Source organism: Balaenoptera acutorostrata, chromosome 12 (genome assembly GCF_949987535.1).
Source record: "Balaenoptera acutorostrata chromosome 12, mBalAcu1.1, whole genome shotgun sequence".
NCBI lineage: Eukaryota > Metazoa > Chordata > Mammalia > Artiodactyla > Balaenopteridae > Balaenoptera > Balaenoptera acutorostrata.
Genome location: NC_080075.1, coordinates 67,773,356 through 68,309,275, shown reverse-complemented (window position 1 = coordinate 68,309,275; position 535,920 = coordinate 67,773,356). Strand labels below are relative to the sequence as shown.

General features: G+C 37.1%; 4 protein-coding genes and 1 long non-coding RNA gene across 16 annotated transcripts; 4 read left to right on the top strand and 1 right to left on the bottom strand.

The window, feature by feature from the left end:
• Positions 1–6,002: 6,002 nt before the first annotated feature.
• On the top strand, positions 6,003–41,003 carry YIPF4 (Yip1 domain family member 4). Its single transcript, XM_007191386.2, has 6 exons — positions 6,003–6,333; positions 20,910–21,063; positions 22,668–22,839; positions 33,108–33,185; positions 36,162–36,275; positions 40,600–41,003. The coding sequence occupies exons 1-6, from the start codon at positions 6,255–6,257 to the stop codon at positions 40,735–40,737; spliced, it is 735 nt and encodes a 244-aa protein (XP_007191448.1). The 5' UTR covers positions 6,003–6,254; the 3' UTR covers positions 40,738–41,003.
• A 19,017-nt stretch (positions 41,004–60,020) lies between these two features.
• LOC103007624 (uncharacterized) lies at positions 60,021–68,460 on the top strand. Its single transcript, XR_009009981.1, has 4 exons — positions 60,021–60,054; positions 61,505–61,543; positions 66,436–66,636; positions 68,234–68,460. It is a non-coding gene; the product is annotated as an uncharacterized LOC103007624 (long non-coding RNA).
• Positions 68,461–76,129: 7,669 nt separating this feature from the next.
• On the top strand, positions 76,130–325,425 carry BIRC6 (baculoviral IAP repeat containing 6). 8 transcript variants are annotated; one of them, XM_057557865.1, is made up of 74 exons: positions 76,133–76,513; positions 103,546–103,727; positions 105,833–105,970; positions 112,597–112,790; positions 115,864–115,975; positions 118,005–118,087; positions 121,920–122,142; positions 122,225–122,385; positions 126,519–126,577; positions 130,941–132,335; positions 136,469–136,618; positions 138,911–139,136; positions 140,974–141,134; positions 142,166–142,297; positions 142,780–142,911; positions 144,609–144,787; positions 145,768–145,901; positions 146,246–146,407; positions 146,498–146,629; positions 147,321–147,418; positions 148,805–148,952; positions 149,746–149,879; positions 154,702–154,848; positions 164,570–164,658; positions 165,584–165,907; positions 166,146–166,245; positions 168,511–168,725; positions 169,061–169,269; positions 169,618–169,964; positions 176,343–176,562; positions 177,082–177,215; positions 177,966–178,103; positions 179,512–179,639; positions 183,271–183,402; positions 184,247–184,462; positions 185,057–185,240; positions 185,866–186,021; positions 187,403–187,536; positions 188,182–188,335; positions 190,577–190,693; positions 192,324–192,478; positions 194,167–194,293; positions 196,990–197,100; positions 198,586–198,719; positions 202,123–202,250; positions 207,732–208,294; positions 209,248–209,423; positions 210,398–210,494; positions 210,642–210,836; positions 211,631–211,831; positions 214,357–214,636; positions 215,941–216,197; positions 216,453–216,561; positions 219,228–219,449; positions 220,462–221,242; positions 222,650–222,793; positions 223,274–223,403; positions 229,865–229,996; positions 231,121–231,288; positions 232,317–232,490; positions 233,889–234,085; positions 246,530–246,830; positions 248,869–249,086; positions 251,330–251,494; positions 252,379–252,547; positions 283,408–283,615; positions 298,154–298,299; positions 298,960–299,070; positions 301,747–301,964; positions 303,941–304,102; positions 306,932–307,009; positions 314,747–314,935; positions 320,720–320,854; positions 324,560–325,425. In XM_057557865.1, the coding sequence occupies exons 1-74, from the start codon at positions 76,273–76,275 to the stop codon at positions 324,737–324,739; spliced, it is 14,481 nt and encodes a 4,826-aa protein (XP_057413848.1). In that variant the 5' UTR covers positions 76,133–76,272; the 3' UTR covers positions 324,740–325,425. The 8 variants fall into 8 exon arrangements, 7 of the variants coding, with proteins under 7 accessions (XP_057413848.1, XP_057413846.1, XP_057413845.1 ...); XM_057557863.1 differs by having other exon boundaries at positions 164,570–164,757; positions 176,361–176,562; XM_057557862.1 differs by having other exon boundaries at positions 164,570–164,757.
• On the bottom strand, positions 152,818–153,165 carry LOC103007816 (40S ribosomal protein S26-like). The gene has a single exon (XM_028168790.2). It carries the CDS (start codon positions 153,163–153,165, stop codon positions 152,818–152,820), a length of 348 nt encoding a protein of 115 aa, XP_028024591.1.
• Positions 325,426–354,838: 29,413 nt separating the features above from the next.
• TTC27 (tetratricopeptide repeat domain 27) lies at positions 354,839–532,200 on the top strand. Of its 5 annotated transcripts, XM_007191387.2 has the most exons (20): positions 354,839–355,118; positions 356,291–356,468; positions 358,626–358,755; positions 363,272–363,412; positions 367,852–367,954; positions 394,163–394,327; positions 396,608–396,741; positions 403,565–403,677; positions 408,268–408,334; positions 431,750–431,863; positions 455,286–455,381; positions 458,610–458,732; positions 477,955–478,182; positions 497,629–497,727; positions 501,791–501,843; positions 506,572–506,737; positions 521,505–521,702; positions 523,018–523,129; positions 528,037–528,137; positions 531,944–532,200. In XM_007191387.2, exons 1-20 carry the CDS (start codon positions 355,019–355,021, stop codon positions 532,064–532,066), a joined length of 2,544 nt encoding a protein of 847 aa, XP_007191449.2. In that variant the 5' UTR covers positions 354,839–355,018; the 3' UTR covers positions 532,067–532,200. The 5 variants fall into 5 exon arrangements, with proteins under 5 accessions (XP_007191449.2, XP_007191450.2, XP_007191451.2 ...); XM_007191388.2 differs by lacking the exon at positions 455,286–455,381; XM_007191389.2 differs by lacking the exon at positions 458,610–458,732.
• Positions 532,201–535,920: the final 3,720 nt, after the last annotated feature.

The window sequence follows — 535,920 nt, the reverse complement described above, 5'->3', positions numbered from 1 at the left end:
GGATAGAAAGGGGAAGTGTAGAAATGTGGTTGTAGTCTCCACCCAAATATATCAAGTCTTAATCCCTGGAATCTGTAAATGCTGTATCTTTATAGATGTGATTAAACTAAGGGTCTTGAGATGGGGAGATAATCCTGGATTATCTGGGTAAGCACTAAATGTAGTCAAAAGTGTCCACATAAAAGAGAGGCAGAAGGAGATTTGAAAGAGATAGAAAAGGAGAAGACAATGTGACCATGGAGGCAGAGACCATTGGAGTGGCTGTGAGTCAAGGAGTGGGGGCAGCCACCTGAAGCTAGAAGAGGCAAAGGATGGACTCTCTTCTTGAGCCTCCAGAGGGAGCATGGTCCTGCTTACAACTTGATTTCAGCCCAGTGATGCTGATTTTGGACATCTGGCCTCCAGAGTGTAAGAGAATAAATTTCTGTTGTTTTAAGCCATCCAGTGTATGGTATTTTGTTACAGCAGCCGCAGGAGACTAATGCTGTAGAATATCATGGTAAAAGGAGCAAAATTATATCCACATTCATTCATGCACATCCTCCATGTGGCCCCATCACTTTCCTTTGCAAATGGATTTGCAGTCAGGTGTTTTCAATGCAGTTAGAATGGATAACGTACTAGAAATCTTGGCATCTTGAAGAAGTTCCAAGAGCTATGTCCCTTGCCTTTTGCTTTTCCTCCTAGTCTCTTCCCACCCTTTACTCTCCTGGGAGTGTGGCAAAGTGGAAATGCCTAGGGCTCTGGAGCCAAAAGACCTGAGTTCAAGTGTGGGTTTCAAGTGTGGGTTTCATCTTGTTTCTAAAACAAGTCACTTAAGCTTCTTAGCAGTAAAATAGTGGCTTAAGCTTCTTGGCAGTAAAACAATCCCCAGCTTGCTCCAGGATTGTTTGCACATCATCTGAGCTACTGTATCTGAAAGTACCACCTGAGTGCTATTCAGTGACTTTAAACATTTATAGATACTCATGTTTTTCACTCTCAATTTAATGGGGAGGGAGGGGAAAAGTCACAGTACTTTTCTCCCTGGGGGCCTGTAACTCCTAACTCTAATAATTGTTCTAGAATTTTGCTAGTCTTCTGCCCAAAGAGTCAATGGCAGGGGAAGCTATTGGGCCAATTCATTTTTGGCAACTTCCTAGTATGCCTTAATAAAGGAGGGTCAAACCTTCTTGAGTAACTAACTCCTTTAGGAAGTAGGGGTATATCATGTCTATTATTCTCAGCTTTATATATATATATATAATATATATTTTTTAAAAATCTATAATTCCCCATCCTCACTCCTTACAATTGGCCTGTCTAATAATTCAGATACACTAATATAAGAGAGGCTTTAGTAAGAGAAACTAAATGTGGGAGGACAGATTGTTGATTTTCAAGGTGACAGAAATCCTGTCCTAAAATTAACATTTGAAATAGCTGGAGATATTTGTCAAGAAGAAAAAAAACTTTAAGGAGTTTCAATAGCTGTGTTCAGATGTCTGCAGGGGCGTGGCATAGGGAAGAAGGAGCAGGTTTCAGATGCTTATGACAAATAAATGTTATTTACGAGGAATCAGTATTTCATTCAAAATGCCAAAGACTCCCAAAGATAAAATGCACTGCTTTAGGGTAACTGGTCATGCTTTTTGCTCTCCTTGAATTTTAAAACACCCTTCCAATAATTAGGGAGTTTCCCAAATTATGAAACCCACATTCCCAAAGCAGAAGCCAAAAACCCTTTTTCACAGCGTCCCTTGAAGTTAGTGCGTACTTACCCCCAGGGTTCTGCCAACTGGAAGCCAATATGAGACTGCACTTGGAGCCAACGTGGTGCCAATCTGAAAGCCATCCTGGTGAAATAGCGAAGAGATATCCAGCTTGTGGAAGCAGTGGCACAGTTGCTCCAGCTCTGGTGTCCTGCAGAGCCTGTGTTCAATGGCAGAGACAGTAGGGTTGCCAAGTGAGCCATCCAGCCCTGAAATCACCTTCTCTTGCTTGCAGAACCTCCCAATCCTGGTTCTCTGGACCCTCCTGAAGATTCTGTGAGTTACCTGACATCCTCGATAAAGTTCTTTTCTGCTTAGACCCACTGAAATTGGTTCTGTTGTACCTTTTCACATTGAGTATTGTCTTAGCAGCTAATTGGCATGAATTCTTTAGCAGGTTAGTATTTGCTTTACGTGGGAAGTTGAATTAGTTCTGATCTCTATCAAATTTAAGATTCTCTGAATAAGAGTGGTAAGGGGGGGCTTCCCTGGTGGCGCAGTGGTTGGGAATCTACCTGCCAGTGCAGGAGACACGGGTTCGAGCCCTGGTCTGGGAAGATCCCACATGCCGCAGAGCAAATGGGCCCGTGAGCCACAATTACTGAGCCTGCGCGTCTGGAGCCTGTGCTCCGCAACAAGAGAGGCCGTGATAGTGAGAGGCCCGCGCACAGTGATGAAGAGTGGCCCCCGCTTGCCACAACTAGAGAAAGCCCTCGCACAGAAACGAAGATCCAACACAGCCATTAATAAATAAATAAAGCACACCTAGTATAGTGTAATTAAAAAAAAAAAAAAAGAGTGGTAAGGGGATGGCAAGTAGGAATCTGGGTAAGTAAATTTGATTAGTGTCCTATAAAAAAGTTGTGATTACTTCTCCACCACAGGTGATTTAAAAATTTAAGCAAGAGTATACAGAAGACAGTTAGGCCAAGGCTTAACTAATATTCCACCATTAGTCATATAATAATTCCTTTAGGTAAAGCACAAACCAATCAGTCCATTTTTACAATGGAAATATTTTGGAATGAGTCTATGATGATTCTACTGCCTTTGTTTGATTTAGTGTATGAATTTCACAGTTATAAACTCAGGTGTGAAAAGATGCAAACTTTATTTCTCTATAAATCAAGCTGCTGTCTGATACAACCTCCATTTAAGTTGATGGGAGAATTCTAATATCCTCATTTTGAGGTCAGTTTCTCCAGTTCAGTGAGCCCTCAGTCTATCCAGATCTATAGTTTAGTCATATTCCAACTTAAAACTCCTGTTGACTTTTTTTTTCCCTCTCTCCTTCCTGGGATGTAGTCTAAGTTCTGTCTCTAACAGAAATAAGGGGGATCAGAATCCTCTCCTCAGCTCAGTTCCTATGATGGAACTTGTCGCTGGTATACTCATCCTGAGTGTTACACTTCGCTCGGGTGGTGTGTAATTTCTGTTTCCCAAAGTGGATCCCATCTGGTTGCCTGCTGCCAGGAGACTGCTAAGATATGGCTCCTTCCTCCTCTTGCTCCAAGTCAGCAGTTTACATCTCAACCTTTGAATGCATGTTTTCCACCCCTGCCTTACACACTGGCTCTCTCTCTGCTTCTCCCATCTCCTCACAGAAGATTGGGAATTTCAGGCTTCCTGAATGCTACAGAAAAGCCTCCGGAAGCTAGGGAGTAGGGTCATCCCCCTCCCAACCACGGATGCTCTAGATATCTGGGTCAATGGACTCAGGACTACTGACTGAGAAAGGTCTTGAGAGAAAAAATGATCAGGGCTTGCTGGTTAGTATCTAAAATAATTCATCCACCACATTTTATTGAGGATGGTCCTGGATTAAGCTATTTATGTTTGAAAAGTGAACATACCATTTTCTAGTTTTTAAAAAGCTGATTCTGCAAAAGCATTTTTGTATGTAATTAATGAGATAATTACCTCTTGGCTCAATGAAGAAAATACAGCAAGCGCTGAATGGGATATATTTCTATACCATTTGAAACTAATTAAACTGCTTTTATCTTTATAAAATATTTTTTAATTAAAAAAGTAATACATATTAATTTCAGAAAATTTGGAGAACATAGAAAAGCTTAATATAGAAAAGCACAGAAGCCACCCATGATAATAATCACTTGTGACATTTTGAGATGTTATCCTTTCAGTTATATTTTTTATATTTCTGTATCTATATAATATTGGGAGCATATGCAAATTGAGATCATGGGCGGATCAAAGTGAAAGTGAAAAAACAGATTTTTTTCACTTCATAAAGAATTTTGAGATTTTTTCCCCCATATCATGAAATAACTCTAAAAGATGATTCTCAGTGTATCATTTCATTAAATGGCTATCCCAACATTTATTTACTCATTCTCATGGACATTTAAATTGTATCCAGTTTTGGACTTCCCTGGTGGCGCAGTGGTTAAGAATCCGCCTGCCAATGCAGGGGACACGGGTTCGAGCTCTGGTCCAGGAAGATCCCACATGCTGCAGAGCAACTAAGCCCGTGCGCCACAACTACTGAGCCTGCACTCTAGAGCCCGCGAGCCACAACTACTGAAGCCCACGCGCCTAGAGCCCGTGCTCTGCAACAAGAGAAGCCACCGCAATGAGAAGACTGCAAACAGCAACAAAGAGTAGCCCCCACTCGCCGCAACTAGAGAAAGCCGGCGCGCAGCAACGAAGACCCAACGCAGCCAAAAATAAATAAATAAATAAATAAATTTATGTTTAAAAAAAAAAAAACCAGTCTCTGCTTCCCAAACCAAAACATCCACTACTGTGGATAGTTTAAGTAATTATTGTAACAAGGATATCTGATATGTCACTCCTTTGCTCTAATTCCTTTAATGGTTCCCCCAACACTTCCATAAAAATATTTTTTAATCCTTCGAATAGCATGCAAGATTGTTCATGATTTCTTCTTTACCTATTCATGCAGTCTCATATGTAGCCATTCTCTCCCACGTAAACTAAGGTCCAAGTAAACTAAATGACTTCCAGCTTCCCAAGTCCATTAAATGATCTTTGGAATGTTATGACCCCAGGCTGCCAGCCCCCCACACCTCTTTGGCTGAAAATTTTTACTCATCTTTTAAGTACCAAGTTAATTGTTACCTCCTGTGAGAATTTTTTCAATATTCCCTTTTACACATTAATGGCCATGCCTTCCCATTGCTCTACCGCTGATCTATCATTTCTTTCCCCAAGGCTGTCCCCATAATATACCCTCAAACTCTCCCTCTCTCCAAATTGGAAGTCACATTAATGTAGCTTGGATATTAAAATTAAGTATATCTATTTAAAGACTTTAAAAATTAGATGGATTTGTAAGTTTATCAGCAGACAGGACCTTGTAGTGAAAACAGCATTGGGGACTTCCCTGGTGACGCAGTGGTTAAGAATCCTCCTGCCAATGCAGGGGACACGGGTTCGAGCCCTGGTCCAGGAAGATCCTACATGCCGTGGAGAAACGAAGCCCGTGAGCCACAACTACTGAGCCCATGTGCCGCAACTACTGAGCCTGCGTGCCTAGAGCCCGTGCTCCGCAACAAGAGAAGCCACCGCAATGATAAGTCCCCGCACCACAACGAAGAGCAGTCCCGGCTCCCCGCAACTAGAGAAAGCCCGCACTCAGCAACGAAGACCAAACACAGCCAAAAATAAATAAATAAATAAATAAATTTATAAAAAGAAAGAAAGAAAGAAAGAAAAGAGCATTGGACTAGAATTCAGAAGATTTAGGTACTTCTGTTCCTTCTTTACCTTTTCTGGCCTCAATTACCTCCCTCATAAAGGAATGTGGCTAGACTACAGCCCTAGTCTTTGGGTGGCAATTTACAGTTTATCTTCTTTTTTATTAGTATCCAATCCAGCCCCCTTCATTTCACAGGTGAGGAAACTGAGTCTCAGAGACGATATATAATTTAAGTCAAGATACTATACAATTAATTAATGACTAAGTTAAACGGAATCTTGGGATCTTGGACCGGTGCGGGCCAATGCTGACCTCTAAAAACATTCCCGGTTCTAATATTCTTTAACCCGCCCAGTTAACAAAAGCAGAGGAAATAAAGAAAAGCCAGAAGAGAATAGACTTAACAGAAACAAAAAATAGTGGGAAGCCCGAGCTTTCCACGAATTACAAGTGAACTTCCTGTCCTGGGTAAACTTCCGGAATCAACAACAGGGAGAGCCAATCAGAACCTTTCCCCGGGAGCCAATGGGAGAGCACATTACAAAGAGCCAATCGCAGGGACGCTGTCACTGTTATGGTCCTGTCAGGGCGCCGGCGTCGTGGTTTCTGGGCGGCCGCCACCGAGAGGACTTTGGTGGGGGACCCTCAGGGGCAGCCCCGCGGCCAGCTGCGCTCGTCTCCAGCCTCGTTCCCAGCCTACATATCTCGGCTCGCGGGTCGCGCCGTCGGGCGCGCGTGCGGATTGGCGCCGCGGCCGCCTCGGGGCCTGAGCCCATCCACAGCCTTCTCCTCCGCCGCGGGCTCGGAGGGGCCGCGAGATGCAGCCGCCGGGCCCTCCCCCGGCGTATTCCCCCACTAACGGGGACTTCACCTTTGTCTCCTCAGCAGACGCGGAAGGTGAGACTGAGCCCCGGGAGGGTCCGTCGCCCTGGGGGACGCCGGGCGGACGCGGCAGTGTCTTTCTGGGGCCGAGGCGGTTGTGGCCCGGTGGGGACGGGCAGGAAGCTGACCCATGGGGGACTCGAGCCCTCTGCTCCCGCCGGGCCTTCCGAGAGGTCCGAGTGGCCGAGGGTGGGGTGTGGGGAACTTTCCAAGTGACTCGGTCAGCTTCTGGTTTCGCTACACCGTCTGGTGGCAGGTTTTTCTGGCGGACTTACCCACCTCGAGGGCACCCACGGGACCCCAAGATTTTATTTCTAAAGTGACTTGGCGTTGCTCAGAAAGGGATGGTTAGATTGGCCGGGCTAGGTGTCAAAGAATGAGAACGAGCAACGAGAGCTTGTTGCTTTGTTATTTATCAGCACATAACTTTTTGCTGAGATTAAATTAGGCGCTGCAAATACTAACTTCCCTCGAGGAGTTTGTGGTTTTTATGGAACCTGGTATCTTGCCAACGTTCCAGTTTTCCTCCTATTTTATGGTGTTTGACCTCAATATTCAGAGAAGTAGACCCAGATATATTTGGGAACACCCAGCTGGATTACAAGAAGTTTCAGTTGCTTTCCAGATTTCTTTATGTACTGTTTTGAGGAAGCATTTGTGCTGGAGAGATTTTTCTACAGCACGGGAGAATTTGTTTTCCTCCTTTTCTCTGTATTTTACCAGACTCTTTGTGACTGAAATCTTTCTCTGCTACTTTTGTTAGACTTCGTATACCAGTAATTTTCCAATGACCAGACTTAACTGCTGGATATGGAAAAATAAGTTGTACTTAACTATAGAAATTTTATTCTAGAGAAGGACCTAGTGTGTTTCCTGAGAAATCGAGTTTTGTAATGCATCAGTTAATATAGCTTGCTTTCCCTTTTTCTGTTTTGCTTTCCTCATTTTGGTTTTTGAGTGGCGTTTAAAAAAAATAGTACTGTAGTTTTGGTTATATTAAAATGCAAAATACAATTTTTATCATAGAGAACATAGCTGATACATTTAAATGTAATATGGAAATTTGGTGAAATATAGCAACCCAAAATATTTCAATTTGTTTCATCTACATTTGTTAGCCTAGTGCTTGGGGAGAATAACCAACCGTAGTTTTCCAGACTTTAAGAAAAAATTGTCTGTATACACAAAAAATTGAGTATCACAACCTGATGTTTGTTCAGACTTATATATCTATGTTTATAGTTCTAATATCCCCGCTTCCTCCAGGAATTACCTTTCTTAAATATGCCTAAGAAATCTGACAATAATATAACAAGCTAATCCATTGACTCCATATACTAAACCAAGAAACCTGGAATAAGTAAAATCCATAAGATTTATTCAAACTTCTCCGTATAGCCGCCAAGAATGTATAGACTCCCTGTATATCCAGGGATATACAGACAAGGATAGATATTTGTATAATAATACCCTAAAGTTTATAATATTATGCAGTTTAAATTTACAGAGTATTTTAAGCAAACGGCTTGTTTGGTCTTTCTAAGAATCCTGCTGAGCTTTATTATTCCTGTGTTTTATAGTGAACCTGAGGTTTAGAGAAGTTTAGTGACCTCCACATGAAGGATCTGGAATTAAGAGCTAGTGTTCTGTCTCCTAAGATTTCTTTATACTAAACCATGATGCCTCTTACATATATTTTTGTAAACTGAATAGTGTATCTGAAGTATAGAGTCCTGGATTTGCATCCTGTCTTTACCAATTACTATCTATGTGATGTTGGGCAAGTTACTTAATCTCTCTTAACCTCAGTTTTCGTATACATAAAATGAGAATAATAATACCCAAGTGCTCAAACATTTTGCAAATGCAAAACGCTTAGTACATCTGGAAGAGTTAAGTGCTCAGTATTTGTTAGCAGTGTTGCTACTGCTTTGGGTTTCAGTATTAATTGGTGCCACGGTTATTTTTTACTGTTCTCTAACATAAACATTTGACTCTGCAACACCAAGTTTCTTCTCTGGTTCCTAAGCGTGTCATGTAAATTCTTGCTTTTCCCCTCTTACGGTGTTTATCTAACCATGGATGTTTTCAGCTTGTAGAGGTTTTATGTATACCTTGCTTCTAGATTCTGTCCAAGTCTCTTTCTCAGTGATACTTACCGTTACTAATTTGTGCATGTCCTTTGTTCTAAAATGTGCCTTGGTGTTTGTCTCCATACCTATGTGTATCCAGGTCCTCATGCTCAGAATGCTTTTCTCCTTCTTACCCCAAGATGAAACTTAAGGCTGAATTCAGATACTCCTTTCTTGCTGAAACTTTGCTTAACTGTTCCTCAGAAACAGAAATGTCCCTAATCTTTTCTATATCCCAGCACTTAGCACAGAACCCAGAATATTAACATAACAAAGTAGTTGTTTGTTGAAGGAATAAATGATTTCTGCTTTCTTTTGTCTCCTATGACATTGATACTTGGGACTATAAAACCTAGCACATTTTGGATGGTATAACTAAAAAATTACTGGTTTAGAGCCAGAAGACTTCAGTTAAAGTTCTAACTCTTACAGAAGCTATGTGATATTGACCAAATTACATAGCTTCTATAAACTCACATTTTCATCCCTAAAATGAAAATCACACTTATAAGAATATTGTGAAAATTACTTAAGGTAATGTGTATAAAAGCAAGGTCCATAAGTACAAGTTAAAAGAACGTAGACTATGTGTGAATAAGCTAGTAAATGAATAAATAAATGAATAATGAAATCCAGACTTAATATTCAGTTCTGTGGTGTAAAACTACATCCAAAAGCAGTAATGAAATGCATGTGTATAAATGCAAGAATGTACCACCGCAATGAGAAGCCCGCGCACCGCAACGAAGAGTAGTCCCTACTCGCCACAACTAGAGAAAGCCCGCGCATAGCGATGAAGACCAAACACAGCCAAAAAAAAAAAAAAGAATGTAATGATACCGTTAAGTATAATATAGAAGTCTTTAAGGCAGTCCTTTGACTTTATTTTGTATCACACAAATAAGTAACTCTTTGCCTGCTTTATTTCCACAGACCAGCAGCATTGGCATTACTGGGCTCTAGTAATGCAGAATCTGCCTTAATCATAATTTACATTTTGACAAGATCATCCTTAAGTGATTCATAAACACATTAAAGCTTGAGAGGCACTGATTTAGAATATTATGAAAGATCAACAAAAAGAGGAGGAAATTTTTTATAGATAAAAGATCAGGAACAGTTTAATATTGGTCATATTTTGCCAAATTTTGAAAGATAGGTAATGTTTTGTATGTGTAGGATGGAGGGAGTATGTCCATATGCAAGGGACTGTATATGAGGAAGTCCCTAACCAAGAAATGGCTTAATAAGAATGGGATTTTTAAAAATTCATCATACATAATAAATGCTATAAAAAGGAGGTTCAGGAACTTCCCTGGTGGCGCAGTGGTTAAGAATCTGCCTGCCAATGCAGGGGACATGGGTTTGAGCCCTGGTCCAGGAAGATCCCACATGCTGGGGAGCAACTAAGCCCATGTGCCACAACTACTGAGCTTGCGCTCTAGAGCCCATGAGCCACAACTGCTGAGCCCACGTGCCACAACTACTGAAGCCCACGCACCTAGAGCCCGTGCTCCGCAACAAGAGAAGCCACCGCAGTGAGAGGCCCGTGCACCACAACGAAGAGTAGCCCCCGCTCGCCACAACTAGAGAAAGCCCGCATACAGCAACGAAGACCCAACGCAGCCAAAAATAAATAAATAAATTCATTAACTAAAAAAAAAAGAGGTTCAAAGGTGGAAGTGGTTAACTGCAGGAAGGGATCAAGGAAGTCTTCAGAGACAGATGAGGTACATTTTGAAGGAAAAGGAGGAGTTCTTCAGGTTGAAAAGAGGGAAGAGCATTCTCTTAAAAATTATGCAAATGCAATAATTGGTCGAGGCAGTCCCTGTATTTTATACTTCTCAATCTTCACAGACCTAAAACAATGCTGATTTAGACCATGAGCCCCTTGGGGTTAGAAGCTGTGTTTTACTGTCTAGTAGTATCATACCCACTGCCTAGCACAGAGCCTGGTATATAGCAGCAACTTAATAAATGTTCGATGACTACATGATACTTTTTGATTAAGATAAAGGTGTGCTGCTAGAACTGAAGCCAACACTAATTCAACAGAAGTCCAACAAGTAGTTGGAAAGGACATGAACAGAGACAACTAACCAAGAAAGATGATCTTGCCTCTTTTGGAACCTTTCTTTGTTTTTCTCTCTAGCATTTTTTATTTCTCCTCTGTTTCTTCCATCACTATCATCACTCACAGGTCCCCTCCTAATTGACAGAATTTTTAATTAAATCTACTACTTCCCTTTTTCCTTACTTTCACAGCTAAACTATCTCTGTTATTTCCTATTTCCTCAGCATCCAGCAATCCCTACCATTCTTTTGGAACTTGACTTGCTTCCCATCATCTACAGAAGGACCTTCAGCAGTGTTTCCCAAAGGGGAAAGGTTCCATGACAAAAATTTGGTAAATAATGTGTTAAGCTAAGTTAAACCAGTTTCCTTAATGCAGAATTCCCAGAGCCTTTAATATGCCAATCTTAGTTCTGAAACTCCAAATGGAGGTTGTAGTATGCAGGGTTTTCCAAACTTAGTGAATATCAAAAGCTTTTTGTGGAGGGCATCTCATAGGATCCAGATTCCACAGAACATGCATAAAGAAACACTTGCCTATAAAGACAAGTTTTAAAAAAATTGGGGGTTTTTTGCCCGATATTTATTCTCTTAACACTTTGTCCCCAACCTATCGTCCACAACTTTTGAACTCTGTGCCTTTTATAAGCCTTGGGCTTCCATGCCTTTGTCTCTGCCCTTTCTTTTCCTTGGAATGATTTCTTTCTTTTTTTTTAAATTTTATTTCTTTTTTATTGAAGAATAGTTGATTTATAATGTTGTGCTAGTCTCTGCTGTACAGCCAAGTGACTCAGTTATACACATGTAGACATTCTTTTTTTTAATATTCTTTTCCATTATGGTTTATTACAGGTTATTGAATACAGTTCCCTGTGCTTGTAGGATATTGTTGTTTATCCATTCTATATACAATAGTTTACATCTGCTAATCCCAAACTCCCAGTCCTTTTCTCCCTCACCCTCTCCCCCTTGGCAACCACAGTCTGTTCTCTGTGTCTGTGAGTCTGTTTCTGTTTTGTAGATAGGTTCATTTGTGCCATATTTTATTTTTTTATTTTTTATTTTTTTGGCTGTGTTGGGTCTTCGTTTCTATGTGAGGGCTTTCTCTAGTTGTGGCAAGCGGGGGCCACTCTTCATCGCGGTGCGCGGGCCTTTCACTGTCACGGCCTCTCTTGTTGCGGGGCACAGGCTCCAGACGCGCAGGCTCAGCAATTGTGGCTCACGGGCCCAGTTGCTCTGCGGCATGTGGGATCTTCCCATACCAGGGCTTGAACCCGCGTCCCCTGCATTGGCAGGCAGACTCTCAATCACTGCGCCACCAGGGAAGCCCCAGTGCCATATTTTAGATTCCACATGTAAGTGATATCATATGGTATTTGTCTTTCTCTTTCTGACTTACTTCACTTAGTATGATAATCTCTAGTTGCATCCATGTTGCTGCAAATGGCATGATTTCATTCTTTTTTATGGCTGAGTAGTATTCCATTGTATATATGTACCTCATCTTCTTTATCCATTCATCTGCCCATGGACATTTAGGTTGCTTCCATGTTTTGGCTGTTGTGAATAGTGCTGCTATGAACATAGGGGTGCATGTATCTTTTTTTTTTTAAGATTTTTTAATGTGGACTATTTTTAAAGTCTTTATTGAATTTGTTACAATATTGCTTAGATCTTATGTTTTGTTTTTTTGGCCCCGAGGCATGTGGGATCTTAGCTCCCTGACCAGGGATCGAACCTGCACCCTCTGCATTGCAAGGCGAAGTCTTAACCACTGGACTGCCAGGGAAGTCCCAGCATGTATCTTTTTGAATTATAGTTTTGTGCAGATATATACCCAGGAGTGGGATTGCTGGATCATATGGTAATTCTATTTTTAGTTTTCTGAGGAACCTCCACACTGTTTTCCATAGTGGCTGCACCAACTTACATACTCACCAACAGTGTAGGAGGGTTCCCTTTTCTCCACACTCTCTCCAGCATGTGTTATTTGTAGACTTTTTAATGATGGCCATTCTGACTGGTGTGAGGTGGTACCTCATTGTAGTTTTGATTTGCATTTCTCTAATAATTAGTGATGTTGAGCATCTTTTCATGTGTCTACTGGCCATCTGTATGTCTTCTTTGGAAAAGTGTCTGTTAAGGTCTTCTGCCCATTTTTCAATTGGGTTGTTTGTTTTTTTGATAGTGAGCCTCATGAGCTGTTTGTATATTTTGGAGATTAAAGCCTTGTCAGTTGCATCATTTGCAGATATTTTCTCCCATCTTTGGAATGATTTCTTATTCCTTCTCTGCTCATCCACTTATCTCTCATGTCCAGATTCCAGTTCTACTTCCACATAGTCTTCCTGACCACCTCTTTGATAGCTTAGGTCTCTTTACTCCTATGGCACCTGTGATCTGTTAGCAATAGGCGTTGTCATTTACCTACAGAAGAGTGTGTTTTACAGTACTAATAGGGTTTTGTATCATATTCAGCACTCCAAAGAGAAACCCTGTACCCATTTTCAGTCACTCTCTATTCCCTCCCTGCCTTCCAGTCCCTGGCAACCACTAATCTACTTTCTGTCTCTATTGATTTGCTTATTTTGGGTATTTCATGTAAATGGGGTAATACAATATGTGACCTTTTGTGTCTGGTTTCTTTCACTCAGCATAATGCTTTCAAGGTTCATTCATGTTACAGCATGAATCAGTAACTCATTCCTTTTCTGGCTGAATAAAATTCCATTGCTTGGATAGACTGTCAATTGGATTTTGAACTCCTTGAAGTATCTCACTTCTTTATATCACTCTCAGGGCATTATAGAAATAAGTAATCCTTAAATATTTATTGGTGGATTAATTAACCAATGTTGAAAGTGAGAAAGGTGCTAAAGTGAAAATGACTTATTGTTTGTGCTATAGTTCCCTTTGCCAAAGGCCAGAAGCTTGTCTCTAGTCTCTCTCTCACTTTCTCATTTTCAGTTGGTCATCAAATTATTTCAGAATAGCTCCAGAATAGCTATATAATTAATCTGTTCTTCCCTCTCTACTGACATTGCCTTAGTTCAAGTCCTTTCCATTTCTCATCTATACTTTTTGCTGACCATACTCCCTCCTCAAATCTCTCCCCACTTAAATCAGTCCTCCACAGTGCAGCTAAGATTATGTTTACACAATGCAAATCTGATTTTGTATATTTACTTTATTAAAAATCTCTAATATCTCTCTTGATATAAGCTCTGTGAAGCTGTTTGCCCTTCTATTAATTAATTCATCTAACCAGCACACATTTGTTGGTTGCCTACTATGGGCCAGGCACTGTTATAGGTACTGGAGATACGTGTTCAAAACAAAACTACAACAAACACACTTAGTTCCTCCCATCAGCGAACTTACAGACATTGTCCAAATAATCATACAAATACATTATTATCAACAGTGATAAATGTTATGAAGGAAAAGTCCAGGGGACTACGAAAGGAACCTAATCTAGTCAGGGAGATCATGGAAAATTTCCTTAAATAGGTATATCTAGGGGACTTCCCTGGTGGTGCAGTGGTTGAGAGTCCGCCTGCCAATGCATGGGGCATGGGTTCGAGCCCTGGTCCAGGAAGATCCCACATGCCGCAGAGCAGCTAAGCCCGTGCACCACAACTACTGAGCCCTCATGCCACAACTACTGAAGCCTGCTTGCCTAGAGCCTGTGCTCAGCAACAAAAGAAGCCACCGCAGTGAGAAGCCCTTGCACCACAAGGAAGAGTAGCCCCCGCTCGCCACAACTAGAGAAAGCCTGCACGCAGCAATGAAGACCCAGCGCAGCCAAAAATTATAAATAAAATAAATAAATTTATATATTAAAAAAAAAGTATATCTAGGAACTGAAGAATGGATGGCATTTAATTATCTGAAGTTAGGGGAGACAGCCTGGTACAAAGTCCCTAAGGTACCAGGGATCCTGGTTCATTCAAAGAACTGAGAGGCTTAATATGGCTAGAGCATAGGGACACGGTGGGTAGGGAGGCAGAAAATTGTTCTGGAGAAGTAGATAGGGCATGTAGAGATTGTTAGATTTGAGCTGAAAAAGTAGTGGGAGGCCACTGAAGGATTTTAAACGGGAGAGTGAAAGATTTGCATTTAAATAATATTCTTCTGGCTATAGGTGAGAATGGATTGGAAAGAGAATGACTAGGGAGAGGAGTTAGTAGACCATAATAGTCATACAGACAGGAGATGTTAGTTTGCACTAGCATGGTGCAGGTGGTAGAAATGGAGAAAAGTGGGCAGGTTCAAAAAATATTTAGGGATAAAAGTGATAGAATTTAGTGGTGATTGAATGGTGTGGGGAGCATGTGAATGAAGGAAACTGTCAAGGATAATTAAACTTCTGGTTTACAGTGCTGGATGGGATTAGTGGTACTATTCACTGAAATAAGAAACTGGAGGAAGACCTTAAATATCAAGAATTCAGTTTTGGAATATTGAGTTTTAGATGCTTTTGAAATAACTACAATGTTAAGCTGACACTTGATTGTTGTATAAGTTTACAGAAGAGGACTGGGTTCAGTATATTGCTTTTTGAGCTCAGCCTTCCTCAGTGTTTTTACCTCTTTTTATGGTCTGAATGTTTGTGTCCCCCAAAATGCATATGTTGAAATCCTAATGCCCAGTGGGGAAGTGGAGCCTTTGGGAGGTACTTAGGTCATGAGGTTGGGGCCCTCATAAATGGGATTAGTGCTCTTATAAAAAAGATTTCACAGATCTCCCTACCCGTTTCTGCCATGTGAGGGCACAAGGAGAAGTCAGCTAGCCAGAAGAGAGCCCTTACCTGACCATGCTGACACCCTGACTTTAGACTTCCAACCTCCAGAACTGTGAGAAACAAATTTCTATTGTTTATAAGCCATCCAGTCTATGGTATTTTGTTACATAGCAGCCTAAACAGACTAAGACACTCCTATATAAAAATGATACAACTCATAATACATTATTGTGATCAGTAATTTGTAGACATAATCAATAATTTTTGTATTAATAGGCTTTTTTGAGTAAACAATAATTTTCTGTTACTCTGTTAAGGTGTCCATTTAGCCTACTTTGTGTGACATTCCCCCTCCCCAGGCAAGATGTCACTTCTAATATAATTTAGTAGTGTTGATAGAGGAATCTTTAGTTTTTCCTCTTTAAAAGTTTCCTACTTGATTTTTAAAAAATTATATCCAGATAGATATTATCACAAGTATCTTCTATACAATGTGCTCAAGAAGTACAATATATGATATATAATGGGTGCAAGAATAGCTTTTCTTCCCTGTTTGAAAATTGAAAATGACTTTTTTTTTTTTAAATAGTTGAAACAGAAGGAAGGGTCCATGCAAATGCTCCAGTTTTTTTTTTTTTAATTTTATTTATTTATTTATTTTTGGCTGTCTTGGGTCTTCGTTTCTGTGGGAGGGCTTTCTCCAGTTGTGGCAAGCGGGGGCCACTCCTCATTGCGGTGCGCGGGCCTCTTACTATCGTGGCCTCTCTTGTTGTGGAGCAGAGGCTCCAGACGCGCAGGCTCAGTAATTGTGGCTCATGGGCCCAGTTGCTCCGCGGCATGTGGGATCCTCCCAGACCAGGGCTCGAACCTGTGTCCCCTGCGTTGGCAGGCAGATTCTCAACCACTGCGCCACCAGGGAAGCCCTGAAAATGACTTTTTAGTCAACCTTTCTTGGGAAGAAAACAAAGTAGTTAAGCAAGATTTATCTTTTAAAAAATTAATCTATTTCTTTTCATAAATTTTAAACTTGTAAGGCATTACACAAATCTATAAATGTGGTAAAATTGCATAGAACTATACACACATACACACAAATAAGTGCACTTAAAACTGGTAAAATCTGAATAAGGTCTATCAACTGTATCAATGTCAGTGTCCTGGTTTTGATAGTACATATGATGGTATGGTACCATTGGGGGAAACAGGGTGAAGGGTGCATATAACCTCTCTGCAACTTCCTGTGAATCTATAATTATTTCAAAATAAAAGTTAAAAGACTTATAAGGCAAATAAAAGAAATTTCTGTTAGATAACTGGTTTATGCCAAAATGGGATTTGATTTTTCTAAAGGTAGGCTCAGGAGATGTAATTGATTTTAATTAATATTATGTGCAATATGAAAATTAACTGGCAATATTGGAATAGTAAAGCTACTGAAATCGTAAACCAAAATGATATGAATAAAAATATAACCTAGGGGCTTCCCTGGTGGCTCAGTGGTTAAGAATCCGCCTGCCAATGCCTGGGACACAGGTTCGAGCCCTGATCTGGGAAGATCCCACATGCCGCGGAGCAACTAAGCCCGTGAGCCACAACTACTGAGCCTGTGTGCCTAGAGCCTGTGCTCTGCAACAAGAGAAGCCACCGCAGTGAGAAGCCTGTGCGCCGCAACTAGAAAAAGGGCTTCCGCGTGCAGCAATGAAGACCCAACACAGCCAAAAATAAATAAAAAATTCAAAAGTATATATATATATATATATATATATATATATATATATATATATATATATATATATAAAACTTAGGACACAATTTTATACAAGGCTTTAAAATTTTTTCTCATGGAGTAACATAATCAACTCCAGTATAGGTCTAGCAATTGTAAAATCATTATATACTTGCGTTGGTTTCTTGAGCTCTTTCATTGGCCTATATACGCATTAAAATGTTTTTATAACTAAGATGGAACAGTGGAATTTGTCCCTTTAGTATGAAACATGTGCTTGTTTTATTTTGCTGCACAAATAGTCAATTCTGGTTTAGATTTAAGCACACATGGATTTCATTTCATTTTCATTCAAATAAAATGGAATTATTTTTGTCCTTGCTCTTGGTTGCTTGTTAAGTAAGAAAACGCTTATTCATGTATATAAGAAGTTGGCAAGTACCAACAAAATGTTCATGTTCATTGCAGATTACTCTTCTTTCATAGAAATCTAGAACTTTTGTAGGGGCAGATCAGTAAATTTCACCCTGAGTATACTATCATACTACACTGACTGAATTCTTCAAAGTGAAGTTCTCAGGCTGAGGAGAAGATTCAGAGAAAAGATCCCTCACCCAGTAATACACTTGAGTTGAAAGGGAGGGAAAATTACTTTTAAGTTTTGTTCTGCAGTTTTTCCAGGTGGCTTTTAATAAAACTTGAAACTTACTGATATTCTTTCCTCACTCTGAACCCAAACAGTAGTGGAAACATTTTTAAGATTTCTTTCAAAGATTATTTCCTCTTAAAACCACTTATATTTATTATTATCTTTATGTTGTTTTTTACTTAGAAAATGACAAGAATATTATAGTGTAGTAAGAAAGGATTAATTTCAGATTAGTGTTTTATAATTCTGGACAACTGTCCTAGAGTTGACGATCAAGCTAGCTGGTTCTTACTGTGGTTTAATGTAAGACAGCTGTGCTCCTGGAGTGATTTTTTTTTTTTTTTTTGAATATTTCTCATTGTCTTCCGACATTATTCTTTACGTGTTAACTTGATCACGTGTTAGAAAACTACTGAGTTTTTTTACTTTTCTGTTGCTTTTTTTTTAAACTCACATGTAATTGTGACTTGGGGGAACTGGGTGATTTGTCAGACTGCTGTTTCTAGCATTCTCCTACATATGTCCATGATATTTTCCTTCTTTGCATAGAATGGAAAACACTGCAGAATTATAAGCTAAGGGTGTCTTTTTGAGGTTCTGCATCCCTGCTATGAAAACTGCTAAACATATACAATTCTTTCTCACAGCACTCCTTAGCACTATAATTTATATATCCTTTTTTGGTTTAGATTAAGGACTTTAAGTTCAGTCTTTTCTAGAGGCCAGGAAACAGTTGTTAAGGGCCTTTCGTGCCTTATAATTCCAAAACCTTTAATGTCACTGCTATACTAATGACTTCCTGATCTAAGTTTTCCTCTTGTTAAATCAAGAAAGGCACTCTTTGTACCTATTGGAAGTAGAATTTTAGTTAAGTTTCAACTCTTTCATTTTCAACTTAGAGTAAGACAAAGAAGCAGAAAGTAATTTTGAGAGAATATTTTAATCACAAGATTCTATGGCAATTAGCATCTATTATAGGGACTATTTTTAAGCTTTAAGTAGGGAAGGACAGTGAATTCAAAAGTACTTGCATTTTATCTCTAGCTGAATAAACTAAACTATAAAAGCTTTTTAGAATCATGTAATGTTAAGCCTGGAAAGAACTTTGAATAGGAAACTGGAGACCAGAAGACATTAATGATTTGCTGTATTAATTAGTAGCTTAGCTAGGACTTAGCTTCAGAATGCAAACTTTATTATAATTAATTGCAGGAGTTGTCAGAACCAGATCATTATGTGACTCATAATTGATCCACTCATTGATTGAAGTTTAAGCCAAAATTTTTTAATGGCAGTTCTCAAAAGACCTAGAATTTAGGGTAATGTGCAAATTAAGCTCTTCCTTCTACTGTATAGGATCTCCAGGAGAGGAGAGTCTGTGTTGAGTGTTCTGGTTTGCTGTTGCCGAAATTGTTTTCTAAAGTATCACTCCAGTCTTGTGACTTCTAGTTAACAACATTGATGGTTGTTTACTAGTGCATGTTGCCTGGTCCTACAAATGTGTTTTTTTAAATTAATTCCTGTATGACCTCAAGCAAGTCCTTTATTATTCCCAATTTTTTTTCAACCAGAAATTTTGACATATGTACTACTGTGATTATCTGTAACCTCTAAGGCACTGGTACAGACTGCGAGTGGAATTTATTTTGTAATGTGGATAACAGAGTCTCTTCACTGCTTTTTTTAATCTATATAAATTTATTTATTTATTTATTTATTTTTGGCTGCGTTGGGTCTTCATTGCTGCACGCGGGCTTTCTCTAGTTGTGGCAAGCGGGGGCTACTCTTCGTTGTGGTGCGCAGGCTTCTTATTGCGGTGCCTTCTCTTGTTGCAGAGCATGGGCTCTAGGCATGCGGGCTTCAGTAGTTGTGGCATGTGGGCTCAGTAGTTGTGGTGCACGGGCTCTAGAGCGCAGGCTCAGTAGTTGTGGCGCACGGGCTTAGTTGCTCCGCAGCATGTGGGATCTTCCTGGGCAAGGGCTCGAACCTGTGTCCCCTGCATTGGCAGGCGGATTCTTAACCACTGCACCACCAGGGAAGCCCTTCACTGCTTTTTAGAATTGACCTAAAAAAAACCAACAACATTTATTTTGCCAAAACTAAAGATAAATGATGTAATTATATAAAGAAAAAAGTTAGCTGAAATAGCAGGAAACTCTTACTAGTCAGATTTATCCAGAACTAAGCATTAATATATGAGGCACTTAGCATAGATATTTGGTTTTAAAAAAATAATGTATGAATAAATATATGAAAAAATAGGGGAAGTTATCTATGGTTTTCCTTTAGCAAATAATTATGTCTAATGGTTTGTATATATAAATATGTAATGCCTTTAAAAAGAATTTATACATCACTTTGTTCTGAAGCACATAATGTACATAATAATGAAGGGAATTCAAGATGATATCCTGTTGGGAGTTCCTGGGGGTCCAGTGGTTAGGACGCCGTGCTTTTGCTGCCAGGCCTGGATTCAGTCCCTGGTCGGGGAACTAAGATCCCGCAGGCCTCGCAGTGTGGCCAAAACCAAACCAAACCAAACAAACAAAAAAACCAAAGTGATATCCTATAATATATTTTGTATATATCTTCCATTTAAATTTTAAAGTTACAGTTATAAGTCTAGATTCTGGTACAAGGCTAGGTAGTTAGATGTGAAACCTTTCATGTGAATTTACCTCTCTCGTTTTCATTTTCTTGTTGTAAAAATAAAAAGTGGTTTTTAGATATCATTACTGAAAAAAATTCAACTGAGTAACTTTTAAAGATTTTATTGGCTTATTCAGTGATTCATGAAATGGGCAGCATCCCATTTTGCAGATAGAAAGGAGCTCTGAGGAGCTGTACAAAATGAAAGACTTTAGGCAGAAGGAAGTGGGACAAGGAAGTTATACTAGCTAAAAGTGGATTAGTTATGGCAAGGTCACTTTGCTTTAGGAGATTGCAGGGGTCTGTCAGGCAGATTACCTCACTAGTGCTGACCAGGTGATTCCTGATTCACTAGTTTAAGATTCTGTTTCTAGGAGAGGCCAAAACTGTAATTAAGTCTTGGTTTGGTGACATGAGACTTAGCATAAGTGACTCCATTTTGGGCCTGCTGTCTTGTTTTTAGCACTATCAACTATAAAATACAAAGATTGTATTCAGTAGCAGATGTTCATATGTAGAGATCTTCAAGTGATAATTATTTAGTTGGATATATGCTCATGTTGGTTAGGATTCACACATTTTACCTTGGTTTATAGTTTTGTCCTCTTTTCTCCTAAGATCTCAGTGGTTCAATAGCATCCCCAGATGTCAAGTTAAACCTTGGTGGAGATTTTATCAAAGAGTCTACAGCTACTACATTTCTGAGACAAAGAGGATATGGCTGGCTTTTGGAAGTTGAAGATGATGACCCTGAAGATAACAAGCCACTCTTGTATGTAAAAATAATATGTATTTTTTGGTTTTTAGAGCTAGTCTGTGGGATGTATTTTTTCATATTATTTAAGACAGGTATAGAAAATCTTAACCTTTTTGGTCAAAAGTTTTAGCTGTTTTCAGTTTTACTGTTATAGTTGACCCTTGAACAACACAGGTTTGAACTGTGTAGGTCTACTTGTACATAGATTATTTTTTTTTCCCCTCCCCCCCCCATCCATAGATTATTTTTAATACATACACTGGAAAATTTTTTTGAGTTTGCAACAACGTGAAAAAACTCGCAGACAAACCATGTAGCCTAGAAGTATCGAAAAAATTAAGAAAAAGGTATGTCATGAATGCATAAAGTATATGTAGATGTACAGGTAACATATAAAATATATGTTAACTCTTTATGTGATTGGTAAGGCTTCTGGTCAACAGTAGGCTATTAGTAGTTAAGTTTTGGGGGAGTCAAAATTATATGTGGATCTTTGACTGAGGGTGGCACCCATAACCCCTTCGTTGTTCAAGGTCAACTAACTAGTAAAACTGAAATAATGAGAGAATATTTTTAACCAACTGAATGGCAAAAGTTAAAAGAATCATAATCCTATATCCCACACAAATATACTCCAAACTGTTAGGACTTACCTGGGTCTATAGCTATCTGAAGTGAACATACAATGTAAGTAAAAAAGCAAGGTGCTTGGGTGCTTGCTGTGGAAGTTCAGTTTAAGATTTCCAAAAAGATTACCCCTCCAAACTCTCTCCCATAGAGAAATTCTAGAGCTACCACTGGGAGGACTATAGGGATACTTTCACTTTCTTCATAGTACTTGAAAATTTTTAAGTGATTATGTATCACTTGGGGAAAAAAAGTGAAGAATTTAACAATTTTGGAAATAAGAACCTATAGCTTTGTAAAATCAAGGTATTACCAAGTTATTCTCTGTAGTAATTATTGGTAGATCAAGTGCTAAAACATCCTGTTTCTTAATGTTAATATACCGAATTTCATCAAATCTAAGATGGTATGGATTATAAGATGCAGTTATTTCACGTTTATTGATAAAACAGAAAAAATACCTAAGACAGCATAAAGCTAGGACATCAAAGGGCTGTCTTATCTCCTTAGTGTAAGGGTAAATGAGAAATAACCTACGATACAAAAAGAGACAGCAAGGAAGTTTGCTTGTCTGTTTGGCACTGGGTGGGTTGTTGGAAGAAAAAGTGTCTGTGAGAATATAGGATTGCAGTCTGATTTATCAGTATGGTCCCAAAAAATCTCAAGCAGAGGATTTTATTTAAAGTCCCAAATTGATAGTGCCTCCAGGAGACTGGCAAAAGGAAAGGCAGATCTTGGAAGCACTTGGCTTCACTCCAGACTGACAACAGTTATAAGACACCAGCTATTGTGAGATGCATCCCAACTTTAGAGATGTTGAAATGATGAAAATGTTCATCTTGGAACCAGTGAAATGTGGTACTTCAAATGCAGATGTTTTGTTGATCTGTGGTGACTATAATGTTATATTTAAACTTTTCTTAAATTCTGCTGCAACTGTCTCAGTATTCAAAAGTGTGTGCTTTTTAAGAATTCTTATTTTAAAATTACAGGGAAGAATTGGATATCGACCTAAAGGATATTTACTACAAAATTCGATGTGTTTTGATGCCAATGCCATCACTTGGTTTTAATAGGCAAGTGGTGAGAGACAATCCTGACTTTTGGGGTCCTCTGGCTGTTGTTCTTTTCTTTTCCATGATATCATTATATGGACAGTTTAGGGTAAGTATATCTTACTTTTCACAAATTCTAAATAGTTTAAGAGTTTTAAAATTGAAAATAGCCAAATATTAACTGTAGTACTTCATGTTTGAGAAATGCTTTAGCTTTACCCATTATTTCTCACTTGTTTATCCCGACCAGCTGTTCTTAATTAAATAAGAGGGGAGTGCCTTGGGTTAATGATTTCCAAACTCTTCTACATCATCATTCTCATAAAAGGTATTAGTATTTGTATGGCAAGTGGGTAAAATGGTTGGGACTGCTTCCACCTGCCCATACTCTTTCTGATTTCTCCAAAGGATAAAGAGTTTGAAACACAATACTCATGTTCTTATCTTTTATTCATTTTTAGTTCTGTTTTTTTTTTTTTCCACACACACACACTGTATTTTATTTTTACAAGAGATAAATAGACTGACACCAAGCATTGTACATGGATGACCACAACAAAAGCAACAATGATTGCAATTACCAAACATGAAACACACTCATACTATGTCATAATATTGACATTCAGTCCAGTAATCCTCCACTGTAACAGCTCCTTTACTTTGCAGTGAAAATTGATTTGTATATTCTTTGCCTCTGAGTCCTTGTGGGATTTTTTTTTTAAATTCAGACAGAAAGTCACAAAAATTATACTCATCCTCATCAGTTCACTCAGTCCCATGTAATTAATTTTTTTTTCATCTTGATCTTTTGTTAGCACTTTTATGAGTTCATCAGTTTTTCATTAGAGTTCTGAAAATGCTTATTCATTCAGTTCAGCAGTACAGTCAGTTACCAGAAACCTGTACTTGTCAGAGTCTTTTCCATGAATTTCTTGAAGATGAAACCCTTTTATAGGAACATATTTGCAAAATCATCAGAGTACACCCAGAACTGTCTCTAAATGACAAGACTTAAAAATGACCATGGTTAAAGATTTGATGAAAGTTCATAATAATGCAGTTGACAAGAAAATTAGTTATTTCTGAGATATACATTTTAAAGTAATAACTAGGATTATTACTTATAACATTATACCAGAACATATAAGATTTTTAGAAGTTTCCTGTAATGTCTGAAACATTTATATTAACATATTTCCATACATATACAAATATAAGATTTTTAGAAATTTCATGTAATGTCTGAAACATTTATATTAACATATTTCCATACAAATACAAATATAAGATTTCTAGAAATTTCATGTAATGTCTGAAACATTTATATTAACATATTTCCATACAAATAACCCAATGAAAGTTTAGTATTAGTTGTTTTGTTTGTTTTTTTATACTGCAGGTTCTTATTAGGCATCAGTTTTATACACATCAGTGTATACATGTCAATCCCAATCGCCCAATTCAGCACACCACCATCCCCACCTCACCGCAGTTTTCCCCCCTTGGTGTCCATATGTCCATTCTCTACATCTGTGTCTCAACTTCTGTGCTGCAAACTGGCTCATCTGTCCAATTTTTCTAGGTTCCACATACATGCATTAATATACGATATTTGTTTTTCTCTTTCTGACTTACTTCACTCTGTATGACAGTCTCTAGATCCATCCACGTCTCAACAAATGACTCAATTTTGTTCCTTTTTATGGCTGAGTAATATTCCATTGTATATATGTACCACAACTTCTTTATCCATTCGTCTGTTTTTTTTTTTTCTCAAACATCTTTATTGAAGTATAATTGCCTTACAATAGTGTGTTAGCATCTGCTTTATAACAAAGTGAATCAGTTATACATATACAATATGTTCCCATTTCTCTTCCCTCTTGCATCTCCCTCCCTCCCACCCTCCCCATCCCACCCCTGTAGGTGGTCACAAAGCACCGAGCTGATCTCCCTGTGCTATGCGGCTGCTTCCCACTAGCTATCTATTTTACATTTGGTAGTGTATATATGTCCATGACACTCTCTTACCCTGTCACATCTCACCCCACCCCCTCCCCATATCCTCAAGTCCATTCTCTAGTAGGTCTGTGTCTTTATTCCCGTCTTGCCACTAGGTTCTTCATGGCCTTTTTTTTTTTTTTTTTTTCCCTTAGATTCCATATATATGTGTTAGCATACTGTATTTGTTTTTCTCTTTCTGACTTACTTCACTCTGTATGACAGACTCTAACTCCATCCACCTCATTACAAATACCTCCATTTCATTTCTTTTTATGGCTGAGTAATATTCCATTGTATATATGTGCCACATCTTCTTTATCCATTCATCTGTCGATGGACACTTAGGTTGCTTCCATGTCCTGGCTATTGTAAATAGAGCTGCAATGAACATTCGGGTGCATGTGTCTTTGAATTACGGTTTTCTCTGGGTATGTGCCCAGTAGTGGGATTGCTGGGTCATATGGTAATTCTATTTTTAGTTTTTTAAGGAACCTCCATATTGTTCTCCATAGTGGCTGTATCAATTTACATTCCCACCAACAGTGCAAGAGGGTTCCCTTTTCTCCACACCCTCTCCAGCATTTGTTGTTTGTAGATTTTCTGATGATGCCCATTCTAACTGGTGTGAGGTGATACCTCATTGTAGTTTTGATTTGCATTTCTCTAATAATTAGTGATGTTGAGCATCTTTTCATGTGCTTCGTGGCCGTCTGTATGTCTTCTTTGGAGAAATGTCTATTTAGGTCTTCTGCCCATTTTTGGATTGGGGTGTTTGTTTCTTTGATATTGAGCTGAATGAGCTGTTTATATATTTTGGAGATTAATCCTTTGTCCGTTGATTCATTTGCAAATATTTTCTCCCATTCTGAGGGTTGTCTTTTCATCTTGTTTATGGTTTCCTTTGCTGTGCAAAAGCTTTGAAGTTTCATTAGGTCCCACTTGTTTATTTTTGTTTTTATTTCCATTACTCTAGGAGGTGGATCAAAAAAGATCTTGCTGTGATTTATGTCAAAGAGTGTTCTTCCTATGTTTTCCTCTAAGAGTTTTATAGTGTCCAGTCTTACATTTAGGTCTTGAATCCATTTTGAGTTTATTTTTGTGTATGGTGTTAGGGAGTATTCTAATTTCATTCTTTTACATTAGCTGTCCAGTTTTCCCAGCACCACTTATTGAAGAGACTGTCTTTTCTCCATTGTATATCTTTGCCTCCTTTGTCATAGATTAGTTGACCATAGGTGCGTGGGTTAATCTCTGGGCTTTCTATCTTGTTCCATTGATCTATGTTTCTGTTTTTGTGCCAGTACCATATTGTCTTGATTACTGTAGCTTTGTAGTATAGTCTGAAGTCAGGGAGTCTGATTCCTCCAGCTCCATTTTTTTGCCTCAAGACTGCTTTGGCTATTCGGGGTCTTTTGTGTCTCCATACAAATTTTAAGATGATTTGTTCTAGCTCCGTAAAAAATGCCATTGGTAATTTGATAGGGATTGCATTGAATCTGTAGATTGCTTTGGATAGTATACTCATTTTCACAATGTTGATTCTTCCAATCCAAGAACATGGTATATCTCTCCATCTGTTGGTATCATCTTTAATTTCTTTCATCAGTGTCTTCTAGTTTTCTGCATACAGGTCTTTTGTCTCCCTAGGTAGGTTTATTCCTAGGTATTTTATTCTTTTTGTTGCAATGGTAAATGGGAGTGTTTCCATAATTTCTCTTTCAGATTTTTCATCATTAGTGTATAGGAATGCAAGAGATTTCTGTGCATTAATTTTGTAACCTGCAACTTTACCATATTCATTAATTAGCTCTAGCAGTTTTCTGGTGGCAGTTTTAGGATTCTCTATGTATAGTATCATGTCATCCGCAAACAGTGACAGTTTTACTTCTTCTTTTCCAATTTGTATTCCTTTTATTTCTTTTTCTTCTCTGATTGCCGTGGCTAGGACTTCCAGAACTATGTTGAATAATAGTGGTGAGAGTGGACATCCTTGTCTCGTTCCTGATCTTAGAGGAAATGCTTTCAGTTTTTCACCATTGAGAATGATGTTTGCTGTGGGTTTGTCATATATGGCCTTTATTATGTTGAGGTAGGTTCCCTCTATGCCCACTTTCTGGAGAGTTTTTATCATAAATGGGTGTTGAATTTTGTCAAAAGCTTTTTCTGCATCTATTGAGATGATCATATGGTTTTTATTCTTCAATTTGTTAATATGGTGTATCACATTGATTGATTTGCGTATATTGAAGAATCCTTGGATCCCTGGGATAAATCCCACTTGATCGTGGTGTATGATCCTTTTAATGTGTTGTTGGATTCTGTTTGCTAGTATTTTGTTGAGGATTTTTGCATCTATATTCATCAGTGATATTGGTCTGTAATTTTCTTTTTTTGTAGTGTCTTTGTCTGGTTTTGGTATCAGGGTGATGGTGGCCTCATAGAATGAGTTTGGGAGTGTTCCTTCCTCTGCAATTTTTTGTAAGAGTTTGAGAAGGATGGGTGTTAGCTCTTCTCTAAATGTTTGATAGAATTCACCTGTGAAGCCATCTGGTCCTGGACTTTTGTTTGTTAGAAGATTTTTAATCACAGTTTCAATTTCATTACTTGTGATTGGTCTGTTCATATTTTCTGTTTCTTCCTGATTCAGTCTTGGAAGGTTATACCTTTCTAAGAATTTGTCCATTTCTTCCAGGTTGTCCATTTTATTGGCATAAAGTTGCTTGTAGTAGTCTCTTAGGATGTTTTGTATTTCTACGGTGTCTGTTGTAACTTCTCCTTTTTCATTTCTGATTTTATTGATTTGAGTCCTCTCCCTCTTTTTCTTGATGAGTCTGGCTAATGGCTTATCAATTTTGTTTATCTTCTCAAAGAACCAACTTTTAGTTTTATTGATCTTTGCTATTGTTTTCTTTGTTTCTATTTCATTTATTTCCGCTCTGATCTTTATGATTTCTTTCCTTCTGCTAACTTTGGGTTTTGTTTGTTCTTCTTTCTCTAGTTTCTTTAGGTGTAAGGTTAGATTGTTTACTTGAGATTTTTCTTGTTTCTTTAGGTAGGCTTGTATAGCTATAAACTTCCCTCTTAGAACCGCTTTTGCTGCATCCCATAGGTTTTGGGTCGTCGTGTTTTCATTGTCATTTGTCTCTAGGTATTTTTTTATTTCCTGTTTGATTTCTTCAGTGATCTCTTGGTTATTTAGTAACGTATTGTTTAGCCTCCATGTGTTTGTGTTTTTTACGTTTTTTCCCCTGTAATTCATTTCTAATCTCATAGCGTTGTGGTCAGAAAAGATGCTTGATATGATTTCAATTTTCTTAAATTTACTGAGGCTTGATTTGTGACCCAAGATGTGATCTATCCTGGAGAATGTTCTGTGCGCACTTGAGAAGAACGTGTAATCTGCCGTTTTTGGATGTAATGTCCTATATATATCAATTAAATCTATCTGGTCTATTGTGTCATTTAAAGCTTCTGTTTCCTTATTTATTTTCATTTTGGATGATCTGTCCATTGGTGTAAGTGAGGTGTTAAAGTCCCCCACTATTATTGTGTTACTGTCGATTTCCTCTTTTATAGCTGTTAGCAGTTGCCTTATGTATTGAGGTGCTCCTATGTTGGGTGCATATATATTTATAATTGTTATATCTTCCTCTTGGATTGATCCCTGGATCATTATGTAGTGTCCTTCCTTGTCTCTTGTAACATTCTTTATTTTAAAGTCTATTTTATCTGATATGAGTATAGCTACTCCAGCTTTCTTTTGATTTCCATTTGCATGGAATATCTTTTTCCATCCCCTCACTTTCAGTCTGTATGTGTCCCTAGGTCTGAAGTGGGTCTCTTGTAGACAGCATATATATGGGTCTTGTTTTTGTATCCATTCAGCCAGTCTATGTCTTTTGGTTGGGGCATTTAATCCATTCACGTTTAAGGTAATTATCGATATGTATGTTCCTATGACCATTTTCTTAATTGTTTTGGATTTGTTTTTGTAGGTCCTTTTCTTCTCTTGTGTTTCCCACTTAGAGAAGTTCCTTTAGCATTTGTTGTAGAGCTGGTTTGGTGGTGCTGAATTCTCTTAGCTTTTGCTTGTCTGTGAAGCTTTTGATTTCTCCATCAAATCTAAATGAGATCCTTGCTGGGTAGAGTAATCTTGGTTGTAGGTTCTTCCCTTTCATCACTTTAAGTATATCATGCCACTCCCTTCTGGCTTGCAGAGTTTCTGCTGAGAAATCAGCTGTTAACCTTATGGGAGTTCCCTTGTATGTTATTTGTCGTTTTTCCCTTGCTGCTTTCAGTAATTTTTCTTTGTCTTTAATTTTTGCCACTTTGATTACTATGTGTCTCGGCGTGTTTCTCCTTGGGTTTATTCTGTATGGGACTCTCTGCGCTTCCTGAACTTGGGTGGCTATTTCCTTTCCCATGTTAGGGAAGTTTTCGACTATAATCTCTTCAAATATTTTCTCTGGTCCTTTCTCTCTCTCTTCTCCTTCTGGGACCCCTATAATGCGAATGTTGTTGCGTTTAATGTTGTCCCAGAGGTCTCTTAGGCTGTCTTCATTTCTTTTCATTCTTTTTTCTTTAGTCTGTTCCGCAGCAGTGAATTCCACCATTCTGTCTTCCAGGTCACTTATCCGTTCTTCTGCCTCAGTTATTCTGCTATTGATTCCTTCTAGTGTAGTTTTCATTTCAGTTATTGTATTGGTCATCTCTGTTTGTTTGTTCTTTAATTCTTCTAGGTCTTTGTTAATCATTTCTTGCATCTTCTCAATCTTTGCCTCCATTCTTATTCCGAGGTCCTGGATCATCTTCACTATCATTATTCTGAATTCTTTTTCTGGAAGGTTGCCTATCTCCACTTCATTTAGTTGTTTTTCTGGGGTTTTTTCTTGTTCCTTCATCTGGTACATAGCCCTCTGCCTTTTCATCTTCTCTGTCTTTCTGTAACTGTGGTTTTTGGTCCACAGGCTGCAGGATTGTAGTTTTTCTTGCTTCTGTTGTCTGCCCTCTGGTGGTTGAGGCTATCTAAGAGGCTTGATGGGAGGCTCTGGTGGTGGGTAGAGCTCTAGTTCTGTTTTTTAAAGTAAGCTTTTTAATAAATGATGACAAGAATTCCATCAGTATTTGTTTTTGTATAATACTTTGTCCTATTCTCAGAGGCTTTATCTCTATCATCAAAATACGGCATATGCATATCATTCCCTCATCCCTAGTTTAAGGCTTTAGGGGAGTAAAAAATAACTCTTTACCACAGAGTGATTTGGAAATGAATTAGTTTCCTTTTGTACTATAACAGATTTCCACAAGTTCAGTGGCTTAAAACAATGCAGATTTATTCTTTGACAGTTCTGAACGTCAGAAACCCAAATTGAGTCTTAAAGGGCTAAAATCAAAATGTCAGCAGGGCTGGTTCTTCCGGAGGCTCCAGGACAGTCTGTTGCTTGCCTCTTCCCATGTCTAGAGGCTGCCAACATTCCTTGGCTTCTGGCTGCATCACTGCAATCTGTTTCCACTTGTCACATTGCCTTCTCCACTGTAGTCAAATTTCCCTCTGCCTCCTTTTTTAAAGGGCAGTTGTGATTACATTTAGTGCTCAACGGATAATCCAGAGTGTTCTCTCCATAGCAAGACCCTTAACATTATATAACACTGGTCTTATTAATATTTACTTTGGATCAGTAGTTCATATCAAGTATTCTGTTGCCAGTATAAGGACCATTGAAGAAGTTGAATGGGGGTTCTGGTCTCCTACCCACCACCAACCCTTCATGTAGAACATCTGTGTATGAATTTTATCTATTTTATATAATCTTTCATTTGAACAAAGTGTTCTAAGGCTAAAAACAGAAGATTCTTATCTCCATAGAATGTTTCTTTTTTTTTTTTTAAACATCTTTATTGAAGTATAATTGCCTTACAATAGTGTGTTAGCTTCTGCTTTTTAACAAAGTGAATCAGTTATACATATACAATATGTTCCCATTTCTCTTCCCTCTTGCATCTCCCTCCCTCCCACCCTCCCCATCCCACCCCTCTGGGTGGTCACAAAGCACCGAGTTGATCTCCCTGTGCTATGCGGCTGCTTCCCACTAGCTATCTATTTTCCATTTGGTAGTGTATATATGTCCATGACACTCTCTTACCCTGTCACATCTCACCCCACCCCCTCCCCATATCCTCAAGTCCATTCTCTAGTAGGTCTGTGTCTTTCTTCCCGTCTTGCCACTAGGTTCTTCATGGCCTTTTTTTTTTTTTTTTCCCCTTAGATTCCGTATATATGTGTTAGCATACTGTATTTGTTTTTCTCTTTCTGACTTACTTCACTCTGTATGACAGTCTCTAGATCCATCCACCTCATTACAAATACCTCCATTTCATTTCTTTTTATGGCTGAGTAATATTCCATTGTATATATGTGCCACATCTTCTTTATCCATTCATCTGTCGATGGACATTTAGGTTGCTTCCATGTCCTGGCTATTGTAAATAGAGCTGCAATGAACATTTTGGTACATGACTCTTTTTGACCTATGGTTTTCTCAGGGTATATGCCCAGTAGTGGGATTGCTGGGTCGTATGGTAGTTCTATTTGTAGTTTTTTAAGGAACCTCCATACTGTTCTCCATAGTGGCTGTATCAATTTACATTCCCACCAGCAGTGCAAGAGTGTTCCCTTTCCTCCACACCCTCTCCAGCATTTATTGTTCATAGAATGTTTCTTAATTTGAGTTTGTTTAATATTTTCTCATGACTGGATTGGGATCATACATTTTTGGCAAAAATACCACAGAAGTGACATTGTGCCCTTCTCTACATACTATCAGGCATTACATGGTACTAATATGTCATATTACTGGTACTATTAACATTGATCACTTGGTTAGGTGATGGGGTGGTATCTTCCATTGTAAAGTTGCTATTTTTCCCTTTTAATAAATATCTTGTGGAAATACTTTGTGACTATGCAAATACCCTGTTTCTCATCAAACTTTAGCCCGCTAATTTTAGCATCTACTGATGGATCTTGCATGCAACAATTATTACTATATTGTTTACTGAATGATGATTTTCCTCATTCCTTCCACATGTATTTTTTTTATAATGTTTTTTTTTGTTTTTTTTTTTGGTTTTTTTCAAAGTTTTGTTGTTGTTGTTAATTTATTTATTTATTTATTTATTTACTTTTGGCTGTGTTGGGTCTTTGTTTCTGTGCGAGGGCTTTCTCTAGTTGTGGCGAGCGGGGACCACTCTTCATCGCGGTGTGCGGACCTCTCACTGTTGCGGCCTCTCTTGTTGCGGAGCACAGGCTCCAGACGCGCAGCCTCAGTAGTTGCGGCTCACGGGTCCAGTTGCTCCGCGACATGTGGGATCTTCCCAGACCAGAGCTCGAACCCGTGTCCCCTGCATTGGCAGGCAGATTCTCAACCACTGCACCACCAGGAAAGCCCCCTTCCACATGTTTTTTTTTTTTTTTTTCTTCCACATGTATTAATTGGTATTCTCTTTGGAACAGCTAGTCCTTCTTTGTCATTACTTAATCATTCATTTATTTTGTCAGTATGGACTCATGGATATTTATTTTGTTTTCTGGGCTATAATCCAGTACTATCATTTATTTTATTGCTCAGATTGTTGCAGTTTTAGCCATTGGGAGCTCCTTCAGGTTAGCTTCTGTATCCTTTTGACATATCCCCATCTTTTTTTGAGTACTTCCTTTCTTTCTGACTCCACAGAGTGTTCTGGGCTCACCTTTTATTGTCCCTGTCCCAGTCCTGGAATCAGTCATTTTTCTAGGGAGTCCTAGTGCCTTTTATTGGGGAATATTTAGAAACCAGGATCTGGGCAATAAGTGTGCTTATGTTGCTACTGGGTGTCATTATTTCTGGATCCCCCCCAAGCAGACAGAACTTGGAAATATATGCATGTATCATTACTATGTCAAGTCTCAGGAGTTAAAATTGTCTGAAGTATCATCCACATTCTATTACTTGGATAAATGTGTAATTAATGTAAATTTTAGAGACCTCTTGAGAAGACTGGTAACTTGTTTCACAGATGAATTTACCTTCCAAAATGCTATAAAGCAGGGGTTGAGAGTCAACAGTTTGGTCTTTCTTTGCAGTATTCTTTTATTATAGATCATAAAATACTAAGGTTTCCTTAGGCAATTGATCATTGCTAAATTTTCAATTTGGATGTAAAATTATATTACACATTTATATTCTTATTAAGTTTTACCTGGGAACCCAAACTCCCTCTGACCTGAAGTTGGGTATACCAAAGTATCTTATATGGTAGAGGATTGAGTTCGTGGGAAATTATCAGCTTATTTGGTACACAGATATTAATTGCATGAATTTTTTTTCTCTTAAGGTGGTCTCATGGATTATAACCATTTGGATATTTGGTTCATTAACAATTTTCTTACTGGCCAGAGTTCTTGGTGGAGAAGTAAGTGGTTAATTTTGAAAATAGCCTTTGTTTTTTATGGTAAGCTTTATTTTTGATACTGCAGGTAGTATCAGTAGCTATGTTCATTGTAACTGCTTTTTGTCCCAGAATTGCTTTTAAGTTATGCTACTTTTTTTAAGGTGATGTAAATATTAGTATAAATGTTATGAGAAATAAAGAGGAAAGAAAAAAATCCAATTTCACTCATAAATAATTTATAGCTTTTTAGGGAAGCATGCAGTTTATTCTCTGTTACAGTAGTTCTCAAACTTTTTGATCTCAGGTCCCCAAAGAGATTTCTTTCTATAGGTTGTATTTATCGATATTTACCATGTTAGAAATTAAAATAAAAATTTAAAATATATATTTATTCATTTAAAACTAAAAGTAAACCAAATACATTTTAACATAAAAAATACATTTTAATGAAAACTATTTTTCAAAACAAAGTGAGAAAAAGGCATTGTTTTACATTTTTGCAAGTAGCTTTAGTGTCTGGGTTAGTGGAAATTGTATTCTAATATCTGCTTTCTGCATTCAATTGTTATGATATATTTTGGTTAAAGTAAAAAATAAGGCCTCACACAGGTATATAATTTTAAAAGGAAGAGTATTTTAATACATTTTTTGGATGATTGTGATTAGTCTACTCCGATACTGCATCAACACTCAACAAGTAATATTTTCTTAAAGGTTTGTTGTAGTGAGGAATCTCAAACCATATCAGTGAACTTTTTATATGCTGTATCATTGAAATTCACTTTGGATGGATCTTTTTACCCATGCACAATCAACTAAGAAAACATTAGTTCCCTGAGCTTTGCAGATCTTCCAAATGTTGACTCATTTTATTATACAATATCAGAAAATCACATTCATTAATATCACCACATATTTCATCAGAAAAATCTGTATTGGAAAACTATCAAGATAACAGTGTTGGATACAAGTTTTCCAAAATTCTACTTTTTGCTTGAGAGAGAGAACTTTGTAATTTGGAAGAAACACTGTCAGTCGTTTTCCTTGAAATAATAGGCTCACTTCATTCATTTTCATTCATGTTGCCTGTCAGTACCTAACTCTGAATAATCATAGTTTGTCTTTCCGTTGTTCTTTCAAGTAAAAATGGTATTCTATGGATAAAGCATCTAATTCAGCTCTTCAATCACACAGTTGTACAAATGTTCTTCCTTGGGATAACCATTGAATCAAGATACAGAAGAAATGCTTTCTGTGTACTTCTCATTTTGTTACACAGAATATTAAAAAGACATATTCAAAGGTTGAGGCTTAATAAAATTAATCATTTTAACTGCTTCATTAAGGACATTCTTAAGTGAAACTGGCTTTTTTTTCTTCTTTTCCTGTGAGTGTGGGGTAGTAAAGAACACAGTAACTAGTAGTATGTTTCATGCCACCTTGATTTGTGCTAAAGCAGCATGTTTTACCCATTGCTTTTGTTCTATTAGTACCAATATCAACCCAATTAAAAAGGCAAATAATGTTTTATTACTATTATAAAAAATAGTTTTGTGGGTTTTTTAAAAAGTTTTATTTATTTTATTTTTTTCCCATGCCTTGCGGCATGTGGGATCTTAATTCCCTGACCAGGGAGTGAACCTGTTCCCCCTGCAGTGGAAGCGTGGAGTCTTAACCACTGGACCGCCAGGGAAGTCCCCTATTACAAAAAATAGTTTTGACGTTCCAGTCTTTTAGAAGAGTCTCTGGGACCCCCAGAGGTCCATGGGCCACACCTTGAGAATCACTGCTCCATTAAATTAGACTTTATGAATTACTATAAACCTAGGAATTCCAGCACTCTGGAATTCAGCTCTCTGTGGAGAGAGTAAAGCACAAGGGATGCCAGGCGGAGTTACTATAACATGTGGGTGCTGACTCATATCAGGCTTACTCTATGAACACTGAATGTTAAATGCAGAACTTTTGAGCCTTTTCCTCATACTTGGTGGAAAGGTCTCCACCAAGCTCTTGTTCTTCTGCTTTCCAGTTTCCAAAATTAAGTTGCTCTTGTCCTGTCTTCTAATCTCCTGTTTATGCCTCTTATAAAAAGGAGTTTCCTTTTTTCCTTCCCTTTTAATGGAGTTGCAGGAAGGAATGATATTAGATATATGCACTCAATCCATCATCTTAACTTAAAACTCTTGAATAAATGAGAGTAACATTTATCTATGTAACTTTTTCACTCTGCTTATGAAAATTTAAAATAATTCTAACAGGGACATTTGTTTGCATATTATTTCTTACATTCTAGACAAAACCTCATATAATTTTTATGTGAAAAAAGGTATCACTAAATGTTTTGGTAATTTAGGACTGTTGATAGAGAAGTTAAAAGACCTAGATCTTAATTTGAACTCTTACCAACTAGCTTTGCTTTCCTGAACAAAACTCTTTGTCTCTCTGGAATCACTTTCTTCATAATGGGGACAGTAATACCACATAGGGTTGTTAGTGCCTTTGATCTTCACAATATGTGAAGCTCTATCACGGAGTGTGGCACACAGTAGCCACTAAAAAATATTTTTCTCTTCAGTCCTCCTACCTCTCTCCCTTCCCTTCTAGTCTGTATTTGTCACATCTAGCTTCTCTAGACTTGAATTTTTCATCAAATAAGATGGTTGTGGTTCCTTTAAATAATCCTCCTACAACAAGGGAAATAGTGACTAAGAGATATACTCAAGGTAATTGGATATATAAGTCTGAAGCTCAAAAGAGAGAGGGCAGGAAATTTAGATTTGGGTATCATCAGAATTGATAATTGAAATCATGGTGAGTTGTTGACATTGTCCACGAATATAAGAGACTATATGATAATTTGAAATATAATGGGTATGATACTTTTTTCTTAATTCTCACATTTATGTAAGTACAACAAAGTATATATGATGTTTAATAGTGGTTAAAATAAGTATCTTGATTTCTGTGATATTTATTTAACATTTTGGAAATTCACAGGTTGCATATGGCCAAGTTCTTGGAGTTATAGGATATTCATTACTTCCTCTCATTGTAATAGCCCCTATACTTTTGGTGGTTGGATCATTTGAAGTGGTGTCTACACTTATAAAAGTAAGTAGTGTGTTATAAAAAGTAGTTTACTGTTTCCCAGTAAAAAAAAAAAGTATACAGTTGTCCCTCCATATCCACGGGAGATTCGTTCCAGGACCCCCCGCAGACATGAAAATCTGCAGATGCTCAAGTTCCCTATACAAAATGGTGTAGTATTTACATGTTATCTGTGCACATCCTTCCATCTACTTTAAATCATCTCTAGATTACTTACAATACCTAATACAATGTAAATGCTGTGTAAATAGTTGTCTGTAGTGCAGCAAATTCAAGTTTGGCTTTTTGGAACTTTCTGGAATTTTTTCTTCCCCCCAAATATTTTCGATCCACAGTTGGTTGAATCCGTGGATGCAGAACCCACAGGTAATAAGAGCTGACTGTACTAGTTCTCTGGCTAAGAATCTTGTAATCTATAACTGTTTATCAAACAGTTGGTAGTATTTTGGAACAGTGACCTTACTCACTAATTATACCAGTTGTATTTCTTTTATTTTCCCCTTTTAATTCCCATAAATTATAATGTATGTCTAGGGCGGAATAAAGAACAAAGAGCAAATCAGACCTTGGGGTATTACACTCAGAGAATTTTTTTTTTTTTTTAATTTTTTTTTATTATTTATTTATTTATTTATGGCTGTGTTGGGTCTTCGTTTCTGTGTGAGGGCTTTCTCCAGTTGTGGCAAGTGGGGGCCATTCTTCATCACAGTGTGCGGGCCTCTCACTATCGTGGCCTCTCTTGTTGCGGAGCACAGGCTCCAGACACGCAGGCTCAGTAATTGTGGCTCGCGGGCCCAGCTGCTCCGCGGCATGTGGGATCTTCCGGGACCAGGGCTCGAACCCGTGTCCCCTGCATTGGCAGGCGGATTCTCAACCACTGCGCCACCAGGGAAGCCCGAGAATTTTTTTATTTAATGTTAAAATTTTCTTCTAGTTCATCTGACTTAGATTTTGTGGGAGGTATTTATTTAAAATTCTACTGGCTCAAAAGGACACGTGTACCCCAATGTTCATTGCAGCACTATTTACAATAGCCAGAACATGGAAACAACCTAAATGTCCAACGACAGATGAATGGATAAAGAAGATGTGGTACATATATACAATGGAATATTACTCAGCCATAAAAAAGGAATGAAATTGGGTCATTTGCAGAGATGTGGATGGACGTAGAGTCTGTCATACAGAGTGGAGTAAGCCAGAAAGAGAAAAAAAATATCGTATATTAACGCATATATGTGGAATCTAGAAAAATGGTACAGATGAACCTATTTGCAGGGCAGGAATAGAGGTGTAGATGTAGAAAATGGACATGTGGACACAGGTAGGGAAGGGGAGGGTTGGACGAATTGGGAGATTAAGATTGAAATACGTACACTACCATGCGTAAAATAGATAGCGGGAACATTCTATAAAGCACAGGAAGCTCAGCTTGATGCTCTGTGATGACCTAGATGGGTGGGATTGGGAAGGGGGGTGGGAGGGAGGTCCAAGAGGGAGGGGATATAGGGGGGTGGGAGGGAGGTCCAAGAGGGAGGGGATATAGGTATACATATAACTGATTCACTTCATTGTACAGCAGAAACTAACACAACATTGTAAAGCAATTATACTCCAATAAAAAAAAAACCTCGCTAAAAATAAATAAAATTCCACTGGGACTGGACATTTATTTAATAATTGTCACTCATATTTGAATAGTAAGTTCTTTATCAAATATGATATATATGGTCCTAATAAATTGGCTTTTCTATGTTGCAGAGATCAGGACTTCTTTGTGCTGTGTTAAGCTTATATTAACATATGTACCCACTTTAAACATTTACTGATAATATTAAATATTAATAATGAGTAGTGATTGAACTTAAATTTTGGGATTTATTAATTTTGAACAACTTTTGGAAATAAATGACTGCTCTAACACATGTATGTATATTACACAGTGAATGTAATTTTTTTTCTTTATGGAAAATAGAACTTGGACTTAAATACTTAAGTTTTTAAGTAGAGTAACTTTTATGGGTTTTGGTTTTACTTAAAGTTTATTACTAATTCCAATATAAAAGAAATTATTCCTTTTAGAATTGAGTAACTACAGACTAATACTGACATTATATAAGCCTTGGGTATTGAGAAGAGTTGGATTTTGGAACCAATCAGTTCTGGATTCAGATCCTGGTTCTGCCACTTACTTGCTGTTTGCCTTGGGGAGATCTTTTCGTACCCTCCTATGCAAAATGGGAGTCTTAACTAATTTTTAGGGTTTGTTATGAAGATTTTAAAGTACAAATAATGTCTAGTATAGTGCTTGACAGAGTAGGCAGAGTGGTAGCTGTTATTATTATAAATGTTAAACAAATATTTTGAGAACATCTCTGTATGTTTGAACTGTTTGAACACTTAAGAGACCAAGGAGAAGAGCTTTCTTTCCTCTAATCCTAAATTTTTTTTAATTGTCATTATTAGCACTTAGCTTAAAAGTCTTGCAGTGCAAGAGCTAGCCCCATGCTGGCATTTAATTATCTAGCCTTAGTGAACATACCACTTTACTGAATCATTCAGGATCACTGCTTGTGTGTTGTTTTACTTGGGTTAAAGCCTGTTTGAATGCTTCTGAGACTACTTCCCAAATTGCTAAAACTGTCCTCTGGTTATTTTCAGTCATTGAGTTCATCTGAAAATTGGTCTTAATGTTCTTTATGCAACATGTGTATGTATTATTATAAAATGGAAAAATCTTTTTTATATCATTAAAAGTTTAGGATACAATTCTTTTTAAACTTTAGATTTTCTTCCCCACATTTCTTTCCCTAATCACTTAATCTTCTGTGTGTAGCGATCTGTTTTACATGTTTCTTGTTTTAGTCCAAAGTTTGCTGAGAAATAATGTTGCAAAACTCTCATCACTTAACTCTAGCATTAGAATACAGTTTAATCTACAAGCACTAATTTTTTTAACATTAAGTCTCTGTAACTCTTACCAATCTTTAACCATTTATTTACAAAAAAATTTAATCATGCCATACAAATGCAATTTGATTATAATTTTACTTCATTTATTTCCCTATACTTTTTTGTAGGTTTAAAATATCTTGCAGGTTTTTTTGTATGTTTTTAGTTTAAAAAGCACAATATAAAATTGGACCATCTCAAATACATTTTCAGTCAGTCTGCCAGCATTTATTTTTTACCTCTGTACCAGTGGTTCTCAACTGATGGCGATTTTGCCCCCCAAGGACATTTGGCAATGTCTGGAGACATTTTTGGGTATCACAAATGGGGAGGGCTGGGATGGCACTAGTATATAGTGACTAGAAGCCAGGGATACTGCTAAACATCCTACAGTGCACAGGACAACTTCCCACAACAATTATCCAGCTCAAAAATTTGATTAGTGCATGGTTGAGAAACCCTGGTCTGTGCCAGGTCTGTTTCTGTCATAGTTTCCCTGATTTCTACCGTTATAGTTCTTCCTTTCATTTTATTCTGTAAAGTGCCTTCAGTGACTATATTGGTAAGTATTATATAAATTTCTAGTTGAAATAATTTAAAATTAAGCACGTGCATAATCAGAAAACTCTCTTCCATTATGGTTTACCATAGGATATTGAATATAGTTCCCTGTGCTATACATTAGGACATCAACTATACTTCAATTTTTAAAAAAAAGCAAAAAAAATTTTTTTATTATGAAAAATTTTCAAACATTAAAAAAAAAAAGAAAACTCAACCAAAATGTTATGGTTTTCCTCCTTTCCATTTAACACTATACTTCTACCTAGTCCTGGGAAAATGATTTGATACTTAATAAATGTTGTGTAAAATTTTCACTTAATATGTTTTTCTACTTCTTGGAGAAAAAAAAAGGAAAAATTTCTACTTTGTAAAGATCAATTAGTTTTCTTTCAGGAAACAAATATCTTTCAGCTGCTTATCCCTATAATAGTTTTTCCGAAAGTTGCCTTATCTTAAGTCACCAGGGACACTTGTTAAAAAGTCTGATAATTAGACCCTTCTTCCCTTAGAGATTCTGATTCAGTAGAACTAGAATGAATCCCAGGATTCTGTTTTTTAATAGGCACCCAAGGTGATTCTTATGATTAGACAAGTTTGATAACAAAAGACTTCATTTGCAGAAGTCAGGGAGCAGAGCAAGGATGAATATTCCTAACAAGTTTTAAACATTCTCAATAAGTTTTACTGCTTCTACAATTGGTTGTTAGGGTTGTTTTAAAAAAATACTGTAAATGTTATTTTTATGATACCCAAAATGTTAATTAACTTGCTAATATGCTGCCTTTTGTCTTTTTTGTTTGTTTTTTTAAAGCTCTTTGGTGTGTTTTGGGCTGCCTACAGTGCTGCTTCATTGTTAGTGGGTGAAGAATTCAAGACCAAAAAGCCTCTCCTGATTTATCCAATCTTTTTATTATACATTTATTTTTTGTCCTTATATACTGGGGTGTGATCTGAGTCATGTATGAGTAGAAAAAGACAATGTTACCTTTCTGTGTAGGCTGGGAATTCTTGCTTGAGGGGATTGAAAAAAATGTATTGCTGGTAAAATTTTACATGTTCCAGATGTAAAGGCAGTCTAAGGTCTTTTTAAAACAATATTTTTTTTTGTATTTAATTAAGCAATTGCAGTTACCTGAATATTTTTGGTCAGAATTCTGAATTCTGTTTGATTCATCATATTCCAGTGAATAAAATATAAAAGCATTGTGTTTTTAAGATTGTGTCAATATTCACCTAAAAACTTGTGCCAAAAGCACCTGGAATGGTAATTATATTTCACTTGGAGGGTAAATATGACAGCATCCTGATAATCCAAAAGTGCAATGTTTTTCTTTAAAGGGTTTTCTCCTGCATTGCAGATCCTGTAGATATATATTTATATTTATATATATATTTATGAAGTAATTCTTATTATTCACAAAATGTATTTCTGAATAACCTAAAAATTAAGATATTTTAAATCTGATGCTTAAACTTTATTTAATTTGGCCATTAATCTTTTTATTTATAAATTTAATTTTCCTTTTAAATTGTATATAATTTTAAAAATCTCATACATGCTTCAGTCAGTATGTCCTTGTTAAGAATTCTTAATAATAACAGTTGAAACTAATTATAACAGTTGCTGATGTAGATTTGGTTTGTTTGGGTGTGCTTTTAAAAACCACTTTTGAATGTCTAAACATTTGATTTAAAGTTTCTGTTTATCTTTCTGACCAAAAAAGCAAGAGGTATGATGGATATGGCATTCATTAAAGTTGTCAATATGTAGAAAAACAGTAATATTTATAGCACCAGTAAATATTTTTAAGTGGTACTCCGAAGTCATAAAAGTTGCTGGAAAGAGACCGTTAAGAGTCTTGTGTTCCTGAACAATATTATATGAAGTAGAAGAAAATAAAATGCTTCCCAGCTGTGTGTTTTGTTTTTATAACACCTTGTCCTGTATTACTTGATATTTTAACAAGTATCAGGTACTCTTTAACAAGAATACAATAATATTTGCAAAGGGAAGTATTAAGAAATTTTAACTAAAGAAATTTTTTTGGCAAATAATTTCATAGACTGTAGATGTACGTTTAATTAATCTTAGTTTGTACAGTAGATAAAATAATTTATATCGATAAAATAGCAAATGCCTGATAACCATTAGCATATTATTATATTATCCTTTCTGGTCTCAGCTGGAAGAGTTAACTGCTGTCTTCAATATGATAACATGGCCACCTCTTGGTATGTATTCCTTTAGCAACCTGATGTGTCAGGAAATATCCAGCAACTCTGAAGTAAGCCTACAAATTAGCAAAATATCAAGCCCATCTCTCTTCCTTTTCCCCTCTCCCCTCCCCCACCTAAAAAAGAAAAAAAACTTATTTTAAGCTGCAGGAGAAGTATGGAGCTACCTTTGGGCCAGAATAATGTGGAAAAATTACATAATGCTGATTATTTAAACAAGTTTAGGAAAACAGACTAGAAGCAACAGAAGGATAGAACCTCTAGCACCTAAAATAATATGGAATAGTGAGGAAGGATCTACAGCTACAGAAGCAGCAACTGTAAAATGAACATTTGTCATACTTCAGGAGTTTCTGAGATCATTACTTTTGTTATAGTAGATTATTATATTTGATGGTCATAGTGTTGACCCTGAAATCTTCCTCAGAAAGCTTAGGGGTCCATACCAGGCAGTAGAATTTTACTAAGCAATAAGTCAAGGCATTTTAGGACCAACTCCATCAAAAAGATGGTTTAGAAATTTTTTAAGCTATCATTTCTTTAAGATGTGAATAAAAAGTTCACTTATATGAATCACGTTTATTCCTGATGATGTAAGATAAAATGAGATATTTGTGTTCTAAAAAAGTATTTAAAAGTAACAGCATTTAATCTTGGGACCTGTCCAATTTAGGATATATACAAATACTATTTATAATGTTTCAAGCTCAGCCAATGTCTTCATGTGCTAATGAGCAAAGCAGTTAAAACAGATTGTTAGTTTGAAAACATGACTTGTAAATGTGTGCAAGATACAGTACTGCTACAGCTAATAATGGTAAGCTGACTACAATGTCCTCTCCTTGAATTTATATATAATAATATTTTATGTCATATTGATTTTAAATCATGATTTCCAACCTAATTATTAGTTCATTAGTATTTTTAAAACAGAATTACCCAGATAGCCTCTTCTAGGTGTCTGTGTGTGCGTATACATGTTTTAAGTGTTTTCAGTTGTAGTAATCCTGATGAATGTTAATCCTCAAAAAAAAAAAAAGAAAATAATTATGAGACATTTACTTCTGTTTTAAATTGATTACAAAATAACTGAAATTTTGAATATAAATCAAAGTCTATATATAATTTTCTTTGTATTAAAATACAGTTTAGGGAGATTTGTAAAGTTTTATGAATCATTACTAAACCTGCTAATTTCTAAGGTCTATAAGACAGTTTTATATATATCTCTTTCCAAAAATTCCCCAAATATTAATATATTAATATTCTAAATTAGTGAAAATTTGCATTGACTTAAAATGTGAGGTAGATATTTTTGTTTAAATATTGTTTAAAATTTAGTTCATTTAAAAAATTCTGATGTAATAAAACATTGAATAAAATAATGCTTCTACAAACAAATAAAAACAATATTTTTCATATTCAACAGAACAGTATTTTAAAATGATTGTTATTTATTTATCTTTTACATTTTCAGCAGTGCATATTTTAGCTAGTGTTAGGCTTCAGGAAATTGTGACACGTTTGTTAAGTTTTGTTAAAATGTCTTACTTCCATACATTTTTTTTTGGTAATTGAACAAATTGGTTTTCTTGTTTTGTTCTTTGCAGCAGAGGAGAACAACACACATCATGGGGAACCATAGGGTGTCTCAGAGTGTTTAAAAGGCCCTATTACAGGATTTAGGCTTGTGTTAATACAATTCATGGCAGTCTGAAATAAGTCTTAATAGAGCCAAAAATCACTCTCAGGTATTCTCTTCTCTGAAATTTTAGTCACATAAACAATATAAGTGTTTTATTATCCTCTTTCATAAAAGGTTTCTTTAACTGAACCCTTGTACCTAGTACTACATTTTGATTTCCTTTTAGAAACTGAATTACAAGTACTCTATTCCTCATTTGTTTAATCTCCTGACAGTACTTTGTGTGTTTGAGAATCTGTTGTCACTTTTCAAATAAATTCCAAAATATGATTTTTGACATTAGTAAAGACTAAACATTCTTATATCTTTGCACTAGATATCATTGTATTTTCTGAAGAAAGTCTGTTTGTGAATACATTTTCTTTATAACAAACTTTCTTCCTGTATAGTTTCTTTATAACAATTTTAGACCCTACTGTGTCTTATGGGGTATAGTGGTCTGAAGAGAAATGGTTAAGAGAATATTTATTCCCTGTGCAAAGCATATATTATTGAAGCTTAGGGTTAGGTTGCTCATTTGAAATTCTTTTGATATGCTGAGGTTGCAGTTTGGAGGTTAATTTAAGGAAAGAATATCAGGATGATTAAGATGGCATTAGTAAAATAATTTCCTGTTTTACATTTTGTATTAGTAGTAACCCTGGTTTCAACTTTTCTGATTTTCAGCAAGATATCCACAAGTTTTTACTTTGAAGATATTTAATTTGCAATTTGCAAGTGCTTGGAAAAAATTCCTGAAACAGCCCTTCTGAACAGTTCAATGGTATACTAAAGCTGTCACTGAGATTTAAGTTAGATATTAATATGAAAAAAATTTTAATGAAATATTTTGAATTTACTTGTAATTAGAGTATATGAAGGTTATTAATACCTATGGGGTGGGGAAAGTACGCTTTCCTACCTGTAATAATTTTGTTAAATTAACACTTGGAATATAAGTAAATTAGATTTATCAAGAATAGAAACCTTAGTTTTTCTATAGTAGTTGCCACTGAGCCATTTTTATTAAAAATCAAACAAGCAAAAAAAGCTTACCAAAGTACTTATACAGGATCAAATGAAATTACACAGAATGACTGGTTATGGGAGAAATTTGTCATCTGGTAATAAAGAGAAAAAGCTAGTATAAAAGTAGATTGATGCTATTCACAAATAAGTGCTTACTGATGAAGATAAATGATTGAAATTCTACATTTTTCTTGGTTTTATAGTGATTTTTCTTTTGTGGAATTAATCAGTTGCTATGTAAATATCACTTATATTGTGTGCACCATTTGATAATGAAACAACCCATGTGTTTTGTAATCCTTTTGCTGAATTACACTCCATGATAATTTAGTGTCTCCATAGAAAACAGTGAAAATATTCTTGTTGATGATGATGGACCTAGGCGCTAAGTCCCTCATACTCCTTTGCTAAATGGGACTTAGGAAACTCTTTAGCCTAATACAAATTTATTTTCCAAGGATGGTACTGGTGGTGGCCCCAAGAATGAAACGTTCAGAAGAAACAGCATTCGAATTGGGTAACTTGAATGTGAAGAGATAGTAGATATTCATCAGCTATTAATTGACCCCTTTCTATGTGCCAGGTGCTACATTAGGTGCAGGAATACAATGATGTGCAACAAAGACCACACATGCACCCTAATGAGCCAGTATTTTTTGAAAGATAGACAATTAGTTTAACAAAGTGTAAAACAATTGCAACAAATAGAAAGGCCTGTGGTGGCAAGAGAGTGTGTAACAGAGGAATTAGACAAGAATAGCCTTCCTGAGGCAATGATGCTTAAGCTGAAATCCTTAGGGATAAGTAAAAGTTAACTAAGCAGAGAAGGGAGGGAAGACTGTTACAGACAGAGGTAATAGGTGAGTAGAAGGAAATGAAAACTCGTTTGGCTGAAGTTTAGTCGTTTGTGAAATCGAGCAGGTATATTGGTACCACACCATACCTGACATTCTAAGCCATGTTTTCTTTGTCAGAGCTTTTGATTAGAAATATGGTATCTGAAACATGTGCTTTTAAAACTAAGGCCAAGGTCTACAATTCTACTCTTGATATATCCCGAACAGAAATGCATGTACATATGCCACAAAAGACATGTGCAGAGTAACATGAAAAATTGGACATAGCATATCCATCAACATAAAATGGTACAATTACATAGTGGAATCTTATGCAATGAAAATGAATAGAGTCATGTGCAAGAAAGTCACCACCAAAAAGTCTTAATGCTTACCCCTAAAGGGGAGGGAGAAGGGTTGTATTTGGAAAGACTCTTGGACTTTAATGGGTGGGTTTTTTGTTTTTTAAGAATTTTTTTTAATTAATTAATTTATTTATTTATTTATTTTTGGCTGTGTTGGGTCTTCGTTTCTGTGCGAGGGCTTTCTCTAGTTGCGGCAAGTGGGGGCCACTCTTCATCGTGGTGCGCGGGCCTCTCACTATCGCGGCCTCTCTTGTTGCAGAGCACAGGCTCCAGACGCACAGGCTCAGTAGTTGTGGCTCACGGGCCCAGTTGTTCCGCGGCATGTGGGATCTTCCCAGACCAGGGCTCGAACCCATGTCCCCTGCGTTGGCAGGCAGATTCTCAACCACTGCGCCACCAGGGAAGCCCTAATGGGTGGTTTTTAATGATTTATTAAGCTGCATGTTTCATGTACTTTTCTGTATGTGTGTTACAGTGCGTCCTTACATTGTTATAATTGTTTTAACGTAAATTGCCACTTTGCATTTTACTCTTTTTCATGTATTATTATGCCATAGCCATCTTCATGTTAATCAAACTTCATAACCATTTCTTCAGAGAAATCTTCCCTTAATCTTGTAACTGTCCAACCATGTGCCCCAGTTAATCTCTATTACATCATGGCTTATTTCATTTGTAGTACTACTACTCTTGGTGTCTAGGTGTTGTTTTTGTTTTTTAATTCCTCCACTATAGTGTAAGCTCTCTTGGGGCAGGGACATTTTCTGACACGTTCATCAGTGTATCCTCAGTACTTTTGTTGAATGAATACATGAACCTGGTCATTGAATCCCGAAATCAAATTCGGATCCAGTGAATTTCAAAACCAATAGCTTAATTATAGTCTTTCATAGATTGGTAAAGTTAGGCAAAATTCTAGAGATCACTAATGAGTGTAATCATACGTCATTATACAGATGAGGAAACTAAAGCCTAAGGAAGGCTTGTCTAAAGTAACACTGTTGACCAGCAAAGTTGGAATAAGAGCTTATGTCTTCAAACCTTAAGTCTAGTGCTCTTTCCGTTACAACGTGGAACAACAGTGTTGCCAGTTAAGAGAGCAACATATAGTTGCCTTCTACTGTAATCCATCATATAGATAATTGAAACACTTTTAAAAATCCACTATTAGCTCTTGGCTTACAAGTGCTACACATTAATATTAAATAATTAAAGTTCAAAGGGCTGTTGTGAGGTTTAAGCGATCTAGTTAATATAAAGCATATAGAATCATCCTAGTATTCAGTAAGTAATAGCTATTAAACTGAAGTCATTTACATCAATGAAACGAGGGTTTCCAGAAACATACTCAATTGTATATAGGAAGTTAGTATGTGATAGAGGTAGCATGCCAAATTGGTATAAAAAGATGGATTATTAAATAAGTGAGATATTGCATCAATAGGAATGTATTTGTTTGCAAGAAACAACCCTATGATCAATGGCTTCAGTAAATAGGAGTTTATTTTTCTCATAAGTAATCCAAGGGTGTATAATACAGAACTAATATGGCAGCTTAATGTCATCAAGGACTCAGGCTCCTTTTATCTTTTCACTCTGCCATTTTTGGTGAGTGGCTTTCATCCTTGTCTCAAGATAGCTGCTTCACCTCTAGGTATTACATCTAGATTCCAAGCAGGAAGAAAGGTGAAGGTCAAATGGAGCATGTCAGTCAAAATTGCCTTTATTTAAAAATCTGTCTGGAAGCCGTATTCAGTGACTTCCCCTTATATCTCAGGACAGAGCTGAATCACTTGGCCACCCCTTGCTGCAAGAGAGTCTGGGAAAGTATTTTAAGCTGGGCACAGTTACTGCCCTAAACAAAGTCACATTCTGTTAGTAAGGAAGAATGGATGCCAGGTAGGTAACTAGCAGTGTATAACAAAAACATTATAGGCCACTTAGAAAAATACAAGGCTAGATCTGTACTTCACAGATATATCAAGTATTTTAAAAACAAAGAAAAAAACAGGAATTAGTTTTTCATATACTCTTTGAGAAGGTAAGGCTTTCAAAGCATGACATAAAATACAAAAGCCAAAAAAGAAGAGATTAAGAAACTTGACTACATATCATTTAAAACAATTCTATAGGAAAAAGATAAACTACAAATTGGAGGGAAATATTTGTAAGACATGTAGACAAAAGGCTAATTTCCTTAATATAAAAAGAACATTTACAAATTAGTAATTTTAAATGGGCAAAGGATATACATGGGCAATCATATAGTATATAATATATAATAGTAGAAGTATAAATTGATAATTTAAAATGGACAAGGAATATAAATGAGCAACTCAAGAGGGGAGAAATGATAAAGACCAACATATGTATGTACAGGTGCACAAATTCATTCATGGTTAAATACAGTTTAGACAACAACAACATTGGCCTCTCAGTTTGCCAAAACTTTAAAAGATTGATAATATCCAGTGTTAATTGGGATTATGAGCAGATCTGATATTTAGCTGATAGATACCAGCATGGCTGTCTCAGTTAAAATACTGAAGTTTGTACCAGTGGTAAATAGTATTACTGTAACTGTCATAGCACTAAAATAAATAGATTGTTTAAATTCTAATATAAGTGCATTAGTTCTTCTGTGACAGCCATTGATAACGGACCTTTTGTTGTAATGACATCTGAGAAGCATTTGCAACATCTGTTAGCTTGGCCTGTGTAAATTATGGTAAATAATAGTAAATAATGTCACTGCCTTGTGCATTACCTATGAATCATTCCATGTTCTAACAGTTGCTACTGCTCCTAAATAGTTTAATTTTTTATTTGGTTTTACTGTTTTAGTGCATTGTAATTCTTAGGTGAAAAGTAAATAGTGGTTTAATATTTTAAAATAGAAGAATTTATAACAATAATGAACAGCCCAAAACTATTTGGCACTATTTGCTATCTGTCAGTGTTGAACATATGCATAGCTTTTGACCCAGCAGTTTCATATGTTCACCAACACATGAATTCACTGTGCAATGGAACTTGCTGCAGTGATGCGAATGCTCTATTCTGTGCTGTCCATACGGTAGCTACTAGCCACGTAACTATTGAGCACTTGAAATGTGGTTAGTGCAACTGAGGAACTGATTTTCAATTCAATTTTATTCAAACTTAAAGAGCTACATTTGGCTAGTAGCTACCGTATTGGTCAGAGCAGTGAGTGTTCATAGCAGTGCCATTAATAATATCCAAACCTGGAAACAACCCAAATGGACAAATTATGGTGTTGTCACACAATAGACTACAATAAGATTGAAAGATGTATAACTACGTGTAAGATTACGGATGATCTCAAAAACCTAATGTTGAGCAAAAGAAACCAGACACAAAAAAATACGTACTTTATGATTCTATTTATGTAATGTACAAAAACAGGCTGTTGGTTACTCTTGAGTGGGAAGGAAATAACAGAGAGAAGGTATGGGGATTGGGGCTTCTGGGATGTTGGTATGTTCTATTTGTTTATCTGGGTGCTAATCATATGGGCGTGTTCAGTTTATGAAAATGTATCAAGCTATACAATTGTAACATGTACACCTTTCTGTAAAGGTATTGTGTTTGAGTTAAAAATTGTAAATTGGAGAGAGAAAAAAACACCCAGAATGAGTGTTAGCAAAGTGTTGTTAAGCTTCTTAACATTCCTTTTAAATGCTTTAAATATTTATATTCTAAAACGCTGGAAGAACATGATAATGAACTATAGCTTGGAACATTGCTTAAAACGTCCTGAAATGTCTTTTGATATTCTGTAAGAATTAATATAAAATAAAACAAATGATTTTCATTTCTGAAATGAAAACATGACATTGCAAGTGACATGAATGTTGAATGCAAACACTGTTCAAAATGGTAGTGTTGAAAGTGCTAAACTAATATTTCATCCAAAAAGCCATCATGTTCACTTAAAGCTCATGGTTCAAACAAAGATTTGCAATCATCAGTGAGAAAAGAAAAGGATAATCATAAATCATTTTCAACAATAAAGAATTTGAAATAATGACTTCTAAGAATTTCACCTAAGAGTTTCAACTGATCAAACAAAAAATATTTTTAAATACCATTCAAACTGTTAACACCATCTACTATGTTGTTAATGTTAAGTACAATCAAAGATCTTTAGGCATGAAACGTTTAACACAACATTAATGCAGACTTACTGCAATTTAGATTTATGGTCTTGTAAAACATATCTGACAAAAACAGGAAAGAGAAACTTCAGTCGTAATTGCACAGCTTCAGTTGTTACACATACAAGTGTCTTAATTTACTTAAAAGGCAAAATATGAATTTAGATGCTGTGGAGCTAAAAGTAACACCTGGGAGAAGATATCAAAATTTGTTACAGGCATTCAAGGGAAATGATTCCAATAAAAACTATATAGAAATTTTACTGGGTTTTGAACAGCCAGTACTATGGAATGCTGGGGAAAAATCTGGAAATTTAGCCAAAGTTTTAGAAAGATTTCCAGATGTTTTGACTTGGCCCAAAGACACTAAATTCAGATATCTCCAAATGATGTAATAAAGTTGTAAATAAATGAATCACTTTTAAGTATTTTCCCAGTAAACTATATATTTACTATCATAAATTTGTGATAGCAAATAAAGGTAAAATTTTTCTGAGAAAGTTAAATAATATATGAAGAGCTTAGAATTGTGATAATGATAATTGGAATTATATTTTGGTTTCAGTGGCAGCCTGTAATGCTAGAACTACAAAAGTAATTTGGAAATCTTATCAAGCCTTGTATATTTTCTTCATTAGAGATTTTGAAATCAGAGCAAACATTTAGAATATGAAAATATTTTTGGAAATTTGTCCTTACTAAAAGTATTTAGTGAAGGTATCAATTCTTTATTTAGGTTTTCCAGAATAGAATGTTTTATTAATTAAGATTTATAAATTAATTTGACAGGAACTAAAAGTGATTGAAACTAAAAACGTGAAAAAGAAGCTATGGAAATACATGTGATATTGTGTGTTAATTATAACTCAGTAAAATTTTTAAAAATAAAATATGGAAATATAATATGCCATTTGAGATAACAAAATATAAGGCCAATTCAAGTGAAACTATTATTATCTAATAAATTGATAACATTTTTATGTATTCCCTTTTGTGGTGGTTAATATTATATGTAAACTTGACTGGGCCAGGTGGAGCCCAGATATTAACATTCTGTGAGAATGTTTTTTGGATGAGATTAATGTTTAAATATAGACAGAGTAAAATAGATTGCCCTCCTAAGGTGAGTGGACCTCAGTCAATTAGTTGAAAGCCTGAATAGGACAAAAAGGCCTACTCTCCTCTCCCTGCCCCCAGTAAGAGAGAATTCCTCCTGGCTGACTGCCTTCCAGCTGGGACATCTGTTTTTTCCTGGCCTCAGACTCAACTCTTTCTGGGTTGAGCCTGCTGGCCTTTGGACTGGAGCTGCACCTTTGACTCTTCTGGGTCTTCAGCTTGCCTGCTTACCCTGCATGTCTTGGGACTTGTCAGCTACTTCCTTATAATAATCTCTTTGCATCTATATATGTATGTGTCAGTGAGAGTTTAGGCCTCACATTTTAAAAGAAACAAAATATTTGTAGAGGGATTTTATTATTGCTATTGTTAAGTAGAACTTACAATATCATTTCACCCTTTCTCCGAGGTCACTGAGATGTATTCAGCTTTTTGCTGTTATAGTAAATATCCCTAAACTTACGGGCTTCTTAGGATCATAGATATGCTTTTTGAAGTGTTTGTCTCTGGCAGGTATTGTTTCTTTATGTTTAGACTTCACATTGTATCCTCACGTGGCAGACAGGACTAGGGACCTCTCTGGGATCTTTTTTATAAGAGCAAAATATTACACACACACACACACACACACACACACACACACACACACACTTCCTATTGGTTCTATGTCTCTGGAGAACCCTAATACACTTTCTTTTGTTCCTTATACATACTCTTAAAACATGGACATTCTATATAAGTAACTTTTGTGTAATCTTTTCTAAGTATACTTTAGTGCTCATTGATTTTCAGAAACCTATATAAGATAAAATAGAGTTATACTTACATTTTTAAAGCATAGGGAATGCAAGGTTTTCTGTAGGTGAGTTGGCATACATGTAAACAGCTTGACATAGAATATGGTTATCTGAAAGCTCAACTTCACTCACTTCTGAGTACTTTTTGGCTGTTCCTCAAATCTGGCTGTGGCCTAACTGGCATCCAGTGGGATTTTTCTCCCTCCGGTGGTCCGACCATTTAAGTCTGTCAGTGCAGTCCGCTGTGGGGTTTATTTTCTTGGAAGCTGCGTCACACTGATAACCCAGCTTATAGGTTCAGCTAATGCTTCTGTTATACACTTATTTGGGAACCTAAGTTTCCTTGTTTTACCTTTGGTCTGGCCCATTGGTTTGGAGGTTATTTTTTTCCCTTGAGAAGATGGGAAAAAGAGACTCCTAGCTCTGTTTGCTTCCAATTATCTGCTAACAATGTACTCTTTTCTTTGGATTTGGACCTATTCCTAATAGTCTCTAGCCTTTGCTTATTCTGCTTTCTGACATTAATGTGTAATCATTCAGGTACAAGAAACATCACATTTCTCTGTTTTTCTAAAGTAAATTAAATCTAACCTGAGCTTCCTCAGGGCTGGCTAAAGAACTTCCAATATGGGTGGGAAATGGGATTTCCTAACCCCTTCATTGGCTCCTAAAAGAACCCTTGGCCTTACCTGATGCCAAGGATGGGGTGTGGTTCATTGTTTACATTGCATTGCTCTTTCTAGAGAATGCTGTTGCTGGGGATGGCACTCCTCTATCTAGTAGACCGTTGCTCTTTGAGGATCACCAGGATGCCCTCACTGCCATCTCCCCACTGACCAGGCTGGCACAGCACAGAGACTTCTGCTTTGCTCTCAAGGCCCCTGCAGTTATACCAGCCTTGACCACCCTGGACATGGCCACGTAAGAGAGACTTGTCTAAACATCTTAAGAAGATCCCCCAAACCCAATCACCTTCCCAGTCCCCAGGACCCCTCCTTTTTCTCTAATCAGACTACTTTTTCCATCCCAGTACCAGTATTTCCCACATCCCTATTCCATTCTCAGCACCAGATTAATTCCTTTCCAACAAAGGCCTAGAAGAAATTATTTTCCCTGAGCCACTGAAATACGAAGGAGCCACAACAGACCCTCCCCTCTTCCTACCCACACACACCAATGGAGAAGAGCCCAAATTCTAGAACAGAAAGGCTTGATTGGAAAAGGGGTAATGCCTCTCTATCATGATGAGGAACTATGTTCGTATCATGATGAGCCTACAGTCAGGAAAATAAGACCAAGGTGATTTATCTTTTAAATATACTATGAAACATTTCAGACTCATAAAAAGTATGCAGATTAATGTAACCAGCACCTGTGTTAAAAAAAATAAAGAGCTTAAGAAATAAAGCATTACTAATAGTTTGTACTCCATAATCACTTTTTCCTTACTTTGCATCCCCCCAACCCCAACAAAAATGCCAACTCCTAAATTTGGTGATTTTCGTTTCCATGCATTTTATGATAATTTACATTTGTGTGTGTGTGTGCGCACGCTCATGCATGCACACATGTGTGTCCTTAAGCAATATATATAGGATTTATTTAAAAATTTTATGTCAGTGGAATCTTTATGTATTCTTTTGCATTCTGCTTCAGATACAGATAGCTGTAAATTTATTCATTTCCACCGCTGTAGAGAATTTACTTGACTGAATATACCACATGTTATTTACCCACTCTCCAGTGGATGGGGGATTTAGGTTGTTGCCAGATATTTGGTATTACATACAAGGTAGCTATGAACATTCTTTCTCTTAGTGCCTTGTGCACACAAGTAACATTTCTCTAAAGGAAATTTTACCTAGGAGTAGAATTAGGAGGTCCTAGGGCATGTGCATCTTCTACCTCAATATAAACTTCCAAACTGCTCTCCTAAGTGGATACAGCAACATACTCTTTTACCAGAACTTCCCTTTTGCTTCACATCTTGCCCAGTGTTTAACATTCTCAGAATTCTTAACTTGCCAATCTAATTGTACCCCATTATGGTTTTCATCACTGATTACCAATGAAGTGGAGCATCTTTTCATATATTTGTTGGCTCTTCAACTTTCCTTTTCTGTAAAGGACTCTTGTGTATGTTAATACCCTATGTCATCATCATCATTATTATTATTAGTAGCAGTAGTATTTTACAATATTGGGTTGTCTTTCTTGTATTGATTTGTAGGAGTTCTTTACTCAAGAAACTAATTCCTTGTCATTCATTTGCATTTGCAAATATAGTGTTCCAATCTGCAGCTTGTTTTTTCACTTTGTTTATGGAAGTTATGGATGTACAGAATTTTTAAACTTTAACATAATCAAATGTCATTTTCTTGCACGTATGCTTTAATTTTGTTTAAAAAACAACAACAAACAACTCTTTTCTATGCTACAGTCATAAGGATATTCTCCCTATCCTCAGCATTCCCTTGTTTAAAATTTTTGTTTTTCATATTTAGGACTTTAATCTTCCTGTTAATTATTTTTATTTATGGTGTGAAATAGGAACGGGTTGTATTATTGTTTATGTTATTTTTGTTTATGGTGTGAAATAGGAACGGATTGTATTGTAGATAATCAATTGTCCAAGCAACAGTTAGTAAATAATTCAACATATCCCACTAATCTGCAGTGTATCAAGTTTCCACGTATGTATAAGTCTATACAGAGATAATTTGTGGTGTGGCTACCCTACCACACTATCCTTAGAGTTCTTATGTTTTTTATTCATCCGTGATCTTTTGGGTTTGTCTGAGTTCATCTGAGAGCTCCATTCATGGCACTTTGGTTGCTTTAAACACCCCCCTTCTTACTCAGTGGAATCACTGGCGCTTATATTGTTAGAATATCATTTAGCTTCCCTATCCCTTCGTATTTCCTTCAAGAATCACTGGCCTTGGTGTCACATGATGAATTTTTAAAATTTTCATGATATCACTCACAAAATTAGACATAAGGTATATGTCTAATTTATATCCAACCTTCTTCTTTTTGCTCTTACAAAATCTTCCAGGGATAAATTCACACTGGTGTCATGGCAAAGTCTACCCTCCTGGTCAGAATTAAATTTGTCTTACAAGTCATTGTTAAAATTTTTGCTTCCTTCAGAGCAACAGAGTCATGAGCTAGGCAAGAGCTCTCTGGATAGGTATTAAAAACTTTCCAATATCCCACCATGAGGTATTTCTTGATTACTTTTAAAGTAATAAATATCCTTTGACCTTATCAAAAAATCCACAATCCTATTCATCCTCCACTTAAAAAAACACACTAAATTTCTTGCTTTGCCTGAGTACTTTGAAGTGTGAATAAGCAGCAGGAAATGGAGTCTCAGCTTAGCCTGAGGTGAAGTCTGATCACATACACTGGATAGATGGGCAGGCTCACCAGAAGCCTGTTTCCACCACGGCCTGAAAATCCTCAGAGGGCTAGACTCAGCCTTAAGAAAGAGAGAACCAGGCATAGCAAGTTTGGTGCAGTTGCAAACCTTTAGTTTTCTGAGTGAAGAAGGAATTGTGTGTCGTCTCGCTTGGATTTGATTCCCAGGTAGCAGTACATTCCCTACCTCTTCCCCAAGTAGAAAACGGGATATGACATTAAAGTCAAAGAACTCAATAAAAAATTTTAGATCATATTGGATAAACTTCCTTCTCAACCCTGGAAATACTTTTATCTTTAAATAGTCATGCTAAGGACAGGAATAAAGACGTAGACATAGATGATGGACTTGAGGACATGGGGAAGGGGAAGGGTAAGCTGGGATGAAGTGAGAGAGTGGCATGGACATATATACACTACCAAATGTAAAATAGATAGCTAGTGGGAAGCAGCCACATAGCACAGGGAGATCAGCTCAGTGCTTTGTGACCACCTAGAGGGGTGGGATAGGGAGGGTGGGAGGTCTCGAGAAGCAAGAGGGAGGAGATATGGGGATATATGTATATGTATAGCTGATTCACTTTGTTATAAAGCTGATTCACTTTGTTATAAAGCAGAAACTAACACACCATTGTAAAGCAATTATATTCCAATAAAGTTGTTAAAAAAAAAAATAGTCATGCTAAGAGCGTAAGCCTGCAGCCTGACTGCCCAGGTTCCTATCTCAGCCTTATCATTTGGCTGGGAGACCTTTAGCAAGTTATTTAACGTCTTCTGTGCCTCAGTTTCTTCAATTGTAAAATGAAAATAATAGTAAAAGTGGTAGATATTTCATAGGATAGTAATGATGAGTAAATGTTAATACAGAAATACCTTGGAGATATGCGTGTTCGGTTCCAGACCACCACAATAAAGGAAGTATTGCAATAACGAGAGTCACGCTAGTTTTTTGGTTTTCCAGTGCATATAAAAGTTATGTTTACACTGTACTGTAGTGTATTAAGTGTGCAATAGCATTATGTCTAAAAAACAATATACATAGTTTATTGCTGGGACTTCCCTGGTGGTCCAGTGGTTAAGACTCCATGCTTCCACTGCAGCGGGCATGGGTTCAATCCCTGGTCGGGGATCCCGCATGCCACACAACACGGCCAAACAAAAAAAAAATTTATTGCTAAAAAATGCTAACCATCATTTGAGTCTTCAGCGAATCGTAGTCTTTTTGCAATAGTAACATCAAAGATCACCATAACAAATATAATAATAATGAAAAAGTTTGAAATATTGCAAGAATTACCAAAATGTGACACAGAGACATGAAAAAATGCTGTTGGAAAAATGCTGCGGTGATAGACTTGCTTGATGCAGGGTTGCCACAGACTTTGAATTTGTAAAAAATACAGTATCTGTGAAGCGCAGTAAGATGAGGTATTCCTTTATATGTATATGTATGTATATACACACAATTATGTAGGTATAAATGCCTATAAATACATCTATTTCCCATTTGTCTGTTCATTGAGCCTAGTAGCAGCAAGTACACAGCATCCAGATGCTGGCTTTGAAATCCCATTCTCCATTAAAAAGAACCAAGACTCCTTGAAGAAACACTTGATTCCAGGACTGGGACAGAGAAAATACAAGATGAACCTGGAACATCTTTTTGAGCTATGTCAATTACAGAAGCCTGTTCGAAGGAGCTCTATTGACCAAATCTGTAACAATTTGAACATCAAGATAAAAAATGAAAGCAAAGGAATATAACCTATTGAGTAAAGAGCAGGACCACAATGATGGAACTAGACAGACAGACAGGTAGATACATAGGTAGACAGATAGGAAAAAAAGTTCAGTTTTAAAGTAAAAAGGAAAGCCATGTAGAAGAAATGAAAAATTAGAAATCATTATTTGGCAACCATAATAGTAAAATTACGGGTGCTAAAACTAGTGGGTGAAAGTTTGAGGATAACAATATTTACATAGTCTCAAAGTATCTCTCTACAAGATACCTATTAACTACAAAGGGTAAACTAATAATTTGACGGAGAAACCTGGCTGATAACACCTTAACCAATGTCAAAGACAGTATCACTAATATTTGGAAAAACCAATATCATATGTCTTTTGAAGCACTGAAAAGAACTCACCATCACTTCTGTGGTGTTCCTGCCACATGGCATAGCCTGAATCTAATAATGAACTATCACACAAATCCAAACTGAGGAACAGTCTACAACATGAGTGGCCTGTACTCGTCAAAAATGTCAATGTCATTTACTGCAAAGAAAGACTGAGAAACTGTGCCAGACTAAAGGATGATAAAGAGCCATGACAATTGAATGCGCAAATTCATCTTGGATTTTCCTCTGATTTAAAGGACATTTTTAGGACAAATGGTGAAATCTGAATGTAGATTAGATAATAGTATCATAATAATGTCAATTTCTTTGATTTTAGGGAAAACACTACACAGAGGTGTTTAGAGGTAAAAATGGCATAATGTAACTTATTCTTACTTAAATGGTTCAGAAAAAAGTTATATACTATAGACACACACACACGGGGTGCGGGGGGAGGGAGAAGCAAATGTAGTAAAGGGCTAACAACTGGTGAATCTGAGTGAAAGATGTTCAGGAGCTCTTTGTACTGTTCTTGTAATTTTTCTGTCTGAAATTAAGTCAAAATAAAACATTTTATTTTGATAGATATGTTTATTGCCTTGATTGTGCTGATGGTTTCACAGTTGTATGCATATGTGCAAACTTATCAAATTGTATACTTTAAATATGTGCAGTTTTTTGTATATCAGTTATACCTCAATAAAGTGGAAAACAATTTAAATGTGAAGGAGCTTAGAATGAGGCCTGGCAAATAAGGAGTGTACATGTGTTTGCTGTTACTGTAAAGATAGATTAGAAGCTTAGGTTACATGAAGATATAAGAAGGTAAGGGTAAAGAACATGAAGGTAGGTGACATTTTCCTAAATTTAGAAGTCCCAGGAATCTCAGGACTTATGATGGTTTACTTTAGTGTCTAATGTAGCCTGGACTTTTTTTTCTCACTTGGAAAGAATCTAAAAGCATATGATCTTAAAGTGGAAAGTGAAAAATAGCTTTTTATTTGAAAAGAATGGAAAGATTTTGTAGGCAGATCATAAGCATGCCATCTGGTTAACTCAAGAGAAATCCTAAAAGCTTAGATTTCACATTTTTACCAGCCATGTATGGTTTAAGATAGACTCCCTAAGCTAAAAATAGCGAATCATATTTGTTCTGCTATTCATAAATTAGTTGAAAATGCCGCTCAACTGCAGTGCTAAAAGATTCCATTTATCTCATCTAAGAATCGGAGGCCACTGTGGCTTATATTTCTCAAATCGAACGTTCATCGGTATGCAAGACAAATTCATCACAAAAGAAATAAGCAATGTTGGCACAGTAATAGTATCTCTAAAATTAAATAAATTTTAGATCTTTGAAAATACGATCACACCCAATGATTCTCAACCAGGTACAAAGTCTGGGGACAGTTTTGGTTGTCACTGCTGGGAGCGGGGGAGAGGGGAGGGCATATTATTGGCATCTAGTGGTAGAAACCAGGGATGCCGCTAAATATCCTATATGGCACAGGACAGACCTTCAACAACAAAGAATTACGTGGTCCAACGTGTCAGTTGTGCCAAGGTTGAGAAATCCTGCACTAAATGAACACGTTTTCTAAAATTTCAGATAAAGTGCTACTAGGGATGGAATAATGCTTCCAGTCCTGTCTTGATATAGGATATTATGAGCTAGCCTTGTGCCTGGGTAGGTAATATGTACTTGATATATATTTGTTTACTCAATCTATTCTATGAGTATTTTTATGGTTTTCCCTTCATTTTTGTAGGCACTAAAACTAGATCAGAACTTCATTACACCTGCTTCATAAATATCCCACCCTTGTCTCATAAAATAGCAAAGGAGAGATTTCTATACACGATTATACATAAACTAGGTTATAGGAAATTGTAGAAAAGCCAATATTCGTTAGAGATTGAAAGAGAACCAATTTGTGTAGCTTCTAGTATTATGAAAGAATTTTAAATGTAATGAAGATATTGATTAGGAAATCTCATTAAAAACAAAAAAAGTTCAAATGATATTAAAAACATGGATAAGAATTCAGCCCTGCAAGGGTTCACACGCTGTGCAAATCTCTAACGCTATTTAGTAAAGAAAAATTAGCCAGTCCAGGGGACTTGAAATGCCACAGCCCCCCTGCCATTCCTTCTCCATTCATCCCAGTTCTGCTTCTCTGGGGCAACTCGTTTTGTTTTCCAGGTAGTCATCTGTATAACTCTGAATAATATTCCTATGTTAATACTTCTTGATGTATCAATTGTAGGCATTTATTCCTACCTTTGAAAGGTAGGGACTTTACTTAAGCTACTCTCCCTTCTCTCCATTTTTAGTAGTTATATTATCTTTAATATAACTTTATTCTATTGGTAGTCTTTATAACTTAAGATAAACTCCTATTTCCTGTTCATCAGCTTTTTTTTTTTTTTTTTTTTTTGTCTGCGTTAGGTCTTCGTTGCTGCGCAGGCTTTCGCTAGTTGTGGTGAGTGGGGGCTACTCTTCGTTGCGGTGCGCGGGCTTCTCATTGCGGTGGCTTCTTTTGTTGCAGAGCACAGGCTGTAGGCACGCAGGCTTCAGTAATTGTAGCACGTGGGATCAGTAGTTGCAGCATGTGGGCCCTAGAGCGTGCAGGCTTCAGTAGTTGCAGCGTGTGGGCTCAGTAGTTGTGGCTTATAGGCTCTAGAGCCCGGGCTTGGTAGCTGTGGCACACGGGCTTAGTTGCTCTGCAGCATGTGGGATCTTCCCAGACCAGGGCTCGAACCCGTGTTCCCTGCATTGGCAGGTGGATTCTTAACCACAGCACCACCAGGGAAGTCCCCATCAGCTTAAAAAAAAAAAAAATATATATATATATATATATATATTTTTTTTAATTTTTTATTTAGCTGTGTCAGGTCTTAGTTGCGGCAGGCAGGATTTCTTAGTTGTGGCATGCTGGATCTTTAGTTGTGGCATGCGAACTTCTTAGTTGCAGCATGTGGGATCTAGTTCCCCAGCCAGGGATCGAACCTGGGCCCCATGCATTGGGAGCATGGAGTCTTAGCCACTGGACCACCAGGGAAGTCCCTCATCAGCTTTTTTTTTATAATAGCTTTGTCTCCCCTGTAAGATGAAGCCATTATCACACCCTCCTTTCCTTTTCTCCTCCTGTTCTTTCACCCAACCTCTGTCAGCTTCACTTTTGCTTTCTGTCTTTTAATTTTATGACATCAGGGTTAATGACAACTACACTCTGTTCTGTAGCTATAAATAAATATGCAGTGTTTTGTCTATAACTGATTCTAAACTTTGAACGGCAGTAAGCAACATTTGCTTTATTATCACTATGTAAATATTACTCAGTGCAGCGGCAGGTGCTATGCCAGGACATTTCCTCCTTCATGAGTCCACTTTTTGACCCCTCTGCCACCTAAGAGAATGTCCCTTTCCTTAAATCCCATCAACTGTTCAAATCAAGCCACATTTTAGTTTGCTTCATATCTGCACTGTGGCTTTCTTGTGAATTTTTGTTTTTCCTACAAATTTTAATTGCCTTTCTTTTTCCCTACTGAAAGAGGAACTATGTACCTCCTTTATCCAGCTACAGCATGAAAGGCATTCTGTTCTCATTCTTGAATACATGCTCCTTGGGGCCCACTGACTTACGTCCTATGGAGACAGGTTGTTTCCAGCTCTGCCACATCTTGGCATTGTTCTTCACTGGACTTTTGGTTGGTTGCTGTCTTCTTGTATCCCATGTCTTCATTGTTCTTGATTTTTGCCCTTGTTTTGCTGGCATACGTCAATAGATTTTCACAAGGATTTCTTGTTTTCTAATTTAGGACATTTTCTTGGTTCTCTTTTCTGAAAAAAATAAGTGATATGCACCCATTTGAATTTCTTCTACTTTAAATGTTCTTTCTTTTGAACTTACCTTCCAACTTCTTTCTTAGATTCCTTACAAGAGAAGCACAAATATCCTTCTTTAAAAGGTAGGTGTATTATGAATTCTATAACTTGGAGCAATCATTGGTTCTCTGTATGGTGCAATCATTGGTTCTCTGGTGAAATAATCTAAATAATATGGAAAAACCTAATATGTATTTTGCAACATAAAATTTGCCAAATCGAGTGTGAGTTTGACTAATTTTGTCAGACTGTCTTGATTTTAACAGTATTTTCCAATAACATAGATTAACTCAATTTAAGTGTGTGGACACAATTATTGTCACTATATAAAGAGAAGACCTAAATAATAACCACAGATTTTATTTTTTAATAATGGTCATGAGATAAAATTTTGTTTAGCCTAAAGAATTTAAGCATATTTTAATGTTTAAAGTGTTTTTAAAATACTGTTTCTTAGAATGTTAATTTTTTCTTGTAAATATAGTTTAGAACAGGATGGATTCAGGAAGCTGGGACTAAAGGCAGGTAAAGATTGAGGCTTTTAAAAGGGATCCATAATCCCAGGAGTCTTTTCTACAGTAAGACATGAGCTAGTTAAGAGATCTGTCAGAAGATATAATGGATAATATAAAAGTCTTGGACATCAGTGGAAACTAGAATCTAAAACCAAGAGATGGAACAGTAAAGATTCATGGAATAAATAGGAGGCAAGTTTCCTAGCTGCAAATAAATAATAGAGGTAAAGAGGTCACCCAATCAGCAAAGACACTACAGACCTGCATACAGAAATGCTCCTCAAGTATTTGACCACCAATAGGGAACAGTCAAGGACTAATCAGAATTGAGCCTGACCATGGCTCTGGAACCCGTGCCTTGAGGACTCTGCTGGATAGAGCATTAATCTTTAGTGGATGCATTGTAGGGAGGGTCCATGTGGCCCCCAGGTGGGAGGGGAAGTGTGAGGAAGCACTGGGGTATCCAGGAGAGTGGTTGTTTCAGTATTTTAACCACCTGTACAGCCATGCTGGTTGAGTCCTGTCTCTTCGAGTTGGTCTCCAGCCTGAAGTGCTTGCAGGGATCAGGGATCCAGACAGTGTTCTAACCATCTATTTAGGAACTCAGCTTCCAGGGTGTTAGGCAAAAATCAGAAACTGAGTCACAAGTGTAGAATCTCAGCTCCAGAGGGGAGATTATGCCAAATGGTGAGAAACTTGGAACAAATGTCGGATCAGGATAAGTAGCAAAGTCAGATGGCTACTGATTTTGAGCTCTGTATATCTTATCAGCATGGGGTCAAGGTTGGAATCACAGTGAAGGACCCTGGAGTGGGGGTAATTAGAAAACCTGGATTGGAACGTGAAGGTCTGGGCAGAACATTTCAGTATATTATTATTCTCTGAAATCTTATTGATTGTACCGGCTAGGGTTCAGCGCAGGAAACAGAAACCATTGGAAGCATTTTAAGCATGAAGGGATTTATTATGCAGATTTATGTGCTTAGAAAATCTTTGAAAGGGCTGAAGGAGCAGGTTCTAGGCTGGGACTTCAGTAATGAGTCCTAAAACAATACCAAACTGACTCACCAGGGAACTGCCTTCTGAGGCCACTACTTTGAATTATCGAATACAAGACCCCAACATCACGTATACATTCCAGGGTTCAGGAATCCAACATGACTCCTATTGCCACAGTAACTGCACCCTAAACCCCAGGAAGCTATAGAAGGAACACCGAAGGTGCTACTGTAAAAAAAGAAAACCCCACTTTCCCGTGACCTCACCTGAAGCAAGAAAATACACAAGAGGAACAGGAAAATAGCGTCTACCTCACTTTTGCCTTCCAAATCTCACTCGAATGTGTTGAATTGGTAGAAGCTAATTCACATCCAGAGCTGTACCTGCAAAGGAGCCAGACCGTAGATTTTAGTGTTCTAGCCTCTCCAGTCCGGGGAGGTACCCTGGAGGAGGGTACAATGCAGGCTGAGTGAACCAATCCACATTATCCACTAAAATGACACATCAACTTTAAGGTGCAAGGAAGTACACTGAGCAGAAACAGGAAGGACCACTCAGGGTGTCAGCTAGAGGCCAGGTGCTGTGCAGGGGTGCTGAATGTAAGCTCAAACATTTCTCTATGGTGTTTACAATCACTATGGCCTTATTGGTCAATCTTTTCTCCTTTCCAAAAAATTATTTGTGGGACTTCCCTAGTGGCACAGTAGTTAAGAATCCGCCTGCCAATGCAGGGGACACAGGTTCGAGCCGTGGTCCGGGAAGATCCCACATGTCGCAGAGCAACTAAGCCCATGTGCCACAAGTACTGAGCCTGTGCTCTAGAGCCCGCGAGCCACAACTACTGAGCCCGCATGCCGCAACTCCTGAAGCCCATGCACCTAGAGCCCATGCTCCGCAACAAGAGAAGCCACCGCAATGAGAAGCCTGCGCACTGCAACAAAGAGTAGGCCCCGCTTGCCGCAACTAGAGAAAGCCCGCACACAGCAACAAAGACCCAACGCAGCCAAAAATAAATAAATAAATAAATAAATAAATAAATAAATAAAATTTTATTTAATATTTATTTATTTAATAAAATAAATTTAAAAAGATTATTTGACAGTTTAATTTTATTTTGTGAATAGGTATTGCATCCATATGGTTCAACATTTGAAAGGTTCACAAGGCTGTCCCTCAGCTACTCAGTTATTCTCCTTAGAAGTAAACAATCGGGGCTTCCCTGGTGGCGCAGTGGTTGAGAATCTGCCTGCTAGTGCAGGGGACACGGGTTCGAGCCCGGGTCTGGGAGGATCCCACATGCCGCGGGGCGGCTGGGCCCGTGAGCCACAACTGCTGAGCCTGCGCGTCTGGAGCCTGTGCCCCGCAACGGGAGGGGCCGCTATAGAGAAAGGCCCGCGCACCGCGATGAAGAGCGGTCCCCGCACCGCGATGAAGAGTGGCCCCCACTTGCCGTAACCGGAGAAAGCCCTCGCACGAACCGAAGACCCAACACAGCCAAAAATAAATAATAAATAAATAAAGTAAAAAAAAAAAAAAAAAAAAAAAAAAAAAAAAAAAAAAGAAGTAAACAATCGTATGTATGCTTCCAGAGATATTTAATGCAAATACAAGCATATATGTGTATCGTATTCGTTCCTCCCACAGTGGTGGCCTTTATACGCCTTGGTCTGCACTGTATTTTTTTCACTTCCCAATAGATCTTGGAGATTATGCTATATCACCACAAAAAGAGCCTCTCCATTCTTATTTACAGATACCTAGTGTTCCATTGTATGATTTTTAACCATTATTTATTTAACCAGTCCCCTACTGATGGATGCATTGATTGCTTGCTTCTTTTGCTATTACAAATAATGCTTTGAGAAGTAATCTTGTACACATGCCACTTCACAAGTCTGCAGGCATATCCATAAGACATTCCTAGATGTGGAATTGCTGGTATTTTCATTATTTAATGAAGAACATGGACTAGAAATGATGAGGAAGACCCGGAAGCACTGAGACAGTTCTGCAGAGGAGGGTAGCCCTAATGTGCTTAGGTTTGGGTCACCCTATGGTAGATCCTCTAGGACTTTCATTAGGACCTTGTGAAAACCAGGTTTTACTTGCATCTTTGTCCCTTAAGACTCCAATTTACTATGATCAACTGGTCCTTTAAAATTAAGTAAAATTAGTTAAGTAAAATTCCCTTTTGTGGGACAGTTTAGCAGTATCTATCGAGATAAATAATACATGTACATTTCACCTAGCAATTTCACTAGAATCACCATAATATCTAGCAAGAGGGTCTGGTTAAAAACATTATGATGCATAGAATCAATGGCTTACTGTTAGTTGTATAGAAGAATGAGGAAGCTGTTTATGAACTGATATGGAAAGATTTTCTAGAAATATCCTGAAGAAAAGAAGCAAGGTGCAGATAACTATGTATAGTATGCTTCTAGTTGTATAACAGTAAAAAGAAAGACAACATATACTCATATTCAATAATAAATAAATATTTAAAATTTCTAGAATGGTACTTACAAAACTAACAATGGTGGTTGACTGTTAGTGGAAGAGGAGGAAAAGCCAGGCAAACAGAAGACAGAAGGAGGTGGGGAAGGTGGGATGGTTAAGGAAGAGGGAGAGGGAGAGGGAATGAATTTTTAAAGACAAAGTGTAAAATAAAATAAGCTTTAAGTAAAATAGTCCAGAAGCACAATATCCTGGGAAACCCAGTATTCCTTCAAAACCTCTGGAAATTCTTATGGTACCCACATATTTCCTATTTGACTCTGTCTTTGGGTTCTTGCTTCTGCTGACTTTTTCTTTCTCTGCCATTTTACCTCCCACACAGTGTTGTCCCTTTGTTGTCCTGTGTTACAGCTGTGCATCCTCCTGACTCATTCAGTTCCCAAAGTACAACCACAAGCCTTCGCGGAGCACACTTTTACTCAAGGGGGACGTGGTAGCCCATTATGGCCCAACAAAGAGCCTCAGCTTGGATGCTGTTCTTAAAAGTCCCTCAGCCACTCCCTCCTCATGACTGCCTCTCCACAAAGAGCCTTGTAGTTGGGGACTTGTCTCCTTTTTGACATTCTCCCCTGTCCTCTAGTGTCACTCCCCAAAGTCCTGTGAATTTCTTGAGCAAAGCAGTTTGGCTCTCTCTTTGCCTCTCAGTCCATTCCAGAGGGCCTCAATCAATCTAAAGCAGCCTTTAAGGGGGGTGTGTGTGTGTGTGTGTGTGTGTGTGTGTTAACTTTTTATTTTGAAGTAATTTAGACACGCTAAAGTTGCAAAAATAATACAGAGAGTTCCTGAGTACCTATCACCCAGTTTTCCCTAATGTTAACATCTTGCATAACCATAGTACATTTATCAAAACCAGGAAATTAACATCAGTACAATACTATTAACTAAATGACAGACTTTATTTGGATTCCATCAGCTTTTCCATCAGTATCTATTTTCTGTTCCAGGACCCAATCCAGGATCCTACATTGCATCTTGTCATCGTGTCTCCTTAAATCTCCTCCAGCCTGTGACAGTTCCTCAGTCTTTCCTTGTCCTCATGACCTGGAAACTTTTGGAGAGTACTAAAATTGTGAAGAGTACAGTTCTTTTGTAGAACGTCCCTTGGTTTGGATATGCCTGATATTTTTCTCATGATTAGATTGAAGGTATGCATTTTTAGCAAGAAACTTCAAAGTGATGTCCTTCCCAGTAGTATGTCACATCATGGGGTTCAGAGATATATATATATATATATTTTTTTTCCAATTCTTTTCCATTGTAGGTTACTACAAGATACTGAATATAATTCCTTGTGCTATGCAGTAAATCCTTGTTGTTTATCTTGAAAGGTACAATTTTATTAACTTGATATTAATGCTCAAAGAAAACAGTGTAATGAGAGGACAGATTGGGTCAGAGGATCTTGCGCTAGTTCTGGCTTTCCCAGGTGTCCCTCACTCTGTCCCTCTGAGTAGTAATTCTCAATCACAGGAGCCCCTCAGGCCTCTAGGGGAACTTCCTTGTCCCACAATAGACCTACTGAGTTGGAACCGTTGCCATATGGGAGAGTAGGTTCAGGGTAGACAGATCTGATTCTTTTAAGCAAAACCATCAATTTGGACTTTTTATGTGAAATCTGAATGAATAGGTGAATGATCTCCTCATTGGTCTTCCTATTTCTACTCTTGTAGGGTGAGGCAAGTGAGGCACTCGCCTGAGGTGCAAAACTTATGGGGGTGTCAAAAACCTCAGTGATAAATCATATTTTAATGAAGTATTTTTAAAAATCAAAATAAATGCAAAAAAAATGGTGGAAAAGCATCAAAATTTTTAGTAAAGACAGGATCTGCACTTGCACAATCCTGTTGTATTTTCTTAAGCTGATCTCAGCCCTGGTTCCAAGAGAAACTTATTTACAAAAACAGGGAGCTGGACTGTAGGCCATAGTTGGTAGATTTTATTTTTTAAAATATTGCTTTTAAAGTATGACTAATCTGGATCACTGAGTGTTTTGGCAGCTCTTTAAATTTCGCATCCAAGGTGAGTGCTTTACCCTTGTGCCTTACCCAAGGTGAGTGCTGCTTCCTGGTTGAGCCTGGCTTGTGGGATCTTAGTTCCTGGACCAGGGATTGAACCCCAGGCCCTTGGCAGAGAAAGTGCAAGTGTGGAGTCCTAACCACGGGACACCAGGGAATACCCCCTGCTTGTTACCTTTAAATTTACTCTTTACATAGCAGTCAGAGTGGTCTCTTTAAAGGTAAATCAGATCCTGTCACTCCACTGTTAAATGGCTTTCCTTTGCACTTAATATAAAGCCCCAAATTCTTATTGTGGCCCACACCTACCAGCTCTGACATAAGCTGGCCCCTGCCTTCCTCTTGAACTTCATCTGTGCCATTCTTCCCACGGCCTATTCAGCTCCAGCTACACTGGTGGGAAAAAGCCAAATGCCCCAGGGCCTTCATACAACCCAGAAGATTCTCTTTTCCAAAATACTCCTAAATACTTTCCTCTTCAACTGGTATTTCCTCTTCAGGTTTTAGATGTCAGCTTGACTTCCATGTTTGTTGAAAAGCCTGATTTCACGCTCTAGTCACTTTTTCATAGCACTATAAGTTTTTCCTTCATACACTTAGCACATTTGTAATCACATATTTTTTTGATGATGACTTAATGTCTTTTAGCTCACTTAATTGTAATCCCCAAGGAGCAGCAATGATATCTGTTTTTTTTTTTTTTTTGGCCATGCTCTGTGGCTTGCAGGATCTTAGCTCCCTGACCAGAGACTGAACCTGGGCCCCAGCAGTGAAAGCACCGAGTCCTAACCACTGGACCGCCAGGGAATTCCGACACCTGTGTCTTTGTTCTATTGTTTCGTTCATCTTTATCACTAGTGGCGAGGTTGTAGTAAGTGCTTAATAAATACCTAACACAGTGACTGGACCATAATAAATTCTCAATAATTGTTCACAAAATATTATTAGAAAGGTAAGTCAGGTAGCGTATGAAAGCAAGGAGGAAAGCAAATGAACTTTCCAGGTACTTTAGTCAACTTCCAGTGAGTTCCCACTATTTTTTGGTTTGTTTTTTCAGTCCATGACTTTTCCTTTAATCTCAGGCTGCAATCCTATGCTTACCCTTATTATATCTGTGGCTCCTGAAGATGTCTATCCTTAATCCAGAACAGCCTGGTGAACTTTTGTATCGTTGCCTGAAAGTGTCTAAGGTAAGTGGATCAGGTATCCAAAACTTTCAGTTAAATGCCACATTGAGCTTTTCTCCAGAAATAATGACTGCTCACACCAAAAAGGCACTAGGCTTTTCCATATGATTATTCTATTTCAAATTCAGAAAATGGAAGGTGTTCAACATGCTTCACTTCCTGTGAGTGTGGTTTGGCCAAAAAGAAGAACCTATGAAAAAATAGGGGGTTCCCCTGTCTCTTGTTTCTGATCTTCTAGCTCTTTGATTCTCAAAATATGGTCGAGGCATCACCGGCATTGGCCTCAGAGCCGGAACTTGTTAAATGCAGAATCTAAGATCCCCACCCGCAGAATCTATATTTTAATAAGATCCCTGGACCTTAAAAAATTTAAGAACATGTGTTCCTAGTAAGGGTTTAGTATAAACAGGTACCCACTTCAGAATGGGAAAAGACTCTGTAGTCCAAAGGTTTCTAAACCTGGTTGGTACTAACCAACCAGGTTGGTACCCCATGAGACACTTGTCTAAAAAATATGGATTCTGTGAGAGTCTAATTTTATAGGTTTAGGGTGGGGCTCCAGAATGACTCTGGTGCCGCCAACACATAAAATGACTTTTGGGAACTGCTGATTTTGTCCAGCTTTATAATTTCACACAGGAGGTGACTGAGTTAGGAAGCTTTAGCAGCTTGCTCTTAGTCACTAGTGACAAAACTCCACTGGAAAAGAATTCTTTTGGAGGGGGATTACAAGTGATTAATTTTATTTTTTCATTCTGGTAAGTAGTTTAAAAAATATTTTATTATGAAAAGTTTCAAACATACAGGAGAGTTGATAGAATTTTCATAGTAAACATAGTGAAAAAGATTCCACCATTAACATTTTACTATCCTTGCTTTATCCCACTTCTATCCACTTCAATCCATTCCTCTATTCATCCATCCCCAATCTATCTTTTTTAATGCATTTCAAAGTAAATTGCACATATCAGTACATCTCCCAAACACTGCATCATGTATGTGAGATAATTTGTTTGATTTCTCATCTTTACACTGTATCACATTTTTCATAGGAAGGGCAAGAAAACTATGAAGATAGCAGAAGTGAGAAAAACAGTAAAAACATGTAGAAGAAGGACAGCAAGAAACACTGGCACATTTAAAGATGATTACCTCCAATTTTTGAAGTACAGAAAACCTCACACCAATCTAGTAAGCTTATGCAAATTACTACAGAGAGTAATTTTTAAAAAAACAGTACCCTCTAGATATGTATTAACATCATGAAGACTGATCTTTGGCACTAACCCAACATTTGGAGCTAGCGTGCTATTGTTCCCTATGACTGCATTTCCCTCCTAGAAATCATGATATTCACATCCCAAATATACACATCCTGTAACAGCCCTAGCTCTGGCCTCTTTCCAGGACACTAGGATACCACTGATGTGAAACGAAACTGAATCTGGAATAACTGGGGAGACTCTTATCCCTTCCCAGCTATGAGAAACAAATGTGGACTGTGCTTCTGTTTCCTCCTGACAGTAAATTTTTTATTAAAAAAATTGTGGTACAATACATATAACATAAAACTTACCATTCTGACCATTTTTAAAAATTAATAAACTTTAGTTTTCTAGAACAGTTTTAGATTTACAGAAAAACTGAGCAGACAGTACAGAGAATTCCCATATAACTGCTCCCCTGTACTCAGTTCTCCTATTATTAACATCTTGCATCAATATGGCATATTTGTTATAGTAAATAAACAAATACTGCTACATAATTATTAACCAAAGCCCATAGTTTACATTAAACTTCCCTCTTTGTGTTGTACAATTTTGTGGGGTTTGACAAATGCATAATGTCATGTATCTGTCATTATAGAATCACACAAAATTGTTTCACTGCCCTAAAAATCCCATCCTCCACCTACTCATTGCTCCTCCCTTCCTATTAACCACTGGCAACCACTGATCTTTTTACTGTCTCCACACTTCTTCCTTTTCAATAATGTTGTATGGTTGGAATCATACAGTAGGTAGCCTTTTCAGTTTGCCTTCTTTCACTTAGCCTTATGCACTTATGGTTCCTCCATGTCTTTCATAGCTTGATCGTATATTCCTTTTTATCACTGAATGACAATCCACTGTACAGATGTACCACAGATTGCTTATCCATGCATCTATTGAAGGGCATCTTAGTTGCTTCCAAGTTTTGGTGATTATGAATAAAGCTACTATAAATATTTGTGTACAGGTTTTGTGTGGACATAAGTTTTCAACTCAGTTGGGTAAATACCTAGGAGTGTGATTGCTGGCTCATATGGTTAAACTATGTTTAGCTTTATAGAAAACTACCAAACTGTCTTTCACAGTGGTTTTACCATTTTGTATTCTTACTAGCAATGAATGAGAGTTCCTGTTGCTCCACATCCTTATCAGCACTTGTTATTGTCAGTTTAAAATTTTTTAGCCATTCTAATAGGTGCGTAGTGGTACCATCTTAATCATTTTTAAGTTCACAGTTCAGAAGCATTAAGTACATTCATATTATTGTGCTACCATCACCACCATTAATCCACAGAGCTCTTCATCTAGCATGACTAAAACTCTGTACCCATTAAACAGCTCCCCATTCCCTCCTCCCTTTAGCCTCTGCAACCACCATTCCACTATCTGTCTCTAAGAATTTAACTACTCTAAGTACCTCATGTAAGTGGAATCATACAGTATTTGTCTTTATGTGATTGCCTTATTTCACTGAGCATCATGGCCTCAAGTTTCATCTGTGTAGTGGCATGACTCAGAATTTCCTTGCTTTCTAAGTCTGAATAATATCCATATATAGATATAGATATATATCTCACATTTTTCTTATACAGTCATCAGTCATCTGTCATTGATGGAAACTTTGGGTTCCTGCTGCACTTTAGCTATTGGGAATAATACTGCTATGAACATGGATGTACAAATGTCTTTGAGATCCTGCTTTCATTTCTTTTCAGTATGTACCCAAAAGTTGAATTGCTGAATCATATTGTAATTCTATTTGTAATTTTTGGATGAACACCCATACTATTTTCCACAGCAGCTGTACCATTTTACATTCCCACCAATAGTGCATAAGAGTTTCAATTTCTACACATCCTTGCCAACACTTATTTTCTGTGTTTTTTTGTTTTTTGTTCTCTTTTGTTTTGTTTTGTTTTTTATAGTAGCCATCCTAATGAATGTGAAGTGGTATCTCATTGTGCTTTTTGTCCTTAGAATGAATTTTAGTGATACATATACTGACTGTCAATATCAGGCCAGATAGAAAGGATTTCTAGGAGATCAGCCTTTCCATTAGAAATCATTAGAACTTCATTGTATTCTGCTTTGGAACAAAGCAAATCTCCCTGTAAATTTCAGCAGAGAAGTTAATTAATTGGGTATTAGGCTGTTGATTTCTAATTTTTTTTCTTTTTTAAGTTTAAAGATTTCTTTATTGTCATCAAAGTTTTTTTTCCTTCCCTAAATTCAGATTCCCTTACTATATCAAGCATTTGTTTTATGCAATTTTGTATATAGCTTAAGTGTGTGTGTGTGTGTGTGTGTGTGTGCGTGTGCATATTGTGGGTTTTACTGGAGTATGTTATAAATGTGCCCCAATTGTAGCTCCTATGGCATGACCTCAGGCAACCATTCAGACTCCCCCTAGTACTTACCGGGGAATCTTCAGGTATAGTGTTTGCTCTGTAAGCTCAAGCATCACTTTTACCTCTCTCTCTGTTCCTATGTGGCTCCGGACAGGCCTCCACTCAGCTAGAGCCCCTGCTCACTCCTCTGCCAATCATCATCTTGCAGTTCCGGGGAAGCTTGTCTCTTTTAGACCTCGCCTCTATTCCTCCTACTACAGGCTGGTTCCCCATCACCAGTGACTGCACAAGGGAAAGAGAGGGGCAGGAGGGGGTGAGAAACTCTGCTCTCTTTCTATGCCTTTTATTTCTTTTTTTTTTTGCCTTGTTGCAGTGACTTCCATTAAGTTCCAGAACTTCCAGTACTGTGTTAAAAGGACTGATGAGAGTGGATGTTCTTGACTTGTCCGTGATTTTAGAGGGAAAGCAGTCAGTCTTTTACTGTTAAGTATGGTGTTAGCTGTAGGTTTTTTGTGGATGCTTTTTTTTTTCAAGTTGGGGAAATTTCCCTCTAGTTTGCTGAAAGGCTTTTTTTTTTCCTTGTAATGGATGTTTGATTTTTTTTAACATATTTATTGGAGTATAATTGCTTTACAATGGTGTTAGTTTCTGCTGTATAACAAAGTGAATCAGCTATACATATACATATACCCCCATATCCCCTCCCTCTTCCTTCTTCCTCCCACCCTCCCTATCCCACCCCTCTAGGTGGACACAAAGCACCAAGCTTATCTCCCTGTGCTATGCGGCTGCTTCCCACTAGCTATCGATTTTACATTTGGTAGTGTATATATGTCCATGCCACTCTCTCACTTCATGCCAGCTTACCCTTCCCCCTCCCCGTGTCCTCAAGTCCATTCTCTATGTTTGCCTCTTTATTCCTGTCCTGCCCCTAGGTTCTTCAGAACCATTTTTTTTTTTAGATTCCCTACATATGTGTTAGCATACGGTATTTGTTTTTCTCTTTCTGACTTACTTCACTCTGTATGACAGTCTCTAGGTTCATCCACCTCACTACAAATAGGATGTTGGATTTTTATCAAAATGCTTTTTCTGTATCAATAAGGCCTGTTTTTTGAGTCCACATGTCTGATTCCAGCAAATTTCTCTTTCCAGAACGCTTGTCTGTGGGAATTTCTACTTCCTTTAGGTGATCACCTCCTATGCCCAAAATGGTTGGGCTGAAGGCCCTCAAAAGGCCACCGCTTCCAAATAGAATAGCCATGAAAATCAGTACATTTTCAATGTCAGGAGTATTTGCTCTCAACTCAAGCAGAAAGACATTAACAACACAGCTGATGCTAAACTTCACCCAGTCTTGCCTAATTTCATTTTCATGATCAGTTCCAAGAATCTTACCCTGGGTCCTGAAATACTTCACTGCAGTCTGGAGGTCTCAGCCAGTGCTCAAACAAAAATACACACTCACAAAAACAAGCAGCAAGTTACACTAAAGATTGCTCTTTGCAACACTGGTTTTTCAGGGTTCTATGGTTATATGAGTTTGTGAAATGTTGATAAAAGGAGGTTAAACAGTATTGATATGCTAATATGTATGATAAATCTCCCAAGAGGAGCTATATAGAGGGACTTCTTTCTCAAAATTTTTTGATTATGAAAGTGTTGTATTTCAGGACATCTTCTGGGTAATGAGCTTTGGAGAAAGCTAATTTACAGGTGAAAGAAATCTAAATTCACAGAAAGAATTATATATATTTTTTTGTTCCAATGAAGAAATGTAACACAGTCTAACAGAAAAAACTATGCCTTTTATTCTTTTCAATATAGCACATTAAAGTACACTAAGTTTAAATTTAGTGTTCAGGTTACTAGTTTGTTTTCCCTACCAACAAGATGGGGGGCTTGATTTGTATTAAAGGCCTATTCAGGGCAACCTTTCAGATTAATGGAAAAGTTTGGCCCAAATGGGTCTTGAGAGAGAAAATCTTTGAAATGGCAGTTTTTATAGTTTCAGCTTGAGTCCTCTGACTTAAAAAACTGTTTTGGAAGGATACCTCCAGTTACATTTAGATTTGATCATTTGCACTCCTTTATTTACCTCAAGACACTGAAGTTTTGAGCAGGAGGCTTAAGTTTGGAGTATGGGTTTTAGAGTCAAACTGCCTGAGTTCAAACTCTAGCTTGCTATTATACCCCTCCTCACAAGCTGTGAGACCTTGGACAAGCCATTTAACCTCCCAGTGTTTCCATTTTTTACAGTTTACAAGTACTTTCACAAAGACTCATAACAAGCCAAAGTAGGGGAAATAATTTGATCATCTCCATTTGACTCTTGATGGAACATTTTTAGAATGTATAAGCGACTTGCCCAAGTTCACAGATAAATGAAGCCACAGTGACTCAATATCAGATATTCATTTAGACTTTAATACTTGGGTATTTTTCCCAGTTTATTATATGTTACCTCCCAACATCAGATTAAAAATGGCATATTCGCCATTCTAAAATGGAATGAATATATAGATTATATAAATACAACTTTGCATATGAATAAACAGGTTTAAGATGTACTTGGGATAATTCATGAAGATTTCCTGAAGGACGTCTGCAGGAATGTGAGAAGGTAATTAACATTCATAACTTTTATTGAGCACCTACTATATGTCAGATCCTATTCTACACATTTAACAAATAATTCTCAAGCCTCCCAGTAGCACTTTGATTAGGTTTTAAGGAAGAGGAAATTAGGCTTTCCGAGATAAATGTTCCCCAAATACACAGAATAGTCCTTGATTGTGCTGCATGAATCTACACATGATAAAATGACATAGAATTATACACACATCGTATGTCAAATCACTGCTTTTGATATTGTACTACAATTATGTAACTGTTAGGGGACTCTGGGTAAGTAGGACCTCTCTATCTTTGAGGAGTATTGGTCAGGTATTTTATAGAATGACCTTCAGTTTGGCTTTGTCCAATGTTTTTCTCACAGTTAGAGTTTACGGGTTTTGGGGTGACAGACCACAGAAGTCTGTACTATATTTGCAACTAACTGAATAATAATTATTTTGAAATAAAAAGTTAAAAAAGTATTGTTATGCTCCAGAGGGGGATTTGTAAATTTACTTAACTGCAGTCCCACAACACCCATACACACCGATTAACAGCGTTTAGAATGTGGATAAAGAAACTAAGCTTAACTATATGCTTCCAGCACCTCGTATCTGGCACAGAAAGATTTGGGGATGGGACGGTGGGCAACGTAATACGCGTGGGCTTGGGGAAGTCGCTCGGTTTCTCCAAATCCAGACTAGACGTTTTTCAAACTGCTGAGCCGAGGCCCAGACCTGAGGTCTCCTTTGGGCCATAGCCAAACCGCTGCACCGCGCTGCTGGGAACGGTCCGGGCGCAGCTGGAACCGCAGCAACAGGCCTCAAGGCGTCTAGGCCAGGTCGCACCGGCCGGCGTCCTCGCCTAGCGGAAATACACGTCCCAACCCCCCACTCTTCACGCACCCACCCACCCCGCCACGGCCCGGAGCAGCGGAGCTGGGCGGGGCGCAGGCTGCGGCCACTCCCCGGGCTCGAAAAAAAACTGGGACGTTGCGGACGCGTAGCTGGCGGGACCAGAGGCGCGTGGCACGCGCTAGCCCTCCCGCGCATGCTCCGCCCGCCCGCCCGCCTCCCCATCCCGCCCCCGGGTCCCGCCTCTCTCTCTCCCTCTCCCTCTCCCTCTCCCCATCCTTCGCCAGACTCCCTCGCCAGCCTCCCTCTGAGCTTGGCCCCTCCGGGCGGGCGGCCGACGTCCCGCGTGCGTGCCGGCGCCTGACCTCACTTCCGGCTAACGCGCTCGGCTTGCCCCCTGGCCCCGGATGGTGACTGGCGGTGGTGCTGCATCTCCCGGGACTGTCACTGAGCCGCTTCCAGTGTGATTGTGCTGCGCGCAGGCCGGAAGATGGCGGCTGCGGCTGCGGCGGCCTCGGGCCCGGGCTGCTCCTCGGCGGCGGGGGCGGGAGCGGCCGGGGTCTCCGAGTGGCTGGTGCTGCGGGACGGCTGCATGCGCTGCGACGCCGAAGGGCTGCACAGCCTCTCCTATCACCCGGCGCTCAACGCCATCCTGGCCGTCACCAGTCGCGGGACCATCAAAGTCATCGACGGCACCTCGGGGGCCACCCTGCAGGCCTCGGCGCTCAGCGGTGAGTGTGCCGCACGCCGGGCGGGGGCCGGGCCGGCCGCGGGAGGAGCCGGGCCCCGGGATGCCGGGGAAGGAAGCCGCCCAGCCCCGGGGCTCGGCCTCGGAGGGAAGCGGCGTGACTGGAGCGGGTGGCGGAGGGCAGGGCTGGGGGCTCAGGCCTGGCTGTGAAGGGAGGCCCGGAAGCTGATTGAGGAGGACCTTAGGACTTGGCTTTTTCAGCGGCGGCAGCTGGGAAGAAAAGACGGGCGAGGCGGGGAGTGGTGGGAGTTGCCTTTCGGGCTTTGAGCGTCCGGTGTGGGTTGGTCCTCTGGGAGAGGTGAGGAGGCCTAGGAGCTCAGCACCGGAGAAGCCCAGGTCCCCTGCTAGGTCCTGGAGAGGGTGTCGGTACTGCCTTCTGTTAGATCAGAAAGCGACAGGGTCGCAGGGTTGGTCCCGACGTGAGAGGCCGGTGGCCAGAGGCGAGCGTCCGAGGCGGCATCCAAGCCCTACCCTCTTGTGGAGAGAAGTGGATCCGTGTCTGTTCCTGGGACCCGCAGGTGCTGGGATGTACAGCAGGCTTCGCGCCCGAGATGGGGGTGGGGTGGGTCTGGAGTGGGGGCGGGGAGGGAAGTAGGCGGGCCAGGTGCCTGAACTGTTCCGTCGACGACTTTAGGACTCCGGAGGACGCCATGGAAGACTAGCCCTTGTCCCCTAGCTCGGGGCTTCCACCTTCTACTCACCAGGGACGAGAAACTCAGCACCTGCGGTGTATGAGTTATAGATTCCTTTGGGTTCCGAACTAGGTGAAACTTCCGGCCCTCTCTGCTGGTTTTACCACTGCGAGCTGGAAGTTGGGATACGGAGGCGCGTGTGAGGCTCACCAGTGGAGGAGAGCAGTTCTGGCTGGTGTAAACGTTGGTCCAGGGATGGGACCTTGAGTATGCATGAGGTGAACGCTCGGTGGGCTGGGGTGGAGTGTTTTGGAATTGCCCTGGCTAGGTTACGTTTGGCTGAGACGACATTTCATTCGCGGTTGAATGATGAGTGGCTTAATTTAGATGTTACAAATTGATATTGAAAAGTTAGTATACAAGTGAGTTAGACTCACGCACAGAGATGTAATGTGTATGACTGTCCATATTTAGCCAAGTGGAAGTAGTTACGTGGTCTTACCCATTCACTTGTATTTTAACAGAGACAAATAAGGAAAGGTCGTTATTCTGATTTACTGTCTGAGGCACTTAAGAGTAAATGGGAATCTAGGTATACAAAGTTAAAGGATTTAATTTTTTTTTTTTTTTTTGGCTGTGTTGGGTCTTCGTTTCTGTGCGAGGGCTTTCTCTAGTTGCGGCAAGCGGGGGCCACTCTTCATCGCGGTGCGCGGGCCTCTCACTATTGCGGCCTCTCTTGTTGCGGAGCACAAGCTCCAGACACGCAGGCTCAGTAGTTGTGGCTCACGGGCCTAGTCGCTCCGCGGCATGTGGGATCTTCCCAGACCAGGGCTCGAACCCGTGTCCCCTGCATTGGCAGGCAGACTCTCAACCACTGCACCACCAGGGAAGCCCAAAGGATTTAATTTTTGTTTTTGTGAGCGTTGTGAAAGAAATGGGTTGTGTATAGCTATAGAAAATAAACCTGGAACACATCTAAAATATGTCTAAGGGAAAGTTTGTATTGTAGTCTTGTAATTTTTCTTTTCTTGGCTTAGGTAAAGCACAGGAGTGGTGTCCCAGATGTAGCAATGAGCATTTACTACAACTTGGACATAACAGCTTGTCACTCTGTATGAGAGGGTGCTTCTCATTAATAGTTGGATTTCTTTCTTCTTAAACTCACTTAAATATATTTCACATATGAAAAGGTATAAAGAACAATTGTGGCAGACAACCATGTATTCTTGACTCGGTTAAAAAAAATAAAACATCACAAATAGAGTTGAAGTCTTGTGTGTCCCTCCTGGATTGCATTCCTTCACCTCTCCCTACCCCATGAGCATTATCCTTAATTTGGTCTTATCATTCTTATACGTATCTGTATGTTTTTTAGTATATACCTTTATCTTTAAACGGTATGTATTACTGTCTTTCATGACTTTAAACTTTGAATAAGTGGTAACATAGTATATGTACTTGAATTTCTATAAAAAGCCATATTAACAAAAGTCTTAAAATGTTTTCAGTAGAAAGAGGACTCTCACAGGGTGATTTTATATCTGGAGGCCATGTTTCAGAAAGATTATATGTGCCAGAGTTAGTTATAAATGATTGGGGAAATTGGACAAATATGAATGTGCCCATGAAAGGGAAGAAAACAGTCACTCTAATGGTAGATTACTTAAGGGGAGGGCTTTAGATACATAATGTAAGTGTAAAGGTAGATATATAAACTATAGCACTGATTTGGGATACCTTAATTGAGGTATGTTGGAACATTTAATTAGAAAGTATGGGATTGGATACAATGGTGGATGGCCATGCATTGAGAATTGAGTAATATGTGATTAAAATTATGTAGAAGAGTTTATGGCAAATAAAACAAAAGGATTACAAAAAGAGTTTGAAAGTAACAATGGACAAATTCTGAAGTGTTTTCATATATGAGAAGTGCAGTTTATTAATAATAATTACCAGAGGTCGTATAGGGTCCTGTGTGTGTCATTTCTTCAGATGATTGGGGAAGGAATGCTGCATTTTATGTTTTGCCTGGAATATGTAGGTACTTAGTAGGTTTGGTTTTAATGATGAATAGAGGGTGACAGTCCTATAAATAGAATGGGCAGAAGGAGCCGGTAGTGATGATGGCCCTAACATGACCCCTCTTTCCAGTTCATGGGCAGTGAGCCACCTTCTTTTCTACCCCAGAGGAAAGACATCTTTGTTTAAGGGGATAAAGAGTGGTGATGTAAGTGGTTTAAGGGGATAGAGAGTTTTATTGGGTGATAGAGTAGTCTTATGGAGAGGTTCAGTTTATGGGGTTATGGGTAGCCTGTTGGTGTTGATTGGAAATCGAAAAATGGGAGCAGGACTTGTATGTATATGTATTCACTTGGATGGCAAAGATGGTGAATTTTAAACCACCGTTGTTGACTACTGTATATGTTTAAATTATCTGTATCTCACAAAACATGTTTATAAATGCATTTTCTTTAGATTAAGAGTCATCAGTATATACTTAGGTTAGACAAGTATTTGCCCCCTGTTAGTGTTTTAGAGTTAAGATTTCTGAGTCTCTGTGCTCATTCTTTGGCCTGGCATTCAGTGACCTCCATGATCTGGCCTCTAGCAGTCTTTCTAGTCTTGTCTCCCTATTTTGTTTTGTGAAACTGGTTCATTTAATTTTCTTTCCCAACTCCAGTAGTTTTACTCTTTCTTGGAATTCACCAATTGCCTCCAGAAAATTAGACAAATCTTACCCATTTTTCGAGACCTGGAGCATATCTTTGACTTCCTGATTCTTTTTTTTTTTTTTTTTTTTAAATAAGCTGATTTTTATGTTACTTTTATAGCTACTTTATTTATTTATTTATTTATTTTTGGCTGTGTTGGGTCTTCGGTTCGTGCGAGGGCTTTTCTCCAGCTGCGGCAAGTGGGGGCCACTCTTCATCGCGGTGCGGGGACCGCTCTTCATCGCGGTGCGCGGGCCCTTCACTACTGCGGCCCCTCCCGTTGCGGGGCACAGGCTCCAGACGCGCAGGCTCAGCAGTTGTGGCCCACGGGCCCAGCCGCTCCGCGGCACGTGGGATCCTCCCAGACCAGGGCTCGAACCCGTGTCCCCTGCATTAGCAGGCAGACTCTCAACCACTGCGCCACCAGGGAAGCCCGACTTCCTGATTCTTTTAGCCTGAAGTGATCCACTGAACCCCTAAGCACATATTGTTCTATTAATTCCTATTTTAGTAATTTGGCAGCTTAACTCTTTGTGGCATGTTTTCTGTCTTGAACTATTTAAATTCCATTTTATTTAGTTTTTTTGTGAATATATGATGTCTGTTTAGCTATATTTCAAACTCCTTGTCGCAAGGAGCCTTGTCTACTTGTTTATATCCCCTCCCCAGGGTGCCTAGTACAATATATTAATAAATATTTTTGATTTGGTATATGTATACTAATGAGTATGTTAAATGGATGCTTCTTTACATATTAACTGCTAAGTAAACACACTTTCTTTGGCTTTGGTGATTTTTGTTTTTCTTTCTTTCTTAAATAGACTATGTTTTTTTGGAGCTGTTTTAGGTTCACAGTAAAATTGAGCAGAAAGTACAGAGTTCCTCTATTTACCACCCCCCCATGAATATCTGACACACGTTGGTATGTTTGTTACAATCAATGAACCTGCATTAACACATCATTATCACCCAAAGTCCATAGTTTATGTTAGGGTTCACCCTTGGTGCTGTACATTCTGTGGGTTCTGACTGTATATGACGTATTGTAGAATACAGTTTCCTTGAAATCCTCTTACTCTGCCTATTCACCCTCTCTCCCTTCTGCTCCCTGGCAACTACTGATCATTTCACTGTCTCCATAGTTTTGCCTTTTCTAGAATGTCATATAGTTGGAAGCATACAGTATGTAACCTTTTCAGTATGGCTTCGTTCCCTTAATAATATGCATTTAAGTTTCTTTCATGTCTTTCTGTGGCTTGATAGCTTATTTCTTTTTAGCACTGAATAATGTATTCCATTGTCTGGATGTGCCACAGTTTATTATCCGTTCACCTACTGAAGGACATCGTGGTTGCTTCCAGGTTGTAACAGTTATGAATAAAGCTGCTATAAATATCTGTGTCTAGGTTTTTGTGTGGACTTAAGTTTTCAGTTCATTTGGGTAAATACCAAGGAGCATGATTGCTGGATCTTATGACAGGAGTATGTTTAATTTGTTTTCTTTCTTTTTTTTTTTTTTTAATTTTTTGGCCGTACCGTGCGGCATGTGAGATCTTAGTTGCCTGACTGGGGATCGAACCCGCGCCCTCTGTATTGGAAGTGCGGAGTCATAACCACTACTGGACCAACAGGGAAGTCCCAGGAATATGTTTAGTTTTGTAAGAAACTGCCGAGTTGTCTTCTAAAGTAGCTGTACCATTTTGGTTTCCCAGCAGCAATGAATGAGAGTTCCTGTTGCTTTACATCCCTCATCAGCATTTGACGTTGTTAGTGTTTTGGATTGTTGCCATTCTAATATGTGTGTAGTATCTCATTGTTTTAATTTGTAATTCCCTAATGACATATGATGTTGAACATGTTTTCATATGCTTATTTGTGGACTTTGGGTTTTAAAAATCAAAATAGCTTTGCGTACACCACTTGACCATATTGTTTATATTACTAGATACGTCCCTCTCTTTAACTATTGTTTGTTAATGCCATTTAGCGTAATAGGAAGGAGCAGAGTTTTGAGTTAAGATCCTAGTTTCTGTTTTGTTTTTTTTTCCTCCCTGAACTGGGTAACTTTGAATTACTTAGCATTTCTTTTCCAGTTTCCCCATTTGCAAAATGGGTTTTTTTTTTACATAAACCATTTTGTTATTCTGTTAAGTTTTTTGAACTTAACACCACATTTGAACTTCTTAGGAATTCTTTGTGATTTACCACTTTTCACCATCTTGCAGAATCCATCTAGTTTTTGCTTCAGTGTAAGAGTAAGGTATTGTTAATTTGTTTAGTATTTTCTTATTTATTTAATTACTGGTGGTGGTGTTTTCTCTTGCTTCCTGAAATAGGGCCCCTTCTCCACTAAATGTGTAGTACATTATATATGTATAATATATATATAATTTATACATTTTTTTTCTTTTTCTTTTTGTGTATATATACATATTTTTAAACAAGCTTTTTTGAGGACATGTGGAGAGAGAATGGGCTTTATGTTTGAGGTAGTCCTGAATTTTGAATTTTAGCTCAGTACCTAATCTTCCTGAACTCCAGCTTCCTCCTCATTTGTAAGTTATGATTAATATTTAATAGGATGGTTGTGAAGATTTAAGAGGTAAACATTTTTAAAGTGCCTAACACTGCTATACATATGTATAAGTAGATACACAGTGAATACTAATTCTCTTAAGCCACAGGGTGCTTAGTATTGCCGTGCCCCTCACTGTTACTTTAAAAAATGTTCACTGACTTAGTGTTTATATTACAGAGGATAGATATCATTAAAATGTAGATGGAATAAAAATGTTGGTAACAAATATTATCTATATTTGGATAAATATCTTTCCGTGTGTTGGTGTGGCTAAATGTCAGAATGAAGTCAAGACTGTTGTATTACTAGTTCTGTGTGTGTGTGTATACACACACACACACACATATATTTGGCCAAAAATTTCATTTGGGTTTCTTCCACAGAAAAAACCCAAATGAACTTTTTGGCCAACCCAATAGATTGTTCATGCAATATATGTACATAAGTAAATGAAGATATATTTGGGTATTAATCAATGAGTATTGTAGTATATGTGTAAGAGTAAGTCACATTTTTTCAGTTTCTGAAGTAGGTTACAGATCTCTGTCATAGTGAAGAAGAGGAAACTCCAGAGTTGCTCAGTGTTTTTAGACAATCATTCTAGTTTTATATAATTTTTAATGAATATCTCCCCTTTTCCTTTTCTGAGACATTTAGTTCTTGGCTGTGTCGGGTCTTAGTTGTGGCATGCGGGACCTTTCATGGCGGCGCTTAGGCTCTTTGTTGTGGTGCGCAGGCTTCTCTCTAGTTGTGGCATGCGGGTTTTCTCTTGTTGTGGCGCGCAGGCTCCAGGGCACATGGGCTCTGTAGTTGTGGCGCGCGGGGTACAGAGCGCGTGGGCTCTGTAGTTTGCGCCAGTCAGGCTCTAGTTGAGGCGCGTGAACTCCGTAGTTGTGGCGCGTGGGCTTAGTTGCCCTGTAGCATGTGGGATCTTAGTTCCCTGACTAGGGATCGAACCCGCATCCCCTGCATTGTAAGGCGGAATCTTTACCACTGGACCACCAGGGAAGTCCCTAAGACACTGACTTTGATTTGAGTTGAAAAGTTTGTACAGTGGTCATAAATGAGAAAAAAGATCATTGTACTCTACTCCAGTTGCAGTGAAGTTCAGATTGGGTGAATTTTAATTGATTGATTGTTTGTCTGGTATGACGGCTTCTTGTTTAGACTTAGAACTCAGAGATACCTGTTCCAAGAAATCTTGGAATATAGAAAACTAATTAGGTTAGCTTGCATAGTCCTCACGAAATGAATTTTATGGATGACACTCATATTTATCACCTCTTTAGAGGTGGAAAATATTTTTCTTACTACTTCTGAATTGGGCATGCATTAATTTGGGTAAAATGCAACATCTTCCTGTAGATCTCAGTTTTGGAAATTGTAAATGATACAGATCACTTGCTATTTCCTGACTAATTTTGGTGCATGAAGCCTTCCTAGTCTCAGTTATAAACATGGTATAGAGTTGGGATTTCAGTAGCTCTTCAAGATAGTTGTCTTCTGGATGCATCTGAGTTCCTTATAAAAACTTAATTCGGCAAGTATCTTTGTGGGCTATGACTACGTACTTTGGCTCTGTTTCAGTTGACTGACTTTAGTAATGCTACAGGATGACCTATCTTATGTCAAAGATTTGGTGTTTTATTAGCAAAACATTTTTCTGTAATTAATTAGAGTGAATTAATATTCTTAAAAAATATTTTGCTATGTTTTCAAGATCCTCTATATCTACCCAAATTTTTACATTTACCTCCCACCTTTTCCTAACTATTCAATGCTCAAAGATGGCTTGGCTCTAGGAAAGAATTTATCCTAGTCTTTGTTTTAGTAGTGTTAGACTTATTAATGAGAGGCAGTATAAGAGATCAGCCTCTGGAACCAAACAGCTTGAGCTTTAGTCTTGGATCTATTTGATCTTGAAGTTCATCAGTAAGATGAGCATAATAATACTATCTACCTCATAAAGTGGTTGTGAGAATTAAAATGAGTCAACATATGTTAAACATATAGAATAGTGCTTGGTATATAGTATGTGCTCTGTAAGTTGTTCTTGTGGTAGCAGTGGCTATTTGAAAGTTTGCTGAGTGTAGTAGATGTTTTTACTATAGATACGCTGTTGAAATTGCAGTATTTTTTTCTTCCAGTTTTCCACATATGTGGAGATGTGACCACTGAAATCGAATAGACATAAGTATAAGAGCAGTTATTTTGTATTACAGGAGAGTAAAAAAAAATTATATAAGTTAATTGATTTTGGACTTGAAATTGTTAAAAGAGCACAGTGATGTGAAGAGCTGGTTGATTGGTATTCATTTACACATTTATTGAACATGTGCTAGTCATGGCACAAAATAATTAAGGCAACATTTTGACCTTTGAATGCATAGAGGAGGGAGTTTCTTCAACCTGAGCAGAATAGAGAAGGCTTCTCAAAGGATGTTGCCTTTATGATCGGGTTGGGAATATGACATAGTGGGAGGGATGATCATCTTAGGCCAAGGTACTTGCTTATGCAGAGACATATTGGTCTTTAAAAGTATGGTAGGGACTTGCCTGGTGGTGCAGTGGTTAAGAATCAGCCTGCCAATGAAGGGGACACAGGTTTGAGCCCTGGTCTGGGAAGATCCCATATGCCGTGGAGCAACTCAGCTCATGCGCCACAACTACTGAGCCTGCGCTCTAGAGGCTGTGAGCCACAACTAGTGAGCCCACATGCCACAACTACTGAAGCCTGCGTGCCTAGAGCCCGTGCTCCACAACAAGAGAAGCCACCGCAGTGAGAAGCCCACACACTGCAGTGAAGAGTAGCCCCTCTTGCCACAACTAGAGAAAGCCCGTGCGCAACAACAAAGACCCAACACAGCCAAAGAAATTAAAAAAAATAAAAAATAAAAAAAATAAATAAAAGCATGGTAAATTCAGGGAAGTTTTGGGGGAAAGACGAGTTGGGGTTGGATGGTTAGAGTTGAAGCTGAGAGATTGGCAAAGACAAGATCGTAATATGTTTTGCTAAGAAGTTTGGACTTGATATCAATGGTAGGGAGCCATTGTAGGTTATGACAGAATCACATTTATTTATTTATTTATTTATTTATTCATTTATTTATTTTTAACATCTTTATTGGAGTATAATTGCTTTACAATGGTGTGTTAGTTTCTGCTTTATAACAAAGTGAATCAGTTATACGTATACATATGTCCCCATATCTCTTCCCTCTTGTGTCTCCCTCCCTCCCACTCTCCCTGTCCCACCCCTCTAGGTGGTCACAAAGCACCGAGCTGATCTCCCTGTGCTATGCGGCTGCTTCCGGCTAGCTAGCTATCTGTTTTACATTTGGTAGTGTATATATGTCCATGCCACTCTCTCACTTCGTCCTAGCTTACTCTTCCCCCTCCCCATATCCTCAAGTCCATTCTCTAGTAGGTCTGTGTCTTTATTCCCGTCTTGCCCCTAGGTTCTTCATGACCTTTTTTTTTTTTCTTATTTTTTTCTTATTTTTCTTAGATTCCATATATATGTGTTACCATACGGTAATTGTTTTTCTGAAAGAAAGATTCCAAGCTAATGCCTAGGTGTGAGAAGTGATGAGAGCTGCATGTAAGTTAGTTTGAGAGGTAGGAACAACATAATTTGGTGAACGTGGGGATGAGAGGGATTGACAAGGTGAAAATTACTCATACTTAGCTTTCTACTTTGGGTAACTGGATGAATGAATTAACCTGAATAGCAGTACAAGAAGGTGTGGTGAGTAGCTTTTGTTGGCGAATGCTGAGGAGCAAGAGGGACATAGTGATTTCAGTTGTGTTACTTTTGAGGTTCTTGAAGGACATCCATGTAGAGATGTCCAGAAGACATTTGGAAATTCAGGGTTGAAGCTTGAAGGTTTGGGAATACAGACTTGGAAGGCATTGGCATTTATAGACAAAGCCTAGTCTAGTTGTTAAAGATATTGGCTCCGGAGCCAGACTGAGTTCCAGTCTATGATTCATCACTTACTAGCTGTGTCTTAGGCAAGATGATTAACCTCTCTCTGCACTTCATAATTAGTACCTAACTCATTTGGTTTTTGGAAAGATATTAAGTAAACTAATGCATGTAGACATTGCTTGACCCACCATAAGCACTCAGTAAATGTTACTTTTTGTATTGGTGTTTTAAATTATATAGTTCATTTCAACAAGTGTTCGTCTGCCACATGGGGATAATAAGATGAATTGTAAGTCCACTCTCCCTCCAAATTTGGAAAGCTTTCTAAAAGAAGTGACACCTCAGCTGAGACTTGAAAGAAATGGAGTTAGCCAGGTAGAGGGAACAGCATGAGCAAGAGCAGAGGCATGAAGCAGGTAATATTTGTTATAAGCAGTTTCATATTAGAGTGCAAAGCATGAGGAAGGGAGTGATGGGATAGCCTGAGGATCTTGGACTTGGCCCTCCTGGGCTATGGCTCCCATATTTTTCAGTAGAAGAACTCCCAATTTAAGGTAAAAAATGTAGGGCCCTATTATGTTCGGTATGTTTTTAGTATTAGTTAATTGAGAAAATATTGCAAAAAGCTGCTACTTTTAAGTAATTTTTATTTTAGACTTATTATTGTCTGTGTAATTTGAAAAATACTACAACACATAATTTGAGCTTTCTTCCTTGCTGGCTTAACCTTGAAATTTTTATGGGGGGGAACAAGTCAGTTAATACTCTTCTACCTGCCCTCCAACTTCAAAACTTTTGTTGTTATCATCTTCTCACTTGGTCTTTGTGGGCTTGTTTAATGCCCTCTTTAGTTTGTCTTTCCTGTCTTTCCGTGGGAGCATGGGAGGGAGCAGAGGTAAATGTGTGTGCATTATATCCTTGTTTAACTGGAAATCTGTAGTTGTAACCGTACTTAAGTTGTTGAACAGTTGGAAATCTATCCTTAGGAATGTTCTCTATGACTATAGATAGAATATAAACAATAATAGATTTCTGTAATGGAGTATGTAAAAATAGTGGGGGGGTTGTGGGAGGTACCTCTCTGATATGTGCATTGTACTGATAATAGCCTCATGCAAAGGTGCATTTGGCAAGACACTTCTCTGGGTTACCATCTCTAAAATGGGCTAGTAATTCTTGCCCAGACTACTTCATTATGTGATATGATAATGAATGTAGAAATTCTTTGTAAATTGTACTTCAAATGTGAGGGATACAAAAAAGTTAAGCCAAACTCCTTTGGTATATAGAGAGGAGAAAATGGAGGTACAAATGACAAAAAGAATAAGTTATTTGCTATATAAAACAGTTTGTGACAAGGGCAGTGCTCCTAAAAAGAAGTAATTGTGCTCTACTTGAGTATGTTAAATCAAGGATGTATTTTAGAGGAAATAAATATTATGCTTACTTTTTAGAGGAAACGATTGAAATGTTAGAGTAGGGCAGGTAGAAATGTCTTCTTTGAGATTTATCGTGGGCACCAGGAATTTAAATCTTTATGATTTGTTTCTGTGCATTTACTTTGATTTATGAAGTTGGAGAGAGACAAGTAAGACTGGGGAGATAGCACAGGGCAGTGGTTCTCAGCCCCACTTGCTCATTAGAATCATCAGGAGAGCTTTTAAAAAAATATTCTGCTTGGGTCCCAGTATTCTCACTTAAGTGGCCTGGAGTGGAGCCCAAGCATACTTTAAAAAAAATTTTTTTTTTTTTTTTTAAATTTTTAGAGCATGCCTGATGATTCTAATGGGCAGCCAGGTTTAGAGTTTCAAACTTCACCTAGAATCTTAAATGAGCAAGTTTATTTCATATGACTGAGATGAATGAAAGACAAATTTTATTTGAATTGAATAGTATTGTATTTAGCCATAATTTTTTTTTTTTTGGTAAGAAAACCTCCCAAGTTAGTCTGCTAATAAAACCTACCCCACTGTATCTTAAATTGTATTTAGTGTATATATAATGAAATCTGCTTGTAAGCAGCAGGAATATACCAAGGGCCAAATTCCTGTTGCTTTCTATTTTGTCCTTTTCTCATGTAATTCAGTTTTGTTTGATTTTTTGGAACCAGTTAAGTGCTCTGATTCTTTTTCACCAAAATGCCGCTATAGCAAGGATAGTGACCTCATACTGAGGGCAGAAGGAGGGCAGGGGAAAAAGTGGCTACAGAGGGCAGAAATGGCTGGGATTTTCTACCAGATCAGCTGTTCCATGCCTCAAATGTCTTTGTTTCATGTTGTATTAAGAAAAAAGCTAACTGTTAGAATGTTTCATTTTATCACATTATAACTTAGTTTTAAAAAAATATTTTAATTAATTAATGATTTATTTATTTAGGCTGTGCCAGGTCTTAGTTGTGGCACATGGGATCTTTGTTGTGGCATGTGGGCTGTTGGTTGCGGCATGTGAACTCTTAGTTGCGGCATACATGCGGGATCTAGTTCCCCCACCAGGGATCGAACCCGGGCCCCCTGAATTGGGAGCGCAGAGTCTTACCCACTGAACCACCAGGGAAGTCCCAATATAGATTAGTTTTAATCCATTAAAAAGTTCTTCAAAACTATAGAAAATGATTCATTTATTCAAAAACATTTACTGTGTGTCAAGCACTGGTGATATAGCAGTTAACAAAGTCCTTGCTTTCCTAGAGCTCATGGTTTAGTGGAAAGAGGTGTATTACACACCACACACACACACACACACACACATACACTATATCAGGTGGTGATAAATGCCATAAGATATCAAAACTGATGTGAGATGATGGTGGATAAATTTGTGCTGTGTGGTGGTCTGGCGGGGGGTGGAGGGGTGTCTCTCTGTGATGGCACTTGAGCAAAGATCCCAGTGATGTGAGAGAGCAGCAAGGCACATATCCAGGGGAAGTTTCTGTTGGCCTGTTACTGTAGTATGCAAAAACAGCTGGATGGATTTTCATCATATTTGGATGGAATTTTACTTGAACTGACTTAAAATGTAGGCTGTGTGAGGAATGATGATATGTGCCATCTATGTTAAACAGAAAATAGTAGTTTCAGATATGAGCTCCAAATAGAAATTCACAAGGTCACATGTTCCAAATTGTAGAATTATATTGATTTGTAGCTGAGTTGCTTCTCACATGGGCAACTTCCTGTGTAGCAACAGGAATTTATTTACAGATGGTTAGGGGTTCTCTTGTGCAATATCAGATAGGGAAATTAGTCCCCAAATTTTACTTAATTATAGCCAGGTCAAAATCCTGAAGGAAGAATGTAACCTATATATCCCAGACTGGTTAAGAGATTTAACTGTGACAAATTGAGTAATGTATATGAAAAGGGCCCCACAATTTCTTACAGGGAGTAGGTCCTTAAAGATTGAGTCCCATCCATGGAAATTTTTCAGTGGTGATTATGTTCTCAAAACTTTCTCAATTGATGTCAGATATTTAAGATTATTGTAAAAATAAGTGGTCTGGTGGTAGTTTTGGATAAAGTGAATAGAGAGAATTAGAACTTGGAACTCTTAATTCCAATAATTCTGTATATTTCGGAGAACCTCTTCCATGTTTAGGTAGATGTTGGTTTTCCTGCCTGGAATAATACTACCCCTGCTTTGTATTTTATCCATTTGTTACTCTTTCTTCATGGCCTAGCCACTGAACTTTCCCAAACTTTCTTTGCTTTCTTTGCACCAAGTTCTCTTTTATAGGAATACTCATTTTGGCTTTGAATAATACAGTATACTAACAACTTTTGTTAAATGATTTTATTTTGGTAACTTTAATTATATTTTAAGGGCTTTATAAGAACCTAACATTAATTTTGCACCCTCTTTATTGACTTTGAATGATGTTTGTATGTTTGTATATTATGGTAGACTATTTTAAGCATTGAAGTCTGATGATATCTCAGTGGACATGGACTTTTACAGTGTGTTGTGTCAGTTTGCAAAGATAATGTATTTCTGATAGTATTTTTCCAAGTTTTATAGGGATGCACATGGATGGTGTATTTTTAAAGAGTTGACGATTTCTTTTTTTTTTAATTTTTATTTTATTTTATTTTATTTATATTTATTTTTTGGCTGTGTTGGGTATTCGTTTCTGTGCGAGGGTTTTCTCTAGTTGCGGCAAGCGGGGGCCACTCTTCATCGCGGTGCGCGGGCCTTTCACTGTCGCAGCCTCTCTTGTTGCGGAGCACAGGCTCCAGACGCGCAGGCTCAGTAGTTGTGGCTCACGGGCCTAGTTGCTCCGTGGCATGTGGGATCTTCCCAGACCAGGGCTCGAACCTGTGTGCCCTGCATTAGCAGGCAGATTCTCAACCGCTGCGCCACCAGGGAAGCCCTAAAGAGTAGACGATTTCTTAATGTGGGTATTAAAATTGATAACTAATTTTAAAAACCCTGCAATTTTCTTCCTTTGAAAATTTCCATTTTAAAAGTGATTTACCGTATTATAGGACATCAGATAGACTAAGGGAAAGTGCAGTTACCTATGGTTTCATTACCTAGAGATGGCCAGTCTTAGCATTTTGGTGTGTAACAGGTTCTTTTTGCCTTTTTCTACTATTTAATATATTTTTATAGAATTTGGATGGTAAGATATGTTATGAACTATTTCCCCCCTTTACTTTGTTAAAACTGTATTGTAAATATTTTCCTGTCTTTATTCTTTTATATAATTTAAAAATAAATTTTGATTAATGATTATAGTAAATGGCCTTTTATATGTGTATACTAGTAATACATGCATAGATTCGTGTAACCATCACCACAATCAGGATACAGGGCAGTTTCAACACCTGAAAAGTTCCCTGTGGTGTCCACTTTGGTGTCCATTTGTAGTTAGCCTCCCCGCTCAACCCCAACCTTTGGTAATCACTGATCTGTTCATTTTGTCTTTTCTAGAATGTCATGGAAGTGGAACCCTACAGTATGCAACTTTATTTATTTATTTATTTATTTATTCATTCATTCATCCATTCATGGCTGCGTTGGGTCTTTGTTGCTGCGCGCGGGCTTTCTCTAGTTGCAGCGAGCGGGGGCTACTCTTTGTTGTGGTGTGCGGGCTTCTCACTGCAGTGGCTTCTCTTGTGGAGCACAGGCTTCAGTAGTTGTGGCACGCGGGCTCAGTAGTTGCGGCTCGTGGGCTCTAGAGCGCAGGCTCAGTAGTTGTGGCGCACGGGCTTAGTTGCTCCGCGGCATGTGGGATCTTCCCGGACCAGGGCTCGAACCCGTGACCCCTGCATTGGCAGGCGGATTCTTAACCACTGCACCACCAGGGAAACCCAGTATGTAACTTTTTGATACTGACTTGTTGCACGTAGCATAATGCCTGCGAGAGTCATCAAGTTGTTGCATGTATCCATAGTTCATTCCTTTTTTTGCTAAATAGTATTCCATCATATGAATGTATCACCATTTATGTCAGTCACTCTTGGGAGGACATGCTTTTGATAATTGTGAATAGAGCTGTTATAATAAACACCTGAGTACAAGTTTTTGTGCGAATAAAGGTTTTATGTCTCTAGGGTAAATACATAGAAGTGGGATTGCAAGGCCATTTGGTAAGTGTATGTTTAACTTTATAAGAAGCTGTCAAACTAGTGTGGCTGTACCATTATGCATTTCCATTAGAAATTTATGAGTTCCACTTGCTCTGCATCCTTGCCAGCATTTGGTATTGTCTCTATATTGTTAAGAAGTCAGTACTACCCAAAGCTGTTTACAGATTGCAATCCTATCAAAATCCCAATGACTTTTTTTTTGTAGAAATAGAAAAATCCATCCTAAAATTTGTATGGAATCTCAAGGGACCCCAAATAGCCAAAGCATTCTTGGAAAAAAAAAAGAAAAATGTTGGAGGACTCACACTTGCTGATTTCAAAATTTATTACTACAGTGCTACAGTAATCAAAATAATGTGGTTCTGGCACAGACAGACATAAAGACTGATGGACTAATGAGCACAGAAGTAACCCCTTACATATGTGGTCAAATGATTTTTGACAAGGAGGCCAAGACCATCCAAAGGGGGAAAGGACGATCTCTTTAAGAAATAGTGCTGAGAAAACTGGATATCCACATGCAAAAGAATGAAGTTCGACCCTTATACAATCATATACACCATAGTCAAACATATACAAAACACCATATACAAAAATTAACTCAAAGTGGATCAAAGACTTAAATGTAAGAGCTATAACTCTTAAGCTCTTAGAAGAAAACAAAGGAAAAGCTTCAAGATGTTGGATATGACAGTGATTTCTTGGATATGATACAAAAGGCACAGACACCCAGAGAATAAATAGACAAATTGGACTTCATCAAAATGAAAAACTTTTGTACATTGAAGGACACTATCAAGAGAGTAAAAAGGCAAACACGGAAGGGGAGAAAATATTTGCCAATCAGATATCCAGAGATATAGCCAGATATATTTAGACAATTACAGAGAAACAACTCAACAACAGCAAAAAACAAATAGCCTGGTTAAAGAATGAGCAAAGGAATTAAATAGACATTTCTCCAAAGAAGATAAACAGATGACCAACAAGCACATGAAAGGATGCTCAGCATTGTTAATCATTAGGGAAATGCAAATGAAACCCACAATGAGGTATCACTTCACACCCATTAGGATGGCTATTATCAAAAAAGAAAAAAGAAGAGTAAGTGTTGGCAAGGATATATAGAGATTGGAACCTTTTTGCCATACTGGTGGGAATATAAAATGGTGCAGCCATTGTGGATAACAGTATGCGGTTTCTCAAATAATTAAAAATTACCATATGAACCTGCAATTCCACATTTGAGTAATACAGTTTCTCAAATAATTAAAAATTACTGTATGAACTTGAAATTCTGCGTTTGAGTATTGGGTATAAAGAATTGAAAGCAGGATCTTGAAGAAACATTTGTACGCCATGTTCACAGTGGCATTATTCCCAGCTAGACAAGAAGTAGATGCCACCCAAGTGTCTATAAGTGGATAAATGGATAAACAAAATATGGTGTATGTATACAATGAAATATTAACCTTAAAAAGGGAGGAAATTCTGACACATGCTACATCATGGATGAACCTTGAAGACGTTATGCTCAGTGAAATAAGCCAGTCACAAAAGAACAAATACTGTCTGATGCCACTTACATGAGGTACTTAGTCAATTTCATAGAGACAGAAGAAAGTAGAATAGTGGTTGCCAGGTTCTATAGGGATGGAGGTGGGGAGTTAGTGTCAATGGTTATAGAGTTTCAGTATTGCAAGATGGAAAGAGTTCTGTGGATGGATGGTGGTGATGGTTGCAAAACATGAATGTACTTAATGCCGCTGAACTGTACACTTAGAAATGGTTAAAATGGTAAGTTTTATGTAATGTATAATTTATCACAATTTAAAAAAATCATTTAAAAAAATCAGATGGTCATGTTTATGCAGTTCTGTATCTGGATTCTGTTCTCTTCCTTAGATCTAATGTGTCTATCCATTTGCCAGTAGCACACATTCTTGTGGTAATGTAAGTTTTATAGCAGGTCTTAAAGTCATATAATGTGATTTGTCCAGCTTTATTCTTTATCAAAATTGTTTTGGCTATTCCAGTTCCTTTGCCTTTTCAAATTATTTTGGACTCAGTTTATCTATATCTCAAAACTCCTGCTGGGATTTTGATTGAAATTGCATTAAATTTATAGAGGACATCTTTGCTATGTTGATTCTTCCATTCCGTGACCATGGTTTTATTTAGCTCTTCTTTGATTTCTTTCACTGGTTATTTGTACTTTTCAGCATACATATTCTGTATACCTTTTGTTAGATACATATCTAAGTATTTTATTTTATGTTTTTAGAGCTCTTGTAGACTTAATTTTTGGGGTAAATTTTGGTTTCAGATTGATCATTGCTAGTATATAGAAATACAGTTGTTTGATTTTTGTGTATTGACTTTGTTCAGTGAAACCTTGCTCAACTCGTTAGCTCTAGGAGTTTTTGTTTTTTAGATTCTTTGGGATTTTCTACATAGGTAATCATGTTATCTATGAATAGGGACAGTTTGATTTCTTCCTTTCTAATCTGTCTGGCTCCCGATTTCTTATTGCAGTGGCTAGATCTTCCATTATGATATTGGATAGGAGTGATGAGAGTGTAATATCCTTGTCCTGTTCGTGATCTTAGGGGGAAAGTGTTCAGTCTTTTACCATTAAGTGTTTGATAGTGGTAGACTTCCTGTAGCCGTCCTTTATCAGATTGGGGAAATTACCTTTTAATTTGCTGAGGGCTTTTTTTTTTTTTTTTAAATCATGAAAAGATGTATTTTGCCAAATGCATCTGCTGAGTTGATTATGTAGTTTATCTTCTTTAAGCAATTATCATGGTAGCTTACATTGATTTTTGAATATTGAACCAGTTTTGCATCCCTGGGATAACCCTACTTGGTCCTGATGTATTGTTATTTTTATATATTACTAAACTCCATTTGCTTTTATTTTGTTGAGGATTTTTGCATCAATCTGCATGAGGAATAATGGTATGCAGTTTCTCTTTTTGTACTGTCTTTTTCTAGTTTTGATATCAGGTTAAATCTGGCCTCATAAAATGAGTTTGGAAGTGTTCCCTCTTCTTCTGTTTCCTGAAAGAGATTGTGTAGAATTGGTGTTACTTTTTAAGTTCTCCAGAGAAATCAGGTAAGCCTGGAGATTTCTTTGAAAAGTTTTAAACTATGAATTCACTTTCCTTAATTTAGATTATCTGTTTCATTTTGGATAATTTGATAGTTTGTGGTTTTTAAGGAATCTCACTTCTGTTTCAAAATTTATGTGTATAGATCTATCCGTATTATTCCTCAGTTATCTTTTTAACATTTGTAGTGTCAAATTTATTTATTTTGGCGACCTAAGTTGTTAAATTTATGTGCATAGAGATGTTCATAGTATTATTTATCTTTTGATGTCTGCAGGATCTGTCGTCTAGCTCCTCTTTCATTCCTGATATTATTGGTAATTTATGTCTTCTTTTTTTTTTTCTTTGCCAGTCTTGCTACAGCTTTATAAATTTCATTGATCTTTTCAAAGAACTCGTTTTTGCTTATATTGATTTTCTCTGTTGTTTTTCTATTTTCACTTCCACTGATTTCCGCTATTATCTTTATTGTTTCTTTTCTTTTGCTTGTTTTGCTCTTTTTCTGGTTTTCTTAAATAGGAAGCTTAGGTTATTGATTTAAGGCCTTCTTCCCCACCCCAGTATAAGCATTCAATTCCTATAAATTTTAATCTAATCACTGTTTTAGCTTCTTTTTGTTTTCAAAAATTATTTATTTATTTATTTAATTTTTTACTGCATCGGGTCTCAGTTGCGGCATGTGGGCTCCTCGTTGTGGTGCATGGACTTCTCTCTAGTTGTGGCCCGTGTGCTCAGTAGTTGTGGCATGAGGGCTTAGTTGCCCTGTGGCATGTTGGATCTTAGTTCCCTGACCAGGGATTGAACCTGCGTCCCCTGCATTGGAAGACGGAATCTTAACCACTGGACCACCAGGGAAGTCCCTGTTTTAGCTTCATATGACATGTTTTGATATTATATATTTTCATTTTCATTCTTTTTTTTTTTTGGCTGAGCTGCAGCTTGTGGGATATCAGTTCCCCAACAGGGATTGAACCCAGACCACGGCAGTGAAAGCGCCGAATCCCAACCACTAGACCATGGGGAACTCCCTCATTTTCATTCTTTTAAAAATGTTTAGACTTCTTCATTGCCCTAAAGATTCTTTAGAAGTATGTTGTTTAATTTACAAGTATTTAGAGGTTTCCCATTATATTTCTGTTACTGATTTCTGCTTAAATCCATTATGGTCAGAGAACATACTTTTTGTTTGTTTATTTGTTTGTTTTATTGAAGTATAGCTGTTTTACAACATTGTGTTAATTTCTGCTGTACACTGAAGTGATTCAGTTATACATATATACATTCTTTTTTTTAATATTCTTTTCCATTATTGTTTGTCATAGGATATTGAATATAGTTTCCCGTGCTGTACAGTAAGACCTTGTTATTTATCCATTCTGTATACAATAGCTAACATCTGCTAACCCCATCCCTCCCCCAATCCCCTCCCCCTTGGCAACCACAAGTCTGTTTTCTGTGTCCGTGAGTCTGTTTCTGTTTTGTACATAGGTTCATTTGTGTCATATTTTAGATTCCACATATAAGTGATATCATATGGTATTTTGTCTTTCTCTTTCTGACTTACTTCACTTAGTATGATAATCTCTAGTTGCATCCCTGTTGTTGCAAATGACATTATTTTGTTCTTTTCAATTGCTGAGTAGTATTTGATTGTATATATGTACCACATCTTCTTTATCCATTCATCTTTTGCTGGACATTTAGGTTGTTTCCATGTTTTGGCTATTGTGAATAGTGCTGCTGTGAACATAGGGGTGCATGTATCTTTTTGAATAATTTTTGTCTGGATATATGTACAGGAGTGGGATTGCTGAATCATATGGTAATTCTGTTTTTAGTCTTTTGAGGAACCTCCATACTGTTTTCCCTAGTGGCTGCACCAACTTACATTCCCACCAACAGTGTAGGAGGGTTCCCTTTTCTCCACACCCTCTCCAGCATTTGTTATTTGTAGACTTTTTAATGATGGCCATTCTGACCAGTGTGAGGTGGTACCTCATTGTAGTTTTGATTTGCATTTCTCTAATAATTAGTGATGTTGAATATCTTTTTATGTGCTTATTGGCCATCTGTATTTCTTCTTTGGAGAAATGTCTATTAAGGTCTTCTGCCCATTTTTCAATTGGGTTGTATGAGCTACTTGTATATTTTGGAGATTAAGCCCTTGTCTGTCACATCATTTGCTAATATTTTCTCCTAGTTCATAGGTTGTCTTTTTGTTTTGTTTATGGTTTCCTTTGCTGTGCAAAAGGCTATAAGTTTGATTAGGTCCCTTTTGTTTACTTTCACTTTTATTTCTGTTGCCTTGGGAGACTGACCTAAGAAAACATTGGCACGATTTATTTCAGATAATGTTTTCCCTGTGATTTCTTCTAGGAGTTTTATGGTGTCATGTCTTATATTTAAGTCTTTAAGCCATTTTGAGTTTATTTTTGTGTATGGTGTGAGGGTGTGTTCTAACTTCATTGATTTACATGTGGCCATCCAACTTTCCCAATACCACTTGCTGAAGAGACTGTCTTTTTCCCATTGTATATTCTTACATCCTTTGTTGAAGATTAATTGACCCGGAGGTGTGGGGGTTTATTTCTGGGCTCTCAGAGAACATACTTTTAACTTCACTTCTTGTATATTAAGATCTGTTTTATGATCCAGGATATGATATGTCTTGATTAATGTTCAGTGTGCACCTGAAATGAATGTGTATTCTACTGTTGATAGGTGGAATATTTTTAAAATGTCATTGGTTGATGGTGCTGTTTTCTATCTACTAGTTCTGTCAACTGCTGAAACTTGAAGTCTTCAACTGTAATTATGGATGCCTATTTCTCCCTTCAGTTCTGTTAATTTTTGCTGAATGTATTTTGAAGTTCTCCTACGTGTATATATACTTAGGATTGCTTTTTGTTCTTCATGAATTCACCCTTTTATCATGTAATGTCCTCATTTATTCCTGGTGATTTTCTTTGTTATGATCATTGGCTGATCTAAATATAACTATTCCATCTTTCTTTGTTTAATATTTGCATGATATATCTTTTTTCCATCCTTTTACCCTTTTAGAATGGTAAAAGTTTCTTGTAGACATCGTAGAATTGACTTTGTGTGTGTGTGTTTAAATTCAGTTTATCTTTTCATTGACATACTTAGGCCATTTATGTTTAATGTAATTGTTGATATTTTGATTTAGATACTCCAGTTGATTATTTATTTGTTTCCTCTATTCTCTTTCTGCTTTTTTTGGCTTGATTTTTTAAAAAACTTATCTATTGCTTTTGCCTAATTATTTGTATGTGCTTTTGTAGTTACTTGAAGGATTGCAATATGCATACTTTTCTTAGTCTATATAGAGTCAGTATTTTACCACTTTATTTATTTATTTATTTATTTATAAAGGGAACTTTATTTGTTTATTTATTTGTTTATGGTTGCATTGGATCCTCGTTGTTGCACGGGCTTTCTTTAGTTGCAGTGAGCGGGGGCTACTCTTCATTGCAGTGCATGGGTTTCTCATTGTGGTGGATTCCCTTGTAGGCACACGGGCTTCAGTAGTTGTGGCACGAGGGCTCAGTAGTTGTGGCTCTCGGGCTCTAGAGCACAGGCTCAGTAATTGTGGCGCACAGGCTTAGTTGCTCCACGGCATGTGGGATCTTCACGGACCAGGGCTGGAACCTATGTCCCCTGCATTGGCAGGCGGATTCTTAACCACTGTGCCACCAGGGAAGCCCTATTTTACCACTTTAAGTGGAATATAGAAACCATGCCGCCCTATTGTACCCTTCTCTCTTTTAAGTTATGGTTGACTTATTTATTACATATATGTGACATTGAAGACCACCAGACATCGTAGTAATTTTTGCTTTCAGTTGTCAAATATATTTTAAAGAACTGAGGTGAAGAATCATCACTTATATTTACCCAGATATTTACCATTTCTGTTGCTCTTCCCTCATTCTTGATACCCTAAGTTTATTTCTGAATAATTTCCCTTCTCTTTGATGAACTTCCTTTTGTTATTCTATTTGAGCAGGTTTGCTGGCAAAATTTCTCTTTAGTGTTCCCTCATCTGAGAATGTCTTTATTTCACCTTCATTCCTGATGGATATTTTTGTTGAATATAGAATTTCTTTTTTCAGTATTTTAAAAATGGTTCAATTCCTAATGAACCCCATGGTTTTTAATGATAAATGTGCTTTTATTGTAATTATTACTTGCTTGTATGTAACATATCCTCTGGTTGCTTTCAAGATTTTTCTGTGTTAGTTTTCAGCAGCTTATTGTGTCTGGCTGTGAATTTTTCACCTACTATTTTTGTGAAATTTCCCCTGCCCCAAAAGAAAATCTGTACTAATGCAAGTCATTAGTGTCAGTCAGGAGTCTGCAAACTATGGCCTGCCACCTCGGTAGCTCTCAGCCTGTTTCCTGATTTTACAAATAAAATGCTACTGGAACACATACATACCCGTTTATTTACATGTTGCTTTTGTACTACAGTGACAGAGTTGAGTAATTGTGAGAAAGACCATATGTCTTGTGAGGCCTTAAATAGTTACTGTCTGACCTTTTTATAAGAAGCTTGCTGATCTCTGGTATAGTTGGAGGAAATTTGAGTGTTTCTTCTATTAAAATTTTCTGCTTGAATTTCTTTTTAAACTTTATCCATGTAGGGTTCAAAGTCATTTTACAAGTATCTTCTATAGAAAATTCTGACAAGGTGTAACATGTGGTAGAGGGTAGGTGTAAGAGTTTTTCCCCTGTATTTAAAAACCAAAAATGACTTTTTAGCTGACTTTTCTTGAAAATTTAAACATTAGTTAAGCATGACTTATCTTTCTTTGAGAAATTTATTTTCAGACATTTTAAACTCATAAGGCAAACAAAATAAATTTCTATTAAATAACTGACTTATGCCAAAATGGGACTTAAGTTTTTTAAAGGTAAACTTGGGAGGTTTAATTTAAGTACAGGTTATAAGTTTTTTATTTTTTATAAATGTATTTATTTATTTTTGGCTGCATTTGGTCTTTGTTGCTGCGTGCGGGGTTTCTCTAGTTGGGCGAGTAGGGGCTACTCTTTGTTGTGGTGCACGGGCTTCTCATTGTAGTGGCTTCTCTTGTTGCGGAGCACGGGCTCTAGGCGCGTGGGCTTCAGTAGTTGTGGCACGTGGGCTCAGTAGTTGTGGCGCACGGGCTTAGTTCCTCCACGGCATGTGGGATCTTCCCAGACCAGGGCTTGAACCCATGTTCCCTGCATTGGCAGGTGGATTCTTAACCACTGCACCACCAGGGAAGCCCTGTAAGTTTTTTGTTAATGTTATTTGCAGCATTAAAATTTATCGACAGTGTTGCATAGTAATACTACTAAAACCATGAAACAAAGCAATATGAATAAACGTATAACTTAAGAGACAATTTCATACAAGCCTTTGAAAAGATGTTTTCTTACTGAGTGACACATCCTGGCTCGAACATAGGTTTCTTGGTTTCATCTCTTTTAGGAACCTTTATGCACTTAAAATTGTTATTCTTATAACTAAAAATAAATGTCGATTGTTACCTCTCATTGTAAAACCTATGCTTGTTTTTTTGCTGTACAAATACTCAGTTCTGGGTCAGACTTAAGCACACATGGATTTCATTTTTATCCCAAGTTAGAGAATTTGTGTCTTTGGTCTTATTTCTTGTTAAGTAAGAAAAGACATGCCCAAACGTGTTAGAAGGTGAAAAGTTCCATAAAACATTCTTTGTTCATTGCAGGATATTTTTTCTTCGCAGAAATCTAGAACTTGTTTAGGGGCAGATGTAAATCAAATCTTGAGCATACTATCAGACTACATTAGCAAAGCTCTTTTTCTCGAAATAAAGTTCTCAGGCTGAGTAAAAGATTCAGAGAAAGAGTTTGTGGTGGGTTGTATAATTCATGTGCACATGGGACCTCAGATTGTGACCTTATTTAGAAATAGGGTCTTTGCTAATGTAATTAGTTAAGATGAGGTCACATGAACTCAAAAGAGCCTTTGGGGTAGTATGGCTGATAATAAGTTTACTATCTTTCCGGCGTGTAGTACAGCAAGTCACCGCTTACAAATGGCCTTCTGTAACTCAGGTCAAAAAATCGGGAATGGACTCATCTGAATAAACACGGTCCTATATTACATGCTGCTCTGTGGGCATGAAAGACCTCTGAAGAAATTGCCAATAAGGCTACTTGGTCACTGTGCATTACTTTGAGTGCTAATATTGTATAGTATAAGAAGTTCCAAAAAAGTGTTGACTTTTTTTTGTCATGATCTATTGAGGAATTTCTAGTGACGTTATATGGAATTCTAGGGTTGCATGGAAACCCAGTTGAAAACCTTTGTGTAGATTCTCATATTTTATACCTCTCTGGGTAAGTTTTAACAAAATAATGGTTTTTACAGTTCCTTACCTAATTACCTATCCCTAAAACAATAAAACAGAATTTGTAGTTTTGTTTCTAAAAATTTTATAGTTATGTTGGGGGGGGGCACGGCACATATGGGAAATCTCTGCCTTCTGCTCAGTTTTGCTGTGAACCTAAAACTGCTGTAAAAAAAGAATAGGCTATTTTAAAAAATTATAGTTAATGAGTTTTGAAACTATCTTTACAAGTTCTTACATAATTTTACTCTCAGTTCCTATAATGTGTATGATTTCTTGTGATTTTACCTAGAGATCAAAAGTGCTAGGTAAATATTCCTGTTTTATTGTATTACAGAGATTATTTTCCTATATGCTAACATATATTTCAAATCAGAAGATCTGGGAATGAACTATAGAAATTCCGTGAATTTTTCTTGCTTTTATGTAGATAATGAATTAGTTCCTAATCAGTTATGTAATGTCTCCAGAAGCTTGAGAGAACTGTAATAATCTGGGATTAAGAAAGCCAACCCTAATATTCATTGATCATAACATGTTTTATAGTTGTCCTATAGATTGATGAGTAGGACCCTGATTATCTCCTCTTTTCCGCTTTTGTATCACTAGGCAATAATCGTACTACTATCAGGAATGTTCTGTAGCGTTGTGGTGGGGGTTTAGAATAAGGTATACTGGCGGCAGGATTGCTTGCTCCCAGAGAAGTTTCTTCATTAGTGCAATAAAATTTCACAGTTGATCATTCTTTCAAGTCTTTTTACAGAGACTCTGTATTCATGGCAGAATACTTAACATTAGTCTCCTTATAAATCTCTTATAAATTAAAATGTAGAAATTGATGTTCTCTTTTCCAATATTTTTTGGTATTTAAAGCTTCTATGTTTTACTGTCTTTTGTAATACTTCTTGAAATTCTACTCTAATTTATTCTGAGAAATTTTATTTCTGTTAAAATACTCTTCTGATATTGATTCAGCAGAAACTTCAGGGGACATTGATCATCAGTGATAGTTGACTGTTTTTTCAGTGGTAGTTGAACTAGAGACTTTACTAGTTCTCTTAGCTTAGGTTATAACAATTTTCCATAATTTTATCTCAGATATAAAAGCCCTAAAGAACTTTTGAGGTAGTTACCTAGAAACTGTCCACGTTGACTTTATGCTTAATGACTTTTGGAAAAAAGAAAAAAAGATGTGAAGAAAATATTGAGTATTTATTTATTTTAATTGAAGTATAGTTGATTTACAATGTTGTACAGTATTGAATATTTAAAAATTTTTTCCAAACACTTTATTTTGAAGTAGTGTAGTACAAAGAACTTCTCTACAACCTTTACCCAGTTCCACTAATTTTTTAAATTTATATATTTTATTTTTTTAAATTTATTTTTGGCCACGTTGGGTCTTTGTTGCTGCGTGCCAGCTTTCTCTAGTTGCGGCGAGTGGGGGCTACTCTTCATTGCGGTGCACGGGTTTCTCATTGCGGTGGCTTCTCTTGTTGTGGAGAACAGGCTATAGGCACACGGGCTTCAGTAGTTGTGGCTCGCGGGCTCTACAGCGCAGGCTCAGTAGTTGTGGTGCACGGGCTTAGTTGCTCCGCGGCATGTGGGATCTTCCCCGACCAGGGCTCGAACCCGTGTCCCCTGCATTGGCAGATGGATTCTTAACCACTGTGACACCAGGGAAACCCCCAGTTCCACTAATTTTAATTTTAAATATTTTACCACATTTGCTTATCATTCCCTCACACATACACACATATTACTTTTGCTCTCTTGTGAATAGGTTGCATATATCATGTTCCTTTACCCTTTACTATTTCCATGTGTATTTCTAAGAATAATGATATTCTCTTATAACAGCAATATAGTTTTCAAGTTCTGATAATTTCATATTATTACTTTAAGCTACAGTACATATTCCAATTTATTAGTTTTAATGTCCTTTAGAGCATTTTTTTTCAGTCAAAGGTTATTATATTTAGTTGCCATGTAAACATTAATTTAAAATGAACTATTGGTCTTAAAATCTTAAGTGTTGAATTTTTGTTCTTTTAACAGCTAAACCAGGTGGACAGGTGAAATGTCAGTATATTTCTGCTGTGGATAAAGTTATTTTTGTGGATGATTATGCAGTAGGGTGTAGAAAGGACCTTAATGGAATCTTGTTGTTAGACACTGCTCTGCAAACTCCAGTTTCAAAGCAGGATGATGTGGTTCAGCTTGAATTACCTGTCACAGAGGTAAGTTGAAATAAGTATCAGTATGCTTTTCTACTTAATGTAGTTTCAGACTTACTAGCTGTTAAATGAAAGTAGGTTGTCCTTTGAGGATATTATATATGTATCCCTATAATAACAAAGAAGTATGAACTGTACAGGTTATACCACTGTAACAGAGGCCCCAAAATACAATGGCTTAAACAAGATAGTTTCTTTCCAGTAACAGTACTGGGCTGAGTTATAGGGACAGCTTTGTTTACCTCAACACTTAGCTTCCATTTCCTGAGTCCAAGACAGCTGCTTCAAGTCTCATTACTTCCCAGTCTTAAGGAAAAGGTGGGCAGAAGGCCAGGGGAGCACACTGGTATTACCCACCCTCCTTCTCTCCTTTTCCTTTCACCTCCCTCCCTCATCCTCTCCTTCCCTCTCTTCCCCTCCTTCATTTTTCTTGTTCTCTTTTACAAACTCTTTCACATATGCCCTTTTCATATTTACTCCATTGGCCAGAATTTAGTCACATGGCCACATTAAGCTGAGGTGGTTCTTTTTTCTTTAATATTAAAAAAGAAGGAATAAATAGTAATGGACAACCAGTAATCTTTGCTATGTATCATGTTTCTTAACAATTCCAGTTTAAAATTTCAGCTATATGTATTTTTCTGTGTTACATATTCATTACTTAATTTGTAAGTCTATCCTGACTTAAATCCTTTTGTGTGAGTTGATGTTCATATCATGTAATTTGAAAGTACATTTTTTCAGATTTATCAGATTTTAAATCATCTCAGAATATAAAAGATTATAATGCTGTACTCCCTAATAAAGTGAGATATTATTTCTGTGTTCATCCCAAGTTGTTGATCATTAATTGTTTTGCATTTGGCAGATTGATATGATTAATTGATAAAAATCAATATAGCATATTTCCCATTTTTAGGACATGAAAAGTGTTAATGTGTGAATTTTAAGTGCAGTTTAAATGTTTTATTCCCTCTTTGGAAGGCTTTTTGTAAAAAAAAAAAAAGTACCAATGTATATCTACTTAGATTTCATATTTAGTGTCATATCACAGTCATCTAGTATATGTTAATATTGAAAGCATGTTGCTAAAGGTTTGAGTTCTGAAAACAGAGTAGCCATCTTTTTGTCATCAGAATATCTGGATCGGTGGCATGTCTAAAATCTTCGGACAGAGAATTAATTAGTTCTACTTGTACTGAACATTTTTTCCTCTCCTACTTTAAGGAACTTAGACCAGGTGATATCTTAATAAAGGATATATACATCGTAGCCTACAATGAAAGATGCTATTAAACTGTTGGGTTTTAAAAGGAACTACAGAATTACAATAAAATAGTTGAACATTTATATGAAATGGACCGTCAAGTCAATATTTTTCCTACTACTCTGACCTAAATGCTAGATATTTAGCTAGCTTCTGCCACCTCCTCCACCTTGCCAGCTCATAATATCTGTTGCTGGTGTTCTTTCTTTCTACATAAATAATTACAGCTCTCTTGTTCACGTAGTATTGTTTGTAGTCCTTCCACCATCCCAGGCATCCTTTCTTGCATCACAGTAGTTTGTTACTGTCTTGCCTGAAGAATGGGGTCCTGGGTTTGGTTGGATTAGTGTGGATGTGTTCTTTTCCATATATTGCCCAAATATTTCTGTTAACGTAGTTCATATTGAATATGTGGGTAACAATGCAAAGGGCTTTTTTTTTTATTACCTGCTGACTTAGCGAGTGACCCCTCTTACGATTTTGCATAGTTTGAGTATTTAAAGCTCATTGGAGGACTCTACATTTATGTCTTTACATTTTTATCTCTTTTACTTTTGTTCATGGTTTCAGCTTAGCCAGTTTTTTCTATCTTGCTTTGGCTTATAAAAGCTTCTATGTACTAAAACTTTACTATGTGGTACTACACTGAATACATTGCTTTATCTCATTTAATTTTGTAACAGCCCTTCAAGTCATTATTTGATTTAACTAAGTTTGTTTGAAAAACGTAAAAGTAGGAAGCTTTAGTATAGTACCTATCAGAATTAAAATATTTGTATAAGAATCTGAATTTAACATTTTTGGTTGTGGTTAATTTTTTGTGATCATCTTTTTTATTTAGGCACAACAGCTCTTATCTGCATGTTTAGAAAAGGTAGATATTTCTAGTACGGAGGGTTATGATTTGTTCATCACACAGCTCAAAGATGGTTTGAAAAATACATCTCATGAGACTGCAGCAAACCACAAAGTTGCTAAGGTAAGAAGTTAAAAAAAAATTACCTTGTTTGGGGTTATAATAGAAAGAACACCTCTATACTTTGGCCTTTCTCTTTCCTCCCCACACTGATGACTAAGGATGTCTGTGGGAGATGGTGCTTTGAATTAAATCCTTGGATATATTTCATTAATTTTTCTGTTTTTCTTTTAACATCTTTTCTAAGTTGTAAATGTAGTACATATACAATTTTTATATTGAAGGTATAAAAGGTAGAAGGTAAAAGCTATCTTTCTAAAAATAACTTTTGCATCTATAAATATCTTTTTTTCTCGAGTACGGTTGAAATTATACTAAAATACTGTGATGTACTGTCTTAGTCTGTTTGGGCTGCTATAACGGAATACCACCGACTGAGTGATATTTCTTCTGCTGAAGTCCTTCTTCCTGGGTCATAGCTGGTACCTTCTCACTGTGTCCTTACATGGTGGAAAAGGCAAGGGATCTCTCTGGAACCTCTTTTATAAAGAGGACTCCACCCTCATGCCCTAGTACCTCCCAAAGGCCCTACTTACTGATAACCCTCCCCTTTGGGGGTTAGAATTTCAACAGATGAATTTTGGGGGGACACAAACATTCAGATTATAGCATATACCATGCTTTTTTTCATTGAAGGATGTATCTTGAGTATCTTTTCATCTCAGTCCTCATAGATCATCTGTATTCTTCCTAATATTTACATTGAAGTTTATTTTTATAGATTGACCATGATTTTATGAACCCTTATTCCATTGATGGGACATTTTTATTTAGTAAAACAGAAATCATACTGTGTATTTCAACAGAGAATTTATTGTAAGGAATTGACTTAATATATGTATGAGAACTGAAAAAGTGCAAAGGAAACCCTGAAGTAATACACAGATGGTAACTATGGGAATCAGCACTCACCTCAGTCTGAAGGAACAAGAGGTTAGGATTTTTAGAACCTAGATACTTAAAAACTTAGAGAATAGGCCCCATGGGTCTGGGACTCAGACTTCTGAGGAGGAGCTGTTATCCAGTAGGTACCTCAGGAGCTTGGAGATTGGAACTTGATGAACTGAGCCTCATATTTCTGAAGAGAGATGCTACTAGGCTAATGTTAGTGCCTCTGAGGGAGCTCTGTGAAACTGGTACTGGGAATGCTAAGAAAACAAAACAAAAAACCTCTAAAGACCAGAAGAATCAACTGCTGCCACCAGGTCCTTTGCTAAAACAATATTGATAGCAATGACAAGTAATAGCAAGGAGCAAGTCTTTCTCCCTTCATCATGCTTTCCAGTTTCCATCCTGTGTTCCTTTTGTCAGAACTTAACAGCCAGGAAACTGGTTGGCAAAGAAGAAATAATAGTTTACAGAATCCCAGCCCAAACATGATGGAGAAGAGAGAAAAGGGTAGGTTTGGACCCGAGAGACAGTAGTTTAATAACTGGCACATGCCACTCCTTTGGCCACTCAGCATCTCCATACATACCATCTATATGTGTTTGAACTTTCATACAACAAAAATATTATGCTTTTACTTAACAAGACGTACTGTTCCTTTTTACAAATGAAGATATTCTCTCCCCGTCCCCAGAACAGACACAAAGTTCCAACAGATATTTTATCCATCCCTAGGTGATACTAACTACTCCTAAAATTTATAGTTTCAAGTGTTTAGGTAACAGAACCGTGCTACCTAAAGACTAAATTAATTACAACCAAAAATTCTTACGTAAAATAATGTCTATCTCTCTGTATCTATCTAATATATATTCATCTATCATTTATGTAATAAGGGAAGAAAATATATATATAGAACTGTTGTATCCCTCAGTTCTATAATGGTCTGTAATATCAAGAGGATATATTTGATATTTACAGCCTCTTTCTTCTCCTGCCTATTCCGTATTCCCTTTGTCCTCAGCCAGCACCTCAACTGGTCAGGTGTCTTTACATGGTCAAGTGACTCAAGGCTTCACTCTTGCAGGATCCAAATCTTCTGTGGTACTGTGTTAAGTTGTACTTGTCCTTTCACTGTTACTGTTGGGTGTGGAAGAGCTTAGAAGCACCCTAGAGAATCTCCTGGATTGTAATTAAGTTCTCCTTGCTCCTGTTATTTAGCATCAATCCAATTTCCCTGTGTCTGTCAGTTTTCATCATACCAACCAGTAGAATAAGCACCTTCTTTGCCTGATGATTCAGTGACAAGAGGAACCCAAAATTGCTGGGTAGCAGTATCAACACCTAATTCAATGGAACCATTGTACCCTTGGTGGAACATTCCTTCCTTGACACAAGACCTCTAGAGCCTAGAGCTTAAAAAAAAAGTCTTTGAACGGATTATTACGTATAATAGCAACCCTGCTAGGAGAAACTGTGTCATGTGTTTTTTGCTGATTGAAAGCATATACATAATCCTGTAAGGCAGAACTCCAGACTTTCAGATGTCTCTCTCAATTAGTACTGAAGATGAGTCTTTGGTAAGGCATCACACCTTTTTGTCAGGTCAGCTCCTTCTGTATGATACCCTGGTAAGACCAGTCAATTTCATGGGCAAGAGCCCATTGCTGCCTTTTTTTTTTTTTTTCCTTTGAAGTGCTTTCTTGGTCAGAAGCAAAAAGCAAAGTTGTATGGAATACTTTGTTGGTACATAAGCCATTCTGTTAGTCCACAGTAGTGGTTTAATATTATGGCAGAGCATTGTGGGCAGAACATATAAATGTACATCCAGAATACGCGTCTATTACAGTGAAGACAAATTGCTACCCAGTCTGTGACTGAAGGAATCCAATATAATCAACCTGCAATCAGATAGTTGGCTCTTTCTTCTGGATAATGGTGTCATATTGGTGGCTCAGCTTTGGTATTTGCCATTGGCAGGTTAACCTGCCATTAGCCTGCTAAGTCCTGGTGAGAGGAAGTTAATGTTGGGCCTGTATGTACCTTCTGTCTCTGTTGCCATGGCATTTTGCATACAGGTCCATTGAGCAAGCACTGGAGTGGCTATGGCCAGAGGGTGAGTGACATTCATATAGTGTGTATAATTTGCCCATCTCCTCTAGAATGGATGCCTTTTTTTTTTTTTTTAATTATTTATTTATTTATTTTTGGCTGTGTTGGGTTTTCGTTTCTGTGCGAGGGCTTCCTCTAGTTGTGGCGAGTGGGGGCCACTCTTCATCACGGTGCGCGGGCCTCTCACTATCGCGGCCTCTCTTGTTGCGGAGCACAGGCTCCAGACGCGCAGGCTCAGTAGTGGCTCACGGGCCTAGTTGCTCCGCGGCATGTGGGATCTTCCCAGACCAGGACTCGAACCCATGTCCCCTGCATTAGCAGGCAGATTCTCAACCACTGCGCCACCAGGGAAGCCCTAGAATGGATGCCTTTTGATGAGCATTCACGTATTTCACAAATATTTTCACACTGTGTTTATTTTGAGAGGTCTGTCCAAAGACCTTAACCCTTGACTTCCTTGTTAACAATCGTCCAATCCTGATCCTTCCAAATTCCTGAACATCTAGCCAAAACATTAGCTACTGTCCATTAATCATTGAGGCCCTTTACTTCTGGCCAACTCTCAGTCCAGACAAAGAGAACAGCCAAATGAACTGGTTGAAGTTCTGACCACTGAGAAGATTTCACCTTCACCACTGTCCTGATTGGGACTGTGATGCTGCAGCCATCCACTTTGGGATGGTACCAACATAATGTGCAGAACCATCTGTATGTCACAGCTAAAGGTTTTCTTCCTCAATTATCTCATCATAAGGAGTTCCCTCTGAAGCCATCAACGTGGAATGAGAAAGGAGTCATAAAGAGTAGGTATTGTGGAAATCTGAGCTACTTGATTATTCAGCTGGTTCAAAATTGAATTGCCTTTTGGATTTCTCAAGACTGATTTCTTATAAACCACTTAATGAAGGCTAGCCCTCATACCCAGTATTATGGTTTGGTGTGTCAGATAACACCTAGTTTGTGGTGAACAACTCTGATTGCATAGACATTTGTCTCATGGGTAGGTATTTCTATCAGGGACTACTAAGAAGCCAAGAGCTGTTTCTCAAAAGGAGAAGAGTTATTTACAGGAGCGGGCATGGCTTTGCCCTAGCGTTCTGCTACATGGTTGTCCCAGAGACTCCTGATAGGATCTTTACTTGCGACAGACACTTCTAGTGTCATTGACTATGCTCACAAGGTACAAGTGGTAGAGCGTCTTGCAATTCAGTCTGGACATGCTACAGAGCTTCTTGTGCCTTATGTATTATTTGATAATTGAGTTAGAGCAGCATACTCAAATATGCTGAACACTGGGGTCCAAAATCCACTTAGGCCCACCGAGCATTGTGCCTCTTTTCATTGTTTGCCTTTACAAGTTATAGTAACTTATCTTTCACCTTGGAGGAAGTATCCTGACATGCCCAGACTACTGGACCTTTAGAAACTTCAAAGAGATTGTAGGACCCTGAGTTTTTCTGGGGATTATTGATTCTCTCTGGCTTGCATGTGTCTTACTAAGGCACTTAAGTTCCTTGCTACTTCCCCCTCATCTGGACCAGTTAGTGTGATGTTACTAATGTAGTAGACCAAGGTGGTGACCTGCAGGATGTTAGGTTGATCAGGATCTCTACAGACTAGATTATGGTAAAGAGCATGAGTCCTAGGGTAAGACTGTGCAGATTTATTGTTTCTGCCAGATAGAAGCAGTCTACTTTTGGATGGCCCTAAAAATTAGTATAGACAAAAAAGTATTTGACAGAATTGTAGCTGCCTACAAAATATCAAGGGATTTGTTGATTTGCTTCAGTAAAAATACCTCATCTGGAACAGCAGCTACAGTTGAAGTCATCACCTGATTTTACAGTCCACAGTCATTCTTCAAGATCCATTTACGTTTGCATGGGCCAAATAGGTCAGTTAAATGGAGGTGAGATAATTTGATTACCCCTGTATCTTTCAGGTCTAGTATAGTGACATTAATCTCAGAAATTTCCTCAGGATGTGGCATTGCTTTTGTTTAGTAGCTTTGTAGAAAAAATGAAAGTTCTAGGGGCTTCCACTTGGCCTTTCTTACTTTAGTAGTCCTCCAAGAGGATCAGAGAAACAGTGTAGGAATTTTTCTAGTTGCCTATTCTACTTCTCTTCCAGTTGTACATTTGGGAAGTAGAGAAATAGCTACGAGATAGGTCTGGGGATCCACAGAGCTCATTGAGACAGCTTCGGGCCAAAATTCCATCAATCACTTCACCATCATGTCCCCACTTTCACTAGTGGACCACAGTGATGTTTTAGGTCAGTTCAGTGTTACTATCTTGTGATGCCTGAAAGATCACAATATTTTCTCTTCCCTAGTGCACAGTGACTACAGTGAATGCCCACAGGTGCCTTTGGGGAAGGCTTGGAGTATGATTTGCAGTGTAGAGTTGGGGCGTTGTTGTAGGGTCCTTTCTCAAGGGGATTTGGCCTCGCTTTCAACCAAGAGGCTCTGGGTCTATGAGCAGATTAGGTCTAGAAACAAAGTAAGAGCTTCTCTCTCTCTGTCTCTTAGGTAATTGAAGTCATGTTTCTGGCCACAAGTTTTTCCAGTAATATAGATGAGTAGTAATTTAGTAGGCTGCCTAGAGTGTATTAGACAGAATGGAAACCATTCATAGGCAAGCAGGAACAGGATATAAAGATGAAATTACTTTATAGACTTATTTCTCTTGGAGATTAAGACTTAGCATTTTTTGCAGTCTAACTTCTTGAGTAATTATTTTAATATTAAATAATTGTAGTTAACATTTATTGAAAGCTTACTCTGTTAGACACTGTACCAATCCTCACTTGAATTCTTGTGAAAACATTATGTGAATAGGTATTTGTTTTTTCCCATTTCACAGAAGCAGGAAATTGAAGTTAATTTGACAAGGGTCTCATGGTTGATGGAGAAGCTGGGCTTAGAATCCAAGTCTGTGTGACAATAAGGTCTATGCTTTAGATACTTTGCTGGATTATGGTGACAACAAAAAAATACAACATCTGAAGTAAATCTTCATATAACCCAGTAGTGATGAATTGTACAACTATATATTTATGAGTGGAGATATTTAAGTGCCTAGTTTATGCTTAACATTGTGTATGTGCTGGAGGAATGTGAAAAATGACAGATGATTTTATTTATTTAAAATTTTAATTTTTATTTATTTATTTTTATATCTTTATTGGAGTATAATTGCTTTACAATGTTGTCTTAGTTTCTGCTGTACAACAAAGTGAATCAGCTGTATGTATACACATATCCCCATATCCCCTCCCTCTTGAGCTTCCCTCCCATCCTCCCTATCCCACCCTTCTAGGTCATCAAAAAACGTTGAGCTGATCTCCTTGTGCTATGCAGCAGCTTCTCACTACAGATGATTTTAGTTATCCTTAATTGTGGATGAGATATGTAAGAAGATGTGCTACCATTTGGTTCTAAGCTTTCTTTTTCAGGATGGTTAGTTTCATTTTTTATGTAATTGCAGGTTCTTACTTTAAATGATAAATTAATGGAGTAAACTCACTTGAGACTATAAATAGTTCTTTATCTTATAATGTATAAGTCATGGTTTTGGTGAAAACTATTGAGTATGTTTTCCTTTGCTTACACTCCTGTTCTCTTTCAGTGGGCCACAGTTACATTTCATCTTCCTCATCATGTGTTGAAGTCCATTGCCAGTGCCATTGTGAATGAACTTAAGAAAATAAATCAAAATATTGCTGCCTTACCTGTGGCGTCCTCAGTGATGGACAGATTGTCTTACCTCTTACCTAGTGCACGTCCAGAACTTGGGGTGGGGCCAGGTCGTTCTGTGGACAGGTATGACCTTGCTTATAAAAAGATGTGACAGTGAGATTGAATTGATAAGTTTTTTGATTAACAAAGAATAACTGTAAAATTTGATTGTGATTTTAAAAATTTCAAAATATTTTTGAAAACCACTCAGATTTTTATTTCTCTTAAAATACTGAAGTGAAGTAAACTACTCCTTGACTTGTTAAACAATTTCTTTTGGTGCCTGGAAAGTATTTAAAGGGATTATGAAACTATATTTTTAAAATTCCATCTTTGTACTTGCTTAGTAAATATTTGAGTCAACTTAAAAATATTATAATTATTAAATATATATGAATTATTTTGCCTTGATGAAATTTTGTGACCTTTGGCATGAATTTTGGTAAATTAAAAGACTGCCAGAATCTGAATATAAGACCCATATATTATTTCCTACTTAAAAAATGAACAGAGTTAAAAAAGCAATTAGGGCAATTTTGTGGGTTTTTTTGTTTATTTGTTTTTGTTTTTCTAGGGTAATTTTGAATTAAGATTTTTATGCTGCCTGCCCTGGATTTAAACAGAGTGTTATAAAAACCATACCTCAGTCATTATTTTCTTCACTAGAGATTTATTGGAGTTCTGCTTTGTATAGAACTAACTAAAAAGTCAGTAATGCATTCATTGAAAAACTTAAATGATTTGTTATTTGAAATAAAATTTATCAGTAATGAAGTTTAGAAATGCTTTACTGAGATATTAAATTTAGCATTTTTGATAAGTTCACATTTCCCTTTCCATGTAGCATTTTACATTTTCACTTTTTCATTGAATGTGAATTGTAACTGCCTATGCTGTTTTCTGAAGTACATTTATAAAGAGTACATGCTGATGTAGCAAAAATATTACTGAATGAGTTAACCTTTAACTTCTGTTATCTTAAGTATTGCTCCCCGCCTCCCGCCCCGCCTGCTGCACTGTGCGGCTTGTGGGATCCCAGTTCTCTGACCAGGGATTGAATCCGGGCCCCCGGCAGCAAAAGCACGGAGTCTCAACCCCTGGGCAGCCAGGGAATTCCCGTATAGCTCTTATATTAGTTTGCGATATTTATTAGTTTATCCTTTTGTAAACTGAAACTGCTTAATCAATTGCCCTTTTTTTGTTAAGTGATTTTATTATTATGTAAATAACTTCTCTTGGTTGTTAACATTTGGGAAGAATTTTTGTATTCCATAGTAATATTGCTATGTCTAACTTTTGGGCAAAATGTGGAGACTTTCATTTTTAATCTTAATAACTGTCAGATGATATGTGCTGTGGCTATCATTAAAATGTTCTTTGGAATATGTCCGGAGAGGGGGAGAAAAAGGAAAAGTATGTATTTAGAATAAATGTTTCTTATCTGAGAGCCATGCCTATTTTGAGATTATAATTTCAGAGCTATTTTCTTTGCAATCAGTAGGAGAGTATCTAAAGAACTCAGTGCAAGCTGTCGTAAATGGTTTATTTTAGAAAATGCATTCATTAGATGGGATTTTCAGTGTTTCTGGAGGTGTTAAAATGTCTCAAAGTATTAATTTTGATATAGCCTGTGGTGTTTATTTCATTAAATATGAATCTAGGAACCTTATGAAAACCTTGATGAGCTCTGTTGGAGGTTTGAGTAAGGGTCTACTGGATGCTATTGCTGTTTTGTTTGGTAATATAACTAAATGGACAGGTTTTCTGTTTTGAGACTGACACAGATCTTTCAAGACGTCTATAGCCTGTAGATGATAAAACTTTTCTAACTCAACAATTTTTTTTTTAAATTTCATTTATTTATTTTTGGCTGTGTTGGATCTTTGTTGCTGCGTGAGGGCTTTCTCTAGTTGCAGTGAGCGGGGACTGCTCTTCGTTGCACGGGCTTCTCATTGTGGTGGCTTCTCTTTTTGCAGTGCACAGGCTCTAGGTGCGTGGGCTTCAGTAGTTGTAGCACGCGGGCTCAGTAGTTGTGGCACACAGGCCCTAGAGTGCGCGGGCTTCAGTAGTTGCGGCGCGTGGGCTCAGTAGTTGCTGTGCACGGGCTCTAGGGTGCATGGGCTTCAGTAGTTGGGGTGCACAGGCTCAGTAGTCGTGGCTTGCGGGCTCTAGAGTGCAGGCTCAGTAGTTGTGGTGCATGGGCTTAGTTTCTCCACGACATGTGGGGTCTTCCCGGACCAGGGATTGAATCTGTGTCCCCTGCATTGGCAGGTAGATTCTTAACCACTGCACCACCAGCAAAGTGCCTGTTTTTCTTTTTTTTCAAATCAGAACACAACTATGAGTTAAACCTAAAGCTCTCTAGCAATATTATAGGAGACCATGCACTAATTTAAGGGAAGAATTTAAAGAAAAGTATTTTTCTGGTCTCTTTGTGATGACCTTTACCACTTTCTCTCTCTTTTTAAAAATCAGTTGCCCTTCTGTGTTAGGAAGAGGAAGCTCTGCTTATCAGTCCTTTCTTATTTGGAGCTGTTTGGACTTTTTCTAATTTTGGTAGTCTCCTTTAAAAAGATACTCTAGTATTGTTAAAGGTTTACTCTTAGTGAGCTAATGTATTTTAATGAAAACATATGTGAAGATTTCTTTTTTTTGATAATTCCCTGGAGAGTACAAGTTTCCTGGAAAAGGATTTCTCTGGAGAAAGAACATATAAATTGCTTTCTACTTAAAAAAAAAAAAAAATTAAACTAGAATATACTTTCTCAATATGGTTGAGATAAAACTACCATTCCTTTGGTTGTGGTTTTATCCATTTTTGCAAAACTTGTCACACGATGAAAGTGTAGGGTTCTCTGCCTCTGCATTTGCAGATTTTCTGCTCTCTGATTGCTAATTATGCAACATTGGTTAATTTAATCTCCCCGGGAATTGTTTATCAGTTGTAGCTATCTTATCACGTTTCTTTTTTCCCTACTCTGTTCAAGGGAAGTTCCTAAAACTGATCATTTTTAATTTAAAATACAAATTTGAATTGGTAATTAGACATTCCCAGTTTGTGTTGATAATCCAGTAAACTTTTTTCTTCAGTGGTAGATAGTAGTGTCACTGTAATTTGATGCCTAACTTCAGTTACATAAAGTTTGTTTACTTTTAGATCATTGATGTATAGCGAAGCTAACAGACGGGAGACATTTACCTCATGGCCTCATGTAGGCTATAGATGGGCACAGCCAGATCCCATGGCTCAAGCTGGATTTTATCATCAGGTAAATAAGGCTGTCAAAAATTTCTTTTCAATATGACTTTGTAGCCTTTAGTAAAATTGTCAACATTTTAATACTTTTTCAGTCATTATACTATTTTATGCACCCAGGCTCTGTGCTTGTGTGTATGTATGTAATGTGAGTTTTGTTCTTATACCTTTGATCTTAATACTGACTGGCTGTTTCCTATGTCACATACTGTGTATGAACGGGGAAACCATTAAAAAAAAGTAACCAATAACTGAGTTAATGCTTTATAACTATTTTCTTTCAGATTATATATATGATAACTATGATATATAATATGTTTATGTATACAATTAATCAGCAAACAGGCAGTATTCTCCAGATTTGTGTCTTGAGAAGTGTTCTCTCTGTGTGTGTGTTTATTTTCAGTTTTGACTTATGCATTCATAACAGAGTAGTATGTGTTAGGGTAATGCAATAAAAGCAATAATACATTGCAATTACTCTTGAAATTTTAATTTTATTGGGATTAAAAATTACCCATATATTAGATAACTATGGAAGCAGCATTGTGGGTAGTACAGTGTGACTTGAACACATATGTATTGAAGAATTGATTAAGAAATTATGTAGAAAGAGAAAGAATTAGGGAAAATAGTCATGGTTTTATGTAGGAAAAGAGGAGGGTGTACAGGTAAGGATGAGTGTGACAAAAAGACATGGGAATGGGACATTATAGAAAGCTTTGTGGAGCTAAAGTAGAGGAAGTTAAGAAAAATGAGTTTAGATGGGCATAATAAACCAGTTAAAGGAAACTTCAGCTGAATAATGTAGACTGGCTTACCACTGCTTTGCCATTGCTAAAGAAGCTGAGAAATCTAATAATTACATGTCAGTTTACATAAAGCATGCATATTTAATTTTAGAACTAAATTAAACTTTGAATACATTGAAGTTACTGTCATAAAGAATCTTAAGAGTGATTATTCCTTTGTTATCCTGAAGTGTTCTTGAAGTATCTTAAACTAAGATTAAATCAGAAAACCATATATATTTGAAGATTTTATTCAGAGTTTGTCAAATTTCCAGTTAAAGGTAGATTTATTTGGAGACTGGCTAATATTAAAATCACTGAGTATGTTTTCCTAAGTTAAGGATTGAATAAGGACTATTTTTCCTAATAATTTATCTTCTTCCTTCTTATTTGGTGTCATTTCCTAAAACAGTCTGTTAGGTGATACCTTGATATTTTTTCTGTTGAGCTCTTGTTCATTGTATTCCTTTTTTTTTTTTCCTTTTGGCCGCGCCATGCGGCTTGTGGGATCTTAGTTCCCTGACCAGGGATTGAACCCATGCCCCCTGCATTGGAAGCACGGAGTCTTAACCACTGGACCGCCAGGGAAGTCCCTGTATTCCATTTTTGCAAAGATCAAATCATAGGTTTTCTAGAATCTTCTACCTGTATTAGGTGTTGATTATTCTCAGTCTTCTAAAAAATACAGTATATTTACACCTGTAGACATAGTAAGTGCTAAGTAGAGTAAGTGTTCAGAAATATTAATATTAGTTTTTAGAGGTATATTTTAGTTCAGATTTAGATTTTATATATATATAAATGTCATTTTGTCATGTGTCTTACTTAAAGAATGTTACCTTAATTACGTTCACTAGTTTGCTTTTCCTTTTTTCTTGCGTTTTCTTATGTAGTAGTATAGAATTCAGTTTTTAATAAGAAGCCTGTTAGACTATTTCCTTTCATATACTTAACTATATTTAAAATACTTTAGTAATACAATTAGAAGATGCTAGATCAGAGACTGAGGATGTGTGTGTCTCCATGTTTGACTGAGTGGTCATTTGCTGACGAAACATGATTTATCAAGTAAGGCAGCAAATTTATAAACATTTGGGGATTAAAAGTGTATTGTTGAGGGCTAATAGTATAGGCTAATTTTCTTTTCCTCAATATGGAATTTTACCTAAAATTATGAACTTATTTAGAAGAGTTTTTATTAAGCAATTTTAATATTGATAAACCTTTTCTGTCTTCTTTATAAATTTGCAGCCTGCCTCATCTGGAGATGATAGAGCCATGTGTTTTACTTGTAGTGTATGTCTCGTCTGTTGGGAACCTACTGATGAACCTTGGTGAGTCTTGATATTTCTGAATGTAATAAGCTAAGTTCTATAAATGTGCTTCTAAATTTTATTTTTCTGATATCTGTATATTAATATTCTTGCCTTTTGTCATCTTTAGTTTTGCCTCTGTCCTAAGAGAATGAGGTAATGCTGTCTATGCTCTGTCACATCACTTGGCATACAGGATCTCTAATGTGTGACTTTCCAAGATGTGTACATGGGAGAAGTGCCAAACTAGAAGGCTATGATAAAATAAGTTTAAAAAGCATGATTAAATTCAGCAGTTTAGCCTTGTTCTTTTGAGGGCAGGTCATTAATAGGGAATCCACGGAGGAGGGCCTTTATGATTTACATTTCTAATTTTGAAGTAATTCTAGGGGGTCTGTGGTGGTTTTGAATTCTAGCGCATGAAAGTTTAGAACTTGGTTAAACAATAGAGATCATGTATTGGAACCTCATTTTTAGAAATAACTACTCTGAGGCCCTATTAATAGAAATAGTGGGACTTCCCTGGTGGCGCAGTGGTTAAGAATCCACCTGCCAATGCAGGGGACGTGGGTTCGAGCCCTGGTCCGGGAAGATCCCACATGCTGTGGGGCAACAAAGCCCGTGCTCCACAACTATTGAGCCTGCGCTCTAGAGCCTGCGAGCCACAACTACTAAGCCCACATGCCACAACTACTGAAGCCTGCATGCCTAGAGCCCGTGCTCTGCAACAAGAGAAGCCACCACAGTGAAAAGCCTGCACACTGCAACGAAGAGTAGCCCCTGCTCGCCGCAACTAGAGAAAGCCCGCACGCGGCAACGAAGACCCAATGCAGCCAAAAATAAATAAATACATAAATAAATAAATAAATAAATAAATAAAATAGTAATAATAGCAAATATTTGTATAATATGGTTTACTAGGTACCATCCTATGCATTTTATATATTTTTAACTCATTTAATTCTCACATTAGCTTTATGAGGTAGGTATTATTATCATCTCCATTTTATAGGAGGGAATTGAGAATATTCTCCAGTTTAATCCTTATAGTCACTCTATGAGATAAGAATTATTATACCATTTTAAAATAAAAAAAATAAAATTTGGTGAAGAGCATTTGGCTAGTAAGTCATGGAGCCAGGATTTGGTTTTAAGATATACCACTTATTTTGTACTGTAGTTAGTTCGAGATCTCTGAATGTTAATCAGCTGATGTGAACTTGCTAAAGCCTATTAGAGTGTGCATGTGGATTCCAGGTTGCAGTGGGAAATACTGAAAATATGAAAAATTGAAATTGCATCTGCTGACTGAGAGTTGACTATGAGCAATTTCCAATTTAGGTTAAGGTTCTGTTTGGAATTTAGTCTTTTCCCCTAGAAACCATCTTTATATATATAGCAACCATTTTAACATGTATATTTTAGTTTCTTAGGCTGATCCTCAAAAATTATTTAACCCACACCTGAAAAATTATACCATTACATTATAGAATGTATCTTTACTCATAAATATTTTTCTGTGGGAAAGTTGATTCAGATTTCCAACTTGGGCTGTTTAAAACCCGTCTTTTCTTGATATGGTCAGGAAATCAAGGGTTCTACCTTTTCTTTGCCCTGGGATTCAGGATTCCTCAAACTCTTAAACAGTTGGTAGAGTCTCTGAGGGCCTAGGGCCAGTGCTCCAAATGGATAGAGGGAATGGGATTGATGGGGGCTGGGGAACTGAGCCTGTGTACCTTCTGAAACTGAAAGGAGGAAAAGAATGAAGATTTTTCATTTTTAGGGGAAGATGGGACTCATATTTTGATGGTGGGAGTTGATAGAGCCACTTTGGAGGGAGATAGAACTTTAAAAAAATAAAATAACATGGACCCCTTATTATCTAGCAGTTCCACTTCTAATTTACACTAGAGAATTAATTGCTCTTGTATGCAAGGAAGCACAAAATGGTCATGGTAGTGAAAAACTGGAAAATCTTACATGCCTCTCAGGAGGGGACTAGCTAAATAAAATATATTCATGTAATTGACTATGATCCAACAGTTAAAGGAATGAACAGTTAGCTCTCTATTAATCACCAGTACCTTTTAGATATGTTATTGTATCAAGAAAGCTGTTGTAGAATGATTCATATAATAATATTGTTTATTTAAAATGAAAAAAACCCCATATTTTCTGAATGTACATGTATGTGTATAAATTTATAAATATATTTTAGAAGTGTATTAAATTTGTAATAGTGGTTACCTGGAGGTGGGATAGGAGATTACTGGGGGTGGATATTATAACCGAAGTGGGTCTTTTGCTGTATTTCAGATAGTCATATGTCACTTGCGTAAATAAAATTTTAATTAAAAAGTTAAAACTCAGGTTAAGAGAGAAAGATGGAAAGAGGAAAAATACCCTAGGGTTTGGCTGTGAGGGAATCCAGTTCAGATATCATGTGCCTGCAGATGCCATGTAAAAGCATTAACGTAAGACGCCTTGTGTACTGTAAATTGTCCAGGATTTATATATGGTTATAGGTAAGTTGTAGGTGCAGTGTAAAAAGAAATATGTATACCCCATGGAATATTTTACAAGTATAGCTTTCCTTTCTTTGACATGGAAGTATAAAAATGGGTTTTAAAAAAACCCTCTTTGTTTTGGTGGCAGCATTCTCACATTTCAAATAATGCCTTGTAATTACAGCTAGTGAAAGTTTAAAAAAAAAAAAAAAGAATAACCAAAAAGAAATAAAGTAGTCACAAAGTTGGGCAGATAATTTTTAAGTGTTAAGTTGATCCTGCTTTAAATATTTGAGAAAATTTTTTAAGTCAGTATACCAGTCTTGATCTGAGGTCCTAGTATTTTATTCTTACTACACATATTAGGGTTTTCTAGTAAACTAATTTAACATTTCATTTTGCTCAGTAAGTATTTATGTGAAGGAAATAATGTACAAGCTATAGACATTATCCAAGTTTCTTTGAAGTTATTTGTCTGATGGAGTCTGATAGTGAATGTGAAAGGTGTATCTCTGTGTTTTTAATGTATGTCGTTTTATCCATACTCTAGAGATCTTTCTGCTTTCAGGTCTTTACTAAAAAAGTTTTTTGCAGTATGAATAGCATTTATAGAGTTTTATTGTATGCTGTTTATAGCTGTGGCCACTGTTATATAGATAAGTGGGTCTGTATCTACGTGTGGATTATTATTTATTTATTTTAAAAACAGCTTTATTGAGATACCTTTGACATGTAAAAATTACATACATTTAAGGTGTACAATCTGATGTTTTAGTATATATACACAATGTGAAAAGATCACCATAATCAAGTTAATTAACATATCCATCACCTCTAATAGTTACCAGTTTGTGTGTGTTTGTGTGTTAAGAATATTTAATTCAAGATACATCCTCTTCACAAATTTCAAATATACAATATGGTAATGTTATCTTTTGTCACCATGCTGTAGAATACATAGAAAATTTTAGACTGAAACAAAGTAGTTATTTATTTAAAGCTGTGGGAAACCAGTGTGAAGAAATATAAGGAGATTAAACAGTTTTATCAGTATACTAATATGATATAAATTTTACTGTATCATTTATTTCTGTTTCATCTCAGACTGGCTTTATTTGTAATCAGTTAAAGTGAACAATTGCTGTTAAAGTGAGTAGTTAACATGTTAGAGTGATCTCAGTAAAATGGAACAATTTGCTATTTAAGTCTTTAACTAAAGAATACTTTAAGTTCAACTAATTGTTTTTGTTTTTTTTTTAAAGAAAAAATATCTTGGAGTTCTCTTTTAGTGTACAGACTTAACAGCAGTTGTTCAGTAAACTTTCCCTTCCTTAATTTGTGTAAAGGTCTGAACACGAGAGACATTCCCCAAACTGCCCGTTTGTGAAAGGTGAGCACACACAGAATGTGCCATTGTCAGTCACTCTTGCAACAAGTCCCGCGCAGTTCCCTTGCACGGATGGAACTGACAGAATATCTTGCTTTGGGTCCGGGAGCTGCCCTCACTTTTTAGCTGCTGCAACGAAACGAGGAAAGATCTGTATATGGGATGTTTCCAAACTTATGAAGGTATGTTTTAATTTTGAAGAAACATATTAGTAATTGAGAAGAAAATCCGTTGTAAATTTAGGCTTTTCATTTATTTGTTTAGGTGCACTTAAAGTTTGAAATTAATGCATATGATCCAGCAATTGTACAACAGCTTATTCTCTCGGGAGAACCAAGCTCAGCAGTTGAATCTAGGAGACCAACTTTGGCATGGCTGGAAGACTCCTCTAGTTGCTCAGATATACCAAAATTGGAAGGAGATAGGTATGTAAATTTGTTTTGATAATATTTATAGAAGTTAAGTGTTTTCCTAAATTGTATATTCTCTTAATTCTAATTAAAGAGGCAGAAAGCGTTGTTAGTCTCAAGAGATTAGAGACTCAATGTTTGGTTAGAAATCTGAAAGAATTGTATGATTCTTGAAAGAAATTTTCATTCACAAACAACATAGTCTATAAAATATATTTTCTATCTCAGTCTATGCCAATTGGGAATAATCACACCATTGAAAAGTAAAGTCTAAATAATGAAATGAAATCCTTGGATTAGATTTGTAATTTTGCCTTCTCCTAAATCTTTTCATAGAGCAGTTGAATCATTTGGTTCATTTCCCTTTTTTTCATTAGCAGCTAAAATATAGAAGTGGTAATGAATAGTGAAATAACCCATGGCTAGGCAAGGTGATCTAATTATTTAAAACAAATGTATCAGTAGTCAGCAATGAGTTGAGGTACAATAATTATTGCTAAGGAAAGATTCTGGTAGAATTGTTGTACTGGATTCTATTCTATTCAGCTTTTCCAGAGATTCATGATTTCTGTGGCTGTATTTGATCTATGTGGGGGAAAGAGAGTCACATTAAAATCCCATCTTACCTACTTGTCTCCATAGAAGCTCTGCAGTTGTAACTCCTGAACTGGGTAGGATTATAGAGCAACATTTGCGATACTCCCAATGTAGGCAGAATGAAGGGGTCCATAAGCCACTCAGCTTGTCTTAAGCAATAGCAGCTACCACTTTTTAAGGTTCTGATGGTAGCCATGTGAAATGGAGCCTCTGTAACTGATCAGGTGTCCTGGTATACTGAGATCTATCATTTCACTTGCAGGGCTTCTTGTGTTGCTGATGTGTGATTGGTGTTACACCACAGTGATTTATCATTTTATTTCACAATCTATTTGGTGGCATGCACTTTCATTAAGAAGTAATATAAAACTTTATTAATGGAAATGATTTCATTATTTAAATTAATGGAGAATTCACAACATATAAAATGGGAAGTTTACCTCTGTCTAGTCCCTCTTGTTAATAGTATGTGGAAATTATTAGTAGGTAAATGAATGTGGTCTGAGTTCTGGAACAGACTGAATTAAAGCTTCATGGTGTTCTCAGTTATTTTAAGTCCCTGTGAGAGCTTGATGGGAAAGCAGTTGGCCCATTGTTGTCTTGAGTTTGACCATATTTGCCAGTAAGACTGAAAAGTAAGCATGCGTGATCTCTTTGATTTTCTTAGAAATTAGTGGAAAATTATTCATAGAAGATAATGAAACTGGTATGTCCTGAACACTGACTTTAACTAGAACTTTTGACTCAGTTTTGTAATTTGAGGATTAAAAATTGAATCAAGATGTAGTTTTAAGATCACACACATATACACACCTTGGTAAAATGTACATTTTAGGTAAACACTTGTCCAGTATTTCTTGCGGACAGGTATTATCTGAGCTCGTGTGCTAGGGTTGAGATATAAATCGCTCTGCCTGCTTTTTTAAGAGACTTAAAATCTTTCTAGGGTAGAATGACCCTTTTCTCCCAAGAAAGTGTGAAATGAGTCATATACAAGGATTACTCTGTGTCGGGGTGGTAGGAGGAAGCTGAAGAGGTGGAGCTTGAAGCCCTTTCTCTCCCCTTCCTTTCCTCCAGAGGTAGCAGGATTCCTGTTGGATTGGTAGTGGATATAATGAGCCAGACTGCCTCTGTGTCTGTGGCACGAGATACAGTATATATAGTATATTTTGTTTTAAAATATGCTGTGCTTCATTAGCTTGAAGAATAATACATTAATTGAAGAAATTAAAGCTTAACCAAGAAGTTTAAAGTAATTAGCAGTATAGCTTGCTTGGCAATTGTTTTTTGTCTATTTCTACTTAGAAGGCAACATTTGTCTTTGTTCTGAATTTATTTAAGGAAGAATATTTATTTGGGACACATTTAATTTTAATGAATTAACATTTTTGTCTGGATGCCTCATTTGTATGTTATGTCTTTCGAATTTGCAAAAATTTTCTGAGTTTAACTTTGAAGTTGCTTATAGTATTGTATATCTTAGTTATATATCAAAACTAAGGTACACCTGTAGTATTAGCATATATAATCTTTAAGCATTTTAAACTTACCATATATATTTTTTTGCATGTTTATTACTTTGGAAAAGGTTTTATATCATGTAAAAGACTTTAGTAAATCTAGTGTCTATTATATAAGTACATTTGACCCTTGAACAGCATGGGTTAACTGCGTGAGTCCAATTATGTGTGTATTTTTTTTAATAGTGAATACTGCACGATCTGCGGTTGGCTGAATCTGCAGATGCAGAACCATGGATACAGAAGGGCAATTAGTATAAGTTATACACAGATTTTCCACTTAGTGGAGGGTTGGTGCACCTAACCCCTGTGTTGTTCAGTGGTCAACTGTAATGCATGTTTATTGTAGAAATATTAGAAAGTATATGGAAGTAAAATGAAGAAAAGTAGAGTCCCCATTATCATACCATCTAGTCATGTTAACGTTTAGGTGTGTATAGTTTTTTTTAAACCCATGTGATTTAAAAAAAAAATATTGATGCATAATTACCCATCAGAAGATTCACCCTTTAAGTGTATAGTTTAGTGGTTTTACTCCTATGATTTTATCACTTAGTAGTATGAGCATTTTTCTGTCAAGAAATAATGTTTTTTTAAATATTATTTTATTTTGAAGAATTTCACAGTAAAGCTTTTATTTGTGGGCTAATTAAGGCAATTATCTGGCAACCCTTTGTAACATTCTCTGTAACTTCAAGACAGCTGAATTCCTTCTTTAAAATATACTACTACTAGATTTTATCTTTTATCTCAGTGTAGCTGGGTAATATTTGGCTATTTTTCTTAATGCAAAAGCCCTCAAAACCTATTGTTTCTTCTTGGTTTGGACTTCTTTATTCTGGATAATTCCCAATCATTAATTTTTCCTCTTAGGATTTATTTTTCCAAATATCTTTATTATTTTTCTCAAACTAGCCAATTAGTGTTTGAATAGCTTGAGGCTGATTAGCAGCTCATCTTTTTCACATTCTTTTTGTTATTTTTAAATTATAGCGCAAAATTTGTTTATGGTTAGTTATTACCAGCTGAAAAACTGAAACACAGAAATTATGTCAAAAATATGTAAGCAAGTATCTTCCCACCCCAATTTCAGACATTACTTTAATGCATTAAGCATTAAGCATTTCTAAGGGACATTACCAGGTTACATTTCATAATAAAATAACATTATAAATGCCTAGGTATTTCAGATGGAAGTGCAATATACTGTTTCCAAAAGGGAGAATTACTTTTCCTTCTTGTGAAATGCATCTTAATTTTTGTAGTTTAGGTTATCAAAATTTTAGAACTGCTGTAAATGTGCTGATTGTTAGTTCATACACTGCCTAATGTTGTGCTAGAGTGGTCTGTAATTATATCTTTTTTCCTGTTTATTAACAATGGAGACTGAGGATAACGTTAGATGCAAAGAGAGAGGCTGGCAATTTCTTGGCCACCTGAGTGAAGAGGAAAAAGAGTCTTGTTGTCTTGACTCCTGAGTTATGAGTTTTAGTAGTTTTCCTGCTTATCAAGGCGGTCTTAACAGCCCCTCCCAAACAAGCAAAAAAAACCAAAAGCAAAACACAAATAAAATGCATATCTGTGTGAAAACACCTACATACACACATATTTATACAGCTACTCTATTTGGTTTTAGGGTAACTTTTCTGAATTCAGTAATACAATAGTTACTAAAATTTTACTACTGGAAGCTTGTGCTTGATTTTATTAGCTGTTTTTCTCTTTTTTCATTTTATTTACCCAGACTATCCCTAGTCGTACCTATTCATTTGTCAAATTCCCATAGATTCTATTGTAAATTTTTAGAGATTACCACACTCTATTTCAGGCAAACATTTATTTAATGATTTAAGATGATTCATTATTAGCATTGTTAATCAGTTAGGGTCTCAAACTACTTATATATCATTTAAGCTAGTTGTGTGATGCTTGTTTGAGATGCAAAACAATGGTTGTAACATTGTCCTTTTTCTTTGCTGTCTCATGTATACTTTTTTTGACATGGAATTAATTTTTAATTTATCTTTTAAGTGATGATTTACTGGAGGATTCAGACAGTGAAGAGCACTCCAGATCAGATTCTGTGACAGGTATGTAAAAAATATTAGATAATCTATTTTTTATATCCTTGCATTTATATAGTTTTTAGGTAAAGCTAAATACCACTTAATTCTGTATTTCTTAGTGCAAACTCTAAATTTTCATTAATACACAAAGAAATCTCACATATTATGTATCAGAGATCTTGAATTAGTAGTGTGTTCATAGAGTTTCATACTTAAAATTTAAATAGTACCTATTTGAGCCAAAGGAATTAAAATGGATCTTATTAAATCTTTGTCACATATTTCAGGGACATTAAACTCTTCCAAATGTGTTCAGCTTATTTGTATAGTGTATTGTATTGTTAAATAAAGTAACATTTAAATTACTAATTATTAATTAATGATTTCTTATTTTCCCAAAAACATAGGTGAATAGAGAATAAATTTTAAAGTATAAAATCATAGACATTAAGGCATCAAGTAAATGCTGCCTTGTTCATTAACTTATGAAGTATTAAGGCAAAAGAGTCTGCTTCATATTTTAATGTAGTTATATTATAGGCAAGGCATCTCAGAATTCGAATCCTAACCCTGTCACTTTTTTTTTGGCTGCGTTGGGTCTTCGTTGCTGTGCGTGGGCTTTCTCTAGTTGCGGTGCGTGGGCTTCTCATTGAGGTGGCTTCTCTTGTTGCGGAGCATGGGCTCTAGGTGCACGGGCTTCAGTAGTTGTGGCTTGTGGGCTCTAGAGCACAGGCTCAGTAGTTGTGGCGCACAGGCTTAGTTGCTCTGTGGCATGTGGGATCTTCCTGGACCAGGGCATGAACCTATGTCCCCTGCCTCGGCAGACGGATTCTTAACCACTGCGCCACCAGGGAAGCCCAATCCTGTCACTTATTATAGTCTGATTGCCCTTCCTAATATATAAAATAGTGATATTAACATGTGTTTTTAAAAATTTGGGGAATTGATTAAGATAAAAATACGTAAACAGATTACCTGGGAAGTAGCCACTATTTTAAAGAAGTGACCATTATTAAATTCTGGCTATTTTCTAATGTCAAATGTCATGAAATGAGGACATATATGACTTATTACATCTCTTTAGGGGAGACTTGGTTTTGTATAGTTCAGTTGTTAAAAGTTTTGTGTCTAAAGTTAGTATAGAGTAGCAGGTGCTCTCAATTCTAATTTGTTGTAAAATCTTTTTAAAGCCACCAGACAGAATACTGCACTGATTTTTGGGTTAACCCTCATTTGTCTTTTAAGGTAGTTCTTAGCAATGAAAAAAAATCAAGAAAAATGTAGGAAACTGCCCCGAATAATATACAAATGTGTAATTAGCTCTAGGAAAAATAATTGATTACATTAAAAAAATTTAGTCTAATGAAGAGTGCTCTTTTTCCACTTTGTTATCCCTTTGCAAAAGAAAGGGCTACTATTACATTTTGAGAAATCTGATGAAGAATAATACATTGGTCACTGGTTATCTGGAGATCTGGTTAGAGCTTGAACTCTTGCAAAATAAGTCTTTGGTCTTGTCAAGTCACTTAAACTCTCTGGGCTTCATTTTTTCCTTTGTCAAGTGAAGTATTTGAACTAAATTTTCCTTTTTCTGCTCTTAATTTTTTTGATTCTAGCTATTATCCTTTCCTTTGTATGCTGTGGCCTAGTTCTTTCCTCTGGGTCTAAGGATCTCAGTAGGTATTTTTGTAATTATAGTACTTATATATTGATCTATTTCCTTATCCCTTTTTTACCTTTATCTTTTTCATCTATGCCTGTTTGATCTTTCACACTTCCTTTAGATTCTGTAGTCCTGTTTACTTCACTTCCCACTTACCATATATTTTTGTTGACTCTTTTTATGATACCTCATTCAGGGTTGGGAGTGGTGTCCTTATGTAGTATTAAAAGGTAACCATGGTAAGAAAAAAAAATCCTTCCACTTCAGAATTTTTAATTGCCTCATTTGAGGTTATGTAAGTAGTTCATTCATTTATAGTAAAATATGTATCTTCTAAGCTAATTCTTTTATATTGAGAGACTATTGGTGAATTTTGGAGGCTTGTGATATTAATGGGAGATGTATTTTCTTCCTGAAGTATCTAAAATAAGTCATAGATGCTATTTCAAAACTTAAATTTACTAACTCCAGGTTCTTCCCGTCAAATTGAATGATATGGTCTGAAAAATTGTAGAATATATTTCTTAATTTCAAAAATGTGAGTGGAGACTAAGAGACTTTTATCTGTTTTTTAGTTGAAGGTTATGACTTCTGTAAGTAGATGATGTCAGAGAGAAAAGTTTGCTCTTTGGTTCATATATCAGAATTAAGGGTACATACCTTCTTGTGTAGAAGGAGAAGAATGTTTGGCAAGAGACTGAAGAACAGTTCAAATTGAAATTTGATGGTTTTAGGAAAATGCCTAATGTAAACCTCTGGAAGTTTGGCTGGCAGAACTGTGGGTTGACACTACCTAAGTAAGCAGAATAGAGAAGGGTTTCCCAATATGATTATCTGAAGAATATTATACTGCAGGATATTTGTAGGTATGTTCTGTAAAAATTTATTTTGTGGTCCAACAGTTTTGAGAAGTTCTGAGACAAGTAAAGATAACAGTTTTCCTTACTGCAGTATTTATTTGACAGTGGTCGTGCTTTGTCAGTCTTCTGAAGAGAATGTACTGCATACGCTGTTTCCTAGACATCGATTAAATAGTTGGGAAGAAACAGAGTAGTAATGCCACTTGTGATATTTTCTTTTTTAACGGATAATCTCATCTCACATGTCTTTTGAATATTGTCTTAAATATGTGTTAATATATGTAACTTATGGTTAATTTACTTTGTTTTAATATGTACATAGACTAAAATAGCTTTTTCTTGGCAATTTCCTGCCATAACTGAAAAAAAAATCAGTTAAGTAAGTTTCAGTTTAGTCCAATAGATAGCATCCTCAAGATTTACTACAGTGTATTGCATGTTACAAAAATCTCACTCAAAATGATGTTTCAAATTTCAACCTCATATCTAAATGAGTAAATTCGTAAAGTAAATATATATAAATATTGCATGGCAATATAAAGGCTGCACGTGAATATAGTCAAATGAGTGGTTAAACAGCTTCATTAGTACAATTAAATTAAGTTTATAACTAAAGTTTTTTCTGCTTTGCTAGAAATGGATTTAGTTTTAGATGATAATAGTGACATTGTGTGAAATGAGAAGTTTATGCTCAGAAAATGGGAAGTCTAGATAAAGCTGTCCGTGAGCATTTTGAAGATATTGCTTATGAAATTGTTAACAAAAATGGTGTAAACAGAGCTTTCAGTGTATCTCAAGTGTTGGATGTTCCATGAATCTCTGTTGCTCATTCCTGTACTTGGGTAACTTTCAAACCTCCATGCAATCACCTTGAGTTATTTTATATTTATTTCCTTACTCTTCTATGTTCTTCTTAATCTAAAATTGTAAAACCAATTCCAGTTTTTTTGGTATTTCCACAAGTTACATAGAGTGACCTTTACATTATTATTGCTAATAATGTTGTTGCCTGATAGTTTGTGCTATTGAGGAAAAAACCAGATTGGTTGAAACTTTGCATTCAGTATCAAGAGATTATACCTGGTTTAGAGGTTGACTGACATCTACTTCAGGGTTTTGTGTTGAGACAGATGGTATTTTTGGAGCATTGAGACTGAGGAGTGACCTTTATACTATTTGTTAGGGGACAGCTTGAAGATCACACGGTAGACAAAAGGTCAGTAAGGGTAATGTAATGTAGTTGACTTGAAATGAACTAAAAATGAGAGGATAATATAGAAGACACTTATTTCACTTAAAATGACAAATTTTGGGAACTTTTTTTTCTAGTTATTTTTTTCTGAGCTGAGGTTAGAATTAAATTGCATACTATGACAGTCAACTGATAATTAGCATGGTGGGGTGGGAGAGAGGTGATGAACTGAGATTACAGTAATGTTTCATGGATATTCTTCAAAGTGCATAAATGACAGGTGCATAGTATTGAGTGTATTTTCGGTTTAGAGTTGAAGGACAGAAATCTTTTATTTTGATACTAATAATGTCTTCATTCTTTAACGCTTTTTTTCTCCTTTTTTTTTTTTTTTTAAAAAAAAAAGGATTTTGCTCACAGATTGCCAGGAGAATGTATTCTGAATTTAAAATGATTTTTGGAACTCTTTAATACCTCTGTGGTTTTTCTGAGTAGATTCATCTCAGGTTTGATTAAATTTCCTTTAAAAGGTCTTAAATTCTTCCACTAGTGTAATTAAAATGCACCAACTGGATGAATTTAAAAAAAAAGAAAATTAATGAAAATGGTATACTACAGATTTTGATTTGTATTCACAAGGCCATTTGTAATGAATATTGTTCCTTTTCAAAGGGCATGCATCACAGAAGGAAGCCATGGACGTGAGCCTTGATATAACAGCACTCAGCATCCTCCAGCAGCCAGAAAAACTTCAGTGGGAGATTGTTGCAAATGTGCTTGAAGATACTGTTAAGGATCTTGAAGAACTTGGGGCAAATCCTTGCTTAACCAACTCTAAGAGTGAAAAGACAAAGGAAAAGCACCAGGAACAACACAACATTCCCTTTCCATGTTTATTAGCTGGAGGTTTATTAACATATAAATCTCCTGCTACCTCACCCATTAGTAGTAATTCTCACAGGTCACTGGATGGTTTAAGCAGAACTCAGGGTGAAAGTATATCAGAACAAGGGTCAACTGACAATGAATCCTGCACTAATTCAGAATTAAATTTTCCTCTGGTAAGAAGGACTTTACCCATTTTGCTTCTTTATAGCATCAAGGAATCTGATGAGAAAGCAGGAAAAATCTTTTCACAGATGAACAATATAATGAGTAAAAGTTTGCATGATGATGGTTTTACGGTTCCCCAGATTATTGAAATGGAGCTGGATAGTCAGGAGCAGTTGTTGTTGCAGGATCCCCCTGTGACTTACATTCAGCAGTTCGCAGATGCAGCAGCCAGCCTTACCTCTCCAGATTCTGAGAAGTGGAACTCTGTGTTTCCCAAGCCTGGGACTTTGGTTCAGTGTTTGAGGCTGCCGAAGTTTGCGGAGGAGGAGAATCTTTGTATAGACTCAATAACTCCTTGTGCTGATGGAATTCATTTATTAGTAGGACTGCGGACATGCCCTGTTGAATCCTTGAGTGCAATAAATCAAGTAGAGGCCTTGAATAATTTAAATAAGTTAAACTCTGCACTATGTAATAGACGGAAAGGTGAGCTGGAATCAAATCTTGCTGTAGTGAATGGTGCAAATATTAGTATAATCCAACACGAATCACCAGCAGATGTACAGACTCCTTTGATAATTCAACCTGAGCAGAGGAATGTTAGTGGTGGATATTTAATACTTTATAAAATGAATTATGCCACTCGGATAGTGACTTTAGAAGAGGAGCCAATAAAAATCCAGCATATCAAAGATCCCCAGGACACAATTACCTCGCTCATTTTGCTTCCACCAGATATATTGGATAATCGAGAGGATGACTATGAGGAACCTGCTGAGGAAATGCAGTTAACCTCAAAGAATGGCATTGAGAGAGAGAAAAAGTCTGATATTTCTACTCTTGGACACCTGGTAATAACCACTCAGGGAGGATATGTAAAAATATTAGATCTTTCAAACTTTGAAATTTTGGCCAAAGTGGAACCTCCTAAAAAGGAGGGCACTGAGGAACAAGACACATTTGTTTCTGTCATTTACTGCTCGGGCACAGACAGGCTGTGTGCATGCACCAAAGGTAAGCTATTGATTGGTTTGGTTCTTCTACAAATCTTATAAAATCAATGTATATGGCATTCATTTATGTGCATACTTAGCATGAATTTTAGATCCATATAGATGGAGAGAAATTTATTTCTTTTGTAATGAAGTGGTAAATCTTTCTACTGTTTTAACTGTTTTTAAAACTTTTTTCTACTGCCCTAGGTAAGGATTCTAATTTAAATAAGTTAATAAGTCTCTCAGAAAGTATCTTCTCTGCTTTAACCTCAAGAAAATAACCTGCTGTTGTTTCTGTGAGTCCTGACTCTGCATCTGCTCAAATTTGTGGCTTTGGACAAGTTACTTTAAACTCAGTAAACCTTTGTTTCTTTATATATAAACTAGGACAAGGCAGCCTATTTGCAGGCTTGATAGAATTAAATGAAATAATGTATGTAAAGTTTCTGGCACAAATACATGTCCTTATTTCCTTCTGAAATAAAAGTATTTAGTAAATAATTATTAGTTTTGCCAAATAAGTTTTTCTTGTCTTATTTACTGCTAACCTTTTGCTGATAGTGCATCAGTTTTGCCACATTTGAGGCTGCATACAGAGTAACAGATAGTGTTACTAAGGAGTTACTGACACTATCAGGCAAAATGAATAGTCCTATTGATTGTTTAGTAGGAATTTAGGGCCAGGAAATATTTGAAGCCTAAGTAACTATTACCAACGCTTGGCAGAGGAATTGGGTTTGGGAAGAGTTATGCATCTCATTTGTGGTTCTGGTAGGAATTAACCTGAATTTTTCCTCTCTTTAAAAAGATTTTAAGAGTTTGGCTAAGAAGGATAATGGTGGACGTAGTGGTGTGGATTGCCTTCTTTGAAACACATCTAGTGAAATAACAAGGGGGAAAAAAAATCTTCAAATAACATCAAAATCCAACTAGATTATTTTAAAAAATGAGCAGTGTAGGATAACTTTAGAATAATAGAACTTTCAGAAAAACCATTAAAATACTATGGGGTGTCAAGGATAATTTGAGCTTATTAATCATGTATATGCCAGTTCATTTCTGTGAGAGTTTTACAACTCTGTTAATTTGTTTAGTCATCACACCAACTTTATGAGTTACGTACTGTTACTGTCTCCATTTTACAGATAAGGAAACCGAGGGAAAGAGGTTAAGTAACTTGCCTAAGTCACAGAGCTAATAAATGACAGAGTCAGCGTTCAGACCTGGGCAGTCTGTCATCAGAGTGCTTAAACTACATTAAACTGCCAGAATGTAATAAAAGCAGAACACCCATACATTGAATTTTTTGGAATATTTTAATCTGAAAGATTTAAAAAATGAAAACAATATAATTTGCTGTAGGCCATCCAGAAGTGGAGCTGGGTTTGGAACCTGAGTTACCTGGTCCCAGGGCACATATTCATAAGATACTAGTAGTTTCCACAAATGCAATCAGAGTTTAATTATTTGATTTATTTGATGAGATAGCTTTTGGCAATTCAGAGGAGAAATAGTATTTAAGCTATGAAATAGATTAATGTTTTCATGGAGTTTGGACAATGAAAATTTCTAGGAAGTGATCTCATGTGATAGAATTTATTTAGATGAATTGAAGGACAAGAGAAAGCCTGAGAAGTTAACCACTTTAAAAATTATCCCCCAGTTCTTTAAGAGTTGACTGATCAAGATGCATTTGAAAAGATGAGATTAATAACAATAAAGAGGACAGAAAAGCTGATGTTTTAAAATGTGTGTATGACAGTCCATAAAGTAGATTTTTGAAAAGCACTGTAGACTGTAAATCAAATGGATTTGACTCTGTCTTAGGAGTATATTCAAATAGCATAAGAGTCTTTCTCATGGAGAAACATTGAGTCTTTTGATAAAAATCTACAATTAATGTTATAAGTTAAATTTATTTATTTTTTTTGCCGCACCACACGGCATGTGGGATTTTACTTCCCCGACCAGGGATCGAACCTGTGCCCCATGCAGTGGAAGCCCGGAGCCCTAACCACTGGACCACCAGGGAATTTCCTATTATTATTATTTTTTGATGAGAACTCTTAGGATTTACTCTTAACAACTTTCATATATAACATACAACTATTGATCTGTTTTTATTTCACTGATTCCTTCTACTGTCATCTCAAATCTGCATTGAGTCTCTAGTGAACTTTTTCATTTTAGATACTTTTCAACTCTAGGATTTCCCTTTTGTTCTTTTAAAATAATTTGTTTCTTTGTTGAGATTCTTTATTTGTTGAGTCATTTTCACCGTTGGTTCCTCTAATTCTCTATACCTGGTTTCCTTTTATTCTATAAAATATTTACAATAGCTTCTTTGAAGTATTTGTCTGCTAAATCTAAATATGGGCGCTCAGAGATATTTCTCATTTTGTTTTTCTTGAGCATGTGTCAACTCTTCACGTGTTTTATAATTTTTAATTTAATACTAGACATTTTAAATAATGTTGTAGAAACTCTGGACTATGATTTACCTCCCTCTGGAGGTGGTTGTTGCATTGGTTATTTGGTAACCCACCTGGACTAAATCTGTGAAATCTGTTTCTTTTGCAGTGAGCAGCCACTGATGTTTCTTTCATTTTTTCCCCCTCTGGTTTTTATTTATTTATTTATTTTTAAAAATTTATTTATTTTACGTATTTATTTTTGGCTGTGTTGGGTCTTTGTTGCTGCGCGCGGGCTTTCTCTAGTTGCGGTGAACGGGGGCTACTCTTCGTTGCTGTGCGTGGGCTTCTCATTGCGGTGGCTTCTCTTGTTGCGGAGCACGGGCTCTAGGTGTGCGGGCTTCAGTAGTTGTAGCATGCGGGCTCAGTAGTTGTGGCTCGCAGGCTCTAGAGCGCAGGCTCAGTAGTTGTGGTGCATGGGCTTAGTTGCTCCGTGGCATGTGGGATCTTCCCGCACCAGGGCTCGAATCCGTGTCCCCTGCATTGGCAGGCGGATTCTTCACCACTGCGCCACCAGGGAAACCCTCTGGTTTTTATTTTTAAGGCTTGTTTCTTATTTGTTGCCTCTCTGTCCACATAGTTTAGTATTCAGCCAATGATTTTGATAATTGGTTGTGACGAAACACCTTTACTGGTAAGGTTGTGTTCATGTGTGCCCTGGCTGTTATTTTCTTTATTTTTATTTTCTCTTGTGCCCTTTCAGGTCTTTTCTGCATAGGCATGGGGACTTGGTTGACTGAGAATGTGTTGATGGCTTGGACCCCATCTGGTCTTTGCTGCACATATTTGCAACCTCTGATCAATGTGGGATATGTGGAATGTTTACCAAGCCCCCTATGTTTCTCTCACTTTTTGTAATTCTTTGTTAATCTCCCGTTATTTCTAGTGTTTTGCTTGCCCTACACAGGATTCTGACTTCAGACAGTAGAGTAGATGGGCCTTCTTTTCGCCACTGAGCCACTTTAAGCAGACAAGCTTTCCAAATCAGTGAATCCCCTGTGGCAGTAGTAGCATATCTGCTGGTTTTCAACGTTTGACCCACTCTGTTTAAATTACAGTTTTGTCCAACTTTATAGATGCTTTTCAGGAATAAGATTTTTGTCTTCCTTATTATTCTGTCACGCTGGAAGCAAATCTCCAAATATTCTTGTTTTTTTTTTTTTTTTGGTCTTAAGTATTTGCTAAGCTCGTTTTCCATTTTCTTTTCTGTGATAGAAATATGAAAAATAGAAATTTGATTTGATTTCATTTTATTGTGAATGCTTCAAAAAATTAATCTTCAGTTTTGTTACTGCTGTGATTAAGAGATTGGGCTGTGGATTCCAATATAGCTAGTGCATCAGTTTCCTCATCTGTAAAGTGGCCACAATTATACTCCCTACTTTAAGGTTATTTGTGAAGACTAAATGAATTAAGCATTTAAAATAGTGTCTTACACATGTAAGTACTAGATAAATAACTGTTTTTACATATGTTTATGTATTTGCCATTTTCATCATTAAATTTAATTTTCCTTGACAGTTTGATTTCTGAATTCTTAGAGATATGTCACTTTGGTAGCCCTCTTTTTTGCCTTTTGAGTGGTATTAAAATAAATTAAGTTTCTTAACTAAGTAGTATGCACTTGTCTGTTTACCTATTTTTCATGTACCTACGTTGATGGAATTTTACTACACTGTAGGTGGTGAGCTTCATTTTCTCCAAATTGGAGGAACCTGTGATGATATTGATGAAGCTGACATACTAGTGGATGGATCTCTTTCTAAAGGAATAGAACCGTCTTCAGAAGGTTCCAAACCTTTATCAAATCCTTCAAGTCCTGGCATTTCAGGTATGGTATTAACTTTTTAAAATGATTCTTAAAAATGCAAATTCTTGTGATGTTCAAAGTTTTCTGAATCTTTCTTATATAATCTTAAACATTATTTCATTTTTTATAGTCAGTTTTTGGTTTCTTTGAGAGAGAGTTCATTTCCTTGTTGACATTCTCTTGCCAGGCTTGTTTTTGTATATTGTTTATCTCTATTTTTTCAGTAGTTGGAAAATGTTGTAAACATTAAAATAAGAAATGGTTCTCAACCTGTGGTAGGTTGACCAGTTTTGGTGAAGTCACCTAAGAGGTAAAAACATTATTTTGGTCGTTAAGGAGCTTTCTGTCCAGTTAGGGAGCAACAAAGCATATGAAAAAGAGAAGAGTTCATTAAGTAAGTGTAAAGTGACTGAAATGGCTAATATTACTAATATTACTACTGGAATAAAAATGCTGAAAAAATATTCTTTCCCAGGGGAGATATATTCAGACTCTCATTGCCCCATTGTGAACCTTTAGATAGGTTTGGTTTTGTTTGTTGTTTTTGCCTTTTCTCCTATCCATCTTCTCTACTGCCCTCCAGCACTTGTTTTTCAAAAGAAGTAATGTTAGCATTGTTACTCCTGCTTAAAAATCTTTACTTGCTCTGTGGGCTAATAACTCTAGTCTTTTTCTCAACCTCCAGTTATAGGAAACTTTTCATGATTTCTTAAGTGTATTCAGTTTCATGCTCTTCATATGTTAAACTAAGCTCTCTTTCCTTATCCTTTCCCTATACCACAGTCCTTTTGTACTTCCATTGTGCTGTTATGTTTTATTCTTAGCACTTACCACATTTTATTCCCCAAACCTAGCATTTAAAAGAAATTTAATGAATCTTTAAAGAAAAAATATGTTTAAACTCAAATGTATTCCAAACAAATAATACATGGAGCTGGTATTTGTTCTTCATGAATACTTACATTTGTGCATTTGATCATTCTTCTTTGCACCAAAGGGAAACTTCTAGTGATTACTAGTATATCTTAATTTTAGTGATTACTTGTATAATATATAGCAGTCTTTACTACCGTAAGGCAGGGTTTCTCATTCTCAGCACTATTGACGTTTCGGACTAATTCTTCGTTGTGGGAGGACTGTCCTGTGCTGTATTAGCAGTATCTCTGGCTTCTACCTACTTGATTCCTGTAGCACACACAATTATTCTCAACCAAATGGCCTTGGGGAGGCAAGATTATCCTCTGGTTGAGATAAAGTGACTCATGTCTCTTGCTATGTGTGATTAGACTTGATTGTCTTGATTAACTACACAAGTTGGTTTAAAAAGCTAACATATTGAATGTTTTCATATTTTATAGGGTATTGGTGTAATAAGAGTTTTCATATAAATTCCATAAAAATACTATTTAGTGAAGATGAATTAGATTATAAAGAAATAAATAAAGAAGGAGCATTGATATGCTGTTAATGTTTACAAACAACATTTAATGCAGTTTCAGTCAGATTTTTAAAAGCTCTAAGCTTTGAGGAAAAATGTAATTTGAAGTACACTTGTAATAATTTTATAGAATGCAGTGTAGACTTTCTTTGTGAAACTATTCTGAACTTACCAGATTTCATATTTTAGTCTTTTTTAAAAGTTATTTTTGTTAATTGGAATAAGAACAACAGTTTTTCAGCTTTGTCCTATGTTAGGCATTTCACAGATGTGAATACATATATTTGTAAAAGCAAACTAATCTCTCTGAAGCAGGTTGTTACTCTTATAATACTGGTATGTATACAAGGTATTCTTAACTACCCCAGAAGTGGAAAAAATGCTGTTTAAGCTTTTGGTTTGTAAGTATTTGTTTGCCGTCAGTAAAGCTTTGACTTCTTAAAAATTACTTTTTAATAGAGTAAAAAGGGGCAGATGTTATGTGCTTGCAGATGTTTAGCATTTTGTTTTGTAAATAACAAAGTGTAAAAGTTAATTATTGATCTGATGTAAATCAGGCTTGCATTTCAGCACCACTACTTCTGTTGCCCTTGTTAACCTGGTGCTCATTAAAGCTCAGTCAGGGCTCTTCTAACAGGTTGAGTTTAGGTTTCTCCAATAAGTACCCTTTCTATAATTTAAAATATTCAAGATGGATTTTTCTTAATGCTAGTTATGTAGTCAGGGCTAGTTACTTTAGTTGTATATAGGTATCTGAGCCTACGTTATTAACTTTGAGGCTATTTGGTGAATGTTGTAATTGACTAGACAAAAAACATGGATTAAAACTTCTTTTTTAAAAATCTATTTCAAATTCTACATTCACTATTGTTAAGGAGTTGATTTATTGGTGGACCAGCCATTTACCCTTGACATCTTGACGTCTCTAGTGGAGCTAACTCGCTTTGAGACTTTGACTCCACGGTTTTCAGCTACTGTTCCTCCATGCTGGGTAGAAGTTCAGCAAGAACAGCAACAAAGGAGGCATCCTCAGCATTTGCATCAGCAACATCATGGAGATGCTGCTCAGCATACTAGAACTTGGAAACTACAGACTGACAGGTAAAACGTTCTTCCAAGTTCATCTTCTATATTTGTTAGAGACAACATAGAATTATTATATATGTTACTCTTTCTCTTAACTTTTGCATATTAACAGCTTTGTTTCTTTCATTTGTCACCTTAATTTTAGAAATTCCTATATTCTTAGTTGTAGGATAAAACGCTAAGAGTAATCCATCATTGCGGTTAGTTTGTTAAATAAATTTGTGAATTGTGTGACTAAATATTTAAATGTTTGTTTTGTGTAGGTACTTTTTTTTTTTAATATGAGTTTTCCTTTTTTCTGGTTTTTTAAAAATTTTTATTGGCGTATAGTTGATTTACAATGTTGTGTTAGTTTCAGGTATACAGCAAAGTAAATCAGTTATACATATACATATATCCACTCTTTTTTTAGATTCTTTTCCATTCAGACCATTACAGAGTACTGAGTAGAGTTCCCTGTGCTATGCAGTGGGTTCTTATTAGTTATCTATTTTATATATAGTAGTGTGTATTTGTCAATCCCAATCTCCCAATTGTGCGGGTACTTTTGAAGGCACTAATAATATGGCTTTCATGGAATTTACATTCTGGTGGGGATAGACAGACAGTAGCAGATATCTACTATGTCATATAGTCATAAAAGCTCTGAAACATGTTAAAACAGTATGGTGATAGAATAGTTGTTAGGTGTGTACATGTGTGTGAGAGTGAGAGAAGGAGAGAAAATATGTGTAATATTTTTTATATAAGGGCCCTCAGAAAGGCCTCCATGAAGACATTAATTTGGAGACAATAGCAAGTACAGAGACCCTGAGAAGTATGTTTTATGAATTTTAGGAAGAGCAAGGACACTACTATTGGAGTGCAGTGAACATGGAGGAGAGTGGCAGGAGGTGAGATCAAAGGAAATAGTTGGTAGCCAGATCATGACCATCTTTATAGTCCATAGTGAGACTTTTATGTTGAGTGAGATGGGAAGTTGTTAGATGGTTTTGAATATAGAAATGATGCGATATAATTTATATATTAGAAGGATACATTAAGACTACTGTGTTGATAGTAGATTATGAGTGGTTGTGGTGTGTGTATTGGGGGGAAGTGATAGAAGCAAGGATTCTAACTTGATTGCTATTGTGGTAATTCAGGTAATTATGGTGGTGTTGATGGTAACTTGGACCATGATGATAGTTGATGGAGGAAGTGAGAAGAGTGGTCACATGTAGTTTGGAGGTAGAAGGAATAGTGTATGCTAATGTACTGAGCATCTGGTGTGAGTGAGAATAGTTAAGGATGACTCTAATGTTTTGGACTGATCTAACTGAAAAATGGAATTTCTTTTTACTGATATTGAAGTTGGTTATCAAGTAATTTGGGTTTATTTATGATAAGTTTGAGATACCTGGTAGGCATTTGGATATGAATCTGGAATTTAGTGGAGTTTTATTTTTCAGCATATATGTAGAATTTAAAATCAGAGAATGGACATGTATAAGATACACAAAAAGTTCTTATTTTAAAATACAAATTCCTGTGACCCCACTCTTAGATTCAGGGTGGGGCCCATGAATCTGCACATAATTCTGATACACAGTAGCTCACACTTAGAGGAACAAGGGCTTTTTGGAATGTACAGTTCCCAAGGCAGGTAGAGACTCCTAAGGTAAGATTATTCATTGCCCTAAGTTTAATCTTTCTCAATAGAACTGCTTATCTTCTCTCCTGATCCGATTGAGAAGCACTAAGTTTTGTTGGAGGCAGCAAATCAGAGTACGAAAGGTGATATTAGTGGTAAGATGGTTATGGCTGAAGAAAGATTTTCACATTATTTATTATTTTCTCCCTTACTTGACAGCAACAGCTGGGATGAACACGTTTTTGAATTGGTTCTGCCTAAAGCTTGTATGGTTGGACATGTGGACTTCAAATTTGTTTTGAACTCAAATATCACCAATATTCCACAGATACAAGTGACACTACTGAAAAATAAAGCTCCAGGCTTAGGGAAAGTCAATGGTAAGAATGGATTAAATTTTACATTTGAAGATTTTATCTTGTAGTTGGTTTCTTAAAAAAACGAATTTTCAACTTGGCTATCTAGGTTTGACGTCCCTCCTTGCCCCCCCCACCCCGACCCCTGTGCTATTTTCCTTCTTTACTTTCTGTGGTTCTATTTAGAAAAGTTAATCCAGAGAACATTTAAGAGCTTTTCAGTAACTCATTGTTGTTCAGACTTGCATAAACTTGAGTAGTTTAATTATGGTTCTTGGGAAATGCAGTTAGTTCCTTTGTGAGTTAGTTTCACTTTTAGCATTACCAGCCTTACGCATTTCTCTTCCTAAGAGGAGACTTGATTGGGAAAAGAGCTTTGTTATGGACTCACATATTCTTTTAAGGTTATTAGTAAAACCCAGAATGTAATGCCAGATACATATTCATCTTTATCTTTCTTACAAGTTCCGAATTTGATATATTGAGTTATTAAAATAGATTGTACATACTTGGCATATTGGAAACTAGATGTTATTTCTCAGTGTTTTCTTCTTAATAGGATAATTTAAAAAACTGGGGATAATTTAAGAGTAAAATGACTACTTCACACCAGGGGTAAAAATATTGAAACCTGAAAATTTTCCTATTTTACAAATATGTATGTATGTGTTTGTGTATATATGTGTGTTTGTATACATATGTGTGTACTTGTGTGTGTGTGTATTATTTTGAATCATGACAGACTCTGATGTTATTGGGATAGGACTTAGGTGTTGGTGTTTTCAAAAGTCTACATGTGCGGTATTGTGTAGCCTAGGGTAAGAATTCTTAGTTTAGTTGCCAGCAGATTATTTCTTCAGGTGAATATCCACCATTAAAAGAGAGAAGAGTGTATGAAACAATTGAATCTAATTTTCTTCTTCTCCTAACAACCATTTTAGCATCTGTGATAAAAATCACTGCAGTTCCCAGTTTAACAGAGAATTTTAGAATTTTAGGCACATAAATCATTGATATTAAGCAAAATTAAGTTTACTAATATTTTTATCCTCTAGAAACAGCAGTAGATAGGCAGATCACCTTTCCTTTGTCTCCAGCTCTTAACATTGAAGTGGAACAAAATGGGAAACCGTCCCTGGTTGATTTGAATGAAGAAATGCAGCACATGGATGTAGAGGAATCACAGTGTGAGTTAAATTATAGAGCTGTTGTCCATGACAGTAAAAGGAGTAGTGATCCAAATGCATCATGTTCGGCAAAGATTTCCTTATGGCTTGCAAAAACATGGTTTTAAGAACACAGTTAAAAATAACCTATAATTCTGCTTTGGCAGTATGCTTTAACTTTCAGCTCATCTTTGTGAACACAGCTGCACTAATACTTGCATTCTTGTTTTTTAATATCTTGAGATTTGAAATCATGTCATGGTTCTATAATTTTTTTTTTAATCAAGGTGAATGTAAATAATATGGGAGTGGAAAAGCAACATAATATATCAGATAATTGATTATAGTTCCTTAGCATGATAGTGAATTCTTTTTTGAACACATTCAAATATGGAATTTTGTGTGGTGCTGTTACATGTAAATGGGATGGATATTTGCTTATTAAATATTACATTTTAAATTATAAGCTAATTTAAAAGAAAAATGTGTATTTTTCTTTTTAGGTCTTAGATTATGTCCGTTTTTAGAAGATCACAAAGAAGACATTCTGTGTGGGCCAGTATGGCTTGCTAGTGGCCTTGATCTATCAGGGCATGCTGGGATGTTGACGTTAACAAGCCCCAAACTTGTTAAAGGTGAAGTAACATATTTTACAAAAGCAGAATAAATAATCTCACAATTGTAAAAGTTGATTAGAAAAAACTGATTTCAGAAAAGTAAGGTATTGTTTTTTGGGGGACTTTTCATTAGTGATTCCATCGGTTTCCTGGTAGCTGAGGTAATTTCCTCTCATAAGTGATTATTGTTATGTGAAACTTCAGATCCTACTTTCTGTGTCTTGAAGATCTCACTGCTTTTTAAAAAAGCATAAAGAAGATGAAGGTAGGATGACTTAACATGACATACAGAATTCTTCAAATAACCAGACATCATGGTCTGGCATGTTTGCCTTTTCCATCAATTTAAAGTCCTGTGTCTTCAGAGTGTTGTATATTGTTATAATATCTTCTCTTATGGGATTTTTATAGAGGAGTTTTGAAAGTATCAGATGTAATGATCTGAGTGTCTTAAGCACAAATTTTAATTAATGTATATTTTATATCTTATATCTGTAAGATATTAGATATTGCAGTAGTAGGACATTTATTTCATCTTTGTATCTCAGGGGTGAATAAAAAAAGCCAACAAATGAGACACTTACCTTGATTGTTAAAGTAAAATTGGAGGTGGATAAGGTGTGGAGATCCTTCCCTAAACCAAGAAAATATCTGACCACCTAAGTAACAACTATTTTAATTTGTGTACATTCCCTTCATAATGTTTGTCCCCATTCACACACCTACCTTTAGTTGCAGACATAGTATATACACAAGTTTGAATATACTCCCTTGACTACATCTTATTCATTCATTCATTAACTTTATGAGACCCTATGATGTGTTAGGCCACGTACTGGGTTACAGTGGTGAGCAAAACTAATAACATCTCTTCTCTCATATTGCTGAGAGTATAAGTTAATTTTGTTGAATGAGAGTGTGAAACTGAAAATTGTATATGAAAATTAAAATGTTGGCTTTGACAAAATTGGGGATAAAATTATATAACATGTATTTCAAAAGACTCAATAATGTAAAAGTGTTAATTTTCCCAGAATTTAGTAGAAATGACTATTCTTCCCATCAAATTCCTAAAACTTTGAACTAGAGAAAATGATTGCTAAATTTTTGCAGATGAATAAAAGGATGATATTGGCCAGAGACATTTAGAAAGAGAAGATTGAGAAGGAGGGTCTTATTAGATTCTAGAACCTAGAATAATGCAGCAATAAGAAGAATGTAACAGTGTGGCACTAGCACAGTAGGCAGACAGATCAGTGGAAAACAACAAAAGTAGCTTTTGTAATTACAGAAGGATTTCATACCTGCTTAGGCAACAATCAGCTTATGGTTTGCTCATGGGTATATTAGTTTGAGGGTATTTTTGCAATAAATTTTACATATAGATTGTATAGTATGATCTCAACTTAGTTAAAACCATATAAAATTGAAGCTAGTGATAACAACAACCAATATAAATGAATAACTTCTTTGATTGGGATAAAACATGCCAGGTGTCAAAACTTTCTTACGCTGTTCATATAACTCCTGTGCTTTTTGTTCTTTTGCTACCAAAGGTTATTTAGCCATATTGTATGCAAACAGTGTAATTCGAAAATTCTGGCCAAGTGTATTTTTCTTTCTGTGGAGTTAATTTAACTTGCTCTGGGAAGACAAAAAACAATTTGATTTTTTGGTGATTGAATAATTTATCCCCTTCTGTACCACTCCTCTAGGTATGGCAGGAGGAAAATATCGTTCATTTTTAATCCATGTCAAGGCAGTGAATGAAAGAGGAACAGATGAGATCTGTAATGGTGGTATACGTCCTGTAGTAAGACTTCCATCCCTAAAACACCAGAGTAACAAGGGCTATTCACTTGCTTCACTCTTGGCAAAAGTTGCAGCAGGCAAGGTATGAAACAGTATCATTTTGAACTGTAACATGCTGTTTTAAACATGGTGGTTGAGATTTGACACACTGTTAGAAGTAGTATGGCCCATAATTGATTTATCAGTAGACACTTTGTATTTTTTCTGCAGCAAATTAAAAAAATATAATCAAGGAGAAAATATTTGAATTAACTTTAAGCCAGCTACCTAGCTTATATAAAGTACATTCAGTAGGGAATAATTGTTAGCACGTACTTCCCTTTATAATTATTCTTAGTGCCTTGGGTGTGAGAGTTTGTTTCTCTGCCCTCTACTGACAATGCACCACTTTTTTTTTTTTTTTTTTTGTAAACATTTGGGAGACTGCAGGAACAGAAGTTGAGAAGTGATTTTAGAGATGTATCTTAATTTTCATGGTTCATTTTCTACAACTAGCTATATATCATGCAGTTTCTTCATACTTGTTTGATCTTGGACTTTCCTGAACTCTGGAGATTTTGTTTCTCTATCATCATTATTCATAAGCAACAATAGCAGTATCAGTAACACCAATCATCTTATATTTGTATAGGTCTTCCAGTTTTTCAAGGACTTCTGTGTACTTTATCTGATTTAATCCTCAAAATAACTCTGAGATAGGCAGAGCAGGTGTTATTACCTCCATTTTTTCATGTTGAAAGTGAGTGAACCTTAGAGATTGGGGAGCTGGCATATCTTGTAGAGCTGTAGCTGGGACTTAGACTCAAGACTTTGGCTTTATAATCTTAACTCATTGGGTTATTACCTTTAAACAGTGACTATGTCTTTCTTTCTTTCCCTGTTACAATTCTGGGCTAAATTAGTCATTTACTGAATATGAGGGTGAAAGCTGTCATTTTAATTGGAGATTTATGTTTTGATAGCCATAATTCAGTTATATTCTTTTATTTACAGACTTTAATAGTAAATAATTTTTTTGTTTCATTTGTTTGTTCATGCAGTTACTTATTTTTGTATGTTTAGGAAAAATCCTCTAATGTTAAGAATGAAAATGCAAGTGGCACCCGTAAATCCGAAAACCTCCGGGGCTGTGACTTACTTCAAGAAGTCTCAGTCACCATCCGAAGATTTAAGAAAACTTCAATTTCTAAGGAAAGGTAATCTCATTTTCTTCTACTATTCTTAAAGTAATAGGAGTACAAAGGAAGAATTCCAATAAATATACGAAAATACAGAAAAGTTTTAAATCCTAACTTGAAAATTTTTATTTGCTTTTCATTTCTCTTAAGGACTTATCTCAGTGATGGTATATACTGTCTTTCCCCTTCACTGGTTCATCCCTGGTGTCCTTATAGTGCTTGGGAATTTTCAAAAGTTCTTTTTTTAAATTGTGATAGTAATGATTTCAAATGAAACATTATATGTCCAACCAGTTTGAAGTAGCTTTAGTGTTAACTTTTCCACTTTGGTTGTTCATGTGTTTCTATTTGCTTTTTTGTAGAGTGCAACGATGTGCCATGTTACAGTTTTCAGAATTTCAGGAGAAACTTCTTCACACTTTGTGCAGAAAAGCAGATGATGGCCAGATCACAGAACATGCCCAGAGCCTTGTGTTAGATATTCTTTGTTGGTTAGCTGGAGTACATTCAAATGGACCTGGAAGGTTAGTAAGGTTTTATTTACCACAGATTGCCCTTTGGATGTTATGATTGGAAGTTCAAGATGAGCCTCAACATCTGCTATTGTTTTGCAGCTCAAAGGAAGGAAATGAGAGCCTGCTTTCAAAAACACGAAAATGTCTTCTAGACATTGTACGTGTTTGCTTCTTTGAGGCAGGACGCAGCATAGCCCATAAGTGTGCACGATTTCTAGCCTTGTGTATCAGGTTGGTCTTTTTTTAAGTTGAAAATGTACTTTGTAGGTGCACCTGCAGTTTGGCAGGTGATACCTTGTCTATAGTGTTATTTGGTCCCTGTTGAATATATGTATAATTTAAGAGGATTTTCAAAAGTTGGTGAGGATTATTGAGATTCTAAGAAAAAATTTGGGGTTTTTTGGGCAAAATGTCATGTTAAATAAATCTAGTAATAAAAGAATTCTACTAGGCTTCTCTGCCTATTAGGAAGACGTTGGGGAGTTTGGTAAGGGGATCCGTTCCCGCACTTTCACTCCTGCTGTCCCTGATTGTCTTTGGATTGTTCATCTGAGGCCTTGTTCCCAGTTATATAATAATTTTACCAGACTTATTTGTAGTGTTATGCAGATCATTTTCTCTAAACCCTGAAACTATCTAGGAAGTGTTTAAAAGCTAATAGTCTATATTGACTATACCTGCTTGTTAGCCCTTTTTGGTAAAAAAAAAAAAGAGTGGTTTAATGCGTAAGAAAACAGTTACAAAGACCCTTAGTATAATCAATCCCTACTATCTTTCTGCACGTCTATAGGGCTTTAAGGCAGATTTTCTTTCAATATGTATGAACACATTTTAAAGATTTTAAAAGTACTACACCATGTTTAGAGTTGGATTTAGACCTTGAGTAATGTATTTAAATTTTTTCTTTTAAAATTTTTTTCAGTAATGGCAAATGTGACCCATGTCAACCAGGATTTGGATCTGTTCTGTTGAAGGCCTTACTTGATAATATGTCGGTCTTACCCGCAGCAGCAACTGGTGGTATGTGAAATTAGTTCAATCACAAATAGCTGTAGCCTTAGGAAGTATCTCACAGTATGCTTGGGGTTGTGTAGTAACTTTCTTTTTCTTCTCAATTAGTTTTCTTTTTTTCTGTAGCTTATCTGTTTTTTAAGCAGTTTTAAATTGTGATTGGGTAGGCAGATACTCTCTGTTCGATAATATTTTTAGGAAAAAGTTAATGGGAGATTTAAGTAAATAACCAGGTCATCTCAATTCATACATTTTCTGTACTTCATTAAAATAATTGAGTTGCTTGGTTGTTCACAAACTAAAATGTCAGTAAGTGCCAGAGAGATGACATAAATAAGAAGAATGGTTCATACACATATTGTGTGAGAATGGTAGGGTCTGTGGCAAACTCTGATTCCCTAAAAGGAGCCAGTGGGTTGTGTTTTTTTTTTACAGCACCTAAAGACTGTGGAAATGCCATTCAAGAATGAATGTAGTTATCAGGTAGGAATTTACTATGAAGGGCTACTGATTTGTCCTCTACCTAGTGTTAGTTTTTTGTAGACATTTCTCACAGTCTTTTATTTTATAAATAACCATTCAACAAGTTATCTCAGTGAGATAAACATATTCCACAAGGATTTGATCTTGGTGGTATACCAGAAAAAAAGCTTGCTCAAAGTTAGTTGATAAATGGTTATTTTATCAATACCTTAATTTAGACAAAGAGTCTGTTTATATTTACCTTGAACATACATTGACTAAAACTGTGAACTGTTTGTTATATAGAGTAGAATGTTTTGGACTTGGTTGCTCACTTTAATAGTCTCTGGTGTTTAAAACAGTTTCTTGAGGATAGTGTTAGAGGTAGGGTGCTTAAATTATGGGGTGTATTTAGTTAGATATCTCAAGTTAGAGTCTTAAAATACATCATCATGGTCACCTTTTAATATCACCTTTGGTCTGTATCTAACTGGCAGTATGGAATAACTATACTTCATTCACTTGCTAAAGTATATTATTTGTAGCTCACTGCCATCAATTGGTTTTGAAATTTTTAGTACAGAGAAATAGTATTTTAGGAAAGATGGCTTGAAGGACCTGACATCTCCGCTTTTCTAGCTATTATAAAATGTCCCTCAGAGTCATCTCACGTTACTGAAAACCTAAATGACTAGGTTGATCCTGTACACTTCTCAAAAATATGATTGCAATTCTTTGTCAGTGTCCTCTTAAGAGTCCTCCAAGGAGTTAGTCCTTCTTTGTAATTGGCCCTTACAGATTTTATTTCCAGAAAATCCTTCTAGGAAAAGGGGACATACTGATAAATATGAAATCTGAAGTTCTCTTTGTTAGAGAAGAAATGAGGAAAAGAAACAGTGATTTAAACAACTGATTTGTTGTTGTTGTTTTCAGGTTCTGTCTACTGGTATTTTGTCTTACTGAATTATGTTAAAGATGAAGATTTGGCTGGGTGCAGTACCGCGTGTGCATCTCTGCTTACTGCTGTGTCCAGACAGTTACAGGACAGGCTCACACCAATGGAGGCTTTGCTTCAGACAAGGTATTTTAATCTATGAAATGACTAATCATGGGCCTTTCTGGATATGATACCACCTTTGCACATAACTGTTATTATATATATTTGCTTAAGTTTTTCTTCCCTTTATTTTCTCTGAAAATAATTCCCTTTAACAACTTTGGAAGTCCTGGAGATGGTTATTCAGAGGGCTAATTATATTAAAATACTTAAAAGTGGTGTATCTTGCTAATGGTAGAAGCACTTAAAGTAATTTGTTTCTTTGTTGTTAAAACTTTGTAAGCAAAATTATGTAAATCACTTACTGCCCTTAACTAGTATTCTTTATCTGCTGTTTGATTTTCTAAAACTTAAACATAATGAAATAAGAAATAGCTAAAGGTTAGATTTGAGTTCTTGCCCAATCTTCATTATTTGAAATATTTTATTTAAAGCAAGCATTTTTGTAATCTTTATAGATTAGAAATCTTGATTTCGATGAGATGTTACTCAAAGCCTTTGTACCTTCTGCTGAGTCAATGTAATGACTGAGGCAAGGGAGGGGTGCTTGATAGCTCTTTCTTGATTCAGACTGCAGATGAAGGTTGTCTTGGTTCATTAGTTATCAGCTTAATTGAAATCACATTTATTGAGTCTCTGGACTATATCTTTTGGAGTATAGGTTTGCAGGGAACACAGTTGAGATTCAGTGAATTTAAGGAGTTAATAGTGTCTCCTTCTGCCCTGTGTAAAAACTGCTTTGAAAACTAAGTAAATAGATAATTTGTTAATTAGATGGCTGACAGGAAAATTGTTAGGACATTATTTTATTTTTCAGATATGGATTATATAGTTCACCATTCGATCCAGTCCTCTTTGATTTGGAGATGAGTGGCTCTTCTTGTAAAAATGTATACAACAGCAGCATTGGTGTCCAGTCAGATGAAATTGATTTATCAGATGTCCTTTCAGGTAGTAAAGTCTTTTATTAAAGGAATTTCTGAATTTTATATCTTGGGTTTAAGTTACCGTTGATTTTTTAATAGATTGTAGTTACTACATTCTATCTTTGAGAACTAAAAGTTTTTAGACCTTAATTATAGTATCTGTGAGTCATTAAACTATTTGCCTTTGTTTCTTAACTCCCCCCTCAAAAATATTGAAGTTATTTTTGAAAGGGTTGCAAATTTGTTTTTTTGTGTGTGTATGTGTTTCATTGCATGTCAGTATGACTTTAATGCTATTAAGAGATTAAAATTTGGTTATTTGTTGTAGTCCTTTCAGTTTTATGTGGTGTGTCTTTGTTGTTCATAAAATCAAAGAACATGTTATTTCATATTACAAAATATGAAAATAAAATTAATTTATACTTATTTTAATAAGCAAAGATGCAGAAAGAAAAAATTATTTTCTGCATCTTCTATCACACTCTCCTGAGGTGAACTTGGTACACCGTGTTACATGTAGTCTTGTATGCATTTCTAAAGAATATGTTTTTAGGATTGAATGTATAACACTATTTGTATAATCTTTTCAGGTGCTAGAATTTGGCGTTTTTCTAGTTTTGTCAGATAGCGCAATGACCGCTTTATTTTTTGTTTTCTTCCATATTACCGAACTTACTGCAAGTGTTGCTAGTAAACCAAATTGTTAAAAAATTTATTTGTAAACATTATGATAATTACCACATTAATTATAAGTAAATTTTGGGAGTTAGTCTCAGGTTTGTAAATTATGAGTTGTGAAAAAAGCAAAAGAGAAAAATCAAATATAGAAATATAAATAAAATATAAAATGTCTCAACTCTAACCTCTTCATCCTTTTAGATTACCGTTGTTAACAGGATGCTTAGCTATTTAGACTTATTTGCTACACGTGTTTATGAGCATTTTTAATGAAAGAGGTCACACTATACTTCTGGTCTGTTACTTGCTTTTCAATGACTTATTCTGCCTTAGGTATTGGTGTTATCTCCTCTGTTTGATGACTTAGGCTCCTGACTACCTTATTGCCAGTGTGTCTCTATCTAAGTGACTTGTCAAATTATGAGTAGAACTCAGGGGAGGGGTTAGAACTAGACCTATAGATGCCTTCTGAACTCCTTAGGATAGAATGAAATTCCTTATAGAGAGAATGTAAGGAGAGGACCATAAAGCTCAGGCCAAGCCTGGGGGTTAAATATGCAAGAGCAGCCATACTCATTATAGAGTATTATCGTCCCAGAAGAAGGGACTTAGAAGTCGTGATATACGTCTCCATATGAACGTCTCTTCATTTTATTTCTCACCATCCAGCATTCCTTTTTTCAGTTAATGGCATCCATGGCACACAACAGAAATCTGAATGTTATCCTCTCTTTCTCATCCTCCACAATGAGGCTGTCATCAGATTCTGTCTATTTTTCCACCAACATATATTTCAAATCTGCCCATTCTCTTACTTCCCACGATCACAAGATTACGGTCTAAGCCACAGTCGTTTTGAACCTGGGCTACAGTAATAGCTTTCTAACTGGTCATTCTGCATCTGTTCTTGGCTCACTTCTGTACATTTTCCACAATGCGATGAATGCAATCATTTTTGAATGCAAACCTGATCTGATCATTCTATCTCTCTTCTTAAAATACTTTTCATGTCTTTCCATAATTGTGCAGTCCAGAGTCTCTAATGTAGCATAGAACATCTTGTGTGATCTGCCCTGTTAGTTTTCTTTCTGTGGCCCAGTGATTCTCAAAAGTGTGGTCCATAGGTCCCCTCAGGGTTCCTGAGATCCTTTCCGGGAGTCCGCAGGTTAAATGTTTTCATGATAAAACAATGTTACTTGCCTTTTTTCATTGCATTGACATTCGTACTGATTGTGCAAAAGCATGATGTTCTTCCCCATGCACTTAGAGTAAAAAGCATGGCAGTTTCACTTAGAAATACCTTTGATGAAACAGTAAAAATTGTTAATTTTATTAAATTTTGAACCCACGAGTATGCATCTTTTAACTATTCTGTGATGAAATGGGAAGTGTGCGTGAAACACTTCTGCTGCATGCTTAAGAACCATGGTTGTTTCAAGGAAGTGCACTTGTGTAGTTGTTAGAGTTATAAGCTGAACTAGTTGCTTATTTCATGGTATACCATTTTTATTTGCAAGAATGACTGATAAAATATGTTTATTCAGATTTGATTATTTGGCAGGTATTTTCTCAAAAATGAATAAAAAATGCCTGTCAGTATCCATCCAATTGATAGTATTTGTTGCCAATTTTAGAAGTAGACTTTTAAGCAGAAATTAGAATTTTGGAAAACTTGTTTTCTCCGAAGTGAGCTTTGACAGCTTCTCAATAAATAATGACTTTTCTGATGGACTGCGATGATATTAGTGAGTGTCATTTTCTGATATTATATGATGAAATGTGTTAACATTTGGAAGATCTGTATATAGCAGTGGGCCAGTATTTTCCCGATGATTGATGCATGGTGATTCAACATCAAGCATGGGCAGAAGATTCCCTAAAAGCATAAGATAGGCCAATTAATCTTAATGTAATAGAGTTTGAGAAATTATTTTTTTAAGATTTCAGATACCGTATTGCAACTAATCCTAAACTACCACTTTTCAAGTTTTTGAATATTTAATACTTTATTAAAATATTCCGTTCTTTTCCAATCACATATTTGTATTGGGTCGGCGTTTTTTCATGTATTTCTGCCAGAGCATCCTATTGTAATACATTGAATGCGGAGGCAGATAGGCAAATCCAGCTACCTTCTGATAAGCCAGATTTTAAAGAGATTTGCAAGAATGTAAAACATCACCACTCTTCTCATTATTTTCGTTTTTGTTTTTTTTAAAGTATAATTTCCATTTTATTGTCTTTCCAGGGGACAGTATTTCTTTAGTCTTTAAGGACTTAACTTCTTACATGGGCTTTGGTGGAGGTCCTGGGGCAGCACCAGCAGGTCTAAATCCGGGTGGAGTTGTTCGGTCCTTTCCGGCTTCCCGAGAACGATTCCTGACTGCCTTGCTGTGAATGGCACAACTCACGCAGTAATGCAGTTTCACATACAGCTTGGGAAGCACATAGGCATCGAAAACACTCGCTTTGGAAATGTCCCAGATGGCTGCGGCCTCTACGATGTTCTGAATGACGAGCTTCTTAATGGCCTTATCCTCGGGCACGCGTCGGGCACAGTTGGTGTGGCGGATAGGCTGCATGTGGCTGCGGCCCTTCTTGGCACGACCATTATTCCTTGTTTTCTTGGTCATAACAGTCATTTTTCATCAAAATATGCTATTTATTTTTATACCTAATGAGTTTATTACTGTTATATGAATTAATGTTTAAAATATTCTCATCTTAAAATTTCTACCTTGATAAATATTTCTGTATAGACACACACACACACACACACACAGAGCCAACATAAATGAAAACTCAATTTTCGAGTTCTTTTAATTATTTTAAAGATGTGTAGAGGGGTTTTAGGTTGAAAAATGTTCCTCTAGGCACATTTTTCTTTCAGTTTATCTAATGTGTCATGTTCCTTCCTACTGAAGGGATTTCACTCATGTCATTTCTTCTGCCTGGATTCCCGTCCCAGTGGAATAAATACATTAAAATCTTTTATTCTTCCCATATATCTCATCACCTCATCATGGAAGTATTTTATTACCCTTGGCGTAGACTGATTTCCCCTTGACTTATTTATCCTTTGAACTTCTCTTAAGTAAAGCATAGCACTTTTTTTTTAGGTTCGGTTGTATAATTATTTGTTTAATACCTGGTAACCTTGAACAGAATATGCGTTTCATGACAACTAGGGCCTGTCCTTTTATTCTTGTATCTCCCACGTCTTCTATTAAATAAGTGCTCAATAAATATTTTTTTAACACACTTATCAGGTCCTATGCTGGGTGCCGATGGGACGTTGGAGAACAAGGTTTTGACAGTTTAGTCTTGTGTTTAATTTATTCCTTCAGATGTTTGATGACATTTTTTTATATCTCTCCATTCTTTCCATCTTCTCTTTCTGGTTTACTTTGTCTGTTAAAGAATTCTGTTTAAAAGTAGTGCTCTGATTAGAACATTTGAAAAGTATTGAAAATAACCCTTCCCTCTTCCTCCCCTCGTACGATATACACTCTTAATTCTTTTGTGTTCTTCTGTCCAGTCTTCTTACTGTGGTTTTATGATTTGCATAGTTGTGACCATTTGATTTTTCTTTCTTACTACTACATGTGCTAACTTAAACTTTTTATGATAATAAGGTAGCATATCTCATTCTAGAATATTGATATTATATTCAAAATATAAAATTTATAGATAAACCTTGCTAATATTTTAGAATATTTCTTTAGTTTTTAATAAGTGTCATTTGTACCGTTGACATCATAGAATATATTCTGATATTTTGCCTACTTAAACAGGTTGAGTAATAGCTAATCTAAGTAGCTGGTTATTTTTTCCCCTCATTTAAAATCTATTTTATTTATTTATTTATTGTTTTTCTTTTGTCTTCTATTCCTCATTTAAAATCTAAATCACTTGTTATAGTTTCTTGTTAATGTGAATGGCCACTAAGTTGCTTCTCTGCAACTCTGCTTTTGTAGCAAGGAGACTAGTATCTATTTGTGAGTTTTCTTAATACCGTGTCCATTGTTGAAGCCCTGTGTAAACCCTGTGTTTATGCATTTATACATCTTTCTAATTAAAATCGAAGTAGTAGCTATAATTCTCAATATGACTATTGCCTTTTTAAGATTAATTCACGTTTTATAAAACTTGTCTCTCTTTTGTATTAGGAAATGGAAAGGTCAGTAGTTGCACAGCTGCTGAAGGTAGTTTCACATCTCTCACTGGACTTCTAGAAGTTGAACCTCTGCACTTTACTTGTGTGTCAACTAGTGATGGAACCAGAATAGAAAGGGATGATGCAAGTACGTTTACTGGTATATACCTTCTCTTATTATATACATTCTTTTATTACATATTTTATGTTGTAATAAAGTGATATATCAGTATTTACATATCAGTTTATAGTATATGTAAATTCCTTTGCTGTCATGTTTAGTACAAACTTATTGATAGGAGGCACATTTTGGGGAGAAATCATAAGTGGTTTCATATTCTTTTCTAAGTCTATTCATGGGTTTTTTCCTACCCTCTAGAACCCTATGTTAAATCTTTTTGTTTTATGTATGTGCATTTTTAGAAACATTTTAATTTGGAAAATATCAAACATAACGAAAGTAGAGGGACGAGTACAATAGACTATACTTTCATTACCCACCTTCAGCAATCAGTCTTGATGGTCAATTTGGCATCATGATGTTATTTCTTGCATTTAAAGTTAAAGGTATATTTGGTAATGTCTTTGTGAAGGTTGAGATGAGTGAAGAGGGAATACTGTTTTTTTCAGCTAGTTTAAAACAACTTTGGATATATGAACCAGTATTTGTGTGTGTTGAATATATGGTGTTGTTGATGTTTTAAATGAATGATCAGTGAGAACTTGTGTTTATTTTGTATATCTTACTTTCTGTGTTTTTTCTTCACATTGTAGGATCAGTGTTTATTTACCGTTAGTTCTATCTGGGCACAAATAATTGAAGTTTTTATAATTAAAAATATTGGTATATGGTTTTACATTTATATTACAGTCCCAGAAATGTTTTTGAATATTGTCTTGAATGAATTCTGCTGTTGATGGTTTTTTTGTAAGTAGGTGTCTTTTTGTTTCTTCAACTGTTTAACAGACAGTAGAAATAGTTTGCTTGAGAAGTCATGAAAAATTTAATCTTACACTTACACTTGGGTCCAGAATGGCAAAGTGTTTTGAAGGGAACTTAAAAGTCCTTTGAGTGCCTTTTTATTCAGAATCATCTTATATCTTCCAATTGTAGAAGTAACCACTAAGTGAAATTCATGGCTTATGTAGCTGAGAGTTTTAATTTAAAAATAAAAATTTATATTTCTTTCATATGGAGATGCCAAAAGGGTCAAAATTCATTTGTGTTTGTTTTCTTGGACTATTGCAGTCATTTTGTAGAAACTTATATATTTACAGTGGTATGGAAACATGCGATAACAAGAAATTAAACTTCCAGAAAACTCTTTGGTTCTAAATCAGACTTTTTTTTTGGAACTGTCATGAAATTAATTTTCTATTTTAAGAAAATTAATGTGTTTGAATAAGTAATACGTTCAGAAGTTATAAAATTTAAAACATAAAAGATCTGGTTTGAAAAAGAAAAGTATTCCCTCACATTCCCTACCCATTTCTACTCCTGTAAAACATACAATAGGACCAGTTTCTTGTCTTTCCAAATGTAGTCTATGCTTTTATAAGCATTCACCTCTGCATTCCACCCAGATTGAAACCACCACCAGCAGAGAGATACTTGTTAAATGGTAGGGCAAAGTCCTGACTAGTGATCATAAGGTGCTAGAAGATGACTGTAGTCTCTCAGCTTCCTGTCCCCTTTTCTTTTGAAACATGTTAATTGTGAAATATAATGTGCATACAGAGAGGTGCAGAAAACAATTGTATAGTGAAGCAATTTATCACAACACAAACTGCCCATGTGACCACCAAGTCAAGAAATAACATTTCCAGTACTCTTAAAAAAAAGATTTCTTCATGCTCCCCTTCCATTTATTTTTTCCTCACTCTCTCCAAAAGGTGTAAATATTGTCCTAACTTTTAGAGTAATCATTTCTTGGTTTTTATTTGTTTCTTTGTATAACCTCTTAGCTACATGTTCCTAAACACTGACTGAGTAGGGTCTGTATATTATAGAATTGCATTTCTGTATTTTTTGGTCAGCCTTCTGTTCCATGTTATGGTTGTTAAATTCACCTATATCATTGCATATATAGATAGTTGGTTCATTTTCATTGCTGTTTAAGATTCTACTCTCTGAATAAAACAAAGTTTATGTACCCACTATTGATTTGTGTACTATTGAGCGACATTTGGGTTGTTATATTGTAGTGCTATTAGTACTAGTGGATACACTATTCTCTTAGGTATGAATGTAGAAGTTGATTTGCTGCTTTATAGGGTTTTCATATATTCAACTTTAGTTAGTAACGTTAAAGAAATGCACTTATTGATTTACAAGTATATTAAGATTTTCTAGTTATCATCTTATTACTCATTTCTATTTAAAATGCTGTGGGGTCAAAAGAAATACTTTGATTGTCAGTTTGCAAAATTTATTGGGAATTGCAGAGGATCAGCAATAATGCTTGACAATAATGTTTACTCTGCACTTGGTGAAGTGTGCTCTGTATATCCACTTGGATATACAGTTTGCTAATTGTGGTCTTCAAATTCTCTGTCTTTGATTGTTTTATCTGTTTTTTTTGTTTGTTTTTGTTTTTAGTTAATAAGATCAGCATGTTAAATTCTTGTCATTATACCTGTGGATTTGTCTATTTTAGTTTCAACAATTTTTATTTTATACATTCTGAAGCTACCATATAAATTTAGAATGGTTGTATCTTTCTTGTGAGTTGAATCTTTTATCATTAGGTGTTATCTCTCTCTCTCTCTCTCTAAGATTGATTTTCCTAAAATTACTTTGATATTTCTCTACCAGTTATCAGCTTTCTTTTGGTTACTATTTGTATGGTATATATTTTTCCTTCTTTTTACTTTCAACTTTTCAGTGTCTCCTTTTACTTTAGTCATGTCTTTTATAAGCAGAATGTAGTTGCTTTTTTCCCCCCTTTCTTTCAGTTGGAGTATTTAGTTTATTTGCATTTAATGTACTTAGTAATATATTTGGATTCAAATCTACCATGTTTTTCATATATTCTATTAGATTTCTCATCTTGCCTGTTAGATGTTTCTTTTTCTCCTTTGTTTCCATTTTATTGGTGATTGTATTTTTATTGAGCTATTTTTCTACTTTTTATTATAATATTTTTAGCAATTATCCCAGAGAGCATAATATATACATATCCTTGACATCCAGAAATCCAGTTGCTTTTTTTTTTTTACCATACAGTGCAAATATATTGAACATTATTTATCACCTTTCTAATTTATATGGCAATGTGGCTTTATACCTTAATTTTATATGTATTTTAATTCCATGGTTATTATTAGTTTTTATATTCAGTATTCATTTGGATTTATTTCATAATTCCATTTTCATTTCTCTATTTCTTTCTTTGCTTTTGAGCTTTTCTGTGGTTTGATTTTTCTTTATGTCTGAAAACTCTGTAAGATCACTTTTTCTGTTCTTGTCTACTGATGATGAATTAACTTAGTTTTTTGTGGGAAAATTTCAAATATTTTTTGAAAAATTAGATAAACCACAGTCATTATCCATACATAGTATCTTAAACAATGTAGATGTCCTCTTTAATAACTGATTCCATTTTTATTATAATTATCTAAATTAACTATGGCTTATTATGATGCACTTTATCATAATCTAATAAATTAGCATAATCATTTCATAGTATCATCTAATTTTCCATACTTAATTAAATTTTTCTGAATATCATAATAATAACTTTCTACATTTGGCTTGTTTGGATCAAGATATGTCATCTTCATTCTTTTTTTTAATATAAATTTATTTATTTTATTTATTTTATTTTTGGCTGTGTTGGGTCTTCGTTGCTGTGCGTGGGCCTTTTCTAGTTGCGGCGAGTGGGGGCTACTCTTTGTTGTGGTGTGCAGGTTTCTTATTGCAGTGGCTTCTCTTGTTGTGGAGCATGGGCTCTAGGCACGCGGGCTTCAGTAGTTGTGGCATGCGGGCTCAGTAGTTGTGGCTTGTGGGCTTTAGAGCACAGGCTCAGTAGTTGTGGTGCATGGGCTTAGTTGCTCCGCGGCATGTGGGATCTTTCTGGATCAGGGCTTGAACCCATGTCCCCTGCATTGGCAGGTGGATTCTTAACCACTGTGCCACCAGGGAAGCCCCCATCTTCATTCTTGAAGAGTATTTCACATGTTATAGAATTGTAAGCCAGCTATTATTTCTTCTAGTTATTTAAAGGTAATCTTTCATTTTACTTTACTCTGTTTTTGTTAGACATCACTTGTCAGTCTTATTATTCCTTTTTTAATGTCATTGTCAGTTTTCAAGGTGTTTTTGAGATTCATACTCTCTCCCTTCCCCCCTCCCTCCTTCATTTCTCCCCTTCACCCCCTTTCTCTCTGTTTTCAGCATTTTTCTATGATTTCCTACATGTGGTTTCAGTTGTATTTATCCTGGTTGGGATTCACAGGGTTTCTTGAATGCTTACTTCGTATCTTCCATCAGCTTTAGAAAGATCTCAGCCATTAACTGTTGAAACACTGCTTCTGCCCTGTTTTTTATCTTCTCTCTTTTTGTGTCTCCAATTTCATGTATGTTACACTTCATCACTATAACTGACATAATTTCAACTTTTAATTTTTAAATCTCTTCTTTTACTATGGGTATTTTCTTCTAATTCATCTTACGTTTACTGTTTCTCTCTTCTGATGTGTAATCATTTGTGGGGGAGAAGCTATCTTTCCTTCACTCTACTGCAGTGTCACCTCTCTTCAGAATTATGTGTTTGCTATCTGTGTGGGTCATTTCTGATCCTTTGGTCAGTTTATCTAGCCTTATGCCAATACCTCATTGTCTTAATTACTGTAACTTTATGTTAAGTCTTAAAATCTGCTAGTACAAATCTACCAACTTTTTTTCTTTTTTTGGTAGATTTAGAAAATTTATATATGAAGTTTTCACAGTGTTGTGCAGTCATTACCACTAATTCCAGAGTGTTTTAATCACTCCAGAAAGAAACCCTGTAGCCATTAACAGTCACTCCCAATTCCCCTCTCCCCCATCTCCTAGCAATCACTAATCTGTTTTGAGTCTCTATGGATTTGCCTACCCTGGACATTTCACATAAATGTGGAATCATATAGTATATGACCTTTTTGTCTGGGTTCTTTCACTTGGTTTAATATTTTCAAGGTTTGTCCATTTAGCATGTCTAAGTACATCATTTTTGTAGCTGAATAATATTCCATTTTATGATTTACCACTTAAAATTTTTTTTGGATATACCACATTTCGTTTATCTACTCAGAAGTTAATGGACATTGGGGTTGTTTCCTCTTTTTGGCTATTAAGAAAAATACTGCTGTGAACATTTTTGTGTTAAGTGTTCACTGTGATGTATGTTTTCACTTCTCTTGAGTGTATACCTAGGAGTGTAATCCACCAACATTCTTTTTCTTAAAGATGCTCTTTCATAAAGATTCTGGGTCTTTTGTATTTCCATTTTTTCCAGCTTTATTGAAATATAAATGACATGTAACAATGAGCAAGTTTAAGGTGTACAGTGTGTTGTTTTGAAAAATTTATATATTGTAAAATGATTACCTCTATAGCATTAGCTAATACCTTCATTGCGTCCCAGAATTACTATTTCTTTTTTGTGGTGAGAACATTTAAGATTTACTCTCTTTGTAACTTTCCAGTATATAATGCAATATTATGATCTATAATCAATGTGCTGTACGTTAGATCTCAGTAATTCCATTTAAATTTTAGAATTGGATTGATAATTTATACTCAAAAAACTTATTGTATTTTAATATGAGGTTTGAATATAAGTCAGTTTGGGAGGATTGACATCTTAACATTAAGACTTTCAGTCCAGGGGCTTCCCTGGTGGCGCAGTGGTTGAGAATCTGCCTGCTAATGCAGGGGACACGGGTTCGAGCCCTGGTCTGGGAAGATCCCACATGCCACGGAGCAGTTGGGCCCGTGAGCCACAGCTGCTGAGCCTGCGCGTCTGGAGCCTGTGCCCCGCAACGGGAGGGGCCGCGATAGTGAAAGGCCCGCGCACCGCGATGAAGAGCGGTCCCCGCACCGCGATGAAGAGTGGCCCCCACTTGCCGCAACTAGAGAAAGCCCTCGCACGAACCGAAGACCCAGCACAGCCAAAAATATATAAATAAATAAATAAATAAAATAAATAAATTTAATAAATAAATAAATTAAAAAAAAAGACTTTCAGTCCATTAACATGGTAATGTTCTTTAGTATATATTTATGCTAAGTTAGGTATTCCATTTATCTTGGTGATGTCTTATAGTTCTTGGTGCACTAGAAGTTTTGCACATCCTTTTTAGATTTGTACCTAGCTATTTGATTTTTTATGCTGTTATAAGTGCTCTTTTTCTTAATTTTATTTCCAGGTTTTTCTTGCTGGTCTATAGAAGTATAATTGATCTGTGTATATTAATCTCATACCTGGTGACACTGCTATATTAACTTATTAATTCTTGTAGATTGTACATTCTTAGGGATTTTAAATATACACAATTACATCATCTGTTAATAAAGAGATTTTTACTTTGTTGTTTTTCTAGTTGTTATATCTTTTATTTCTTTTTCTTGCTCTATCATGCTTCCTAGGACTCTCTGCATTTATACTGAATAGAAATGGTGATAGTAGTCATCTTTGTCTTGTTCTCACCTCTTTTTTTTTTATATTTAGTTTTAAGGCTCTTAGTATAAAAACAGAAAATGATATTGAAAACTCAGACTCTGCAAAAGATTTAAAAATTAGTTTTGTAGTAGCAGGATGACTTATTTTTCTTGGGTTGTTTATGTCTCTTATGTGTTTCTTGTGACTTAGCTCATTTTCCTTTAAATATTATTTGGGCATTAGATTTTTAAAATACACATGGTTAATATTGAAAAATCGCTTAAATTACCCCAAAGTACAAGTACAACATAAATGCCTTAGTAAGTCTAATAATTTACCCTCTAGAGTTGGAATGAACTGCTGTTGCTTTGGTGGACCACTTGATGGAGCAAATGGATTTCATTTTGCAGCACACAACTTATATGAGTTATGATTGCTCTTTCTTTGACCAAGCTTATATAGTTGAATTTGTGCAGGTTAAATGAGGTGTATGATGGCTACACTGTAATGATCATGTTTTTTTTTTTTAAGTTGAGGAAATTTTTAATTGTAAGAGGCTATGCACAGTTTTGTTGTTATTTCAATCTTGTGATTATAGCTTAGTTTTTAAAAATAGTTTATTTGAATTCTGGCATAATACAGTCATTGTTAGATGTTAAGATAGGCTGTCAGATTACCTTTTTTCTCCCCTTTTCAGGTATTTATGAGCAAATTACTTCCCTCAATTTTATTTTATTTATTTTTATTTTTATTGGAGTATAGTTGATTTAAAATGTTGTGTTAGTTTCTGCCATATACTTCCCCCAATTTTAAATTTATTTATTTATTTATTTATTTATTTTTGGCTGTGTTGGGTCTTCGTTTCTGTGCGAGGGCTATCTCTAGTTGTGGCAAGCGGGGGCCACTCTTCATCACAGTGCGTGGGCCTCTCACTATCGCGGCCTCTCTTGTTGCAGAGCACCGGCTCCAGTCGCGCAGGCTCAGTAGTTGTGGCTCACGGGCCTAGTTGCTCCGCGGCATGTGGGATCCTCCCAGACCAGGGCTCGAACCCGTGTCCCCTGCATTGGCAGGCAGATTCTCAACCACTGCGCCACCAGGGAAGCCCTTCCCTCAATTTTAGATACATTATCTGTAAAATGGGGTAACGTATTACTTACTCGTGTGCCATTGCAAAGATTAAGTGAGTTGATGTAAGTTCCATGCTTAGCACTATGCCTCATGTTAGGTTTGATTTCACACAGCCCTTGGTTCTAACCCTAGTTCTACCATTAGGTAGCTCTACAGGGTAACTTCTCTGAGCCATTCTTTACTTAATCAACTAAAGACCAGAATCATAGTACCTGCCCTTCAGGGTTCATTTGTTGAATGTAGTAATTAACTAAAACAGTGTAAGGTAGTAGGTGATACACACTAAACATTTGTTATTATTGTAGCAGTTATCTTTCCTTAATATAAGTAAGTCTTTCTCTTACTTCACTTAGTATAATAATCTCCAGGTCCATTCATGTTGCTGCAAATGGCATTATTTCATTCTTTTTCATGGATGAGTAGTATTCCATTGTATATATGTACCACATCTTCTTTATCCATTCATCTGTTGATGGACATTTAGTTTGCTTCCATGTCTTGGCTATTGTAAATAGCGCAGCCATGAACATTGGGGTGCACGTATCTTTTCAAATTAGAGTCTTCTCTGGGTATATGTCCAGGAGTGGGATTGCCGAATCATATGGCAATTCTATTTTTAGTTTTTTAAGGAACGTACATTACTGTTTTCCATAGTGGCTGCACCAATTTATATTCCCACCAACAGTGTAGGAGTAGGAGGGTTCCCTTTTCTCCACACCCTCTCCAGCATTTGTTATTTGTAGACTTTTTAATGATGGCCATTCTGACCAGTGTGAGGTGGTACCTCATTGTAGTTTTGTTTTGCATTTCTCTAATTATTAGTGATGTTGAACATCTTTTCTTGTGCCTATTGGCCATCTGTATGTCTTCTTTGGAGAAATGTCTATTTAGGTCTTCTGCCCATTTTTTGATTGGGTTGTTTGTTTTTTTGTTATTGAATTGTATGAGCTGTTTGTATATTTTGGAAATTAAGCCCTTGTTTATCACATCGTTTGCAAATATTTTCTCATAGGTTGTCTTTTTGTTTTGTTTATGGTTTCCTTTGCTGTGCAAAAGCCTATAAGTTTGTTTAGGTCCCATTTGTTTATTTTTGCTTTTATTTCTATTGCCATGGGAGACATTGGTACGATTTATGTCAGAGAATGTTTTGCCTGTGATCTCTTCTGGGAGTTTTATGGTGTCATGTCTTATATTTAAGTCTTTCAGCCATTTTGAGTTTATTTTTGTGTATGGTGTGAGGGTGTGTTCTAACTTCATTGATTTACATGGGGCTGTCCAGCTTTCCCAACACCACTTGCTAAAGAGACTGTCTTTTCTCCATTGTATGTTCTTGCCTCCTTTGTCGAAGATTAATCATGTGAGTTTATGAAATTAAGTTTTTATTTCAGCTTTTTCCAAAATGTTTTACACAGATACTGGTAAATATATAATGGGAAAAAAGTTCTTTTATACTGTATATTTGAATAACATTGAAAAGGGGAGTAAAAAAATTTTAACTTCGTGCGATTTCATAGACCTGTAATGATGGTAATGTTCATGGGTAAGCAGTATGTGCCAGACTTATTTGACTGTGCATCTGACATGCTTCTCTTCTTCTTAGTGTTCTGAGGAGCATATGGTAGGAAACATTGCTTTGCATGTTCTTTGTGGGCAAGATTCTCTTTCCAGGCTATGGCTTAAATGAGGAAATAGGTGTCGTCAGTCTTGTTAAATGATGTTCTTGTAGTTGAAAGTTGTTTGAGCTTTTTATGGGAGGGAGAAGAAGGTGGTGTTGCTGTAAGAAACTTAGTAAAGGAAACTCAGCCTATTTCCTACGCTCAAATTGTGTAAGAGTTTAGCCATATTAAATGAAATTTCTTCCATGCTGACAGTATTTTTAAACTGAAAAGCATACTAATTTTTCTTTGATCAAAAGTCATTTCTGGATCCCTTATACTTGAATACTATTATTATCGATATACTTTTACCATTAAGATTTCCTCTAAAGAGTCTTAGTTTTTAAAGGAAAATTAACTGTAGTTTTAGTGTGAAAGTAGTATATACTTTGTATATGTTTCTCTGTGAACCTTTTCTTCATCCTGTTTTTTTTCCACCCTTGTCTTATGCCAGTGAGTTCCTTCGGGGTTACTCCTGCAGTAGGTGGACTATCATCTGGGACAGTTGGGGAAGCTTCGACAGCCCTGAGTTCAGCAGCCCAGGTAGCTTTGCAGTCTCTCTCTCATGCAATGGCTTCAGCCGAGCAACAGCTACAGGTGCTGCAAGAGAAACAGCAGCAGCTTTTGAAGCTTCAGCAACAGGTTGGAGACTATTTGGCTCTTTGTTCATGCTGTCTCTAAACTTCAAAAGCTGAAAAAATACTGTAAAAATGACCATTATTTTTGTAAAGGAAATTAGGTTGACCGATCTGAGCTAATCATTTTCTACAAAAATTGAGGTAACATCTTTGTGATATACTTAAATTTTTAAAACTTATATATGCATTTTCTTTGATACATAATTGATATTTTCTTTGCAGTCTTTAAGTAAATTCCATTCTTTACTCTGTTTATAAACACTCTTGGTCAAACGTAAGAGTTAAAAAGTTACTATTTTAATGAATTGAAAAACCTAAAATGACATTTTCAAGACCAATTAAATTAATGTGAATTAAAATTTAGTAATAATAGCAGACGTTTTGGAAACTTCATTGTGGTCTAAATGCAACCTATACAATTCCAGGTGACAAATTGTATCAGGTTAGGCAACATGAGAATCCATTTCCTGTTAATATTTTGTTTTGAGGAGAACTTTGTTTCCTTATTTACATTTAATTGTTCTGGTTCCTTTCCGCCTTTGCTTTGACAAATTCCTATTTCCCAAATACTCAGGAAAGTTTATATCAGATATTTAAGGAAGTGTGTGTGTATGTGTGTGTGTGTATTATACACACACACATACACACACACATATATATAGCATAGAAGTACTCCATTCATGTTGAGTCCATTTTTTACTTAATTTCATTTTTATTGAACTAGGATCCAGTTAATCATGTGTATTTTCACAATATATACCCACGTAGTATTCCCCACAATTTAGGTAGGCAGGATTAGTCTATATTTGTTGCTTTTACTTCTTTTACAGAAAGCAAAGCTGGAAGCCAAGTTACATCAGACAACAGCTGCAGCAGCTGCAGCAGCATCAGCAGCATCAGCAGTAGGTCCTGTTCACAACTCTGTGCCTTCCAACCCAGTGGCAGCCCCTGGATTCTTCATTCATCCATCTGATGTTATTCCACCCACTCCAAAAACAACACCACTTTTTATGACTCCACCACTCACCCCACCCAATGAAGCAGTTTCCGTTGTGATTAATGCCGAACTTGCACAGCTTTTCCCAGGCTCAGTTATTGATCCCCCAACAGTCAATCTTGCTGCACATAACAAAAATTCCAACAAGTCCAGAATGGTAAATTACTATATTTTAAACAGGTGTTCGCTTAGACATTTAAAAATATTTTGATGTATACGCTAACTTTAGAAAGCAAAGTTTTATTATGTTAACTTGTTATATCAAATTAGATTATTTTATTTAATGTTACAGAATATACGTCAGGAAATGGGACTTGTTAACTTTATATTATGGTTATTAGTTTTTATAGAGCAAGAGTGATATCAATATAGAGTTATACTTTTTTCTTTTCTAGAATCCACTTGGCTCTGGTCTAGCCCTTGCAATTTCTCATGCTTCACATTTTCTTCAGCCTCCACCTCACCAGTCCATTATTATAGAACGAATGCATTCAGGTAATCTTTGATTTTCTAAAAATATTTTTTTGGCCTTGTCTGCTGGCCCTTTGAAGATTTAATATTTTTGTAGTTTGATTTTCCTGTGCGAATAAATCACATCTGCTCTTGGGAAAGTGCTTTTTACCAAGAATAAGCATTACATAAGGCTCAAGCTGTGTGCTTACCAAGTTGAATGGAAGAGTGCTGCTGAGTGGTTTCATTAAATCTGTCCAAACAGTGGATTTCATCTGTATAAGAATCTCACCTGGGGCTTCCCTGCTGGTGCAGTGGTTGAGAATCCGCCTGCCAATGCAGGGGACACAGGTTCAAGCCCTGGTCTGGGAAGATCCCACATGCTGTGGAGCAGCTAAGCCCGTGCACCACAACTACTGAGCCTGCGCTCTAGAGCCCGCGAGCCACAACTGTTGAAGCCCGCGTGCCTAGAGCCCGTGCTCCGCAACAAGAGAAGCCACTGCAATGAGAAGCCCGCGCACTGCAACGAAGAGTAGCCCCCACTCACCGCAGCTAGAGAAAAGCCCACACGCAGCAACGAAGACCTAACGCAGTCAAAAATAAATTAATTAATTAAAAAAAAAAACTCATCTGTTGAGATATGGTTGGCATAAATATCTGTCTTTATTGTAGCTGCTCAATTACCATTACACTAAAAATTATGCTTAAAGAAGTATTAAGACTAGCATTCTAATGTTGGAACCATTTTTTGAGAATAGCTGACAGAATTACTGCTAATTAAAATAACTGAGTAGGATTACTAGCATTTCATGGTCTCTGGATAGTTCAAATTTTACTTAGGCTTGTACCATGCTTATATGCTAGAGACCTATGATCAGGATAGGTGCTTTTAATTAGAGCATGTTTACTAATACACTGTAGGCAATATTTGCCTTATTATCCTACCAAATGTTATTTCTGGGCTTGAGCAGCAGCAGAATTTAACAGTCCTTAGGTGTGTTTTATAGGAGGAATTAACATGAATATAGTGCATACTGTATCACTTTTCATCATATGAAGAGTTGAACCGTATTTGCTTTATTGCAGTGGGTTGTTTGCTCTTTGGAAGAGAGAGTTTTAAAAAAATAAAGTGTTACATGCTGTTTCCTGCCCAACTAATCATTCATTGGTAACAATAATTAGTGTTCATGGCATATAGAGTGAAATTCGTTGTTGTCCAGTCTTTATGAAATGTGAGCAATTGTTTACACTATGATTTGGTTTTCTATCTGTGGACTCGACTGTGGCACGTAAGCCCCCTAAAGGGGAGAATTATGTTTTTTGTTCAGTAGTCTTTCTGTTTAGGAAAATACTGGTAACTGCCTTGTTTTCCTTAAAATGGCTCTATGGAGATGGCTCTAGTCCTACAAGTTAAATTTAGTTGGGTTCCTTCACTGTAAAATGTAACTGGTAGGGTTACTATCTGCCCCTAACGCAATAAAGAAGAAATTAGGATTTTATTCATGCCTACTGTTTCACTAATTGAGCTTATTCCTGAAATGTGTGTGAGTTGAGAGATGCAAATCTGCTCCTCTGTTTCTCTCAGATCATTCTTTTTTTAATATATGAGCTTACACATAAAAGACATACTGTCTCTTTAGTGTGGCCCTTAAGAGTAAGCCTTCTACTTCATTTGGTACTAGCTGAGGAGACAGTGATGTGTCAATATGGGAGGGAAGCATTGTTTGAGATAAGTTTTATCTGTCTCCATTGGAGGACCTTCCTCAGAGATTTTTTAGTGTGGTAATAATGACTGCATGTGATTTCAGCCTTACGCTTGTCCTTTACATCGTAACCCCAGTGTAAGATGCAACTCCAAAAGATGTTAAGTAAAGCTTAAGAAAACCAAAATCAAATAATAAAATTTGGTATCAGTAATAAATACATTTAGTTGTAAAATTAAAAGGAAACAAGACCAAATGACTGAAAGAAGAACCGATAGGTACTTCATTGAAATAATCTGTATTTTTGCTGATTTACCTTTTTTTGCTCTAAAGTTTTAAAATAAGCTTACATGTACAGTTGATTGCCTTCATAGTAACAAACTTATTCTTGTATATTTTTTACTTAAATCTTGGGGTTCAAACTAATATAAATTGAGGTTTTAGACAGTTTTTGAATGAGAATTATTAACGTTTCTTCTTACTTGTTTGTAGTTTAGTAAGTTGATTTCATATTTTAAGATGAATGTTCCAGATTGTTTCAGAGTGTGTCTTTTGGTTAATTGATACATGGTATTTTGTGTCAGCTGTTGCTCTCTATCTCTCATAGGAGCAAGGAGATTTGTGACCTTGGATTTTGGTAGACCAATACTGTTGACAGACGTATTGATTCCCACTTGTGGAGACTTGGCCTCCTTGTCAATTGACATTTGGACATTAGGAGAAGAGGTTGATGGGAGGCGATTGGTAGTGGCAACAGATATAAGCACCCATTCACTAATTCTTCATGATTTGATACCACCTCCAGTGTGTAGATTCATGAAGGTAAAGAACTTCAAGAAAATGAATTGATATGCTTTCCATGTTTCTGATAAGTTACGAAAAATATTCAGACACATAATTTAAAAGTATCCTTATAGCACGGGGAACCATATTCAATATCCTGTGGTAAACCATAATGGAAAAATTATGTATAACTGAATCACTTTGCTGTACAGCAGAAATTAACACAACATTGTAATTCAACTATACTTCGATTAAAAAATAAAAACAAAAGTATCTTTTTATAATTTATAATATAATTATCTTTTAAAATACATGACTCAGATTTTTCTTGTGGTAGATGGGTGGTTATGTATATTTATAAGTTTTCATTTCAGATCACTGTCATTGGACGTTATGGAAGTACAAATGCCAGAGCTAAAATCCCATTAGGATTTTACTATGGTCATACCTATATCTTGCCTTGGGAGAGTGAACTGAAATTAATGCATGATCCTCTGAGGGGAGAGGGAGAATCTGCAAACCAACCAGAAATTGACCAGCATTTAACAATGATGGTTGCTCTACAGGAGGATATACAGTGCAGGTTAGTAGAAAATTGCAATATATTTTAGTCTTACTGAAACCCTATATTTTCTATAATGTCTCCCACATACGTGTCAAGAAATGACTTTTCATAAGTGTATAGAAAAGAGCAAAAGGCGGTAGGACACTAGCATGTTATAATAATGTTTAATGCATTAATATATTGTGATTAAATAATTCATTCTATTTTTTTTAGTACTTACCAATTGATTAATTGACCAATTGATTAATTCTTTTTAATGGTTGTGTGTTAACTTGTTTTAGAGATTTAATTTTAGTGTATATTCGTGCATGTATATCAAAGAGAACATTGCAGGAATTATTTTGTTCGTTTATTTTTTACTTACAGGTATAACTTGGCTTGTCATCGATTAGAAACTCTTTTGCAAAGTATTGATCTTCCTCCTCTCAACAGTGCTAACAATGCACAGTACTTTTTGCGAAAGCCAGACAAGGCCGTCGAGGAGGACAGCAGAGTCTTTTCTGCCTATCAGGACTGTATTCAGCTACAGCTTCAACTAAATTTGGCTCATAATGCAGTGCAGAGGCTCAGAGTAGCTCTTGGAGCAAGTAGGAAGATGTTGAATGAAACTTCAGACCCAAAAGATTTAATTCAGACGTCTTCCACAGAGCAGTTACGTACTATCATCAGATATTTATTGGACACTTTGCTCAGCCTTCTTCACTCTTCCAATGGTTTGTATTTGACTTACGTACTTAAAAAGGCCGGAAATATATTTGATGTGATTTTCTTGCATGTTTTGTTGTATTAATATTTCCTGGGTTCTGTTTATTTTTGTATCCTTTCTGATGTATTTATGTAATGTGTTTTTAGGTTAATTCATTTTTTCCCCTGATCTTTGTTTTTCTTAAATAGATTTTTTTTTTAATTTTTGAATTTTACTTTATTTTTTTATACAGCAGGTTCTTATTAGTCATCCATTATATACACATCAGTGTATACATGTCAATCCCAATCTCCCAATTCATCCCACCCCCCCATCCCCCCGCCGCTTTCCCCCCTTGGTGTCCGTACGTTTGTTCTCTACATCTGTGTCTCTATTTCTCCCCTGCAAACTGGTTCATCTGTACGATTTCTCTAGGTTCCACATATATGCGATAATATACGATATTTGTTTTTCTCTTTCTGACTTACTTCACTCTGTATGACAGTCTCTAGATCCATCCACGTCTCTACAAATGACCGAATTTTGTTCCTTTTTATGACTGAGAAATATTCCATTGTATATATATACCACATCTTCTTTACCCATTCTTCTGTTGATGGGCATTTAGGTTGCTTCCATGACCTGGCTATTGTAAATAGTGCTGCAGTGAACATTGGGGTGCATGTGTCTTTTTGAATTATAGTTTTCTCTGGGTATATGCCCAGTAGTGGGATTGCTGGATCATATGGTAATTCTATTTTTAGTTTTTTAAGGAACCTCCATATTGTTCTCCATAGTGGCTGTATCAATTTACATTCCCACCAACAGTGTAAGAGGGTTCCCTTTTCTCCACACCCTCTCCAGCATTTGTTGTTTGTAGATTTTCTGATGATGCCCATTCTAACTGGTGTGAGATGATACCTCATTGTAGTGTTGATTTGCATTTCTCTAATAATTAGTGATGTTGAGCAGCTTTTCATGTGCTTCTTGGCCATCTGTATGTCTTCTTTGGAGAAATGTCTGTTTAGGTCTTCTGCCCATTTTTGGATTGCGTTGTTTGTTTTTTTAATATTGAGCTGAATGAGCTGTTTATATATTTTGGAGATTAATCCTTTGTCTGTTGATTTGTTTGCAAATATTTTCTCCCATTCTGAGGGTTGTCTTTTCGTCTTGTTTATGGTTTCCTGTGCTGTGCAAATGCTTTGAAGTTTCATTAGGTCCCACTTGTTTATTTTTGTTTTTATTTCTATTACTCTAGGAGGTGGATCAAAAAAGATCTTGCTGTGATTTATGTCAAAGAGTGTTCTTCCTATGTTTTCCTCTAAGAGTTTTATAGTGTCCAGTCTTATATTTAGGTCTCGAATCCGTTTTGAGTTTATTTTTGTGTATGGTGTTAGGGAGTGTTCTCATTTCATTCTTTTACATGTAGCTGTCCAGTTTTCCCAGCACCACTTATTGAAGAGATTGTCTTTTCTCATTGTATATCCTTGCCTCCTTTGTCATAGATTAGTTGACCATAGGCGTATGGGTTTATCTCTGGGCTTTCTATCTTGTTCCATTGATCTATGTTTCTCTTTTTGTGCCAATACTATATTGTCTTGATTACTGTAGCTTTATAGTATAGTCTGAAGTCAGGGAGTCTGATTCGTCCAGCTCCGGTTTTTTCCCTCAAGACTGCTTTGGCTATTCGGGGTGTTTTGTGTCTCCATACAAATTTTAAGATTTTTTTGTTCTAGTTCCGTAAAAAATGCCATTGGTAATTTGATAGGGAGTGCATTGAATCTGTAGATTGCTTTGGGTAGTATAGTCATTTTCACAATGTTGATTCTTCCAATCCAAGAACATGGTCTATCTCTCCATCTGTTTGTATCATCTTTAATTTCTTTCATCAGTGTCTTATAGTTTTCTGCATACAGGTCTTTTGTCTCCCTAGGTAGGTTCATTCCTAGGTATTTTATTCTCTTTGTTGCAGTGGTAAATGGGAGTGTTTCCTTAATTTCTCTTTCAGATTTTTCATCATTAGTGTATGGGAATGCAAGAGATTTCTGTGCATTAATTTTGTATCCTGCAACTTTACCAAATTCATTGATTAGCTCTAGTAGTTTTCTGGTGGCATCTTTAGGATTCTCTATGTATAGTATCATGTCATCCGCAAACAGTGACAGTTTAACTTCTTCTTTTCCAATTTGTATTCCTTTTATTTCTTTTTCTTCTCTGACTGCCGTGGCTAGGACTTCCAAAACTATGTCGAATAATAGTGGTGAGACTGGACATCCTTGTCTTGTTCCTGATCTTAGAGGAAATGCTTTCAGTTTTTCACCATTGAGAATGATGTTGGCTGTGGGTTTGTCGTATATGGCCTTTATTATGTTGAGGTAGGTTCCCTCTATGCCCACTTTCTGGAGAGTTTTTATCATAAGTGGGTGTCAAATTTTGTCAACAGCTTTTTCTGCATCTATTGAGATGATCATATGGTTTTTATTCTTCAATTTGCTAATATGGTGTGTAACATTGATTGGTTTGCATATATTGAAGAATCCTTGGATCCCTGGGATAAATCCCTCTTGATCATGGTGTATGATCCTTTTAATGTGTTGTTGGATTCTGTTTGCTAGTATTTTGTTGAGGATTTTTGCATCTATATTCATCAGTGATATTGGTCTGTAATTTTCTTTTTTTGTAGTATCTTTGTCTGGTTTTGGTATCAGGGTGATGGTGGCCTCATAGAATGAGTTTGGGAGTATTCCTTCCTCCACAATTTTTTGGAAAAGTTTGAGAAGGATGGGTGTTAGCTCTTTTCTAAATGTTTGATAGAATTCACCTGTGAAGCCATCTGGTCCTGGACTTTTGTTTGTTGGAAAAATTTTTTTTTTTAATTAATTAATTTATTTATATATTTATTTTTGGCTGTGTTGGGTCTTCGTTTCCGTGCGAGGGCTTCCTCTAGTTGCGGCAAGCGGGGGCCACTCTTCATCGCTGTGCGCGGGCCTCTCACTGTCGTGGCCTCTCTTGTTGCGGAGCACAGGCTCCAGACGCGCAGGCTCAGTAATTGTGGCTCACGGGCCTAGTTGCTCCGCGGCATGTGGGATCTTCCCAGACCAGGGCTCGAACCCACATCCCCTCCATTGGCAGGCAGATTCTCAACCACTGCACCACCAGGGGAGCCCTGTTGGAAGATTTTTAATCACAGTTTCAATTTCATTCCTTGTGATTGGTCTGTTCATATTTTCTGTTTCTTCCTGGTTCAGTCTTGGAAGGTTATACCTTTCTAAGAATTTGTCCATTTCTTCCAGGTTGTCCATTTTATTGGCATAGAGTTGCTTGTAGTAGTCTCTTAGGATGCTTTGTATTTCTGCGGTGTCTGTTGTAACTTCTCCTTTTTCATTTCTAATTTTATTGATTTGAGTCCTCTCCCTCTTTTTCTTGATGAGTCTGGATAATGGTTTATCAATTTTGTTTATCTCCTCAAAGAACCAGCTTTTAGTTTTATTGATCTTTACTATTACTTTCTTTGTTTCTGTTTCATTTATTTGTGCTCTGATCTTTATGATTTCTTTCTTTCTGCTAACTTTGGGCTTTCTTTGTTCTTCTTTCTCTGGTTCATTTAGGTGTAAGGTTAGATTTTTTATTTGAGATGTTTCTTGTTTCTTCAGGTAGGCTTGTACAGCTGTAAGCTTCCCTCTTAGAACTGCTTTTGCTGCATCCCATAGGTTTTGGATCATCGTGTTTTCATTGTCATTTGTCTCTAGGTATTTTTTGATTTCCTCTTTGATTTCTTCAGTGAGCTCTTGGTTATTTAGTAATGTATTGTTTAGCGTCCATGTGTTTGTGTTTTTGAGTTTTTCTCCTTGTAATTCATTTGTAATCTCATAGTGTTGTGGTCAGAAAAGATGCTTGATATGATTTCAATTTTTTTTTTTTAAATTTTATTTATTTATTTATTTATTTATTTTTGGCTGTGCTGGGTCTTCGGTTCGTGCGAGGGCTTTCTCTAGTTGCGGCAAGTGGGGGCCACTCTTCATCGCGGTGCGGGGACCGCTCTTCATCGCGGTGCGCGGGCCTCTCACTATCGCGGCCCCTCCCGCTGCGGGGCACAGGCTCCAGACGCGCAGGCTCAGCAGCTGTGGCTCACGGGCCCAGCTGCTCCGCGGCATGTGGGATCTTCCCAGACCAGGGCTCGAACCCGTGTCCCCTGCACTAGCAGGCAGATTCTCAACCACTGCGCCACCAGGGAAGCCCCTGATTTCAATTTTCTTAAATTTACCGAGGCTTGATTTGTGACCCAAGATGTGATCTATCCTGGAGAATGTTCTGTGCGCACTTGAGAAGAAAGTGTAATCTGCTGTTTTTGGATGGAATGTCCTGTAAATATCAATTAAATCTATCTGGTCTGTTGTGTCATTTAAAGCTTCTGTTTCCTTATTTATTTTCATTTTGGATGATCTGTCCATTGGTGTAAGTGAGGTGTTAAAGTCCCCCACTATTACTGTGTTACTGTTGATTTCCTCTTTTATAGCTGTTAGCAGTTGCCTTATGTATTGAGGTGCTCCTATGTTGAGTGCATGTATATTTATAATTGTTATATCTTCTTCTTGGAGTGATCCCTTGATCATTATGTAGTGTCCTTCCTTGTCTCTTGTTACATTCTTTATTTTAAAGTCTATTTTCTCTGATAATGAGTATTGCTACTCCAGCTTTCTTTTGATTTCCATTTGCGTGGAATATCTTTTTCCATCCCCTCACTTTCAGTCTGAATGTGTCCATAGGTCTGAAGTGTGTCTCTTGTAGACAGCATATATATGGGTCTTGTTTTAGTATCCATTCAGCAAGCCTGTGTCTTTTGGTTGGAACATTTAATCCATTCACGTTTAAGGTAATTATCGATATGTATGTTCCTGTGACCATTTTCTTAATTGTTTTGTGTTTGTTTTTGTAGGTCCTTTTCTACTCTTGTGTTTCCCACGTAGAGAAGTTCCTTTAGTATTTGTTGTAGAGCTGGTTTGATGGTGCTGAATTCTCTTAGCTTTTGCTTGTCTGTAAAGCTTTAGATTTCTCCATGGAATCTGAATGAGATCCTTGCTGGGTAAAGTAATCTTGGTTGTAGGTTCTTCCCTTTCATCACTTTACGTATATCATGTCACTCCCTTTGGCCTGTAGAGTTTCTGCTGAGAAATCAGCTGTTAACCTTATGGGAATTCCATTGTGTGTTATTTGTCGTTTTTCCCTTGCTGCTTTTAATAATTTTTCTTTGTTTTTAATTTTTGCCAATTTGGTTACTGTGTGTCTTGGTGTGTTTCTCCTTGGGTTTATCCTGTATGGGACTCGCTGCGCTTTCTGGACTTGGGTGGCTATTTCCGTTCCCATGTTAGGCAAGTTTTCAACTATAATCTCTTCAAATATTTTCTTAGGTCCTTTCTCTCTCTCTTCTTCTGGGACCCCTATAATGCGAATGTTGTTGCGTTTAATGTTGTCCCAGAGGTCTCTTAGGCTGTCTTCACTTCTTTTCATTCTTTTTTCTTTATTCTGTTCTGCAGCAGTGAATTCCACCATTCTGTCTTCCAGGTCACTTATCTGTTCTTCTGCCTCAGTTATTCTGCTGTTGATTCCTTCTAGTGTAGTTTTCATTTCACTTATTGTATTGTTCATGTCTGTTTGTTTGTTCTTTAATTCTTCTAGGTCTTTGTTAAACATTTCTTGCATCTTCTTGATCTTTGCCTCCGTTCTTTTTCCGAGGTCCTGGATCATCTTCACTATCATTATTCTGAATTCTTTTTCTGGAAGGTTGCCTATCTCCACTTCATTTAGTTGTTTTTCTGGGGTGTTATCTTGTTCCTTCATCTGGGACGTAGCCCTCTGCCTTTTCATGATGTCTCTGTTTCTGTGAATGTGGTTTTTGTTCCACATGCTGCAAGATTGTAGTTCTTCTTGCTTCTGCTGTCTGCCCTCTGGTGGATGAGGCCGTCTCTTGAATAGATTTTTGATTATTTTTTTCTTGAGTTTCTGCTATTGATGTGTCACATCATTGTGTTACTGGCAAAATAATAAATAATGTTTGAAAGCGCAACAGTGAAAACTGTTAATAAATTGCTAGTTTAATACAGAAGTGTCATTTTCTAACCAGGAGCTGTTTTTGATCATTATATATGATGTAATGTGCGTGCGCACACACACAGCCATCTGATACACCCAACTCCACAAAAAAGAAATATAATTGATTTAATTGCTAATTCTTCTTTTCTCCAAGTATTTGAGTTAAAATTCTACATATAAGGAGTAAATAAATGAATAGGAAAATAAATAGACCAAAAATTTGCTGGTAATGAAGAAAGCCTATCTAGGGATGCTGATTTTGATACTACAGCGTACTCTTAAATAGGAAATTTTACTGTTTTCTTTCTTGTAATAGGACACTCTGTTCCTGCAGTTTTGCAGAGTACATTCCATGCCCAGGCCTGTGAAGAGCTTTTTAAACACCTGTGCATCAGTGGAACCCCAAAGATACGGTTACATACTGGTCTTCTACTCGTTCAACTCTGTGGTGGTGAAAGATGGTGGGGCCAGTTTCTTTCTAATGTTCTTCAGGAACTGTACAATTCAGAGCAGCTTCTCATCTTTCCACAGGATAGGTAGGTCAGAAAATATTGGAGTAATTTGTTATTAGTGATTAATGCTTCCCGCAATGTTCAGATTTGGAAATCTTGTGTATGTGGATACTGAGTGTGGAGAAATGAAATGAATCATGTCTTTTCACAGTTTGAGGAATGCCCAGTGAAGGGCATATTGAAGAAGATTCTACATGATGTAACTGGACTATATTCTTTAGTTTGCTAACTGAATCTGTGGAGTTTATAGATCTCTGTTTACAAATATTTCCTATCAGATCATGTTACTTTATGTGTCAAATGTATATTTTTGAGTCTGTGATACAGTTCTCTCTACTTGATTCCTTGAAGATAAAATTAGAAAATATAAGCAGTAGCTGAAAAAGAGCTATTTTTAACATTATACTTCCAGATATAAATCTTACTAATAACCAGATATTCTGTCATTACTCTCTTAGATTACAAAGTGAATTATTTTTAAGATGAACACTTAAATTGATTCATATTAGCTATTTTATTTGTATCTTTTTTTTTTTTTTTTAGGGTCTTCATGTTACTTTCCTGCATTGGTCAGAGATCACTTAGTAATAGTGGAGTATTAGAAAGCTTACTTAATCTGTTGGATAATTTACTGTCACCTCTTCAGCCGCAGTTACCCATGCATAGGAGGACAGAAGGTATTATTTAAATTAGTGATCTTTAGTAAAAACGTAAGATTCCTGTAAATACTGCTTTTATAAAATGACTAGTCTGAAATATTTATTTTACTATTCATTTTGCTGCACACTTTAATATTTTTATGCTGTAGACTTTTTAGAATGACCAGCCTTCGTGTGATTGACTGCCATATGGTTACTGCTTTTTAAAAATATGTTACCTTTTCTTTATGTGAATTTTGAACTTGGGAATTGTTGTGGGTATGTTGTTTTTATACTATCATAGTTAAAATCAAACTCTTGTGTTTAAGTTTAAGCTTTAAGGCAGCATTGCTGTTCTGATCATGGATAATGAGCTTCATTTGAGCAAGAAAATTGTTATTGGAATAAAAACTTTAGAACATAGTTTAAAACTTCATGAATAATAACTTGAGAGACTTTTTAAATTTCAGTCACCTGTAAGTCTAAGAATAGCTTCTTATACCTTGTTTTCTAGTTTGTAAGTTATTATCTGTTAAGATTCAAGCTACACTTATGAATCTGTTTTTGTACCAAGAAGCATTTGTCAAGTCTTCCGTTTGATTTGATGTGTTAATTCATTTTTGGCCATAAGTTTCAGTTTTGAGGCTTACTATAAATAAATATTAGTGTTCATAATTATATGGTGTGTTTTGGATTTATAAAATGTGTTAATTTTATAATTATTTTATCAGACTTCATTAGGATTCTTAGAGTCACCTGATTATTTTTTCTCCTCACATTTCTATACAGGAGTACTAGATATTCCCATGATCAGTTGGGTTGTTATGCTAGTGTCCAGGTTGTTGGATTATGTGGCAACTGTAGAAGACGAAGCAGCAGCTGCAAAGAAACCTTTGAATGGTAAAGACAGGGAGAGGTTTATGACAGGTATCAGAAGTTTATAATAATCTGTTGGTGGGGATTTTGAGTGACTACCCAGTTTTTCCAGAACTGGCATTGGCCTGGAGATTCCAGCTGTATGTAATTTATGTAAAATATTAATTAACTTTACCAGGAATAACATACATATAGGTGAAGTTTATAAAAAGAAAATCTGTGAAGAGTTATTGTATTTAGTTTAGTATATCATTCCATTTACTATTATAAAATGTTTCTACTAATTAACTACAAATGACTTTTATGCTTAGATATAGAAATTCTCAGATTTTTGCGAGTTGTAATCTTTCTCCATAAGCTTAAAGCACAGAAAATTTTTCAAATGAAAGACAATCAAACTGCAAGACAAATTTTCTTCTCCTCTTCCAAGCTAACAAGACTTTATGAAATAGCCACATCTAATATGTAAATACAGATAGTAAGTGCTGTAAAACTTAGAATTTTATACATTATTAGGATTATAATATTAAAAAAAGATCACTTGAGATGTTTTATAGGTATAAGATGTTACAGAAAAACCTGAATGAACTTTTTGGCCAGCCCAATAAATCAGTTGTTTATGGTACACATTATGTTTGAAAATAGGGTGGGGAATTCTTTTCATGTACAGGGAATTTTTTTAACAAATGCTATATGTCTCAGTTATAGGATGTAGAATTAAGAGACAATTAAATACAACTACCTGTAAAGTTGGAAGGTAACAGATGGTATGGGAGGACTTAGTTTTTATTTACAGTATTCATGTATTATGGAAATACATTAGAAGACATTTTTTTAGGGCTTGAAGAATTTGAATTGACTTGACAAAAGGATAATAGAGAACAGAAAAAGATGTCATTAGGTTAAGCAGACATGAAAAAAATCATTGAGGATGGTTAACGTGTGGGATTAAGCCTGAACTGAGCAGAGTGACAAGGAGTCATCTGGACACATTCCAACATGAGAATAAGTAGAGCTACACAGCACAGTGTTTGAAATATCCAACTTTATTTTTGCAGTCATTAAATCAGATTATTGAGTATCCCTTTTTTTGGGTCCCTGCACAAAAAGCATATGAGTTCGAAATAGGCAACAGTGAGCATTTTGTTGTTGTTACAGTTGAGCAACATTATCAAAGTTGTGTTGTACAGAGATCAATTTTAAACAGTTGTGGAGAAAGTTGGCTGTTAATAAAAGAATTGGAGGCAGAGAGAACTGTGGTCTTAAAGTCATTTAGGATCTAGGTTAACTTTTCTAAGGTCAAATGTTCTTAGCAATTTCTTTACGATGGTTTCCTTAATTTTTAAAAAAATTGCTTTGTTGTTTTGACACATTTATCATTTTATGTTTTCTGGGTGTGAATAGTACTTTAAAATCACATTTAACAGAATTATTAATACAACTTTTCCTTGCCCTGTAGGTAACCAGTGGAGTTTTATTAATAATAATCTGCACACCCAGCACATAAATAGGTCTTCCAAAGGCAGCAGTAGCCTTGATAGATTATATTCCAGAAAAATAAGAAAGCAGCTAGTTCATCATAAACAGGTAATTTTCAGTATTTTGTTTGTTTGTTTGTTTGGTTTGTTTTAATGTTTGAGACATTGCATGAGATAGACTTGCCATCAGACCTTAGGTATGATATTTAATGAACTACTTAATTTAGGGAAATTATTTGACACTTTTGAGTCTGAGTTTCCTTATTTGTAAGATGGCAACAATAGGTAGTTTACAGATTTTTGGTAATGTCCTTTAAACTGTAGGGACTTCTCTGGCGGTCCAGTGGTTAAGACTTCGCCTTCCAATGCAGGGGGTGTGGGTTTAATCCCTGGGAGCTAAGATCCCACATGCCTCACGGCCAAAAAACCAAAACATAAAAAAATAGAAGCAATATTGTAACAAATTCAATAAAGGCTTTAACAATGGCACACATCAAAAAACAAAAAAAACTGTCTACCTTTTCTCATATCTGTTACTACCATTCTAAGTGCAGCCATCATTTGCCTAGTCGGAAGGCCTATCTGCCTTTGTTCTTTTAAAATCCAATCCGTTTTTCATGCTGCCCCTGCAGAGTTCTTTTAGATACAAACCTAATCATATCACTCCTTCTCTAAATTATTAGTGGCTTCCATTTGACCTTTCGATGACGGTCAAACTCCTTAACATGGCTTTAGTATATCTATCATCTGCCCATCTAACTTTGAGGTTTGAATTTTGGTCTAGCCATATTGAATGTGGGTTCCTGGACCACCTACACCAGTTTTTTCATCCAGGATTTTAGTATGTGCTTATCCCCCATCCCTCCCCTCCTTCTCACCAACTACTGAATTTACTGTTTTGCTTGGATAATCTAACTTATTTTTCAGACGTTAGTTCACATTCACTTCCTCAAAGACGTTTTCCCTGGTTTTTCAGTTAGTATCCCATAAAATATGTTTCCCATGTACCCTATATTTTTCCTTTCATTATATTTATCGTACTTTTTTGTTGGGATTCTTTTATTTTATTAACCTGAGTTTATAGCTGATGTCAGATTCTTATGAGCCAGTTCTTTATTTTAATTATATTTTAAAACGTGTCTTCCTCCTTGTCTTACAGTATATACAGGAATATGTACTATATCTTTGATACCCAGTGTAGAGCCTAGTGTGTCATCTAAAAATATTTGTATAATTGATTTAAGATGAAATGAGATTTTATAAGAAAGCCTTTAAGATCTGAAAGTGTGTGAAAGCTTTTGGGCTTTTTAAAAAACATGAACTCAGGACTTCCCTGGTGGTGCAGTGGTTAAGAATCCGCCTGCCAATGCAGGGGACACGGGTTCGAGCCCTGGTCCGGGAAGATCCCACATGCCACGGAGCAACTAAGCCCGTGCGCCACAACTACTGAGCCTGTGCTCTAGAGCACGCAAGCCACAACTACTGAGCCCACGCGCCACAACTACTGAAGCTCGTGCACCTAGAGCTGGTGCTCCGCAACAAGAGAAGCTACCACAATGAGAAGCCCGTGCACCGCAATGAAGAGTAGCCGCCGCTCGCCACAACTAGAGAAAGCCTGCATGCAGCAACGAAGACCCAACGCAGCCGAAAATAAAATAAGTAAAAAAAAAAAAAGAAAAAAAACATGAACTCAGCAATAAATTCTTTATTTTTACTACTGAGTTTTTCAACTATGAGCAACTATTGGCCTTTTGCAAGAAAAATGATGTGAAGCTTTTCCCTCAACTCCTTTTTCCATTTGAGACTCCTAACTAATTTTAGGTGGTACTAATAATCAGCTAAAATTTCAAATTCAGCTAAAATTTATCGAGCACTTAATGATTATGTTTGCTGTATTTTAGGATATGAAGATGGAAAACAAACCTAGAGAATGATCCAGTGGATTTTTCTTAGCAGTATTTTACTATTTTATGCTTTATTATAAAGGACATTTTGGGGACAGTTAGCAAAACTTAAAAGTGGGTTCTGAGGAATAGTTGGTTGTTAGTAGTGCATGGATGTTACTTCTTTGATTTTAGTGGTTGTATTATGGTTGTGGGAGAAGGGTCTTGTTCCTAGGAAATACACATTAAAGTATTCAGGGGTGACTGGTCATCAGGTTGCCAAATTATTCTCAGATAGTTAGGGAAAAAATATCTTTGTACAGCAATATAAATTATTGATTAAGATTATGGTTGTTTCAAAATAAAGATTATATTTTTTCTTGATTTCAGTTGTATATGTTAATTGTAGAACTTTTGGAACAATTTTCTGAAAATACTGATTTGTTCTTCTCACATTCACATACCATGTATTGATTATTTAATACATGTGCATGCTGCTTTTAATTTATGATACATTTTTCTTCATATATGGAGATGACAGCCAAATGGATATTTCTTTATAATATAATGTTCTTTTTCTTGCTGATAATAAAAATATGTAGCAACAGTAGAAATTTAGGAAATATTCCTTGAAAAGGTAGATTAAGTTCTTAACTAAATTGTGCATTTATTATTATGGCTATAATGTTCTAGTGACTTTCTGTTTAGAGTAATGTTCTGCATAATGGATATATTGCAACGTGGTTTTGTCATTCAGCAGATTTTCAGGGTCTTTCTAGGCAGAAATTTTTTCTCCTTGTTGGTCTGTTTGTTCATTTCAACCTACTAGTGGTTGTCAGGGGTAGGGATGGGGCAGATAGGATAGGAGGGAGGAGGGTGGGCAGCATAAAAGGACAACATGAGGAAATGTTGTGGTGATGGTGATGGTGTACAGTATTAACTGTAGTGGTGGATACCTGAACCAACAAATTGGGTAAAGTGTACAAGAGATCTCTGCATTATTTTTTTACAACTGCACGTGAATTTACAGTTACTGCAATAAACTTTTTAACTAATAAAAAACATAGACATACCAAAAAAATGTTCTACTTTTTTTTTTAAAAATAAATTTATTTATTTATTTTTGGTAGCACTGGGTCTTCGTTGCTGCGTGCAGCTTTCTCTAGTTGAGGCGAGCGGGGGCTACTCTTCGTTGCGGTGCGCGGACTTCTCATTGTGGTGGCTTCTCTTGTTGCAGAGCTCGGGCTCTAGGCACGTGGACTTCAGTAGTTGTGGCACGCGGGCTCAGTAGTTGTGGCACGCGGGCTCAGTAGTTGTGGCTCGCGGGCTCTAGAGCACAGGCTCAGTAGTTGTGGCGCACGGGCTTAGTTGCTCCACGGCATGTGGGATCTTCCTGGACCAGGGCTCGAATCCGTGTGCCCTGCATTGGCAGGCGGATTCTTAACCACTGTGCCACCAGGGAAGCCCAAGATGTTCTACTTTTGAAGGAGATTCCCATAAAAGCCAAGCTAAGAATATTGTACAATAAAAGTATTTTCCCCATGTATTTAAAAATAATTCCTTTCCTCTGTTTAAAAAATACTTCATCAGTTAGTCTCATTAGTGGCTTACATAAAAAAGTATTCCAGTTATTTCCCTTCTCCCATGGGTAAGAAATTGATTACTTCTTAATTACAACATGGGGAGATCTTTTATTTGGAAGTGATTTTTAAAAAATCAGCAACATAGTTTAAACTAGATTTTTCAGAGAATTACTTATTCCATTAGTTTGATGTATGGATTCTGAGGAGTACAATAATTTACTTTGTTGTTTTTAACATTGTTAGCTATAAGATTAACTTTTTTTTTTTTTTAAAGCAACTTAACTTACTGAAAGCAAAACAGAAGGCTTTGGTGGAACAGATGGAAAAAGAAAAAATACAAAGTAACAAAGGATCATCATATAAACTTCTGGTAGAGCAAGCAAAATTAAAGCAGGCTACCTCAAAGGTATGATCTTTACTTTTTAATGTAATTATCTTAGAAAAGTCACTCTCCCTTTTAGTATTTTAAGTTATTTGAATAGTTAAGTATTTTTAGTAATGATCGGGAAACTTTATGTTATTCTGCTTATCAACAGAAAAATCTATTCTATGTACCTTTTTTGGGAAAGGTAGCTTTTAACTCAAGTAAATATATGATTAATGTGGGCTTAAAGTATTTTTCTAGTGTATTTCCTTTAAAGTGGATTGTGTTCCAGTAAATTGAAGATAAAAGGACTTAGGAAATGTATGATTTTCCTAGTGTGTCCTTTCTAAGTGAAAATTAAGTTCAACGATTTATAAATAAAATTTTTTAAAATAATGACATTTTTTAAAATTTGGGTGGTAACATTTATATGTAGCAACCAAGTTTACATACTGTGTTTCTATAAATATGAAATTACAGTTACTCCATCAGAGTTTGAAATGAATTAATACTGTGTACTTAGTATATATAGGTTTCTTTACCATTCACCTTTTATGATTATATTTAGGATGTTTTGGTAATATTTATTTAAGATGTTAGATTTGACCTGATGTAGCCTTTCTATAGAATTTCACCTTTCTGAAATTCTGTTATGTATCTGATACCTTACTATAAAATAGGACACAAGGTATATTGGTCAGTATATTTTTTAATAATCTTACTTTTTGAAGCTTATTGTTTGCCTAAAAATTTTGTTCTTTAGAAGTTGTAAGTTTTCTGAGTGAATATTTTCATTTCACAAATAAACTTGTACTGAAAGAATTTTCGTTCAAAGAATTTTCATTCAATAAACAGTGGTTTAAATATTATAAATTTCTGTGTACAGCACTTCAAGGATTTAATTCGATTACGTCGGACAGCAGAGTGGTCTCGTTCTAATTTAGACACAGAAGTTACAACAACAAAGGAAAGCCCAGAGATAGAACCACTTCCATTTACCCTGGCCCATGAACGTTGTATTTCAGTAGTCCAGAAACTTGTCCTTTTTCTCCTCTCCATGGATTTTACATGCCATGCAGATCTCTTATTATTTGTTTGTAAGGTAAGTAAATGAATAGGCATAATTTATAATTACAGACTTAGTAAGAAAAAGAAATAAGAAAAAAATGCAGTTTTTAATTGATTTTTAAGAGAAATAAAAGTGCTTTCACTGGTTTTCCTTTTATGCAGTTTAGTTTTTTTTTTAATGTGCCTTGAAAGGTTTTAAAAATATTTTGGCACTTATTTCTTAGGAGACCTAATGTATATTTTTAATCTAGTTAAAACTAGATTATTGTAGATTTGAAATGTAAGTAATTTGGGTATGTCTATCTACAGCCTACCTTTTGTCTATTTATTAGAATAGGAAATCTACAAACGAGTGTCAGATTATAGCAATGAAGGGTGTATTAATGCCCTGAAAGCTTTTCTGTAGCATACTCATTGCTTATAGAAATTATTTTAAACTATTCAACTCAGGTTTTTACCTGGATTTTAATATTTGATCCATGAAATTACATTTCTTTTGCATTTACGTCAAATAATTATTTTGACATCAAAAGCATATCTCATTGAAAGCAGTTACTTCAACGCTTTGTTTTTGGAGAAAACATATTTCATTCTATTTAAGTGTATGATGTTATAAAATGTATTACAGGTTCTTGCACGCATTGCGAATGCCACGAGGCCAACTATACATCTGTGTGAGATTGTGAACGAGCCCCAACTGGAAAGACTGCTATTACTTTTGGTTGGAACTGACTTCAATAGAGGAGATATATCTTGGGGTGGTGCTTGGGCTCAATATTCCTTAACTTGTATGCTGCAGGATATTTTAGCAGGTTTGTTAGGATTTATTTTTAATAAGGTATGTCAAAATTATCTTGTCGCTGCTTGACTAATCTTTAAAGGAAACTGTGAGCTCCTGAAAAGTATAAAGTGTCTCTTTCATGTTATAGCAGTAGCAACCATTTAGAATTACTTTTGCGTTTAATTATGTTGACACTTGTGATAAATGCAAGTTTTTATGGCGGAGTTAGTTTACAGAGTACAGGGATATTGGAGCTAGTCCGCTTCCTTATTAATACCAGCAGTGGGCTGCTTCCTAATTCTTTATGTGCACTTGAGGAAGGTACTCCCTGCTCCTCAGTTTTTTCATCTGTAAAATAAGGATAATAAAAGTATCTTTCTTATGAAGTTATTTTGATGAATAAGTGAGTTAATGTGTGTAGAGTGATTATAATAACTCCTTGTTCATATTGCACATTTTGTGTTTGCTATTAGTTAGCATTTGAAGGTAATGCAGTGAGCCTTAGCATTTCCTTGGGTAGGTGTGGACTCATTTGCCTCAGAATCTTTTGTGGTTGGTAGAGTACACATGCTATTCTCAATACTGGACAAAAAACTATGTTTTGGATGTCTGTTTACTAATTACTAAAGCAGTTAGGATGCTCTTCTTACCTACAGGAGAATTGCTGGCTCCAGTAGCTGCAGAAGCCATGGAGGAAGGAACAGTGAGTGATGATGTAGGTGCAACAGCTGGTGACTCTGATGACTCCCTGCAGCAGTCTTCAGCTCAGTTGCTGGAAACTATAGATGAACCTTTGACACATGATATAACAGGTACATTCTTTAAAGTTTTTACTTAAAATATCCGTAGCTCTTTTTTAAAAAAATGAAACATCTTTCAAAGTTAAGAATATTAATGAAGTATAAAATTAAGTTTTATATTAGGTGTTTGGCCTTAGTAACCATATCAGTTATTTTCCTGATGAGTATGTTTTGCTTTGATTCTCTGAATGCATATTAAAATAAAATGGTATCCTTTCACAGGGTCCATGTTATCTTGATACGGTCTTATTTGGCTATGTTGAAAGAATTACAACCTAGAAAACAGTTAAAGATACACAGTGGTAAAGATAGCAAGGCTCTTGTTCTCTTTTTCTTTTTTCTTTCTTTGTTTTCTGCCTTTTCAAAAACTATAATGTGTATCTTAGCATGTCCAATCCTTTGTGGTGTACTCACTAGTTTTGAAGACTGTTTTGCAATGCTGTGGTCATTTCATCTGTTTCATTGCTTAATCTTAGATTCTCTCATGATTTTATCCTTTCTGTCTGATAGTCCCTTAATCTGGAGTAGACTTTCTTCTCTAGTTTGCGTGATGAACTTCTTATCTAAGATTCCCATAAAGCATGCCCTCCTCCAAGAAGCTTTTTCCATTACCACCAGCATTGCTGGAGACTGCCGTCGGTGCTGCCTACAGCGCTGCCTACATTCTAGATTGTCTCTGATAGCACCTACCATGTGGTAGTAGGTTTAATTTCTGTAGTGTACCCTCACCTCTGAACCTCTGTTAATTTGTTGGAGGGTGGACATTTGTTTTATTAATCTTTATATACTCAGACCCTAATACAGGCTAGTATTTTCTTGGCATTCTATAAATATATGTTGAATAATAGAGGGTGGGAAGGGAAGGAAGATAAGAGTTGTAAGGCATAAAAGGCTAGTTAAAAATTTGGAGTCATCTGAGAGCAAAATCATTTCCAATTCATGATAGAAAAATAAGGTGAATAGCAGTCTTAAAACTGAAATCTTTGCTTTTCACTTTAATACCTAGTATTATTTCCTTAACTACTGGATGTAATATAATGAATTACATATTGGAGGCAATAAAATGAATAACATTGTTCATTCTAGACATGGTTAATGATTATTTTTAACAACAAAGTTTATGTAACTTGATTCAACAAGGACTAATCATACGGTCTTTTCCCCTAGGAAGTCACATATTATTGCACTGGTGTTTTTAATTGTGTGTTATAGGGTGATATATTTGCATACTTACGCTTAATTGTCAGGTATAAAAATTTAGAGATTTTTGTATCAGTAGAAACATATATATTATGTATAAGTAAATTAACTTTTTCTGTAATTAAAAGCAATATATTGGTTAAATTTTATGTTATATACTCCACCAAAAAAAATCACTTTCAATTATTTGAAGGTGCACCTCCTCTTTCCTCTTTGGAAAAAGATAAAGAAATTGATCTTGAGCTACTTCAGGATCTAATGGAAGTTGACATTGATCCTTTAGATATTGATTTGGAAAAGGATCCTCTTGCAGCCAAAGTTTTTAAGGTACGATATAGTAGAGTATTCTTTGCAATTAAAATCTTTCATCTTATACTTCTGGTTTATTAATTACTTAAAAGAGGAAAGTATACACCTAATGTAACCCATTATTTAGCTTACTCAAAATTAAATTCCTCTAGGTACTACAGTAGATTTTTTATAGAACTAGTGGAATAGTATACGGAGAACTTACATCATTTTATTAATATAGCCACTAACATTATCTTATATGATAATAAGAACCACTAATAAGCATGGGAGGTGTGGTTATGGACTATTGACATTTCAAGCAGCATTTAAGCTTATCCAAGTTGAGTTCATCACAGAATCTACTTCTTTGTTAGCTGCTACTTTTTCTAAAGGAGATACCTCCCTAATACTTTATTTTGGTTCATTTTGTGTGTAAGAGATTTTATTAAAGATGCTAATTACCTCTCAGAGTCTAACAAATAAGGTCTTTTTAGATTTTGGGATAAAAATGGAGAGAATATTATGAACCATTCCTTTAATCATTGAGATTATGTTTTAGAAATTTAAAGGGTAAGGAGAATGTTTATTTTGTAGCCCTGTTTGACTTTAGGTAATGTAAATAATATGTCACTCTTCGTGAAGAGGCAAAAATAAACCACAGTTTTTTCCTATTCTTTTAAGCCAATAAGCAGTACATGGTATGACTATTGGGGTGCTGATTATGGCACCTACAATTACAACCCATACATAGGAGGTCTTGGAATTCCTGTAGCAAAGCCACCAGCAAATACAGAGAAGAATGGATCACAGACAGTTAGTGTTTCAGTGTCTCAGGGTAAGTGTGTGTTCATATTTTAAGGCATAAGCTATTCTTAAAACAAGTCCTCAACTTATGTATTCTTTGTCTCCTGAGAATTTGATCCTGAGTGTTTTCTGAGAGGGTTTATTATTGCAGGGGTGCCGTGAGAGTGAGTGTCACTCAGAGCTGTGTGTCAGTCAGTTTAGAAGAGCTTCTATTTATGGTCCATTTTTTGTTTCTCAGAATAACACTTTGCAAAATATATTTGTGAGTTGTGTGGGTTTGCTGGTGGTTTTAATTAATTGTGCTTCCTTTTATTGTTATTGTTAATAATAAATTTATACTTTATTTGTAAACAGAATGAAATCACGTTGAGTATTATTTTTGCACTCTTCTAGTCACATAGAGTATATAACTTTTTTAAAAACTAAAATCTTTTCTTAAATTTTGAAACAATCATACATTTACTGAAAAGTTGCAAGTGTAGTACAGAGAACATTTGTTATCCTGACCCATTTGGGAGTAAGTTGGTAATCTGATGTTTTTTTGTTTTATTTTGTTTGTTTTACAAAGCAGAACATTTCTTCTACGTAAAACACATCAGGAAGCACATTCCATCAAAATCAGGAAATTAACAATAGTAACTTTAAGACCCCATTCAGGTTTCAGCAGTTGTGTCTAAATAATGCCCTTTATGCAAAATGATCCAGTACAAAATTGTGCGTTGCTTTTATAGTTGACCCTTGAATAAGGTGGGGGTGGGGGGACCACTCCCACACAGTTGAAAGTCTGTGTATAACTTTACAGTTGGCCCTCCGTCTCCAAGGTTTTGCATCCATGCCTTCAGCCAACTATGGATGGTGCAGTACATATTTATTGAAAGAGGTCCATGTATAAGTGGACTCATGCGGCTCAAACTGTGCTGTTCAAGCATCAACCGTAATTATCATATCTCTTCAGTCTTATTCAGTCTGCCACACTTTGTTTGTCAGAGGTAGCTTTCATGACCTTGGTGCTTTTGATGATTATAGGCCAGTTGTTCAGTAGAATGTCCCTCAATTTGGGTTTGTATGCTATTTCCTCACAATTAGATTGTGGTCGTGGGTTTTTGGCAGAAATATCAAGAAAGTGTACTGCTCAGATTTTCTTACTGCATCCTATTAGGTGTCTCATGATTTTAATTTGGACCACTGCTGGTGGTTTTAAGTTTAATTACTTGATAAAGGAGATGTCTGCCAATATTTTCCAGTGGAAAGTTATTCTTTTCCCTTTTGTAAAAAAATTTTGATGGGTTGGAGTGGCAGAATAATACTTGGAATCTATTCTTTTTTAAAAAAGTTTATTCACTTAGTTTTGAGTAGACCAGTGGTTTCCTATTTTATTCAGTGGGTTATAATTTGTTATCATTATTTTTTTGTTTTTATTGAGGTAAATTCAAGAGATCAGAAAATTTTCCATTTTAGCCATTTTTAGGTGTACAATTCTGTGGCATTAAGTACATTCGCAGTGTTGTCATTATTTATTTTGATGTTCAAAATGTCCCTGATTTGACCATGGTATCTCCTTTAATCTGGTCTCTGTCTTTTTGAAATGTCTTCATCTTTCTTTGAACACTTCCCTGTTTTCTGACATAACAAAATGCCCCAGGCTCATCATTTACTTTCCCTTCCCCAGACTGGGAATTAGCCACTTCATGAACGAAAATGGTATTTCAAAACCTTTTAGTGGAGAAATGTTGATTAAGAATTCAAGATTTGAGTACTAGATATACTTAACTGTTAATTTTTGGCTATTCCACACTCTCTCTTGATGGACAAATCTAGGGAGTGTGTACACACATTTGTGTTTATATTTATTTCTATATTTGTCTGTCTTGTCTATCCGTCTAGAATGCCATGAGTCCACATTGATATATCAGTTAATCTAACAGTAATCTACTCCATAAACTTCATATTAGTTTTTTCCTTTTCCATATTTCTCTTTTCTCTGATAGTGAGGTACCTGATTCTCATTATTCTTAATTTATTTGCTTCCATTATCATTACTTCACTTACTTGATCTACCTCTCTTTATATATCTACTCTCCCATCTCTAGGCTCCTTTGCACAGATGTTGTTACCTGCTGTAACTCTGATACCCCATGCCAGGTTGTTCTGACATGAAGATGCACTCCTCACCCTGTTTCGGGTTCAGATGTCAACATTTTATTGTAGGAAGTTGGACGTGAATAATAATTATCAAATAGGTTTTGTTTTTTCTTTTAATTGCTTTCTGTAGCCCTAGATGCTCGCCTAGAAGTTGGACTTGAACAACAAGCAGAACTTATGTTGAAAATGATGTCAACCCTGGAAGCAGATTCCATTTTACAGGCATTAACAAATACATCTCCTACCTGTGAGTAAAAGTCACCATTCTTAGAGTATTACCGTGAACAGTTCATCTCCTGATTATTTTCAGGTGCACTCAGTAAGGATGGATTTTTAAATTCTCCCTTGCTAAGTTAGTAGGAAGTTGAGAAATAAGACAAAGGATTAGTGAATCAGGAGAGCAGAGGGGGAACAAAATACCTCCATGTAGTGTTCATAAGTTCAGTCCAAAAACCTGAGTCATGTTTTTGTTATTGTGGTGGATGGAGTATGGTTAATGAAATTCCTGGGGGAGCCTGCATAGCTAGCTGCCTGGGAGCTCCTTGCATTATATCCAAATTTCTGATAAAGTGGGTTTCTTAATAGTAACATCTTTATCTTCCTTGAAGACCAAGATGGAAGACTTAGATAATGAAGACAGCCAAATGGGCCTGATTGAACTACAGAATTGAGAGGATTTACTACCTAGTTATCTACAGCGAAAAGAAGAAAAACTTTTTATAATAAATGACTGGATAGTAAATATTTTAGGCTTTCTGGGGCTGTACAGGGTGTGTTGCAGCTCTACTCTGACTTTGTAGCAGGAAAGCAGCTGTAGACACTATATACCTAAATGAATAGGCACGGCTGTTAAAGAAACCGTGTTACAGAATCTGGTGGCCTGTCAGATTTGGCCGTTAGGACATGGTTTGCTGACTGTTGATGTTGTTCTAGGCTTGGGTAGATCCCCTTTTGTCAGGTGAGTGTAGTTAGATAGCAGCCTGTCTATCTTAAGATAGGAGCTGTGCTGAGGCAATGGTGATATTTTTATCTTTCTTAGGCCAAGAAAAAATAAAAACATGGTGGGTAATGGTGGTGAGTAAAGGTGTAGAGATACTAGTTAGAACTTAGGAAGCACATCATGTCCTTCTCCTATGAAGTAAAGTTCACAACCCATTTCAATAGAGAAATTTGGATTTTTAGATCTTCCTGTGTTAAATTGAATTCTTTTGGTTTGCATTCTATATTTCTTGCCTTAGGAAGTATAGAAAAAAGGAGAAAAAGAGAAGATTCGTCTAGTTCTGCTTCTCGATATATTCTCTCTTTTGATTATTTTCCTGCGCAGAACTGTTTTCTCCTTTTAATGTAAAACTTTCTAAATATATGAAAAACTCTCTTAACATCCCTTTATTTCTCTGCTCCCCATGAATATATACTCAGTTAGTTAGTTTGGTGTGTGTATCCTGGCATCAGAATTTTTGAACACTTCCCAGGCAATTTTAATGTGCTATCAAGGTTGAGAATCAATGGATTAGAGTCTAGGTTATTCTAAAACTACCTTCTCAAGTAATAGGCAGGGTTCTTTTTTCTTTCCCTTTTCTCCTCCCTCTTATTAATTAGGAAAAAATTGAAAATAAAAATTTCTAGAGAGTAAGGTTCTTTTCCCTTGGTGGACAAGTCCTGTGAATTTGGGAGCTTCTCTTTGTGGGGATTATCTTTTGAACTTTCAAGTAACGTTGTAAAAACAAGTTTTCAAATAATATAATGCTGAACCATTTTAAATAATGCAATTTTAATTTTTAAAAAAATATATCTTCACTTACCTGTACATATTAATAGCTAGTTAACATTTCTCCTGATACTTTGTGTATAAAATCATAATTGTGTTTAATTTTCAGTATCACAGTCTCCCACTGGAACAGATGATTCACTTCTAGGGGGTTTACAAGCAGCGAACCAATCCAGCCAGCTCATTATACAGTTATCATCTGTCCCAATGTTAAATGTTTGTTTCAACAAACTTTTTTCCATGCTTCAAGTCCATCATGTTCAGGTATGACTTCAGGAGAAATGGTGTATTTTTAGACATTACTGCCAGCCTAGAAAAGATGAAAATAAACGGGCAGATCAGTCTCAACCAGACAGGGATGATTTCTTTGTCATACTCAGATGAAAAAATGTTGGAGATACTTTGATGACCCCAGCTCCTCAGTGACAGGTTATTTATAACTTTTATGATTTTAAGCTTTACTGCTTTTGTTCCAACTACATATTATACACACACCTGTATTTAAAGACTTGAATCACATCTTTTTTTTTTTTTTTTTTTTAAAACATATCTTCTTTTTACTTTTTTTTTTTTTTTTTTTAAAGTTTTACTTGATTTTATTTATTTATTTATTTTATTTTTTGGCTGTGTTGGGTCTTCGGTTCGTGCGAGGGCTTTCTCCAGTTGCGGCAAGCGGGGGCCACTCTTCATCGCGGTGCGGGGACCGCTCTTCATCGCGGTGCGCGGGCCTTTCTCTATCGCGGCCCCTCCCGTCGCGGGGCACAGGCTCCAGACGCGCAGGCTCAGCAATTGTGGCTCACGGGCCCAGCTGCTCCGTGGCATGTGGGATCTTCCCAGACCAGGGCTCGAACCCGTGTCCCCTGCATTAGCAGGCAGATTCTCAACCACTGCGCCACCAGGGAAGCCCTGAATCACATCTTTTAATTTAGTAAAACATTTATATTAGGTAAATTATAAATTTTAATTCAGTTAAATTTCATTTGATCTAGAATTTTAAGATGTGTTTGCTTGTGAACTGAATTGAAGTAACCAGAAGTATTTTTTTTAACATTTATTTTTATTATTTATTTATTTATTTAATTTATTTTTGGCTGTGTTGGGTCTTTTTTTTTTTTTAAAGGATTTTCTTTTTTATTTATTTATTTATTTATTTATTTGTTTATTATTTTTGTCTGTATTGGGTCTTCGGTTCGTGCGAGGGCTTTCTCCAGTTGCGGCAAGCGGGGGCCACTCTTCATCGCGGTGCGGGGACCGCTCTTCATCGCGGTGCGCGGGCCTTTCTCTATCACGGCCCCTCCCGTTGCGGGGCACAGGCTCCAGACGCGCAGGCTCAGCAATTGTGGCTCACGGGCCCAGTTGCTCCGTGGCATGTGGGATCTTCCCAGACCAGGGCTCGAACCCGTGTCCCCTGCATTAGCAGGCAGATTCTCAACCACTGCGCCACCAGGGAAGCCCTGTGTTGGGTCTTAGTTGTGGCACGCAGGATGTTCGTTGAGGCATGCAGGGTGTTTCGTTGTGGCGTGTGGGCTCTTCATTGCAGCACACGGGCTTCTCTCTAGTTGTGGCGTATGGGTTTTCTCTCTCTAGTTATGGCACGCGGGCTCCAGGGCACATGGGCTCTGTAGTTGTGGCGAGCGGGTTCCAGAACATGTGGGCTCTGTAGTTTGCGGCACACAGGCTCTCTAGTTGAGGCACACAAGCTCAGTAGTTGTGGCGTGTGGGCTTAGTTGCCCCATGGCATGTGGGATCTTAGTTCCCTGACCAGGGATCGAACACGCGTCCCCTGCATTGTAAGGTGGATTCTTTACCACTGGACCACCAGGGAAGCCCCCAGAAGAACTATTTAATAGAAAAAGTATTTACTCATAATCATAAGGATTCATACATGAGATTTTTGCTTAAATGGTATTTCATAATAGGTACATTTTCTGTCAATTTACATTCTTTTTCAGTTGGAATCGCTTCTCCAGTTGTGGCTCACATTGAGTCTGAATTCTAGTTCGTCTGGAAACAAAGAAAATGGAGCAGACATTTTTTTATATAATGCTAATCGAATACCTGTCATTTCATTAAATCAAGGTAAGATTTATTAGAAGGAAAGTTATTAACATAGCATAAACAATCTAAAAAGGTATTGATTAGGTTAACACCTCATCTTTGTCATAAGGGTTGTAATGTTTTAGTGAAAAAAACATATTTAAAATACTGACTTAATAATTTGCAGGAAAGAGAACAGAAAACTGTTATCCTCTGGTCTGTATTATGTCTGTGTATAATACAGACATAAAATCTACAATGTTCTGTTAATCTTTACATTGTAGTTCCTTAAAGTATTGTCTTGTTCATAGGCTGTTCTTTTGCAACTGGCCTTTTTTAAAAATGTGAAATACCTCTAGGGGAATTGGTAAATTGGAGAAGGATGTCAATTTTTTGTAGAAATTGTGTTCTTTCATTTTTTTTCTTGGCAAATGCAGGAATGTGGGAATAGTGGGAGTTGAATAATATCCTTCAACAGGAATAGAACTAGCTTTCAGCTTGGGCTATAGGAATCTGTTTGAAGAAAAGTAAAAATCGTTTATTCCTGATGCTTTCTCTCTAGAGATGTGCATAATGCATGGCCTTCACATGGCCTGTCTGTCAGCCTTAGTGACAGCCACACTGGCTATGGTCCTACTTAACATCTGCGTTCTCTCAGCAAGAGCCAGCCCTACTTCAGTTATTAGGTTTCCTTCTGTTTCACTGTATTAATGATTATTATTATACATTTTGCTCCCATCACTTTTTTTTTAAAATTATTTATTTATTTATGGCTGCGTTGGGTCTTCGTTTCAGTGCGAGGGCTTTCTCTAGTTGCGGCAAGTGGGGACCACTCTTCATCGCGGTGCGCGGGCCTCTCACTATCGCGGCCTCTCTTGTTGTGGAGCACAGGCTCCAGACGCGCAGGCTCAGCAGTTGTGGCTCACGGGCCTAGTTGCTCCGTGGCATGTGGGATCTTCCCAGACCAGGGCTCGAACCCGTGTCCCCTGCATTGGCAGGCAGATAGATTCTCAACCACTGCGCCACCAGGGAAGCCCCCATCACTTTTTAAAACTTTGTTATTGTGAGAAACATTAAGCATAAACAAGAGTGAATAGAAGAGTAAAAAAAGTAATTATTTCTTACTATCATCAGGTATTTTGTCAGTATTCAAATTTCCAATTGTCTAAACTATTACAGAATTTTTTTTGTATATTTGAAATAGATTCCATATAGAGTCTACACATTTTAATTAATTATGTTTCTTAATTCCTCTAATCTGTCTTTTTTTTTTAATCCCTGTGTAAAGTTTGGTTGTTTGTCTTTCAAGATTCCCTAGGTCCCGATTTTTAGTGATTGTATCTCTGTGATGTCCTCTCTACTTTCTATAAATTGGTAATCAGACATGGAGCTTAATCTGATTCGAGTTTTTTTTTTTTTTAAGGCAGTTTCATAGGTTGTCTTTTTTTATGTTGTTAATAGACACTAATGATTAATGCCTAGAATTATTAGCAATTCACAGGAAGTTTTGAAATGAAGATAGTCTAATTTTGTTATTCCTTTTTAATATATTAACTGAAATACTTCCATAAAGAGAAACTTCCTTTCATGTGCTATCATGTCACCCTTTGGAGGTACAGTTTTTATATAGAGCCAGGAAAAATGCTGGAAATTTTCTGTATTTTAAAATTAAATTTAAAAATTAATTGGTTCACAAGTAGTCTATAATCATGACCACTTAGTTCCCTTAGTAAATATCTGTATAAGTTCATGATTTTAAAATATTTCTTACATTTCTGTTACAATCATTATGTTTATTGATGCTGAAATTATGCTGTTTGTGGTCAGTAAGATGATGCTTCATTAGATTCTTTTGGGTTTTTTTTTTTGTGAAATACACAACTATATCTTTGTTAGATTTTATTTATTTATTTATTTTTGTGTTTTTTTTGTTTTTTTATACTGCAGGTTCTTATTAGGCATCAATTTTATACACATCAGTGTATACATGTCAATCCCAATCGCCCAATTCAGCACACCACCATCCCCACCCCACCGCCGTTTTCCCCCCTTGGTGTCCATATGTCCATTCTCTACATCTGTGTCTCAACTTCTGCCCTGCACACTGGCTCATCTGTATCTTTGTTAGATTTTAATATCATAGGTGTTCCAAACTATATTTCCTGCCTGAGATCTGGAATCAGCCATTATGCACAGAGTTTTAAGGGCAAAAACTGGGCACTGTATTATGTTTGTTTATTTTTAATAACTTTTTTGGCTTCTCCACCTGCAACATGTGCTTCTTATTTAGGCCTTGCAGGTGACTTAGTTATTGTTTTAGTTTGTGCTTTTTTTGTGAAGTTACATTGGGTTTGAATGGTCAACCCCATCCCTGTCTTTCCAGTATGCCCTATTATTTTCAATTTTTCGTTTTGCAGAATGTGAGGATTTTTAGTAAAACACAAATTGTGTTACAGTAGAAATGCCTGTAGTTTGGCAAGGACAACAAATGTATAGTGATGACATGTTATTTTATTTGTCGTGGGAAGAGCTTTAACATTAGACATGAAATGTTATTGACTCTCTAATGCTTAGTTATGTTTAATGGGGAACTCTTATTTATATGTTTAGAGGACACTAGGTAGTGAATTGATTTAAAAAAATAATGTCATGTTTTAAAATTTATTCTTTTTGTTTTAATTCTTAGTAAACATTTGCTTTTTCTGAGTTAAAATTTCCCCTTTCTCTTTTCCACATAGCATCAATAACTAGCTTTCTCACAGTGTTAGCGTGGTATCCCAATACTTTGCTCCGGACATGGTGCCTTGTGCTTCATAGTCTAACACTCATGACAAACATGCAGCTTAATCGTAAGTCCAAATATTTATTCCTTTAAATCTCTGACATATACTTTATTATTCTTGCTATCAGATTCTTAAAAAAGATTTTTTCAAGAAGTGATATAGTTGTGCAAATGATTAAATTCTTTATTTGAATATGTCTCTTCTGAATTTGTTCTTTTTGTTGTTGTTGTTCTTAATGTATCCTGCCCTTTGTGCTTCTTTACTTTGATTATATACTCTCATCTATCTACAGTTACAAGATCAAATTATATTTTTACCTTCTAAAAACTTTTACTAGTTTTTAAAAATTGATTACTTTTAGAGTACAAAGTCAAATATTAAATGTTAGTCTATGTCTTGTGTTGGTTATTTATTCTTTTTAAAGTAACTTAGCAGTTAAAAATGATTTATTCATTATAATGTTCATGAACATATATGACTAGGTTCTTCGGTTTATGCTTTTCACATCTAAAACCTATATTCACTGAACCTAATCGCTTCTTGTCAGATTCTAAAGTCCTATTAGTTTCCTACTTTCTTCACCCCACTCCTTTATTTCCCATTTAAGATAGTAAAATTAATTTCTGAACCTTTTAAGAAAGGAACTTTTAGTGCTTTCTGTGGCTTTCTGTATCTCAAAGTCACAAAGATACTCTCATACATTATCTTCTGTAATGCTTACTGGTTTTACTTTTTACATTTAGGTCTAGATTTTATCTGACATTCTTGAGGTTGTTGGGAAGTAGGTATCAAAGTTCATATTAGAGAGCAAGGAGTAGCCATTTGTGAGTTGAAATCTTCATTCCATCTGTAGGTTATGACAGCAGGTGGGTGGATTTCATCCCCATTCTCTTTGGGCTTAATTTCATTGACTAGAAAGCAGCGTCACATTGATAAAGGTATTAATTAAAATCATTGCTGAGAATCAAAATGCTACTTCATTTTTTCATTTGGAATATAATATTTTCCAAATATGGGATTGAAAACATCTCTGTGTGATACTGAAGATAGATTTGACTCAAGGATATTTTATTCACTTCAGAAAACTTGTGCATTGTCTGTGTATCAGTTAACAGTATACAACCTTTATGTAGCTGACATGCAAAAATGAATAGGTTTTGCTTCAGTTTATCTTCGAAGGCTGTGTTAAAATTTACCTGAAAAATAGATCTTTATTTCTGGAAGGGGGAAATAATTACTAAGAATAGGCTCACCAAAAGGGCAGTAAGCATTTAGTTATTTCTTTTCCACTTGACTGTATACTGAATAAGATGCACATTAAACTAGGTATTTTTCACAGCCAAATTAGGAGAGAGGCAGGAGATCTATGGCAGATGAAAATATAGAATGAGGCTCAGTCAGTGCAGTAGAGATTCAGATCCTTTTAGTAACTCCCAGGAATATGTTGAGTTTTCTTTGAAACTAAAAGATGTTTTAAATACTGCATTTCCATTGTTTCGGGGTCCTTTTGTTGAGGACTTTTTTTTTTCTTTTCTTTTTAATGTTTTATAGCTGGTTCCAGTACTGCCATTGGAACTCAGGAGAGTACTGCCCATCTGCTGGTTTCAGATCCAAACCTGATTCATGTTTTAGTGAAATTTCTTTCTGGCACCAGTCCACATGGAACAAATCAACACAGTCCCCAGGTAATGTGACTTCTGAAAACCAGTGATAGGCCCAGATTATACAGTAAACTTATTTGTAAAGGAAATTTTAAGTGCTAAAGCATTAAATGATGGCCTTTTATGTATCAATGTAATAAAATGTTTTGAATTACATATAATAATAGCTATGCTGAAACTGAATTATAGCAGGTAGTAAGTTTTCTCTTGGAATTTTACTGGATTTTTATGTAGAGATATATTTTTGGTGTTAATTTTATATAATTTGAGAAACATTCTAAACAAATATTTACCTTAATGTTAGGGAAGCATTTAAAAAATTGGGGAATTTAAAAATTTTTTAAAATAATGTGTTATGTTAAATGACCTCTGTTATCAAGATTAACAGGTCACCTAACTTAATTCTTTTATACTATTAAGTATTTTATTTAACAAAAAACAAAAAGATGACATCAGTGGACCTAAAGGGTATTACGATATGTGAAATAAAACAGAGAAAGACAGATGCCATATGAGTTCTCTTATATGTGGAATCTAGAAAACAAAGCAAATGAAGAAACATAACAAAACTGAAATTGAGTCCTAGATACAGGGAACAAACAGCTGGTTGCCAGAATGGGGGATGGGGGATGGGGGTGGGGGAAGGAGGGTGAGGGAAATTGAGAGGTACACATTTCCAGGTACAAAATAAATCACCAGTATGAAATGTACTGTGTGGGGCGTATAGTCAATAATAATGCAATATCTTTATGATGACAGATGGTAACTAGTCTTATTGTGGTGAGCATTTTGAAATGTATAGAAATATCAAATCACTGTGTTGTACACCAGGAACTAACATAGCATTGTAGGTGAATTTTACTTCAAAAACAAACAAACTCATAGAAAAAGAGATCAGATTCGTGATTACCAGAGGCAGGGGTTGGGGGAATTGGATGAAGGTAGCCAGAGGGCAAAAACTTCCAGTTATAAGACAAGTAAGTACTAGGGGTGTAATGTACAACATGATAAATATAATTAACACTTCTGTATGTTATATGTGAAAGTTGTTGAGAGAGTAAATCTTGAGACTTCTCATCATAAAGAAAAAAATTTTTTTCTTTTATTTTGTATCTGTATGAGACGATGGATGTTCTCTAAACTTACTGTGGTCATCGTTTCATGATGTCTTAAGTCAAATCATTATGCTGCGCACTTTAAACTTATGCAGTCCTGTATGTCAATTATATCTCAAAACTGAAATGAAAAAAAATATTGCTTTTGTTAATTCAGAAAAAAAAGATATATCAGAGCTTTTAACATTTTTAGTCTAACCACAGATTTCTTTTATATCAGTTTAGGTTTTGTTATATTGTACTGCTTTAAAAAATATCTTTCCTTCATTATATTTCTTTTCACATAAAATATATTTAGTGTTCATAGCATCTTTCCAATGGACGTTTTTCAAGATTATCTTGCAAAGTTATCATCTTTTATTTCTTAGCTATGTGCTTATCTATGTGCTAGACCTAGGTGCTGTTCTAGGTGCTAGGGATTTAAGTAGTTACCCTGTCCGAGTCTCTGCCTTTCTTGGAGCTTAAGTTCTGTTGGATACATTTAGTCAGTACTCTCATACTGAATAGACTTGAATTTTGTAGATCATCGTAAAATAAACCAGACAAGGAAAAAAATGAGAAGGAACAAACTACTTGTAATTAGATTGGACCAGAGTTTTGATGGGGGCAGAGGCATGTTATCAAGTGATTATTACACATAAAGATTGCATGAATTTGGAATGTGAAGATTCCTGAAATCACTGATTCCAGCTTCTTTATTTTACATATGAGAAAACATGCATTATCTGCATTGCCCACAATTATACAACTAGTTAGTGGTAGAGCCTAGGTGTCAGGGAACATGCCGCTGTATAAAGTAGTGTTTTTTCCGCTCCTTTTCTTTTTTAAAGGCAAAGTAAAAGTTACTGAGGGTCAAGCTTTCCTCAGATATTTTGGTTTTGTAGTTTGGTTATGAATATTATGAGTTTTATACTCAGTGTTAGAAATTGTTAACTCTAAAATGGTTTGGAGAATTAGATTGCATTTTGTTTTTCCCAAAACTCCTCTAGGGTTTTATGATCATAACATTCCAAAACATACTTCAGGATACTTGGTGTGGTTCTCACTATCATTTTTTTTTCACTGAAGAGATAGAAGTTTGGGAAAGCATTTTTTTACGAATTGATACAGGTTTGTTTTTAGCTTTAAGGGGTTTTTTGTAGGGTTTTTTCCCCAATTCACTTTAGTATTTGCTCTGCTAGTCATTAGAAGCATGACCTTTTGTGGATCACTTAACCTGTCTGAGTCTGAGTTCTTTTGTTTTGAAATGGGATAATTAAGAAGATTGTGAAAATCAGTACATAAGTTCTTTGTGCTTTTGAAAGCATTATAAAGATATTCTTGTGTAATTCAGGTGAGTCTTTTTCTGTATTGAATTAAATAAAAGTAACATAAGTTATTCTAAACCATAATGAAAAAAAATATTGACAATAGAATCTGTAATTTTTGATTGAAAATAAATATATCAAGACCTAAAAGCTTAATTGGTTTCCTGCTATCACTGTTAATATTTTTGTTCTTCAAATGAAAAGTTTCACCCGTATGGCTCTTGACTTAACGTTTGATGCTTTTTTCTTTTTTACAGGGAAAGAGCTTTTTTTTTTTCACATCTTTATACAATGTTGTGTTAGTTTCTGCTATACAGCAAAGTGAATCAGCTATATGTATACATATATCCCCATATCCCCTCCCTCTTGAGCCTATCCTCCCTCCCTATCCCATCCCTCTAGGTCACCACAAAGCATTGAGTTGATCTCCTTGTGCTATGCAGCAGCTTCCCACTAGCCATCCTTTTTACGTTTGGTAGTGTATATATGTCAGTGCTACTCTCTCACTTCATCCCAGCTTCCCCTTCCCCCGCCGTGCCCTCAACTCTGTTCTCTACGTCTGCGTCTTTATTCCTGCCCTGCCACTAGGTTCATCAGAACCGCTTTTTAAAATTCCTTATTTGTGCATTAGCATACGGTATTTGTTTTTTTCTTTCTGACTTACTTCACTCTGTATGAGAGATTCTAGGTCCATCCACCTCACTACAAATAACTCAGTTTCGTTCCTTTTTATGGCTGAGTAATATTCCATTGTATATATGTGCCCCATCTTCTTTATCCATTCATCTGTTGATGGACATTTAGGTTGACAAAGGATTAATCTCCAAAATATACAAGCAGCTCATGCAACTCAATATCACAAAAACAGACAACCCAATCCAAAAATGGGCAGAAGACCTAAGTAGACATTTCTCCAAAGAAGACATACAGATGATACTTTTTAAATGAATAATTCTGTAAATGGGATCAGTAAGCAGTTGTCAACAGAATTTCATTTCTCTTCAGGTTGGTCCAACAGCTACACAAGCTATGCAAGAATTTCTTACCCGATTACAAGTGCATCTTTCTTCAACATGTCCTCAGATATTCAGTGAATTTTTGCTCAAGCTAATTCATATACTTTCAACAGAAAGGTAAATTTCAAGGTGTTACATATATTCCTGATACAGAAGCAATAGGTAATCCTCCAAATTAATTTTCCCTTAGCATTTGTTGGGAGTTTATCTGGGAACAGATTAAGCAGGACGATATTAGGAATTAAGAGGGAAAGGTTTATTGGTATGTTTCCCGGTTGTTTTCATTTCTTTTCATTATGGCTCTCACAGATCCTGAACTCCTTCTATTGTGAAAGGAATAACGGGTTCATAGATTAGGAATTATAAACCTTCTAGGTGAAATTTACTTGAAGCTGTTTAAATTATTCTAGAATACAGGTAGAGAATTAAAGCTACCAGTAATTTTATTTGAAACCTATATTTGATAAAACCCAAAAAAGATATCTTAAAAAAGAAAATTAAATACTAATCTCATACAGAAATCCTAAATATATTGATTACCAAAGTCAGGCAGTAGGTTAAAAGAATAAACTGTGACCATGATGGGTTGATTCTTAAAATGCGTGAATGCTTCGATATCATGTATCATATTAATGAATCATTTTCGTCATAGTTTAAGACATTTCATAAAATCCAACATTACTTTCTGATAAAACTTTTAATGAAATATGAACAGTATCATCTTAAAGTTACAAAAAAAAACATTATGAACAAACCAAACTCCAGTATGTTTGATTATTTTAAAAATTCCCATTAATATCAGGAAGAAATTAAAGCTGCTGTTTGCTATCTTTATTATTTAATTTCATTGTGGAAGTGCCAGTGAATTTTTAAAAAATTGATGTATGTTAGAAAATGATTAAAATCACTTGTAGATTATATCACTCTTTAAAAATTAGTTCGAAAATATTAGAAAGCAGAAAAAGGTATGATTTATAATAGTTACCATAAAATTAATAATTTATTCATAATAATAGTTCTTTTTCATAGATCAGTGGCAAAATGCCTGAAACCTAATATAAAAATTAACACAAAAAATTTATATGGCGATATGTTTTCATAGCTACAGAAAATTTTATAGTACTATCCTCATTTGTTTCCTTCCTCCTTTATAACTATTTTAAAACACTAATGTGGTTGTAGTTCAACTTGTTTATAGTGTATACACAGTGAAGCACAGGTGTGGGAAGGAGTAGATTCACAAAACCAAAAACATGCTGTTATGATATGCATCTGTGTATTTGGAAAACATGAACTTGAGGTTTTTGTGTGGTATAAATAAAACCAACTAAGAAGCAAAAACCAGTTATCATGGAGTTCATTTTTCTTTTAACTAGGCTTTTTTTTAAACTGTATGTGAGACCTCTAAATACACTCATTAGATGTAGACTTTAGTATGGTTCTGTCTATGTAGGGTCTAGCAGTAAAAGGTTTCATATGAAAATTCAGTATATTTAGTCTAACATTTCCTACAGAAATATCAATCTTGTTTTAGTTTATAATGTGCTGTCTTTAAAAAACATCTATTTTATATCTTTTTTTATAAGTAAAGGTATTTATAGGTTTACGTGCCTCAAAAACTAATCAGAATTTTTTTTTCCAGCTACTCTTCCACACCCTTCCACCCTGTACACACCTCATACATTTTCTAGCACATTTTCTTTAATTGGGTCCATAACATTGGCCCAAATATATTCTTAGCTTTTGTTTTCTTTGCTTTGTATGTTTTTAAGAAAGTGTCTGGTATCCGTATAAATTAGCCTGCAGCTTTTTAGTTCAATTAATAATATAGGTTGAAAAGAAGTACCCAGACTTCATATGAAGAGGGCAGTCATTTTTATCACATAAGTGTTTTGCAGATATATTCTCTTGGTCTGTGGATTATATTTTCATTTTCTTAACAATATCTTTGAAAAAGCAGCTTTTAATTTTGATGAAATTTTGTCAGCTTTTTCTTTTATTTATTATTATTTTTGTTTCATAACAATATCCTTGCTTAACCCAAGGTCATAGAGATGATCCTCTATGCTTTCTTCTAGAAATTTTGTTTCAGGTCTTACATGTAGGTTATATTGAGTTAAATTTTGCATTTGGGTCTAAGTTCTTTTTTTTTCGCCTATGGATGATGTCAAATTGTTACTATACCATTTGTTGAAAAAAAATCCTTTTTAAATTGAATTCTCTTTCTGCCTTTTCCAAAAATCAATTGACCATATTTGTTTTGCTCAATTTCTGGACTCTATAGAATTGATGTTTTTGTCTATTCTTTTCCGATACCACACTGGTTTGGTATTTTTATATTATTTCTCGAGGTCTGGTAGTGTGGATTTTCCAACTTTGTTCTTGTTGTTTTAGAGTTGTTTTGGCTATTCTGCTCTTTGCTTTTCCATGTAAGTTTTAGGATCAGCTTATTGATCCCCCACCACCCCCACAAAAACAAAAACAAATCAAACCAAAAAAGCACTTCTGCTTGATTGTGACTGAATAAGCGTCCATCTGTAGATCAATTTGGGAGGAGTTGTAGATATATTTATAGATACAGATATAGTTATACATGTAGACATAGACACAAAAATATAGTTATACATAGAGTTATATATATATTTGGGATTTTTCTTTGAACAGTCATGTGGTTAGTGAATAATATGTATGTCTTTTTGCTTTTTCTGCACCTACTGTAATGATCATATATTGTTTCTTCTAAAATCTGTAGGTATGATAACATTGATTTTTTTTTTTTTTAAGTGTTGATCAGTATGCATTCCCAGGATATATACTCACTCGGTCATGATGTATTATCCTTTTTATATCTTGCTGGTTTAAGTAGTTAATGCTTTGTTGCAGATTTTAAAATCTATGCTTATGAGAGATATTTGCACTTTTAAAAATAATGCCTTTGGTTTTTATGTCAAGGTAATCCTGGACTCCTGAAATGAGTGTTTCCTTTTCTGTTTTCTGGAAGAGGTTGTGTAAATTGGATTATTACTTATTTAAATATTTGATAGTAATTGCCATTGAGGCAACCAGGGTCTGGAGTTTTCTTTGTATTAATAGAAAAAAGTTTCTATTTATTTTATAGGTAAAAGATTATTCAGGTTTTCTTTCTTCTTGAGTGAACTTTGGCAGTTTGTGTCTTGAAGGAATTTGTTCATTTCATCTGTGTTGTTGAATTCATTATTTGTAATTTTTTAAATTATGCTTTTAATGTTTATAGTATGTAGTTTGATTCATTCTGTCATTTCTGATATTGATAATTTTAATCTTAATTTATCTTGGTCATTCTTGCTAGAGGTTTATAACTGATATTTTCAAAGAACCAACTTAAAGCTTTGTTGATATTCTTTATTTTTTCATTTCCAATTTCATTAAATTTTGCTCTAATAGTTATTATTTCCTTTCAGTTTTTCTTGTATAAGTGTTTGATAATATGTGTCTCTTAATTGATCTGTTAGACCACTTTACATTTAATGTAGTTATTGATTTAGTGGACTAAGATTTATCACTTTGCCAGTTTTGTTTATTTAATCTATTCTTTGCTTAAAAATTTTTTTTCTTGGCTACTTTTGGACTAAGTAATTTTTTATAATGATTTCATTTTGTTTCTAGTATTATTATTTATAACAAAGAAATTTTGATTATAGTGTTTTCCCTAGCTTTGCAATATACGTCTTTATTTCATCACATTCTGCTTTCATATATTATTATGCCTTAGCACACATGTAATATAAGAACTTTACAGCAGTAAATTTACAGTTTCTTTCTCTCATCTTTTGTGATGTAGGTATCATATGTTTACTTTTACATACGCTCTAAACATAATACATCCCTACAATTTTTGCTTTAGATACTCACATATCTTTTAGACACTGAAGTAAAATAGTATTTATGCCTGGAAATGGACAGGCCTCTTCTACTGGGTGATTAGTGTGAGGATTTGAATCACTTTTCAAGATTTGACCTGGCTTTGGTTTTGTTTTTGCTATGGTTACCTTTTGTGTTTTGTCAGCTTCAAAATGATCTAGTTAGCTTCTGTTTCGACGTGAGTCAGGGTAAAGGGGGTTGTTTCCAGTTTTATCGTTGCATCCTTAGCTTTTGTTGTTCCTTACACATTTGTACCACAGAGGGACTGTCTCTGCACGGCTCCATCTCTAGCAGTCAGCGGCTTTTGCTTGTTTCTTAATGTTCACTAGACTCCTAGTGATGGCAGGTGTTTTCCGATATTGTGTCCAGCCTCAGTCTTTGGCAGGCCCTCTGTGACTGAACCTCAGGGGAAGGAGCTTTCGCAATAAATTTTTCCTTCTTTTTGTCAGCCAAACTCTGGCTCATATCTTTGGCCATTTCTGAGGAGAGCATTTCCTTCTCTCCAGTGGTAGGAAGCAGCTGTTGGTATTTGAGGGTTTTTTTCACTGGCACCAAATACATGGTGTCTTTTTTAACACCATTTCCCTGATTATCTGACATCAACCTGTGTCCTACAGTTCAGTTCTATTCTGCCACTATCCAAAGTTAGCCTCAGATTTACAGTTTTAACTGCTCAGTCCCACAAGACTGCCCTTACTTCAGAGGGCACTTGCAAGTCCAAGGTCCCCAGGTTACCCACATTTTTGTATCATTTGACTACAAATTCAGGGGTTCTCACAATCCCCCCCTCAGGTTCAGTAATTTGCTAGAAGTACTCACAGAACTCAGGAAAAACACTTTACTTATTTTACCAGTTTATTATAAAGTATAGCTCAGGAACAGCCAGATGGAATAGATGCACAGGGCAAGATATGTGTGGGGGATGGTGAGGGAGGGTGCCTGTGAATGGGTATGAACTCCAAGGGTTCAGTGTTACCACCCTTACATACCTGGGGTTGAACAACTTGTTAAATATTTTAGCTGAATTCTTCTTATCCATATGTATATTGCCAGCATCTCGACTTCCCAGATTCTGTGACAGGAAAGCCAATGCTCATATTCTGTCTTCTTGGAGGAGGTTCCTATCTTTTCATGGATTTCAGCCTTTTTGGTACTCTTTTGACCTTAGCTCTCTGATGGGTTCAAGAAAAGTTACGACTTTAGAGTTAATATGGCTTTTTTTATTGTTAAGTTGGGGCCGGTGATCTTTCCAGCTTTCTATTTCTTAGGCGTAAGTAGAACTTGAGAGCATTCAATTTTGATGCATAAGAATTACTTGATTGATTCTTAATTTTTGAAAATCAAAATCAGTAAGAAATGTTTAAACTAACAACATTTGAGGTTGTAACAAACCAGAGCTCATTCATTATGAGGAGTGCCTTGTGATATATAATTATTTTAGTCTGTAGCTTCAAAATCAACTCTTTGATTTACTTGTCCTTCAGTTTCTATTTGGAAGGGAATTCATTTTTTATTTTGTAAGATAAAATGGAGGCAAGGACAAGAAGGACTCAGGAAGAGATGGAAACTCTTTGCTACAAAATGAAATAGTGAATACCAGGAGTTTAATTATTGTTTAGCTTTCTTGTGTTCTGGTGGTTACTTCTTTCAAAATAATTTAAAATGGATTAATTTTTAATCCTCTCTCTTTTTCTGCAGGGGTGCCTTCCAGACAGGCCAAGGACCTCTTGATGCCCAAGTAAAGCTCTTAGAATTCACTTTGGAGCAGAATTTTGAAGTCGTTTCAGTTAGTACTATTTCTGCTGTGATAGAGTCTGTCACTTTTTTAGTGCACCACTATATCACTTGCTCAGACAAAGTAATGTCTCGAAGTGGATCAGATAGCTCAGTGGGTGCTCGAGCATGCTTTGGGGGACTCTTTGCCAACCTCATTCGTCCAGGTGATGCAAAAGCAGTTTGTGGTGAAATGACAAGAGATCAACTCATGTTTGATTTGTTAAAACTGGTTAACATTTTAGTACAGCTGCCTCTTTCGGGCAATAGGGAATACAGTGCAAGAGTGTCTGTGACCACCAATACGACAGACAGTGTTTCAGATGAAGAAAAAGTTTCAGGAGGCAAAGATGGTAATGGAAGCAGTAGTAGTATTCAAGGATCACCTGCATATGTTGCTGACTTAGTGTTAGCCAACCAACAGATAATGAGCCAGATTTTGTCAGCTCTGGGCCTGTGTAATAGCAGTGCCATGGCGATGATAATTGGTACGTATTAATATTAAGAATATTAATCTTACACTTGTTTCTAGTACTATATCTCTTTCCTTTAGCAATGTACGAATTCATTTTCTTTTTACTTTATAACGCAGTTGCTTTTTTTGTAAACTTCTTAGCATGACTGATTTTTATTAGTGAAAACTTTTATAGAGTGGCTTCAATCAGTTGAAAAGTTTTAAGTGTGAATTTTTTAAAAATTGGAAAATACTAACAAAATAACTTGTAGTGAATTAAGAAAAAAAAAATCCGTCTTGTAAGTTAGGTACCATAATTTATAGTCATGTATCTCTAACCTTTTAAAGATGAAGAATTTCACATCAAATTTCATATTAGGGAATGAGTAAGATTTATTTATTCACAGTTTTTTAAAAAGTGAAGTATAAAATTTTGTTCAAGTTTAACAGTTTCTATGACATATATCAATGTAAAATTTATATATTGTTGCTTTACTTTTCTACCTATTTGAAAGCTAATATACTATGTTAATTTTTTTAACTAATTAAACTTCTGTAAATTGTGACAAAATCCATTCCTGATATATTTTTGCTTATTAGTATTTCTTTTTTCATGTAAGGGAAACAACCATATCTTTTTGATTAAAAGTTTTGAAGTTTAGTTACATAATAGTATCACTAATTTTTCTCTCCTTTTCTTTTTGGTATGTATAATGATGTTCCTCAGCCATGTAATAGAGCAACTTTATTGTTACCAACAACAGAGGTATCTCCTATAAAAGATACCAAAAAACATCCTCTACTGAATGTTATGATAGATATTTTAATTTCTAGATATGTGTATATGTATACACACACACACAGCTTTTATGTACCCATCCTTCAGTGATTTGGGGGGAAAATGGCTTTTAAGATTCTCTGTTTTAATTATTATTGGTTTTTAAGGGTATGCTTCTTAAAAATATGTAATCTTTTTATTTAAACTAGGGGCAAGTGGATTACATCTCACCAAACACGAAAACTTTCATGGTGGGTTAGATGCCATATCAGTTGGGGATGGATTATTTACCATACTGACAACACTTAGTAAAAAAGCTTCTACAGTTCACATGATGCTGCAGCCAATTTTAACCTACATGGCCTGTGGATATATGGGCAGACAGGTAAGTTCAATCCAGCAACAATTGCAGTAATTTAAGTAGTTACTAGCAATGGGAGCAGGGAATTATTTGTAAGACAGAGACAGAGTATTCTAGTTATATGTTGGAAAATGAACGGAGTCAGCAGGTGAGAACTATAGATTACTAATAGAAGTTGGAGAGGAAAGTTTCCTTGAAACTGTCAAAGATGACTATAGTGATGTAAGAATAAAATGTTTAACATATTTTTAAATTTTAGATTTTCCTTCCATTGTCTTAAGAAGTAGCTCTTTCCTTTTCCCTAACCATAGCATAGTTGAAAACCAACATGTTCTTCATAGATGTTACATGTGAAAATTTAATATGAGTATTTATTTTCAAGCTTAAGTTACATATTTAGTTTCCTTTCAGTTAAAAGGGGTTAGGGTAATTTTAAAAGAGAAGTAGGTTAGAATGTTACTACTTTTTAAATTTCCTTTTTAAAAAATGAGATTTTAGGAGCCAGTGTGATTATTTTAATTTCTAGTCCATTTACCATTTTTTTCAAAAGCAGATTTTAAAACAATTTCTTAAGGAATCTTCTATATGTCAGCGTATAATTATCATTTTCATAAATATACATTGCATGTGTATATATATTTCCCCATTGGAAGATACAAAGATATTTGAGAAGGATACATTTTTAAATGAAAGTACTGTCTACTGGAAAACAAAATCAATGTACATTAATTTAAGGTAGAAAATGATAATAGTAGGTAAACACGCAAAAAATGCTGAGTTCAGAGAGGAGACTGTTCACTTCCTTTTTGATTCAGGTAAGACTTCCTCAATATTTTGCCAGACGTTTTGTATGTAGTGATTTAGGTTAAGGTTGCCATTTTACAATAATTAACTGTAAAAGAATATTACATTCAATAAGAAATTTAGTTGTCCTAATTCACAGGAAATTAATAATCACCTTTTAAAAATCACAGTATAACATGTATGGTTTTTTTTAGGGCTCTCTCGCTACTTGCCAGTTATCTGAACCATTATTGTGGTTCATTTTGAGAGTACTGGATACTAGTGATGCCTTGAAAGCATTCCACGATATGGGTAAGACAAAGTTCCAAAACTGTCATTTTAGTGTAATCATTTGATAGTACGTTATGTTCTTATTTTTGTTGCCTTCTGTGAAAGTTGACTCAATGTCAAATCATCTATGTTAAGATAATTTTCATTTAGTATTCTCTTTAAATTTAGGTGGTGTTCAGCTCATTTGCAACAATATGGTTACTAGTACAAGGGCTATTGTAAACACTGCAAGAAGTATGGTATCAACTATTATGAAATTTCTTGACTCTGGTCCGAATAAAGCTGTTGACAGCACTTTGAAAACACGAATACTAGCTTCTGAGCCTGACAATGCAGAAGGGATCCATAACTTTGCACCCCTGGGTAAGAAAAGAGTTATTTCATCTTATGGGTATGAATTTAAGTAGTAGTTAATTGGCTGGTATGAAGCAAAAATAGTTGTCAAAGTAAGTTGATTGTGTTACAGTATCACCATTTTAATTACGAGCCATTGATTTTAAAGGTAGTGGTTTTCCAAACATTCTACTGATTAGAAGGAAGTTTTTAATTGTTCTTTAGTAGTAAAATTTGTTTTTATTTCTGAGTTTAAATAGAACACAATTTATGAAACTAAAGAGTAGATTCTTATGTCAGTTTTCATTGTAAATGTTAGTTTTAAAGGACTTGTTCCATCTTATTTTGAGTGGTACTTATTTTTATAAGAAGTTTCAGATTTATATAGTTATTCTTTTTTTCCATTCTACATAGTTTCTTTTTATATTTTTCTTTTCATATTTCTAACTCATGAATATTGACAATGTAGAATAAAGGTGATCATTTTCAAGTTGAAGCCTGTATTGGACATTGTTTTTTACTTAAATCATTTGAGAATTACTGTGCTAGATTTGTTGTTGCTAGTTTGTTTTCATTTGACATGTTAGTACATAGAAATTTGGCAGCAGTTAACAATGAATTTGTCGCCTTGCCAGTTGACTGGATGTCCTGAGGTTTTGTGAATACTGTAACAAATTATGCTAAATGTATTAAGTACATTCATAGTATTAAGTGTTCATGTTTTTAGCTAATTTTTCTAGTGTATTTATTATGGTTTGAATAGTTCTTGATGCCTTATTGGGTTTCCTTTGCAAGTTTTTATTTTATTTAAAATACTTCTGTAGGTACAATCACATCTAGCAGTCCTACTGCCCAACCAGCTGAGGTGCTTTTGCAGGCCACGCCACCCCATAGAAGAGCTCGCTCTGCTGCTTGGTCCTACATCTTTCTGCCAGAGGAGGCTTGGTGCGACCTTACCATTCACCTTCCTGCAGCAGTGCTTCTTAAAGAGATACATATCCAACCTCACCTTGCATCTCTTGCAAGTGAGTAATATTTTTTGTAAAGATCCATCGTGAAAATAAACTATAATTTAGAAGCATTTTAAAAATGAGAAAAATACTTAGCAAACAGTGATTAACTTAGATACAATTTCCAGATCGCTTAATTTTGAACAGTTTTAATATAATATTTAACACTACCACCAAATCATTTCCCATCAAATGAATGGACATGGCTATTCCCCTGAAACAAATAGAGTATGTGATGAAATTTAAACAAATATATTCTAGTTATATATTATTTTGCCTTTCTTCTTCCCTCAAATTTATGAAGCTATCTATATAGCATTAAGATAAAATGAGTTAGTTTATACAACTGTAGACAGCAGTCTTAGTTTTTCTAGGCTAGTCCTCAGTCCTAGCTCTGTAATGTGAAATTAGCATAGATTCCCCTTCCCATTGTAAGGTAATTACATCTGCAAAGAATTTTTTATCGAAATACTTTGTGATATTTTGAATATTTATGATCTTTAGATTTTTAATATTTTGAGTATCATTCATTTTATGCATTTTCATTGAATACGTTTTGTTGTAACTTTGCAACATTAAGTAATTGAAAAGAAGTTTTAGAAAACAAGTTGTACATTAAAAGGAGCAGGAACTCCTTCAAGTATTCATGAAGGAATATGAAGTACTATTTTACATTTATGATGGTCCCCAAATTCTTTCAATATAAATATAATAATTTGTACAGAATTGTTGAAGTTGTCACAATCATTTATCTTCATTGATTGATTCTCATTGCTATCATATGTCACTCAGTAATTTAATGAAGAACTGTAGGGAGTTTTGTAGACCCCTGGCATATTTGGAAGAATCAATTTTTCCACTTATTTGCAAGATTAGATTATTATACTATAATACAGTTGTGGAATCCACACGTTAGATAAAAATAGATACAATGAATAAAATGGCAGAAGAAAAATAGACTAATGCACAGTGTTTTAGCAGGTCACAAATAACTATATTACATGGTAAAATATAAGTCAGTGTAAGACTTAGGGGATAATCTAAGATGAGGAGGAAGCTCCTTTTATTTGGAAGGAGAAAGTGGTTCGTGTGAATGGTGGCTTTGGAGTGTAGCTAGAATTTGCACATAGGAATTAGGACAGGAAGGATGTTACAATGGAGAACTCTGTACATTATGAAAAATCAGTAGGTTAGGTGTTCTCCAGTACAAGTGTGCTTAATAATTTTGGTTTTGGATTGGAGCAGAAACTGAAGATATAGTGTGTTGCAGTGGAAATAACATAGCCTTTAGAATCAAACATGGGCTTGAATATAAAATGTGCCCTTTGTTCATTTGGGAGTTTGGATTATTTAATCTCTTTGTCAGTTTGTATTGACAGATTCAAAGAGATTAAATAATGTGGGTAATACTTATCTCAAAAGGTAAGGTTAAATTTTAAAATTGATGTGACTTGTCTAGTTCTCTGTGTAAATCAGGGGTGTAATTGGCATATAATAAAAGTTACTTCCTAATTTTACTGTTGAAATGAAAGTCAAAGTTCAAAGGTTGTTTTAGTTGATAGATAAATTTATTATATGGGCTTCCATGTTTGTGAGAAAGAAATTTTCCCATAACAGCTGCCAGTTATTACTTCATTGGGCCTCGTTAAATTTTAGCAGGAAATGGTTTTATTTTTAAATATTCTGGATGTTTGTTTAAATTTTGAAAGGCAAAAACAGATTAGAGGCAAAAGCAATTTCTAAACTCAACTGTTTAAAATCATAGCAATATGGTAGTAGTGAAATAATGAATTTGTGAAAAAGTACTTTTTTTTTTTTTTTTTTAATTTTTTTATTTTATTTTATTTTTATTTATGGCTGTGTTGGGTCTTCATTTCTGTGCGAGGGCTTTCTCCAGTTGCGGCAAGTGGGGGCCACTCTTCATCGCGGTGCGAGGGCCTCTCACTATCGCGGCCCCTCCCATTGCAGAGCACAGGCTCCAGACGCGCAGGCTCAGCAATTGTGGCTCACGGGCTTAGTCGCTCCGTGGCATGTGGGATCTTCCCAGACCAGGACTCGAACCCGTGTCTCCTGCATTGGCAGGCAGATTCTCAACCACTGCGCCACCAGGGAAGCCCTGAAAAAGTACTTTTTAAGTTACATTCTTCCCAAATTATTTACAACAGTAAACCATAGCATATTAATCACCATATTGTTGGTGATAATTCTAAGTAAAGTAGAAATAATAGAGTAATTGCCTATTTTTGTTTTCTTGGAGCGAATTAAGTACATGTGGATTGCATATCTTCAGTTACTCTTTTTTTTAGGTTAATGTTAGAATTTTTTAAATACAATTTTTATTATACTGTGAATTTCATATAATAGCTGTAAAATCAATTACGGTGAAAGTCAGTGACAAAGTATGACTTGGTGTATACATTTTCTTTTTATGAGTTCATAATGAATATAACTGAAAGCTGATGTTTTACTGGGATTGCCACTAAAATATGAACTCTAGTTTACTTTTCCTTTAGTAATTGTTCAATTTTCTCTTCCTGTAGCCTGCCCATCCTCAGTGTCTGTTGAAGTAAGTGCAGATGGGGTAAATATGCTACCATTATCAACTCCTGTTGTCACAAGTGGTCTCACCTACATAAAAATTCAGCTTGTAAAAGCTGAAGTAGCTTCTGCTGTCTGCCTTAGACTTCATCGTCCACGAGATGCCAGCACATTAGGCCTTTCACAAATTAAATTACTGGGCCTCACCGCTTTTGGTACCACTTCTTCAGCAACAGTTAATAATCCTTTTCTTCCATCTGAAGATCAGGTATCCAAAACAAGGTATGTGGTTTCTCATTCTTAAGAAAAACCTTTCTGTGCTTTTCATGAAATTGTTTATTCTGTGGGTTTTTTTTTTTTTTTTTAGAGTTTAGGAAATTCTTTGTTCCACAGGTATGCAAATAATATCATAATTTTATTAAGTGTAATAAAGAATAATTCTATAGAAGCAAAACCCTGAGGCTGGTTAAAATTGAGATTTATGTGTGTTTAATCCTTGGGATGATCCACAATGTGGTATATGTGGGTGTGGGTTCCAGTTCTTTGGATTGTAGTCTTATGTAAGCATTTCCAAATGCCTATCCGCAAGAAAACATCTGAAGCATACAAATTGATCATATAGATAGGCATCTAGCCCTATATGGTAATTCCTAAGTTGCCAGTCTGCAGAGGGTTAGATTTGAACCATACAAACTGACCAGACAAAGAAGGACCTTTAATTTACATTCTTCTGGTAACGTTTGATGGTTGAAAATTTTATAGATGGTCTTAATGTAAGTTTTACCTGACAAAAAAATTTAGGATTTCTTTTTTATTCTCGAGCTGCCAAGACTTTACAGTTTTGCAATTCTATGATCCTTTGCAGTTTATATTTATGCACATAAATATATGTATGTATAAAAACATTTCCTGACTAATTAAATAAAAAGGAAGTTCATAATTCCTAAATGCTACTAGCACTTAAGTATTTTTGTTATGTTATAGGGGAAACTTACTGTGTGTTTAATTCTTTATTGATGTTACAGTATTCTAAAAGTATTCTTTTTTAACCTAGATTGGTGCTACTTATGAAATACAACATGCTGATCTTTTCGTTTTTTTCTTTCTTTTTTTTCTGCTTTATAAGTCACAAGGAATTTTTTTTTTAATATATATCCTCTCCTTGTTTTTTATTTAGATTCTTTTCCCATGTAGGTCATTACAGAGTACTGAGCAGAGTTCCCTTGCTATACAGCAGGTTCTTATTAGTTATCTATTTTATATATAGTAGTGTATATATGTCAGTCCCAATCTCCCAATTTATCCCTCCCCCCGCTTACCCCCTGGTAACCATAACTTTGTTTTCTACATCCATGACTCTACTTCTGTTTTGTGAATAAGTTCATTTGTACCCCTTTTTTTTAGACTCCACATATAAGCTATATTGTATGATATTTGTCTTTCTGTGTCTGACTTACTACACTCAGTATGACAATCTCTAGGTCCATCCACAACATGCTGATCTTTGAGAAGTTTTGTTTTACCCCTGAAGTAATTTAAGCTACTTAAATTTACCCATATAGGCCATTTTGTGTTGTGTATTTCAGTATTGGATGGTTACGGTTATTACATCATTGCCTTACTCACATAAGTGATCTGGAAGGAATGATGGCAAGTGCAGCTGCACCTACTGCTAATCTGCTACAGACTTGTGCTGCCTTACTGATGTCTCCGTACTGTGGAATGCATTCACCCAACATTGAGGTTGTGCTTGTAAAGATAGGACTGCAGTCCACTAGAATTGGCCTGAAGCTTATAGACATTCTTCTGAGAAATTGTGCAGCATCAGGCAGTGATCCTACAGGTGACAATTTTGATATTTTAATTTTTACATATCTGCAAAATAATGACAGTTGAACTATGTGATATTTGTGATTAATTCTGTTTCTGAAATTAACTTCCATTATGGCGTCATTATTTTTGGAGTTTTGTTTTTTTGTTTTTGTTGTTGAAATTTACAGAAGTTATTTTTAATGAATAATTTAAGATTAAATTGAGCAAATCTTCTCATCCCATTTGCTTATGTAGCAAATTTTTCCTTTTGATTCTTTATTGCAAGATTTGAATAGCCCTTTACTTTTTGGAAGACTGAATGGACTCTCTTCTGACTCTACGATAGATATTCTTTACCAGCTTGGAACAACTCAGGATCCTGGAACAAAAGACAGGTAGGTATGTGGTGATCTCAGTTTTCATATGAGGACACACATATACACAATCACATGTAGTGAATGTTACTTGGAATGCTTTTTTTTTTCTTTCTTTAAATTAATTAGTTTATTTATTTTTGGCTGCGTTGGGTCTTCGTTGCTGCTCGTGGGCTTTCTCTAGTTGCAGCGAGTGGGGGCTGCTCTTCATTGTGGTGCGTGGGCTTCTCATTGTGGTTGCTTCTCGTTGCAGAGCACAGGCTTCAGTAGTTGTGGCACGCAGGCTCAGTAGTTGCGGCTCGCGGGCTCTAGAGCACAGGCTCAGTAGTTGTGGCGCCTGGGCTTAGCTGCTCCGCAGCATGTGGGATCTTCCCAGACTAGGGCTCGAGCCCGTGTCCCTTGCATTGGCAGGTGGATTCTTAACTAGTGCACCACCAGGCAAGTCCTGGAATGCTTTCTTTTTAGATCTTTTCATAAAAGTTAAGCTTAGGTATTACTAAACATATAGAAGTATAGTGTCCATACTAGGTACTTGGACTATTTTGTTAATAGTAATAATCTTTGTTTTTATTGATTACTTATTGTTATTGATTATATTATTCATGGACAACTTTTCATTAGACTCCTCACCCTCTTTCTCCTGCTTCCTACCACAAAGTGAAACACTATCATACGAAGTAAATAACATCTGAATGTTTCACCTAAATGTTTAGTGATCTTTCGGTATAGGTAATTTTAGATGAGTTTTACTAGTGTAGATCTTCCTTGATGTCTTTTACCTCCAAATTGATAGGGACTCCAAGTAATTTTGAAACATGTTTTTGTTGATAAATTTTTGAATGATACTTTGGCATTCTCTGGTTTTATGTATATCATCTGTATCTGGAGAACATATTTATAGAGTGTGTGATTCTATAAATAATATAAATTATTTTCATGCTAGAGATTGTTTCCTGAGTTAATATCCTTTGAAGTATATTGAATATTTTATATCCAATTAATATTCTTTTATATTGTTATTAGTTTGTGTTTAAAGTGAAATCATTTGGTATGTTATTCAATGTCTTACTTCATAAATTATTAACAGATTATTTTTTGTGGGTGCTTACTCATTTTATAGCTATTTACCGAGTAGTTGCTATATGCTTGGCATTCTGCTAATACTGGAGAGGTAAAGTTTATTGAGTCCAGCTTGTGCCCTCAGGATTGGGAAGACAGAGCAGTGTCACTCATAAGGGAAGATTTACGTAGTTCAGACCTAAGGGTATGAATTAGAGGGCCAGACAGTGAAGGCATCTCAGAAAAATTGTTACTTAATCTCTGATAATGTAATAGCTTTCATTTAGTTTAGGGTCATTGCTTTCATGTTCTCTGGATTAAAAATATTTAAAGGACATATTTAACAAAGTATAATTAGTTTCAGCAGGATAACTTTAAAATACTAAATAGGCTGACTTCTTTTCCATTAAACTTTTTGCTTTATGTAAACTATGTGATACCTGTATTATATTTAAAAATATACTGGAGTATTTTTGACAAAGTAAATACGAATTTATGTCAAACCATAATGGTTAATAGGATTTAAAAATGCATTAAAAATATGTGCTAAATATTTTTCTAGGTTTCTTTAAATCTCTTGTGATTAGTTTTTAAATTTTTTTTATCATAAGAAGAAAATTGCACTTAAAATTATTTTCTTAGCATAAATGCAAATGTAAATATTTCAGAATGTTTCAGAACTAACATTAATGACAAGATTGTTGGCTGCTATTTTTCTAGAAGATGTTACTCTTCTGTAATTGCCTCATCTCCCTTCGTTTTCTATGACTTGTCCTTATGTCCTGTCATATGAAATTTAATGCATCTTACCCTTCAGTCCTTCAGGGTAGAGAGAGGGATTAAGTAGTATTTTATACCTTCCAATTCCCATTTCTTTTACCCTGAAGCAGAGAATCTTGTGCTCTAAACTAGACATTTAAAAGTAAACAAAAACAAAGATAAATACAGGGTTTTAAGAACTTGACAATAAATCTCACCTCCCACCCCCCCAAAATACAAACTCCAAAGCATTATTGCTTTAAAAAGCCTTTTGCTTTCATTTTGTGGTCTCCAGCTCTAGGGGACTGAGTGTAGAGTGGCACTTGAAAAAGAACATATGTTGGGGCTATTCTGTTGTCAGAGTGAAAGAGGGTGGGTGGCTGCTACTAGTATTTAATGCTTGGGGGCCAGAGTTGTGAAACATTTCATGCTCTGTTGCATGAAATTCTGCACAATGAAGAACTGGCCCTAGATCACTGCTCTGTGGTATGTGGATTTGTTACAAGGTGAGTGAAAATTTAAAGGAGAGAGTGAGTTTTTTTAAGCTGTGTATCCTGTAATTCTAGATATTTATATGTTCTGTCATAAATGAGGTAGGAATCAATGTTTATTTGCTGAATTAGACTTGAGTTATCTCAAACATTTTCATTGCTTAAGATTGGTAGGGTTATTGGAAAATTAGAGTTACTATGACCTTATTGATTATATAATTCCTTTTCCCTCCTATTTTATTGATATATTAAAATTATTGAGAAAAATCAGTATATTATTCTGATAAATACATTGCTTACATGCAGTGGTGGTATTTATCTGTATTAAATGTCAGCTGGAGTATAATTGGTTATTTGAATTCATCTTCTTCTTTTAAGAATTCAGGCCTTGTTAAAATGGGTCAGTGATTCTGCAAGAGTGGCTGCTGTGAAAAGAAGTGGCAGGATGAGCTACATGTGCCCTAACTCTTCAACAATAGAGTATGGTCTTTTGATGCCATCTCCTTCTCACTTGCACTGTGTAGCAGCAATTCTGTGGCACAGTTATGAGCTGCTGGTAGAGTATGACTTACCAGCACTGCTAGACCGAGAGCTCTTTGAGTAAGTATGATTTGTGAAATTCTCTTTTCCCCCAGTACTAGATCACTTTAGGTTTTTACTTGATGAAACAGCATTTTACATTTTATTTATATAAAAATAATACTTCAAATAGTACTAGTTAAGTATAATCAGTGTAATTTTGAAATGAGATGCTACACAAATTTAATTAATTTATCTTCAGGTTTTAAGAAGCTACATTAGTGTCATTGCTGCTTTTCCCACCTAAAATTTGAATGTTTCATGTATTCTCCTGCAGGTCATAATGTTTATTCTCACCTGCAAATTTACCTGCCGGATTCTTTTATCTTTAATGTGCAACTTTGGAGGGAAAGTGTAACTAGAAATTTTTAGAGACTACTTTAGACAGTTTTTACAATTGGTTGTTTTTACTTCTTTCTAGATGGCTGTTATGATTGTTCTTTTGACAAGTAGTTTCCACTTAACCCACATTTCTTCACCATACTCAGTTAAGGCTTTGTTGAGCTGACTGCCTAATAACTGCTAAGTCTATAGCAAAATATAATATTTATCTCTGAAGAGTTCCATGACTCATAAAAGGTTGGCTTTTTGTCCTCTAGTTTGTCATTTTCATATTTGGTCCTATCAGTTGGCATAATCCATGACTTATTAGTGAAACTCACTAACAGTTTTCATTTTGCAGATATGAATTAAAGCCATTAATAATGTCGAATTCAGTCTAGACATTTCTTAGGTATAATTTTTTGTATTGTTTCTTTATGTCATTTTTTTGAGGTCACACAGAGAATGGTAGAACCATTTTGATATAGATCTCTTGGTTTTCTGTACTCATTTTACAAATCTAATCTAACTTCCAATCTACTGAAGTACTTAATGATGTTTATCACAATTAGTCTTCCTGAAACATAGTGTCATTATATTGAATGTCAAACTATATAATTTTCATGAAAGTGATTTCTAGTAGAAATAATTGACAAAGAGGTCTTTCTAAATATATGTATATATTGTTAACATGGTATCTTTTATTCCCTAGGTTACTTTTTAATTGGTCCATGTCTCTTCCCTGCAATATGGTTTTGAAGAAAGCCGTTGACAGTCTGCTTTGCTCGATGTGTCACATACACCCAAGTTATTTTTCTTTGCTTATGGGCTGGATGGGAATTACCCCTCCTCCAATGCAGTGTCACCATGGACTGTCCATGACAGATGATAGCAAAAAGCAAGATCTTAGTTCATCTTTAACAGACGACTCTAAAAACGCACAAGCACCTCTTGCACTAACTGAATCACATTTGGCAACCCTTGCTTCCTCTTCTCAATCTCCAGAAGCTATCAAACAATTACTGGACTCAGGTTTGCCTTCTCTTCTTGTGAGGAGTCTGGCTAGTTTCTGTTTTAGCCACATTTCTTATTCTGAAAGCATTGCTCAATCAATAGATATTTCCCAGGACAAACTCAGGCGGCATCACGTTCCACAACAATGTAATAAGATGCCTGTCACAGCAGACCTGGTTGCTCCTATTCTTAGGTTTTTGACAGAAGTTGGCAATAGCCATATTATGAAAGACTGGCTTGGTGGGTCTGAAGTCAATCCACTATGGACAGCACTTCTGTTTTTATTGTGTCACTCTGGGTCCACTTCTGGAGGACATAATTTAGGTGCACAACAGACCAGTGCAAGATCAGCTTCTCTTTCTTCAGCTGCTACAACAGGATTGACTACTCAACAGAGGACAGCAATAGAGAATGCAACTGTTGCATTCTTTCTGCAGTGCATTTCATGTCACCCTAATAATCAAAAGCTGATGGCCCAGGTAAGAGTAGAAAAACTGGCTTATGTTCCAGTGTCTTATTATTTTAATGTGCTGTCACATGGCACTCTTGAAATTAGTTCAGAAAGTGTCATGTATTAAGGCCAGGTGATGGTGAAGTTTGGGTTTGGGTGCATTTAAGGATTTGAATTTAAACCATAATTAAAATTAAGTACTGATATCTCCTCCCTCCTCTCCTCAGCTGTTACATAAATCAGTTATTCTTTCTGATGAATGATGGGCAAATTCATGGAGATTCTAGCTAAAGATCATACATTCCTCCTTTTAAAAAACCGCCCCTAATCAAAAGAACAACGCTTCAGGGACTTCCCTGGTGGTCCAGTGGCTAAGACTCCGTGCTCCCAATGCAGGGGGCCTGGGTTCGATCCCTGGTCAGGGAACTAGATCCCACATGCTGCAACTAAGAGTTTGCATGCTGCAGCTAAGAGCCGGCACAGCCAAATAAATACATAAATAAAAATATTAAAAAAAAAAAAAAGCGAACAACGCTTCAGCTATTGGAACAGGATTGACCACTCGAAGGTGGCCATCAAGTGCCTCATCAGCATTGAGGCATTGCATTTTATAGTAACCGGATTGTTACAGCTGTTGATTTGCTTCTAATGAAGCAGACATTAGAATAAGTTTCAGATAGGAGACTCCTGAAAAATCACATTAAAGGTATGAAAGATGATTTTATTGTATTTAAGTCCACAGGGCCAAAAATCTTGAATGCTGGAGTTATCTCGAACATAATTCTAGTTGCTTTTTGCCAGTTTCTGCTGCTTTCTATCTGTTGTGATCTTCAGCAAGTTGTTTAAACTGTAAAATGGAGATAGTAATACCTGCCTCTCAAAAGGTTTTTTTTTTGAGGATTAAATATGATAATGTATATGAAGTGTCTAGCATAGAGGCTGTCTGAGACATGGTAGACACCAATAAATAGGAACCAGCTTCTTTTTTTACCCCCTTATTTGATAGTGCTTATTCAGGTTAAACTATTAATGAAGGATGAGCTATCATAATTTTCAAAAAATTCTGAATGATTTAACTTTAAGAAGAGGAAGATACTTTGTTGCCTAAAGTAATTAATTATTGGGAAACTGTATCTACTTAATGTGTCTAATTTGAAAGAAATGCTTAAATTACCACTTTTAACCAAGTCCTTGAATATGGACATTTGACAATTTGGTTTGTGCCTGTGGGTAGTATGAAACTTTGTGTTCCATTGTCTTCTGGCCTAATAACCAAAAATAAACTTTTTGTCTGCTTCCGTATATTCTTTAATTGCTGATTTGATGAGTTCAAATACACTCATTAATCCACATTTTAAATTTCCTCTTTGTTCTTTAAAATATAAAGCTGCAAGTAAATACCTCATTTAACTTTTTAAATCTCTCACTTTGCCAGGTTCTCTGTGAACTATTTCAGACATCTCCTCAAAGAGGGAACCTTCCAACATCAGGGAACATTTCAGGGTTTGTACGTAGATTATTTTTGCAACTGATGTTAGAGGATGAGAAAGTGACAATGTTTCTTCAGTCTCCCTGCCCAGTGAGTATTTAACAATCAAATTAAATCTTTATGATGAGCTGTGTGTAAAAATATTTTATGTTTTCATGTCAGAGCTTTCAGTTATCTCTGTTCTAATTTCTAATGAAATGAAATGAAATTAGAAATTAGAGGTTGTGCTAGCAAAGTGAAACTAGCACAACCTTTATACTTAAGGATAGGACTTAAATATCTTAGCTAACCCTCTCTGTCCAGAATAACCTAGTTGTAACTTGCCATGAATAGTATAATTTGATTTGGGGGGGAAATTGACAGATTATTAGGTACAGTAGTCCTAATGCAAAAAAGTATGACGAACAAATCGCATGGCAGACATGCCACATTTGAAGAAATATATAAAATAAACTCTTTACATTTTTGTATGCATTACTGAATTGTTTATTTTTTTATGCTTTTGAAATTGTTATATAATGATATACATTTCAAAACACCCTTCTTGATTTCTTTTAAATTTATTTCCAGCTGTACAAGGGTAGAATTAATGCTACTAGCCATGTCATCCAGCATCCAATGTATGGAGCAGGCCACAAGTTCCGTACACTTCATTTGCCGGTCTCAACAACATTATCAGAAGTTCTTGACAGAGTGTCAGGCAAGTCACATTTAAATATTTGTGTTTCTTTAACTTTATGTTAGATGTATATAGGAATTTTATTATTTTTATAACTTTATTGCATTCACTCACTCACCAACCATTTAATGACTAGAAAAGGTCAAGGTAGCTTCACATTTAGAAGCATGATGCAGTGGACAAAATGTACAATACATTCCAGCACCTGTAATTCTTTTGCTGTGATGTGTGTTACGTGTAGTAATGACAGAATGGGCAGTTGGAAATGTAGACAAGCTGTGGGAAGCCATTGATGGAATTTTCTCAGGATAAACCATCGGGCTGTTTTATAGTAGATGAATTACAGTATATTAGGTTGCATGACAATTCTAAGTGATAAACATTTACTAAATCTAGGGGAGAAATGAGTGGTCAGTAGGTAGAATCAACTGATGACCTTATTGTTTATAACAGTGAAGAAAGCAGAGAGAACGTTTCCCCTAGGTTTTTCAAGAGCTCTCCGATGATGCCTTTAAACAGGATATAAGTTATTAAAGTAAAAGCATTTTTTTGAGGGAGAATACAAATTGACTGTGGTTAGTTTGGGTTTATTGCCTCTCAGAATTCCTAATCAGTGATGAATTCATTGAGCATCTGCTATGTGTAAACACAGTAATTTCTTCTAGGGATGTAAAAGTGAGCAGGACATATATTCTGCCTCTCAAAGTATTTATGATCTTTTGTATGTTGTCAGAATAAAAAATAAACTGAAAATTTTAAATGTTTGCATTTTAATTTAAATATAAGTCAGTATGTTTCTATCTGTATACATTAGAGGGGGTACCTAAGTCTTTAAGCAACACTGATAACTGAAAGAAGTTAGGAGTATCCAGAAAAAAAACTGGCGCTATTTGTTAGCTGGAAATAAAAATCTAAACTTAGAATAAAAGACTGAGTTGAAGAGATTTGGGAGTTGTTACCATACATACATACATAGATGGTAAGTTAAACCACGTGAACAGATATGATCACTTTGAGAAAATAATGTAGAAAAGATTCTTTACCAGTTTTAGACACTGCATCTAACAGAAATGTGTGCATAAAATTATACTTTCCTTCATTTTTACATGTTACACAGTAAAATGTTAGAATATATTATAAACGTGTAACATTTTTTTCTTATTTGAAAATGTCCACCTTACCTGTTACAGCTAAACTTTTGTGAAAATTTGACTTTACAAACTTTTTTCTAAATTTCAATTTTCTGAAATTGTGCCTTCTACATGATGAAGAAAAAATTTAAAATTAATTAATTGAAGGAAGGAAGTGGGGAAGAGTACTAAAATTCAATTTTTGAGATTTCATACATTTAACTTGATAATGGAAAAGTATAGACATAGTACAAAATAATTGGAAATTTAACATTTTTATTTATCTTTAAATGAATACTATTTTCTAAAATGTCATGGTCTGTCATTTAGGATATTTAACAAAATAGCTCCCTTTATTACCTAAAAATTAACAAATAAAACTTATTGCTGTGGAAGAATAGTACATCCTAGTAAAAAGTCCAACAAAGTTATCCTGAGCAAATATCAGAAACTTCTAAGTGCTGAGTTTAACCTTTGTTTAGCGATGCTTTGGTACTTTAAGGTGTATTTGTGATTCTTAGCCATATCTTAGCCATATCTTAGGATATATTAACATGTGCATATGTATTTTATTAACATGTATGAAAACAAGTAATCAAAAATTATTTAAGCCATCCTTTTACCCACTGCCTATAGCTTTCAACTATACTGCTTTCAAATAATAAAGGTTATGTGTCTTTTTTTTTCAAATTCTATATTGTTTTTAAGCAATTTGATTATCATCAAATAATATACCTTGTAGTTTACTTCATGTTTCTTATGATTTGAGTTTTTGGACTTGAATCTGTGTGGGTGTATAATTTTCATCACATTTGGAAATTTTTTGGCTATTAGTTTCTCAAATATATTCTGTCTCCCCGTCACTTTCCTCTCTTTTGGTGATTCCAATTACACGTTTACTAGGCCTCTTGAAGTTGTTTCACAGCTCACTGAAGCTCTGTTCCGTTTTCCCCCGTATTTAAAATTTTTGATAATTTATATTGCTCTATCTTCAAACTGACTTCAGTGTCTAATCTGCTAGAAGTTATATCTGGTTCTTTTTTATATATGTCCTTGTCTTTATTTAAAGTGTACAAGCTTTCTTCTAGTGTCTTGAATTTTTGTTTTTTGTTTGTTTGTTTGTTTTGGCCGCACCGCTCGGCACGTGGGGTCTTAGTTCCCTGACCAGGGATTGAACCCGCGTCCTGTGGAGTGGAAGCGTGGAGCCTTAACCACTGGACTGCCAGGGAAGTCCCTAGTGTCTTGAATATATTGATCTGTTTACATTGATTTTTTTTTTTTCATTGTGGATTGTGTGTTACTGCTTTTTTAATTTGCCTAGAAAATTTCGTTGGATGCCAGACAATGTGATTTTTACTTTTCTGGGTGGTGGATATTTTTGTATTCTAATAAATATTTTTTATTTCTTTCTGAGATGTAGTTACATTACTTAAAACCAGAACATTACTTTTAGGACCAGCTTTTCAGCTTTGTTAGGTGGGACCAGAGCAGCTGTTAATTTAGAGCAGAACTTACCGTGATGATGGAAATATTTTATAACCCTATACTATCTAGTGCAGTAGCTTTTAAGCATATAGAATGTGTCTGGTGAGACTAAGGAACTAGTGTTTTAATTTTAATGGACTTACTTTTAAGGAGGTACTGTATTGGAATAGAAGCATGGTACCACATTTGAAAACAGAGGTCTGGGGTTAATTTGGCCCCACTGCTGAGGTTATACTCTTCTGAGAACTCTGTTAGAAATTCACTAGGCATTGGGAATACTAAGTATTCCAGCCCTCATTTTAGAACCTGGGGTTCATCCCCTTGCTACTTTTTTTTTTAAATATTTATTTATTTTATTTATTTATTTTTAATTTTTTTTGGCTGTGTTGGGTCTTAGTTGCGGCATGCAGGATCTTTCTTTGCGGCACGCGGGCTCTTCGTTGCGGTGTGCGGGCTCCTTTCTAGTTGTGCTGTGCGGGTTTTCTCTCTAGTTGTGGCTTGCGGGCTCCAGGGCGCGTGGACTCTGTGGCACGCGAGCTCAGTAGTTGTGGCGCATGGGCTTAGTTGCCCCGCGGCATGTGGGATCTTAGTTCCCCGACCAGGGATCGAACCGGCATTCCCTGCATTGCAAGGTGGATTCTTTACCACTGGACTACCAGGGGAGTCCCCCCTTGCTACTTTTTAAAAGTATTTTCCTTGCCCTTTAGGTGGTTTCCTTGTATGTAATGCTTGTCAGTATGCACTACAGATTAGAGGAGACCCTCTATAGATCACTGGGGCTCTCTCTCTGTGCAGATCTCTCCTCGTTGGCATTGTGCCCTGTGAACTGCAGCCAAACCTGCCTTTGTCTTCCTGGACTCCCATCTCTGTATCCTCACCTTGAGTGATGCCTGGGTTGTGCTGAGCTGTGGTCTGGGACATTGCAGGAAATAAGCTGGTACAATCCTAGCGCTTACTTCATTTGTTTCCACTCACCCAGGAATCACTGTCCTGCCTTCCTGATGCCCAGTACCTGAAAACTTTATTTCATATAGTTTCCTAATTTTTAGTTATTTCAGGTAGGACAGTAATCTGGTCTTTGTTATTTCATTTTGGCCACAGGTGGAAATCCAAACCAGAACAATTTTAAGCAGTAAATTGAGCAAAATCTTTCTCAGTGGTACCTTTTAGTGTTTGAATGGCATTTATTGAGATAACACTATATATATTCTTGTTTTGTTATTTTTATTTAGTTAGGAGTCTTAGGTAACAAAGTAATATAAAAATAAAGAATATAAATTCTTATCACCTAATGAACTATGATTGTGTGAATTTTTTATTACTTAAATATTTCCCTCTGACTTGTGTAACTCTTTTTGCCATTTGGGGTTACTTGCTTGTTTTTCTGAGAAAGTAAAATGTATTGTTGCATTACGTATTTATTACAGTAGTCCCCCTTTATCTGCAGGGGATACATTCCAAGACCCCCAGCTGATGCTTGAAACCACAGACAGTAGCGAACCCTGTATATATGTTTTTTCTTATCCATACATATCTATGATAAATATGATAATGTATGTTAATCTCTTACTGTGCCCACAGTAAGAGATCAACAACAATAACTAATAATAAAATAGAACAATTACCTAATATACTGTAATAAAAGGTGAATGTGGTCTCTCTCTTTCAAAATAATCTTACTGTACTGGCTCACCCTCCTTCTTGTGATGATGAGAGATGATAAAATGCCTATGTGATGAGATGCAGTGAGGTGAATGACATAGGCGTTGGGAACATAGGCTTAGGTTACTTTTGACCTTCTAACAATACATCCAAAGGAGGAACAGAAGAGGGATCATCTGCTTTGGGTGATCCTGGGTTATCCAGCCATGACGGCTGACATCCATGACTGAATGTCAGAGCAGACAATGACATGGTTGGGAATTCCAAGTGGGATGGATCCAGTGAGATTTCATCATTATAGTCAGAACAGCAAGCAATTTCAAAGCTATAAGTTGTTTATTTCTGGAATTTTTCATTTAATATCCTCAGACCGCAAGTAACTGAAACCACAGAAAATGAAACCATGGATTAAGGGGGAGGAGCTGTATTTACAGTGTTTAAATTTGTTTTTTTTTTTTTTTAATTTTATAGCTACTTTATTTATTTATTTATTTATTTTTGGCTGTGTTGGGTCTTCGGTTCGTGCGAGGGCTTTCTCTAGTTGCGGCAAGTGGGGGCCACTCTTCATCGCGGTGTGGGGACCGCTCTTCATCGCGGTGCGCGGGCCTTTCACTATTGCGGCCCCTCCCGTTGCGGGGCACAGGCTCCAGACGCGCAGGCTCAGTAGTTGTGGCTCACGGGCCCAGCTGCTCCGCGGCATGTGGGATCTTCCCAGACCAGGGCTCGAACCCGTGTCCCCTGCATTAGCAGGCAGATTCTCAACCACTGCGCCACCAGGGAAGCCCTGTTTTTTTTTTTAATTTCACAAAAATAGAAATGGTCTAAAGGCAATCTGTAGTTTGGAAGAGGTTCTAGAAATTGAGATCACAGGGATATTTTCAGATATTCAGAGAAAGCTACAAAATAGGAAATAATACAAAAGATGCTGTTTTATCACTTGATCATTTCACCTTAACATTATAATAAAGCACTGGATCATAATTGTGTTAAGTTAGAAAAGTAAAAAGAGAGCCTGTATCGGTCATATCCACTTAGTGAAAAACATTCTTAATATTAGAACAGTTCATCCAGCTTTTTGAGCTTCTTAATGGTTAAATAAGATCACTGTATGGTCATCATTTATTTCATGATTTATAATAGCATGCCATATTCAAAAACATGAAAGAAAATATGATTTCAGAGTAATAACTATCTATGAAAGTCGTTAGTATTCATTCTTTTTTTTTTTTTTAAAGGACTGCCCAAGGTCAGATAGCTAGTGAGTTACAGGGCTAACTTTTTTTTTTTTTTTTTAAGTATTTGTTTATTTATTTATTTATGGCTGTGTTGGGTCTTTGTTTCTGTGCGAGGGCTTTCTCTAGTTGTGGCAAGCGGGGGCCACTCTTCATCGCGGTGCGTGGGCCTCTCACTATCGTGGCATCTCTTGTTGCGGAGCACAGGCTCCAGATGCACAGGCTCAGTAATTGTGGCTCACCGGCCCAGCTGCTCCGCGGCACGTGGGATCTTCCCAGACCAGGGCTCGAACCCGTGTCCCCTGCTTTGGCAGGCAGATTCTCAACCACTGTGCCACCAGGGAAGCCCTTTAGTATTCATTCTTAAAGTACTTGTAAAATATATCACTTTATCTAAGATTCCTAACCAAATAAAACAACAAAACCAGAAACCTCTGTTACTTAAATTTGTTCCTTTATACTCCCATTTGTAGAAAAAATAGAAGTCTAATGTAATGCATTAGGAGGAGTCCTGAGCTTGAATTCCATATTGCCCTTTACAGGTTGTATGAGTAACCTTGCTAATAAGGCTGTTTCCCTATTTTGAAAATAATATTCTTCCTTGGTTTGCATGTTGTGAGGACTGAAATCGATGTTACGTGGCAAACAGATTGAACTATGCCTACAATAAAGCAAATGCTTTTGATAATGGTTTTCAAAACTGCCTCTAGAGGTAGTACTATTGTAATACATAATATTTTCTAGAGATTGGAATTTAAGTATCCTGGCCTAAGGAGAGTGATGAGTCCCTTTCATTGATAAAATCAACGAGAATTGAATGTCAGATTTTCCTTAACAACATTCCTTCCAGACCATTTACATTGCCTTTGTATTAGTGATAATATAATCTTGTGTAAACGTCCCCAAGATATTTATTGCTTCCCTTCTTAACAATTTTGAAAAACAATGTATTTTACATAAAAATTTCTTACAGATACACCAAGTATCACTGCTAAACTAATTAGTGAACAAAAAGATGACAAAGAAAAGAAAAACCATGAAGAGAAAGAAAAAGTTAAGGCAGAAAATGGATTTCAGGACAATTACAGTGTTGTTGTTGCTTCAGGTATGCTTGCTTTTTTTTTTTTTTTTTAATGATCTTGATTTTGTTTGGGTTTCTGTAAAATGTAGCAATTTATATTTACAGGAACTTCATGTAATAAAAAGTATTAATGCAAAAAGCTGGCATAATGATGTCTTAATATTAAATACACAATTATTGCACCAGAAATCCATTACTTTTCAGCACTGGAATTATTAAACTTATTTTGAGCTTAGTATATTTTAATCAGATACTCAGCATGTGTAAGTAGATATTTCGTTTCAGCTTGACAGTGTACTGGGAATTATACTCTTAAAAGTTCACTAAGTGTTAAGGAATTTTTCTGTAACCTCCTATTGATTGATTGATTGATTGATTGCTGCATCGGGTCTTAGTTGCGAGCGCAGGCTTCTCTCTAGTTGTGGCACGCGGATTTAGTTGCCCCGTGGCATGTGGGATCTTACTTCCCCGACCAGGGATTGAACCTGCATCCCCTGCATTGGAAAGAGGATTCTCAACCACTGGACCACCAGGGAAGTCCCTGTAACCTCCTTTTTAAAAAAAAAAAAGAAAAAGTATTCACTAGTTTTCACTTATGACATTGTGCTCATTACATAAAATTAGAAAATAAAAGTCATCAAAAGAAAATTGGTTGAAAAATGAGTTTTTACTGTTAGATGCAGGAAGAAGAAAAAATGGCCATGATAAGTGATAATTTTGGAGGATATTTTCCTTAACAAAATTCTTAGTTCAGAAGAGAAAGCTCAGCCTAGATTACCTTACTCCTCAAATAGCAGACCTATGTATTGGTTTAATCCATCCTATCTCAGAGAAAAATTAAGAACACAAGATTTTCTGTACATATTTGCACAAAATTAGGTTCTAGTAAATGGATGGTCATCTATATGTATCTCAGAGAGTATAGGAGTTAATTTATACTTTCTTGGAAAATAGCTACACATGCAGCCAGTTATTCATGGAGCATAATAAATGACAGATAGAATCAAGAGAGTAGATATTTAATGAGAAGAAATATTTCTATCTTTTGGCGTTAGGAATGTGGCGCTTTAGTAATATATTGTAGAAATACACTTATACTTCATGAATATGTTGGCTATATAAAATCTTGGTGATTTTTTTTCTTTTAGGGCTGAAATCCCAATCTAAACGTGCTGTGTCATCTACACCACCTCGCCCACCATCCAGGAGAGGGAGGACAATGCCCGATAAAATAGGAAGTGCTTCCTCAGGAGCAGAGGCTGCCAACAAAATAATTACCGTTCCTGTGTTTCACCTGTTCCACAAACTCTTAGCTGGTAGTGTTCACAGTGATAAAACATATAGGAAATTTTAGTAATCTTACAAGTGTACAAATCAGATGTGTAATCAGGTGCTACTGATGAGATAAATAATTTAGTGAGACTTTGTCCATATAGTTCCCTCCAAAAGAAGTGAGAACAAAAAGGGAGTAACCTATTTCATACCCTTTTTAACACTATAATGTTGCGTTTTTACACTTTACTTGCTTCCTAAATTTTGTTACGAATGTGCCATAAAATGATCAGTAAAATTAATGTTTTCATGTGTTCGTAACAAGTTATATAGGATGCCGTGTGAGGCGAATTTTAAAGAATTAGTTCTAGCCGTGGAATTCTTAAGATGTAGCCCTGATAGTTAAGCTTCTTCTCTACCTAAACATATTCTTTGACCAGTATACTGTCCGTTGGTCAAGGTGATAACCATTTTATCTCCATTTTTGTGCTGTATCATTATATAATCAAATTGCCAACTAACTTTGACTGGATTTTACTTCTTAGCTTTACATTGTTGATTTAAAGCAGAGGTCAGTAAACTATCGCAGGTGGATCGAATGCTTCTTTTTGTAAAAACATTTTTATAGGAATACAGCTATGCCCATTCATTTATGCATTGTCCATAGCTGTTTTCATGCTATAGTAGAGTTAGTAGGTTGCAGCAGAGACCATATGGCCTCCATAGCTTAAAATATTTTTTATCTGGCCTTTTATGGAAAAGATTTGCCAATCCCAGATTTATGGGAATGTTTCTTTTTTTTTGTATTCACCATGGCTCAGAAGATCTTGGTGGGGTTTGGTTAGCAACTGATTAACACTTTGTATAGATATTTTTGTTCACATATGTCAGAAGTAGATTTGAGTTTTGTAAACTTCCTGTGGGCAGTTTTTAAATTGCTTTGAAATTGGTGTCAGAATCAAACTCTTACCTGTAATTTAATTTAGTAAAAGCATTAAGTAATTGAGTAAATTGAATCAAGTAAATGTCTCCCTCTTGGATTCCAGGTTTAACTTAGTTATGTCATTTTTAGGCCAGCCATTGCCAGCTGAAATGACGCTTGCCCAACTTTTAACTCTGCTATATGACCGAAAACTTCCTCAAGGTTACCGTTCAATAGATCTGACAGTTAAATTGGGTTCTAGAGTTATCACAGACCCAAGTCTGTCAAAAACAGATTCTTTTAAAAGACTGCACCCTGAAAAAGGTATGTGTATGATATTTCTTTAAAATTGCAGTCTGTAATCTGAGCAGGCAGGGATTTCTATAGCTGATGACTTAATGTACATTTTTGTTACATCAACTTGAGATACTTTTCTTTCTTTATGACTGAGTTATTTGTAAATATAGAAAATTGCCATTATTTCCATTGGAAATTAATGTTAATTCCTTGTGTAGCATCACTTATTTTTATGGGCCCATATGCTTTAATTTCTGCTTTAATTTTTTTTTTTCCTTTGGCCATGCTGTGTGGCTTGCAGGATCTTAGTTCCCCGACCAGGGATTGAACCCGGGCCCTCAGCAGTGAAAGCATGGAGTCCTAACCACTGGACCACCAAGGAATTCCCTAATTTTTAAAAATATTATTTCTGTATGAGCCATGTGAATCGTTCATAATTTTATAATCAAAGTGAGAACCCCAATTTAGAATTTCCAATTTACTGATAATTTATATTGAGTGATATTTTGTGCTCATAAACATTTTTTACCTTAAACAAAAGTGGGATCATATATTTTCGTACCTTTTAATTTTTATATATTCAATTAAATATTTATAAATGTGCATTTTATTGCCTATTTTTAATATGAATATAACAATTTATCTGTTTCACAATTGTTGAAGGAATCTGTTTCTGATTTTTCACTACTATAAATGGTATTTAAGCAATGATTTTCGTAGTGTGGATATGGTGTCATCTTATTTATTGTCAATCTTTCCCATGATGAAAGATTCAATTATTAGCCTTTTGTACTCTTTAATAAGTTTTAGTACATTTCCTTTGCCCAAATTTTCAGCAGGATCATTTGTCTGTTTTAATGTTCGTAGGGTCTGGTTATGTGTGAACATAAACTTCTGGTTTTCCTCTGTGAGTGATTCGAAGTTAACCAATATGGTATAATTTTCAGTTTTCTGTAAGAAAAGTCTTTGTCATTATTCAGTTTTTCCTGATTGGATACTTTAGAGCATAACATGCACATACATTAATATTTTCTGGAGTCTCTGATGTTTTACTTATTTGCCCTAAAGGACAATACTTCTCAAACTTCAGTATGCTTGTAAATCACCTAGAACATTATAAAAATGAAGATTCCTACACAGTCTAGGAATGAGACCTGAGAGTCTACATTTCAAAAGCTCTCAGGCTGATGCTGATGCTTACTAGTCCATGGACCATATACTTCAAGTAGTAAGACTATAGGGAGCAACATCAGACGTTATTTAAGCATGTTTGTAGCATCTAGCCTAGATAGCTGTATCTGAATGACTTAAGATTATTATGCTCTTTTGTTGAGTAGAGAGATGACAACAATATTTGCTTTGTAAATGAAAAAGTATTATAAAAATAGATCCTCTCTTAGCTGTTATTTGCGATTATTCTTCTAGATCATGGAGATTTACTTGGTAGTTGTCCTGATGATGAGTCTCTCACTCCAAGTGATGAATGTATGGATGGGGTACTGGATGAATCTTTACTTGAAACCTGTCCCATTCAGTCACCGTTACAAGTTTTTGCAGGAATGGGTGGACTGGCTCTTATTGCAGAAAGACTACCCATGCTATATCCAGAAGTAATTCAGCAGGTAAGATAAGATTTCTAATTAACTATATCATTACATGGGAAAGACCTTCTGTTTTCTGGTTTGTGTTTAACTTAACGTTTGGAAGTACCCTTTCCCTTAAAGTCTTGGAGTAACGTATAAACCTTTCAAAGCTCAGCCTATATGGAGCTTTGTAAGAATTAATTTGGTAAAGAAACGTTGAAGACCAAGCAGATTTGCCAGGGGCATCACACTGTAGCATTTACTTTGATTTCATGGTCATCACACTGTAACATTTTTGTTTCTGTGCTTCTTAAGGTGTGATATTAATTACGGATATTACTGGAAATGGGAGAGTGAAATAGTAGTGTGTACTTCTACCCAAATACACTATGTCTTTTGGCTTAACTTTTATTCCTTTTTAAGTGCCATTTCCATTTAAGTAGTTTTTAAGACATTAATTTAACTTCTTCCCCTGTTCATTAATGTTACTGTCACTGAGGTGTGTACTTTCGATGTTCTGTTGTTTATGAGGGGGGAGTGTGATGCATGGAGAGTCGTAAATACCAGGCTCTTTATTTCTGTTGATTGAGGTAGGGGAATTATTCTCTCTAATTTTATCTACTTGGGTGTGTGTGTGTGTGTGTATGCCTGCGTTAGTTTCCTAGGGCTGCTGTGACAAAGTACCACAAACTGCGTGGCTTAAAACAACAGAAATTTAATTTTCTTACAGCTCAGGAGGCTATAAGTCTGAAATCAAGGTGTCATCAGAGCCATGCTCACTGTGAAGGCTCTAGGGGATTATCCTTCCTTGCCTCTTCTTAGCTTCTGGTTATTGCTGGCAATTAATGGCATTCATTGGTCTATAGCTGCATCACTCCAGTCTCTGCCTGCCTTTTCACATGGCCATCTTCCTTTTGTGTATCTGTGTGTCTCTGTATCTCCCTCTCCTTATAACAACACCGTCATTGGATTTAGGGTCCACTCTAAGCCATTATGACCTCATCTCTTAATTGATTACATCTGCAAAGACCCTATTTCCAAATAAGGTCACATTCACAGTTATTAGGGGTTAAGACTTGAGCATATCTTTGGGAGGATACAGTTCAATCCACAATAATACCTATTCAGTAAATGGTTATTACTTAACCTGCTCTTCAAAGAGCTTATGATATTTTTATTTTAAGATAATATAACCATGATATAAGATGACTGTCACAGAAAAATATGAGTAAAATTTTATTTCTTCCTAGAAAATGTAATGATACAGCCAAAAGTTTGAAATGGAAAAAACTCCAACATTCTCAAGATGATTGTTGTTCAATGAAAATGACTTCCCTAATTCAGTATTCAGTATGCTTTATTGTATTGAGTGGAAATTGGGTGCTGCTGTAATAAATACCTAAAAGAGTGGAAGTGACTTTAGAATTGGGTAGTTGTCAGAGTGTGAAAGAATTTTGAGGAGCATGATAAAAAGAGGTCTAGATTGCCTTGAACAGATGACTAGTAGAACTATGGATGGAAAGCCTTTGCCAGTGAGGGCCCAGATGAAAGTGAGGATCACAGTAGAGAGAACCTATGTGTCACAGAGAATACCTAAATTGGCTTAAGCAGACTGTTGGTAGAAATATGGATGTTAAAATTACTAATGGTGCAGCTTAGAAAGAAATGAGGAACATGTGATTGGAAACTGGAGGAAAGGGGATCCCTGTCTTTTATTGGTAGAAATTCTAGCATATTTATGTCCTGAATGTGGAAGGCAGTACTTTAAGTGATGAACTTGGATATTTAGCTGAATTTCCAACCCGAGTGTGAAGTTACCTGTTTTCTTCTTGGTGCTAATAGTAAAGTGTGAGAGGAAAGAACTGTTGAGCAACAAGCAACCATCACTTGACAATTTGAGAAATTCTCAGTCTATCCAGATTGCAAAAGATGCTAAAATTAGAGATTTGCTGTCAGAAAAGCATGCTCTGGAGAAAAAGCCAAGGATGTGGCTGATCAGCCTTTGCTGGTGCCTCAGAAAAATCAAGATGCTAGTGCATTCAGTCACACAGAGTGCTATTTGAAGAGGTCAGTCATACTATTCATGGATCCCCTCGGCCATCTAAACAGAAGCCAAGAATAGAGAAAGTTGTGTGACAGTGGTAGCAAAGTCAAAGGAGGAGATGGGACTGTGGAAGCAGAGGTTCAGGTGAAGCAGCCAAAAGCCAAAGAACGTGAATAGCCTCTAGAAGCTGGAAAACACAAAGAACCCACACTCCCTGAGAGTCTCCAGAAGGAACACTTGATATTTAGGATCAAAAGCTTTGATTCTAGCTCCATAAGACTCTTTTTGGATTTCTGACCTCTAGATCTTTAGTATAATAAATTTGTGTTGTTTTAAGTAAGTCTGTGGTGATGTGTTACAGCAAACCATATAGGAAATGAATACAGATTTTGGTCTGTACTTTCTTAGGATGTTTTTGTCTCGTTTTGGTATCAGGGTAATACCGTCTTATAGAATGGGTTGGGAATTTCTAATACTTCATATTAAGAAAACTGTTAGATGGATTTTTCTACAGATTAAACACTAAAGGTTACAAAATTAGTGATAGAGAAGATGCGTCAAAAGAAATCATCCAAACTGAAGCATAGAATGTATAAGGAATGAAAAGAACATAAGAGCTATATGGACATGTAGCTAGAAGTGAAAAATTCTGACGTGCATTTATGGTTGCAGAAAAAGAGTGGATTGAAACAGGGACAGAAAAGTACAGAAAGGAAGAAAATTTCCAGAACTGATATAAAACCTCAATCCAAAATTCAAGAAGCTCTGTAAACCCCAAGCAGGATATTCATGTCTAAGAACATTATGATAAACTGCTTAAAACAAAAACAAGAGAAGAGCTTAAAACCAGCCAAAAAAGCAGTCAACTCATTTCTTTTCAAAACAGTAACAATAACACTGACAACTAACCTTTCATCAGAAACCTTGGGAGCCAGGGAATTACATCTTTGAAATGTAAAATGAAAAAAAATCTGCCATCCTAGAATTTTATACCCAGTGAAGAAAATTTTGTACATTTCCCTCAACCATTACTACTCTTTCCATAAAAGGTAAATTGGTAAAACAGAATAACAGGTATAGGATTAACCCTCCTGTATATATAAACTCTGGACAGACTATTTAAAAAAAAATTATTTAAAGGCTCTGGAGAGCGACTAAAAGTAGGCACATATTGAAGAGGATTTAAACACAAGAAGAATGAAACCACATTGGGTGAGATTAGTGTCTACGTGACTTTTCTCCTGAGAATACTCCTCAGTCTCTGTGGGGTAGGATGGTAGAACTCATGCAAAAGCTACAGAGGAGTTTGGTTCCTCCATCCTGGCTGGAAATTAAAAGGGGAGGAATTCAGAAAGGAGGGAGCCACAGATGGGGGAGCTCCAGAAATTCTGCACGTGAATTTCTGCACATGAATTTCTGCACAACCGTAGCTGGCTCCTAAATTATGGATACATGGGATTCTTGAGGGAAAACTAGGAGGGTGAAAGAGCTGTCCAGAGATTTCAGCGTCTATTCAGCATGGAGGAGACAATTTGCAGTTCTGTTCCTTCCAAGTTAGAGGTAAAAATCTTGGCTTTTCTATTGGAATTGCAGATGAGTCACACATTAAGAGTATAGATGGCATCCCGGTATTCAGGGATTCACTTGAGAAATAAGAGCAAAACCAAAATAGACTCTCCCAATAAATTTCCAGAAGGCCTCAAGGTGACCTATCAGTAATTTAACTATTTTCTAAAATAAAACTGAACACATTGCAGAGTGTGATTATAGAATTAAGAGTTATTACAACATCTCATCAACAGTGTACGGTGTATAATAGAAAAATTACCAGACATGCAAAGAAATAAGAAAATGTTACCTGCGGTTAACAGTAAAATAAGTCAGTGAACAGATCTTATTCACATTTTGCCAGTTGTCCCACTAATGTTCTCAAAGACAAAAGGAAAAAAATTCAATTTCTTTTGCATGATTTGAGGGAGGTAATGGTCAGAGATTCAGTTCAGGATCATATATTGCATTCAGTTGTCTCTTTAGTCTCCTTTAATCTGTAACAATTCTGTTACCTTTGTTTTTCATGACCATGGCATATGGAAGAGTACAGGCTAGAAGTTTTGTCTATATATGTAGTCACAGATATACATGTTTCTGTATATTTTTTCCTAGATTTGTTTGCTTATAGGGCATGGAATCAGACTACCCCCAACAGTGTGTACATACCTATATACCATATCTTCTTTTTTTTTTTTTTTTTTTTTTCCACACACACACACTGTATTTTATTTTTACAAGAGATAGATAGACTGACACCAAGCATTGTACATGGATGACCACAACAAAAGCAACAATGATTGCAATTACCAAACATGAAACACACTTATACTATGTCATAATATTGACATTCAGTCCAGTAATCCTCCACTGTAACAGCTCCTTTACTTTGCAGTGAAAATTGATTTGTATATTCTTTTCCTCTGAGTCCTTGTGGGATTTTTTTTTTTAATTCAGACAGAAAGTCACAAAAATTATACTCATCCTCATCAGTTCACTCAGTCCCATGTAATTAATTTCTTTTTTTTCATCTTGATCTTTTGTTAGCACTTTTATGAGTTCATCAGTTTTTCATTAGAGTTCTGAAAATGCTTATTCATTCAGTTCAGCAGTACAGTCAGTTACCAGAAACCTGTACTTGTCAGAGTCTTTTCCATGAATTTCTTGAAGATGAAACTCTTTTATAGGAACATATTTGCAAAATCATCAGAGTACACCCAGAACTGTCTGTAAATGACAAGAGACTTAAAAATGACCATGGTTAAAGATTTGATGAAAGTTCATAATAATGCAGTTGACAAGAAAATTAGTTATTTCTGAGATATACATTTTAAAGTAATAACTAGGATTATTACTTATAACATTATACCAGAACATATAAGATTTTTAGACGTTTCCTGTAATGTCTGAAACATTTATATTAACATATTTCCATACATATTTCCATACAAATACAAATATAAGATTTTTAGAAATTTCATGTAATGTCTGAAACATTTATATTAACATATTTCCATACATATTTCCATACAAATACAAATATAAGATTTTTAGAAATTTCATGTAATGTCTGAAACATTTATATTAACATATTTCCATACATATTTCCATACAAATACAAATATAAGATTTTTAGAAATTTCATGTAATGTCTGAAACATTTATATTAACATATTTTCATACATATTTCCATACAAATACAAGATTTTTAGAAATTTCATGTAATGTCTGAAACATTTATATTAACATATTTCCATACATATTTCCATACAAATACAAATATAAGATTTTTAGAAATTTCATGTAGTGTCTGAAACATTTATATTAACATATTTCCATACAAATAACCCAATGAAAGTTTAGTATTAGTTGTTTTGTTTGTTTTTTTATACTGCAGGTTCTTATTAGGCATCAGTTTTATACACATCAGTGTATACATGTCAATCCCAATCGCCCAATTCAGCACATCACCATCCCCACCTCATCGCAGTTTTCCCCCCTTGGTGTCCATATGTCCATTCTCTACATCTGTGTCTCAACTTCTGCCCTGCAAACTGGCTCATCTGTACCATTTTTCTACGTTCCACATACATGCATTAACATACGATATTTGTTTTTCTCTTTCTGACTTACTTCACTCTGTATGACAGTCTCTAGATCCATCCACTTCTCAACAAATGACTCAATTTCGTTCCTTTTTATGGCTGAATAATATTCCATCGTATATATGTACCACAACTTCTTTATCCATTCGTCTGTTGATGGGCATTTAGGTTGCTTCCATGACCTGGCTATTGTAAATAGTGCTGCAATGAACATTCGGGTGCACGTGTCTTTTTGAATTACGGTTTTCTCTGGGTATATGCCCAGTAGTGGGATTGCTGGGTCATATGGTAATTCTATTTTTAGTTTTTTAAGGAACCTCCATATTGTTCTCCATAGTGGCTGTATCAATTTACATTCCCACCAACAGTGCAAGAGGGTTCCCTTTTCTCCACACCCTCTCCAGCATTTGTTGTTTGTAGATTTTCTGATGATGCCCATTCTAACAGGAGTGAGGTGATACCTCATTGTAGTTTTGATTTGCATTTCTCTAATAATTAGTGATGTTGAGCATCTTTTCATGTGCTTCGTGGCCGTCTGTATGTCTTCTTTGGAGAAATGTCTATTTAGGTCTTCTGCCCATTTTTGGATTGGGGTGTTTGTTTCTTTGATATTGAGCTGAATGAGCTGTTTATATATTTTGGAGATTAATCCTTTGTCCGTTGATTCATTTGCAAATATTTTCTCCCATTCTGAGGGTTGTCTTTTCGTCTTGTTTATGGTTTCCTTTGCTGTGCAAAAGCTTTGAAGTTTCATTAGGTCCCACTTGTTTATTTTTGTTTTTATTTCCATTACTCTAGGAGGTGGATCGAAAAAGATCTTGCTGTGATTTATGTCAAAGAGTGTTCTTCCTATGTTTTCCTCTAAGAGTTTTATAGTGTCCAGTCTTATATTTAGGTCTCTAATCCATTTTGAGTTTATTTTTGTGTATGGTGTTAGGGAGTATTCTAATTTCATTCTTTTACATGTGGCTGTCCAGTTTTCCCAGCACCACTTATTGAAGAGACTGTCTTTTCTCCATTGTATATCTTTGCCTCCTTTGTCATAGATTAGTTGACCATAGGTGCGTGGGTTAATCTCTGGGCTTTCTATCTTGTTCCATTGATCTATGTTTCTGTTTTTGTGCCAGTACCATATTGTCTTGATTACTGTAGCTTTGTAGTATAGTCTGAAGTCAGGGAGTCTGATTCCTCCAGCTCCATTTTTTTGCCTCAAGACTGCTTTGGCTATTCGGAGTCTTTTGTGTCTCCATACAAATTTTAAGATGATTTGTTCTAGCTCCGTAAAAAATGCCATTGGTAATTTGATAGGGATTGCATTGAATCTGTAGATTGCTTTGGGTAGTATACTCATTTTCACAATGTTGATTCTTCCAATCCAAGAACATGGTATATCTCTCCATCTGTTGGTATCATCTTTAATTTCTTTCATCAGTGTCTTCTAGTTTTCTGCATACAGGTCTTTTGTCTCCCTAGGTAGGTTTATTCCTAGGTATTTTATTCTTTTTGTTGCAATGGTAAATGGGAGTGTTTCCATAATTTCTCTTTCAGATTTTTCATCATTAGTGTATAGGAATGCAAGAGATTTCTGTGCATTAATTTTGTAACCTGCAACTTTACCATATTCATTAATTAGCTCTAGCAGTTTTCTGGTGGCAGTTTTAGGATTCTCTATGTATAGTATCATGTCATCCGCAAACAGTGACAGTTTTACTTCTTCTTTTCCAATTTGTATTCCTTTTATTTCTTTTTCTTCTCTGATTGCCGTGGCTAGGACTTCCAGAACTATGTTGAATAATAGTGGTGAGAGTGGACATCCTTGTCTCGTTCCTGATCTTAGAGGAAATGCTTTCAGTTTTTCACCATTGAGAATGATGTTTGCTGTGGGTTTGTCATATATGGCCTTTATTATGTTGAGGTAGGTTCCCTCTATGCCCACTTTCTGGAGAGTTTTTATCATAAATGGGTGTTGAATTTTGTCAAAAGCTTTTTCTGCATCTATTGAGATGATCATATGGTTTTTATTCTTCAATTTGTTAATATGGTGTATCACATTGATTGATTTGCGTATATTGAAGAATCCTTGCATCCCTGGGATAAATCCCACTTGATCGTGGTGTATGATCCTTTTAATGTGTTGTTGGATTCTGTTTGCTAGTATTTTGTTGAGGATTTTTGCATCTATATTCATCAGTGATATTGGTCTGTAATTTTCTTTTTTTGTAGTGTCTTTGTCTGGTTTTGGTATCAGGGTGATTGTGGCCTCATAGAATGAGTTTGGGAGAGTTCCTTCCTCTGCAATTTTTTGGAAGAGTTTGAGAAGGATGGGTGTTAGCTCTTCTCTAAATGTTTGATAGAATTCACCTGTGAAGCCATCTGGTCCTGGACTTTTGTTTGTTGGAAGATTTTTAATCACAGTTTCAATTTCATTACTTGTGATTGGTCTGTTGATATTTTCTGTTTCTTCCTGATTCAGTCTTGGAAGGTTATACCTTTCTAAGAATTTGTCCATTTCTTCCAGGTTGTCCATTTTATTGGCATAAAGTTGCTTGTAGTAGTCTCTTAGGATGTTTTGTATTTCTGCGGTGTCTGTTGTAACTTCTCCTTTTTCATTTCTGATTTTATTGATTTGAGTCCTCTCCCTCTTTTTCTTGATGAGTCTGGCTAATGGCTTATCAATTTTGTTTATCTTCTCAAAGAACCAACTTTTAGTTTTATTGATCTTTGCTATTGTTTTCTTTGTTTCTATTTCATTTATTTCTGCTCTGATCTTTATGATTTCTTTCCTTCTGCTAACTTTGGGTTTTGTTTGTTCTTCTTTCTCTAGTTTCTTTAGGTGTAAAGTTAGATTGTTTACTTGAGATTTTTCTTGTTTCTTTAGGTAGGCTTGTATAGCTATAAACTTCCCTCTTAGAACCGCTTTTGCTGCATCCCATAGGTTTTGGGTCGTCGTGTTTTCATTGTCATTTGTCTCTAGGTATTTTTTTATTTCCTGTTTGATTCCTTCAGTGATCTCTTGGTTATTTAGTAACGTATTGTTTAGCCTCCATGTGTTTGTCTTTTTTACGTTTTTTTCCCTGTGATTCATTTCTAATCTCATAGCGTTGTGGTCAGAAAAGATGCTTGATATGATTTCAGTTTTCTTAAATTTACTGAGGCTTGATTTGTGACCCAAGATGTGATCTATCCTGGAGAATGTTCCGTGTGCACTTGAGAAGAACGTGTAATCTGCCGTTCTTGGATGGAATGTCCTATATATATCAATTAAATCTATCTGGTCTATTGTGTCATTTAAAGCTTCTGTTTCCTTATTTATTTTCATTTTGGATGATCTGTCCATTGGTGTAAGTGAGGTGTTAAAGTCCCCCACTATTATTGTGTTACTGTCGATTTCCTCTTTTATAGCTGTTAGCAGTTGCCTTATGTATTGAGGTGCTCCTATGTTGGGTGCATATATATTTATAATTGTTATATCTTCTTCTTGGATTGATCCCTGGATCATTATGTAGTGTCCTTCCTTGTCTCTTGTAACATTCTTTATTTTAAAGTCTATTTTATCTGATATGAGTATAGCTACTCCAGCTTTCTTTTGATTTCCATTTGCATGGAATATCTTTTTCCATCCCCTCACTTTCAGTCTGTATGTGTCCCTAGGTCTGAAGTGGGTCTCTTGTAGACAGCATATATATGGGTCTTGTTTTTGTATCCATTCAGCCAGTCTATGTCTTTTGGTTGGGGCATTTAATCCATTCACGTTTAAGGTAATTATCGATATGTATGTTCCTATGACCATTTTCTTAATTGTTTTGGGTTTGTTTTTGTAGGTCCTTTTCTTCTCTTGTGTTTCCCACTTAGAGAAGTTCCTTTAGCATTTGTTGTAGAGCTGGTTTGGTGGTGCTGAATTCTCTTAGCTTTTGCTTGTCTGTAAAGCTTTTGATTTCTCCATCAAATCTAAATGAGATCCTTGCTGGGTAGAGTAATCTTGGTTGTAGGTTCTTCCCTTTCATCACTTTAAGTATTTCATGCCACTCCCTTCTGGCTTGCAGAGTTTCTGCTGAGAAATCAGCTGTTAACCTTATGGGGGTTCCCTTGTATGTTATTTGTCGTTTTTCCCTTGCTGCTTTCAATAATTTTTCTTTGTCTTTAATTTTTGCCACTTTGATTACTATGTGTCTCGGCGTGTTTCTCCTTGGGTTTATTCTGTATGGGACTCTCTGCGCTTCCTGGACTTGGGTGGCTATTTCCTTTCCCATGTTAGGGAAGTTTTCGATTATAATCTCTTCAATTATTTTCTCTGGTCCTTTCTCTCTCTCTTCTCCTTCTGGGACCCCTATAATGCGAATGTTGTTGCGTTTAATGTTGTCCCAGAGGTCTCTTAGGCTGTCTTCATTTCTTTTCATTCTTTTTTCTTTAGTCTGTTCCGCAGCAGTGAATTCCACCATTCTGTCTTCCAGGTCACTTATCCGTTCTTCTGCCTCAGTTATTCTGCTATTGATTCCTTCTAGTGTAGTTTTCATTTCAGTTATTGTATTGGTCATCTCTGTTTGTTTGTTCTTTAATTCTTCTAGGTCTTTGTTAATCATTTCTTGCATCTTCTCAATCTTTGCCTCCATTCTTATTCCGAGGTCCTGGATCATCTTCACCATCATTATTCTGAATTCTTTTTCTGGAAGGTTGCCTATCTCCACTTCATTTAGTTGTTTTTCTGGGGTTTTTTCTTGTTCCTTCATCTGGTACATAGCCCTCTGCCTTTTCATCTTCTCTGTCTTTCTGTAACTGTGGTTTTTGGTCCACAGGCTGCAGGATTGTAGTTTTTCTTGCTTCTGTTGTCTGCCCTCTGGTGGTTGAGGCTATCTAAGAGGCTTGATGGGAGGCTCTGGTGGTGGGTAGAGCTGACTGTTGCTGTGGCGGTCAGAGCTCAGTAAAACCTTAATCCACTTGACTGTTGATGGGTGGGGCTGGGTTCCCTCCCTGTTGCTGTGGCGATCAGAGCCCAGTAAAACCTTAATCCACTTGACTGTTGATGGGTGGGGCTGGGTTCCCTCCCTGTTGGTTGTTTTGCCTGAGGCAACCCAACACTGGAGCCTACCCGTGCTCTTTGGTGGGGTTAATGGCAGACTCTGGGAGGGCTCACGCCAAGGAGAACTTCCCAGGACCTCTGCTGCCAGTGTCCTTATCCCCACGGTGAAACAGAGCCACCACTCGCCTCTGCAGGAGACCCCCCAACACCAGCAGGTACGTCTGGTTCAGTCTCCCCCAGGGTCACTGCTACTTCCCCTGGGTCCCGATGCACACATTACTTTGTGTGTGCCCTCCAAGAGTGGGGTCTCTGTTTCCCCCAGTCCTGTCACAGTCCTGCAATCAATTCCCACTAGACTTCAAAGTCTGATTCTCTAGGAATTCCTCCTCCCTTTGCCGGAGCCCCAGGTTGGGAAGCCTGAGGTGGGGCTCAGAACCTTCACTCCAGTGGGTGGACTTCTGTGGTATAAGTGTTCGCCAGTCTGTGAGTCACCCACCCAGCAGTTATGGGATTTGATTTTACTCTGATTGCGCCCCTGCTACCGTCTCACTGTGGCTTCTCCTCTGTCCTTGGACGTGGGGTATCCTCCTTGGTGAAGTCCAGGGTCTTCCTGTCAATGATTGTCCAGCAGCCACTTGTGATTCTGGTGCTCTCGCAAGAGGGAGTGAGAGCACGTCCTTCTACTCCGCCATCTTGGTTAATCTCCTCCATATCTTCTTTTTAAAATACCGTTTCCACTAAAATCAGTGCCCCTTGGAAAAATTCTAGGATTGGGGCAGAGAATGTACAAGATGAGCCTAGATACAGAAGCCTGCTTTAAGGGGGTTCCACTGACCAAATCTGATTCTACTTGGGCATCAGATAAAATGATAGTAACAGATTATAACTTATAGAGTAAAATTAGAATCCATACGGATATAAATTAATAAATGAATGAATAAATAGATGGAGAAGAAGGAAACGTTTTTGTGTACAGTTCAGTGCCAACTAATGCAGAAGGAATGATAGAATTAGAAAATCACCATTTGGCAACCACTGTAATTATTATTTCACGCAAGCATAAAAATGCTAACTCTAATGATCAAAGTTTAGTGCGAGGGCTTCCCTGGTGGCGCAGTGGTTGAGAATCTGCCTGCCAGTGCAGGGGACACGGGTTCGAGCCCTGGTCTGGGAGGATCCCATATGCCACGGAGCAACTAGGCCCGTGAGCCACAACTACTGAGCCTGCGCGTCTGGAGCTTGTGCTCCTTAACAAGAGAGGCCGCGACAGTGAGAGGCCCGTGCACCGCGATGAAGAGTGGCCCCCACTTGCCACTGGAGAAAGCCCACGCACAGAAACGAAGACCCAACACAGCCAAAAATAAATAAATAAATAAATAAATAATAATTAAAAAAAAAAAGTTTAGTGCGAGACAAGATGTTTATATAGTCTCAAAGAACCTGTCTACAGATACTTAACTAATTACAAAGGAGAAAATAGTAATTTTTAGAGTAGAGATACTTGGCAGACACCACCATACTCATGGTATCATGTAACTCATTTTAAAAAACATGTCCTTTTATTGATTTTTAAAAAAATTTTTATTTTATATTGGGGTATAGTTGATTAACAATGTGTTACTTTCAGGTATACACCAGAGTGATCAGTTATACATCCTTTATTGATTTTTATATTCTTATATTTTAAGGAGATCATTTGAATTCAGGTCTTTAATTTGAATCTGATGTTGAAACATACAAATAGCCAAACAAAATTGTTTTTTCTTTAGGTGAGCACTCCAGTTGTAACATCTACCACTCAGGAGAAACCAAAGGATAGTGATCAGTTTGAATGGGTGACTATTGAACAATCAGGGGAATTAGTTTATGAAGCGCCAGAAACCATTGCTGCTGAACCTCCACCTATCAAGTCAGCAGTACAGACCATGTCTCCCATACCTGCCCATTCTTTGGCTGCTTTTGGATTATTTCTTCGTCTTCCGGGCTATGCTGAAGTGCTACTAAAAGAAAGAAAACATGCCCAGTGCCTTCTTCGCTTGGTTTTGGGAGTGACAGATGATGGAGAAGGAAGTAAGTGTTTAGTGTTATTAATGAAATTTAATGTAGGTAGGTTGTGTAAAATTACTCAGATCATTGCCAATTATTCATCATTTATTTATTTCATAGTTTAGCTACTAGATAATTTCTTATTGGCAACTTAGTTCCAATAATAGATATAATAAATCCTAAAGAAGCTTCATTTTCACTTCTTTATTCATTCAAAAGTTATATATTGAGTGCTACAGAACTGCTGGGCATCGTTGGAGGCATTTAAAGATGAAGCAGGTATTTAGATCCTGCCATCAAGTAGCTAATGTGTTCCAGTAATAGCAATGAGGAATGTATATACACATATAGACTTAACAAGTTATAAAAGCCTTGAGAGAAGTACAGTATTATGGAGGCTTACAAGTGTGAGATTATTTCCTTACTACCCAGCAATGTGAATAAAACAGCATTGTAGTTTTTAGTGGGGCCTTGAAGGAAATTGTCAGTGTAGGTTGAGAATGGTTATTTCAGAAAGAAGGAATGATTTGAGCAGTGTTTATATGCTCATATTATATGAGAGGGGATAAGTTGGCTGATGAAATTTGCATAAAGCAGGACTGAGAACTCATTTAAAAAGTTGTTATTGATAACAGATCATGGAAAGGCTTCTTAAGAACTTCAGGTTTTATTCTGAACACTAATTAAGATTTATTAAAATAAGTGAAGTAGTGATGTGATGAGAATCTTTTTAAAGAATTCTTCAGTGAATCTGGTAGCAATATTTAGATTAAAGATAACAGAATGAAGAAAATATTATAACAATATACTATATGATAATCTATTTCATAATATAATAATAATAGAGAATAATAATAGAAAGCTATGGTGATTATTTCCATTGGGCTGGCAGTTGTGTTAATAGAAGGAAACAAAGAAAAATCGTAGAGTAGCCTAGCAAGTACATTTTCATTTGGTTTACCTCTAATTCTTCAATAACCATTACATTTGATAATTAGTATTTTTTATCTTACTTTAAACTCATGTGGTTTTGATTAGAGGTGATATCTTTCACATGCCATTTAGAAAGTATACACTTTTAAACCCTGTACAACAAAGTATATATAATCCAATAAAATTATATGAATTTATTTGTGAATCCTATAACTCTGAAGCTATTGACTATTCATTGTATGTACTTTTTCTTTTGTATTTTCATATTGATGGAATTCTTCAAAAATGTTGACATAATTTTAAATGTTTTTGTAATAATTGTTATTAAATTACAGTGTCTATATACTAAATAAGTCCTGCTTGTTTGGTTTCATATATAAATTGTATATACTTATTTTAGTAGATTGGGAATTTCTAATTGCTTCATCTGATTTTTGAAGTACCTAGAGGGATAAGAACCACAGTATTTTAGGACTCTATTACGAGATAATAGGTGTAACACTAAACTGAAAAGGAAAAAGAATTGTCTTTAGGTCATTTCAAACTATTTCTAGTGAATATACAATAAATGTTTATTAAAAAGCATAATTCTGACATAACTTTTACAGTAGTTGTCTCATCTCCCATTCATGTAGGAGTGGGTTTTTGTTTGTTCTGTTTTGTTTTTTTACATTTAACACTCCTCTCTAGCTAGAACATAGTAGAAAACTTTATTGCAAACAAAACAAAATTGTTTCACTCTTGCATTCATGGTTGAAACTACTTCCGAGGCAAGCAGTTACTTTCATACTCTTGTAAGAAACTTTTAATGCTTCTTTTTTAGTTGTTAGTTTTTCCCTTAAATTCTAGATTATAATAATTTTGACAGTCTGTAACTAATATCATATGAGTATATTTCAACTTTCTTTTGGAGTTTATGTATATGATGTCTTCTTACTGAGCTTTTCTAGACACTTTATTATTAAAGATTAAGATATCACTATTTCTGGTATTATTTTGTGGTTTTCTAATAAGTATAATGATATAATTTTATGTTACATTGCCATTATAAATTTGTGAGCTTGTGTGTTGTTCCTTATTGTGTTTTAAAATATTTTTGATATTGAGTTCTCTCCTCCTTTTAATCTAGGTCATATCCTGCAATCTCCATCAGCCAATGTGCTCCCAACCCTTCCTTTCCATGTCCTTCGTAGCTTGTTTAGCACTACACCTTTGACGACTGACGATGGTGTGCTTCTGCGGAGGATGGCATTGGAAATTGGAGCACTACACCTCATACTTGTCTGTCTGTCTGCTCTGAGCCACCATGCCCCACGAGTTCCAAACTCTAGCCTCAATCAAACAGAGGTAGGTTCAGTTGTTTCTTTTTTTTTTTTTTTAAAAGAAGGTGTCATTTTATTTATATCTGTTTTTGGCTGCATTGGGTCTTCGTTGCTGCACGCTGGCTTTCTTTAGTTGAGGCGAGCGGGAGCTACTCTTCCCTTTGGTGCATGGGCTTCTCATTGCGGTGGCTTCTCTTGTTGCGGAGCATGGGCTCTAGGTGCGTGGGCTTCAGTAGCTGTGGTATGTAGGCCCAGTAGTTGTGGCTCGCGAGCTCTAGAGCGCAGGCTCAGTAGTTGTGGCGCACAGGCTTAGTTGCTCCGCCGCATGTGGGATCTTCACGGACCAGGGACTGAACCTGTGTCCCCTGCATTGGCAGGTGGATTCTTAACCACTGCACCACCAGTAAAGTCCCAAATGAGCTTTTTAAAGATGTCTTTTAGAATAGTATCAAAAATAGAAAATGTCGGACTTCCCTTGGGGGTCCAGTGGTTAAGACTCTGTGCTTCCAACGCAGGGGGTGCGGGTTCAATCCCTGGTCGGGGAACTATATCCCACATCCTTTGGGCGGCACGGCCAAAAGAAAAAGAAAATACCTATAAATAAATTTGAAAAATATGTGTAAGACATCTCATAAAATACATAAAACTTTTTAGAAAGACCATTATTAATTAGACTTTAATAAACTGAAGCATCTGTCCATGTTTACCTATCACAGAGTAGAAAATATGGCATTTCATTAACATTTTTTTTTTTTGGCCATGGCAAAAAAAAAAAAGGAATACAGTGAACAATAGCTCAACGGAAAAAATATCAAAGCATCACCTAACAGAGACTGTTGTAGGAAATGACACCAAATAAGAAGGAAGAAGATAAATTATTAGGAAAAATAGTCGTTGTTCAACCCTTAATTTAGGAAAATAATTTCAATGATTCTGATGTTAGCCAGTCTCCAAACAAATCTGTCTTTAACTGGAAATCTGACAAACTTTGAATAAAATCTTCAAATATATATGGTTTTCTGATTTAATCTTAGTTTGATACTTCAGAAACACTTCAAGATAACAAAGGAGTAATCACTCTTAAGATTCTTTATGACAAAAACTTCAATGTATTCAAAGTTTAATTTCGTTCTAAAATTAAATAAGCATGCTTTATGTAAACTGACAGGTGATTATTAGATTTCTTAGCTTCTTTAGCAATGGCAAAACAGTGGTGAGCCAGTCCACATTACTCAGTTGAAGTTTCCTTTAATTGAAAACATATGACACCATTATAGATCCATCCTAAAAGATCTGGCTCATATCTCTATTCCTTTCACTGTTTTCTCTGTTTAATTTTGAATTATTGACTCTTTAGGCCCTAAAATGCTTTAACCTATCTATTCCTGGGAAACATTGTTAAAGTTTCATTTATCCTTTTTAAAAAATAATTAATTAATTAATTAATTTTTATTTTTGTCTGCATTGGGTCTTTGTTGCTGCACGCAGGCTTTCTCTAGTTGCAAGGAGCGGGGCCTACTCTTCATTGCGGTGTGCGGGCTTCTCATTGCGGCGGCTTCTCTTGTTGTGGAGCGTGGGCTCTAGGCACGTGGGCTTCAGTAGTTGTGGTGCATGGGCTTAGTTGCTCCATGGCATGTGAGATCTTCCTGGACCAGGGCTCGAACCCATGTCCCCTGCGTTGGCAGGTGGATTCTTAACCACTGCGCCACCAGGGAAGTCCCCATTTATCTATTCTTAAATATAAGCATTTGTTCCCCATTTTTCCCTTCCCCTAACCCTTGACAGCTATACTTTGCATTCTGTCTCTGTTTATTTACCTACTCTGGATATTTCATATAAATGGAATCATACAGTATGTTACCTTTGTGTCTGTCTTCTTTGACCTAGCATAATGTTTTTGAGTTTCATCCAGGTAACATGTATCAGTACTTCGTTATTCCTTATGGCTGAATAATATTCCATTGTATGTATAAACCACAGTTTGTTTATCCATTCAGCCATTGATGGGCTTTTTGGGCTGACCCTTTGGCTATTGTGAATGGTCTTGCTATGAACATAAGAGTAACGTATTTGTTTGAGTATCAGTTTTTATGTCTTTGGATGTATACCTAGGAGTGGAATTGCTGGGTCACATTGTCTTTCTTTGTCTAATTTTTTAAGGAGTGCCAAACTGTTTTCCATAGCAGCTAAACTATTTAAATTCCTACTGATAAATTTTTGACGATAAATGAAACCAAATAGTAATACATTTTTATTTTGTGTTATAAGCCACAAGTATCAAGCTCTCACAACCCTACATCAACAGAAGAACAGCAGCTCTATTGGGCCAAAGGGACTGGCTTTGGAACAGGCTCTACAGCTTCTGGATGGGATGTGGAACAAGCCTTAACTAAACAGAGGCTGGAAGAGGAACATGTTACCTGTCTCCTGCAGGTATATTTGCAAAGTTGATATTGTCAGTGATAATAGTTAATTTTTTTTTTTTGTATTGATTTTTAACTATTGTTGACTATCCATCTCATCCTAAGCTACTTTTATACAGCCCATTGTACTCCTTGCTCTCAGTACATTTAAGATACTGGACAAAGATTTCTCTTCCCTACTTGTAACTCTAAATTCTTCCCTCTTAGTTAGCTTCTTCACTGAGAGGAAAGTGACAAAGATGAAATTATCAAATAACTGGAATGTGCCATGTCTACTTTCTTCTGGTCAACTTCTCATCTAAAGTGCTATATCTGGACTCTTTAAAAAAAATCTATTTTTTATATCTTTGTTTCTCACATTGTTGTATAAGTTTTCTAGAACTGGGCAAGGTGAACTAGCTTATAAAGTCTTCAGTACCACAGAAATGAGAAGAGTACGTTCTTAAAGATTAGCTTTTGTTCCTGCATCAACTAATTGACTAAAATTAGTTGTCCATTTTTTTTTTTTAGAGCATTGGTGAAGTCTTTGAACATAATTTTTGCAGTTCTCGGATGATAAGCTTATTCTTGTATAAAATTCTAAGATTCCATCACCTCAAACTATAAACTGAATCTATTCAATGAAATAAATAATCTCAGAGTTGCTACTAAGCTTTTAAGTTCATGTTCTTAGGTGGATTGCTTCTGTATGTCTGGTCATACACTACATCATCATGCAAAGCATACCCTCTTTTGAAAATCTAAAGAAAAAACGTCATTTTTAAAACATGTAGTATGAGGCATTGATTGAGTTGAAAATATAATCTCATGGTATTCAGATTGACTAACATAAAATATGGGCTTTTAAACTATGAAGCTAGAACACGATTTAAATCCAACAATTTTTATTTTTAGGTTCTTGCAAGTTATATAAATCCTGCAAGTGGTGCTGTAAATGGAGAAGCTCAGTCATCTCACGAGAGTAGAGGACAGAACAGTAATGCCCTTCCATCTGTTCTTCTAGAGCTTCTCAGTCAGTCCTGCCTCATCCCAGCCATGTCATCTTATCTACGAAATGACTCAGGTAAATCACACTGTAACTAGTCCTTTGAAATATCTTAGTAGATGAATACTTTTGTTTACTTATTTTATCATTATCAGTTTAAATAATGTTCAATTGGAATATTTGAAATTATTCTTCCTTAATATATACAGGTGTGAGTTTGATGGATTTTTTTCTTAAAATTATTTGAGAAATGTTTAGTTGTTTTGGGGGGCCCCTAATTTGTTACTATGTAGTCATCTATAACATAGAATAAAAGTTTTCATTATCCCTTTGTTTTCAACTGTGAAAGTACATTTTTTTCTTTTAATAACCTGTAACTGAAAATGATAGGGCAAAGGCTAGCAGTTTCATGACAATATTCTGATCTGAATACGATTAATTGAATTTCTATGTGTTTTTAATGTTTTTCTCAAACATTAGAATTTCAGACAGTAGTTAGTTATTTGAAGAAAGGCAGATAGATGAATTATTAAAGTCCATAGATACTTGACAATGAGTATTAGTTTTTACAAATTCAGTAATAAAAGTACCATAGTTACTTACTTTGCCAATATACAATTGATTATTGATTGAAACTAGTTTATTATTTCCTTGGTTGTGAAATTATCTTCCAAGAAATGTATTCTTTTCCTAAATAAGAATAGAAAGTTGATGTTTTATTTAGACATTCAGTGACATACAAGTATTGCCAAGAAAAACAAGCAGTTAACATCTCCTTTTAGCCAGGACCTTTAATTTTATTTATTCATTTTAAAATTTAAAATATTTGCTCTGCTTCTTGTCTCTGCTTTTATTCATATTCTTACTCAAGAAGATAAACACTTACACATTTAATTAGATTATTAAGGAAGAATAGGTAAGGAAAGCAATGGAAATGAATCTTGAAGTAGTCTATTTTGATTTGTGGTAGCAGTTCAAATGCAATTAGATGGATGGAAAATGTACCTGTATTTGAAAAGGGATTACTGCCCATATTCTCCACCTTCAAAAGATTATTGTGCTTCCAAACACACCATTTCCCAGCCTACCTCAAACTTTTTCATAAAAATATTGAGGTGTTATATAATTGATTTTTTTTTTTAGATTGACCTGTTTAATCCATCAGATTTGTCTTTTTGAAAAAATAGGTGTCAAATGCACAATATATTTTTTGATTAAGTAAAATATTTGGAGCTGTAAACACTTCAGATCAGTGCCGCAATTTAATATTAAATCGTTTAGAAAAATTGAACAGAGTAAGATAAGGTTTCTCTTTACTTCCTTCCACATTGTTAAAATATTATTAATCCTTTTACTTTCAAACTATATGACCTCTCAGAAATTTTTAATTTTGTCTTGTTCTGAAATTCAGTCCTTGTGTAACACTGAGCTTTTATCTTTATGGTTCAGAATCAAAAAGGAAATCTGGTATTACTTACTTTTACTGTTTAAAATAGTCTATTCAAGTAGGTGCACTTTCTGTTAAGTGTGTATTTTAATAAATAAGCTTTGATTCTGGTAAATATATGGAATTGCAGGGACTTAAGATAGTCTATCTTGGAACTATTTTAGAAATTTAATGTTTGCCTTTCCTTTGTGATTATTTTCCCAGAGTAAAGAAATTTCTTTGCCCAAGGTTGAGATTTATATGCTTGAATCTGGTACTTTGTCCAGTGGTATAATTTTAATTGATAGATTTATATTTGAATGTGGTTACAAAAATTATTTTGAAATAAGATTTTAAGTTAAGGTAAATTAATATAAAATAATTAACTTAGTTAAGATAAGTAGGTCAGATAATTGGCAGAACACCTCTTAAATGATGTTTTCATTTATCAGAGAAAATTTTTTGGAACTTGGGATATATTCAATCCATAGTTTTTAAGGAACAAGGTATATTATTTAAGTATGCCCATTTAGAATATTCTAAATATGAGTTATAGATGTATTTCAAGAAAATGTAGCTTAATATATTAGTAAATATGCTGCTTATATAAATTATCAATTTTGGTTAAAATGCTAATTTTTAAAGTGACATTTTAAAATCTGAACAAATTATCTAGTCAGTCTTCTTGGAATTTAGTAAAATTCTTATTTTATAACATTAGTCTTAAGTCCATTTTCCAATTTTGTCATTGGTCTGTAGAATATTATTTTTGGCCATTTGGGGGGTTGGGATAAGGTGGAGCATCCAATACAGAATCTATTACTTCATGTAATTGTCATATCTTTGTTCTCCTTTAATGCAGAAAAGTTCCCAACTTTTCTTTGTCTTTCATGATATTGACATTTTTACAGAATATGGACTATTTTATAGCATATCCAGCAAGTTGGTTTTTAAGTGTGAGAGCAGTGCTAATAATTTCGTGTGAGATGTTATATTCAAGAGATGGTTTGCTTACGTTGCTAGCAGATGATATGCAAAAACACAAGCCTAATGTAATAAGCTCTTTCGAGAGCTATAGTAAAATACAGTTAGCCCTTGGGAGATTGGTTCCAGGACCCTCCACCAAAACCAAAATCCACAGGAGCTCAAGTCACTTATATCAAACGGCATAGTGTTTGCATATAAGCTCTGCACATCCTCCCGTATGCTCTAAATCAACTCTAGATTACTTATAATACCTAACACAATGTAAATGTTACATAAATAGTTATTATGCTGTATTGTTTAAGGAATAATGACAAGAAAAAAGTCTACAGGTTCAGTACAGAGACACTCATCATAGACCTAACTACATAGTACGCACCAGCAACAACATAATATTTTCTTCCTTTCAGCACGTACCGACTGCTTTCATTTAATGAAAGAGAAATACATAGAATGTTTAAAATATAAGTACATGTAGAAAATATAGTTATAAATAGAGAAAATATAAATTTATTCTTTTTCTCACACACACTGTGTTAACACTCACTGAAAACCTGGTTCTTCTCTTTTGTTAACTGTCATATGATGATGATGATGATGATGATGATTGCTGTCTGATGCCTATGGTGAGGTGACAGATGTGTAGCATGTAGGTAAGCAGTGAGACATCAGGCTAACTTGAACCTGCTGACAGGACATCTGTGTTGGAAGAACCAGCTTCTAATTGCAGATGTTGGTACTTTGAAGGAGGTCCAATAATAATGATGTCTTGATGTGTGGAGGTTGAGAACTGAGGGTCTTGAAGTATTGAAGATCAAGGCTTCACAATTACAGGTGCTTTAATTAGAAACATTGTTGTAAGCTGTTTCTTCTCTTCTTTGCATCATCAAACAAATCTTGCAGTGGTTGTACTTACATTGTTATCCCTCGGGTGACACGGAGGCTTCATTCCATTGGAGGATGTACTCAGGATCATATCCTTTAACAATTCCACCTTTGAAAAACTGCTGCAAATTTTTCAAGTGTCCAGATTGATAGCCCTGCCTCTTCTAGGTCTTCTGCTGCATCATCATCATCATCATCTGTCAAGGATTTCAGTAGATCTTTGAGTTCCTTGTTGGGAAAGGTTTCTCTATGTCTTTCTGTGTTCCTTGTTGTCGTCCTCAAATCATGTCAGTGAAGTCTTCTCCACCAACTTCACTTGCAACATTCAAGATATTCCTGACTTCTGCATCAATAATGGGTAATCACTACCCCACTCCATAATGGCTTCCAACATGCATTGACTGTCTTGGACTTTAGGGCATCTGCAGCCTCTGCAATAAGGACAGTTTCATCTACAGTTGTGAAGCTCTTCCATAAATCCATGATGCTGAAGTCAGGGTTAGTATCAAGGGCAGCAGGGATCCTCCCGAAGGTGAGGTGGGTGTAAGTCACCTCAGTAATGCACTTGATGATCCATTGGTCAAGTGGCTGTGGTAGTGAGGTAGTGTTAAGAGGCAGGAACATCACTTCCATGTTCTCGTTGGCAAAGCAGAGACACTGGGGATGGCTGGGAGCATTGTGAGGAGGACCTTATTGGCAGCCCCTTCTCTTTGAGGTATTTCTTCACTTCAGGAATGAAGCACTGGTGGAACCATCTCAACAAGATGGCTGTCACTCAGGCCTTCTTGTTGCATTGCCAACACACAGGCAGGCAGTTTTTGTTTTTAAGGGCCTGGGGATTGTTTGCTTCATAGATGAGGCCTGGCTTGATCATGTGACCTGCTGTGTTGCCACACAGCACCAGTAAAGCTATCTTTCCAGGCCTAGAGCCCCCGGGGCCTGCTTGGTGCTGTTATGGATGTAGGCATGATTGGACATCTTATTCCCGAACAAGCCTGTTTCATCACAGTTGAAGACTTTCTCTGGAAGGTAGCCTTTCTCTTCTGTGAGTTTCTTGAGCTCTTCTGGGAATGCCGATTCTCCTGTGATCTTTAAGTTCTTAAGACTGTAGCACTTTACGTAGCTAGCCAAGCATCCTTTACTAGCCTTAAACTTCCTCTCCTCAGCTCTCCTCAACCCCCTCACAGTAGTGCTCATAGAGGCCAAGTGCTTTTTCACACATTGTTTTGCCTTCGGCGGGGATATGCTTCTGTGACATGTCCTCTAGTCACACACTTGATGCTTTCTCAGTCTTTGCAGGCACTTTATCACGAACCAGAGAGACCATTTTTGCCATTGTAAGGGCAGCACTAACACTTCCACAAATTTTGACTTCTTTCCGCTTTATTTTATGAATGTTCAGTTTATTCTTATCAACCTCACCAGTCCACTTTGGCAGGCGACTTGCCACTTTTTAAATGATCTAAGATTTTAATTTTCTCGTCAAGAGGTAGCACTTTATGTTCCCTCTTAGCCTTTGAGGTGTTGCTTTGACCACTTAATTGCTTCTTAGGAGCCTTTTATTTTCATAGAAACAAAGGGTGCACACAGCACCAGTAGTGAATGAGTGAGACTTGAGGCAAACAATGCTCATTAAGTTAACTCTATGTATAAAACAGTGAATTTGAAGCCACAGCTTCAAGGTAGGTAACTGAATCAAATAAGTGATTTATATGTTTGTATTAGGCTATTTTTATCTCTAGTATCATTTGTAAAAGGAATGATTAAAAATCTTAAAAGAAAGAAAGTTATTTTCATGAGATTTCTTAGGTAGATAGGAAAATCTTCATATGAAGGATGTGTTCATTTTAATTTCTCTCTCCCAACATTCTGAGTCCCATTTGTCACAGCCATGTTATTTTGAAAGCTGCGATGTGAACAAGGATCGTTTTTCCTCAGGCTGCTGTCAGTTACATACATGCTATTGAGTAAGCCTTCAGTTACCCCACTGGCCACTAGATGGAGATCTCATTTCATTGCTAGAAATACTTTGTAAAAGTGTATGAATGTGAGAATTAGCAGGTAAAATGTTACCTTAGAGCCCCTCACCCTTATCATTCTCATTCCCGTTTTGGAAAATGACATGTTCCTGTCTTCAGAAAACAGCACCACTGAGCACATTAAATTACTTGCCATTAATATAGTAGAGCATGCTAGAAACTCTTTATCAAAGTGTTGTAAAATCTCTACCTTTTTAGTGCGTGTTTCATAGTGTCAGATTAGGAAAGAGCAAATGAAATCCAGAGAAATTTATTCAGTTGCCCACGTTTTACTGTTTAGCTGTAATGTGGCCATTGCTAAACTCACATATTTTCAAATTTTAAAAAAGCTATAAATGGATTTTTTCACTATGGAAAAGAGAAATGAATAAATGTGATATGTTAGAGGAAGGAAGAAAGAACAAGCACAAAACTTTTTTTAAAGGTTAGGAGAAGCAGCTGAGATGACAGCTAACCTGACAGCCCTGCTTCTTTTTTTTAAAATTTATTTATTTATTTATTTTTGGCTGTGTTGGGTCTTCGTTTCTGTGCGAGGGCTTTCTCTAGTTGTGGCGAGCGGGGACCACTCTTCATCGCGGGGCGCGGGCCTCTCACTGTCGCGGCCTCTCTTGTTGCGGAGCACAGGCTCCAGATGCGCAGGCTCAGTAGTCGTGGCTCACGGGCCTAGTTGCTCCGCGGCATGTGGGATCCTCCCAGACCAGGGCTCGAACCCGTGTCCCCTGCATTGGCAGGCAGACTCCCAACCACTGTGCCACCAGGGAAGCCCCAAAAGTTTTTTTTTTATTGGGAACATTATAAAGTATCTACTGATTTGGCTGGTTGTTTTAACTAAGTGATAGTATATACTAGTATTAAAATTTCCTCTTTTTCATAATATTGGTATGGTAGTTCTGTAACTAGCTATAATGGGACAAAAGCCATTATTGCCAGCTTTCTTTTTTTTTTTTTTTTTAATTTTTATTTATTTATTTATTTATGGCTGTGTTGGGTCTTCGTTTCTGTGCGAGGGCTTTCTCTAGTTGCGGCAAGTGGGGGCCACTTTTCATCACGGTGTGCGGGCCTCTCACTATCGCGGCCTCTCTTGTTGCGGAGCACAGGCTCCAGACGCGCAGGCTCAGTAATTGTGGCTCACGGGCCTAGTTGCTCCGCGGCATGTGGAATCTTCCCAGACCAGGGCTCGTACTCGTGTCCCCCGCATTGGCAGGCGGATTCTCAACCACTGCGCCACCAGGGAAGCCCGCCAGCTTTCTTATACCACCTGATTTTCCTCAGGAAAATGGATTTTGGGTTAAAATCCAATATATCTTTGGAATATATCTTAGGTTATATTCCTCAAAAATTCAGTTATTTAAGTTTAATTTTATGAGAGAATAAAGTTAATTTTGTTGTTATGGCAAATGTCTTAGATATGACCACATTCTTTAAATCCGAAAGTTATTACTAAAAAGATCCTTCAGAGTAAACGTACAGTTGGAACCGTTGCTATCTTTTCAGGCCTCAGGGCAGCAAATTCAGGAGGGCCTGTTGTTTGTTGAGGGCTTAGAAATTATATTAGTACTGTTACATGAAAATATTAGTGGTTTATCTGTAGAAAATATATTATTTTATCATTTACAAAAATAGTTATTTTGCTTGTTTTGTTGATACACATTGCCTGAGAAACAAATAAGTAGAAATTATTGAGCTGTCATAACACATAGTTCTTAACATCATATCCTTATTTACGGTTTTCTTGGTAATAGTTCATTTGAAACTTTTGAGTTATATTGTATTTTATTGCCATTTCTTTACACTGTTTTAATAACGAGTCTGTCAGAAATGGGTGAAGATTTTACAAGATTCTTCTGCTAAGTAAAGTTGCAGGTCACTTGGTTTTTAATTCCAAACTGTGTTATAATATGGCCCCAGTTTTCTTAAAAATATCTGAGTAGTACAAATAAAATCTGAAACACTTGCCTGCATTTATTATATTTTATTTCTGCATATGAGTTAAAAACAAGATCCTGTCTGCCGTTTCATTCTTGGTAAAAGAGTACAGAGTACCAAAATTTTGAGCATGTTAGTGGCCACTCAGAGTATTTGGCACACGTAAGTGCTCATCAACAAATATTAGTTTCTTTTATCTAGAATTTTCCTATTTGTCAAAGGTATTCTATTTTGAAATGTCTTTGGTATGGAATACATTACTCTGTCTCTTAAATGATTATATTGCATAAATTTTATAAGGGGGGAGAGGTTGCTTAAATTAAACTTTATCTGGTTTCCAGTTGCTTTGATTTGTATAGATTTGTAAGGGTAAAGTATCTGGAACCTTTTAAAGGTACCTTCCTTGTTTACCCAAAGTAGAGTGGTCCTTCTCTTCCTGTTAGTTGCCAGTGTATCTATTGTTTATATTTTCACTTCTCACATTGTAGTCTGTTTATAGTACACACCTTCTTAATAAAATTCCACCTAACCAACCTGCCAAATGAACTATAACTCTTCATTTCTTCTATAAATAACTTGACTTGTGCCATATATATATATATATATATATATATATATAATTTCCCATTAATTAAATTGTAAGCCTATTAAGAGTTATATTTGTTTCCAAATTTATTTATGCCAGTTATATTGCCATTACATAGTTAAATACTACACATACTAGATGCTTATATGATACATTAGTGGAATACTTTTTTTTTTTTTGCGGCTGCGCAGTGTGGCTTATGGGATCTTAGTTCCCTGACCAGGGATTGAACCTGCGCCGTGGCAGTGAAAGCGCCGAGCCCTAACCAGTGGAACAGCAGGGAATTCCCAGTAGAATACTTTTTAAAAGCATAAAAAGGGAATTGGCTAAAACAATCATTGAATTAGGCTTACATGAGAAACTGTAAAAGATTGTGTGTGTGTGTGTGTGTGTGTGTGTGTGTGTATCACGCCCCCAGTAGAATATCCTTCTTGCTGAGTAGAGCAAGTTGGCCTTGACTTGTGTAAAAAACATTCATACTTTGATATTCTGCCAAAAATCTTTGACCTCTTGATAGGGTTTCCGTTTATTTCATTATTTTGCCCTAGTGGCTGGCTTAACTGCCAACTTCAGCCAAAGTTTAACATATTCTAGGGTTGACATGAATCCCCAAAACAATTTGTTGGCTAAGGCTTGATTGAAAAGTATAAATTCAAGAAATTAAACAATGGTAAAATTGAAAAGGAAATGAAATATTGTGTATGAATCATTACATACAGAAGTTATTTTTATCAAAGTATTTGTGTAAAACTCATTGATGTTTTCCTTACAGCACTTGTATGTGACAGAATTATTACTAATTACATATTAAATTCATGGCTCTGCAGTAAAACGAGTTCCAACTAACATTTTATTAATGTACAAATATTCTTGATGATATATGCTCACTTAAGATATCCTTTCAGTAATCTCATTTGCAAAGATCTTTATTGCAGAGCCATGTTTTGTTTTTAAATGTATAGTATCAAGGAAGAGTTTTTGGTTTATTCGTTGAGTTACATTTTAGTGAGAATTTAAGATCCTAGATGAAAAAATTCTCTCTTACTGTACCCAGTGTTTATTTCAGCCTTTTTTAAAAAAACTGTATGTTGTTCAAGTATAATTTCTACAACTATTGATCTGCTAGGGAAGAAAATAGTTTAGCATTAGGAAGGATTATAAGTATAAAAGTCAAATTGTTGGATTGGTACTTTGAAAAAATGGAGCTGTGTTTTGAATAAGGTAGTTTACCAGACTGAATATATTTGTTCCATGATTATCTTTTAAGATATGCACACTAGCCACGCTACTTGTAGGGATATTGATTGCATATAGTTTTGGATTAAATTTTAGTATTCAGTTACTTGAAAGGATTTTTAATTTACAGAGAAATAATTTAAGGATCTCTCATTGCTTTATTTCCATGTGATATTTCCGTGAAATGTAGGATGACTTTATATTTCAAGTTAGGCAAAGTAGGATGAATAAATTCTTTAATTGAAAATAAATATTTGAGCAATTTATTTTTTTTTTTTTTAAATTTTATTTATTTATTTATTATTTTTGGCTGTGTTGGGTCTTCGTTTCTGTGCGAGGGCTTTCTCTAGTTGCAGCGAGTGGGGGTCACTCTTCATCGCGGTGCGCGGGCCTCTCACTATCGCGGCCTCTCTTGTTGCGGAGCACAGGCTCCAGACGCGCAGGCTCAGTAATTGTGGCTCACGGGTCTAGTTGCTCCGCGGCATGTGGGATCTTCCCAGACCAGGGCTCGAACCCGTGTCCCCTGCATTGGCAGGCAGACTCCCAACCGCTGCGCCACCAGGGAAGCCCTGAGCAATTTATTTTTTAATTTTCACATTAGTTTTTGAGTCCACTCAAATGAACATTCCATAAACAAGTATTACTTTATTAGATTGAGTTGAGGTTTTTATACTCAACGAGAGGTGGGCCCCTCGTTTTGTATTACTGAAATTGATCAGAGAAATAAAGTCAACACGTGCTGAAGAACATCAGAAAAAAACAAGATGGTTTTTCTATGTAGTATTTATTTTCTTTGCAATCTTATAGTTACAAATGCTTAACTACCAAAAAGTTATTTTAAAGCATGCATTTCTTTGAGATATTAAGTATAAATCCAAAGGAAGACAATGCTTTTGAGAATATTCAGCATTTATTGATACTGAATAAAACTTTATTTTTCTGTAGATTTTGTTAGTTTTCTTTCCCATGCTGAAAAAGTTTCCCTTTCCTATATTAGGTAGATTATTAGAGGCTTAAAGTAAACATAAATTTAAAAGCAATTGGAATGAAAATGATATATATTCAATATGTACTTTTAGGAAAAAATCTGTTGCATTATTGCTTTTGTGTCTTATTTCTATTACTGGATCTTGTGTGTTTTCTGGCATACAGAAATAAATCTTTATTATCCATATATTCACTGCAGTGCCTAGAGTAAGGCACTTACCCGGGTTACTGCCCATAGAGCCAGGAACTTGCCCTGGAATGTTTGTCATAATCTTCTGGAAATATTCTTTTAAAGGTTATTCTTAGAAATCATTTTTGTTAGAGCTGGTTTTTGTCCTGAATGCAACCCCATGAAACAGACTATCAGCTTGTGATATAGATATACACAATAACTATTACCAAGAGGTTAAGTACTATCCCAATAATGCCTAACATGGTCAAGACAGATTCTTCATTTTCTTCTTTCTCTTCTTCTTTACATCTTCTGTTGTACTGATGACAGGAGTACCCATTTTCCCAAAAAATCTCTTGGTCTAGAGAAGAAGAAAGTTAACTGTGAAACAAATCCTTAGGAAAGGTATCTTTGAACTATACAGAGAAATAGGAAATAAATTTATTGTACTTGTTTTTGTTGCATAATTTTTCAGCCTGCAGTTCTGTTTTACTGTTGAAGGTGGTGGAACATGATAGAAAATAGATGCATTTTAGTAGAACTTCAAATAATCTATTATTATTTTAACAGTTGGATAGAATAATAGAAAATATATTGAAAAGGCACACAGATTCTGCCGTTTATATATTCTGGGTGTATATTTACTAGTTATAAATACATTTTTTAAGTCTTTTATGTATATTTAACTAAGCTGATATATTTAATGTGAATTACAGTTTATACCTAATATGTTATGTATGATCACCATATATTTTAGCCTAAAATAATGAAGTTACTAAATGTCTGAGTTTATTTTTTTGAAGTATAGTTGATGTATGATATTATATAAATTACAGGTTTACAAAATAGTGATTCACAATTTTTAAAGCTTATACTCCATTTATAGTTATTATAAAATATTTTCTATAAGTGTCCAAGTTTTTTTTTTGTTTAATCAGTCATCAATTTTATACACATCAACGTAGACATGTCAATCCCAATCGCCCAATTCAGCACACCACCATCCCCACCCCACCGCGGTTTTCCCCCCTTGGTGTCCATACGTTTGTTCTCTACATCTCTGTCTCAACTTCTGCCCTGCAAACCGGTTCATCTGTACCATTTTTCTAGGTTCCACATACATGTGTTAATATACGATATTTGTTTTTCTCTTTCTGACATACTTCACTCTGTATAACAGTCTCTAGATCCATCAACGTCTCAGCAAATGACTCAATTTCATTCCTTTTTATGGCTGAGTAATATTCCATTGTATATATGTACCACATCTTCTTTATCCATTCGTCTGTCGATGGGCATTTAGGTTGCTTCCATGACCTGGCTATTGTAAACAGTGCTGCAATGAACATTGGGGTGCATGTGTCTTTTTGAATTATGGTTTTCTCTGGGTATATGCCCAGTAGTGGGATTGCTGGGTCATATGGTAATTCTATTTTTAGTTTTTTAAGGAACCTCCATATTGTTCTCCATAGTGGCTGTATCAATTTACATTCCCACCAACAGTGCAAGAGGGTTCCCTTTTCTCCACACCCTTTCCAGCATTTGTTGTTTGTAGATTTTCTGATGATGCCCATTCTAACTGGTGTGAGGTGATACCTCATTGTAGTTTTGATTTGCATTTCTCTAATAATTAGTGATGTAGAGCATCTTTTCATGTGCTTCTTGGCCATCTGTATGTCTTCTTTGGAGAAATGTGTATTTAGGTCCTCTGCCCATGTTTGGATTGGGTTGTTTGTTTCTTTAATATTGAGCTGCATGTGCTGTTTATATATTTTGGAGATTAATCCTTTGTCCGTTGATTCGTTTGCAAATTTTCTCTCCCATTCTGAGGGTTGTCTTTTCGTCTTGTTTATGGTTTCCTTTGCTGTGCAAAAGCTTTGAAGTTTCAAGAGGTCCCATTTGTTTATTTTTGTTTTTATTTCCATTACTCTAGGAGGTGGATCAAAAAAGATCTTGCTGTGATTTATGTCAAAGAGTGTTCTTCCTATGTTTTCCTCTAAGAGATTTATAGTGTCCGATCTTACATTAGGTCTCGAATCCATTTTGAGTTTATTTTTGTGTATGCTGTTAGGGAGTGTTCTAATTTCATTCTTTTACATGTAGCTGCCCAGTTTTCCCAGCACCACTTATTGAAGCAACTGTCTTTTCTCCATTGTATATCTTTGCCTCCTTTGTCATAGATTAGTTGACCATAGGTGCGTAGGTTTATCTCTGGGCTTTCTATCCTGTTCCATTGATCTACGTTTCTGTTTTTGTGCCAGTACCGTATTGTCTTAATTACTGTAGCTTTGTAGTATAGTCTGAAGTCAGGGAGTCTGATTCCTCCAGCTCCGTTTTTTTCCCTCAAGACTGCTTTGGCTATTCGGGGTCTTTTGTGTCTCCATACAAATTTTAAGATGATTTGTTCTAGTTCCGTAAAAAATGCCATTGGTAATTTGATAGGGATTGCATTGAATCTGTAGATTGCTTTGGGTAATATAGTCATTTTCACAATATTGATTCTTCCAATCCAAGAACATGGTATATCTCTCCATCTATTGGTATCATCTTTAATTTCTTTCATCAGTGTCTTATAGTTTTCTGCATACAGGTCTTTTGTCTCCCTAGGTAGGTTTATTCCTAGGTATTTTATTCTTTTTGTTGCAATGGTAAATGGGAGTGTTTCCATAATTTCTCTTTCAGATTTTTCATCGTTAGTGTATAGGAATGCAAGAGATTTCTGTGCATTAAGTTTGTATCCTGCAACTTTACCAAATTCATTGATTAGCTCTAGTAGTTTTCTGTAGCATCTTTAGGATTCTCTATGTATAGTATCATGTCATCTGCAAACAGTGACAGCTTTACTTCTTCTTTTCCAATTTGTATTCCTTTTATTTCTTTTTCTTCTCTGATTGCCGTGGCTAGGACTTCCAGAACTATGTTGAATAATAGTGGTGAGAGTGGACATCCTTGTCTCGTTCCTGATCTTAGAGGAAATGCTTTCAGTTTTTCACCGTTGAGAATGATGTTTGCTGTGGGTTTGTCATATATGGCCTTTATTATGTTGAGGTAGGTTCCCTCTATGCCCACTTTCTGGAGAGTTTTTATCAGAAATGGGTGTTGAATTTTGTCAAAAGCTTTTTCTGCATCTATTGAGATGATCATATGGTTTTTATTCTTCAATTTGTTAATATGGTGTATCACATTGATTGATTTGCGTATATTGAAGAATCCTTGCATCCCTGGGATAAATCTCACTTGATCGTGGTATGTGATACTTTCAATGTGTTGTTGGATTCTGTTTGCTAGTATTTTGTTGAGGATTTTTGCATCTATATTCATCAGTGATATTGGTCTGTAATTTTCTTTTTTTGTAGTATCTTTGTCTGGTTTTGGTATCAGGGTGATGGTGGCCTCATAGAATGAGTGTGGGAGTGTTCCTGCCTCTGCAATTTTTTGTAAGAGTTTGAGGAGGATGGGTGTTAGCTATCTCTAAATGTTTGATAGAATTCACCTGGGAAGCCATCTGATCCTGGACTTTTGTTTGTTGGAAGATTTTTTTTTTTTTAATTTTTTTTTTTTTTTTTTTTTTTTTACTATTTTTTTTTAACATCTTTTTATAGCTACTTTATTTATTTATTTATTTATTTTTGGCTGTGTTGGGTCTTCGGTTCGTGCGAGGGTTTTCTCCAGTTGCGGCAAGTGGGGGCCACTCTTCATCGCGGTGCGCGGGCCTTTCACTATCGCGGCCCCTCCCGCTGCGGGGCACAGGCTCCAGACGCGCAGGCTCAGTAGTTGTGGCTCACGGGCCCAGCCGCTCCGCGGCATGTGGGATCCTCCCAGACCAGGGCTCGAACCCGTGTCCCTTGCATTAGCAGGCAGATTCTCAACCACTGCGCCACCAGGGAAGCCCCCTGTTGGAAGATTTTTAATCACAGTTTCAATTTCATTCCTTGTGATTGGTCTGTTCATATTTTCTGTTTCTTCCTGGTTCAGTCTTGGAAGGTTATACCTTTCTAAGAATTTGTCCATTTCTTCCAGGTTGTCCATTTTTTGGGCATAGAGTTGCTTGTAGTAGTCTCTTAAGATGCTTTGTATTTCTGCGGTGTCTGTGGTAACTTCTCCTTTTTCATTTCTACTTTTATTGATTTGAGTCCTCTCCCTCTTTTTCTTGATGAGTCTGGCTAATGGCTTATCAATTTAGTTTATCTTCTCAAAGAACCAGCTTTTAGTTTTATTGATATTTGCTATTGTTTTCTTTGTTTCTTTTTTGTTTTTTTTTGTTTTTTTTTGTTTTCTTTGTTTCTATTTCATTTATTTGTGCTCTGATCTTTATGATTTCTTTCCTTCTGCTAACTTTGGGTTTTGTTTGTTCTTCTTTCTCTAGTTCCTTTAGGTGTAAGGTTAGATTGTTTACTTGAGATTTTTCTTGTTTCTTTAGGAAGGCTTGTATAGCTATAAACTTCCCTCTTAGAACTGCTTTTGCTGCATCCCATAGGTTTTGGATCGTCGTGTTTTCATTGTCATTTGTCTCTAGGTATTTTTTGATTTCCTCTTTGATTTCTTCAGTGATCTCTTGGTTATTTAGTAACGTATTGTTTAGCCTCCATGTGTTTGTGCTTTTCACGTTTTTTCCCCTGTAATTCATTTCTAATCTCATAGCGTTGTGGTCAGAAAAGATGCTTGATATGATTTCAATTTTCTTAAATTTACTGAGGCTTGATTTGTGACCCAAGATGTGATCTATCTGGAGAATGTTCCGTGCGCACTTGAGAAAAAAGTGTAATCTGCTGTTTTTGGATGGAATGTTCTATAAATATCAATTAACTCTATCTGGTCTAGTGTGTCATTTAAAGCTTCTGTTTCCTTATTTATTTTCATTTTGGATGTTCTGTCCATTGGTGTAAGTGAGGTGTTAAAGTCCCCCACTATTACTGTGTTACTGTCGATTTCCTCTTTTATAGCTGTTAGCAGTTGCCTTATGTATTGAGGTGCTCCTATGTTGGGTGCATATATATTTATAATTGTTATATCTTCTTCTTGGATTGATCCCTGGATCATTATGTAGTGTCCTTCCTTGTCTCTTGTAACATTCTTTATTTTAAAGTCTATTTTGTCTGATATGAGTATTGCTACTCCAGCTTTCTTTTGATTTCCATTTGCATGGAATATCTTTCGCCATCCCCTCACTTTCAGTCTGTATGTGTTCCTAGGTCTGAAGTGGGTCTCTTGTAGACAGCATATATACGGGTCTTGTTTTTGTATCCATTCAGCAAGCCTGTGTCTTTTGGTTGGAGCATTTAATCCATTCACGTTTAAGGTAATTATCGATATGTATGTTCCTATGACCATTTTCTTAATTGTTTTGGGTTTGTTTTTTTAGGTCCTTTTCTTCTCTTGTGTTTCCCACGTAGAGAAGTTCCTTTAGTATTTGTTGTAGAGCTGGTTTGATGGTGCTGAATTCTCTTAGCTTTTGCTTGTCTGTAAAACTTTTGATTTCTCCATCAAATCTAAATGAGATCCTTGCTGGGTAGAGTAATCTTGGTTGTAGATTCTTCCCTTTCATCACTTTAAGTATATTATGCCACTCCCTTCTGGCTTGTAGAGTTTCTGCTGAGAAATCAGCTGTTAACCTTATGGGAGTTCCCTTGTATGTTATTTGTCATTTTTCCCTTGCTGCTTTCAATAATTTTTCTTTGTCTTTAAGTTTTGCCAATTTGATTACTATGTGTCTCGGCGTGTTTCTCCTTGGGTTTATCCTGTATGGGACTCTCTGCACTTCCTGGACTTGAGTGGCTATTTCCTTTCCCATGTTAGGGAAGTTTTCAACTATAATCTCTTCAAATATTTTCTTAGGTCCTTTCTCTCTCTTTTCTCCTTCTGGGACCCCTATAATGCGAATGTTGTTGCGTTTAATGTTGTCCCAGAGGTCTCTTAGGCTGTCTTCATTTCTTTTCATTCTTTTTTCTTTATTCTGTTCTGCAGCATTGAATTCCACCATTCTGTCTTCCAGGTCACTTATCCATTCTTCTGCCTCAGTTATTCTGCTATTGATTCCTTCTAGTGTAGTTTTCATTTCAGTTATTGTATTGGTCATCTCTGTTTGTTTGTTCTTTAATTCTTCTAGGTCTTTGTTAAACATTTCTTGCATCTTCTCGATCCTTGCCTCCATTCTTATTCTGAGGTCCTGGATCATCTTCACTATCATTATTCTGAATTCTCTTTCTGGAAGGTTGCCTATCTCCACTTCATTTAGTTGTTTTTCTGGGTTTTTTTCTTGTTCCTTCATCTGGTATATAGCCCTCTGCCCTTTCATCTTGCCTATCTTTCTGTGAATGTGGTTTTTGGTCCAGAGGCTGCAGGATTGTAGTTTTTCTTGCTTCTGCTGGCTGCCCTCTGGTGGTTGAGGCTATCTAAGAGGCTTGATGGGAGGCTCTGGTGGTGGGTAGAGCTGCGTGTCCAAGTTTTAAAATAATGAAAAGAGAAGTGTTCCTTACCCTGCATTGCATCAGGAATAAAGTATTCCCAGTTATCCTGCTTTAGTCCACAGTAGTGATGAATGGACCTTTTCTCTTCTTGGAGAACTTCTGTTTGCACTCAGAGAAAAAGAAGTGAACAAAAAACCTGGACAAACTTCTTTATTGAACATGGCAAATGTTTTCAGTTCTCCAGAAGGGGTGGGTCTTTTCCATTAGTAATCTGTGGTAAATTTCACTGTAACTGGTAAGAATTGATGAGCTTCTGCCAGTAATAAGCCAAGCAGTAAATGTTTTCCATTTTTTCTTAGAATTATTTTTAGCTTTTATACATGCTGGATCGTGTGTTTCATGGAAAAAATGACTAATCTTTTTGATTATTTCTTATAAATTTCTTATCAACCTTTAAACTATTCTGTTTCTTTTCAGTCATTTGAATATCCTTTTCCCAGTTGAAATGTTGTTTCAAATACAGAAGATGAGAATTTTATTCTTTTACCTAGTACTAGTAACTACTTTCAAATTAGATAATTTATCTTACTGAAATAATTATATAGTAGTGTCACACACCTGTATCTGTAGTTGTTGATGATAAATCCAAGGTATTCTTCAGGCGTTGCATAGTTTAGCAAACAGGTTCATCTGAGGATCCGAAGGATAGTGTCTTTACTTGGTTGGTGGTAAGCAGTAACATTGAACATGCACTTGGCACTTGCTGAGTGAAGAAGTTGCCGCAAGCCACCCTTGCAGACATGGAGTTGCATAACAGTGTTATGCCCCTGCTCTTCTTTGTCAGGCTGGTCACATTTAATCCTGTAGTAATGATGAAGTGTGCTGTGTGAGAAAACACCTAAGGTTTTCTGATGAAGCTCTGCATGGCCAAACATAGGATTAAGGAATTCAGGATAGAAACACTTGGCGTATTTTGTACTCATTTGTATTTCATTAAGAGTTTGTTACATTTACTGACTTCTTTTGTTCGCTGACCACCCATACATGTTAGTTTAAAAGTGCATATCTTAAAAAAGAGAGCAAAAATTAGCTCTCCCTTAGTTTTCCAGATTCCCTTCTCCAGGGATATTCAGACCTAAGTCTTTAAAAGAAAAACATGAGTAATGTAAAATCAGATATGAATAATCATTTTCCAGTTTCCTGGTGTAAGCGTAGATTGCCAAATGCATTAATATCTGGGTGGAATTTGGCATTAAAATGAGCACGCTTGTTTATGTAAATGACTGTTGTCAAGAAAATGCAAATATACAAAAACTTCCTATTTTAAGTTTAAAATGTGTATCATAAGAAATGACATAGTACTGAAATTTATTTAAATTTCTTTGTAAATCAGACCTATAATTTTGTCTCGCCTGTTTTTACTATTTTCAATCTCGTTGTCCACCGCCTGTTACCTTGCCTCCACAGCTTTTGCTTGCATCCCTCCTTGATATGAAGAGAGTATCTTCTCTTTCCATAATTTAAGATTCCCAGTTGGAATCCTCTCACTGCTAACTTAATTAAATAAGATAAACAACAATAGCATAAAAAGAAGTATCATGTTTCATTTATTTTAGAAGAGCTGTATTATTTTCTCTACGCCCATTTATTTCCAGATTTTAAAGTGTTTTAAAAATTATCAACCCTTCATGTTTGTCAGATTCTTTTCCCCCTCTCTTCAGTATTGAGTATCAGCATGGTAGGCTATCCTCGGCTTTATTCGTATAATGGAGAGGTAGCTTCTCATTTTGTGGTTTTTCTTGTTGTTCTTGATAACTTCATAACCATTTAATTGCTTTTAAAAAATCAACCTGTCTTGGATTACTTGTATTCTTACGTAATTTTATGTAAAGTACTATAATTTTAGGTAGTTAATTTTTTTAAATTAATAGACTAATATTTTAAAAAGTTAATCAATAGACTACTAGTTTAAAAGCAGTTTTGGGTTTACAGAAAATTGAGCAGATAGTACATATTACCACCCCCTTCCACTCATAGTGTCCTGTTACATCTTGTATTAGTGTGATACATGGTACAATTGATAAACAAATAGTGACATGACATATTATTTTTAACTAAAGTCAGTAATTTACATTAGGGTTCACTCTTTGTGTTATACCATTCTGTGGGTTTTGACAAATGCCTAGTGTTGTGCATTTCACCATTACAGTATTGTACAGAATAGTTTCACTGCCCTGAGAAATTTCCTGTGCTCTATTCATCCCACCCTCTCTCTCCCCACAATGAAACCTCTGGTGACCACTGATATTTTTCCTGGCTCCATAGTTTTTCCTTTTCCAGAATGTCATATAGTTGGAATCGTAACAGTGTATAACCTTTTCAGATTGGCTTCTTTTACTAAGCAATATACATTTAAGTTTCCTCCATGTCTTTTCTTGGTTTGGTAGCTCATTTCCTTTTATTGCAGAATAATATTCCACTGTTTGGATATACAACAGTTTGTTTATCCAGTCACCTTTTGAAGAACATCTTGATTGCTTCCAGTTTGGGGCAGTTATGAATAAAGCTGCTATAAACCTTCATGTACAGATTTTTGTTACTGTTTTTGTTCCATTGATCTATTTGTTCTTTTGCCAGTGCTACATTATCTTGATTATTGTAGCTTTATACTAAGCTTCAAAGTCTGGTCATATAAGTCCTCCGACTTTGTTCTTCTTCTTCATTATTGTGTTGGCTCTTCTGGGTATTCTGCCTTTCCGTATAAATTTTAGAATCATTTGGTCAATATCCACAAAATAACTTGCTGGGGCGTTTATTGGGATGATTTTTGTACTCTGTTCTTATTTTCATTGTATGCCACATGGAAGGGGATTGGGAAAAATAAAACACTGTGTGCAATACTTTGTTAAATAAGTTTATAAAGCAGTACAAATGGAAATCTTTGGATAACTGGCTACATTTATAGTAATAGAAATTCTAATGTTTCAAATACTTAAACAGAGAAATGGAAGCCATTCAAAACTTGAGTGAAAGACAGAAAGTTTTTCCAAGACTTCATTCTTTTGCTGGTCCCAAGTTGGAAGAGGCTATATGAGTATGCATTTACGTCTATGTTTGCATATATTTGAAAATCAAAACAGCACATTAGGGGGAAATGTTTGGAAAGCTTATTGTGTTCTTTGTCTCATATACAAAGTAATATTATTAAGCGATTGAAGAAAATAAACATCCCAGAAGAAAAAGGAGCAAATGGTATATGAATAAGTACTTAAAAAAATTAATAACAGCTTTATTGAAAGATAATTCACTTACCATACAATTTGCCCACTTAAAGGGCACATTCAGTGATTTTTGGCACGTTCACAGTTATGTGCAACTGTTAACGACAGTCAAGTTTAGAACATTTTTGTCAATTTAAAAAGAAACCAGAGGTGGCTTCCCTGATGGCACAGTGGTTAAGAATCCACCTGCCAATGCAAGCGACATGGCTTCGAGCCCTGGTCCAGGAAGATCCCACATGCCGTGGAGCAACTAAGCCCGTGCGCCACAACTACTGAGCCTGTGCTCCAGGGCCCACAAGCCACAACTGCTGAGCCTGTGTGCCACGACTACTGAAGCCCGCGCACCTAGAGCGCGTGCTCTGCAACAAGAGAAACCACCACAGTAAGAAGCCCACACACCGCAACGAAGAGTAGCCCCCGCTCACCGTAACTAGAGAAAGCCCGTGCACAGCAACGAAGACCCAATGCAGCCATAAAGAAAGAGAGAGAGAGGAAGGAAGAGAGGGAGGGAGGGAGGAAGAAAGGAAAGTAAAGAAAAAAAGAAACGAAATGAAACCAGGGCTTCCCTGGTGGCGCAGTGGTTACTGCCAATGCAGGGAACGTGGGTTCGAGCCCTGGTCTGGGAAGATCCCACGTGCCGCGGAGCAACTAAACCCATGCGCCACAACTACTGAAGCCCATGCAACTAGAGCCTGTGCTCTGCAACAAGAGAAGCCACTGCAGTGAGAAGCCTGCGCACCTCAACGAAGAGTAGCCCCTGCTCACCGCAACTAGAGAAAGCCCGCGCACAGTAACGAAAACCCAGCACAGCAAAAATAAATTAATTAAATTAATTAATTAAAAAAAAACACTATATACACCTTAGCTATCATCGCTCTTTCTCCTTAGCACCCCTCCAGCCTTAAGCAACCACTAATCTACTGTCTCTCTATGTATAGAGAGTTGCCCACTGTGAACATTTCATATAAATCAGATCATGTAATATGTAGTCTTTTGTTTAGCTTTTTAATCTCAGTACAGTGTTGTCAAGGTCCATTGATGTTGTTTCATGTATCAGTACTCGATTTCCTTTTTATGACTGGATAATATTTCACTGTATGGATATCTACTGCATTTTGCTTATTTATTCATCATTTGATAGACATTTGAGTTGTTTACACCTTTTGGCTATTGTGAATAACAGTGAACATGAGTGTACAAATATCTGTTTTCGTTCCTCCTTTCAATTCCTTTGGGTGTATACCTAGGATTGGAAGTGCTGGTTCACGTGGTAATAAGTTATTCCTTGACTTTTAAATTACAGCCATCTTAGTGCATGTGAGATGGCAGGTATCTCATTGTGGTTTTGATTTGCATTTCCCTGATGACTAATGATGGTGTGTTTGCTGGTCATTTGTATATCTTTTTTGGGGAATTATCTATTCAGATCCCCTGTCCCATAAGTGGGGTCTGGGCAAAAGGAAGCATCTGCCTCTTAGCTCTACTTATCTGAAACTTAGCCACAGCAGCAAGTAGCTGGTGGTAGGGTGAGAAATGCTGAGATTTTCCCCTCCTGGGGAGGTAGTCTTCCAACTCAAGCTAGGGGAAGAGGGAGCTCAGGTTCTACCAGTCTGTAGTGAATTTGCTTTCTTGCTGAGCTGAGAGCAGGAAGAGAGTAGGATCTTGGTTCAAATACTTTAGGTTCTTGTTTTTCTTACTGAGTTTTAGTAGATTTTCTTAAATGAATGTTTTCTCAGTTTGTTGTGTGCTCTTTGGACTATTTCTAGGGCCTTGAGTGGTGGTGTTTTTTAAAAAATTTGTATCTGTTTCATGGCAGAGCAGGTTCACTGAACTCTTCATGCTGTCATGCTGGTGAGAAAAAAAAATTAGGTTTCAAAAGCCTAGTAAAATTTTTAACCTCTCATTAATTATTCTTTATCCTTATAGTGGGATATTTTGCATCCATTAATTCCTTGAAAGTAAAAATTCAACACATACCTAAATGTACTATATCATGTGCCTTTTACTTGTAACATTAATCAGCTTTATTAAATATTAAATTACACTTTTTTTCTTTATCCAAATATTATATTCTTCACTTGTTTTAAAATTCAAAAGCTTTAAGATGGTATCTAATAAATAGTTGTCTTCCTGCACCTGTCCTCTAGCCAACCAATTTAGCTCCCTAGAGATAATCAATAGTACTAATTTCTTATATATATGTATATATATATTTTTTTTCGTGTTTTTTGTTTTTATTTATTTATTTATGGCTGTGTTGGGTCTTCGTTTCTGTGCGAGGGCTTTCTCTAGTTTCAGCGAGCGGGGGCCACTCTTCATCGCGGTGCGCAGGCCTCTCACTATCGTGGCCTCTCTTGTTGCGGAGCACAGGCTCCAGATGCTCAGGCTCAGTAATTGTGGCTCATGGGCCTAGTTGCTCCGCGGCATGTGGGATCCTCCCAGACCAGGGCTCGAACCCGTGTCTCCTGCATTGGCAGGAGGACTCTAAACCACTGAGCCATCAGGGAACCCCCGTAATTTCTTATATTTTTTAATAGAGATCCTGTGTGTGTATATATATGTATATATAAAAAGCAAGTAAATATGAATACATATTCTCTTTCCTTACCTTTCACGTTGTTGTTATGTTATTTTTACCCAAATGGCACTATACCATACAACCCCATTTCTTTCTTTCTTTCTTTTTTTTCTTTTTTCTTTTGCCACACCCATGAGGCTTGTAGGATATTAGTTCCCCAATCAAGAGATTGAACCCGGGCTCCCGGGAGTGAAAGCACCACGTCCTAACCACTGGACCGCCCGGGAATTCCCCATACAACCCCATTTCTATTCCTTGTTCCTTCTGTTCCCACCTTAGGTACTTTGGAATTTGTTCCAATGCAGCATAAAGCACATCTTCATTTTTATGACTGCATAATTGATACTTAGTAATCGAAACAGCTCCATCTAATGAACATAAATGGATTCTTTTGCTGTTATAAACAATGTTGCAGTGACTAATTTTGGTGACCTTGATAATTTTATCTGTAGGATTAATTTTCAGAATTAACTAGAATTGATGATTCAAAGGGTATGCCAATTTGTTGTTGTTTTTTTTTTTTTTTTTTCAATTTGTTGTTTTGACAGATTATAACTTGTGCTCCATAGACATTATACCAGTAATGTTGAGTGGCTATTTCCCCACACCTTTCTTTTTAAAAAAATATTTTATTTATTTATTTATTTTGGCTGCACCGGGTCTTAGTTGTGGCGTGTGGGGTCTTCATTTTGGCATGCAGGATCTTTAATTGCAGCACGAGGGCTCTTAGTTGCAGCATGCATGCGGGATCTAGTTCCCCGACCAGGGATCGAACCCGGGCTCCTTGCATTGGGAGCACGGAGTCTTACCAGGGAAGTCCCCCCGCACCCCATGCCTTTCTTTCTAGGAGTTTGCTACCAACTTCCTTCCTTTCTTTTGTCTATCTATACATGTAAGCATATATAAATTTTACACATACACACATTATTTTTTCTGCACCAATTGTGAGACATATGTTGCAGATATGATAGCTCTATTACCCCTAAGTATTTCACTGTTTATTTCCTAAAACACAAAGGCAGTCTACTACATAACTACATTACAGTAACCAAAATCAGAAAAAAAACATTGATAGAATACACCTATCTAATCATCCAATCCACAGATACCATTCATATTTCATCTGTTGTCCCAATTATGTCCTGTATAGCAAAGAAAAAAATTGCTTTTTGTCCAAAATTTAATCTAGGATCATTTAGTAACCTTTTCCACCTTCTTCAATTTGTAACATTCCTCCAGTTTGTCTTTAATGACGATGACAATTTAATAAAATTTTTTATTATGGAAAAGTTCAAAATATGTAAAACTAGTGAATGTAGCATGATGAACCCCTTTGAGCTCCGCCACCAGCTTCATCAGATAAACATATGGCCATGCTTTTCATTTACGTGCTCACTAACCCATTTTTTCCAAACACATATGTATATACACATAATAGGTTATTTTAAAGCAAATTTAAGACATCATTTTATGCAGGCTGTAAGTAACTTAAGCAATGCCTAAAAGCACAAAGAAGAAAGTAAAAATAAATTTTAACATAAATTACCTCATGGACCATCATCCAGAAATAGTTATCAGTAACATTATATCTAGCATGTATAGCTAGAAGTATGAACAGACAGATTGGTAATAGAAGATGAGAGTATGAAAATATTTGGAACTTACACAGATTAGCTATTTCTACCAGAGATGGAGAGAAGAGTGAAAGGCTGGTGTTGGGATATCAGCGATTATATACCCAAGCCCTTGTAACTTTTATGTGGGCTAGAATGAATAGAAATTCTACATGGAAGCATTTTTGTCAGTCGTAGGTATTCAGCTAAACAATTAGGCTTTGCATGATTTGCGAAGTATTTTTGTTTTGTTTTTACCTAGAGGATTTCTACTCTCAGAAATTTTATTAGTCGAAGTATCATTGTAAATTTGTTTGTTTCTTGTTCCTTTGTCCTACTGGATAGTTTCAAAAAAGGCAAGCATTTGACCAGTTAATACTTATAAAGTTTACTCAACTCTTAAGATGCATTAATTGCAGAATTTGTAATCTTATGGCAAATAAAATTCAGCTGTAATTATTTTGACTCTCTAGGTCCTTTGCATATATATTAGAGTCATCTTGTCAGTTTCTACCCCCCAACTAAAAGCCCATTGGAAATTTGATTGGAATTGCATTCAATCTGTACATGAATTTGGAGAGAATTAACTTATTAACAATATTGGGTCTTCTATGAGCATTGTATATCGATTTGTTTAAATTTCCTTTAATGAGCCTCAGCAGTGTTTTTATACTTTTGAAATTGTCAAATTTATCCCAATTTCATTTTTTATGCTATTGTAAATGATACTGTTTTTTTAAATTTTATTTTCTTGTTACTAGTATATAAGAATACAGTTGATTTTTATTTATTCACCGGATATCCTACTACCTTGTGATACTCAGTAGTTGTGCTACATTCCTTAGGATTTCTGTATAGAGAGATAATCATACCATGAACATTAAAGACAATTTTATTTCTTCTTTCCAATTTATATGAGTTTTGTTTGTTTCTTTAAAACTTTTTTTTTTTTTCTTCTTATTGTACTGTCTAGATCTTGCAGAAGTTGTCAGTTTGGGGGAAAGGTGTTCAGTCTTTTCACCGTTAAATATGGTGGTTGATGTAGGGGTATTTTTAGATTCCCTTTATCAGCTTGAGGCAGTTTTCTTCTATTTCTGGTTTGATTAGAGTTTTATCATCAATGAATTTTGAATTTCGTTAAATGCTTTGTTTAGATCTGGTAAGATGATCATATGGCTTTTCTTATTTTGTCTGTTAATATGGTGAATTACATTGATTTTTCAAATGTAAAGTCAACTTTGCATTCCTGGAATAAAAGCCACTTGGTTGTGATTTATTATACTTTCTTGTTTCTGTGTTCATGAGGGATACTCATCTGTAGTTTCTTTTTTCTTTTCTTTCTTTTTTTTTATTGGTAATGTCTTTGTCTCATTTTGGTATCTGGGTAATTTAGTCCTCATAAAATGAGTTGTTACCACGTCCTCTGTTTACTGAAGTAGATCACATACAATTAATAGTATGTGTTTTTTAGGGAACTCCCTGGCGGTCCAGTGGTTAGGACTAGGCGCTTTCACGGCCGGGGGGGGGGGCGTGGGGGGGGTGTCAATCCCTGGTCGTGGAGCTAAAATCCCGCAACTCACGTGGTGTGGCCAAAAAAAAAAAAAAAGTATGTGTTTCTTAAGTGTTTGATGAAATTTACCTGTGAAGCCATATGGAGATTTTTAATGAAAAGGATTTTAAGTAAGAATTCAATTTTTTTTTAACTGACAGGGGGCTATTGAGATTTGCTATTTATTTTTAAAGAACCGATTTGGGGGAATTCCCTGGCCGTCCGGTGGTTAGGACTCTGCGCTTTAACTGCCGAGGGCTCGGGTTCAATCCCTGGTCAGGAAACTAAAATCCCACAAGCCGCACCGCGTGGCAATCAATCAATCAATAAGTAAGTGGGTTTTTAAAAATGTTTAAAAAAAAAAAGAAACCGATTTGGCATTGTGGGTTTTCTCTGTTGCTTATCTGCTTTCTACGGTGACAGCGTAGGAGCGGTTGCCTGAAGCTGGCCAGAGGAGGATGATTAACTGCAAAGGGGCATAAGAGGTGTTTGGGATGATAAAAGTATTCTGTATCTTCATTTTGGCAGTGATTACACAGGAGTGTATATTGTCAGATATCATTGAATGTGTACTTAAAGTTAGTGCATTTTATTGATTGTAAGTTATGCCTCAATAAATTGATTTTGAAAGTTATAAATAATTCATCTGGAAATGATTTTGTGATTTTGCTTGGATTACTTAGAGTTTTGATTTTTTTTTAATAACAAGTGCCACTTAAAGATTCTAGAGAATTAAATTATATTAAGAGGTAAATTTTTTATTTTACCATTTGAATGTTTCATTTGAGTCTCAAATGAAATTTGAGACTGTGCTGTAAAGTATGTTGAAAATATTTATTTTAAGATTATGAATTATATAGATTAAAGCTTAAAGGCAACTAGCACTTTTTAGTGTGCTTTAAGGAACCTGTTAGGAGGAATTTCAGGCCATATTAAATTTTTTCCCATGCCTAAAACACTTTTTTTCCCTCTCTGTTGGTAAATCATGTTAGTGTTTTTTTCTGAAACTGTGACTATTGAGTGCCGTTATATTTTAGAAGTTAAGTGTCTGGACTTCGGAACTGGATGACCTGTGTGTGCGTCCTGCTCGCTCCACTTCACTGATGATACAGTCTTGAGCAAGTTCTTCATGCAAGTTCTTTCCTATGTCAAATTATTTGTTATATTCTTTGGATCGAATAGTTTATTTATATCTCAGAACATTTTAGGTTTAATTCTCCAAGATTATTGTCTTATAATAAGAACACAGTATTGCCTCATTTTCAATCGCATTGATTATTATCCCGGCAAAGTGTCTGTTATTAAACCCCTAAAACAGTTTTTGTGTATACATAATAACCCTCTGTCACTTTAATGTTTAGAATTACTTAACATGATGTGATTTAGCAGGTAATTTATATTACTGCTTTTCTAATGTAAGAATATATGTTATTTACTATATTATAAAAAACCATGCTTTCTTATAGTTGGCTTTATTTTTCTGTCAATAGAATGTTGCAGAACAATGAAGTGTGGATTATTTGGAGGTAATATTGTAATATGGAGCATAAATTACATTCATAGAACTCCATTCAAAAGAATGTAAGGAGAAACAGCAAATTCTGAGGAAAGGATTATAACTATACATTATTTAATAACATTGGGAAATAATCTTCTACCTCTTAACACACTATCTAAAATACTAAGTATTTTTCTTTTTTATAGAGGTCAGATTAATTTTTAGGATTAATTAATATTGTGTGTTGATTTTTCTAACTGAGATAAGATCATAGCTTAGGGATTCCCTGGTGGCACTGTGGTTAAGAATCCACCTGCCAGTGCAGGGAAGATGGGTTCGAGTCCTGGTCTGGGAAGATCCCACATGCCGCGGAGCAACTGAGCCCGTGCGCCACAACTACTGAGCCTGCGCTCTAGAGCCCGCGGGCCACAGCTACTGAAGCTGGCGGGCCTAGAGCCCGTGCTCCGCAACAAGAGAAGCCACTGCAGTGAGAGGCCTGCGCACTGCAAAGAAGCGTGGCCCCCGCTCGCTGCAACTAGAAAAAGCCCGCGCGCAGCAACGGAGACCCAACGCAGCCAAAAATAAAATAAATAAAATAAATTTATAAAAAAAAAAAGGTCATAGCTTAATTCCTTTTGTGCATGTGCTTGTATCTTAAGTTCTTTAAATCATCTATGTGTTATCAAGTTACTGTGATCTAGTAATTACTAAACTATATTGTCAATAAAATATTTACTGCATGCCATATACTCTGGTAAACCATTGCAAAACAGTTCAAAAAGGTATATAATGAAAAGTAATTTACCCTAACATTGCCCCACCAAAGCCTAGTCCTTTTCTATATGAAACTACCATTACTAGTTTATGGTTAATATTCTCAGTATTCTATATCTATGCAAGTATATCCAGTACATGTATGTATCCCTCGTTTTGAAATAAACCTGAAACAACATATTCATGCTATTTTGCATATAGTCTAGAGATGGTTTCCTTTAAGCATAGTTGTGGTGGCTCTGTGACACCTATAACCCCTAGAAAAAGACCGATCTCTTTGGATAGAGCCCATACCTGCATGGTTCTCGTGGTTTGCGTATATAAACAGAATATAAGGAATTTGGCTCTTGATGATGACACTATACAAGAGACTTTTTGCTATGATGGAAATGTCCTATGTCTCCGCTGTCCAGTATGGACTTGTGTAGCTATTGATCACTTGCAATGTGGCTAGTACAATTGAACAGAACTTTTAATTTTTTTACATTTTAATTAAATTTAAATAGTCATGTGTGACCAGTAGCTACCATATTGGGCAACTCAGGAAGCATCATGATATAATGAAGCTCTAGGGTTAGATATACCTAGGTGTCAGTGTTGGTCTTGCTGCCTTCTATATTTAGCTGCTTATGCAACTTACTAAACCTTAGTTTCTCATACACACAATGCTTTCTCCAAAGAATAATACACATACAGAACTGTCATCATACAGAAAGAAGATTAGATGTATGTATTCAAAAGTGATACACGTTGAGAAGGAGAGAAATGGTCAAAAGAGACTCTAGCCTTATCAAGAATGTTTTACTATTTGTCAGAGTAATTGGTTTGAGATGTTACTTATGTGTATAAAATTAATATTTAGAAATTCATTTTTTTCTCGAGTATTCCTACATGGTTGCTCAGCCATGAAAAAGAAATATTTGAGTCTGTGTTTCCATAAATGTCATCTTCATGTATTTTTTGCAACCTAATTCACTCAAATATAGATGTAGGAGATAGATCTACTGTTAATTCTTTTTAAATGCTACATAGAACAGAATCATTTGGACATGCTATTGTATATTTATCCTTTCATTGCCCCTTGGTGCTTCCAGCTCTCAGTATTAAAAACAGTATTATATTGATCATCCTTGTTTATAGGTTTATAGTAAGAAGTGATATTGCTAAGTCATAGAATATGGGCATGTAAAATAATGCCAAATTGGTTATCATTTTGCATGTCCACCTCTTTATGTAAGTCTAGCTTTTCCATATCCTTACAAATATTAATGTTGTGTTTTATGCCTATTGATTAGTAACTTTGGATTTTAACCTGGATTTCCTGAAACTATAGTGTACTATGTTATACTGTAAAAGTAGTAACATTAGATAATAAGTTGGAAAAGAAGCTTTAAACATAACCAAGTATGTATACAAATTTTATATATGATAAAGATGGAAAGTAAAATTTCAAATAAGCGAGGAAAGAATGGGCAGTCATACTTTTTTACCCCGTCCTCTGTATCATTATTCGAAGGTGTGAAACAAGGGCCTACTCATCCATAACTCTGAACAGGCTCACTCTTTGTCTTTACATCATCAGAACTAATTTTATTAAGGCCTTTATCCCTTTAAATCACTTGCCAAACAAAGTCCAGAATTCCTAGATGATGCCTCAACACCCACCCCCCATACTCCAATCCCAGTATAGCTCTGTGGGCAGTGAGACAATTTCTTCCTCCAGCAGTTACTCCCCAGTTCTCCTCCCCTGTTTCAATCTTCTGTTTAGCGTTCAGAGTACTTAGTAGTGTCTGGAAAACTTTTTACTCACTTGTTCTCTACCTGGAGGGTAAGCTACATGAAGGCAAGGATTTTTGGTTGTTTTCTTCACTGCTGTATTCCCAGCCTGTCCACCGGTGGGTTTTCAGTAAATAATTGGGAATAACTAACATAATAAATAATAAACATTTATGGAATAACTTTATTCAGTAGCTGGTATTGGAAAAAAGTTGTTAGGTCCTTATCTCACGATTCGCAAAAGTAAATTACACTTGGGAGAAAGCCACAAAACCTAACAAAACAACTTATAAAAGCTATAGAAGCAATACATGTTCTTAGAGTATGGAATCCACTGTTAGATGCATGTAGTTTTAAGAAAAAAATTCATTTGATTTATAACTAATAACTAAAAGCTGGCATTGTCAACTTTTTTTTTTTCTAACAAGTTTATTTGTTGAATTATACTTTTGATAAGCTGGTCGTATCATTCTATTTTACCTAAGATACAGTGGCTTCCTTTCAATTGTTTAAAAAATATATTATTTCCACGTTATATTAATAAATGCATTGGGCTTCCCTGGTGGCGCAGTGGTTAAGAATCTGCCTACCAATGCAGGGGACACGGGTTCGAGCCCTGGTCCGGGAAGATCCCACATGCCGCGGAGCAACTAAGCCCGTGCGCCACAACTACTGAGCCTGTGCTCTAGAGCCCGTGAGCCACAACTACTGAGCCCACGTGCCACAACTACTGAAGCCCACACACCTAGAGCCTTTGCTCCGCAACAAGAGAAGCCACCGCAATGAGAAGCCCGCGCACCGCAACGAAGAGTAGCCCCCACTCACCGCAACTAGAGAAAGCTGCATGCAGCAACAAAGACCCAATACAGCCAAAAATAAATAATAAATAAATACATTTTTTTTAAAAGTAAATAAGTAAATGTATTTACTGCCATAATGTATTATCTGGACTATTTAATCATTTTTATGTGTGATGTAACTAAATAGTTACTTAATTACATTTCTTGCTGTCTCCCCAACTCTGTGCCATTTTCTTTTTTTTTTTGTTCCCTGAAAGTGCCTCTTATACTTTGCACATTGGTGCTTCATGAACATCTACTTTAGTCCACTTACCAACCAAGCAGTTAATCTTAAGATCCAAGTAGAAGCTACATTGCTGTGGACTTACTTTTATATTGCACATGTGCTCATTTTATGCTTTCCCCCTCTTCCTTCTTACAGTTCTCGACATGGCAAGACATGTGCCACTCTATCGAGCTCTGCTAGAATTGCTCCGGGCCATCGCTTCTTGTACGTGCATGGTGCCCCTATTGTTGCCTCTTTCTGCAGAGAATGCTGAAGAGGAAGAACAGTCAGAGTGTCAAACTTCTGTCGGTACATTATTAGCCAAAATGAAGACCTGTGTCGATACCTACACCAACCGTTTAAGGTACTATACTTTGTTCATTTCGTTTGACCTTGGCTTTTACAATCTTTTTTAAAATAGCTTTGTTGGTTTTTAAAAAATGATATGTGCGAATTAAACACACATATGCACAAGCAGTAAATAAAACTACAAAGAAAAAGTATCCACCAAATCCTACACTCAGAAACGCTTATTAACAGTGGCTTATCAGACATCGCCCTATGCGATCTTATAGCTATAGATAGTTTTTCTTAAATGCTATCACATTGTACCTATTATACAGATAGATGCTAGTTTTACTCAATATTGAGGTGAAAGACACCTTCACGCTCAGTAAATACATATTGCTGATACTGTTCTTAATATTTCTGATTATGTATTGTTATAGATGCTGTATTTTACTTAACCATCTATTAGTGGACATTTGGGTTATTTCTAATTTGTAATAACCTCTGACATACATCTTTTGGGAATTGCAGAAATCTCTGCAGAGTAGGTTCATAGAATTAGAACTGTTGGCTTTATGAATTACTAGTTTCATTTTGATACATATGTTATAGTTATAATTCATGCTATAATGTTTTTTAGAAGGTAGAGGATTCGGTATTTAGTTGTTGAAGTTATAGTAAAGTTAGTATTTTATCTTCGTGGAAAATTGAATTTTTAAATGAATCTTTGGTTAAGTTTATACCTTGCTAGAAATCAGATGAGTCCTCTTATCAAAAACTTTTTAAAAAACCTTTTCCTGGTAACCTTTTTCATTCTCTTACCAGAATCTGTTTAATGGTTGTCAGTTTTAGTTAAAGATGGCATAAATTCTGATGTTTGCATAAGCATTCAGAATTAGGCTAGAGGAAGCTTATTTCTTTGTTAGTGGTCTTTTGAATCAGTTAATCTTCTTTACCATCTTTGCAATATATTTGTCCTACCTGTTCTCACTTATTTTTTTAATAGCCTAAAATTTGAGAAACTCAGTATACATGAAATGATGGCAGAGAATTGGTCATTGGAGGAATAGTTTTTGTCAGCTTTCATTTTTCAGAAGAAATCAACTTCTCAGATTATTCTGACTCTTTTAGCTTTATTGTACTGTCGTTATCACTTTAAAAGCTAGTGGCTCACTGCCAGGCAGTAAGAATCATAAATTAGAGAAGAGATTAAAGAAGAGCCAGTTGGTAGCGATATAAAAAGCTGTAGGTTCATACTCTTTTACCTGGGAGGGAAAATGTAAAGGTATATTTTCTTTGATAGTGTGAGACTTTTTTATGTTGTAGAGAAGAAAATAATATTATCTTTGGTCCCACCCTTCATTATGGCAAAAATCTTTCTAACTGGTAACCTAGGCAGCTAACATAATTATACAAAAATAGTGTGGTGTCATCAGACTAAAGGTCTGATTTTCTAACTGAGCTAAGTGAATAGAATTTGTACACCTAGAGTACCTTTTTTGCTGCTTTTCTTAATGTATATCCTGTTCACATAACATGCAGTATAATTTCTTGAAAATTAAACTTCTGCATGAAATGTATTAATGAGTCACTACAAAAATTTAATTGCAGATAGAGGATAACTGAGTTTCAGTTAACAGGAGCTCTTTATTTTTCTACTGGTTACCTGGAAAAAAAATATTCTTTAAAATCTTTCACCAAGAAAAAATGACACTTCAAACTTTTAAATTCTGTACCGGCAAAACATGCATGTAGGGTGCTTCCCTGGTGGCACAGTGGTTGGGAGTCCACCTGCTAATGCAGGGGGACACAGGTTCGTGCCCTGGTCCGGGAAGATCCCACATGCCGTGGAGCAGCTAAGTCCGTGCGCCACAACTACTGAGGCTGCGCTCTACAGCCCGTGAGCCACAACTGCTGAAGCCCAGACACCTAGAGCCCGTGCTCCGCAACAAGAGAAGCCACCGCAACGAGAAGCCCATGCACTGCAACGAAGAGTAGCCCCCGCTCACCGCAACTAGAGAAAGCCCGCACGCAGCAATGAAGACCCAACGCAGCCAAAAATAAATAAATTAATTAATTTTTAAAAAATTGAAAAAAAACCCATGCACATAAAGATCTTAATGACTGTTCACAGAGATCATTTCATTTTTTATTTTATCTTTACAGTGACCCTGTGCAGTTAACTATTTTTAAAAGCTATTTTACTGACGAAGAAACACTAAAGAGAGTTTTGTATTAGGGTTTGAATGTGCCTCTTCATCAAGATTCCTCATGATATCTGTTATTTTTTTATATATGTGTAGAATACAGCCTCTGTTACAAAAAGAAGCCAGCAAAGACGTACATGTTATAACGTCCCTACTTTCCTATCAAGGTTTGGCACCTTGAGAATTCACTTTCCACTTCACAGAAAGAGGGGAAAATCTACTCTTTTCCAGCCTGTCAGAACTTAAATGTATTTCTTTTCATATTTTCATCAGAATAGAACTCTAATAAAGTGAACAGTGTAGTCCAATTTCCTGTAAAGTTTATACCCACAGAAGTTGGTCTAAATTTATTTTTAACACTGTTTCAAGATGCAAAGCTTCCCCCTCCCCCTCCCCTCTACCTGCCTACCTGATCCCCAACTGTATTTAAAAACAAAAACAAAACCCAGGATACTCTGAGAAGAGGATGGTCAAGGCAAATTTACGTTCTGTTTACATATCACTTTTAGGATGTGTTTTAGTGGTTTATCAGGGTTTGGAGTTATGACTTTAAAAATAATATGTAGGTGTACCCCAGCTCAGAACATTTTTGCATTATTTTTGTCTCTTTTTCTCTCAGTAAGAAATAAGGCGGGGGGTCGGGGGGGATGCATTGCCTGTGGGTGATTCCCTGGGAAGTCCTGGCCACATCTGCACCTGGGGGCTCAGGGGGAAAAAAAGGTAAGGGTAGATAGAGTACATCTATTTAGTATAGATTTTTCTTTTTTTTTTAAAGCAAGAAAGCAAGTACTAGTTTACTAATTATGTTTATGTATATTATTGTATTGCCTTGTTTTCTTCTCATTATTTCTCATTTGTTACTCTTTTTTTTTTTTTTTTCTTAAAGCCAGGCATACACAAAAGGCATGCAGTTTTTTCCTTCCAAATGAAAATTTAACATAGCACAATTTGGTCATCTTAGATAAAGAAAAGATAGATTCTCTATGTAATTTGCAGGTCTCTGGATGATAATTGTGGTTACATATAATGATTTACATTGATATTATTTCTTCTGTATATGTTATACTTACAATTTTTATCTTTTTTGGATGAAGAAATTAAAACGTTTTGCCCAAATCTAAAGAGGAAGTTTACTTTTACTGGTTGGAATAATCTAATTAAGAGTATCCTATCTTGAGGACAATGCTTAAACCCAACTAATTTTGATCTCAAAATTCAAAGAATGATAGAGATTATATAGGTTAGCTGACTCTCCCCTCCAAGCCTGAAACCTTCTATAAGAGGAAATAGGAAAATATCATTAAGAAGCTGAAAAGGCAGATTATTTACTTTGCTTTTATCTAATTTGTGTTTTAGAAACTTGCGCTTATATTCAGATAGGTGAGATCTGGCCTGGTCACAAGAGCATCACTGATTTGTTCATTTAACAGATGTTTATTGAATGTTCATGAGAGCATAACAAGAAAATCAGGTCTTTTTCTTAGGGACTGACAGATAATGGGGGAAACAATAACTAGGCAGTTTTAATAACACAGTACATGGCATATTGGAAGTTTAAGACATTACTGGAGGATCAACCCAGATTTGGAAACCCAAAGAGTACATAAGAATTAGCTAAATAAAGAAGAGCAGGGGCCTGGTATACCAGGCTGTGTGAAGAATGTTAGGAGTGAAAGAAAGCATCACGTATTCAGGGAAATGTAGAGAAAAAAGAAGTTTGGTGTGCCTGGGTGTCCTTCGGGTGGGAGAGGGGGGTGGGAAATGAGGCTAGAGAGGAAAGCATGGGCTTGAAGAACTGCAGTTACCTGCTCTTAAATGTGATGAGCCATTGAAAGGATTTCAGCCGAGATCTAATCAGATCTGCATTATAAAAAAGATTGTCTTGCAGTGTAGCTGAATGGTTAGGGTGGGAGTTAGAACAAGACTAAATTGCCATGGAAGAGATTTTCATCCTTTCTATCTTGACAGTTGAGCTATTTGTGTCCTCTCCCATCCTGCCCTTCTGGGGACTGAGGATTTGAGTCTATTAGCATTCTTGTTCTAAAATTATGGACTTAAAAGAAAGTTAGTTCCTGGGTAGCAATACTGTCTATGTTTCAGATGTTTGACTTTAAAAAAGAAATAATATAACTCAGGCTTTAAATTACTTATTAACTGCATTATTCTGCCTATGTGTTAGCATCAGTGACTGCAGATTTATCCCCGGGGATCTCCTTCAATAAAGTGTAACTGCTATCGAATAAATGGTTTTTGGAGCATGGTTTCCTTTGTTAACATACCAGAATCTGAAGTCTGTAATCCTACGCAGAAGTTCTCCAGTACTAATCCTACTAGGTTATTTTACTGAAGACAGAAAACAATCATCTATTGGCTTGACAGAGGCTCAGAATCATTAGCAGAGAATCTAAAATCTTTGATATTAAGGTTCAGGAACGACAGGGCGAGACTACATTCATGTTCATACAATTCTTCTATTTCCTTAAAGCTGTCATCCAGCTAAAGTTGTATATGTGGAAAACTTATATGACAGTAAGTAGGCTTTAGATTTAATTTTTCTGGAGCCTTTTGTCTGTTTTATTTTCGAATTCATCTTAAAAGAGTATCATGTAATAATGGGATTTTTATTAATCGGATCAAAATAAACCAAACCATTTTCATGGTTGAAAACTGAAGGAAATTTTTCTTGGTAGAAATTCTTTGTCAGAGTGAAGAGCCTCAACATTTATGAGGAGGAACTTTCAAACCTTATACCACCCATGCTTTTGCTAGAATCTTTCTTTAGATCAGTGTTTTTTTTTTTTAACCAAACATTTTATTTAAAGAGGAAACTTCACATTACTAACATTTCAAAAGGAGCAGTATCATTTGCCATAAATAGAAGATAAGTCTAAAAGCGAATAAACTAAATTTTAAAAATTAGTCGCTGGGACTTCCCTGGTGGTCCAGTGGTAAAGAATCCACCTTACAAGGCAGGGGACGCAGGTTTGATCCCTGGTCAGAGAACTAACATCCCACATGCCACAGGGCAACTGGGCCTGTGCACCACAACTACTGAGCTCGCGCACCCTAACTAGAGAGCCGACGTGCTGCAAACTACAGAGCCCAAGCACTCTGGAACCCATGCGCCACAACTACAGAGCCCATGCGTCCTGGAGCCTGTGCGCCACAACTAGAGAATAGAAAACCCACAGGCCACAACTAGAGAGAAGCCCACGCACCACAACGAAGAGCCCAAGTGCCGCCATGAAAGATCCTGCGTGCCTCAACAAAGATCTCATGTGCTGCAACTGAGACCTGATGCAGCCAAAAATAAATAAAATAAATAAATAATAAATAAATAAAATCTTTTTTTAAAAAAAAAGTTAGTGTCTGACTCCAGACCCGTTTTGTGTTTTAAGAAGGAAGATTTAATGCTAAGAAATTACCAAAGGCTTACTGAGACCTTTCTTTTCGTTGGAAAGAGACTAGTTTTCTCACTCTTCGATTCAGTTAACTAATACCACGTCTAATTATCACTTAATGTTTTCTCACGCTTTGGGAAACTTTATTAATAAGATATATCTTCAAGTCCTCTAAAAGTAATGGCATTTTGCAAATATAAACTAACAAAATTAAAAAGGAGAAGAAATGGGAAGATGCATGTCCATTGACTGTCTTACTCTCCTTCCCCCTTTTATCTGTGCTTAATTGGGAGAAACGAAAGTTAGCAGAAGCCAAACTAGCCTTGCTTTTGTTTTAATGTGGCTACAATTTAGAGTGGTATTTTGATTCTCATCCTCACTCTCCTATGGATGAGGATTAGTCTGGTGACAGATAATTACAGTATTTTGATGGGGTTGGTATTAGTGTAAACCAGAGCACTATTCAAGGAATAAATGTATATACCTCTAGTTTATTATGTTCATCTTTCCTGGCAAGATTAACCTGTTGACATGGCAAGGTGGCACCTAGGAGTGATTTATTGTGATTTAGTCTGTCTTTAAAAAGTTGTTAAATATTTACTGTACAAATTGCATTAAGAACTTCCTAAAGGTGATGATATTTTAATATTCTTTTACTCATGATTCTATATTTTACTGTCTACCACCTCTCCTAATACCTCTCAAGATTCACAGTTTGCAATAACTGCTTAGAGTTAATTTGAGTCTAATGGTTAACATAAATAAACTGATTAATATTGCTGTTGGCTGATTATTAGTAAACATTTATATTAAGATAAATCAGTGATAACATTCCTAACTAAAGACTAGGCAAAAGTGTATTGCTTCAAAATAGAGAATTTTTGCATTCAGCACTTTCCAACTTTTGTCTGAAACAGACAACATTTAGATAATTATGAGGACTTTTTCAGAAATTAATTTTTTTCTAAGTATCTAATAACATGTTTTGTACACTGGTTTTATACCATTTTGAAAACATACCTTAAATGTACCTGTAATGTTAAATGTAATTTTCTACTTAGGCCATTTTCTAACATCATCTGTCACTTAAAATTTAAACAGAATTGGAACATTTCAGGATGCTATCATATGGAAATTTTGTACTTTTTTCTTGTTCAGTTGAAATTTTTTATAATAATTTGAACAAAAATAGGAAATGGTTGATTTAAATATTGGTTCTATTTAACTTCGTTTGCCTCACTAATATTAAGTAGCTTATTTACTTTATTTCAGAGAAATTATTCAGAAGCCACCTTAATAATCACTGCAATAAAAAGATCAAAGGACTTCCAAAACAATAAAATTCTTTTGCCTGTCTATTGCTGTAAAATGAAGAACAAAAAGTTTAACATTTGTCTATAAAGGATAAGTAGAATTCACTCCCTTGCATAGTTTTTGAAAACTTTATTACCATAAATGTTCTGTTTTTCAGGTGCCCTCAGTATAGCAATATTGATACTTTTCTTTCTTGCCTAATGCAGAAAAAAAACAGTTTTTCATTTATTTTTTCCAAAAAGCCTTAATTTCTGTTTTTTTCTTTGGTTTTATAATTCGATGATTTTTGTGTTTAATACTTTTAATTTTTATATCTACAAGCAGTGGAAGAAATAGTTCCCTAGGGGCCAAAAGAGAGAGGCCGAGGTGGGGGGGCGAGGGGGAGTGCATGTGAGAATGACAGCATGATACAAAAGTAGGAGGTAAAGGATGTATAAAGGTGTAAGCAGTGTTTGTTAGACACATGCCGAAGACAGCCTGTGATTAGATGTTTACTGCACATAAGTCCAAGGTCACCACCACTTAATTTTATGCCAGTTTTGAGAGATCAAAATCTGGTAAAAATGAATTTTCCTGTCAGATTAATGACTTAGGCAGATAAAAGACAAAAGTATTTCCTGAATTCCTTTTGTTCTGTCAGTTTGAAATAATTTTGATTAGTATAATATTTATGCTCCAGCCTCTATGTTTTTATTGATTTCCCTTCTTGTTTCTGAAGAATAAGCCAAACTGCTTTAAATTGTGGGTAAAGTTATAATAAATATATAGTAGCATATAGCTGTGTAAAAAATACAAGGAATAATATTATAACCTAACTTTTGTGTAGGATATAGAGTTTCAAAAGTTATTAGCTGTGTATTACTAGTTTTTTCTGCTCTGTGTGGTAGACAAGAAAATATTCTTGTTCAACAAAGAGTGAAACTATTACTTAGAGTTTAACATTTAAAAACTTACTAATAGGTAATAAATCTGGGATTTAGCTCCCCACTTTCCTGATGCCTGTAGTGTTCATTATCAAAAACAACATTTATGAAGAAAGAGGGACTTCCCTGGTGGTCCAGTGGCTAGGACTCCATGCTCCCAAGGCCAGGAGCCTGGGTTCAATCCCTGGTCAGGGAGCTAAATCCCACATGCAGCGACTAAAGATCCTGCATGCCGCAGCAAAGATCCCGCATGCCGCAACTAAGACCCAGCACAGCCAAATAAACAATTAAAAAAAAAAAGAAGGACAAGTTGATTGACCCGTAGTCCAGATACTTCTATTTTTATACCCCATTGCTACCTTTTACCAGAATTGTTCATTGATCACTTAGGTGTCATGCTTGTGTAATGGCTAGACTTCAGCTTTAGCTGATTCCTGAAAAACACTTAGATCAAGTACCAAAGTACAGCTTAATTCTATTATTTAAGTGATTAACAAACATAAACTCATTAAAAATTATAAATTGACTTAATACTTCTACCTCAGTAGCATAACATATAAAATGATTATTTATTCCTTGTCAGATTGCATTAGATGAGCTTTATGTTTCAAGATGGTTTCCACTATCTTCTGACAAAATCTCAAGCAATCTTAATTGCTGAATTTGAAGTCTCTTGCTAAGTAAGATTTAGTTTGTAAATCTTTCTGGGCACTTCACGATAAGTAACCTGTCCCATAATGTCTACAGGTTTTTAGAACTATAAGGGATGCTCTTAAGAGTTCAGATAGTTCATATCCTCCTTTTTATAAATGAGGAAAACAAGGTCCATAAATACTGTGATTTATTCCAAGGTCTCTGATGCTTAGTGGCAGAGAGCTATGATAAGACCTCAAATTTCCTAATGTCCCAATCAAGTATTTTTATTTACTAAATTGAACTTAACTTCCAAAGAACAATTGGATTTATGCATCAGTGAATAATTAGAAATGGAAGTGTGAACTTATTTCTGATTTGGCTTTGGAAATTTAGGATACATAAAAAAAAATTTTAATGTTGACAATGAAGTAAAAATTTTTAACTGAAAATTTTGCTTTTGATAATTAAAAAAGTATATATAAGAATGCAGATTCTACAGAATTTTTCTGGTATTTTCTTTTGCTTATCTTTTTTCATTCTCCTGAAGAATTTTTGTTAACACTATGATAAGATGTTAAAAGGCAGCATATTTCGTTAGATATGCATAGCCATTTGAGTTGTGCCTAAGTAATAATTACTAGATCACTAAGGTACACTAAGTAAGGTAAACTGTTTTGTGGTCTGTAGAACATGAGGTGGTAGCAACTGCATGTAATTATCACTTAAATGAGGATTAAGTCAGCTTTACCCATTTGATTTTTTTTTTTTTGCTCAAAAGAATTAATAAAAACATTTCCTCTGAAAATTTCTTAGTTATTGATGTATGTATTTTTCCTTTACTGTCTTTTCAAGCTGATTTGGTATCTATTTGCATAGACTAGGGTGGTGTGTTGGAGATACAATTATTTTCTCTATGTTGCTGGACAAGCCTCTTCCCACCCCCCTAAACACCCTATTGTTTTCCATCTCCTGAATTTTGTTACTATCTTAATATGTCCTATATTTGTAATATCTTTAACTCCCTTGTCAAGAAGAAATTAAAGAGTTTATTAGCAAAACTCGATATTTAAATAACAAATAGCAAAAACAACTTCTGCCTATTTATGACCAGTTGTTGATCAGCATTTTATTTTAGATTCTTAAAAAAGAAAGAACTTGAAAGCAACTCTGTCACCTCCATTAATAAAGGGATTTGTGGCATCGGTAACGTAATACTTTAAACCTTTATATATGTATTGTTTCCACTTGAAATATAATTATCTAGTGTGAAAATTCATTTTGTTGCCCACAAAATAATCACAGTGTGAAAATATGAGCCCTTTAGATTTTAAGTACCATCCTTGGTGAAATTCATCTTCTGCTGGCCATTTCAACCTGTGTTATCTCAAAATGAAGTCAAAGTATAGCCATAGTAGTTTGGTTTCACTTTTGAGTAAGTGTGGCACTTCATAGCCTCCTTGGAGTCAGAGCAAAGGCAAATATTTTGTCCTTGATCTTTTGTGCAGACTTTTCCTGCTAGACTCCAGTAGACAAATAATCATATTTTGTATATTTAGTATTTGATAGCTTCACCAAAAATTTGAAAAAGGCACTTGCCACCAATCAGATAATCTTAATTGCTAATAAGGACGTGACACAAATGACTGTGTTGAGTGTAAGGTGTTCTCGACATTGAACTTCTCTTTAATAGCATTATTGAAGTAAGCATCCTTGATTTCCCTTTCCCTTAGCTATCCCAAAGTGTCTTCCGGTGCAAAGTTCATCAGTTTTTAAAATAACTGAATTGTCTTGTAGAAATACCCAATTCTTTTTTATCCAACTAAGCAATAAGATTAGTTGATTTACTTCTTAAACGGCCTATTTTCTATCAAACTCTCTTGTTTTAACTCCTTTAAGTTAGTTCCTTTAGGGCTTCAGTTGAGAAAGAATTTCAGTTCCAGTCCTCCTACATTTGTTTTCATTGGAAAAACATTTCCTATCTTCTTCCTCTGTCTCTCAAACCTACAAAATGAAAAAGGCCTGATTTCTTAGACAAGAAACATTTGTTGCAACCATATATATATATATTTTAAATTTCTTTTTGTGATGACCTTGAACAAGTTCAGTGGTTCGTCAACCTTTTTTACTTGGTGGTGGAGACAGCAATGCCAACATTTATTTTAATATCTCTTCTTAGCCTCAGTTGGATTGTCCCCTGGTGAAGCATATTACTTGTGGCAACTCCATTCCACAGCAGCACACAGTACCGTATTTGTCCTGTGATGTTTAATCTGACCGAAAAACTATTATATTTTTATCTAATCTAAAAATCAAGGTTTTATTTTCAAAGGCTTCTCATACCTCTGTTTTGAATATTCCCTTCTCTCCTATTGCTCAGTTATGCTTCTTTTAAGACAAAGATTTTATTTTCTACTTTCATTTAAATCATATTGAAAACTAAAACCAGTACTTCCATTTGGAAAGAATTTAAGTAAAAACAAAAGGGAATCTAGAGTTTAAAACTAAGCTTTAAAATAAGCATGGAAAACATTCATCTTACAAAGGTCTTATCCCATTTAGTGGTGCATTTCAAAAATTATTTTCATGTTTTCTATAGACGTTAGAAGCAAATAATTCTCCACAGTAATATTTTTAACAGTCTTTCTGCTTACTTTTACTTTTAATTTTTTTTAAACTATAATTCCTGGCAAAGAGCTTTAGAACTGTGGAGTATGATATGGTGCATTGTTTTATAGGTAAATATGGAAGTTTCATTCTCTTGTAGTTTTAGAATCTTCCTCAAAGACACTAATTCTTAATACTTCTGAATCTGGACATTTCAGCACATGGTGTCCTGATTACTTCTTCAGTGTGGCTCTGCTTTTTAAATGTTTATTTCAACAGTTTGATAGTTTTGACTTTAGAATTAGGAATGCAGGGGATTGAAGTGGTCTTTCCTAATGTCCGACCAAGAAAATAGTTGTATTAAGCTGTTTTTAGTTTATAGATTATAAGAGAACATAATTCTGATATCTTGTAGTCATACAAATATCCAACTTAACGTGGGTGGTAGAATTAGAAGAAGCAGTTCAATATAACTGAATGTTGAGTTACGGGTTTCTTTTTTCTTTTTGTTTTCACAAGAAAGATTTGCCCATTCTGCTCACATCCTAGTTTAGATTTTATGTCACAGAGCCAAAATTTGCTTAATTTATTAGCTGTGTAGTTGGAATTCACAGCATAGTGGAAAATGTTTGCAGATAATTCTGTGCAATAGTAGAAACTTCAGTTGATTCCTCGTATTTCTTCAGGGCAGTGATCACAACCAGATTCAACGTATGCACAAAGCAGCGGATACCATGGTAGCGGCCGTCGCTGATTGCTTTTACCATGTTGGATCCATTGTCAGTCTCAAAGACCTACTTCCAGCTAGGTGCCTTGAACTCAAATAGCTTTTCACACAGACTTCAGGATGTGAGCTAAGGTATGGCCTTTTTTCATGAGCTGGGCCTACATATGGGTTGACAGTAACCTGCAGCTTTTATAGAAAGAGACGGCTGTCTGTAATTTAATGTCAGACAATGACTAGTTGTAGTCATCATTAGGCAGGTAGTGTGTGTTCTTCATATATTTGAAGTACTTTCACCTTTTGAAGATAATTCCTTTTTCTGCTGTATGTTTTTGTCAAAAAGACTATCCACATAAAAAATTCTCGTTAGAACCTGCTGTAAAGGTCTAATTATGTCTGCTTTATGATTCAGCCATTATCTTCAAGATGTATATGATTATTTCTTCTATGCATTTGGTGTAAAAATGCTGTTTTAAAAATTTCTGTGGATATTTTTGCACTATTCTTAAACATTTTTATAATTTTGTGGTCAAAAATACATAAAAATTTTTATCCTATTGGCAGTATTTTAATAATAGAGATTTCTCCTACTAATCATCTTTTAAAAACTGGAGTTAGGAAATTGGTATTCATGAATAGGGCTTGAAATTTAGAATCAGTAGTTTTCTGAGGGTAACTTGCTCTTGCATTGAGGCAGCTTACTCTCCATGCCAGAGGTTCTTGTTTCTTCAAGGAGAAAATACCCTAATTCTGGAAAAATGGGCTTCACTCCTGTAATCTTCCTTCTCTGCTTGGCAAGATATGTTTCTTTAAGTGACATCTTTATTGAGAATATAATGGATCAACTGACTAATGATAGATTTAGGAAACCATCTTTATTTTATTATAGCTATAACCATAACTCTTCTGTTTTCTCAAACTACTTACTGTTGTTTTCCTATTGTTCAGTGGCCCTTCTAATTAAGAATTTTTTTAAGCCCCAGGAAGAGAATCATTTACAACTGGGGAGAGAGAGAGTCTTTATAAATTCAGAGGGGATACTGTCAATCAACTTAAGTGTTTTTTCTTGACTCTCAGTGTTTCACAAAGATTGTGAACAGCCATTGGTAAATGCAGAATTTGAGAATCTGTTTGAGCTTGTCTACCAGAATCATATCTTTATTTAAAAAATTGTCAGACTCACTATTAAACTGTAGTCTCAACTTAACTTCATAGCTATAAAAGATGCAGTATGTTATTTGATTCTAGCAGTAAAATGTCTATTTCAGTCTTAAAACATTCATTCACTATATTCTCCTTACTTACATATGCAAACATATATGTTCGTATACATGTTCACACACAGAGGTTGATGACTAATATGATACACAGCATAACATCTACCAAGTGGTTCCTGAGTAGCAAATGAGAGTTGGCCATGTGTTCTCTGTGACTCCTACATATACATCAGGGAAGATAAGAAGAGAGGGTAGGAGAAAAAGCAGTAACCCAGTGACACGTTATGGTTCTTAAGTTAAATCCTCTTGCCAGGTGAGGTGGTACATGAGGTGGTATAAAGATATCTGTGGTTACTAGATTTTTCACACAGTATGGGAACCAATTCAAGACTCATGCATAACACTAAATCCGTTTACCCTTGTTATCCATCTGAGTGGCTCTTCTTAATTTACCTCTTATTATCTACCTAAAGTTAAGCACTGAATTGCTTCTGAGCAGATTTTTGTCTTTGTGATAAAGAACAGTTTATTTGGACATAGATTGCATGATATTATTTTGTTAAGGACTCTTCTATCTTCTGTTAGTCTTTTTATAGTTCTCTAAGGCTCCATGCCCACTTTGTGAAATGTTGTTTTAATATACTAGCCATGTCCTTTTGTTAGTAGCTGTACAAACTAGAAAAATGAATGATGCGTAGTTTAGATCATACCTTAGCATAAACATTTTAAACACATATTTATATGTGATTTCAGTTTGTTTTAAATTATCTATTTAATGAATTAACAAAGACGTAGATTTTTAGTATCTAAGCAGTAGTGTAATGATGATGTGAATAAAACATGCTGAGAGTTGAAATAGAAAAAAGGAAATTGATATTTAGTTGCTGTTTTTAGCGAACCTTGTTAATAAAATGCTACTGCATTCACCTAGAAAATTTAATTTCAGTCTGTATTAGACCCTGAATAGGGAATAACAGAAGAATATCTTTAAAATGATTATGCCCTAAAACTTAGTGTTTAAATAAAGATTCAGTGTATAGGAGCACATTATATTAAGTTACCTAGTAGTGAACCTGAACTTTATTCTGGAATTTTTCTTTTTTTCCCCCCTTGGAAATTAATATACTCTAAGTGAAATACAAATAGTATTAAACTGAAAAACCACCTATGGATCTTTGATTCCCAAGTCTTAGAAGGCAGAGGATCTTTTACTTTTAGATATAGAATTGATTTCTCTACTTCTAGGTACATAGTTACTGTAAGTATGTTTTTAAAGGTGTGGATCGAAGGACATGCCAGGTATTGGGGTCTTTTTACAGTATGACATTTCTACAGTGTTTAACTCTTGTCTGTTTTTGCATATGAAGAGACAGCCTACCCGAAACTTTGGTTATTATGCTAGGCATTATCCTATGGCTTCAAAATGAATCTAAACTACTCCTGGTATATATCGTGTGTATGTCAAATGAAATGCAGACTATCATGTTGATTTTTAACCACTGTTACTGATTTATGGAAGTATTTATTTTTCAAAACTAAAATCTTAATTTTCCTTGCATTTCTTTCCATATTAAAAAAACCTTTTCAGATCTAAAAGGGAAAATGTTAAAACAGGAGTAAAACCAGATGCATCTGATCAAGAGCCAGAAGGACTTACTCTTTTGGTGCCAGACATTCAGAGGACTGCTGAGATTGTTTATGCAGCCACTACCAGTTTGCGGCAAGCAAATCACGGTACAGCACTATTCTCTTCATGCTCCTTTTCTTTTGATACAGAGATGTTTCATTTACTTACTGAAAACCGCCTTCTCTTCCCTCTATGTTAATGGTTTTCCATCGAGTTATTTACTTAAAGATTCTGCTCTATGTCAGGTTTTCAAGCTAATTATGTAGAGTCTCTAATTTTAAAATATTTATCTCTACTGTGTATGATTTCTAAGACTGTTAGTAGGCTGACAGCATGCATTATAAATTTTTCTTCCCACTGAAAGTTATGAAATTGAAAAATGGAGTTGTATTAGATAGAAAACAGTACATTAATAGTGTGTAAGAATTCAGTTAAAATTGGCATTTTTACATATTAGCAATGGAAGAAATAAATGATTCTTCATCATCTATTGCTTCATTTCTGCTGTTTTTGCCTGAATGGATGAAATCTAATTAGCATTTTAAGAATTTAAGCTTTAAAGTTGATAAGATTTTTAGCCCTATTAGTTATATTTATGAAATAGAAAGAAATCTTTTAATTTTAAAATGGTACAATAGGAAGATAGTTATGAAGAGTTTGGTAATTTTTCGGAATTCAAAATCTGAACTCTAGAAGTTAATAGTTTTTTTGTTTTACTCTTCGAAAATGTATACTTATGTTATTTATCTTGAAATATTAAATAACAGAAAAAAAAGTAGGTGAATATTCAAAGAAGGTGGCTATGAAACCCAAACCTTTATCAGTATTGAAATCACTTGAAGAAAAATATGTGGCTGTCATGAAGAAATTACAGTTTGGTAAGTTGAAATTGTACTTTTTATTTCTTCAGCTCTCATTTTACATTTTTTAATAGTGCTATTGAAATGTGTTCTAGTAAAATTAAAGAATTTCAAACTTGCTTTTACCATGAATTATTCATATACTCTGTGTATGTGTGTATGTATGTTTATGTTTACACACATGCAAAAATTTTTATCATCTTTCTATCTCTGAATTTATATCTGTGTTTATAGTTATGTTTGGAAATCATGATTCAGTAGAAACCAGGAAAAAAACAAAGCCAAATGTCTAACAAACAGGCAGAAAGTGGTTTTGTTTCTTTACCTCTCCGTGTCTGCATATCCTTGCCTGAAGGAAGCCAAGACCTGGGACTTTGAACCAAGTCTGTTACTCTTACCATTTTAGAATTCCAAGGGATATACCTTTGGAAAATGTAGCCTTTCCCATTCCAAAACTCTTGACAAGTAAGGACTGATGAAAAGATCATATCAGCACCCTTCATAAGGTGCTGGTTTATGAATAAACACTAGAATTCCAAATTTTGATGACCATTATTAGCTATTATTGTATGTCCCTCTTTTTCATTCTTGAGAACCAGCCCAAAGGACATTGACTATATTAAAAAGAACACCAAAGTAGGAGTCCAAAAAAAATGTAGATTTATGTCATAACTGTCAGAATCATAGGCCAGAGCCTTTGATTAATGTTAGTCTGCCAGGAGGCTTCTCTCATGCCACTTAAAATCATAAACTCTACCAGTTGGATGTGACTTTAAATGTAATTGAGTTTTGCTATCCATTGACTTTTAGAATAATTTAGAAAAAAATAACAGGTTTTCTGTTGTGTTGTTTTTTAGTAAACTGCATTTTCTAACTTATATATCAAATATTTTCTCATATCACGATTCTTGTACAACTTGATATTTATTGACTGCCTAATATTTTTTATAACCCTAATTATTTTTTTAAAGTACTTTATATTTATTAAAAAAAATTTTTTTTTGGCTGCACTGGGTCTTTGTTGCTCCGTGCGGTCTGTCTCTAGTTGTGGTGAGCAGAGGCTAGAGCGTGGGCTCAGTAGTTGTGGTGCACGGGCTTAGTTGCCCCTCGGCATGTGGGATCTCTCCAGACCAGGGATTGAACCCGTGTCCCCTGCATTGGCAGGCGGATTTTTAACCACTGGACCACCAGGGAAGTCCTTGACTGCCTAATGTTCTCATATAAAGTACTGTCATTTGTTTAACCAATAACTAGACCTTTAGATTTCCAGTTTTTTAGTAACGTCTGCAACATCTCAGTGGGCATTATTGCATATAAATATTTGTACACATCAGGATTATTTCCTTAGGACAAATTAATAGAAGAGGAATTGCTGAATCAAGCAGTATGTAGGTTTTTAGCAACTAGCCATTATTTTCGATTGTATATTTTAATAAAATTTTGGTATTAGAAGACCCTGTTTTCTTATAGATATATGATATAAAAATTTCCTCCAGGCATGGGGATAGGCTCATGTGTGTATCTGGTGGATTGCTGTTTATAAAACTCAAAGGAAATTTATCCCTGTATTATGTGAAAGGCAGCAGAGTTGAGTAGATGAAATAACTCTGGTTTACAAGTTTACTGATAGAAACTACTCAGTAGTCTTGCTGAGACATAGTACATTTGTAGTGCACAGACCCATGGCACTGTTTATAGGTCTTCCCCTTTTTTCTAGATTATTAACTTCTTGAAAGCAGATATATTTTCCTGTTTATTATTTAACCCAAAGAGCCTAGCCTAAGACCTTGCACTTAGTAAGTTCTTGGTAAAATTTACTGCATTAATGATAATTATAATGTAGTTTTATGTTTTTCTGTATATTTAGAATTGTATGAACACAAGATCAAAAGTTACCATTGTTTCTTTGTATGTGCCCTTGTATCAGTAGGTGGTTTTAATTTAGTTTTATAAGATATTTAAATATCTTTGTTTTAATCCATTGGTGAGGTAGGGTTAATCTGAATTAGAGATATAGTTCAAATCCACTTCTTTCTTTCTATTTTGTATGGACATATAGCTTATAAGTAAAGAATAACTTTAAGTCCTTCCAGACCTGCCTGAATAAACGGTTAAGAATTAACCCATTACTTATATTCTGTCAAAGTACTTCGAAGATTTCCCTAATAATCCTCTTTTATCCTATTAACTTAAATTTCAAAAGTAATACAGAAATAAACTTCAGACTGTCATTTCTGTTTTCTGATTCCAAATCAGTGCAAATATATAAAGACTTATTCTCTTTTTAAAAATGAAATATAATGAAATACTTTTTGGCATTTCATGTTCTGAATTATTTTGGCAAAAAACATTATATACCATTCATTTTAAGAATAAATTATCTACTACTTTGCATTGTGATTTAAATGCTTGATATTATATGATCTGCCTGCATGTCCAAATTGTAAATTAAAATTAATTTCTTCCTTTGCTTCCATGACATATTCCATTGCTCTAGCAGCGTTAACACACATATGTAGGTATTACATAAACATTTATAGTTTGCTCTTCTTCCACATTGCAGTCCTCTCCATTGTGGGGGGGAAGAAGGGTTAGTGATTTGTTTATTTGTAATTTTTTGTTATTAATAACAGCTATCCTCCATTCTGGTTCTTTTTTTTTTTTTCAGTGTTTTTTTTTTTTCTTTTCTTTTAGATACGTTTGAGATGGTTTCTGAAGATGAAGATGGGAAACTGGGTTTTAAAGTGAACTACCACTACATGTCTCAGGTGAAAAATGCAAACGATGCTAACAGTGCCGCCAGAGCCCGCCGCCTCGCGCAGGAAGCTGTGACGCTGTCAACCTCCCTGCCGCTTTCGTCGTCCTCTAGTGTTTTTGTGCGCTGTGATGAGGAGCGACTTGACATCATGAAGGTAGGAAAAACCACTTTTTTTCCTGTTTCCCTGGCTAATCCAGTTATTCAAATATTCATATAAAGCACTAGAAATAACATGAATTTAAATAAATTTAATAAAAATTCTGTTGACCATTTTGGACATCAGTGAAGGGAGTCCTTTTCTCATGTTAGCTCAGAGTATGTGGATGAGAGTACTATTCAAAATAAAGATTTAGAAGAAAATACCAAAATACCTTCCCTGAACAAAGGCTGTGTGCAGCCTGTCATAGTTTTAGAACATAGTATCAAAGGATTTAATGCTGGTCAGTTGAAAAAAAGTTACAGGACTTCTTCCTTGTAATCCAGAATACTTCTCTCATGTTTTATACTATCAGTCTTCAAAATTTTTTCTCTTTTTTTCTTTTCTAGGAAATTTATGTATTTACAGACTCATATGATTTAAGTAATCGTAGTACAATAATAAATAAAACCAGCAGCTTTATGTTTTAACACTGTGGTGATCTGGCCTTAAATTCCAAGAGATGCTGCAGCTAGTAATTTTTTTAAGATTTTGATACCTGGGGTGGGAGGAACCTTTCTTTACTTGATTTAATTCATGGATTAAATATTGTGTCTTCCTTAGATACACAGCTAAAACTATTGACCCATTGATTTGAATAAGGTTTTTTGCTTGTTTGCTTTTTTGTTTTGCTCTTTTGGATAATTTTTCAGTAGAAATCTCATAGACCTTGCCTATTGACCACACTTTTCCTTGTTACAAACAGTAGAGCTGATTATTATATGATTGCCTAGGGAAGTATTTTATTGCTAAATGGACCACACAAGTTCAAACTTCTGACTGTTAAGCATTATGCTGTACCTCACATAAAGGATCCCAAGTTGGAGGCCCAAAATGTAAATCAGAGTTGTCACAGAATGGGACTCTCGTACCACTTGCCTCCACGCACAGCTGTTCAGGACCCGAGACTTTGCTGCTCATGTCTTGTACACTAAATATCTGTTGATTGACTCAAACATAATTCATTAAATAATTCTGACACTCACTGTTGGGTTCTCTGCTATTTTTTGGACTACGAGTAACCCTAAGGGAAACATCATACCTACTGTTCTCTCAGAACCTTTTTATCATAAGTTGTTACATGAAAACATTTATTCCTGTTATCTACTTGTCTCATTATCCCAGAAGAAAATATTTAAAAGTAAGCTATTTTTTGGACTTCCTTGGTGGTGCAGTGGCTGAGAATCTACCTGCCAATGCAGGGGACACAGGTTCGAGCCCTGGTCCGGGAAGATCCCACATGCCGTGGAGCAGCTAAGCCTGTGCGCCACAACTACTGAGCCTATGCTCTAGAGCCTGCGAGCCACAACTACTGAGCCTATATGCCACAACTACTAAAGCCTGCGTGCCTAGAGCCCATGCTCTGCATCAAGAGAAGCCCCCACTCGCCTCATCTAGAGAACGCCTGTGCGCAGCAATGAAGACCCAACGCAGCCAAAAATAAATAAATAAAATAAATAAATTTATTTTTTAAATGTTAATTTCTTTAAAAAAAATAAGCTATTTCTTAAAACATTAACATGAAGATTTGAAGCAGAAAGTTACTCTCATACCTTTGAGATATGATAATGAATATACCTAGAATCTCAAATTGTTGACAGTAATGTAGAGATCATGAAGGACAGCTCTTAGAAAAAAAGTAACTTTTAATATTTTAAAAGGTATTTGCTGTTAAGGTAAGCTTTCCTGCTGCCAATTGGGCATCTCTCTTCTAAAAGCCCAATTTCACCGAAACCAAATCACTTTAATTGTAATTTAAAACCGTTTCCTAGTCCTGTGTATGTTTTTAACTTTTAACTTCATTTTTAACACATTTTGGTAGAGATGTATATAGGATGTAAGAAGATTGTTCTTATTTGATGTTGAATTGTTTTTCTAAATAGTAGCATTTAGGAATAGTAACATAGGCTTTTGTGTTTGTATGTGCATACTAGGTTCTGATAACTGGTCCAGCAGACACTCCTTATGCAAATGGCTGCTTTGAGTTTGATGTCTATTTTCCTCAAGATTATCCCAGTTCACCTCCTCTTGTGAATCTAGAGACGACTGGTGGTCATAGTGTGCGATTCAATCCAAACCTTTATAATGATGGCAAGGTAATGTAATCGCAGTCTTTTGTTTCTAATGCCAAAGTATTGTAACCCAAAGGTTCTTTGTAATTTGAACAGAAATTTTGTTTTAGTTATCTTTTCAAAAGTACGTGAGTTTCTTTGTGTTTCTTTTCCCTGTATGCAAAGATTAGCCTGAGGAATGAGAGAGAAGGAACCAAAAATGGCAGAAACACAACAGTGATACGAAGCACTTATAGTCTTAAGGGGTTATTGTGAGGGACTAACTTATTCAACACATTCCTTGGCCAATTGAGAGCTATCTCCACTCAGAAGATAATAGAGCCAGATGCCTGTCTTTGCCATTCACCTTTCTTTACTTTCTATATCTTCAATTCCAGTTATCTTTTCACAAGTGCCTGAAGATACTATCCATGTTTTCTATGATACGTACCATTGTGAACTTATTTTTAAAGTTTAATTTGTGTTAAAATGTTTTATATTTTCTTGTAAGTAGGAAGATGCATTCCTGTCTCCACAAAAAAAGTTGATGAAGAGGTATAATAAAAATCATTTCATATGGCAATAAACCTTTAAAAGTTAGATTTAAAAGAATAATCATCACCTTTCAAAGTAATTTTGGACAGTTTGATGAAATTTCAATAGTAAATTCCATGCTGAGAGTATTCAATGTTTAAAAATTACTAGAAGGTCAGAAGAAATTTCTCGATTTCATAAGCAAACACTTTGATGATGTGAGAATAATAGATGCTTGAAGTTGATCTGGTTTATTAAAGATGGCCCAAGTTTTCCCTTGGTTTTGCCTTCCTATTTTTAAAAGGTGCAGCCTGCCTCAGATCTGTGCTTGCAAGTTATCATTTTGTCTTCACCATAAGCTCAAATCACAAAATTGAAATTCATTTTCTGGGTTTATTGTAGGATACTTAACCAGAGGTAAACTTTACTTTGTTGGGGAAAGCAAAGAATAGGTCTTTTATAACTGAGCAAAGTAGACAAAGTAGCAATGTTGACTTTATTCAAGAGAGAGTCTGGAACTTGAATAGAGTTTAAGTGTAGATGTTAAGAATTATTAAAGAAATTACTTCCTTGGACTTCCCTGGTGGCACAGTGGTTAAGAATCTGCCTGCCAATGCAGGGGACCTGGGTTCAAGCCCTGGTCTGGGAAGATCCCACATGCAACAGAGCAACTAAGCCTGTGCACCACAACTACTGAGCCTGCGCTCTAGATCCCACAAGCCACAACTACTGAGCCCACATGCCACAACTACTGAAGCCCGCACACCTAGAGCCCGTGCTCTGCAACAAGAGAAGCCACCGCAAGGAGAAGCCTGCGCACCACAACAAAGAGTAGCCCCTCCCCCGCTCGCCGCAACTAGAGAAAGCCCACGTGCAACAACGAAGACCCAGTGCAGCCTAAAATAAATAAATAAATTAATTAATTTTTTTATAAGAAATTACTTCCTTAAGACTTACTGGTAGGGACTTCCCTGCTGGCGCAGTGGTTAAGAATCTGCCTGCCAATGCAGGGGACACGGGTTCGAGCCCTGGTCTGGGAAGATCCCACATGCCGCGGAGCAACTAGGCCCGTGAGCCACAATTGCTGAGCCTGCGCATCTGGAGCCTGTGCTCCGCAACAAGAGAGGCCGCAATAGTGAGAGGCCCGCGCACCGCGATGAAGAGTGGCCCCCACTTGCCACAACTAGGGAAAGCCCTCGCACAGAAACGAAGACCCAACACAGCCATAAATAAATAAATAAATTAATTAATTAAACAAACAAAAAAAAAAGACTTACTGGTATAGGGAAGAGGTTTAGGGTCTGAGATTCCAGTACCCTGAATTGAATAGTCTGTTCTATTATACATTGGAACTAACATTTAACCTTGGGATCTAGATCTGTAGTTAGGGAGAAGATCCCTGCCATTGGTAGTCACAGGGATGCTCTAAAAACCAGGTGGGATGGTATGTCTGATAGTGCTTCAAATGATAATTCACAAAACTGTTCAGATACAAGTCTTTTAAAATTATTAATGAATTTATCTACTAAGCAAATTGATGTATTTTACATTATTGTTTTCACAGAGCATTAAAAGAATAGCAAGGAGATGGACTTCTCTGCTTTTTAAAGGACCACTGATTTTCCAAATCTGTTGCCCATTACATGAAATTATTAGTTTACAAATACAGATAACATGTCCCTGGTTCTCTTTTTCCCGGAGTGACTATTGACCTGTGTTTGGCAGATGCTTTGAGTTCATTCTTGCTCTTTGAGTGAACAAATAACTAACGCGTCTTAAAATTTGTTCCGAGGAACTCTGGGGATCCTCAAGACCCTTCAGGGAATCTGCAGGGTCCTCCCCTTTCCCACTTCATGTTTGCGTGAGGCCAGATTTTATTCATACATTTCAACCAAAGCAATATATAACAACAAATCGAATGTAGAGGCAGGTATGAAATCAAGATCTCTTCTATTAAACTATAACCCATTTTCAAAATTTACAGAACTTCGAAAGAGATTTTCTTAAATGTAAAACAATACCACTTTTCCTCACCAAAAATTTTTTTGTTGTTGTTTGGAAAAGAGTTATTTTTCATTAAAAAATATGTTATTTGTATTAATGTATAATAGCTGCTAACTCATTTTTCATTATGAAGAAATTGTAATGCCACACAGATTTGGATCACATTTGAAGATACCAGTTTGTTTTAACAGACCAACCCTTAGGGTTTTCTGGGGGGCGCATAAAACTGAGATACTTTGACATAATAACATTTCAATTTTATTTCTAGTTCTGGCAGTTTACTTTTAAAAGGCACTCCTTTCAATTCTGTTTATACTTTTCCCCCTTCTTCCTCAGGTTTGTTTAAGCATCTTAAATACATGGCATGGAAGACCAGAAGAGAAGTGGAATCCTCAGACCTCAAGCTTTTTGCAAGTAAACAAATTTCTCTTACAGTTTCACTTAGAAAATAAGGAACCATCTTGGTTTAAGAACATTTTTTTTAGCGACCAAGAATAAACATAGTAAACCATAAAAAATAAGCTAGATTGATAGGAAGTACATATTAAATAGCTTATAGGTGAGCAGTTAGTACAATGGAGTTATAGCTCATTTTGAGTTTAGAATCTTAAGTTAGGACATTAGAATTTTCTTTTTGTCAAAATTCCCTTTTAAAAAGTCCCTAACTTGCCTTAAAGTACACTCTGGTGCAACAAGATCAGGCAAGACAGATTAGCCTCTTCCACCTCCCAGTCACTATAAGGCTCAAACTCAGGTGAGTAGAATTTAATAACTACTAGTGTTACATATCTCTCCACACATGATATGGTTCTTCTGTAATCTAGTTAATAATGGGACTCGGTGCTTCCCTGGTGGCGCAGTGGTTAAGAATCCACCTGCCAGTGCAGGCGACACGGGTTTGACCCCTGGTCCAGGAAGATCCCCCGTGCTGCGGAGCAACTAAGCCTGTATGCCACAACTACTGAGCCTGTGCCCTAGAGCCCGTGGGCCACAACTACTGAGCCTGCGCTCCTAGAGCCCGTGCTCTGCAACAAGAGAAGCCACCACAATGAGAAGCCCTCCCACTGCAATGAAGAATAGCCCCCACTTGCTGCAACTAGAGAAAGCCCGCATGCAACAACGAAGACCCAACACAGCCAAAAATAAAATAAATAAAATAAATAAATTTAAAAATAAAAATTAAAAAAATAATGGGTCTCATCTGAGGTTTAGAAGTACTGTCTTGGAATTCATAAAACTTGGGATTTGCCATTCTTATTTTGCAGAGCACTTAACGCACATGTTTCATAGTCTTGAATTTTTTTTTTTTAATTTTTATTTATTCATTTATTTATTCATTCATTTATGGCTGTGTTGGGTCCTCGTTTCTGTGCGAGGGCTTTCTCCAGTTGTGGCAAGTGGGGGCCACTCTTCATCACGGTGCGCGGGCCTCTCACTGTAGCGGCCTCTCTTGTTGCGGAGCACAGGCTCCAGACGCGCAGGCTCAGTAATTGTGGCTCACGGGCGTAGTTGCTCCGCGGCATGTGGGATCTTCCCAGACCAGGGCTCGAACCCGTGTCCCCTGCATTGGCAGGCAGATTCTCAACCACTGCGCCACCAGGGAAGCCCGAATTTTTTTTTAATTTTTTTTCTAATTAATTAATTAATTAATTAATTTATGGCTGTGTTGGGTCTTCGTTTCTGTGTGAGGGCTTTCTCTAGTTGCAGCAAGTGGGGGCCACTCTTCATCGCGGTGCGCGGGCCTCTCACTATCACGGCCTCTCTTGTTGCGGAGCACAGGCTCCAGAGGCGCAGGCTCAGCAATTGTGGCTCACGGGCCCAGTTGCTCCGCGGCATGTGGGATCTTCCCAGACCAGGGCTCGAGCCCGTGTCCCCTGCATTGGCAGGCAGATTCTCAACCACTGCGCCACCAGGGAAGCCCCAGTCTTGAATTTTTTAAGTTAATTTTCACAAGCCATTTGAGTACATAAAATAAAATGTTATATAGTATCCCATCAAATTTTTTTTGCTGATGCTTTATCTTAATAGTTCAGAATTCCAGCAAAGAGACAGACATATTAATAATAGGAATTAACTTTGTTGCTTGATCATTGAGGAAACAAATCACTGTTGTTGCATAATAGTTTAAACTCACATTTGCAGTTTAGTGTTTATTTTAAGAAAGACCACCATAAATTATCCCCAGGTAAGCCTGTTAAAGTTGACCTACCTTGAAAGGACTCTTTTCCTATATTCTTTTTTTTTTTTTTTTAATTTTTTTTTATAGCTACTTTATTTATTTATTTATTTATTTATTTTTTTGGCTGTGTTGGGTCTTCGGTTCGTGCGAGGGCTTTCTCTAGTTGCGGCAAGCGGGGGCCACTCTTCATCGCGGTGCGGGGACCGCTCTTCATCGCGGTGCGCGGGCCTTTCACTATCGCGGCCCCTCCCGTTGCGGGGCACAGGCTCCAGACGCGCAGGCTCAGTAGTTGTGGCTCACGGGCCCAGTTGCTCCGTGGCATGTGGGATCTTCCCAGACCAGGGCTTGAACCCGTGTCCCCTGCATTAGCAGGCAGATTCCTATATTCTTATATTGAATTAGGTAAAAGAGATATGAAAAATCATTCTTTAGGATGTGACTTTTTTAGGTTCTCTGAAAAGACCTTGAAGCAGCTCCATGAATTAAAGAAATAGTACTGTAATATAAGTTTTTCCTTTGTGCTAATATGGAGACTCAAGAAAAACAGAGATTATATGATTCATGCAAAGTAACTAAGGAAGTTACTAGAATGTTCCCCCAAGTAACTATAATACTTCTTCATTTGAGAAATGATTATGTAGGGGGAGGGATAAATTAGGAGTTTGGGATTAGCAGCTATAGGCTACTATATATAAAATAGATAAACAACAAGGTCCTACTGTATAGCACAGGGATCTATATTCAATATCTTGTAATAACCTATAATGGAAAAGAATATGAAAAGAATATATGTATTCACTTTGCTGTACACCAGAAACTAACACAACGTTGTAAATCACCTATACTTCAATTTAAAAAACTAAAAAAGAAATGATTGTCAATTCTAGTTCAAAAACCTTAGAATATTTTTCTACATGTATGTTACTCTTGTCAACAGAAACTATTTTTATGATGAGTTTTACTCTGAAAGGAAACTCAGAGATATCCTGTTTTTCATGAAGTAAATTAGACTTACCTGAGAATTGGAATCAATTTTTGAAATTTTTGTTGGATTTATGTAGTTTTAAAAATAAATTTACAGTTTTCAAAGCTTTTTAGTTTAAAATTGGATTTGCTTTTAACTTTTATATTATCTGTATGTCTAATATATACCAAAAATCCTATGAAATAAAGAAACTTATTCTGAAGTGTTTAAATTTTACAACTTTGAAAACTTACTACACATAAAGTATGATCTTTTCTGTATTTTCCCTTCAAGGTTTTTTGTCATATACATAGTTTACATAGTCATAATTAACATAGTAGATAATTATTTGTATATTGCTTTGTTCACCTAACATTAGAGCATATCCATCTTCCCAGTTTACAATTTTATAATTTGTAAATGCTATGTAATAATCTTTTGAGTTCATATAGTATAATTGAACTATTTCACCACTGTTGACTAAATATTTCACTTTTATTATTTTAGTTTTACAAATAATACCATTATTATATGACTTTCTTTACATTTTAGATGGTTTACTGAATATAGATTTCCAGATCTGTGACAAAATTGACTTGAGCAAGAACAAGAGAGGCTATATCTTTTCTGTGGCAAGAGTGAATCGCCTTGTTTTCTCCAGATCTTAGGGGAAAATTTTCAGTCTTTCCCCATTGAGTGTGATAATAGCTGTGGATTTTTCATAAATTCCCTTCATCATGTTGAGGACATTCCCCTCTACTAGTTTCTTGAGTATTTTTTTTTTTAACATCTTTATTGGAGTATAATTGCTTTACAATGGTGTGTTAGTTTCTGCTTTATAACAAAGTGAATCAGTTATACATATACATATGTTCCCATATCCTCCCTCTTGCGTCTCCCTCCCTCCCACCCTCCCTATCCCACACCTCTAGGTGGTCACAAACCACCAAGCTGATTTCCCTGTGCTATGCGGCTCCTTCTCACTAGCTATCTATTTTACGTTTGGTAGTGTATATATGAGTATTTTTAACATGAACAGTTGTAGGATTTTGTCAAATGCTTTTTCTGCATCTATTGAAATGATTGTATTATTCTTATTTTTTATTCTATTAATATGATGTATTAATTTTTTAATATAAACCAACTTTGCTTTCCTGGGATAAAGCTCAGTTGGTTATGGTGTGTAATTCTTTTTGTATGTAACTGGATTGTTTGCTAGTGTGTGTATATATATATGTATATATATATATAGGCCATGCTGAGCGGCTTGCAGGTTCTTAGTTCCCCAACCAGGGATTGAACCCGGGCCCAGGCAGTGAAAGCGCCAAGTCCTAACCACTGGACCGCCAGGGAAGTCCCAGTTTGCTAGTATTTTTCTTGAGGATTTTTGTATCCATATTTCTAAGAAGTATTGGCCTGTATTTTTTTTGTGTGTTATACTGCTTTATAAACATCATACTAGAAACAAATGCATCTAGGTGGGAACACATTGCCCTTTGTTGTCTATTAGATTCGTTCTTCAGAGGCAGACTACAGAGGCTTAGGAAAAATTACTTAATTTCTTTACTTTTTAAATTTTATTTATTTTTGGCTGTGTGGGGTCTTTGTTGCTGCGCACGGGCTTTCACTAGTTGTGGTGAGCGGGAGCTACTCTTTGTTGCGGTGCGCAGGCTTCTCATTGCGCTGGCTTCTCTTGTTGTGGAACACAGGCTCTAGGCGCTTGGGCTTCAGTAGTCGTGGCACACAGGCTCAGTAGTTGTGGCTCGTGGGCTCTAGAGCGCAGGCTCAGTAGTTGTGACGCACGGGCTTAGTTGCTCCGTGGCATGTGGGATCTTCCCGGACCAGGGCGCGAACCCATGTCCCCTGCATTGGCAGATGGATTCTTAATCACTGTGCCACCAGGGAATTCCCATATGTGACTGGTTTTTAATGTTGCTATAATCTACCTAAAATACATATTAATGCCTTATGAATAGTTTGTTCCAGTTGGATGTTAATAAAGCTGTCATGTGCAAGAGGAGTTAAACATATTTAATGTCACATAATCAACCATTTATAAATATATTTATAATATAATAATATATAAATACTACCATTTTTCTTAAAATGGAAAGTTCTGGGAATCAGCCACTGATTATAGTTCTACTCAATAGCAGCATAATTTTCCATAGAGGAGGATACTTACTATTTTGAAAGGCTAAAAACATTTTTAACTAAGACTGTTTCTTTCTACTACCCTAAACAAGTTATTAGTTTGTATAACATAGTTTCTTGTTGCAGATATTTTGGATTGTATACTCTGTACTTTCCTGTGTTTGAAATATCTATAATAAAAATTTTTAACATACCAGACCAGGTCAAAGAATTAAATCTTCTGACAAGTTATAATTTGAAAATAAAGGCATTCATAGGAGGCAAGATTGCTGACTGGTTATGGCCTGGTAGGGTTAAAATTTTTGTTTGACACGGACAGTGAAAGGAAGCTGTTATATGGTTCTTGATTTAGTCAGCCTCTGAATAAATTATACTGAGAACATCTTGCAGTTTTGTGGATGCTAACATAAAGCTGAAGCGGAGAGGGACTGTAAATTCAGCCTATGAATAAAAGCTTTTTTGACTCTTGACTTTATGAAAATGTCAAAGAACTGACTAAGAATTGGTGAACTTACACTATGGGATGAAAATATATTCTGTTTATTATTAAGTATAACTTATATATATAGTATATTATGGTACGTAATGGATATTTTTCTGTTAATTACCAACTCATTTTCAACTCATTCTAAGGAAACACTTTAGCCAGATGTGGCTATGATGAATATTGGTTTTTTTTGGTTTGTTTTTTGGTTTGATCCAGGGAGCTCTTTTAATTAAGCTTTGTTGATCAAAATGGAACTCATGCTGACTGCTTTTTTGCATATCCCTATTACATAAGTTAAAATATATTGTTTTTAGAGTAGAAGTGATTTTGTTTTGCATTTTGCTATCTTCTGGATGTATGCTGTCATTTTCACTCCACAAAAGAATAGCTATTGTGTATTAATTACACTTATGAGCCCTACTGTTTTATACCCCTCAACCCCTTATTTAATTCTCACAGTCATCCTATAATGTAAGTAGGTATTATTTCTGTTTACAGATGACCAAAAAATGGATTCTGAGGGGATAAAGTTATTCTGCTTACCTTGGTCTCTCTGACTTCAAAACATAGTGTCTCTCAGAGTTAGATAAATCCTATTAATTTAGAATATTGAAAATCAAATCCTTTTAAAAAAAGAGAAATCCTCTTCCCAAGGATTTATTTACTGGTTTTTCATGGGAGTGTTTTATGGGCTGCAATAAAGTGTGCTGTGAAATAAAATGAGTAAGTAGGTCAGATAATTCAAGGCTCCAGAAATTCCATAAAATGAATATTTTGACTCCTAAATAGCTGAGTTCACCAAAGAAAAATAAAGTGGCATTTATATATTTCCTAAAAGGTACATGTTTAAAAAGTAAATAGAAGATGCCCATAAAAAGTAAATAATAATGTCACCCAGTGATAAAAGAGCACGTGTTATAAATTATACTTTGAATTTAATTCCAAGAAATACCAATCTCTGCTAATTTATTTGTTATCAAATGCAGATGTTATAGTTCAATTTTTTTAGCAGACAACGTTAAACTCAAATTTATTTCTCAAATGTAGTTTTCTTTGTTCTATACACAAAGCATCTATTTTTCATTTCCTGTATATAGTTTAGCTCTTTTAAAAAACCAAATGTGTTATGAATCTGAAGTAGTTTGTAAATTGTTTGAATCTCCAGCTGCTTGAGATTTATAAAATTATATTTTGTCTCAAAGGAGGTGAGGTTAAGTAAGTAACTGAATCCTATGTTACAAAATTTCTTTCTCCGCCTTTGTAGATAATGGGAATATACCCTACTCATATAAGAGGAAGATTATTTAAAAGGGAAGAGGAAAGGAACTAACAAATATGCCCTGGAAGATTATTTCAGAAGTGTCAGATTTGAGTTGGGGGAAAGTATATAGCCAAGGGAAATCACTTTCCTTTAGTGATTTATTTAGTTTCAGTAAGTTTAAAAATTATGAGATCTTTGCCTCAGAATTATACAGGTTAATTTTTTTTTCTGTAGTTGACCTTGGCCTCAGTAACATGGTTACTTCAGGTCATATTTAACTTTGTGTATTCATTAGTCACATATTTCAGGTTCAAGTTTCCATTTTTTAAATTTTTTAAGAAAATATATCCCTTGACTTCTAAGGTGCATATCCTTGATGTTGTTTAATCATCTTTCCTAATGAAAATGCAACTGCTGCTAATTGTTTTTCATTTATGAAGTGGGCAGATTATAGCTAATATTTTCCTGCCTCCAAAGATGTCATATTAGCCAGTTATATAAGTATATTAGCAAGCAGTACTATATTAACTAAGAGTGAACTCTCAATATTGGTTATATCTAGAGAAACAGACCTTCTGGTATGTAAGTAGGGGGTCAGAGGTGGTCTTAGAGCCATGTCATCTTGCCATTGAAAGCTTCTGGTAATATTTTTGTGATACCGTGAAAGTAAATTTTCCTTGGAATGAAAGTAAAGACTGCGTCATGTGTAGTTTTCCTTACAGGTGAATATTGTTAGGAGTACATTTTTAGCTTTATGCCCTTTAAGAGTAAGGACAGTTCGAGCAAAATGATGTCTAAATTGGTATGGGATGTTGATAAGCAAGTGTTTTTTTTAGTAGTTTCAGGAAATAGGATCTTCATACCTATTTTTCTCTTTCAAGGATTCAAAACATATATATAAATATTATATAAGATTCTACTGTACCTATTTTAATTTTGCTCTAATAATAAAGTATTTCAGTGTCAATTATTAACATCAATTTTATGGTGATAAAATTATGTGGAAGCACATATTAAAAGGCACTCCTAGTTGATAAAGCAAGGTATTAGTTTACTGGTAGTAAAAATGTCCTATCATAACTATTCTTTATTTCTTTGGTTCTCAGGTGTTGGTGTCTGTTCAGTCCCTTATATTAGTAGCTGAGCCTTATTTTAATGAACCAGGATATGAACGGTCTAGAGGCACTCCCAGTGGCACACAGAGTTCTCGAGAATATGATGGAAACATTCGACAAGCAACGGTTAAGTGGGCAATGCTAGAACAAATCAGAAACCCTTCACCATGTTTTAAAGAGGTATGTTTAATAAAATTAATGAAATACTTTATTAAAGACATAATGGGGTATAGTTTAGGTATTATACTTCCCTTTATATCTGTGGTATACTAAAGTTTACTCTTGTTTTTAGTCATGAAAAATCAGTAGTAATATAGTACAGAAGAATTTTTTAAACCAGTTACTTCCTAAAAGGCATCTGACTATATTTTTGGACAGTTTTATTAATTCTTTATTTTTCATGGCTACCGTTCTACTAGCATACTGTGCTAGTTATGTTAGTATATGCTAGAATATGTTACTAAAATATTCTTCATAAAAATATTCTTTTTTATTAGAGATTAAGATACTTTCTAGTTGTCTTGCAAATAGAAACTTTGCCCTTATACTAATATCTGTGTGTGAAATTGAAGAAAAAGACATTTTCTTTTCTTTAGGAAAAGTTGAACTTAGTTTCTGAAACCAGTCTTGATACTGTCACGTGCTTTCATTTTACCACATCCTGAAGTGTGGTTCTTTTCCTGTACTTAGTTATCTCTCCTTAGTCTGCCTAAAATATGATTGTATTTTTCACTTGTCACATCAGATTACTTCATCACATCTTACTTTAACTCTGTCATGAAACATTTTTCTTTCCTAAATTGTTTCCCTTGATCATTAGTTTCTTAGGTTGTGCTAGAAACACAACACTTTAGAGGAAGAATTGGCATATTTACCTGATAGAAAATTGGTCTTTAATACAGTTAAGCAAATATTATGTGTGAACTCTATGTAGCATCATACGCGAAGCTCTCCTCATTAAATAGTATCGATGAATATACTCTGAAGGAATGTAAAAACGTTTCTTCCTTTTGTTATTACTAAATGAATTTGCACTTTGAATGACATAGTTGGGTATTTTACTTTTGCAAGGGCTTGTATTCAAGGCTGTGAGTAATTACTTTTCCTAATATTACAGGAAATACAAACATGCATTTCTTTGTACTCTTAAGCATAATGTTCTGTCCCTTTTCAAGTTTGGGTTACTTACATTAAGTAATTCATTTGGCAGCCGTGTGGAATATCAGCTGTTACTAGGTACTGCCCTAAGGTACTCTGAACTCAAGAAAAAGTGAAAGTCAGTTCCTGCCCTTGATAAACTTATATTCCTTCTGTTTGTATCATAAATTAATTTCTTAGTGCCCTTAAGACTCAAATAATGTATCCAGATATGTAAACTACTTGACAAGTCTACTAGAATGTATAATAACCACCTCAAACTTAACACTGCAAAACTGCACTCTTGATTCTTCCTTCCTTTCTTCTCTCAGTAAAAGCACCATGGTCTAAACCCAAAACCCTAACCACGTGTGGCTTCATTCTTTTACTCACATACCACATTCAATCTGTTGACAAATTTCGCTCCACCATTCAAAGCATAATCAAAATTTGATGATAAAATATATTTTCGCAGTGACCAACAAGGGCTTAATTTCTAAAATATACAAACAGCTCATACAGCTCAATAACAAAAAAACAACCCAGTCAAAAAAATGGGCAGAAGACCTAAAGAGACATTTCTCCAAAGAAGGCATAGAGATGGCCAAGAAGCATATGAAAAGATGCTTAGCATTGCTAATTATTAGAGAAGTGCAAATCAGAACTACAGTGGGGTACCACCTCACACTGGTCAGAGTGGCCATCATCAAAAAATCTACAAATAACAAATGCTGGAGAGCATGTGGAGAAAAGGGAACCCTCCTACACTGTTGGTGGGAATGTAAATTGCTGCACCCACTATGGAAAACAGTGTGGAGGTTCCTTAAAAAACTAAAAATAGAGTTGCCATATGATCCAGCAATCCCACTCCTGGGCATATATCCAGAGAAAACTCTAATTCAAAATGATATATGCAGGGCTTCCCTGGTGGCGCAGTGGTTAAGAATCCGCCTGCCAATGCAAGGGACACGGGTTCCAGCCCTGGTCCGGGAAGTTCCCACATGCCGTGGGGCAACAATGCCTGTGCGCCACAACTGCTGAGCCTGTGCTCTAGAACCTGCAGACCTAGAGCCCATGCTCCGCAACAAGAAAAGCCACTGCAGTGAGAAGCCCGTGCACCACAACGAAGAGTAGCGCCCGCTTGCCACAACTAGAGAAAGCCCCACGCACAGCAACGAAGACCTAACGCAGCCAAAAATAAATTAAAAAAAAAAAAGATACATGCACCCCAATGTTCACAGCCACACTATTTACAATAGCCAAGACATGGAAGCAACCTAAATGTCCATTGATAGATGAATGGATAAAGATGTGGTATATATGCACTGGAATACTACTCATCCATAAAAAAAAAATGAAATAATGCCATATGCAGCAACAAGGATGGGCCTAGAGATTATCATACTAAGTGAAGTAAGTCAGAGAAAGACAAATACCATATGATGTCACTTATATGTGGAATCTAACTGAACTTAAATCTAAAATGAACTTATTTACAAAACAGAAACAGACTCGCAGACACAGAAAAGAAACTTATGGTTACCAAAGGGGAAAGGGGGTGGGGGAGGGATAAAGTAGGAGTTTGGAATTAGCAAATACAAACTACTGTATATAAAATAGATAAACAACAAGGTCCTACCATATAGTACAGGGAACTATATTCAGTGTTCTGTAATAAATCATAATGGAAAAGAATATGTATGTATATGTGTAACTGAATTACTTTGCTGTATCCAGAAACGGACACAACATTGTAAATCAACTATACTTCAATTAATTAATTAATTAACTAACTAATTAATTAATTAATTAAATCTTCACCACGGCCAGCCTATTTCAAGCTCCCATTACTGGGACTTCCCTGGTGGCGCAGTGATTAAGACCGCACTGCCAATGCGGGGGCCCAGGTTTGATCCCTGGTCAGGGAACTAGATCCCACATGCATGCTGCAACTAAAGAGCCACCAAGCCACAACTAAGCAGCCCGCCTGCCGCAACTAAGACCCGGCGCAGGGACTTCCCTGGTAGCACATGGGTTAAGAATCTGCCTGCCAACTCAGGGGACACGGGTTCGATCCCTGGTCCGGGAAGATCCCTCATGCCGTGGAGCAACTGAGCCCCTGCACCACAACTAGTGAGCCTCCACTCTAGAGCCCGCGAGCCACAACTACTGAGCCTGCATGCCACGACTACTGAGACCGCATGCCACGACTACTGAAGCCCACACATCTAGAGCCCATGCTCCGCAACAAGAGAAGCCACCACAATGAGAAGCCCATGCACCACAACAAAGAGTAGCCCCTGCTCCCCACAACTAGAGAAAGCCCACGTGCAACAATGAAGACCCAACGCAGCCAAAAATAAATAAATAAATTTATTTATTAAAAAAAAAAAAAAGACCTGGCACAACCAAATAAATAAATAAATATTTTTTAAAAACCAAACAAACAGGGCTTCCCTGGTGGCGCAGTGGTTGAGAATCTGCCTGCCAATGCAGGGGACACGGGTTTGAGCCCCGGTCTGGGAAGATCCCACATGCCGCGGAGCAGCTAGGCCCGTGAGCCACAATTACTGAGCCTGCGCGTCTGGTGCCTGTGCTCCGCAACAAGAGAGGCCGCGATAGTGAGAGGCCCGCGCACCGCGATGAAGAGTGGCCCCCGCTTGCCGCAACTAGAGAAAGCCCTCGCACAGAAACGAAGACCCAACACAGCCATAAATAAATAAAATTCTTTAAAAAAAAAAAAAAAAAAAAAAAAAAAAAACCAAACAAACAAAAAATCAAGCTACCATTACCTATTGCTTGAATTGTTGAAGTAGTTTTCTGATTTCGCTGCTTCCACTTTGTCCTTCTACAATGGTTCTCCACGCGTAATCAGATCATCTCACTCCATTGACTTCCCATTAAATGAAGAGGAAAACACAGAGTCCTTACCGTAGCCTTCAAAACTCTGCATTGTCTGGCTCCTGTCTGCCTATCCTTCAGCATCTCTAAGAGTTCAAAGGCTTTTGATACCAAATGTTAGGTTGTGGAACAACTGGAGCTCTGATATATCAATAGTTTCTAACATATCAATACTTTCAGGTAATAAGCTTAATATATGCTTTATGACTAGCAATTCCATTCCTTGGTATATGCTCAATAGCAGTTGTGTACATGTTGGGTGTAGAGAATGTTCATAACATTGCCAAAAATTGGAAACACTCTGATCAGCAGAATGAATGGAGAAATTATGGAATTTTCATAAAGTGGAATACAGCAGTGTAAATGAGTGAACTCCTTCACACATTAAGATGGACAAATATCATAAACACAATAAAGAGCATAAGAAGCCAGGCACAAGAGTACTTTCTATATGATTCTATTTATAAAAGTTCAAAACTGAGTTAAACTCATACTTAAAGAAGTTAGTATAGTGTATACTTTTGGATGAGGGTTAATGGTGAGAAGTAGCACAAGGGGGTCTTCCGGCGTGCTTGGTATATGTTATGTTTCTTATCTAAGTAGAGGTTGTTTTCTTGTGTTCACTGTGGGAAAATGCATTCAGTTATACACATGATTTGGGCACTTTTCTGTGTATGTTAAACGTCAGTTTTTAAATGTATTGAAAGAAATTTGTAAGTATACACAGTCAGTCAGTGTAATTCGTTGGTTCATGCTTAAAGTTTTGTTTTGTTTTCTGGAAGAATACACTGCTAACACAGGGGACTCAGAGTGGGGACATGACTTTTACAAAAAGGAAATAAGTATAATTTGAAACAATAATTCTTTCTCATCTTTTAGAACCTAGCTCACATTAAAGGGGTACCCCTTGTCCATGAATGCTTTTCTAATTTTCCCAATCAGTTGTGGCCTGCTACTTTTTTAATGTCATGGGATTTGTTTTTGTTTTTTATTGTTGTTGTTTTGTATTTTTCAAAGCATATCTTTTTCTTGTGCACTCATCTCCCATCTTATTCTGTAACGGTTATCATGGTTCTTCGTGTCAGGTTCTTTCGTACTCATTTTTGTATCCCTGTATGCATCAAACTCAATAACTTATTGGTGTTTTATGTCCGTTCCCAGTTTTTCCTAATGATTTTTCCCTTGTAGATATTATTGCCTTTTCTTTAGAGGAGACAAGCTCATTGGGCAATGTAGTAAGTAGCTCACCCAGAGTACAGAATAATAATTCCAAAATGATCTATTTTCTAACTTAAATTTGTCAAAAATAGACTTTTACTACATACACAGAAATTTCACTCAGTTTTTCAAAGAAAGAATTTTAAAAATCTGAAATGTAAAGCACATTTATCACAAGGAGTTAAACATCATAAAATAAAATCTTGTTTATAAGTTAACCAGAGGACAAAATTAAGAGAGTAATAATGTTGCCTATTTTGGGCTATGTTCTGATTTCTGTGCGAATGCCTGTGATTGAGAATCTCTTTACTCTACTAAATGTTCTTTGAGTTCTCTTTGAAAGATAGAAATTGACAGTTTTTCTGTTGTCAATACTTTTTCTCCTGGTTATTCATTTATTTACATTTGCCTTCTGACTATTGTTTTGTAGATGTCTTATGTTCTCTGGATAGGATTAACTACTGACATGTCTGAGTGGGATTGGGCATTATTTTCTGCTTATAGAACTGGGTATTTCAACACAAGTCATCTGATGTCATAATCCTGATTCTTCCCTGTTAATAATGTAGAGTGTTCACCACATTGAGTTTTGTGCAGAGAAAAAAAATGTCATGTCTTTTAAATTTCATGTTTTTGTAATGCCACATACTTTGTCTTTTAAATTCTGACCCGATCACATTTTGTTCTCTTGCTTGGTTTATTCTTAAGGTTATACATAAACATTTTTACTTGAAAAGAGTTGAGATCATGGCCCAGTGTGAGGAGTGGATTGCAGACATCCAGCAGCACAGCAGTGATAAGCGGGTAGGCAGGACCATGTCTCACCATGCAGCAGCTCTCAAGGTGAGTAACCCTCCCTAACAGGAGCCTTGTCAGTGGCTTTAAAAGAAGAGTCATATATTCACTGACAGAACCGTGAGGACCGCTAGAAAGAAACATTAAATTTATTAAGTTCAGAGGTTACCCAAAATCTATAGAAAAGATACATTCCTTTTGACAATGAAGTGACAGTTCCTAAAATTAAAAATGAGTATGGGGGCTGAGCCAACAGAGCTTCATAGACTTGTTTGACAATGATGGCAACAAAATGTGCTCTGTGACAGTTTGCATTAGCTTTTCCCTGAGCCTCTTACCTTCCAGAATTTTATTACTTGGAGTAATGAGGGAGATGGTAGCTGCAGAGCCTCCAACAGCTGATAGGTGTGGAAGCGTCTGTGATACAATCCTGTTTTGGGGAGGTGAGATGTTGTTTTCCACTTGGGTGTTCACAGAATGGAAATGTAGTACATGATGGTTTTGGAGATTTTTTTTTTTTTTAATGTGGGAATCATACCTTCAAAGGCCACCCTTTTTTCCCTGCCTTGGGAGATACCTGTCTTTACTCACCTCTGTTCCTTTTATCCTACACTGATTATGGTCATCTCTACTGGCTCCTTTCCTTCTAACTTTAAAAGTATCTTCACTTAAAATGATTAGATGATAATGATAAGGATTTACTAGTTTTTTTAATTGGTGAATTTTTTTAATGTCCCTATTTTTCAGGTTACATACAGAAATATTTACGAATGTAAAGCCATACACTATCTGGGGTTTGCTTCAAAACAAAATGAGAAAAGTGGTGGGGATATAGATGAAAGAAGACTAGCTCTGAGTTGATAAAATGTTGAAGCTCGGTGATAGATTCATTGATTCAAGTATATTCTGCTTACTTCTGTATGTGTTTGAGATTTTCCATTATAAAAACCTTTAAAAAGAAATTTTTTTTTCCCTTACATTTGCATCCCCTTAAGCTAGTTTTATTTTGCCCCTGTTATTATAAAAATGTTTCTCTCCTTTTACTACAAAAACTAGAGCTGTTAACACTTTTGCCTCCATTTTTATTTTTATTTATTTATTTTATTTATTTATTTATTTTTATTTTTTGGCTGTGTTGGGTCTTCGTTTCTGTGCGAGGGCTTCCTCTAGTTGCGGCAAGCGGGGGCCACTCTTCATCGCGGTGCGCAGGCCTCTCACTATCGCGGCCTCTCTTGTTGCGGAGCACAAGCTCCAGACGCGCAGGCTCAGTAGTTGTGGCTCACGGGCCTAGTTGCTCCGCGGCATGTGGGATCTTCCCAGACCAGGGCTCGAACCCGTGTCCCCTGCATTAGCAGGCAGATTCTCAACCACTGCGCCACCAGGGAAGCCCTGCCTCCATTTTTAAATAACCCTCTCACCAATCAACGTTTTACAGTTGAATTTCCATTCTATGAAAGTTACCCACTATCCAATTCTCAAAGCCAGTGACCCTGGCTCTGCTCTCTACGCACCTCTCTCCCCTCCGTGCATCTCTCTCCCCTCCAGGCTTTACAGATGCTTACTTTCGCCTGCTCTACTGGCTCACTTCCACTCAGTTTTCAGCTTAAATTTCACTTCATGGAAACTTGCCTTGACTTTTAAATTAGATGATTTCAGTATAATCTCTTGTAACACTGTTGCCTACTTAATAAAAACAGTCCTAACACTGGTCTAATGTGTTTTTTTCTCTATACTTTTCATCTGTGGGCTATCTTGGCTCCTCTTCTCACACTCTTAATTCTTTCAGCTTGTTTTTTCTTTCCCCTTCTCCTGAATGATTGTGTACCTAAAGCCTTACTATTTGGCCCTTAGGACTATTTTATTCTCTTTCTCTATCATTGTGTCTATACCCCTGACACTGGCCATTTTCTCTTTAAAACTGACTTTGCAAACTGTTGTCTGCTCTTAGCTTTCTCAAAGTCATACTACTGGCATTTTTACTTGAATGCCCTGTCATCACTCTCCGTTTAAGATCTAAAACAGAGAACTTATCTTTCCTTCAATCAAATTTTATAACTTTCTGTATTTTCTTAATTTTAAACAACTTTTCTCTGTCTTAAAATCTTCAGATTGTATTTAACTCTGGCTTCATCTAGTATACCTACCTGGTCAGTGCTAGGTCCTGTCAGTGCTGCCTTCCTACGGGGATTCTCCTCCCCATTATTCTCCTCAGTTCCCATAGCTCAATCAGTCTTCCTCGCCTCTTGTTCTCCCCCTTCCAGTTCCTTCTGTGGTGCATAACCAGATTGATCCTCCCCAAGTGTGTGCTTAGATATATCTTTCCCTTACACAAAACCTCAGTGGCTAAAGTCCAGCTTCTTTTGCTTTGTTATTTCAGTCAGTGTCTTGTTTTTATCTCAAATTCTTACTCTTTGTTGTTTCTGTAATGCCCTGATTTGGAAATCCCTATCCTGAATCAGTCCAAATTTATATCATCTCAGGTATACTTTTGCTGCTGAGTGCTACTTGAGAAAAGTGTGCAGCTGTTCAGTTTAATTTCACAATAAAAGCATAGTATTCCCATCTCAACTGGGCCTTCATAATTGTCCTTTTTTTTTTTTCTTCCCTAGTTAGTGTTTTCTTCTGTTGTCCATGGTGGAAGGGAAATTGGGGCTAGAAAAATTTCGAGTTACCAGTATGTAAATATACTTTGAAACCTTAAAAATGGCTGCAAATGTGTAGTTGTCTTATCTTGCTTATATGTCTTCTACTTCTAACCAAAGTTTAGGCTCTGTAAAATCAGAGATCATATAGTTGGTCCTCCATATCCACAGGGGATTGGTTCCAGGATCCCCTGCAAATACCAAAATCCACAGATGCTCAAGTCCCTTAGATAAAACGGCCTAGTACAGTCAGGTCTTTTTATCCAGCTGTGTCCTCCTTATTTTACACATTGCTTTTACATTGTTACTGTTGAGCACAGTGCCTTGTTCTATAAATGTTGGTTAATTTTCAAAGTCAGCTATTGACACAACTAATTTTCAAAGCCCTTGGTGTGAGATTTGAGGTCATTTCTCTCCCACTAGAAATTTATAAACTAAAACTTAAAGTCTGTAAACAACCAACCACTCTCTGTTAACATCTCTATATCCTTCCGTAAGTGGCAGTATGGGGTAATGCAAAGTTATGTACTCTCTCTAGATCTTCTTTTTCATTTGCTTACATTTTTAAAAATTCCGATGATTAAATTACTTATAAGGTGTAAGCCAAGCATTACATGAGGCAATGAGTATGAAACATTTCAAACGTTTTACATAGGGCCTAGTACCTGATAAATACTGTTTTTATTCACTAAAATAGCAGTGGTTTTATTTTAATTTATGGACTGTCTCTCAAAAATTTTAGTCAGAGGCAGCGTGTATTACAAGTCAAGATGTTATTCTCTTTAATTTAAAACTATATATGGCAAATGACTGGCGTCCTCTAAGTCATTAGTAATGCTGTTTTTGTTACCGGTGTTGGGGCATTGGTGGGGTGTGTGGGCACGCTACTCAGTACTCAGGGCTTACCAGCAGCATCAGTTGCTTTGAGGTTAGAGATTTGTGCCAACTTTGTTCACTGCCTGTTAGAGCAGCTAGCTTAAGGAAGGTCTTAATAAATATTTGTAGACCCAATGCTTTGGGTTTTGTTTTGAACTCAATTCTTCCCTCCAATGATGTTGTGCTAGTATCCCAGGGTTTACAGTTCTAACATCACTCATTTCCCCCTGCGTAGCGTCACACTGCTCAGCTCCGAGAAGAGCTGCTGAAACTTCCCTGCCCTGAAGACTTGGACCCTGATGCCGATGATGCCTCGGAGATGTGCAGTGCCACAGCCGGTGCTGAGGAGACTCTAATGCATGATCAGGTCAAAGCCAGCAGCAGTAAAGAACTCCCCAGTGACTTCAAATTGTGAGCTGCATTGATATGGACTTCATAGACGCAGAGGCTTTGAAGCACAAGCCAAATATGTCAATATTTGTATGTAAGAAACTAATTATGTAATAGGTAATGAAACTGAAACTATACTACACCCTTAAGGAGATCCAGTTTAATTCAAGGTGATCTTTTATTTACCTGTACAAGAGTGTAAACTTTTTTGTGCTTTTATTTTTCAATTGTGAGAACCACTGATTGGTATGTTCAACAAATTTGTGTATACAAAGAAATGGATAAATCACTGATTATATAAGGGAAACTACCTTAGGAAAGAATGTTTACTGAATTTTTTTTTTTTTTTTTTTTTACTGTAGAGTGAAGGGTTGTTAACAAGGAATATATATTGGTCATTCTTACAACTACTATTTAAAGTCAGCAACTTTTCACTGAATTTGATAGATTTTATGTTTGGCCATATCTTCATGCTCGTATTTGATTTCTGAAGACCTCCTACATACACTTCAATAAAAGTTAAATGGACATACTCCCTCTTTTTTGATTTACTGGTACATTTTTTAAATGATAAATCTGCCATAAAATGCATTATAGCTGGAGACTTGCACTTGTATGGATAAATTTATTACATTCAACGTATTTAATTTTATGCTTTCTAAAATTCTAAGATGCAGAAAAATAAATGAACATGATTTTATTCTATGCCAATATTTGGGCCTGTGAATGTATCTGTTATTTGAATTTAAGTATATGAAGAGGAATGGTCAATTTGAAAAGTCACTCTAAACTGAGTTTTTCCTAAAGGGCTCCTTTCTTCCTGGACTATCTGGTTTTACTACTAACGTCACATGTATGTATTAAACATTGAGGCTCTGTAGAGCAGAGAGGATGTACCTCTCTGGTGCTGTTACAGTACATTCTGTACTTGCCATATAGGCTCATTTTCATGCAAATTCTTCCTAGAGCCAAATAAATAAAGACTTAGGTGTATTAGTATGTCTTGTTTCTAAAACAGTTTGCCATGGTGTGAAATGCTATTTCTACAAAGAATTGGACACTTTCAAGAGCTGCTCATGGGAAAGGGAAGGCTGTTTTTTTCAAGACCAGTTATCACAAAGGAAGAGCTAAGGTGGTTCTTGATAGTGTTTATGTAAAATAAACTGGCGTGTGGAAACCCTAAATCTGGAGCTGACCTGAAGGAGAAGCTGTATCCTGAACAGTGAGTTACTCTCTGAAGGAAAAGGGGAACTAGGGATCATGATACTCTCTCCACAAGGTACAGAGCTCCTTAAAGTGAATAAAGTGTGTGACCAGGAAATCAAAGGTTCCAAAACACATAACATTAGGTCTAGTGGGTGATGAGTTACACAAGCATGACAAAATCGACTCAGTTTATAAGAAAGCAGAGTCAATTAAATGTTACTCACAGACCTGCTATCTTGTATCTCAGTATAAAATTAGCAGCAATAAGTAGTAAAAGGACAGTCATCAATCCTCTAGGCCTTTTGTTTTTTGGTCTGTCAGGGTCCTGTCAGGGATAGATGATAAAAGCTTCTATCCAAGTATATTGTTTACCTCCAATTTTGGATTTTATTTTTAGTCATTAAAATAAGGTAGGGTCATTTTCCCCATTTCACACCATTAGTCCTCAGAAAACTATAAAAGTGAAGTAACAATATCAGTACTATAAGTTCCAGTTCATGTTTTTTAAAAACCAAGGCCTAAAGTCTGAATTTGAGACTTTAGTCTAATTTGGTTCCACCTGGAATCTAGACTTTATACCAGCAAACATTTGAGCACTCACTTTGTACTAGGTACAGGTTCCTGCACTTGAGGATTGAATGACAACATGAAAACATAATGTCAGTGCAAAATGGTAAGTTCTCTGATACTGTTATTTACAGGGTATATTGGGAGCACAGAGGAGGGACATCTACCTCAGGCAAAATGTTGATGGACACTGAGGTGATATGGTCAGGAAGAGCTTCCTAAAGGAAGATATCCTGGACTTCCCTGGTGGCGTAGTGGTTAAGAATCTGCCTGCCAATGCAGAGGACACGGGTTTGATCCCGTGTAGGTCTGGGAAGATCCTACGTGCCGCGGAGCAACGAAGCCCGTGTGCCACAACTACTGAGTTTGCATTCTAGAGCCTGTGAGCCACAACTACTGAGCCTGCATTCCACAACTACTGAAGCCCGTGCGCCTAGAGCCCGTGCTCCACAACAAGAGAAGCCACCGCCATGAGAAGCCCATGCACTGCAATGAAGAGTAGCCCCCGCTCGCCACAACTAGAGAAATCCCACGCACAGTGACAAGGGCCCAATGCAGCCAAAACAAAAACAAAAACAAAAAAAAAGGAAGATATCCTGAGTCTGGAAGGGTGAGGATAAATAAGTTAGCCAGGCAGAAAGAAGTTATTCCAGATACAAGAGAGCAAAAAGGAGAGCTTGAGTTAATGGTACCATGTCGATACTATTGGACTTTAAGAGGCAAAGTGGGGATAGTCGAATGGGTGGGATGTGGGCTGTGGTGTCAGGAAGATAGGAGGGGTTGGGTCACGGAAGAACTTGGTTGTCCTGTTAAGGAGCTTTGACATCCTGTAGGTGATGGAGGGCTGTCCAGTAGCTTTAATTAGAGGAGAAACCTGGTCAGATGGTGTTTCAGGAAGATCGTTCTGCCAACTGTTGGGTGGCAAGGAGGTCAGTAGAGAGCCCACACTAGAGTTGAGGTGGTGGTCATAAACTAGGACAATGAAGGGGTGGAGAGGAAGGGACAAGTGACAGAGCTTGGGGAAATATGTATTTTTTGGTATGAGAATAACTTCAGGATGTTTACAGGCTGAGGAGCCAGGGGAGAAGGATGAGTGTGAAGGCCTTGAAGAAGGCTGGAGCAGATGCCAGCAGACATGGGATGGCCTAGGTCCAAGAGCACGTGCGGAGGTCAGTAAATCCAATGGGTCAGTTCGTAAAACTATTAACTATGAAGTTGTGATCTTAAAGAGAAGTACAAAAATAAACTGCTTAGTTAACATTTTAGTGTTAAGACCAGTATCCCCGAAGTCAGACAAATGTAGAAAGTACTGTAAACATTTTTTTCTTTTTTTCTTTTTTTTTGGCTGCACCCGCTGCTTGTGGGATCTTAGTTCCCCAACCAGAGGTCGAACCCAGGCCCTCAGCAGGCAGTGAGAGTGCAGGAGTCCTAACTACTGGACCTCTAGGGAATTCCCAACATTTTTTTTCTTTGATGTCCTATAATTTGGCTTACTTAGGGTAAGATGGGTGAGGTGAAATATTCTAGTGTGTCAAACTGTGGTGAAGGGCCAAGGTTTTGGGTTACCTTTCTTTCCATTAGAGACCAGTACTTTATAAAATACAATGAAGACATTGCAGCATTGTCCTATTGCTTACTCACTTTCTATACTTAGCCTACTGCCAACTGGTCGCAGTCTGTGGGCTGTGGCTTGAGTGGCCCTGTACTAAATAACTCAAATGAGGGTTGGTCCCTAGCTAGGCATTGCTGACTGGCCATTTATTCCTTAAACCAAAGCTAATTATTTAGTAGACAAATTTCTACAGTTACATTTTTTTCACCATATTACATACTTTTCCACAATTAAGAGTTAATACTCTGGTATGTCCATGAGATTGGTTAGACCAAAAGATTCCAAGAAAGAAACAGACATGCCTGCTGGATCAGCCTAGAGACAGAAACAGACCCAGTTGCAGACCTTGGTGGAGCTAGATACTCAGCTGGAGCAGGCAGCCAGGGTACAAGAGGACTGGAATGAGGAGCCTGGGCCGAGCTACTGCACTGGTGTTTCAGTCTTAGACAAGATGGTCAGAACATGACAGGGCCTCATGTTCATTTGGTTTCAGTATTACTGAGATTTTTGAGTTGTTTTTTTTTCTCTTTTATGATAGTTATACTCTATAATGAATAGCTCACTGAGGAAAATTGGGGAAGTACTGAAAAATAAAACATGTGAAATTAAAATACAATTTTCTGATATCTTCATAGTCTATTTTCTATACTTCTCTTTTCTATATAATTGGTATATTGTATGAACAATTTTATCACCTTTTTAACAATGTATTATGCACGTTTTATCATAAAGAAAATTAATGGCGGGACTTACCTGGTGGCACAGTGGTTAAGAATCCGCCTGCCAATGAATAGGACATGGGTTTAAGCCCTGGTCCGGGAAGATCCCACATGCCGTGAAGCAGCTAAGCCCCTGTGTCACAACTACTGAACCTGTGCTCTAGATCCCATGAACCACAACTACTGAGCCAGCATGCCACAACTACTGAAGCCCACGTGCCTAGAGCCCGTGCTCTGCAACAAGAGAAGCCACCTCAGTGAGAAGCCCACGCACCGCAACGAAGAGTAGCCCCCGCTCGCCACAACTAGAGAAAGCCTGCATGCAGCAATGAAGACCCAACACAGCCAAAAATAAATAAATACATTTATTAAAAAAAAAATTAATGACTGCATGATATGAATGTAGTTAACTAATCCCTTACTGTTGGACATTTAAGCTATTTCTATTTTGCTAATTATGAATAATGCTCTAATAACCATGGTCTATATCTTTTATTTCCTTATGATAAAGCCTAGAATTATTAGGTCAAAGCGTTTGATATTTAATGACTAATTGCTTTCCAGAGAGATTGTACTGATTCACACTTCCAGGTTCAGTTAATGTTCCTATTCCCTGGCCAACATTGGGGATTATAACTTTTTAATCTGGAATTTTTATGTATCATCATTAAACATGCTTTAGTCTGCTTTTTTTTTCAGCATTGTTTATATCAATATTTATTAGCCATTTGAATTTCTACTTTGTCAATAATCAGTTTATACCTTTTCCCCATTTTTTTGTATTGTCTTAGGATGTTTTAATATAAATGAGCTACTTGCGTGGTAGAATATTAATTTTTATCATATTTGTATGTGTTTTTTCCAGATGCCTTTTAACTTTTAATTTTTCTCATAGAAGTTTTTTGTTTGTTTGTTTTAATTTGGCTGCTTTGGGTCTTAGTTGTGGCATGCGGGGGATCTTCATGTGGTGCATGGGCTTCTCTCTAGTTGTGGCACGTGGGCTCAGTAGTTGTGGTGCGCGGGCTTAGTTGCCCTGTGGCATGTGGGATCTTAGTTCCCTGACCAGTGATTGAACCTACGTCCCCTGCATTGGAAGATGGACTCTTAACCACTGGACCACTAGGGAAGTCCCTCATAGAAGTTTTAAATTATCATGAAATCATCTATTGATCTTTTCCTTTGTGATTTTAATTACTTTTTTACTCTTTTTCAGAGCTCCCCTCTACAAAGACGAAAGAATCATATATATTTTCTAACTAGGATTGGTTCTGGTGTTGGTGTAAGCCTGTCTGGAGCTAAGTTGGAACAGGCCTAAAAGCTCTCTGCTTCCCATCCCCTCCAGAGCCCAGCAAGGTGGTAAGAATGTAGGGGCCACATGCTTGAGTTGGAAGGTGCACACCAGGTTGAAAGGAAGCTCTTTCCTCTTTTTCTCTTCAAAATCTGTCCAGTTTCCAGCAGCCATCCTCGTTTTTCTCAGCTTCTAGTCTCCTGATTCTTCAAACTAAAGGAGCTGACAGCCCTCTGAACTTACGCATTTCCTGGGCAGAAGGGGCATCCTCTGGCCTTCTTCCCTCAGCCCCTGGATGCGATCCTGTAGTGATCCCATGGGCGCCACCAAAAGACTGGTTTTCTTTGCTTTATTCATATGTGTCCATCCTCAGGTTGCACCAGCTATGCTTTCCAGCGCAGGAAGAGATTGCAACAGGCCACCATTTTGATAGTGTTTTAGTTTTACTCACTTGGAGCTTCTCCAAGGAGGCAATGCCCAGTCCAGCTATGTCAGCTGCAGGTTGCCCTGGGTCACTGGGCAGCACACAGCCTCTGGTTAAGTATCTCTGCCTAGTGGGGTTCCTAGGAGAGTGACTGATCTTCTCCACCTCCCTGGCCTCTCTCTTTTCCAAGGGCTAGGTCACAAGGGTAGACACAGATCTCCCTCATCCTCGCCACCCCCTCCCCTTCTGCTCCTTGCTGTTGTTTTTCCCTAGCCTTTCTACAGGTTTTGTTCTTTGATTTATCTCTTCCTCTTTTCACCTTGTTGTCTGCAAAATTGGCAAACCTAGCCCCAGAGCACCTCCCATTTCTCTGGAGCCATTATCATTATTTAGAGGGGCCAGCTAGAGCTCCTTTAGCTTGTTGGTGCCCCTTTTCTATAAGTGGCTATCCTTGTTATCTTAGCTCTAGCTATATAAGGTTTTTTTGACCAGTTGGCTCTTGTAATTGCTCTGAGGCAAGGCTAAGCATTGGCTACTGAATTAAAGGATATGCTTTATCTGGCAATGGTTCTTAAATACGTACCATGTTATTGAGGTAATACTCCAAAAGTACAGACTAACATTTTCAATATTTGTACAAAAAGAAAGATTTATAATTTTCTAGGAATGGTTAATCTGGACTCTTCTGTGTTCATAATCTTCCTGTGTTTATCCTATATTACCTATAGAGATTTTCTGATCAGAGGTATTATTTTTAATAATTTCTTGAATTATACATAGTCTAGGTATTCTAATGTCTAGATCAGCTATAATCTGATCCTGCATAAGTGCTGCAGCACCTTCTGTCTGGAAGCAAATCCTAAAATTGTAGGTGTTGTGTCCCATGGAATAAAGAAGTATTCTACTAATGATTCCAAAACACCAATCATAGGTTAGGATATAGGCTCATTAGAGATTCTTACTACTTGAATGATTCTATTAAACCAATGTAAATAAAGTTCATTTCCCTTCAACCTCTTTACAGTTTACTGTATACCCTCAAATTTGCCTTTTATTATCTTTTTTCCCCCACACACTGGCACAAGAAGTTCATCTCTTTTTTTCTTAAGAAAAGCGAACTTGCTTTCCTTTTTGCTTTTCAGCCAGCTTTAAAATTGTTCACAGCAAGATTTTATGTTCTACAGTAGTGGGAATGAGGTTGATAAAATGGCACTATATCAACAAGAATTATCGTCCCATTATTATTATTTTTTTTAATTTATTTATTTATTATTTTATTTATTTTTTGGCTGTGTTGGGTCTTAGTTTCTGTGCAAGGGCTTTCTCTAGTTGCGGCGAGCGGGGGCCACTCTTCATCGCGGTGCGCGGGCCTCACTGTCGCAGCCTCTCTTGTTGCGGAGCACAGGCTCCAGACGCGCAGGCTCAGTAGTTGTGGCTCACGGGCCCAGTTGCTCCGCGGCATGTGGGAGCTTCCCAGACCAGGGCTCGAACCCATGTCCCCTGCATTGGCAGGCAGATTCTCAACCACTGCACCACCAGGGAAGCCCCCATTATTATAGATAATTCTCCTTGGGAGTTTAGAGGAAGGACAGAATATTTTTGGGTGCTAATATCTCTTGGAGTGGCACCATTGGACCGATTTTGGACACTTGTCCCTTTGTTTTTTAGGCAATGTGGATCAATGTTTCTTTCAATGGGCCTTCTGCTTGTAATCTGTACCATTATCCTTATATGTAGGCCCCCAAGTCTTAAAGAAGAAAGGCTCATTTTGTTGTTTTATAGAGAGAGACATAAATTATATGGATTTCTCACTTGTTTACTTTCTAAGACTATCTGGAAATATCTAACTACACAGTGGATATTTTTTAACCTGGCAATTTCATGTATTTTTTCTGATTTAATTCAATAATTCATGCTTGAGCCCATTTATAAAAGAGGGTATTAGGCTCCCTTTATCTCACCTTGAGTCTACTCTAGAATATTGGCTGAAACTTTCTTAAAGTCTTTTTTAAATCTGTATTTCATAATTTTGAAACTTTAGGTTTTAAGTTTAATCCAACCTTAACAGAAAGGCTTCTGAACTTACTTTATGTAGTGTGTTTTTATTTTTAAATTTTACATAGAGGCTTTATTGAAATCTTTTTTTATAAATTTTTTTTCTTTTTATTTAGTTATTTGTTTTTTATTTATTTATTTTTGGCTGCATTGGGTCTTTGTTGCTGCACACAGACTTTCTCTAGTTGCGGTGAGCGGGGGTTACTCTTTGTTGCAGTGCGCAGACTTCTCATTGAGGTAGCTTCTCTTGTTGCGGAGCACGGGCTCTAGGCGCACGGGCTTCAGTAGTTGTGGCACTTGGTCTCAGTAGTTGTGGCTCGCGGGCTCTAGAGCGCAGGCTCAGTAGTTGTGGCGCACGGGCTTAGCTCTTCTGCGGCATGTGGGATCTTCCCGGACCAGGGCTTGAACCCGTTTCCCCTGCATTGGCAGGCGGATTCTTAACCACTGTGCCACCAGGAAAGCCCAAAATCTTTTTTTTACCCTGCTATTCTGAAACTTTTTTTTTCCATCTAAGAGTCTAACAGTTAATTGAACTAATTGATACAGAGCTATAGTCTGGGATTGTAACCTATCTCAAATATCTTGTCCCTTTATCTGTTTTCCTGAAGTTGATGAAAATCCTTAATTATAGTCCTTTACTTGCCTCTTGACAGTAGTTTTAATTTAACTTCAAATCTGTCTTTCTGTCCTAGCAGTTTTACAATGTACTTGTCTTTTTGTTTGATTGGTTTTTGTTTTTAGATTTTCTTTTTGTATTACACAAAAGGATATTTATTTAAAATGAGAAAAGAGACCCTAATCAATTAAAATGCCACAAACATGAAATGCAGAAAAATAAAATAATTTAATTAATTAATTGACAGATACATCTTTATAATACTTTTTCCTTACATATTTTGGCTGCAGTTTTTTAAAAAATCTTTTTGTTTTGTTTTTTTTTCTTGCCTGTAATCTTTTGATTACCTCTTCATAGGATCACGGTTTTTGTAATATTTTCTAAGATTGCATAGAAAGAGAATTCATGATTTCTTCCAGCATGGTTGAACAAACTTTGCTTTTTATTATTGATGGTATGGATGCATAAAACATACAACTTCTCCCATGGACATATACACTGTTTATAGTATTCCAACAGGTTTGTGGCCCACCAACACATAAATTTTGTATTCTGTGATTCCCATCAAAAAAGAAAAGAATATGATGGATTTATAATGATATCCATACTCAGTGTAAAATTCAAGTATATTCCTGATAGGAGTGGATTTCCATTTTGGCCAAGCATTGATGAGGGTTGAATCTTCTCACAATTTTAGATTAGTCTGATTACTGGAAGAATTTTACATAGACAGCTTCTGCTTGTGGGCATTTCAAACCTTGTTTCTCTTCCATTACCCACCTACCTCTCGTGTTGAGCACCACAGGACTCATTCATTCATTTCATTCTAAGACCTCCAGCCTTCATTTTTGTTTCATGGTAGGTCAGTACAGAGGCTGTAGGAATATTCCTGGAAGCCAGTTCCTACACTAAAGTGGTTAGCAATATCCACAGAAATGATGGCATACTGTATAAATCTATCTCACCAAACCAAAATTAAACACATCCCCAACTTCCTGGATCCCGTAGATTACCACTGCCACTCCAAAGCCACCTGAGTAGAGGGGAAGTGTATCTCAGTGAAAGGCACAATAGACCTAACTGATTGACATGAAAGTATCTTTTTTTTGGCCACGCTGCACAGCTTGCAGGATCTCAGTTACCCAACCAGAGATCAAACCCATGCCCCCTGCAGTGGAAGTGCAGAGTCCTAACCACTGGACCACCAGGAAATTCCCAAAAGTATCATTTTTTTAAAAAGTTGTATTAAGATATATTTCACATACCATACAATTTAACCATCTGAAGTGTAAAATTCAGTGGTTTTTAGTATATTCATAGATATGTGCAGCCATCACCACAACTTTAGAATATGTTCATCATCTCAAGAAGAAACCCCATATCTTTTAGCTATCACTGTCCTCTCCCCTTGTCCCCTCACCAGCCCTAAGCCATCATTAACCTACTTTTCTATTACGTATTGCAAATTTTATGCAATCTTAAGATCAGGTCACTACATTGTTAGGACCATTCCCAGAGTCTTGAGAGGGGCCACAAAACTTAAGCTGCATTAGCTTTGTGGTTTATCTGCCTCTGTACCTTTATTCTGCCAGAATCCGTACATTCAATTCCCTATCATTCACAGAGTTGATTGGGTCTACTACAGTATGTGTGTGTGTTTTGTGAAAATTCTGTGGGTAAAGAGTTCATTTGGAAAATCAGGTAAACCTGAGTAAAACAAGAGAGTAACTCAAAGAGGATAGGATTCAGAAGGTTACAAAGACTTTGAGACTGTCTCTTTTTTAAAATATTTAATTTATTTATTTATTTATTTATTTATTTATTTTTGGCTGTGTCAGGTCTTTTTTTTTTAACATCTTTATTGGAGTATAATTGCTTTACATTGTTATGTTAGTTGCTGCTGTATAACAAAGTGAATCAGCTATATGTATACATATATCCTCATATCCCCTCCCTCTTGCATCTCCCTCCCTGTCCCACCCCTCTAGGTGGTCACAAAGCACTGAGCTGATCTCCTGTGCTATGCGGGTGCTTCCCACTAGCTAGCTATTTTACATTTGGTACTGTATATATGTCAGTGCCACTCTCTCACTTCGTCTCAGCTTCCCCTTCCCCCTCCCCATGTCCTCAAGTCCATTCTATATGTCTGTGTCTTTATTCCTGTCCTGTCTGTCCCTGGGTTCTTCAGAACCATTTTTTTTTTTTTTTTTAGAGTTCATATATATGTGTTAGCATACGGTATTTGTTTTTCTCTTTCTGACTTACTTCACTCTGTATGACAGACTCTAAGTCCATCCACCTCACTACAAATAACTCAATTTCGTTTCTTTTTATGGCTGAGTAATATTCCATTGTATATATGTGCCACATCTTCTTTATCAGTTCATCTGTCGATGGACACTTAGGTTGCTTCCATGTCCTGATATTGTAAATAGAGCTGCAGTGAACATTGTGGTACATGACTCTTTTTGAATTATGGTTTTCTCAGGGTATATGCCCAGCAGTGGGATTGCTGGGTCATATGGTAGTTCTATCTTTAGTTTTTTGAGGAACCTCCATACTATTCTCCATAGTGGCTGTATCAGTTTACATTCCTACCAACAGTGCAAGAGGGTTCCCTTTTCTCCACACCCTCTCCAACATTTATTGTTTGTAGATTTTTTGATGATGGCCATTCTGACTGGAGTGAGGTGATATCTCATTGTAGTTTTGATTTGCATTTCTCTAATGATTAGTGATGTTGAGCATTCTTTCATGGGTTTGTTGGCAATCTGCGTATCTTCTTTGGAGAAATGTCTACTTAGGTCTTCTGCGCATTTTTCGATTGGGTTGTTTGTTTTTTTGATATTGAGCTGCATGAGCTGCTTGTAAATTTTGGAGATTAATCCTTTGTCAGTTGCTTCATTTGCAAATATTTTCTCCCATTCTGAGGGTTGTCTTTTCGTCTTGTTTATGGTTTCCTTTGCTGTGCTAAAGCTTTTAAGTTTCATTAGGTGCCATTTGTTTATTTTTTTTTATTTCCATTTCTCTAGGAGGTGGGTCAAAAAGGATATTGCTGTGATTTATGTCATAGAGTGTTCTGCCTACGTTTTCCTCTGCCTACGTTTTCCTCTAAGAGTTTGATAGTGTCTGGCCTTACATTTAGGTCTTTCATACATTTTGAATTTATTTTTCTGTATGGTGTTAGGGAGTGTTCTAATTTCATTCTTTTACATGTAACTGTCCAGTTTTCCCAGCGCCACTTATTGAAGAGGCTGTCTCTTTTCTCCATTGTATACTCTTGCCTCCTTTATCAAAAATAAGATGACCATATGTGCGTGGGTTTATCTCTAGGCTTTCTATCCTGTTCCATTGATCTATGTTTCTGTTTTTGTGCCAGTACCGTACTGTCTTGATTACTGTAGCTTTGTAGTATGGTCTGAAGTCAGGGAGCCTGATTCCTCCAGCTCCATTTTTTTTTTTTAAAGATTTAATGTTATATATTTTAATATTTTATTTATTTATTTATTTATTTATGGCTGTGTTGTGTCTTCGTTTCTGTGCGAGGGCTTTCTCTAATTGTGGCAAGCGGGGGCCACTCTTCATCGCGGTGTGCGGGCCTCTCACTATCGCGGCCTCTCTTGTTGCGGAGCACAGGCTCCAGACGCGCAAGCTCAGTAATTGTGGCTCACGGGCCCAGTTGCTCCACGTCCAGCTCCATTTTTTGTTCTCTAGATTGCTTTGGCTATTCAGGGTCTTTTGTGTTTCCATACAAAAATTGTGAAATTTTTTGTTCTAGTTCTGTGAAAAATGCCAGTGGTAGTTTGATAGGGATTGCATTGAATCTGTAGATTGCTTTGGGTAGTATACTCATTTTCACAATGTTGATTCTTCCAATACAAGAACATGGTACCTCTCTCCATCTATTTGTATCATCTTTAATTTCTTTCATCAGTGTCTTATCGTTCTCTGCATACAGGTCTTTTGTCTTCTTAGGTAGGTTTATTCCTAGGTATTTTATTCTTTTTGTTGCAATGGTAAATAGGAGTGCTTCCTTAATTTTGCTTTCAGATTTTTCATCATTAGTGTATGGGAATGCAAGAGATTTCTGTGCATTAATTTTGTATCCTGCTACTTTACCAAATTCATTGATTAGTTCTAGTAGTGTTCTGGTAGCATCTTTAGGATTCTCTATGTGTACTATCATGATCTACAAACAGTGACAGTTTTACTTCTTTTTCATTTCTGATTGCTGTGGCTAAAACTTCCAAAACTATGTTGAATAATAGTGGTGAGAGTGGGCACCCTTGTCTTGTTCCTGATCTTAGTGGAAATGGTTTCAGTTTCTCACCACTGAGAACGATGTTGGCTGTGGGTTTGTCGTATATGGCCTTTATTAAGTTGAGGTAAGTTCCCTCTATGCCTGTTTTCTGGAGAGTTTTTATCATAAATGGGTGTTGAATTTTGTTGAAAAGCTTTTCTGCATCTATTGAGATGATCATATGGTTTTTATCCTTCAGTTTGTTACTATGGTGTATCACATTGATTGATTTGCATATATTGAAGAATCCTTCCATTCCTGGAATAAACCCCACTTGATCATGGTGTGTGACCCTTTTAATGTGCTGCTGGATTCTGTTTGCTAGTATTTGGTTGAGGATTTTTGCATCTATGCTCATTAGTGATATTGGCCTGTAATTTTCTTTTTTTGTGACATCTTTGTCTGGTTTTGGTATCAAGGTGATGGTGGCCTCATAGAATGAGATTGGGAGTGTTCCTCCCTCTGCTATATTTTGGAAGAGTTTGAGAAGGATAGGTGTTAGGTCTTCTCTAAATGTTTGATAGAATTCGCCTGTGAAGCCATCTGGTCCTGGGCTTTTGTTTGTTGGAAGATTTTTAATCACAGTTTCAATTTCAGTGCTTGTGATTGGTCTGTTTATATTTTCTATTTCTTCCTGGTTTAGTCTTGAAAGGTTGTGCTTTTCTACAAATTTGTCCATTTCTTCCAGGTTGTCCATTTTATTGGCATACAGTTGCTTGTAGTAATCTCTCATGATCCTTTGTATTTCTGCAGTGTCAGTTGTTACTTCTCCTTTTCGTTTCTAATTCTGTTGATTTGAGTCTTCTCCCTTTTTTTCTTGATGAGTCTGGTTAATGGTTTATCAGTTTTGTTTATCTTCTCAAAGAACCAGCTGTTAGTTTCATTGATCTTTGCTATTGTTTTCTTCATTTCTTTTTTTGTTTTTAATTTATTAATTTATTAATTTATTTTTGGCTGTGTTGGGTCTTTGTTTCTGTGCGAGGGCTTTCTCTAGTTGTGACAATCGGGGGCCACTCTTCATTGCGGTGCACGGGCCTCTCACTATCGCGGCCTCTCATTGCGGAGCACAGGCTCCATACACGCAGGCTCAGTAGTTGTGGCTCACGGGCCTAGTTACTCCGTGGCATGTGGGATCTTCCCAAACCAGGGCTCGAACCCGTGTCCCCTGCATTAGCAGGCAGATTCTCAACCACTGCGCCACCAGGGAAGCCCTCTTCTTTTCTTTTTCATTTATTTCTGATCTGATCTTTATGATTTCTTTCCTTCTGCTGACTTTGAGGGGTTTTTTTGTTCTTCTTTCTCTAATTGCTTTCGGTGTAAGGTTAGGTTGTTTTTTGGAGATGTTTCTTGTTTCTTGAGGTAGGATTGTATTGCTATAAACTTCCCTGTTAGAACTGCTTTTGCTGCATCTCATAGGTTTTGGGCCATCGTGTTTTCATTGTCATTTGTTTCTAGGTATTTTTTGATTTCTTCTTTGATTTCTTCAGTGACCTCTTGGTTATTTAGTAGTGTATTGTTTAGCCTCCATGTGTTTGTGTTTTTTACGGATTTTTTCCTGTAACTGATATCTAGTCTCATAGCATTGTGGTCGGAAAAGATACTTGATACGATTTCAATTTTCTTAAATTTACCAAAGCTTAATTTGTGACACAAGATATGATTTATCCTGGAGAATGTTCCATGAGCACTTAAGAAGAAAGTGTATTCTGTTGTTTTTGGATGGAATGTCCTATAAATATCAATTAAGTCCATCTTGTTTAATGTGGCATTCAAAGCTTGTGTTTCCTGGGCTTCCCTGGTGGTGCAGTGGTTGAGAGTCCGCCTGCCAATGCAGGGGACATGAGTTCGAGCCCTGATCTGGGAATATCCCACATGCACAGAGCAGCTAAGCCCATGCGCCACAGCTAGTGAGCCTGTGCTCTAGAGCCTGTGAGCCACAACTAATGAAGCCCACGTGCCTAGAGCCTGTGCTGCGCAGCAAGAGAAGCCACCACAAGGAGAAGCCCGCACACTGCAACGAAGAGTAGGCCCTGCTCGCTGCAACTAGAGAAAGCATGGGCAGCAATGAAGACCCAACACAGCCAAAAATAAATAAATAAATAAATAAAATTTATTTAAAAAAATAAATAAACCTGGTGTTTCCTTATTTATTTTCATTTTGGTTGATCTGTCCATTGGTGGAAGTGGGGTGTTAAAGTCCCCTACTATTATTGTGTTACTGTCAGTTTCCCCTTTTATGGCTGTTAGCATTTGACTTATGTATTGAGGTGCTCCTATGTTGGGTGCATAAATATTTACAATTGTTATACCTTCTTCTTCGATTGATCCCTTGATCATTACAGAGTGTCCTTCTTTGTCTCTTGTAATAGTCTTTATTTTAAAGTCTGTTTTGTCTGATATGAGAATTGCTGCTCCAGCTTTCTTTTGATTTCCATTTGCATAGGATATCTTTTTCTATCCCCTCACTTTCAGTCTGTATGTGTCCCTAGGTCTGAAGTGGGTCTCTTATAGATAGCATATATATGGGTCTTGTTTTTGTATCCATTCAGCCAGTTTGTGTCTTTTGGTGGGAGCATTTAATCCATTTACATTTAACATAATTATCGATATGTATTTTCTTATTACCATTTTCTCAATTGTTTTGGATTTGTTATTGTAGGTTTTTCCTTCTCTTGTGTTTCCTGCCTAGAGAAGTTCCTTTAGCATTTGTTGTAAAGCTGGTTTGGTGGTGCTGAATTCTCTTAGCTTTTGCTTGTCTGTAAAGGTTTTAATTTCTCTGTTGAATCTGAATGAGATCCTTGCTGGGTAGAGTAATCTTGGTTGTAGGTACTTCCCTTTCATCACTTTAAATATGTCCTGCCACACGCTTCTGGCTTGCAGAATTTCTGCTGAAAGATCAGCTGTTAACCTTATGGGGATTCCTTTGTAATTTGTTGTTTTTCCTTTCCTGCTTTTAATATTTTTTCTTTGTATTTAATTTTTGATAGTTTGATTAATATCTGTCTTGGTGTGTTTCTCCTTGGATTTATTCTGTATGGGACTCTCTGCGCTTCCTGGACTTAGTTGAGTATTTCCTTTCCCATATTAGGGAAGTTTTCAACTATAATCTCTTCAAATATTTTCTCAGTCCCTTTCTTTTTCTCTTCTTCTTTTGGGACCCCTGTAATTCGAATGTTGGTATGTTTAATGTTGTCCCAGAGGTCTCTGAGACTGTCCTCAATTCTTTTCATTCTTTTTTCTTTATTCTGCTCTGCAGTAGTTATTTCCACTATTTTATCTTCCGGGTCACTTATCCATTCTTCTGCCTCAGTTATTCTGCTATTGATTACTTCTAGAGAATTTTTAATTTCATTGATTGTGTTGTTCATCATTGTTTGTTTGCTCCTTAGTTCTTCTAGGTCCTTGTTAAACGTTTCTTGTATTTTCTCCATTCTATTTCCAAGATTTTGGATCATCTTTACTATCATTATTCTGAATTCTTTTTCAGGTAGACTGCCTATTTCCTCTTCATTTGTTTGGTCTGGTGGGTTTTTACCTTGCTCCTTCATCTGCTGCATATTTCTCTGTCTTCTCATTTTGCTTAACTTACTGTGTTTGGGGTTTCCTTTTTGCAGGCTTCAGGTTCATAGTTTCCGTTGTTTTTCGTGTCTGCCCCCAGTGAATAAGGTTGGTTCAGTGGCTTGTGTAGGCTTCCTGGTGGAGGGGACTTGTGCCTGTGTTCTGATGGATGAAGCTGGATCTTGTCTTTCTGTTGGGCAGGACTGTGTCCTGTGGTGTGTTTTGGGGTGTCTGTGAACTTAATATGATTTTAGGAAGCCTCTCTGCTGATGCGTGGGGTTGTGTTTCTGTCTTGCTAGTTATTTGGCATGGGGTGTCCAGCACTGTAGCTTGCTGTTCGTTGAGTGGAGCTGGGTCTTAGAGTTGAGATGGAGATCTCTGCGAGAGCTCTTGCCAATTGATATTACGTGGGGCCAGGAGGTCTCTGGTGGTCCAGTGTCCTCCACTTGGCTCTCCCACCTCAGAGGCTCAGGCCTGACACCCGGCCGGAGCACCAATACCCTGTCAGCCGCATAGCTGGAGTGCCTTCAGATTTGGAGAAGCTGGCCTGCATTGGCTGTCCTTCTGTGTTGCACATTAGAATTACCTACTTCTTCTTTTTTTTGCAGGCAGTGTTCCACAGAGAAAATCAGTAGCCTGAAAATAGTCACAGCTCTGAGATGGCTTTTTTTTTCCTTTGTGCTTAGTCGAGTTTCACTTACTCACAGGGGGCTACATGCGGAGGCCTCACATCCTGCTCTTCTGACTAGAGTCTGAGTTGGGTCTTAGTTGTGGCACGTGGGATCTTTCGTTGCAGCATGCAGGCTTCTCTCTAACCATGTCGCGTGGGCTCAGTAGTAGCAACATGTGGGCTGTAGGGCTCTATAGTTGACGCGCATGGACTTAGTTGCCCCGTGGCATGTGGGATCTTGGTTCCCCAACCAGGGATCGAACCCACATCCCCTACATTGGAAGGCTGATTCTTAACCAGTGGACCACCAGGGAAGTCCCATTGGGTACTGTCTTGGAGTTTGATTTTTTTTTTTTTTTTTGAGGCCTCACTTTGCCAATTTTAAAGAAGCTGATATTGTCTATTTGGTGTTTTGTCTCCTAATTTTTTTCAGAATGCCTCTTAAACGTATTTTTTCTTTATGACATGTCAAAAGCTTCCCATGATGGCCATTGTTATTCTGAGTTTTAAAACATTAAAAATTTTTTTTGTTTAATTTTTCCGTTTACCAAAGAAAATTCAAGAGTTAGGATTATGGTATAGCTTTGTATAAGAGGTAGAAATTGTTCTAGGAAGAAGTTTAGAATTTGTCATAGGCAAACCTGTGACACACCAAGAACAAGGCCAGCACAGTTGGTTAACGTATATGCTTGGTAACAGTATCTCACATTCTCCTTTACAAGAAGGACACCAGTCACTTTGGATTAGTGCCCACCTTAATGACCTTATTTTACTTTAATTACCTCTTTAAAGACCCTATCTCCAAATACAATCACTTTTTTTTTACAATCACATTTTGAGGGGTCCTAATTGGGGGGCTAAGGAATTAGCATAGGAATTCAACATAGGAATTTGGGGGGCCTACACAATTCAGCCCATAACATATAGCGAGGTGTCAATGCAAATAATCAATAAACAATCTGTAACAGGAATAGAAAAGAGCTTTATTTGAGCCAAACTGAGGATTATAGCTTGGGAAACACAAATTCAAGACGCACTTGAATTGTGTTCCGCTGGACTACAAAATGGGAGAGGCTTATATAGGCAAAAATTGGGGCTTCCCTGGTGGTGCAGTGGTTGAGAGTCTGCCTGCTAATGCAGGGGACACGGGTTCGAGCCCTGGTCTGGGCAGATCCCACATGCCGCGGAGCAACTGGGCACGTGAGCCACAATTACTAAGCCTGCGCGTCTGGAGCCTGTGCTCCGCAACAAGAGAGGCCGCAATAGTGAGAGGCCCACGCACCGCGATGAAGAGTGGCCCCCACTTGCCGCAACTAGAGAAAGCCCTCGCACAGAAACGAAGACCCAACACAGCCAAAAATAAATAAATAAATAAATAAATAAATAAATAAATAAATAAATAAAAGATTTTTTAAAAAAAGAGTAGAAAAAAAATTTGAAAAGTTGTGTAAATTGTTAAGAATTAGGATTAGAGCTGGCATGAAGGGTGCTTGTTAAGCAAGGATTGATTGGGGTCCAAAATGGTTGCATGTTTACAAGGGGAGACTTGAGGCCATAAGGTTGCATCTGGTATCTGCTAGCAGATATTGTTTTGAAAATGGCTGGTGGTGTCCTTGAGTTTGATACAGTTCAGAAAATTCAGATTCTCAGTTGATGCAGGAATGTGTCTGAAACCACATTCACAATGGCCACCAGGCTCTACTTTGAATGCCTGAATCACATTTACTCCATTTTGATTTTAAAGGATCTTAAATATGTCATCAGTGGGAAAGTTATGCTGGTCAGGCCCAGTCTCTCACAGCTGAGCAGCGTGTTGGTCTTGCATGGGTTTGGGGCAGTGTGCAGGTCAGGGTCTGGCAGACTTTCAGAGCAATAAGGAATTGACATCATCTGAAGTATGACTACCTAGTTGACACTCTTGTTGGTTGGTTGGCACTCAGAGGTAAGTTTATTTGATTGAGTCCATCCCTGACAGGCTGACTTTCAGAAGCAACAGTCTAACACTGATTGGATGGCTTACAAAAGTATATTCAGTGAGGTAGGTTTTCATTAATTGATTGAATAGGTTTAATGGCTGGCAGAATAGCCAGTCTTTTCCTAAATTTTGGGGAATGTTATTCTCAACATAAAAAGTGACTTTCATATGTCCCACCTTTCTCTTAAAGTGGCTGAACATCTCTTAGCTCTAGACAAGGGAATTTGTGGTACTTTCCGGCTGATTGACAAGTTTACACTCTGAATCCAAGTCAATGATATTTTGTTGGTCTACAGAGGAAAGAAGGTTGGAATCATCCTGGTTCTTCAGATCACTAGTTGTGTGGCCTCAGACAAGCCACATGACTTCTCTGAGAGTCATTTTCTTCATCTGTAATTGGAAACAATAATAACTATCTGTGTTATTATAAGTATCAAGGGCATAACTTAAGGGGAATGCCTAGCACAGTATCCGTGGTACATACCAGTTCATGGTTCTCATCCCTGGCTTATTAGACTCACGTGGAGACCTTTAAAAAATCCTGAGAAGAGGAGTCTCCCCACCTGCCAGAGCTTCTGAGTTAATTAGTGAGGGTTGATTCCAAGCAGGTGGTTACAAAACTCCCGAGGTGGTTTTGATGGACAGCCTGATTTGAGAACCACTATTAACTGCTCCCAAAAGTGGTAATTCTCTCTCAATCCACTCTCTTCTATTTCTATTAGTTTTCCCCCTGAAGTTGATGCCTTTCCCAAACTTCAGGAATTTTTCTCCTATATGCCTGAGAGGGAAAAGCCCTCCCCATGCCACGTGTGTACAGATTTTGATAGGACGTCTATGGCTCTGATATTACTTTAAAGTGGCTATCCTCTTTCTTTTTTTCAGTTGAGGTAAAATTGGTATATAACATTATATAGTTTCAGGTGTACAACATTTAATTTTACGTCTGTATACTCTGTAAAGTGACCACCCCCCAAAGTCTAGTTACCATCTGTCACCATACAATTGACCCCTTCACCCCTTTCCCTCAGTCCCTAACCTCTTTACTCTCTGGTAAACACCAATCTGTTCTCTGTATCTATGAGGTTTTTTTCTTTCTTTCTTTCGTTTGTTTGTTTAAATTATACATATGAGTGAAATCATATGGTATTTGTCTTTCTCTGTCAGACTTATTTGATTTAGCATAATATCTTCAAGTTCCATCCATGCTGTCTCAAGTGGCAAGATTTCCTTTTTTTTTTTTTTTAATGTCTGAGTGGTATTCTATTATATATACATACCACATCTTTATCCATTCACCCATTGATGGACACTTAAGTTGTTTCCATATCTAGGATATTGTAAAAAATGATGCAGTGAGCATAGGGGTGCATATGTCTTTTCAAATTAATGTTTTAGTGTTCTTCAGATAAATACCCAGAAGTGAAATAGCTGAATCACATGGTAGTTCTATTCTTAAATTTTTCAGGAATCTCCATACCATTTTCCACAGTGGCTGCACCAATTTACACTCCCACCAGTAGTGCACAAGGGTTTCCTTTTCTCTACATTCTCTCCAACACTTGTTGTTTCTTGTGTTTTTGATAATAGCCATTCTAACAGGTATGATGATTAGTGATGTTGAACATCTTTTCATGTGCCTGTTGGCCGTGTGTATGTCTTCTTTGGAAAAATGTATATTCAGAACTTCTGCCCATTTTTTAATTAAGTGCTTTTTGTTGTTCAGTTGTATGAGTTCTTTATATATTTTGGATAGTAACCCTTTGTCAAGTGTATGATTTGTAAATATCTTTTCCCATTCAGTAGGTTGCCTTTTCATTTTGATGATGGTTTCCTTCACTATGCAGAAGCTTTCTAGTTTGATGTAATCCCATTTATTTATTTTTGCTTTTGTTTCTTTTGCTTTTGGAGTCAGATCCACCAAACATTGCTAAGACCAATGTCAATGCGTTTACCACCTTTTCTTTCTTCCAGGAATTTTACGGTTTCAGGTCTTAAAATCTTTAAGCCATTTTGAGTTAATTTTTGTGTATGGTATAAGATAGTGGTCTAGTTTCATTCTTTTGCATGTGGCTGTCCAGTTTTCCCAACACAATTTATCAAAGAGACTGTCTTCTCTCTATTGTATCTTCTTGGCTCCTCTGTCATAAATTAACTGTCAATATATACATGGATTTATTTCTTGGCTCTCATTTCTGTTCCGCTGATCTGTATGTCTGTTTTTTACGTGAAGTGGCTATTCTTTTTTTGTCTGTGAAGTGATTATCCTCTTAATGCATGAAAGTACATGTTACATTGATCATGTGGATAAGAGAAGTGTCTTCAGATCGAAAACTGGAATTGAGGAGGCAGGTAGGAAGACTGGAAGGTAGAAATCTCCTTTCTTATTCCAAACTGTAAAAGGACATCACACAGAAGTCTGCTTATAACATTTACAGGGTGAGAGGCAAGATGGAAATGAAGATACACATGCCATTTTTAGGTTCTTAATCAAGCTAACAAAGTATTATGTGAAATATGTCCTATAATACTACTTTGACAAATATATTTTCATAGCCAAAAAATGTGTTAAACTAAGTTTTTTATATAAGTGCTAGTCATCAAAATAATTAATTAAAATAATTAATTTATTGGGCAATTGAAGGCCCAGTAATGTTTGGATAAGTAATGAAATAGACATACATAATTAACATTATATATTTATTCCATAAAGTGTATTTATCTTGCCTTTACTTATACAAAATCATTAATTATGTTTTAATACTTGTATTAGTTCCTAGAGCTGCTGTAGCAAATTACCACAAACTCAGTGACTTAAAGCAACAAAAATTTATTCATTCACAGTTCTGAAGACCAAAAGTCCAAAATCAAGGTCTTGGCAGGGCTACTCTCCCTCTGAAGGCTCTAGGGGAGAATCCATTCCTTGTCTTTTCCAGCTTCTGGTGACTGCCAGCATTTGTTGGCTTGTGGAGGCACTACTCCAACCTCTGCCCCCATCTTCACATATCTTTCTTTGTGTGTGTGTGTGTGTGTGTAATCTCCCTCTGCCTGCCTCTAATATGGACACTGGTGATGGCACTTTGAACCCATTGGGATTATCCAGGATTATCACCTCATTTTTAAATCCTTAACCACAACTGCAAAGACTCTTTTTCCAAATAAGGTAACAAGGATTAAGACTTGATGTCTTTGGGGATACTAGTCACCTCACTATAATAATCAAGGGTTTCCAGCTTCTTTTAACATTAATCAACTAAAGGATTTAAAAACATGTATTTTTATTTAAAGTATATAAAGTTTAACTGTATTGTTGGCCTAAAACAAATAGACTGCCAGATATTTCTTCAGCAAAGATGGGTTTATTTAGGATCATCAGAGAATTGCAATTTGGGGCCTGCAACCATGGCAAGCCACGTGTAAGTACCCCCTTCTGGTCTCCCAACTCTGTTTAATTGAAATGTCTGTTTGTTAATTTTTTACATTTCCCTCTATTGATCAAGGTCTTTCTCTGAAAGTATCCCTGATCAATAGTCAAGTTTTCTAGTTTCAGTGGCTTTTTGTTCCTCTGTGTCAGTAAGGACCTTTCCTGAGCGTAATGTCTCATGTCAGAGGGAAAGTCGACAGATTGGAAATTGATTCAGGTCATATTCAAGTAACAAGGACAGGTAGGAGGGAGAACTCTCAGGCACTTTTTGTCTGAAGTCCGTATGTTATCAAGATCATAGACACTGGAAATCATCTGAAGCGTTACATCATCATCAAAGGTTTGGCAACAAAATTCTAACAGACCTAGTCCAGATATCTTGGGAAAGCTGTCTCATCAGATGTTGTCTGCTTCAAATCCAGGAAATCTTTACTACAGGTCTCCAGATGATATGTAGGTCCAGTCAGGTTTTGGCACTTTCTTTAGCTGTGTCATGTGAACCCAAGAGTCTGTTGACTGGAATTTGGGGGCACAAGGGTTGGTTAGCAATATTTGTTAGAGGCCTGTCCGGTGTGGTTGAAGAAAGTTCTTCTGAAGGTTTCCTTTCCAATAGATGAAATCTCTAGGTTGCAAGATGTGATGCTTAAGGTCTTTGTTTCCTAAGGGTTTGCTGAGAAAAGATTGCTCTACCAAAACAAGGTTATTTTTAATAGAAGCAATTAGGCCTTTGCAATATTGGACTACCTTTCCTTTTATCTGTTGTGGATCAAAAGAAGCAGAGGCCAATTGCATTGGGCATCCTGTGACTATCCCAGTAGGTGAGAGTTCATGAGTTCCAAAAGGGGTGGGTCTGAGATTTAGAAGGACCAATGGCAATGCTTCTGCCCAGCATATTTGGAGGACCGCTACAAATTTCGCCAATTGAGTCTTAATAATGCTGTAAGTGTGTTTGACTAAACCAGAGGTTTGAGCTTGGTGAGCACAGTGAAAGTGCTGTAAAACCAGCGAAGCAGCATAGACACGTTGAAGCACATGGCCAGTAAAATGGGTTCCTCAATCACTGTGAAATTTGAGTGGAGTTTCCCAGGTAGGGGTAATCTTTTCCAAAAGGACTTTAGCCATAGAAGAGGCAATAGCCTGTCTGCAAGGGAAGGCTTCAGTCCAGTGTGAAAACATACAAACCGCGACTAAAACACATTTATATTCACTAGACACAGGAAGTTGTATCAAATCCATTTGCCAGAGCTCGAGCAATCCATTGGGCAGTTTAAAATGTCTGGGAGTAGTACCAACAGGTTTCCCTGGGTTGTACTTTGGACAAGTGGGACAAGTGAGGTAGGTGCTTTTGTGGCCTTGTTAATAATCACCAATATTGATTCATGCAGGCTGTTATTTTGTCAGTAGACCAATGGGTTAATGCATGCACAGTGGTGAGGAGTGGGAATTTTAGAGTCTCCTGTAGGACTGGGTTGTTATTTGGTCCAAACCAGAGCTTTCTCTTTTTATCAAACCAGCAATTGTTGAATTTCCAATCTTGTTTTTCCTTTTTTGAGGCTAATTGTTGAGCTCTCTAGCCAGTTTTTCTAAATTATCATTTGGGGAAATATCTCTTCGAACCATGACAGAGATTTGGCTGCTTTAAGGGCAGCATTCCTTGCAGCAATATTGGCAGGATGATTTCCCCTAGCTTCCAGAGAGTCAAGTTTAGAATGCCCCAGTATCTTAAAAGTAGCTAAAGAGGCAAGTAAAAGTATTACATTAAATAATTCCTGAACATAGGGGCCATTTAAAATTTTATTTCCACTAGAAGTTAGGAAGCCACACTGCTTCCACAACATTCCAAAATCACAGGTACTCTAAAAGCATATCTACTATTGGTATAAATATTGCCAGTTTTGTCCTTGGCTAAAGTACAAGCCCATGTAAGAACATATAATTCAGCTTGTTGCGCTGAAGTAACCATAGGTAAAGATGCTGTCTCAACAACATCAAAAGGAGTTGTAATAGAATACCCATAACAATATTTACCATTGCCATTTAAAAAATAAGAACCATCAGTGAACCATGTGAAGTCAATGTTACCCACTGGAATCTCCTGCAGATCATTATGGGGAGTCAGGATGTGGTCCGTCAGCTTTAAGCTGTCATGAGGGTCTCATCAGTAACAGAGGGAAGAGTAACTGGGTTAAGGTTATTATAGTGTAAAAGAGTTATGTGAAGGACAGTTAACAAAAACACTTCATATGAGGCGACTGACTGAGAAATATTGAGTGTGATGAGAATTCAGGAGAGCTTCTACAGCATGAGATACAAAAATGGCTAAAGGGAATCCCACAGCGATTTTCTCAGTGGCCTTAACCAAAACGGCAGTGATTGTAATGGCTCCAAGGTAAGGGGGAGGGTAGCCCCGTCCAGTTGCTGGCTTTAATACCCTATGGGTTGGTGATGGTCGCCGTGTTTTGGGTGAGTACCCTATGTGTCTGTGTTCTGAGGGACACAGTGTTTGGAAAAGGTAGAGGACCAGTGGTGGGATGAGAAGAAAGAATCGTATGTCAGGAGAAGGCTTTTGGAGAATATTAGTCTTGGGAGATGAGATTTTAAGCCTTAGAGAACAATTTTTAAAAGACAGTGTTATAGAGGTCTAATTGACATAGAATATAGTGCACATATTTTAACTGTACAGGGTGATGTTTTTCCATATGTACATTTCCATGGAACCATCAGCACAATCAAGATAGTGAACACATCCATCATTCCCCAAAGTGTGCTTGTTCCTCTTTGTAACCCTTCCCTGCTTTCCTCTCCACCTCCCCATCCCAAACAACCACTGATCTGCTTTCTGTCATTAGAGTTTAGTTTACATTTATATAAATGGAATCATATAAGATGTTCTCTTTTTTTTTCTGACTTATTTCACTCAGCATAATTATTTTGATACTTGTGTGTATTGGGTGTATCTATAGTTCATTCTTTTTTATAGGGGAACAGTATTCAATTGTATGAATATACCACAATTTGATTATTCATTTACCTGTAGATGGACATTTGTGTTGTTTCCAGTTTTTGGCTATTACTAAAAATGCTGCTATAAACATTTGCACGGCTTCCCTGGTGGCGCAGTGGTTAAGAAGCCGCCTGACAATGCAGGGGACACGGGTTTGAGCCTTGGTCCAGGAAGATCCCACATGCCGCGGAGTAACTAACTCTGTGTACCACAACTACTGAGCCTGCGAGCCTAGAGCCCGTGCTCCGCAACAAGAGAAGCCACCACAATGAGAAGCCCACGCATGGCAACAAATAGTAGCCCCTGCTAACTGTAACTAGAGAAAGCCCGCGCGCAGCAACGAAGACCCAGCGCAGCCAAAAATAAATAAATAAATATAAAACCAAAAAAAAACCCCAAAAACATTTGCAAACATTAAAAAATTATTATCGTTATTAAACATGAGAGTTCTTAATGAATATGAAAAGGGATTGAAGGGTCATGAAATGCTGGTTACAATCCTGACTTCTCTATGCTAGTGAAGGCGGTCTTGAGCTAGTGGAAAGATCCTGCCTCCCCTTTACTACCTGAAAAGACATGAGATAGAATTAGTTAAAACACATAAATGTATCAAACCTGAAGCTACTTGGAGAAAGGTGTCATTTACAACACAATTTAAGGTTCTGTGTAAACATGGCGTATTGAATATATGCATCTAATTTCTCTCCTTCAAAACCCATTAAAACTATGGTAAAGACAGCTCATGCAGCTCAATATCAAAAAACAAACAACACAATCAAAAAATGGGCAGAAGATCTAAATAGACATTTCTCCAAAGAAGACGTACAGGTGGCCAAAAAACAAATGAAAAGATGCTCAACATCACTAATTATTAGAGAAATGCAGATCAAAACTACAATGAGGTATCACCTCACACCAGTCAGAATGGCCATCATCAAAAAATCTCTAAACAATAAATGCTGGAGAGGGTGTGGAGAAAAGGGAACCCTCCTACACTGTTGGTAGGAATGTAAATTGGTACAGCTACTATGGAGAACAGTATGGAGGTTCCTTAAAAAACTAAAAATAGAGCTACCATATGATCCAGCAATCCCACTCTGCATATATCTGGAGAAAACCATAATTCGAAAGGATGCATGCACCCAGATGTTCATTGCAGCACTATTTACAATAGTCAGGACATGGAAGCAACCTAAATGTCCATCGTCAGAAGAATGCATAAAGAGGATGTGGTACATATATACAATGGAATATTATCAGCCATAAAAAGGAACGAAATAATGCCATTTGCAGCGACATGGATGGACCTAGAGATTGTCACACCGAGTGAAATAAGTCAGAAAGAGAAAGACAGATATCGTATAGTATCAGTTATATGTGGAATCTAGAAAAATGGTACAGATGAACTTATTTGCAAAGCAGAAATAGAGTCACAGATGTAGAAAACAAACTTATGGTTACCAAAGGGGGAAGGGAGGGGTGGAATGAATTGGGAGATTGGGATTGACATATATACACTACTATATGTAAAATAGATAACTAATGAGAACCTACTGTATAGCACAGGGAACTCTGCTCTGTGGTGACCTAGATGGGAAGGGAATCTAAAAAAGATTAGATATATGTATATGTATAACTGATTCACCTTGCTGTACAGCAGACACTAACACAACATTGTAAAGCAACTATACTCCAATAAAAATTAATTTAAAAAACTACGGTAGAGAAAAAAAATTAAGACATAACTCTCAAGGAAAGAGAAGATGAGAGTAGTTAACAGTGTTGGAAGCTAGGTAACTGATTTCACTGACCAAAGAAAGCCCAATCCTAAAAATGCAACAGGGAAAGCTAAGGCCAAAAGACTCAGGAACTGGGAGCACGAGGTGCCTCTGGGACCGAAGATTATGGGGTGGGCGAGGGAGGGGCTAAAGTTAGGACTCCTGCACAGCTGAGTCAATCATTTGGAACCCGCATCCACTGCTTTCCCTCCACCACCCCTGCAGTGGTGTATATGGACCCTGTAGAGGGTCCCATATACAGACTAGGTCCTGAATGCTGAGACTCCTGGCTTTCTTGCTCCACTTGGCTCTGAAATTCTGGCAACCAGACACCATCCAGGTGGGAGATTTAAAGAGTCTTCCCTGAGAAATCTGACTACCATAAGAAAAAGGACTTATAAATAGCGACATCTGGGTTCCCAACAGACCTTCCAGCCAAGGCACTCTACACTGATCCTAAAGTGGACATAGCTCACCTACCAACTCAGTTTCCACTCAGTATTTTCTTTTTAATTTTAATTAAATTAATTAATTAATTAATTATTTGATGTGGACCATTTTTATAGTCTATATTGCATTTGTTAAAATACTGCTTCTGTTTTATGTTTTGGTTTTTTGGCCTCAAGGCATATGGGATCTTAGGTTCCTGACCAGGGATCGAACCTGCACCCCCTGCATTGGAAGGCGAAATCTTAACCACTGGACCTCCAGGGAAGTCTCAGTATTTTTTTTTTTAAATTGAGATGTTTTTTCTCCCATTTTTATTACTGGAGTCCATTTTGTTTCAAGGGAGATTAACAGATTTAATGACTATCATTGTCTCGCAAATCACATTTAATATAAACCTTGATACAGCAGAACTTAACACAACATTGTAAATCAACTATGCTTCAATTAGAAAAAGCAAAACAAGACTTGAATTATACTAAGAGCTCCAAGTTCACCCTGTGGGTCAATGGGGCTCTACACACAAGTGAGGAACTTGGTGTAGTGGTTAGTGTGTTTCTGAAACTGTTGATCTTTAACAACTGTCAAATAGTTCCACAGTGCTAGATTTTGTGCTTGAAAAAACAGATGATCGCACCGATCAAAAATGGTTCCCTGCACAAATACCTTTTCATTACTTCTCAATGAGAAAACATTCTAGGGCATCTGCTCTTCTCTCACAGCCCAGGTCTGGCTTCTGTTGGCATCTGTTGGCAGCTGCTGAGCTAAGCCGAGCACCTCTTCCTTCCAAAGTCTAGAGGGGCTCTGGGTCCTGAGGAAGAAAGTGAATTAAGAATTCGTAGGAGGTGCCGACTGTACCCATGGCGGCTGCGCCGGAGCCCGGGGAGCACGGAAAGGCGAAGGTAGAATTAGAAGATCATGTGACGTTGGAGTAGGACGATTTATCTTGGTGACTTTAGGACGCTGGTTCCATTGTAGGTGTAATTATGCAAAGCTAAGAATCCAGGAAAGACTTGCCAGAGAAGGAATTAAAAACAAGATTTTATATGAAAGTACCCACCTTGATCCTGAAAGAAAACAAACCAACAGCGGCAGCAGCAGCAATTGAGCAGTCTTGAGCACAGAAAACCCAGACAGAACTCACTTCGGTGTGAACAAAGCTGAGATCAACTATAGAAAGCATTTTATGTACCATAAGGCTTTCAGTCAAGTAAATAAAGTATGTGTAAGTTGTAAAAAAAAAAAAAAAAAAAAAGAATTACTTCGCTTCTCGCCTTGGAGCCGGTACCGGGCGAGGCTCTTCCAGAACTGCACTTGATTCTTCCATGAATCCCGTATGGTCAGTGTCACCCTGCAGCTTTCTCCTGGATCGTGTACGGCAGGTGCACTCACGGTGCAGGCTTCAAGCTGCCTGGGGCAGAGTCCTGTTGCACCAAGTCCGGCTCTCAGAGCTCCGTTTTGGCCTAGGAGTGCGGCTATGAAGATTAAAAGACGTGCGACTAAGGCGCCAGCTCTGGGCCGGCAGCAGGCACGCAGGGCTGGGAGGTTTCTCACAGTCTAGCCTCCAAAAGTTTCTCTGCACCAGTAGCTGAGCCAGATGTCCCACCTAGTTATGATTTATGTAGTGGCAGCATCAAAATCAGATACTTTTCTTCACTTGAATACATTCAAGAATAAAGACCTCTGCTGACGGGGTTCTTTTTTTTTTTAACAGTATTTTTTAATTTTAATTTTAATTTATTTATTTTTGGCTGCGTTGGGTCTTCGTTGCTGCACGCAGGATTTCTCTAGTTGTGGTGAGCGGGGGCTACTCTTCGATGCGGTGCGCGGGCTTCTCACTGCGGTTGCTTCTCTTGTTGCAGAGCACGGGCTCCAGGCGCGCAGGCTTCAGTAGTCTGGCACGTGGGCTCAGTACTTGTGGCGCGCGGGCTTCGTTGCTCCGCGGCATGTAGGATCTTCCCAGACCAGGGCTCGAACCCGTGTTCCTTGCATTGGCAGGAGGATTCTTAACCACTGCGGCGCCAGGGAAGCCCTGCTGACGGGGTTGTTAACCTGGGGTTCACAGACTCCACTTCAGAGGGTCTCTAACTCCCTTAAATGGTACCCCAGTGTTGGTGGTAAGGGTCCACGTGCTTTTGCGGGAAGGACTACGGCTTTCATCAGGTAGTCTGGAGGGTTCTGACCCAAACAGGTTTAGGAATCAAAGCCTTAGACCTTCCAAGTAAACCGCAGCTGGGCAAAATCGCAACTTTGAACGGCATTTCAACCTGCCTCCTCGGTGGGCGGTACAAGATGACTCCACGCCCTCCACTCCTTCGGCAGCACCCCCTTGGGGGCAGGGCTGAGGTCGGCCACGCCCCCAAACACCGACCATTCCCCTGCTCGGGGTGGGGCATTCCTACTGGGCATGCTCAGTACCAAGGGCTCGGGTTGGCCTCCTAGGCGGAAGCGGGTCCCCGAGAGTTTGTGAGTGCTTCCCAGGGTTCTCCGCGCTAACGTTATGGCCGCCTCCGTGTGCTGGTGTCTGCACATGGGGTTCTAGGGCTGTGGATGTGCTTACAGGAGCTGTCGCCACTAGTCTTCGACGTCTTTGGACCCTCTTCCTTTCACTTTCTTTTGTTGACACCTGTGTGACCTTCGTAGGATTCTGTTTTGGCTGCAGCGATGTCTGGGGTGATGTGGACCCCGGAGCTGGCCCTTCTGAGGGGCTTCCCCACTGAGGCTGAGCTGCAGCAGTGGAAGCAGGAGGGAGTCGCCGGTTCGGGTGAGAGGGGTGCACCTGCCAAGGAGGGACTGAGGCCAGCGTGGGGACTGCGGGGAGAAGGGGTGGCGGCGGCTGGGTTCTCATCCCTTCTGGTTTTATTTTTTTCCTACCCAAATCTATCTGATTCTTAATACTTTGGGTTGCTGCATCCTTGACATAGTGGGCGCGGTCCTCAGGCTCCGTGCATGTCTTTACCCCAAACTTCTCACCGTCCAGGTTCAATAATAATGTCAATTGTTTTTCTAATCCCTTAACATTTCTTCAGTCATTTAATGCTTAGAATAGACTTGTAAGGTAGACACTACTTTTATTCCCGTTTTGCAGATGGAGGCATTTAAGTACAGATTGGTTAAGTAATTTATTTAAGGTCACACAGCTGGTAAGCACAACAGCTGAAATGAGGCAGCAAAGATGTAATCTTGTAAGCAAAGCACATTTACCGGAGAGAGAAAGAGTTAAAAGGCACATTTACTAGTGGGATATAGGCACATCTGGTTGTGGGGTTTAGGCTGGACCCAAAAGAGAAATAACAATGTAGGACAGTATATATCTCGTCCTATATATTTGTGTGTGTATGTATGTGTGCGCGGGCCCGTGTTTGTGTGTATACGCGATAGGTGCTTCAGGAGAGAGGTAGTTTCTGAAGTTTGGGTCTAGAAGTCTTATGGAAGAAGTCAAACTTGACCTGATTTTTGTTTAAAGAGTAAGACTGACAAGTGGAAAAGTTCCCCAGGAGGAGTCACAGGTGTAAAAGTGCGGAGGCAGGAATGTGCATATGGATATTAGGGGAACAATGAGTGAACCAGCTTTTCATCAGGGAGGACAGTGGGGGTAGGAGGAGCCAGATTGTGAAAGGAAACTTTGTAAGGAAACTTTTCTGTTGTCAGTAGGAATTCTTCTGAATTCCCAGCAGAATTCCTTTTGATGTTACTTGCTAATGAGGAATATTATTTCTGGGTCTAACTTCTGCCATGCTGCTCATGGTATGAATGAGCTTCTAATTCTAGGAGAGGTGATGGGCAATTGCTCAGTGCTTTGTGGTTAATGTATAGGAAGCATTCTAAGTATATACATTTTTTTTTTTTGGCATGCTGAAATGGTAATAGTGTTACCTTTTACAGTATGAAAGTAGTTGTTCTTTGGATTATTGGACTAATTTTTTTCTATTACAGAGATTGGATCTTTCCTACAATTGCTGCTAGAAGGGAACTATGAGGCCATATTCTTAAATTCATTGACTCAAAGTATTTTAAATTCAGCAACGATGACTGAAGAAAGGATTGACAGCTACCTAGAGAAGCAGATAGCAACATTCCTGGATTACTCAACAGATTTGGACAAAACCAGAAGGTAGAATTTTATTTGAAATTTTCGTAGGGAAACAGATTCTGAATACATTTAATATTGCCTTGACAGTGTAAGGCACTGATTTTTGCAGTTGTTGAAAAACCTGGCTTTATGTTTACTCAGGACTTATGATGTACCAAATAATCTATGTAAGAGTTTCTGTCCAGAGGACCATCGAGAATGAAAAGGTAAAGTGGTATAGGATATACAGGTTTCATATATAACACTGACTTATGACTGGATGGTAGCTGCTAACCCACTGAGTTTCTAAATGCTTAAGTCTCATAGGTTTTAGCCATAGACAAGACTTCAGACCTTCTTTTCTTTTAACTTGAAAGTGTACACTCTCTGTCTTGCTGTTTGTAGATTGCTGAGTGATAATTGTAACTACTTTTATTATGTTTTAGGTTATCTTTAATGTTTTTATTATGGAACCCTTGGTTTATCTTCTTCCATTGACGTTTATGTAACTTTATAGGATTAAATATAATGGATAGTTACACAGCAGTGTAACCTAAGTTTTTCAATGGCTTATATTTTACTGTTGTTAGTTTGTTAATATACCTTCCTTTTCTCTACCATCTCTGGCAACCACATCAAGTTTTAGTTGTCTTTAAAACACAGTTTTGTTTTACCATTATTTCTAGGGAATGGCTTCATATAGTTCTTCAACAAATCAACTACTGGCTAGGTGTTGAGGTTGTGAAGATGAATAAAACATAATCTGTATCTATAAGGAGTTCACAAAAGAGTGCTACTATAGGCATTTTATTTAAAAAATTAGTGTCATTCATTTTTATTTTTCTGGTTTACTAGTAGTTTACATTCCTCTGATGTCGTTCTTGATTATTATTTTGCTGTCAGATATGTGTGCGGTATCATAGCCGTTAGCTTTGTGTGGTGCACATGAAAACACACATAGACACAAACACATCATACACTGGTAGACCAGAATTCGGCTTGTCACGCAGAGCTGAGAAGAGACATTTCAGTTACCTCATTATGAGGTATTTGAAAATTAAACTTTATTCTCAATTCCCCTTAAGGATTTTGATTTTTAGTTATGACAGTTATATTAAGGCTTTGAGATCTTGCTGCACACCTGTTTCCTCAAGTTTCCTAACTTCTAATTACAAACAGGCTCTTTTGTCACCTGTTTTCTGCTCATTCTTTGCTCTGCTCTCAGTTGTGCTGCCTCCAGAGCATTCTGGCTGCCACAGGCTTGTAGGCTTGATTTTTTTTTTTTTTTTTTTTTCCTTAAAGAATCTTCCTTTTGAGGTAGGGCCTAGGGGATATGGGAAGAAGAGGATGACTGCTTTTATTTTTCCTTCAGTGTGAAGCTACAGGATTCTCTGGCTGCTCTTCGTTAGAGTTGAATCCCCACCTATTTGTGTCTTAATCTAGGGGTTGGCAAATTACTGCTGGTGGGGCAAGTCCAAAGTGCCTAAGAATGATGTTTACATTTTTAAACGGCTGGAAAAAAAGTAACACGTGTGACCCACAAAGCTTAAAGTTTTTTTTTTTTTTAATCTCTCCTTTGCAGTATAAGTTTACCTACCCACTCCTGTCTTCAGCCAAAGTAGGATTGAAAAGAAATGGGTTCAAGTGAAATTTCTAGGGTTTTTTTTTTGTTGTTGTTCTAATAGTTGGTAGTACAGGATCAGTAAAATATTTGAAAACAACTTTTTGTTGTCAGTTTTCTTTTGTGTAAAGTCAGTTTTCCATCCAGTCAGTGTCAGAGCTGTTAAATTGAACACAAGACGAAATTCTAAGCGCCTGATAGGGTCCTAAACCAGTGCTGTTCAGGAGGACTTCCAGTGATGATGGAGACGTTCTGTGTCTGTGCCGTACAGTACGGTAGCCAGTAGCCACGTTTGGCCATTGAGCACTTGAAATGTGGACAGTGCAACTAAGGGACTGAATTTTAAATTTTATTTAATTGTAATTAATTTAAATTTAAAACAGCCATGTGTGGCTCATGGTGATAATATTGGACATTGCAGACCTAAATTATTTCAGAAATTTTTTTTGTAATACTCTCAGATGATCTCAGTAAATGTTGATAGCTTACATTTTTCTTAATAAAACTGAAATGAAATAGTGTGTTTGTGGTTATACAGTGATAGTGGCTCATGTTTATTTCTTTATTCTCATATGCAGACAACAGCTGATATTCCTACTTGGTGTGAGCAGTTTGCAACTTTTTGTTCAGAGTAACTGGACGGGGCCTCTTGTTGATTTACACCCTCAGGATTTTTTGCCGTCTGTTTTGTTCCAGCAGTTTAGTGAGGTACGCTTCTTGGAAATGTCATATATAGGTATTATTGTGTTGTTTATTCTTTAGGAACGGCTCTTTATAAACTGGAGTTAATAATAGGTAGGAGAGAAACATGACTTTATTGCTTTTACAGAACCTACTAAGAATGCTTGTTCATTGATCAGATTTTCAATTCCAGAAGTTCCATTATCAGACTCAAACTGCTCTTCAGATGCTCCCCGTTTTATGGAGCTCTATTAGCTGCTCTTTTTATTAAAATGCAGGCAGCTGCACCAGTCACGCAGCTGCATGTGTTACCACAGTTACATAAAGGTCTTTTCTGGCAAAGCAGAGAATGTGGAGATCTGTTTAATTTTGTTGCAGGAAACTTTTGCTGCTGTCCTTACGAACAGTTCCCAGGGGTGATTTCCTTTATGTCACAGATACACTTACTTGTATTTACTTAGAGTGTCTGGCACAGAGGTGCTCCATGGTGACAATGATTCTTATTATCCATATATGGAGATAATATTATTGACCTGCATCAGTAGGTCATCAGTAGAGCTTGCAGTTTGAACTCCTCAGTACTGTTTTGAGCACATATACGCAGGGCTTGGAGGATATGACATGCTCTGAAAAGAAGTGTGGTAACTGATTTATCGAGCCACCTCAGAACTAGAGCATTACTATCGATCACTCAGCCTGGAAGGCTGCTTAGCATCCAAAACTTGCACAGCAAAAGGGACCTATTTACTGTTACCTGGTTTCTCAGAATTAGAAGTAACAAATGAAAAGGGAATGGAGTTGTTAGAGATTAGTGTTAATAATTTGATGGTGGTTGGAAAAAGAAATACAAAAGCAGTCATAATCTGAAGCCTCTGTACACATCAGTTTACTGAGTCATTATGTTATATTGCAATAGAGTAATTGCGATTCATAATGCTGGCCCTAAATCGTTATTGAAAGGTTAAAAGCTCTTCCATATCTTATGTCTAAGAAGGGAATTTAATCTATACTTTACAAAAGTTTTCATCCAAAATGGTTAAAATAAAATCCCCAAGATTTTGGCACTTAAAGAGATATGCTTCAACTATCTAGGAAATTACTTATAAGGAGTGTCTCATTCCCTCTCTTACTGTGTATGAAACAGTTTCTGGCCTCTATTGCCCTATAGTGCAGGTTAGAAACCCACCAGACAAAGTCGTAAATACGTACCGAGCACTAACGTGTGGTTGGAGTGGTGCTTCATTCATGTATGCTGTATCAGTTTGACGTATTCTCTAGATGAGAAGACTTGATGCTCACAGTGGTGAAGGAAACTTGTCAGAGGCCTTATAGCTGGGGGATTGGAACACACACTTTCTGGGTCCGAATTCAGTACTCTTTATGCTATACTAAAGTAGAAGCACCTGTAAAGTTAGGTAACAATTCAAACAGTACAGAAATGGGTTACATGAGAGATTCAACCTATTAAGAAATACTGAAACTAATGAAGAGATGTGTGGAAAGTGAATTTTGTCTGAGAAGACCTTTTCATCAAGAGTGGACCTTGAGTTAGAACCTGAAAGATGATGAGGAAACGGACAGGTAGAGAAGAGAAAGAAATATGTTCTAGGTGCAGTCACATGAGCAGAAATTGAGGGGAGAAGAGTGCGGTGTTTGTGGGAAACGGATGCTTTGAGCCTGTTGGAGCAGCAGTAAAAGGTCAGCCTTGATGGGGCTCAGACCAAATCACAGGAAACTTTAAATAAGACCTTGATTTTAATTTTTTTATTAGAAGTGCCTCATATGGGACTTCCCTGGCAGTCCAATGGGTAAGACTTTGCCTTCTGATGCAGGGGGTGTGGGTTCGATCCCTGTTCTGGGAGCTAAGATCCCACATGCCTCGTGGCCAAAATACCAAAATCATAAAACAGAAGCAATATTGTAACAAATTCAATAAAGACTTTAAAAATGGTCCACATCAAAAAAAAAAATCTTAAAAAACCAGTGCCTCACACATTCCAAAAAGCATACAGAATGTGTACAGTTTAAATAATAAAACTCCTTTGTTCCCACCACCCGGCTTGAGAGAGAGAACATCACCAGCATTGTAGAACAGAGCTTCCTGACTGCCGTTCCCCAGGTGTTGAGCCCCTTTGCCATTGCAGTAGCTGTGTGGGGCCGGGGCTGGGGAGAGCCTTTGAACTGGTCTCGTCTGGTGTAGTAGCCTTCTCTAGTTACCTGATGTGCACTACAAATAATAGCATCTTCTGCATTTGCTCTGACTTGGAATAGGTTGGGAAATACAGGGTTACAAGGTCCCCTGTGTGTGCTTCCTGGTGGTATCCCTGGCCCCCTTTGTCTCATGAACCACTGTCATGAATTTTGTGTTAACATTCCATTGCTTTTCTTTTTTCTTTTTTTTTTTTTAAATTTTATTTATTTATTTGGCTGCGTTGGGTCTTCACTGCTCCATGCGTGCTTTCTCTAGTTGCGGTGAGCAGGAGCTACTCTTCGTTGCGGTGCACGGGCTTCTCATTGCGGTGGCTTCTCTTGTTGCGGAGCAGGGGCTCTAGGCGTGCGGGCTTAGCTGCTCCACGGCATGTGGGATCTTCCTGGACCAGGGCTCGAACCCGTATCCTATGCACTGGCAGGCGGATTCTTAACCACTGTGCCACCAGGGAAGCCCTTCTCTCTAGTTCTTAAGCAGTAGATTCACTTGTATATTTGGTACCTCCACTTGGAGGTCTCACAAGGTACCTCAGACTCATTGTGTCCAAGACTGAACTCATGGTGAGGTTCTTCTCCAAACCAGGTCTTCTTCTGGTGTCTGTGTCTCAGTGACCCACACTACCATCATGCAGTTGTCCTAGTCAGAAGTCTAGAAGTGATCCTGGCCCTGTCCTTGAGGACTTCCTCATGCTTAGCATAGCCCTGGAGCTTGCTGAGAGGCAGGAAGAGGTAGAGAGGTCTGAGGGGAAGGCAGCATGAGGTGGTAGGAAGAACACTGGTTTAGGAGTTGGAAAACTTGGGCTATAATCTCTGTTCGGATGCTAATAACTTCTGTGTGATTTTGGACTGCACTTTTTTGTATCTGTTTTCTTCTAAAGTTGAGGCAGTTGTAGTACTTCAAAATAGTTCCTTGATCATTGAACTTAAAAAAAAAATTCCTTCTACCCTCAGCGTAGGTAACAGTAAGCTTTATTTGTGGTTTGGTGGTGGTCATTCACGTTGTCTTTATTCCTCTAGTACACTTTTCAGTAATGATGAAGGTTAGGCAGAGGATGAACCCACAGCTATTACTTTCTTACCTTTATTGAATGTTTCAACAAAGCATTGAGCCAGACACTGGCATCACTTGGATTGTTTAATCCTTACAAGAACCCTGTGAGGTTTAGGTTCTATTATTTTATTTTATAACTGATGAAACAGAGGCTTCAGTTAAAAAAAAATTTACCTATGCCCACAAATTAATAATCAGAAAAAGGACCCGATCCTGTGTCTGTGATTTAGAGCCCATGTTCCTAACGTTGAGCATTCCTACTATCGATTTTGTGGTAACTGTCAAAATGATTCAGTCCACATTTTAAAAACACAGGTGCTTGGTCTGTTGTAGAAAATCTCTGTTCAGTAGGAAGTAGATTTTTTAGAGGCATCCCTTTTGGGCAGCCTCTGTTCACATTGGTCCATGATTGTATGCCTACCCAGCATTCGATATGTAAGACCTTGTTGTTTTTTGGCTTTATAGTAATTATGGAGCAGCAATGGTTTGTAATGACATTAGCCAGCTGGTGAAGCATATATGAAATGTAGGTGTTTAATATGAATACTTTCACATAGGGATGGTTTTTATTGAGAAGCTATTTTGTTGTAAGTAAATCTGTAAAGTCATGATGCTTCTTCAATAGTAACATTTTCTTGGGCTTCCCTGGTGGTGCAGTGGTTAAGAATCTGCCTGCCAATGCAGGGGACGTGGGCTTTAGCCCTGGTCCCGGAAGATCCCACATGCCACAAAGCAACTAAGCCTGTGCGCCACAACTACTGAGCCTGCACTCTAGAGCCCGTGTGCCACAACTACTGAAGCCCGCACGCCTAGAGCCTGTGCTCCGCAACAAGAGAAGCCACCGCAGTGAGAAGCCCCCGCAGTGAGAAGCCCGTGCACCGCAACGAAGAGTAGCCCCTGCTCGCCACAACTAGAGAAAGCCCATGCACAACAATGAAGACCCAGTGCAGCCAAAGATAAATAAATAAATAAATAAAATAAATTTATTTAAAAAAAAAAGTGTGCAACTTGGGAAAAGCAAATTAAAAAAAAAAAAATAGTAACATTTTCTTGATTGCCCTGTTCTCTAAAGCACAAGCAGGCGGCTGGCTGGCTGTCAGGGCAGGCTGGAGCTGTAGATCTCTGAGGGCATTTGTAATGTTAGGACTCCGTCCAGTGCCAACTGCTGTGTAATAGATCAGTGCCTGTGTTTCACAGCTGATTACCTGGAAAATATGTATTCTTGTAAGACATATAAAGATTAATATGTTCTAAATTATATCATTTAAAAAATTTTTTTTTCAGGTCAAAGGACTGGATGCACTCGTTCTGAGTTTGCTCATTCTAGATGGTGAATCAATCTACAGCCTGACCTTGAATCCTATTCTGCTATTATTAGCACGAATTTCCCTAGTGAATGTAAGACATAGGCTGACAGCTATTCAGGTAAGGGAAGAAAAGGAGCCAGGAGATTCAGACCCAGGTGTGACTTTTGTGCTGATTAACATAAAACTTTAGGTGTGATGCTGAAAATGTCTTGGTATATTTGTTTTCTAAGTCTTCTTTAGGTGTTTAATTTTAAAATCTGATGAAAATAAGCAAAACCTGTCTCCTCTCATGAGATTCGTCTAGTATAAAATGAGATGTTGAGCCTCTTTAATGGGGTTGTATATATGTGTTGTGTGTATATTTGCATGTGTATAAATGTTCATTCTCTGAATCTTAAAAGTAGGTTTAAAAACACCCTTCATAGTTTTTTGTGAATTTCATGTAAGGATGATGAGTAGCCATAAGTATAGCACTTTCAGTAGATCTTTTTTTTTTAAATTAATTTCACTTTTTACTGTTTTTTATTAAAGCTCCTAGAAATTTTTTTTTTAATAAATTTATTTATTTTATTTATTTATTTTTGGCTCCATTGGGTCTTCGTTGCTGCACACGGGCTTTCTCTAGTTGCGGCGAGCAGGCTTCTTATTGTGGTGGCTTCTCTTGTTGCAGAGCATGCGCTCTAGGCGTGTGGCCTCCAGCAGTTGTGGCATGCGGGCTCAGTAGTTGTGGCTCGCGGCTCTAGAGCACAGGCTCAGTAGTTGTGGTGCATGAACTTAGTTGCTCCACGGCATGTGGGATCTTCCCAGACCAGGGCTCGAACCCGTGTCCCCTGCATTGGCAGGTGGATTCTTAACCATTGTGCCACCAGGGAAGCTGTTTCTTGATTACTGTTTCTTGGCTCACATTCTACCTTGTTTCATATTTGGGTTGGATTTAGTAGAGCATTTGTTGAATGTCTGTTATATGGTTTCTTTAGGTCACATATAAATTAGTGAGAAAAGTACTGATACAGATAGCTAACACGCAGTAGGAGGTGACAAAAACCACATGAGAGATTCGAAGAAAGTCCTTGAGGTGTAGTGGAGGTTGTCAGCTGTGCAGTGTGCAGGCTCCGTCACAACTACTCAACTCTGTGCACCTAACTATTCAATCTGCCTTGTAGTGTGAAAGCAGCTGTAGATGACATGTATGTGAATGGGTGTGACTGTGTACCAATAGAGCTTTATTTATGGACACTGAAATTTATATTTCATATGCTTTTCACGTCACAAAATATTATTTTTCTCTTCTTTCTTTCTTTTTTTTTGCAATGATTTAAAAATGTAAGAACCAGTCTTGGTTTTAGGCTATAGGAAGACAGGTGGTGGGCTGGTTTGGGTCCATAGGCTGTAGCTTCCTGACTCCTGTCTTGATTGTTGCAACTTGGGCATACAGACCTTGTATTTCCAGAAATAGTAAATCTAAATTTTATGTGAGATCTCCCAATTTCCAAGTGTTGGCTGAAAAAGTTTAAGAAACGCAATATTTCTGTGGGCAAAATGTGGACTTGGTCTGTACTGTATAAGGGCTTACTTTCCTAAGCATTTAAGTTGTGACAAAGAGGAGGTAAGAAGGGAATCATGCCTCTTTCAGCAGCTCTCATGAGGACAGATGATTTGGAATCAGTTGTACCAGAAGGGTTTTTAATAGATGGGTTTCAACATATCCTAGCAGATATAAGACCTTATCTTTGATTTTTTGTTTAGTGATGTTAGCTTGAATAAAAAAATGTTTTCCCAAGTTGATCTGAGTTAAATGATCTTATAGACTGACTAGTACTTGGCCCTAAAGGAAGTATCATCAAAGCATGAGGTTCCTAAATGGCATTATTTTCTTTCTAGTGAGACTAATGGTCAATGAGTTAGTGATACAGTTTTCTTGGTGGAAAACTTTCATCAGCAAGTACGTTAAGCATCGTTTGTAAAAAGATAACATGTAGTATCAACAGCTTAGGAGAACAAGGAAATATGTGAACTGCTGGTTGCAGATGTCGTAGAATTGGAGAGATAAGTTACCTGAGTTTCTTGGCAGATGCTAAACAGCTTTTGACTTCTGTTTTAAAACCCTATTTTCTTGTACATCTCCATGCAAAGATCATTGTGTGCTGAAACCTTGCCTTTCAGTTGAAATGTTACAGTTTTCTTCCCTTTGGGTCTTTGATATATCATTCTGTAAACGATGATGTTAAAAATGATTTCTTTGAGAAATGAAGATAAAATGATAAAGAAGCATGACATGCTTATCCGAGTTAATCTTCACCTTTTAAATTAATTTTGAAATGGCTGGATCTTAAGGAACATATCAGGCTGTTTATTATGATTTTATTTTTGTGGAACTATAAAAGAAGATGATTTTCCCCCACCCCCTAGTCTGTGAAGTGTATAGACTAGTGTTAGTAATATGTGAATGTTGAGTAAAAAGGATTTTGGCTTTGGAATCAGACCAGAGTTTGTCTGGCTCAGCCACTTAACAGCTGTGTGGCCTTAGGCCAGTGAATTTCTCTGAATATCAGTTTTCTTATTTATAAAATGGACTAAGTCGGCAAACATTTATTGGGTTTCTTTTGAGTACACTCATGCTCCCTGCCTTCTAGGAGGTTATTGACTAGTGTGACTTGTCAATCAGAATATTCTGTAATAAGTGCTATAATCAGGACACAGGATCTAGGAACTATCTAAAGCAAGGCTTCTAGTTTTCTTTTTTATTAATGCCTCAAATTGTCTATTAAGTGATTCCTGACAGATAGAAAAAGGCACTTTTATTTTCTAGTAGAAAAATAGGCTATGCTTTCTTTCTTTGTTTCACACTCCCCCTTCTCCCATCTGAAGATTTTGGGTTAAGAGTTAGTTTATAGATCTGATTTTTAAGAGTTGAGCATCTTATGTCGTATGTTTTCTTGAAAGGGCAGTCTCTTTGACTGGATCTATCTAAATTCCCATGTCTAGAAAAGGAAAGACTGCTGCCAGACCTGACTCACTTATTGCTGATAGCAGATAAGGGACAGATAATTGAAATATAGACTGACTTCATCAGCCTAGTGATAGGAAAAGAATGAAAATGAGACAGCACCTCAGGGAATTAAATTAAAAATGATGTGAAACTTCTCTCTATTAGATAATTCTACCTTTCCTTTCCTTAGATGGACTGAGGGAACAGCATTAATAATTAGAAAAGATTTTGTCAGGGGGTCAAAATTCATTTGTGATTTTATGATTGTTGCAGCACTTGTGTGTAGTTTAGAAGGGGAGCAAGCAGTTTTACCCCTTAATCAATTGAAGAAATTAAGTTCAAGTAAAAAAGAAAATGCTCTTGGTAATTAAGCATGATCTCCTATTAGTAGGTCTTGCTTTAAAAAAAAAAGGAAAATTAATTTTTCACTCCTTTGTGCAATATAATTTAGAGTAACATAGTTGTAATTAATTTAGATCATTCAATGCATGATCATACTTGGTAATTTAATGAGCCTATCAAAAATATTTAATACTTACTACTTGCACGTGCGCGCACACACACACACATGCATAGCAGAAGATCTAGAAGAATATAAACCTTTGTCATGGGTTTTTCTGGGGGAGGAGAATGGCGCTGAGGCAGCAGAAGAGGGACTTTCATCTTCACTGTGTATGCTTCTGTATTGGCTTGTTGTTTAATAAGGATGTGTTGAAAAGTAAGAGTAAGCATCAGAGAACTGAGAAAAAGCTACTGTGTTCTCAGCCTGTGCATTAGTCAAGACAATGTATAAAATGCAGTTTCTACCCTCCAAAATATATGGACCAGGTATTTACACACTTGAAAAACAAGAGCTCTGCAGTGTGGTGCTAACTTCTAGGCACAGTGTGGAAGTTTAGAGAAGTGAGAGACAGTGTGTGCCCTGCTAGTGGGAGAAGGCTTCATGGAAGAGGGTGTGGAAGAGATCTTCCCAGTTTGGGGAATATCTGAACCCAGGGGATATCTTACCTTGTAGTTTGCATAGCATATGTTGCTTCAAGGAGGATACAGAGATGAGGAAGACATGATTCCTCATCTTGTTGGCTAGATGGCAGACAGCACTGAAAGCTAGGATGACATACATGAATACGGTGGAGTGTGTCTGCAAAGAGAGGTGCAAACAATGTGCTGGAAGTTGAGATGAGGGAAGAAAATCACCCCATAGGAGGTTCTTGGGGGAGGCCTCCTAGGATTGTTGGTATTGGATTATGGTGCTGGTAGAGTGTCACAGCAGAGCAGCATGATTACAGTAGGCATTTTAAAGGAGGAAATGGTAAGTTCGAAATGACATCAGGAAGCCCAACTGGCTACAAATACAGGCTTTGAGAGAATGGAGGAGAGATGTTATTCTCGTGGAAGACATGGCAGTGGATTTGGTATTATTACTGAAGACATAGCAGCTTATTGAAGGGGAAATTTAATCTCACAAATGTAAAAAAATTCTAAAAATTGATTTGAATTAATGTAAAATTTTTTTCCTAAGGGTCCTTTTAATTCAATGTAAACACGTTGGTGTTTCCTTTTTCTAGAGCTTGCCATGGTGGACTTTGAGATGTGTGAACGTTCACCAGCAGTTGCTTGAGGAACGCTCACCTCAGCTCCTTGCTCTTGCTGAAGACTGCATTGATCGAGGTATGTCGCAGACGTTGTTTGCTATGAGCATGTAGCTCCATTCTGTTTTCTTGGCTGAGACATTCCTTTTTCGTCTGTTGTTTGACAGCAGATGGTAACTTTTTTTTTTTTAATTTAAACTCATTGATTGATTGATTGATTGATTGATTGCTGGCTGTGTTGGGTCCTCGTTTCTGTGCAAGGGCTTTCTCTAGTTGCGGCAAGTGGGGGCCACTCTTCATCGTGGTGCGCGGGCCTCTCTCCATCGCGGCCTCTCTTGTTGCGGAGCACAGGCTCCAGACGCGCAGGCTCAGTAATTGTGGCTCACGGGCCTAGTTGGTCCGCGGCATGTGGGATCTTCCCAGACCAGGGCTCGAACCTGTGTCCCCTGCATTGGCAGGCAGGTTCTCAACCACTGCGCCACCAGGGAAGCCCGATGGTAACTTTGTGTTCCATTCTTTCTGGATGTGGAATATCACAAATTATTAGGATGTCAGATTATAGGATTTCTTTTTTGTCTTTGAATTTTTAAAAAGGCAATCACTATTGTTTATATTACCTACTTAAAAAGAGTGATTTATTCTATGTAGGTCACCATGATTTTATCACAAACTGCCTAAAGGTATTTAAATGTTTTCTCGGTTCTTTAATGTAAGAAGCCTCATTAGAAACAAGTGTAAACTCCCTTTATTAAAAAAAAATCTTTAACTAATTTGAACTGGAGTAAACTGTGCCAAATTGCATGCAGAACAGGAAATTATCCTATATCCTACTGAGTACATGAAGAAAGGATTCAGGTTTTTTTTTTTTTTTAAACATTTTGTAGAAAATACATTCTACTGAGGATGACAATGAGTAGAGAGGCATTTTTGCATTTTATTATTTTTTATTGTAGTATATAATGTACATATAGAAATGTGCCTAGAATATAAATATAAAATTAAGTAAATGATCATAAACCACACACCCCTGTAAATGCCTTTGTTGCAAATGCCTCATATGTCTTTTAGGAAAACATTTTGAAAAAGAAGGAAAATCTTGGGTACCGTGACCCTTGATTTTGGAACAATTATTCCTGACAAAAGTTGCCAAACAAAAGCAAATTCTCTTGTAGTGAAGGAATACAGAACACAAGTAAACTTGAGTTCAGAAATGAACTTCTGAGTTTCAGAGAAGGGATTTGACGTTAAGTGTGCCTGATTCCAGAGCCCTTATTCCTCTCACATCACAAGAGTATGAAGTCATTATGTATGTGGGTGCGTATGTGTGTTGGGGGTGGTGGTTAGTATCACTCCACGTGGAGAAGCAGTGATCTGCACTTGATTGAGGCGGCACATTCGTGAAGGCGTAAGACAGCTCTTGTGTGTGTGGGCATGTGTAATTGCAAGGCGCTGCTGTACCTTTCTGGAGTCTGGTTCCTTTAAAGGTGCAGCTGTATAGTAACAGGCTAGGTCACAATGCACTAGAGAGGACATTAGTTTGTGCAGTAACAAATACTACTATGCTAGAAACTAGTTTCTCAATTTTTATTTTGTTCTAAGACAGAAATACATACACATATGCTAATCTTAGATAAAATGAACATCTATATGTGATTCAAAATGAGAATGTCAGGTAAATATTATTCAGACAGTATAATTGTTATTTATGTACCTGGACTTAGTTTATATTTGTTCAGGATTTTAAGTTATGTAAGACTGTGGAACAAGCAAGGGTATGTTAGATCAGACTTGTACATGTAAAAAAAAAAATTATTCTGAGCTTAAACTTTGTATATATAAAACAATATTCTGCCATAAGATTTAAACCTGACATGTTAACAGATTGTTTTATTAAATGTAAGCAGTTTACTTTTCTATACAGTGACATTTCACTGCATGTACAATGATGCAATCAAGTAACAGAACTGAAAAACAGTATTTCTTTTTCCTGTAAAAGTCTTTGTTTTAATGCTTTTGGATTACAAAAGGTTTTTATGAGCAAATTTAGGCTGCTGAACCATCTATATATATACATTTTTTAAATTTTTATTTGTTTAAACTTTGGGTTTATTTATTTATTTACTTTTATGGCTGTGTTGGGTCTTCGTTTCTGTGTGAGGGCTTTCTCTAGTTGCGGCAAGTGGGGGCCATTCTTCATCACAGTGCGCGGGCCTCTCATTATCGTGGCCTCTCTTGTTGCGGAGCACAGGCTCCAGACTCGCAGGCTCAGTAATTGTGGCTCACGGGCCCAGTTGCTCTGCGGCATGTGGGATCTTCCCAGACCAGGGCTCGAACCTGTATCCTCTGCATTGGCAGGCAGATTCTCAACCACTGCGCCACCAGGGAAGCCCCCATCTATATTTTTGTTAAGACTGTAAGCAACTCTCTAAGTTGTGAGCAACTTGAAGGCTGATTTTTTTCTTGTTTCTGCTTAATGCCTAGAAAATAATAAATATTTAATGCATATTTGTTGAATAGTGATAGCTAACATTTATTGAGCCTTTTCTACATTCACTTTTCAGGGGAGAAGTTGCAGAACTCCCTCTATTTGTCCTCCTTCTTGATAGCAGTTTTTATCTGAGTTTACTTCTGTACAAAAGTTTTTCAAAAAGTGAAATGTTATAGAAGTTATGAGAAAATTGATCCTATCCAGATACCCTATGGGATTTTGAATCTTCTCATTATAGTGTTGCCTAAGTGTGGAGTTCTCTTGAGAATGAAATATGAAGTTGGACTTGGAGAAAATTAAGACCTGATGCCCAGTTTAGCAGACGTCATTGTCCTCTTTCTATTTTTAGTAAAATGAAAACTGTATAGACTACGTCTTCCCGCATTCATGCCATTTCATATTTTTAAAATGAAGTGAGATACGTTCCATAAACAAACTTAGTGCAAGGGAGACAGAGGAGTGGGGACTCACAAAACTGGTAAAGTTTTGAAAGTCAGAGATGAGTTGAACTTTACTGATATTAATGGGGAAAAAAGTTGATTTTTTCCTGAGGATAGTGAAAGCGTTTGGAAGAAGATGGCATCAGGATTCAGCCCACTATTTAATTTTGTAAAAGGTTATTACATTATACTGTGTAGCATATTATACAGTTTTGTATGCTTCATTATACTTTTATGGAAAATCAGTAAATGAACAAAAAAACAAGGTGTCACTGGGAGTTTTTATTTCTCTTTTTGTAAAGGAAATCAAGTTTGATGCAGTTGCCAGGGGGAAAGCTACATCTCTTCCCTTTATCCCATATAATATATATAAATCTGCATTTATGTCTACATCTTTACCACATCTCAGTGATTAATGTTCTTAATGATGACCCTTAATTAAGAAAAGAAAAATACCTTTTTTATGTACCATTTTAAAAGGTAGGAACCATATGAATGATAGGAACCATTCTCTTCTTAGAGAGAATTCTAAGAGGTAAAATTTAGTTCCTAAACAGAAAGTGTTAACTAAGATATCTGGAAAATATAACTCTAAGTGACTCATTCCCCAAGTGGTCTCAGTTCTTTTCTGCAGTATATTTTAGCATATCATTTGCTTTGCCTTGCAACTAAGAATTTTTTATGTTGCTGTTCTAGGCTAATCAACGACATTTTTTATTTTATCTACTCATAAATTGGTCCATTTTGGCTATGTCTAAGTGTGCACATAGTCTAAACTGCAACATTTCATAAACAATTTTATTTAAAAAAATGTTCTGGGATTTAACCCAAATGTTGACCCAACAGTCAGTTATAACTGAAATATTGTTCAGAGTCCAGAGAAGAATATAATATTTGAAATGTTGCCCTTGAAGGATCATCAAAAAGTTGGCAAGATTTTTTTTCTTCTTCTGTCTGTGAAACATAAGCAACTGCAATCTTTATATTTTTGTCCAGGAATGTTGCATCAGTACAGTGTAGTGGAATGCAACCCATCAGAATGTCAGCATAACTTTGCTGGACTGATCACATCTCTGAAAGGAGTGAGTTAGAATCTTGAAAAGCCTGATCCTCAGTGCACTCTGAGGTCCTCTTTTGGATGTCATACTGATGAAACCATGATTCTCTGAAGGCTGCTCAAGGGCACACAATCATTTATTGTGGGATCTAATACTGAAAACGTGTTCCATGTAGTGCATGAGATGTAATGTTGAGGTTTAGGTATATGAAGATGAGCTTATGTCTAAGAGAAAACAGGCTAAAATGCTTTCTCTGAGATTCCACTGTAACATTTACAGGAAGCTCTGTGACTCTAGGCTTAGATTGTTTTCACATCGAAAGAGTTCATCAAGAGATTAGTTTCTTGGTGACTGATGAATGCATCGATTATTTATTTATTTTTTACTTTTTTTTTTAACATCTTTATTGGAGTATAATTGCTTTACAATGGTGTGTTAGTTTCTGCTTTATAACAATGTGAATCAGTTATACATATACATATGTTCCCATATCTCTTCCCTCTTGCATCTCCTTCCCTCCCACCCTCCCTATCACACCCCTCTAGGTGATCACAAAGCACCGAGCTGATCTCCCTGTGCTATGCGGCTGCTTCCCACTAGCTATCTATTTTACGTTTGGTAGTGCATCGATTTTTAAAAATAAATTTGATACTTGGGATGGATGTCATTAAATATACTAAGTATAATTATCTAATTATAATTGTCCATATGAATCCATAGGGATTTCATTTTAACATAGCTTTCAATAATCTCATGAGAAGAGATTTTGGTTTTAGCATACATTTTAAATATATGCTAAATATATTAAATATATGCTGGTTGACATTTTGATCCAGAAGGTCATGAATATTCATTTCCATGGAGAACCTACTGATTTATTAAAATAATAAATATATGTCTGTTGGGTCAACATGCTCCTCTTTCTATTTAAACTTGAGTTATCCAAAGCTTAAAACTTTGTGTTCACGGTTGACTCATTGTTTTCCATCATTCTTCGTATCTAGCCAGTTCTTAAATCTTATCAGTTCATCCCTAAGGGTTCCGTATCCATCCTTCCATTCCTACAACTCTTACCCTAGTCCATGTCTGAAATCTTTAGTTTGGAAAGGCCCTTTAGAGATTATCTTGCCCAGCTAACTCATTTTACAAAGAATTGAGACTCAGAGAGATTGTCCAAGAACCAGAACTATGATCTGGAGTTTCTGACTCCAAATCTGCTTACTCTTCTTTCCATTACTTTTCTCCAAACTGGTCAGTAGGGCAGAATTCTAACATCTAATAATAATAATGCAGTTTACATTTCAGTAGTTCTTACTCCACACCAAATACTGTTCTAAGTCTTTAAATGTGTTAACTAGCTTATTCCTTGCAACAACTCTATGAGATAGAACTGAAGACTTGATATAGGAAGGTGTAGTAGTGGATTTGTGTGCTTTTTTTTTTTTTGCAATGTTTTTGAAGTATAATTAACCTACAGTAAGACTCATATTTAAAGTGTACAGTTGGTGATATTTTACATATGTATATACTTGTGAAATTATCACAATCAAGATAATTAACAGAACCTAGAGTTTTAAGATCTGACTTTCAGTTTCTGTTCTGTCACTGACACCCTGTGTGACTTCAGGGAGCTCGTCTGACTTCCAAACCTAGCGTTTTCTTCTGCGTAAAAATGGTCTTTAAGTCCTTACTAGGAGTAAAATAATGTGATTCTTTGTAGGCCAGCTTCCCACCCATCCTAATGCTGGGATCTGTTGGAAGATTGTGTCCAAAAAAGTTATTTCCTTTTTCATTGGGCTTTCCGAGATGACGGTGAGAAGGAGGTCATTCCATTGTTGGGATCTGTAATTGCTACAAAGTGCTTCCTTTTAGTAAATAAAAAAACCTGCTAGTCTTTCACTTGCAACTGCTAGCTAGGGCTGTGCTGTCCAGTGCAGTAGCCACTAGCCGCATGGGGCTAATTAAAATAAATGAAATAAAGAATTCAGTTTCTCTGTTTCTCTAGCCCCATTTCAAGTGCTCAGAAGCCACCTGTGGTAAATGGTACCATTTTGGACAGTGCAGCTGTGAGTATTTACATCGTTACAGAAACTTTTATTGGACAGCACTCCTGTTGAGCAACAGAATTTCAGGGTAGGTCTGTCCTTCTTTCTGTGTGACCAGCCTTGCAGTTCCTTAAGGCTGTTATCACCATCACTTTGTGTCTGAAGGGTTGCACCTGACTTGTAGGCTTTTTCTTGGCCTTCCTTTCTTCTGCCTGTACAGCAGTACTGGATTTTTTAAAAAAATACCAATTTCATCATGTCATTTTTAAATTAGGAAAATCTTTAATCATTCCCAGTTTTATTTTTGACTGTTTCCTGCCCAACTTGATATTTAATTAAAAAAATTTTTTTTGGAATGACTGCTGAGTTCCAGTCACTGTGGTAGTTGCTAGGGATATCAATGAACTCAGTAGGATAGGGGATAAAATACAAGTGAAACCGTGCACCTCAGATTGGGACTTGAACCCACGCAGCCGGGACTTGAACCCAGCCAAAACCCTGATTGGGAACTCGAACCCACGTGGCTGGCACTCGAACCTGGACAAAACGGACAGGTGATACCTCCAACTGAGATCACACACTTGGTTTCAGGACTTAATGAAGCTCAGGTTCTTGATGTCTCATCGCAGAAAATTCAGTGAGAGACAAAGTGATAGGTAAGAAGTGGATTTATTTAGAGAGAAGCACACTCCACAGACAGAGTATGGGCCATTTCAGAAGGTGAGAAAGGCACCAGGATATGGGGTTGTCAGTTTTTATAGGGGTGAGTAATTTCATACGCTAATGAGTGGGAGGAGTATTCTAGCTATTTTGGGAAGGGGTGGGGATTTCCAGGAATTGGGCCACCGCCTACTTTTTGATCCTTATGGTCTATCTTGAAACTGTCATGGTGCCTGTGGGTGTGTCATTTAGCTTGCTGATGTGTTATAGTGAGCGTATACTGAGGCTCAAGGTCTAGTGGAAGTTGACTTGTATGCCATCTTGGGCCCATTTGGTTCTAATCAGTTTTTTCTTTTTTTTAAAACATCTTTATTGGAGTATAATTGCTTTACAATGGTGTGTTAGTTTTTGCTTTATAACAAAGTGAATCAGCTATACATATACATATATCCCCATATCTCTTCCCTCTTGCGCCTCCCTCCCTCCCACCCTCCCTATCCCACCCCTCTAGGCGGTCACAAAGCACTGAGCTGATTTCCCTGTGCTATGCGGCTGCTTCCCGCTAGCTATCGGTTTTACATTTGGTAGTGTATATATGTCCATGCCACTCTCTCACTTTGTCTCAGCTTACCCTTCCCCCTTCTTCCCTGTGTCTTCAAGTCCATTCTCTAGTAGGTCTGTGTCTTTATTCTCATCCTGCCCCTAGGTTCTTCATGACCATTTTTTGTTTTTTTTAGATTCCATATTTATGTGTTAGCCTATGGTTATTGTTTTTCTCTTTCTGACTTACTTCACTCTGTATGACAGACTCTAGGTCCATCCACCTCACTACAAATAACTCAATTTCGTTTCTTTTTATGGCTGAGTAATATTCCATTGTATATATGTGCCACATCTTCTTTATCCATTCATCTGTCGATGGACACTTAGGTTGCTTCCATGTCCTGGCTATTGTAAATAGAGCTGCAGTGAACATTTTGGTACATGACTCTGTTTGAATTACGGTTTTCTCGGGGTATATGCCCAGTAGTGGGTTTGCTGGGTCATATGGTAGTTCTATTTTTAGTTTTTTACGGAACCTCCATACTATTCTCCATAGTGGCTGTATCAATTTACATTCCCACCAACAGTGCAAGAGGGTTCCCTCTTCTCCACACCCTCTCCAGCATTTATTATTTTTAGATTTTTTGATGATGGCCATTCTGACTGGTGTGAGGTGATACCTCATTGTAGTTTTGATTTGCATTTCTCTAATGATTAGTGATGTTGAGCATTCTTTCATGTGTTTGTTGGCAATCTGTATATCTTCTTTGGAGAAATGTCTTTTTAGGTCTTCCGCCCATTTTTTGATTGGGTTGTTTGTTTTTTGATACTGAGCTGCATGAGCTGCTTGTAAATTTTGGAGATTAATCCTTTGTGAGTTGCTTCATTTGCAAATATTTTCTCCCATTCTGAGGGTTGTCTTTTCGTCTTGTTTATGGTTTCCTTTGCTGTGCAAAACCTTTTAAGTTTCATTAGGTCCCATTTGTTTATTTTTGTTTTTATTTCCATTTCTCTAGGAGGTAGGTCAAAAAGGATCTTGCTGTGATTTATGTCATAGAGTGTTCTGCCTATGTTTTCCTCCAAGAGTTTGATAGTGTCTGGCCTTACATTTAGGTCTTTAATCCATCTTGAGTTTATTTTTGTGTATGGTGTTAGGGAGTGTTCTAATTTCATTCTTTTACATGTAGCTGTCCAGTTTTCCCAGCACCGCTTATTGAAGAGGCTGTCTTTTCTCCATTGTGTATTCTTGCCTCCTTTATCAAAAATAAGGTGACCATATGTGCGTGGGTTTATCTCTGGGTTTTCTATCCTATTCCATTGATCTATATTTCTGTTTTTGTGCCAGTACCATACTGTCTTGATTACCGTAGCTTTGTAGTGTAGTCTGAAGTCAGGGAGCCTGATTCCTCCAGCTCTGTTTTTCTTTCAGAAGATTGCTTTGGCTATTCAGGGTCTTTTGTGTTTCCATACAAATTGTGCAATTTTTTGTTCTAGTTCTGTGAAAAATGACAGTGGTAGTTTGGTAGGGATTGCATTGAATCTGTAGATTGCTTTGGGTAGTATATTCGTTTTCACAATGTTGATTCTTCCAATCCAAGAACATGGTACCTCTCTCCATCTGATTGTATCATATTTAATTTCTTTCATCATTGTCTTAAAGTTTTTTGCATACAGGTCTTTTGTCTCCTTAGGTAGGTTTATTCCTAGGTATTTTATTCTTCCTGTTGCAATGGTAAATGAGAGTGTTTCCTTAACTTCTCTTTCATTTTTCATCATTAGTGTATAGGAATGCAAGAGATTTCTGTGCATTAATTTTGTATCCCTCTACTTACCAAATTCATTGATTAGCTCTAGTAGTTTTCTGGTAGCATCTTTAGGATTCTCTATGTATAGTGTCATGCCATCTGCAAACAGTGGCAGCTTTACTTCTTCTTTTCCTATTTGGATTCCTTTTATTTCTTTTTCTTCTCTGATTGCTGTGGCTAAAACTTCCAAAACAATGTTGAATAATAGTGGTGAGACTGGGTAACCTTGTCATGTTCCTGATCTTAGTGGAAATGGTTTCAGTTTTTGACAGTTGAGGACGATGTTGGCTGTGGGTTTGTCATATATGACCTTTATTATGTTGAGTTAAGTTCCCTCTATGCCTACTTTCTGGAGGGTTTTTATCATAAATGTGTGTTGAATTTTGTCGAAAGCTTTTTCTGCATCTATTGAGATGATCATATGGTTTTATTTTTCAGTTTGTTAATATGGTGTATCACATTGACTGATTTGCATATATTGAAGAATCATTGCATTCCTGGGATAAACCCCACTTGATCATGGTGTATGATCCTTTTAATGTGCTTTTGGATTCTGTTTGCTAGTATTTTGTTAAGGATTTTTGCATCTATGTTCATCAGTGATATTGGCCTGTAGTCTTCTTTTTCTGTGACATCTTTGTCTGGTTTTGGTATCAGGGTGATGGTGGCCTCGTAGAATGAATTTGGGTGTGTTCGTCCCTCTGCTATATTTTGGAAGAGTTTGAGAAGGATAGGTGTTAGCTCTTCTCTGAATGTTTGATAGAATTCTCCTGTGCAGCCATCTGGTCCTGGGCTTTTGTTTATTGGAAGATTTTTAATCACAGTTTCAATTTCAGTGCTTGTGATTGGTCTGTTCATATTTTCTATTTCTTCCTTGTTCAGTCTCAGAAAGTTGTGCTTTTCTAAGGCCCTGTCCATTTCTTCCAGGTTGTCCATTTTATTAGCATATAGTTGCTTGTAGTAATCTCTCATGATCCTTTGTATTTCTGCAGTGCCCGATGGTACTTCTCCTATTTCATTTCTAATTCTTCTGATTTGAGTCTTCTCCCTTTTCTTCTTGATGAGTCTGGCCAGTGCTTTGTCAATTTCGTTTATCTTCTCAAAGAAACAACTTTTACTTTTATTGATCTTTGCTATTGTTTCCTTCATTTCTTTTTCATTTATTTCTAATCTGATCTTTATGATTTCTTTCCTTCTGCTAACTTTGGGGTTTTTTGTTCTTCTTTCTCTAATTGCTGTAGGTGTAAGCTTAGATTGTTTATTTGAGTTGTTTCTTGTTTCTTGAGGTAGGACTGTATTGCTATAAACTTCCCTCTTAAAACTGCTTTTGCTGCATCCCATAGGTTTTGGGTCATTGTGTTTTCATTGTCATTTGTTTCTAGGTATTTTTGATTTCCTCTTTGATTTCTTCAGTGATCTCTTGGTTATTAAGTAGTGTATTCTTTAGCTTCCATGTGTTTATAGTTTCTACAGATTTTTTCCTGTAATTGATGTCTAGTGTCATAGCATTATGGTTGGAAAAGATACTTGATACAATTTCAATTTTCTTAAATTTACCAAGGCTTGATTTGAGACCCAAGATATGATCTGTCCTGGAGAATGTTCCATGAGCACTTGAGAAGAAAGTGTATTCTGTTTTTTTTTGGTTGGAATGTCCTATAAATGTCAATTAAGTCCATCTTGTTTAATGTATCATTTAAAGCTTGTTTTTCCTTATTTATTTTCATTTTGGATGATCTGTCCATTGGTGAAAGTGGGGTGTTAAAGTCCCCTACTATGATTGTGTTACTGTGAATTTCCCCTTTTATGGCTCTTAGTATTTGCCTTATATATTGAGCTTCTCCTATGTTGGGTGCATAAATATTTACAATCATTATATCTTCTTCTTGGATTGATCCCTTGATCATTATGTAGTGTCCTTCTTTGTCTCTTGTAGTAGTCTTTATTTTAAAGTCTATTTTGTCTGATATGAGAATTACTACTCCAGCTTTCTTTTGATTTCCATTTGCATGGAATATCTTTTTCCATCCCCTCACTTTCAGTCTGTATGTGTCCCTAGGTCTGAAGTGGGTCTCTTGTAGACAGCATATATGCGGGTCTTGTTTTTGTATCCATTCAGCCAGTTTGTGTCTTTTGGTGGGAGCATTTAATCCATTTACATTTAAGGTAATTATCGATATGTATGTTCCTATTACTATTTTCTTAATTGTTTTGGGTTTGTTGTTGTAGGTCTTTTCCTTCTCTTGTGTTTCCTGCCTAGAGAAGTTCCTTTAGCGTTTGTTGTAAAGCTGGTTTGGTGGTGCTAATTCTCTTAGCTTTTGCTTGTCTGTAAAGGTTTCAATTTTGTCCGTTGAATCTGAATGAGATCCTTGCTGGGTAGAGTAATCTTGGTTGTAGGTACTTCCCTTTCATCACTTTAAATATGTCCTGCCTCTCCCTTCTGGCTTGCAGAGTTTCTGCTGAAAGATCAGCTGTTAACCTTATGGGGATTTCCTTTTGTGTTATTTGCTGTTTTTCCCTTGTTGCTTTTTAATATTTTTTGTTTGTATTTAATTTTTGATAGTTTGATTAGTATGTGTCTTGGCGTGTTTCTCCTTGGATTTATCCTGTATGGGACTCTCTGCGCTTCCTGGACTTGATCAACTGTTTCCTTTCCCATATTAGGAAAGTTTTCAACTATAATCTCTTCAAATATTTTCTCAGTCCCTTCTTTTCCTCTTCGTCTTCTGGGACCCCTATAATTCGAATGTTGGTGTGTTTAATGTTGTCCCAGAGGTCTCTGATACTGTCCCCCATTCTTTTCATTCTGTTTTCTTTATTCTGCTCTGCAGTAGTTATTTCCACTATTTTATCTTCCAGGTCACTTATCCGTTCTTCTGCCTCAGTTATTCTGCTATTGATTCCTTCTAGAGAATTTTTAATTTCATTGATTGTGTTGTTCATCATTGTTTGTTTGCGCTTTAGTTCTTCTAGGTCCTTGTTAAACGTTACTGTATTTTCTGCATTCTATTTCCAAGATTTTGGATCATCTTTACTATCATTGTTCTGAATTCTTTTTCAGGTAGACTGCCTATTTCCTCTTCATTTGTTTGGTTTTTACCTTGCTCCTTCATCTGCTGTGTGTTTCTCTGTCTTCTCATTTTGCTTAACTTACTGTGTTTGGGGTCTCCTTTTCGCAAGATGCGGGTTCGTAGTTCCCGTTGTTTTAAGTGTCTGCCGCCAGTGGCTAAGGTTGGTTCAGTGGGTTGTGTAGGCTTCCTGGTGGAGGGGCCTGGTGCCTGTGTTCTGGTGGATGAGGCTGGATCTTGTCTTTCTGGTGGCAGGACCACGTCCGGTGGTGTGTTTTGGGGTGTCTGTGACCTTATTATGATTTTAGGCAGCCTCTCTGCTAGTGGGTGGGCTTGTGTTCCTGTGTTGTTAGTTGTTCGGCATAGGGTGTCCAGCACTGTAGCTTGCTGGTCGTTGAGTGGAGCTGGGTGTTGGCATTGAGATGGAGATCTCTGGGAGATTTTGGCTGTTTGATATTATGTGGAGCTGGGAGGTCTCTGGTGGACCAGTGTCCTGAACTCAGGTCTCCCACCTCAGAGGCACAGGCCTGACACCCGGCCAGAGCATGAAGACCCTGTCATCCACATGGCTCAGAATAAAAGGGAGAAAAAAAGAAAGAAAGGAAGAAAAAAATAAAATAAAGTTATTAGAAGAAAAAATAATTATTAAAAATTAAAATATTAAAAAGTAATAAAAAAAAGAACGAAGAGAGCAACCAAACCAAAAAACAAATCCACCAATGATAACAAGTGCTAAAAACTATACTAAAGAAAAACAAAACAGACAAACAGAACCCTGCACAAATGGTAAAAGCAAAGCTATACAGACAGTCACACACAGAAGCATACACATACACACTCACAAAAAGAGAAAAAGGAAAAATATATATATATCGTTGCTCCCAAAGTCCACCGCCTCAATTTGGGATGATTTATTGTCTATTCAGGTATTCCACAGATGCAGGGTACATCAAGTTGATTGTGGAGATTTAATTCGCTGCTCCTGAGGCTGCTGGGATAGATTTCCGTTTCTCTTCTTTGCACAGCTCCTGGGGTTCAGCTTTGGATTTGGCCCCGCCTCTGCGTGTAGGTCGCCTGAGGGCGTCTGTTTTTCGCTCAGACAGGACGGGGTTAAAGGAGCAGCTGATTTGGGGGCTCTGGCTCACTCAGGCCAGGGGGAGGGAAGGGTACGGATGCGGGGCCAGCCTGTGGTGGCAGAGGCCAGCATGACGTTGCACCAGCGTGAGGTGCGCCATGCGTTCTCCCGGGGAAGTTGTCCCTGGATCACGGGACCCTGGCAGTGGCGGGCTGCACAGGCTCCCAGGAGGGGCCGTGTGGATAGTGACCTGTGCTTGCACACAGGCTTCTTGGTGGTGGCAGCAGCAGGCTTAGCGTCCCATGCCTGTCTCTGGTGTCTGCGCTGACAGCTCGCGCCCATCTCTGGAGCTCGTTTAGGCGGTGCTCTGAATCCCCTCTCCTGGAACACCAGGAAACAAAGAGGCAGGAAAATGTCTCTTGCCTCTTAGGCAGGTCCAGACTTTTTCCCAGACTCCCTCCTGGCTACCTTTGGCGCACTAACCCCCTCAGGCTGCGTGCATGCAGTCAACCCCAGTCCTCTCCCTGCGATTGACCTACAAAGCCCGAGCCTCAGCTCCCAGCCCACACCCGCCCCAGCGGGTGAGCAGAGAAGCCTGTCAGGCTGGTGAATGCTGGTTGGCACCGATCCTCTGTGCGGGAATCTCTCCGCTTTGCCCTCTGCACCCCTGTTGCCGCGCTCTCCTCTGTGGCTCCGAAGCTTCCCCCTGGCCATGCCCTGTCTCCGCCAGTGAAGGGGCTTCCTAGTGTGTGGAAACCTTTTCTCCTTCACAGCCCCCTCCCACTGGTACAGGTCCCGTCCCTATTCTTTTGTCTCTGTTTTTTCTTTTTTCTTTTTCCCTACCTGGGTATGTGGGGAGTTTCTTGCCTTTTGGGAGGTCTGAGGTCTTCTGCCAGCATTCAGTAGCTGTTCTGTAGGGGTTGTTCCACATGTAGATGTATTTCTGATGTATTTGTGTGGAGGAAGGTGATCTCCAAGTCTTACCCTTCCGCCATCTTGAAGGTCTCCTAGGTTCTAATCAGTTTATGTCATGTCCTCGGGCTATGTCATTCTTTCAGTGGTTGTGCCCTGCCCCCTCCCCTCCTGTTTCACAAGTAGAAGAAAGAAAAGAGCGTAAAGAGGAGGAGATGGCAGCCATTAAAAAAAAAAAAAAGAAAGAAAGAAAGAAACTTTGCCATTTGTGACAACATGGATGGACCTTGAGGGTATCATGCTAAGTGAAGTAAGTCAGAGAAAGACAAACATTGTGTGATCTCACTTATATGTGGAATCCAAAACACAAAACAAAGAAACACAGCAATGAAAACCAACTCATAGATACAGTGGTTGCCAGAGGGAAGGAAGGTGGGAGGGGCAAAATAGGTAAAGGGGATTAAGAGGTACAAACCTCTATTTATAAAATAAATAAGCCATGGAGACTTAATATACAGCATAAGAAATGTGGTCAGTAATATTGTAATAACTTTGTATGGGGACAGATGGTTATTAGACTTACGGTCGTTATCATTTCATAATGTATACAAATGTGAAATCCCTATGTAGTACACTTGAAAATGACAAAATATTGTACATCAACTATATTTCAATAAAAAAAAAAGAGCAAGGAATGAATGAAAGGATATGATTAGTCTAAACTTGAGAGACGAGAGAAGGCTTTACAAAGTGGCTAATGTTTGAACTGATTCTTGAAGAATGAGTAAGAATTTATTAGGTGAAGTTGGAAAGGACATATAATATGTACAAAGAGAGGCATATAGACTTGAAACATCTTTGTGCGTTTGGGAATTCTGGTAGTTTGGAATGGTTGGAGCCATGTTAGGAGTTGTGTGTCAGGTTATGAGGTTGAAACAGGTTGACAGGAGCTAGATGGATAGGAAGTTGGATTTCCATCTTGTTGGTGACAGCCGTCAAAGGGTTTTTAAATATTTGTTCACTCCTAGGATATTTATTGAACACCAACTATGACAAGTGCTAGACTTAAACAGCAGTGAACAAGACACTGCTGTGACCTTTACAGTCTAGAGGTGGAGTTATAGCCAAATTCTACCCATCTTTCAAGGCCCAGCCCTTCTGACAAGGTTTGTTCAACTATCCCAGCTTTATGAATTTCCACCCCCCCCCCTTTGGTATTTATGGTCAGTACCACCCAATTTCAAATCAAATTAACTGTGTGTTGAATAATGATTATGTGTCTTCTCTTCCTAGTCCTTCTTCCCCCATCTTCTTTTTGCGGAGAGTAGGGCTTAAACTTTGCTGTAGGATATAGCACAATTGTAAGCATATGTAATAATTCAGTAGATATTGATTAAAATTGTAGGATGGAAGAAAAATCAGAGAGGGCAACGTAGGAAACAAGCTTGGAAAGTATGGAAGTTGGGGAGAAGAGGATTTTTGTTTGTTTGTTTTTTTAAGAAATGAGTTGAAGTTGGCTGTCACTTTGCTATGGCTGTGTGCCTCCCTGGTTTTCATGGCTTATGATGGATACTCTCATCCAACTATTGAGGATCTTATGAAGTTTCCATTTGGTTGGCATGTTACTGAGGCAACCCAGGCTACATTTGGCTCTGAAAGTGCAATCTGTCTATATTAATCTTAAGTACATATCTAGAATTCTTTTGTAAAGAACTCATCCTCATCAACCAGGGCTCTGTGAGAACCCTAAAATTTGGTTTATGTAGGAAAGGCCAGATATGTTCTTAATTATTTTTCTTTATTAGTTGCTAATATTTTGGACTTAAAAAATTTTTCTTGAAACATAAACCTCTAGAAAACTTGCAAGTATAGTACAAAGAACTTTTTTTTCCCTCTGAAACCATTTAAGAATAAGTTGCTGAATTGATGCCCTATCACTCCTCCGTAGTTTAGGGTGTTTTTTCTATGAAGGCATTTTCCTATACAACCACAATACAACAATCAATATTAGGAAATTAACATCGATACAATACAAATATTTAATTACTGCCATTTAGGATTTGCCAGTTGTCCCTAAAACGTCCTAAAAAGCAAAATGACCCAGTCCAGAATCAAGTGTTACATTTAGTTGTCATATATCTTTAGTCTCTTTCAGTCTAGATCTGTCACAGAAATCATGCTGTGTTACTGTCATTGCATCCTATCAGATGGTGCACAATTTCAGCTGGTCCCATTACTGGTGATACTAACTTTGGTCACTCGATTGAGATGGTATTTGTCAGTCTTCTTCACTACAGAATTATCCATTTTCTCTTTATATTTTTTATTTTATTTTATTTTACTTTAAATTTATTTATTATTTATTTATTACTTATTTTTGGCTGTGTTGGGTCTTCGTTTCTGTGCGAGGGCTTTCTCTCGTTGCGGCAAGCGGGGGCCACTCTTCATCGCGGTGCGCGGGCCTCTCACTATCGCGGCCTCTCTTGTTGCGGAGCACAGGCTCCAGACGCGCAGGCTCAGTAGTTGTGGCTCACAGGCCCAGTTGCTCTGCGGCATGTGGGATCTTCCCAGAACAGGGCTCGAACCCATGTCCCCTGCATTGGCAGGCAGATTCTCAACCACTGCTCCACCAGGGAAGCCCTATATTTTTTATTTTTGAAACAGCTTTATTGAGCTAAAGTTGACATACAGTACACCTGACATACTTAAAATGTATAATTTGTAAAGTTTGGACATATGTTTATACCCATGAAACCATCACCACAATTGAGATAATGAACATATACTTTGCTCCCAAAAGCTTCCTTGTGCTTCTTGGGAGCCCTGTCCTCTCACCCTTTCTGATCTCTCTTTCAGCCTCTTCAGGCCACCACTGATCTGCTTTCTATAGCTATATATTAGTTTGCATTTTGTTGAATTTTATAGAAGTTGATTCATACAGTCTGTACTCTTATTTTTTTTTTTTTTTTTGTGGCCTGGCTTCTTTGACTCAGCATAATTATTTTGATTTCATCCGGTAGTTCATTCGTTTTAATTTTTGAGTAGTGTTCCATTGTATGGGAATACCGCAGTTTGTTTATCCTTTCATCTGTTGATAGAAATTTGGATTGCTTCCAGTTTTTGGCTGTTACTCTTTATAATTATTGGTGTTTTATGGTGATGTACTTAAAGACCATGTAAGTCTCCTATTCCTCACTAAACTTTGAATTTATGCATTTATATATTGATACTAGTATGTGGTCACAGATTCCTAATTCATTCAGTAGATTATAATTGTTACTATAATTGTTTTGATGCTCAAATTGTCCCAGATTTGGCCAGTTGGAGCTTGTTCAAATTGGCTTCTGTGCCCTTTCAACATATCTTTGAGCACTTCTTTATTTTCTGACATAAGAAGATGCTTTAGCCTTATTTTGCATTTCCTTGCTCTGGCCCTGGAATCAGTAATTTCTCCAAGGAGCTCTGGTTCCTTTTAAAGCCTTTCAACAGACATAGCTGGAAAGTATGTGTATATGTATATATAAGTACATGTACACATCTGTATCTATTTCTGTATTTATCTTTGTATTAAAAATCACGAATTTACATCATCTCCAATTCCAATCCAGTATCACAGGGTTTATTTTAGTCTTCTCTCTTCCAAATTTCTAACTCCTTTCTTTGACAGTGAAAAACCAGGCTCCCATTAACCTCAACATGAGTACTTGTACAATCTTCCCAGCCATCCCTCTACTGTGCAGGCTGCTCCCTTGGCTCTGACCTTGGGGAACACACAGCTTAATCCTTGACCTGGCTCTGTTGAATGTTGGTTAAGTCCCTGGCCCTGTTGAGCACACCAGTTGAGACCCCAGCCCAGCAAACATATTGCTCTAGTCTCTGACTGATCCCCAGCCTCAGCAGACTCTCCGGGTGAGCCCTGGACCTTGCAAACATGCTGGCTGAGTCTTTGGTCAAGTCACCAGTCCTGGTTTTAGGAACGCATAAGTCATGTCTCAAACTTAGGGCAAGCACCTAGCTGAGGCCCTTGTTGAGACTTTGTTCTTGGCAAACGCGCTGGTTGAATCCCCATTCAGACCAGGCCCCAGCAAACATGCCTGTTAAGTCCCCGACCCTGACCAAAGAGCTCCAATTAAAATTTAACCTTACAAAGTGTTTATAATGGTATTTATATCTTTTTCTTAAACTGGAAATCTTGTTTCTAACAATATTAATGTAATTACTTGCTTTACTTTACATATACAATGTTTCAATGGGGAAAGAGTAGTCTTTTCAACTGGGACAACTGGGTAACCACATGCAAAAGAATGAAATTGGACCCTTACCTTATACTGTCTACAAAAGTTAAATTGAAGTGGATTAGAGACCTAAATGAAAGAGCTAAAACTATAAGACTCTTAGGAGAAAATATAGGGTAAATCTTTATGACCTTAGATTTGGCAACAGATTCTTAAATATGACACCAAAAGCATGAGCAACAAAAGAAAAAATAGATATGTTGGACTTCATCAAAATTTTAAAAACTTTTGGGTTTCAAAGGACACTATCAAGAAAGTGAAAAGACAAGCCATGGAATGGGAGAATTTATTTGCAAATCATATATATCATAAGGGACTTGTATCTAGAATATATAAAGAACTCTGACAACCCAATTATTAAAAAAAAGACCCAATTAAAAAATGGGCAAAGGATCTAAACAGATGTTTATCTAGAGAAGACATAAGTACATGAAAAAATGTTCGATATGATTAGTCATTAGGGCAGTGAGAATCAAGACCACGGTGAGATGTCAGTTCACACCCCCACGACTGGCTGTAATAAAAAAAAGTGAGATAATAACAAGTATTGTTGAGGACGTGGAAAAATTGGAACACTGCTGGTGGAAATGTAAAATGGTATAGCCATTTTGGAAGACAGTTTGGCAGTTTCTTAAACAGTTAAGTACAGAATCACCATATGATCCAGCAGTTCAACTCCTAGGTATATACCCAAGAGAAATGAAAACATAGGTCCATACAAAACCTTGTATATGAATGTTTATAGCAGCATTATTTGTAATAACTAAAAGATGGAAGTGTCCATCAAGTGATATATGGATAAACAAAATATTGTATATCCATACAATGGATTCCATTGTAGTATTATTTAGCCATAAACAGAAATGAAGTGCTGATACATACTACACCACAAGTGAACCTTGAAAACATCATACTAAGTTATAGAAGCCAGTTATGAAAGACTACATAGTATATGATTTCATTTATATGAAATGTCCAGAATAGGCAAATTTAGAGTCAGAAAGTAGATTAGTTGTATTTAGGGCTATGGGAGGGATGGGCGGAGGAGAGTGATAGCTAAAGGGTTCAGGATTTATTTTTGAGATGATAAAAATGTTTTAGAGTTGACTGTTGTGATGGTTGCAGATTTCTTGGAATATACTAAAAACCATTGAGTTGCACACTTCAAATTGTTGGGCTGTACGTATGTGAATATAAATAAAGTTGTTGAAAAATATAACCTTGCATGTACAGCATAGTGACTATAGTTAATAATTCTGTATTGAAAGTTGCTGAGAGAGTAGATCTTAAAAGTTCTTATCACAAGAAAAAAAATTTGTAACTGTATGTGGTGATGGATGTTAACTAGACTTAACTGTGGTGATCATTTTGCAGTATATACATACATTGAATCATTATGTTGTACACCTGAAACTAATACCATGTTATATGTCAATTATATTTCAATAAAAAGGTGAAAAAAAAGAAAAAAAGATTTAACCCAGGAATTTCTTAAAATGTCCAAAACCAAAATGAAGTCAATTGTACAACTTTACTAAAAATGTTAAAGACATACTATTTTCTTGAATAGGATGATCAATATTGCAAAGACGCTAATTGTGCAATTACAGTAAGTGCGATTACATTTTGAAGAGAGAATATGCAAATTGATTTTGGATGAAAAAGTATGTAAGAATAGTCAAGAGGATTTTTAAAGAGAAAAATAATGATGGAGACTTTCCCTTAGACATAAAAGTTACCCTAAAACTATAGTACTTTCAACAGTACGATAGTAGTAAAGAAATAATATGATTTAAAAAGATTTAACCTTGCAATGTATCAATATCTTTGATTTCATATTTATATTCTTCTTCTCTTAAACTGAAAATCTTGTTCCTAACAATATAAACATAATTACTTACTTGCTTTGTTGTATATATAAAAAGTTTCAAAACAATGCCAACATTCCTACTAACAATAAGACCACTGAATAAGGCTCAAGATTTCTTTGCAACTCTCTTTGTCCCTAGAATATGTTACCTTAAGGATGTATACTATGCCCTAAGGCAAAACATTTTAAAGACATTTGCAATAATTCTTTCCCTTGTCACCAGCTTGTTATACAGTTAGAGTTATATTTTTCCATTTGTTTTCAATTTTTATGGATTGATTTTTTTTTGAATATATAAAATAATTACATGATTCCAGAGTCAGAACTCTTCAGAGAAGAGTCAAGGTCAAGTTAAGGTCTCTTTGGAGAAGTTTCTCGTCTATCTCTATTTTCCTTCTACCCTATTCTCTCTTTTTCCCTTTATTAGTTTTATTAATTTTTGGTTTATTCTTCTAGTTTTCTTTTTGCTCTTTGGTATTCTCCCTTCCTTCATGTTACACAAAATATTATATATATATATATATATATATATATATATATATATATAAAACATAAAATATATTTTATGTATATACACACGTATACACACACACATACACACACACATTGCTGTTTGGGACTTTATTTCTGTAATGTATTTTGAAGATCATTCCTTTTTACAGCTGTCTAGTATTCTAGTACGTTCGTGTTTCATAGTTTATTCACCTGTCTTCTTTTGGTAGACGTGAGACCTCTGGACTATGTCCAATCTTCTGCTGTGTTTGGATCCTCGAAGGTAGACTTTACAAATTAGCTGAGGCAAACAGGAGCTCCACGTTCCCCTAAGTGGCAAAAGCTTCTATTCCTCATCTATTATAACTTGCACTCTTACTTTTCCCTACCCTTTGTTATCTTCCGGAGGGCTAGTTCTACCTGTCCATTCATGCCCAATTTTGCTGCCAAATGAGGTCAGTTCAGATCTTTTCCCCCAAAACAAATTGCAAAAACACTTCAGGTTTGCAGGGATTTTTAAAAATTTCATCATTGCAGATAAGGGATTTTGGATGTATAATAGGCTAAGATAAGCAGTATCTTATAAATGGATGACAGGGTAGTCGATAAATGTCTGACTTGGCAAACTTTGATGCCAGAAAGAAGGGCTTACGTGAACCGTAAAGGCTCTGTGGCATGAGCGAGATGGTCTAAGGTCATTGTGGTTGAAGCAGAGAGAGGACAGTGTGGGAGGTGGAGGTCCAGGACTGTATAGGACATGATAGGGCATGTTTAGGAATTTTGTTTTTATCCTAAGAGCAATGGGAATCAGTTAAATGGCTTTAGCTAGGGCATATTTGATCAGTTTTTTTGATGGTTATGCTGTATATTTAAGAAATTAAATAATCCTGTACGTGCTTGTCTAGTTAATATCCATGAGATTCAGCTTCTCATGAGAATGTTGTCACTAGGATGACGGGGTTGCTTTTGGGGAAACACCAATTCTCTACCTTTTCATTGCTCTTTACTCTTCTAACTTTTATGTCTTCATCAGTAGCTTAATTAACATTGGAAAGTATCTCTGCTGAAGCAGATACAGTACTTCCAGCAGCTTTCAACTTTTACTCTAAATCAGAAGCTTTAAAAATAGATAAAATTCTCAACACTCCTTCACACTTGTTCATAAAGAGACTTGGCCTTCTTCCTTTCCACACTCCAAAGATGTACTGTTTTTTGAAGTCTGAAACTGCAGTGTTGGGTTATGGTCCTTGGCTTTTTCCTGTCTGTCTTTGGGCAATGTTTTCTCATTTTTCTCTACCTAGGGGAGGTATGGAGGTAATAAAAGTTATGTTTTGAGGGACTTCCCTAGTGGCGCAGTGGTTAAGAATCCTCCTGCCAATGCAGGGGACATGGGTTCAAGCCCTGGTCCAGGAAGATCCCACATGCCGCGGAGCAACTAAGCTTGTGTGCCACAACTACTGAGCCTGTGTTCTAGAGCCCGTGAGCCACAACTACTGAGCCCACATGCCACAACTACTGAAGCCTGCGCACCTAGAGCCCGTGCTCCACAACAAGAGAAGCCACCCCAATGAGAAGCCCGTGCACTGCAATGAAGAGTAGCCCCACTTGCTGCAACTAGAGAAAGCCCACGCGCAGCAACGAAGACCCAACGCAGCCAAAAATAAATAAATAAATAAATTTATTTTAAAAAGTTATGTTTTTGTATACTAAAAGTTATTTAAAGTAATTTAGCAGTTCAGTTTTAGCAAACATATCTTGGTGATAAACTCTGCTTCTTTTTACTTGGAAATATCATTATTTCACTCTCCTTGAATTGTTGGCTAAAGGATTCTAGGTTCATAGTTATTTTCTCTCAGTACCATGAAGATATTAATCTGTTGTCTTTTGATTCCACTGTTGGCATTGAGAAATCAGTCGTTGGTCCAACTATTCTTCGTTTGTGTGCTTTTTTCCTTTTGCTGTTCTTAAGATCTTGTTTTTGTATTTGGCATTCTTTAGTTTGACTGTTACTGGACTAGGTGTGGATTTTTCTTTATCTTGTTAGGGACTTAGTGGGCTTCCTGATTCTGGGATTTAGTTTCTTTCCACATCTCTGGAAATGCTTAGCCATTATCTCTTCAAATATCGTCTCTTCTTCATTATCTATTTTCTCCTTCTAGATCTTCAGACACATTAGAACTTCTCATCTGCATCCTCAACATTCCTTAATTCTTTTATTTTCTATCTCTTTGTTTCCCTATGTTGTCTCCTGAATAATTTTATTTAGATCTATCTTCTAGTTCTCTGGTATGTCCATTTAATTTTTAATTTTAATTAAAGTCTTTTTTCTAAACTATTTTTGGTTTCTTTTCTGATTTGCCTGGTAGATTTCTATAGTTTCTTTTTCCTTGTTCATATTTTCTAGCCTTTTATTTTTTGAAACCTATTGAATATTTCATGTATGGGTATCTCGCAATTTCAGCCTCTGAAGGCTTTGAAGGTGTGTTTCTACCTTTTGCTGTTTCTGCTAATGTTCTGTTTTTTTGGTGGTGGTTGTTGTTTTCTATGAGCTCGTGTTCCTTGGAAATTTATCTGTGGGAATTCATTGAATCCTGGTTGAAGTTGCATTCCTGTAAAAGAGGATTTTTCTTTGTGCTACTTCTCTGGGGACCCAAATTCTTGGCTTGAGGGGTAGGGTTTTGTTTGATTTTGTGGGGTTTTTTTTTTTTTTTTGTACTGAATTTTGTCCACAAATCTGTGTGAAAGCTGGCTTATGGTTATGAATTCTTGGGATAAATGATTTCCCCTTTGCCCACTGCCATTTTCCTTTTTGACCTCTTCTGGGTGGCAGACCTAGTCCTTTTTAACTTCCATTGAAGACACAGTTCTTTGGGGCTCAGCTTTAAATGGAGATCTCTGGCTAGATTGCCTACTTTGGGTAGGTTCAGTTCTGATCTTTTGTCTTTGGTGCTCCTTGCAGCCATCAGAGTGGAATCCTAAGGTCCCTAAAGGTTTGGTAGGTAGCTTCAGGGCAGAATATGGCAGACTGTGCGCTTAATTCCTAAGGTTGCAGTTTTCATTTAGTTTTTGTCTTTTGATGATTCCTTATTTTGTTCTCAGCAGTCATTTTGTTCCCAACACAATCATTAACACAAAAATATATTAAAAATTTAAAATCCAGTTTCTTAAAGATATTTTTATTGGGAGAGTAATTGGTCATGCTGTTGGAATTAAAGATTAAACTAATTCTTAAAAAAGTTAGTATCTATCCTACTTTTCTAACAGTCTTTGACCCCTGAACACATAAGAAATGCAGAAAAAGCACAGAAGTACAAGATCAGAACCAGTTGTACTAATATGTGTTTGTGTATACACACACACACACACACACACACACACATATCTACAAGTAGGTAAGCGGGTAGGTAGGAGGGACGATAGATATACACATCTTGCTTTGGGCATTTATGTGACTTACGTGTTATTAGGACAGTTTAGATTTGATGGTCTTCCCTAGACCTTTGTGAGTGATCACAACATAACAAGCCTACTTAAGTGCAGAAATGGCCGTTTTGTGATATTTGAGAGAGGATTTTGAAAAACCTTAGGCAAGCTCAACATCCCTTAATGCAGTTTGCATCCAGAACCTTTAGAGAAGATTACTGTCATTGACAATTAGGTGAAATTGTTTCACTTGTGAATTGTGCTAAGATCATAGAAGGTTATATTTCTGAGAGTAGTGGCTAGACACTCAGGAATAATGGGCAGACAAAAGAAGAGAAAGTTTAAAAAGAAAAAGCACTCACTAACAGCATTGAGTATCATCAGATCCACCTTTTCTTGAGTTTGGTTTGCATGGAGGAAATCTGTTGAAGGATTTTCACAGTGAGAAGTTTGTGTTTGGATGCCTGTCTGCCTTTTGAAGTAAGACATGTACATCTTTTTTTTAAAAAATTAATTAATTAATTAATTAATTTGTGGCTGCATTAGGTCTTCGTTGCTGCACGTGGGCTTTCTCTAGTTGTGGTGAGCGGGGTCTACTCTTCGTTGCGGTGCGCGGTCTTCTCATTGCGGTGGCTTCTCTTGTTGCGGAGCATGGGCTCTAGGCACGCAGGCTTCAGTAGTTGTGGCATGCGGGTTCAGTAGTTGTGGCACACGGGCTTCATTGCTCCGCGGCATGTGGGATCTTCCCAGACCAGGGCTTGAACCCGTGTCCCCTACATTGACAGGTGGATTCTTAACCACTGTGCCACCAAGGAAGTCCTAAGACATATACATCTTGATTTAGTCTCTTTATTTGAGTTAAGAATCTCTTTAAAGGACTGACAGTATATAGAAAAACACTTTCTTTTTCAGGCTCATTTTATTTTCAGTTCATGGTAAGACAAAGGATGTCTGTTTCTTAGCTGTAGGTTTCTGTCAGATTACTTGGTGAGAAAGTAGATTAGGTTTTGTAACATCATCTCTACACCTTTGTCCTTCCTCTGCCAACTCCCTCCTCCCGTTTTCCCAACAAGTTTGGATTCAAATTCTGGCTTTGTCATTTAACAGGTGAGGTGACCAGTCAGTAAGCGATCTAAGCTCAGTTTTCTAATGAGTTCAGTGGGGTTAATGTCAACCCTAAAGACATCATTGTGAGAATTAACACAACATGTAAAATACCTAGTGCTGAGCAGAGTAGGCATCGGTCAATATCACTGCCCTCTCAGCTTGAATTATAGAAGACTGATTCTCAATGTTTAGACATTCTAAGTGTGTTTTCTATTCATTCATTATACTTTCATTCATGTAAACTGTTTTGTGAAATGCTGATCCTGTTCCTGGGAACATTTGTGAAGGATAGTTTTTCAGGGATATTGTAGAGGGATGGATGAGGTGACCTGTTGGAAACTCCCTTGGTGTTTGCCAACTAGCCCCTTTATTATATATAATTAATTTTGAAAATCATCTTATTTCAGATATCATGTTATTAGCCTCTTATTCTTCTATATTTTCATCTCAGGTGTTTAGAGAAATAAAGTAGAATATGGCTGCTAAGCCAATACTTATTCATTTTCTATTTGATACTCATATTGTCTTAGCTCTATATGGATATATATCTGTTTCTTCTTTTAAGGGAGAAATTCTACATTCTTTGTGTGGAAAACTGTCTGTTATCTGATCTGTTCATTAGATTTTCATATTGTTTAACTGTTTGCAGATTCACTTGGTATATTGTATCATCACCTTGTGTTGTCATATTTTTTTATTGTACGATTAAGACAAGTATTCTAAAATAAGAAAGAGCAGGGTTATGAATCATATCTCCTAGGATTGTGTGGAATAAAGGAGATAATGTATATAATGTCCTTAGCTTCAAGCTTGGAACGTGTAAGTGCTCAGAGAATGCTTACTGTAAACTATTATTATATGTGTCCCTCATCTTCCAGATTTGAAATTCTTTAAGAGCAGGAACTATGTAATATATATACTTCATATATTATGGACTCAATGTTTTACTTATGAATATATTTTTATTCTCATCATACTTTTAAATGTTTCATCTTTTGTCTTACAGTGATGAAACTAGAGGGTCTGTTTGTAGATGATTCAGGTCGATATTTGGCTGTTCAGTTCCATCTGGAATGTGCATATATATTTTTATATTATTATGAATATAAAAAAGCAAAAGATCAGTTCAGTATTGCTAAAGACATCTGCAGATTACAAATTGATTTGACAGGTAAGATTTTTTTTTACGTTTTGTGGATAATTGATCTATTTTTATGATAAACTAATATATAATTGGCAGTTTGGCTGTATTGTATGGTTGTATTTTATTATCTGTGTCCTCTTGTTTGCTTTACAAAAATAGATTTTAAAGATTTTATTTAAAAAATTCATAGTTTTAGAACAAAGTTGAAATCATATACTTTCTTTATTCCTGCAGATGCCCATGTCTACTTAGACATGTCAGTAATATATGGCAGCCGGGCAGTGCACAAATGAACTTTGTGTATTTGGCTGTGCATGTGGGCTTCCCAAGGCCCCTCCTGATTCCCAAATTTAGTTTGCCCTTTCTGGTAAATACCCCCCTGTGGCTTCCATCCTGCCTTTCTTGTATTTCTTTTTTTTTTTTTTTTTTTTTTTTTAAATTATTAGCACTCTTAATTATTATTTATTTATTTATTTTTTTGGCTGTGTTGGGTCTTCGTTTCTGTGCGAGGGCTTTCTCTAGTTGTGGCAAGCGGGGGCCACTCTTCATCGCGGTGCGCGGGCCTCTCACTATCGCGGCCTCTCTTGTTGCGGAGCACAGGCTCCAGACGCGCAGGCTCAGCAGTTGTGGCTCACGGGCCCAGTTGCTCCGCGGCATGTGGGATCTTCCCAGACCAGGGCTCGAACCCGTGTCCCCTGCATTGGCAGGCGGACTCTCAACCACTGCGCCACCAGGGAAGCCCCTTGTATTTCTTAAGAACAGAAATTTTTGACTGTTTTGTTTAGATGTTTCTTCATTGCCTTAGAACACTGTCTGGCATACAGTAGGCACTCAATAAACATTTGTTGGAAGAACAAATAAATTACAGCATTTTTCCCAAGATCTCTGTGTTTTTTTCTGAGTACCAAATAAGAAACATTATTTTCTCTTAATGTATTGCCCTGTCCCTAGTCTCACAATGGTAATTGGCATTCTATATTGAAGACATTCATGAAAGTCAGGCATCATCAGTGGGTCACACCATTTATACCTGTTGAACCTGGGCTCTGTGAATGTTGAAACAACAATCTGTGAATGTTGAAATGATTGAAACTATTTGTCCTGCCTAGGCTTGGTCTACATTATCTCTAAGGCCCATTCTTAGTCGCCAAACTCTGTGCTTATTGAGGTAGTCCTGTCAATAAAATCCTTCAGATATATTATGAGGTAAATGTGACTTTGTGGCCTAGTCTGGGATCTTAACCACCTTTTATTACATTGGGGAGAATTATTAAATATCCGACTTATAACTTTGTGACAATGGCCAAGTGTAAGTTGGAGTCTTGTATTTGAGATATATATAATATAAGTTGTGAGGTTAGTTTCAGAGATTTTGTTTTTAAATATTTCGGTACTAGGAGACTTTTTTTTTGGATTATTTAAAAAATTAGTATCATGGTACTCAGTATAGTCAGCTTTAGCTGTTGGTGTATTTACTAGCTAGTTCTTCATATTTTTTTTCCAAGTTAAGACTGAAGAACTTAAAAATACAAATGTGCTCACGAATATAAAATGAGAATCAGATTATTACTTTTTTCTTTTCAGCTCTAACCTTACTATAAAAAAGTAAGCTGTGTTAGACCATCTCAATAGCTATTTTTAGTATAACGTGTTTAAATGGTTGTTGTATAAAGTAGAGCCAGACTCATCACAGGATAAAATCCAGACTTCTTAGACTGGTCTTTGTAATCAAGGGTCTTTGTAATCTGACTCTTGCCAGAGAAGAGATGTCAGAGCTTTTGCTTCTCTTAAAGCTGTTCTGCAGCAAGTTATTTCAGATACAAAATGAAAAAAAAATTTGGTCTTACGTGGAGCCAGATAGTGTAATAGAAAGACTGTGGGATTTAGAACCTGAAGACCCTGGCTTTAAGCCCTGGCTCTGATACTGAAAACCCTGTGATCTTGAGCAAATGACTGCACTTCAGAACTTCCATTTTTTCATCTGTTGTATGGAGAGGATAGTATTTCTTCTCCCTATGACACCTAATGAGTTATCTTTTTTGAGGAGGGAGGTAGTTTAGTGAAAAAGTAAGTATGTAGAAACTAGTGGCAGAAATCCTGGGTTTGAGTTCTGGCCTTATAACTTACTGGCTTTATAATTTTATAAAAAGTCATTTTAAAGTCATCTTTGGGCCTCAGGTTTCTCTTATTTGAAATGGAGAAAATACCTCAGAAGCTCTAAAGCACTCTGAAAATACTTCTCTTTAAGATTGTACTGTATGTCTGATTGACAAGTTGATACATATAATTTAATATATATTTTTTCAGGTGCTTTGGGAAAAAGGACATGGTTCCAGGAAAATTACGTGGCCCAACTTATTTTAGATGTAAGAAGGGAAGGAGCTGTGTTTCCAAATTATGAATTCACTCCAGCACCCACTCCTCAGGAATATTTAACCAAGGTAAGTAGGATTGTAAGTTATTTAAATTAGCATCCAAGTCTAACAGTTTCCATAGGTGAGTTTTGTAGAAACACTGGATGGGGTGGGAAGAGGCTTCTTTTGACCCTTCTTGAGCTTTTACAAGGTGGCTGGATGTTTTTAAAAAATAAGACATAACAGGACCCATTTTTTTAAGCCACTTTTACCCTTAAATAGAGATAAAATGTTGTTTTTTTCCTAGACTTCAGTAAGTATGAGTTAGTAATGCAGTTAGTTATGTATTACTGCCCTTGAAAAAAGTCCAAAAAGCAGACTGAGTAGAGACTAATTTTTCCAGTGGCTACCATATCTTTTGCCTTCTGTTGATATTTTCAAATATTAAGAGCCTTGAAATTTCTTGGGTTTCTTCTAAATATGTAAACAGATGATCAGAATTCCTTTTTACCAGTTTTCTGATCTGTCCTTAGTTACTATGTCATTACTGGGCTGGTTTCTGCCTTAGTATGTTTTCTTTTATTTATTTATTTATTTATTTATTTATTTATTTGGCCGTGTTGGGTTTTCGTTTCTGTGCGAGGGCTTTCTCCAGTTGCGGCAAGCGGGGGCCACTCCTCATCGCAGTGCACGGGCCTCTCACTGTCGCGGCCTCTCTTGTTGCGGAGCACAAGCTCCGGACGCGCAGGCTCAGTAGTTGTGGCTCACGGGCCTAGTTGCTCCGCGGCATGTGGGATCTTCCCAGACCAGGACTCGAACCCGTGTTCCCTGAATTGGCAGGCAGATTCTCAACGGCTGCACCACCAGGGAAGCCCCAGTATGTTTTCTTGACTTGGCTAATACATTCTCTTGTAGCTTAAATTTATAGCTTTTAGTCAGTTTACCTGCTCAATAGGCCTTTCCATCTGCTTCCATGGAGGCCATTAGCATTTACATTTTCTTATCCCAGAGACCCCAAACCAACATTTTTCCTTGTTCTTTGGTTGATGTTACCGTCCTTGAAGCCGATGTTTTGCTACTGTTCATTCCAGAGCCTGCAAACAAATTTACTTGGTGCATTGAACACTAAAATTCTGTTGTGTACTGAAAATAATGCCAAAGGTAGGGACTAGGGAGATGGGAAAGAGTGGCAGCAGTAAGGAGTCCTGAGGAAGGCCTTGGATTCGATCTTACTTACCTCCTGGGCTTGCTCCAGGTTCTCTGTTTGCTTTTGTGGTAACTTCAGGGTGGGGACAGTTACTGATTCTAAGAGGAGAAGGAAGGAAGGAAGGAAGGGAAAGATGGAGAAACTCAGGGATGAGACTGCACAGGGGACAGCCTGTATCTCCTGACATAGGTAGAGCCACAGCTGAACAAGTATTTGTACTGCTGTGTTGATGCTGGTCAGGGAACTGTGTTGATACCTGCTTCCATCCTCCATTTCCTCCTTGTATATACCAGACCCTCCTCCTTCAGCGATTTGATGTAACCCAAGTCCCTCCCTGAGTCTTAGAGTAAGTATCATAAGCCTGGTTTTTAGGCCATAGCACAGCATCAATGAAAAGAGATTTAATTCCGCAATCTAAGCATTTAATTCAGTAATCCATTGTTGTTTGTTTGTTTGTTTATTAATGTGGAGTTCTCGTATTGAAAATTGTCTCCTATGATTATAAATAGGATGTGATGACTCTTATGAGGAATGTATAAAAATGATGTACAATTTAATACAGAATTTATTCTTTCATATTTGAAATAAAATGCATTCTGATAATTTTATGATCTTCATTAATTACCACTTAAAGGTGGAAAGTACAAATTATGTGATGTAGGTATGGATTAGATAGAAACAGCTTTTTACTCATGGATGGAAGATAGACTTGCTTGTTTAATTAGTTATGTATCATATTTCCTTATTCAGATACCATTAAATTATAAAATACACCATCTGTTTAATAACCAAACTCTTCAGGAAAAAAGGAACACTATTATACCAATTATAGTGATTATAAAATACATCGTGATTAGAAATGTTACAATGTGAAGATGTATATCTTAGAATTGAGGAAATACAGTAATTTTATTGCCAGTGAGGAACATAGTGTTTCCCTTTGGACCTTGCTAGATTTTTAATCTGTTATTAATGGGGAATTACATAGCCTGAAGCTATTGGACTTCAGGCTTTAATAAGCCAACAGTTATGAGCAACCCCAATGTGCAAATCAAAGGCGCAGTCTCTATTCTTTATTATTCAATCATGGGGGCACGGTGTGAGGAGGGAGAATAAATTAAAATTGTATATTCACAGAAAACACAAACACATACATGATCAGCATCACTGATAAGAAATATACATTAAATGCTGAATATGGTGTGTCCCATGAATTGGAGATACATTACGTGCTAATTTCTTTTTCTCTTTTTTTTACATTAAGCACAATACAGCAATTTATAAAGATGCTTAAAATGAATACAAAGAGAAATAAAGATCACAGAATTACACATTGTACAGCAGTGTGTCACATATAAGATGGTGTAAATGAATACACAAGGATGGTGTTTAACTAAAGATAAAACGGCACCCATTGATTTGCTGCTTCTACACAACCCGCTTTCATACAGATCGAAAGGGTGTCAATATTAGTAGTTGCAAAGTCAGTTCTTGCATGTGATTTTAGCTTTAAAGGTTTCAGAAAACAGATCTGCAGTATCAGTTTTCATTTTTGTCAGCTGTAATGTCAAGGATATTCAGAACAAGAAAAATGCAATAATACAGTACAATCCAGATCTGTGCCTTATGTGACTGGCCTCTGTTGCAGGATTGTACAAGGTTATGTGCAAAAACAAAGCCTGTCCAAAAGTCCACACTCTTGCAGTTTCATGCTGTAGCTTGATTATCTAGATATAACGTTTATTACACAGCAAGGGCAGCATTAAAGGAAGAAACAAATTAATGATAGGTGAGCAATAACAGTATCATAAGCATCACTTGACTAGGAGGTCTGAAAGGCTGTAGCTAAATTTTTGATTCAGTAGAATGTTATGAGGTTGGAGTGGGACTAAAGCAGAACAGTATTTTAAATTTGTGGCTTATAGAACATATAGGCAAGTAGGTAGTGCAGCCAACCAGTTTTAATTTCGAAAAGAGCTGAATAGGAACGTAGAGTATCTTGAATGAAGATTGAAACTATTTTGATCACCTGTTTGTAGCTGAAGAGTAATAAATAATGCCTTGTTGTTAAGGCTGACCTGTCTCAGGTCTTCTGTGGGGGCCGGAGGGGAAGGAGTCCTGGCTGGGAGGTGGAGACTTGGATCCCTGTCACATCTTTATTGTCTAGCCGAGGTGAGAACCTGGGAAAGTTATTGTATTTTTAGCCTCCTCATTTGTTTTTCCCCACATCACACTTTTTTTAAAAAAATATTTATTTATTTATTCAGCTGCGACGGGTCTTAGTTGCAGCATGTGGGGTCTTAGTTGTGGCACGTGGGCTCTTGGTTGCAGTGTGCGGGCTTCTCTCTCGTTGTGGCACGCGGGCTTAGTTGCCCTGCGGCATGTGGGATCTTAGTTCCCTAGACAGAGATTGACCCCTGCATTGGACGGCGGATTCTTAACCACTGGACCACCAGGGAAGTCCCCACATCACACTTTTTTTAAGGGATCAGATTAGATCTATAAAGGTACTCCACAAACATTGGGTATTAATAAGCAGGTTGATACAACCCTATCTGGATGTGAAAAGGTGAGAGTTTTGGATAATCTAGAGCTGCACTGTCCAATGTGGTAGCCATATATGATTATTAATCACTTGAAAGTTGGTTGGTCCAAACTTAGATGTGCTGAAGTGTAAAAGATGTACTAGATTTCATAAGCTGTGTATGAAAGAGTGTATAGTATCTAATTAATAATTTTCTGTTGGTACATGTTACAAGGATAATATTTTTGATGTATTAGGTTAAATCACTTATTTTTTTTTTTTTTTACTTGTTAAAGTGTAGCTGTTAGAAATTTCAGAATTACATAAGTAGCTTTTTAAAAAAGAATATGAAAGGCTTGTATTGAAAATGGTTGGCCACCAGGGTGCGCTGTGCACCTGCCAGCGCTGCCTTTTGAAGTTGCGCAGGTCAGGGAGGAAGAGGCACTTTTTCAGTGGAGCCTGAGTAGCCGCCTAAAGTTGTGTGTTTCTCCTGTCAGCAGTGGTTGGAGGTTGTACTCTTTTCTCTTTTCTCGAAACCTTATAGATAGAGCTAGGCCTACAGTTTAAAGTCTTCCTAGCTTTAGCTACTTATATTGAATTAGAAAAAAATTTAAATCAGGTTTATTGAGGAATAATTTACATAAAATAAAATGCACCTATTTTAAGTATCCAGTTTGATGAGTTTTGACAAACAGGTAGACCCATGTAAGCACCACTGTAATCAAAATACAGAACCACTTCCATTAGGCCAAAAAGTCCACCCATACTCCTTTGCAGTCAATCACTTTCCCTCCAACTGGTCTGCTTTCTGTCACAGATTAGAGCTGTTTTTTCCTAGAATCTCAAACAAATGGAATCATATAGTATGACTCTTCTGTGTCTGGTTTCTTTCACTTAGCATAATGTTTTGAGATTCATCTATATTTTGATACCAATAGTTAGCTCCTGTTTATTGCTGAGTTATTTCATTGTATGGATAAGCCACAGTGTGTTTATCCAGTCACCTCTTGGTGGACAATAGAGCAATTTTTAGTTTTTGGCTATTATGAATAAAGCTGCTTGGAACATTCATGGGCAAGTCTTTGTGTGAACGTATGTTTTTAATTCTCAGGGGTAAATGCCGAGGAATGGAATGGCTAGGTTGTGTGGTAAGTGTATTTTCAACTTGGGAAACTGCCAAAATGTTTTCCAAAGTGGTTGTACTATTTCACATTCCCACCATCAGTATATGAGAGCACCAGTTGCTCTACATCCTTGCCAGTGCTTGGTAAAATTTTTTTTGCTATTCTAGTGAGTTGTGTGTAGTGGTTTCTCATCGTGATTTTACTATTTTTTGATGATTAATTTTTTAAAAAATCCATTTTATTGAGATATAACTTATACACAGAAAATTTTTAATTGTGCAGTTTGCTGAGATTTGAAAAATATATACACACAACCATTACAGTCAAGATACATTTCATTACCCTAGAAAGTACCATCCTGCCCCTTTGCAGTTAATTCCCCACCCTCTCTGGCCCTAAACAATCATTGATCTGCTTTCTGTGGCTACAGGTAGTTTGCCTTTTCTAGAATTTCATGTGACTGGAATCCTACAGTATGTACTCTTTTGTATCTGGCCTCTTTTGCTCAGCAGTTGAGATATATCTGTGTAGTTGCATGTGTCTGTACTTCCTTTTTATTTCTGATTAGAATTTCATTAAATGCATATAGCATAATTCTTCTTTTTAATCTGTTTACCTGTTGACAGACATTTGGGTTGTTTCCAGTTTAGGGTTATTACAGATAAAACTGCTATGAACACTTTTTAATTTATATATGTATACACACACACACACACACATGTTTTTGGGTGGACATATGTTTTTGTTTCTCATAGGTAACTACATAGGAGTGGAATTGATAGCTCATATAGTAAATATGTTTATTGTAAGAAACTAGCAAACTGTTTTCTATGGTTGTACCATTTTACATTTTTACCAGCAATGTATGAAAGTTCTAATTGTTCCAGATCCTTGTCAACAATTAGTATTGTTAGTCTTTTAAATTTTATCTATTGTAATGTGTGTGTACTAGTAGTTCATTCTGATTTTAATTAGTATTTCCCTTTTGACTACTGTTGAGGATCTTTTTATGTGCTTACTGCCCATTCTTTTGTGAAGTGTCTGTACAAATCTTTTGTCCATTTTTATGTTGGGTTGTTTATCTTCTTCTTAAGTTGTAATTCCCTATTCTGAGTAGCCTTTTTTCAGATATTTGTTTTGTGAATATGTTCTCTGAGTCTGTAGCTTAGCTTTTCATTTTCTTAACAATGTTTTCAAAGAGCAGAAGTTTTAATTTGCTGAAGTCCAGTTTATTAAGTTTTTCTTTGATGGTTCGAGTTTTTTGTGTCCTAATTAAGGACTGTCTGCCTACCCCAAAGTGGCAAAGCTTTTCTCCTATGATTTTTTTCCTAGAAGTTTTTTAGTATTAGCTTCTATAGTAAGGTCTGTGATTAATTTTGATTTAATTTTTGTGTATGGTATGAGATCAGGACGGAGGGTCATTTTTTCCCAAATGGATATACAGTTGTTCTAACATCATTTATTGAAAAAACTTTCCTTTGTTTGACTCACCTAGACACCTTTGAAAATCAATTGACCATATAACGTGGGTCTAAAATTTTGGACTTTATTCCTTTCATCTATATGTCTGTCTTCATGCTAGTACAACACTGTTTTGGCTTTGTAGTAATTCTGAAATCAAGTACTCTACCAAGTTCTCTAAGTCTTCAGGTTTTACTCCTTTCTCAAATTGTTTTGCCTATTCTAAATCCTATTGAGAAACAGAGCTGGCAGTTGACGTTTTAGATTATAATTTAGAATCAGAGTAGAAAGATCTGGTTTCGAATCCTGATGTGTTAGAGGGGCTTTTGCATACTAGGCTTAATCAACAATAGCAGTCATTCCCTGTTATTGATGTTGTCAGTGCATCCGGAGGTATAGATGTGTGTCCTCCATTTCTGCACAGTAAATTGTCCCCAAATATGTGTTTCACAAGAAGCAGCCTATTGACCATATATAGACATTGTAAAATCTTGAACAAAAAGATGTTATCCCCCCAGCAATCTGTTGTGTATAGTCTGTTGAATGAATCAGAATTAATTTTTGTTCTAAGGAGTTTCTTTTGTATTCCACCAGAATATTGAGCTCAATGATGATACTGTTCTAAATGAGATAAAGTTAGCAGATTGTGAACAGTTTCAGATGCCTGACCTATGTGCTGAAGAGCTTGCTGTTATCCTTGGAATCTGGTGAGTTAATGACTTACTTGGCTACCTTGAACTTCTAGCGTATTGGTTCTCTTGTGTTGGGGAAATCTTTGTTCAAGCAGGTCCCCAGAGTTGTGGATGAATAGAGAATCTTGTCATGGCTTATGAAGATGAAGAATAGTTGGGCAACAAATTAAAGGGTTAGAGATGAGGAATCTTAGGAATCTCCTGTAAGCTGGTATACTTATCCTTCTCTTTTCTTCATAAACAAAATTTCTTTGGTTAACCTTGTTTAGGAATAGACTCTTAATGAAGTATTTAGGATAGGTGACTGCTTTGACCTTTGAGGATATTTACGTTCAGAGTATGGAATTATTTTTTATTTTATTTTATTTTTTAAAGATTTTTTGATGTGGACCATTTTTAAAGTCTTTATCAAATTTGTTACAGTATTGCTTCTGTTTTATGTTTTGTTTTTTTGGCCCCGAGGCATGTGGGATCTTAGCTTCTCAACCAGGGATCAAACCCGCACCCCCTGCATTGGAAGGTGAAGTCTTAACCACTAGACCTCTAGGGAAGTCCCTAGAATTTTTTTTTTTTTTTAAATTTATTTATTTATTTATGGCTGTGTTGGGTCTTCGTTTCTGTGCGAGGGCTTTCTCTAGTTGTGGCAAGCGGGGGCCACTCTTCATCGCGTTGCGCGGGCCTCTCACTGTCGCGGCCTCTCTTGTTGCGGAGCACAGGCTCCAGACACGCAGGCTCGGTAGCTGTGGCTCACGGGCCTAGTTGCTCCGCGGCATGTGGGATCTTCCCGGACCAGGACTCGAACCTGTGTCCCCTGCATCGGCAGGCAGACTCTCAACCACTGCGCCACCAAGGAAGCCCTAGAATTTTTTTTTTAATACAATAGAACCTTATGTATGGTAGAAATAGTTTTTCATTTTATTTTATTTTTCTATTTTGAAATAATTTCAAATTTGGAAAAAAGTTGCAAGGGCAAGGCATTGGAAATAGCTTTTTTGAGAATAATTTTCCGACATGATATTCTATCACCCCTGAATACTTTAGTGTGTGTTTTCAACAAACAAGGGAGTTTTTGTGCATAGCCATAATACAGCTATCAAAATCAGGAAATTAACATTCATACTTTACTATCACTTCCTACTCAGACCCCATTCAAGTTTTGCCAGTTGTCCCAATAATCTCCTTTATAGCACAGGATCCAGTCTAGAACATATGTGTTACATTTAGTTGTCATGTCCCTTTAGTTTCTATCTATCTGGAATAGTTCTTCATTTTTGCTTGACTTTCATGATCTTGACACCTGAAATTTATAAGCCAGTTATTCTGTAGGCTTACGCTCAGTTTGAATTTGTCTGATTTAAAAAAAAAAAAAAAAAAAAGGATTAGTTTCACATTTTGTATCATTATCAGGGGTATCAGAAAATAGAGGTTTTGTGATTCTTATTGCATCCCAGCAGGTAGAAAACCATTTTGATTTGTTCCTCTACTGGCCATGTTAAGTTTGATCACATGATTAAAGTGGGGTCTGCCAGACTTCTCCAATGTAAAGTTATTCTTTTTTAACTTTTGTTATTAACATGGTCTTTTAGATTACATAAATATCCCGTTTCTCATCTGGAGATTTAGTAATGTTCAAAATAGGATATTTCACAAAGTTATAATATTGAGACTGGTTAAATTAGTAATAGGCAGTTTAATAAAAGGAGCATTTATTAAAAAATTTGTCTTTTAGCTCAGTAGAACTTATCTTTCTGTGTTCACCTCATGGCATTTTATCTCCTTTGCACTAACAGTAGGTTTTCACTTGTACAAAAGTTAAATTCAGCTCTACAGTCCCCTTTTGTTTGATTAAAAAGAATCACACATGTAGAGTTCTGTTTCTAATCCAAATCAGTTGTCTTATCACATTATTTCATTCCAGTGACAGAATTATGCTTACTGCCAAAGAATTATTTGTTCAATTCGTAACGATACTTAGTGTATAAATAATGTAAACAGCAATCATTTACAAGCAATGTTATGTGCTAGGAATTATACCATGTACTTTCACACTATCCCTCATTAATGTTCTAACAGTCCTAGAGGTTGTTGTTTTTCTCCATTTTTCAGGTGGGAAATCAGGTTTTAAATGGCAAAATGGCTCACTCAGAATTACAGTACAGCATTTAGGGCTTGAATCCAGGATTTACGGACCCAAATTCTGAGTTTTCCTTTATGCTATTTCCTAAAAGATTATTTTGGCAAACTCATAATTGTCAACTCAACAGGAAACTAAATCAAACCAAATATATATATTCCCAGGCTTCTCTCAGTTGTGCTTTAGCTCTATTGAGTTAGACTTCACAGTTGAGAGAGGACTGAAAAACCAAGAAAATGCTTGTCTTCAAATACTTTTTTCCCCCCAAATATGATCTTGGTAGAATCTCAATATATAGAACAATTAAAAAGTGCTGAATGAATTTCATGGGCAATTTAAATCTTCATTGTTTGGTAGAAACTACTTGATTATATTCTGAATCTTAGGGCATCTGATGCACTTTATAAACCCCTGGGTTGGAACATCCATGAATTGATGATTTGCATCTGGGGGTCGTGATTTTATTATACTGTCTGATCTCTGCGTGACCTCCGTGACCATTAACCCCTGTGAAGAGGTGACTTGGACATTGTGGTGGGCTGAGTTCTTTGGAAAGGAGACATAGGGGGAATTCATATAGATGGTGGATTGACCAAACTGTGGGGCTAGCTTCATGCTCCTTTTCTTCAACTCCTTCCCTTCACTGGCCTCCTGCTTGAATTTGATTTTACTTGGAGGCCACGTGTCTCATATACATCAATGTACCTTTTATGTAAAGTAACTGTGGGAGAAATTCCTTAAAATACAGCAGTCCTTCAGTAATTCAGACAACTGGAGTGAGGAGGGTAATTGCTTTTGAATTAATAGTCTGATTTTCAGATAGCAGAGTAATATATTCTAAGCCTAAGTTAGTAAGTTATGGTGAAGAGTGGTGGCCTGATTCAGTTACTGTATCATAATTACTTGTAATGAGCCTGTAGCATTTCAACTTTATCTATATACTTTATGCAGTGAAGTTAGGATTGGAATTTTGTATGTGAAGGATGAATGTTCATCCATTTTGGTTGAGGTTCTTATTTTAGAATGACTTTTGTTTTTGTTCACTTATCAGAGTCATAGTATTAGAACCGAAAGGACCTTAGGGGTTATTTGGATCATCTTGCCAACTGATAACATAATTCCTTTGTGCAATCAAACTAGAAATGTCTGTGTATGTATGTGTGTATTGTGTGTGTGTGTGTTTTCAAATGAGGTAAATTTGAGACATAACATTGTATTAATTTCAGGTGTACAACATAAAATGATTTTATAATTCCTTCCTTACATTCATTTATTTTTTTACCAACAATATGTTCATTTAACAATTATTATGTAAACATTTTATGCTCATTATAAAATCCTCCAACAATATTGGAAATTATGAGGAAGTGGTACTATTTTGTGAGGTGGTATTTTCTTTTCATTCTTAATACAAGTAATATTTGCATACAAAATAACTTATGTTATATATAAATATGTTATATAATATAATAATAAACTGAACCCACCACCCAATTTAAGAACTAGAAGATTGCAAATACCACTTGCTCAGTCTGTGTGCTTCTTTCCCGTCTCATCTTCCTGCCTTTCTTTAAAAGGTAGTCACTGTCCTGAATTTTGTCTTTGTCATTTTCTTGCCTTTTCAAAAAATATATTTATTCACATCTTTTATACCTCTAAGTCAGTTGCTTCATTTTGTTTGTTTTTGAACTTTATAAAAGCGCTGTCTTACTATATATAGTCTTCTGTGATTTGCTTTTTTCTCTCACTAGTGTCTTTCTATGACTCATCCATGTTGTCATACATAGCTGAAATTTACTTTGCCGTATAACATTCCATTGGGTGAATATTTTACAATTTATTGGTTTCTTTTTTGGACATCTGGATTGTTAACAGATTTTTCCTATTACACATAATATTACTATGGATATTCGTGTGTATGATTCCTGGTACACCTGTTGAAGAATTTCTCTGAGCTCTATACCTAGGCTGGAATTACTGAGTTTAGGATATATGAATGTTCACTTTACAAGATAGTGCTAAATTGTTTTCCAAAACTATCCAATCAAATCATACTTGGATCAGCAGGATCTAAGAATTCCCATTGTTCTGCCTCTTTGACAACTTCTTAATTTTTGCCTGTCTCACAGTGATACTAAATTTTTTTTTGTATGAGTTTGATAAATAGGAGTTGTTGCTATATTATTCTTTTCATTTTCTTTGTGGAGTGACAGATTGGATTTCATTTTTTTCTTATAAAAGAAATTGTGTTGATATTTTGTACACCAACCACATTTCATTTCTTAGCATTTTATTACTTTTTGTACTTATCTTTGGCACACTTATCTCTACATTTCTAAATAATGCAGTAATATTAAAATATGTGCTTTCAAATATGTAAATATAGTTTACTTGCCTTTTAAAAATTATATTTCATTCATTATGACATGCATTCTGGAATTAATTTGCTTTTTTTTGTTTTCAATGTAAAGCACAAATCTCCAGAAGAATAACCCAGTGCATAAGTTAACTGAAGAGGAGCTGCTGGCATTTACATCAGTGAGTAATGTCTTTTTCCTTTCCATTTCTTTTTTTTTTTTCTTTTTTTCCTTGTCAATTATTTTGCCTCTGGTATATTCTTGCCTCAGATTGCTCATGATGAAACACTGCCACCTAAGGAAATTGAGGGCAAAAAAGCTTATCATTTTAGTTTCCAAGCTGCATATATCTTGCTGCTGATTTAGACATAAGCATTTTTCTTTGCACTTGCTTAGATTTGAGGGCGGTGACCAAATATTTCTTGTTCTTTGTTTGATCCCAGGGCCTAGTCCAGTATCTCGCACATAATAGGTGCTCAATAAATACTTGTTGGATGAATAAATGAAGTGACAGAGCAGGAGTTTGAACCTTTACTCCAAAGCCAGTATAGTGTGCAACTCTTTCGTCTCAGATTGAAGGTGATGCGACACGGATGTGATGAGAAAGAGGACTTCAGAGAGCGAGGAGGAGAACCAGCAGAGGGAATGGGTTTTGGAGGCTGAGGCAGGAGGCAGTGTCAAGAGCCACGGGTACTTGTCAGCGTTCAGCAGTGGAGAGCAGTCTGGAGGAAAGGCTGAGGCTTTGATGTTTTGCGTTGCTTATCTCTATGACAGTTTCAGTGGAATAGCTGGGTAGTCACCTCACTACAGAGAATTAAGGAGGGAATGGGGTGTAAGAAAATAAAGTTGATAGATGAAGACCACAGTTACAGCAGAAAGGCAGTGAAAAGGAAAGATAGAGTAATAGATGTTTGAGGATTCAAGATCAAAGAAGGCTTTTCTAGAAGAGGAAAGTCACAGAGCAAGAGGTCAGTCAGTATCTTTTTAGCTTTATGGATAAGAAGAAGATACACACGTCTTTAATGAACACAAGTTGCTTAAGATACATCATTTTTTCAAAGGCATTTTTATTATCATAGTTAGGGATCAAGTTAGAATTCTGGTGTTTTCTTTGTTATTTTTCAGATAAGGCAGAAATAAAGCACTTTTATCTGGTAGAAAGGAAAGCTAGCTTACTTTGTACTGTAAAATAAATTTTGCAAGTTACTATTTTCTACATACAGTTTTGGAACTGGTTGGATGTTAATCTTCTGAGTCCTCTGGGTGCCTGTTTTATTTTCTCACTTCAGTATTCTTAGAAATCTGCTGTTTTTCTTTATAGCATATGTGTGTTTAGGTAACTATGTAGAATGTCCCTAATTAGTCATTACATATGCTATAGGGAATTTGACAAGTAAAGTGTTAAACATTTTTTAAAAGATATATTTAAAAAATTGTTACGTACATCCCATTTATTCATTCAGCTAATATCGATTGAATACTTAATATCTACCAGGCATTGTGCTGGTTATTGGAGATACAGCAGTAAACAGTCTTTTCCCTCTTGGAGTTTACATCAGTTTACACTCTTGTGAGGGAAATAACACAGTAGACAAAAAAAGAAATAGATATTTAATAGAAGTGCTCAGTGTAAATAAAAAACAGTATAAGGGGATAAGAATAGGTTGGGGATGGCTGTTTTAGAGAAGAAGGTGGGGGAAGATCTCAATGGGAAGGTGATGTTGAACATGGGTCTTCCTGATGTGAGGCACAGGAAAGGACATGGAGGGTCTGGAATGATGGGGAGCTTGAGTCAGTGTAGGGAAGTACAGAGCTGGATGGGGACAGTCACCTAGTATCTAGATGATAAATGATGACCAGGATGCTTGTGTTTCTTCTGATGACTGAGCTAAACAGGATGCAGCATATGATAGGAAGTGTTCCTTCTGTCCTCTCATGGGGACAGTGGTCAGCAGTAACGCCTTCCTGGGATTGGCTTCATAAACGGATTATTGTGGGATACAGATTCTCCACAGTTATCCTGAAATGACATTAAAACACTCTCTTTACATTCAAGCAGTTAAATTTGTTTTTTAGTGCTTTTTGTGGGTGGGGTGTATTCTTTTCTTTAACCTTTTCTTATTTCTTTTCTGATTCTTTTCTCTTTCTCTCTTTCTTTCTTTCTTCTTTTCCTGTTCTTGTTCCTCTATACAGTGAGGTACTTCTGAAGTAATTAACTCTGGTAACCTGTGATGGTAGGTAACTCATCCCTCCTAACTTGCAATGAAGGTCGTAAACTCAGGTTTCATACTTTCCCCCCAGGGCTTTATAATACATAATTTTTCTGCTCTCCTCCTCCAGCACTGGAGGAGGTCAGCACTGACCTGAGGACTGATCTCTTTTTTGAGGAAAGCTGTTCAGTGACAGTGCTTTATAGTGCCAGGCCTAACTCTTCTAAAGAGATTTGTTTGTTAATGTCAAGTTTGTTTGTTAATGCCAAGTAAATGTTTAATTGGTAAGAAGTAAGGCAAGGAACTTATAGTGAGGAGGGCTTTGAGGAGCCCCAAGCATACTTTGGGCTGTGCACCACCCATTCCATTTCTTATCCCAAAGGAAGCATATGAAATACACCAGAAAGACCCAAATCAGCTCTTCCTTTTGTCATTCAGTCCTTCCTCTTATCCCTTCTTTGTGCATGATTCTGAAGTGGGTAATAAGGTGAATTAGATGTGGCCCCTGGTTTCAATGAAGAATTTCACTAAAATTTATATCCTATATAACTGTATGTCCTGTACATAAATATCCTTTATTTATATCCTATATAACTCCAGAAGAGTGTTTGAGGCAAGAGGGACCACTTTTAAGTGCTACCCTGCTTCTGAACTCTCTTTTAACAAGGATCATATTTGGGCTTACAGTATTGTAATTATTTATGTGTATGTCTTACCTTCCCCATAAGACTATAAACTTCCAGTTTTAGGCACTGGTCTCTGTTCTTCTCTGGGTCTTCTACAAGGCCTACTGCAGTGCTTCAATGCTTTACTCACAGTTGTTGCTCAAGAAAAGTATGCAAAACGTGGGAACGAATGAAGTACACTAGAAGCAGAAACAGGATTTATTTCTGTCCTGCAGCAAAGGTGCTGCATCGCTCCACTTAGTTCCATCATATAGGTAGTACTACCACCCACTGTACTACCTAGTGTATGCTTAGGATAACCACTTGTTGCATCTTCCTCTTCAGTAAAATGAGGGAAGGAGTGATGTGTCCCTCCCTGGGCACTGAAAACTTGTTTTGAGGATCAAATTACAGAATGTATGTGAAAATACTTCAGAGCGGGTAGATAGAGCCTGCTGCCCCCATAGCATTCAGGAATGAGTCCGCTTACCTGGTTGCTGGTTTGTAGGAGCGCGCTACTGTTTTCAAGGGATAGGACTTCCTGAGTGGATAAGGCCGGTTTGGAATTGGCTGTGGATGTGGAAGAGAAGGGAGTAGAGAGGAAAGAAGCAGCATCTTCTTCCTTCCTGAGCATCCGTTTCCATGCTCTGGCTGTGGCGTGGTGGCCGGGGTCTGGAGTTGTGAACTCTTGAGACTGTGAGGTGTCTTCCTCTGTTGATAGAAGAGCAAGTCCCGTAGAAATCTCAGTCCCCTACTAGAGTATTGTGAGCACTTGGAGGGACAGGAATCACAATTATTGAACATTTGATATATACTTACTGAACAAATGAATGGCTTATTGGTCCTGAATTTTGTTCAGTTTTCATGTGCTATCCTAAAGTTTACTAAAATAATGGTGAAATCTCTTTTTTGGAAGAATTTTTGCCAGTGTTTCCAGGTTGGTGTAGCATGTTGAAATATATGTGAGATATGTTGGGAAAAAGTTTTAATTCAGCAATGGCAGAAGATTTTCCTAAGAAAAATACTTTACCTTTTTAACATTGTTATTATGTAATGCTCTTCCTGAGATATTCTTTCCTCACATTTCAGGAAAACTGAATGAGTCATAGTAAAAATAACCCACATTGTTCTAGAGAGCCATTTATGTTGTATCGGCTTGATAATTTAAAATTAGCTGTGTTGTCTACGTTATTTCCTTTCAGATGAGCCAAGTCAGTGACATTCAGTAATGCCTTTAATTTCCTTTCATTGTTGAAAATGGGAACGATTTACTTAATTCATACAGGTGTTTCAGTTTTCATTGGCAGAAGTTCTGCTTAAGTGTGAATTGGTACTGGCAGCCTGCCTTCTGACTGTCTGCCTGAAGCCCCAAGGTCTCTGTAAATGAAAAATGGAAAAAGACCTTTGAAAGTTACACATTATATTGTATGTATTTTCTCTTTCTGCTATTAATTTTAAGGCTATTTAATAAATACTTAACTATGGAATTAAAATAGTTTGTTAACCATTTTTGAAGAGAAAAATGATACCTTTTTTTCTTCTAGGGCATACTTATTTCTTAATTTTAATTTTTTAAGATAGGCAATATAACTGTTTAATCCATAATAGCTTAAAACTGGAAACAGTGCAAATGTCCATCAACAAGTAAATGTTAAATTGCAGTATATCCATCTAAAGAAATAATACTCAGCAATAAAAGGAAATGAAGTATTGATACATGCAACAATGTGGATGAAATCTGAAAAACATGATTTTGAGTTAAAGAAGCCAGATTGTATGATTCCATTTCATTAGAGTTCTAGAATAGGCAAAACTAAATCATAATCACAGAAAATAGATCACAGATTGATTGCAAAGAGGTGCAAGGAACAAGGGAATTTTTGTGGCTGATAGAAATTTTGTATATCTTGATGTTTGTGGTGTATACATTTGTCGAAACAGATCAAACACTATACTAAATATGGGTTTATTTTACTGTATCTATCATATACTTCAGTAAAGTTACTAAGAATAACTAAAAGGGAAAATGCATGTATGTTATTTAGAGTTGTAATATTTAAGATGGATTAGTTTGTCAAAGTAGATTTCGGTTTCCGTGTAGATTAGTCCTTATCATCAATTTCTGAAGTACAACAGAAATACTCAACCTACCTAAAGTGTTAAATGGAAAGAATGTAGAAGGAGAAGAACAAATTCCCAATGGGAAATTGCTCAGTGTTCACATTCAATATGAAGCTTACTTCTTTTTCAAGGCAAAATCAAGCTAGTTTTACCCAAATATTTTTGGAAACTTGTGTTCAAAAGAAACCCTAAAATTGAGTGGATGGATATACTGTATAGATCTTCAGTTGGGGGTCCCTTTGACCCTTAGCATCCAACACAGGTTGTTGATATTAAAATGTTTATTGAATTTTTTCCCTCTCATGATTGAGAGTCAACAGAAACATCAAGCAGAAAGATAGTTAGGATGAATGTAAACCTTAGGAGTGCACAGGGCAGGAAACTTGTGTATACAGTAAAATAAAGTGAGGTACTAATATATGATTTCAGGTAACTGCTTGTGTTAATGGACATAAAAGTAGTTAATTAGTAGAATTTAATTATTTTAAATCTGTAAATGCCATCTTTAGTAGAATCTGTATTGGGCCTGCAGATCAAACTATTGGTTGTGTGGCAAAATGTTAACACTTGGGTGAAGGGTGTATGGGAATTCTTTGTATTATTCTCGAAACTTTTCTGAAGGAGAAAATAAATTTCAAAATAAAAAGTTGAAAGACCTCTGGCACAAAACTATACGGAAAATGAGCAAAGTCCAGCATTGCCTCATTGCTAGATAACCATCCTTATTTTGGGTTGAAGATATACACAGGCTCTCTGGAGCATACTCAGGCTACCTTTAAACTTCGGTCAGACTCCCTGTGTCTCTTACTGGGTTTCAACCTTGTCTTGCCCCACATTGTCTTTAGCAGCAAAGGAAATAGGGAGGAGCTACGAAATTTAAAGACGTGGCTTAAAATAAAAGGAAGAAGGGGGACTCATGGACCAGAGAGCAGAGGCTTTCATGGTGTTAAGACACTGCTAATCTCACAAGAGGTGGAAGAGGTGTCTAAGGAGTCTTCAGACCTGACTTAAACATGTACATATGTGCATAGACACTCAGAGAAGTCAGCAGCTGGGGTCAGCGCCAGCAATGAGAGGCAGGGAGCCGAGGCCTCAGCAGGCAGCCGTGAGGGATGGCGTTACCTGAAGTAATAGCACTTTCAGAACTTTCCGCTGAGCTAAGACTGAAGCAAGCGAGTGTGAAGTGATCTTGGCTGTGAATGCGTGGTGCTGCTTGGCTGTGGCAGCAGAAAACAGTCTCCCTAGAGGAAAACATCTCCTAAACCCAAATTAAAAATTGAGCAGTGAGCTCATAATTAAAGATCAATAAACAGAAGAGAAGGCAAGCCACTGTGGTTGAGAGTCGACAAACAACAGATTAAAGGATGAATTGCAGTTTTCTCATTCATAATGTAGAACAGCTATGTGTGAAACGTTTAAAGAAATATAGGGTGTAATCACAAAGATAACCTAGCAACTTACGTTAGTTATTAGATGCTCATGATTTGGGAGAGAAAATGTAACTTCTAGAAATAACTTGAAATTAAAAAGCAGAATTAAAAAAAAATGTAATCCATGTTTATCCACATCAGAGAGATGTCAGAAAACACCAAGAAGTTGTGTATAACAGGTGTTCTAGAAATTCCAGTCTTAGAAGTACACCTAAGAAACTCGTGCATGTGCATCAGTGGATGTGTATAAGAATGTTTAACAATAACAGTGCTTGTAATGGCAGACAAACTGTAAACAGCCTAAATGTTGACAGGAGAAGGGATAAATAAACTGTGATATCTTATATCACAAGTATGAAATATTATATACAACAGTGAAGTGAAAATAAATGAGCTATAGCTATAAGTAACAACGTGGATGAGTTTTATAAAGGTAATGATAGGTTAAAAAACCAGTCCCAGGGACTTCGCTGGCAGTCCAGTGGTTGAGACTCCACGCTTCCAACGCAGGGGACGTGGGTTCGATCCCTTGTTGGGGAAGTAAGATTCCCACATGCCACAAGGTACGGCAAAAACAACAACAACAACAAAACCAGTCCCAGATTCACAGGTGCTTATATTATACTTTATAACTTGCATTTTAGTTACTTTTTAATCTTCTTTGTATATCAAATAATAAAAAAATCTGAAAAGCATTTTGGGCAAGAGCAAAATCATTTAAATGTTACTTGATAAATGATTTTAAGGAATAAACGACACTGACATCACTGTGTACATTTTACTTTTAAAGTGAATCTTGCTGTTTGTTAGGCTGGTGATAATGGAGAGCATTAATGTAAGGTGAAGGAAAAAACCTTAAGAAAGAAAAGCTCCTTAGTGGAGCTTCCGGTCCCCAGATAGGAGAAGTATATGGGGCTTATAGCTAAGATGGTGATACATTTGATATTGAGGAGTCTTACTCAAACTCATGGCTTTGTGCTTCGGCTTTTGGCCATCATTGAAGCTAAAGGTGTTAGGCCTTTTGACTTTATGAATTCACATGGTGTTAACGGATGAAAAATCCAGTTCAAAAATAATTTGTATGCTTTAAATAGGTCTGCTTTTCATGACCATGTGAAAGGTGCATCTGGTAGTGCTGATGAACTGGCATCTCCAGAATGCAGGAGGTCTTTCTTTTTTGAGGCAACCAAATGACCATCAGCTTGATCTCTCTGGTGTCTGCTTTCTATGTGAAAATTTGCAGAGTGGAGAAAAGAACTTTGAGTGCGTTGTAATAGCAGGAGATCCAGAATCACAGGATTTGCCAAGCATGCTGCTAGATACTGTGGAAGAAATAAAGGTATAAAACATAAGACTTGCCTTCATGGAATTTTTAATTTAGCCAAGATCAGATAAACTTATGAAAATGTAATTAGCAGTACCAGGCAATTTAAACTACAAATTGATAGCACAGATAAATAAATCCCCTAACTGCTTAGAAAAGAAGAAAATATTTAGAACAGAGCAGTCAAAGAAGGCTTTGTTCACTAAGGGAGGATTAGAGGGGCCTTGAAAGACGGATGGGATCTAGATGGAGTGATAACACCAGCAAAGGCAAGGAGATGGCCATGTGTGAGCTGCACTGGGTTCATTTGGCTGTGTTGGAAGGTTTGTTTAAGGCAGTAGTAAGACTTGGGGAAAAATAGCTTTGAGACAGATTTTAAATGGTCTAGAGAGCAAGGACAGGGCATTTGGACTGCTGTTCTACTGGGAATGATTTATAGACTACATTTGGAATTTAAAGTTATTTGGTACTGATTTTAACAACGAATGCTCTTTTAAACAGTTCGTTAAGAAGGGGGAATAGTTCTGTTTTTTTATAATATTTCTTTGTTCCTTACTTTTATAAGGTCAGCCTGACCTGTGTGGGCATTGTTTGATTTGCCTTTAGTGTAGCCAAACAATTATGCGCACACAGGAGAGCTCTGAGTTTCCTTGATTTATGTGTAGAAAAAGCAACTATGTGAAAGCTCCTTCATATTTAAAGGAGCAGACTGGCTGTCTGTCATGTAAAGGGTCCTAGTGACCTCTGGAAGAAGAGTATTTGAAATGTATAATGATAAGAATGAAAGGAAATTTGTTTTTAATAGAAACAACACTCCAGATCCTCTTTGATGGTGGTACATAATTTTCTTTGCTACTTTTCTGGAAATGAGGGTAATGTTGCATATGGTGGGAAATTGTTAGCTAAGTAAAATCATGCCTTCTGTATAGTGTGTCATAATATTAAAATTTACTTTTTAATGTAAGTTAAGTGGTGTTCACTGACTTTTTCAAGTAGTTACTGGCATTTCCTCAGATGTCATCAACAGATGATTATAGCTCCCTTTCTGGTCTGAGCCCAAGCATCAGCTCAGGTGGCATAATTTAGTGAGAAACTCCTACTGAGGCGTGCAGAGCTGTCTCCCTTTTGCTCTCAAGGTATCTTGTTACACTCCTTATCAACAATTGCTGAAGTGGATTGATTCTTTAACTTATAAGATATTCTAACTATAAATAAAAGAGTTTATTTCAACTTTCACAACAACAATAGAAATGTTAAAGTGTATATGAAAAATTATACACTTGTAGAAGCCTACTGACTCAGTGAGTAACCTTTCAGCGGTTCTGGTTAATGAGATTTGAGATATGAGAGAACTTTTCTTAAAAAGAGACACAAATGTTACCACTTACTTTTAGGGGGTTTCTGGCCTCTGCCCTGGTATGTGAAAATGGTTGAAATTCCATTTCACATACAAGTATATGGTTGCAAATGGCACAGTGTTCTGTAGCAATTGTCCTAATTCTCAAATTGCTGCTAGTTGAACACACCAAATTTCTTTTTCTTTTATTGGAGTATAATTGCTTTACAATGGTGTGTTAGTTTCTGCATTATAACAAAGTGAATCAGCTATACATATACATATATCCCCATATCTCCTCCCTCTTGCGTCTCCCTCCCACCCTCCCTATCCCACCCCTCTAGGTGGTCACAAAGCACCAAGCTGATCTCCCTGTGCTATGCGGCTGCTTCCCACTAGCTATCGGTTTTACATTTGGTAGTGTATATATGTCCATGCCACTCTCTCACTTCGTCCCAGCTTACCCTTCCCCCTCCCCGTGTCCTCAAGTCCATTCTCTAGTAGGTCTGTGTCTTTATTCCCATCCTGCCCCTAGGTTCTTCATGACCTTTTTTCTTTTTTTTTTTTAAGATTCCATTTATATGTGTTAGCATACGGTATTTGTTTTTCTCTTTCTGACTTACTTCACTCTGTATGACAGACTCTGGGTCCATCCACCTCACTACAAAAAACTCAATTTCGTTTCTTTTTATGGCTGAGTGATATTCCATTGTATATATGTGCCACATCTTCTTTATCTATTCATCTGTTGATGGACACTTAGGTTGCTTCCATGTCCTGATATTGTAAATAGAGCTGCAGTGAACATTGTGTAAAATGATTCTTTTTGAATTATGCTTTTCTCACGGTACATGCCCAGTAGTGGGATTACTGGGTCATATGGTAGTTCTATTTTTAGTTTTTTAAGGAACCTCCATACTGTTCTCCATAGTGGCTGTATCAATTTACATGTCCACCAACAGTGCAAGAGGGTTCCCTTTTCTCCACACCCTCTCCAGCATTTATTGTTTGTAGATTTTTTGATGATGGCCATTCTGACTGGTATGAGGTGACACCTCATTGTAGTTTTGATTTGCATTTCTCTAATGATTAGTGATGTTGAGCATTCTTTCATGTGTTTTTTGGAAATCTGTATATCTCCTTTGGAGACATGTCTGTTTAGGTCTTCTGCCCATTTTTGGATTGGGTTGTTTGTGTTTTTGATATTGAGCTGCATGAGCTGCTTGTAAATTTTGGAGATTAATCCTTTGTGAGTTGCTTCATTTGCAAATATTTTTTCCCATTCTGAGGGTTGTCTTTTCGTCTTGTTTATGGTTTCCTTTGCTGTGCAAAAGCTTTTAAGTTTCATTAGGTCCCATTTGTTTATTTTTGTTTTTATTCCCATTTCTCTAGGAGGTGGGTCAAAAAGGATCTTGCTGTGATGTGTGTCATAGAGTGTTCTGCCTATGTTTTCCTCTAAGAGTTTGATAGTGTCTGGCCTTACATTTAGGTCTTTAATCCATTTTGAGTTTATTTTTGTGTATGGTGTTAGGGAGTGTTCTAATTTCATTCTTTTACATGTAGCTGGCACCCAGCACCACTTATTGAAGAGGCTGTCTTTTCTCCATTATATATTCTTCCCTCCTTTATTAAAAATAAGGTGACCATATGTGTGTGGGTTTATCTCTGGGCTTTCTATCCTGTTCCATTGATCTATATTACTGTTTTTGTGCCAGTACCATACTGTGTTGATTACTGTAGCTTTGTAGTATAGTCTGATGTCAGGGAGCCTGATTCCTGCAGCTCCGTTTTTCTTTCAGAAGATTGCTTTGGCTATTCAGGGTCTTTTGTGTTTCCATACAAATTGTGCAATTTTTTGTTCTAGTTCTGTGAAAAATGCCATTGGTATTTTTTAATAGGGATTGCATTGAATCTGTAGATTGCTTTGGGTAGTATACTCATTTTCACAATGTTGATTCTTCCAACCCAAGAACATGGTATATCTCTCCATCTGTTGGTGTCATCTTTAATTTCTTTCATCCATGTCTTATAGTTTTCTGCATACAGGTCTTTTGTCTCCTTAGGTAGGTTTATTCCTAGGTATTTTATTCTTTTTGTTGCAATGGTAAATGGGAGTGTTTCCTTAATTTCTCTTTCAGATTTTTCATCATTAGTGTATAGGAATGCAAGAGACTTCTGTGCATTAATTTGGTACCCTGCTACTTTATCAAATTCATTGATTAGCTCTAGTAGTTTTCTGGTAGCATCTTTAGGATTCTCTATGTATAGTATCATATCATCGGCAAACAGTGACAGCTTTACTTCTTCTTTTCTGATTCGGATTCTTTTTATTTCCTTTTCTTCTGTGATTGCTGTGGCTAAAAGTTCCAACACTATGTTGAATAATAGTGGTGAGAGTGGGTAGCCTTGTCTTTTCCTGATCTTAGTGGAAATGATTTCAGTTTTTCACCATTGAGGACGATGTTGGCTGTGGGTTTGTCATATACGGCCTTTATTATGCTGAGGTAAGTTCCCTCTAGGCCTATTTTCTGGAGGGTTTTTATCATAAATGGGTGTTGAATTTTGTTGAAAGCTTTTTCTGCATCTATTGAGATGATCATATGGTTTTTCTACTTCAATTTGTTAATATGATGTATCACATTGATTGATTTGCATATATTGAAGAATCCTTGCATTCCTGGGATAAACCCCACTTGATCATGCTGTATGATCCTTTTAATGTGCCGTTGGATTCTGTTTGCTAGCATTTCGTTGAGGATTTTTGCATCAGTGTTCATCAGTGATATTGGCCTGTAGTTTTCTTTTTCTGTGACATCTTTGTCTGGTTTTGGTATCAGGGGGATGGTGGCCTTGTAGAATGGGTTTGGGAGTGATCCTCCCTCTGCTATATTTTGGAAGAGTTTGAGAAGGATAGGTGTTAGTTCTTCACTAAATGTTTGATAAAATTCACCTGTGAAGCCATCTGGTCCTGGGCTTTTGTTTGTTGGAAGGTTTTTAATCACAGTTTCAATTTCAGTGCTTGTGATTGGTCTGTTTATACTTTCTATTTCTTCCCAGTTCAGTCTCGGAAGGTTGTGCTTCTCTAAGCATTTGTCCATTTCTTCCAGGTTGTCCTTTTTATTGGCATAGAGTTGCTTGTAGTAATCTCTCATGATCCTTTGTATTTCTGCAGTGTCAGTTGTTACTTCTCCTTTTTCATTTCTTATTCTATTGATTAGAGTCTTCTCCCTTTTAGTCTTGATGTGTCTGGCTAATGGTTTATCAATTTTGTTTATCTTCTCAAAGAACCAGCTTTTAGTTTTATTGATCTTTGCTATTGTTTCCTTCATTTCTTTTTCCTTTATTTCTGACCTAATCTTTATGATTTCTTTCCTTCTGTTAACCCTGGGGTTTTTTTGTTTTTCTTTCTCTAATTGCTTTAGGTATGAGGTTAGGTTGTTTATTTGAGATGTTCCTTGTTTCTTAAAGTAGGATTGTATTGCTATAAACTTCCCTCTTAAAACTGCTTTTGCTGCATCCCATAGGTTTTGGGTGATAGTGTTTTCATTGTCATTTGTTTCTAGGTATTTTTTGATTTCCTCTTTGATTTCTTCAGTGTTCTCTTTGTTATTAAGTAGTGTATTGTTTAGACTCCATGTGTTTGTATTTTTTACAGATTTTTTCCTGTAATTGATATCTAGTCTCATAGCGCTCTGGTCGGAAAAGATACTTGATACGATTTCAGTTTTCTTAAATTTACCAAGGCTTGATTTGTGACCCAAGATATGATCTGTCCTGCAGAATGTTCCATGAGCACTTGAGAAAAATGTGTATTCTGTTGTTTTTGGGTGGAATGTCCTATAAATATCAATTAAGTCCATCTTGTTTAATGTATCCTTTAAAGCTTGTGTTTCCTTATTTATTTTCATTTTGGATGATCTGTCCATTGGTGAAAGTGGGGTGTTAAAGTCCCCTACTATGATTGTGTTGCTGTCAATTTCCCCTTTTATGGCTGTTAGTATTTGCCTTATGTATTGAGGTGCTCCTATGTTGGGTGCATAAATATTTACAATTGTTATACCTTCCTCTTGGATCGATCCCTTGATCATTATGTAGTGTCCTTCTTTGTCTCTTGTACTAGTCTTTATTTTAAAGTCTATTTTGTCTGATATGAGAATTGCTACTCCAGCTTTCTTTTGATTTCCATTTGCATGGAATATCTTTTTCCATCCCCTCACTTTCAGTCTGTATGTGTCCCTAGGTCTGAAGTGGGTCTCTTGTAGACAGCATATATACGGGTCTTGTTTTTGTATCCATTCAGCCAGTCTGTGTCTTTTGGTGGGAGCATTTAATCCATTTACATTTAAGGTAATTATCGATATGTCTGTTCCTATTACCATTTTCTTAATTGTTTTGGGTTTGTTATTGTGGGTCTTTTCCTTCTCTTGTGTTTCCTGCCTAGAGAAGTTCCTGTAGCAATTGTTGTAAAGCTGGTTTGGTGGTGCTGAATTCTCTTAACTTTTGCTTGTCTGTAAAGGTTTTAATTTCTCCGTCAAATCTGAATGAGATCCTAGCTGAGTAGAGTAATCTTGGTTGTAGGTTTTTCCCTTTCATCACTTTAAATATGTCCTGCCACTGCCTTCTGGCTTGCAGAGTTTCTGCTGAAAGATCAGCTGTTAACCTTATGGGGATTCCCTTGTATGTTATTTGCTGTTTTTCCTTTGCTGCTTTTAATATTTTTTGTTTCTGTTTAATTTTTGATAGTTTGATTAATATGTGTCTTGGCATGTTTCTCCTTGGATTTATCCTGTATGGGACTCTCTGCGCTTCCTGGACTTGGTCAACTATTTCCTTCCCCATATTAGGGAAGTTTTCAACTATAATCTCTTCAAATATATTCTCAGTCCCTTTTTTTTTTCTCTTCTTCTTCTGGGGCCCCTATAATTTGAATGTTGGTGCGTTCAGTGTTGTCCCAGAGGTTTCTGATACTGTCCTCCATTCTTTTCATTCTGTTTTCTTTATTCTGCTCTGCAGTAGTTATTTCCACTATTTTATCTTCCAGGTCACTTATCCGTTCTTCTGCCTCAGTTATTCTGCTATTGATTCCTTGCAGAGATTTTTCCTTTCATTTATTGTGTTGTTCATCATTGTTTGTGCTTTAGTTCTTCTAGGTCCTTGTTAAATGTTTCTTGTATTTTCTCCATTCTATTTCCAAGATTTTGGATCATCTTTACTATCATTGTTCTGAATTCTTTTTCAGGTAGACTGCCTATTTCTTCTTCATTTGTTTGGTCTGGTGGGTTTTTACCTTGCTCCTTCACCTGCTGTGTGTTTCTCTGTCTTCTCATTTTGCTTAACTTACTGTGTTCGGGGTCTCCTTTTCGCAGGCTGCAGGTCGTAGTTCCCGTTTTTTTTGGTGTCTGCTGCCAGTGGCTAAGGTTGGTTCAGTGGATTGTGTAGGCTTCCTGGTGGAGGGGACTGGTGCCTGTGTTCTGGTGGATGAGGCTGGATCTTGTCTTTCTGGTGGGCAGGACCGCGGCCGGTGGTTTGTTTTGGGGTGTCTGTGACCTTATTATTATTTTAGGCAGCCTTTCTGCTAGTGGGTGCGGTTGTGTTCCTGTCTTGCTAGTTGTTTGGCATGGGGTGTCCAGCACTGTAGCTTGCTGGTCGTTGAGTGGAGCTGGGTGTTGGCATTGAGATGGAGTCTCTGGGAGATTTTCGCTGTTTGATACTACGCGGAGCTGGGTGGTCTCAGGTGGACCAATTTCCTGAACTCGGCTCTCCCACCTCAGAGGTACAGGCCTGACGCCCGACCAGAGCACCAAGACCCAGTCATCCACATGGCTCAGAATAAAAGGGAGAAAAGAAAGAAAGAATGAAAAATAAATAAAATAAAAGAAAAGTTATAAAAATAAAAAATAATAAAAATAAAAAAATTTACAAGGTAATTAAAAAAAAAGAAAGAGAGAGAGAGCAACCAAACCAAAAACCAAATCCAGCAATGATAACAAGCACTAAAAACTATAGTAAAAAAAATTAAGAAAAAACGGACAGACAGAACCCCAGGACAAATGGTAAAAGCAAAGCTATACAGACAAAATCACACACAAAAGCGTACACATGCACACGCACAAAAAGAGAAAAAGGAAAAATGTGTATATATCTTTGCTCCCAAAGTCCACCGCCTCAATTTGGGATGATTCGTTGTCTATTCAGGTCTTCCACAGATGCAGGGTACATCAAGTGGATTGTGGAGATTTAATCCGCTGCTCCTGAGGCTGCTGGGAGAGATTTCCCTTTCTCTTCTTTGTTCGCACAGCTCCTGGGGTTCAGCTTTGGATTTGGCTCCGCCTCTGCGTGTAGGTCGCCTGAGGGCGTCTGTTCCCCCGCTCAGACAGGGCGGGGTTAAAGTATCAGCTGATTAGGGGGCTCTGGCTCACTGAGGTCAGGGGGAGGGAGGGTACGGAATGCGGAGCGAGCCTGCGGCGGCAGAGGCCAGAGTTACGTTGCGACAGCCTGAGGTGCGCCATGCGTTCTCCCGGGGAAGTTGTCCCTGGATCACGGGACCCTGGCAGTGGCGGGATGCACTGGCTCCTGGGAGGGGAGGTGTGGATAGTGACCTGTTCTTACACACAGGCTTCTTGGTGGCCGGAGTAACAGCCTTAGCATTTCATGCCCGTTTCTGGTGCCTGCTCTGTTAGCCGCGGCTCGCGCCTGTCTCTGGAGCTCGTTTAGGTGGTGCTCTGAATCCCCTCTTCTCGTGCACCCCAAAACAATGGTCTCTTGCCTCTTCAGCAGCTCCAGACTTTTTCCTGCACTCCCTCCCGGCTAGCTGTGGCTCACTAGCCCCCTTCAGGCTGTGATCACACAGCCAACCCCCGTCCTCTCCTTGGGATCCGACCTCTGAAGCCGGAGCCTCAACTCCCAGCCCCCGCCCACCCCGGCGGGGGAGCAGACAAGCCTCTCGGGCTGGTGAGCGCTGGTCGGCACTGATTCTCTGTGCGGGAATCTCTCTGCTTTGCCCTCTGCACCCCTGTTGCTGCGCTCTCCTCCGTGGCTCCAAAGCTTCTCCCCCCACCACCCTCGTCTCCACCAGTGAAGGGCCTTTCTAGTGTGTGGAAACCTTTCCTCCTTCACAGCTCCCTCCCACTGGTGCAGGTCCCGTCCCTATTCTTTTGTCCCTGTTTTTTCTTTTTTCTTTTGCCCTACCCAGGTACGTGGGGAGTTTCTTGCCTTTTGGGAGGTCTGAGTTCTTCTGCCAGCATTCAGTATGTATTCTGTAGGAGTTGTTCCACATGTAGATGTATTTCTGATGTATTTGTGTGGAGGAAGGTGATCTCCACGTCTTACTCTTCTGCCATCTTGAAACTCTCCCAAATTTCTTTCTTAAGTGTCTGTTTTTACTGGATTTTTAGCCAGTACTCAATTTAGTGAGCCAACATTTCATCAAATTGCTTTAGTTAATAGACTCCAGGTAAAAATAAATGAACTTTAAAAAGATAGCATTTGCAACTGCCTGTTTCCACTTATTTATATGAGGTACCTAGAGTAATCAAATTCATAGAAATAAAAAGTAGCATGGTGGGGACTTCCCTGGCAGTCCAGTGGTTAAGACTCTGCACTTCCACTGCAGGGGGCATGGATTCGATCCCTGGTCGGGGAACTAAAATTCTACATGCCATGCCCAAAAAAACACGCCCCCCCCAAAAAAAAAAAAAATAAACCCAAAACAAAAAGCAAACAAACAAACCAGAAAGGAGCATGGTGGTTGTTGCCGTTGGGTGGAGTGGGGAATTGTTGTTTAATGGGTATAGAGTTTCAGTTGCAGGATGAGAAGAATTCTAGAGATTGGTTGCATAAGTAAACTGTACAGTTAAAAATGGTCAAGAGGGTACATTTTATGTTATATGTATCTTACCACAATTAAAAAAAATTAAAAAGAGGGGAATAAGATAGCACCTGCAATAATGTTAAAAAACATCAAATTCCTAGGAGTGAATCTGTCAAAGGATTTACAAGCCCTCTGTCCTAAAATCTACAAAACATTATTAAGACAAATTAATGAAGACCTAAATAGAGGAATATGCTATGTTCGTGGGGGGCTCAATATTTTAAAATTTCAAGTCTCCTCAAATTAAGCTACATTATCAGTGCAATCCGTAACACAATCCCAGCGCTTGATTTTTGTGGTTGCTGTTGCTGTTTTTTTTTCTGGTTTTGTGGAACTCAAGCTGACTTTACAATTCATATGGAAATGTGAAAGGCTAAGAATAGCGAAGTCAGTCATGAAGAACAGAATTGGAGTACTTCCACTGGCAGATACCAAGACTTATTATAAAACTATATCAATTAAGGCAGAGTTTCACATGTTGTGGTTCTTGGACTGGCAGCCTCAGCTTCACCTGGGAGCTTGTTAGAAACGGAATTTCTCCGGCTCCACTTCACACCCTGTTGAATCAGCATCTCTGGGGTTGGGGCCAAGGGGTCTGTGTTTTAACAATCTCTCTAGATTATTCTTATGCACTTGAAAGTTTGAGAAACACTGAATTAAGACATTTTGACACGAGGAAATACAGACTAACTAGCGGAACAGATAGAGAGTCCAAAAACAGAGCCATACATACACAGTTCATCTGACTTATGTCAAATCTGGCGTTGCAGTGCAGTGGGGAAAGGGTAGGCTTTTCAATACATGGTACTAGATGATTTATATACATATGGAAAAAAGCTACCTTAACCCCTGTATCATACTAGATATACAAAAAATCAATTCCAAATGGAATATGTGGAAGTAAAAAGCAAAACTGTAAAGTTTTTAGAGGAAAACTACAGGAGAACATCTTTGAGACCTTAGGACGATCAAAAAGGACAATAAAGCTCTAACCATAAAACAAAAAACGATAAACTCGATGACTAGTAATATTAAACGCTTTAAATATCAAAAGATACTGTTAATATTTGTAAAGCACTTAGACCAGTGCCTTGCCAGCACGAGTATGTGTTGTGTATTTGTCGAATAAGAAGAAGAATATGTTACCCTCTTCCAACAAAAAGACAGGGGGGCTTGTGTTCAGAAAATATAAAGAATATTTAACAAATTATCAAGAAAAAAATTTTTTTAATTGATTTATTTTATTTATTTATTTTTGGCTGCATTGGGTCTTCGTTGCTGCATGTGGGCTTTTTCTAGTTGCGGTGAGCGGGGGCTACTCTTCATTGCAGTGCGGTGGCTTCTCTTGTTGCGGAGCACGGGCTCTAGGTGCGCGGTCTTCAGTAGTTGTGGTGCCTGGCCTGCAGTAGTTGTGGCTCGCAGGCTCTAGAGCGCAGGCTCAGTAGTTGTGGCACACGGCTTAGTTGCTCCGCGGCATGTGGGATCTTCCCAGACCAGGGCTCAAACTCGTGTCTCCTGCATTGGCAGGCGGATTCTTAACCACTGTGCCACCAGGGAAGCCGAAGAAAATTTTTGACAACCCAATAGAAAACAGCAGGCAAAGAACTTCAATAGGAACTTAAAAGAGAGGCATTAAAATGGTCATTAACATATTAAAAGGTGCACAACTTTATTAACCAGTAGAGAAATGCAAATTCGTTAGAGAAGTGAAAATTAACCATAACGGAATACTACTAAATACCCACCAGAATGGCTAAAATGTAAAAAATAGACAATATTGAGTGTTGCAAGGTTGTAAAGTAACAAGGACTCTCTAATGTTTCTAATAAGAGTGTAAAGTGGAAAACCTTTTAGAAGATTGGGTGTATTCATGAAAGCTAAATACTCTGACCTAGCAATTTCACTCCTAAGTATATGTCCAACAGAATTACTTGTACATGTTCACCTAAAATGATGACACATTCTGATAACACATCTAGAATGTTCATAGCACATTTGTAATAGCTCCAGATTGGAAACTACCTAAATGCCCATTAGCAGGATAATGGTTAAATAAATTGTATATTGCAGTGAAATATTATTTAGCAATAAAATGAACATTCTTCAACTATATAGAGCATTGAAGCATATATGTCCTGTTTAATTTTCTTTTTCTTTACCTAATGTCTCATATTCTGACTGATTTTTACCTTGTGGGCAGCAGTGTTGTGTAAGATATATTAAACACAGCCTATCTGCAGTTACCTCCTTTTAGAAAGACTTTCCCAAGTCTGTATATCTCCCAGCCAAACAAATATAAGATAAATGCATTCTTCAGTGATATCATTATCCAGTCAGTTCCTTCTTTAAAGCTTTTCAAATGTCTGTTTTTCAGATTGCATTTTACTTTCAGCATTTAGTGAGAATGTTTTGCTTGAGCTTCACATAAAAGTCTCAAACTCTTGTTCTCATGCCAGCATAGAAAACAGTCTGAGTTGGTAGTTCTCCGAGGAAAATATCTCCCCGCTTTGGTATGCAAACCTTTTAAAGCTAGGCTTTAACTGACAAGCCCACGGCCTGTGCTGGCCCATGTGCCATGATGTTATTGGTGTAAAGTGACCGTGTGGCTGGAGACTGTGGGGGAGGACAGAGTTTTCCTCCACGCTCTTAGGGTTCCAGACTGGGTCCGAAAATTCAACTGACAAAGACAGATTAACAGGAAAAAAGTGCACACATTTACTTAATAGAGATTTTGTGTGACACGGGAGTCTTCATAAGGAAATGAAGACCTGATGAAACAGTTCAACCTAAGTATTTTTGTGCTAGGTTTGATGAAGTGTGGGCAGTCGTGGAGGAGTATGATAGTTCAAAGGTAAGGGTAGTAAACTGGGAGAAACTTAGTAAGGCCTGCTTGTTGGGATTCTTCTCAGGTCCCTTTGTCTTCAGAGATAAGGATGCACCTTTCCTCTGGGTATAGGGAAGGCACCTCTCATGAGAGTTTTATGACCTGTTTCAGGAGAAAAGGGCAGTGGGAAGGTCGGGGTGATCTTCCTGCTTCGGCTGTGTTCTCAGACTCCTTCAGCTTAAAATGCTCTGTATGCCCAGGTGCCATATTTTGGGGGTAGCTGATGGTTAGGGCCATCACCTGTGCCCACTCTGGATGGCGCATTCCTGCTGAGGGGGAGAGAAAGCATTATAGGAGGAGAAATCCCGGAGGGGACCACATGTGCTTTTTAGCAGGTACTCTCAGAGGCTTGTTAAGTGTTACCTATTCATGCTTATTTAATCCTCACAAGTTTGTGAGAGATGGGAGTTACTACTCCTATTTTAGAGAGGAGGAAAATGAGATCCTAAGAGGTCAGGTGGCTTCCCAAGGTCACCCAGCTAATCACCTCACTTGGTGGAGCTGGGATTCTGACCAAGCTCTGGCTGACTTGGAGATTATCCCCACTGTTCTAGAGAGCCATTTCCTCAGTGCTCTTGCATCCTGTCATGAGGTTACTGAGACAGTCCCTTTAATAAAATGAAGAGAAAACAGGCGACCCAGTGTAGGTAGTAGAATCAGTGTGCAGATTTACTTATTTCATGTCTTCTGTTTCATCATGTATATATTTATAGTGCCATATAACTGTATTCCAAGGAGATAAAAATATTTTAATTTGCAAACTTAGTTATAGAAGAATTAGTTTACTTAATAGTCATTGCATTAGAATGTAAGTTATCTGAGGGCAGGGACCTTGTCTGTCTTGCTCGCTACTTTGTCCCTGGGGCCTCGTGCACACTGCCTTGTACAGAGTAGGCGCTCAAGTGAGTTCATGAATGAACACATTTCAGTAAGAATTTATTCTTCTGATTCTCCTTCTCCCTTATTTGCGTATTCTTTGTTTACTCCTCTTCTTCCACTTCCCTTTAATAGAGCAGTTTCCTAAAGTTCTTTACTGAGTCCTCTTCTTACATTACTCTACCAGTGTTTCCTGGGTACTGTCATCCACTTCCTTGGAGAAAGTGTTAAGAAAACAATGTAAATATGTTCTGCGGCCGTAAAAAAGTGAAATCTTGCCATTTGCGACAACATGGATGGATCTAGAGGGTATTATGCTAAGTGAAATAAATCAGACAGAGAAAGATTGCACGATCTTACTTATATGGTGAATCTAAAAAACAAAACAAGCAAATAAACAAAACAAGATGAAAACAGACTCACAGATTCAAAGAAATGGGTGGTTGCCAGAAAGTGAAGTGGGGTGGGCGAAATAGGTAAAGGAGATTAAGAGTTACAAACATCCAGTTATAGAATAAAATAAGTCATGGGGATATATTGATAATATACAACGTGAGGAATATGGTCAATAATATTGTAATAATTTTGTATGGGAAAAGATGGTTACTGGACTTATTGTGGTGATCACTTTATAATGTATGCAAATATCAAATCATTATGTAGTACTCTTTTTTTTAATAATTTTTAAATTTTTGGCTGCGTTGGGTCTTTGTTGCTGTGTGTGGGCTTTCTCTAGATGCGGGGAGCAGGGGCTACTCTTCCTTGCAGTGCGTGAGCTTCTCATTGCAGTGGCTTCTCTTGTTGCGGAGCATGGACTCTAGGCGCGCGGGCTCAGTAGTTGTGGCTTGCGGGCTCTAGAGCGCAGACTCAGTAGTTGTGGCGCATGGGCTTAGTTGCTCTGAGGCATGTGGGATTTTCCTGGACCGGGGCTTGAACCCGTGCCCCCTGCATTGGCAGGCGGATTCTTAACCACTGCACCACCAGGGAAGCCCTGTAGTACTTTTGAAACTGATATAATATTGTATGTCAACTATATTTCGGTTACAAAATGAAAATGGTTGAAGCTCATGCATCCCAGTGCAATTTCCAAAAAAAAAAAAAGATGTTGTTTTGGGGATCGAGACCAAGTATTAGAATCAGCTTTTGCTCTAATGAAGGTGTGACATTGAGCAAGTGATCTAACCTGTTGGTGCTTCATTCTCCTTTTTATTGTAAGAAAGTTGGCAAAGATTTGGAGTTGAAAATTCACATACCTATAGGGGCCAGGCAGGTATTAGAAATGATGGAAGTGAGCTGGGCATGGTACAGTAAGGCGTTGCAGGGACGGTGATATAGTTTATATATACTACATTGAAGGATTTCTTGCTAACTTTTAATGAGAATTTGGAGTTACAAGGGAATTTGACCAAAAACAAATACTTGTATTAGCTTAGCCTACTAGTTCTTAAATTTGGCTATGCCTTAGAATTACCTGGGGAGTGTTTTAAAAAACACCGATGCCCAGATCCTGCTCTCAGGGATCTGATTTACTTTTATTTATTTATTTATTTATGGCTGTGTTGGGTCTTCGTTTCTTTGCGAGGGCTTTCTCTCTAGTTGTGGCAAGTGGGGGCCACTCTTCATCGCAGTGCGCGGGCCTCTCACTATCGCGGCGCACAGGCTCCAGACGCGCAGGCTCAGTAATTGTGGCTCACGGGCCCAGTTGCTCCGCGGCATGTGGGATCTTCCCAGACCAGGGATCGAACCCATGTCCCCTGCATTGGCAGGCAGATTCTCAACCACTGCGCCACCATGGAAGCCCTGATTTACTTTTAAAATACCAAAAGCTTCTCCTTCTAGTGCACAGCTAGGTTATGAATGATTAATTGGACGCTAATTAACTAGGATGTTTTTTATACCTGACTTATAGAAATAAGCAAATAATCAAGGATGTAGTCAGCTTTCAGACGAATAAGCCTTTTGCCTTTCTTCAAAGCAATCTTCACTGAAAGTTATTGTTGTGAATGATCACTGAGGGACAGCATTGGTTTCCATGTCATCAGCAAAGAGCTTAAGTTGTGTTCATTATACCAATCAGTCCCTATTGTCTCATAATACATTTTGCCCCTGTTTTCACGCACCCAAAACTTCCACTTTTTCCCCACTACATTTGTGGTCATATTCAGTGGTTTCTACTGCACTCTGTGAACTGATGGTTGGTCACAGCTTTCTCTGGGGCTAGGATTCAGTATGTGCATATTCAAAGTTTTCTTATGAGCCAGTTTTTCTTAAGATGCCCTCTCTAGGATAGTATTTTAACTAAAATTAGAGACTCCCTACCCTAACCAAGACTAGAAAGCATTCTCAAAAATTTTAGAGTGGTTTTCTTAAAGTTTGATTTGCATTTGCATCAGTGGATTAGGATATTTAAGTGAAAGTTACCAGATTTCCAATTATTTGTTTTCGTTTGTGAGTTTGGATGATTTTTAAAAATTTATTTCAAATTTGAGAAAGATGGCATTTATTTTATGTAGTTTATTTTCTCACATTTTTTAATAACTCGTGAGATAAAAAGATTTATTAATTTATGGTATGATATATTCTGCTTACCTTTTTGATTATCTGGAAATATTCTGATTCATTCCTTAAGGAATTTATTCTGTAGAACAGGTCAACTAGGTTAAGTAATGACTCTGCTCAGATGAACACATTCTTCATAAAAAATATTTGAAAGCGCATGTTGTCTTTTATTATTTTTCACTGAGATGATTTTCAAATCTGCACTCAGCTCTACCTGATATATTCATTTTGTTATATTCAGAGTGGACTTATCCAGCTTATCCATTCCTTCTGTGGTCTTTTTTTTTTTTTTTTTTTTCTTTCTTTCTTTCTTCCCATCAGTGTTTGCTTTCACAACCCAAGTTCTGGGCCATTCAGACATCAGCTTTGATCCTCCGGACAAAACTTGAGAGAGGAAGCATACGCCGAGTGGAACGGGCAATGAGGCAGACACAGGTAAGAATTAATGTGGCAATTTTTGTTATTCTTCCAGCTCTTTATTGTTATCAATAACCGTACATGTTTGTTGTGAGTATAAAATCATTTTTCTCTAACACGTTTTATTATTGAAGAGTGTTGTTTTAGAGTTTGCTTGACTCCAAAGCCCAACTCTGTCACTTAGCTCTGTGACCGTAGTATTTAACCTTTCTAAAGGAGAGCTGTTCCGCTACTCAACATTTCTGATGCCAAGTGTGTGGGTCTTTCACACCAAGCATTTCTTCATTTCCTTGTGGACATCAACTGGGTGTCCTACAATTTAATTCAATTCTGACCCTACCTGGAATTAGTGCAGACCCCATAGGTTAAGGGCTAAGTTCCAAAAGACTGCCTCCCACTTCAGATTCCAATCTCAAGTCTTCTACTTCTGACTGACTGGCTATAAATCAGGGGTTCTCACGACCTCCTCCTTACCTCAGGTTTGATAATTTGCTAGAACTGGCTCACAGAACTCAGGGAAACACTTAATTACTATTACTGGTTTATTATAAAAGATGTTATAAAGGATCCAAATGAACAGCCAGATGAAGAGGTATATAGGGCAAGGATCCTGAGCAAAGGAGCTTCTGTCTTTGTGGAGTTTGGGGCGCACTCCCCCTCCCAGAACGTCGGTGCATTTTCCAATATGGGTGCTCTCTGAACCTCTTTGTTTTGGGGGTTTTTATGGAGTATCTATTATGTGGGCATGATTGATTAAATCAGTGGCCATTGGTGATTACCTCAATCCCCAGCCCTTTTTCCCTCCCCGGACCTTGGTGGGGGGCTGGAAGTTTCAACCCCCCAGTCACATGGTTGGTTCCTCTGACAACCGGCCCCCATCCTCCCAGAGTCACCTCATTGCCATAAGCTCAGGTATGGTGAAAGGGACTTACTATGGATAACAAAAGACACTCTTCTAACCCTACCACTCAGGAAGTTACAAGAGTTTTAGAAGCTCTGTGCTGGGAACCAGAGCTTACATATTTCTTATTATATCACAGCATCACATCCCTAAGTTTCATTTTCATTACCTATATAAGAGGGTAATAATAACTGTACTTATAGCATAGGTTTGTGGTGAGTGGTAAAGAGATAATACAAGAGGTAGTGAAAAAGGTATGCAGTTATCACAGGCATAGATTGTATGAGGAAACAAAATTCATCCTAATGCAAAAATATTCACTGATGAACTGGAATAAATAGTCTCTATTCCAAAGTGTTTTTTTTTTTTAACTAATGAAGAATATTTTATTTCTGTGTTTAAAAATATTTCTGATGGACACCTCACTAAGCTTAGAGCACTCTGTTGATGCTGCCGGAAATATAATACAAAGTTATTCCTTAGGTTCTGTATCTTTCCTAGCTTTCCAGTTTGAAACCTGCATGATTCTCTGAATTGTACAGATGATGCTTTTAGATATCAAATAAACAGGATGTGCTTTGCTTGGGGAAAATGGATTTGAAGAAAGAGCCAAATCACCATGCTTTGGCCCTTTGCCCCTGTCTTGGCCTTACTATATCTGGGGTCTCTTCATCTTGCCATGCAAATGCTATGTGATGAAGAGAGTGGTATACCTTTCTACCTATACAACAGAATGAGGGAGTTGTTATTCCTGCCTCTACGGGGAAAATCAGAGAAAATCTTTTCACTCCCCAACCCAGAAAATTTGGAAATTAGTCAGATCATGGAACAAGATGAATTAGACAAAATTTGTCTAATTTTCTGTCACTTGTTGAGCCATTTACTTCATAATCTGAACTTTTGCCAATTCCTCTGATTCAGAGTTTGATATTACTAATTGTTGAAGTTATTGCATCCCTGAAGAATAAGAGGAAAATGATTTTAAAAATACATGTATACATAAAACAATGTTTTAAAAAAATTCTGTTTTAGTTTCTGTGGAAATGTATTCCCTTCCTCAGCTGTACAAAGTGGTAAAATGATAAAGTGTTAAAGCAGAAAGAAAAATAAGCTAGAAGGAACTCTTAGGGAAAAGCTTAATCTTGTCACATGATAAGTTGAAGAAATACAGGTATGATGAGGTCAGGTGACTTGCCCCAGTTTGCCTGGCTAGTTAATGACAGAGTCTGGACTTTACCTTACACAGTAACAGGCAGTTACATTGAAGGATGCAGACCGGCTTTTTGGTGGGGCTAATGGCGGACTCCGGGAGGGCTCACTCCAAGGAGTACTTCCCAGTACTTCTGCTGTCAGTGTCCTTGTCCCCACAGTAAGCCACAGCCACCCCCCACCTCTGCAGGAGACCCTCCAACACTAGCAGCCGTGTGGCTGACAGGGTCATGGTGCTCCAGCCGGGTGTCAGGCCTGTGCCTCTGAGGTGGGAGAGCTGAGTTCAGGACATTGGTCCACCAGAGACCTCCCGGCTCCACGTAATATCAAACGGCGAAAGCTCTCCCAGAGATCTCCATCTCAATGCTAAGACCCAGCTCAACTCAACGACCAGCAACCTACAGTGATGGACACCCTATGCCAAACAACTAGCAAGACAGGAACACAGCCCCACCCCTTAGCAGAGAGGCTGCCTAAAATCATAATAAGGTCACAGACACCCCAAAACAAACCACCTGACACAGTCCTGCCCACCAGAAAGAGAAGATCCAGCCTCATCCACCAGAACACAGGCACCATCCCCCTCCACCAGGAAGCCTACACAACCCACTGAACCAACCTTAGCCACTGGCGGCAGACACGAAAAACAACAGGAACTACAAACTTGCAGCCTGCAAAAAGGAGACCCCAAACACAGTAAGTTACGCAAAATGAGAAGACAGAGTAACACACAGCAGATGAAGGAGCAAGTTAAAAACCCACTAGACCAAACAAATGAAGAGGAAATAGGCAGTCTAACTGAAAAAGAATTCAGAGTAATGATAGTAAAGATGATTCAAAATCTTGGAAATAGAATGAAGAAAATACAAGAAATATTTAAGAAGGACCTAGAAGAACTAAAGCGCAAACAAACAATGATGAACATGAAATTAAAAATTCTCTAGAAGGAATCAATAGCAGAATGACTGAGGCAGAAGAATGGATAAGTGACCTGCAAGATAAAATAGTAGAAATAACTACTGCAGAGCAGAATAAAGAAAAAAGAATGAAGAGAATGGAGGACAGTCTCAGAGACCTCTGGGACAACATTAAATGCACCAACATTTGAATTATAGGGGTCTCAGAGGAAGAAGAGAAAAAGAAAGGGACTGAGAAAATATTTGAAAAGATTATAGTTGAAAACTTCCCTAATATGGGAAAGGAAATAGTCAATCAAGTCCAGGAAGTAGGCGGAGAGGGAACTTATTTCAACATAATAAAGGCCATATATGACCAACTCACAGCAAACATTGCTCTCAGTGGTGAAACACTGAAACCATTTCCTCTAAGATCAAGAACAAGACAAGGTTGCCCACTCTCACCATTATTATTCAACATAGTTTTGGAAGTTTTAGCCACAGCAATCAGAAGAAAACGAAATAAAAGGAATCTAAATAGGAAAAGAAGAAGTAAAACTGTCACTGTTTGCAGATAACATGATACTATACATTGAGAATCCTAAACATGCTACCAGAAAAATACTAGAGCTAATCAATGAATTTGGTAGAGTAAAAGGATACAAAATTAATGCACAGAAATATCTTGCATTCCTATACACTAATGATGAAAAATCTGAAAGAGAAATTAAGGAAACACTCCCATTTACCATTGCAACAAAAAGAATAAAATACCTAGGAATAAACCTGCCTAAGGAGACAAAAGACCTGTATGCAGAAAACTATAAGACACTGATGAAAGAAATTAAAGATGATACCAACAGATGGAGAGATATACCATGTCCTTGGATTGGAAGAATCAACATTGTGAAAATGAGTATACTATCCAAAGCAATCTACAGATTCAGTGCGGTCCCTATCAAAAAATACCAATGGCTTTTTTTCACAGAACTAGAACAAAAAATTTCACAATTTGTATGGAAACACAAAAGACCCTGAATCGCCAAAACAATCTTGAGAAAGAAAAACGGAGCTGGAGGAATCAGGCTCCCTGACTTCAGACTATACTACAAAGCTACAGTAATCAAGACAGTATGGTACTGGCACAAAAACAGAAGTATACATCAATGGAACAGGATAGAAAGCCCAGAGATGAACCCATGCACATATGGTCACCTTATTTTTGATAAAGGAGGCAAGAATATACAATGGAGAAAAGACAGCCTCTTCAATAAGTGGTGCTGGGAAAACGACAGCTACATGTAAAAGAATGAAATTAGAACACTCCTTAACACCATACACAAAAATAAACTCAAGGGCTTCCCTGGTGGTGCAGTGGTTGAGAATCTGCCTGCCAATGCAGGGGACACAGGTTCGAGCCCTGGTCTGGGAAGATCCCACATGCCGTGGAGCAACTGGGCCCGTGAGCCACAATTACTGAGCCTGCACGTCTGGAGCCTGTGCTCCACGACAAGAGAGGCCGCGATACAGGCCCGCGCACCGCGATGAAGAGTGGCTCCCGTTTGCCACAACTAGAGAAAGCCCTCGTGCAGAAACAAAGACCCAACACAGCCATAAATTTAAAAAAAAAAAAAAAGATCAATGATATTTCACACGTCAGAAAAAAAATTTAATAAAAAATAAATAAACTCAAAATGGATTAAAGACCTAAATGTAAAGCCGGACACTATCAAACTCTTAGAGGAAAACCTAGGCAGAACGATCTATGAAATAAATCACAGCAAGATCCTTTTTGACCCAGCTCCTAGAGAAATGGAAATAAAAACAAAATAAACAAATGGGACCTAATGAAACTTAAAAGCATTTGCACAGCAAAGGAAACCATAAACAAGACGAAAAGACAACCCTCAGAATGGGAGAAAATATTTGCAAACGAATCAGCTGACAAAGGATTGATCTCCAAAATTTACAAGCAGCTAATGCAGGTCAATATCAAAAAAACAAACAACCCAATTGAAAAATGGGCAGAAGACCTAAGTAGACGTTTCTCCAAAGAAGATAAACAGATTACCAACAAATACATGAAAGAATGCTCAACTTCATTAATCATTAGAGAAATGCAAATCAAAACTACAATGAGATATCATCTCACACTGGTCAGAATGGCCATCATCAAAAAATCTACAAACAATAAATGCTGGAGAGGGTGTGGAGAAAAGGGAACCCTCTTGCACTGTTGGTGGACATGTAAATTGATACAGCCACTATGGAGAACAGTATGGAGGTTCCTTAAAAAACTAAAAATAGAACTACCATACAACTCAGCAATCCCACTGCTGGGCATATACCCTGAGAAAACCATAATTCAGAAAGATTCATGTACCACAGTGTTCACTGCAGCTCTGTTTACAATAGCCAGGACATGGAAGCAACCTAAGTGTCCATTGACAGATGAATGGATAAAGAAGATGTGGCACATATATACAATGGAATATTACTCAGCCATAAAAAGAAATGAAATTGAGTTATTTGTAGTGAGGTGGATGGACCTACAGTCTGTCAGACAGAGTAAAGTAAGTCAGAAAGAAAAAAATACTGTATGCTAACACATATATATGGAATCTAAACGAAAAAAAAAAAAACGGTTATGAAGAACCTAGGGGCAGGACAGGAATAAAGACGCAGATGCAGAGAATGGACTTGAGGACCCGGGGAGGGGGAAGGGTGAACTGGGACAAAGTGAGAGAGTGGCATGGATTTATATACACTACCAAATGTAAGATAGATAGCTAGTGGGAAGCAGCCGCATAGCACAGGGAGATCAGCTCGGTGCTTTGTGACCACCTAAAGGGGTGGGATAGGGAGGTTGGGAGGGAGACGCAAGAGGGAGGAGATATGGGGATATATGTATATGTATAACTGATTCACTTTGTTACAGAGCAGAAACTAATGCACCATTGTGAAGCAATTATACTCCAATAAAGATGTTAAAAAAAAAAATGTTGCAATGGCTGGTCCTAAAGGTGGCAGATTTGGAAGGGATGTCTAAGTGAGACATGCCAAACTTAGAAAGGGACTGTTGTGTCACACCTAAAGGTAAATAAATCGATATTATAAGATCCACAGAGGAAGAAGGAACTCCAAGTTGAGGGCAGTGCATTAAAAGCACCCTATCTAATGGAAATTTTTCTAGGTTAGAGTTCTTTAATTATTGTATCTTCAGGAGTATGATGATGGTGGTAATGATGAACAAAATAATGTTTATGGAAACACTGGTTATTTTAGAATTCAGAAGCAGCTTGAATTAAAATATTATATTCTCCAGTATTTATTTATACCCTGCTTTTTACCAGTGGGGTACAAACTACCTGTCTATCTATCATCATTCTGCTTCTCCCCCACCCCACCATGCCATGTCTAATCGAAGTCCAAATAATCAATATTTTCTTTATCATAAGATCACATCTTTTTCTTCTTTCCTTTAGTATGATGAAAACAATGTATTATACATATCCAAATATGAAGGAAATTAATCGAAACCACATACATTCAAAGGAACCATCTTACTTATGTCCAATCCAAAAAAACTTGTGCAAACCAAATGTTATCATTGTCTAATAACGTTCATATAAGTGTTAGATAAACTCAGGTCAGTTATTGAGGGTTAATGTTAGGTTACTTTATGTTCATTATTAAGTAATTTTGCTGATGAATTTTAATTACCCAGTTATGTTTTAAACCTGTTAATTTAAATTGTGAAGGTCTGTCCCTATCCAGGTAGTTGTGCCTCTGAAGATGTTTGCGTGGCAAGAGTTTTTTCCTTCACCCTTGAATTTCTGGGAGGACATTGCATTGAATTGGGAATTTGAGATTGTAGCAGTTTTCTGTTACTGGAGACTGTTTATACTGCTGTTTGATTTTCTTATCTGTGGAAGCTAATTGTGATTTCACAATTTTTAAATGAGTATTTTTAGAACATCTTTTTTTTTCTTTTTTAACATCTTTATTGGAGTATAATTGCTTTACAGTGGTGTGTTAGTTTCTGCTTTGTAACAAAGTGAATCAGCTATACATATACATATATCCCCATATCTCTTCCCCCTTGCGTCTCCCTCCCACCCTCCCTATCCCACCCCTCTAGGTGGTCAAAAAGCACTGAGCTGATCTCCCTGTGCTATGCGGTTGCTTCCCACTAGCTATCTATCTTACATTTGGTAGTGTATATATGTACATGCCACTGTCTCACTTCGTCCCAGCTCACCCTTCCCCCTCCCCGTGTCCTCAAGTCCATTCTCTACATCTGCGTCTTTATTCCTGTCCTGCACCTAGGTTCTTCATAACCATTTTTTTTCTTTAGATTCCATATATATGTGTTAGCATACAGTATTTTTTTCTTTCTGACTTACTTCACTCTGTATGACAGACTGTAGGTCCATCCACCTCACTACAAATAACTCAGTTTCATTTATTTTTATGGCTGAGTAATATTCCATTGTATGTATGTGCCACATCTTCTTTATCCATTCATCTGTCAGTGGATGCTTAGGTTGCTTCCATGTCCTGGCTATTGTAACTAGAGCTGCGGTGAACATTGTGGTACATGATTCTTTTTGAATTATGGTTTTCTCACAGTGTATGCCCAGTAGTGGGATTGCTGGGTCGTATGGAGGTTCTGTTTTTAGATTTTAAGGAACCTCCATAAAGAACATCTATTCTTAATACTGTATTTTAGCATTTACTAAATTATATTTTATTTGAAAACCTTTCCATTTTCACAGCTAGAATGTGAGTTTTTTTGAGGGGTCAGGTTCTGTGTTTTACTCACTTTTGTATAGGCACTTATTGAATGTTTGCTGAATACTGAGTGTTGTGTTTATTTATACCCTGCTTTTTACCAATGGTGTATAAAGTACTTACCTATCTATCATCATTCAGCTTCTCCCCCACCCCATCATTAGGCTTCTCCCCCATGCCATGTCTGATCCAAAAAAAAAAAAAAATCAAAATTTTTTTTTTTTTTTTAGTCCTTCCTGGGTCACTTTTTTTTTTTAATTTAATTTTATTTATTTTTTTATATAGCAGGTTCTTATTAGTCATCCATTTTATACACATCAGTATATACATGTCAATCCCAATCTCCCAGTTCATCCCACCACCACCCACAGCCCCCCACAGCTTTCCCCCCCTTGGTGTCCATACGTTTGTTCTCTATATCTGTGTCTCTATTTCTGTCCTGCAAACCAGTCCATCTGTACCATTTTTCTAGGTTCCACATATATGTGTTAATATACAATATTTGTTTTTCTCTTTCTGACTTATTTCACTCTGTATGACAGTCTCTAGATCCATCCACATCTCTTCAATTGACCCAATTTCGTTCGTTTTATGGCTGAGTAATATTCCATTGTATATATGTACCACATCTTCTTTATCCATTCGTCTGTCGATGGGCATTTAGATTGCTTCCATGACCTGGCTATTGTAAATAGTGCTGCAGTGAACATTGGGGTGCATGTGTCTTTTTGAATTATGGTTTTCTCTGGGTATATGCCCAGTAGTGGGATTGCTGGGTCATACAGTAATTCTATTTTTAGTTTTTTAAAGAACTTCCATACTGTTCTCCATAGTGGCTATATCAGTTTACATTCCCACCAACAGTACAAGAGGGTTCCCTTTTCTCCACACCCTCTCCAGCATTTGTTGCTTGTAGATTTTCTGATGATGCCCATTCTGACTGGTGTGAGGTGATACCTCATTGTAGTTTTGATGTGCATTTCTCTAATAATTAGTGATGTTGAGCAGCTTTTCATGTGCTTCTTGGCCATCTGTATGTCTTCTTTAGAGAAATGTCTATTTAGGTCTTCTGCCCATTTTTGGATTGGGTTGTTTGTTTCTTTAATATTGAGCTGCATGAGCTGTTTATATATTTTAGAGATTAATCCTTTGTCCGTTGATTTGTTTTGCAAATATTTTCTCCCATTGTGAGGGTTGTCTTTTCATCTTGTTTATGGTTTCCTTTGCTGTGCAAAAGCTTTGAAGTTGCATTAGGTCCCATTTGTTTATTTTGTTTTTATTTCCATTACTCTAGGAGGTGGATCAAAAAAGATCTTGCTGTGATTTGTGTCAAAGAGTGTTCTTCCTATGTTTTCCTCTAAGAGTTTTATAGTGTCCGGTCTTACATTTAGGTCTCTAATCCATTTTGAGTTTATTTTTGTGTATGGTGTTAGGGAGTGTTCTTATTTCATTCTTTTACATGTAGCTGTCCAGTTTTCCCAGCACCACTTATTGAAGAGACTGTCTTTTCTCCATTGTATATTCTTGACTCTTTTGTCATAGATTAGTTGACCATATGTGCGTGGGTTTATCTCTGAGCTTTCTATCTTGTTCCATTGATCTATGTTTCTGTTTTTGTGCCAGTACCATATTGTCTTGATTACTGTAGCTTTGTAGTATAGTCTAAAGTCAGGGAGTCTGATTCCTCCAGGTCCGTTTTTTTCCCTCAAGACTGCTTTGGCTATTCGGGGTCTTTTGTGTCTCCATACACATTTTAAGATTTTTTGTTCTAGTTCTGTAAAAAATGCCATTGGTAATTTGGTAGGGAGTGCATTGAATCTGTAGATTGCTTTGGGTAGTATAGTCATTGTCACAATATTGATTCTTCCAATCCAAGGACATGGTATATCTCTCCATCTGTTGGTATCATCTTTAATTTCTTTCATCAGTGTCTTATAATTTTCTGCATACAGGTCTTTTGTCTCCCTAGGTAGGTTTATTCCTAGGTATTTTATTCTTTTTGTTGCAATGGTAAATGAGAGCGTTTCCTTAATTTCTCTTTCAGATTTTTCATCATTAGTGTATAAGAATGGAAGAGATTTCTGTGCATTAATTTTGTATCCTGCAACTTTACCAAATTCATTGATTAGCTCTAGTAGTCTTCTGGTGGCACCTTTCGGATCCTCTATGTATAGTATCATGTCATCTGCAAACAGTGACAGTTTTACTTCTTCTTTTCCAATTTGTTTTCCTTTTATTTCCTTTTCTTCTCTGATTGCCGTGGCTAGGACTTCCAATACTATCTTGAATAATAGTGGTGAGAGTGGACATCCTTGTCTTGTTCCTGATCTTAGAGGAAATGCTTTCAGTTTTTCACCATTGTGACTGATGTTTGCTGTGGGTTTGTACTATATGGCCTTTATTATGTTGTGGTAGGTTCCCTCTAGGCCTATTTTCTGGAAGGTTTTATCATAAATAGGTGTTGAATTTTGCCAAAAGCTTTTTCTGTATCTATTGAGATGATCATATGGTTTTTATTCTTCAGTTTGTTAATATGGTGTATCACATTGATTGATTTGCATTATTGAAGAATCCTTGCATCCCTGGGAAAATCTCACTTGATCATGGTGTATGATCCTCTTAATGTGTTGTTGGATTCTGTTTGCTAGTATTTTGTTGAGGATTTTTGCATTCATATTCATCAGTGATATTAGTCTGTAATTTTTTTTGTAGTTATCTTTGTCTGGTTTTGGTATCAGGGTGATGGTGGCCTCATAGAATGAGTTTGGGAATGTTCCTTCCTCTGCAATTTTTTGGAAGAGTTTGAGAAGAATGGGTGTTAGGTCTTCTTTAAATGTTTCATAGAATTCATCTGTGAAGCCATCTGGTCCTGGACTTTTGTTTGTTGGAAGATTTTTAATCACAGTTTCAATTTCATTCCTTGTGATTGGTCTGTTCATATTTTCTGTTTCTTCCTGGTTCAGTCTTGGGAGGTTATACCTTTCTAAGAATTTGTCCATTTCTTCCAGGTTATCCATTTTATTGCCATAGTGTTGCTTGTAGTAGTTTCTTAGGATTCTTTGTATTTCTGCAATGTCTGTTGTAACTTCTCCTTTTTCATTTCTAATTTTATTGATTTGAGTCCTCTCCCTCTTTTTCTTGATGAGTCTGGCTGATGGTTTATCCATTTTGTTTATCTTCTCAAAGAAGCAGCTTTTAGTTTTGTTGATCTTTGCTATTGTTTTCTTTGTTTCTATTTCATTTATTTCTGCTCTGATCTTTATAATTTCTTTTCTTCTGCTAACTTTGGGTTTTGTTTGTTCTTCTTTCTCTAGTTCCTTTAGGTGTAACATTAGATTGTTTATTTGAGATTTTTGTTGTTTCTTGAGGCAGGCTTGTATAGCTGTAAACTTTCCTCTTAGAACTGCTTTTGCTGCATCCCATAGGTTTTGGATCATCATGTTTTCATTGTCATTTGTCTCTACGTATTTTTTGATTTCCTCTTTGATTTCTTTAGTGATCGCTTGGTTATTCAGTAATGTATTGTTTAGCCTGCATGTGTTGTATTTTTTACGTTTTTTCCCTGTAATTGATTTCTAATCTCATAGCATTGTGGTCAGAAAAGATGCTTGATATGATTTCAATTTTCTTCAATTTACTGAGGCTTGATTTGTGACCCAAGATGTGATCTATCCTGGAGAATGTTCCATGCCCACTTGAGAGGAAAGTGTAATCTGCTGTTTTTGGATGGAATGTCCTATAAATATCAATGAAATCTATCTTGTCTATTGTGTCATTTAAAGCTTGTGTTTCCTTATTAATTTTCTGTTTGTATGATCTGTGCATTGGTGTAAGTGAGGTGTTAAAGTCCCCCACTATTATTGTGTCACTGTCGATTTCCTCTTTTATAGCAGTTTGCAGTTGCCTTATGTATTGAGGTGCTCCTGTGTTGGGTGCGTATATGTTTATAATTGTTATATCTTCTTCTTGGATTGACCCCTTGATCATTATGTAGTGTCCTTCCTTGTCTCTTGTAACATTATTTTAAAGTCTGTTTTATCTGATATAAGTATTACCACTCCAGCTTTCTTTTGATTTCCATTTGCACGGAATATCTTTTTCCATCCCCTCATTTTCAGTCTGTATGTGTCCCTAGGTCTGATGTGGGTCTCTTGTAGATGGCATATATATGGGTCTTATTTTTGTGTCCATTCAGCAAGCCTGTGTCTTTTGGTTGGAGCATTTAATCCATTCACGTTTAAGGTAATTATCAAAATGTGTGTTCGTATTACCATTTTCTTAATTGTTTGGGTTTGTTTTTGTAGGTCCTTTTCTTCTCTGTGTTTAATTTTTAATTACCTACTTATTAGCAGGAATAATTGAGAGTTAGCTAAATTAAAGATTATATTTTCATCTGGCAGTTTAGCAATCTGAGAGCAGTAGAGACCAGCCTTTGTAATATCCTACAGTCCAAATCTTCAGTCCTGTGCCAAAGCTAACAGGAACAGAGCAGTCACTGTGATCACACTGAGGGTAACGTAGAGGTCTCAGAGGGTAGTAATTCACAGTTTGGTTGGTTGTATTTTTTTTAAGGGGAAAGAGGTAAAGGAATGTCAGTTTTTTCTTAACAGGGTTTCCTAAAAAATGATGAACTACATGCATAAATCACTACCCTTTGAGGTCATTAAAAGAAGTGATAAGAATTGTAAAGCAATTATACTCCAATAAAGACGTTAAAAAAAAAGTGATAAGAGACTGGAGTTCATGAATTAGCTACTTAATTAACTGGAAATATGTTCAGTCGGTATTTCTCAACATACCATAAAACAAAGCTTTTCCTCTATATTACAAGCTGGTCATTTGTTCTGCATTGCAGACTGCTCTCCGAAGTTTTAGTGTCTCAGAACGTGCACCTGCTCTATTACATTTTCACATATCTTCTTCATGAATGTACATCCACATGCATTATATTTGGCAGGCTTGGCATTGACCTTGATGTGCGGCTTTTTGCATGAGTGGAACATATGGCTGTCATTATGGATGTCAGGAGGTGTAGGGGAGCACGTGATCTAGTAATTCAAGCTGACCTTGGCCATATTTGGCTTACCTCACGAGGGGGTATGGCTTCAAAATTTGAGAAGTTGCATTTGATTTTTATACTTTAAATATCATTTTCTAAATATAAGGTGCTTGTAATGGACAGATTGAAGTTTAGAGCTTTTTGAGACTTTTTATACTTCTACTTCAGTACAATCAAGGACAGGTCTCAATAGGAAACTTTTAGTTGTAAGGGACAGAAACCCAATTCAAACTGGCTGTAAAAAAGGAAATTGGTTGACTATTATAATAACTGGGAAGTCTAGGGGTATTCCGATCTCAGAGTTAGCTGGATTCAAGGCTCGAAGAGATCGTCAGGTCTTTCTCTCTTTTCTCATCTCTGCTTTTCTCTGCCTGCTTCAGTGTCAGAATGTCTGTTGTCAGAAAAACACCAGATTTTATTGTCCATAGACCTCACAATCCAAGAGGAAGAGATGTCACGTACTGTGGCCAAGCCTAAGCTCCCTAACCTCTTATGCTTCACTTCCCTTATCTGGAGAATGGAGAGAGCAGTAATGCCCACCTCATTCAGATAATGAGGGGTTAAATGACTTAATATTTGTGAAACACTTCAAATAGCTCCTGGCACATAGTAAACCCTCAGTAAATGTTGACTGTTTCTATTATCCTGACTTTAAAGGCAGTACAGGAAAATAAAACTGCCCAATCCTTCATAACTCACTAAAAGCAATCATTACTATCTAGAATAGAATGCTTTAGATTTAGAAAATCTAAAAACATTGGGATAATTACAATGCTTCATGTTTAGTGTGCTGAGTCCCGCCATTGAGCTTTTCAAATATCTGAGATATGAAATCATTTCTGTTCTAGCTCTGTACTTCACCTGTGTTAATAACCACATGTAGCGTTTGAAAGTTATTGAAAAGTATACTAGAACTTGCTCCTGTGACTGTAGCTATGCTTTTTTTTTTTTGGAGTCATTATAATTACTACTGTTTATTCAGAACTGTGTACAGTTACTACCGTTTACTGGATACTCATATGCCAGGTGCTAAATAATCCTAGGAAGTAGGCACTATTTATATTTTTACTGATGAAGAAACTGAAGCACAGAAAATATAAGTGACTTTCTCAAGGTCTAATTGAATTCAAACCAGATTTGTCTTGGATTTCGAAGTCCATGCTGTTTTTGTTTTTTTAATTAATTTATTTTATTTATTTTTGACTGAGTTGGGTCTTTGTTGCTGTGCGTGGGCTTTCTCTAGTTGTGGTGAGCGGGGACTACTTTTTGTTGCGGTGCGCGGGCTTCTCATTGCGGTGGCCTCTCTTGTTGCAGAGCACGAGCTCTAGGCACACGGGCTTCAGTAGTTGTGGTGCCTGGGCTCAGTAGTTGTGGCTCGCAGGCTCTAGAGCGCAGGCTCAGTAGTTGTGGCGCACGGGCTTAGTTGTTCCGCAGCATGCGGAATCTTCCCGGACCAGGGCTTGAACCCGTGTCCCCTGCATTGGCAGGCGGATTCTTAACCACCGAGCCACCAGGGAAGCCCCTGAAGTCCATGCTTTGATTCACCATGCTGTATTCTTCTCAGGAAGCTCTGAGAAAGAAGATATCAGAGGAAGACTTGGCATCATCTGGGGGAAAGGGGTTGAACCAGCATAGGCAGGAAGAAGTGAACAGAGGCTTTTGTGAGGGAGGTTTGGTTGCGGAACTCAGCATCTGAAGGCCTACAATTTAGGTGAAAGGAGGAGGAAATGCAGTGTACACAATATCAGGATGCAGTCCCGTGTGGGAAAAGAACGTGCACCTGGGTGAGTGAAATTGGCTTCTACTAAGGCCAAGAAAGGGGGCTGCCTGGATGGAGGCTGATGGGCGGAACCAGGATATGAGTTTCATGGTAATAGATTAGTATAAAAATAGGCAACAATTAGTTCATAAATAAGTGAGGTAAAAGAAGGGAGAAGCAGTAAACAATATAAAATATTGTTAATAGTTAAAAAAATATTTTGAAAACCTAGAAAGTTACAGAACAGTGAAAACTCAGTAACAGCAGAGAAACTTACTAGTGGGATGGAATAAAGTACACCCACTTAAAGCACACTTCTAAAGGCACTAAATGCTAACTTCAGTCAGATTCCAGTTGGGGCACACTGAAGGTCTTTGACAGAGTCAGATTGTGTTGATTGAACTGACATTGGTTTTTCCTGGGACAGTACCCTGTGTACATCTTAAGAGCCTTATACAACATTTCTCAAACTTGCCTGAACATAAGAACCACTTCCAACGTGCTTGTTAAAATATAGCTCTTCATGGGACTTCCCTGGTGGCGCAATGGTTAAGAATCCACCTGGCAATGCAGGGGACACGGGTTCGAGCCATGGTCCGGGAAGATCCCACATGCCGTGGAGCAAGTAAGCCCGTGCATCACAACTACTGAGCCTGCACTCTAGAGCCCACGAGCCACAACTATTGAAGCCTGCATGCTTAGAGCCCATGCTCCACAACAAGAGAAGCCACTGCAACGAGAAGCCCGCGCACCGCAGCCAAGAGTAGCCCCTGCTTGCCGCAACTAGAGGAAGCCCGCACACAGCAATAAAGACCCAACGCAGACAAAAGTAAAATAAATAAAATTTAAAAAAATATATATATAGCTCTTCAGCCCAGCCTGCAGAAATTCAGGGTCTGGTGAGGGTGGTGATTATGGGTACTTTTGGAAGAGACTGCCCCTGACAGAGGCAGGTTGTTAATCTTTAGTAGCTCCCGATATTTTCCTGTCTTACATCCAAATACAACAGAACAGAGACTAAAAGGGCATTTACCAAGGCCTGGAGGCCAGCGTTGTGATTTAACAGGGGACTGGGTGCCAGAAGGAACCTTAGAGGTGAGTGTTACTGAGGGTTGCAGACGAGGGCCAGGTGGAATTGAGCTCGCTGAGGAACAGATGCTTTGCATCTGACTGAGACTGCTCAGGAAAGTAGGTGTAATTATTATTAGACTTAACTACTTTAACTTTTTTAGAAAGGATAATACTAGGAATTTAAAGCATTCACTTAAGTTTTAATAAATATTCTTTGCACTCTTATAATACTTGCAGACTGTAAACAGACTGACTTTTCTCATTTCCTAAACTTTTAAAGACAAGATAATAAAGGAGAACTTCTAAGTATTGCCTTGAATACTAAGCAGGATCCCCTGGAGAAGTTGTGGGAGAAGGTTGGAGGTGGGCGGCATCAGGGGAAGGCAAGAGAGATTGTGCATCTCCCAGTTCTCAGGCAGCAGTTCTCAGGGGGTGATTGTGGAGCCCCGAGGCTCCTCAGACCTTTCAGAGTGTCCAAGGTCACAACTGTCTTCACAACAATATTGAGATACTATTTATCTTGTCACTGTGTTGATACTGAATCAGCAGAAGCAATGGGGGGTCAAACTGTTGACCCCTTGACCGGAATCAAGGTCAGGACACCGTGCTGTGCTGGTAGTCATCCTGTGCTTCACCACCACGAGTTTGTAGCTTAAAAAAAAAGAAAAGACAGTTTTGTTTTTTGTTTTTTAAAATTTATTTATTTATTTATTTTTTGGTTGTGTTGGGTCTGTTAGTTGCAACACGTGGGATCTTCGTTGTGGCACGCAGGATCTTTCGTTGCAGCACACAGGCTTCTCTCTAGCTGTGGCGCACGGGCTCCAGAGTGCATGGGCTCAGTAGTTGCACCACGCGGGCTTAGTTGCCCCGTGGCATGTGGGATCTCAGTTCCCCAACCAGGGATTGAACCCATGTTTCCCTACATTGGAAGGCGGATTCTTAACCACTGGACCACCAGGGAAGTCCCAAGACAGTTTTGTTTACGAATGTCTTTGATAAAGCAGTATTATTGCTATTATTAAGTCTTCACCCTTGACAGTGCACTTTTTAATATTCTACGTGATGAACTGGGAAGTACTTGCGAAACACTTGTGCTGCATGCTGAAGTACAGTGGTTGTCTCAAGGAAAGCTAAGCGAGCTGCTTTTCCCAGGAAACACTGTTTTTACTAAGAAGAACTACTGACAGACTATGGGTATTCATACTTGGGTATTTGGCAGAAATTTCCTCAAAAATGAATGAAGTGAGCTCATCATTTCTAGGAAAATAATTGACAGTATTTCTTACCAGTGATAAAATTTTGGGCTTTTAAGAAAAAATAATGAGACTTTTGGAAATCTTTTATATGCAGTTATGAATTTGACAGCTTTCCAGTACTTCAAGTACGGGGCTGAGAGTTTTCTTGTGAGATTATTGGTGATATTAATGCATATAATTTTTAATATTATATGAAATATGTCAACATTTGTAAATCTGCACATTTTCCAAATGACTAATGCATGATGTGAAAAATCAAGCATAGGTAAAAGATCCATTCAAAGTTCAAGATACATCAGTGAGTGGTGTTTTGTTTTTTGGTTTTTTTAGACCAGTGGATTTTACTGTAACAGAGTATTTAATGTAAAAGGGAAACATTCATTGATAAGATTTCAAATTCCACATTGCAGGTAACTCTAAGAAGCTACCACATTTTGAATTTTGATGTAGTATCAAACAGTAATATGCACAATTAACTGAAAAAGCTATTAACATACTTCTCCCTTTTCCAAATACCTATCTGTATGAGGCCAAACTTTCTTCATAAATTTCAACCAAAACATCATATTGCAACAGATTGACTACAGAAGCCGCTATGAGAATCCAGCTGTTATCTATTAAGCCAGACATTAAAGAGAGTTGCAAAAATGTAACACATTGACAGTTTTTTTTTTTTTTTACTTTTTTCTTTGTGCCACTCAGCTTGCAGGATCTTAGTTCCCTGACCAGGAATTGAACTCGGGCCCCCAGCAGTGGAAGCTCAGAGTCCTAACCACTGGACTGCCAGGGAATTCCCAAGACATTGCCAATCTTTTCAAGACTTTTTTTTTTTTTTGGGAAAATATAGTTATTTTTCATAAAACATATTATGTATGTTAATGTAATAGATTCATTATTTTCTTTTATAATGGATTAATAAATATTTAAATTTTATTCAGTTTAAATTTCTAATATGATAAATATTAATAGATGATAGCCCACACAAACAAAAGCTTTTGGAGTCCCTCAATAATTTATAAGAGTTTAAAGAGGTCCTACAACATTGTAAAGCAACTATACTCCAATAAAAATTAATTAAAAAAATAAATATAAAGAGGTCCTGAAACGAAATGGTTTAAGAACTGCTAAGGTGTGACTAAGGGGAATGTTCCAAGATCCTTGTCTGGGCTTCCTTGAAGCCTCCCTCTTTATGTTCATCTCTTCTGTCTGGAATCATAAAAAAGACATCTAGGCTCTCCCAGCCCCCATTAGTAGACCCAGTTCCTACCAGCCAACACATGAAAGTCTTTGGAACAGGAAGTAGTGATCAAAGATCTTCTTCGCCAGGCCACACCCTGACTCCCATATTATGGGATTAGGTGGGGAAAAACCCAGTTAATTAGAGTTCTCAGTATTTTTCCAGGGAGAAGCTGCTTTTTATTTTCACAGCTCTGATAATTTCCACTTAGGAGGTAAGGTTTTAATGAAGCTGTCAACTTAGTGTTTGGAATCAGACAGGCTCACCTATTTCATAGCTTTAAACTTTGGGCAAGCCATTTTTTTTTAATAAATTAAGTAAGTAAATAAATAAATAAATTTATGGCTGAGTTGGGTCTTTGTTGCTGTGCGCTGGCTTTTTCTAGTTGCGGTGAGCAGGGGCTACTCTTCGTTGCAGTGCACAGGCTTCTCATTGCGGTGGCCTCTCTTGATGCGGAGCATGGGCTCTAGGTGCGCGGGCTTCAGTAGTTGTGGCTCACGGGCTCTAGAGCGCAGGCTCAGTAGTTGTGGTGCATGGGCTTTGTTGCTCCGCGGCATGTGGGATCTTCCTGGACAAGGGCTCGAACCCGTGTCCCCTGCATTGGTAGGCGGATTCTTAACCACTGCACCACCAGGGAAGCCTGCGCAAGCCATTTTTTTTAATCTCTCTGATTCCTGCAATTCCCTATACACAAGGTAAAACTGGATTAACAATAGGTTTAATGGTGTTGTTGATACTTAGTAGGTGTGTTAATAGGTTTTGATTCTCATTCCCCTTGTTCCTATTAGAAATTTTCTTGGGCTTGGGAGTTTGAGGTGGCAGTTAGCTTCACCACTCTGTGAATCACGGCTGAATGACTGCAGACTCCTGTCAGAGAGAGCAGTTCAGCCCAACTGTTGGATATATTTGATTAAGTACATATTTTTATAATAAATCCCACCCTCCTACACACACACACACACACACACACACACATTGCACAAAAAAGCAAGGTGATTTGGCATATGATCAATCATACCTTTTAGATTATCAGCTAATTTCTACTTGGCTCTTCAGAAAGCGGATAAACACTTTGATATCACGCAAGCAAGAAAGAATAGCCTTCAGTGAAAGTGTAGGTCCTTAGGGACTAGCTCTGTTCTTTTGAAGATATGTGTGCCACACTTTTAGATACGAGCACATAAATAACGTCTAAATCATACCAGACCTTGTTCAGAATTGTCCTTCTGTACTAAATCATTCTCCATGTGCTAATTTTAAGATGTAGTCTTGATCATCTCTAGTTTTTTGGAGGGGAAGTTCTTTCTCTACTGAAAACAGAGCATTGAAAAGAGAGGGCCCATTACTGTTTTCCAGGGTTTTATTCTTTTATTCCCCATTCCTTAGCGGTATCTCCTGACCTCTGGTACTGTGGCTTTTGGAAGGCTGAGAGTCGTTACTGTCTGGGGTTAGAGAATCCATATGCACAAGCACGTTGTCTCAAAGGACACTCAAAGTATAAATGCTTTGTGATGGATTTTGGGGAGAAAAAGACATTAAAAGGGAGTCTTAAAACTTGAAAACAGTTTCATATTGCGGTAGTTTATACATCATGAAGTCATCTGGTGTCTCCCAGCAGTTATCATACCTGGATTTTCTGTGACTTGGCTTTCCCCCCACCACTCCTGACTGAGACCTAGACTCTTCCTTACTCTTTACTTATCGTCTTTCCCGTTTATCCACATTTCTTCTGTCACCCTCCTATAGTACACTCTGCTTGCTTTCAACTCCTAATGATTGGTCTAGGGTATATTCACTTCTCCCTCTCTCTCTCTTTCTCTCCATTTTTGATGTTACCATTTTCCCTTAAAGACAACTTCTCATACCAGTTTAACTTATGACCAAGTGCCCATGACTTTCAGGTGTGAAATACATGAAATTTAGAAAGTGGAGAGAGAAAATGGCAAGTGAAAGGGTAGGACACTGCTTTAGAGGTCATTCACCTCAATTTCTGGGGGAGCGTGAAAGCTTACAAAGTGCCAGTTTGTCTCCGAGCTCATTGTTTCTGTGCACGTTCACACACACACACATACACGGTAGAAGCTCGGGCTTGCTTTCATTCAGTCCCATTCTCCCAGCACTCAATGTCCTGCCGTTGTCTTCCAGACTGCTTTGGTACAGTTTGCCCCTGAGGAATGAACCTGATACTTGTGTTCGGCTAATGGTACCTGAAACTAGCAGCCTCCTCAAATGCTTGAAATTAAACAAAATACTCTTTTGATAAAGCCATATACTCAGAGTGTTTGGAGTGCAAAAGATCATTTAGAAAACCATTTCGTAGATGAGTGCCTTTGTGTTTAAATGACTTGTTTGTTGGAGGTTGACCTAGAACAGCATGCAGGCCACTTCACCTATCAGCACTCTTTTTCTTGTAAAGGACTCCAGTTCATTTGACTATAATGGGATTATTCCAGAATGAGTCACTAGAAATAATCCTGCTCTGAAAAACCTAGAGATGAATTGTAAATAAGTCCCTGTATTTGGAGTGAGTTAGCAAATAAGAGAGTACTTTGAATTCAGTAGAGGAAATAGACAAATTAATTTGATGTTCTTGGTTTTATTGGTAGGTGAATCTTTAGGTGGTTGTCATATTTAAGGTAGGAACAAGTATATTCTGTGCAGGAGTGAAAATAGGTTAGAATTCTGTTTTTAATCTTTATCATACACATGGCCTATTCGAGTTCTTATAAAGCATAGCTGTACTTGTACAGGGGCTTATTTATGGTATCAGATTCAAATAAATGTTCATTCTCTGCTCTCTCCGGTGGTCTCTGCCATTTTGGAGAGTATCTGAGTACCAGAGACACTGTGAGATCATCTAAAAGTATCTGAAATACATAATAAATCTGTTTATTAATAAATCAGGTAGTATTTACCGAGCACTGATTAATACGTTTTAGCTAGATGCAGTAAGTACAGCAAACAGCATGAGTTTTGTTTGAAAATCAAATGTCTTGCATGTAATTAAGACTTCATGAAAGTAAATGTTGGGATGTTGCTTTTGGCTTTTAATTATTAAATAAGCATTATTTATTTTTTCTTTCCAAAGGAAGAAAAAGAATTTGATAAAAGGGAAAAGTTGCCCCCCTTAATGAAGTAATTCAGTGAACCTTCTATTTATGTATTGTAACCATATGTATTCAGCCAGAAGTTTTTCTTCTCTTCTCTCTCTCCTACAACTAAATAGCTTTGGGCAGAAGCATGCAACCTTTTTGCTATTAAGTTTCTCTGAAGTAAGGCCAGAAAGCTTTAAAAATATTTTGATCAAGATGGTTTAGGAGTCTGGTTATGACTCAATTTGTTCTGACTGATTTGATTGAATAACATCTTGGATTGTCAAAGCAGTGATGTAATGAGTGTTTTCTCATTCTGCAGGATATTCTTAGACTAACAAATATATCTCCCACCTACTATAATATAGAGAACTTCCCTTCTCCCCCAGTTGAGGAGCAGTTCCCCTGCTCAGAAACTGGTCTCCTCTTACTTATAGTGGGATTTGTTAGATTCTTGTCCTTTTCTTTCTCCTGAGGAAGTTTGAACTTGCTACCTCTTACTTTTTTTGTTGTTGTTGAAATTTTCAATTTTAATTTCATAAAAACTTGAAAAAAATTTCAAACTTACAGAAAAGTTTTAAGTACAGGACCAACTGTCTTTTGTATCCTGAAGTTTTGGAAAGTAAGTTGTAAACATAGTGCTTCATCGTCCTCAAATACATGGACGCTCTCCTACATAAGTACAATATGTGCATTAACACCAGAAAATTAACACTGACGTATTGCTGCCATCTAATCCTTATAAGACAGGCCTGTGAAAACTAGTCAATTGCCAAAAAAAGAAAATTTGAGCGCTGCACTATGCAAAAAAGGTCATGATAATTCACAGTTGAGAGGTCTCCGTATAAAACAGAAAAAACATATATGCGTACTGTATGGCAAATGAGGAGGCAGGTGAAGATGATCATGGTAATGGGACTGCTGTCTGTGTGTTTGCCTGGGACTCCAGAGCGTCTGCATTCACTTTGATGCTGAATATGTGAGGTCTTGTGATGACTTATCATGTGATGACCAGTTAGTGCCTGCCTTTGGCTTTGCATTTGGCCCTGGCACCTTTTCTCAGAGTCAGCCATCTTGGTCTTGTTGGTCTGCTTCTTGACATAGCCTCTTCGAGTTCAGCTACTTAGTACAAAGTGCAGGTATTTCCGACCAGCAGAGGGATTCCTCAGTGCATGCAGGTTGAAGCTGTCCACTGCACCTTAAGGGTGATCTCACATGAATGAATGTCCTGCCCTATGTCTCTCTTGCTGAAGAGTAAGAGAACTCACCCTCTGTGATCAAATAGACACGCTTTGATTTCACTTTATTTGTTAGAAAATTCCTAAATGAAGTTCTTCATGTAATTTTTCTCTGATTTATGTTAGAAAGTGCCGTTGTCACAGTGACAGTATGGCTGTGAAATAGATACGCTGAAGAACAGTTTTTCTTAGAAAAAGTAAAAATGCTGATTAATAAGGCTAGTTCTTTGAAAGAACTATTATAGGAAACCCCAATTTAAAAAACTATTTTCCTGGTAAGTTTTAAATGTACAAATTTACATAAATGTTGATTAACTTAAAGTTTTTTTAAAACATTTAAAGAAATTCAAGGACTTCCCTGGTGGCGCCGTGGTTAAGAATCTACCTGCCAATGCAGAGGACAAGGGTTCGATCCCTGGTTTGGGAAGATCCCACATGCCGCGGAGCAACTAAGCCCGTGTGCCACAACTACTGAGTCTGCACGCCCTAGCGCCCGCGTGCCACAACTACTGAGTCCATGTGCCGCAACTACTGAAGCCCACGTGCTCTAGGGCACGAGTGCCTCAACTACTGAGCTCGCATGCTGCAACTACTGAAGCCTGCACTCCTAGAGCCCATGCTCTGCAACTAGAGAAGCCACCGCAATGAGAAGCCCGCGCACTACAACAAAGAGTAGCCCCTGCTCACCGCCACTAGAGAAAAGCCCGTGTGCAATGAAGACCCAATGCAGCCAAAAATAAAAAAAATTTTTTTTAATTAAAAAAAAAATGAAATTCAAGAAAAAATTCACACATCCCATTACCTTATCAAAGTAACTTGTGTTCTTTATTGTTTATATGTCTGTTTGTATAATTTTTGCAATAAGAATCTTGTTTATATTAAAAAGTTATTGCACATATAGATTCTGATTATGATACGTGCTCTTAAGGCTCTTGCAGACCAATTTGAAGATAAGACTACGTCTGTATTGGAACGTCTGAAGATTTTCTATTGCTGTCAAGTGCCACCTCATTGGGCCATTCAGGTATTTTTGTTGTTGTTGTCATTGGGTATGGAAAATACTTCGCATTTGAAAGATAAATGCATTAGATGTTTATGTTTGAGTTTTCAAATATTTCAGTGAAAAGAATAAAGGTATCTAGCTGAGGATTGCCAGTTACTTCAAACTGCTATTTGAGTAAAGTGATATTAGACTTTTATAACATTAAAAAAAAAATTTAAACTAGATTAACTAGAGCCACAGAAGTCTTCATTTTCAATGTTTAAAAGCCCTTTAAGGACCTTCTGCTAAAGAATGAACCTTTTAAGCAAGTTGTGTACAAAAGGTAAAGGAAGGCATTTATTCGGTACTTGATATTGTGAGATACCCTTAACTACTCTCCTCTTTCTGATGATATGAGAATACCTAGTTTAGCTCCCACACCATGGTTCTCCTGTGTAAGAGGCGTCGGTTCTCTATTTTGTAAAATTTTAAGCACTGAAGGCCACTTAAGATATGTGGTCCAGTTTCTTAATTCTACAGAAAAGAAAATTGAGGCCCAGTGCAATTAACTACACTTTTCCAATGTTGATCATATAGCTGTTCATGAACTACATCTCTAGTTTCCCAACTTTTAGTCTAGTTTACCTCCTTTCCTCTATCTCCATTGGGTTGTAATTATACCAAATAATAACAGCCAGCTTTTACTGCACATTTATTATGAGGTACACATTTTGTTCTGCCTTTCACACACATTATCTTACTTTATTGCAACAATTTTGTGAAATAGCCCCATTTTACAGATGTGAAAGCTATGGTGCAGAGAGACTAAGTGGAGTTAAATGATGCTAGCCAGAAATTTCTAGATGATTTAGTAACTATTGTCATTTTAACCAGCTTCCTGTCCTCTCTTGTGGATTATGCACATAGGTAGTGATTTAGAATTATAAATGCCAACCCACAATTCAATGACTCAGAATCTCCATCATAAGATTTCTTAGAGAGTAGGTTATATTCTTAAGCACAGTGTAAATGAGGGGGTTTACTACACATTGGGATTCATTTTATCTATTGAAGGCATCTCAATAAAACATAGGCACCAAAAAAGCTTTGTTATAGCATCTCAAAAGGAGTAGCTTCTTCATCAGGAAGGTGTTAAAAACTGGAACTTTTTGGCATGTTTTTGACCCTGATCTGTGAAATTTAAGTGCTTTGTACTGTGTGATTTGTGGTGTATAAACATCTCAGACTGTTATTATGACAAAACATGTCTTTTGAGGGTGTAGCTGTTACTCTGTTTCTGAACAGAAGCATTAGGAAAATTAAATACTGTTCAAATAAACTTAGAATGTAGGCTAAGTGTTTATTTTATCTGCTTAGGAAGCTGTGGATTTTAGGATATTTGGGCAGTTAGATAAACATCCTCTTTCATTAAGAAATTAAATCATTTTTCTTTCATAATAGGGAGTAACCATATCTTTATGTATTATTTTTAAAGATCAAGAAATAACACATTAGTTTATTATAAAAAGAGAATTCATCTTTACTGCTAGCTAAAGATCATATCAGCTTAGATGTCATAACTTTCTTCATCTATTAAATGAAAAGATTAAACTACTTACTGCATGAGCATTAAGATTTATTCCAGCTCCCACATGCTATGTTCAGGTTTTAAAAATGTCCAACCACATATTCTAAAATAGCCAAATTCTCTTGTATTTCATGGGATACAGAAGAATTGGGCCATCCCTTTTATTTATTTCGATAATATGTTAGCTTATAATTTTCAGGCATATTTCATTTTACTTTCTAAGTTTGTCAGTCCTGCATGTTCCATGTCCATTAGCCTCTTAACTCTTAAATATGTATTGAATTTTGAAAGCAGACCTTATTCAAGAGTCTCACCTACTTTTTAAACCTTTTTTTAAATTATTTTTATTTATTTATTTATGGCTGTGTTGGGTCTTCGTTTCTGTGCGAGGGCTTTCTCTATTTGCGGCAAGTGGGGGCCACTCTTCATCGCGGTGCGCGGGCCTCTCACTATCGCGGCCTCTCTTGCTGCGGAGCACAGGCTCCAGACGCGCAGGCTCAGCAATTGTGGCTCACGGGCCCAGTCGCTCCGCGGCACGTGGGATCTTCCCAGACCAGGGCTCGAACCCGTGTGCCCTGCATTAGCAGGCAGATTCTCAACCACTGCGCCACCAGGGAAGCCCTAAACCTTTTTTTTAAAATAATTAATTAATTAATTAATTTATGGCTGTGTTGGGCCTTCGTTGCTGTACGAGGGCTTTCTCTAGTTGCGGCGAGCGGGGGCCACTCTTCATCGCGGTGCGCGGGCCTCTCACTATCGCGGCCTCTCTTGTTGCGGAGCACAGGCCCCAGACACGCAGGCTCAGTAGTTGTGGCTCACGGGCCCAGCTGCTCCGCGGCATGTGGGATCCCCCCAGACCAGGGCTCGAACCCGTGTCCCCCGCACTGGCAGGCAGACTCCCAACCACTGCGCCACCAGGGAAGCCCTAAACCTTTTTAATATTGTTTTTCTATTCCTGCAGGTTGGACCACTTATAATATACAGTATGTTTATTTTTGAATATATTTAACCTTCACTCACCTTACCACAATTTGCACCCTTTTATCTGCCAAGGACTGGGAAATTAGTAGCTAAGTTTTTTAGGATGTGCTTAAAACAAATTAGTGTTTTCATTTTCCTCAGCTATATGCCCAGAAGTGGAATTACTGGATCATATGGTGGTTCTATTTTCAGTTTCCTGAGGAACCTCCATGCAGTTTTCTGTAGTGGCTGCACCAGTTTACATTCCCACCAACAGTGCACAAGAGTTCCCTTTTCTCCACACACTCAGCAACACTTATCTCTTGTCTTTCTGATAATGGCCATTCTAACTAGAGTTTTAAAAATTGATTTATTGGATATCAGCTTTACAACAGATTGTCGTATATAGAATCTCTAGGTAATGAAGAAATACAGATTTTGCCTTTTAAGTTCTGAATTCTTGGGAAAAAATTGATATATTGAGTGTTTTGAACAGTTCCTATATTGTTTTTTAATTCCTTACCCCCTCTAAAGAGGCTTGCTAAAGTAAAAGTAAGTATTGAATGATTGCAAATTTCTAATTAGTAGAGGTTGAATTACAGAAATTAGGCATTTAATACAGTAAGCAGATGCTTAAAATGGCGGATTGGATATACCTACAAGTGGAACAGGAATCTGTCTTTGTGTAAAGGATTATTCATTATTTTAACTTGATTTTCTAGCGCCAGCTTGCAAGTTTACTCTTTGAGTTGGGATGTACCAGTTCAGCCCTTCAGATATTTGAGAAGCTAGAAATGTGGGAAGATGTTGTCATTTGTTATGAAAGAGCTGGGCAGCATGGAAAGGTATGTAATAGTAAAATTCTGTGTACTGGCCAGGGCCTTTCATCTTTGAGCGTCTTCTCGCTTGTTTTGTTTTTTAAGCCTACTTTTGCCAACAGTTCACTTATATTCCTTTTTTCACTTTTTTCCCCAGAAATCTTTTTAATGTTTTCTCTGATTTCCATTGGGGCAAATTATCTTGTCTGTATGTGTATGTGTATATAAAAGAGAAAAGCAAGGCCCAAAACTGATACAGTATTTGCTCTTTGTGAATAAATAATGAAAGCTTTAAACACATTGCACCTTGTGATCTCTTTCTTTTATTAACTCTCCTTCTGTAGACAACTTCAAAATGAACTATTAGGAATTATTTTAAGCACCACTGTGTTGCCTTATGATCAGAGGCTGTGGGTCTGAAGGAAGGTTACCTAAGAGGGAGGGCAGCTGGCTTGGCCTGTAGACAATCCAAAGGGTGTGACAACCCACCCTGACTTGGGGCAGAAGAGTTGTCAAGTGTGTAATGCACATTTAATTCCACCCTTAAGTTGGGTCAAGAGAGAAAATGTTGCCATATTTGCATCTGCTATTAATCTATTGTTTTTTTCCCTCATAAATGAAAAGAATTTTTAAAGAATAAAGAATAAAGGACTATGCAGTGTGTGTATGTTCAATGGACACGTTGAAATCATTTGTTAATTTTGGATTAAAATTTTAAATGGCTAAATTTCTATCATAAATGTAGTACACAGGCAGAATAAAACCCACAAATTGGATCATTTGTGTCTACAGTCAGCCTTTTGCCGTCACCCTGAAAAAGAGAAATGGTGGTACATGTGTGTCTGTTTCTTAATACCTTTCTAAGTGTGTGTATTTTAGACTAATGGTAGAAGTTACGTTTCTTTCACTAATCACTAATGTCAGTGAAGGTCTTTGAATTGTATTGGGTTAAGGAGAGACTACCATGGTGATAACATTTTACTATAGAAGATTATAGAATTATAATATTTTCATCCTGGGAAAGGGCTCCATAATCATCCATTCCATTTTCCTCCTTTTCCAGGTAAGGAAAGGAGTCTTTAACGATTCAGGTTAGGTTGCAAAGCTAGTTATTGATTAATAACTTAAGAGACCACATGACGTAGTAGTTAAAAGCATAGCCCAGACTGCCTGGATTCAAAAGCTAGCCTTGGCACGTGCTAGCTTTGTGACATTGGGGCAGGTTACTCAAACACCCCCCAGCCCCCAAGCCTCAGTTTCCTCATCTAGAGGCACATGATCTGTCTACCTTACAGGTTTTCGTGACATAATGTATGTAAACTACATAGAATGGTGCTTTCCTCATAGTGCTGTGTGAGTGTTTGCTGCTATTACTGATTCTAAGACATAATGTTTTTCACATTTTAACGTCTTTGAATTTGGAATGTATCTATCACTTGATGGCATCTGTCAGTCGCTGTCAGTCAGGTGGCCATTTGGCCAGGTTGTAATTGCTTGTGCTTGTACAAGTTTAGTTGTAGCTATATTTAGTATCATCATTTCAATTGAGTTATGTACACAGTGTCAGCTCTACATATGTTGGGTTTAATTGCCATTTAAGATATCTTCAAAAAGATTCCATTATGATATGGCATTGAAACACAAAGTTATGGAACACACAGTAAAGGACCAAAACAAAGTCAAGAGATGTGAATTTAACATTAGTGAAGTAAACATGTGCCATTGGCAAAATCATCACAGTTCCATTTACTTTTCTTTAATAACAACTAAATGCTTTATGGGAGCCAAGTAAGGAAGACATCCCAAAGTAAATGAAGCTGTGTTTTGTACTGAGATCTGTGAAAAAATGGTTGCCATTTAAAATGTCAAGCAGTGTATTGAAGGCAGGAAAAATTGCCAAATTTTTCTGAATAGATTTTAAAAATATCAAAGCACTGAGAGGCTGATGTGATTCATCTAAGGCATTGTGTCATAATTTAATTGAAAGCATTTTTTCTTTATTAGTTAAGAGTTAGTCTTACAATTGATGGCATCTCAAATTTGATGAAATATAGTATTATGTTTCTTCAGGGACTTAAGTATTTTTTTTAGTGCCCATTGTCTGGCACACAGGTAGTACTCAGATATTTGTTTAACAAAGAAATGAATGGATGAATGAATGGTATCTTGACTCCCAAGATACCATTGATATAATTCCCATTGCATCATTCTTCACATCGGTCAGTGAACAAATAAATAATAACTGTATATAGGGGGCTTCCCTGGTGGCGCAGTGGTTGAGAATCTGCCTGCTAATGCAGGGGACGCGGGTTCGAGCCGTGGTCTGGGAAGATCCCACATGCCACGGACCAGCTGGGCCCGTGAGCCACAACTACTGAGCCTGCGCGTCTGGAGCCTGTGCCCCGCAACGGGAGGGGCCGCGATAGTGAAAGGCCCGCGCACCGCGATGAAGAGCGGTCCCTGCACCGCGATGAAGAGTGGCCCCCACTTGCCGTAACTAGAGAAAGCCCTCGCACGAACCGAAGACCCAACACAGCCAAAAATAAAGAAATAAATAAGTAAAGTAGCTATAAAAAAAAAAAAAACTGTATATAAAAATATGGAAGTTTTTGAAATAGTGATTTTTGAAATAATTAAGCAAGTTGGTGAATCACAAATACCCAAAGCACATTTTGAAATATTAAATTTATTTAATTATTTTTAGAAAGTATGGAAAGTAGAGACTTTCTCTTATTGTAAAAGAAAAAAATATAATGAGTCCATTCCTTTGGATGGATGGACTATGGAATGGATTTGACTATGTTTCCTAAAGTAGTTGTGGTATTATTATTTTTTAAATTTGCACATAACCTTGTAAGAAATGTCTTATAGTAATGATAAATTCCTACGTTTTTAATCACTCTATAAAATGTGCATATTTTAATTTTTAGGAATGTATAGTCATTTACTTTGTCTCAAGTCTTTTGTGAGTTACAGCCAAACATCCTTCAAAATCTTGATTTTAGCTTTTTATTTGCCACATAAAAGACTTCCCTTACCTGTTTTTCTTATGCTGTATTTACAGATCAGCTTAATCATAGACCCTAAAAACGTTTGCATCAAGTTGGAAGCAAATGTTTTATTTCTAAAACAGCTAAGATTCTTTTAGTATTTGGTTGTGTGCCAGTAGTTGTCACCACATTTTGATTTAAGTAGAAGTTTGTGAAATTTTAATCCTTGCATTTAGTGCTTAATAGCATAATTTATTTTTAAAAGGCAAATTCGGAAGAGTATCTAAGTCTAATTATTGTGCTCTGGTGCTCATGTTTGCACCCCACTAGTAAGATCTCAGACTTTCTAATTTAAAAACTACCTACAGAAATTCTCGTTATTTAATGAACACTGGCAAAATAGCTAAGATTAATATTGCTTGACCTTGGGGTCAGAACTGGTTCTCATCTGCTAGCATTTAATTTTTTAAAGCTATTTGGCACACTTACTGCAGTTTCCCCAAGGCTTTTCTATAACAAAATTTTTATTTTGTTGCTCAAATTGGGTCCATAAGTGAAAAGACAAAGACTGAGCAGGCGTAAGCTGCCTGGAGAGGGCAGGGGGGAAGGAAGTGGAGAGATTCAGCTTGGGACCTCTCTTATTTTCTCTTGTTTCTAGGGAGCAAGGCTTACATGAGATGCAGAGCCTTATATTTCATTATGCTACAGTTGCAGATCATTGTAGCCTTTGGGCTTTAACATTTTTTTCCTTTAAATTGCCAAGTAAATCTTTTATTTCTAAAACAGCTGAGATTCTTTTTAACATTTGTTTGGGGTTTTGGGGTTTTTTCCTTCTAAGATAGTTTCTTTTTTTTTTTTTTTTTTTTTTAAAAGAGTACATTTTTTTTTTCTTTTTTTAAAATTTATTTATTTATGGCTGTGTTGGGTCTTCATTTCTGTGCGAGGGCTTTCTCTAGTTGTGGCAAGTGGGGGGCCACTCTTCATCGCGGTGCGCAGGCCTTTCACTGTCGTGGCCTCTCTTATTGCGGAGCACAGGCTCCAGTCGCGCAGGCTCAGTAATTGTGGCTCACGGGCCTAGTTGCTCCGCGGCATGTGGGATCTTCCCAGACCAGGGCTCGAACCCGTGTCTCCTGCATTAGCAGGCAGATTCTCAACCACTGCGCCACCAGGGAAGCCCCTAAGATAGTTTCTTTATATGATTTAAGAGAGTTCTCACGTGTTCTTTTCTCACACTACAGTCGAGCAAGCTTCCTAAAAGGCAAATCTGATCATGTTGTTCTGACTCTTCAGGAACTTCCCTGTGTCTCCAGGATTAACTCAAAGCTCTTTAGGGTGAATGGTCTTTACTTCATGATCTGACTTCTGCTTACCTTGCTAACTGCATTGTCTACCTACTCTTTAAAAAAAAATAAAATAAAATTACTTATTTATTTTGGCAGCGCCGGCTCTTAGTTGTGGCATGCGGGGTCTTTGTCGCTGCATGTGGGATCTTAGTTGCAGCATGCGGGATCTAGTTCCCTGACCAGGGATCAAACCCGAGCTTCCTGCATTGGGAGCACCGAGTCTTAGCCCCTGGACCACCAGGGAAGTCCCTACCTACTCTTTTATCTCTGCTTTGTCCCCCTTTGTACTCACTCATCCAGGTTGTGCCCAAAGTTCTGGTAGGACTAAACTACTTGTAATTCTTGATTTTTCAGCATTGTTTGACCTCAGAACCTTTGCACATGCTATTGTCTGTCTAGAACTTGTCCTCCTTCAGCTCACTCCTTATTCTTCAGACGTCTCTTTGGTGATTGCTTCCTACAATGAACTTTCCCTGAAATCTCCCTTGAAGATTTGGTGATATTCTCCTGTGTGCTCCTCCAACACCCAACAGTGCTCTTATCCTTCATGTACTGGCTTAGCTCACCTGCTAAGCTGTAAGCTGTTTAAGAACCAGACTTGTGTCTATATTATTTATAGCTGTCTCGCCAACACTCACCGCAGGCCCGGAGCCTAGGGAGAACTTAAATATATTTGCTGAATGAATGACTAGTAGGTGTTCGTAGAATAGTGATTGCATTGAAGCAAATCTCCAAGTACACACTCCTTATGGACTTTACATGTGGTGAAAGATACCTCTCCAACCCCTGCTATATATTTTCTCTCCAAAAACAAATTATGAGATCTCACCCCTCCCATTTCAACCTTTTAATTTTAGGAATAGAAATAGGAGCCTTCAAGAACTTTTATTTTTGCCCTGCAGATGCTAAGATACTGTGAGCATGCTGTTATTATGTAATGCAATTTTGAGAGCCTTTTATGTACTACATTCTTTATAGAATTATTTTGTCACTGTCATTTAATATTTGTAACAACCTACAAAGTATGAATTGTTTCTGCCACTCTACTGATTAGCCTTAGTAAGTGGCAGATTTTGGAATCCAAGCTCAGACCTTCCTTTCCTCTAAAGCCCACACTGCTTCCCCAACACCTGCCCCCCATCCTGGTTGTTGTTAATCCCTTAAAATTTGATGGTCAATTTGTAAGTTAAAACCTGCTGTGTTCACTTGAATGAGGAAGATAGGCAAAACAACTGAAAATGTAACTTGGTGTACAAATAGGAGATGATCAGCTAATTGGATAACAGGGGCTGTTTTTAATTATTCTGTTTTATCTTGGACCTGGAATATTTATGTTGGCAGTTATCCTTTGAAAAATCAAGCCAGAGCGTGGTACAGTTACACACATAAATGTAAAGAGCAATTAGTGAATAGTTGGCTCAGTCAGAGAGTGAATAAGACTAGGCATCACCCCATGGAAAAGGGGAGTGAGCAACTGGGGTGAGATGAAGTGTTTTGTACTTTTCACCTCTCAGTTGCCGCTCACAGAACAAGAATGTAGGCTAGGGATAAACTGCCTTTCTGCTAGAAGGATTGTATGTGACAGCCATAAGAGTACAAGGTTCTTTGGTGCTCTCTTAGTTCTGCCCTCTCGTCCCATTCACTGTGTCAAGGTCAGTAGAGCACCTTTCCAGTGGTCCAGGTCCCTGTTTTTGAGAACCAGTCTCTGCAGTAGTAAAAATTAGAATCCATTTTCCTCTGTGCTTCAGAGGAAAAGACTGAGTTAGACTATGCCCAAAGTTGTTTGAGCTGTACGCACCACACACACACACACACACACACACACACACTTTTAAAAACCTGAAGCTATTGTCAGATGGCCAAATCTAATTCATAGTACGACTTTAAATTCTTAGCCTGCCATTTTTTGGTCCCCTTGGAGCAAACCTCTAGTTGTTAAGCCTAATTCTGTCATTTCTGTAGTCCTGAAATGCACTTGTTATAATTAGTACCATCTCTGGGTCTAGAGCTCATTTCCCCACCTTCATTTTTTTGCCAGGAGAGCTTCCTGTAGTTGTTGGTCTACCAATTCCCCTACCTACATACTGATCAGATGCAGTGTCAGATGAGGGCCACTCTTATCACACATTAGAATTTTTAATTCCTTCCGCTCATTCACAAAATTGAGGCCCAAATCGCAGCCAAGAAGGGCAGTTTGTTTTGATAATTCCTTCTGACTCAAGTAGGAATAATTTTCCTGAAATGTTTTATTTTTCTTTTTATTAGATACTGAACTGAGCTTTCACCCATATTCTTTACCCCAAACCCAGGGCCTTGTCTCTAACAGGGTGCTTCCTGGAATCCTAGTGTGCTTAGGGTAGGGTCCCTGCTTCAAACCTGAATATCCCATATAACAGCTTGTAGAAAAATATACCTTCATAAATGTGAGTCCCAATATGGCATATTTTTTACTATATTAACTTTTTTCTTGCATATATCTAAAATTCTCAGTTACCTCTCAACACTGGACTGTTTGATCAAAAGGTACATCACCAGGGTACGGAACTCAGGCTGTCAGTTTTGCTCCTCGGTATTTTTAGTCCTAACGAGACTCACTTCTTAGGTGTGATCTCTTGGGTGAGAAGGGCCTGTGAAATTCACATTCTGCTGTATGACCTCTCTGTTGCTAGGACTAACTTGTTGTTAGATCAGTCCTAATTTAGTCATGCTCAGTGTTGATGTCAGCCAGAGCATGTCCCCAAAATGTTCTCCCTTTGTTCTCAGTAGGAAAAATATTTTATGTCTCTCTTTAGAATCTGAAGCCCTTTGTGATTTCAGTGTTAGTTTCAGTTGAATTCATCCAACATTTATAGAGTACCTGCTGTGTGCTGGGCAATGGTATTCCAAAGATGAGAGAGAAAAAAAAATTTACCTCCGAGGAGCTTATAGTCTGATAGTGCAGATATTTGTGAGCAGAATACTTTAGTATAGTTTGACAGATGCTAAGATGGAAGTGTGTAGATTCCAAGTTCTGTTTGGCCAGCAAAATATTTCTCCCTCTGCTATCCTTCTAGAAAGCAACAGTCTACTCAGTTTGTATCTTGTACAGATTCTTTCTCTGAGATCTCCAGGGCCGCCTCCTGTGATTCTACACATTTTCATAAAGAACTGATGTTTGGTTGAAATCAGCCTTGAGTGGAAAAATTCAGCTTTACCCCTGTAGCATCAGTACTTTTCCCCTTTGTCCTTACTTCCTCCAGTCTGTTACATGAACACCTGGGTACATAAACACCTGTTTAACAGTTGACAACAGCAATTCTTCTATCTTTGGAGAAACTGTACACAGTTGACTAGTATGATTATTTATAGAAAAATTTTTTTTTCTTTTTTTTTCTATTTTTCTCATCATTCTTTTTTTTTTTTTTTTAATTTTATAGCTACTGTATTTATTTATTTATTTATTTTTGGCTGTGTTGGGTCTTCGGTTCGTGCGAGGGCTTTCTCTAGTTGCGGCAAGTGGGGGCCACTCTTCATCGCGGTGCGGGGACCGCTCTTCATCGCGGTGCGCGGGCCTTTCACTATCGCGGCCCCTCCCGTTGCGGGGCACAGGCTCCAGACGCGCAGGCTCAGTAGTTGTGGCTCACGGGCCCAGCTGCTCCGTGGCATGTGGGATCTTCCCAGACCAGGGCTCGAACCCGTGTCTCCTGCATTAGCAGGCAGATTCTCAACCACTGCGCCACCAGGGAAGCCCTATAGAAAATTTTAATGTTTCTAGAAGCTGTTTCAAGTTCCTTTCCTTCTTCCTAGTAGTGAAGCCTCAAGCATCTTGCTTTCCAATCTGGTTTTCCAGTGGAGGGATTGAGAAAAAAACACAAACATTAGTTTAGGGCTTACTGTGTGCCTGACAAAATGCTAGGTACATTTCACATCTAATTCTTCATCTTAATTTTTGGATATAAATTTGTTATTTATTTATTTATTTGGCTGAGTTGGGTCTTCACTGCTGCGCGCGGGCTTTCTCTAGTTGCGGCGAGCGGGGGCTACTCTTCATTGTGGTGCGCGGGCTTCTCATTGCAGTGGCTTCTCTTGTTGCAGAGCACAGGCTCTAGGCGTGCGGGCTTCAGTAGTTGTGGCATGCAGGCTCAGTAGTTGTGGCTCGCGGGCTCTAGGGCGCAGTCTCAACAGTCGTGGCACACGGGCTTAGTTGCTCCGCGGCATGTGGGATCTTCCCAGACCAGGGCTCGAACCCGTGTCCCTTGCACTGGCAGGTGGATTCTTAACCACTGCGCCACCAGGGAAGTCCCTCACAGATCTTCTTATTGTTGGAAGTCTATAGAATGGATTATGCAACACAGTTTTCTAGGGACACGTTAGGACTCTTTTGGTTGTAAGAGAACTAACGTATACTAGCTTAGGCAAAAAAAGGAATTTATAGGTTCATGCAACTGAAAATTCTAGTAGACCCATCATGATAGCCTTATCCAGGGGCTGAGATGATGTTCTCTCTCCAAGAGCCAGACAAGATGGCCCCTGGAAGCTCAAGGTTAGTAATCCCAGTGGAAAAATACAGTCAATTCCATGGCTGTAACAGAAAAGTTCTGAACTGCCCGAGGCATGTGCCCTTGCCTCTGATAGGCCCTACCTGTACCACATGGAATGGTTTCCCCTCAGGGAAGAGGAGTTCTGTAATCAGAAGATCAGAGAATGGATGCTGAGCAGGAAAAAGAGCAACTGATGTCCACTGTAGGGTGGGAGCTTAATTTTCTAAATCTAAAGTTGCAAGAGGTGTTTTGTTTGGCTTACATAGTGTTTTGGAAAAAAATTAGAGTAAGCATTTTCAGGCAATTTCATCTAAAATTCTAGATTTCTTCTCTTATAGAATCAAATGATGTGGAAACACTGGGGCAAATTCCCATATTATTGTGCTAACTGGCTGGAGTTGAGGAGTGGCTCCTTCCTTTGTATGTTCAATTGCCAGCCTACTTTATTCATTTTCAATAATTGGCAAGAATCTCTGGGCATTTGAGTGAGTGACCCTTGCTCTAAGCACTGCAGGTTTTCCTGGTAAAGTAAGGAGAGTGTTATTCCAGCCATAATTCATAAGGTTCTGTGTAAGTCTTGGCTGACTTAATTTTATGCTGAGATTCACTGTGCCTAGTCATTGCTGCAAAGTTGTATTAAGAATAGTAATTAGTTGTGTGGAATTACAAAATAAAATAGATATATAAGATATGTATATATGTGTGGGTAAGGGAATGGTCTTTGGGGTTTGCAGGTTCCTGTAGGCACCCCAGGTTCATTGCAGCCATTTGCCACTTGAAGTATGCTTTTGCATGTTTGGGAATGTATTTTTATGCTACTTCATAGATGTTAAGATGACAAATTTCTTGTATTGTGTAAGAACATACATCTGTGTTTTCCAGTAGGGAAGCCAGAAATACCAAAGTTTTTCACATTCTGTGAAGATTTCTGACCACCCACATTTTGACACTGCAAAAGTGATATTACAAGCCCTTATGCTTTATTTATGTTCACTGGGCACATCTTTTGTAGTTCTTTATTTGGTAATAAATTATATAAATTGAGTGGATAAGTGGAGGAGGGAAGAGAAAATAGAACATTTTGGAGAGAGTGAGGAAGACTGAGGGTGTGACTAATTGAAGATATATTGCCTGCAAGCATTGCCCTTGGGGAAGATAAGTTTGTCGGCAAGATGAAGAGGTGTAAGTGCTCAAGGAGAAAGAATTGACTTATCTAAAGAAACGTGGGATAGGAATTTGAGGAAAAAAGAGGCCAATTTAGACTAAGCAGAGTCACTGCTCTAGTGTTCCTTACCTTCTTCTGGAAGCTGCCCCACTCTGGCCCTCAAGACCCATCTTCCAGTGGATAAAATACCCAGAATTGATATTATTTATTATTGATATATAGGCATTTATAACTATAAATTTTCCTCTAAGCACTGCTTTCACTGTATCCCATAAGTTTTGGCATATTATATATTTGTTTCCATTTATCTCAAAGTGTTTTCAATTTCCCTGTGATTTCTTTTTTGACTTACTGTTTATTTAACAGTGTGTTGTTTAATTTCCACATATTTGTGAATTTCTCAAATTTCTTTGTTACTGATTTCTAATTTCGTCCCATTGTAGTTGGAGAATATACTTTGTGTGACTTCTACACTTTCAGATTTATTGAGACATTTTATGACCTAACATCTAGTATATCTTCTGGAGAATGTTCTGTGTGCACTTGAGAAGAATGTGTATTCCACTGTTGTTGGACAGAGTGTCCTTTAAGTGTCTGTTTGGTCTAGTTGGTTTATAGCATTGTTCAAGTCTTCTATTTCTGTCTTCTGTATAGTTGTTCTATTCATTATTGAAAGTTGGATATTGAAGTCTCCAAATATTATTGTTGAATTTGTGTTTCTCCCTTCAGATCTGTCAGTTTTTGCTTCATGTAATTTGGGGCTCTGTTGTTAGATGAGTATATACTCGTAACTATTCTATCTTCTTAATGGAGTGAATATTTATCATTAAAATATGCCTTTCTTTGTTCTAGTAACAATTTTTGTCTTAAGGTGTATTTTGTCTTATATTAGTATAGCCACTCCAGCTTTCTTTTGGTTACTGTTTCCACGATGTGTCATCTTCCTTTTTATTTCTTAAAAATTTTCAATCTGTTTGTATGTCTGAATCTAAAGTGTGTCCCTTGTAGACAGCATTTAGTTGAATCATAATTTTAAAATCCTTTCTGCCGATCTTGCCTTTGATTGGAGTATTTAATCCCATTACATTTAATTTAATTACTGATAGTGTAGGATGTATGTTGGTCATTTTTTTGTTTTCTATATGTTGTATGTCTTTTTTATTTCCCCATTACTGCCTTCTTTTTGGCTAAATGGATGTTTTCTATTTCTAGTATACCATTTTAATTCCGTTGTCATTTCTTTTCCTTTTTTTTCTTTTTGAGTTACTTTCTTAGTCCTTGTACTAGGCATTATTTAAAATAGCAGATTTTAAGTGTCTTTTAAGTCCATCATATGGACATCCTCAGGGATGGTTTCTACTTTTTTTTCCCATGTAAGGGCCATACTTTCTTGTTTCTTTGTGTAGTCTCAGATTGGTTAGCTTAATGGTCAGCTAATGATTGGACAGAAAATTCCTTAAATGCCTAAATTAAGAAGTCTCCCGGTCTTTGCTGGTGGGCTCTGGGTGTGTGTGTGTTGGGGTGTGCTTTCAACACTCAGCCAGGCAGTTGACACTTCTGCCTTAGCATTCACTAACTGCTTGTGCAAAGCCTCAGGGTCAGCCTGAGGTGAGAGCATAGGGCCTCCTCAGGTCTTTCCTGAACATGTGCACAGCCCTACAAATGCATGGACTTCTAGATTCCCACCAATATGGTGGAATTTTTCAAAGCCCTTATGTATATCTCATTCCCTTATTTTCCTTTAAGTGTTTTGTATAGCCTATTGTTTGCCCCAGCTGTTACTACCTCAGGCAGCTGCAGCATTAATCAATTGTCTCTAATTGTTTTTGACAAAGGGTCGTCACTGGACAAGTTCAGAGTTAGGTTAAATAAAGACAGCTTTGCAAGTGGGCTCTTCCAGGGAAGCACCAGACAATCTTCTGGGAATGAAAGTTCAGAGGAGCTCCAAACCCATTTTGTTCCCTCAGGTGGCTGCTTGGCTGATAATTTTCCCATGATAATATGCTGTTGGTTTTCAAGGCTAGTGCAGAACTGGAGAAGAGGGAATAGGAATGGTACATGTTAAAATGACACAAAGCTTGCTGTTCTTACCAAGAGTTTTATCATTTTCTTGAATAAACACTCCCTGGGTTATTTCAAATCTTTGATTAATTTCCAGAGTTCTGAAAAAGTAACACTTTTTCCAGTTTTCTTTGTTGCTTTTGTGGTGCAGGGAAATTTTAGAGGTCCTTATACCACCATTTTTGCTGATGTGAAAATAGGAAAAGTATTGAACCTGAAATCAAGGTCCTGTTTTTCAACTTAGTATTTTTTGGTTTTGGGCTTACCAGTTGATCGAGGAATCTAAACTTGTATTTCTTTGTCTTAAAAATGGGCATATTAATATCTACCTCTCAGAATTATTACAGAGATTAAGTGAGATAATGCATTTAATAATGTGCTGAATAAAAACTAGTCTGTAAATACTGTCAGATGGAAGGACACATAAGGCATTTAAAAGGAAAAATGAAAAAAAAGATTTTATCATTCAGGTTTTGTTTATGAAAGCAGAGCCACTTTGAGTATTTTGGGGAATAGAGGTTCGCTAAAAGAATTAGATATTACACAAATGTGGGAAGGAAAATGAAGAAGTGAAAGAGGGAGTAAGAGGATCAGGGAAAGAATCATTTAACGATACACTTGAAGCATTGGCACAAGTGCATCAGTCAGAACTTACAGGGGAATCTGGGAAGCCACGTACTTCCAGCCATTGAAATGGGAGGATGAAGAAGGAACTTGTGGAGAGGTCTGTGGAAAGCTGTTGGATCTCTGTAGCTACAAGCTCTGTGGGTCCAAAGTGAAGTGTCTTATGGTGGGCCTGGGGTTGCTGTTGGTTGGCAGGGCCAGCAAGTGGAAAGACAAGATGGCCCATAGAGCATGGTCAAGCTGGGATCTGCAGGACATCTCTGCCTCTTGTTTGATGTCATATTTAACCATGACAACCTTCCAAGAGTAAAGGATGTTTGTTGCTTTACTTCTGCCTTTCAAATCCTTAGCAAGTTTCCCTTCTGACCAACTCTAACATGAAATCAGAAGGGAAAGGGATTTTAGGAAACGTAGTTCCCAGCTTAAGCAAGTACATAGCATGATCTGGTACATATGACTATGCAGTGGTTTAGTCCTTTTACTTGGGAGTTTACTTATTTGGAAAGTGACAAACTACTAATAGGCCCAGAGTATTGTATTTTTTAATACAATTAATTAATTAATTACTCTTTTTTTGGCCAGTTTTTTGGATCTTAGTTTCCCGACCAGGGATCAAACCCACTGGACTGCCCGGGAATTCCCAGACACAGAGTATTTTATAGATTGTGTTATATATGTAAAGAAGAATTTCTGATTTGGGGGAAACGTACGGTTTCTTCAAAAGAGGTTTAGATATTGAAGCATTCTTAGGGCATATAAGAACAAAAATAACTAGAAATAATAACAAAAATAACACATAAACATTTATTTTACATATCTTGCTTTATTTAATAGATGAGTTCCTTCTAAGGAACGTATAAAATGAATTTTTATAAACTGAAAATTTTCCTAATAACAAGTTACAGTGACAAGAGTATGTAATTTCCAATTGGTTTTTGGTTGACCTTGGCATATAATTTTTTATTTTAGTTTCTTGACTTTTATTAGCATGATGTCATCAAGACTGGTAAGGTCTAATGGGATGGTGAGACAATCAAGGTCCTTGCAGACTGAATTATACCATAAGTCTATGTAATTCTGAGTAAAGACAGGGAAGTCTACTTCTCTCGTGCTAGTCAAAGCCCACTGCATTTGATGTTGCCTGGTTATTGGGTAGAGAAAAATGTATTTGCTGTATCAGTACCTGCTTAGCATATGTCAGGGGCTGTGATTATTTGCTACAGTAAAGAGATCATGTCTGGAACAGTAGCTATAATTAGAGCACCATTACATTAAGTTTATAATAATCTATGACGTTTTCCAGGACCCGTCTGTGTTCTCAATTTAAGTGGGTAGGTTAAACGGCCCATGCACACACATACAAACACACACACTTTGCAGTGTCTCTCAAGTTTTTGATAGCGGCACACGTGTCTGTGGTTTACATAGATATGAGGTGTTGCTTTGGATTTTCTCTTTTAATGGGGAGAAGCAGCTTCAGAGGCTTTCGCTTGGCCCTTTATTCCGAAGTAGCACTCACTGTGGACTCTGCTTGTTGCTGGATGTATGTAATTCACCTCTGTATTCAACTAGGGAAGTAACCACTGGGTGGGTTCGGGACTTAGTCCATCCCGTGGTAGGCTTAGTATCTCCCATAAACCCACTAACTCAACATGGTGATATTCTGGGTCCCCGGGGATTAGCAGTAACTAAGAGCTAATCAACCCTGAAAAGAGGAGGTATTTCTTTTTCCCCAGGATACAGTTACCTGGTAAATGGTTATAATTACTTATTTAGGGAAGAAGAATTGTGATATATACTTGTTATGTTATCACAGGGTCCTTTCTCACCAGTATTGGGTTGCTTGCTTATTTATTTGTTTGCTTATAAGAGGCTCTGAGTCTGTGAAGTGACTCAGGGATAGGAATTGGGTGAGAGACAGCGTTTCAGCCTGGTGATTCAGGTCAGACATCTGGTCTCCAAATCTAGATTTTTTTTTTTTAAGTCTTACGTAGATCAAGTTGTACTTAGTTGGCTGTTTATCTAATTTGGTTAAAAATCTTTATGATCAGTTGGCCATCACCTATGATCCATGCTAGTCACACCATTCTACTTATCACTCTGGCTGTGCCTGTTACAAAGAACTATGTTCATCTTGCTTCCAGGGGTTAAGTGCTATCAGCAAGTCTCTACTACCTTGGCTTCTAATCATCCCCATTGAAATCAGGAAGCTCATTTAACAGAAGGACCTCTCGGCTTTACCCCCAGCTTACATAGGATATCTACTATAGCACTTTTCAAAATGCTGGTACTCCCAGGTGCAATGTATTTCTCAAAGTCAAGGTGAAAGGAGTATCCCCTTGGCCTTAATGGGGGACACAGGTAGGGTGGGTGACAGGTTGCAAATGATAAATTAACAACAGCCTTTTCTTCTAAGTTGTTGGATTCTTTCTTCCATATTACACCAAGGAATTTTTGGCATCTCAGCCTTAGTTTTGGCCATGTTTGAGTCTAGGTTTTAGTCAAGTAGTTGAGCAAATAGTTTGGAACCATCCCCAGCTGCTTGAGTTAGAACCGTGAATCAAAATTTTCTGATGAGTATCTACATTAAGCTGATTTAAAATTATGATCCTCTTTGTCTGTGGTCTAGCTCCCTTAGAATCTTTTTCCACATGGTCCCAAGGTTTTCTCTCTAGAAAGTAAGAAAATCTTGCAGTTCTTTTTGTGTATAAACCCATTTACATGTCTGGAGGCTATGAGGGGTGGGAGAGGTTAGGTAATAGGAGAGAATTGGCATTCTCTTGCAAGGTAACTCCTTGAGGTGTAGTTGTTACACTGTCCTTAAGCAAGGTAGCACTAGTCTTATCAGATAGGGGAGGGTTGCCTCTGCTGGCTTAGGAAACTGCATAGAATCTGGGGGTTTTCTGTTATCTGAATCATCCCAAATGTCCCCATTTAAATTCTTGGGTCTTGCTCTTTTATAATCAGTGCCCTCTTCTCCTGGCCATGATGAAGTAACTGGCACTAGAGTAACCCTCTCGCTTTAAACAACTGTTGCAGTTATTACTGGTATATAACAAACCACATCAAAACATAGTGGCTTAAAACAATAGCAGTCGTTTATTTATCTCTCGTTTCTGTGGAACAGAAATTTAGGAACGCCACTTGTGACATGAGAAAGGTGAGGTGATACAATATTAACTCTAAATGAACTTAGATAAATTGAAGATGCACATGAGTAGCCCTAGAGCAATCATGAAAATTTAATAAAATGATGTGTAGCTAAGAGGCAGTAGAGGAAATAAAATGAATGAGTAAAGCATATTTGATTAACCCAATCAAATGCCCTAACTTTCACATAGAACTAGTGAAACTGAATTTATCCTATATTGTAATTCAGCAATCCTGCAAGAGCAATGCCTGCATCTGATTTTTGGCTGTACCAGCTTGGCAGCTACAAGGAAAACAAATTCTTTTAGGAAATTATAGAAATTCCCTGGTTCTCTGGCCTTGAGGATTTAAAACACTGAAACACTGAGTGTCATTTTCTTTTTTTGAGCTGTCCAGTGAATTTAGGAGCAGCTGACCTACCTCACAGTCTTGCGCTCTCTCACAATGCCCTGTCACTCAAACTGCAGAAGCCTTGCATTAGATCGGTGCCTCATTCTAAGTTACCGCAGGTGATAATTTAAGTAATCCTTTCATCACTGGAGGTCATGGACTACTGACCTTAAACCCTGTCCTGATCACTGGATCCTCATTGTCTTCAACTCCAACCAGATCAGATAACCAATCACAAAGTTTCACTTTTTTTTTTTTAACATCTTTATTGGAGTATAATTGCTTTACAATGGTGTGTTAATTTCTGCTTTATAACAAGGTGAATCAGTTATACATATACATATGTCCCCATATCTCTTCCCTCTTGCGTCTCCCTCCCTCCCACCCTCCCTATCCCACCCCTCTAGGTGGTCACAAAGCACTGAGCTGATCTCCCTGTGCTATGCGGCTGCTTCCCACTAGCAATCTATTTTACGTTTGGTAGTGCATATATGTCCAGGCCACTCTCTCACTTTGTCTCAGCTTACCCTTCCCCCTCCCTCCCCGTGTCCTCAAGTCCATTGTCTAGTAAGTCTGCATCTTTATTCCTGTCCTGCCCCTAGGTTCTTCATGACCATTTTTTTTTTTTTTTTTTTAGATTCTATATATATGTGTTAGCATACGGTATTTGTTTTTCTCTTTCTGACTTACTTCACTCTGTATGACAGACTCTGGGTCCATCCACCTCACTACAAATAACTCAATTTCGTTTCTTTTTATGGCTGAGTAATATTCCATTGTATATGTGTGCCACATCTTCTTTATCCATTCATCTCCTGATGGACACTTAGGTTGCTTCCACGTCCTGGCTATTGTAAATAGAGCTGCAGTGAACATTTCGGTACATGACTCTTTTTGAATTATGGTTTTCTCAGGGTATATGCCCAGTAGTGGGATTGCTGGGTCGTATGGTATCAATATCAAAAACACAAACAACCCAATCCAAAAATGGGCAGAAGACCTAAATAGACATTTCTCCAAAGAAGATATACAGATTGCCAACAAACACATGAAAGAATGCTCAACATCGTTAATCATTAGAGAAATGCAAATCAAAACTACAATGAGATACCATCTCACACCGCTCAGAATGGCCATCGTCAAAAAATCTAGAAACAATAAATGCTGGAGAGGGTGTGGAGAAAAGGGAACCCTCTTGCACTGTTGGTGGGAATGTAAGTTGATACAGCCACTATGGAGAACAGTATGGAGGTTCCTTAAAAAACTAAAGTTTCACGTTTTGCAGGAGTGTATTGACAGCAGTCACTTCTGTACCCAGTTACTGTAATGGTCATTGTTTAATTGCAGACCACGGAATCCACTCTAACAGTTTAAAGCAGAAGTGGGAGAGTGTGGGTATCAAGTTTCAATGCCATGCTGTCAAGAGAAATGCCTCAACTACACTGTAAGGTCATTTCAGCAAAAATCCTGCTGTGGCTACAATCTGTTATACACAATTTGGTTGAACACATACACGTATATACGTAAAAATAAATATATTGAATACAAAGTATATTGAAATGTACCTACTGAAAAATCAATATATCGAATACAGAATTATAGTTAGATAAATTAATAACTGCTGTATTATCTGTGAATAAAGGAATTACATGGATTATATTTGAAAACTTCATGTTTATTTTGGCTGTTTAGGACTTGGAATTGTTTTCTCTTAGAACCTGTTTTATAAATTCTGGTTTCATTTTCAGACTAGCCTAAAAGACCTACATAACCCATATTGTATCAGAAATGCAAAAGAGGCGGCATCCAAAGACACTTTTAGAAGCACAGCCGTCTTTTAAAAGATTTCACAAAAATTAGACTGCTTAAGACTTAAATTATAGATATGTTGAACCTAAAGAAAATAAGATATACAGACTTTAAGATTGCCAGCCACGCAAGTTAGGGGGTCTAAACTACCATTTTAGCTACCAAAGGACAGCTTCCTGGATATCTACATCCACTTTGGCCAAGGCTGTCTTGGCATATTTGGTGACCCCACTGCTGTTTATGCGGAAGTATTTGTGTGTGAGGATGGAAAGTAGAGCTGCTACCATGCTTCTTGCCCTCTGTTGAAATTAATCAGAAATGGGGGTGGGGGTGGGTAATGGACATGGGTGGGGGAAGTGGGGTAGTATATGTCACAAGTACAGAGTTAGCTTGGGTGACAAGGTGAATCCGATTTGTGGACACATGAGAATAATACCCAAGCCGTGTACTGAGGATGGTCTTTGATTTCTATAGTGAATGGACTGTCTGGAAGCAGATAGATCTCATGTTGGCAAGGGGTTTTTTGTTTTGTTTTTTTGTTTTTTGGCCACGCTGCACGGCATGCAGGATCCTAGTTCCCCAACTGGGGATCGAACCGTGCCCTCTGCAGTGGAAGCATGGAGTCCTAACTACTGGACCACCAGGGAATTCTGGCAGGTTTTATCTGTGAGGTGTGATGTAGTTCGGTTAAGAGGTAGGTGTTTAGCAGTGCCTATTAAATTGTACCCTCTCCCTTCTTTTATAAATTTTTCAGCGATCCCAGGCTCCTGAAGCATACCATTTTTAAAAAGGGAAAACATACTTTTCATTGCTATTGGGTGGAGGTGAATTGAAGGCTCTGCTCTAACAAACAGTCACAGCGGTGACAACTGGAACAGGGAGCAGGGAAAAGGGGAGCTAAATGAATCCCCCCCAATATCAGGAAGTCAGCCTCTCCTCGATGCCTTTCCTTGAGGATTCCAGAGGTCAGCGAAGCGTGTTCACCTCTTACTTCTTGTTCCTCTGTTACTTGTACTATATTTATCTTCTACTGTTCCTCTCTTTTTCAGCCTGTGTCCTAGATGCATGAAATAAGCAGGTCATCTCAAACTTTGAAAATAAAATTTTGGATCACGTGACATAAAAGATTGTATATATGCTACAAAATAGGCATTTGTCACTATTCAGCAATTTAGTTATTTCTGTTGTTATTTCTAGGCGGAAGAAATCCTCAGGCAAGAGCTGGAGAAAAAAGAAACACCAAGTCTATACTGCTTGCTTGGAGATGTCCTTCGAGAGCACTCTTACTACGACCAGGCCTGGGAGTTGTCTCAGCACCGCAGTGCTCGCGCCCAGCGCTCCAAAGGCCTCCTCCATCTGCGAAGCAAAGAGTTTAAAGAATGCGTGGAGTGCTTCGAACGCTCGGTGAAGATTAATCCCATGCAGGTTGGACACTTCATAAAGCCTCATCTGCTCTTGCCTTTCTTTGATTTTGACTTACTGAATGAATACCCATTTTCTTTCATAAAGACTGGGGAGCTCATCTGTGAGCTAAGAACCTAGCCTTTAGAATACCTCTTGCTTGTCACTAAGAGTGGACAAGTTGCTTTTCTCTTACTCGCTTTCTTTTGTGCTTCTTTTATTCACTTTTCTGTTTCATTTTGTTATTTCTCTCTGTTAACTGTCCTTAACACAAATACAGCTATTAAAGTTAGGCTCCATTTTGAGTAGATACACTAGGAGGGAAGTGAACGAGAGTCAAAATTACAGGCAGTGAAGGACTCTGCAAGTAATTGTTGATGTCAATAATGAAAGAAAAACCTTTATATAAAAAGGGTAACATATAGAATGGGTAGTTGATCATTTTAGGAAAAAAATGTCTGTATTTACATGCACAGAAGCATTTTTAAATGTTTAAAAAATTTTTTAAGATTTGAAAAAATAATGCAAAAGGAACCTGGATCTTTAAACTAAGTAAGTGCAAGGTAAATCCACAGGAGAGGACCTAATTTTGAGGGGAAAGAGATCAACATATTTTGTATTTAATGATACTCAGTTAGTTAAATGGTTTTATTCCTAGAAATGGTTATTTTTTTAACCAAACTGTCTTTATGACTGCTTTCCCCGTCACCAAAGTCACACATACCCATCAACCATGCTCCTGACAAACATGCACACTGACTTGGTATAATTTTAGTTATAATACTAATTTAATATCAGCCACTAATATTTACTGAGTACTTACTATGAGCCAAGTACCTCTTTGGACACTTTGCCAGTATTTGAACCCAGACAGTCTCACTCCAGAGCCAGCAGTCTGTTCTTTTTTTAATTGTGATAAAAAGCCTGTAACATAAAATTTACCATGTTAACCATTTCTAAGTGTACAGTTCAGTAGTGTGAAGTACGTTCACTTTGTTGTGTAGCCATTGCCACCACCCATCCCTACAACTCTTTTCATCCTGCAGAACTGAAACTCTGCACCTAGTAAACAGTAGCTCCCGGTTCTCCCCCCACGACTCTACTCCCTAAAAACCACTCTACTTTCTGTCTCTATGAATTTGGCTACTCTAAGTACCTCATATGAGTGGGATCATACAGGATTTGTCCTTTTGTGACTGGCGTATTTCACTTAACGTAACAGCCTCATGGTTCATCCATGTTGTATCATGTGTCAGAATTTTCTTTCTTTTAAGACTGAATGATATTTCACTGTATGTATGTACCAGTTATTTTATCCATTCATCTGTCGATGGACACTGAGTTGCTCCTACCTCTTTTCTATTGTAAGTAGTGCTGCAATGAATGAGGGTGTGCAGAAATGGTCACTTTTGAACTGGGTAGACTTGGGGCATATCTTTTACACTGAAAAAAAATCAGAACACATTTTTTTTTTATGACAGGTTGAGCTAATTGCTTACTTTCCTCGCTCTGGGTAGTGAATACAATGAGAATCTTTCTCATCTGTGGGCTGGTGAGAAGCCTGGAGAAGAGAGTAGGACAGGTGGGAGTACAGAATATCAGCAGAAACTGACAGTTGCATTTCGCAGCAAGAATGCTTAACATAGAGTTGGTTTTTGTTGACAACTTGCTCTATCTCAGCGTTCTCAACTGGGGACGATTTTGTCTCCGGGTCCTTTGGCAATGGTGGGGAGGTGAAGGGGTGCACTACTGACATCTAGTGGGTAGAGACCAAGGATGCTGCCAAACATCCCATAATGCTCAGCACAGCCCTCCACAATAAAGAATTATCCTGGCTAAAATGTCAGTAGTGCCAAGGTTGAGAAACCCTGCACTAACTTGATTATCACTGGACACTTTTTTTTTGGTAGAAAATAGAACTCAGTATTGTGTTACTAAAATTTTACTTTTATGGAAAACTGTATCATATCCTTGCTTATCTGTTTAAAGTTTACCCAACCACAGCTGCCATAAGGAGTGGGGAAAATAAATTCCCTCCCTTAGTCTCCATTGTCTAAGTTAAATCACGCACATGAATTGTTGTCTCAAGCACACAGTCTCTTCTTAACGTCCAGCCTTAACATCATCCTCCTGCCTCACTGGCTACTCCTTCTCAGTCTTCTTTGCTGGTTCCTAGGGCTTAGTCGTTGGGCTGTATATCTCTGTCTACACTCACTCCCTTGATTTAATCTAGTCCCATAGCTTAAATACCATCTGTATGCTGACAACTCCCAAAAGTTTATTTTCAGTCCTGTCTTCTCCCTTTAACTGTAGACTTCTGTATCTCACTGCTTTCTCAGTCTCCCCATTCGTTACTCTGACTTAACATTTCTAATATCCGAAATACTGTTCTCCCCCTCCTAAAAGCTTTTGCCCCCAAGATCATCCCCATCCCTATAAGTGGCAGCCTGTTTGATCTTGGAGTTATTCTTGATTTCTATTTCCCTCATATCCCACATCTAATCTATCAGCAAATCCTAGGAGATCTGCCTTTGAAATAGATCCAGAATTGGACAACTGCTTGCTACCTGCCACCATTCTGGTCAAATACCCATCACCTCTCACCTAGTTAATATATTACCTCCTTACTGGTCTTCCTGCCTCTGTCTTGTTACAATCTGCCTATACTCAATGAACATCCAAGTTGATCCTTTCAAATGCAAGTCATATGTGTCATTCCTCTGCTCCATCACCTGTGATAAGAGCCAGGTCTCTGACTGGCTCTCAAGGCTTTTCCAAGCCTAGCCCCTGTTGCCTCTTTACCTTTCTCCTCCCATTCTCCCCCTCACTCACCCCACATTAGCCTCTTTGTTCTTCCCTGAACATTCCGGGCACATTTCTGCCTCTGGGTTTCATCACTTGTTGTTCCTCTGCCTGGAATGTTCTTCTTCTGGATAGATATCTGCATACCTTGCTCCATTACCTCATTCACTTCTGGGATCAAATGTCACTTTCTCAGAGAGGCCTTCCATAATCATTCTATTTAAAATCACACCCCCACTTTCCACCCTTACCTTACATTCCTTATTTTCCTTCCCTACTTTATTTTTCTCCATAGTACTTAGCACCTTCTAATATTATATATAGCTTACTTAAAAAAAAAATCTTTTTCTCCTCCACTACAATGTAAGTTCTATGAAGGCAGAAATTTTTATCTGTATGGTTCATTTACATTTCCCTAGTGCTTGTTACAGTGCCTAGCACATATTGGGTCTTTAATAAATAATTGTTGAATGAGTGAACAAATAATATCTTCAACCAGTTATTCAGTCAAATACATATTAATTGTCTGCTGTACACATGGCACTGAACCAGAGGAGGAAGCAGTAGCAGCAGATCGCCAGATGGCCGGGTTTGTACCCTCTGCTACAATCTAGTGAAATGGACATAGACAAAGCTAGCCAACAGTATGAGGCCTCAAAGAAAAACCCAGAGAGTAATTTATAAGACACTAGTTTTATAGAGGCCAAAGAGACTATTTCTGCCTCTCGTAGACAATGAAGAGAGGATGGTGAATTGGGCTTTGAAGGACACATAATACTTGAATAGGCCAATGGAAAGGCAGTGGTGAGGGCATTCCAGGCAGGTGAACAGTATGAGCCCAGCCCTGGAAACACAAAGAGAAGGGGGGGTGCATGTGTGTGTGTGTGTGTGTGTGTGTGTGTGTGTACAGAGTGTTAGTGAATAGGCTAGTTTTTTAGAATGAAAGGGAATAGGACAGTCCCAGTGGGAAAGCTACACTGGAGCCAGATTATGGAAGGTCTTGAAGGTGAGGCCTTTGGTTTTTTTATTTGGCAGGTAGGGAGCTATTAAAGGGTTGATTTGTGTTTGGCTTTGTTGAATTGAAGGAATGTGGTGTGCATGGAGGTGATTTAAGAATATTGTTTTGGCAACTCTGTGGCCGTGGGAGACACTAGATGTAGGCAGGCTTAGGAACTGTAGCAGTGGTCTAGCAGAACAGTTGTCTGTGGGGGAGGGGCAATAAGAAAGAAGGGGTGGAGTAAGGGAATTCACAAGGGAGGACAGGGCCCAATGGTCTCATTATATGATTTCAAATTAATTACTTAGCAAGACAAAGAAATGACAGTTGCTCCAAGCAGCGTCACAGAGCAAACAGATATTATGTGAGGATATTTTGCAGTTTGTCATATGGATCAGATTCAGGCAGGCTGTAAGCCATGCCAAAATATGCAGGCGTATGATGCTACAGTTGTACAGAACTACTACAAGATGCAAACTTGAACGCTGTAGACTTACTATAACTCTTGATGCAAGTTTGAATTGTCTCTGAAGAAGGAGAGCTCCTACATGCTATTGTCTCCTCTAAGTCCTGGAATGAAAGGAAAATAGAAAAATAGAATTTAAAAAATTCTAGCCCTGCTTTTCTGACATATCCAAACAATTAGGTTTAATAACAAAACTCAGACAAATGAGAGAGATATTTGAATGGCTTTTGTGCATTGTAATGGCTTCCTGAAATCAAATTTTTATAAAAATAGGAATGTTTGGTTTTATATCAGGGATGGTCTACAAAACCAAATGCATTTGTCTATGGTGCATTTGTTAGAGAACCAGAAGACGTGTGTACCGTTTGCATTTGTGTTGAGATTGCTAGCTACCATTCGTTTACCTGTACCTGTTTCATTTTCCCAAGTAACTTTTGAAACTACTAAAATTCAAAATCAACCGTAGACTTCTGGGGATTGTGGGCTGTTAGAAGCTGAAGTGGGTGGTAATAGGAACATACATATTGATAATTACCTTAAATGTAAAAGGATTAAATGCTCCAACCAAAAGACATAGACCTGCTGAATGGATACAACAACAAGACCCGTATATATGCTGTCTACAAGAGACCCACTTCAGACCTAGGGACACATACAGACTGAAAGTGAGGGGATGGAAAAAGATATTCCATGCAAATGGAAATCAAAAGAAAGCTGGAGTAGCAATTCTCATATCAGACAAAATAGACTTTAAAGCAAAGACTATTACAAGAGACAAAGAAGGACACTATGTAATGATCAAGGGATCAATCGAAGAAGAAGATATAACAATTATAAATATTGATGCACCCAACATAGGAGCACCTCAGTACATAAGCAAATGCTAACGTCCATAAAAGGGGAAATCAACAGTAACACAGTTATAGTAGGGGACTTTAACACCCCATTTTCACCAATGGACAGATCATCCAAAATGAAAATAAATAAGGAAACACAAGCTTTAAGTGATAACATTAAACAAGATGGACTTCATTGATATTTATAGGACATTCCATCCAAAAACAACAATACACTTTCTTCTCAAGTGCTCATAGAACATTCTCCAGGATAGATCATATCTTGGGTCACAAATCAAGCCTTGGTAAATTTAAGAAAATTGAAATCGTATCAAGAATCTTTTCTGACGACAACGCTATGAGACTAGATATCAATTACAGGAAAAAATCTGTAAAACACACAAACACGTTGAGGCTAAACAATACACTACTAAATAACCAAGAGATCACCGAAGAAATCAAAGAGGAAATCAAAAAACACCTAGAAACAAATGACAATGAAAACATAATGACCCAAAACCTATGGGATGCAGCAAAAGCAGTTCTAAGAGGGAAGTTTATAGCAATGCAAGCCTACCTCAAGAAACAAGAAACATGTCAAATAAACAACCTAAGCTTACATCTAAAGCAATTAGAGAAAGAAGAACAAAAAACCCCCGAAGTTAGCAGAAGGAAAGAAATCATAAAGATCAGATCAGAAATAAATGAAAAAGAAATGAAGGAAACAGTAGCAAAGATCAATAAAACTAAAAGCTGGTTGGTTCTTTGAGAAGATAAACAAAATTGATAAACCATTAGCCAGAATCATCATGAAGAAAAGGGAGAAGACACAAGTGAACAGAATTAGAAATGAAAACAGAGAAGTAACAACTGACACTGCAGAAATACAAAGGATCATGAGAGATTACTACAAGCAACTCTATGCAAATAAAATGGACAACCTGGAAGAAATGGACAAATTCTTAGAAAAGCACAACCTTCCGAGACTGAACCAGGAAGAAATAAAAACACAAACAGACCAATCACAAGCACTGAAATTGAGACTGTGATTAAAAATCTTCCAACAAACAAAAGCCCAGGACCAGATGGCTTCACAGGCGAATTCTGTCAAACATTTAGAGAAGACCTAACACCTATCCTTCTCAAACTCTTCCAAAATATAGCAGAGGGAGGAACACTCCCAAACTCATTCTATGAGGCCACCATCACCCTGATACCAAAACCAGACAAAGATGTCACAAAGAAAGAAAACTGCAGGCCAATATCACTGATGAATATAGATGCAAAAATCCTCAACAAAACACTAGCAAACAGAATCCAACAGCACATTAAAAGGATCATACAGCATGATCAAGTGGGGTTTATCCCAGGAATGCAAGGATTCTTTAATATATGCAAATCAATCAATGTGATACACCATATTAACAAACTGAAGAATAAAACCATATGATCATCTCAATAGATGCAGAAAAAGCTTTTGACAAAATTCAACACCCACTTATGATAAAAAAAAAAACCCTCCAGAAAGTAGGCCTAGAGGGAACATAACTCAACATAATAAAGGCCATATATGACAAACCCACAGCCAACATCGTTCTCAATGGTGAAAAACTGAAACCATTTCTACTAAGATCAGGAACAAGACAAGGTTGCCCACTCTCACCACTATTATTCAACATAGTGTTGGAAGTTTTAGCCACAGCAATCAGAGAAGAAGAAGAAATAAAAGGCATCCAAATCGGAAAAGAAGAAGTAAAGCTGTCACTGTTTGCCGATGACATGATACTACACATAGAGAATCCTAAGGATGCTACCAGAAAACTACTAGCGCTAATCAATGAATTTGGTAAAGTAGCAGGATACAAAATTAATGAACAGAATTCTCTTGCATTCCTATACACTAATGATGAAAAATCTGAAAGAGAAATTAAGGAAACACTCCCATTTACCATTGCAACAAAAATAATAAAATACCTAGGAATAAACCTGCCTAAGGAGACAAAAGACCTTGTATGCAGAAAACTATAAGACACTGATGAAAGAAATAAAGATGATACAAATAGATGGAGAGATATACCATGTTCTTGGATTGGAAGAATCAACATTGTGAAAATGAGTATACTACCCAAAACAATCTACAGATTCAGTGCAATCCCTATCAAACTACCACTGGCTTTTTTCACAGAACTAGAACAAAAAATTTCACGATTTGTATGGAAACACAGAAGACCCCGAATAGCCAAAGCAATCTTGAGAAAGAAAAACGGAGCTGGAGGAATCAGGCTCCCAGACTTCAGACTATACTACAAAGCTACAGTAATCGAGACAATATGGTACTGGCACAAAAACAGAAGTATAGATCAATGGAACAGGATAGAAAGCCCCGAGTTAAACCCACGCACATATGGTCACCTTGTTTTTGATAAAGGAGGCAAGAATATACAGTGGAGAAAAGACAGCCTCTTCAATAAGTGGTGCTGGGAAAACTGGACAGCTATATGTAAAAGAATGAAATTAGAACACTCCCTAACACCATACACAAAAATAAACTCAAAATGGATTAAAGACCTAAATGTAAGGCCAGACACTATCAAACTCTTAGAGGAAAACACAGGCAGAACACTCTATAACATAAATCACAGCAAGATCCTTTATGACCCAGCTCCTAGAGAAATGGAAATAAAAACACAAATAAATAAATGGAACGTAATGAAACTTAAAAGCCTTTGCACAGCAAAGGAAACCATAAACAAGATGAAAAGACAACCCTCAGAATGGGAGAAAATATTTGCAAATGAAGCAACTCACAAAGGATTAATCTCCAAAATTTACAAGCAGCTCATGCAGCTCAATATCAAAAAAACAAACAACCCAATCCAAAAATGGGCAGAAGACCTAAATAGACATTTCTCCAAAGAAGATACACAGATTGCCAACAAACACATGAAGGAATGCTCAACTTCATTAATCATTAGAGAATTGCAAATCAAAACTACAATGAGATATCATCTCACACTGGTCAGAATGGCCATCATCAAAAAATCTAGAAACAATAAATGCTGGGGAGGGTGTGGAGAAAAGGGAACCCTCTTGCACTGTTGGTGGGAATGTAAATTGATACAGCCACTATGGAGAACAGTATGGAGGTTCCTTAAAAAACTACAAATAGAACTACCATACAACCCAGCAATCCCACTGCTGGGCATATACCCTGAGAAAACCATAATTCAAAAAGAGTCATGTACCACAATGTTCATTGCAGCTCTATTTACAATAGCCGGGACGTGGAAGCGACCTAAGTGTCCATCGACAGATGAATGGATAAAGAAGATGTGGCACATATATACAATGGAATATTCCTCAACCATAAAAAGAAATGAATTTGAGTTATTTGAAGTGAGGTGGATGAACCTAGAGTCTGTCATATAGAGTGAAGTAAGTCAGAAAGAGAAAAACAAATACCATATGCTAACACATAAATATGGAATCTAAAAAAAACAAAAAGGTCATGAAGGACCTAGGGGCAGGACAGGAATAAAGACGCAGACCTACTAGAGAATGGACTTGAGGACACGGGGAGGGAGGGAGAAGGGTAAGCTGGGACAAAGTGTGAGAGTGGCATGGATATATATACACTACCAAATGTAAAACGGATAGCTAGTGGGAAGCAGCTGCATTGCACAGGGATATCAGCCCAGTGCTTTGTGACCACCTAGAGGGGTAGAATAGGGAGGGTGGGAGGGAGGGACACGCAAGAGGGAGGGGATATGGGGATATATGTGTACGTATAGCTGATTCACTTTGTTATAAAGCAGAAGCTGACACACCATTGTAAAGCAATGATACTCCAATAAAGAGGTTAAAAAAAAAAAAGCTGAAGTTGGGGAAGTGGTCACCAAACCTCCCAAGCAGGATTTTGTAGACTCAGGACCAGAATTAGAACATAAATCCTTAGGTCTACTCTTAGGTAGTTATTCTCATTGTCCTCTACTTTTATGCAAAAAATAAAAACAAAGAAATTGCTCAGATATCAAGCTAGTATGTGTAGCCCTGAAAAAGGAACATGTCACTTCCTATCATTTTTTACCCCTCCCTCAGCACAGATACTTTATTCCTTTTATTTTGTCAATTTTCCCCCTTACCGCCCTTAAAAATTTTAAATTTTCCTTGACTTTCCTCCTCAATTAACTGGTCATCTTTGTAAGTTTATATGATATTACTGGCAGTATATATATGCAAAGATACATGTATAGGCAGAAGGGCTATAGGAGTTGAGAGGTGGTGAGGGGTCGCTGTGGACTGATGGAGCCAGAGATGGGACAGAAGTTAGCTTAGATGTTCACTGATTGATGCAAAGTGAGTAGATGTGCAGGAGGGGAACTGGCTTCACAGGTAGGAGAAAAGCATGAAGAAAGGTGAAGATTTGAGAGTTTACTAAGTGGCTGTCCTAGTTTGTGCCTAATATCCTGATAACACATCCAGTTTATTGTATGTCCCAGATTTTTACTTTTCTTTTTTTTTAATTTTTTGGCCACACCGCACGGCATGTGGGATCTTATTTCCCTGACCAGGGATTGAACCCGCGCCCCCTGCATTAGAAGCTCAGAGTCTTAACCACTGGACCACCAGGGAAGTCCCCAGATTTTTACTTTTTAAATGAAGTGCTATTATTAATAGTCACATTAAAAGAAGTTAGAATGGGTTTTCATAGACATTCATTTTGTACTTCTGTCTTTGGCCATAGCCTCATCTAGTGTTGTGTTTAATGCATGAGGTGGATGGAGCTCCCACTTTACGATGTGCTATAAAATCTGAAAGGTGGCCAGTAGGAGCCTGTGTCTTTTTTCCCCAACGCTTTCCAGATGCAACTTAACTAACATTGCCCTTTAGAGGACAGTGTGTAGGATGCTTGCTGATACCATTAACTGTGTTTGCTCTGAGTGGCTGAGGACAGCCAACTCCTTCAGGTTTTGGGTGGTGGTAGGAGAAATGTTTGAGCCAGTGTCTCTATAAGCCACTTGGTATATATCAAACAGTTGTGCCAAGCTGCAGCCTGTGAGATGCATGATGTTCCCTGGTTACCAGTTGGCAGAATTAGTGGGAAATATGGGGAATTGTAGGCTAGATAGATGTATGGGGAGTAGAGGCAGAGCAGTCCTGCCAGAAATAAAAGCACATGGAGAATAGGCTGAATTCCCTTGCTGCAGGGGTTTGGTCACTTACTGTATGGTCGAAGTGTACCACTATTTCTATGTGTGTGTGCACACACTCACACAATTTCTTTGTACATTCATTGATTGACAGACACTTAGTTTGTTTACATGTCTCAGCTATTGTGAATAATGCTGCAGTGAACATGAGGGTGCAGATATCTCTTCGAGGAGTGATTTCATTTCCTTCAGCTATATACTCAGCAGTGAGATTGCTGGATCATATGGTGGTTCTACTTTTATTTATTTATTTATTTTTGACTGTGTTGGGTCTTCGTTTCTGTGCGAGGGCTTTCTCCAGTTGCGGCGAGCGGAGGCCACTCTTCATCGCGGTGCGTGGGCCTCTCACTGTCGCGGCCTCTCCCGTTGCGGAGCACAGGCTCCAGATGCGCAGGCTCAGTAGTTGTGGCTCACGGGCTTAGTTGCTCCACGGCATGTGGGATCTTCCCAGACCAGGGCTCGAACCCGTGTCCCCTGCACTGGCAGGCAGATTCTTAACCACTGCGCCACCAGGGAAGCCTGGTGGTTCTATTTTTAATTTTTCCTCAATACATGTAGAAAGAATATTTTCTCAGCTAAAATCATTATGACCTACAGAGAAGAGTCAATCAAAAGTTTTAACAATTCTAAATGTATTAACAATAAATTTGACAATTAACAATAAAAAACAACTTTGAAGTAGACAGCAGGCAATTTTATGAAAAAATTAAAAGTACTAAGATACTGAAAAAATTATCAGAAAATATCAGTGACATGGTATTAGAATTAGATATGACTAAGGAACTGATTAGAGGATATGAATATCTGCTAAGAAAAATTGATTTTAATTCTGTAATATATTAGAGAAATATGCAAATGTCACAAATATATAGCTTGCTTAATGTTCCTTTTGTTATTTTTAAATTTCAGACAATCAGAATTTACAATTTTTTAATATATTTTATTTTTCAATAAATAATTTTACTTTTGAAAATAGTTTTCGAATAGAACCATCTTTAGGTCCCCTGTTATATCAGTAGTAAAACCAGTCTGACAATCAACAGTTTGTTGTCAATAAATAAGGTCTTTTTAAGGTCCTATAATTTAGTGATTTTTTAATGCCTTGTTTCATTTTTTAAAATGTTGCAGTTTGAACAGTACATTATGTGGTTGCCTCACTAAGCATTATCGAGATCCTGCTGTGAACCAGACACGGATGTGGGAATGAACTGGACTGTGTCAGCCTATCAGCAGACAGCAGAGAGTTTCCACTGGGAAATGATATGGACAGAACTAGTTTGTGAAGGGCCTTAAGTGCCTTTCTTCAGGATTAGTAACCCTACAGGTATGGAAGTCTGTTGTGGTTTTGAATAAAAGAGTGATATGACAAAAGTGATATTCTAGGAAGTTTAAATAAGGGATGAATGTCATGGATGAGTGATCAGTGGCTTTAGCAGTGAGGATGGAAAGATAGAACAGGTTGAAGCTCCTTATAAAGGAAAATTTTCTGGGCCTTATTCACTGGATTGGCAGCATTGAGGGAGAGTTCGGGATCTGAGAACATGCCGGTTTTCTCAATTGTTTGGTTAAAAAGGAAATGTCCCTATTGATAGATACTTTCCCTTCCTCCTGAATTCTCTGTATCTTCGGTAGGGGAAGATGATGTGTTCTGAGTGTTGAATATGAAGAGATGTTGCTGTGTAGAGAGGGCTCACAGTCCAAGCCTGAAGCCTAGGAGTGAGGCCAAGAACTGAGCTTGCAGGCTGGGGCTTTTCTGTGGAAGTAAGGTGAATCCATGCAAGTGAATGAATTCTTGACAGAAAACTGTGTTGGAAGAGAACACGAGGCAAAATCTAGAACTTCGGGCATCTCCAGGGGTTGGAGGAAGGTAGAAGAAGTAGCACCAGTGAAATATGATTCAAACAAAATATACCAGAGGGATAGAAGGACCCCAAAGAAGGGAGTCATGGAAACTAAAGGAAGAACAAGTATCAGTAAGAAATGTCACGTGTAGTGGTAAAGTCTAAAGAGCGCTAAGAAGAGTTTATTGGATTTGGAGCTCACTAATGACCTTCAAAACCAGCTTCAGGAGGCGAAAGAGTGTGTGGCAGCTGAGGAAATGGACATAACATCCATAGACTGTTCTTTTTAGGAGCATGTCAAGGAAATGAGAGTCAAAATGTAGAGTATTGTACCAAGGGGCAGAAAAGTCAAGTAAAACTTTTCAAGATACTGGAGACCTTTATGTGGTTGAATCCAGTGAGTGAAGGAGAGATTGAATGTTATAGAGAGAGATGGGTTGCTAACCTAGGGAATGTCATTCTAGGAAAGAGTGAAATGAGAAGAGATGAAGGCATTAGCTCTGGAAACAGAATAATGTTTCTAACGAGACAGGAAAGAAGATGAGAGCATTAATATTATAATAGCAGTTTCTATTTATTAAGCATCTTCTATAGTGTAAGCTAGAATACAAGTGTAAATGAACTCTTTGTAAAATCATTGTGAGGTATTGGGGGAGGGGTTACGAAAGAATTGTGTTGAGATGTGGCCTCTTGCTCTCCTGTGGTTTATATGGGCTAAATGGAGAGAAGAGGCAGAAGTAACTTTTCCTATGACCAAGGGGTAGAGTAAATAGACGCCATGCTTTGGGTGCCTAGTGATGGCGTTATGAAAAGGATGTAAGGCCTGATGGAGATGTTGTGAACTAGGAATGGTTGGGATTTAGATAGGAGGCAAAAATTAGGAAAATATGTTTCGGAAAAGGAGACTAGCAGATGCAAAAATCAAGCATGTAGCAAGCAAAGGTTTCTTGGTAGCTGTAGGTTTTGACTATTTATTCTTAAATTCAGTTGTAATAATAATTCTAGCAGCCAATGTTGAGTATTTACTAGGTGCCAGGTACTATTCTAAGCATTTCGCATATAGTTTTAATCCTCAGCCCAATCCCCGAGGTACTTACTGTTATTCCCCTCATTTCACAGATGAGGAAATAGAGGGTTAATTAATTTACACGAGATCCCACAGCTTATGAGGGGTGGTGCTGGGACCGGGGCGGGCTTTCTGATTTCAGAGTGCTTACTCTTAACCTCTTCATTGTTTTGCCTCTAGAGGATGTTGTCTTATATAGGAAGGAATGGCAGATTTGGCTGAGGTCAAGTTAGACGTTATGGAAAGCCTTGAATACAAAACTGTCGGGTTTGAACGTTTTTCTTTAATACATAACCATTGGGGCTTTCATCAGGAGCAAAGTGAAGTTGTAACTTTGATGTAATGGGACAGTCCAGCACATGACAGCGGGTGACTCTCTGTGAGACCAGGGAGTTTTAGAGGAATCAAGGCAGCCCTTCCCTGCCTGTGCTATATGTAAGACTAGACTTCCACATTGTAATACTCTGATAGAATTGTTAATTAACCTGAGAGCTTGTGTTCTTCTTCGATTTGTAGGGGTCAACTTTCTCTTTCATTTCAGTTTTTGAAAGAAGAAATGTTTTTATTTGAAATGGAGTTAGAGTTTCTGTTGTGCACTTGTGTTACTGTGGTGGGGAGGTTCGAGGAGATTGGAGCTTACATTCCAGTGGAGAAGAGAGAATAAACATATGCGAATAATATGTAGAGAAAAAAGAGATTCTTTCCTTTTTGTTCTTCCTTTCTCATATTGGTAAGCAATAAAAAATGAAACTCTTAAGGTCTAACTTGCATAACTGCCAAGAAATACGAGCACTGTGATAACATCTGGGCTGTAGCTGGGACTAAGGGGTAGAAGGGAGGGCAGAGCTCTGCGGCCGTAGACCTGACTCTGAATCCTAGTAATCCCAAGGTAAATCCCTTCATCTTTCTGAGCTTCAGTTTCCTCATTTGTAAAGTGGAGATATAATCTCTATCTCAATTTGCTGTTGGGAAAATTAGAGCCAATATGTAAAAAGTATCTAGCATACTTCCTGGCCCATAGTAAGTTCTCAGTTGTCGTGGAGTTTTCTGTCCTGCCCATTGCGGTGTGGTAGAAAATCATTGTTACCCCATTATCTGGAGCCTAAAGATAGGGAGATATATCTCACAGGAGAGTTTTCGTGCAGATGATATGTAAGCACCCATGTTACCTCACATGTGAATTCTCTGGAAAGAGTAGGCAAATAGAAGAACCAGTGGTAACCAAGTCTAGGACAGGAATAAGAGGAGGACACTAAACAATTAATACCCTTTCTAGTAAAAGAAAAAAAAAGTGTGTATAAAATTTAGTTGCTCTTGTAGTTTAAAAGAAGACACTGACATAGAGGAAACTTTTGAGAGAGGGAGAGAAGCTGGCAGGTTAAGACTTGTGTTTCCTTAGGGAGGAGAACTTAGTATTTAATAGTAAATGAGAAATTTGGTTACGAAAGAGTTGGTGGTGCACATTTTTAAAAAATAAGAGCAGCAAGCATCATTTTAGGAAAAGATATTGATAGCTCTCTTGGATTTGGCTTGGGTCATTTCCTGTTTAATGAAGCCACATTCAACAACTTATCTGCATTTGGGGTCATGGGAATGAGTCAGGGATGTAGAAAGGAGAGAATGGAGAATGTAGCTTGGCTTCAGGATTCAATTATAACGTGTTACACTTTATTATATGGGACATCAGAAAAATTCAGTCAATCCTGTAAGGAAAATTAGTTTAAAAAAAAAAAAGTGAAGCTACTGATCATTCATTCATTCTGCAGAAACCTTGAGGAGGAAGGAAATTTGAGTAGTAGGCTCATAATTTAAGAAAGAAAATTGTGATACATAAGTAAATGGCACCTATTGCAGATGTGCTTTAAACACCCTTGTAAAAATTAACTTTTAAAAGTAATCCATGCCCATTGTCCAGTGGTGCTTAGTGTTCAATTTCTATTTTAATTATTGAGGTTTAGTAAGTATTGCAGTCACTCTCTTCATCACATGTATTGCACACCAGAAACCAGGAACTGTTGTGTGGCTTTAGGCAAATCATTTCCTTTCTAGGCCTCATTTTCCTCACCGCCTCTTTTCAATTGATTTCTAAGCCTGTAATTGAACTGATTTCCTCCTAGTTTGTCAACCCTGCTGATTCTAATTATTCTATTTGCATCATCAGTGTACTTGTTCTGCCACTAGATGGCATTAATGTACCTTTGAACCCTGTCACCTCCAGGTTTTCAGAATCTGAGGTCTGAAGGAGCCTTGGAATTTTTGCTTAATCCACCTCCCCCCACCCCCCATTTAACAACTGGGGAACTAAGACTCAGAGGTTAAGTGACATGGCCAAGGTCATACAGTACCTTAGAACCTCTTGAATCCCAGTCATTTATCTTTCCCTCCATTCCACTGTTTCTGTAGGGGGCTTTTGAGGGAAATTCAAAGAGAGATCATGTTTTCTTCAACCATTCCTACTTTTTGATAATTATCTTAAAATAATTTAAAACCATTCTTCAAGTGCATATATCATCATATTAAGATAAATAGTTGGTCTGCTTTTGTGTTTCTGTACTGGCTCCCTCAGAGGAAAAAGCTAGACTGTCAGCTTCTAAAGATCACTGCCCTGCCTATAGCTTGCCTGCCTTCACAATTTGCCTTGGAAATAAGCTCCACAGAAATCTCCACCAGAGCCTCTCTGTCAGATGATTATCTTTCTCCATCCTTGCCCAGTCCCTTGGTAAGAGATTTGCCTTTCAGCTCTTTCCTCCAACCAAACATAGCCATCCATTCTTCTGCTTCATCTTTGTCCACTTGCCTAATCAAGAGAGCTTTTGGAGGGGGGAAGTAGATAATGCCCTGGTTCTTAAAAAAATTGGTCTCCTGGGTTTTCCCAGCACATGTTAATTGGACTCTTTCCTTCCCCCCAACACCCCGCCCTCTCTACTGGTGACAAGGATGGCACTGCCGTAAATCGTGGCTGTGTGTGGGCAGACGGTGTAGCGGGGGGCGGCGTGGTCACACGGAGATGAAGTGGGCTCTGGAGTCGCACTGACTGGGCCTCGAATCTCTCCTCTCTCGCTGACTGCCTCTGGTCCATGGTCACCTCTTTAATGAGGGTGATATTTACTGCCTCGCAAGGCTGTTGTGAGGAATAGATGAGGTTAATGTGTGGAAAGCTCGCAGTATCAGTGCTTGGCGAACATTGTAGGTGCTCATTAAGTGCTAATTATTCTGGTTGCTGTTGTATGGAGAGAACAGCAGTGACTATAGTATATGAAGAGTTGGAGCCCAAGGGAGGGTGTCAGCCAGAGGAGCTAGTTTTTTCAATGGAGAAGAAAGGGAGGGATGCAGGTGTGCCAGGGTCTGTGTCAGTGTTTTGGAGAAATAGTGTAGAAGTGTGCTGCCCAGTACGGTAGCCACTAGCCACATGTGGCAGTTGAGCACTTGAAATGTGGCTGGTCCAAACTGAGATGCTGTAAGTGTAGGACACACATCAGGTTTCAAAGATGTCATATGAAAAAAATGAACATAAAATATCTCGATAATTTTGTATATTGATAACATGTTGAAATGATAATATTTTGGATATGTAGAGTTAAGTAAAATATGTTATTAAAATTTATTTCACCCATTTCTTTTTAAAATGGCTACTAGCAAATGTAATGAGGCTAGCATTATATTTCTATCTGATAGCATTGGACTAGAAGATAGAGACCTTTGGTACTCAACCATATACAACTTTAATTTGGGGAATCATGTGAGTGTTTTTTTCTTTTTTTTTGAAGCTTCTTTTGATTTTTTTTTTCTCTTATGATGTTCTGTTCTTCAGAGCATGACCATCCTAAATCAAGATGCCAGTGGATAATATAGGTTAAGTAATAGTTTAAAATGAAAAGAGTAAGAGGCACTGAATATTCTCCTTAGTCCCCCAAATTCTGAGGACCTCAGTTGAGATGCAAGGTATGAATGCAGTTTTGATGGTTTAGTGGGTCAGCCAGAAGCAGTTAGAAGATCCTAGAGTTTTTTTTTTTTTAAGCCATTTCATGGTTTCAAAGAATAGGATGTGTACAGAAGTCATCTCCCATCATAATTATATGTTATCAGTAGATGAAAACCTACTAGCAGTTAATGATTCTAGAATTCTTTTTCAGATGCAAATTAAAAAGCAATTACACAAATTACCAAGAGCAAAAAGAAAAGAGAATCATAATACTATATATTAAATTGTCATCTGCCTGGTTTTCATCAAATTTATTTTGGTTTTAGGACATTGGTTACAAAATATTGACTTGCTTTAAAAACCTAAAGATCAATAGTAATCTCATCACCAGCTTGTGTTACAGCTGTGAGATAATTGCTAATTTCAGACATTTGTAACCTTTGTTTTTTCAGGTGGATTGAAAAATAAAGTTCTTTATTTACATCTTAAATTTACACTTGCTGTTTTTTATAACACATGTGAAATAGTTTTGTGGGGAGTTTGTTCTTTGCTGATGCAGGAAGCAAGCAGGGCATATGCATTTTGAGAACTTTGAGGGCAATTCTCATTTTTCTTGATTTAGTCCCAGAATGAGGTATACCTCATTCCAAGTAAACTTGCTGCCATGATTTATTGGGGTATAAGATGCTGTCAATTGTAAGAGGCACATGTAAGTGCCACCTTGTATAGAAAATTGAATGCTGCCAATAAAACTCTGATCAGCTATGGGTTATTAAGATGCATCTATTGCAGAGATGTTAAATGGGAAAAAAAAAGTGCACCTTATAAGTGATGAAATATAATACACAGATTTTGAAACTTTCAACTAGGTTAGAAGTAAGAGAGCTTGTTTTATATGTTGTTTTATACATTAGCATCAGACTTTAGGCCCTCCCAAAATGAGTAACATTTAGTGAGTATGGAACTCTTTTCAATTAATTCTGTAAATAACCAGACAAAAGCAAAGTGTAATAAGCTAATTTTTAAGTTGCTAGAGTCCCTTGATTGAGAAAAGTGAACTTATAACTTTATTTCCACCTAGTACCTCTGCATCCCCCCCAACCCCCCAAACACACAGCCACCCCATTTCTAGCCATTACCTATACCTCTAACAAAATCTCTTAAAGTCTCCTCATAGCGGTTATTTACAGCCTCTTGTGAATTCAAGGCAAAGTGTTAAATTGCCCAAGGATGTTTGCTTTCTAAGCCTTATCTCTAATTATCGGCTAAAAATCTATATCTGCTTAAAGAAATTTCAGGCCTCAACTAGCCATATGGAGCAAGTTTTGTAGGAATGGCAGGGGGAGGAGGGATATAGGGGCAGCTTCCTACTCGCCTCTGTGGAAGGCTACGGACAGGTAACAGAGCACCTCATTTCCTTTCCCACCCTAGAGTGTTCAACCAAGTCTGTCTGCTGGCTTACTGCCTTTGTACTGGAAGTCAAAGAAAGTAAGAAAGTAAACTGCATTCTGCTGCCGGCCTGACTAACTATATCTAAAAGGAAAGCAAAGTTGTAATAGCTGCATTTCTGACTAATTTCATTGAATTTTTATCAGTCTTATCTTCCTTTTGACAGAGGCTATTGAATTTTAAGGAAACCCTGTGATGTAAAGAATTCTTTTGTGATTTCAATAGCTACTTCCTAATTTACCTGTTTTCTGCATCTCTAAGTTTACAAATCATATTAACTTAAGTCAGGCTTTCCACTTTGAATGACTCTTTGGTAATCCAGATTCTCAGCCTGCTTTTTCTAAATTTTTTTTGGGCATGCCTAAACAGATACATGCTAGGGCAATTTGGCTCTTGGTTAAACTGCAGAAGTATTTGTGGTCTAACTTGAAGATGGAAGCAAAAATTTTTCCTCTCAAGTTCGTAATACATTCATCAGTTGTGAACCTGCTGATGCTCTGTATACTTTTTACATAGTTACATAGATGTTCAGTAAAAATGTTAGATTAATCCCACATTTATAATATCAGGGCTTGTCAACAGAGCTCTTCATTGCTTTCACGGAGTTGGTTAACACAAAGAATGGTCTTTCTCGGTAAAAGACGTGCAGTGATATTGCACATGCTTTCAGTGTTGTATTAGCTTTGCAAATTATATGGAAAAATGCCATCTCCATTGCTAAGTTTCCTACATTTAAACTAATATAAAATGTAAGCGAAATTATAGCTCTGCATTCTTTATAGTAGTCTAGTGTGTTTGTTGATAGTATCCTAAATGATTTTCAGGTTAATTCTATAAATGTCTCTATGTGTTTGAATGACTTTGCCTTTTGGTCTTTGCAGCTCGGGGTGTGGTTTTCTCTCGGCTGTGCCTATCTGGCCTTGGAAGACTATGGAGGTTCAGCAAGGGCATTTCAGCGCTGTGTGACTCTAGAACCCGACGTAAGTTTGTTTGGTCTTCTTTCCTTATTACAGCTCTTTGGTACTCTTTAAGTTATTTGAATTGTACTGTAGTTCAGAACAGCAATTCCAATGGGTCTGTAGTTTCAGTTATGCAAGATGAGTAAGTTCTAGAGATCTGCTGTACAACATTGTGCCTATAGGTAACAACGCTGTATTGTACACCTAAAATTTTTAAAAAGGGTGATCTCATGTTAAGTGTTCTTATCACAGTAAAAAAAGAGAGCGAGAGAGAGAGAAGAAGGCAAAAAGATTCAAACTTTCTATTATTTTATGTCAAAAAAAAGAACACCAATTCCTTTTGTGTTGGAGGAAGGTATCCCTTTGGCAGAAGGTCACACCCTAAGTTATATGAGTTATAAATCTAGAAATAAGTTTCTTCTCATAATAGCTAAGTTATTCATTGCTTTGTTTAGAAAATAGTTTTGATAAAACAGTTTTTTAGTTAAAAATATACTTTGCTGAGTATACAGCAAAGTGTCACATATATTTTGTTGGTCACCAGCATGTGCTGCCTATGTTAATTGCACTATTAGAAAGTTCTTTTAGTTTACAGTCTTTAAATATTTAACAGCTTTACTGAGATGGTAAATAATTCGCATGCCATCTAGTTCACCCATTTAAAGTGTACAATATAGTGATTTTTTTTATTATATTCAGAATTGTGCAACCATCCCCACAGTCAATTTTAGAACATTTTTATTACCATAAAAAGAAATCCCCTGTACCTGTTAACAGTCACTCCTCATTTCTCCCAAACACCTTCCACGTCTACCCCCCATCCCCACCCCTAGGCAACCACTAATGGACATTCTGTCTCTGTAGATTTGTCTATTCTGAATATTTCATATCAGTGGAATCATACAATGAGTGGTCTTTTTGACTGCCTTTCTTCACTTAGATTAATGTTTTCACAATTCATCCATTCTCTATTCAAAGTTTTGAGAAACTGCCAGACTGTTTTCTAAAGCACCATTTTACATTCCCACCAGCAATGTGTGAGGGCTCTAATTTCTCAACATCTTTGGCAACACTTGTGTTTAATTATTGTCTGTCTTTTTGATTATAGTCATCCTAGTAGGTGGTATCTTGTGGTTTCAATTTGCATTTCCTTGATGGCTGATGATGTTGAGCATCTTTTTATGTGCTTTTTGGCCATTTGTGTATCATCTTTGGAGAAATGTTTATTGACATCCTTTACCTATTTGGGTTATTGGTCTTTTTACTGTTGAGTTGTAAGAATTCTTTATATATCCTAGATACAAATCTGATATCAGATATATGATTTGCAAATATTTTCTCCTATTCTGCAAGTTGTTTTTCACTTTCTTGATAGTGTCTTTTTTTTTTTTAAATAGTAATCTTTTATTTATTTATTTATTATATTTATTTTTGGCTGTGTTGGGTCTTTGTTTCTGTGCGAGGGCTTCCTCCAGTTGCGGCAAGCGGGGGCCACTCTTCATCGCGGTGCGCGGGCCTCTCGCTATCGTGGCCTCTCTTGTTGCGGAGCACAGGCTCCAGATGCGCAGGCTCAGTAGTTGTGGCTCACGGACCTAGTTGCTCCACGGCATGTGGGATCTTCCCAGACCAGGGCTCGAACCCGTGTCCCCTGCATTGGCAGGCAGACTCTCAACCACTGCACCACCAGGGAAGCCCCCGATAGTGTCTTTTGAGGTACAAAAGTTTTTAATTTTGATGAGGTCCAGCCTGTCTGTTTTTTCTGTTGTTCCTTGTGCTTTTGGTGTCATATTTAAGAATCTGTTGCCAAATCTAAGATCATGAAGATTACCTTATCTTTTCTTCTAAGAGTTTTATTGGTTTAGCTCTTATGTTTATGTCAAATCTGCTGTTAAACCTATTCATTAAACTTATTATACTATGTGTGGTGGTGGATATTCACTAAACTTATTGTGGTAATCAATATATACCACAGATATATACACATATATCAAATCATTATGTAATACACCTAAAAGTAATACAATGCTATATATCAGTTACATCTCAATTAAAAAAAAAACTAAACATCATTTCAGACAATCTATTTTTTTTTTAGTTCAAGAATTTTTATTTGGTTCTTTTATAGTTTTCATGTTTCTACTGAGATTCCCCAATTGTTACCTTATCATGTTCATGTTTTCTTCAAATCTTTTATTATATTTATAATAACTGCTTTGAAGTTTTTGTATGCTTATTCCAACATCTCTTTAATTTCTGTGTCTGTTTCTATTTACTGATTTTTTATTTGGTTATGGATGAATTTTCCTGCTTGTTTGCCTGTCTACCAGTTTTTAAAAATTATATCCTACACTTGTGGATGCTGTGTTGTTGAGTTTCTGGGTTTTGTTGTCTTCCCTTGAGGAAGGTAGAGTTTTATTTTGACATTTGGTTAATTTACTTGTGAATCAACTTGATTTTAAGCTTAGGGTGGGTCTGGAGTTGTCCCTATTCTAGAGTTGCTGTCAACCTTCTCTTGAGGTATAACCTTTTGGGGGCTGAACTTAATCCCACAGGTGATCAGTAAGAATTCTCCTCTCTGGTTGGTTGGAACTTGAATAACTCCCAGAACTGTGTGACCTCTAGAATCTCCATTCAGCTCCCAGCTGTGTGGTAGTTGTTCCCTGCCTGGCCTTAAGAAGTTTTGCCCTGCACATGTGTAGCTTAGTATTCAGCCAAGGACTCAAGGAGATGCTTATTGAGATTTCTGGAGCTTATTCTCTGCACAGATCTCTCTTCCCTGTTATTTTGTCTTGCAAATTAAGCCACCTTTTCAGCCCTGAACTCTGAACTCTTTTTTTCCCCCTCTTAGTAAGACTTGCTGTGCTTTGTTCGGTTTCTACCTTTCTATGCTGCAGCCCTCAAAGTGCCTCTAGATAGAAGTATAGGTTGATTGTTGAGACAGCTCAACGATCCTTCTCTCAGGGATCATAGTCCTGTGTAACCCTTTGTCCAACTTCTCAAAAACAGTTGTTTCCTAAATTTCGTCCAGTTTGTAACTTTTTATGGCGATAAGGCTAGTCTGGTACTAACAGTGCTCTGTCTGTAAAGAAAGGTCCATTGCCAATTAATTTTTATATCATATGTATGGAACTTGAGAACTGTATACTTTATGTTTTATAAAACGTGGAACGAAGAGGAACAAGCATAATTTATATCATTCTTGTTAGAATCAACATTAATATAGAGGCTTTAATTTATTTTTGTCATTGCATAGAGGAATAGGTAGAGAAATATGTTTGATTGATGAAATACTCAGGCTTAACACTGGAGAGCACATACTCCTTTACTCTCCCATCTGATGAAGGATGATGGTAAAATAGCAAAGCCTTTTATGATAGGAAAAACAATATTTTGCATTACTTTAGATTTGTAGTTAATCTATATATTGTGTAAATTATGTTGTAAATTGTCCAACTGTTTTGTAAATATAAATTTGGAAATAAAATCTTAGCAAACTTCCAAATTAGTGCTATAATAGTTATATCATTTTGTTGACTTTTTTTTTTAATTATTTATTTATTTATTTATTTTTGGCTGTGTTGGGTCTTCGTTGCTGCACGTGGGCTCTCTCTAGTTGTGGCGAGCGGGGGCTACTCTTCGTTGCGGTGCACACACTTCTCATTGTGGTGGCTTCTCTTATTGCGGAGCACAGGCTCTAGATGCTCGGGCTTCAGTAGTTGTGGCAGGTGGGCTCAATAGTTGTGGCTCATGGGCTCTAGAGCACAAGCTCAGTTTGTGGCACATGGGCTTCGTTGCTCCACAGCATGTGGGATCTTCCTGGACCAGGGCTCGAACCCGTGTCCCCTGCATTGGTAGGCAGATTCCTAACCACTGTGCCACCAGCTAAGCCCTTGTTGACTATTTTTGTTCTAAATTATAAGTGTTAAGTTTAATTTATTTAATTTTCTTATACATTTTTAAACATACCTTATTGAAAATTAACATTGTAAAGAGTACATCTTGAGCTAGGAAAATATGTTATATTTTTGGTTGCAGCAATTATACCTAAATGAGAATAGTCTGTAACTGTTGTCTGTCATTTCAGAATGCTGAAGCTTGGAACAATTTATCAACTTCTTATATCCGATTAAAACAAAAGTAAGTGCATCAGAAAAAGATGAAGAACCTTGCTTCCAAAATAAATGAATGAGATTTTCTTCAACTGAACACTGAAACATTGTGCCCTACTCTTTGTCTTTTTCCCCTTGCCTACCCCTATCTTTGAGTTAGAATGACTTAATATCGCCATTTGCATTCCAGGTGTAGTTTATTTCTTGAAAACATATAGTATGTAATAAAATAAGAAATATTTTTTGACCTCTTTATTTGATACCGAAGTTTTGTATCCTAAATTTCATTGCATGATAAAAGCAAGCATGCCTTTAGTCAGTCAGCTTAACTGATAGATTCTTAATGATTGCTTGCTGTGTACTGGACATTATTGAGACATATCAGTATGAACCAATGTCTTCAGGGAGTGTGGGTTCAAAAAATAAAATATTATGCCATATTATTTTAAAAATTGATTAATAATATAAGTTGTATGTGGTAAATCTCAAGTGAGAAGTACAAAGAGGGCTATAATAATGGCAGGTGATATTTGTAGAAGAGTTATATTCTCTGCCACTCACGTAGTCCTGTGAGGATCTCAGAGGAGAGAAGGTGTGTGATGCTGGTTCAGAAATGCTTCTGAGAGAATGTTGGATTCAAGCTAAAATTTGAAGAATTGGTTGAGGGGAGAGAGGGAAGCCTTTCAGGATTTGGAAATAAATGGTCATTAATTTGTGTACCTAGCGTTCTGAATCCGTGTGACCAAATGCAGAGTGACAGGCATGAATGCCACACTTTAGGATATAGGAAGTAAAATAGTCCAGCTCGAGACTATTGAGATCTATAGTGGGAGATGAGGTTGGAAAGGTCAGTTGGGGTCAAATGGCAGCGTGTTCTGATTATCTGACTGACTAGTTGAGACTGTCCTGTTGGCAGTAGGAAACCAGAGATTTCAGTGGGGTAATTTCATGAAGAAGGAAGTTTTTTAGGAAGATTTATCTGGTGACAGTGTGTGAGACAGAATAGAGAGGGAACTGGGCACAGGGAAACCAGTTAGGAGACAGCTGTGGTAACAGTCCAGGCAGGCAATAACGAGACTGGAAAAAGAAGGGGGCAGATGCCAGTTTATAAAGAGAACAACCAACTGGGCTTACTGACTGGCTATAGAAAGCAAAGGAAAGGGAAGAGGCAAGGATGGCTGTTGCCCCAGTTTTAAATAAATGAATTAAAGGGTAGATATAGTTCCATTTTTATTTCGCCTTATTTTCAAATTTAATTTTTCTCTGTGGATTCACGAGTACTTCTGAAGATATCATTAAATCCACATTACGTCGAGATCATGAAATGCTTCCGCTGCTCTTGGATGACAATCTACATAAATAAAGTACTGTTTGTTCTACCGCTCTCTTTGGGAAATAATATTATGTTCTTGATTGCAACTGATTGTGTTAAAACTCACTAGAGAACCTTTAGGGTTAAAGCAGGGGCAGGGGAAATCCCTGTCATAGTTGTAGAATGATCTCAGTGGGTTTTTCTAGTAATACTGATAATTTTGTATGTAGTGAGGCTCTTGATACTCTATGCTGTCCTCCAGCCCATTAATCCTAAGAATTCTAATTGCTTTCTCTCTTAGTGGTTCTTGCACATTGTTCCTCAGCTTCTTTTTGACACTTTTTTGTCTTCCTGCAGCTCCATGAATAGGTTTTTGTGTCAGAGTGGGGTTGTAAGGTCAGAGGTAAATCACTCCTTTATTCTTGCCTCTTTACTCTTTACTTCCTTTGCTGCTGCTCTCCAGAGAGAGCTCATTTTTGACTCAGGAGATTGTTACTTCAGGGGCAAATTATTAATGCTCCTCTCAAAAGAATCCTATCCCTGCCTTAAAGTGACCCTTTAAACTATCTCATCTCTCCCTCTGCTGTCACCAGGTTCTTCACTAAAGTGCTCTTTCCCCCGTTTCCTCTGATTCCCCTAGGCATCATGTCCCTACCAGTCCCGTGGGAAATTTTTCCATCTTCCTATATAACTGTCATAGTGCAGTATCACTACCATTGTGGGTTTGATAAGTGAATCCGGAATTGAAGCTCCTTAGAAGGAAGTCATACTTTCCAAAAAAAGGATTTCATTGCAAAAATTTTGAGGCCAAAAAATTGTGATTAGAGGATAGGAGGACATACAAAAAGGATACTCCTCCTGGTGTGGACTGCTGCTTGTTGAGTTCTTTTCCAATAGGATAACTTCACACCCACCCACTGTGTGGATGGGAGACCTGGGGAATCTCAGTCCACTGCCTTTGAAGGCAGTTGCTATCACATATGAGGTGGGCATAGGGAGTAGAGTAGAGAAAGAAACAAAAAAAAGAAAAAAAATCACATAGAAACAATTTATGGCTGAATTTGAAGAAGTATTAGAGCAAGGGCACTTACATTTTTAACTGTAAAGGAGGGTGGGTCAAGGGATAAATGAATCGGTGCATTCCATGACAACTTTCGGTAAATTGTTTAATATAGGGTATAAAAAACTAAACTGTAGTGAATTGTGGTTATGAAAAGACTAAAAGGACTTAATTGTAAAGAAATTTTGATCAGTACCATAGGTATATTAGAGAATGAGTAAATGATTTGTGTGTTCAGTGACTAGCAGGGAAGGTTACTAAAAAGAAGTTACACTTCTTTTTAAGTGCTTTAGGGGGTGACTCTCAGAACAAGGGCCTGAGTCAGCCAGAAGACCCCCCACCATCCTCTCTAAAATTTGCCTTGAAGTCAGCAAAGAGGAGGGGTCTTGATGAAACCCTGTGAGGCTCAGCAGGGAAAGGGAGGTGGACCTTGTAGTCTTAAGTTAGCAAATTCAAAATGGCTCTTGGAGAGGGAGATTGATAGCATACCGTTGAAAGAGGTTACTATAGTTGTCCAGTAAAGCATTTATGATCTATAAGGGAGCTATAGTGTTGTTCAGCCAGTAGAGTAAAGTATTAAGAATCTTTTTGAGAGCTGAGATGTTTAACTTTTAGAATAGGTGACATGAAGTTCTGTTGATTTCCTTGTCAATATCAAGTTTTTAATAGTGTTTTTCTGTTTTCTGAAGTAGCTTGGATAAGGCAAGGATTCTGTAATGGTTTGATAAACCTTATCTGTAAAACCACCTAGCCTAGTTTTAATTTTTATTGATTTATTTGGCTTTCTATTTTTTAGCTCATTTTGCGTAATTTGTTCATAATGTTCTCTTATGATTTTTTTAAAAATTACTAATTTTATATATACCACTTTTCTAAATTCTAAATGGAATTTAGTTAGACATTTGTCTGTTTCATTAGTCTTTTTCAAAAAGCCAGCTTTTGGTTGATCATTTATATTCTTTCTTTATATTTTATTTCATATTTTCTTCTTTCTTAGAATTTCTTTTCTTCTTAGAATTATTTGGTGTTCTTTTACAAAATTAAGTTGGATGTTTTAGCTCATTTATTTTCCATCTTTCATAATTATAATCAATACATATAAAAATGTAAATTTCTCTCTAAATACTGCTTTACGTATATCTTGCAGATGGTGGTATATAATGCTTTCATTAAATTCTAAATATTTTGTACTTTCTAATATGAATCTCTCTCCCCCCCCACTGTAGGTTCCTTTTTTTTAGGAGTGCATTTTTAAGTTTGCAGGCATATATTTTTTTAACTGTCTCTTTACTATTGATTTCTTATTTAGTTGCAGAGAATATGGTCTATATACTTGTTGTTTTACTTTTTTTAAAAACACAACTCATAATTGTTTTTGGTCTCAATAATTATTTAAATTTACTGACATACTTCATTTTCTCTTCTCACCATTGATCATTTCTTGTATCCCTTTTCTTCTCTTTGAAGTCCCTTTTATTTTTGTAAGAGGAGATGCTTTAATAGTTCTTTTAAGTTAGGGTCAGTAGGTGGTAAACTTCCTTAGTCTTTGTACATGTTAAAATTTTTTATTTTGCATTTATTCTTGAGTGGTGAGTTTAGTTGATTATAAAATTTTAGACTGACAGTTATTTTTACTTAGCACTTTAAAGTATTTTGTTGCCTTCTACCATCTTCTGCTGCTAATGAAATATCTGCTGTCCTCTAACTGTCATTCTTTTATAGGTTTTAGGATTATCTTCATGTTCTGCAGTTTCACATAAAGTGTCTAGGTGTTGGTTTACCTTTATTTATTGGCCAACCCAATATAATGCTCAGTACACAAAATATACTTTTGATCATAGAATTTAGATCTTTGTTCAGTTCTGGAAAATGCTCAGCTATTATCTTGTCAAATGTAGTGTCTTGCCATTTTCTGCATTTATTTACTCTGGAATGTCTATCGAATGTATGCTTGAATCTTACCTCTCATTCTTTCCTCTGTCTCTTTATTACTCTTTTATTTTTTAATCTGAATTCCTCACTGTTATCTTCCAATTCATCAGTACTCTTTTTGACTGTGTGTAATCTAGTTTTTGTCACATGTTGAGGTTTTTTGGTTTGTTTGTTTTAATGTCTCTTGCAATTTCAAAATTTCTACTTGGTTTTTATTTATGTCTCCCTATTCTTGTTTCATTTCTACTTGTTTTTGTTTGCCATTTCCTGTTAGGGAAATTTGAGGTGGTTTCGGGTTGTTTGAACCTCTAATTCTGTTTATTAACATGAATGATTAAGGACTGACAGAAAGTCCACATTAGTATTTTATACATTTAGCTGTAGTTTATTTAGCTATGGTTATTCATTATTGGTATTTTTGGTTTTGTTTTTTTTAACTTGACCTTCAATAGAGTGAAAGCTTTTAGAACTTTACAAGAAGCCCTCAAGTGCAACTATGAACATTGGCAGATCTGGGAAAACTATATTCTCACTAGCACTGACATTGGGGAATTTTCAGAAGCCATTAAAGCTTATCATCGGCTCTTGGACTTAAGAGACAAATACAAAGATACTCAGGTAGGATATTCATATTTTGTTATTTCAGTTTGTGTTTGATATTAATACTTCATTATATGATATAAATTGTTTCCTTGACTCTACAAGGAAAATTTTGTTAAACACAAGTAATATATAAAAGAGGGCTTTTTTGTATAGTTGAATATTCTTAGTTACATATTAATTCTGGCATTCCAATGTCAAATATGTTTGTGTAATCATAGACTGAATATTACTGTGACTCAGTTATGAAAATCTGATATGTGGTTTACATATATATAGTCAGCTTGCAGAAACTTAATAGAGTGATGCTTGTGTTATTTATTACTTTGGTTATCTCAGTGTAATAGCTGGATTAACTCCCATACTCATTTATCCACTCATTGAACAATCATTTACTGCATACTTTCAGATTGTTTGAACAATATAGAAATGAAGACTAACATTTTCTTTGCACTGTTTAATGAGATGGTCTTCATCTTGGGATGAAGTCAGGACTGGTTGATTCTTAACAGTACAAAAAATACTATATCCTTTCAGAAACTATGGGAGACTTGAAACCCCTGTGTTTGACATCCAATAGTATTAAATATAAAAGACCTTGTGGGTTTAATTGTGGTTGAAGAGAATGTTTAAAGATAGGGTGTACAGGAGCTTATAGGTTACGAAGTCCAGGGGCTTGAAAATTTAATACTTTATTTGCAATAATCAACATATATATTATTTAAAGTGGTGAATTTTTGGAATTATGAAAAAACAAATAACATGTACTATATGATAATACCTCACTACTCTTATGGCTTATTATAGATGTACTCCAGCTGTTCCAAAATTTACCTTGTCTGGTTTCTGGTTTCGTAGCCCCAGCCCTCAACCTGTTTGCATGTTCTTGCAAATCCAGCTATATAGTTTGCTAAATTGCTTTAAAGCTCAGGTTCTGGGCAGTTCACTTAGAGATCTGTGGCTTCAAGTAGAACCATATACCTACTTACAGGAGCATTGTTGACCCCTTCAATTACTTTTCTTTTTCTTTTTTTTTTTTTTCCCTTTTTAACTGTTGTACATTGACCATCCATTATAGAAAGAAGGGACTTGAATTTTATAGAGTGAAGATCACTTAAAACGTGCATGGAAGCATAGCAGAGTTTTACATCCTAGAGAGGATGGAAACCCTGGCCAATCTGTTTGCACAGTCCTCTGGCCATCTAGTACTTCTCCTGTTCACCACTGTGATGGCTCTTTCTCTTCCGCACTTAGCCCCTTGGCAAAGGGCACTGATGAGGCTCTGAACAGATCTCAGTGTGTTGCTGAACCACTGAGGATGGTGCAGAGATTGCAAAGTGCTTGTCTCTTGTTTATCTCAACTGTAATTTTTTTTTAAACATTTATTTATTTATTTTTAATTTATTTTATTTATTTATTTTTTGGCTGTGTTGGGTCTTCGTTTCTGTGCGAGGGCTTTCTCTAGTTGTGGCAAGCGGGGGCCACTCTTCATCGCGGTGCGCGGGCCTCTCACTATCGCGGCCTCTCTTGTTGCGAAGCACAGGCTCCAGACGCGCAGGCTCAGTAGTTGTGGCTCACGGGCCTAGTTGCTCCGCGGCATGTGGGATCTTCCCAGACCAGGGCTTGAACCCGTGTCCCCTGCATTAGCAGGCAGATTCTCAACCACTGCGCCACCAGGGAAGCCCTCAACTGTAATTTTTTAAAAGACCTTTCTTTACTAAGAAAGCCTTGTGAAGCCTGTTCTAAAATCTCAGGGAGAATGTAAATAATTTGCATTGGTAGTATATTCCATTTTACACTTGAAATAAATTCTTTTTTTTTTTTTCCTTTCACGAAGCTTGTTCTGAACGCATAGAGATGTATTTTGAGTGTTTTTCAGAAAAGGAAAAAAAGTTTAAAAAAAACCCAAAAACTTCTCCCAGCATAAATTAAGATGCTTTCATTTAATTTTTATCTTAAATAGAGTTTCCAGACATATTTTAGTGATCATATTCACAGTTTTAAACTCCTTCCAGCAAATCTAATCATAAGAATTTTCACCCGTAGCAAAACTGTGTTCTAATTCCCATTGAAAATTTTCTAATCCTTTACCTGTTTTAGCAGAGTATTTAACTTATATCATTTTTAACTTAAGTGAAAATTGAGTCGTTTCCTACCTAGAGAAGATTATTAGGATTTAGTTTAAATTCATGGCCAGCTAATATTTTGATTTCTTTTTTCCTGTAATTCTTTTGTTCCTCAAATTCAGAATATGAACCAAACCTCCTTTCGTACAATAGTATTTCATCTGAGCACTAATATTTTGATGAGTTTGAAATTAGTTTTTATAAAAGTTCAGTATTTTTAGAAGCAATCAAGGGTGGCATCTGTATTCTTAAGACTTCTTCCCTCAGCACCCCTGCCACACACAGGAACACCAAGAATCATTCCTGTTAGACAAAATACTGCTTATAAACAGAGCACCTAGAGAAACATAAGGTGCTATAAAGATGTCAGATGTTATGGCTGTTAGCTTAATTTTTATATTTGGATTTGGGGAAATATCACTGAGAACGTAAGAACTAGATAACCAGTGACTTGCTCGGGTCAAATGATCATCTTTAGCACCTTATATTAGAGAACTTTCAAGTATTCAGATGGAGAAATAGCCACAGTGAGATAATTTGTCAGTTTATACTAGGCCCTGTTAATAGCTTTCTCCAGAAGTGTCACAGAATACTGATGGAGGTGTTTGGTCTCTGGCAGGTGTGGGTAGAATCACTCCAGAGTGGTTAAATCATCACTGAAGGAAGGTCTTGATGGCTAGTGTGGTCTCAGTCATATTTAGCTTCATGGCATACTTGTGTCTGCCATCATGTTTTCTCACCGCTAGTCAGCGTGGACTGAGACAGTCGATAGATTGTCTGGAATATTTTTATCTTGGCTAAAATAATTTTACTTAATTTGACTCTGCAAGTTTGGCAACAGGTGTCTTTCAAAAAAACTCTGATATTCTTATGTTTCACACTACCTGACCTCATTCTATTTCAATTTGCTTTAAAATTCTCTTTTTATCTATTCTTTTTCTACTTCTTTATAGAGGTGATTACTGCCATTTTAATTTTTTTATTGTGTGTGTGTAAATGTGTAAATTCATATTCATTTTAATACAGACACATGATAAATTAACTATAAATTGTTTTTCTCACTATTTGTAATAAGAGAATGGGTGGATATACTACCTTTATCATTTCTTGCCTTTTCTCTCTATGTCCTAATTTTGACTAATGCATAGATTAGTATAACTCAAGAACACTGTTCTATAATAGATATTTATATTCATATCTGGATTGTACACACTTATATTAATCTATCATAAAACTAATTTTCATGTTTCTGTGTAATTAGTCCCTGTTTGATTTTCCAGTTTTCTACTATTGTTAATAGTGCCATGAATATCCTTGTAGACAAATCCTTGTGTATATTCATGCTTCTTCCTTGGGATAATTTCTAATGTTGATGTGTTCATTTTTTTTCTTTTTCCTTTTTTTTTTCTTTTTCTGTTCTTCCCCCATCCCCCCTCCTCCTCCCCTTCCTCCTCTTCTTCCTTCTTCTTTGATAACTTTCAGTCATTTTGGGAAAAATTTAAGTATTGCATTATTGCACCCCATTTGCTGTTTATAAATGGAAGAGGAAGGAAAAGGGATTAACATATATCCAGTGCTTACTATGTTCTTGGCACTTAACATGGATTATCTTTTATAGGGCATACAGTATTTGAGGTGGGTACTAAATAGTCCTCATTTTACAGTGTATGAATATGAGACCCAGAGAGGTTATATAACTTGACCAGTCATATATCTAGTAGGAACCAAAGATAGGAATCACATTTAGGCATGTCTGTTTTTTGTGTGAATCAAGCCTTGAAGTCTATGGGAAGATTTATATTAAACACATTTCCCCATCATATTAATGTGCATTTGAACTATATCTAACAAAGTTTTTTTTTCTTCAAATTGGGGTATAATTTACATATAATAAAATGCACAGATCTTAAGTGTAAGTTTGATGTGTTTTGACCATTATGTATTCTTATGTAACTACTTCCCAAAACAGATATGGAACATTTTCATCACCAGACAAAGTTCTATTATACCCCTTTCCAGTCAACTGAACCACCACCCTTTCCCCTCAACCAGGCAACTACTATCTGATTTCTGTCACCACAGTTCAGCTTTGCTTTCTCTTGAGTGTCATACAATATGTATTCTTTCCTATGGATGTTGTTCTTTGTGTGGATTTCTATTTGGGGAGGAGGGAGGTGGTGTTGATGGGCAGTGGGGCAGGTTGCCAACCAGATTGAAGTCCTGGAGCAAGTGGTGGCTGGGCTTACCTGAGAGAGAAGAGCAGAGGGAATGGATATATTGTATACAAATTCTGTCTCTGTGAAGTAGATACTGTCTCCATTTTACTGCTGAAGTATCTGAGGCTCAGCAAGATGAACTAATAAAGTTGATCTTTCACAGCTAAGGAGCAGTCAAGCCAAGACGTGAAGTCTGAAGTCTGGCCTATTTAACCTAAAATCTGTGCATGCCTTTTCCACACGCGAAGAAATTTTTTCTTTTTTTGCTGAAGGAGTGAAAAAGACAATGTTAAACTGCCTACGTCTCTCTGATAACTGAGGTGTGGGGAAGCCAAGGGTCAGGGTTATCAGACCAGGAAACAGAGAGCTCCAAGTGGAGCGGGGACTTGGCCAAGCCAAGGGAGGCGGGAAATGGCTTCATTCCTGGCCTCCAGCCCTCCTGGAAGTGTTTGTAACTGGACCTGAGGCAATCCTATTCCTTCCTGCTTTGAAGACCTCCAGGATTCAAAGGGCCAACGCCTTGTGCTTTCAGCCAAGATTTTGGGGAGACTTGGCCAAGGACCTCAAGGTTAGTGTTGGGGAAGAGGATAGTTATCCTTTTCTCTTTGTGGAGATTAGAATCGCTGCTCCTCCATGTGAGAAAAAGTCAGCTCTCTTCAGGGGTTAGTGGTGGTTCCCCACAGTCACGCTCTGCTTGATGCAGTCCATGGGCCATGATGGAAGTGAGAAATAGGCTTAGGAAAGAGAATGAAACAAAAGTGCTGTATCGCTGAAATGATCAGAGATGTGGGTTAGAGATTTAGAAGTCCTTACATGAAGTTGGTGGTGTGGCATTGGTTTAGTTAGGAAGCGAGGGACTGCAGGGCTGTTTATACTGATTAAAATGAAATCCCTCTAAACATCCAGGCTCAAAAAATATACTTAGATTATTTTATGATACACCAAATAAATTCCAAATGGGCTAAATATATGCTAAACATTTTTTCATCTCCTAGAAAAATTAGCAGTACAAGTGGGTATTTACCATATTTCCTGAACTTTGAAGCAAGAAAAAAAAAAACTTGAAGGAATTTTTATGACTTCATGGAAAAAATATGTGATGAAATATTTGTAACAAATAGAAAAGATAAAAAGCTAATAATATCCTTATTATATTAAGAGTTAACATCTGCTACAGGAATGAAATAGGACAGGAGAGAGGATTCAGAAACAGACTCAAGTATGAGAATTTAGTTCATGTTAAGGATGGCATTTTAAATCTGTGGGATAAAATAAAATATTCAATACATATTGAAATAGTTGGCCAAGCATTTGGGACCCAGAATGAAGGCCCTGCTTCACTCCTTAAACCAAAATAAATTCAAATGGATAAGATATTTATTTATTTATTTATTTTTTTGGCCATGCCACCTGGCGTGCAGGATCTTTAGTTCCCCGACCAGGGATTGAACCTGTGCCCCCTGCGGTGGAAGCACAGAGTCTTAACCACTGGACCGCCAGGGAAGTCCCTGGATAAATATTTAAATTGAAATGGCTTGAGAAGCAGGATCATGTTGTAGGTAAGAGCATAGATTCTGGGGTTAGACAGCCTTTGCTTACTACCTCTGCCAGTCACTAGCTGTGTGACCTGAGCAAATTACTGACCACTTTGTTCTTCAGTTTCGTAAAACAGGGATGATATTAGTACCTCACAGGATCGTTGTGAAGAGTAAGTAAGTTAATGTATGTAAAGGGCAGAGAATAGTGCCTGGCACACACGAGTGCTGTGAGTATAGCTGCCGTCAGCATCGTGATCGTCATCATCGCTATTATTGAAAAAGTAAAACCATAAAAGCACTTAAAAGAAAGTATGGTAAATATTTTTATAAGCTTGGGGGTGGAGAAAACATTTTAAATCATGACACAAAAGCCACACTCTGCTAAAGAAAAGATGGAGAGATCTGAATTGCAAACTTCTACACATGAGGAAAGGATGACTTCTGACCAGAGGGCTGGACGTCACTGTCCTGAGGAGGGACAGGCTGAGACATGACAGCCTCATTTAGTGCTTCCTGAACTGAAACTGGAAGAGGGTTAGTAGAAGCCAGTTAAGTGCCCTGGGAAGCGTTCGTCTCAGTGTTCTCCATGTTGCCTTAGTCTTTGTACACAAGACTGCTGGATTCGTTACCTGGGGCTACTCTACCAAATTACTACAAGCTTGGTGTCTTCAAACAACAGAACTTGATTCTCTTCAGTAATGGAGGCTAGGAGTCTGAAATCAAGGTGTTGGCGGGGCCATGCTCCCTCTAAAGGCTCAGTGAAGAATCTTTCCTTGCCTCTTCCAGCTTCTGGTTCCTGGCATTCCATGGCTTGTGGCTGCATAATTCTAACCTGTGCCTCCCTCTTCACCTACTTCACCTCCTTCCCTCATGTCTCTGTTTGTCGGCTCCTTTTCTTAGAAGAACGTTAGTCATTGGATTTAGGGCCCACACTAATCTAATATGACTTCAGCCTAACCAATTATTTCTACAAAGACCCTATTTCCAAATGAGATCACATTCTAAGGTTCTGTTTCAACATGAATTTGGGGGGTGGGGCGGACACTATTCGTCCCACCACAACTTTCATGCTCCTTTTCAGGGAGAAAGCGGTGGCTTTGAGAATAGTGGGGTTGGTAAAGGTAAGGGAGAGTGTCCAACACACACCTCATTGGTAGGTTTGGTAGAAGGAGAGGCGACATGCACAGAGGTGCCCCCGAGAGAAGGCCAGAGAGACTTCAACTGATCACATGAAGGTCTTGCCTAAAACAATACCAGAGATTTGAACATCTGGAAGGGACAGAAGGGATAAGAATAGGGAAGGAGTTGATAGAAAAGTAATAAAGCTTTTCAAAGAGATACAGTTACTTAGTCATATGCTTAGTCGTATGCAGTATTGAGAGATAAGACCGGAATCCCATGCCATGGTGGACAAATTAGAATTTCTAAGAAGGATCTATTTTTAGGCTTCAGAAGATTGTGAGATTACCTGAAATATCATGAAAAACATTTGTGTACGTGGCTATGTACCTATTCTGGGTAGAGGGTTCAAAACTCTCAATTAGATCCGCAAGGGTGTCCAGAACCCCAAGAAGAAAACCACAGACGAAATAAAGAATGATCTTCGGAGTAGAGTATTAGGATTAGTTTTCCAATAAAAAGGCAAGTGGACCTTCCCTTATAATCACCAGGGGTTAAAGTTTACCTGTATAGCTGTGTTATATTACAAATGCATTTATCATTGCTCTTGTTTTTGAAAGTTCTCAAGGTTTCCAAACTGTGCACAAATAATTTATGTGCACTCCCCCCGCCCCCAGCCCAGTCCCCACCCCATTTCTCTGCTGCTCTTCAGGGCTGACTCTTTGGGAGAAGCATCTTGCTGCACAGTCTCCACTTCCCCTCTTCCTGTCCTCTTTGGAACCCACGCCCTCTAGGCTCATCTCCGCCAGCCTACTGAGCGTGCTGTTGTCAGGGTCTATATTGCCACATCCAGGGGACAGCTGTCAGTCCTCAGGTTTCTCAGCCTATCTGTTACACTTAACGCAGTTGATCTCTCTTCCTTCTTCAAATGCTTTCTTCAGCTGGCTTCCAGAATTTCACAACTCTTAACGCTACCAGATGCAGCTTCCTCATCTCCTTTGCAGAATCGTTCTCGCCTTTCCTTCCCTGTGAGAGCAATTCCAGGCTCAGTCCTCCGCTATTTTTCTTCCCCGCTTATACTGCTACCCAGGGGATCTCACCATTTCCTTGGTTTTTCCCGCTCGTCTTCCTGAGGATATGTATTATGAAATCAAGTTTTCCTCCACATGTCCCTTTAATTCTTTTTCACATAGGCTGTTCAATTTGTTTCTTTCATTATGGCTGCACTTTTCAGATGTCTTAATTTTGTCCCTGTTGGCTCATACTCCCCCAGGGATATTGGCTCCTTGACTGGTAATGCGTACTTGGTGAGAGGGTCTAAAGCAAGCCCAGGACCAACTTGTGCCCCTCCTGGTGAGTTTGGGCCACGAGGGGAGCTCACCTTTTGGAAACACCTTGCCACTACCTCCTCCCACCACCACCACCACCACCACCACCACCACTGCCAAGTGGCCTGGCTCCTCAGGAAACCTTTCTTATCTCTGCCAGGCACTGCTTTCTTCCAGTCCCATCTTCCTGAGTAGTCATCCAACCTCAGCAGGTGGGGGACTGGCCAGGCCCTCTGCCCCCAGGCGGTACCTGCCTGGTCCCTGGCTTGCACTGGGCTGGCACTGTTGTGTTTCAGTCTCTCCATGTTGATGGCAAGTGGTGTATAGAGTAGTGTGTGGAAGAAAAAAAAGCACAACTAAACAGCTTTTCTCAGACCATCTGTGAACCTTGGCACCTTGTACGTTTCCATCCTGGGCTGCTCTTCTCCACCAAAGCAGGACCCAGCCAGTCTCTGTCTCTCCAGGGTTTCCCATGTGTTTGCTGTTACTTTCTCAGATTCATCAACTTTCTCTTTTTTTTAAGCAGCGTACAGAATTGGGGTTCAGAAAAAGAGGCTAGCAACGTGTTAGTGCATCAGCTTGTAGGCTATGTAATCTCCATATGAAGATGAACAATAAAACTGTTCTCACATTGGAAAATAATGAGTTCTGTACAAATTAAGAAAAAATTTAAATATCTTAAAAGAAATATATTTACTCAACAAACATTTGGAAAGAGATTTAAATTCACTAATAATAAAAGTAAAATTCAGAATAGTAGCTGTGTATATTTTTAGTGGAACAAAATATCAAAGACTAAAACACCTACACACACACACACACACACACACACACAGGCACAGACACACACACACACACCCAGTGCTGGTAATATGCAGTGAAATGACACATTTTCATATACTACAGATGGACATCTAATTTGATTTAGCCCTTTTTGAAAGTATCCAGCTTATCTCTAGAGTCTTAAAATGCTTATTCCCTTGATTCCATAGTTCTGTTCCTGGAATTCTAACCTAAAGAAGCTTCAGTATGAAAAAAATCTTTAGGCACAAAGATATGCAGTGAAGTGTTCTTTATAGTGATAAGGACAATGGCAGTACATGGAAACAGCCTAACTATCTAACTGCAGGGGAATTGTTAAATAGACTGTGCTCTGTCAACCCAGTGGGAGACTGTGAATCTATTGAAGTGATCTATCTAAAGAATATATGAAAACATCAAATAATTCTATGATATAATGTTCAGTGAAAAAGGAAGATAAAGCAGTTTACATAGTATTATATTTAAAAATTTGCATATAGTAAAGAAATTAGAAATTAATGACAATGTTAGTAGTGCTTGTGTTTGCGAATTTTATTTTCTCTTTTTATTTTTTATTAGCTTCAATGTCTTGGGGAAATTTTTAAGTTAAAAAAGAAGAAACTACAAAAACTGGTTTGGGTTGATTCAAGATTTGGCAAAAAAATGATAATGAACTGATCAAAGTTATTGGCATACATATTTCATAAAAGAGCAAATCTTTCCAATGAAAAGAACTTATTATTGGAAAGGAAGGAACAACAGAGGAGTAAGGAGCTGTGCTTTATCATTTAATACAGCAAATGCTTGAGAGCAAGAGCCTGGATGCGAGCCGCAGGTTCAAATCCACCTCTGCCTTCCATAGGTGTGTGACCTTGGACAAGTTACTTAACTTCTCTGTGCTCCAGTTTCTTCATCTGCAGAATGCAAATAACAAGAGCACCTTCCCCCTAGGGTTGTTAGGAAGATTGTGTTCATAGAGCCCCTGGCTCATAGGAAGGGGTATATATATGAATATTACCTGCTATCATCGTCGTCTTCTCTTCATCCTCATCAAGACTCAGGAGGCCAGTATCACTTGTGTTCAAAACCTAGCTCCACCATTCACTTGCTCTGTGCCCTTGAGAAGTTCATTTTGCCTCTCATGCTTCAATTTCTTTGTAAAGTGGAGATAATAAAGTCCCTGCTTCCTAGGGTTACAGTGAGAACTAAATGAAATCATGTTGGTCACATACTTAGAATGGGGCTTAGCACATGGTGAGTGCTCAGAGCAGGGGTAGTGGGAGGTATTGAGGGCTGATACCATGGTGGTAGAGTTTGTTCTTCTTTAGCTCCATTTTAATCCAAGGAAGTATAGGGGCACATAATGAGTGGGTGACGATGAGGGCTTTGCTGTCCCCTTTTGACAGAGTAAGGAAGTTGAGGGTCAGTGATGATCGTGATAGTTTATAGGTTTATATTGCTTTACAGTTTCTAAAGCTCTTTACCTGTGTATTGACTGCTTGATACAACAGTTCTGTGATGTTGCAGACAGAAGACCTGTCCTCGTTACTGCCGTTTACCAACTTCCTAGCCATTCCCCCACATTCATGGTGGACTTCAGCAACTGACTATGTATATCTTCCTCTCCACTCTAGATCTACTGTTCTTGAACACTTGGTTTTAGGTAGATGGCACGTCCAATACTTTGGACTGAAACTTCTTTGCCCTCATCTTATTTCATAGGAGCAACCCATCCAAGTGGCCATATCTTGGATCCTGTTTCCCCAAGAATCGTTTACCTCTAAATTCTTAAACTTTAGTACTGTACCCTTCAGCCTCTTATTACATACTTAATAATTTATAGTTTTAACTAGTTACTGATGGGTTCAGTAATCATATTTTTACCCAGTTTACAGGAGATAAAAACATTTACCTGTTAAAAAAAAATCTTTTTTTCACCTTTGATGGTGCAAAGGACTATAATGCAGGTAAACTTTGTAGACTGCCCAGGATAAAATCATAATCCTTGGTGATTCATTTTATCAAAGAAATCCTACTACAACACCCTTTGCTTTTTTTAAGTTAAAAATATCTATTTACTAAAGAAGGATTAAATATATGTTAGAAGTTATTATTTTGGTAGTCAGTCTGGATAACAAGAGTGTGATTTTTCTCACCAGTTAGAGGGAGGGAAATGGTGATATTAACCAGTAAATTATAACATTACTCTAATAGTTTTTAAAAAAATTTTATCACTCTAAACCTACTTTTGAAGATTACATATTAGCTCCATTTGTTAATGGATTTTAATAACTCTTATTTTTTTTCCTTCAGTTTATGGGGCTTTCTTAATTGCAGGAAATACCTTTTTAATTAACTTTTATTAAAATAGAGTGAAAATATAGAAAAGTACACAGGTCATAAGTAAACATGAATTTTCACGAAGGGAACGCACCTGTGTAAACCACCCGGAGCCCCCCACCCCGCCGTCCCGCGCCCTTCCCCGAGTGTGAGTCAGAACATCACCAGCATCCCAAAGCCCTCAGGGTCCCCTTTTAGTCTTTGCCCCTCCCCACTCCGCCCACACACAACAAAGACATAATTTTAAAGTTTATAAATGAATATTCATGTGTGCTGTCGTTTTTTGTTTCCTCTTTGCCAATCTTTGTATTTATTCTTTTTCTCTATTTTTAAATTAAATTTTTGTGTTATTAAAATAACACATAACATAGTTTTTACAAGTTAAGTCGTAGTATAAGGCTTATAACAAAATACAGCAATTTCCTGCTCCACCGCTCCCCCCTCCTATTTTTTATTAACCAAATTTTAGGTATTATCAGTTGACTTCCTATTATAGTAAATAAGGACTTTATTATATTAGCATTTCCACTACTTCCCCTTCTTATTTTCCCAATATATTTATATTAAAAATTTTGGTTACATGAATATTTTCTATTAATATTATATGCCTATGCAAATTATATTCAAAATAGGTATTACAGGATACTATGATTGGGGGGTATTTTTTGCTTTTCGTTTTTTATGATGCTAATACTTGTCTTGGTTTTCATGTGATTCTCTTTGTGAGCCTCTTGTCTAAAATCATGACCTCTCCTGCCCTCCTTGTTCTGGCTTTAGCTCTGGATAGTCACCATCCCATGTACCTGCCAAATCCAGCAGAATCGTCCAGTCCTGATCTTCTGTAGATGTCCTCTCCTTGTTACTTTCTCCTTCCCTGGTTTCCATGACATCGCTTTCTGCCACCTTTCCTTTGTGCATAGACCTCTGTTCATCTACCCTCCTTTTAAATGTTGTGTTCCTTAAGACTCTATCCTTGGTCTGATTCTTACCCAACACAGTCTCTCTAGGCAATATCTGCCGTGGCCATGAATGACTTCTATTATGTATTCCTCCATATAGAACTCTCTTCTAAGGCCCAGATCCAGCTATTTAACCATTTTACATCAAATAAAGAGTAAAAAACAAATTTGTTATTGCCTCCCCTTATATTCAGGGTCTCTCTACTTATGGTATCTGCGTATGAATCGGGTAGAGGTGTTTGGTATCTGCCCCCTAACCCCAACACAGAGGCACTCTATCTACCTCCTTACCCTTTTGCAGTTCCCTCTGTGCACCCGCAAATACACACACACACCCTGCTTCACCAACTTTCCCCCTCTGAAACACCAGTACTGCAGCTCTCCATTTTTATTGGCAAGAAGGCCAAAAGATTTCTCTTCCCCCTTGGCTACTCATTGTGGCTAAAATGAGGGGATAGGATGTTGGGCCAACTGTGATATCCCAGAAAAAACAAAGAATTTTACTAATTTAGTATGCTTCATTTGTCCATGTTAGTAACTATTTCAATAGACCATCTCTTTCGAAGTATGTTAATCCTTGAAACGTTTACAGAATGATTACTCGAAACAGGTAGTGCACATTCATACCATTTCTCCTGCATTGTGACTTTCATATTTGAAACCATGAGTGGAATTGTAATATCTATTTCATTACTTTCAGATTTAAAACTGTACATGTTGGATTGTAATGTGAATTTATAGGCAGAGATAATTTACCTTGTCCATCAAAAAAGAAAAAAGCACAATTGAGTGTTCTCCTGTCCACTTTTATCCCTGTATATAATTAGGACCATAAGTCTGAGCTCACATTCCTAACAGTGTTCATGGGCCAGAGGAGCCTTGATTCCTTGGATGCATCTCATGCCTGGATCAGAGTGCTCTATGGGGAGATAGAGCAAGGTGTCACACTGGTTGCATTTCTCTTAGCAAAGCTTTCTGAAAGAGGTGTGTTCATTCAGTCTTTCTTTCAGGCACAAGTATTTATTGCATCAGAGCTGTGTGCCAGGCATGGTGTTAGATACTGGGGACACAAGATGATGAAATGTGGTCCTCTCCCTGAAGTTCAGAGGAAGAATAAAGACGTGGCACCCTGTCTCTTGGAACCTTGCCACTCAAAAGTGTGCTCTGTGGACCATCGACATCAGCATCACCTGGGAGCTCGTTAGAAATGCAGAATCTCAGCTGAGATGGAGCGGCATCTGCATCCAGGATTCCGCATTTACAGCAAGCTCCCGGGTGATGCCGATGCCGTCAGTCCAGGGGCTGCACTGAGCAGCAGCAGGGTCTGAGGGCACTCTCCTCGATCTGCTTCTTTACGTGGATCCATGTGTCTCTGCTGGTCTCCTGTCACAAGAGTGGATGATGGAGGATGCACTTTCTGTGCTTCCAGGAAGCCTTGAGATACACAGCCTAATACAGATGTGACAGATGTAGCTTATCATAACAGTGTAACCCACGGTGGGGCTCACCTTAATTCATCTATCAGCATTCAAGGCATCTGACTAATGAACATGAGATGGCCACGAAATTGCAAATGGTGAGCAGACCTGGGGTAGTTGGCAGGTCAAGAGCTACTTTGTGGGTACCTTGCATACCTAAGGCAAATGCACTAGCAGTTTATTATGCAACAATTAGGAAGGGCCAGGACCTCTTTTAGCAGAATTAGAGTGTTATCACTGCAGTCCAGGTGGGAATAGTGAGGCCCAACCTAAAGGAGGAGAAGCTGGATTTAGGACTCATTAGGAATGTTGAATCAAATTGGTTACACGTGGCCCAGCCGGGAGAGAAGAGACTCTAGGTTGGCGCTCAGGTCACTGGCTCTGAGACTGCAGGAGGAAGAGGGATCTGGGATCTAGGTTTCCCTCTGGGATCGATGGAGCATGAGATGTCGATGGGACATGGCTGGTCGATACGGAGGTGCACAATCCTGGGGCTCCAGAGAGGAGTCGGGCTGGAGCTGCGCTGACAGTATCGGGTAGACTTGGTCATAGTGTATTTGCAGCTACAGGTGTGGAGCAGATCATTCAGAGAGAGCCCTCAGAGTCTGAAGAGAGGTGCACAGAGCATAGGGCCCTGTGGAAGCAGGGCCCTCCAAGGAGCCTGAAAAGGGACACCAGGAGAGGTAGTCGGCCTGCGATTCCAGACAGTGGTTCGGGATGGCTCGTCTTGTATTTTATTTTTCAAGAGTGACGGGTGATATTCTTACAGGCCTGACAAGGTTTTTCACTGTCATCATCGTTGATGGTGAGGGTAGCTCTTTGTTTTTAGTTATTGTTTGGTTGTTTCTAGCTTCCCAGTTTCTCCTGTGTATCTTTTAAGGTCCTTACAATTCTGGTCAGGGCAGTGATGGATGGTACGACTGATCGTAGTGGAAATGTTGCACCTGGCCTCAGAGGAAAGCTGCAGGAGCTGTTTGGCAGAGTAACTTCAAGAGTGACGAACGACGGAGAAATCTGGAGGCTGTATGCCCAAGTGTGTGGAAATGGGCAGAGTGACAAGCCTGATGAAAATGAAAAGGTGAGTCCTGCCTCAGTTTTCCGGAGCTCTTGCCTTCTGTTTGAACATATGTGTAGTGGATCTGCTTTTTTGATGGTTGGAGGAAGACTGTGATAATTTGAAAGACAAGATTAATGTGCCCAAGTTTTCAGGTGTGATTCAGAGTCCTGAACGTAAGCACCCTGAATTGTGGACAGGTTAAGATTTGTAAGTATTCATCTTTTTTCTTTCCATGAATTTTTCTTAAATAATTGTTCTCTGTTTCCTGCAAAAGGGTCTGTCTTAACCTGCTCTCCCTCCAGAGCTGCAGCGAACAGCTGGTTCTTGTTATTTACTCCACACCCCTTTCTGCAGGCTCCTTGCTGAAGACTAAGGTAGACGGTACAAGGACAAAGGAGTGTTTAAATCCGAGATGGAGACTATGAAAAGGAGAAAGAAAAAGGGGCTAGATAAGAATATCAGAGAGGAGCTTTTAAAGTCTAAACATAAAATATTTTACAAAGGTTACCCTGCCCCTTTCTCACAAGTGCAGTAGAACACCAGTTAGATTCAAGTTATGCCTTTAGCTTCTTATCTTAGAATGTAGATGCACCTCCAGAGTTTCCAAGGTTGGAATACTAAATATTTTGTGCTCTTTTCAAAACATCCACAACAAATCAAATGTACTTCTTGTGTAAGTTTGGAATTCGCCACAGTACAGCTAATCTGTGGGATTCTTAGCCGTTCTCTCCTCCCTCAGTCCACCCAGCTGGCTTCCACCAAAGCCCTGTCAGCCCAGAGAACACATACTCACACGCAGGCATGCACACACTCCTGCTTTCCGTCCTTCCATTTTGTCTCGAATTATGTCCTCTCTTTATGTGCAGAATTAAGGGTACTCTGAATTCTCTGATCTGTGACTTCTCCCTCAAGAATCCACAAGGGTGGGGTTGTGAAAGAGAGTGTTTTAAGCATCTGTGAGTTTACACACCTACCAGTAATTCAGTAGTTTTCACCAAGTTCACACCTCATTCTCTAAACTGGTCTCTTAAGCTGATGGCTACAAATGCTAGGGAAATGTGTATACTTCTTATAGATTTCCAAACCAAGCATTTTTATTTTTCTGTTTGGAGGGAAGTGTCTCTATCCAGACACATCCAGTTGATTTCTTTTAATTGCTCATTGCTGTTGGATGTGCATCTATACCCCTTCTTCGATGAGAATCATAGAAACTGTGCTACATAACAACAGAGGCTGGTTTTTCGGTTGGAATTAGTTCTATATGACTTCCAGGAAGCTGAGTTTGAAATGTGAATTCTACTTGTTATTCTGAAAGTTGTTCTTTTTCTTTCCTCAGGCGTTCCAGTATCTCTCTAAGGCATACAAGTGTGACACACAGTCCAGTTGTTGGGAGAAAGATATTACGTCATTTAAGGAAGTGGTTCAGAGAGCCTTAGGACTCGCACATGGTATTTGATGTAATGTTTGATATCCATGGCATATTTTAATGTATTTTTACTGATAAGAAAAAGTATTAGTCAAAAGCAAAGTTCCATTACAAATAATTTCAGGTTATTTCGTTATATTAAAATTGTTGTAGTTAATTCAGCAAATATTTACAGACCAACTATTATGTAGTAGGCACCCTGGAGCAAATAAGAAGAAATAGGCTAGAGGCTTAAATAGTGTTTGAATAAGTGACAGATAGAAACTTTAGAGATAGGAAATACTTTTACAACTGTATTTAATCTTCACTTCACACAGAGGTAACCTTCTCCTGCATTGATGATGTAGTAGTAAGAAAATATTAACTTTTCCTGATTCATGTTCTTCTTTTATAAATGAAAATATTTATTCATAAAAGTACATAGATTTCTGGAGTGCATAGCAATATACATAAGAGCTATGGCATATACAAAGGAAATTAAAAATATAATCCATAACTTTGGGAAATTTAGTGGGTGATATTTGAGGGGAGGGAAAACCTTACATATAAAATTGTAGGCCAGTTGGGGAAAGATATTCCAGATAAAGGCCACCTTTAATTATTTGCATTAATGAAAAATATACTAGTTAAAGGTAATAATGCACTTTTATATTTATGTTTGAATATAGGCATGTGATGCCCTGGGAATGCAATTCAAATAAAATATTGAAGCCACACTGTCAAGAACTGAATCACAAGGACTGTGAACCTATCCTAAAGTCCTCCTCTAACTTCTGCAACTAATAGTTGCAGCAAATAGGTAGCCAACAAGGGACAATAAAAAGGGCAGAACTTTGGACTCAGGGAGGCCCAAGTTCCAGGACCAGCTCTACCACATACTAACTAGGTGACTTGGGGTCACCATTACTTAGCTTCTCTGACTCTTAGTTCCCTCATGGGGAAAATGGGGATAATATCTACCTATGGTTGTTATGAAAAATAAGTAAAAACATATTTAAACACTTACCAGTATCTTACACATGGTTTAAATGTTGATCCCTTACCTCCTCACCCTCACCCTGTTTCTTCTATGGTAGAGGATCTGAGCTGTATGATAAGGGACTCAAAACTAAAAAGAAAAAAAATGAACAAGAATAAAGTTTAACTTTGCCTTGAAGGAAGTCATAGAACATTCAAACAATTTAGAAATGGGCTTAGTAGTTAATAATTCTACTTATCATTGACAAAAGGATATAAATATCCAAAAGGTTGAGATAATTGCCGATAGACCAGTGGAAGGATGGTCTAGGGTGGCTAGAATTTATGTAGCTTGTGCTGGCCTCCTGGTGGGTGGGCTCAGATGGAGCTCATTCTTTATCCCTTTGGCCTTTGTGGATATGGTACTGTATTTGAGGAAACCCATGCTAAGCAGTTATAACAGGGTGCAATTTTCTCTGAAGAATTTATCTGAGCTACTTCAGCTTGCCAACCCTAAACATTTCGGTGAACAGCAGGCTCTATAACAGTCAAAGCCAAGATATTTTCTGTAATCACTAAGTGATAATGTTAAACCTGTCAAATATACATATGCAGGTTAAAGAAGTACTCTAGGAAAAATCTTCATTTTGCATCTTAAAGTTGATTGCGAACTATTTTTGGTACCTTTTTTTGTTTTTTCATCCAGGCAATACTTAGAGAAAAACAAGTGTCTGTTCTTTTAAGTTTCCCTTTGACTTAGTGAATTATGTGTTTCGTGCTCCTACAACATTTTAAGCATACTTGAGTGGATGCTCAGCTTTCTTTTCTCGTGATATTTTAGATTTATGGAGATAAATCTTAACCTTTTCTATGTTGCTTTTGTATACCAGCGCTCCATGGAAGAATGAGCTGAGTTTCTCTGTTATTTCTGTTCTTTTTTATCTTTCTCCCCATCACTGTTCTCCACCTCACCCAATTCTGGAAAAGGAAATATAACATTAAAAAAAATCTCCACATGATTTATTCCCTTCTGGGTTGCTATTTTTAAGAGTAGCCATGTGCTTCAGAAAGCTCGGTGTAAGACATTGTGGTCTCCACGGAGTGTTGGAGACCCTTCCATAATAGCCTTGTCATCGTGTACCCATTGTTCTGTCTGGAGGGTATTCATTTACAGTCTCTGCTGTTCTGTCTTCTGGGAAAGGGTGGACAAAAGTTCGTTCCTTCTTTGCCATCCAGGAACTTCTAAAATAATAGTTACGCATTTTAACTACAGTCTGCCTGGAGGAAGCACAGCTGTCTTGGATTTCCTGATGATTTGAAACAGCAGGTTATTTCTTTCTCTCTCCCTGTCTCTCTGTCTCTCTGTCTCTGTCTCTGTCTCTCTCTCTCTCTCTCTGTCTCCCCATCTCTAACGCCTTTTGGAAATGGGATTGAGGAAGGGGACTAATAGAGCTCGTGTTTGTCTTTTTGCTTTTTTGTTTTTCTCAAAATGACAATGAAGGATTGAAAACAGAATCACAGCTGTTTTTGATATGTTACTAGGTACTAAATAGCCCAAGTACCTCAGTAATAGCAGTTACAACCTTCCTCTATTATGGGACACAGACATCATAATCCTCACTATCTCCATGTTAACTGTACCCTTTGAAAATGAGTGTAACGTTGTTGATTACCATGCATCCTTTCAAAGTCTGATTATTTATTTTGGAATAGGAATGTCAAGCATAGTTCTCACCAGCCATGGAAGGTGTTAATGAATGGCCAAACTATTTTGCCAGGCACAAGCAACCTCCACCAATTGGTGAGAGTTTGCATACAGAAAGAAATCTGTTTTCCATCCCTGTTCTGAGATACAGGGTACTAAGTAAACTTCCGTTGTTGCACTGTTTAGTGTAGTTTTAAAATAGGATCTGATTATTGATCTGTTTGTAGTGAGCATAATTTAGAGGAACAAAAACAAGAACAAATCAGTGGAGAAATACGAGACATTATATATATATATATTTTTAGCAAGACATTAAATATTATTTATTCCAAGTTAGTTTCATTCTTTTAGAATTTCTCATTTTGTGTATGTTTTATTTTTTTTTCTTTCTTAATTCAGCAACATTTTATTTTGCCCCTCTGCTCATTAGGCATTTACCTTCTTTTTTTTAATATATACACATTCATATATATATGTGTGTGTATGTACTTAAAAAAATTTTTTTAACATCTTTATTGGAGTATAATTGCTTTACAATGGTGTGTTAGTATCTGCTGTATAACAAAGTGAATCAGTTATACATACATATGTCCCCGTATCTCCTCCCTCTTGCGTCTCCTTCCCATTCTCCCTATCCCACCCCTCTAAGTGGTCACAAAGCACCGAGCTGATCTCCCTGTGCTATGCGGCTGCTTCCCACTAGCTATCTATTTTATATTTGGTAGTGTGTATATGTCAATGCTACTCTCTCACTTCGTCCCAGCTTCCCCTCTCCACTCCGTGTCCTCAAGTCCATTCTCTACATCTGCATCTTTATTCCTGTCCTGCTCCTAGGTTCATCAGAACCATCTTTTTTTAGATTCCATATATATGTGTTAGTCTACGGTATTTGTTTTTCTCTTTCTGACTTCACTCTGTATGGCAGACTCTAGGTCCATCCACCTCAGTACAAATAACTCAATTTTGTTTCTTTTTATTGCTGAGTAATATTCCATTGTATATATGTGCCACATCTTCTTTATTCATTCATCTGTTGATGGACACTTAGGTTGTTTCCATGCCCTGGCTATTGTAAATAGAGCTGCAGTGAACATTGTGGTACATGACTCTTTATGAATTATGGTTTTCTCAGGGTATAGAGGCATTATATTTTTACAAAGCTCTTCACTTGTTCTTTTTTTTTTTTGTAATTAATTAATTTATTTGGCTGCGTTGGGTCTTCGTTGCTGCGTGCGGACTTTAGTTGTGTCGAGCGGGGGCTACTCTTCGTTGTGATGCGCAGGCTTCTCATTGCAGTGGCTTCTCTTGCTGCAGAGCATGGGCTCTAGGCATGTGGGCTTCAGTAGTTGTGGCACGCGGGCTCTAGAGCGCAGGCTCAGTAGTTGTGGCGCACGGGCTTAGTTGCTCTGCAGCATGTGGTATCCTCCCGGACCAGGGCTCGAACCTGTGTCCCCTGCATTGGCAGGCAGATTCTTAACCACTGTGCCACCAGGGAAGCCCTCTCCACTTGTTCTTAAAAAGCATTAATAGGCAGGCCCTGTGCTAGGAAGGGTTACACGCTCTTGATAATTTCAAGTTTTAGGAAAATGGGCTCCCCAGAATGCTGGAGGTAGAGGTATTGGGAATGAGTGACTGTCCTCTCCCCCACTTCTTGCTAATGGATACCAAGCATGGCTCAGTGACCCCAGAGCCTGGTCGTGGTCACGTTCCCTAAATGCAGGCACCTAGGTTGTTGGCATCACTTCTTCCAGAATGGTGATGTAAACTCTGAGTACGAAAATGCAGTAAGAATTGAGCTGTAAATATCTGGCATGTCACTTCTTTGGGCTGGTGTCATCGGCAATTGTGGTTCCCCATTAGGGACTCAGTACTGTGAGAAGCCACATTAAGATGAGCTGCATATGTTTTTGTTCTTTGTGGGCACCTTGTGTTCAGTTAGATCTTGTCTCTGCCTAATTTCATTACTCCGTGCTCGTGTGTGTGCACGTGCGTGTGTGTTTTCACGGTCCATTCCCAACAGTCTGTAACTCACCAAATATCCCTCATTTTCCTCAAAATTTTCCTTTTAGCAATAAGCTATCCTTCTTAAAGGATAAAAGGAAAAATTATGCATATAACTTATTTTCCTTTCACCAAAATAAAACTTGTCATGTAGAAATATTTCTATAGTCTGTTACTATAAAATCCTAATTAACTAATTGGTTTTTGTACTTACAAATTATCATTATCAATTTTTAATGGATGTTTTCCCCATATTTATCTTCCAGTGGCTATAAAATGCAGTAAAAACAAATCCAGTCCCCAAGAGGCTGTACAAGTGCTTTCTTCAGTTCGACTCAATTTACGGGGCTTGTTATCTAAAGCAAAGGTGAGAGTGAAATGTGAATTAATTAGAATTATCATAGAAAATAAAAGGTCTTTGGTATCAGCCAGCTGCTCTTAAGTCTTCTTTTACATGAAGGATAATTTTAGGCCCATGTTATATTTTAGACATCAGCCCGCAGGTGATTAGTTGTACTGGTGAGGAGATCATTGACCCAGTGGCTAAACCACCCTACAGATGGGTAACTTAGGAGTCTTTGAAATTAATATTTATAATCCAGCTCTGGATGCTTTCTTTAAGTCAAATTAAAACACTGCTCTACTACTTATTATCACTTTTTCCCAAAGTGTGGCATATATACTACTAGTAGCACTTGGGTAAACATTTTATTTTAATATGTATGTATTTCAGTGCATGTTAGAAAAAGTATAACTAGCATATCAAACCTACAGTTTCATGAATAGTATTGCTTATTTTCTACTTACAGTAGTATTCTAATGTTTCCTTTAAAATACTTTTATTTAAATAAAAAATTGATTTAGTGACAAATATTAAGTAGGTGATATATGGATTTGACACAGATATTAAGGTAGATAGGTTGACTCAGGTTTGACAACTAAAACATACGCTATCAGTTTACAAATACCAACCTATGAACCAGTGCTAGGATGGGGACACCGGAGAATTATGGAGGGAGGTTTTTTGAAGATTGGACTCCACATCTCTACCTGTGACAGATCGGGTCTGGGACAGAGCCTGGGAAATTTGTGTTAAACTTCCCAGGTAATTTTAACATGCAGCCAGGTTTGGAGTATACCTCAGGAACAAAATTTAAAGGAATATAACTTCTAACACACTTTAGCACTTTTTTTCCTGATCTTTCCTTGCCGTCACTATTTAATCCTGGGTTGCAAACTAATTTTACTTCACTTCTGAGAGCAAGTCCATGGCATGTGAAGGTCACTTCTGGTCACGTGTAAAAACCTTTGCAGACTATGCTTTTTATTAATTGCTTGATCTTTTCAGATCAGAGCATCGTTTTTGCCTCTTTAGATTATTAACTCACTTTTCTGTCCTTATTAGTCTGCATGCTGGAACCAGGTTTCTGTAATCTACCTGGGGAAACTGTATTTCCTCCCAACAGGAAACTTCAAACAACTTCAGATTATGAGTCTCTCAGAAAACTGCAAGAGCTCTCTCAAAGAAAGTCAAGGTAGCAGACTTTTTCTGTGACTCTCCTTCCCAAATTGGGAGCTAATTTTCCTAGTTTTGGTGAGATCACTAACCTACCCATGATTGTTTATTTCTTCAGGATGTATACTCTACAGATTTCCCTATTCTGTGCAAAGCTTTTTCTTATAATGTATTAATTTTACATAAACCTGTACTTATATGACTTAAATAGTCTTGTCTGTACTACTCATCCATTCATATTGTGGAATTCCAAACATTGAAAATGAGACCTCAGAACATCATCTGTATTTAGATTTTGTTCTCATTAGATCGCAACTGGATTATCCAAAAGTGGGAAAAATTGCTTCCCAACATCTCCTTTGAAAGCACCTTTTTGCATATAATATTTGGGAGTCTCTGATTTTGTAGTAAATCATATGCCTTTTCTACTTTTTCAACAAATTGGGTTTGCTAAACAGAATTGCCTTCCAAAAGAACACTTTTTCAGAACACTTTAAAAAGTGAAAATGAATGACGATAACTGTGTTAAATAGCAGGCTTGGTTTGCATGAATCTCTGGTCTTTTCTTGCCAGGCCTGGGACTTCATGGAATTAAACTCCTAGGTAGAACCTAGAGATTCACCTAAAGTCATCAAGTCCACGCTTGGCCAGGACACAGTAACTCCTCAGCCCTCAGCACCCTGTCCTTGTACAGGTTGGCTGCAGGGGGTCGTGAGGGCAGTTGGTGAAAACACTGGAGAGCCTGAAGACAGAACAGATTTCCCACTTACACTCCATGGGATCCTCAGCAAATTATTCATTCTTTCTAAGCCTCAGTTTCTCTCTGCTTTCTCCTTACTTTATAGGGAAGTGATGCAGTTTTTTTTTTTAATTAATTTATTTATTTTTGGCTGCATTGGGTCTTTGTTGCCGTGTGTGGGCTTTCTCTAGTTGCGGCGAGCGGGGGCTACTCTTCGTTGCGGTGCACGGGCTTCTCATTGTGGAGCATGGGCTCTAGGCACGCGGGCTTCAGTAGTTGTGGCTCACGGACCCTAGAGCACAGGCTCAGTAGTTGTGGCTCATGGGCTTAATTGCTCCGCGGCATGTGGGATCTTCCCAGACCAGGGATCAAACCTGTGTCCCCTTCATTGGCAGGTGGATTCTTAACCACTGCGCCACCAGGGACGTCCCAGTGGTGCAGATTTATGATGATTTGCAAGCACTGTGATTCTTTTTTTTTTTTTTTTTTTTTTTAAATGTCATTTGATGGGCCCATCTTTTATTTTATTTTATTTTATTTATTTATTTATGGCTGTGTTGGGTCTTCGTTTCTGTGCCAGGGCTTTCTCTAGTTGCGGCAAGTGGGGGCCACTCCTCATCGCGGTGCGTGGGCCTCTCACTATCACGGCCTCTCGTTGCGGAGCACAAGCTCCAGACGCGCAGGCTCAGCAATTGTGGCTCACGGGCCTAGTCGCTCCGCGGCATGTGGGATCTTCCCAGATCAGGGCTCGAACCCGTGTCCCCTGCATTGGCAGGCAGACTCTCAACCACTGCGCCACCAGGGAAGCCCCCACTGTGATTCTTAGTAAAAGCAAATATGCTATGTGAGTCCAGGTTACTTTCCTCAAAGGTGTTTTCTCTACTGATCACATCTCAGTGGTTGGTATGTCAATCTGTTGTGAAATGCTGTACAAGGTGTAACTACACAGTAATGTGGCAAAGCTTTGCAAAGCATTTTTGAAGTTCTGCATTCAAGTGAATGTTCTTTGCTCCATAAATCACTGTGAGAAGCTCTGAGCTCATTGTAGTGATGGTGCCGTCACTCAGAACATCTTCAGGATTCCCTTTTTAAAATAGCTGTCAGAACAATTGCTGTCATATGGTGGTAGTAAATAGTTATATTGTAATGGTAAATTTGATTTTTGTAAACAAATCATCTAGTCAGTTGTGATGAAAAAGATTTATGGTAAGCTGAGCAAATTACATTTCTGATTAAAACACATGTGCATGCACACACACACACACACACACACACACACACAGAGTCATAAAATCCTGAAGCTGATTTTCTTGGGTGCCTGTACCGGCTCAGCAGGCAGCTCCTAGAGAGGCATTCCAGAACGTTTCAGCCATGGTGGCATTATTGGAGTATGTTGCAATATGCCTCCCAAGGCAATTCCTTTTACCGAAGGGGGGTACTTTTATTTTGCTGGGCTTTTTTGCTGTCACCAAATTTTGATGATCTTTGTGGCCTCTGAGTCCTAAGCCATATTAATTTTCAAATAACTAGCATAAAAGTATGATTTATATGACCTTGAATATAAAATACATTTGATTTGCTTGTATACACAAAGAATAGATTTGTTTTGTTTGGATGAATGATGTCTCTTTATCCAAAAGCCATCTTATGACATTGAAATGAATAATATAATCAATATTCAAGGCAACCATTTTGAAGAGCAGAGCTGATTTGAATTTACAAGTTCAGGCATGTTGTTTGATTCATCCTTTAATTGTTGCAGCTTGTATATTTCAGGATGGAGAATAGAACAAATACTACTATTGCTACTATAATGTATTATTAAGCAAAGGGAATTTTAATTCTGTACTCTGTATCTATATTATTTTAAAGAGATTTTCATTGTTTTGATAGTTCTGCCTTGTTCCTTATGTTGCAGCAACTTTTTACAGATGTGGTAAGTGGAGAAATTTCCAGGGAGTTAGCTGATGAAACAGCAGCAATGGACACCTTAGTAACAGAGCTTCAAGACCTAAGCAACCAGTTTCGAAATCAGTATTGACCATCCTCGGAACAGCTTCTGGAAAAGGTGCTTCACCTTCTGGAATTTCTCTTATACCTGTGTATCTAAACCACAAGACACTGATTTTTTAAATAAATTTCTCTTGTATGGGTAACATTCTTGCTTTTGTGATCTTTCCAAATGTTTGAACTTTCTGAAATACATTAAATAAAATGTTCCTTCCTTCTTTCTTTAGGCTTAATTACAGTTGAATTCACTATTTTTATTATCCTTCAGGTATTTCAGCACAAAAAGCAAAAAAAAATGTAGTTTTCTTTTTAGCATAGGGTTTATTCTGTCAGAGCCTAAAATGAATTAGATCATTCTTTGGAAAAAGTCTAAACAGGAAAAAAAGAAATCACACGCTACAAGCTTGTGGAATCATTAGGTTGGCTGATGTATTATCCAAAAGTGATAAAAGAGTACTTTCGGTGATGGAAACCTTTACACTTCTTGAGATTTTTGTATTTGGGTCCAAAAGATACGGGCTTGGCTAAGTTAGAAATGTGGGTATGGTTTAACTTCTAAATCAGGGAAAATGCAAGAAAAAAATGACCTAACTCAAATTTTGACTAAGCCATTAGCCACTTAGTAACCAGCCTGACCCTCATTGTGTGTACTGCCAGCCCTAAAGATAGTTATTTAATAAGGTTATTATGAGTGAAGACAGCTATAAACGGTGCCATATTACAAAAATGCCAAAGTAAAATGTCCTCTTAGTGGTGTCTGTGGAAACAAATATTGAAGGCAGCAGCTGAGCTTAATAATCTTACTACAAAAGTCATGGTAAGGAATTTGAAGTCCTGGCTTGGGTTGCTGAATGTTGGGTCCCATGCATAAGTCATTTGACCCTTGCTGTTTTCCATGTTCTTATTTATAAAATGTGAATAATTTCTATCCCTTTCTGCTTTGTGAGCTTCTACTGCCTTTGGAAATTTAAAAATATGTAATCCACAAATGTGAGTCTTCTGAACGTTAAAAAAAAGTTTTTAAGAACTTTCATCAATGAATTTTGGTTATGAATGCTTAGCAGTGCTTCTTTTACTTAACCACCTGCTTCTCTTTTCTAGTATCATACTAGCCTAAAAAAAAAAAGAAAGTTGACGTATGTCTCAAAGCAGTTTCTCTTACAGGAGACGCAGTAACTACGAGAAAGACCAGTAAAATGATGTAGTAGCATGAATTAACATTAAATGTCCACTTGAATCTTTTATGGAAGCCATTGGGGAATAGGTGGGTGGGTGGATGGTTGGATGGAGGGAGCGAGGTTTTAAGATGAAAACCTCTTTATCGGTACCTAGCTGTGAACCCCAATAGAAAACATATAAATACTGAAAAGGGTAAAGATTTCAGGAATCGAGTAGAAGATTGAAGAATAATTTCCAGGTTTTAGAATTTTTTAGTTCTCAGTTTGTTTTCCTTAGGGTTCAAAGTAGAAAGGCACTGGTGAGTGTGAACTGCCACAAACCAAGTCCTAAAAGGATTATTACCTTCCAGTCCTATTTTCAAATGCTATAGTGGACCAAAGGCTCCAGGAAGCTTCCCTACACCTCTTTTTTCTTGGGGTGATCTCACAAAAGAGCTATTAGATATCTTCTTTTAAAGATATAGACCTGTTAGTTATGTTTAATAGTCTTACTAGGCGAGTGAATGTTAAGTGAATGTTTAACATAATTGAAGAAAATGTCGGGGGTAGGTACTATGGTAAAGTAGGAAAAACTTGGGTTTTAGCAAAACCTCATCTCTACCACCTCCTAACACTTAATACTGAACACTCTGGTACTTGATTTTTTCATCTGTAGAGAGTGTTGTGATAATAGTACCTCCTATCAAGTTCTTAATATCTCTTACAGCACTTTCACCCAGCTGCAGAGTCAGTAACAGAGTATCTGTTTAACAGTTGTATATCATTTCCAATAGGGTCTTTGGTGCTTTGTATTGCTATGTTATGATTTATATACTTGCTATTTCCAAATGCCTTATCTTTTATAGATTTCAACTTTGTTTTTTTAGTATTAATACATTGGTTTTCAGAATTACTTCTTTGTTTTATCAACTAGAAAAATATAAAGATGTTATCCTTTAATCTTTGTTTAGTTCCCACAGCATAAATAATAATACTTACTGAGTTCTCACTATGTACTAGATAGGTTTGCGACATCACCAGTAAACTACAGAAAGAGAAATAGCCGGAATTCGAAGACTGCTGAAACCTGCATTCTTTGTACTTGCTATGTTGGGGCTAGAAAGAACTTCCAATGGTCAGCTGATTTCAGTCTTCTCTTTCCAACAATGGGATACCTGGAAAGATTGCCTTTCATTGTTTATAAAGTTTTTCAAGGAGAGAAATTCTGTGAGGTCTCAGTTAACAATTGGCCTGTGGTCTGTTAAGATTATTTAGGATTGTTTGATCTTTATTTTAATAAATTCTTTGTTGGCCTTTTTCCAAAGAAGCAGCATAGTAAATGGGGACCCTAACTGCAAAGGAGTTAAAATAAACCCCAGTGGAATAAGAAATCACTTCCCTACACCCAAACCCAAAACTCGGGAAGCTTGGAGAGTTGATACTGAGTCTGGGAAGCAGCGCCATGGGGAGTGTGTTGAGGGGTCATGAGTAGAGTGGTGAGGTTCAGAACTGCAGAATCGCAGAGTGGACTTTGAGGTTCCCATGTAGGGGTGGACAGCTTGGCCTTGCTCAGTGCCTCAGTACAGTAATGAGGACCCCAAACATTGAAAGCATTGACTTATTTAATTTTGTATTTTTTTTTTTTAGATTTTTTTTGTGTGTGTGTGGACCATTTAAAGTCTTTATTGAATTTGTTACAGTATTGCTTCTGTTTTATGTTTTGGTTTTTTGGCTGCGAGGCATGTGGAATCTTAGCTCCCCGACCAGGGATCGAACCTGCACTCCCTGCATTGGAAGGCAGAGTCTTAACCACTGGACCATGAGGGAAGTCCCCGACTTATTTAATGTTGCATCAAGGCTATTCTCTTCATGCTGTACTTGTTTCTGCTGGACATCTATTAGTGTGCTTTCATAAGCAGAAATGTAAAGAAATGGTATCAAGTATGTGTAGTAAATTCACCTACTTTCCAGACTACATTCAAAGCTTGTGACATAAGCAGAGGTATGGCTAAGTTTGGGCTATTTGTGACCACTTATCCAAATTATGGTAAGTCTACTAGGTTAAAACCCTAGGTGAGTCTGATGAAAAGTATTCTTTTTTCCTATTTCTGTTTGTATAACATTCAGAACAGAACATTCAGAACAGTTTAGATAAGGTAACTCTACTTGCCAAGAGTGAGGAATAAAACCTGTTAAGCGGGTGCAACACACTTCCTTTCTGCCCGTTCATTCAACAGGCTCTATAGTGAAATGGCAAAGAGCCTTTATTCAAATGGTGGGTGCCCAGCTGTGGTGATACAGATGGATTTTTCACAACGTGCAGAAGTGCTTATAAATAGATAGGTTTCAATCAACAAGCAGCTTATTCAGGCATGTGCTCAAATATAGTAGCTGCATTCATTAGACAGACATTTCCACTAATCCCAAGGCTATACTAATAAAAGAGTAATCCTTTATGGGCTAAAGGTAGTGCTGGCTTGCTTTTAACTCTTAGAGAGTCTTTCACAGACCAAGGCCTAATAATAATTGTAGCTGCATTAGGTATTCACCAAGTGGACTATAAAAGCTGAGCTTATCTTGAAATTTTTTCTTTTCTTATTTTTTAAAATTGCAGTAGCTTGGTGGACAAAGAGGTACTTTTTCCTCAGGATATGCAGCTCACAGCAAAGCCAATTTAGAAACCAATTTTGTGTGCATTTGTGTGTGTGTTCTCATTACTTTATTATGA

Excerpts from the sequence above, each read along its gene's own strand:
- YIPF4 (XM_007191386.2), top strand. The coding sequence starts at position 6,255 with ATGCAGCCGCCGGGCCCTCCCCCGGCGTATTCCCCCACTAACGGGGAC. Across the intron at positions 33,186-36,161 it reads CCAGAGTTCTTGGTGGAGAA|GTTGCATATGGCCAAGTTCT; the intron begins GTAAGTGGTTAA and ends GGAAATTCACAG. Across the intron at positions 36,276-40,599 it reads TGGTGTCTACACTTATAAAA|CTCTTTGGTGTGTTTTGGGC; the intron begins GTAAGTAGTGTG and ends GTTTTTTTAAAG.
- BIRC6 (XM_057557862.1), top strand. The coding sequence starts at position 76,273 with ATGGCGGCTGCGGCTGCGGCGGCCTCGGGCCCGGGCTGCTCCTCGGCG. Across the intron at positions 190,694-192,323 it reads AACAAATACATCTCCTACCT|TATCACAGTCTCCCACTGGA; the intron begins GTGAGTAAAAGT and ends TTTAATTTTCAG. Across the intron at positions 210,495-210,641 it reads GAAAGCATTCCACGATATGG|GTGGTGTTCAGCTCATTTGC; the intron begins GTAAGACAAAGT and ends CTTTAAATTTAG.
- LOC103007816 (XM_028168790.2), bottom strand. The coding sequence starts at position 153,165 with ATGACCAAGAAAACAAGGAATAATGGTCGTGCCAAGAAGGGCCGCAGC.
- TTC27 (XM_007191387.2), top strand. The coding sequence starts at position 355,019 with ATGTCTGGGGTGATGTGGACCCCGGAGCTGGCCCTTCTGAGGGGCTTC. Across the intron at positions 497,728-501,790 it reads GTGTGACTCTAGAACCCGAC|AATGCTGAAGCTTGGAACAA; the intron begins GTAAGTTTGTTT and ends CTGTCATTTCAG. Across the intron at positions 528,138-531,943 it reads GCTTGTTATCTAAAGCAAAG|CAACTTTTTACAGATGTGGT; the intron begins GTGAGAGTGAAA and ends CTTATGTTGCAG.